This window comes from Geotrypetes seraphini, chromosome 1 (genome assembly GCF_902459505.1).
Source record: "Geotrypetes seraphini chromosome 1, aGeoSer1.1, whole genome shotgun sequence".
In the NCBI taxonomy this organism is placed as follows: Eukaryota; Metazoa; Chordata; class Amphibia; order Gymnophiona; family Dermophiidae; genus Geotrypetes; species Geotrypetes seraphini.
The window spans coordinates 240088729-240665444 of NC_047084.1; the positions used below are offsets into that span (position 1 = coordinate 240088729).

A 576716-nucleotide genomic window follows, 5' to 3' on the forward strand; every position below is an offset into this window, starting at 1 on the left:
TTCTCATGGATCTAGAATGGTATAAAGTGATGCATGCCGGGAACGAAAATCTCATGCACGAATACAGGATGTCCGGGGCGGTACTTGGAGAGACCTCCCAGGAAAGAGACTTGGGAGTTCTGATCGACAAGTCGATGAAGCTGTCTGCACACTGTGCGGCGGAGGCAAAAAGGGTGAACAGAATGCTAGGAATGATTAAGAAGGGGATCACGAACAGATCAGAGAGGGTTATCATGCCACTGTACCGGGCCTTGGTACACCCTCACCTGGAATACTGTGCCTAGCACTGGTCGCCGTACATGGACTCGAAAGGGTCCAGAGAAGAGCAACTAAAATGGTTAAGGGGTTGGAGGAGTTGCCGTACAGTGACAGATTGGAGAAACTGGGTCTCTTCTCCCTTGAAAAGAGGAGACTGAGAGGGGACTTGATCAAAACGTTCAAAATACTGAAGGGAATAGACTTAGTAGAGAAAGACAAGTTGCTCATCCTCTCCAAGGTAGGGAGAACGAGAAGGCACTCTCTAAAGTTAAAAGGGGATAGATTCCATACAAACGTAAGGAAGTTCTTCTTCACCCAGAGAGTGGTGGAAAACTGGAATGCTCTTCCGGAGGCTGTTATAGAGGAAAACACCCCTCAAGGATTCAAGACAAAGTTAAACAAGTTCCTGCTAAACTGGAACGTACGAGGTGAGGCTGGACTCATTTAGAGCACTGGTCTTTGACCTGAGGGTCGCCGTGTGAGCAGATTGCTGGGCAGGATGGACCACTAGTCTGACCCAGTAGCGGCATTTCTTATGTTCTTATGTCTTCAGAAAGAATACAGATAAAAAGCTTACTAATGCTTCCTGGATCACACATTGTTCCATTTACATGTTTCATTTAGTACTCTATCAGGTCCATATGCTTTTGTGGGCTTACGTTTCTGCAGCTATTCCTTGTTATAGGACTATACAGTGATGTTTGATTGTATTTAGTTACACCTTCAAGCATATTTTGTTTCTCTTCTGTGTGGTTTTGATCTCTTTAGTGCCTGAAGCATCATTCTGAATTGCTAAATTAGGCTTCGTATTTGAGGCTAAATCATTTCTACCCATCCAGAAGAAATTGCTATCTGTGCCTTCCTTGATTTCAGGGTCTCTCTCTTTCCGCTGTTCAGATGTCTTCTATTTCAGGGTTGTAAATTTTAAAGGGTTCTTTTGTGCATTAGGTTAGAGAATTGTCTCACCTCGCACTGCAGCCTTTTTCATTCCTTATCAAGACAGAAATACTTCAGATTTCTTATTCTTGATTGTGTAAGTTCCCTTGCAGTTTTATATAAAATCATATTGTTCGGTGCTGCTGGGGATTTGCTGTAGTTTTTCATAAGGAAAGTGTTGATTTAGTTTTGTACTACTGATTTATCTAAGGCTCTTGGTTGTAGTTTTCACTCCTTTGATCCACTCATATGTTCTTGGAACAGAGTTTGAGAAGAGATAGGGGTTGGGCACTGGGTACTGATATTTGCTTTGATCTGCTGAAGCATAGGGCAGTTTGACTGTGGGCTAGTACATACGTAAGATTGGGGTCTGACAGTCAGGTCAGAAGCCCCCTTTGATGTCTAGGTGACTCGCGCCATTGCCAGTAACTCTGTGTCCCTGTACTGAGCTGAAAGTAATGCTACCCTGGGAGTCACCCTTGGCTCAGATATTGAACATATATAAGCCTAGACTTTTGCATAGATTTGTGCTGATTGCCCAATCTTAGCCAATCATTTGCTTTTCTAAGCTACTAAAGGAAGCTTTTTATCCTTAGACATGTGCTTGTTCCCCTGTTGGAAATTAAATTGCATCCCGTACATCTTATGTGGAACGCAGTCCTTCAGATTTAATGTAGCTTGTTGTCTTCCTGGTTTGTAAGGATACCAACTGGAGACTGCATCAGATGCTAGGACTAGGTCAAGTGACTACAACTGGAATAATTACTGAATTTGTTGTAATATGAAAAATGCCGAGAGCAGATCTCCAGGCCTAAGGAAAAAAAAAATAAAAAGACTGACTCAGTTCCACAGAGCTGTATGTGAAGAAGGTTTTATTTGAAGATGTGAGATGTGAAGGTAGGGCTGTCTGTCATATCCAGTTTATTAAAAATATTGCTGGAAGGCACCAGAGCTGTCTACAGACTTCTTAGTTCCTTCACTCAAAGATTCTTTATTCATGTTGGCTTTACAAAAGCAGTTTTTTGTAAAACAGGATTTGATTTTAGAGAATTGAAAAGGGGAGCATTTACTGCAGTGCACAGACTCACAGTTATGTATTTCACGACAGGATTTTCTGATATCATTGTTTCCAGCAATGTAGCAAACTAGAATTCTGGGGCAGAGGTTTTAACCACCCATTTGTAGATATGAGACTGTCTTTTTAGAGGGGGGTTATCCTATCAGTGGGAATGGTGGTGTCCAGTAGGAATCTGGGAATCTGCATTCATAAATGTGTTTAAAAATTATAGTGTATGTGAAATTGATGTAACGGAAAATAGCCTAAAAGGCACATTCTCAAAGCAGATGTATGTCTCAAAATGGTCAAAATAATGTCCATCTAACAAAAATGTCCAAAATGCAATTTTTGAAAGTCAAAATTTGGATATTTTACACGGACTAGAGTGAGCCTAAAATTAGGATATCCTTCAGTGAAAATGGCAGATAGGAAACAGAGAGTGGGAGTAAATGGACAATATTCGGACTGGAAAAGCGTCACCAGTGGAGTACCGCAGGGTTTGGTGCTTGGGCCCATGCTTTTCAACATATTTATAAATGATCTGGAAATTGGCACGAGTGAGGTGATTAAATTTGCAGACGATACTAAGTTATTCAGAGTAGTGAAGACGCAGGAGGATTACAACGTGAAATAAACACGTTAAGAAATGGGCAACAACATGGCAAATGAGGTTCAATGTGGATAAGTGTAAGGTGATGCATGTCGGTAACAAAAATCTTATACACAAATACAGGATGTCCGGGGCAGTACTTGGAGAGACCTCCCAGGAAAGAGACTTGGGAGTTCTGATCGACAAGTCGATGAAGCCGTCTGTACAATGTGCGGTGGCAGCAAAAAGGGTGAACAGAATGCTAGGAATGATTAAGAAGGGGACAATGAACAGGTCAGAGAGGGTTATCATGCCGCTGTACTGGGCCATGGTATGCCCTCACCTGGAATACTGTGTCCAGCACTGGTTGCCGTACATGAAGAAGGAGATGGTACTACTCAAAATGGTCCAGAGAAGAGCAACTAAAATGATTAAGGGGCTGGAGGAGTTGCCGTACAGATTGGAGAGATTGGAGAAACTGGGCCTCTTCTCCCTTGAAAAGAGGAGACTGAGAGGGGACTTGATCAAAACGTTCAAAATACTGATGGGAATAGACTTAGTAGAGAAAGACAAGTTGCTCATCCTCTCCAAGGTAGGGAGAATGAGAAGGCACTCTCTAAAGTTAAAAGGGGATAGATTCCGTACAAACGTAAGGAAGTTCTTCTTCACCCAGAGAGTGGTAGAAAACTGGAACGCTCTTCCGGAGGCTGTTATAGGGGAAAACACCCCTCAAGGATTCAAGACAAAGTTAAACAAGTTTCTGCTGAACCGGAACATACGCAGGTAGAGCTAGTCTCAGAGCACTGGTCTTTGACTTAGGGGACGCTGCGGTAGCAGACTACTGGGCACAATGAACTACTGGTCTGACCTAGCAAGGCAATTCTTATGTTCTTAAGAAATATCCAAGGCAAAAAAAGAAAGATGTTTTTATCTAGAACTGTTTCAATCACATCCAGGATGCAAAAAGGTGCCTTGATTGAGAGACGACCACTGGAGGGATGAAGGCATAACCTCCTCCCTTCCATGCCCCTAAGAAGTGAAAGTGACAGTGGATACCAGGCTCTATGATAGCATCAGCAGCAAGAAAGGGTAAGGAGTAAAGGTCAGTGCAGTGGACTTTGAACAACAGGATCCAGGAGTAACCCCCACTTTAACTCTTTTATTTCTGTGAACCATCTTTTATTTCTATGAACCATCCCCATTTAATTTTTATTTTTTATTTATTTTGGATTTTCAAAATATTCAATTCAAGATTTAACTTGTACAGAAAGTGATTTACAACAAAGAAAAATTTCACCCCCCCCCCAAGATATATAAGATAATAAGTATTGCTTAATCAATTCAAGTCCACAATAAGATCCAAGATGTAATATAAACGGAATAATAAGAAAATACTAACATAAGAATCTCCATTTATTAGGGACTCTCCCACTAAACTGTGGTAAAGTTTTGTACATATCATGCATTAGATGGATTGGATTGATTATCTTTGTTTATTGTTTATTGAAAGCTTCTATTCCGCTACTAATGACTGGGGAGTCAATTCAGAGCAGTTCACATGAGCTTCTGTAAAGGTGTTACAATACAGAGTTAGCATTTTCTGAGATGGTTTTCAATACAGACACATTTATACCATAATCAATCATCCTGTGTATATACACATATAATACTAGTATCATGTACTATGCTCATGCTAAATCCTACTTATTTGCACACATAATACCTGTATCGTGTTCTATGTTCATTTTAGATTTACATACATCCTGATAATTCTAGTTATCTGTACTTTGTTTATCATATCCTCAGCAATTCTGGGTATCTCTACTGTGTTCACCCTATCGCGTTCCTAGTGGGGACTAGCCAGCATTATTAGTTAAAGTAGTCTGTGAAGAGGATCTTTGATACGCTGTTATGACAAATGTATTAAATGGTTAACAAAACTACAAATAGAGCAATTACAATAATATTGCATAACAATTGCAAACAATAATATCACAATAAAATGAATTACAAATCACATATAAAATACAATGCATTAATGGCATGCATGTAGTGCAAGGCTGGTGTGCTAACTGTTGCAGATATTCTCAGCATGTCCCCATACACCATACTGAAGGTTCTTTACCATATGATAAGTGTATTTGCAGTTAGCGTGTGTGCACTTATCCCCAAATTCTATAAAGGGCGCTAAAAATTGGGCACATGGGAGCATTTATGCCCAGGATGAAACAGGGGAAACAAACCCACAAAATCGAAAACACAAAGATAGAGCGGAATTGTCCCAATCAGAATGGCGCGCACAAAGAAAGTGTCCTTCAACTGATCTGATGAATTCAAATGCCTTTATTCATCCAAAGTTTCATAAATACATCCATGGACTCAATGGCCCACGTTGGATGTATGGATGTATTTATGAAACTTTGGATGTATAAAGGCATTTGAATTCATCAGATCAGTCGAAGGACACTTTCTTTGTGCGCATCATTCTGATTGGGACAATTCCGCTCTATCACTTAGGTCCCCCTTTTAACATGCCGCATTAGGTTTGTTTTTTTTTAATCGCAGGCCACTGCATTAAAAGCTCTGATGCTCAAAGAATTTCTATGAGAGATTTTACCACAGCGGCTGGCGATAAAAAACCCTAATGTGCCTTAATAAAAGGGGGCTAAGTTAGCTAATTGATGCTTAGTTGGCATTAAGTACCAATAATTGGTACAAACAAGCACTAGTTGGCATTAATTTGTAGTTATGTCATGATGGAATCCGAATGATTTATCAAATTTTTGTACAACCCTTTTCTATAAACTTTGCACTTATTTTTGATGGTGCTTAACTTCAAGGGGGGGGCATGGATGTGGGAGGGGCATGGGGCTCATATGGGTATCAAGAATTAGGCACACTGGCAACATACTGGCAGTCATATACGAACATTTACACCAACCATGGACATAGCTTAGTTAGATTCCAAATGCAGACTTAGGGCCATTTTTACAAAGCCGTGGTAAAGGCTTCTATGGCATCGAAGCTCATTCAATTCCTATGGGCTTCGGTGCATTTGACACAGGAGAATCACTACCGTGGCTTTGTAAAAGGGGCCTTTATGCTAACATTCTATAAAGGCAACTACACGCAATGTTATAGAATAGGCGCTCAGCAGCCACATTTTAGTGCCTACGTTTTTAGCGCCCTTTATCAAATTCTGCTCTTAGGGGTTGATTCTATAAACGGGCATCCCGATTGTAGGCAGTGATAGCATCTTACTGCTGTCTAGCAGTCAGTTGGGACACACTTTTTTACATAAAGATCCTGTTGGCATTTGTTGCAGCTGAAGGAGAAGAATCAGGACACTTAACTTTGACCAAGGCTGGGTGTGGGCATGGTTTTGCCCGGAAATGGCAATGAGCTTAAGCTGCCCTAGGGCCACAACAGATGCCCGAAATGTAGGCCAACAAATTGGTGACCTACATTTCAAATAGACGCAGCCGCTGAGCTGATCATGGCAAGGGAATCTCCCTGCCATGGAGGAGGGGTGTCACCAGTTGAGGGGTTTGGGAACTTTGGGGGGTGGCAGCAGGAGAGTGTGAGCATCTCTCCTGCCGGGGAACTTCTTGTGGGGGTAGGTTGACAGTTCTGGCAGGAGGGCTTGAGCATCCCTCCTGTTAAGGGACTTCTCAGGGGTTGGGGGGTGGTTTCCTGCTGCAGCCACTCAGCTGATCGTGGCAGGGTATTTTTCCCCTGATCAGCTGAGCTGGCAGGACTCCCCAAAGCTCTGCTGATCAGGGATTCCCTTACCGTGATCAACTGATGGCAAGGAATCCCTGATCAGGCAGGCGAGATTCTGTAACCGGTGCCTGTGACATGGACACCAGTTAGAGAATTGGTAGGGCTAGGCTGGGTTAGGCGTCAGTCCCTTAGGGCAGTCACGATTCTGTATAAGATGCTGGTGCGCAATTCTCAGGTACTTCTTAGGTGGCTGCTGAGACCGGCATCCTAAACAGAATCAGGCACACTGTCCACATCCTTCCCTGCCCATAACCAGCCTATTTCCTATGCAGTTAGCATGTGAATAAGCATGCACAGTCATGCCATTGTGGTTGTGGTTACCACTCTTCCATGCTAACAGCACATACTAATACACATGAGAACTGCTTATTGCACTTTAGTAAAGGGCCCATTTTGACTCCAATGATCTTTGTAAATCATTCCAACAATGTACAAATAATGGATGGTTTGCCACCATGATATCCAATAAAATTCAAAGGGTTCTCAACTCGACTCTTTTTCTCCTTTCCTTCCTGTCCTGTCCATGAGTGCTGTATTCCTCCAATTCTCAGGTCTCTAAGGTCTGTTACCTTGAGTATACATTCTGACTCCTTCCTCACCTTTCCTGTTATAATCACCCCTTTACAAAATTATATTGCTCTTTCATGCACAATATAGCTAACATTCAGCCAATCCCTTTTCCTTCTGTAGGCTAACTCCTAATCAGTGGACTAATGATTACCCACCTACCTCTGGAACAAAATTCCCATGTTGAATCTCCTCTCTCTCAGTACCTTCAAAAACATAGAAACAACAAAATGAAGGCATATGAAGACCATATGGCCTATGTAGGCTGCCTAACCATGCCCTCTACTACTCCCTCCTCTCCCTTAGAGATCCAAATTACTTGTCCCAAGCTTTCTTTAATTCAGATACACTTTCTGTCTCCACCATCTCCACTGGTAGGCCTTTCCAAGCATTCATCATCCTTTCCATGAAAAAGTATTTTCTGGGTTACTTCTGAATCTATTTCATTTCAGCTTCATCCTATGCCCTATGCCCTAGTCTCTCACTTGAGGTACAATGAGAGACTAGAGAAACTGGGCCTCTTCTCCCTTGAAAAGAGGAGACTGGGAGGGGACATGATTTAAACATTCAAGGTATTGAAGGGAATTGACTTAGTAGAGAAAAAGAGATTCTCCAAGGTGAAGAGAATGAGAGGGCACTCGTTAAAGTTAAAAGGGAATAGATTCTGTACAAATGTAAGGAAGTTCTTCTTCACCCAGAGAGTGGTAGAAATCTGGAACACTCTTCCAGAGGCTATTATAAGGGAAAGCTCCCTCCAGAGATTCAAGAAAGGGTTAGATAAGTTCCTGCTGAACCAAAACGTACACAGGTAAGGCTAGACTCAAATAGGACACTGGTCTTTGACCTAAGGGCCGCCGCGTAAGCGGACTGCTGGACATGATGGCCCACTGGTCTGACCCAGCAGCGGAAATTCTTATGTTCTTATGCCCCCTCATTCCAGAATTTCCTTTCAATTGAAAGAGACTTGCTTCATGCACATTTATGCCACATAGGTATTTAAACATCTCTATCATATCTTCCGTCTCCTGCCTTTCATTCATAGTATACATATTGAGATCTTTAAGTCTGTCCCAATACACCTTATGACATCCAGGGACAGACTTCAACTTTTTCCATATCTCCCCTTTCCTCCTAATTGGTTATTAGGCTCTTTATGGAAGAGAATCCACGTATCCATAGCTATGGAACCTGTAAAATCTGTGCTATTCTTACATTGATCCCTGTGGTGCTGTGCCAGTGTTTTATCTTTCATACCATTGCTTACCCTACCAGCACTACAGAAAAATAATATAATAGAAGTTCATTAGTCATAATCAGTCGTTTATGCTCTCGTTTACAGTACTGTGAAAATATCTGACTTAAGATGTGTTCTTTTTTTTTTTTTTTCCTTTTTGACATTAGCATACAATTACCGGCAGATGTCTGATGAGATCAGTGGGAGAATGCATGCAGCTTGTTCATATGCTTTTTGCACTGTGTAGTTAACTGGGTGAAGAAAGAGGATTTTTTTTTGTGGCTGGTATACTAAGCAAAAAAAGATCTGGAAATCATGAAACTGGCGCATGAAATCTGTGAAATAAAATTACTGATTTTTATTTTATGTGACTTAATTATCAGGGAGATGCTTTGAATTTGTCTTAACATTCAGAGGGAAGGCATTCTGAAATTGTACATGCTAAGTTTTGTAGTCATAATTTAGAATTTGAGAGAAGACCAAAGAGAAAAAAAGATGCTTGGGATGAAAAAAAAGACAGAGAAACTCGGAGAGATGGACTTTATGACTTCTGGAGCACAAAGAGAATGATGCTGAGAAGAGAGAGAGAGAGAGAGAGAGAGAGAGAGAATTGTCATGGTTGATAAATTTAGCCCTGGGTGGAGCTGTCTAATATTTCATTTTAGAATATGTTTGTTTTTCATCTCTTGAGTTGGATTTATTACGGATAAATAGTATCATGGACCAGCAGTAGATTAAATTGAAAAGAAATTCAATGTTGCAGAGTATGCTACCGAGCAGATCTACTGATCTGAAACAAAAAAAATTCTGCTGCCCCACCCTCTGCCCATCAAGTAGTCATGTGACAAATACTATTTCACAGTTGACTGTGCTGAAGGTAGACCTAGTCACCTTTGCCCTGATCCTCAATAATTTACTGCAGTTTTATCATTAAATCAGCATTTAACTACAGAGGAAATTATTTTTATGGAGAGACTGCAGCCTACACCATTTATTTAATCACCTGTTAAACAATGATTTCTCTTTACAAGATTTTATTGTATTTTTTTTATTGTTGCTGTGTTGTTTTCCTTTTGTTTCTTTTTATTAAGATTTGAATTCTCTCTCATTATGTAGAAAAAATATATATATATTTATATTGAACACATGACTGGTTCCTTGACAATTAAAGTTACTAATCACAAGTTTCAAGGTTGTTCTAATTCAATCCCTTTATATGTTTGTCATAAAGGAGTTGATACTACATGATGACAATTTTGGAATGTTTACCACAGGTTGTTCCTTCACTGTGTGTTTTCCCAGGGGTCCATGGTGCTAGCTACCCGCTGTCATCCTGCTTGATCAAACAGGCTTGTCTAGTTGACTTGCCGTTTTAATATGCTGGTCAATGGTAAGGATGTGCATTTATTTGAAAATAAAAGGTTAAAAAAACATGACAAATGAGACTATTTTATATTTCATTCCCTTTTGCATAAACTGAATATCCATGGGAAATAGATGAAAATCATTCCATTTGTTTTCAGTGCCATTTCTGGTCTTGTGGTCAGGAAAGAAGTCTAGCCCTGTGTGGCCAGAGAAAAAGGAATAAACCCAGGCAGAGACAAGGAAGAGGCAGGAGTCACTTGATCAATCACGCTGAAACGTCTTGGCAGGAGTGAAACAAGCCTATCCCAGCCTCATTTCTTCTAAATCCCGTGGCTGGTGATGTCAGCATGAATCTGAAACCTGTACTATTTTGTTTTTATTTTTTCCTGTTGATTTCAGAGGCTTTAGAGTAAAAAGAGGCAAAAATATGAGGGTTAGGGAAATAAATCATAAAGCACACACAGGACAGAGGTACACACGAAGATAGGCACATATTGAATTTCTGTATCACAAAAAAAGTCAGGCTTTCAGCAAATAACACATTAATAATAATAAAGCTTTATTTATATCCCTTCATACCTTTTCATAGTGAAAAGCTTAATGGAATACAGTAAACCCCCGCGGCTTCACAGTTCACGAATCACAGACTCAGTAATTCACGGTATTTTCCATCTGCCTCTTCCTGATACTAAAGTCAGGCTACACCAATCAGGAGCTGCTTTGACATGCTATCTGGCGTGTCAAAGCAGCTCCTAATTGGTGTAGCCTGACTTTAGTACCAGGAAGAGGCGGCCAGAAAATACTGAAAATGATTTTCAGCACCCAGTGGCGCCCCAGCTGCCCTCTCCTGCCTTTGATCAACTCCTAAATCGTATTTGCGGTTTTTCAAAAATTTGCAGGTGTTCCTGGAATGGAACCCCCCTCCCCACGAATTTTGGGGGAGTACTGTATACTGAAAAGAACAGAATAGAGCCAGGGACAGTGTTACATAGAAACAGAGAAACATGATAGCCCATCCAATGTGCCCTTCCACAGCATCCATTATCCTCTCCTCTCCCTAAGAGATCTCACATGCCTGTCCCACAGTTTTTTGAATTCAGACACAGTCTTTGTCTCTACCACCTCTACTGGGTGACTATTCAATGCATCTACCACCCTTTTTGCAAAAAAGCATTTCCTTAGATTAATCCAGAGCCTGTCACCTCTTAACTTCATCCTATGTCTTTTCATTCCAGATCTTCCTTTCAAATGAAAGAGACTTGCCTCATGCACATATATGCCACCTAGTTATTTAAATGTCTCTATCATATCTCCCCCTCCCACCTTTCCACCAGAATATACATATTGAGATAGTTAAGTCTGTCCCCATATGCCTTATGATGAAAACCACCATCCATTTTAGTAGCCTTCATCTGGACCGACTTCATCCTCTTTATATCTTTTTGATGGTGCTGTCTCTAGAATTGTACACAATATTCTAAATGAGGTCTCACCAGAGTCTAATACCTCCTTTTTGCTACTGGCCATACCTCTCCCTATGCACCCTAGTATCCTTCTAGCTTTTGCCGTCATCTTTTCAACATGTTTGATCACCTTAAAATCATCACACCCAAGTCCCGCTCCTCTTTCATGCACAAGAGTTCTTCACCCCCTAAAATGTACCATTCCTTTGGGGTTTCGTAGCCCAATTGCATGATCTTGCATTTCTTAGCCTTAAATCTTAGCTGCCAAATTTTAGATCATTCACCAAGCTTCTCTAGGTCCTTTTTCATGTTATTCACACCATCAGGGGTGTCTACTCTATTGCAGATTTTGGTATCATTCACAAAGAGGCAAATCTTAACTGACATCCATTCAGCAATATTGCTTAGAAAAATATTAAAAAGAACAGGTCTGAGAACCAAACCTTGAGGCACAGCACTGGTAACATCCCTTTCCTCAGAGCGATCTTCATTGACCACTACCATCTTTTGCCTTCCACTCAACTAGTTCCTGGGGCCCATACTGAAGACATTCAGCTTATTTATTAGACACCTGTATAGAACATTGTCAAAGGCTTTGCTCAAATCTAAAAACACCACATCAGAAGAAAGTAGGTTTATGCATGAGTGAGAGCCACATTGTGTGGGTCCATAATACAGATTGAAAAGTTATTCTACTTCAAAATTCATTGTCTCTCTACACGTGGGTTTGGCGTGTGCACATTAAAAGTAAATTATCAACATATTAAACATTAAAATGGAGGAGTAACCTAGTGGTTAGAGCAGAGGCTTACTGTTAAAGAATCTTGATTCAAATTTTGCTGCTGCTCCTCCTCATGTACCTGGGCAAGTGACTTAAACCTCCATTGCCTTAGGTATAAAAGTTAGACTGTAAGCTTCTCAGGGACAGGGAAATATCTAGTAGAACAGTCTCCTGGAAGAGGTGGTGGAGACAGACTGTGGGATCTTTCGGAGAGAGAAAGAGATAATGGTTACTGCGGATGGGCAGACTAGATGGGCCATTTGGCCTTTATCTGCCATCATGTTTCTATGTTTTTAGTATAATTGAATACAACTCACCCTGAATTACAGCTGAAAAAGGTATGAGCTAAATCCAAATAAATAAAATTACACACTGTTTTTCTTGTAATATGTCATTGCTCCCAAAGAGTTTAATTTGTGGGAATGGTAGGAGAAACAGAAAAGGAAAGATAGTTGATCTTTTTTTTTTTGTGATTTTTGGCCAACAGTAATACTAGTGGTTATCAGAGACTTGGGCCTCAGAATTCCTATAGTTCGTCAAAACTTTAATGCAGTTGCTAAACCAGTTGAAGACAGTTTAGCCTGCATGCATTTTAGCTGCGGATTATCAAAACGGCTTATTGTGATCTTTAGGGAGCTTTCTAGCAGTCTCCGACACTGCCATGCAAATGGACTCTTGAATATTGAAATGAGCACTTTGGTGGATTCTTAAAAATGGCCAAGTCATTCTCCAAGAGCGGTGTCAGCTTTTGGCGACAAAAATCAGCGACTGGTCCCAAGTGATGAACCACAGCCATACCTTGGTCTACTCTGTATATTGTAGCAGAAATAAGAGCAAAGACAGCAAGCTGCTAGATAGTCAGGAGAGAGATAACTGTGCATCCTGGCTATTCTTTCACAGTATAACCTATAAAATTTTATATCTAGCATCTAAAATATGATCCTCCCATTCACCAAAATTTCTAGATAGACTTCTAACCCCCTATGCCCACAACCGATCTCTCCATTCAAGCAACAAACATCTTCTAGCTATTCCCTCAATGCGACAAATTATATATGACACCACCCGCTCTTCTATCTTCTCAGTAAATGCCCCAGAATTATGGAATTCGCTTTGACTTATGATTTCTCTTCCTCCGCAATTTAGACTAGCACACTCAGGATCCCCTCTCCTACTGTACTAACCTTTCTTGTTTTAATCTCCTATTTAATATTGTATTTCTGCCCTTCATCCTTATGTTTCACTTTGTATGTATGATATTGTCATGCCATCTTACAGACTTTTGAAGTATAAATGTAATCCCTGATTTTATGATTTTTTAAGATGTACCCCGCTTAGAAATGTAATAAGTGGGTTAACAAATTTTAATATACTTGAAACTTGTAAATTGGATTTAGTTAGGAACAGGATCATTTAGGAATATCAGAATAACTAATCTAATCTACAATTTGTGAGTCGCTCTATGCCTAAATAGGTTCATGCTGACGTACAATATGAGTAAAGGCAGAGAAGGAGAGGGGGAGAGGAGAAGAGACAGGAAGAGGAGTGGGAGAGAGGAAGGTCTTCTAGAGAGAGGAGAGAGTAGAATTCGTGATACATTTTACATTGAAAATATTGAAATCTCAGTCACGTAGGCTATTGATTGTCAATGAAGTGTGTTGCCCCGAAGAGAAGAGTCCTCGGGTTTTTTTGAAATTTAAGATAGCTGGGTTCGGTTTTGATAGCTGTTGGGAGGTTGTTCCAAGTTTTTGCGCCAAGGTAGGTGATAAGTGTGCTGAATATGTGTTTGTATTTTATTCCTTTAGGGGATTGAAGGATAAGGAGGAGTGAAAGAGGGCATGGTGCTATTAGAGTCAAATGGAAATAATTCCATGCAGTATGTCCAGAGAATTTAAACCTAGGATGCTTGATTTGGAATGATAAATCACCTGTGTCATGTGTAACCAACACTAGGAAGAGACGATGGTGGCAGAAAATGGAGAAAGGTGCAGCATAAACCTTATGCCAGGAATCTCCCCACTAATATCAGCATGACACAACTTAAAAAACCTGTTTTCAAAGTACTGTATTAGCCAAAGCATATTTAGATTTGCTTGTGGCTCCTTGAGAAAAGTACGTCCTTGCTATGTTCATGCACTTATACAGTAGCCAGCCAAAGGATATAGAATTCTTTGCTGGTGCTTCCAGTAAACTTTAAGCCAGTAACATTAAAAATGAATGGAAAATTCCACTGTTAAGGTGCAAAATTGCTTCCCACGTTCATAGGAGCCAACTTTTCAAAATGATTGGTGGGTACTAAACCCAATGGAAATTAACCATCTCTAGACATTCTCAAGGAGTTTGCTCAATATTGGGGTGCTCAAACACCCACAGCACTCACAGAACTGGCTCCAATGCCCATATTCACTTTTTATGGAACTGAATGGAATGGAAATCAGTCCAAAAGTTAACCAAAATGAAACTTTTCTCTAAGCACATCTACATCTTCTGCACATTTTTTGTCCTCCTTTGGGCCTTCACTTACATTTATATTACCTTTTGGTTATATAATTTTTATCTCTTTATTCCATGTACCTAAACAGAGGCAATGGATTAACCTCTTGGTTAGGGAGCCCAAACATAGTGGTGCTGGGAAACAGGGTTCAATTCCCACTGTGGCTTCTTGTGATCCTGGGCAAGTCACTTAATCTGCCATTATTCTAGGTCCAGAAACTTAAGTTGTGAGCTCACTAGAGATAGATAAAGTAACTATATATATAATAAAATAAAAATTGTAAACCTCTTTGGTTGTACCACAAACAGGCAATGTATTAAATCCATGATCCTTTACCATTTTACTTCCACCCCATCCCAGTTCTCTCTCTCTCTCTCTCTCTCTCTCTCCTTCATTCCTTTCTGCAAATTTCCTTTGTCCACTGGTCATTTACCCATCTTTTTATTTCCTGCCCCACATTGTTTTCCTCTTCCACTCTCACCCCAACCTGCCTCTCTCTCTTTCTTTCTTCCCCTTTGTACCACCATTTACTTTCCTCTCTCACCCTGAATCTTCACCCATTCCTCTTTTCCTCCCCAGCATCATCTTCTACATTTTCATGGAAAGCAACAGGATTGATTACAATTGGATCACACAAAGACTATTGCTGTACTGTATCTTCTTCAGAACAGACTGAATTGCAGCAGACTGTTGCAGGTAGCAGAAGATAGTGATGGGATTACAGAAATAACAACGAAGAGTGACTTCATTCTTCATGTTTCTGGCTTCTGCTCTCACATTTTTCTTCTGCACCTAAACGTGGAGCAATTGAGATCCAATAAATAAAGACGTATGGCCTGATATTCAAAACAATATAACCAGGCAGGAGAGAATCTAGCCAGTTAAATGTCATGAACTAGAAGAGAGCCTAGTAAGTGGTAAGTGCAATAACCTGAGAACATGCATAACTGGGTTTGATTCCCAGTATAGCTCCTTGTGACTCTGGACAAGTCACAACCCTCCATTGCCTCAGGCACTTTGATTGTAAGCACAGAAAGAAGTCCATCCCATTTTCTTTTCCTACATCATGCTGAGTGGGGTGAGGAGAGGATAGTGGCATTTTAACCATGCAGGGTTTCTGAAAATCCCCTCTGGGGACAGAGTCTGTGTGGAACTAGGACTTATGTGGGCACTGGTGATATTTGGTTCTGGTGCCCACATATCTAACCAGATAAGTAAGACCACATAAATAGTAGTCCTGTCTTTGCCTAGTTAGCTATGCGCTATGGCATTGAATATTGGCTCTACCCACATTACTTCCAGATACTATCACTGATCTGGATCCTCAAGGCTGTTGCCCAGATATGACCTGGCATTGAATATCCAGGTCTAAATTAGTCAGGGGTGGATAGTATTTATAAAAATGCTGACTACTGCCAGGTCAGTATTGATCATATAGGAGCCACATGGGATCTCGTTGGCTGCTTGGCTGCCTGCCAAATGGTGAGACTGACACTTGCAGTGGCTGATTAACATCATAGAAAGTTTTACTAATTGGGATGTAACCTTGCCCAAAATTGGTAAGGGTCATGGCCTGTGTGGCTTGCCTCATTATGGTGCTTATGGTACAAATCTTAGCTTTTTTCTAACTTCTTGCTTACTGATATTGTCACACTGGGCCATTTTAGAGATCCCATATACAGTGGTGTAGTAAGGGGTGGGAGGGGGCAGACTTCCCCGGGCACCGTCTTGGTGGAGGCACCGGCACTCATCCTCCTCTCTGCCCACCCCACTCTTTTCCTGCCCCCCACTACTGTGTATGCGCACCACTTCCATTTCCCCGTACCTCTTTAATGTTCCAGGCGTGAGCAGCAACCCTAACCTGCTGATAACGCCAGTGTCGGCTCTTCCTCTGACATCATTTCCTGGACCCATGCCTAGGAAGTGATGTCAGAGAAAGAGCCAACGCTGGTGTGAGCAGCAGGCTGCGGCTGCTGCTTCTGCTGGGAATGTTAAAGAGGTATGGGAGCAGGGAAAGGGTGCGCACAGCACAGCAGGAGGGAGTGGGGATGGAGCGGGTTGGAGGCAGCGAAGAGGACAGGGAGGGGTGCCACCACCCCGGGAACCTCTCACCCCAGTTACGCCACTGCCCATAGAGCTTTACTTCTCTGTCATATCCATTGATTGTTCTTTCCTTCTCATGATCCCATACTTTTCTCCACTGACTCCATTGATTCACTTGTAGCCATTCTACACCACTCAGGTTTTTGTAGACTTCAATCATATCTCCCCTTAGCCGTCTCTTTTCCAAGCTGAAGAGCCCTAACCTTTTTAGTCTTTCCTCATACGAAAGGAGTTCTATCCCCTTTATCATCTTGGTCGCTCTTCTTTGACCTTTTTCTAATGCCGCTATATCTGTTTCCACAGTGGCCAATCCAGGTCACAAGTATGTGATAGAAACCCAAATAGTAACAACATCCCATGCTACCAATCCCAGGGTAAGCAGTGGCTCCTCCCATATTTGTGTCAAATAGCAGACTATGGACTTTTCTTCCAGGAACTTGCCCAAACCTTTTTTAAAACCAGCTACACTAACCACTGTTACTGCATCCTCTGGCAACAAGTTCCAGAGCTTAACCATTCATTAAGTGACAAAATAAATATTCCTCCTATTTGTTTTAAAGGTACTTCCTAGTCTTTGTACTTTTTGAAAGGGTAAAGAAATCAATTCACTTTTACTCATTATACACTGCTCAGGATTTTGTAGACCTCTATCATATGCCTTCTCAGGTTTCCCTTTTCCAAGCCAAAGAGTTCTAACCTCTTTAGCCTTTCCTTGTATGAGAGGAGTTCCATCCCCTTCATCATTTTGGTCACTAGTCTTTGAACTTTTTCTAATTCTGTTATATCTTTTTTGAGATATAGCAACCAGAACTGAACACAATACTCAAGGTGAGGTCAGAAAAGATGGTGGATGAATAGAACTGCCTTCCAGTAGAGGTGATACAGATGAAGACTATCCAAATTCAAGAAAGCATTGCACAAATAAATAGGATTTCCAAGAGAGATGAAGGGCTAGACTGGATGGGCCATATGGCCTTTATGCACAGTCATTTGTGGAAAAGTGAAGTCAGATTACATGGTACCAACATTCAGTAAAGCCAGTGATGAGATCTTGTGGAACAAGATATCTGGAGTAATAAGATTCTGCAAAAATGTGTTACACTTTAGGAAATTACTTAAAACACATTTCTTTGTTCAAGCTTTTGGTTGATGCAAAAAAATTATTGTCAAGTGATAGTGCAGTAAGACCTTGAAGAAGAGATTAAGATCAAATTGGATAGGATGATTTTGATTGTATTTGCTTATTTTGATTGCTATATTTTTTAATTATTAAGAATGTTTTATTGTGAGCCTCTTAGGTTTTTAAGTGGATTATAAATATTTTAAATAACTAAATAAAATCACAACTATGAGAACTGGATACAAGACATTTCAAAACTGAGGAGCATGGCAACAGTATATGAACACAGATTTGTTGCCAGAGATCACAGCGCCCAATGATTAAAGCAGAACAAAGTGATGCTGTCTTTTTCCTGAGATACTGACACCTACAAGCAGAGACTGTATGCATTGATATAAGAGGCTTGCCAAGGTGGTGGCCAGATACAGTAGGATAGCAAGGTGCACAGAGGGAGGCATGACTATTAGAGAAAAGGGAAATGTTTCTACAGTTTTACTGGTAATTGATGAAACCTTATTTGGAGGATGGGCTTCAATGGCTGGGAGGGTGTAGATGGGCTAGAGTAGGTTTTAATGGAGATTTCGGTAGTAGGATTCCAAGCACAGTACCGGGTAGAGCTTTGGATTCTTGCCCAGAAATAGCTAAGAAGAAAAAATTAAAAAAAAATTAAATTGAATCAGGTTGGGCAGACTGGATGGACCATTTGGGTCTTTATCTGCCGTCATCTACTATGTTACTATGTTATGTTTTATGTCTTGGTTTAGATGAGGCTCTATTTCTAAAAAGATATGAGCAGGTTGGAGGTGGTTCAGAGAAAAGCTAACAAAATGGTGTAAGGTTTGCAAAAACACCCCGCGAGAAAAAACATAAACATCTAAATATGCATACTATAGAGGACAAAGAAGTCAGAGTAGATATCATTCAAATATCTGAAAGGTATCTGTAATGCATAAGAAATGACCCTTTTTTTCCCAGTGACTCAAGCAACATCAAGATATATTTGTTTATGGAAAAAAGAGGGAAACCATTCTAGAGCAAATGATAGAAGCTGAAACAGAAAATGGTCCTCGAGAAGGCACAACATAAGCAGAGAGGATCCTAGTTACAGAAAAATCAGAAATACACCCTAGCAGGCGTTTAAAGTGTCTTACTCAGATGATTCAGCAATGAGTATTGAGACTGCCAGATTAAATAGCAAAGTGATCCACACACAAAATGGTAAAGGTGCCAGTGCAAATGCACACAACCCCACAGTTAGGTCAGTTTGGCAAGCTGTGACAGCTGAAGTAGCAGAATAGTAATAATAACGAGTAGCCTAGTGGTTAGTGCAGTGGACTAAGACCCTGGGGAGCTGGGTTCAATTTCCACTACAGTTCCTTGTCACCCTGGGTAAGTCACTTAACCCTCCATCACCCCATGTACAAGGAAACCCAAAACACAACTTAGATTGTATGCCCACTAGGACAGAAAAAGTACATGCATATAATGTACACAGTACTGTGTAGATCTAGTAGTACTCTAGAAATTAAGAGTGGTAATTTCCCACTCTTCTGGAATTCCTCTAACCCTAATTCCACTAGATCCTCCCAAAAACTGAAACTATCATTCCCCTCTACAAAAGGTATATCCCTCGTAGGAAAACTAGAAACATCCCTCCCCTTTAGAACCACAGAACTCTGGAATAACCTCACATCCCCGCTCAGAGTTTCAAGTTCCCTCCAATCCTTCCGCAAACACCTGAAAACTTGGCTCTTTTCAAAAATCTAACACTTCCCGTTTTTTGGTTCCCTGTCCCTCTATATCTTCCTAGCTCCTTTCCTATAACCCTTCATTGTAGCTCCTTTTCAACCTAACCCTGTAAACCGTGCCTAGCTCTACGCTTGTGGAGATGGCGCGGTATACAAACCTAAGGTTTAGTTTAGTTTAGTTTAGTTTAGATTCAAAGGAAACAGGATCATAGGATGTTTCAACCATGATCATAGTACTGTTCGTGGCTATTAAATTATTACAACATGTATCAATTAGATATAGAAAGGAAGGGAAGGGTAAGAGAGGGATGCCGTGTGTGAACTTTATAAGGGGAGTGTGTGGCGCAGTGGTTAAAGCTACCGCCTCAGCACCCTGAGGTTGTGGGTTCAAACCTACGCTGCTCCTTGTGAAGTCACTGAATCGCCCCAGGTACATTAGGTAGATTGTGAGTCCGCTGGGACAGACAGGGAAAAATGCTTGAGTACCTGAAAAAATTCCTGTAAACCGTTCTGAGCTCCCCTGGGAGAACGGTATAGAAAATTGAATAAATAAAGTAGGAAGGCGATACAAACTGTCATGCACAAGGATATCTTCCAAGTGGTCTTATTCCATGGCTGGCAGCTGGACTATACTCTTACCAGCATGAAAAGGAATAACTGAGAAGACTGGATGGGCCAGATAGTTTTCACCTGCCATCAACAACTTTACTATTATTTTACTTGTAATAAAGAAATCACAGCCTGGGTCAAAGAAATGGTATAAAAGCTCAGCCTTTATGTTGGACGAGTTCTTGAAGGGAAAGGGGATCCAGGGGTATAATGAGTGATAGATCACTACAGGTCATTGACCTGGAGGGCCGCCGCGGGAGTGGACTGCTGGGCGTGATGGACCTATGGTCTGACTCGGCAGAGGCAATGCTTATGTTCTTATGTTCTTATGTACATTACATTACATTAGAGATTTCTATTCCGCCATTACCTTGCGGTTCAAGGCGGATTACAAAAGATTTATGAAAGGGGGTTACAATGGAAGAATATTTGTCATTACTAAAGTTGTAAAGAGTGGATCACTTGACATTTCAAGAGTTGTAAGGAGTTAACGTCAGCGTCAGTGTTACATTGCGTGATACGTACCGTACTATTGCATCATATCAACCATCTCAAGTGTTAATTCTTTTCCACTTAAACAAGAAAAGGTTAAAAATAATGTGGTATTTGGGTCATGTGAGACTCGAAAGAAGCACCACCTCTCTAGGAAAGGATAAAAGTGAGGTCATCACAGCAATTGAGCATCGGTGCGGTGAGGAGAGAGGAGAGCCAGTGGGCCGAAGCATACATGCACTTTCATTGATAAACTAAACTAAACCTTAGGCTTATATACCGCATCTTCTCTATAACAATAGAGCTCAGCAAGGTTTGCAAAAATTGGAAAAGAGAACAAGTACAATTTGAATTTGGAATAGTATGGAGAGGAGCGGAATTTATAACTTTGAAAATAGCCGAGTTTTCAGATGTTTTCGAAATAGTTGGAAAGAGTCCAGATCGCGCAGTTGAGCAGAAAAATTATTCCACAACTCAGTAATTTTGAAAAGCAGAGAGTTCCCTAATTTGCCAATGTAGATAACACCTTTCGACGTTGAAAAAGACAATGTAAATTTTTGAGTAGATCTGGTGATATCTGATTGTTAGTTCTGTACATGACTTCTAGAATACTCTGATCGACACAACAAAATTTTCTTGCTATTTCTTCTATTTGGCAGTTAGTCTATGATACGACTCGCAAAACAGTCTTCTCGGTCATGGCTCCCACACTGTGGAATTCCCTCTCTACGAATATGAGACAAGAGACTAATGCCTCTAAATTACACTTCTGTACCAGTATTAATGCGAAGATCACGTGTTATTTACCTGTATTCTTTTGTTGTGTATAAAACCTTTAATAAAACTTACTGAACTTAAAAAAAAAAAAACTAGCCTTAAAACCTTTCTTTTTTAAAGATGCCTTTGGGGTATAGACATGGTCCCTGTTTTCAGTATAACCTCACTCCCTTTTGTTTTCTCCCTCCCCATCAGTTTTTTTTTTTTTTTTAATATGATGTAACCCTTGCTGGTTTCCTTATGTTTCCTACGTAGACTCCCTTGTTATTTTAATTGTCTATGTTTGCCTCCCTGTTTTAAATAATTTTTAACACAACCAAAAGTCCAACAGGGCCAAAACCCACAGGTGCCAAACAGCAAAGAAGACAGTGGGAATGGACAATGAGCTCTCCACAAGAGCCAGCAATATGAAGAAATGTCTTATTTATTTCAATCTGGAACGTACATCCCAGATTGAAATAAATAAGGCATTTCTTCATACTGCTGGCTGTTGTGGAGTGCTCATTGTCCGTTCCCACTGTCTTCTTTGCTGTTAAATAATTTTTAGCAATGCTTTATGTAAATCACTTAGGATATATTTTAAGTGGTATATCAAACTGAAATAAACTTGAAACTGGCTGGTGTCATGATGCAATGTGAAAGGAAATGAGAATGAAGCATGAGTGTGGGAAGCAGAGATAATAATAATAATAATAATAACTTTATTCTTCTATACCGCCACAATCTTGCGACTTCTAGGCGGTTTACAATCAAGAGTGCTGGACATTCAGCGAAATACAATAAGTAGATATTCAGAGGAAATACAGAGATTAGAGACCTCAGGAGGCAATAGTATAGAAATACAATTTGCTGAGTGAAAATGTAATATGTACATTTTAGTAGGTAATGTCCGACAGGACCTGTTGGGGATAAATAGCAACGTAAAGTTACGATAAGATGAAGATAGCAAATTATATTTATAACAGTGCTGTAAGTTCAGGTGGAATAGGGAGGGGGGAGGGAGAGGGAGCGCAAGTCAATTGTTTAGGTATTTCTGGAACAGGTATGTACAGGAGGGGGGAGGGAATGGTGGGTAAGGAAAGGAGAGGAGAAGGAAGGGGAATGGTGGGTAAGGAAAGGAGAGGAGAAGGAAGCATGCAAGAGTGAAGAGGTGGGAGCATCATCTACAGTGACGGATGACAGTGACTCCTTTCACCCTTTCTTTGGAAGCGACCCTCCCCATGGGGAGTGTGTGGCGCAGTGGTTAGAGCTACAGCCTCAGCACCCTGAGGTTGTGGGTTCAAATCCCATGTGGCTCCTTGTGACCTTGAGGAAGTCACTTAATCCCGTACATTAGATAGAGTGTGAGCCAATTGGGACAGATAGGGAAAAATGTTTGAGTACCTGAATATAAACCACTTAGGCCGTAAGTGGTATATAAATACTAAAAATAAATGCCAATGCCGCCCAGCCCCTTCAGGAGCTTGATATCTTGGAATGGATTGAGGTGAGGCTAAGAGGAAATCAGGTACCTGGGCATTAGTACCAAGGAGCCACTGACGTATATGCTATCATTCCCCAAATCTCCACTGTGATGCCTGCTGAGATCTCTCCTCCAGGCAGAGCAGGAGAAGAGGCTCCAGGTTGATGAAACAAGTCATTCTGCTACTCAGGGCTCTTCTCTCTCATGCACTCTGTACTTAATATCATCTTCTGTCTATCAAGGTTTTCTTTTTTCCATGTAATAAATACTGCAACACTGGCTGACTATTTGAACAACTAATTCTTAATAGCACATTTACATAGAAAAGTGTGATGTATTGCAACTTAAAGAAGCATGTTTGTAATCATCCTGGGGAATGTGCATGGCGAGAGAGATTGAGTCTGGTGAGATTCCCCAGGGTCTGGGTAGGCCCTTACCTGTCAGGAGGGGGAGGTGTGCCCTTGTCTAGGAAAGTGGTAAACACTGTAAATGGATGTAATAATGTATTATGACAGCGAATCATACAATGTGTTAAGTTACAGTACATGAATAACAGTAGGATTTCACTGGGGGAGAGGGGAGGGAAGGGTTAGGGATATGAAACGAAACAAAAAATGACATATAATTGGAAAGACTGGAGGAGATTAAATTATAACTTTTGGTGGAATTCTTTATGCCATATCTATAAAATGGAAAGATTTACTGCGTTACAAAAGGGATATTTTAAGAAATTTCAGGATGTATGGAAACCATTAACAAAATATTGTCAGGATTAAGTAAAATTATTTCCCTTATGTTTATTAGTTTATGAGGTAGGGAGGGGGGTATTTTATTATTACATATATCATACAATAATGGAGTATATGGTTGGGGGGATGGGCGAGGGATAAGGAGGGATAGGGATAAGAATATATGTAATATACCAATGATTGTTTATAAGTGATGTATTTATTGTTACTATGAATGAAAATATTAACATTTAATGTAATAAAGAATTATAAAAAAAAAGAAAAAAAGTGTGGAATAACTAGTAAGATTCATGGGTCCACATCATTTTCTTCTCGGTTAAGAACTTTTCTGCGGCCTCTCGTACATAGGACTGGCTTAACCATTAGCCAAGACTAAGCAGTCACCTAGGACAGGGGTAGGCAATTCCGGTCCTCGAGAGCCGGAGCCAGGTCAGGTTTTCAGGATATCCACAATAAATATGCATGAGATAGATTTGGATCTCAAGGAGGCAGTGCATGCAAATCCATCTCATACATATTCATGGTGGAGATCCTGAAAACCTGACCTGGCTCCGGCTCTCGAGGACCAGAATTGCCTACCCCTGACCTAGGACAACATCTTCAAGAGAAGCAAGAACAAGCAGCTTCCATCAAAGCAAAACAATGGTGCAGAAAGCCACACAAACTCAAAAGAGCCAACAGCCTGTCCTTTTAAACACAGAAATGGCGGGCAGTTTTTCAACTGTCCATTTCCCCAGCTAAATTGTCACGTCAGCATCTGCCATCTCAGAGCATTGCATCGTTGGGCCTTTTAAATACTTATATAAAACATTTGCACAATTTTACAGTATTGTTCTGGGAGGGGTGGTGTTGAGATGGTTGAGATGATCATGATTGAGTTTGAATATCTATGGGGAGGGGTTACCCAGAGGTTCTTAACGTTATTGGGGAGGATCTAGTTAGGTGCCTACCAGCTAATTAATATTTTTAATTTTGTTTAATTGGTTTATAATGACAATTTCAATCAGTGCTGATTAAGCCAATTAAAAATAAAAAAGTTAAGTGCATATTTCAGCTAGGCGTGCCGATCTAGGCACTTAACTTTAGGTATCTTTTATGGAATCTGGGTCTTACTGGTTAGTGCAGGAATACCGCGTGAACCTTTACCGTCTAAAAAACTGGTGGTGGTAAGAGCTCACGTGATAATTGCTTTTAATGGCTGCGTGCTAATGCCATCATTAGTGCATGGCCATTAGTACCAAATGTAGAAAATCAGCCATTTTACTGCTGCAGCACAAATGGCCTTCGCAGGCTGGAAAATCCCCATAAGGGGGTGCTAAGGCCACTTTCCACTGCAGCTTTGCAAAAACATCCCTTAGCATGGTATCCGTGACCAGTGGATTTCCCTTATGGCGCTGTTTGAACCAGTGCTCCATCACCACCTCCCTCTCTGGGCATCAACCCTCCCACTGGCAAAAGCTTAGCTCACCTTTGTTCACCGCCTCTTGTGACTGTCATACTAATCGTGAGGGTTTGGTGGTACCTGAAAATTTTTTTTAAAAAAAGTTCTCTGAAAATTGCTTCTGGATAGGAAGAGGCATCTGACCATAGTGTGCTGATGCCTTTGCACCAGCCAAATTCTGAAGTTGGCAAATAGCCTAGAAGTGACAGAGGCTATTTCACAATCAGTAAAGTATTAGGACTATTGTGTCATAATGGAGACTGACCAAGAGAACACCTGTTATGCAAGCTTAGCTAGGCAAAGGTCCTGTGAGGGCTCTCCTCCCCTTTACAAAAGGTATTCTCTTTCGGAGAAAACTGTAGACCTTGAGAGTGAAATGAAGTATTTCTTTTGGGGATACTTTCTATAACAGCGGAAGCTGGAGCGGCCCGCTTTCTTAATGCAAAACATCTTCCTTCCCATCAAACCCTTAAACAAACCCCCAAGAAGACACGTAAGCCTGAGTGGAGAAACCAGGCCGCAGCCCTGTTTATTAACAATTAACATAATTAAATAACATTTACATATTATAAATAACATTACCAACAACATTAAATAACAATTTATCCCTTAAACCAGCGCAATGGTATCACCATTGCGACCCAGATCCCGAGCTACTGACTTAGATGTAAATGGCCCCCGACCCTGCCATCTAAGCACATGCCCCATTGTCCAGGGTCATCCGACCCATCAGGCATGGCTCCCAACCGGCCCACCGCTCATCCCCATGATGAGACCAGCCGCCAGTAGCTCGGGATACCGCCACAAGCCTGTAACCCGTTACAGGCCCCCCCCCCAATAAACAGGGCTGCGACTAAGAGTCCAACACATGCTCACATCAGGTAGCAAAGTCATCAAGTAAGAGGTCCCACCCAATATCCGAAAGATGCACCTGATCCCGGAAAAACAAACCCGAACAACAAACATCCACCCAGGAATGTCTAATCTGAACCCCGCCCCGAACTTCCACCCACCGACCAATCTGCCTATTCACTTTAATGAGTCCCCGAGTCCATCTTCGAGACACCAACCGCTTCGGCCGTGGAATAATGTCCGACCAGACGAGCCGTGCACCCGGAAACCAACCCTGGATCACCCCCAGATCACCGATCACCATATCAATCAAATGTTTCCCACTAAGCGCATCCACATCGTTGCCTCCGAGGTGGAAAAGCAATAGATCGGGGCGCCGAGCACGATGCCGCAGGTCCTCCAGTAGGGGGAGCAGCTGGTGCCAACGCATCCCCCGCTGATCCCACCAAGAGACGTAGACTCCGCGATGATGGAGGCCCAAGTGCTGACCACCCGGTCGAATCACTGCGCGCTCCCCGGCCCAATGGACAAAGGAGTGCCCAACGATCCAAACTGACAGGATACGTCGCGCAGCACCTGAAAAGCAAAACTCAGCAGTCAAGCCAACGTCCTCAGAACTCAAAAGGTTAGTAACAAGAAGCCATGCAGAGCACCCACCCACACATCCCCGAAAAGCAAACACCTATACCCAGTACTCAACCGCCCGCCAAACCGCCCCATCCACCCTGACTATCTCAGGAGCACCCATTAACCCAATCCACCAGACTGAGCATTCCCTTGCGGGGCAGCAATCGGGCGGATGTAGCCACGATAAGCACCTGAAGACCATCTGCCCAATCTTTGAATGGTCCCATCGGGAACACCAGCCTCAAAAGCACTAGTGGCAGCTCCGATGCGAAAAGAGTGCGTGCCGAAGCGCGCCGGCTCTGCACCACACCGTCCCAGAGCCCGACGCAAGACTGCCAGAAATTGGTAACGAGTGAGACGGACACCGTCCGCGTGCAGTAACAACGCCAAGTCGGAGCTAGGTCGAATCGCCATATAGGCTTCCAGCGACTGGACCGGGCATGAAGCACAGCCCACCACTCGGCGCAGGACCAATGTGCGCCCCCTGCCCAGCTGATCCGACTTAGACCGGGCAATGAACAAACGCACCGCATCCCCAGACACGCGTACCTGACTAAACAAGAGACCTCGCAAACCCAGGGTGTCAGCCGGGTGGACAAGCAACTCACCCACCCGCAGCGCCCCAAAGAAAGCCAAGGAAAAAGCCACCCTAAACAAACAAGCTTCAAAACTAGAACTTGCTACCACAGGCAATACCGCTATGAGACGAGACAATAAGGCATGTGTGATGGGCAGCCGGGTATCCGGTAGCCGCGGAGCCACCCGATCCCATGCCGCCAACATCCTGCGAGGCAAAAACCCGGACGTTGGGCAGGACCACCCGAAGGCCCTACAAAAGTAAGCAAAGCCCGCCAGGTGACCCACTGCCGCACTCCGGGAATAACCCTCCTGTTGAGATCCCGCTAAGAAGTCCGCTAACAAGACCTCCGAGACAGGACCGGGGACCCAACCCCGCGTATGCAGAAATTGACAAACAGTCACGAAACCCCGATTGTATCGAATCCACGTGGCTGGTGCTACCGATCGCTGCAACAAGCTCCAGATCCGTTCACCAACAAGCCCCATAAATGTTCCGGCATCGGCGACCCCTCCTCCTTTGCTGAAGGCGCCAACTGACGAAACTGCAAAAATTGAAAGCGAGAAAGTGTATCAGCAAGCCTGTTCTGAACCCCAGGTACATGGCGAGCCCGGATATACAAATTAAGGCGCAAACAGCGCAAGACCAGCTCCCGCATTACCCTATTCACCTGTAAACATTTAGCAGCCTGCCTATTCACTACCTCGACCACCCCCATGTTGTCACACCAGAAAACCACTTGCCGGTTCCGCAACTTTTCTGGCCACAACTCACACGCGACTAACAAGGGGAAAAGCTCCAGCAGGGTCACATTACGAGTAAAACCTGCCTTCCGCCAACTCTCAGGCCACGCAGCTGCGCACCAGTCCCCCTGACAATAGAGTCCGAAGCCTACACCCCCCGCCACATCCGATTGCAGCTCCAGATCCACGCTGGAGGCATCCGGGAACTGAATGGGAAGCGATCCGTTGAAATGAGCTAAGAAGAGAGACCACATATGCAGATCCGCCCGAATCCCAGCCGAAATCCGGAAAAAGTGTCATCGATCCCGAACACCGGACATCGCCGCCGCTAAACGACGGGAAAAAGCCCGTCCCATAGGCAGGACCCGACAGGCAAAGTTAAGGGACCCCAACAAAGACTGCACAACTCGCAGAGTAGATTTATGGGTACCCCGCACCATAGAAATCAAGGTTAACAACTGTCGCACCTTACCCTGAGGCAGCCGAGTCACCATTGCAACCGTGTCAATCTCGATCCCCAAGAAGGTGAGGCAAGAAGTGGGCCCTTCCGATTTATCGGCAGACAACGGCACTCGGAATTCGGCAGCCATCGCCTCGAAGGTAGATTTCAGCAGACCGCAATCGCCCGAGCCCGCCCCCCCTACGAACAGAAAATCATCTAGATAGTGAACAACTGAGTCTCTCCCCGCTCGGCGAACAGTAACCCAGTGTAGAAAGGAGCTGAATAACTCAAAAAAACACGCAGGAGATGGAACAACCCATCGGCAGACAGCGGTCAAAATAAAAGGCACCCTCAAACCGAAAGCCCAGCAACGGATAGGAGGACGGATGCACCGGCAACAACCGAAAGGCCGACTCAATGTCCACCTTCGCCAGCAAAGCACCGCAGCCCGCGATTCTCACCAGACGCAAAGCACTGTCGAAGGATGCATAGCGAACCGAACAGAGATCACGAGGAATACCGTCATTCACCGAATGACCTACGGGCCTGGACAAATTATGAATCAGGCGGAATTTCCCAGGTTCCTTCTTAGGAATAATTGCCAGAGGGGACAACACCATCACCGGGAACGGGCGATCCAGAAAGGGGCCCGCAACCCGCGCAAGAGCAAGTTCCTCACGCAACTTATGCCGCACCTCCCCCCACAATATAGAAACCGAAGAAGCATTGGAAGCCTGCACGGTAGACAAGGGAAGTGAACAGGGAATAACAAAACCGTCGCTAAATCCCCCCGCCAACATCGCAGCCGACTGCCTATCCCCGTAAAGGTCCAACCAAGGTCTCATGGCACCTACCCGGACCGGAGTGGGCAACCCCTGCACCCCGACCTCACTTGGTTGGTGCAAGGGGAGCCCCAGCTCCTTTTTTGGGGCACTTGAGAGCCGAGTGTCCCTGGCCACACAAGGAGCAGGCATGACGGAAGCGACAGTCCGTAAAGGAACAGGAGGATTTATTGAACTGCCAGCAGAGACCTGGACCCCCCTGGCCCCCAGGCCCCCTGTGGGACGAAAGGAACGACCCCCCCCCAGCAACCGGAAACCCCGACTTACCCACGACACTCAGGCCAGACCCCCCAGGTTTAGCCATATGGGTGAGCCATAGATTAATGTCCTGAGTACCCCAAGACATGTGCCTGTTCTCCTCCATCTTGTCACGGAAAGCTTCATCGTAGTTGAGCCAGGCCCAACCCCCGAACCGCTGATAACCATCGAGAATGGAATCCGCGTAAGCCAACAACAGGCCGTAGTCCTGGGGACGCTCGCGTCCCCAAACACTGGCTAAACGCAAAAATGCCCGCGACCAGTTCACTATATTGCGGGACACTTTAGGCTTCCCCCCTCCTTCTTACTCTTCTTCTTCCGTCCCCGCACCCGGCCCTCCAAAAGCCGAAAAACGTCCACACACGAACGCTTCCTAATCTTGCGGCGAAGAGACCGCGGAACCTTCTCCCACAGCTCCGACAGCGCCACAAGAGCCGGAGCCCCCCGATCGGCCCCTTCCTGTACTGAGCTCTCACCCGTCCCCCGCCGAGGTGACCCCGAGGAGGAGGACGTCGAAGAGGAAGCAGAGGTTAAAGTAGACGAAGAGGAAGAAGAAGAATCCCTACCCCGTCGACCTTTCCTACCTTTTCCCTTACCCTTCCTCCGCCTACCCTTACCAATAACCCCAGCCACTAAGGCCATGTTACCCGTAGTTGAATCTCCAGCCGGTCTGTCTCCGCCACCTGCTGCTCCAGGAGTGGCGCCCTCCGCAGCAACCACCGTAGCAGGACTCTGATGAGCTGCCCGAGCATGCTCCTCGACTCCCGTCCGCAGGGCAGCATCTCGTCCTTCGACACACCCTCCAGACGTAGAAGTCCCAGCGGCACACTCTCGTCCAGCAGTAGGAACCTGGGGGAAAAAATCAAGACAGGGGCCAGCAACCTGCACAGGAGAAGGATAAGTTAACCCAGAGGGCCAAGCCCCCACCCTCTGGTCACTCATCCCCACAAACCCCCGAGGGCCACCCCCAAGGGAAACACCCGATCCCCAAGGTGGCGGCGGGACAGCACCGGGGAATGAAGGCGGAACCATAGGCCACGAACCAGGACCCCAAGGAGTCCCCCAGGAACCTGGCGCCCAGGGCACCCACCAGCTGGCCGCGCTTCCCGGCAACCCGGGACCCGACCCGGAAGTGGACGGATGCACTGGGACCTCTATCCCAACCCCCCCGCTCACTAGAGGGGAAGACAGTGTCCCAACCTGCTGTCCAAAATCCAGCCCTGCACAGGCTCCACTGACACCAGTAGGGTCATCTACAAGCACCCCAGCGGCAGGCACCACCCCAGCAGTAGACGACCCCACAGCCCGACCCAGAGCAGCTGCTGAAGGCCCTGCACCATCCATCTGAGGCAAGCCACAACTCCTCCCCCGTCCTCCCTGCAACCTGATTCTGCCCCTGCGGGCAGACCCCGCGCTAACACCAGCAGCCAGCACCTCCCCTCCTACCTCCAGCGCTATCGCAGTTCGTGCAGCCAAACGCGAGCGCCTAGGAGGCAAAATTCTACCCCCCCCTCGCAGCCGCACTCACCGGCTCGGAGTCTGGTTCGTCAAAAGAATCGCCGGCAAGGAAGGACAACTCGACTTCCACAGCAGGCACATCAGATGGGGCGCGAGCCATCTCGGACCGCAAGGCTACACGATCGGGACACGTGGTAGGCCGCAAACCCGCCGAACCCCGCCAACACGGCCAAAGTTGTCTCGGAGGACCGGAAACCGTTAAGGTCCTCCGAGTGCCCTCCTTATATGCCCTACCCACCCCCCACTAGGGCCGCGACTTTTGTCCTATCAGAAGCCAGTCCCACGGTGGGACGGCCTCTATCCCCCCAGTTTCAATTTTCTTTCCTTAACTCCCCCCTCTTTTACTAATCCTCTTCCTGACGGATGGCCCCGCGGGCCTCCCAGCTCCGCGTTAGAGCCGTCTGTCGAGACAGGCTCTCGGACTTTTTATTCATACCTATAGTTCAGATTGTGATCTACTCTGATACGCTGCAGCTCTAGCTTTACCGGATGGAGCTCTATGAACTCAGAAGGTGTACTTCTGTTTATGCCACAACAGTATTCTTTCAACCAGCAACCATTCTTGTTGTCAAACCAGACGATTTACAGTCAAGATCAGCATGTGGTCGGATTGCTGTGTTTGTTGAAAAATTCTCCCCGGGAGGGAGCTGCCAGGGCAGTTCCACTTGTATGGAAATTGAGAGAACAGCATCAGCAGTTTGGGGCAGGGCCGGAACAGTGGCATTCTACAGCCTCAGCACCCTGGGGTTGTGGGTTCAAACCCCGCGCTGCTCCTTGTGACCCTGGGCAAGTCACTCAGTCCTCCATAGCCCCAGGTACGTTAGCCAGATTGTGAGCCCACCGGGACAGAGGGAAAATGCTTGAGTACCTGATTGTAAAACCGCTTAGATAACCTTGATAGGCGGTATATAAAAAATCCTAATAAACTTGAAACTTGAAACTTGAAAGCGACCGGTTTGGTTTCCAGGGAGGCTAGACGAGTGGAAACACTAGAGCTGAAACTGCCATGGAGGGGAGTAACAGCACGACACCGTGCGCGAACGACCCGAAAATCATATCTAGCTAGCAAAATTAGGGTCATCGCCCACAATCCAGTAATAACCCCCCCCCTACAGGGTGAATACAATCCCACACAAATGCTCTGGGCTTTATATATGGCCACCACGATTATAATTTATTCATATGGTGAAGAATTATAACAGACTTGTGCTAGAGATTTTCTGATCATGTTTACAGAGAACCAGAAAATGGTGATTTGCCTCTTTAAAAAAAAAAAAAAAAAATTAAGGCTCGTATTCCGCTTTACATCTTGTAAGAGGACACCCAGCAATGAAAATCATATTATGATGCTGGAATTTACGATTGAAAGGCATATTTTACGGATGATTTAATTACAAATGAATTTAAAAAAAAAAATTGTGTGTTTCGCTGACTCAGGTTAAAAGACTGGAAGTTTCAAATCGATGCTGCGAGCCAAAAAATCCAAACCGATCCAAGTGCTGACCGCTTGAACGGACCACGCTATCGCCCAGTTTTTTTTTTTTTGGGGGGGAGGGACACTCATATAACCCAAAGGGAAAAGCCTCCGTGCCTAGCAGAGCCCGGTTTTTGTGACTGGGGGGAGTTGGTCGTAAGAGTCCTGAAAGCCGAAGCGTTTCAGCGAGATTACAGATCCCTTTTTTCCCTTCGCTCCCCCCTCCACATAAATGGAGCTTTGTCAGTTTGTTTTGGAAAGAAAAAATAAATTAAAAAAAGATTTCGAGAGGATTTCAGTGATTATACGGCTACGGCTCAAGTCCGGGGGGGGGCGGGACGGCAAAATCTGATTTAAATCACAGTGTGGTGCTGAAAAGTCAAACATCTGGGGTTTGTTCAGAGCGGGGAGAGAGAGAGAAAAAAAAAAGGCGGCTCGAGCTGACTTGAGCCTGGGTCTGCCTCTGCCAGACGTCACAGCCTCTCGTGCTGGAAGCGGTGGGCAGGGTGAGTGACAGACCAGCCTTTTTTTTTTTTTTTTTTTAATAGCTTTGTCATGTGACTGGGAACAGTAGTAAGACAGGTGCCTTTAGTTCAACCTCAGTAAGGGGCTCGCTGCCTTGCGCGAGTGTACGCTCTCTTTGGGGCTGTGGACTGTACTTTTTTTTATTTAAATAAAAAGAAAAAAAAAAAAGCTTTACTGCCGTCATTCAGGGGCTGAATGGCGTGGGACATGTGCAACCAGGATTCAGTGTGGAGTTATATAGAGGTGAGCTGCCCGTTGCCAGCGGGTCGCGAGCGTTGCGCTTGTGTGCAAGATGATGTACTGTAGCCCTGATGGGGCCGGAGGGGGAGGTGCAAAGGGGGATTTGTCGGGGATTTTTTTTTTCTTGCATTTTTTTTTTTTAATGTAGCACTTAGGGATAAAATGGTTGGAAAAGGGGACTTGGAAGACAGGCTTGCATCTTCTCTGCGGCAGTGCCCTAAGCTTGCTATTTTAAGGTTACTTCTGTGATACCGAGAGCAAATCAAAAAAATGAACTGCTGTCATCGGAGTCTCTTGCAGTTGGAAACTATTTGCATGTGCCTTTGGCTCCGGTTCCAGTCACAAGCAATTTTTATACTCCAAGATATTGATATGAATCAGAGTCTGAAATCTTTCCAGTGCCATTTGGTAGCCTGGTTGGAAACATGCGCTTATCTATTTATAATGCAATTGTCTTTAAAACGAAGTTGCAGATTAATATATGCTTTATAGTTTTCTGGTACTTTGAATTGTTCACAATTTTTTTTTTTGTTGTTTGTTTGTTTGTTACTTGTATACTTTGCTCAGGGGCTTCAATTTCCCAATTGCTCAACAGTTAAAATACTAAGAATAATAGGTGTTTACATGGCTTTTTGACAGTAGAATATTGGGAAATTTTTTTTAAAAAATGTCTGTTTATCTTGGGGCCTGGTTTAATACCCTTTAGGTCTGGGATCTTAAGGTATCTTACTATAGCATGGTTCTGAGACAACGTGAACAGCCGCACAATGGTTAAATTTCCACTGCATGTCCCTTACAACAGGACAGACCACGAGAATAGACTTTATACAGGGCCATGGAAGCTGCTGCTTGCTGTTTGTTGCCTGTGTAAAAATAGATAGCAATACATCAAAAATCCACAGCTTCTGCTAGTGGATCTACTCTGATACGCTGCAGCTCTAGCTTTACCGGATGGGGCTCTATGAACTCAGAAGGTGTACTTCTGTTTATGCCACAACAGTATTCTTTCAACCAGCAACCATTCTTGTTGTCAAACCAGACGATTTACAGTCAAGATCAGCGTGTGGTCGGATCGCTGTGTTTGTTGAAAAATTCTCCCCGGGAGGGAGCTGCCAGGGCAGTTCCACTTGTATGGAAATTGAGAGAACAGCATCAGCAGTTTGGGGCAGGGCCGGAACAGTGGCATTCAAAGCGACCGGTTTGGTTTCCAGGGAGGCCAGACGAGTGGAAACACTAGAGCTGAAACTGCCACGGAGGGGGGTAACAGCATGACACCGTGCGCGAACGACCCGAAAATCATATCTAGCTAGCAAAATTAGGGTCATCGCCCACAATCCAGTAATAACCCCCCCCCCCTACAGGGTGAATACAATCCCACACAAATGCTCTGGGCTTTATATATGGCCACCACGATTATAATTTATTCATACGGCGAAGAATTATAACAGACTTGTGCTAGAGATTTTCTGATCATGTTTACAGAGAACCAGAAAATGGTGATTTGCCTCTTTAAAAAAAAAAAAAAATTAAGGCTCGTATTCCGCTTTACATCTTGTAAGAGGACACCCAGCAATGAAAATCATATTATGATGCTGGAATTTACGATTGAAAGGCATATTTTACGGATGATTTAATTACAAATGAATTAAAAAAAAAAATCGTGTGTTTCGCTGACTCAGGTTAAAAGACTGGAAGTTTCAAATCGATGCTGCGAGCCAAAAAATCCAAACCGATCCAAGTGCTGACCGCTTGAACGGACCACGCTATCGCCCAGTTTTTTTTTTTTTGGGGGGGGGGAGGGACACTCATATAACCCAAAGGGAAAAGCCTCCGTGCCTAGCAGAGCCCGGTTCTTGTGACTGGGGGGAGTTGGTCGTAAGAGTCCTGAAAGCTGAAGTGTTTCAGCGAGATTACAGATCCCTTTTTTCCCTTCGCTCCCCCCTCCACATAAATGGAGCTTTGTCAGTTTGTTTTGGAAAGAAAAAATAAATTAAAAAAAGATTTAGAGAGGATTTCAGTGATTATACGGCTACGGCTCAAGTCCGGGGGGGGGGCGGGACGGCGAAATCTGATTTAAATCACAGTGTGGTGCTGAAAAGTCAAACATCTGGGGTTTGTTCAGAGCGGGGAGAGAGAGAGAGAAAAAAAAGGCGGCTCGAGCTGACTTGAGCCTGGGTCTGCCTCTGCCAGACGTCTCAGCCTCTCGCGCTGGAAGCAGTGGGCAGGGTGAGTGACAGACCAGCCTTTTTTTTTTTTTTTTTTTAATAGCTTTGTCATGTGACTGGGAACAGTAGTAAGACAGGTGCCTTTAGTTCAACCTCAGTAAGGGGCTCGCTGCCTTGCGCGAGTGTACGCTCTCTTTGGGGCTGTGGACTGTACTTTTTTTTATTTAAATAAAAAGAAAAAAAAAAAGCTTTACTGCCGTCATTCAGGGGCTGAATGGCGTGGGACATGTGCAACCAGGATTCAGTGTGGAGTTATATAGAGGTGAGCTGCCCGTTGCCAGCGGGTCGCGAGCGTTGCGCTTGTGTGCAAGATGATGTACTGTAGCCCTGATGGGGCCGGAGGGGGAGGTGCAAAGGGGGATTTGTCGGGGATTTTTTTTTTCTTGCATTTTTTTTTTTAATGTAGCGCTTAGGGATAAAATGGTTGGAAAAGGGGACTTGGAAGACAGGCTTGCATCTTCTCTGCGGCAGTGCCCTAAGCTTGCTATTTTAAGGTTACTTCTGTGATACCGAGAGCAAATCAAAAAAATGAACTGCTGTCATCGGAGTCTCTTGCAGTTGGAAACTATTTGCATGTGCCTTTGGCTCCGGTTCCAGTCACAAGCAATTTTTATACTCCAAGATATTGATATGAATCAGAGTCTGAAATCTTTCCAGTGCCATTTGGTAGCCTGGTTGGAAACATGCGCTTATCTATTTATAATGCAATTGTCTTTAAAACGAAGTTGCAGATTAATATATGCTTTATAGTTTTCTGGTACTTTGCATTGTTCACAATTTTTTTTTTTTTTGTTTGTTTGTTACTTGTATACTTTGCTCAGGGGCTTCAATTTCCCAATTGCTCAACAGTTAAAATACTAAGAATAATAGGTGTTTACATGGCTTTTTGACAGTAGAATATTGGGAAATTTTTTTTAAAAAATGTCTGTTTATCTTGGGGCCTGGTTTAATACCCTTTAGGTCTGGGATCTTAAGGTATCTTACTATAGCATGGTTCTGAGACAACGTGAACAGCCGCACAATGGTTAAATTTCCACTGCATGTCCCTTACAACAGGACAGACCACGAGAATAGACTTTATACAGGGACATGGAAGCTGCTGCTTGCTGTTTGTTGCCTGTGTAAAAATAGATAGCAATACATCAAAAATCCACAGCTTCTGCTAGTGGCAACTCATAAAGGGGGGGATTAAAAGCGGTTCTCTAGTAGTCTCAGGGATATAGTGTGACCTGCAGGTTCCTCTGGATTTGCGCCTAACAGATCAGTAGGAGGGGAGTTCAGGCAACTTGGAAAATAAGTTCAACTCTCTCCCCCCCCCCCCCTCTTACAATCTTGAATTGTAGAATAACTTTAGACGGATTTATTTATTTTTTATTTTTTTGTGCAGCATCCGTAATAGACATCTGGAAGAAAATCTGAGGGGGCAAAATATAGAAATTATTTAAATATTGGGACGGGGGGAATAAGAAACCTGGCACAGAATTGGCTGTCAAATATGAGCATTCTTTAATGAACGTGCTCAGCTTTTTTTTTTTTTCTTTCCGTGGGGGTAAATATGGATCCGAATCATTAACTCCCTAGTCTTGCTGTGTTATTTTAAAATGGTGTGAACAACTGCGCCCGGCATATTTCTTGCCTGCTTGCTTTTCCTTTTCTTTTTGCTTTCATGCTGCAATCGTGTTCATCTCATTTTGATTTCTTGGTAAAGCAGAGTAGATATAGATAATTCATGTATTTCGTAGCTATTATGAGTTAGGGCTGCAAGTGGATGGCTTTCTGGCTCCAAAGTCCTAATTGTTTCTGAGTAGCTGGAGTATCCTGTGGGTTCTTGTCTGGCTTATAACCGTGGGTCTCAGCTGCTACAGCTTCATTTTCCATCATATATTATTCCTGATGCAGTGAGGAGCAAATAGAGGAACCTGCGCATATGGAAATATTGAAGCTTTATTTTAGTGAGCCCTCAATGGTGTGCAAGCTCTCATCAGACATGTGCCTCAGTATCACCACAGTTCCTTCAGTGACTTCAGATTAGCAAGTGTCTGACCCTCCCCCCTCCCCCCCCTCCCCCCACACACACACATTTTCCTTGCCTACTAGGACTAATTTTGGAATGGAAAACTCTTTGTAGGACTTAACCAGCAGGGCTGTCTTTGTGACAGACTTCCTCCTGCTTTGCTGACTCTGGAAATCACCCTTAATGAGGGCATCTCCCATAATAAATGGACTGTTGAAAAACTTAGATTTAGAGGGAGTGAGTGAATGAGTAAGAGAGAGATTGTGTGTGTGTGTGTGTGCGTGTGCATGCGCACTCTGGTGAATAGGAATTCACCTGATATATTTCGTGGCTCAGGGTCTCTTGTGTTTTGTATCTTAATGTGCAGTTTTGTTGTAGAAATTGATGGGGACAATCTGTGGGGCCCACAGCCATCAAGTCTGCCATTTTGAACAGGGACTTGCTGACTCAGAGGTTCTATTAAAACCAGACAAATTATTTGCCCATTAATATACTGAAGGTGGCACAATGCCAGCGTCTTCTTAAGTTTACCATCAGAGGCCACAAATAAAGGCTCACTGGAAGGTTAATGAAGAATTAAACTTCATTAGAATGATTTATTCTTATCATCAGCATAGTTTGGCTAATGGATTGCTTCACTCCGTAACTAAGATAAGGGAGAAATAAGGCAGAACAATTAGGCTTCCGGCTTTCCTACTGTTTGAGCCTCTTCAGGTTTTACTGGGAAAGTAGAGAATGACACTGGGACAAATTTGTCCCCGTCCCCACAGGAACTCAATTTTCCCATCCTGTCCTGCGGGTTTTGTCGCTGTCCCTGTTCCTGCTCCATTCTTGTAAGCTCTGCCTTAACTGCACAAGCCTCGAACACTTATGGTTTTAAAGTGTTTGAGGCTTGTGCAGATGAGGACACAGCATGTAGGAATGGGGCAGGGACAGGAAATGAACTCGGCGGGACGGGAAAATGAGTTCCCGTGGGGACAGGGAAAAATTTGTCCCTGTGTCATTCTCTATGGGAAAGTTAGGAGCAGTGTTTTACTATATAAGTGCCTTGGTTATGTGATGGAAGTAAAAGGGTGGGGAGCAGTGCAGGTGCACCTGTTGCCCACGCATAGGCCCAGCCATGTGGATATCAGCCTGTCAGAACAGGGTGGTGAAGAGAAGTGTTAAATCTGGCAGCCTTTGAAAGGCCAAGCATAAATTAATAACACGAATGCTCCCTTCTAATGTCTCCCAAATTAGAAACATAATGCCAGCATTGAGAAACATTGATTTTATTATCAATGCTGGCAAGAGTGTGTGGTCTTTTCTTTCAACTGTGATGACTCTTTTTTTATATTAATATTTTGGTCATTAAATCTGTGCTGTCTGATAAAATTGCCCCATTAGAGAGCTCATGCCCATAAGTGCACCCTCCCCCCAGTCCTACTTCACACACATCCACTTGTGCACCTGCAAATGTTACTTCGGCTGCAGTCAGTGGCACTATGTAAAACAAAACAAAACCTCCTGAATAACAAGGTGTACATTCAAGGCACCAGCTTTAAATTACAGATTTCCAAATGAGAACTTGGAAATGGTCCATAAAATCTACCTTTTCAGACAGATTTTTTTTTAAAAAAGGACTGGATTATTTTGTAATATGATAGTAGGTTGCAGCTGCATCATGAAATTTTAAAAAAGGTCATCCTGGCATTTGATTGGAGTTGCTTTCTCGAAATACGTTTCTGTGAAAGTGGGTGTCAGGTCTGTGACCCATGTCAGTAGGAATTTTCTGAGAAAAGAGTGGTATAAATATCCCAGAATATGGCCTGTGATCCCTTTGCAATGTGGAATTACCAGAGTTTAGGATAGGGTAAGAAATGCTGAAATGGATCCAATGTAGAGTCTGGAGTGATAGAGCGTTTTAAAATCTTGAAGGTCTACCTAAAGCATCTTTGTTACCATGGCCAGCCCAACCATTAGGCAAGATTAGGCATCCACCCAGGGCAGTAGCTTCTTAGGGGAGGTAAAAAGTAGCTGCTGTCAAAGTAAACAGTAGGTCCTGAGGACAAATCTTCAGCACATACATTAACCTGCATTTTTTTCTATGATGTTTTTAAGTATGGGTAATGCATTTGATATACCGCCTTTCTGTGGCACCACTGAAACGGTTTACATCTTATATACATTTTGTAATGATCATGATTGCTGACTTTAACTATCAAAATCTAAGGGGGAGAGTTGCAGGCTAAGAGCTTAAAAGTTAATTGGGGGAGAGGGGTGTAAGGGGCTAAAGGTTCACCTAAGGAGCCCATCACCCTTGCACCAGCTCTGTTTGTTCCCCAAGAACAAGGTACTTCCAAAGATCAACCGGGCCTGCAGAGCAAACCAGTTAATCAGGACTTAATTCTGGTCATGTGTTGTCACTGTTTATAAATTCTCGTAATTAATAAAATGGTGTTTTTCTGGCTTATTTCCTGCAGTGTGCTGCTCTGGTTGGTGAAGACCAGCCTCTTTGCTCTGATCTTCCAGAAATTGACCTCTCCGAGCTAGATGTGAACGAGCTAGATACCGACAGCTTCCTGGGTGGTCTCAAGTGGTACAGTGACCAATCAGAGATTATTTCAAACCAATACAGCAGTGAACCATCCAATATATTTGAGGTAAGGAGTGCTTTTCTAAGCCCAGCAGCCTTTACAATTCAATGAAAAGATATTTAAGATGACTATGAAATGTTTAATCCGAAAGTCAACAGAAGTCTTTATCAAATATTTTGCCTCCTGCTGAAAGGAAAACTTGGCAACAGATGATTTTTTTTTTTAAAGTGGGAGGGGGTGGTGGGAAATTAAAATGCTAAAGATTGAATAAGAGGATGGCATTGGGAAAATATGAATGTGTTGTGAAATAACTTATTGATACTACCTTTAATACATAGTCCTTTGATCTAAGAGCAGTATTACCCATAGATGATGTGGGCATAATCTTATAAGACCATGCTGTGCAACATGGTCTGCACAATAGTTGATTTCAGCCCTAAATGTTGTGACATGGTGCCAGTATGGTGATAACTGATGTTTCTGCAAACATGAGTTGTATGTTTTTGCAGTGGTCAGGCTGGGGCTGTTATCTCCTGGTACCTTATCTACTGTATGTTCATATTCATTACTCTGCAGAGTTTAAACTAGTTTTAAACCGTGGGGCTTTGTTTGTACCCAAGCCCTCATGGTTAAAGCTATTTCAGCTATCATAGTTGCAAATAAGTACTTAGAGGGCCACTACTACTTCATTTCAGCTGCACCCTGGGGTAATTCTGTCAAAGTTATGGAGAGTAGACCAGTCTTGGAAACCATTTTAGAAGGGGATGGGACTTGTATACCACCTTTTTGTGGTTACACATTCAAAGTGGTTTACATATATACAGGTACTTATTCTGGACCAGGGTCTCAAGGCGCAGCACTGGGATTTGATCATACAATCTCAGGGTGCTGAGGCAGCAGCTCTACCGGTTCATAGACAACCCCGCGAAAGACAAAGGCGCGCGCCGACAACTGAGCGCAAGACGGAGGTGCGCGCCAAAGAAAATTACAGTTTTTAGGGGATCCGACAGGGGGTTTTGTTGGGGAGCCCCCCCAGTTTACTTAATAGAGATTGCGCCGGCGTTATGGGGGGTTTGGAGGGTTGTAACCGTCCACATTTTACTGTAAACTTAACTTTTTCCCTAAAAACAGGGAAAAAGTGAAGTTTTCAGTAAAATGTGGGGGGTTACAACCCCCCAAAGCCCCCACAACACGGCGCGATCTCTATTAAGTAAAGTGGGGGGATCCCCCCACGCCCCCCCGTTGGAGCCCTAAAAACAGTAATTTTCTGCGGCGTGCGCCCCCATGCTGCGCCCAATTGTCTGGGTGCGCCTTTGTCCCGGCGCGCTTTTGACCTGACACCGCTCTACCACTAGGCCACTTCTCACCGCTACAGAATTGGTAAACAGTAGGTATAGTAATATTCTTTTGCAGTTCAGAAAGGGGGTGAAAACTGTGTTGTTTGAGCGCTTTTTAAGTGCCAGCCGTGCGACAGTATGTTAGAGCAGTTTTTATTGCCATTTTATCTTGTTTAGTATCTTGTTTGTTTTGTACTTGTTTGTACTTTTCATCATGACTTTGTAGGCCATTTTGTTCCCCGCTTAGATTTGTGGGTAGGCGGGTTATCAATAATTTTAAATAAACAAAATAAATAGATAGAGCTGGTTTTGTTCAGTTGACCAACCCTAGTGCTTAGAAATGATCGAGTATTGCTTAAAAGTTGTTGCTCCCATCTATTCACTGAAAAAAAAGTGTTTTGGATCATCTCTGGAAACGGGTTTGGTCATATTTTGCATATTCTTGGGGGTTTGTTTTTCTTTTCCTCTGTCTCTTTTTTGCCCTCTCCCCTCAGCTCACTCCCATCCTGCCTCATCAGCTCGATTTTGTAGCTTTGGATAAAGTAGCAGCTGTGGAGGTGAGAGAGAGAGAGAAAGAGGACAAAGCTGTAGAGTGTTGGTGACTGATTGCATGCTGTTTTGGATAGTAAGAACGTTCCCCTGCCTCTTGAATTTTTGTGTGTGTATGTGTGTGGCATTCTTTCTAGCTTCCGCTTCATAAAGTTGCAACTTGGGATAACAGTATAAACAGCACCCTGACTTAGGGTGACCATAAGGCTCCAGAAAAAAGGAGGATAGATTGAGACCTCTGGGTTTCACTTCCATTGTTTTCAGTGCAATTAAAACCCAGATGTCTCTTTCAATGGAAGCAAAACCCGGATATCTCAATCCATCCTCCTTTTTCTGAAGCCGTATGGGTAACCCTACCTTGACTGATTTTACTACCAAAGTGTCCTCCACTCCTATTTGTGGGAAACATGTAAGAAAATGCAATGTAATTAATTGCACCTTATTAAATTGGAGCACCCAACATGGCCACGTTTTACCCTAAGGCTGTGTCAAGGCTAAAAAGAGACTTCAACAAACATTCTCCTAAAAGCAGATTTCTCACACAAATACAATGGGGAAGGTGTGTTGATGTCCCCTTTTAGCCTTGACCCCCTGATGCAACTTTAGGGCCCAACGTGACCACATTGGATGCTCAGATTTAATAAACTGCATTTTTCTACATTGTTTGGTCTGCCTCGTGTTCTGGTGCCTGTGCTTACTTGCAGATCATCACCTCTCATTGTGCTTCTTAATTGCACCTTTCTATTTCTTTTTCTTAAGAACAACGCAAGAAGTTTGATTTCATTTGGTCTGCTGAAAACTAAAACCTGGAAGATGCAATGCAGCCCAGATATTGCATCTGTTTGTTCCTCAGTTAGGAGGGGAGGATTGATGCTTTTCTTTCTGTTTAGCACTGCACAGGATCTCTTCCTGAGCCATATTCCCAGTGTCAAAGAATCATGCAGTACACCTCCATACTCACAGAGGGGATGCTGAACTCCATCCTATGCTGGTGGAAAGGGCACTGATGATAGCTTCTGCTCGGCACGCAGAAATCCACTGTTTGCAACTGGGCCCCTACTCCCCCTCATTTTAATTATCAATGCTGGAGTTTTCTGCTTTTATTTGTAATCAGAATTGGGCTTTTACATCCTTTTGTGGGGGCTTCATGTGAGCAGAAAGGAAGAGAGCAGACGTATATCCAGTTTGTTTTATTGAGGCTAGCTTAAAATCCCAAACTACTGCAGGGTTAGTAAACATGAAAGGAATTTATATACGCCATATATGCAGTACAAGCTCAAGGTTACAGCAGCATTTTGATTTATCCAACTGAACTATTTTCCCATGAGCGTGTACTGCTAGAGGGCAACACACACTTTCAGGAACTTGGAGAACTATCTTCTAGCACTGAAGATATGAGTCTGGTGAGACAGAAGCAGAGAATGTAAGAATGCTAAAATCTTAAGTCTAAGAGGGACCCAAAAGACAAGAAGATGTTTAGAGCTGTAAAATACGCACTGAGAATTGTCTCCTTAGACACCCAAATGGGGAAACCTATTAGCACACCTGACCTCCAAATCTTGACCCCATATCTAAAGAAAGCAACTCCAGTAGCAAGTTCATGTTTTGTAAATCTGATTAAAGAATACAATATAGCAAGTCCAAACAATATTAGCAAAATAACCGGTTGGACTTTGAAAATTAAAAACTTAGGGCCTCTTCTATTAAACTGCGCTAGCAGTTTTTAGCTCAGAGAGCCATGCTGAATGGCCCGCGCGGCTCATGAAGCTCATAGGAACACTATGAGCATTGGGAGCAGCGCGGGCCATTCAGCGCGTCTCCTCGCGCTAGAAACAGCGCAGTTTAGTAGAAGAGGGGGTTAGGCCCTGATTCTGTAAATGATGCCTAAATTGGTAGTTGACTATGGAAACAGCACCTAACAGTCATTCAAAGTTAGATGCCATTTATCAAATCGTGCCTAGTGGTGCCCAAATCCAGTTAGGTACCAGTAGGCATCATTATGTTAGGTGTCAATATATTAGGCCGGGGTTTTCTTGGCCTAAAATACTGATGCCTAACTTAATAAATGGCCAAATTCAGCCCCTTAACGAAGCCTACTTTTTGGGTAGGCACTGCCAGGCATGGTAGGCATCTTGGTGTAGACACCTACGTGGCGCCTACCAACAGGCACCTACCCAACCCCCAAATTATTATTTTGAATTGTTTGTTGTTTTTTTCTGTATGCCACTGTTCAATTAACGGTGCTAACTGAACCAAAAATTAAGTTAGGTGCCTAATGGCAGGCACTTTTTTTTATAAAATCAGGGCCTTAGTGCGACATCTACTAAGAGGCCTTTCTATTTATTTAGTAGGATTTATTTACCACCTTTTTGAAGGAATTCATTCGAGGCGGTGTACAACATGAAGAAGTCAAATATAAGCAACTACCTATTACAGCAATAAAATATTCAGATTACAATACAAAGTAAGGCATAGTATGCTACATTACATTGTCAACACAAAACATGATTCAACACTTTAATAGACAGTACAGAGTGTAAGCAAAGATAGAAACATAGAAACATGATGGCAGATAAAGACCAAATGGCCCATCTAGTCTGCCCATCTGCAGTAAGCATTATCTCTTTCTCTCTCTGAGAGATCCCACGTGCCTATCCCAAGCCCTCTTGATTCAGACATAGTCTCTGTCTCCACCACCTCTTCCGGGAACATATAGATAGGATAAGATACAAGGGGCCGCTGAAAAGTTCTCAGCCCAGCCAAGAAGAGAATGATGTGATGCCATGAAACTTGCAAGTTATTCCACACTTTTCTTGACCCTTTTCATTTCAAGGATATGAAATGAAACAAAAAAAGTGTCAAGAAAACTTTAAAGATTCGTGGCTCCACATCATTCTCTTCTTGGTTGGGCTGAGAACTTTTCAGCGGCCCCCTCATAGAATAACAGGAGTAAGAAAATAAGAGGACTAGACGTTGCACATGAGGTCAGAATAGTGCCTGAAAATTATCTCAGCTAGGATAGGAGTGGATAAACATGTCCTGCTATAATGTGTGTAGCCGGTGTAAGTGTGTGTGTGTGTGTGTGTTTCATACAAGCATCGGTGGTCTGATTATTCTCTGGATCATATTCCATCATATTTGAGATAATATCCTTGGATTTATCTCCAAGCACACTACTCTGAATGCTAAACCTCATTTTCCAAGAAGCAAAGCATTAATTTTCTTCCTACTTTATTTTTTAATTTGGAAAAATTGTCTCTAATTTGTCAATTTTTTTTTTTTTTTACTTTTACATTCAGTAGTTTGGTGCCTAGATTGGCTAGGTGAAATTCTGACCCTTTCCTCTCACATTTCCACCCAAACTAAGGCCCTCTTTTACTAACCATGCTAGAGGTTTCTACCGAGGCTCGGAGCACTAAATGCTCCAACGCAGCTCTGACGCTTATAGGAATTCTATGCAGTCAGAGCAGTGCCACAGCATTTAGTGACACTCTACCTTAGCTTAGTAAAGGTGGGGGCAGTAAACTAGGGGGCCTTGAAATCTAGAGTTTTCAGAATTCCATATGAAATATCCTGAAAATGCTTGAAATAAATTTGCCTATATTGTAGATATCCCCAAAACTCAACCGGCTGTGGGCATCATCCAGGACAGATTTGGGAACCACTTGTATATACAGTAGTTATATTTTACTCTTCTTAGTACTGCAAATTTTATACAGCATTCTATGTGTGAGTTGGTTTGTGAGGTCTGGGACTCACTCTGCAGTGTGTGGGTTGTTTTTTTTTTTTAACCATGTCGCAAGAGCTATTAGGCAAGCCGCAAAAGGTTGGACCCAATGGACCTGTAGACTTCTTTCAGCCTAACCAACTGTGTAACTATATAACTACTGTAGTTGCTGTCAGCTGCAATATGACATCCATCCAGTTGGTGTGACTAAAGTTGGAAAAACACCAGAGTCTATCACAGATGTAATAAACAGAATTTTAAGTCATTTTTGTCCTGTTACAATGACCATTGTCTCTACTTGTTAAAACACAGGCAAAAATTGTACAGGGACATACTCACCCTTTCTGGTTCATCTGTTACATTTCAGTCATAAAGTGCAAGTCTGCCTATGTTGTCCTGATTTAGAGGCCCAAAACTAAATAAAATGCTCTTGACAGAAGAAATGAGTTGGCTTCTGTTATTATTTGTTGGCCTTCTTCATTCTCTAGAAGCACTTCACGTACTGTACAAGACTAGAGTCTTTCATCCTCTTTTATAGATTCCTTTTCACTTTTGTCTGCTTAAAAATGAGAAACAAATTTTTGTTTCACTCCCTGGATTTTCTTTTCATTGCTCCTAAATTAATTTAGCCAGAAGGCTTTAAAATCCTTCTGCATTTTGTTTTGGGGTTTCTGCCATTCCTCCCTGGATTTTATATATGGTGCTAAATATTGCACGTACAAGTTTGGTTGTGCACTCAATTTGTGCATGCAATTTAATTGCATAATAAGGAATTATTGCCAATAATTTGGTGCCAACAGTCAGTTATTGGCATTAATTGGCAGCAGTTTGGATTTGCATGTGTATCTCACTACCACCCTACTCTATTCTATAAATATACATGTGCAAATCTTAACGCATTGCAATGATCATGGAAAGGTGCATGGGAGGGTCAGGGGTATTCATTAAAGTTGCGCACAGTATCAGTGTCGTTGTAAGGGGGTGGCGGAAGGGTAGACCACCTCGGATGTGGTCTTGGGGGCACTGGCACCTCTCTGTCCCCCTCACCATGCTCGCACCCTCCCTTACACCCACCCCCGTATCCCGTATCTTCGCCAGTGTGAGCAACCTCCAGCCTGCTGCTCACACTGGTCTGTCTCCCCTCTGAAATCACTAACTGGTTGCTGGGCCAGGAAGTGATGTCAGAGGGCAAGATAACACTGGCACTGAGCAGTAGGCCAGAGAAGCTGCTCATGCTGGCAATCATTTAAAGAGGTATGGGGGAAAGGGAGGGTATGAGTGTGGCATGGGGACAGGGAAGAAACAGGGGGTAGAGATAGTGCAGGGGGGCGCCACCACCCCTGGTGCCTCCTACCCTCACTATGCCACTGAATAGTATTATAGAATTTGGGGAATCTGCACCTAACTTAATAAGAACATAAGAATAGCCTTACTGGATCAGTTCAATGATCCATCTAGCCCAGTATCCCATCCTTCATGGAGGCTAATCCGAGTCACAAGTACCTGGCAAAAACTCAAATAGTAGCAGCATTCCATGCCACTGATCCAGGGCAAGCAGTGGCTCCACCCCCACCCCCATGTCTGTGCATCAACAGCAGACTATGGACTTTCCCTCCAGGAACTTGTCCAAACCTTTTTAAAACCAGCTACTTTAATCGTTCTTACCACATCTTCTGGCAACGCGTTCCAGTGCATAACCATTCTCTGAGTGAAAAAAAATATTTCCTCCTAATGATTTTAAAAGTATTTCCCTGTAACTTCATCGAGTGTCCCCTAGTCTTTGTAAATCTTGATGCAGTAAAAAATCGATCCACTTGTACCCGTTCTACACCACTCAGGATTTTGTAGACTTCGATCATATCTCCCCTCAGCTGTCTCTTTTCCAAGCTGAAGAGCCCCAACCTTTTTAGTCTTTCCTTATACGAGAGAATTTGCACCAGGTTTCAATTGGTATAAATTCTTATTTCCAAAAGTTGGGCGCAGATCCCGGTGCCACATGGTATTCTAGAAACAGCCCCTAACATGGAACGCCATTTATAGAATAGTACTCAATGGCATTTTTTGGGTTGCTCAAATATGGGTGCCATTAATGAATCTAGTCCTTTATCTACCATACCCACACTTAATTTGTGGCCAATGCACTGAAGCTCAGGTAACACCGGTACAGTACTCCCAGATTTCATTGTATTGGTCTATAATATTCTTTGTTTCTTTGTTTAATTTTAGGTATGATTCAAACATCTGTCATCCCCCCCCCTTCCATGTTCATTTGCCTATTTTTTTCTTTCCTAGTCACTATTCTCACATCTCTCCCCCACATCTCCTGTAAGCCCCTGTTCCCATTTCTTTCTTTATTCCTCCTTCAATCTGTCGCTGTCTTATTCTTCTCTCTGATTTTCCATCAGCTACTGCTCTGTCATGCATCCCTTGACTTCTGCCTTCAGAGGACTCTGAGTACATATTCAAAGTACTTTCTAGTTAGGCAACAATACTGATATTGCATTGACAGCACAAGCCAGGGAAGGAGAGGGCGAGGAGGATTTCTCTGTCGAGTATCCTATTAAAAGGTGTGTGAAACTCTTGGGCCCAATATATATATATATATATATATATATATATATATATATAAAAGACCAAGCTCCTACATTTATGCTTCTAATTTATTCTTCCCCCCCTAAATGTGTAACCTATTTTTAGCCAGACTTAGGACCCTAAGAAGCCCTTTTACTAATGCCAAGGCAAAAGTGGCCTTAGCACATCCTTACTACTAATCTTTGCCATGCACCAAGGTCACTTTTGCCGTGGCTAGAAACAGGTTGATTTCCCATTTTCTTAATTAATGACCATGGGATAATTTTGCCAGTAGTGTGCAGCCATTACAACTAATTACCATATGAGCTCCAATGTCACCTATTTTGTAGGCGGTAAGAGCCCCTGTCCTAACCAGTTAGCACGCGACAGTGTCCTACTTGCTAACTGATTAGCACTCTCATGCTCATTCTCCACCCCTAACATTTCCCCTTCCAAGAAAATATAAGACTCAACATGATCATGTTCCGGCCTAAACGGCCTGCCTCAGGAGTCTGATTGCAGATTGAGAAGTAATTATTAGAAGGATAATGTCACAGACAAACGATGCTATGCTGTAATGTACAGTTTTATTTTATGTCTGATGAACAATTGAGTATCATTCAAATTGTTGAACGGTGCACAGCAGTACACGGACATTTCCAGAAGGTTCTCGTATGGTTTGCTTAGTTTCTAGCTTCTCACCGTTCACTCCTGAGGCAGGTTGTTTAGGCTGAAACATGATTGTGTCGAGTCTTATTTTTTTTTTTATATAATCTTTATTTTCATTTTATACTTTTGACTTAATTATTAGTCAAAACAAAGAAATAGTACGTTACCAGTTCCAACATTGAAATAACACAATAGTCTATAATGAAAAATTTACATAAGAGAAACAAAAAGAACTTCTTTTTCTCATCATAAAGGTATAAGAATTAAACCCAAATATAAAATATACTGGATTGTAAAATTAGACCTCAATTAAAGGGGAAGAAAGCTATGCATTCGCTGAATTTTCTAATCAAACAGTACAAGGAAAATAAAAGATGGTAGCTGAGTGGGAACAAGAACCTTATTAAACTGAGCTAACTTGAAACAGAAATTCTCTCAAGAATACTAAGTTTGCTCTTTAGCAGAAATAAACTTTATCAGCTGCTGAGGTTCAAAAAAAACCCCAAATCTATTCCCTTCATAGATCATCACACATTTACAGGGGTATCTGAGTACGAACGTTGCACCCAACTGCAAGGCCCTTGGTCTCAAGATAGGAAACAGTTTTCTTCTCTTTTGGGTTATTCGTGACACATTCTCACTAATTTAGTCATAAGTGGTATATCCTTAAACTTAAAGAACAACTTAAGCATCATTCTCTGTCAGTCAATAGCAAATTGTACAAGCAGCATAGCAGTTGCCGGTATCTCATTATCAGACCTCTCAAGGAAATTTGTCAAATCCAAACTATCAGCAGATAAATTCTGCTGGTTTGGTTTCTGAGTAAGCGGTCTAGTTGGTAAATAGTATATTTTAGTGAGAGGCGGATAAGAGGTTTCGGGAACTTTCAAAACTTCTTTCTTGTATTTCTTAAACATATCTTGCGCTGGAGTAAGTGGTAGTTTTGGAAAGTTTGTAATCCGAAGATTACATCTTCTGGTCATGTTTTCCAGCATTTCCACCTTGAAATTAAGGTTTCCACTGTCCCTTACCCACACCGAGACCTGGACCTAGTGCTGGAAGTTAGTGCTAAGCTCCCAACTTTTGCCCTGCCCTAAATCCGCATGTTTTGCCACCCACTTTTTAAAGTGGTGTTATGCATCGCTAGGCATCCTAAGTTTTAGGTGCACCCTATTTATGCTAGGGTTTTCTTGGTCTAAATGCCCCTCCCTTTAACTAAACCGCAATAGCAGTTATTAGCGCAGGGAGCCGCATTGCTCCTGACGCTCATAGAATTCCTATGAGCATTGGAAGCAGCGCGGAGCATGGCTCCCTGTGCTAATAACCACTATCATGGTTTAGTAAAAAGGGGGGAGGGGGTTGTGCACCTAAGCTGTGTGCACAACACCTAAGTAAAAAAAAGCAGGTGCCTAACCTAAAGACATGTCCACGATCTGCCCCTAACCATGCCCATTTTAGGTCAGCACTTTGGACTAGGCATCTACCACATTATGTACCTAACATTCAATTAACTTCAATTATGTGGTGCTAATTGCCAATTATTGGCACCAATTTGGCCTATTAATCAATTACCCCGCCCCCCTTTTTTTACGAAGCCGTGTTAGGCTTTTTTTTATCACTGGCTGCGATGGTATTAGGTCCGACACTCAAAGAATTCCTATGAGCGTGGGAGCGAAAACCGCCATGGCCGGTGATAAAAAAGCCTAACATGGCTTTGTAAAAAGGAGGGGGGAATTAGGTGCCTACATGGTTAGATGCACCAATGTAGGTGCCTAACTTTAGGCAATATCATAGAATTTGGGGGTAAGAGTATAAATTATTTGAATATCAGGCCCATAACTTTTACCCAGATTTGCACAAATGCTACGTAAAGTCACCACCACTTATGCTGGAAATAAAACACTCAGCATATTATTTGAAGGGAATGGTGTGCCTGTGAATGTGGCACACTGGGACCCCAGATTTTTCCAACAGCCTCGTGAAAAAAAAAAAGAGAGTAAATTATGCCTTTCTGAAATTATTGCTTAAGAAGAAACTATTGCGTTCCAAAATTAAATATGAAAAAGGAGAATGCTATATGGTGCATTAGAAATGTATATTTACATTAGCTTCATGTGCTTTCAAAAATAACTGGATCTGCCACACATATTGATGTTGGCATCTTGCTTACTATTTGGATCAGGCAGTGCATATTAATGTAACTTCCGAAGAAACTAGGCTAGGTTTAGCAAATTGGGAAAACTCGACTAGTACACTGAGCCCAAAGCTAAAATTTGTGCTTGCAATATAAATTGCTAATATAAGATTAATTAGAGTCAGATGTATGGTAAGGGATTCTCAGTGGGAATGGGTCAAATTGGTGCTGCACGAGGAAAGAGCTGAAGTCATACTTGCAATCATAACACTTCAGTCACATCCTATTGCGAATTCCTTTTCAAAGGATCCAGATTGTAATGCCAGGACTATTCTTATCATCACTACATGGCCATTGGAAACAGTATGTTCTTTTTGTTTTATGGAAGATTTACTTCATCTGCTTTGCCCAGGGTTCAAACAGTTTCATATACCCATCAACTTGTGCCATCAACTTGTGTTCAAGTCCTAGAGACTCAATGAATCACAGATTTAAAAAAAATGAAACAGTTTTGTGCTAGTCCAGTAAGGACCTCCAGTGTCATCCTCATAGTTGTTTTCAACATGTCCAGTCATGATTGCAGGTCGCACTCTTTGCCTGGTTACTTCGATCTTCCCAAGCATGGCAGCCTCTTAGCTCCTTATGCTTTGCAAGTTCTCAGCTTCAGACTAAGGCCAGGAAGGGACCATCTTCCGTGCCTGATTCAAATCTTACATTTGAATGTGGTTGAAAGGAACAATACATGTTACTAATCTATTCTAGTATTTATGAGTCACTCTAAAAGGTTCAAGGCGACGTACAAATCAAAGGAAATACTACTCTAGGAACATAAGAGGGAATAACCAGGAAGAGAATTAGAAGAGAAGAGGCAGAAGCTCTATAACATAAAATGTGTGAAGTATGAGGTTATCATTGCATATATAACATTTTCTATCCATTGTCAATGGAGTGTATTGTCCCAAAGAGGAGAGCTTTTAGTTTCTTCCTAAATTTAAGGTAGTCGCGTTCATCTTTGACGGTTGTTGGGAGGTCGTTCCAGTTCTTTGCACCAATGTAGGTGAAGAGTGTATTAAATATGCGTTTGTATTTGATTCCTTTTGGTGAAGGGAGGATCAGCAGGAGTTTCTTAATGTTTCTCACTGAGATGGACCAAGAATTGTTGAAGAGGTTTATTAGAGGTTCTGCAGAGCTTGCATATAGTATATGGTGCATTGTGCATGATACTTTGAAGTCGATATGTGCAAAGCCAGTTCAAGTTTTTGTAGTAAGGAGATATGGAATTGAATTTTCTTAATTTGAAGACAAGTCGTATTGCCGTATTTTGGATTTGCTGCAGTTTGTGCAAGAGGACAGACTTTATGCCAGCATAGAGGGAGTTACAGTAGTCCAACTAGTCAACATCTGTGTTAGGATCGCAAAGTGGATGTAAGGTCTGATTGCCCTGGGTACATTAGATAGATTATGAGCCCTCCGGGACAGACAGGGAAAAATGCTTGGGTACCTAAATAAATTCATCTTCTGAGCTCCCTTGGGAGATACAGTATAGAAAATTGAATAATTAAATGATTAACCTGAGTTTTCTCATATTGTAGAAGGTGTTTTTTCGCAGTTTGGAATTTGGGTCTCATAGGAAAGGGTAGAGTCCAGTGTGATTCCTAGGACTTTGGAAGTATTGTCAATGTTCAGTTTGGTTAAATGTACTTGAATTGGTTAAAATGTACCTGAAATATAGAATTTAACCTGATTGCATTAGCTTAGCTTAAAGAAGTCTGAGGTCTATCAGTTTTCCACACCAACATGCTTGTCAATTTTTCATCACTAGTGCATTTCTTTTCTGTACTACAGGTTTTGTCACTGTCATACTTTTGCTCAGTATTCTCTGTTTTCTGCACTGATCAGAAGTTTCATCCCTGAAACATTTTCTGCTGGCAATTCTATAAATTAGTGCCAAGATTTACGAGGGGGCGCTGGAACGTTGCAACCAGCTTCCTAAATTCTGAGCGTTATTTTGCCACCGTTGGTGAAAGGAGGGTTATCTTATTTCGTTAAGTACCAGTTTGCAGAAACAAAATTCTGTTTTTGACATGGTTTCAGATCATTGCCGTGTCGTTCTCTTCTTGGTTGGGCTAAGAACTTTTCAGCACCCCTTCGTAGGTTTCCCAGTGCCATGCACATAAGCACCAGTTCTATAAGGTACCTTGCCATCAAGATTCCATTATAGAATACTAGTGTAAGGCTGCATTGGTGCATCTAAGGCTAGGTGCTAACAGTTACACTGTTGATGCCTAATTCTGCCCTGAAGTGCACATAACTTATAATGTTCTACAAGTTAAACATATAGACATGCCCATTACCTGCCCATACTATGCCCATCACCTGGCTATACTGTGTTCATGTTTGTGCCCCATCATACGTATGTACTTACCCCTTGATTCTATATATAGTGCCCAGATTTGTACACCCAAATTTAGGTGTGCTTCTGAGACGCGCATGCAAGTTAATTGAATAATGAGCTCATGACTATCAATAATTGGGTGCCAACCACTAATTATTGATGCTAATTGTTACCTATTAGACGTTTCATGCATATCTGGCTGTTACCTTTTCTCTAAGGCAGTGCGCCTAACTCCCATAGTGCATAGCTCAAAAGGAAGTGTTGCCATGGAAGGGGCCTGGGTGGATCAGGGACATTCCAGAAATTTGCACAGAATACTGCCTCAGCGTGCCCAACTTGGGCACCAGAACATGTACCAGGTTTCAGCGTGGTGCTTAAAGTATGGGTATGGGAATTGGTGCTAAGTGGGGGGGAGTTCATCAAAGGATACTACCGCATTAGCAAATAGAAATAAAAGGCTAGATTCACGAGCAAATTTCCCTCCAGCCTGATTCACTTATCTCTCCTGCGATCTACTTCGAATCCATGCATGCAAAGTAGACAGGGACGCGATTCACCAACCAAATTTTCCAAACCAACTGGGCTGGCCGATCATCCCAAGAAGCGACTGCTGGGGACCAGTTGAAAACGTCTTTCCAACTCTCTGAAGCTCTGCTCTCTGCACACCCTGCTCTCTGCTGCCCTGAATCTCTCCTACCTTCCGCCCCGATGCTCTTCTCCTGCCTGCTCTCCCCCAATGCTCTTCTCCTAGCTGCCCCGAACTGCTCTGATCTCCTGCCTGCCCCAACTCTCCCACCCTTCCCTGCAGTGCAAGCCCGTGGTTTTAACTCGCGGGCATAAGTGGATTTAAACCATGGGCTCCGTTAAAAAAAGAGAAATAAATCTCTGACGGGCCTGGGAGGGTTTTTTTTTTTTTTTTTGCATCCTTTACAATAGAAGTTATCACGCAAGTAATGTACCGAATTGACAAGCACAAAATTGGGGGAAACAGTTGGGAAATGAGGTACCTTCGTTCTGGTAAGGCAACCCCCCCTTCTGAAATAAAGACCCTGATTTCCCTGAGAAGGAAGGGCTGAATTGTCACAGGATTCTGAAGATCTTCCACTTGAATCTAGAAAATGTCTGTAACAATTTTATTTGATCGCACCCTGTTCCTTGTAACATCCCCTGGCTGGATACTAGTGTTCATCCGAAAGCCTAAACAGTGTCAACCCTGGGTAGAGGATCAGCAGGGCCCTGTCTAGCACGAGCTCTGTTAAAAAAAGAAGAAAAAAAAAATCTCTGACGGGCCCGGAGGTCCAGCACATGCGTTGGGATCGCTTTAGAGCAATCTGGGCAGGCAGATAGGGGCGTTCCTCCAATCGCCCCCCTCTGCATATTGGGCTTTGGAGAATTCATTGGACTTGCCCGGATCAGGCCCGAATTAGGCCCAATTGGGCAGGTTTGTGAATTTAGCCCAAAGTGGGCATCTTTAGCATTTAGATTAACATGTGCTAATGCAGTAGCGGCTTTTGATGAATTCCCTTGTAAGTTTGATTCTATAAAGGGCACATGACCTTTATAGAACTGTGCTTAGTACCGGTCTTTTCTGGTGCCCATTTTTGAGCATGATTCATAGAATCTGACCTTAAGCTATTTTAGTAAAGGGTAAAGGGTCATAGATTTGATATACCGCCAAAGTGGTTTCCATATATACATATTCAGGTACTTTTTCTGTCCTTAGGGGGCTCACAGTCTAAGTTTTATAGATATGTTCTAGAAGGCTCTCTTCCTCTATATCAACTAGCAGAACACTAGAATTGCGGGTAATCTGCAATGCCCTGAAAACATTTCAGGATCGTCTTTCAACCAAGACCTTCTTATTCGAACAGACAATCAAGTGGCCTTGTACTATATCAACAAACAGAGGGGAACAGGCTCTCTTCCTCTGTGTCAAGAAGCAGAACACTATTCAGAAAATTTGTTAGGGCAGTGTGTTGCTGAACCGAAAGATATCTATCCCTGTAATTAGCACAATTTGTCACAGCACCGTATATCCATTCCTGTACCTTGTTCTTTACCCTTTACCTCTACTTGTAATGTCCAGCTTACATCTTTTGTAATCAGCCTAGAACTGCAAGTTTAAGGCGGAATATAAATCACTAATGTAATGTAACAACACCTAGCACTTATGCTTGTAATTGCCAGTTAGTGGTGCCGATCACTGGCTTGTACTATAGTTCTGTAACATAGGCACCAGATTCTAGAACTGCCCTTCACGTTTTGTATGAGGACTCTTCTGCTTTTGTCCAGATCATGAAACTAAGATGGCCGTTTAGTTGTGTAATAACTATGAACAAATTCCTGGTCATATTTAGAGAATAAAGAACTTTGCTGCAGATCCTTTCTTGCAAAACAAAGTCATTAGCAAAAATTGGAAGGGGGCTAGGGGAGGGGAGGTGCCTATATTAGAATAGCAAGCAAAGCAATGCAATAAAGTAACTATACACCAGTGGTCTCAAACTCATGGCCCACGGGCCGCATGCGGCCCTCCAGGTGCTATTTTGCGGCCCGCGATCTGGACGTGATGATCAACTGCTCCCTTGCTGCAGTTGATTGTTCCGGTCAAAGCTGCGGCCGGCGGCAGCTTCTCGTGCCATCCACACCAGCATTTCTCTTTCCCTTTCCCTTCCTTGTGGAGCAGCAGCGTGTCTGGCCAGCTCCTTTGCTCAGTCAATCGTTCCGTTCAAAGCCGCAAGTGGCGGCTCCTCACGCTATCCACTCCTGCATCGGAAGCCTCTCTGACGTCACAACATCAGAGAGGCTTCTGATGCAGGTGTAGATCTCGCGAGGAGCCACCACCTGCGGCTTTGAACGGAATAATCAACTGAGCAAGAGAGCCGGCCAGACATGCTGCTGCTCCACAAGGAAGGGAACGGAAGGGGAGGGGAAAGAGAAATGCTTCTGCTGCATAGGAAAGGGGTACTCTAGGGAAATGCTGCTGCTGTTGCACAGGGAAAGGGAGAGGGAGGGAATGGGGAAGAGAAATGCCTCTGCTGCACAGGAAAGGGAGAAGGGAAATGCTGCTGCTGCTGCTGCTGCACAGGGAGGGGGATGGAAAGGGGAAGAGAAATTCCTCTGCTGCACAAGAAAGGGGGAAGGGAAATGCTGCTTCTGTTGCTGCTGCACCCAATTGGGGAAAGAGAGGGAAGGAAGGAGAAGGAAGACAAGGGAGAGGAGAGGAACAAGAGATGCCAAGTTCATGGGAGGGAGGGAAGGAAAGGAGATACCAGACCATGGAGGGGGAGGGAGAGATGCCAGGGCATGGGGGGGGGGGGAGGGAAGGAGACAGAAGCCAGACCATGGGAAAGGAAGGAAGGAGGGAGGGAGAGAAAGGAAGGAAAGAGATGTCAGACCATGGAAATAGGACGGAAGAAGAGAGAGATAGGAAGGGAAGGTAAGACATGGAAACATTGAAAAGAAAGCAGAAAAATTGAATATTAAGTTAATGCCAAAGATGGATGCAAGGCAGAAAGGGAAGACGGAGAGAAAAACAGTCAAAGGACAAGAAGGCCCTGGAAACATAGTTAAAAGTACAGAAAAATAAAGTCACCAGCCAACAAAGGTAGGGGAAATGATTTTATTTTCAATATAGTAATTGAAATGTGTCAGTTTTGAGAAAGAAAAGATATTGAGGGCCGCAGAAAAATAGTTAATGTCTTATTAAAGAAATGACAATTATAGTTTATATATCTTTCATTTTAACTGTTAAAGGAAAGTTTTATAAATCATAAAGAGTTTTACCTCATGCAAAATTGTCATTTCTTTAATAAGACATTAACTTTTTTCTGCGGCCCTCCAAGTACCTACAAATCCAAAATGTGGCCCCACAAAGGGTTTGAGTTTGAGAACACTGCTATATACCCTGTCTTTTCTTCCGAATTAACTCAAGAGTTCATATGAATAGGAGGCGTTTCTCCATACAACTATGGCCATGAATTTAAGACCCAGATACTCTGCAGCACACATTGTTTCCTGATTTTCCAAATTGGTTTTATGGTATGCCTCCTTCAATTAAAAGAGGTTTTATGTCTGGTCTGGTTTTATGGGGTGCAAACTGTATGTTGTAAAGAATTGTAAACTTGATTGTACATATTTTAAATAGTGTCACCCAGTACAGTAAGAGCTACAAGATTACTAGTCAGAAACTTCCCTATGGAGCCTCAGAATTGTATGTAGACCACCATATCAGATCATGGGGCGCCATGGGTGCAGAAGCACACAAGGAGATTCACACTGAAAAACACGGTCTGTTATTCTTGGCACAGACTTTTTTTTTTTTACAAAGATAAATTAGTTCTTATCCATATAACATAATAACACACTTTTCACTAAGGGGAAGATAGGCTCTTTTTAACATTATCAGAGCAATTCACATAGGTCAAGATTATGAAATCTAATATTCCGTAGAGCTGCCTGTCGCTGTTACCATTGTAGGTTATTCATTCATGGTTTGCAGTCCGGCTGATTAATGAATTACCAGACCTTGTGTAAAATGGCTTGGCCTGACTTTTAAACCACCACCAATGTTTTCTTTGCCAGTCTTGTGACTAGAGTTAATGGATTTCTAGTGGGCTTAACCTTGGTAGGTTCTTTCTCAATGGATATTTCTATTGGTTTTGGGGTAAAAAAAATTTTTTTTTAATTATTTTTTCTTAAACTAGTAGCTCCAAGCAGGTAGTTCAAGGAGATATAATGTTGGTGAGAAAGAAAAAAAATACACAATAGTACAAGCCTTGTTGGCAGATGCCCTTCAGTGCAAAATCAGCGTGATTTATCTTAGGCATCTCTTCAGCGCTACAGAGTCGTAAGGTGAGCTGCGTGGTACACCTCACACAATATGCATAACCAGAGCTCTGAACTTTGAAGGAAAAGCCTCGGAGCTATTTGCAAAGTGCTGGTGCTTAGTGAATACAAAATGATCCTTAGGAAATAGTCTGCAGCAACCGGTTACCCTTCATTCTTATTCCTGACACAGATGCCTAAATCAGAGAACAGTAACATTTCTGAGATTATGGAAGCGGTTTGGGTATGTTCCAACACTGTAATAGGATCAGAATTTTAAGGCCTTTTTTTATTATTACCAATAGTCACTCAGTTGATGCTGCAGTGTACTTTGTGGGGAATTACAGCTTTTCCTGAAAAGATTAAAATGCTATTATGCAAATGATTGCAGTATGAATATGTTTACAAATTAACATCTGTGATACAACACAAATTAACTGACTGCTGTCATTGATTTCATAAAGTGATTCTATCTATCTATCTATCTTTCTATCGTACATGCATGTGTGTGTTTGTGTCTTTAAGGAAATATAAATATATTTTTGTGTGTGTATTTTTCTGGAACAGTCAATAGAAACTTGTTGTTAATTAACAGAACACTTAAAGAGTGTGCTTTATGTTCGGTATGATATAATAGCATAGTAAAGCTTTTGAAATTTTGCGAGGCTGTGCCTCCGGCATAGCAACATATCTGAGGCCTTACTGAATGCAAACAAAATAGTTCTGGGTGATAACCTAGGCACAGCCAGCATGCTCATAAATATAATGAACCATCCTGTGCTGCTCATTCTGTTTTGTCTACTCAGTAGCACTTGGTGTATCAGAGCTTCTTCTATTAAAAGCAGCTGCACTAATGAAGCATGCTAGAGAAGTCAGTAGCCAGTGTACTTTTAATTTCCAGTTTCTAAGAGATGTTGGTGTTAAACATTTTTAAAGTGCTTTTCACCTAAGCTTGTCTACTATTTTGATTCCAAATCAAGAAGCAGGTATCAATACAGTGGAACCTTGGTTTACAAGCATAATTCATTCCAGAAGCATGCTCGTAAACCAAATTGCACGTATATCAAAGTGAGTTTCCCCATAGGAATGGATGGAAAATTGCTTGATTCATTCCCCCCCCCAACCCTCCCCCCCAAGGCCACCGGTGCTGCTTCAACTTATCCCCAGCCTCAAGGCCACCGGCTCTGTTCCATTGCCCCCCCCCCTGCCAGCGACCCCCCCCAAGAACCGGCATCGCCCCCCAAACTGGCATTGCCCCCCCTGCTCACGTCGCGCCCTCCCCCCCCCCCCGTGATCCGGCATCCCATACCCACCCAAACATCATCCCTTACCCCGATTTGGCACTGGCACCAGCACCAACGCACAGGACATGTCGGTGCCCGAAGATCCTTCCTCTTGGCTGGGCTGGGCCTTGAGCATCTGCGCATGCTCAGGGCCTTCTGGTCTCACTCTCTCCGCTAATTTTCCTAATTTCTAGGCAGTAAGGGTTCCTGACCTCTCCGGTCTAGCACAAAACCGATTTCTTTTTAGAGCCGCAATTTATTAAGTCAATAGGACTCGAGCACAAGTTGATGGAACCTAACAACAACAACAACGGCTCTTGTGCTAACCACGTGTTACTCGATTAGCACGCGGTGATGTGGCTCTGCTGACCAAGTAGTTCTAGGCATGTATACTCTCTGCCGTATAAAAAGGGTCCTATAATATGTACTATTATGATTTATCATTTCTATAGTACTGAAAAGTATACGCACTGCTGTACATTTGACATGTAATAGACGGTTCCTGTACTGAAGAGCTTACAGTGTAATGTGGACAAACACTTTCAGGAAAATCCAGTTAAGTAAATGTGATTTCCCCTGTCCAGATTTGTGAGACAAAAGCTGGGAATACCAAGTTCAAAATTGAGTGTAAGCTGGATATACAAACAGCCTGGCAAATGTGCCTGCCGCCTTTCCTAAAAGTTCATATATGCAAGCAGATAAGAAAAATCAAGCCCCTGGTGAAATTAATGAATGTGATTATGTTATCTTACAAGACAGCTTTAGGCGACTGACAGACGGTACAAAATGTTTAGCACAACAAGAAACAGAGGGTGAGAGCTATGAATTCCCGGTCTAGCAGGAGAGTGAGGACAGAACCAGCCTATCCTAACACAGAGCAGTAGTGAAGGACAGAACAGACCGGTAGAAACAGAAGGCAGGCAAAAAGCAAAGACATCTGAAAATGACTTCAGGATGTTCCAGGGCAGTGGACTCTGTACAAATGCACCTGCATCACTCCGTATCTTTGCTGAGCTGCAGCTCAAAGACCCTAACTGCATTTAAGATCTCTGTTTGCAAAACAGGTCAGGGCTACCCTATGTCCCCAGAGCTTTGTGAATGTTTAAGCAAAGGCAGTCACTTTCACTGAAGACCTGGATTGCAAAACAGAAATAGCTTTAATGAACATCTGCTGTCACATACAGACTTTCTGGCTGGCTTCCAAGAGTTTGTTTTAGCAGGGCTATGATGCTAAAGCACTCTGCAAGCCTAAAAGCATTTTAGGTATTGACATACTGTACAAAATGAGCATATAATTGTCTGCTTTGTTTCCCCAAGCCTTATATATAGAATTGATATCTATACGATGTGGAAGAAACCATGAAGGAAGCACCAAAACTGCCAATGAACTCCATTCCCTAAATGGTATTCAGAACCATTACTGGCTTTTCTGGCAGGCCCATCTCTAAGCATTCTGGAAATCCTCTTGGTTTTTCCCATATGAAAGCTTAGAGAAGAAAGATAGAATGAAGAATCACAGGGCTTATAATGGCCATATGGTCCATCCAGTCTGCCCATCCCACTTTTTGCTAAGCTTTGCAATTCCTTCCTCTCCTTCAGAGATTCTTGTGCTTGTCCCATGCTTCACTGATTCTGGTTTTTTTCCCCCACCTCTTTTGCTGGGAATCTGTTCCAGACATCTGCTGCCCTTCTGGAAAAAATTTTTCCTTAGATTAGTCCTCCTGAGTCTATCTGTTTTCACCATTTCCTTATGGCTCCTCATCTTAGGGTCTACTTTCCATTGAAAGAGAACAAACTCCTCTTTTTATGTCTTACAGGTATTTAACTGTCTCTACCACATCTCTCTTTGCTTGCCTTTCCTGAAGTGTACAGTCTATGTTTAGATGTTTGTCTGTCTCATACAGTGTATGATGAAGACCAAGGACTGAGTGTCAGTGTTCTGGGAGATAAACACATCAAATTGACTGTGCATAGGAGGTCCACTTTCAATGAAATCTAGATGCCCAAGCACAGAGGGGTTAAAATATTGTTTTGGGCACATGGATGGACCAGCCATTAAGCATGACTAGGCTGATGCCTAAGTCAGCAGCATTTAGGGGACATAAAAAAGCAGTACATAATTTAATCTGAATTTTAATAGACTATTTGTATGATGATCATGATTTTTGAGTTTATAAAAATCTTGGGAGTGAGAGGAGAGAATTGCAGACTAGGAACTTACAAAGATAATTGAAGAGGGGGAAGGGCAAGGCTGAAGGTTAGCCTAGGGCTCCCACTACCCTTGCGCCAGCTGTGTTTGGACATAGCAGCTAAATATAACTGCTTTGATTAGCAACATGGCTATATATATAAGTATCCACTGAATAAATGGGCATTCCAAGAGGTGTGTTTGGGTCATGGAGGGAACACGAGCTTTTCCACTGTATAGTCATAACCCCGGTAGTAAGTTTGCCACTTCACCCAAGTCAACTAAATAGACTGATTCAATGCTGGCTTTTCCCCATTATATGCAAACAGAAGTACTTTTGATTTCCTTAACAAAGTAGGACTATATCTCCTTGCATTCAATGAGCCAAAACAAGGATGGAATCAGCCTGTTTGGCTGGCCTGAAGTAAAGAGACAACCCTGTGCCTATATTGTACTGACACTAAATAGAATAGGGATAATTCTGTTAAGAAAGTAGTACCATATATAGTATGTGGCAAATACACATGTAAATGACCAGAATTAGAGAATGACATGGTGACTAAATTCATCACCGCTCCTGTCCCCACGGACAACCGTGAGAAACAATCCCGTGTCTATCTCAACCTCAGCCCTTCTACATCAGCAATATTCAATGCAAGGCTTGAGGGTCAGTGGTTGTGCCCATTCATACTCTGATTCTTCCCTCTCTCCTTATAGAATGACATGGAGATGATTTCCCTTGGTTATCCACGGGAACGGGAACAGTGATGAATTTTGTCACCGTATCATTCTTTAACCAGAATACTGGTATATATGGGCCCAGTCAGCAGTGGTCCAGGATATTCAATATAGGGTCACTGGTACTGAATATCTAGGGTAAAGGTCGGTGACTCACACTTAGCTGGCCAAGCTGATTTTCATTGGCTTGCCGGCTAAGACCAATGTCCAAAGATAGCCCAGTCTTTTAGGCAGGTTTATCTGGCCACGTGCCTTAGCCAGCCAGCCAATGAAAATTGGTGGTAACCAGCTATGTTACGTGACCAGTCACCTGGCTGGCAAGTAAGCCTGATATTCAGCGGGAGATAGCCATCTTTTTCCTGCTGAATATTGATGGACAGCCAAGCAAACTGAATTTTGCCGGCTGCCATATTTGCGGGGGGAGGGGGGGGGGAAGGATGTGGTATAAAGATAGATATAGTGGCGGTCTGGACGATCAAATGCCTGGATGTACAGAGAGAAAATTTTGGAAAAAAAAATTTTAGTCGTACTTTTTGAGAATGAACATTTTGCCGCTGCCGACTTTGGGCGACTAGTGCCCTACATCCATATCGAACTTAGACATTTCTTTTGATTATGGCCCTCCACATGTATTAGTATTAGACCCCCTAGTATGTATCTAATTAGGTTAAAAACTTGTATTGTAAATTTGCACTGAAATTATGGCAAATCTAGTGTAAATCGTAACCTGTTAACTATACACTATGTATGTTTAACCTGCAACCTGTTCTGAGCTCTTTGGAGACAATGGGATCGAAAATGAATTAAATAAATAAATGATCTTCCATTAGAAACCACGTCTCTTGGCAGCTGTGCACGGACTCACTTTAAACCATTTAGATATGTCAGTTTTGTACTTGCGGCTGTTTCTTTCCAAAGCGGGCTGTCTTAAAAATACACAGGACAGAGTACAACCTATATGGGAAGTGTCCCTCAGGCAGCTTTGTGTATGTCAAGTCCATGCTGTGGTAGGCAGGGTGAATGACAGCTTTCATCCATTCACACGCACACGTCTGCAGCCCTCCTCATCACTCTCTGTTTGCCGAGAAGATGCTAAATTGGAAACTGCACTCAGCATCTAACCTATGGCCTGCGCAAAACATTTTCAATTACATCAGTTGGCCATTTGGGAAGCTAGAATGCTGGAATTATAAGAAAGCGAAAGATGTTATTTATATAAATCTGGGGGTTCATATTTGCAAGATTTGCATCCTAAGGGCCGTAGTGCGATTTTAAGTTAAATCTCTTAATTGGGCTTTTATTTAGCTAAATGAAGAGAGTATCATTGGGTAGAGAGTACTATTGGGTGGGGAGGGGTGGGTGTGGAGAGGGACGGTAAAGATTCAAACACATATAGATATAGTGGGGGTTTATTGAAATTGGAATTTGTCTTTTATTATGTATATTATATTATAATAGTTGATGCATTATTGATGTGCTTTGGTGTTGTATTTGCTGTATTTGATGATGTTTGCATCAATAAAAATTGTTTGAATCTAAAACATTTCTCTGAAACATATTCAATAAACAGGTACAATTTTTTTTTTTCTTTTTTAATGTGAATAGGTTAAACAAGTTTAATAAGGTTATTTATAAGGCGAACTGTAAATCTTCTCCCATGAAGTTTGTTTACTAGCTGTTCATGCTGGTTTCATAGTTTGGATTAGTGGTTCTCAAACCTGCCTTGGAGAACCACCAGCCAGCAGGATTTTTAGGATATCCAGAATAACCATGCACGAGAGAAATTTGCATGTCTGCCACCTCCATTGCATGAAAATGTTGCAGGCCTATTTAATAGGGACATCTGAAAACCCAACTACCTGGTGGTCCCCTGGGACATGTTTGAGGTCCACTGTTTTAGATTAGAGTATTTGGGGGCTACAAACAGGTCAGGATGTCTCTAATAAGAACATAAAAGTTGCCATACTGGGACAGATCAAAGATCCATCAAGCTCAGTTTCCTGATTCCAGTAGTAGCCAATGGAGGTCACAAGTACCTGGCAAAATCCTAGGAAATAAAACAGATTTTATACTACTTATCCTAGGAACAAACAGTGGATTTCCCCGAGCATTCTCTGTAATGGCTTATGGATTTTTGTTTTAGGAAATTATCCAAACTTTTTAAAACCCTGATAAGCTAACTGCTTTCACCACATTCTCTGGCAACAAATTCCAGAGTTTAATACACATTGAGTGAAGAAATATTTTCTCAGGTTAGTTTTAAATCTACTACTTAGTAGCTTCATTGCATGCACCTTAGTCCTAGTACTTTTGGAAAGATTAAACAAGCAGTTCACATTTACCTGTTCCACTCCACTCATTATTTTTTAGACCTCTATCATATCTCCCCTGAGCTGTCTCTTCTCCAGGCTGAAGAGCTCTAACCATTCTAACCTTTCGTTATAGAGAAGTCATCCCATCCCCGTTATCATTTTTGTTACCCTTCTCTGTACCTTTTCTAATTCTGCTATATATGTTTTGTAGATTCGGTGACCAAAATTGCATATTATTCGTGGTGGGGTGCACCATGGAGTGATAAAAGGGAATTACAGTGGTACCTCGGTTTACGAGTGCACCGGTTTGCGAGTGTTTTGCAAGACGAGCAAAACATTCACAAAATCGGCGCCTCGGAAACCGAGCGTGCTTCAATTTGCAAGCGCCCCCCCCTGCGAACCAGCACCCTCCCCCCATGATTCGGCACCCCCCCGCCTCCATCGGGCACCCCCCCCCGCTGCGACCTGAGGTCCCCCCAACCCACCCGAACCCTCTTCTTACTTTAGTGTAGCCTCCGCACCGGCACCGGCACACAGCATGTCCTGTGCGTGGTGCCGGTGCCTGAAGATCTGCTTCCTGTGCTGGGCCTTGAGCATGTGCGCATGCTCAAGGCCTGAGAGTTCACGTCGAACGTGAACTCTCAAGATCCAGCACAGGAAGCAAGATCTTCAGGCACCGGCACCACGCACAGGACATGCTGGTGACGGTTGCCGCTGCGGAGTGCTACAGCAAAGTAAGAAGAGGGTTCGGGTGGGTTGGGGGAACCTCAGGTCGCGGCAGGGGGGTGCCCGATGGCGGCGGGGGGTGCGGATTGTGGGGGGGAGGGTGCCGGTTCGCGGGGGGGGGGCCTTCGGGGGGAGCAATGCCGGTTCTCATGGGGGGGCAGCAGCACTGCTGGTCTCGGGGGGGGGGGGAACCTATCAAAGCGAGTTTCCATTACTTCCTATGGGGAAACTCGCTTTGATAAACGAGCATTTTGGATTACGAGCATGCTCCTGGAACGGATTATGCTCGTAATCCAAGGTACCACTGTATAACACTCTCATGTTTCTTTTACATTCCTTTCCTGATGATACCTAAGACTCTGTTTGCTTTCTTAGCCAAAGCTGGACACGGTACACCGTCAAAAGCGCAGATGACAACGGAACACCAATAATCCCGCACTGACATTTGAGCTCAGGACAAATGTGCGCCACTGCTTCCGCCGCTTTGAGGCCTTCCATTTTACGCTCTGAGGGGGGAGTGGGGGGAACCCTACCCCCAACTACACTTAGAAATACTCGCGCTGCCATTGGGTTGGGGTGGGGAACCCCCCAGTATCCTGAAAACTCCCGTTCTCCTTCCCGTTTTTGCTTTTCAGGAGTTTTCAGTGTATGTGTGTGTGTGGGTCTATTTTGCCTCATGCATATTCATTAGGGATATCCTGAAAACTTGCACTGTTTGTGACCTTCAGTGATTAGAGATATAGAGACTGGTAAAATAGCATAGATTTCTGGCCATAAGCAGCATGGCATACCTGTACTGTATGTTGTCACTTTTGGAATGTAATCTTTGGCCCCCGACATTCTGCTACTGTTCAGATATGTGCCATTCACCAGGGCCAGAACCCAATTTTTCCATTGTATTATTAGGATGACGGCATTTAAAATCCTTACTGACTGCCCTGGAACTATCCAGATACTAAGAAGAAATAAACATCAGTTTTAGCTTAGAAGTTTTAATAAGGACTGTATATCACATTTTTTCCTCTTTTTATATATATTTCTTTTTCTTTTTTTGTTTTGCTTGATCTCATCTTGGCATTTTTAAAACGATAAGATGTCCATAAAATGGCATAAATCGGCAATTGGACTTTTTTCTTGCAAAAATGTCCAAGGGCTCCTTTTACTAAGGTGCGCTAGCGTTTTTAGCGTGCACTGCATTGCTGCACATGCTAACCCTGCGCTGCTCACCAAGAACTAGTGCCAGCTCAATGCTGGCGTTAACGTCCAGCACATGCACTAAAACCACTAGCACAGCTTAGTAAAAGGAGCCCCAAGTATCAATTTTCAAAACCATCTTTCCAGACTTCTTGCAAGGTATCATAGCCACTGAGCATCCAAAACAAAAGGGGGTGTGTTAGAGGTATATACTGGGATGGCTTTGCGTGGGCTTAAACTTGGATGTCTTGCGGTAATAATCAAATCTTTCTCAAAATGTCCTGGACAGAAATTAATAAATATATAAAAAATATGTTTTGTAAGATTTAGTTATTAGTAGGGAAACATCCAGGTCATGTATACCAAGAACAAAGCTGACAACACATAAACCAAAAATGGAAGCGGAGAAAAAATAAACCTCAATTGAGGGAGGTTGGGACTACACAAGTACCCAACCATCCACACATCATCACGGGTTTATAAAAAAACTCCGTAAACATATATATGAGTAACTGCTTCACTCGTTTCCATTCATACAAAATCTTATTTAGGTCACTTTTTTTCTTCTTTTTTCACCAAAGTCTTTTTTAATATGTAAACGTCAGTGTGTAGTAATACAGGCCAGAATCCCAAACTTAACTTGAATTAATCAGCAAGGGCTACAGCTTAATTGCATTAGTGTAAGAGTTCTTAAAGGTATGGAGCACACAGTCAAAAATAATAAGGAAAAATACACTCATCTGAAACAGGCTTTTCACCAAAGGCTTCCAACTCATACTCCCGACAGAAAAGACTTTCTATTTCGCCCGACAAGGGCTACTTCAGGGTAAAAAAAGCCAACTTCTGCTGTCTCCATGCTTCTTACAATTTGTTGGTAGTGAAGCCGACTCCTCTCAAACCGGTACTGGGCCTACTAATAACTAAATCTTACAAAACATATTTTTTATATATTTATTAATTATTTTGTTTTGACCTTAATAAATTGCTAACTGGACAGAAATTAGACATTTGGAACTAGACCTGTTTTAAAAGCATCTAAGTGCCAAAAAGGTACCTAAACTGATCAGATGACCACTGGAGGGATTGTTATAACCCCCCACACTCCCCCATTGGTCACTGACTCCTCCCACCCCCCTAAAAATCTGAATGAAACAGTACATACTAGTCTCTAGATCAATAGCACCTGGTATGTCTTAAGTAGCCTGGAAAGTGGGCTAGTTAGCCACTGGGAGGAGGACTCAGGCCCATAAGCCACACTAACCACTACATTTATGGTGGAATGTATGAGTCCACAAAAAATCCTACTATACTGCCATATAGGTGCCACCTGCAGTCATAAGGGCTATTGGGATGGTAGACAGGTGGGCATCTGATCCTATCACTCCTCTGTTGATAAGTTTACACTCTACATTATAGATATAAATTTAACATTCTTTGTCAGACTTTTAAAGCTCTACATTATGCAGTTCCATCATACTTGGCTGCTGTAACTATTCCATATACTCCAACATGTATATTATAGTCAGTTGACTCTCAGAGACTGATACTTCCATCAACAAAAATGACTCATTATGAATCAACTCGTAATTCTGTTTTCTCGTAATTTTCTTTTTATCTCCATTCGTATGGAATGGGTTCACCATACATTAGAAGAGGGTTATAGTAAGATGTACTTCTGGCACCCTATATCAGTGGTCTCAAAATTGCGGCCCGGGGGCCACATGCGACCCGCCAGATACTATTTTGAGGCCCTCGGTATGTTTATCATAATCACAAAAGTAAAATAAAACAGTTTCTTGATCATATGTCTCTTTAGCTATAAATTACAATATTATTATTAAGACTTAGCCAAAAGGAAAGATTTATAAACTATAAAGAGTTTTACCTCATGCAAAATTGTCATTTCTTTAATAAGACATTAACTATTTTTTTCTGAGGCCCTCCAAGTACCTACAAATCCAAAATGTGACCCTGCCCTATATGTAAAGTGCACATTAATGCACTCTAAGGTGCTCCACTGCTCTATTGGCATGTCTATGTGGCCAGTCTATTATAATGCTGGCACCTCCCATGTCCAAATGGTCTGAATTTGATGTTTTGAATTTGGATAGTTTTGTGATTGAAAATGACAAATAAAGTTGGACATCCTAAGGTTAGATGTGGCGACTAAGACATCTAAGTAGGGATTTTCAAAAACAAATTTGACATCTTGCAGTTTTGCTGGTTTCAAAAGCACACCTTAGTAAAAGAGGGCCTTAGATTGTGAGCCCACTAGGGACAGAGAAAGCACTTGCATAGAGTGTGTACAAAAATGCAAACATTTACCCCCTCTTATACTAAGGTGTGCTAACCGAATTAGCGCGCGCTAATTAAATTAGTGGACGCTGAACGCTAATGCTTCCATAGACTAACATCCATGCGTTAGCTTTTAGCGCGTGCTAAATCGGTTAGCGCACCTTAGTAAGAGAGGGTCTTAGTAACATTATAGAAATTATAGATAGTTATAGTATATATATATATATATATATAAAAGGAATCTTCAAAGAGTTTCTGCACTTATTTTTTTAAACACTATTTAGTAAATATCTCAAAAGCAAATTACATCACTACCTGCAAGATAGTTACATGAAATTTTGCGACATGCCCTCTTACCACTTCTCCCACCCTAACCATTTTTCAAAAAAATATGAAAGTGCAGAAGTTATTGAAGAACCCTTATATACCATAGATATGCAAATTCTTTAGATAGATATAAAGGTCCTTTCTCACTCCCATTCTCTCTATACATATTATAATACGAAGATTATATAATTTACAGATGTAATTATATAATTTACAGATGTAATTTTTATAAGCGAGGGTATGTGTTTACTGTGATTATCTTGAGGCGATAGGGAGATAGCTTATTCCCTGTGTCTTATTCAAGGCTGTCTGACTTAATAACTCAGGATAAACTAGTTCCTACTCCTCTCCAATCTGAATCAAATAATGGCTGGAGAATAAGTTGGTTTGGAAATTCATCATCTCATAGACCGTTCTGCCAAAAAAAAAGCAATGTGAGACCTGCAGAGCTGATGGATAACCTGTCTGGGGTTCTTTATGTTACTGGCTTATCTAGCACTTAATAGTGAGAGCTTATACCAAGTGCTACATAACCTGATTGATTTATCCGTATTCTAGAATACATCCTTAATGGTTCTACTGTCCAAGAGTCTACAGTCTTCTGTATCTTTGAGAAAAGTTTTAAGAGTCCCACATACCGTATTTTTTGCTCCATAAGATGCACCTGACCATAAGACGCACTCTAGATTTAGAGTAGGAAAACAAGAAAAAACAACAACATTTTAACCAAATTGTATACTAACATATACCAGGCTCTGCACCCAGCCCCCACACTCCTTGCCAGACTCTTCACCCTGTTCCCACTCCCCTACTAATTGTATTGTAATTTTTTCCTTTCATTTTTTCTATACACACAGCAGATTCTCAAAACTGACACATTTTGATCACTAAATTGAAAATAAAATAATTTTTCCTACCATTGTTGTCTGGTGTTTTAATTAGTTTCTGGTTGAACTTCCTTTTGACTGTGCATCCAACATTTCTTTCACAATCCAGCCCCATCCCCTTTGGGTTCAGGTCTCTATCTCTTTTCCCTCTGCTTACCCTCCCCAGATCCAGTGTCAGTTCTCCTTTGTACCTACCACCACCTTTGTTCCAGGTCTCCCTCTCTCTCCCTCCTCTGTTATGATCTTGCATCTCTCTGTTCTTCCTCAGAGTCTCTCCCCCCCTGTCTCTTCTGTCTGTACCACCCACAGTCCAGCATCTGCCTCCTGTCTTTCCCCTTTGGTCCAGGCCTCTCTCTCTCTCTCTCTGTCTTTCTTCTGCTTACAACCTCCCATCCTATTCCAATGTCCAGCATTTGTTCTCTTTTCTTCCAGGTCTTTCTCTACTTCTCTCTCACTTCTTTCTTCCTCCCTCCCTGGTCCAGAATCTTTCCTCCTCTCTGTAGTCTCTCTCTCTCTTTTCCCTCTTTACACTCCCAAGTCCAACATCTGCCCCCCTCTCTTCTGCCTCCTTTTGATTCAGGTTTCGCCCTCACTCTATCATCCTTCTTCTAACATTTAGAGTATGTTTTCCCTCTCTACCCCCTCTAGTTTAGCATCTGCCTTGTTTTCAAGTCTGTTTTCCTGCCCCTCCTCAAGGTCCTTTGGAAGCCTCCTCTCACTCTCACCCCCCCCCATGTCCAGATCCAGCGTCCCACCAGGGCCCTCATGATGGGTGGGGCCTTACCTCCAAGCTGTTTCCTGACCCAGCGAGAGAGATTGTCTTCCACGCTGTGACTGCTGCTGACCTATTTACGGCAGCATGGGGCGGGACCATGGCAAAGGCAACATGCTTCGGAGGCCAATGGCAGGCTGCCATAATTAAGTCAGTGGCGGTCACAGCGTGGAAGATGACCTCTCTCGCTGGGTGCAGGAAGCAGCTTGGAGGTAAGGCCCCGCCTGTTGCGAGGGCCCCGGTGGGACACTGGATCTGGATAACGCGAGAGAGAGTGAGAGGAGGCTTCCAAAGGACCTTGAGACAGCCAGGCGCTCGACGCTAGGGAGAGCCGTATCGGATGTAGGCATTTAAAAAGGTATGTGGGGGTGGGTTGTTTAAAAAAAAAAAAAAAAAAAAAAGGATCTTCGCTGCATAAGACGCATTTCCACCCACTTTTGGTTAGAAAAAAAGTGCGTCTTATGGAGTGAAAAATATGGTAATTCCATTAATTTTTTTTGGTTTGCCCGTTAGGCTTTATAATTATGTTTTGTTAATTTTCATTCTGTTTGAACTGATCTTGATTTGTCTTGGTTGGGGGGGGGGGAATAAACCCCTTTGAAAGTTTTCAAAATCTTTCAAAGGGGAAATAAGTAACAAACTACCGTAATTGCTTGCCAGTTTATTGTTTGATAGCTACTGGCCTCTTTCCCTTCACAGGTACATGATAAAGCAAGTGAAAATTCACAATCCCATCATGCAGAAATTCCATAACGCTTGCCAGAATTCCACCTAGCATATCCAGAGTTTAAAGTTCTTGCTAAATTTTACTCAGCCTACTAAACTGGTCCCCCCCTTACATCTATTCTGCAGCCTGATATTTTCAAATGAATAAATAAATAAAAACATGTTTGCCTTAAAGCAGTAGCATTTGGAAAGTCTTTGCTTAGATTAATGTTTAAAAAGTCTAGAAAGGGTTTTTTAAGGGCAGGTTTCCATGCTGTGAAATTTGAAGGTATGCAGAAACTTATCCACTGGAATGAATCTCTGTGGGATGCAGCTAAATATTCCCTGAGCTAATCTAAATATCTTTTTTGGGGGGCAGGGAGAGAAAAATGGTTGATTGAAAAATTTAAGTTATTTAGTAGGTTACAAGGCTCAGAAATTTAACATAAGAGAGGTCATAGCACCCATGCAGTTCATACATTTAAAACTGGGGTAAGCTGCAGACATCTACCACTATGGTTACTTGAATGCAAACTCTGTATTAAAAGGTAATAATCTCACGTCTCATTACTTTGCTCACAGCCTGTGACATATCTCTGTTTAGGGAGATACTCACTTCTCTGGTTGGCTCTTACATTTTGGAAGTGTGCAAACAACTGAGCTGTCTGTGACCCCTGCTGGAGTTAACTTTGTCTCAGCTTGTAATGTTTCACATTTCTCATGTTAAAGGATTTGTCACATTTACAGTGTATATATACCCAGATAAGTTCAATAAAAAGGAAAGTGATGTATGAATACACATTGAATATAGTTTCAACTTGTCTCGTTAACTTAGCCACTCAAAGTGTTGTCTAGCTCAGAGTTTCTCAAGTCCGTCCTGGAATAGCCCCTTGCCAGATTTTCAGGCTATCCACAATTAAGACAGTGGCGAAGTGAGGGTAGGAGGTGCCCCCATGCCCTCCTTTCAACCTCCCTGCTCTTTCCCCACTCCCATGCCACACACTCATATCCTCCCTTATCCTCCCACAACCAGGAAGTGATTTCAGATGGGAGCCAGGCCATCATGAGTAGCAGGCTGGAAAAGTTATTTGTGCTGGTGAAAATTTAAAGAGGTATGGGGGAAGTGAAGGCACGAGCATGGTGTGTGAGGGGGGGAGGGCAGAGAGATGTTGGTGCCTCCGCCAAGACAGCACCTGGGTGGTCCAGCTCTCCCCCCCCTTAATTATGTCACTAAATAGGCATGAGATTGATTTGCAAACATTGTCTCAATTTTTATGCAATCTTCCCATGCTATTAATTGTAGATATTCAGAAAACCTGACTGGCAGGTACTCCAGGAACCGGCTTGAAAAAACACTGATAGCTGATGTTTGTTTCTGGAGCTTCTGCAAAGGTCATAAAATGATGGAAAAAAAGCCTGTTGAACATATCAGTAACCACTTATGTCAGTGACAAATTAGCCCTTTTTAATTGTTTCATTGTAGAAATATTTATTTTATATAAGCTCACATTAATTGGGTAACTAGCAGAGATGGGCACACAGAAAATTTTTATCGTATTTGCTTGTTTTTGGTGGGGGAAGGGGGATGGAAATGAAAGTCATTAAAAGTTCATATCTTGTGCATATAGGGCTTAATTCTCTAAAGCAGTGGTTCCCAATCCTCTCTGGAGGACCACCAGGCCAGTCGGGTTTTCAGGATAGCCCTAATGAATATGCATGAGAGAGATCTGCATATAATGGAGGTGCCATTCATGCAAATCTGCTCCATGCATATTCATTAGGGCTATCCTGAAAACCTGACTGGCCTGGTGGTCCTCCAGGACAAGGTTGGGAACCACTGCTCTAAAGGACACCAATCTCTGTGGCCGCCTAAGAAGTAGAGAGTTGCATGGGGACAGAAATCAAACCAATCCCCGCTGGAATCCAACCCATCCCTGTTGGAATCCAATCCATTCCCACCCATCCTGCAAGTAAACTCTCCCATCCCCATATACTTCAGAAGTAGTAATTTCTTTTAATTATGCTACTGAATTAGAGGTTCTCGTAGAGAACAGTTTACAAATAAGCAAAACACTTGTACTTGTACTTAAACTACTGTATAGACTTTGTATTGTCCAAATGTACTCTACTGTGAATGTTTGCTTGTAGGCCATTCTGAGCTACTGGGAAGATGGGATAGAAATCTAAATTAATTAATTATTGCAACTCTATCTATTAAGCCTAACTAAGAAAAACCTCCACAGACTCCAACGGATTCAGAATGCCGCGGCCAAGCTCATCTACGCTAAAAGTAAATTTGACCATGTCTCCCCGCTCCTGGCCAAGCTCCACTGGCTTCTGATAATCGCCAGGGTCCACTATAAATGCGCCTGTTTAACTTTCAAAATCCTATATGGTATCCTCCCTCCCTTTATCCCTCTTTCTTGGAATTCCTCAAACCCTAATACCATCAGATCCTCCCACAAATTAAAACTATCCTTCCCCTCGCTAAAAGGCATTTCCCACACAGGAAAGCTAGGGACCTCCCTTCACTTCAAAATCACTGAGCTCTGGAACAGCCTTACCTCCCCTCTTCGGAACTTGAGCTCTCTCCAAGTTTTCCGCAAACATCTGAAAACCTGGCTTTTCTCAAAAAATGTAAGTCTCCCTCCAACTTAGGAATCAAGGAAACTCTTATATCTTGGCATCCCAAGTCCTCTACATTTTCTTCACACTTCTACCTCTAACCCTCTGTTGTAGTTCCTTCCTATTTCTCCTACTGTAAACCACGTCGAGCTCTACGAATGTGGAGATGATGCGGTATACAAACCTAAGGATTAGATTAGATTAGATTAATTAGGAAATATTAAATAGGAAGAATGCATAATTTGTAAATAGATCTCTGCTAGATCCTCTAATGTAAGTATAAAATATAAATACTCCACCTGATGAGGACCCTCAAGCTATGTCAGCTGAAGACTTCCTTTGAAGGTGCCCAAAATTTATTTTTACCAAGCTTGGCATGCAGCAGCAATGTCCCTAAGCCACAAATGCTGGCACCTCAGTGGCTGAATGATGCTGTCACAGTTCCTGCGCATGGTAGAAGGGAATTTTGGCCACCTCTGGAGTAGGTCCTCAGCTGGCAGTGCTTGGGGATCCCCACCAGCTATGGCACATACTTCAACACTGGAGGGACATTCCAAATAGTTGCGCATAATTTTATAGAATAATGGGTTTCTGTATCTATCTTGCACTGGGATTTACACCAGGTTTCAGCGGTGTAAGTCTGGGTTTGAGAACCAGCACTAAGGGCCTGATGCTATAAATAGTGCACTAGTTAGGCACTGCCAGGTGCCGTAATTGAGGCTACCTAACGATGCCTAACTAAAATCCGCACCTAATTGAAATTAAATCAATTAGCTTAAATGGTGTGGTAATTGAAGTTAATTAAATAATTAAAAAAATTAAATTAAATTAAAAAATTAGGCACAGAATTCTGCATGGCGCCTAGTGATGCCTACATTGAGGCACCTTCTGACACCTACCTGAAAAGTAGATGTGGTTAGGGGCGTAGAATAAGCATGGCTTAATATACCGGCACCTACCTAGTGGTTGATTGACAGCCAAGCGGCACCTACAATGTAGTTGCCAATAGGTACCATTTATAGAATCAGGCCCTATGTGCACCCTTATAGAATAGCACTTCCTACTGAACTTTTCTAGCACCCATTTTTGAGTACACTTTATAGAATTCCCCCCAATAGTGCACACTATTATCGGGACTGAGATTCGTTTCAAAACAACTGGCCCATCCCCTAGTAACCATGTTGTAATATGGCTGATGTCTGTGTTGACGTGTATGATTATTTTGCATTGGTAAGCATGCTACTCCATGCCAGTTCTTGTTGCTTTAATATTAACTTCAAATGTGGCACGATATACTTTAAGTTTCAAGTAGCCTACTCACTTTTCAGCCCTTTTGCAGCATTAGTGTGCATTTACTGCCACACTAACCCCCTCTTTACTAAAGCGCACTAACCGATTAGCAAGCGCTAATCGATTTAGTACGCACTAAATGCTAATGCATCCTTAGACTATCATGCACGCATTAGCGTTTAGCGTGCGCTACACCTTAGTAAAAGAGGGCCTAAGTTTTAGTAAAAAAAGACAAAACCCTTTATTCCCCTTCATTTCTCACAGCTAGAATCCTCTGTGTTCATCCCATGGCTTCTAGAATTCTCCTCCTGCTTTTCTTTTCTCTGAGGGCTATTCCACATATTCATAACCTTCTCTTTGAAGAAATATGTCCTAATGTTGTTCCTTTAATCTATGGTACTCACATTGAGTCTCACCTCTTTTTCAACAACTTCTTTTCCTTGAATAAAGGTTTGTCTTTTGGGCATTATTTATAGCTCTGAAATGTCTGATAATCACTTGCAAGTTTCCACATTTAGTCCAAAAATATAAATCTTGACTTAGAAACATTTTATTCATCATTTCTAACTTTTTCTCATTAAAGGTCTGATCCTGACAGAAATATAATACATAGCATAGTGACCTCCAGGCACAAAAGCCCTGAATTAGCCAAACTGACTTACCTGAGATGTGCAGGCAGAGACGGTGCCCCTCCTTATCAGACCTATATTTTTGATATGATTGAGCTCTAAGATTTTTTTGGCAAAACATTATACAAAAATAATACTGGTTTTACAAAACAAAACACTGGGAGGTTTGGTTTTAAAGACCAGGCTTCTTCCGTGGTATGTGCTGTACTTGAAGGCAGTCTGTAAATGTCAGTTAACTGACGGAAGCTCCATCAAGTTGACTTCAAGCCTTGACTGACTGATTGACAGATGGGAAAGACTTGGGTCATGAAGGAAGACAGATTGTTGGGAGTTTTTTTTTCTAGTTGCAGGACATGTCACATGACTTTTTTAAAGGACAATTTTGGATTGCTTAAGGGCAGAAGATACAGGTATTGTTAATAAATTTTTGGGCAGCTTATGGCCTGAATGATGAGGATTTCAGTACTTTCCTCATGCAGTGACTGAACTAAACATCTGTTCAAACTAAGAATTATTTCCATTTTTTTCTTTTTTAAAATGAAGGTACCAAATCTCCTCACAGTGTATTTTACTGCTTCTCTTTTTGCTGTCTCGCTTACAGGAGGTTTAGGATCCTTGGCAATTGTACAAACAATTGTTTTTAAAATTTTGCATCAAAAACAATGTCTTAATATTCAAAGGATTTGTTTGCTTTTGACTTTGGAGCTGTGTTTCTAAAGCTTAGCACATGTATGTACTTAATGTCGCAAGTCCTATTTTATACCTATAAGTTAAATGGCCTCTAGCACACACTGAGCAGGGCCCCATTGAGAGTTATGCTCCAAAATTGGTCTTTTTCTGAAATTTTTTGTAGAACTAAGGGCCAAATTCTATAAACGAGCTAGCAGTGCCTACATTATAGATGCCACTCAACATGGCCATCAGTCAACCGCTAGGCACCATTTATAGTGTTCTACCTAGCGGTGCCTAGCTCTTCATAACGGAAGAAGCTACTGGTGGCTGTTGAAAACAAAGAAACTCAGTTTAAGGGAAAAGCTCACTGGAAGCCTTAAGTCCTGGGTGCTTTTTAAATGCACTGATTTTTATTTTCAGCCTTTTCCATAATAACAATGTTGGAATGTTCCAAATCTCCTTAATCTTTGTAATGATTCAAAAATGCTCAGTTCAGTTCAGTGGTAGTCCTTTCTTTTCCCCAGAGGGGGAAAAAAAACAACAAAAAAATAACAGCTTTAAAGCTGCACACACCACCTCCAGGCAGTGCCCTTGAGCACCTGATTCACCAAGAGAACACAAATATTCAAATGGAAAACAGTTCAAATTCCCAGGTCTCAGTCCAGGAGTGTGTGGCGCAGTGGTTAAAGCTACAGCCTCAGCACTCTGGGTTGTGGGTTCAAACCCACGCTGCTCTTTGTGACGCTGGGCAAGTCAATTAATCCCCCCATTGCCCCAGGTACATTAGGTAGATTGTGAGCCGGCTGGGACAGACAGGACAAAATGCTTGAGTACCTGAATAAATTAATGAAAACTGTTCTGAGCTCCCTTGGGAGAATGGTATAGAAAATTGAATAAATAAATATTTTATTTATTAAGAGCTCTATGAGCAGCGGGAGCAGGGCAGAGCATTCAGTGCACCGGCCTGCGCTAAAAACCGCTTTTGTAGTTTTGTTAAAAAAAAAAAAAAAAAAAAAGGAGGGGGTGATAAGTCTGGCCACTGCCTATAATTAAAGTTATGCAGATAAAGTTATCTTCATTAAAACTATTTTCACAACCCAGCTCATCTAGTTCTCAGCGCTATCTGCTAAAGTCACATCCCCAGAACACCCACAAATTTTGTCTACCCAGCACAATTTATCCTGGTCGTAGGTAAAATAAAGAATTGTTTTGTTGTAAAACCTTAATAAAAACTCATTGAACTTAAAAAAGAATGAGGTTTAGCTTTTTCTGCAGATGGTCCGATTTTGTGGAATAGTAACCCTGAAAATGTGTGCATTTGTGAGAATGTGCTTGGGTTTAAGAAGTTACTTAAAACATATATTTATGTCCAGGTTGATCACAAAGATGTTTTGCTAATTTTATTGATGTAAATGACATTTAAAAAAAAAAACTTTGTAAATGTCTGATGAATGACTTTGGATGTTTTATTGTAAGCCACCTAAGTTTTAGGTGGATAATACATATTTAAAATAAATAATCAGTTAGTAGTCTTTTATGCCACTATTTTTCAAATTCAGATTTAGATCGGGTTACAAGAAAAAGAACCCCATTTTAAGGGGAGCACATACAGTACTGCATACTCCCAAACCTAACTTTACAGCTCTTTTGAATGTTAGCCTCGCTGGGGGTAATATTTGGCAAGGGGTGGTCAGTGTTTTTTAAAATGCTCACCTTGGCTGGCTAAATTAGCCCTGGATATGCAGGCCTCAGCAGCGAATATCCGCATATATGGTTCCCAACTAATATCACTGCACAACAATTTTTTGGTTAAGTCTTGATTCCTGAAAAGTTTTTGGTGATTATGACAGGTACCAACTTGGTATGCTCAAATATGGTTTTGGTTTTACTGCATCATGTAAGAACTATGAGAAATAGACATTTTTATGTTTACTGACAATAAAATATATAGTCAAGTTTACGTTTCGCACAAGCGACTAAATGAAACAGAATTAAAAGTGTTTTGCTCCGAGTTTCTTTTATATTCAGTGTCTGTGCATCACGTTGTAGCATCCAACAATAGTCGGCAAGCATTGACGGATTCCAATTGCCCTGGTATCGTTTCTCCATCGTAGCTATGTCTTGATGAAACCTTTCAACCGTGCTCGTCACTCACAGCACCGAGATTTGCGGGGAAGAAGTCCAAGTGTGAATGGAGGAAATGAATCTTGAGTGACATATTGCACTTCATTCTCTTGTATGGCTTTGAGAAGTTGTCTACCACTGAATGTAGTTGGGGCTCTGTAATTGCCCAGAAAATTGTCAACAACGTCTTTCAAGGCTTTCCAGCCAATTTTTTCCGGCCCAACTAACAGATCTTCAAATCGCTTGTCACTCATAACATGTCTGATCTGGGGCCACAAAAATACCCTCTTTGATCTTGGCATCAGTTATTCTTGGGAAAACATCTGTCTTAAATAACGAAAACCTTCCCCTTCCTTGTCATTGCTTTCACAAAATTCTTCATGAGTCCCAGTTTAATGTGAAGAGGAGGCAAAAATATCTTTGTCGGGTCAACAAGCGATTCATGTGCTACATTTTTCTGTCCTGGAACTAACTTTTTACGGAGTGGCCAGTTCTTTCTAGAATAGTGCGACTACTCTGTCTCGGCTGTCCCATTCGGCAGATTGAAACAGCAGTACTTTGTATAGCCAAGCTGCAGTCCTAGTAACAGAGCAACGACTTTGAGGTCTCCACAGATATTCCAGTTATACCTGGTATACTGAACATACTTTAGTAACATTTCCATATTCTCATATGTTTCTTTCATATGTGCTGCATAGCCAACAGGTACTGAAGGATAAACGTTGCCATTGTGCAACAGAACAGCTTTCAGGCTTAACATTGACGAATCAATGAAAAGACGCCACTCTTCTCGGTCTTTGGTTGTGATCACAACCAAAGACCGAGAACAATCCTTCAATGTCACAACAGAAACAGAGACTGTCGACTTGTGCAAAAAAATTTGGTTATATCATGATGCCGGTCTCGAAACACAGAAATTTCGTACCTGGTGATAGCAAACACCATTCCTGCAGTCTCGAACCTAGCAGCTCAGCTTTTGCTTTTGACAGACCCAAATCTCTGACCAAATCGTTCAATTCGGACTGTGTTATCAGATGTGGATCGCCTGATGAGGATGGTTCAAAATCCGGGTCAATGTCACTGTTAGAACCCTGCACTGCAGTTTCTTCATCTGGTTCGTCTAAGGTCCAATCCTCTGGTGGTTTCGGAACTGGAAGACTGTCATCATGTGGCATGGGTCCTCATTGCTGAAGGCAGATTAGGATATTCAATTGACTTCTTGTTTTTGGCAGAGAAACCAGACACATTAGTCAAACAGAAATAACAGTCCGTCACATGGTCTTTCTGTTCTCGCCATATCATCGGAACAGCAAATGGCATCGTCTTTCGAGTACCTCTGAGCCAGGCTCTCAGACTAACAGCACATGTCGCACAGCAAATGTGAGGCGCCCATTGCTTGTCTTGATCACCTATTTTGCAGCCAAAATACAGATGATAGGCTTTCTTTACAAGGGCAGTCATCGAACGTCTCTGAGGCGTAAGTGTATATTCCCCACAGATATAGCAGAATGTGTCGCGGCTGTTACGACACCGACGAGACATATTGCCCGACACCAAAACGTCTATAGCAGCAAGCTTACTTACTGTTATATTGCTACAGCTACTATACTACTATACTTTACTATACTGATACTATATACACACACGGACTATCTATATTAACCAAATGAGCAGGATCGGTGTATGGAAGCCACCATTATAGCATGGTGAGACAGCGCAAGCTCGTTCAGACCTGCCCAGACATGCCCAGGATGTCATCTTCCATAAAAACAGCTTCCAACCTGGCTAGATTTTATGCATGGACATACCCAGGCGGCACAAAACCGTTGTTGATAAGACACTTATGGGAGAAAAAATTGTTTGCATCCAAATATAAGAAAAAATCACGACAAAATTGAAGATTTCTCTGAAATGGTACGTGATGGGTAATTTTTTGATGTAATATTCATGATCAGCACCCAAAATTCTATAAGAAACACCCAGCAGTGTTCAGGAAGCAAAAACTTTGTTGTGCAGTGTATTTTGCCCTCTCTACTACCCATGACCTCTCAATTTTTTTTTTATGGCTGGTCAGACACAATATTCAGGGGCGGTGCCCAGTTAAGTGCTGCTGAGTATCGGTGATTGGGGTGGCCAGTAGCAACTTAAATGGGCCAGAGGAGTAGCCCAATTGTTAATGTAGTGGCCCAAGAACCAGAGGAATCTGGTTCATTTCCCACTACAGTTCCCTGTGACTGGCAAGTCACTTAACCCTTCAGTGCTCCTTCCTGCAACTCTAACCACAGAAAGGTAATACAGTGGAACCTTGGTTTACGAGCATAATTCGTTCCAGAAGCATGCTCGTAAACCAAATTGCTCGTATATCAAAACAAGTTTCCCCATAGAAGTAAGGGAAACTGCTTTGATTGGTTCCACCTCCTCCTGCACCCCCCCCCCCCCCGAGGCTACCGGCGCTGCTCCATTCTCTCCCCCCCTTGAGGAATCCGACGCTGTTCCAACCCCCCCCCGCGATCCAGCTTCCCCCCCTGCGAACCGGCATCCTCCCCCCACTCGCATTGCCCCCCCCTCCACCGCGATCCTACTTCCACCCCCAAGCACGTCAATGACACTTCCTTTACCCGACTTGGCACCAGTGCCGGTGCCCGAAGATCCTCCCTCTTCTGGCGCGGCCTGGGCTGGGCGGTGCATCGGAGATCCTCCTTCTTCTGGTCTGGGCTGGGCTGGACTGGCTTTGAGCATTTGCGCATGCTCAAAGCCTTCTGGTCTCGCTCTCAATCTCAAAGCCAGCCCAGCCCAGCCCAGAAGAAGGAGGATCTCCGATGCACCGCCCAGCCCAGCCCAGGCCAGGCACTGGTGCCAAGTCGGGTAAAGGAAGTGTCATTGACTGCTCGGGGGGGGGGGGGGGAGTAGGATCGCGGGGGAGGGGGGGGGCAACGCGAGCGGGGGGGGGGGATGCCGGATCGCTGGGGGGATGCCGGATCGCGGGGGGAGGGGCGCTCGTACAGCGAGGCAAGCTCGGTTTACGAGGCACCAAGTTTGCGAATGTTTTGCTCGTCTTGCAAAACACTCGCAAACTGGTGCACTCCTAAACTGAGGTACCACTGTATATCAAAAACCAACCCCAATTCTACCTACTTAAATCACTTTGAATATCAGGCAGACTGTTCTCAACTTGACATGTATGCACAACCCTTTTGAAATCCCTAATGACAAATGTGTCCTCTAGCAGGGTCCTACTATATTGTGTAGGTTAGAAAAGTGTACCATCTTTCCCATATCACTGAGAACAGTAGTATAGGGAGGGAGGTACCTGGGGCATTGGTGCCTGGCATTGCCACACAGTGTTCCCCTTGATTTTCCCTGCTGCTTGAGCGTTTATCCCCCCCCCCCCCCACCCCCAACACACACACAGCCGGTGCAAGCAGGAGGTAGAAGATGCAGCTCATGCTGGCTAACATTTCAAAAGGTGTGTGGAGGGAGGGCATTCGAGCGGTCTGCCTCCCTCCCACCCCTACCGCCTTTTACTATGCCACTGACTAAGATACTTGTAAGAGAACTTTTACTAAAGATATGTGCATGTCATCTTTCTCCTGAGTTCTTTTTCTGTCTTTTCCATCTTTCTCTTGAGTCCCTTTTTTTACGTCTTCTCTCTTCTCCAGTCTTTATCTCTTGGACATCTGTCTGATATTTCTCTTTCATTGGTTTTCTACTTTTTTGCCTCTCTAACCACTTGTAGCTAGATTTTACCTGTTAGTCTCAGCCTCCCTTTTCTCATCACTTACTTAGCTATTAGTTTATCCCATTCATGCTTTCTCAATCCCTCTTTCTCCTTATCTAGCCTCCTATTCAACATCTACCTTTCATCTACTCCTTATGTCTCCATTTCCATATACTATTCTTGCCTTTTTCCATCCTTTAACAACCTTCCTTGTTTCTTGCTGTACGTATAGTGGTTCTGAATATTTCGCATCGCCCCCCTCCCCTCCTCCAGCCACCTCCTTCCTCCCTAGAAATACTGGAAATGCAGTTTGCTGCATTTACTGGCAACTGACATTCCCTTGTACTTTGGTGTCTCAGCAGCCTACTGAACCTCTAATCTTAAGCCTGGGCTATGCAATCTTTCATGCTGGCAGCCTGTGAGAGTTTGTCTATTTTGACAGCCCTTTGTGGTTCCAGACCCTTGCTTACCCCTCTATGATTTGCTTATTATGGCTAAAGGCCTAGACCAATTTACCACAGTGAAGATTTGAAAAGGCTCTGTTTCCCAGTAAGCTGTAATGACATGCTGATTCCAAGGTCCATACTGAGTGGAGTAGAATGGGTACATAAATTGATTGTTTACTGTTTCAAAAAAGTACAAAGACTAGGGGACACTCCATGAAATTATATGGTAATACTTTTAAAACAAATAGAAGAAAATATTTTTTTCGCTCAATGAATAGTTAAGCTCTAGAAGTGGTTGCCAGAGTGGTTGTAGTAACAGTGGTTAGCATATCTGAGTTCAAAATAGGTTTGGACAAGTTCCTGGAAGAAAAGTTAATAATCTGCTATTAAGATAGACACAGGAAAAGCCACTACTTATGCTGGAGATTGATAATAAGAAGCTTTGCTACTCATTGGGATTCTGCCAGATACTTGTGACCTGGACTGGCGGCCATTGTTGGAAGCAGGATACTGGGCTACATGGACCATTGGTCTGACCCAGTATGGTTATTCTTATGTTCTTATACTTGTGATGATCAGAAGTAGCCATTCTTTTTCTTGAGGCTCCCTTGGATCTGCTCCTTGTTCCAGATTCCTCCATGTGGTGGTGGTACAGTAACCAATGATACTTAGGTCTGGATTTAGGCAGAGGCAACTCAGGAAACTGTATATGATACTAGATTTCGAAGGCATCAAATACTGTGTCTAGATTAAACAGAAGCCTGATTCTGCTTACTTTAGGATCAAGCTTAATGATTTGTGGGGGAGGAACTTCTCTCTGCACTACTTCTCCAGACCAGCATATGGCCATCACCATCTTAAATCAATTCTTTAGGATGCTGAGAAGGCAGTCTCAAAGGGGGATAGACCATCTGACTATTGACCATCTATAGCAGGGGTAGGGTCCTTGAGAGCCGTATTCCAGTCGGGTTTTCAGGATTTCCCCAATGACTATGCATTTAAAGCAGCGCACATGCAAATAGATCTCATGCATAGTCATTGGGGAAATCCTGAAAACCCGACTGGAATACAGCTCTCGAGGACCGGAGTTCCCTACCCCTGATCTATAGTATAATTCCTGTCACTTTGTCCTAAGGACATTTTCTTACCTCTATTAGGAAACAATTAAAAAGCAACAAGGTGTATTATTATCCCAGTTTTCTAATAAAATCAAGCTAGCCTACGTTCATACAATTTTATTGTTACAACAACAGTAATTGTAAGGGGGGGAAAAAAACCCTACAGGGGAGAATGGAGGCCAGGTAGGGAAAGCAGGGCTAAATAGAATCCCCTCTGATGGTACCAAACATGGTAATGTATGGCAGTTATCAGCATTCATAGAGTAGGACATGTTGGGCGGTATTTAAGATAATTCTCTAGTGTCTGCTATTTTTATCCTAAGGGTAAGCTTCAGTAAGAGCCTTTCAGCAGTGCATCCTTTAACCTGAACCTAACAAGCCAAGCCAATAAGCTGTCTGATATCTGTCCCACACACTAGGGGAAAAGATTGAGAGGAAAGAGAGATGGGAGAGTTTAGAAGAGAGAGAGAGAGAAAGAGATGATATTGGAAGCAAACCATTTGTGGAAAAATTTTTTAGCCTATGCCATAGTAAAAGTTTTCTTCTATAAATTCACCATCTCAGTAGTTAAGGGGTAAGTTATCAACCTGGGCTACTGTTAAAATGGGTTATTTTATTGTTAGTAACTAGGTCTCATTGGATAGAACAGGACCTGTGCTGAAATAACATTTTATTGGTTGATAACTTTCCCCCTTAGTATGGTATTTAAAAGTTCTGAAGCCTCCACGGATGTGACATGGTGCCCAGAATGACCACTTCATATTTCTGTTAATCATAAAGAAGAAATACAGGTTCCTGCGGATTGTAGTGAACAGTGAAGACGTGGCAAAAATAGGGCTATTTAAAAAAAGAAAACCCTGGACACATGACCCCGCTCCTCCCGTTCCGCCTCCAGCCCTGCCCCATTCTGCCCTAGCCTCATCCAGTTCTGCCTCTAGCCCCGTCCCCAGAAAGCCTCCTCTTTTTGCTACAAGCTCCTGCCGTGTCTAGAAGGCCTGGATCATGCGCGGGTGCGTGTGATGTCATCTGTGCATGCTCTGAGGCTCTCCAGATGCTGCCAGAGCTTGTAGGAACTTTCCAAAACTCGGACAAATGCCGGGTTTTGGAAAATACATCCAGGAGTCTGGATGGTCCTCTAAAAAATGTTTGGGTTTTTCCAGACGTCTTCTAACCCTAGGCAAAAAGCTATTGTAGAGTGCACTGTATATGAATTTTGATCCTTTACATTCAGCCGATAGAATAAGTATTACTTTATTACCTTTCAAAAAGACATGGATTTCCTGTTTCCTGCTGTTGTTCTAGTGGCTGTCCACTGAACTAAGCTACATACCGTGTTTCCCCAAAAATAAGACCTACCCTGAAAATAAGCCCTAGCATGATTTTCGGGGTAGGTCTTAATATAAGCCCTATCCCTGAAAATAAGCCCTAATCGCGGGCAGCAGCGCCCCTCCCTACCCCTCACTTCCCGCTGACCCTTCCATCTATCCCTCCCATCTGAACCCCAACCGCGAGACCAAAATACCTGGTAACAAACGGCAGCGTCGGCAGCATAGGATGCATCGCAACTTTTTCACACCCAGGCATTTCTCTGATGCGTTGCTGATAAAAGGGTCAGGTGGGGTGCACAGAGGGGTGCGTGGTTGCGGCGGGGGGATGGAAGGCATAGAAAGATGCTGCATGGGGGATGAGAGGAAGGGAGGGATAGAAGCTTCAAGGGTTCTGCTGCACAGAGGGATGGGAGGGAGGGAGGGAGGAATAGAAAGATATTGCACAAGGGGATGGGTGAGAGGGGAGGAATGATGCTGCACATGTGGGGGAGAGAAAGGAAAGAGGAAGAATTGGGGTGAAGGAGAGATGATCATTGTACATGAAAAAAAAAATAAGGCTTACCCCGAAAATAAGACCTAGTGCCTTTTTTGGGCCCAAAATTAATATGACAGTGTCTTTTTTTTTTTAAGGGAAACGTAGTAGTTTAACTTTTTCCAAAACCTTAGTAGATGGTGGCCTATCTGTACTTGGACAGATGCTTTCTTTCTCCTATTTGAAAATAATGAAGGTGTTCCAGGTTTCAGCAGCTCAGATTTTAATTTCTATTACAGGGTGTCAATTGTTTATCATTCCTGTGGATAATACATGTTTTGTGCTTTTCTTAAGAGGATAAATAGAGTAGGCCTTTTTGCATTTCAGTTCCAGTATACACAACAGCGTTTTTTTGCTGTATAAACATAGAGCAGACACAGCCGCTCCCACTACAACACTGTGTCGTAGTTATTGTGAATACACTGGAGTTTGTTTTTAAGTGCTCTCTGTGTTTAGAGGTCACCACCAGAAACAATCATGATCCTCAAGGAATGCTTTATCTTTTAAGACAGCACAGTACCAGGTTTCAGGTGAACATTACTAACCAGTGCAAAATTTAATGGTTTTAACAAAAAGGGATATTATTTCAGTGACACCATTTTAAACCTGGAGTGGTGGGAAACTGTTCCTGTTTCTTGCCACTGGACCACCAGGGCTTACTTTTGGGTAAATCCTGGGGTAGGTGGGGTGTCTGGAGGTAGGGGTAGGGTTTGGTAGGGAAATATGGGAGGGACTGAACTTCATGGAGGGGGGGGATTGTTATGCAGGGAAGGGGGATCAGATCATAGGTTTGGGGAGACTGCAGGATCGGATTAGGCATCGAGTGATTTGGAAGATCAGAAGGGAGAATTGGATTGAGGAGTGGGGTTAGTAGAACCTGATCGAGATGGGGGGGGGATCAAAGGAGACATTGAAAAGGGGCAGGGGATGGTTACATGGGCTGATTTACATGCTGGGGGTCAGTAGTGCAGAGGGCTCACACTTTCAGCCCAATAATCTAAGATGGTGATCATGTAATGTATCTATCCAGTGTGATAAATTCAGGGCTCTGCACACATTTTTTTATTTAACCTTCACTAATATATTAATGCTGCCAGCCTGATATTCAGCCAGGGCCGCATAACTTTTGTGGCCCTGGCTGAATAGACAGCCGGACCATGACCCGGTACTGAATGTCACTGGATAATTTAGCCAGTGGCAATCAGTGTGTAATAACATGTTGACAGCCGCCGGCTGACCTTGTCTCCAGGAACAGCTTAACTAAGTTTAGGTAAAGCTACTTGTAACATCTTTATGTGCATAAGTTTACTTATGTATCAGGCTGACAAGATTATAAAAACATGCTTTTACAGAAATATTTTTGCGGGCTGCACGTTTTACCCACAGAAATATTTTTTTTAAAATGCCCTTCCTGCAACAGAGAAAATTCCACCCTCTCCCACCAGAATCTGCCTACCTAGGCCCGGATGCACTAAATTCACTGTGCGTCTAACGATTGCTGCTAAACAAGTTGAATTGATTAACAGTGGATGTAATTTACTGACTGGTGTCCACAACGGGCTATTCCATGCATTCATTGCAGCCTTCGACACTGCCTTGGAAAGAACCACATTAGTATTAAAATGAGATCATTAATATAAAAAATGAGCACCCCCAAACGATGCCTTACATCACTTAGATTTGCACTCATTCTAGCCGCCACTGCAAACGACCCAAAATTATCAACAGGTAACTGTGCTACTGACAGGTCTTCCATAGTCAGCCATAACGGCCTCCAAAATAAAAGAAGCAGGAGGGATGCCCACTCCCTCCTGCCTGGGAAACTCAGACCCCCCCCACTCCTCCCCCCCAGCCCCACCGTGAAGATCAAAGCCACATGACCTTCTCCCCCCCGCCCCCCGGCTCCCAAACAGCTCCCCTGTGAAGATCAGCAGCAGGAGAGATGCCCACTCCCTCCTGCCTGGGAAACTCAGACCCCCCCCACTCCTCCCCCCCAGCCCCACCGTGAAGATCAAAGCCACATGACCCTCTCCCCCCCGCCCCCCCGGTTCCCAAACAGCTCCCCTGTGAAGATCAGCAGCAGGAGGGATGCCCACTCCCTCCTGCCTGGGAAACTCAGACCCCCCCCACTCCTCCCCCCCAGCCCCACCGTGAAGATCAAAGCCACATGACCCTCTCCCCCCCGCCCCCCCGGCTCCCAAACAGCTCCCCTGTGAAGATCAGCAGCAGGAGGGATGCCCACTCTCCTGACTGTCTAAAACCTGGACCCCCCCCCCCACACCCCTCCACTCATATATACTGCATGATAACTGGAGGTTTTTCAGTATCAGGAACTCGTTTTCTCCAGGTTCTCCCAGCAGTATCTTGTAAAGGTATCTTAAAGCATAAGAAACACCATAAGTCTGCTGCTTACATCATTTTTCCTCCAGATTAATGTGCCAAGTGAAAAACAATGAATAAATTCTGGCACCTATATTGCAATAAATAACACGATTGCTTAAAAATATTAAATAAATGTCTAGACACAGCATTTAAACCTAAAGAGCTACTGAACTGAAAACAAAGAGGAGAGAAAACTTAGGGCTCCTTTTACTAAGGGGCGCTAGCATTTTTAGCGCGCGCAAACCACGCGCTAAACAAAAAATACTAATGCAAGCTCTATGGAGGCGTTAGCGTCTAGCGCGCGCTAAAACCATCAGCGCACCTTAGTAAATGGAGCCCTTAGTGATACATCTCTAACGTATCATAACAGCATATTTTAGCAGCTGAGGCAGCAGGCATATGACATCCTCCACTACTAGCTTGATCCTCTATTCTCTCTTCTTCCAATCACTGCATTGTGATCCTCAGTCCTCATTCCTTCTAATAGCCCTGGAAGGAGACAGAGTAGCAAACTTCCTGGCCTTCATCTACACCTAATGTTTGTATTTTAGGGGTGAAACTATCAAAATGTGTGCTTTTATCACATCTTGACTTACCAGAGGAATCATCAAGCTGGAGTATCTCTGTATCACAGGTAGTTGATTCTCATGGTAATGGGTGAATGCTGATTGTGAGCCACCTCGCAAGTAGTGTTAGTCCATCAGCCTGGGAGCATTGGGCTAAAAAAGGCATGGCCTGATACTTCTGGGCTATCTTTTTACCCTGGTCCTAGTCCCCTAGTCTCCCTATCAAGGTACCCCCCCTCCAATAGTGCTTCCCCATCAAGGTGCCCTTCCCCAAATAGTGGCCCTCCCCATAGCGCTCCCAATGACCTTCATAGGCGTAACACTGACACCAAAAGGTGTTCCCCCGTGTCTAACAAGCCTCCCGCATTCCCCATGACTAGGGTTACTAGACTTCCAGATTTCCCCGGTATGTCCTCTTTTTAGAGGACTGTCCGAGTGTCCGGACATCTTTCTAACCTGTAAGGAGTTTGTGTGGGGTTGGGGTTGGGGTGGAACGGGAGGTGGCTGGGGCAGAATGGAGTGGGACTGGGGCAAAATGGGGCATTGCTGGGGGTCGGGGTCATGTGTCTGGATTTTTACTTCGTGGAATCTGGTAACCCTACCCATGACCCATTGTCACTCATACATGTGCATTTTCATGGTGATCTAGGGAGTGGGCAAAAGCAAGTCCCAATCACTCCTCCTATGCCAGCACCATGATCCAAAATAGCATCATCAACCCTTCTGAGAGTACAACCACTAAGGATCATTTTTCCTTATGAAGGCTTTCTATTTGTGTGGACATCTTGATGGGGGGTGGGGGGAGGCACTACTGGGAGGGTACCTTATTGGGGGAGCAGTATTGAAGGTACACCTTGATGGAGGGGTATTATTGGCATGGCAAATTTAGGGGGGCTAAAGTTACTCCTGGGTGGCAAAATAACCCCAGCAAATCATGTTATGCCGTTTACATAGTAATAAGCTGCTTTAAATGTATTTACTTGCTTTGCATGTCATTATGAAGCCCATGGTGCCTTATCACTGCATTAGGGAAGTGATCACATTAGCATCTTTTAATTATGTTAAGGGTCATATGACATGACTTAAAGCCCTAACACAGCTTCATAACTTCCATCTCTTAGGCCTAGATTCACTAAGGGCACAGATTGGATCTGATCTGTGAGGGATCCAATCCTTGTCCGGGGGGGCTGATTCACAAATTGCCCTCATGCAAATGAGGGCGATCGGAATCATGCCCCCAACCGCCTGCCCAGATCGCTCTATAGCGATCTCAACACATGCGCAGACCATCTGTGGATGCGCTGACCCTCCGTTCCTGTTTGAGTTTAATTTTACTTTTTCATGAGCCCATGGTTTTAACCCGATTTAAACCAGCGGGTTAAAACCATGGGCTTGCACATCAGGGAAGAGCAGGAGAGTCGGGGAGAATCGGGAAAGAGATTCAGGGCAGAGCAGGGCAGCAGGATAATTGCGGCTTCTGGGCAGAGAGCAGGAGATTCGGGGCAGAGCAGTCAGAAACGACTTGAACAACTGGTCCCCAGCAGTCACTTGTTTGCTGATCAGCCAGCCCAGTCGGTGTTGCTTTTTTTAGTGACTCACTGCATGCCTACATTTGAATGCCGTTCCCCCTCATTTTCATGCGTGGATTGAAGGATGATTGGGACAGAGATTAGTATATCGTGTCGGAGGGAAATCGGGCGCCAAATCCTGTTGCTTCCTCCTCTATAACCATTACCAAAATCTGTCCTCTTCTCTCTGAACACACGACCAAAACCCTTGTCCCCACTTTCGTCACCTCGCGCTTAGACTACTGCAACGTACTTCTCTCGGGCCTTCCATGTGCCTGTCTCTCGCCTCTTCAATCCATTCAAAATGCTGCTCGTGACTCATATTCCGTGAGAGCCACTATTCTCCTCAAGTTGCTTCATTGGCTCCCTGTCCATTTCCGAATACAGTTTAAACTCCTCTTGCTGACCTACAAGTGCGTTCGCTCTGAAGCCCCCCGTTATCTCTCCTTGCTCGTCGGGTAAGCCCCTCTTATCTGTACCCTTCTCTTCAACTGCCAGCTCCAGACTCCGTCCCTTCTTTCTCGCGGCGCCGTATGCCTGGAACAGGTTACCTGAATCAATAACTTGTGCACCGTCCCTGGCAGTGTTCAAATCCAAGCTAAAGGCCCACTTTTTTGAAACTGCTTTCAACTCTTCAACTCCCCCTCACTGCTGTCAGATACCTATACCCACTATAATCTCCCCAACCCTGAAATGTCCTTTCTAAATTAGATTGTAAGCTCTTTTGAGCAGGGATTAAAATGTATAGCGCTGTGTACGCCTTTCAGCGCTATAGAAATAGTAAATAGTAGCAGTAGTAAAGGGGCCACTAAGTGATCGGAACTTGATCAAGTTTCAAGTTTTCCAGTTTATTCAGGTTTTTGATTAAACGCTTATTCAAAATGCAAAGCGATTTACAAAATATTAAAAAATAACATATAAACAAATAAATATTTGACAAACTGAACGTACTTGGCCATGATAACGAATCTGCTAGTAATCAGACATGTAAGACGTACATAACTCATAACAAGTACATACTGGGTAGGTGGAACTGTAGAGCCCCTGGGAACAAATAGGGAGGGGGGGGGGAGAAATACAATCGTTATAGAAAGAAGAAGAAACAATTAAGATAAATACAAAAGGGAGTTGGGAAGATAAGAATGAGAAGCAAAAAGAAGTAAATTGTGGACACTTTCCCCGGAGGTGAATGTAACCATTCAACATTATTAAGAATCATGTGGTCAGCTGAAGGCATCTTTAAAAAGAAAGCACTTTAGGCTGCTTTTAAATTTTTGTAAGTTTTTTTCGATTCGTAAGTGTAAAGGAAGAGAATTCCAAGTCATAGGAGCGGTTACGGAAAAGATTAAGGTACGACGTGTACCAATTGTTTTTAAAGATGGAACATTAAGAGTATACTGTGAAATAGAACTTAAAGCTCTGGGGGGGGGGGGGGTCGTATGGGATCAAGAGTCTGTCTATAAATGCTGGGGTGTTGGTCTGTAATGTTTTAAAAGTCAGGAGAGCAGTTTTATAAGTTATCCTATGTGTAACAGGCAACCAGTGGGCTTTTTGTAGCAGTGGGCTTAGTGAATCTAGCCCATAGTCCTTTTTTTTTCTGTGCTCGAGGAGCTTTGTACACCCCGGTGGTTGCCCTTCTTACCTAAAGCTTGTTACAGCTCTGTAAATTAGAGTAGAGTTTATTAAATTTGGCCACTGTCGCCACATGAGGCCAACAACAAAACTTTTTTTTTACTGGCCATCATAGTTAATTGTGAAAAATATTGTTCAGATGGCCATTCTGAAATGTCATCCCTCTTCAACCACCCCCTCCCTCCACTACCACCACAACCACTCACTAAAATAAAATAAGAAATTGTTTTAAACATTTCTAGGTTTCTGACATTTAGATGTGAATGTTTCAAGGTGCCTCTCTTGAGTTACAATTTAAGAAAGAAGAGTTCAGGAAGTTTTAGTGCAGCAAATCCTGTGGGAGGAGTTTGCTTGTGCTTTTAAAAGGTCGGTATTAAATCTGGAACTCTGTTCATGCAAAACCATCTCCAAGTGGATTATAGTTGCATACCTGAGTTTAGTGCATTAAATCCAGCCAATATACAAGGCTACTACCAATGTGATATATACCACGAACCTTATTTTCCTGAGTGTGTGGTTTGGGTAAAAGTGAACCAATTTTTTACTCTTTTCTTTTTTTTAAGTCTTTGACTTTTTATGAGGCGCTAAAGGTTGCACCCTCCCCCTCTTGTGCACATTTGTGCACAAAAAATTAACACTTGCATGTGTAAGTGCCATAAACAGCATTTTGTGAGGGTGCACATAAATAGCATAGCATCCAAATGCAAGGGGGCATATATATATGCAGAAGCACGTGTGGGACATGGACATACCTCCCAGTTATGTGCATCACAGAATACAGGGAGGCCGCTGAAAAGTTCTCAGCCCAACCAAGAAGAGAATGATATTCCACACTTTTCTTGATGCTTTTCGTTTCAATGATATGAAATGAGACAAAAAGTGTCAAGAAAAGTGTGGAATAACTTGCAGGTTTCATTCTCTTCTTGGTTGGGCTGAGAACTTTTCAGCGGCCCCTCATATTGTGATATCATAATGCCTCATCCCACCCATACCTAAGAGCTAACCTCATCGGTGATGTTACAATGGCTTGGTTTCCCTATACTTGTGCCCATTTGCTTGCTGCATTTGCCTCGTTGAAATGAAAAGTGTGGAATAACTTGTAAGATTCATGGCTCCACATCATTCTCTTCTTGGTTGGGCTGAGACCTTTTCAGTACTAAGGTTAAGCAGTAGTGAGGGGGCGAGGAAGGGGGGCAGACCACCCCGGGCACCTTCTTTGCAGGGGGCACTGGTGCCCGTCCTCCTCTCTGCCCCCCCCTATACTCCTTTAAATGTTGCTAGTACATGCAGCATCTTCCATCTGCTGTTTTCACCGGCCTCAGCTCCTTTCTGACGTCATGTCCTAGTTGCGGGACCAGGATGTGATGTCAGAAGGGAGCCAAAACTGGCATGGGCCATAGCTGGAAGATGTTGCCCATGCCAGTGAACATTTCAAGAGGTACTTGGTGTCAGGGATGCGCTCAAACAGCGGGGAAGAGTGGGGGTGGGGGTGGGTTGCTGAAGCATTGAGGAAGAGTGGATGACGCACAGCCTGGCAATGCCACCACCCCAGACGCTAATCTCCTTTGCTATGCCACTGAAGGTAAAGTAAAGTAAGGTAATTTATTTATATTCTGCTTATATCCTAAGCAGTATACATTGAATAGTAATCAGGTACTCTTAAGTATTTTCCATATCTGTCCCAGTGGGCTCCCAGTCTAATTATGGTACCTGGAGCAATTGAGGGTTAAGTGAATTGCCAAGGGTCACAGGGTGCAGCTCGTTCTACATTTAGATGTGCTGAGTTACACCAGGTCTATGAGTGGTTTGCCTGCACACACCTCAATATAAAGTGTGCTGATCCTGGATTGTGCTAATATTTTATAATGGATTCTAGGTACTCAGATGTCATTATAGAATACACGTTTACCATATGTCAAAAAACTAAAGCAGCACAACACTCTGCTAACACCATCCCAATTTAAAAGCATGGTGGTGGCGGCATTATGTTATGGGGAAACGTAATAGGGATGAGGAGTGATTGAAGACTAAAGGAAAGATTGATAGTGCAAAGTACAGGCAGATGTTAGAAGAAGACCTTTAAAGAAAAATGGGGAGACCCAATGATCCACAGTGAAAACAATCCACCAATGAAAACAAAAACAAAAACTGTGGATACAGATGTTCTGGAGATAATTTATTAAACACTGACATAGTAAAACTATGAAAATTCAATTTAAAAAGTACAATGATAAAAAATACTGTGATAAAAATCCAACCGGACCCTACACGGTCCGTGTTTCGCCCAACACGCCTTCCTCAGGGGTCATATAAAGAATTGGACTGAAAACAGTCTATTGTTTTTAAACATGTGAGCAAAGAAAACCGCAGACAAGTGAAGTAGCAAAAAAAAATGTTTTTATCAGAAGAAGACCTATGACTGGGAAAGAAAGTCTATCTTTTAACAGAACAGTGATCCTATGCAGAAAATAAAAGCAGTAATGCAGTAACTGAGCAAGAAAAAAAAAAAAAAAAGAAAAGAATGTCTTTGGGTGGCAAATCCAACAGAAAATCATTGGCAAGAACTGAAGACTGCAGTCAAACAGATGATCTCCAAATGAGTTAAACCTCCAAGAAGAGTGGTCAAAATCTGTACCATCCCATTGTGCGAAGTTGGTACACATTTAGACCCTGATTCTCTAAATGGCACCATTTTCGGGGGGCTGCCTTAAAAGTGGCCGCTGATTGCGCGTGGATCATGCAGTGGCACCCTTTAGAGAATTGTGCTGTCGGGAAAGTTTAGTGGCAGGGTTTTCAAGGTCTACATTTCTGGCGCCTACCTTTGACGTGAGTCGCGCTGATATAGGCGCTTCGTGGTGTCTAATACCACTTCTGGCATTAGCCACACCTATAGTGGCATTAAGCACCACACATAGGCACGATTCCAGCGGCGATTTTTTAGGCATGGTAGGTGACTTGAAATTTGTTTTAAAAGTTCTTTTAAATGCCGTTTTTCTCTTAAATTAGGCACCTAAGTTAAGGCGCCATTTATAGAATATGGGCCTTATTCCAAATGATTCATGGTTGTTATTATTGCAAAAGGATTTCCTCCAAGGACTGAGTCAAGTGGTGTGAAGACTTATGCCCTTAAGACTTTTTGGTTTCTTATTCTTAATTACCTTTTATAATTCTTTCATATTGAACTTGAGAATGTTCTATATATCGCTACTGCTACTACTAATTATTTTTATAGTGCTACTAAATATACACAGTGCTTTATACATTATATGCAAATACTTTCTTTGTCCCTAGAGGGTTCACAATCTCAGAGACCCTTTTTTTCAAGCTGTGCTATAGAGTTTTAACATGAGCTGGCGTGGTAAATGCTCCAGTGTTCATAGAATTCCTATGAGTGTCGAAGCACTTACTTCACTGACCCGCACTAAAAACCTCTTGTGCAGCTTAATAAAAGGGGCGTGTAAAAGATTTTTGTTGTACCTGGGATAATAGAGGGTTAACCCCCCTCCCTTTTACAAAACCATAGTGGTTGCGGCGGTAAGAGCTCTGACATTGGAGTTACTGCCGCAGCCGGCGCTAAAAATCACACTACGATTTTGTAAATGGGGGGGTAAGTGACTTGCCCAAAGTCACTGGGAATCAGGATCAAAGTCCACTGTACTAACCAGTTAAATTAATTCCTACCTTCATGCTCTACATATGGAAATTCCTTTTTTAAAAGATCTTCATAATTACATTACATTACATTAGTGACTTCTATTCCGCCTGTACCTTGCGGTTCTAAGCGGATTACATTGGAAGATAACTGGACATTTCCAGGAAGTTACATTACATTGGAAGATAGCTGGACATTTCCAGGAGGTTACATTACATTGGAAGATAGCTGGACATTTCTAGAAAGTTACATTACATTGGAAGATAGTTGGTTTCAAGTTACATAGTGAGGTTTCTGGTTATATTTTGTGACATAGAGAAGACGTTACCAGCGGGATGGGATTCAAGTTGTATTTAGTGACATAGAGAGGAAGTTACCAGATGGGTGTAATCTATGAGCTTTCAAGATTACCTTGAAATTTGATCTACAACTTTTTTTTTGTTTGTGGAGTTCTGGTCCCAACATCTGAAATATTTAGCAGAACCAAAGAAAGGCAGCAAAAAGATAAGATGGAAAAACTCCTTTACAAAGAAGGGCTATACAGATTAGAGTACTTTAACTTATGGAAACATTGACCAAAAGATGATATGATAGAGGTTTATAAAATTCTGAACAGAGTGGAATAAGTAGATAGGAAATTGTTATTTATCCTTTCAAATGGCACATACACTGAGGGACATATCATTGGATTGGATTTTTTTTTTTACGTTATATCCCATTTTGTACAAGGTGTTAATAAAAATAACCAAAACAACAAAGAAAGACAAGGGAGATGTCTTTACAACCAAAGCAAGTCTTTATTAGAAACAGAAGGTCCTGGCAGCAGATTTAAAACAAAGGGGCACTTCATTAAGAATGTTAACTCCTACTATAGGGCTCATAATCAAAACTTAAACATGTCTTAAAACCTGCCCAATTGGACGACCTAAAAGACAGGTCATCTAAGTGCTGATAATCAAACCTATTTTTTGGACATATCCAGGGACCTTTTAGGCCTCTGAATGCCGCTGTTTGCCCAGAGCTGAAAGGGGCATATTTGGAGGAGTGTTTGGGGGCGAGATGTGGGCCGACCTAGACTTAGTCGTCCTGCATGGATAATTGAAGGATTTATGAGACTTCCTGGATGGAACTTATACATTGTGAGTTAGATAATGTAAAAACAGGTATAAGTGCCCAAAAAGTATCCAAAGTGACCAGATAACCAATGGAGAAACAAAGTAAAGATCCCCACATTCACCCCTAGTGTTCACTGACCCCCTCACACCCCCACAAAGATTGGAATAAAAACATACATACTGAATTTTTCACTCCATAAGACGCACCCACCTGTAGAGGAGGAAAAACCAAGAAAAAAAATTCTGAACCAAATGGTGTGCCTTGTACCCTGTCCCCCCTCTGGTGGTCTAGTGGTAGGCCAGGACAGGGTATAGGGCATGTCTAGTATTGAGAACGTCTAATGGTAGGCATGTGTAATGGCAGCCAGCCAGTCCCCAGCCCCAAGGCAGCCAGCCAGCCAACCCCAAGCCAGCCAACCCCAAGGTAGCCAGCCAGCCAGCCCCAAGCCAGCCTTCTATCTACCCAGTCACCACGAAATAAGGAAAGCCTGCTGCCACGTGGTGGCCCTGTGTTCAGTGGCTTCAGCCTTACCCCATTCCCAGAGCTGCAGACCTATGTCCAACTCATCCCTCCTCCCGGCCCCTACGTTTTTCTGTACTTATTGATCCGGATCGCTGCTGCAACTCTGCCGATGAAAAATCAAAAACACTGGACATAGGTGGCTGGGCACTCCCGAGAACGTAGGCACTTCACTGGGCATAATGATGCGGTGCACCTTACTCACGCTCCTGACACACTCATGCCACCGGAGCTCCCAAGCCTCACTGTCGCTCTCCCCGCTGACTCGGCCATCGATGCATGTGCCTGCAAGGGCGGAGGCATGTTGCTGCCGGGCATCCCATCTCCACAACTTGCCCCTGTTTGCCAAAGGAAGAACTCTGTATACAGGTGGCTAGGAACTTCCGAGGATGAAGGCACTTCACTCACCAGCTCTTTTCCGGCAGCGGCAGAGCGGTTTACGACATTTTTTTGCATGCCTGCTTGATCCCGTACTGCACTCTGAATGGCTGCCATAAGTTCTCGTACGACTCGTGAGAACTGACGGTAGCCATTCGGAGTGCAGCACAGGACCAGACAGACACGCAAAAAGCATGTGCCTGCCTCGTGCACCGCTCTGCCGCTGCCGGAAAAGAGCAGGGGAACCGAGGCAGGAGCATAGAAAGCACGCCGGGAGCTGGGATGGAAAAAAAAAAGTACAGGTTGTCTTTTTTATATTCGTTCCTTAAGACGCACCCTTATTTCCACCCCCTTTTTGGAGGTGGAAAAAGTGCATCTTATGGAACGAAAAATACGGTACCTATCTATGAGCGTCAGAGCAGTTACCGCCACTGCCGGCGCTAAAACCCGCACTATACATTCGTAAAAGAGGGGGATGGTGTTAACTATTTTGAGAAAGTGCTCACTGTTTGCAAAGAGGCCACCCATTGTACATATGCAAGTTATCGCTCATATGCAAACCACTGCGCGAGTGCACTCAACAGATTTGCTCCTGTGATGAAAACATGACCAAATGAATAAAACAAACATTCTCCGAAATAACAAATTTTCTTTCTGCCCAGCTCTGCTTACGACAGGATGACAGGATCCATGGAGTTTTGGTCTGATCCAGTATGAAACTGAAGCAAGAAAACAATAACACATATTAAAGTTTTAGGAGCTCATATTGTCACATAATAAGGCTTGCCCTACTGGGACAGACCAAAGGTCCATCAAGCCCAATATCCTATTTCCAACATGGCCAACCAAGTTCCCATGTTCCTCTCTAGATCCCAAGTATTAAAACAAATGTTATGCTGCTTATCCTAGGAATAAGAAGTGGATTTCCCCAAACCATCTCAATAATGGCCTATAGACCTCTCTTTTAGGAAATTATTCAAGCCTTTTTTAAACCCTGCTAAGCTAACTGATTTTCACCACAATCTCCGACAGTGAATTCCAGAGTTTAATTACACGTCGTGTGAAGAAATATTTTCTCCAGTTTGTTTTAAATTTACTACTTAGTAGCTTCATCACATTCCCCCTAGTCCTAGTATTTGTGGAAAGAGTGAACAAGTGATTCACATCTACCCTTTCCACTCCACTCGGTATTTTATAGACTTCTACATATCACCTCTGAGCTGTCTCTTCTCCAAGCTGAAGAGCCCTAGCTGCTTTAACCTTTCCTTATAAGAAGGCATCCCAAACCTTTTATCATTTTCATCGCCCTTCTCTGTACCTTTTCTAATTCCGCTATACCACAGAGCAATACAAAAGCATTATAACATTTTTTTCTTTGTTTTTCATTTCTTTCTTGATAATTCTTAACATTCTATTTGCTTTCTTAGCTGCTACCTCACAATGAGCTGAGGGTTTCAACAATGACACCTAGATCCTTTTCTTGGGCGATGACTTCTAACGTGGATCCCTGTATCACGTAGCTATAGTTTGGGTTCCTCTTTCCCACATGTATCACTTTGCACTTGCTCACATTAAATGTCATCTGCCATTTTGATGCCATTTGGACCAGACTGCTGCTGTATTCCAAAGGTAGTTGCATTATAGTTAATGCATTAATGATAACCAGTTAGATAATTCACCTATGCTGTTAAGTGTTCGAGTTCAGAAATCATTTTCCTACGAAGTCTGTACCACACACATTTATTTAGTAATGAGCTACCTTATGCAGTCAGAAAACATTGAAGGCTGAACAATAATAAGATAATCTAATTTCATATGTTTTCTGAATACAGTGCCGAGCATCAAGTAAAAATTGAATAGACGTATCTTTTTGAGTCTGAGTAAAACCGACTGCATTTTCAAAGAGCCTGTGGTTTCAATTATCATAAATGTTTTAATACTGGGTTTGCAACTGGTCCTCAGTTCCAGCATTACATATAGTGCCTTATCATTGGCCCTGTTAACACAATCAGCAGAATGATAGCTGGTTTTCTGCTTTGGTTTTCTTTATTAAGGATCAGAGCTACACTGCCTTAACTATAGTAAGCTTATATCAAGCCTAACTTTAGGCATGAAGCTTAATGTTGTAGAGGTTGTTGAGATTAGAACTGAAATGCCCAGATTAGGTCAAGTTCAGTTCCACTAGTACAGTATTTTGCAAAAGAATCTGTCAAAAGTGGAACCTTTAGAAAAATATCTATGTGTGGGCATTGGTGAGTGTATTTGCTGGGATGCTAACTTGGAGGAGCTTTTTTTTTTGCAAATCTACCCATTGTCAAAACCAGTACCTTCACGTGGGGCTTTATGTGTATAGAGGGGCATAATAAAAAACAAAACAAAACGTCTAAGACCCCTTTTGGCCTAGGCCTAGGCCCTAAATGCTGAAAGTAGAAACAGGGAAAATGTCAATTCTCAAAAAAATGTCCAAAAGGAGGTTTTTTTTTTTTATAATGGCCTGCCTCTACGTTCAGCTGTTTAAACACCCAGACCACACTTCGTCTAATAATAAACCAAAAAAAGCCTAAGTCCCAAATGCCCAAAGCCAGGCGTTTTAGGCGAAGGAGGAGCTAGTCCTTCTTCTAAAAGCTGGATTCTGTAAATGGTGTCTGTCAAAAACAACACCAGTTACAGAATCCCCCCACCCCCCCGCCCCGACAATGATCGCGGCAGGAGAGATGGCTCATCTCCCCTGCTGTGATAGCGATACTACGAAATGCCGCCAAACGCGGCACTTGGGATCGCTATCGCAGCAAGAGAGATAGCCAGTCTCTCCTGCCATGATCCCCCCATCCCCCTGACAAGATCGGGCAGGAGGGAGCTCAACTCCTCCTGCCCTGATGCAGCCCAACCCCTCCTGCCCTGACACAGCCCTCCTGACATGATAAGGGCAGGAGGGAGCTCAATCCCTCCTGCTGGCAACCCCTCTGACTTGACATGGGCAGAAGGGAGCATAACCCCTCCTGCCATGGCAACCCCCGTACCCCCCACATCCACTAAAATACGGGCAGGAGTGATCCCAGGCCCTCTTGCCCCGAAGCAGCCCGTCCCCACGATTGCCCTCCTGAACACCCAATCGGCCCTCCCGAACACCCCCCCGCCGATCCACGAGACCCCTCGCTGAACCCGTGACATCCCACCCCCACCTGCGACATATTAAGGGGAAACGACCCGCGAAAGAAGCGGTAGGACTGTTCGATGACCATGGAATAAAGGGAGCACTAAAAGAGGACAAAGCAATAACCGACAAACTGAACACATTTTTTGCGTCTGTATTTACCAAAGAAGATGTACACAGCATACTGGAACCCATCAGGCTATATGCTGGAAACGAAGACAGAAAGCTGATAGGATTGACGGTCAGTCTAGAGGAGGTGTGTAAGCAGATTGATAGGCTTAAGAGCGATAAATCCCCAGGACCAGATGGCATCCATCCAAGGGTCATCAAGGAACTGAAAGGGACCATAGCTGAACGGCTTCAACTAATAGCCAATCTGTCGATCAAATCGGGAAAGATTCCGTAACACTGGGAGGTGGTGAATGTTATGTCGATCTTCAAGAAAGGTTCGAGGGGAGATCCGGGAAACTACAGACCTTGGTACCGGGAAAGATGGTAGAGTCACTGATAAAGGATAGCATCATTGATCACCTTGACGGATACAGACTGATGAGGACCAGTCAGCACGGTTTTAGCAAAGGCAGATCGTGTTTGATGAACTTGTTGCACTTCTTTGAGGGAGTAAACAGACAGATAGACAAGAGTGATCCGGTCGACATTGTATATCTGGATTTTCAGAAGGCGTTCAACAAGGTTCTGCATGAATGACTAATTCGGAAAATTGCGAGCCATGGAATCGAGGGTGAAACACTCACGTGGAATAAAAACTGGCTGGAGCATAGGAAACAGAGAGGGGGGTAAATGGACAATATTCGGACTAGAAGAGCATCACCATTGGGCAGATTTGTTGAGGGAGGGTTCTTAAGTGGGCAGACTTGTTGGGCCGCCGGCCCTTATCTGCCGTCATACACTATGTTTACCAGTTGGGGGCCGCATGGCTCAGTGCTTGGACCCGTGCTCTTTAACATCCTTATAAATGATCTGGACATAGGTACGACGAGCGAGGTGATTAAATTTGCGGACGATACGAAGTTATTCAGAGTAGTGAAGATCTGCAGGGGGATAGCGAAGATCTGCAACATGACATAATCAGGCTCGAGGAATGGGCATCGACATGGCAGATGAGGTTCAACGTGGATAAGTGTAAAGTGATGCATGTCGGTAACAAAAATCTCATGCACGAATACAGGATGACTGGGGCGGTACTTGAAAAGACCTCCCAGGAAAGGGAGGATGAAGCCGTCCACGCCATGTGCGGCGGCAGCAAAAAGGGCAAATAGAATGGTAGGAATGATAAAGAAGGGAATCACGAACAGATCAGAGAAGGTTATCATGCTGCTGTACCGGGCCATGGTGTGCTCTCACCTGGAGTACTGCATCCAGCACTGGCTTAGTAAATAAGGACAGGTTGTTCACCCTCTCCAAGGTAGGTAGAATGAGAGAGCACTCTCTAAAGTTGCAAGGGGATAGATTCCGTACAAACGTAAGGAAGTTCTTCTTCACCCAGAGAGTGGTAGAAAGATGGAACACTCTTAAGGAGGCTGTTATAGGGGAAAACACCCTCCAGGGATTCAAGACAAAGTTAGACAAGTTCCTGCTGAACAAGAATGTGTGCTGTTAGGGATAGTCTCGGTTAGAGTGCTGGTCATTGACCAGAGGGCCGCCGCGTGAGCAGACTGCTGGGCATGATGGACCACTGGTCTGATCCAGCAGTGGCAATTCTTATGTTGTTATGTTCTTTAAAAAGATGGCTGGATGGAAGAGTCCCAAGCCCGTCTGTCCAGCAGGCCCACCATCCTCAGAATGGCGTGCCTTAGGGCCTGATTGGCCCAGGTACCTCAATCCCCACCCACAGGAGGGGCCTTAGACACCTGGGCCAACTGGAATTGGCCCAGCTGCCTTAGACCCCCTCCTGTGGGCGGGGCCTTAGGCACATTGGCTGGGTTGGGCTCCCTCCTGCCCAGATCGGCTTGGCGGGGTGGAGGTTCCGTCAGGGCAGGAGTGGTTGGGTTCCCACCAGCCCCGATCAAGTTGGGGGGGGTTTGGGTTGCAGGGGTAGGAGGGGTTGGGCTCCCTCCTGACCAATCTGATTGGGGGGATGGATCGTGGCTGGAGAGATTGGCTATCTCTCCTGCCGCACTAGCGATCTGAAGTGCTGCAGTTGGCGGCACTTCGGGGAATCGTTATCGCGGCAGGGGAGATGAGGCATCTCTCCTGCCGCAATCATTGCAGTGGGGGTGGGCAGGTTGCCAGGGTTGCTGAGCTGATCATGGCAGCCATGATCAGCTCAGCGGCCCCTTTTTCGGCATTTATACCTGTTTTGACTTGGTCTAAGTCAAAACATATAAGTGCCGACTAGGCAACCTGTCAAAATCTTTGGTTATACCTGCTGTACACCTATGTCTAGGTCGGCCCACCTCCCGCTCTCATCCTGCCATTTCCCCTCCTCTAAAAACACCTCTTTTCGCTCTATGCGGTTAGAAGCAGGGGGAAAGGCCTAAGCTGGTTTTAGATACATCTAAAACCAGCTTTGGTTATGGGTACTTGGACGATCAGGCTTTTTGATCGTCCAAGTACCCATTTAGGCCACTTTGTAGACATTTTTTTGTTTTGATTATGAGCCCCATAGGCTCCAGCATATATTTGTATGGGACAAAGTTATAACATGGCATACAGAGAAGGCAAGACAGTAGAAGTTGACATTAAAAAAGACCAAAAACAAAGAATGCCACACAATATAGAATGTGTGTTATGCTGAAAGGTTTGTGAGCACTAACGTGTTTTGTTTTTTTTTTAAGAATTTCAGTGCTAATATTCAAAGAGATTTAACCAGCAAGAAATGGTTCCTGACCAGTTAAATCACTTGTTCAGGGCTAACTAGTCATTTTCAGAAGGACTTGACCCGTTAACATCACTCAAAATGTTTGGTTAGCACCTCAGCAAAACCAGATATTTGAAGGGGCAGAGTCAGTCCTATCTTTATTCTGTGTCCCATAGATGGTTAAATTTATTCAATTTTCTAGACTGTTCTCCCCAGGGAGCTCATAATAGTTTTCATGAATTTATTCAGGTACTCAAGCATTTTTCCCTTTCTGTCCTGGTGGGCTCACAATCTATCTAGTGTACCTGGGGCAATTAAGTGACTTGCCCAGGATCACAAGGAGTAGTTTGGATTTGAACCCACAACTTCAGGGTGTGAGGCTGTAGCTTTAACCACTGTGCTGCACTCTTCCACTAAATTAATATTGCACTTAAACTAGCCATGTTGTAGCCGGCCCCGAAAACCTAGAAATCAATGCCAGATCCAGGACATGACCTGACATTGACTTTCTGGGCATAGCGCCAATGGTGGTCATCAACATGCTAAGCAGTACTGGCTGAAGACTGACCCCTTCACTTACAAAATTGTGCCTTTTACATAGATGGTACATTAATTCATGTTGACGTCCTACCCCTGACTCAGTCTGAGGGTGAAACATGGGGTTTATATCTTTTATAATAAATCTGTCATGAGATCATCCTCAATTATGTATCATACTACAATTTTATTACATATGCAGTATACTTGCTAGTGCTTATCTGCATAATTGTCGGATTTTAGACACCTGCGCATCCAAGTGGAATGGTATGAAAAATCTTTTCCCCAGGCTTGAAGTGGTGGTCAGCACCAGAGGTTTACATTACTGTCCCCAAAATTGCTGGTGGAGACCCCAGGCATAAACACTTGCACATCCTACAGAGCAGGTGCTAATAATAATTGAGATCTTTCTGAAGTATACAGGTATTCCCACTGTATATTGGGAAGGGCCTGCCTTGTATTCTCAACTAAAATCTCTTCTTTCTGGTCCAGGGGTGGGGAACAAGGCCCACAATCCAGTTTGGTTGTCAGGATTTCCCCAATGAATATGTATAATTTATTTGCATACACTAAGGGGCATAATCAAAACATTAAAACGTCCTAAAACCTTCCTAAGTTGACACTTGGATGTCCTAATAGCAGGGAAGTCCAAGTGCCGATAACCAAAACAAACTTTCAGGCTGTTCAGCAGCATTTCTAAGCTGCTGTGCATCCAGAGCTCAAAGGGGCGTGTTGGGAGGTGTGTTATGGGCTGTCATTGGGCGGACTTAAACCTGGACATTGACATCCTAGGTGGGACTTAGATGAATATAAAACAGGTCCAAGTGCCTGAAAGGTGTCCAAACTGACAAGATGACCACTGGAGGGTTTAAGGCATGACACCCCCTTACTCCCCCAGTGGTCACAACCCTCTTCCACCACCTAGAGATGAGGGGGAAAAAACAGCACATTGTGGGCTTGCCATCAGCTGATTGCGGCAGAGGAATCCCCATCAACAGAGTCGATTTCAAAGATTTATGCAAGCTCAGCTGATGGGAATTCCCTATGCCAGGATCAGCTGAGCCACAGAACCCTACACCCCTCTCCCTGACATCCTCCAACATCCACGGACCTCCCTGTAAACCCCATAACCCCCCTACATCCTCCAACATTGTTGGCCACCCCTCCCCACACACACACATACACATTCACACATCCCCGATAACAGATCAGCAGGAGGGAAGCCCATTCCTTCCTGGCTACAGGGCCGCATGCTGTGAATGATGGACCTTACCCTTTCCAATGCATCTTGGGATGCAATGGGAGGGGCCTAAGGCCCTCTTTGGCTCAAAATCCCATTCTTCTGCTGCCATCAGACAAGGTAGTTGGGTAGGTCTATAAAACTTGCTTTTGTGCATTTTTAATGCTGACATTAAAAAAAAATGGCCAAAAAAGATAGACGTACTAAAGACAAATATTTATGTTTAAATCATTTTTATTATTATAAACAAGATACAGCAACAAAACACCACAGGATGGTACAACAAAGAGAAAAGCATAATTCTAAGTCCAAGAGCAAAGCCAACCCCGATCCCACCTCCATCCCCCATCCTCCCCCCCTCCCTTTATACATAGACCATGTTCAAAAATAAAAGATAGTTTTCATTCCTTAAGACGTACCTGACCATAAGATGCACCCTAGATTTAGAGGAGGAAAACAAGAAAAAAAAACCATTCTGAACCAAATTCTCTTTGCCAGGCTCTGCACCCAACCCCACACTCCTTGCCAAGCTTTGCACTCTTTCCCCCCTCCCTGCCAGGCTCTGTACCCTGTCCCCCCTCTGGTGGTATAGTGGCTGGCAGGCAGGTAAGGACAGGGCACAGGGCTGGCAGGCCTAGTAGCTGGCAGGCAGGTAGGGACAAGGCAGGCAGGCCTAGTGGTTGGCAGGCAGGCAGTTAGGGACAGGAGACAAGGCAGGCAGGCAGGCCTTTCCCCCAAGCCTCCTCCACCCCCCCCCCACCCCCGCAGGCAGGCCCAGACCTCACCCCCGTACCTATTTTTAATTCAGCAGGCTCTAACCACCACCACCCCATACCTAATTCCCTCCATAACTATTTTTAACTCGGCCCGTACCTATTTTTAATTCGGGCGGCCTCCTCCTGTACCTAATTCCTCCATACCTATTTTTAATTTGGCAGACCACAGCTCCTGCTACCTTATCTCAATTCCACTGCCTTCCCTCGCTAGATGCGGCTGCCTCTTCGGCGGCAAAACGCCACCAAAGGCTGCCTGCCTGGTCGGCTGACGTGGCCGCCTTCTCCTCTCCAACGGCAGAGCGGCGCACAAGGCCTCCTGCCTTGTCCCGTGCCACCTCCTGAGAGAACAGTTCTCGCGGGAAGCAGTGCGGGACCAGGCAGGCAGCACCGTGCACCGCTGCAACCGCTAGAGAAGAGGAGGCAGCCGTGTCAACCAACCAGGCAGGCAACCCCGTGCGCCGCTCTGCCACCGGAGAGGCAGCCATGTCCAGCGAGGGAGGGCAGTGGAATTGAGATAAGGCAACAGGGGAGCTGCATTCAGAGAGGGAGGGCAGTGGAATTGAGTTAAGGCAATAGGGTGGGGTTTGGGTATTCACTCCATAAGACGCACCCTTATTTCCACCCCCTTTTTTGGAGTTGAAAAAGTGCATCTTATGGAGCGAAAAATATGGTAGATATCTGGCAGTTTTAAAAATGGACATTTTGGATGTCTGGCCTAAAACATCCAACCTCAGACTTAGATGTCCTTTCGAAAATACCCCTCACTATAGGCACCTATTGCATGTTAATCACTCTTAGGCACCCATTACAGAATTGAACTTAGCAGTGCCTAACTTAAAACTTAGGTGCCTAAGTCCTATAGAGAACTCTCCACCCCTAAATATGCCTACTTTACTGGTAGGCACCTATCTTTTGTAGAATTGCGCCTAAGAAGACAGGTGCCCATCGCCCAATTAATTTTTATTCTTTTCAATTATAAGCTTGTTAAAAACTCGTAATTAAAGCCATTTTACTAATTAATATAGACGCCTAACTGTAGGCATACTTTATAGAATTTGCCCCTTAGGGCCTAATTAGGTTCATTTAATGAGCTGCTCATCTCTTTTTGAATATCAGACTTGTAGCAATCATTGAGGAAAGACAGAAAACGGTTCTATGCTGTCTTCCTTTCTCTCTCTGATCCCTTCTTTCCTCATAAATCTCTTGTAGTTTGTCCTTTTTGTTTCCTCCTTTAACAAGACATCTATCCTTTTCCGGCCTTTCTTCTCTTGCTCTTTTCTGACACCAATTGAACTGAGGGTGAAGAGGATTCTAAAAATTACAGGAAAGAACTGAACGTATCCTCATGGCAAGGATGTCTAAACATTGGCCCTTGGGTTAAAACTAGTCAGGGGACCCTTTCACCCAACATCCTTGGATCCTCTAAATGTGTATTCCTATCAGCCAGTCATTGCCATTTTTCTCAGGCTGTCACTGAGTCTTTCCAACATTGTCAGCAAGGGCCCAGTGTCATAAAAAGTAGACATGTTAGGCTTTTGTGGATGCTATTTGGCACCAGAGAGGACCTCGGAGCGTCAATGTCTGTGATGGAGGAGGGAGTGGGTAATGTCTTTCACAGATCTGGTTTCATCCCAAGCTTATTATGCTGTGGCACCGTCTCACATGTAGGGTTTGGATTCTTGCCTGGAGCTTTTTTTCTCCTGATCCTGCAGCAAGCAGCTAATAGCAGAGAGGGTGTTGAGGAGGCTCCTGTTGCTGTGTTTCCTAAGTATGGCTCTGTCCTGCTGGTAGCAGCAATCTTGACGGCACTTTGTGTTTGGGAACAAAACTGTCACTGATGACTGCAGCTATCACCATTATTCTCCTGTTTCCCAAAACAACGGATCAGCAATGGGAACATTAGCTGAGCTGTCTCTACAGTTGCTGTTGCCGACTCTCATTTCCTCTTCTACATTGTCAGTGGAAAAAGGACTCCTGCTCTGCAGCCCCAGAGGCTGCCATGATGAAAGAGTCAGCCCCTATTTTAAGGTCAGCTGCTGGCTTAGCTGAGCTCCTGAAGAGACCTTGCTGTTGCAACGAAACCTGATTTTAAGACCTTCATTTTCTCCCTCTCCAAACAAGGAAAAAAAACAAACATTGGCACCTAGTCACCATTGACTGAGTTATCAATACAATGTAAAAATTAAAGAAATTGGATGCACAGATGGCACCGTGCTGAATGCTGGCTTTGGGGATAGATGAAGAGAATGGATAGAAAATCATGCATTTGCATAGGCCATAGAGGAATGAGTTGGGTCTCTGAGACCAAATCTCAGACCAAGACTAAGACCAAGACCAAGACCAAGTTTTGCCTAACATAGCTTCAGCAGCTAGAAAAGCCTGAGACGGGGATGGACATTGATTTGTTTTGCTCTTTCAGCAAAAAATAAAAATAAAAATGTTCTTCTGCCCTTGGTATATAACAGGAATGATATCAGGATTGTGCCAAGAGACGTATGAGAAGAAGCTTGAATACCTAAATATGTATACCCTGGAGGAAAGAAAGGATAGAGGAGATATGAAATAGATATTTAAATACTTGAAGAGTATTAATCTACAAACAAATTTATTTCAGAGAGGGAAAGCAGTAAAACAAGAGGACATAATATGAGGTTGTGGGGTGGTAGACTTAGGAGTAATGTCAGGAAATACTTTTTCACAGAGAGGGTGGTGGATGCCTAGAAAGCCCTCCCTCTGAAGGTGGTGGAGGCAAAAACAGTGACAGAGTTCAAAAATTCATGGGATAAACATGAGGGGCATTTACAATAGGACATCTAAGTCTAATTTGGACGTTTTGAAAAAAAATGTTAGAGTGTGAACCCACCAGGACCAATAGAGAAAAATGCTGAGTACCTGAATGTAAACCACTTAGGTTATAAGTGGTATATAAAAACTCCAAATAAATAAATGTCTATTTTCAAAACAGCCAGACATCTATCTTTCAGTTTTGAAAGCGACCTATGTAGACATTTTGGTCCTTAGAACATCTATCGTTTTTGGCCATTTTCAAAAATAAAAACATCCACATGAAAAAAGGACAAAAGCAAGTTTTGCAGATGTACCCAACTACCTTGTCTGGTCACAGAAGGGGAATCCCCATCAGCTGAGTCAGTTTTGGGGATTCCTGCTGGCTCAGCTAATGGGGATTCCCATTCCTAAGACCAGCAGAACTGGCAGGGAGATTCCTCTCTCCCTCCCTCCCTCACAGGCACCAATCCCCTCTTGTACACCTCCAAACTAACCAAATAAAAAAAGTGCCACTGAGCCCTACACCCCATCCCCCAACAACCCCCAACATTCCTGGACCCCCAACATCCCTGGAACTCCCCAACATCCCAGGACCCCCACCAACATTCCTGGACCCCTCCCCCGACATCCCCAAGCCCTCTGTACCTTTGGATGACAAATTGCATGCTCAGTATGATGGGCCTTCCCCTTCCCAATGCATCTTGGGATGTAGTGGGAGGGGCCTAAAGCCCTATTTGGCTCAAACTGGCCTGATGACCACTGAAGGAATGAAACCATGCCTTCCACACACATTCTCCCAGTTGTAATTGACCCCCTACCAACCCCCTAAAATGTGAGAGAAATACTACATACCAGCCTATATGACAGCTGCAGATATTATGGGACATCTTAGTAGAGCAGCAAACAGGTGTCTGGAGTAGCTTGGTGAGCAGTGTAGTTTAGTGAACTCACCCAAACCCTACTGTACTGCCATATAGGTGACACCTGCAGCCATAAAGGCTATTGGGGTGATAGAGAGGTGGGGATAGTGGGTTATGGGGACGTTTTGAAAGACTCACCATACACCATATGGGGGGTTATGGTGACATGTGAACCTGGCACCTTTTATGTGAAGTTCACAGCACTGCCCCTTAAGGTGTCCCACTATTCTGTTGGCATGTCTGTGTGGCCAGTCCATTAAAATGCTGGCCCCTCCCACATCTAAATTAGTTTTTTTAGATGTTTTGTTTTCCAGAAATGATCAAAAAAGATAGATGTCTTAAGGGCCGGGACATCTAGATGGGTCATTTCTAAAAAAAAGTTAGATTTTCCTGTGGTATCAGAAATGGATGTTTTGCCACCCACAATTTTTGGATATTTAGCCGAAGGAATCCAAAGTCAGACTTTGACATGCTATCAAAAGTGACCCTCTATGTAGAATCATTCATATAGAAGCAAATTAAAGAAAAAATCAGGCTATAGCTTTAAAATATTATTCCTTAAGGAAAAGGGGGAGAAACATATTTGAAAAATAGAGTGTTTGCACTCAGGATGATATATTAAACTGAGAAAACCTTGCAGACTCTTTGCAAAATAGTGCACAAAATGTTCCTACTGGGACCTTTATGCAAATAAGACTGATGGGAAAATTGTGCACAAAGAATTTCAACGGGAAATTTTGTAATATATATATATATACATTTCATAGAGGTAGTGCAAGCATTTTGTTTGTGTTTACTTTTTTCAGAAATCCTGGTTTGCAAAGCTAATTTTGCATGTAGTTTCACTCATTAACTATTAATTTGATTAAAATTTCATGCACGGAAAACTGCATGCAAGATGTTATACAATGCAAAAAGCAAACATTCTTCATAAATGACACGTAAATGTGACCACTTTGCATTTTTGCATGCATTTTCATGTATAACTTTGTTATAAAACAGGTTACTATCTCTGCTATGAAAAGGTTATTTAAAAAAAACCAGATTTGCAGAGAGATGGGACATTTGAATTAAACATTAAAAATAATGTCTAACAGTAAGTTATGTTAAGCACTGAAGCATGCTACCCAGGAAAGTAGTAGAATCTTCATTATTGGAGGCTTTAAAGCCCATATTAGACAAACATGCTGTATATTTGGGATGATTTAGGTATGGTGGATCCTATCAGAGGCTTCTTGATATTCATAGGCATCGGAACGGGGGAAGGCTCAGGGGCCATGGCCTCCTCAAAAATTCTCAGTCGTTGTGGTTTTAGCTCTCCCGCCCACCCTGCTTTCGTTGTTTGTTGAAATCTTTGGGCAACCGCCGTGCAGTGTCAAACAACAGGCCTGCCCCGGAACCCTTCATTCTACTTCCGGGGTCAAGCCTGCTTGTGGGCGCTGCACGGCTGCTGCTGAAGATTTACTAGTACCACTATTTATCATTTCTATAGCGCTGAAAGGCGCACGCTGCGCTGTACATGTAACATACAATAGACAGTTCCTGCTCAGAAGAGCTAACAATCTAATTTGATAGACAGGACATCTCAGGGTTGGAGAGATTATGGTAGAGGAAATGATACAGTGGGTATAGGTATCTGGCAGCAGTGAGTGGGAGTTAAGAGTTGAAAGCAGTTTCAAAAAAGTGGGCTTTTAGCTTGGATTTGAATACTGCTAAGGATGGAGCATGACTTATTGATTCAGGCAGCCTGTTCCAGGCATACTGTGCAGCAAGAAAGAAGGGACGGAATCTGGAGTTGGCAGTGGAAAAGAAGGGTACAAATAAGAGGGGCTTGCCCGATGAACGGAGTTCACGGGGAGGAGCATAGGGGGAGATAAGTGAAGAGAGATATTGGGGGGCTTCAGAGTGAATGCCCTTATAAGTCAGTAAGAGGAGTTTGAGCTATATTCAGAAATGGATGGGGGAGCCAATTAAGTGACTTGGGGATAGGGGTAATGTGAGAATAGCGGCTCTCATGGAATATGAGTCAACTAAAGCACCATGAGAAAGTGGGTGGAGGACTCGGGAGTGCGCCTGGGGTGGAGCTCCTGGGCCCCCCCAAAAAACAAACAAACAGTGTTCTGCTGCCTATGATATTCCTTCCACTGCTGCCTTGTATGATTCTACTGAATCACTGCATTACACTATTTCTCAAGTGCAATCTGTGAAACATAGTGCTATAGTAGGAATATTTTAAATGGTTATCATTAGCAGCCCCATCCCTATGTGGTGGCCTGAGTCAATCCCATATAAATGAACGGATACCATAATACAAATACCACTTTGTTCAGAATTTTGCATCATTATACAAGGTAAATTCTGACTTAAAAATAAGGTCACTAGCAGTCCTCTTGCATTTTTCCAGCCATTCTGATTCAAAATTGATTTCGTGGGCCTGTTTCACTCTCAGGTCCTGGTCCTGTGGTCATAGTAACTAACATACACCAATCACAAGAAAATATACTACCAACCAAATATGGAATTTTCAGCTCATGTATAAGCAAGATCAAAATTTTAGTATATTTCATTGCCTTGAGATTCTCAATTCTGTTTATTGATCCCAAGGTAGTTTTTAAGGCAATCTCTATATCATCATTTCACTTTTTAAAAAAAATGTTATATTAAAAAGAAAAATATTCCTTAAACTTAAAAACTGCAAGCAGACCAAACTGATCATTTTATATTGGGTCCAAACTGCTATCAACAAAATAGCTCACCAGAATTTTCATAACCAACAGAGATATGCTCAGTTTTTAGTGTCACAGATACTGTATATTGTACACAGGTCATATTTTGAAAAAGATCATCACTGGGGATATCTGTTAGATATTTATATTTCCCCAGAACAATACCACTTCTTGTAGGCCCCCTTTTATCAAGCAGCATTAGAGTTTTTTTAAAAAAATTATCCAGCCACTGCGGTAAAAGCTCCGAAGCTCATAGAATTCCTATTCTATGAGCTTTTACCCCAGTAGCTGGCGATAAAAAATTCTAACACGGCTTGATAAAAGGGTTGGTTTAAAAAAAAATAAAAAAATTAGCACCTCTACTCCACATCAAGGTTTACCTCTATGACAGAGGTTCCATTTGATACTAAGGCTACATGATCAATATGGAGACGTATTTACATAGAGAGCCTAAGGTGTTTAGCTGGAAATGTTTTCAAGGATCCTTTGCACTTAATATGTTGGGTTCTAAAAAGAAGTCTTTACTGTGAGTGTTGTTTCAGAATGGGGCTATGACTTTTGAATGCATAGCTTCAATAAATTGCAAATTCTTCTCTGCTGTTGGGAGAACTTCCAAATGCATTGAAATGCGAGGCAGTTAGGGCAGTAGGTGGTAACATATAGTCAAATTATATTGTCTAGTAACCAACTTCTCGAGGAATATGTGATTTTCATTGGCAAGAAATAAGTTTCCAGGCCAATCATACTCAGAAACAAATAAGACAGCTACAATTAATTCAAAATACTGCAATAAAAATCATAACGAAATTCCAAGAAATATGATCATGTAACGCCGCTGTTGAAAAATGCTCATTGGCTGACAATTCCTCACCGTATCTTATATAAAATTGCTCTTCTGTCATTTAAGATTCATCAAACAAACCTTTTTATCTTTCTAGACAGACTATTAACACCCTATGTTCTTCCTAAAGCTTAACTTTCGAGTTACCAAAATCTCCTCTCAGTCCCCTCATTGGAAATCATCAGGACCAGATGTAATGAGATATTTTCAATCACCACACCCCGTTATGGAACTCACTCCCAGCTTACCATAGAGAAGAATCCATAGTAGATAGATTCAAGAGCTCCTTGAAGACCTTTCTCTATAAAGACGTATTTGAAATCTAAAACGCATTGTGGGATCCACCAGGGAGGGACCTAAGCCTTGATTGGCCCAGGCGCTTAAGGCCCCACCCATAGGAGGGCCTTAGGCAACTGGGCCAACTGGAATTGGGCCAGTTGCCTAAAGCCCCTCCTATGGGCGGGGCCTTAGGCACATGCGCCAAACAAATTTATGGGCATCTCTCCTGCTGATTCAGGTTTGTTTCGGGGAGGTGGGCATCGGCAGGAGAGATTGGGCATCTCTCCTGCTGCAATCGTGGGGGGGGGGGAGGGCAGTTACAGGATTCTGTAACCTGCGTTGTTTGTGACAGACGTCGGTTACAGAATCCTGCTTTTAGGCAGCATACTCCGGTATACAAAGGAGCGGTGTTTCATAAGATGATTGAAAAGATTTTATGAATTTGTACGTCTTAACTGTCATGATTTCATTACAAGACTCCTGAAGCAGGCCCTTGTGGGCTGAAACACGATCGTGTCGAGTCTATCATAATAAAAGAGACTGAGCACCAATTGGTCACCTTTGTTGTTTTGTTTGCTGTTCACTGGTGTGAAGGCAGTTTCTCCTGTTTGTTTTTCAACTAATTCTGAGCTAACCAGTTAGGGCTTGGTAATGTAGACGTGCTAACTAGTACTAGAATGCTCACTCTCTAGCTGCTGACCTGCCTCTCCAGCAAGAAATATTACAAATTTAGAGTGCACATATTAGCGTGTGTTGATCTGGTTTTTATTGCAGGACATTTGAGCACATCTCGCGGTAGGCTATTTTAAGCTATGGTAAATGCATAGATGTACTTACCTTTGTAAAAGGGCTCCTTTGAGGGCTACGCTCATAAATTTTTTAGGAACTGATCTTTGTAATTGTCCTTTTGATGGGCATTTTACGTGATTTTCTGATGATTATATGTTAATGTTTGATTTTATTTGTCTTACTGAATTGTATATGTAAACTGTTTAGGTTTAAACGGTATATAAATTTTAAGAATAAATAAATAAATTGACATCTTTGAATATTTAGTAGGACTTAGTACATTCCATTTGTTTTATTAATTTATTAGTCAGGACTTACTATGCCACCTTTAGCTGGGCGAGCAGGGCAAGGCAGTGCACAATCTAATAATCTAGCATGGAACAAAGAACTACGATTATTTGGATAGGAAAGAGTCAATCATAAAGAGACCAGTTTTTTGGTTACCAGATTTTACTCACATAAAATTGGACCCATAGCCCCGTCTCCAGATCCACCCAGCCCCATCCCATTATGCTCCATTCTGCTCCAGCCCTGCCCCCTGCCCTCAACCTGTTCTCGTCCTCAGGACCACGTCGGGAGGGCATCTGCACTAGAGAGCTGCACGGGAACGGGGATGACGGGAATCCCGCGGGACCCGCGGGGATCCCGCGGGTTCCCCCTTTGGGTCACGGGGATCCCGTGGGGACGCCCCCTAGGGTCGCGGGGATCCCGTGGGGACGCCCCCTAGGGTCGCGGGGATCCCGTGGGGACGCCTCCGAGGGTAGCGGGGTTCCTGCGGGGTTGGATCGCAGCGGGGTTGGTCGAGCCGCGAGGGTAGTCTCCTTCTCCTTACCTGCCCTGTCGCAGCACACATCCGAACGGAAATCTTCCCGATGTCAGCGCTGACGTCGGAGGGAGGGCTTAAGCAAAGCCCTCCCTTCCTCCGACGTCAGCGCTGACATCAGGAAGACTTCCGGTCGGCTGTGTGCGGCTGCGGCAGGGCAGGTAGGAAGAAGGCAATGGCGAACGAAAGAGGGGGGAGGGGGCGGTCCGCCCCGAAGAATGTGCACAGCCGGTCAGGTCCCCCGATCGACCGACAACAGGCCCGGCCGACAAACCTCCCTGCCCTGTAGCCGCGAATCTAAATTACCTCTTACAGCAGCTTCACTACTCCAGCTGCTGTAAGAAGGTAATTTAGATCGCAGCTACAGGACAGGGAGATTTGTCCGACCGGGCCTGTTCTGTTGTCGGTCGGGTGCAAAAGCGCCACAAAGGTGGAGGCAGGGAGGGAGGAAGGTGGAGTGGAAAAGAAAAGACGCTTAAGGGGGGAGAAGGCCGCTGAAAGTACTGGGGAAGACAAAGGGGTGGAAAAGAACGCTGAAAGGACATGGGGTAAACGGGAGGAAGGGGGGGGGGAAGGACCCTGAAAGCACTGGGGAAGACAAAGGGGTGGAGAATGCCACTGAAAGGACATGGGGAAGACAGAGGGGGGAGAAGGCCGCTGAAAGGACATGGGGAAGGCAGAGAGGGGAGAAGGATGCTGCCTGACAGGACATGGGAAAGATGGTGGGGGAGAAGGACACTGAAAGGAAATGGGGAAGAGGGAATAGGAAGAAGACGCTGGCAGGGAAGAAGACAGAGGTGCCAGACTATGGGGGGAGCGGAGGGAAAAAGATGGGTGCCAGACCAATTTGGGAGGGGGGAGAAAGGGAGAGGCACAGTAACAGAGCAAATGGAAGACGCAGAAGGAAGAGAGACAGTGGATGGAAGGAACTGAATGAGAACATGAGGAAAGCAGAAACCAGGCAATAAAGGTAGGAAAAAAAATTTTTATTTTTTATTTTTTTTGCTTAAGGATAAAGTTGTATATTAGTTGTGTTGATAAAAATTTATAAACATTAGAGGCTCTGGTAGAAACCCGTTTACAAAGTATGTATTCTTCCCAATTAATATTTCCAAATTAATAAAGTCTTTTTGCTTATTTTTAAATGGGTTTCTACCAGAGCCTTTAATTCAGTAGCATAATTAAATGAAATAACTATTTCTGTAGTTTATAGTGACGGGCGGGGACGTAGGGGATTCCTCGCGGGGACATAGGGGATTCCTCGCGAGGACGGGCGGGGACGGAGGGGATTCCTCGCGGGGACGGGTGGGGACGGAGGGATTCCTCGCGGGGACGGGTGGGGACGGAGGGATTCCTCACGGGGACGGGTGGGGACGGGTGGGACTTTGGCGGGGACGGGTGGGGACGGGTGGGATTTCTGTCCCCGCGCAACTCTCTAATCTGCACTTGGGCGGATGCAATGCGATGATGCGCAGATACCCTCCTGATGCAGTCCCGAGGTAGAAGCTTTTCAAAACTCGTACACAGTGCCGAGTTTTGAAAAGCCATGCCTGGTCATGTCCTCTATAAAGAGAACATGTCCGGGTAAATCCAGACATCTGGTAACCCTAACCAGTCTTGCACAGAAACACAATAGGAGATAGGGACGAAGAGAAGGGGTGGGGGGATACAGAAACCAACTGAAGTCAATAACTAAGGGCTACTTGTTCACTGAAGGAAAACCTGGTTAAATAGTTTTTTTAACCATAATTCTAAAGTTCTTAAGCTGGGATTCTTCACAGATAGTGAGGGACAGAGAATTCCATGAGGCTGGAACTGTAAAGAAAAGGGCAGACTGTCTTGTGGATTCCAAGTGAGCCTACTAGGGAAGAAGATGGTCATTTAGTGAACGGAGAATACAAGAGGGTGTGTATAGAATGGTGAGGGAATGGAGATAATCGGATAGTCCATAATTTACGTAGTGCCTTAATCGTGAGGAAAAGGATTTTGAATGATTTTTGATTCCTTCGAGAGCCAGTTTTAAAGAATGACATGATAACAAAATTCATCACCATTCCCGTAGATAGGACCCTGACAGGGCCTCCGTGTGTGCGGATCACTGGACTTGATGGACCGAAGGTCTGATCCGGGGATGGCGCTTCTTATGTTCTTATCTCAACCTAAGTCCTTCTACAGCTACTTTCTTCAATGCAAGGCTTGAGGCTTCATACTCTGATTCTTCCCTCTCTCCTTAAAGAATGATTTGGAAATGGTTTCCCACAGTTATCCGCGGGGACGGGAATGGTGATGAATTTTGTCACCATGCCATTCTCTACCAGTGACGTTCCTTAAGTAAACATGACTGTACTTATTTACTCGACTAAGTAGGCAAATCGCACAGTTTTGAAGGGTTTGCAGTTTACTCATAAGCCCTTGGGTGATTCTAGAATAAATGCTATTGCGGTAGTCAAGCTTTGTCATATAAGAGTAAGAATGAGGGTGCAAAATGTGGTTGCATCAAATAAACTTCTAATTTTATGTAGTTCTCTGAGAGTGAAAAAGTAAGATTTGCTCAGATTTGCAGAGATCTGAAGGGCAACATTTCACTAACTCTTAAATTTATGAGCATAAAAACTGGGTGGTTAGCAAGGGCAGATTTAGGCTGGGTAAAAAAAAAATTAGGGGCTCAGCACTGATTTTCAGCATTAGGCTCATAAATCTAAGCAAATGAATGATAAGCTTAAAATTATGAGCATGACTTTTAAGCTCCTAAATTAAGATGAATTTTCAGTGAAAAGATATTTAGCTGAAAATAGGGCTTTTTTTGAATATTGGGTTCAGAGTTTTTATGAATGGGGTGGGGGGTTGATATAATAATGAAAATGTATTTTATTCAACCCCTATAGATATGTTTCCAAAGCAATTAATCAATTTTTTAAATTAAATTAAACTTTACTAAAGCAAAACAACTGCAAATGTTAACAACCTTAGTTTCAGCTTTCATAAGATACAATTACAGGCAGAATAGGGATTTATGATCCTTGTTGACATACAGTCCTGGGACCAGGGCAGGATTAATTCGTCGAGGGCCCCTAGGCGCACAAGTACACTGGGCCCCCTGCCCCACGCCACCCCACCATGCGCCCAGTCGGAAACAGGAAGCTGCATCAGAGGGAAGCTTTGGGCAAGCAGCACCGCTTGCACAATTACAGTTCCCGTTGCCTTTCTTACACGCGTTGCTTGCTTGTCTTACTTTCCGTCGATGGGGGGGACACGTTGCCGATCGGAGTGGGGCCCGCGTTGCCGATCCGGGGGGGGGGGGGCCCGTGTTGCCGATCGATGCTGGAGGGGCCCATTGCCATTTGGAAATAAACAATGTTGATGCCCTCCTTCATCGGGGGCCCCCCTGACCATTTTGGACCCTAGGCATGTGCCTACTTGGCCTATTGGTTAATCCTGCCCTGCCTGGAACAATCTGTAAACTTCCAAAAGGACTCTACTATGTGGTCCTCTGATTCCCTTTCCTTCTAAGAGAATATATCTAGGTCAATAAGAGTGCAATCACCTCCATTATGTTGTCTGATGGGGAGGAACATAAATCTTAGTAAAAGGGTCCATAGGCTCCTTTACAAGAAGATGATGCGTCAATGCCAAACATTAAAGTTATTCACTGCTAGTGACACCAGAAGGGATGTCTCTCTGAATAAGATGTCAATCAGGAGTTATCTCCAGTGCTGTAAAACACAACCCCATGCATGTTGTGGCTTATAAGAAAACATTTAAGTCTAGCTTATCATTGACCCCAGTGAGCCAGACTTCAAGCCAACTATGAAATCCAGTATTGTCCCATTTAGAGCAACTATAAGTCTGCTCTCCATCATGCTAAATATCACTAACATATCTTCAACAGGTTAAATTCTAGAAAGGATGAACTGCTTTCAAAAAATGTACTACAAGCAGGGAAGAGATCTTATCAGTAATGAGGCAATTATGGTATTAAATTTTAGGGATGAGACCAGGGCAAACATATTCATTCATATGGTCTTTTTGCGGGAAAAGCCTAAAGTTGGACCTAGACATTCTGTCGAAAATGCACCTCAAAGCTCTTATTAAATGGTCCCTACATGTTAAAAGGCATACTAACAGACTGAATGCATGCTAACAAATCACAAATCCTTAACAGGTTCTATTACTATGCAGTGGTAAAAAGTGGCCTTAGTGCACACTTACATGGGTAAAATGCAAAACTTTCTATTTTTTGTATTAATTGTTGTGTTAATTTTGCCATTAGCAAAAGCCATTTAAGAAAAATTGCTGTGTGAACACTTGCTACCACCCATTTTGTAGGCAGCAAGGCCCTGATTCTATAAAGTCTGCCTAAATTGGCATCTAATTTAATTGGGCAACAGCTAAATTCATGTCTAGTGTGCTGCCGGCACGTGCAAGTTGACAGTCGGTGTAAATTACTGGCCTGCAATGGGGTGCGTCGCTGGGGCCGGCACAGTTAAATTTGTTTTGTGTTGCTGATGCGCACAAGCTGATGAACACCGTGGCCCACGAGTGCTATTGTTGCCGTCAGGTGAGGGCCCAAAGCAGAAAGCAAGGCAACATCTTGAAACCCTGTTTACTCCCCCCTAATGCCGGCCCTGAACCGCGGGCCACATAAAACGGCCAGACGGGCCGGATTAGGCCCGCGGGCCATGTGTTTGACACATGTGCTTTAGGCGTTTAGAGGCAGGGGAAAGGCCTAAGCTGGTTTTAGATACGTCTAAAACCAGCGTTGAGTATCGGTACTTTGACGATCTGGCTTTTTGATCGTCCAAGTACCGATTTAGGCCAATTTTTGGACATTTAAAAAAAAATTTTTATTATGAGCCCCTTAGTGTCTATATTGGCACTCACCACCTCACAATCAGCTTTAATTGGACTTAATTGAAAGTTAGGCACCTACTTGAAAAACTTGATTCTATAAAAAGTAGATGCCTAGCCCAAAGTGCCTACAGTAAAAGTGGGCATGGTTAGGGGTGAATCATGGGCCTGTTTTCGAGTTAGACACCTCTTTGTGAATCAGGTGCCATTTGCCTCTGATATGGGTACCTAACTAGGCATAGAAAACACTGGCATAACGTTAGGCGGACTATAGAAACAGGGCTTAAGGGCCCGATTCTCTCTCTCTCTCTATATATATATATATAATAAAACAGTCAGTGCCAACTATGGAACATTAAGCACGATTCTATAAAAATTAGGCTTACTGTATAGAATCACGCTTAGTGACACCTAAGTGGCATTAGGTGTTGCTGTATGTCCTAACGTTTGGACATATCTAAGTTGTGTACACATCGGCCCATATTCTATAATCATGCACATAACTGACCCCCCCCCCAAAAAAAAAAAAAAAAAAAGAAATGCCTACGATCTGCCCCTAACCATGCCCACTTTTAGATAAGTGCTTTAGACACTGCGGCTAATTTTGTATAGAATTGTGCCTGCCAAGTTGTTCACCTGGCATTCAGTTGACTTCAATTAATGCCAATTATGAGTTAAGTGCCAATTATTGGTGCAAATTTAGACTATTAATTAAGTTAGGTGCCTATATCAGCTAGGCATGCTAGTTTAGGTGCCTAACTTAAGGCGGACTTTATGGAATTTGGGGATAAGGACTTACACAGAATTTCTACGCTAAACGGTTAGCATACAGTAAAGTAGATGTGCTGTTCAGCACAGGAATGCCCACTCTCCAGTCCCTCACATGTCCATTCTCTGAAAAATTTTTTAGTGCACAGTTGGGGCCAAATTCCATACATGTTGCCTAAAAAATCAGAACCGAAAAGAATGGCTCTTACTGCAATTTTATAAACCACTTCTGGAGTTAGGCGCAGTTTATAGAATCACAAGTAGCGCCTGTCCACGTGACTAACATTTAGGCTTTCCCATTTATGTCAGTGAAAATGGGGCCTCTATGCCTACGCCTAAGTTGTGCTCGGATCAGGCATGTTCTATAACAGTGTGCCTAACTTTTAGGAATACCCATGACCTGCCCTTGCTCTTTCCCTGGCCATGCCCCTTATGAGAGATCCACACACTAAAATTTATGCATATCACTTTACAGAGTATGCTTAGAAAGTTTTGCATGTAAATTCTATTTAGTACCAGTGCCAATTATTACTTGCTAATTGGCAATTATCGACAGTGATTGGCTTGTTAAACAATTAAGTTCTGCTGCCAAATCAGCAATGGTCACAGGTTTGCATTTACAGCTTTAGTCACACTATACAGAATAAGGTCCTTAGCATATACATATTTGACAATTACCACAGAACATCTGAGTATGTCCCATAGTATGCCATTTTAAGTCTTATGTGCCATTAGTGCCTAACACAGCCTAGTAAAAAGGCCCCTAAAACACATCTCTGTTTCAGTGGTGTTGCATTGTATGCAAAATCTGGTTTCTTTGTGGTTCAGTTTAACTTTTGTCTACATACTTCTATTTTTAGTCTGTAATTACGTATTCCATACTGGGCGAGGATGTTTCTGTGTTCTTTGTGTACGAAAGACATGGTTTTCTATTGTGCAGGATCGATCTGTACTAGTCTGGCTTGTTTAGTTTTACAATGGGTGTATTGATGTTTTGCTGCTCATTGCAGTATGTAAGATGCTGTCTTTTCCTAGGTACACTCTTGTTGTGCGACGTGTGGATTATTTCTAAAAATCATGTTTTTCATATAGAGGAGGGGCTTTCAAAAAATGATGGGCCCCAAGTGTCACATCTTCTAGGTACACCACTGCCCTAAAATGTTTCGTTTACCCATGTATAATAAAGAGCAGGGTTGAGAAAGCAACAAGGCAAATGGTCCACAAGATCCAATATGGAAAATGGAAAAGATGCAGACTATATGAAGGCGAGAGGCACATACTGTAGGCAGTCAGCTGGCGTCTCTCCTCCTCGCTGGCACCTCCTCTTCGAACCTCTCTTCTAGCACCCCTTTCCATCAATGATGGCTCAGGACCCTTTCTGGAGGTCCACCTAGGGCCGGATTAATGGGTAGACCCAGTAAGCACAAGCCTAGGGCCTGAAATGGTCAGGGGTCAACCGCTGGAACCACCCTCCCTATTTTGCTGCTGCTGCTTTCCTTAACCATCAGCAGCGGCAGCAAACCTTTAAATCAGAAGTATCCAACCCGCGGACCAGCTTGTGCTCCCTCTCAAGTACCAACATGACCTCCCTTCCTTCTGTGCCTCCATCCATGAGTGTTTCGTTTCTGGCCGGCTTCATTGCTACCTGTTCAAAGCCGTGGGCATCGGCTCCTCACATGATCCACGGCTGCATCAGAAGAGTTCCCTCTGATGTCACATCAGAGAGAAGGCTTCCAAATCAGCTGCGGATAGTGCAAGGAGCCGACACCCATGGCTTTGAACAGGCAGCAAGGGAATGCTGTTTCTGCTGCAAGAGGAAGAGGCAAGAGGATAGGGGGAGAAATACTGCTGCTGCACAGGGAAGGGGGATGGGGAGAAATGCTGCTGCTGCACAGGGAAGGGGGAAAAGAAATGCACACAATTAGGGAGAGAGAGGGAAGGAAGGAGAAGGAAAAGGGGGAGGAACGGGAGATGCCAAGCCCATGGTAGGGAGGGAAGGAAAGGAAAGAAGGAAAGGAGATACCAGAACATGGAGGGGGAGAGAGAGATGCCAGGGCATGGGGGGAGGGAAGGAGAAAGATAACAGAAGGGAAAAGGAAGGAGGGAGGGAGGGAGAGAAAGGAAGGAGAGGAGATGCCAGATAATGGTGGGGGAGGGGGAGTTGGAAGGAGAGGAGATAGATGCCAGGGCATGGGGCAAGGGAAGGGAAACTAAGGAGACAAATGCCAGACCAGAGGGAGAGGAGGTGACAGAGCATGGAGGGAGAGAGATGTCAGGGCATGGGAGGAGGGAAGAGAAGGGAAGGAAATAGAGATGTCAAACCATGGGGTGGAGTGGGAAGGAAGGAAGGAAAGGATAATAGAGAGATGCCAGAGCATAGTGGAGGGGGTGGGGATAGAAAAATGGAGAGGGGTGAAGCTGAAATGAATCATGTACAAAGGAGAGAAGGGGCACAGGATAGACAGTTTATGGAAAGAGCATAGAAAGAGGGAAGATACTTTATGGAATGGGGAGAGGGCAGACAGTGGATGGAAAGGGCAGAGAGAGAGCAGACAGTGGATGAAAGGGGCTGATGCTGCATGGAAGAGAGATGACAGATGCTGGCTAGAAAGAAGAGAGTGAAAACAAGATGATTAAAGCAAAAACGACAAAAGGTAGAAAAAAGATTTTTTTTGTTGCTTTAGAATAAAATAGTATTGTAGTTCTATTGATAAAACTTTTATAAACAGAAAATAAAGTAATCTTTTTATTGAACTAATTTTAATACATTTTTTTTAACTAATTTTTAGAGACCTAAACCCCCATTCTCAGGTCAAGACAGTATAATGTAACAGCAGTATATTATATTAACCTGAAGGAGGCTATGGCCTCTGAAAGTTAATTGAAAAATGGATTACCGGTAGTCCAATAAAATGGTATATTCTTATTTTCAATTTTTGTTTTATTTCTGTTTTGTTAATTTGTAAAGTGGTGATTGTCAGTTTCTTTAAATTTACATCTGCTGTATTTATATTTTGCAGAGTATTAGGGAGCTATATGTCATTGTTTCTGTGGTGTTTCACTGTATGCAGTTTGGCTTCTTGGCGGTTCAGTTTAACCTTTATCTACATATTTCTATTTTTAGTTTGTGATTACTTATTCCATACTGGGTGAGGGTGTATCTGTTTCTGTGTTTATGAAAGACATGGTTTTCTGATAGCGTTGACTAGCCTTTTTTGGCGAAATGCATCAAGCATGGTTCTTGGGAGCACCTTGAATAAACCTAATTTGAATCTCCTTATTTTCTGAAGATCTTCTTTTGTTTCATGTTACATTCTTTGGTGGACTGCTTGCCTTATTGTTTCGTTACCAGTTAACATACATGGAGTGAAACATACTAGAGGAATTACAGATTTGATTGTTTATACATACATATGGGTTATAGTTGGTTGACATAGAGTGAGGCACTTGAGAGACGTTGTAAACTTGGTTATTAATATAGACTTATACAGTATTTCGGATAGTATTACTGCTTTACAATATATTTGATTAGTATATGTTGCAGTCTGAACACATATGAAATTAATGTATCACTTATTCAAAACATCTCGTGCTCCAAAAAGACGCCTCCGCTGTAGCGGAGGAGTGGTGGGGCTGAGGCGTCTTTTTGGAGCACGAGATGTTTTGAATAAGTGATACATTAATTTCATATGTGTTCAGACTGCAACATATACTAATCAGGATCATACTAGGCTGGACAGAACATTCATTTATTAATATTTGCCAATTTGAGTGAGCTTACAATATATTTGAACACTTTTATATATGTATGGAAAGTGTTCAGAATTAAAGTCCTGGGTAAGTAGGTGGGAAGGAAAGGAAGGGAGATTTGTTCAGAGATGTTTGGGGGTTGCATAGAATTAAAACTGTGCACTGGTATGCTAATCTTTGTGTTGAATTTAAAAAAAGAAAAGAAATACAAGTGGAAATAAAGAACTAAATAAGAAAACAGATAAATGGGGGTGGGGCGTGGGCAGGGCCAGGGGGGCCCAGTATATTTGTGTGGCTAGGAGCCCTCAAAAAATTAATCCTGCCCTAGGTCCTCCACACATGCGTGGACGTCATCGTGTTGACATCCGGTCATTTCTGGATGCCCTCCAGCCGCGGCACCGGGTTTAGTATGCCGCGACTTTGGAGAGTTTTCGAGACACTGTCCTAAGAGGGTGGATGAATGCTATAAACATCTACAGTGGAACCTCGGTTTGCGAGTAACACGGTTTGCGAGTGTTTTGCAAGACGAGCAAAACACTCAGCAAACTTTTGACTCGCAAACCGAGCACTGCCCCGATAAACGAGCACTTACAGTCCAGGAAGTGCCGCTTCGGGGGATTCCTCTTCCGTCTTCCAGCCAGCCTTCCACGTCGGGTGCCTTCCGCAGGTTGGAGGACTTCTGTCTGGGCCTGTGTGGCCGGGTGCCATCCCGCCTGCGCATTGCATGTGACGCGCACTGCGTCAATCATTGGCGTGTGTGTGTCGTGCGGGTGGGGTGGCACTCGGCTGCGTGGGATTGGGTGGGGGCTCTCCAGCATGCGAGGGGCATCTGAAGTGGAGGGCTGGCCGGCGGATGGAGGAGGCATCCCCCCGAAGTGGCACTGTGGGGTTCTTCTTTGGATGACAGATGGAGGAGGCGGATGGAGGAGACGTCGCTGCAGCACCCGGCACCCAACATGTACAGACCCCAGCTTCTGGAACGAATCGTTGCTGTTGCCACTATTTTCTATGAGGAACTTTGCTTTGATAAACGAGTATTTTGGATTACGAGATTCTCCTGGAACGGATTATGCTCGTTATCCAAGGTACCACTGTATATGGTTTTGTTTTTTTTGTTTTGTTTTTACTAGTGCTAAGATATATATGTTTTCAGTATTCATCCACCTCTGATACAAAACATTGTCATGTGTGGTAAAACATGGCCATGTTGGGTGCATTTATTTAAACGTGGGAGTTAAAAATGGTGAATAAAGACATTTGTATATTGTATGTGTAGATTTACAGTCAATGTGATGCCTTCAGTCACGCATCTTAGAAGCTTTAGGTTATACAAAGCAGTCCTCAGTATCACTATACAAGCCATAAAGATGATAATAACTGCAGAAGACTTTCTACCCCAGTTATTCATGTCCACTTTGTAAGCATCTAATATAATAAAAGCCTAAGCCGCGCATGCGCACTCCCACCGCGTGTTCCGTTTTCCATGCGCTGTAGGGCACCGCAGGTAGGAGTGCGCATGCGTGCGAATCTCTCTCTCTCTTTCTCTCTTCAAGGCGGATGTCGGACGCAGCGGCTGTGGCGGCTGCAGGCCGCGGTGGCTGTCGGTGGCTGCAGGCCGCGGCGGCCGAGCACGGAGCCGGGCCAAAGTTTCTTTTTTAACTTCAAAGACGCTGCAGCGGCTCCTCTCACGAGCCGCTCCTGCGTCGGAGAAGGCGGCGATCGTGAGAGGAGTCGCCGGGAAGTTACACTGCTGGGGGCTCAGGCTGTTAGGTCCATGCAGGCTCCTCTCGTGGTAAATGGAGGGAGAGGGAATGCTGCGGCTGCTGGACAGGGAAGTAGGGAAGGAGATAGGAAGAAAGACACAGGGACAGGGGCAGGGAGAGAGACAGAAAGACAGACAAACAAAGGGGGCCAGGGAGGGAGAGAAACAGAAAGAAAGACAGACATATATTCTACCACCAGCGGGAGGAAGGGAGACAGAAAGAAAAGAAGAAAGACACAGGGACAGGGAGAGACACGGAAAGACAGACAGAGAAAGGGGGCCAGGGAGACAGACAGACAGAAAGAAAGACAGCAGGACAGAGAGAGAGAGAGAGACGGAAATAAAGACAGACAGACATATATTCTAGCACCCGTTAATGTAACGGGCTAAAATACTAGTACTGTATATCCTGCCTGCCAGATGAGAGTATGTCCTCTTATATAGTATCAATGACAGGTTTTGTTATCATCTTAATTTGTGCTAATTGTATAAAATGACAATGACACCCTCGTTCTCAAATGAATTATCTTTATTTATAATACCAACAATTGTTTAAAGTAACTTTCATAAAACCATGCACAAATGGACTATGCTAAAAACAGAAAATAATCATTAAAATATCACAAGTGCAGTGACTGAATCTGATTTACCAAATCTCGTTGTAGTTTTTCAACTGAAAATAGCCATGTTTTAATTATGTAGACTTAAAGTAAAAGTGTAGGCAGTTGGAGGGGCGTTGGTGGAAAAGTAAATCAGAGGATGATAAATCGAGTTGTATGACTCACTTATAGGTATATAATTTGTCAATCTCAACTGCAAAAAAAAGGGATTATTTTGCTATTATTATTTCAAATGTAGATAATTCATTAAAGGAGTTATTTAAGGTGGTTAATGAGCTACTTGGGGGTCATTTGGTTTGAGCTGGCAATATATTTTCAGTTGAGCAATGTAACAATTCTGCCCTTTATTCTTTATAGAAAATTAGTACGGTTTGCTCATCTTTTCAGAGAAAATTTAGGTTCTATGACTCAGAGTTTGGTTCCCAAATGACTCAGTTAGCTGTTGAACATATTTCTTTCAATTTGGTGAGGGTGAAGATATAGGTAAGCTTTTCTTTCAGCTGAATCCAACTATGCACTGCCTTGATCCATTATCTATGTCCTTAGCTGACTGGATGCATCAAGATGGGCTTCTCCATATAGAACTTATAGATTATCATTGCATCTGAATAAATATATTTATCCAACATTTTGGGAGGAGATGGAAATCTGCCCTTCTTAAAAACACTTTGCCTAGATTCTCTGGTGATTGAAAATTATATTCTGGTTTCTAATACCTCTTTTATGGGGTAGAATGGGCAGAGCAACTCCTCTTTTGCTTATATTGCCATTGCAATTTGGAATAATCTACCTGTTTACATTAGGACTGATATCAATTACTTAAGGTTTTGTAAAAATTTAAAAACTTTTTTATATTACTTGTTGTAATATTCATGTTATGATGATATTTTAATTATTGTTTTTGTATTTTCCTGTAGATTTTATGGCCTCTTTGAATGTAAATCGCCTTGAACTTTTTTGGTATAGTGCGATTAATACATTGTGTATTAAATTAGATTAGATTAGAATATTATGACGCCAATATTATCTGATTACAGGGCAGACTGGATGGACCATTCAGGTCTTTATCTGCCATCATTTACTATGTTACTATGACATACAAACAGATCTCTTTATGGAAACCATGTTGGTATTTCTCCTAAATGGTTTCTCCTAAATAATGAGGTTCCATTTCAGCATCATCTGAAGTGTCATTTGTTTGTACACAATAGATTTTGATGGGTTGCTGTGACTTTAGACTCTTCTGTAATTCTGTGTATCTTTGTTATGTGGGGTATGCATTTTTAATATATGGGTGTGTTTTTGTATCCCACCTTTATTCAGTTTATGCATTTTAATAAATAAAATGAATGAAATGATTACTGCCGCTAATTGGACCATAGCATTTCTACCTTGCTGGACTTATTGGAATTGTCAGTGGCATTCAGTACTAAAAGGCAGACATATGCTTTCATGTGTGCATTCAGTTTTGTAGTGTCTTAAGAAACACAGTGTGCACAAAATTAATTTAACGCATTGCAGGGTCCTTTTACTAAAGTGCAGTAAGTTCTTGCATTTACGACAAGAATTAACACACTGTAAGTGCAAAGGTTGTGCATTTACAGTTGGGGGAGGGACTCCCCTGTAGTTATTGTGCAATATAGTTTGTTACCACTTAATAAAACTTGTGAATCTCACTCTCCACTTAAACAAACGCACTGTCGCACAAATTTTTCTTGCACTCTCACAGGATAATTAGAGATTAACAGGGGTCTCAAGTGCTCACAGCCATGGATCTGAGATATTTTTCAAAAACAATGGCTGATACCGTGAGCTATCATCGGTCCCGTTCATATTCTCTATACCTCTGATTCGTGCATATTTATTACTTTTATTAATTCATTATAAAACTATATATTTTCTAATAATTTGCCATTCCCTATTTGTCAGGATTACTTGGCTTTTTTTCTTTTTTATTTAACTTCTCATTCAATTTTTTTCTTATAAATTATTTATAAAATGTATAAATTAGTATTTTGCCATTCCATCTAATTCAGGATTACTTAGCTTTTTTCGTTCTCCTGCTCTTATTCAACTTCTTATATTTCCTTATATTTCTACGGAAGATCTCCGTTTCGCCCCCAGAATTTAACACGGGGCTTCATCAGGAACGTGCCAACATTCCCTTATTTTTTTCTCATGGCACGATGTTCCTAAAGGCTGGATACTCTGTGAGATGCACTTACTCTCAGAGAGCCCGATTCTCAGAAAGCGGAGAGCAATATAGTTTGTTACCATGTGTTAAGATTATACATAATTAGGATGGATTCATATAATGCTTCTTCATAAGGAGGAGACAAGAGCATTCACTTTAACCTTATAAGTGTCAGTTAATATGTAATAAGGGGGGAAATTCTATAAATGGCACCTGGGTTATGTGCCGCTGTGTGCCCTAATTGGGAATGCCTAGTGATGCCTAGCCAAAATTCTCTCAAAACTTAATTGTTCTTAATTAGTTTAGTTGGCATGGTAATTGATCACACCATTAAAAACTAATTTAAAAAAAACTAAAAACTAAAAATGATCGATTAAGAGTTCTGCATAGAACTGAGAGTGGTGCCTAGTGACACCAAAATTGAGTCTCCTATCGATGTCTTTCCGAAAAGTTGGTGTGGTTAGGGGTGAAGAATAGGCATGGTATGACTTAGGTTTTTCTAGGCATCTATGGTAGGCACTGGTAAGTTAGGCTAAGAAAACCCTGGCCTAATGTACTGGCACCTACCATTAGAACATCTAGTGATGTCTAAGTCAAGTTAGGCACACTGAACAGTTGATTGATAGCTATGCTGAGCGGTGCCTAGCAGTTAGCCACTGTTTATAGAATCAGAACCTAAATACTGTGCACTAACAATGTGCAGCCGTACCTTAAGAAGGATATGGCGATACTCGAGAGGGTTCAGAGGAGAGTGACACGTCTGATAAAAGGTTTGGAAAACCTTTCATACACTGAGAGATTGGGAAAACTGGGACTCTTTTCCCTGGAGAAGAGGAGACTTAGAGGGGATATGATAGAGACTTACAAGATCATGAAGGGCATAGAGAGAGTAAAGAGGGACAGATTCTTCAAACTTTCGAATAATAAAAGAACAAGAGGGCATTCAGAAAAGTTGAAAGGGGACAGATTCAAAATGAATGCTAGGAAGTTCTTCTTTACCCAACGAGTGGTGGACACCTGGAATGCGCTTCCAGAGGGCGTAATAGGGCAGAGTACAGTACTGGGGTTCAAGAAAGGATTGGACAATTTCCTGCTGGAAAAGGGGATAGAGGGGTATAGATAGAGGATTACTGCACAGGTCTTGGACCTGTTGGGCTGCCGCGTGAGTGGACTACTGGGCATGATGGACCTCAGGTCTAACCCAGCAGAGGCATTGCTTATGTTCTCCCATAACCCGCCCAGTTCCCACCCAAGTGGTTATTTGTGCAATCTTACTGGCAGAAGAGGGTAAGATCCATTTCTACTTATAAGCAAAATCAAGGCTGTCTTGGAAATTAGATAATTCAGGTGGCATTTTCCAATCAAAGGACTAAGTACTATTCTATAAATGGTGCTTATAGTTGGGATCTATTCAAAGAATAGCTTTTAGCATTGAGATCTGTGCCTGATTTTAGGCATGAGAATTTCTACTAGCTGAAACTTGTTATGAATCCTTATGCTTAAGTTAAGTGCTGATCTGCATTATTCTATAACACTGCACACAAATTCTAGGAGACTATGAAACATGAGGAGAATGGTAAAAAAGAAACTTAGAGGAGCAGCTGCAAAGGTCAAAAACTTACATCAGGCATGGATGTTATTTAAAAATGCCATCATGGATGCCCAGACTAGATATATTCCATACATTAAAAAAGGAGGAAGGAAGATCACATGGCAGCCAGAATGGTTAACGAGTGAAGTGAAGGAAACTATTAAAGCTAAAAGATAATCCTTCAGAAGGTGGAAGAAGGATCCTGCCTATCCTTCAGATTAAGGTGACCTGTTATAAAATCATTCTCCACATGTACCCACAATAAGTTTCACTTCAGTGGGTTAAGATGAAATTCTCATAGCTATGACTTGTATCAGGATACTGGGGAAGCAATAAAGTGTTTCCCATTCTACCATGATCAGAAGTATTCAACAGTGTTACAGTTAGAGCTACAGGTTTGAATGATGATGGGCTAGAAATCCAATAATACCAGTACACTGAATTTTGCTGCGAATCTCTAGCCTTTAAGCTACTTTTGAAAATTAGATTTCTGCATATAACAGATATATAAAAAATCCCGCACACACATATGAAATGCATATGCTATCACATACCAGAAATGTCTGCATCATACTTCCATTAGGAATATGCATTTTGATCCAGTTTAGTTCACTAGCCCCCCCACACACACACTTTTACAAAAATGTAGCGTAATTTATAGCACCGGCCGCGGCGAGAACAGCTCCAATGCTCATAGGAAGTCTATGAGTACTGGAGCTGTTAGCACCATGACCGGCAATAAAAAAATGTGCTATGATTTTGAAAAAAAAAAAAAGGGGGGGTATATGAAGATCATAAAGGTGTGTTAAGGACTTGAAGCTAGATTCAATAAATGACACCCAAACTTAGGCTCTGGGATGATCTTCACTAAGCTAATATCTTTTTTATAGGAATCTTTCATAGAATGCTAGCTTAGCATGCATCTTGGCCCTGATTCTATAAATAGCACCAAATTTGTAGTCGTCATTGCGTGCAATTGTCAGTCATCCTCTAGGCACCATTTTTAGAATCATGCCTATCAGCACCTAAATGGTCTTGGGCGCCGGTAGGTGTTGAAACTTTAAGCGTACAACACACTTTCACAAAAATGGAAAATAAAAATGGTATAACAGTAATACTGAAGTACAAACAGACAGACCAGTCTTCGTGGAGGAAAAGCCTCAGACAGGGGCCCACCCACCTCCACAATGGTGGAATAACGGTGTTCGAGCGATCACTTCACTGGCTAAAAACCTCCTATTACAGATGGTCCAAGCAATGTGCTACTTTATAATTGCTTTGAAAAATTGTGTGAAATAGAAGACAACAACTTATCTTTCTTTCTTCGGGATCAGTACACCAATGGTGGCCAGCGTTTCACTATTAAGCTGCCTCAGGGTGTACACCGTTATTCCACCATTGTGGAGGTGGGCGGGCCCCTGTCTGAGGCTTTTCCTCCACGAAGACTGGTCTGTCTGTTTGTGCTTCAGGATTACTGTTATACCATTTTTATTTTCCATTTTTGTGAAAGTGTGTTGTTTACTATCAGTGGTTTTCACAATATCCGAGTATTTTTGCTAGAAACTTTAAGCGTACTCCATTTATGCCAAGGTTTTCTTTGCCTAAGTCAAATCATGTCCAAAATCCACCCTTAATCACTTTCTGGTAGGCGCCTTGGATTAAATGGCTACCTCGAAGTGGTACGTGCCTAGTGATTTAGGCACCTACCAGCTAATAAATTTTTGTACTGTTTTTTAATCACTTTTTAATGTCCCTTTTCAATTATTAGTGTCAATTAAGCCTAATTGAATAATTAAGTTAGGTGCCTAGATCGGCTAAGTGCTCTGATCTAGGCGCGTAACTTTAGGCAAAGCAACCACAAAGGAAAAAAGGACCTGTGTTCCACATACAAGCTGGAAGATCCAAAACAAAACAGAGTGGACCAATAGTCTCTGGATATAGCAGGAATAGTTGGAAGATTAAACAATTTTTTATTAAAACAAAATGTCTAAGTACAAAAACATCAAGGCCATTAATCCATGCATTAAATAAAATGATGCATATGCTACAGAAATTCTACAAACAAGTAATTACTCACAAAGATAGGTTCGTGTTTCGGAGATACTTTGCCTTCATCAGGGGTCCTGATTGTAGGTCAAATACTGGATATGAACAATTTAATTTAGGCGTGTGTTGAAACTCTTCAAGTGGCAGAGAAGTTCCAAAAGCTAAAAAGTCTAACTTTAGTTTACATTTATAGAATCTGGTGTAACTGGTGGCTCTCGACTAATGACATTTAGATGAACAAATGCAAGTATTCTATAACATTGTACCTAAATTTTGGGAATGCCTCTGACCAGCCTATGTCACTCCCAGAGCCTTACCCACATTCAAGTTGTGCATTATGAAATTTAGGTGCATGTTCCATGGGATAGGGTGTAGGGCAGATTCACGTTTAACTCATAATTACTGCCAATAATGTGCTTGTTAACGCCAGTAATTGATTATTAGTGCTTAATTGACCAATTAGTTTACATGTGCCTCAGATCCACACCCAAATATGGGCAAACTATACAAAGTCCGTGGGTTAACACACAAATTAGCACATGTTAACCACTACCAAACAAGTGCGCCAACTGTCAGTGCAGTGTTCTCTTAGGCATTGGCTGAAGAAAGCCACAGCATGATGGCTGAAATATCGGTTCTATCTACCCAGACACGGCAAGACTTGGACAACTGCAACAATCATTTTGGTGCAGTGGTTTAATGATTAGCATGTGTTAATTCTTTTTGTATTAGGGAAAGGGAGCATGGAGGGGTATGAGTGGAGAATGGGCATTGATAGCATCTTACCTCACCTTTATTGATGCTTGATATACCGCCAAATGCCTTCTAAGTCTTCATAGCGGTTTACATCTCAGTAGACATGAAAATAAGTTAAAAAAAATATACACTCACAGCAAGTACAGAAACACAGATACAAAACAGTATAAACAAAGTGCCAATGTACTGACTTTCTGCATATTGCAGTTAGCACAAAAAAAAAAACATACTGTGCCCTGTTGAATCTCCTGCAGGGATCACTTAGGGGCAGATTCTACAAACAGTACCGTAATTGGTGGGGGTCTGCAAAAATGGTGCCGAAATGTGACGCCCGTTAAAAGTAGGCGCCGATAACGTAGGCCAGAGTTTTATAGCCCAATGTGTGGTAGCAGCCAAAAAAAGCAAATAGGTTGCTAGGAATTATTAAAAAAGGGATGATTAACAAGACTAAGAATGTTATAATGCCCCTGTATCGCTCCTTGGTGCGACCTCATCTGGAATATTGCGTTTAATTCTGGTCTCCTTATCTCAAGAAAGATATAGTGGCACTAGAAAAGGTTCAAAAAATTGCTACCAAGATGATAAAGGGGATGGAACTCCTCTCGTATGAGGAAAGACAAAAATGGTTAGGGCTCTTCAACTTGGAAAAGAGACGGCTGAGGGGAGATATGATTGAAGTCTACAAAATTCTGAGTGGAGTAGAATGGGTACAAGTGGATTGATTTTTCACTCCGTCAAAAATGACAAAGACTAGGGAACACTCAATGAAGTTACAGGGAGATACTTTTAAAACCAATGGGAGGAAATATTTTTTCACTCAAAGAATAGTTAAGCTCTGGAATGCATTGCCAGAGGTTGTGGTAAGAGCAGATAGGGTAGCTGGATTTAAGAAAGGTTTGGACAAGTTCCTGGAGGAAAAGTACATAGTCTGTTATTGAGAAAGACATGGGGAAAGCCACTGTTTGCCCTGGATAGGTAGCATGGAATATTGCTACTCCTTGGGTTTTGGCTAAGTACTAGGGACCTGGATTGGCCACTGTGAGAACGAGCTATTGGGCTTTGATGGACTATTGGTCTGACCCAGTAAGGCTATTCTTATGTTCTTATTTTTTGGGGCGTCTACTTTTTTTATAACAAGATTTTAATTGTTTCTTTAAATCAGCACAGTCAATTAGTGCACCAATGAAAATAATTAAAACAATTAAGTTAGGTGGCAATAGGGCATGTACCACTGCCTAAGTTATAGTGCCGTTTGTAGAATCTGCCCCTTTATGCCTCCTCAATAGGAGGCAGTGAGTTTCCGTGCTAAACGTGAACATGGAAATGAATATTTCAGTGTGGAAATGCAGAGAATGTGTTCAGTTTGCCCCCAATAATTAACACACGGCTGTTACACATAAAGCATGTTAATTTATGTTGTTAAAGAGAGTTAAGTGCAAAATCATAGGGGCCCTTTTACTAAAGTGCCCTAAGAAAGCAATCCTATGACAATGCACCTATATATAAGTGTAAAGAAGATGCCTGGGACAGTATAACCAAGTATAAATGCATGTATACAGTTAGACAAAAACCCCTATGACTAAAGTCTACAAAATCCTGATTGGAGTAGAAAGGGTACAAGTGGATTGATTTTTCACTCCATCAAAAATTACAAAGACTAGGGGACACTCGATGAAGTTACAGGGAAATACTTTTAAAACCAATAAGAGGAAATATTTTTTCACTCAGAGAAGAGTTAAGCTCTGGAACGCGTTGCCAGAGGATGTGGTAAGAGTGGATAGCGTATCTGGTTTTAAGAAAGGGTTGGACAAGTTCCTGGAGGAAAAGTCCATAGTCTGTTATTGAGAAAGGCATGGGGGAAGCCACTGCTTGCCCTCGATCGGTAGCATGGACTATTGCTACTCCTTGGGCTTTGGCCAGGTACTGGTGACCTGGATTGGCCACCGTGAGAATGGGCTACTGGGCTTGATGGACCATTGGTCTGACCCAGTAAGACTGTTCTTATGTTCATGATGCTCACATCTAAATGCAGTAGATAGTCACGTAACTTATAGTATTCTATAAGTTGCATGCGTAAATGAGAGTCCCACCCATGTTCTGCCCAAACTCTTCCCATGTGCACACCCACCTCTCAAATATGCATTGCATAAGATATGTGCACATTTCAGAATAGTGTTTAGGCATATTTTCAGCATTATGGGGGGAATTCTATAAATGACCCTCAAATTTCAGCCCCAGAAAAAAAATTAAGCGCTAAACACAATTCTAAAAAGTGTGAGCATCCTTTATATAACTACCAATAGCACTGATTCCTCCACCTAACTTTAGGTACCAAACTTATCCCCCATCCCCCCCTATGAGCGTCAGAGCTAATACTGTCATGGCATGCGTTAAAAAAGCCTAACACAGCTTCGTAAAAGGGGGTCGGGGTTAATGCCAGCTAAAACCTGTTGCACGTTTGGCATGCTAAGGCAGTATTTTTTTTAACAATGTACATAATTTTTAGGAATGCCTCGACATGCCCGTGCCCTACCCATTGCCACACCCCATTTAGTGTTACACAATATTAGAGTTGGGTACCCTGCCTTATAGAATAGTGCACAGCCAGGTGCATGTGCAAATGTTAATGTGGGCCAATTAACGTCAACAATTGGATGTTAGCACCTGATGATTGATGTTAATTGGCTCATTAGCCTACTAATTTGCATGTGCATTTCAGGAGTACGCCCACATTTTGGTGTGCAAATCTAGGTGTCATATAAAGAATCTGGGAGTATGTGCATATATTCATATCATAGCATTTATAGTTTAAAAATATTTGATATACCACCCTTCAACTATTATTTATTTATACAATTTTCTATACTGTTCTCCAAGGCGAGCTCAGAACGGTTTACATGAATTCATTTAGGTACTCAAGCATTTTTCCCTGTCTGTCCCAGTGGGCTCATAATCTATCTTGACTTGCCCAGGGTCACAAGGAGCAGTGTGGGTTTAAACCCACAACCTTAGGGTGTTGAGGTTGTAGTTTTCAACCACTGCGTCACACTCTCCCTCTATTGTCAGAGTGATGTATATTTAAGAATTACATAAAACATAATTAAAACATCAATATGACAATAATATTCATCATCTCATGTAAACAAACCATTTCCCAATAGATAAAAATAACCACAAACAAAACATAAAGAAAGAACACCCCCCCCTAAAACACAGAGGACGTCTGAAACTATATTTGCACGCTCCACTAAACACGCACTTCACGAAACGCTCCACTCTACTAAACGCTTTTTAAAAAAAAAAATAAGTTTGCAATTTGACTTTAAAATATTGCAGAGAACATTCTCCGCACAAGCCCATAGGAAGACTATTCCACAGGACATGGGGCTTCCAGAAGAACGCTTTCTCTCTTGTAATATTGAGATGGGCCTCTCACATTGAAGGTAAAGTTAACATTTGAGATCCTACAAACCGCAATTCCCTCCTTGCGGAATATTAGTGCCACAGAGAAGTCAAATAAGGAGGCTGATGTTTAAACAAAGCCGTATGTGTCAAGACTAATAATTTTGGAAGAGTAGGATGAGAAGATGTTTAGTCTTTTAATATGTTTGTGTATTTTGAATATTTATGCATTTACTATAACCCTCTTAGGCATTAAGCGGGGAAGACATTTTTAAAATAAATAAATATATTTATATAATGGTTGATACTCTAAAGGCAAACAAAGATATATAACAGTATTCAAATAATGTGTACGTATATTTGTCCTGTAAATTTATAGAATTCCCCCTATTTCATTTTAGCGGGAAGAAGGGATTGTAGAGCTTAGAAGTTGGTGTGGATGGCAAACTGGATAGATCACATACAGCTGTCATTTTTCTATGTGTCTGAGCACAAAAATGAAATTGCGTTGGCTCTGTTGTGTTAGAGTGCACTGTCATGATAGCGCACACTAAAATGAAATGAAAATGGCTGTAGAAATATTTAAACCAGGGGTGTCCAACCTTTTGGCTTCCCTGGGCCGCATTGGCTGGAAAAAATGTTTCTGGAGCCGCATGAACATGCAAACGCTGCAGCAAGACAGAGGAGGGAGCCGGCAAGACAGTAAACACCTGGGGGCAGCAATGCCCTCGACCGGGGCCGCACAAAATATTTCATGGGGCCGCAGGTTGGACACCCCTGCTTTAAACAGAATGAAAAGGTTTTTTGCTGCACAACACTATCTTTTCATCACAATCCATAAAGCAGTGACCTAAAGTCCTTTTTCTGTCTTCTATGCAGCTCTAATAGTCACCAAAATGCACCAACAGGGTAACATTGAAAAAGAAATGGGACTGGCCCAAATTCTCCATCCAGAAACTAGGTTGCTATGAAGTGCCAATGCATATATTTATAACTTTCTTGGAATAATTCTTTTGTCTAATGCTATGAGTGATATACATTATTTATTAGAAACGATTTGAGGAATAACGCTCTTAAGGGAAGCCGTAGAGAATCAAAGGCTCCAGGCAGAGTGCTCCTTCTAGGCCCATCAGAAACGGATTACTTTTATGGTATGTCTGTTTAAGAACTTGTTCATTGCCAGCTCGAAGGCGAAAACTATTTTCCACTTGCCCTAATTCACATTAGGAGAGTCAAAGTAATGAAGCTGAGATTAAATGACTATTAAACCTCAGTCCCTCTATAGAGGAGGGATCAGCAAGTCAAGAACTAGAAAACAGAGTGTAATTGCACTCACCCTGGCTGCATAAATAAGGATGGATCAGAAATCAGTGTGCCCTAATCATAGCAAAAATTTGAACAGATGCTGCATTTGAGTGTTATATTTACCTGGATGAAAAAAATGGATAAATTTCCCTCTGTATTCTCCCGCCTCTATGTTTGCTACTGGTTTTTGTCGGCACAGCTCTTTTGTGCCTTTTTGCCTCCCACCTGCATGTGTATAGCATTGCTGTGTCATTGAGATGAGCAGGTGCTGGTCAGGTGGATGCCCCTAAGGGAAGAGAGTTTTAAATATTCTGCATTCGGTCATTTTCTAGCCTTTCTCCATGGCCGCCAGCACGCTGTGGTGGTGATGCACAGAGGTTTCCATTGATCATTAAATAAAATCATTGACTGTGCTGTTTTTTTTTTTTTTTTTTTAAATCTCTTTCTCCTCTTCTCTCTGCAGTTAATAAATATGTTTCTGTATAAACACTAATTTAGCACAATTAAGAGTAATACTGTGGCTTAGTTAAATATTTTAAAGGTTATCTTACAATGTCATTTTGCTAACTAATGTGCCTCTTCTGCCTTTTGGTTTGCGAACAGACATGTGTTAGCAGGCAACTGCGCTTCATCTGGGCTGACTTTGATTTATTTGCTCTGTAAATTGGGACCGAAGCAATAATGGAAAGTGGCGTTAATTGTTTAACGGCGTCATCTTTGTCACATCCTTTGCTTTCTCCAGGGTGTTTGATTGTTGGAACTAGCACATAACTAATTGAGATTGTGGCGATGATGACCCGTGTGCTTTCCGCTTTTCCTGCGTGGATTGCCAGTGTAGTTGAATGTCTATTAATGCTATTAAAGTAGATCAGCTAATGGCAAGTATCATACTTTAGTAGCAGAAGACATTCGGTGGCGCCCAAGTCCTGAAGTATCACCGCTAATACGGTTTGGCCAAGTCAAATTACTACTTAGCAGAAAGCCGCAGCCTGTAAGCAGATTTTGTTAACAAGCTCTAGACGAGTATAACCGGTGATGAGCGTTTAAACACATTTTTCAAAAAAAAAATAACTGCATCTTGATTTTCTGCCATTATACTGAAAAGTATTAACACTTAGGGCTCCTTTTACTAAGCTGTGCTAGCGGATTTGGCGCGTGCTTAGCACACGCTAAATTTCCACGTGCGCTAGACGCTAACGCCTCCATTGAGCTGGCGATAGTTTTTGGCACGTAGTGCGGGATTATCACGCGCGGCAATGTAGCACGCGCTAAAAACGCTATCACACCTTAGTAAAAGGAGCCCTTATTGTTAATCTCTTTTAATTAGCTCTTCTTAACCATGGTCCGTGTTAATGAAATACAGATGAGCATGGTGTTAAAATTAGTGCATTTACATTGTCACAAGAGCTTAACAATACAGTTTATATACTGCTGGCCAACTATTCGATGTGATGTCGTGCCTAACGAACCTTCTGTACTTCTTTGAGGGAATAAGCAGTCGGGTGGACAATGGGGAACCCATAGACATCATTTACCTCGATTTTCAAAAGGCTTTCGACAAGGTGCCACATGAAAGGCTGCTTAGGAAGCTGTGGAACCAAGGGGTGAGAGGGGATGTGCACAGATGGATCAAGCACTGGTTGTCGGGTAGACTGCAGAGGGTCGGAGTGAAGGGCCAATATTCTGACTGGCGGGGAGTCACAAGCGGTGTGCCACAGGGATCGGTGCTGGGGCCGTTACTCTTCAACATATTTATCAATGACCTGGAAAAGGAGGCAAAGTGCGAGGTTATAAAATTTGCAGACGATACCAAACTGTGCGGCAGAGTTAGGTCCAGGGAGGAGTGTGAGGACCTGCAAAGGGACCTGGACAAGCTGGAAGACTGGGCAAACAAATGGCAAATGCGCTTTAACGTGGAAAAATGCAAGATCATGCATATAGGGAAAAAGAACCCGTTGTTCAACTACAAATTGGGGGGGGGCATTATTGGGAGACAGCAGACTTGAGAGAGACTTGGGTGTGCTGGTGGATGCATCACTGAAGCCATCTGCACAGTGCGCAGCAGCCTCGAAAAAAGCCAACAGGATGCTGGGCATCATAAAGAGGGGCATAACAACCAGAACACGGGAAGTCATCATGCCATTGTATCGAGCGATGGTGCGTCCACATCTGGAATACTGCATTCAGTATTGGTCGCCGCACCTCAAGAAGGACATGGCGGTACTTGAGAGAGTCCAAAGGAGAGCAACAAAACTGGTAAAAGGGCTGGAACACTGCCCATACGCCGAGAGGTTGGATAGGCTGGGGCTCTTCTCTCTGGAAAAAAGGAGGCTCAGGGGAGATATGATAGAGACCTTCAAGATCATGAGGGGCATAGAGAGGGTGGATAGGGACAGATTCTTCAGACTGAAGGGGACAACAAGTACGAGGGGGCATTTGGAGAAACTGAAGGGAGATAGGTTCAAAACAAATGCAAGGAAGTTTTTTTTCACCCAAAGGGTCGTGGACACTTGGAATGCGCTACCGGAGGAAGTGATCAGGCAGAGTACGGTACAGGGATTCAAACAGGGATTGGACGGATTCCTGAGGGATAAAGGGATCGTGGGATACTGAGGGAGGAGCTGGGATGTAACACAAGTATAGAAAGCTAACCAGGTAATAAGTATAGAAACCCAACAGGTCGTGCATGTTCAAGACCGGAGGGTTAGGACTTCGATGGGAAGTTAGGACTTCAATGAGAAACCAAGGTGGCAAGGGAGCCCCTTCTGGTGATTCAGACAGGTCGTGACCTGTTTGGGCCGCCGCGGGAGCGGACTGCCGGGCAGGATGGACCTATGGTCTGACCCGGCGGAGGCACTGCTTATGTTCTTATGTTCTTATGTACATTCGGGTACAGTGGACATTTTTCTGCCATGAGTTTTGTACCCACAGCAAATGGAGACTTTTACATTAGAGAATGACAGGGTGACAAAATTAATCATCGTTCCCGTCCCCGCGGATAACCACAGGAAACCATCCCATCTCATTCTTTAGTGCCTATCTCAACCTCAGTCCTTCTATACCAGCATTCTTCAGTGCAAGGATTGAGGGTCAGTGGTTGTGCCCATTCATTGATTTTTCCTCTCTCCTTACAGAATGACATGGAGATGGTTTCCTGCAGTTATCTACGGGGACGGGAATGGTGATGAATTTTGTCACTGTGCCATTCTCTATTTTACTTGACTTGCTCAAGACAACAAGGATCTGTAGTAGGGTTTGAGCTGGGCTCTCCTGGTTCTCATTCTACTGCTCTAACCGTTAGGCTGCAGCTCCAAAACACCACCGTGAAATGTTCTGCCTTCATGCTTCTTTATTCTTTTGTTCATATACCTGTATATTTGTTTTTAAACTTTTGCAAGCTAATTTGTGCTTCTTACAAGTGCTGTTAATGCATGGAAACTAGTTTGGGCACACCAACAGTGTTTTAAACATTAACCATTGGAATGATTAACCATGCCAAAATACTAGTATGATCTAGTAAACTCTGGAATTTGTTGATGGAGAAAGTGGTGAAAGCAGTTAGCTTAGCAGGGATTTAAAAAGATGTGGATAACTTCTTAAAAGAGAAGCCCATAAGCCATTATTAAGTTGGATGTAGGGAAATCCACTACTTACTCCTAGGCTAAGTAGTATGAATTTTTTTTTTTCTTTTGGGATCTTGCTAGGTACTTGTGACCTGGGTTGGCCACTGTTGGACATAGAATACTAGGCTTGATGGACCTGAGGTCTGTCCCAGTATGGCAGCTCTTATGTTCTTAGTAATGGACTTGATTCATTGAAGGTTTATAGTGCTTTTATTACTGAAGAAGATAAAAAGCCTTATGGTTACTGCAGGAGGATGAGAATCTGGGAAGCCAGTTTCCAATTCAGCTGCTACTCCTTGTGATTCTGGGCTACTCACTTAACTCTTCATTGCTTCAGGTACAAATTTAGATTGCAGGCCCTTTGGGACAGGAAAATCCTACTATTCCCGAATGTAACTTACTTTGAACTACTGAGGAAGGCTCGAGTTCAATGCAAATCCCTTCCCTTCTATTTCATTTTTATAGAAGTCATTCTGGTGTTGCTGATTTATCAGAATTACATTAAATGTGTACAAAATTGAGACGTGAAGATAGGTAAAAGGTGGACCTCCTTTTAGTGCCATAATCCAGGGTACAGGGTGATACATTTCATGTAGATTGAATGAGTCCTTTCCAGAAATGTCTTATAGTCTAAGAAAGCACCAAAAGCAACAGAAGGGCACTTCTATAACAGGGCATCGGTATTTATGCACCACTTGTACATGTAAATTTACAGCAGGGCTGCCCAATTCCGGTCCTTGAGATTTACATACCAAGAAGGCAGTGCAGGCAAATCTCTCTCATGCATATTCATTGTGGATATCCTGAAAACCTGGCCTGCCAGTAGATCTCGAGGACCGGACTAGGGCAGCCCTGATTTACAGAATACCGGCACTTTTGTGGCAAAGTGTACAGTTACACAGTAAGGACTAATTTCTATATAGGGCGCTGAAAAATCAGTGCTGCAAAAATGTGTGCTGTTATCCTATAAATATGCTTCTATCAGAGTATGTCTATAAACTTCTTAAACATACTTTATTACCCCCCACCCCTCTTCAAATGCTTAGTTTTACATGAACTTCAGCGACTCCACTCAAAGCTCGAGCCTATCATTGCTTTAAGCTTTATGTGCCCAATCGTCATTGGTCCACTTCTTGATTTATTATATACAGTGTTCCCCCGCAAATTCGCAGTTCGTGGACTCAATCATTCGTGGTCTGCTCCGACCGCCTCTTCCTGTAGTAAAGTGGGAATACACCAATCAGGAGCTGCATGTCAAAACAGCTCCTGATTGGTGTAGCCCAACTTTGCTACAGGAAGAGGCGGTCGGAGCAGACCGTGAGTGATTTTATTTACCCGCCAGCGCTCCAGCTGCCCTCTTCTGCCTCCCATGCCTTTTGACAGTTGAAAAACCACATTTGCGTTTTTTTGAAATTCACAGGGGTTCGTGGAATGGAACCCCCGCAAATTTCGGGGGAGTACTTTTTCTAATTTAATATAATTGTTCTATTTAGTAAATGTAGTATTTTCTTTAATACAAATACTTGTAGTTTCACAGACGGGGTTAGTGACAGCCTACATGTTTTGCCTAGAGCTTTTTCAAGGCTTTTCCCCTTGTAGTTGAACCACCATTTCTTACATACCATCTTAAATTAATTTTCTTAATTGGCTTAATCAGCACTGATAATAGAAAGTGCCATTAAAAAACAATTAAAAAAGAAATTAAAAAAACTAATTAGCCAGTAGGTGCCTAACTTGGTAGATTTCAGGTGTGCCCCGAGACGCCGGGGAGGAGGAGAGGCGCCGGCACCAACTGACTGCCTCCTTCTCTCCGTGCGTCTTCCTTCTAGCACCCACCACTGGTGGCTCATGGCCTGTCTGGAGGGACCTTTGTGCATACGCAGATGTTGACATGATGACGTCATGCATGTGCGTGACCTCATCGCTTCGACATCTGCTCATTTCCAGATGCCTCGAGCCAAGGCCACTACATTTACCCCCTCTTCTATGAAACTGCGATGGCAGTTTTTAGCGCAGAGAGCCACGCTGAATGGCTCATAGAGTTCCTATGAGCGTCTGGAGCAGTGCGGGCCATTCAGCGCGGCTCTCTGCACTACAAACTGCTAGAAGAGGGGGTTAGTGTGCCGTGGCTTCACAAAGTTTGCGAGACACCGCTTTATAGAATCGTCTCAGAAATGGTCTGCCCTATACGACATGTGTCAATAGAAAAACTAGAACAAAACAAAAAAACAATCCAACCAATCTGTAGTAAAAAAAAAAAGTCAAAATGACCAAAACAAGGAGAAAAACTGTAGAAACTTACACCCAATCTACATCTCACATTCTCCTTATCACAATCTTCCCATAGGACCCCTGAGGAAGGAGTGTTTTCTGAAATACGGACCGTGTTGGGTCCTGTGTACTCTCATACAAGAGAACCATTTGTTTGGAATGTTACGTTGCATTTTTTTCAATAAAAATTAGACTTTTATACCTTGCACATCGTTTCTGCAGTTTTTCTCCTTGTTATCGAAGAAAAACTAAAAAAAAACATTTAGGGAAGCAAAGCCTATGTCAAAAAGATGTAGAGCAAAGTGCTGGAGCTAATGACATCAAAGGAGAGAAAACAGATTTGGGGGGGAAGGTTCATTATAAGGTATTTTCAAAAGACACTAGCGAAACAATGAAGTTAGAATATCCCAATAAAGAGGTAATAGTAAAGGCTGAAGTAGTCCCGGCACATTTAAATAAAGAACAGCTAGTGATAAATGATTTCAAATTACCTCTGCTAGGCAGGATGCAAATGCAAATAAAAAAAAACCCATACTTTACATTGTCTATACGACAATGCCAAAGGTCTAAAGGATAGCACTGAAGAGCTGAATGTGTGGCACTAATGAGATGTAGATATAATGGGCACCTCAGAGACTTAGTGGAAGGAGCGCAACACTGGCAATATATTTTAAGAATCAAACAGGAAACCAAATGCAATGAATAATCTTTATGCATAGATAATCCATGGGCGATGAGGAAGAGTTTAGAGAGTGGCATTTTCAAACATTTGCATGTGGCATAGACATTATTTAAAAACAACAGGGTACATTTTCAGATAGGTGACAGCAAGAGGGTTATTCAGCAGCACTAAATAGATGTCGTCACTGAATATTTCCTCTGATCACCTCGGCACTATCTAGTGGCAACATTGTCCATGGGCAGAGCCTAGGTAGAGTCGAAGATGATCCAGTTAGCAGCCCTATTCAGATTTCTAACTGGATAGCCAGTTGGATAGAGTTAAAACAGCTTTTGTGCAGTCCTATATCTGGTTACTTATCAGGTTTGTGTTCTGAATATCACTGCTGACCATTAGCAGTTCCCAGTTGGCACCAAAAGTGTATATACAGCATTGACTGGTATCGGTGCTGAATATTTGGTTTTATTTTAACCACAATATCAGTACATTGGAGGGTTGCCAATATAACAACTGTTTTTAAAAAGGTCTCTGGGTGATACAGGTAACTATAGCCTGGCATCAATTCTGAGTAAAACAGTAGAAATTATTCTAAGAAAAACAAAATTACTGATCACTTAGGCATGCCTTAATGGAAAAAAGCCAACATGTATTTAGCAAAGGAAGTCTTGTTTTGCCGGGTCTAGGCTACATCATGGCCATTTAAGAGCCACCAGTTCAGCGTGGCCTGGGGCTCCAGCATCAGCACCTCTCCCCCCCGAATGCAGCATGTGGTTTGCGATGACCCCCCTCCTCCATCAGCACACCCCCTGATGCGGCATGTGGCACATATGGTAGGGTGCATGTGGTGCATGTGGTGAGGAGACAAATCTCCCCCACCCCCCAACACTCCACCTTGATCAGGGAATACCCCTCACAACTCCCAATCCAGCACTCTACCTCAATCCAGCAATGCCCCTCCCCAATCCAGCACTCCACCTTGATCCAGCAGTACACTCACACACATTAGCACTCAACTTTGAGCCAGCAGTGCACCCACTTGCATCATCACTCCACCTCAATCCAGCATGAAGGGCCATGCTGAACAGTCCCGCGATGAAAGGTCAGTCCCATTCCTGTTTTGCCAATTTATTGCACTTTTTTATTTATTTATTTATAAATTTTCAACAAATATACAACATAACAAATTAAACAAATATAATAATACCTACGTTAATAATATAAATTGCAAATGTATACATAACAACATCGAAAGTTAACCAGGTCAATGAGTACACTTTTTAATGATATAAATAATGGTTAGCCAACTGGTGGGAGCAACATTTTAGATAGAATGCAAAATTGAATTGAGATATCCTGGATGTACCGACCTAGAACCTGTTCTAAGGAAACAAACAAGCAATCCACAAAATCCACAATAGGCAACAAAAAAGCAGATTGATGAAAATTAACCAGAATCAAAATGTATTCACCACAGCAAGGTTAAATATGCATAACTAGAAGCTAGAACACTGCTTTTAGGTGGTATATTGGAAATGCAATACACCTTTTGGTTGAAATGGCCATTTCAGACTTTTAAACCTTGTTGTGGTGAATACATTTTGATTTTTGACAATTTTCATCAATTTGCTTCTTTGTTGCCTTGAGCCTGTTTTGGAATACATTGAGGAATGGGCATTTATACACTTGTGAGGTGAGGTGGCAGCATCCAGTTTAGAACCATAAATGTCTAAAATATCGATAGAGTTAACACAACAACATAAACACTTATATACCAACAATATATGTTTACTGTATGTTCTGATGTACCAATAAACACATCTATGTGCCAGAACATAAATGTTTATGTTCTCTTAGGCTTCCGCGGCTGGCATCATGATTGTAGCAGGTTTCTGGGTCTCTCTGCATCTGTGTGGAAAGAACCGATGTTTCAGCCATCATGCTGTGGCTTTCTTCAGGGTATGCTGTGAGGTCTGCAGTGTGTCTTTATATATAGTGAACCCACTATATAACAGGTCTCGCAAGAACTGACGGCAGCCATTCAGGAAGAGACGCGGGTCCAGGCAGAAGCACAGAAAGCTTGTTCCTGCCCGTGCTGATACACGCTGGACCACCAGGCTATAAGGGGGATTTAAAAAGGTACGAACAGGGGGGCGGGGGGGGGGGGTTAAAAGGTACGACAGGGCGAGGGGTGTTTAAAAAAGGTACGGGGTGTTTTTAAAAGGTATGAAGGGGTGTGGGTGTTTAAAAAAGTACGGGGGGGTTTAAAAATTTGTATCTTCGCTGCATAAGATGCACCGACATTTCCTCCCACTTATGGGTGGAGAAAAGTGTGTCTTATGAAACAAAAATACGGTACTTACCAAATAAATCAAAGAGGTATTTGTAAAAATCGTTTAACCTTTTTTCCTCTTGTAATTTTCCCATATTTTCTTTTCTATTTTAAATATTGTAGCTCTTTCTGGGTCCCTCTACATTTTTACCTTATTGTATCTTTGTATTTGTTATTATATCAAGAAGAAAACTGCAGAACAGATGTACGTGATGCAGACACCTGATTCTCTAACACGCTGTTGTGCTCCACTTCGTTCCTTCCAAAGGAAAACTTTGGACGCCTGAGGACGATTTTTTAAAATCAAAACATGGACTGTGTTGGGTTTTGGTTTCTCTAGAACTAAGGTGGATTATTTTTAAAACAATGTCTTGATTGACTCAATAAAGTGCCTGCATAAAGTACATCTGTTCTGCAGTTTTCTTCTTGGTTTTTGTTTGTTCAACATTCACTGCAGACCCATTGGATTTCTCTTCTCTTGCTGATCTTTGTTATTATGTCTACGTGTGGAGGGGCATAATCAAAAGAAACGTCTAAGCCCATTTTGGGCTTAAGTCGCTCAAAGTCAGACATAAGTTGGATATGGGAAAAGGTCCATTTTTGAAAAATATGTCCAATATATATATTTTTTTTCAATAATCGTCTAACTGTACGTCCAGCCGTCTGATCATCCAGACCGCTAAGTCGTCCATCTTTATACCCCATCTTCGTTCATAAATTCGTCCAAGTCACAAACGCCTAGAAAAAGACCTTTTAGACATGGGAGGGGTCAGAAAAGTGATGGACTGGACACCCAGACATGGCACCAGAGTAGTGGGGTACCTTACAGGGCACTGCTGTAAACTTCACAAAACGAGTCCCACATAAACATCTCACTACAGCTCCCTTATAGGTCATGATGAGCCCCCCAAAAAAAAAACATCCCCAGAATCTACTAGACCCACCTATCTACCACTCCAATAGCCCGTATGGCTGCAGGAGCCACTAATATGGCAGTACAAAAGGGTTAGGGGTTTTTTTGGGTGGTGCACATTTTTCACAATGAATGCAGTGATTAGAGTGGCTTATGGGCTTGTGTCTTCCTCTCCATGGTTCACTAACCCATCCCCAAGACCACTTAAGCCACCTCTGTGCAGCTCTACTAGGCTTTCCTATGCCAGGTGCTGATGTTCTGGAGGCAGATATGTAAAGTTGTTATTACAATTTTTATAGGGAGGGGCAGTGATCATTGGGGCAGTGAGGGGAAGTGGGGTCTGTAGTTTGTGTCTGCAGTGCTTATCTGGTCACTTTGGATACCTTCTTGTGACATAGACCTGGTTTTAGATGGCCTAAGTCACAACGTCCAGGTTCCATCTAGGCAGTGTTGTAAAACTTTCGGTTATACATGCTGTACGACTAAGTCTAGGATGGCCCACGGCCTGCCCAAATCACGCCTTCGACACTCCTCCTGACAGGCCCCTTTTAGCTCTGGTCGTTCAGCAGCACTGTGAAGGCCTAGGTCGTCTAAAACCCGGTTCGATTATTGACACTTGGACGACTTGTCTTTTAGATGTCCAAGTGCTGATTTAGGCCAGTTTTTAGACGTTTTTCTGTTTTGATTATGAGCCCCTTATGCCTTTTATGTAATATTTTTTTCTTTTTACTCCCCACTAATTTTTAGTAAACCGCTTAGTCTTACAAAGAGCGGTATATCAAAACCTTAATAAACTTGAAACTTGATCTAATGTACCTGGGATAGTGGAGGATTAAGTGACTTGCCCAGGGTCATAGGGAGCAGAGTAGGGTTTGAACCCACAACCTTAGAGTGCTGATGCTGTAACTTTAACCACTACATCACACACTCCTCTTCTCTTGGGTCCCATTTATTGAATAGCCCTATCTGTACATACAAATAAAATATACAATGTAAAACACTACTTTTTGTGATTTTAAAGATACGGTACTTATGACTCAAAATGGCTACTGTTGGAGATGTTATACTACGAGTATTTAAAGGATCTTGACCTCACTTGCCATAGTTTTGGGTGTTTTTTTAAGTTCTTATGAGAAGCAAGGTTTGAGCTTTGTTCAATTATTCTTTTCAAATTAATAACTTCTACTGAATGGCATTAAAAGCCTAATTATTATAACTAAATATTCTACTGAGATCATATTCTGTGATTATATTATATGCACTTATTTGAAAAGGGGGGGGGGGGTGAATCCATGGTATAATATGTCAAGCAGCACTCTAATCCAGCATTTTTCAGTCCAGACCTTGGAATACACCAGGATGATTAGATTCGCCAGATATCCACTATGGTTATACCTAAGATAGATTTCCATACACTGCCTCCTTTGGTACACATGGATATTCATTGTGGATATTTGGAAAACCAGACTTAGCAAGCATCTCCTGAGGACTAGTTTGAGAGCTCCTATTCACACCTGATCATTTAAAATCTTTATGTTGTGACAAACCCGCAGCCAGCTTTGCCCCTGTCCCTGTAATGGATAAAAGCAGAGCACGGTCCCTGGTCAGGAGAGCTGACCAGGTTAAAAGTAAGGATAGGGAATTGGCTGACCACCCCTCAGTCAGTGAGGTAGAGCAGGAAAGGTATGAGCCTAAGAATATCCAGCAGAGAGTGCCATATCAGAATAAGTTCATCAGAAAGCCTGATAGGACTTTTACGGAGAAGTGGAGTTCTAGTCCTGCAAGGTATGCACATTATCAGCCTAGGAGAAACCAGAGTTATTTCCCTAGGGATTTCTTGCCCAACCCCCCTGCTCCTAGGAGAGAGGGGTGGGACTATGACACACGTAAAAGCAGAGCCCTGAATCACAGAGAGGAGAGCAGGAACGGAGGGGAAGCTGAGGAACCAAGGCCAAGGCACGACCAGCAGCAGTGCAAACAGGCAGATGAGGAGAGAAGTCTCCCTCCTCAACCCCACAGTAGTGAGGACCAGTGTTCCCTCTAAGCGGGCGGGTGTTGTGAGCAAACTTTTTTCACCATGAGCCAAAAATATCGGGCGCCAGCAAGTTATGAGCCAACTCGCCCGATTCTCCTCTCGCCGCCCTGCCATCTGCCGTACGCCTCTTCCGATCGTGCGCTGTGACGAGAAACGTGTGCGCTGCGATGTAATATTTTGTGCGCCAGCGCACGCCAGCGCAGCTTAGCGGGAACACTGGTTCAAATGGTTTTATTTATTTCCCCAAATTTATTTTTGTTATACGCATTGAAAATATTTGATATTGCGTTTAAATCAAAATCTCAATAAACTTGAAACGAGTGCCCGTGAGATTGTGGGAGGGTTAAATACTCAAAACTTAGAAGTTTTTGCTACGCCAGCTTTCTGGTATCTTTACATACAGTGGCGTACCTAGCATATGTAACATCCGGGGCCCATCATTTTTTGGCACCCCCCCCCATCTGTAAGAAAAACATGATTTTTAGTAACAAACCACACGTCACACATGAGTACCTAGGAAAAGGCAGCATCTTACATATTGCAGTGAGCAGTACATCAATACACCCATTGTAAAACTAAACAAGCCAGACCAGCACAGATCAATCCTACACCGTCAATCCTAACAGAAAACCATGTCTTTCGAACACACAGAACACAGAAAACACCTTCGCCTAGTAAGGAATATGTAATCACAAACTAACCCCTCCCTCTTTTACAAAACTGTAGTGTGGATTTTAGCTACGGAGGTAACAGCTCTGATGCTCATAAAATTCTGAGCATCAGAGCTGCTACCACCAAGGCTGGTGCTAAAAACGCTTCACAGTTTTGTAAAAGGGGGGATAAAATAAAAATACATAGACAAAGGTTAAATTGAACCAGCAAGAAGCTGGACTCTGCATACAATGCTTCACAGAAACAGTGACACATGTCTCCTAAAGCAATAAATAAATAGAAATTTTTTTCTACCTTTGTCTTCTGTGGTTTCTCCTTTCCTCATCTTCTTGTAACTCTCTTCCTTCCATCCACTGTCTGCCGTCTCTCTTCCCCTATATGGCATCTTCTCTCCTTCTATGCCCCTTCCAGAAACTGTATGCCTCCCCCTTCCATCTCTCCTTTCACCCCATTGGTCTGGCATCTCTCTCCTCGCCTTCCCTCTCCCACACCTCTCCTCATAGTCTGGTATCTCCCCTTCCCTGATTCTCTGGCATCTCTCTCCTTTCCTTTTCTTCCATCTTTCGCTCCCCCTCCATGCTCTCACATCTCCCCCTTCCTTTTCCCTTAGACTGGCATACCTTCCTCCTACGCTCCAAGCCCTGGCATCTCCTTTAATTCCCTCCCTCATCTTCCTTCTCCCTCCAGCTGGGTACCGCAACACTCTTCCCTGCAGCTCTGCACTTCCCCACAATTGCCATGCTTCGGTTCCTCTTCTTCCTTCCTTCCTCCCCCCCCCCGCGGGACCCTGCGGCACCATCAACTCTTACTCCCTCTAATGTCGGCCCTGCAGCTCCAGACTTCCTCGCACCTTCTCCCCTCCCCCTTTGGATCGCTATTATTTTAAATGTTATAGCCGCGGAGCTGTATCCATCAGTGGAGATGTCTAACCTCGGCCTGCCCCGGAACTCTTACTGCAACAGTGACTTCCTGTTCCTGCCTAGACGGGCGTCTGCTGCAGTAAGAGTTCCGGGGCAGGCCGAGGTTAGACATCTCCACTGATGGATACAGCTCCGCGGCTATAACATTTAAAATAATAGCGATCCAAAGGGGGAGGGGAGAAGGTGCGAGGAAGTCTGGAGCTGCAGGGCCGACATTAGAGGGAGTAAGAGTTGATGGTGCCGCAGGGTCCCGCGGGGGGGGGGGGGGGAGGAAGGAAGGAAGAAGAGGAACCGAAGCATGGCAATTGTGGGGAAGTGCAATCCCCCCAATGCGTCCCCTTACCTTACCTCCCCTTACCTTTGCGACGCGTGTGTGCGCTGTGAAGAGAAACTTTGCGCTGCGATGTAATATTTTGTGCGCGAGCGCAGGCCAGCGCAGCTTAGCGGGAACACTGGTGAGGACGTGGAGATGGCAGAGGACTTCCCAAGCTAGAGCCCAGCTGCTGGAAAAGAGGAGGCAATGGACACTGCTGAAGTGTGTCCAGAAGCTGACTATAATCCAGAGGGAATGGAGGTTAGTCCATAAGCTAAAGGGAAGCCAAGTATCTGTCTCACTAAGCTACGTTTGAGTGCTGGCTCTCTGTGACCAGTGCTCAGGTGTCCCTGATTAAGGAGAGAAGGAAAACCTCTCCATTTCACTTTGGGACTGCCCGGAGGTTGTTGTTTGCTAAAGGAACTGTTTCTTTGATAGTGTGAAGCCTCTGTGTTAAAGCCTTTGTAAACCTACCAGCTTATCTAATATTCTGCTGTGCTCCATCGGCTGGGAAGCTCAGCTGATGCTAATGAGCCTAGGAGTCTGCTCTGAAAACTATACACGTTACCCAGCTAGGTTAGCTGAAAAGCCTGGAACTTTATTTCTAAAGTTTGCCACTTCATTTATCTGCTTTGTGATGCAGTTTGCTTTCATTGTTTGGAAGTTTATTTTCATGGCATTTCTGTTTATTTGAACCCTGGTGAAGAGGACTATCTTTAAAGCAGAGAAAGTCCAGGGAACTGAAATTGTATGCCTTACTTGAACTTTAAGCCATTCTGACAATTCTGACAGCTGTATGATATTTTTGTTTTATGCTTAATTTTTGCATTTCATGAGGGTGGCTGAAAGTATTCAGACCCCCTGTTCAATAAAGCCTACGTATGTGAATTTGAACAAACCTGAATCGTGTCTCCTTTTTGGAAAAGTATCTCAGTGTGGCCTGGCAGACTAGGCAGGTGCCTAGGTCTGTTGTACCTGAAAATCATTCCTCTTTTCTGGGGAAGCCACGCTGACAGGTCAGGATTCGGCACAGCTAAGCAATCAGCTCAGTGCAGGGGATAGCTGTGTGACAATGTAGGTTACTGAATTTCTTTCTACATACTAGTAAGGAGCATTTTCAAGAAAATATCTAAGTCCAGAAAAAAGCCCATTCTGATCATGATGTCTTAAAGAATCCATCCATCTCACAGCCATAATCAAACAGGAAAAGAATCAAGATTTCCTGTTTAATTATGGCTGTGAGATGAGTGTTTTACACTGAAAATGTCCAATATCAATAGCCATTTTCATGAGTGAAACATCCAACTTTTGAATGACAAGAAACCAGGGACAGGAACATCTCTGCTTGATATCATTTTCAAAAATATGACAACACAGTTGCCCTTGCAGCGCAACAGAGCAGTCCTGTGGTTAGCGCAGTGGATTATAAACCAAGGGACACAGGTTCAAACTCCACTAGCACTCTTTTTTTGTAAATGTGATCCCTCCAGGACCTGAAAAATAAATATTGTACCTGAATATACATCACTTCTTCAGGCTTACAGGTATTGTATATTTCCACATGAAATTGTCATTATTGACAACATGCTTAGGGTTGCCTTATGGCTCCAGAAAAAGGAGGATAGATTGAGAAATCTGGGTTTAATTCTTTTGAAAGCAATGGAAGCAAGGAGGACAGACTGAGACATCTGGGTTTTAGTTGTACTGAAAGCAATGGCAGTAAAACCCAGATGTCTCAAGCCATCCTCCTTGTTCTGGAGCCATATGGTAACCCTATTCATGCTTAACATGCAGTATCCCAGCGCCTAATTGTAGGTGTCTTTTCTTGAATCTTCCCTTAAGTGGGTAAGTGGGAACTCTGTCCCCCCCTTACTCTACACATGGGTATACCCCTTAACACAGTCATTTCCAACCCAGTCCTCAGGGCACACCTAGTCCCATCAGGCTTTCAGGATACCACAATGCATATTCATGAATTAGATTTTCATGCAATTGATGAAGAACATGCAAATCTATCTCATGGATATTTATTGTGAATATCCTGAAAACACGAAGGGACAAAGTATGCCCAAGCATTGGATTGGGAATGGCTGCTCTATCAGATTCATGCTATGCAGCATAGCTGGATTTCTACAGAACAGCTCTCAGGTACCATACTGTTATAAGTATGCATCTATGCATAAGAACATAAGACTAGCCACACTGGGTCAGACTAATGGTTAATCTAACCCAGTTTCCTGTTTCCAATAGTGATCAATTTAGGTCCACATTACCTGACAGAAACCCACATAGTAGCAACATTCCGTGCTACCGATCCAAGGGCAAGCAGCAGCTTCCCCCATATCTATCTGAATAGCACAGTATAAACTTTTTCTCCAGGAACTTATCCACAACTATTTTAAACCAAGATATACTAAGGGGGAAATTCCATATACGACGCCCGGTCTCAGCAGCTGCCTAAACAGCTTTTGAGAATCGCACATGGGTGTCCTATATTAGATATCCAATATTTCCCACTAATATTCAACTGTGAATAAGGTAGTAACAATATTATTAAGAGAGGTAGCCTCAGTCATGGAGCCTACGCGTAGCCATTCAATGACTGGGGAATTCAGCGTAGCTGTACTTGCTCCTTCAATCTCCAATCATTGGCCTCACTCTCATTATCATTAATCAAACTTACTAAAATTTAAATCCTTATTATTATTTCTTCTTTTATTTTTTCTTTTATTTTTGATATATAAACCTTTAAAATAATCTTCATACACACCCTATCACTTCCTACCATTCATCCTTATTCACATGTTTGAGACTACACTATCTTTATTTATTATCTTCATACCTTTATAGAATTCTACGTTTCAATATTATATATTCATTAGATAGTGGCTTATACCAGCCTATGTATCAATTAAACAGCACTTGTATTTAATAGCTAATTCAAGCCGACTTATCTTTAAAGCAGCATTCAACTTAAATCAGCACTTGTATTTCACGAATATAGCCAACGTGGCCAGCGTTTCGTGGGCGAAACTTCACGCTCACTGCATCAGGGCCAAATTATTTTGGAAACAAGATGTGCTCAAAGTGCATTTAGTTAGTGCACTTTGAGCACATCTTGTTTCCAAAATAATTTGGCCCTGATGCAGTGAGCGTGAAGTTTCGCCCACGAAACGCTGGCCACGTTGGCTATATTCGTGAAATACAAGTGCTGATTTAAGTTGAATGCTGCTTTAAAGATAAGTCGGCTTGAATTAGCTATTAAATACAAGTGCTGTTTAATTGATACATAGGCTGGTATAAGCCACTATCTAATGAATATATAATATTGAAACGTAGAATTCTATAAAGGTATGAAGATAATAAATAAAGATAGTGTAGTCTCAAACATGTGAATAAGGATGAATGGTAGGAAGTGATAGGGTGTGTATGAAGATTATTTTAAAGGTTTATATATCAAAAATAAAAGAAAAAATAAAAGAAGAAATAATAATAAGGATTTAAATTTTAGTAAGTTTGATTAATGATAATGAGAGTGAGGCCAATGATTGGAGATTGAAGGAGCAAGTACAGCTACGCTGAATTCCCCAGTCATTGAATGGCTACGCGTAGGCTCCATGACTGAGGCTACCTCTCTTAATAATATTGTTACTACCTTATTCACAGTTGAATATTAGTGGGAAATATTGGATATTGAATATTATTTATATGTTTTCCCATTGGGGATCTTTATATAGTGTGTCCTATATTAGAATCACATCTGTCCTGATGGACAGGTGCCTAACCCCACATAAACACCCCGATTATCTAACCAGCGTCCATATCACAGGTGCCGGTTAGAGAATCGCATTGCCACTGAGCTGATTGCTGCAAGTGAATCTCCCTGTGGTGATCAGTTTAGTGGCAGGAAACCCATCTCCCCTGCAAAGCTGGCCAGTGAAAGGGATGCCAGCGGCAGGAGGGAGTAGCATCCCTCCTGCCTGGGGATGTCTTAGGGGAGTGGCGGCAGGAGGAATTGGGCACTCTTTCTGCTGTAGTCATTCGAGGGCTCCTGCAGGATGGAGTAGGCATCCCTCTTATCGGGGCATGTCTCCGGGGAGTGGCAGCAGGAGGAATTGGGCACTCCTCCTGATGTGGACATTCGGGGTGGGGGTGCTTCAGGGGTTCCGGCAGGAGGGACTGGGCATCCTTCCTGCCAGTCAACTTCATGGGGGGAACAGGTTCCCTGCTGCGACCACTAAACTGATCGCGGCAGGGAGATTACATTGCATTGTGCTGGCCTACATTTCAGGCACCTATTGCAGCCCTAGGGAGATGCCTTGGGCGAGTTTAAGCAGCCCTATGCGCCTCCCTAGGCTTGCAAAAATGCCTACAATGTAGGCTGCCTGCCTCAGGATGTTTGTTTTTTTTAAACATGTGTCTCGATTGGCTGGTTAGACAGTGGTAGGAAACCTACCACTGCCTACAATCGGTACACCGTTTATATAATTTGCCCCGTTTATAGAATTTGCCCCTACCACATTCTCTGCAAATGTGTTCCAGAGCTTAACTATTCTTTAAGTGAAAAATGTTTCCTCCTATATGTTTTAACAGTATTTCCATGTATCTTCATTGAGTGTCCCCTAGTCTTTGCAATTTTCAAAATAATAAAAAATTGTTTCCTCTGGGTTTTTGCAGCTGGTATCATGTTTGCTGTAGGTTTCTGGGTCTCGCTGCGTCGTGTCAAGTAGAAACTGATGTTTCAGCCATCATGCTGTGTGGATTTCATCAGGGTATGCTCTGAGGGCTGCAGTTTGTCTTTATATATAGTGGGTCCACTGACCTGATTGAGAACAGGGAGCCCTATTGGTCATGAATTTTAATTTTGGTGGGAACGTTCGTTGGTTTTCCATAGAATGGAAAAATCTCTGGGTTGTATATTCTCACCAGGGACTTTTCCATTCTTTGGCAAACCAACAAACATTCACATCAAAATTCAAATTTATGATCAATGGGCCTCCCTGTTCTCAATCAGGTCAGTGAACCCATTACATATAAAGACAAACTGCAGACCTCACAACATACCCTAAAGAAAGCCACAGCATGATAGCTGAAATGAGACCCGGAAACCTGTAACAGGCAATATAAATTTGATTCACTTTTACCCATTCTACACTACTCAGGTTTTTACAGACTTTGATCATATCCTCCCTCAGCTTCTCATTTATAAGAACAATGGGTGCATAAACATTGTTTAGTTTACAGAAATGCCCTTCTGTAGATTTTAAAATGACCTCCGTCTTGTCTCAAGGAGACTGTTTATTTGACCAGCTATCCTTCCCACATATTTTTCCATTTTGTAGTGATCCACATTTTCAAATATTTCTATGCTTGCTTAAAAGAAGTTATGTAAGAAGAAAGAAAAGCAAAGTAGAACACTGCTAGCTAATGTGAATGTGTTTTATGTAAGGATGTTATTACAATGTGATATCTTTTGTAAATGAACCATAAATCAACATTGGATAAGAAATTTATCTCCCCCTTTACAGCGTGTGTACACATGTGAAGTAGATAACTTATACAATACATAGGCAAACATCACTGTACAGGCAAGGGCAACCTCAAAGACAACCTGCTGAATAAATTGGTAAACCAAAATAATATCAGGCATTGCTCAAGCAGGCAGGGATATCGTTCTCAGTCTTTAATCCTTAGACACTGACAACTCAAAGGATTGCTTTTGCTACAAAATAAGTTTTTGAGGTTCAAAAGTCACAGTTTTAGCACCAAATTAAAATGCATTCTTGAATGCGTTTAATGGAATTGTGATTGGCAGCTTCCCACCAAGATTCCTATAATTTTTGTGAAAGTGCTTCACTGAAGTTGAGCATTGGAGAAAGCCACCAGAGGACCTACAGATGGTGGTCCTAATTTACTAGTACCGTATTTTCACGCATATAACGCGCGCGTTATATGCGTTTTTACCTACCGCGCATACCCCTCGCGCATTATATGCGTGAGCGCGGTATACAAAAGTTTTAAAACATAGTTCCCACCCCGCCCGACGCCCGATTCACCCCCCCAGCAGGACCGCTCGCACCCCCACCCCGAACGACCGCTCGCACGCGCTCCCACCCGCACCCGCATCCACGATCGGAGCAAGAGGGAGCCCAAGCCCTCTTGCCCGGCCGACTCCCCGACGTCCGATACATCCCCCCCCCCGGCAGGACCACTCGCACCCCCACCCCGAAGGACCGCCGACTTCCCGACAATATCGGGCCAGAAGGGAGCCCAAACCCTCCTGGCCACGGAGACCCCCTAACCCCACCCCGCACTACATTACGGGCAGGAGGGATCCTAGGCCCTCCTGCCCTTGACGCAAACCCCCCTCCCCCCCAACGACCGCCCCCCCCCAAGAACCTCCGACCGCCCCCCCAGCCGACCCGCGATCCCCCTGGCGACCCCTACGACCCCCCCACCCCCCTTCCCCGTACCTTTGGTAGTTGGCCGGACAGACGGGAGCCAAACCCGCCTGTCCGGCAGGCAGCCAACGAAGAAATGAGGCCGGATTGGCCCATCCATCCTAAAGCTCCGCCTACTGGTGGGGCCTAAGGCGCGTGGGCCAATCAGAATAGGCCCTGGAGCCTTAGGTCCCACCTGGGGGCGCGGCCTGAGGCACATGGGCCCAACCCGACCATGTGCCTCAGGCCGCGCCCCCAGGTGGGACCTAAGGCTCCAGGGCCTATTCTGATTGGCCCACGCGCCTTAGGCCCCACCAGTAGGCGGAGCTTTAGGATGGATGGGCCAATCCGGCCTCATTTCTTCGTTGGCTGCCTGCCGGACAGGCGGGTTTGGCTCCCGTCTGTCCGGCCAACTACCAAAGGTACGGGGAAGGGGGGTGGGGGGGTCGCCAGGGGGGTCACGGGTCGGCTGGGGGGGCGGTCGGAGGTTCTTGGGGGGGGCGGTCGTTGGGGGGGAGGGGGTTTGCGTCGAGGGCAGGAGGGCCTGGGATCCCTCCTGCCCGTAATGTAGTGCGGGGTGGGGTTAGGGGGTCGCCGTGGCCAGGAGGGTTTGGGCTCCCTTCTGGCCCAACTACCAAAGGTACGGGGAAGGGGGGTGGGGGGGTCGTGGGGGTCGCCAGGGGGGTCGCGGGTCGGCTGGGGGGGCGGTCGGAGGTTCTTGTGGGGGCGGTCGTTGGGGGGAGGGGGGTTTGCGTCGAGGACAGGAGGGCCTGGGATCCCTCCTGGCCGTAATGTAGTGCGGGGTGGGGTTAGGGGGTCGCCGTGGCCAGGAGGATTTGGGCTCCCTCCTGGCCCGATATTGTTGGGGAGTCGGCGGTCCTTCGGGGGGAGGGATGTATCGGACGTCGGGGGGTGAGAGAGAATACAGCATGGAGGCTCTGATCCCGATAAAGTCCTGGCATTAGCCAGGTGAAGTGAGATACATCCCAAGATAAGTCCTGGCATTGGACAGGTGAAGAGGGATGGGAAAAGGACAAGGATCACTTTGCTCTTTACAGAAAATCTGCTCTCACCCCCTGCAACTGACATCTACCTTATCTATCTCTGCAGATGATAGAAACAGTAGATTAACTATGGAAAGATATTTCACCATTAACTGAAGAACATGCAAAGATGGAGAAATACGCTGTTTTATGAGTTCAATTAGCTACTGTAGGAATAAAACTAGAGAAAAAGCAACAGGTCCTGAGGTTGTGGGCTAGCTGTGGTTTTACACCAAGGCCCACCCAGCCAGATATCATAAAGAGATAAACAGACTGTGGTCAGAAGACAGAATTCTCAGAAGGAAGAATTCATAAGAAATATCATCTAATAGAAAGTATCGGAGATGTTCAAAGTTGGGAGGGGGGCTTGTGCTCGGAAATACTAATATGGTGGGGAAACAGGCATTTCGGGGAAAAGGTAGACTTTACGGGAAACAGAGCAGACATGTAACATGACGTAGGTAAGAATAGCCAATAAATGGATGTAGTTAGGCAGTAATGCATAAGTAAATAGCCAATAGGGATGTATCATGTGATGTAAACCAACGTGGTGTTGGCCACTAAGAAATGTATAAGAACCAGGCCTTTAGAAGAGACAGACCAGACATCGGAGGACCTCTAGGCCTAGAGGTCACCTTCTGTACCACTTTCTATTACGCTGTATACTAAATGATTTATTCCTGTAAGCTGTTATTGATTAGATAAATAAATATATACTTATTGAAACCAGTATATAAGGCTAGAGGTCTCATTACCGAGGTAGGCCTGGACAGCGGCCTATCTACCTCAGGGGGGGCATCAGGCTTTCAGGATGGGGACAGACCTTCAAGGGGGGACAGTGCACGGAAGTCAGGGGGGGTGAACGGAGAGTCGGGACAGCGCACGGAAAGTCAGGGCGGGCGAAAGGAGCGTCGGGCAGCATGCGCGGTATACCCGTGAGCGCGGTATACCAAAGTTTTTGTACATATCATCGTGATTTCTGCGCGCTATACCCGTGTGCGCGTTTTATACGGGTGCGCGTTATTTGCGTGAAAATACGGTAATCCTTTAAACTCTTGTGAAGCACCCTAAAATCTTTGAGACTTGGCTAAACCACAAGTCAATGTAAACCCAAGTTGAGATCCCTAGTACCTCTCCATAACACCCAACTCGGGTTTACATTGACTTGTGGTTTAGCCAGGTCCTAATTTACTAACAGGATTTTCCATTGTGGGCCAGATTCAGTAAATGGTGTACATAATTAGGACAAAACTATAAAATCCAAATAGCCTCAAAAGGTACCACAAAGAAAATGAAGCAGCAAAACAACACAAAGATAGTGGAACAGATCGGATGTACCAGTTTGTAGTTCAATAAGCATCCAAATAACTTAAAAACAATTCACAAAGGATGTATAGAGGATAAAAACCAAATAATGTATAAAATAAAAGTGACCCAACATGGGCCGTGTTTCAGCAAAATAACAATGCCTTCCTCAGGGGTCTTATAGGGTCCTTGGCTGTCTTAAATATAAAAGTCACAAAAAAATCTAAGTGGTAGGAGGCTACAAACAAGTAGCAGAGCTCACAAGACTCCAATGTAGGCTGGCGTCACTTGTTTATAGCCTCTTAACCACTTGGATATTTTGTGACTTTTATGTTTTTATATATTTTAGACAGCCAAGGACCTTTAAGACCCCCCTCAGGAAGGCATTGTTAGTTTGCTGAAACACGGCGTGTGTTGGGTCATTTTTATTTTATACATTATTTGGTTTTTATCCTGTGGGTAACTTAAGACTGTATACACTCTGTGGATTGTTTTTAAGTTATTTGGACGCTTATTAAACTACAAACTGGTACATATGATCTTCTGTTCCATAATCTTTTTCTTGTTTTGTTGTGTTTTTTTTTGTTTTTTTTTTTACTTTTATGTTTTTATATTTAAGACAATCAAAGACCCTATAAGACCTATGAGGAAGGAATTTTTATCTTGCTGAAACACGGCCTGTGTTGGGTCATATGTATTCTATACATTCAGTGGTTTAGCGAGAGTGAGAGATGCACAGAGTGGTAGTGCCCCTCCCCCACCGACTTCACTTTTCCCCAACATATTTCTACTCTTTGCCGCTGTAAGCAGCAGTGGTGCAGTGGTTAAAGCTACAGCCTCAGCACCCTGAGGTTGTGGGTTCAAACACATGCTGCTCCTTGTGACACTGGGCAAGTCACTTAATCCCCCCATTACCCCAGGTACATTAGGTAGATTGTAAACCCACCAGGACAGAGAGGGAAAAATGCTTGAGTACCTGAATAAATTCATGTAAACCTATTCTGAGCTCCCCTGGAAGAATGGTATAAAAAAATTAAATAAATACATAAATAACCTGCTGCCCATGTCAGCATCGGCTCTCCTTCTGCCATCACTTCCTAGGTGCGGGACCCGGAAATGACATCAGAGGGAGAGCCGACACAGTCGCAAGCAGTAGGTTGGAGTTGCTGCTCGCGCCAGCAAAGAGCTAGAGGTACATTGAGGGGGAAGTGAAGGTGCGTGTGAGGCAGGGTGAGGTGTGCGGCAGGGTAAGGATGGGGGTGGAGAGGAGAAGGGATGCCAGCGCCCCCTCACCAAGATGGTGCCTAGCGCGGACCGTTCCCTCTTACTATGTTTATTATCCTGTGGGTCATTTATGACTGCACATAAGAGCCAGAAAAAATCCATGCCAAGCGCTATTTTATAAAGGGCTGAGATTTATGCCTCCTGAAACTTGGTGTAAATCCTGGTGTAAGTTGGGTACACAACCCCGGTATTCTACAACACTGTACCTACAGTTTTGGAATGCTCCTGATCTGCCCGTGCCCGTCCCATGGCTATTCCTCCTTTTGAGCTGCACACAAGACACTTTTGCTGCGCAACATTATATGATGAATATGGTAAAGTGTTTGGAACCCTTGCCCTGGCCTTTTGGCTGTTTTATATTCAGTTTGTTACAACTGTATACGCTCAAAAGTTGTGTATGTAAATTGTGAGCCGCTTTGGTTTTAAGCGGATTATAAATGCAGATGCATGCGTAAGTCCAAATCAGCGCCAGTTGATATCAATAATTAACTAACTGTTCATACATTTACCCTGTGTGCCCATATAGAATTCGGAGGTCTGTGTGCATGGAGAAACTGCCTAGTGTGTTGGTATTCACTAAAGGTAATCTAGTGCCACGAAAGATCAGGTTTTCAAGGCATCCCTAATAAATATTCAGTAGGATTATCCTGGAAACCCAGCCTATGTGTGGCCCCAGAAGACTGTCTGTGAATGCTACTGGAATCCTTCCTTTTATCTTTTTTATTTTTGGGGGGATGGGGAGGGAGTGTTTGCTTTTTCACTTCAGTATCCACAATTTGGTCACCTGTTAATACAATTGATTTGTAGCTTTTAAGCCTTTATCAGGAAGCAAAATCCACTGGAAGAAATGCATAAACCAAACAATAGTCTATGTGTGTTCCTGTTTGTTGGAGGCCTGAACCAAATAGAACTGCAAAAGGGGCAGCTGTTCAGGCAGAGGAAGAATCCTTTTCTAGCTGCAATCGATTAATCTCTTTATTTTCTCCTCTCTGCTTTCTGTTCTTATAGAAGATAGATGAAGAGAATGAGGCAAATTTGCTTGCAGTTCTCACTGAGACACTGGACAGTATCCCTGTGGACGAGGATGGATTGCCTTCATTTGATGCACTGACAGATGGAGATGTGGCCAGCGAAAGTGATCCCAGCCCTCCATCTATGCCCGACGGCGCCCCTCCAATCCAGGAGGCAGAAGAGCCGTCTCTAGTAAGAACCCTTCTTACTGTTTAACGAGAATTGGATGTGCCTCAGGCTACCCGCTGCATGGGTATGATGTAGTCAAAATAAGGTTTAGACTTTTTTTTGCTTGTTTGTTTAAGCAGCAGCCAAGAAGAAGTGAAACAGTCTGATGGATATTATGACACACATGCACAAATAGACTAATTTTCATTGCTCACTTAAACAAGTCTGCACCAGAGTAATTTGACCTTTCCTTTGTAATAGACAATTTGCTTTAATATACAAGTAGCAATGGATGATGCTTTAATCCTCTCTATATTTTTCTGGTCTTTTGCTAGTAGGGTGACACAGAAAAATATTTTCTTCATTGACACCGGTTGTAAATTACGATACTTTTCACTTCTGAAATGCATTATTGTAGTAATGAGGGTTAAGCACTAGTTCCTAAAATGAGAAGATCATAACCACTCACTCTAAAAGTAAAACAACTTCAGCAGTATGGTGGCCCAGTGAAACAAATGCCAACTATTAAAACAAATAGTTTATCATCTGGACTCTATATTGTTAACATCAGTAATAAATCTCAAAGGGAAGCCTCAGCCCCACCAGTCCACCGCAAAGCCGCTTTTCAAATTGCGGGAAGCCTGATTTTGGAGTCGGATGACAACAGCGACCTCGGGGGACCCTTGCTACAGCAATGTATGCGAAACATGTCGGGTCAGACTCCTAGGTTTTGGCTGTGATATAAGCTAAGTTCAAATGCACTATTTAAGCACTTTATATTTATATATATTTATTAGAGGAAATGCTATTATGCAACAAAAATTTTTTAAGATAATTTCACCACATAAAAAGCAGAACAAAGAAAAGTTTACTATCAAGAAGGTGAAAGCCAATGATGAGGCGCCACGTAAGGCTTCCCGCAATTTGAAAAGCGGCTTTGCTGTGGAGTGGTGGGGCTGAGGCTTCCCTTTGAGATTTATTACTGATGTTAACAATATAGAGTCCAGATGATAAACGCCTATATGAGATAGTACTGGACTTTAAGGAACATTCTAACTTATGCCACAGTTTATTTGAACTATTAAAACAAAAGCATCGGTAATCATTTTTACAAAGTTTGGTTGGCAATTAAATTAATTGAGATCTCCCTTTTAATTTTGACACTTATCCCCCCTTTCACAAAACCGTGAAAGCGATTTTTAGTGCAGACCAGCACTCTGAATACTCTGAGCTGTTCCTGATGCTCATAGGAGCCTGCTGGCCTGCGTTAAAAACCGCTTTCGCGGTTTTGTAAAAAAGGGGGGGGGTAGTTTCATCCTTTAGGAAGTAATAGTGTTTAGTTTTGAAACACTCTGCTACCTTACTATTTTCACCAAAGGTAATTTTCTAAAGTTGCATCCAGGTAATGAGCATTTTCACTAGGGATAGGATGTTTTTTGTTCACCAAGAAGAGTGTGCATTATGGCCCTGTTTCTATAAAAGATACCTAAAGTTAGGCAGCTAGATCAGAATGCCTAGCTGATCTAAGCACCTAACTCAGGGGTGTCCAATGTCGGTCCTCGAGGGCCGCAGTCCGTCGGATTTTCAGGATATCCCCAATGAATATACATGAGGTCTATTTGCATGCACTGCTTTCATTGTATGCTAATAGATCTCATGCATATTCATTGGGGAAATCCTGAAAACCCGACTGGATTGCGGCCCTCGAGGACCGACATTGGACACCCCTGACCTAACTTATTTATTTAAAAAGCTTAATGAGTACCGAAAACAAACAATTAACCCCTCATAATTGATTTAAATTAAAGTTAGTTGGGTGGTAGGCGCCTACCAGAAAGTAAGCGTGGTTAAGGGCGGATCGTGGGCAGATCATTGATGTATTTTGCATTTAGGCGCCTAAACTGGAGGCTCCTGTACTTAGGCCAAGAAATGCTGACAGCCTAGAGGATTCTACCCCAATATAATTTGAAGGTGGGCTGAAGAGGATGGATGTCATTGACACACATTGGCTAGCAGTGTTGTGGCCCTGCATGGTAAGATATTTGACAGCTCTCCTTCAGCTTATTAAAAGCCAAAGTGGCCCCATCTTAAAATTTAAGGCAGACTACTGCCTAGCTAGTTTAGTTTCCAGGATACCCGTGGAGGGGCATAATCGAAAGGGATGTCTAGGTCCGTTTTTGTCTAAGTCGCAAGTCGTCCAAAGTAAAAAAAAAACAGCCTAGGACACATTTTCGAAAAATACGTCCAAATATTTTTTCTTTTGAAAATCGTCTAACCATACATCCTGTCGATCTGATCGTCCAAGCCGCTAAATCGTCCATCTTTATACCACATTTTTGTCCAACTTTTCGTCCAAGTCCAAAACGCCTAGAACAAGCCCTGTTGGACATGGGAGGGGTCTGCAAAGTGATGGACTGAGCACCCAAACATATCACCTAAATAGTGGGGTACCTTACAGGGCACTGCTGTGAACTTCACAAAAAGGGTGCCATGTCTTCTCCTCACTACTGCTCCCTTATAGGTCATGGTGAGCCCCCCAAACCACCTCCAGAATCCCCTAGACCCACTTATCTACCACCCTAATAGCCCTTATGGCTGCAGAAGCCACTTATATGCCAGTACAAAAGGGTTTTGGGGGTGTATAGGGGAGTGCACATATTTAAGTATCAATGCAGTGGTTACAGGGGCTTATGGGCATGGGGCTTCCTCTCCATGAGTCTCTAACCCACCTTCAAGACGGCTTAAGCCGCCTCTGTGCTGGACGACTAAGCTTTCCTATGCCAGGCGGCCAGGTGATGATGGTCTGGAGGCTGAATTTTAAAGGTGTGATTAATATTTTTATGGGGTGGGGGGGTCAGTGATCACTGGGGTAGTGTGTGGGGGTCTGTTTTATGTGTTTGCAGTGCTTATCTGCTGACTTTAGGTGGGTTTTTGTGACTTAGACCATGTTTTAGATGGTCTAAGTCACAACGTCTAAGTTCTATTGATCTTGGGCTGTATAACTTTCAGTTATACATGCTGTATGACTAAGTCTAAGCCTGCCCATGTCCTGCCCAACTCCCACCCTCGACACTCCTCCCGAAACGCCCCGTTTAGCTTTGGTCGTTCAGCGGCAATATGAAGGCCTAGGTCATTTAGAAATACGTCCAAAATCCGTTTTTATTATCGGCACTTGGATGTATTTGGGAAATGTTCATCCAAGTGCTGACTTAGGCCGGTTTTTGGATGTTTTTCTCTTTTGATTATGAGCCCCATAGTCTATATATTACATTACATTACATTCAACATTTCTACCTAGGCGTACCTAGGGTATGTGGCACCCGGGGACCATCATTTTTTGTCACCCCCCCATCTATATGAAAAATATGATTTTTAGTAACAATCCACAAATCGCACAACAAGAGTGTACCTAGGAAAAGGCAGCATCTTAAACACTGCAGTGAGCACTAGAACACCAACACATACATTATAAAACTAAACAAGCCAGATTTTGCACAGTCAATTGATCCTGTAGTCAATGACAACTGAAAACTATGTTCTTTTCATACACACAGAACAGAGATACACCCTCGCCCAATATGGAATAATCACAAACTAAAAATAGAAATATGTAGACAAAGTTAAACTGAACCACCAAGAAACCAGACCCTGGATACAATGCAACACCACAAAAACAGTACCGGTAACACATGTCCTCTAATACAGTGCAAAATATAAAGACAGTAGATGTAAATTTGAAAAAACTGATACATAACAATCACCATTTTACAAATTAACAAATAAAAATAAAACAAATAATGAGAAATAAAAAAATACCATTTTATTGGACTAATCCCAGTAAGCTCGGTCCCCATTCCCGCAAACCACCTGATTCCATCCACATAAGCCTTGAATTGTTTATATTAAAGTATAAAAAGAAACAATATTCTGTACAATTGTCAATTTATAAATCAGTGTCTTCTCCCCACTCTCTCTTCCCCATTTTCCTTCAGCGTCCTCAGCTCACTCTCTCTCCACTTTCCTTCAGCGCACGCACATAAAAACAAGCAAGTAATTTTATATCATTTTCATTCTATTCATTCATAGAAATTAAAGTCTAAATAATGCCAGTCACATAACAAAACATGATTTTACAAAAATAATTCCCTGCACAGTCAAGCCTGCAAGGATTACTAGATGTCTTTCAGCAGCTCCCCTCCCTCCCTTCCCATTACCTTTGTGGCCAAGTCAAAATGATCTACCAACAATAAAATTTTAAAAACATAAAGCATGCTGTCCGCAGAGAAAATGTTAATTATCATTTATATTCCACAGGTTTTCAAAGAGGTCAAGGCAGATGACTTTATGCAATGTCACCTCAGTAACAACTATACAAAAATAGACAAATATTCCCCATGCCTTTTTATTAAACTGCGATAGCGGTTTTTAGCACAGGGAGCTGCGCTGAATGCCCCACGCTGCTCTCAATGCTCATAGGCTCCCTGCGCTAAAAAACACTATTGCAGTTTAGTAAAAGGGGGCCATAGTGCAAAATATAGACAGCATATATAAATTCTCAAAACGGACACATTTTGATCACTAAATTGAAAATAAAATCATTTTTCCTACCTTTGGTAATTTCATCAGTCTCTGGTTGTACTTTATTCTTCTGACTGTACTTTATTCTTCTTCCCTTTTTTCAGCCTCCTGTATGCTTCCTCTCCTCCAGACCTCATTCCCTCCCCAAACTTTTTCTTTGTTTCAACCTACCCCCTTCTTTCTTTTTCTCTCTCTCCATACCCCTTTCTTTCTGTATGTCTGTCTTTCTCTCTTTCTCCGTGCCCCATTTCTTTCTTTGTTTCACCCTGCCCCCTTCTTTCTTTCTCTCTCCATGCCCTCTTTCGTTCTGTCTGTCTTTCTCTCTCTCTCTCCGTGCCCCATTTTTCTTTATTTCACCCTGCCCCCTTTCTTTCTTTCTGGCTCCCTGTCTCCCCCTTTCTTTCTTTCTCCCTGCCCTCCCCTCCCCCATGCCACCACCATTAGGAAAATGCTGCCACCGCCGCTGGGGAATAGGCTGCCACTGCCGCCATCGGGAACAGGCCAGCGCCAAGTTCGCCCTGCTTCTCTTCACCGCGGGGCCGACCAACTCTCACCGCCTGACATCAATTCTGACGTCGGAGAGGACGTTCTGGGCTAGCCAGGCAGCGATTGGCTGGCCCAGAATGTCCTCTCCGACGTCAGAATTGACGCGGGCGGCGAGAGTTGGTCGGCCCCATAGGGAAAAGCAGGGAGAACTCGGCGCTGGCCTGTTCCCAATGGCGGCGGTGGCACTCAAGTGGCTAAAGAGCCGCAGTTTGCCGCCCTAGGGAGAACACTGGAGGGTGGCCAGCTGTGCACCCCCTTGGGGCGTAAACCCAGGGTGGACCACCCCCCCCACCTTGCTATGCCACTGTCTGTACCTCACTCCCTCCCTATGACCAAAAATTTTCCTTTCTTCCATTCCTGTGTACACAACCATCTCTTTCCCTCCCTTCCTCTCTCCCAAGTCCATGCCTTTTGTGTCCAAAAACGCACTCCCTCCCCTACCTCTTTCCCTCCCTTCCTCCATCCTCTCTCCCAAGTTCATGCCTTGTGTCCAAAAATGCACTCCCTCTCCCCTTTTGTGTTCCGCGTTTGCCTCCTTGCCCTCATCTTAGCAACTTTCTCAGCCAAATACAACTCGAGCCGCGAGGCTCGTCTTCTGCTCCTACCTGCCCTGCTGCGCACACATAGCTGACCGGAAGTCTTCCCCGATGTCAGCGCTGACGTCGGAGGGAGGGCTTAAGCAAAGCCTGCCCTCCGACATCAGCGCTGGCATCGGGGAAGACTTCCGGTCAGCTATGTGTGCGCAGCAGGGCAGGTAGGAGCAGAAGACGAGCCTCGCGGCTCGAGTTATATTTAACCCCGCGGATCCCCCATCTTCCCCGTTCAGCTCTCTCCTGTGCACCCCCTTGGGGAGTGTGCCTTGGGCGGACCGCCCCCCCCTATGTACGCCACTGCCGCCATTACCTTGCGGTTCAAGGCGGATTACAAAAAGAGTTATAAATGGAGGGTTACAAAGTAAGATCACATGTCATTTGCAAGAGTGGGTCAGGTAGTATCAGTTAGAGTGAAGATTGGAAGAAGGAAGGTACTCGTGGTATTAAGCCTTTTTCAGGGATTTCTTGAAGAGTATAATTTTTATTTCCTTTCTCAACATCTTGTAGTCTGGGGTTGTTATCAGTAGATTGGCGATTTGGTTATCTAATTTTGCTGCTTGAGTGGCTAGTAGGCCATCGTATAGTTTTTTCCATTGTACTTCTTTGATTGGGGGGTACAACGAATCTTATGCACATTTATTGTGGATATTCTGAAAACTAGACTGGTTAGGGGTATTCCCAAGATTAGCTTAAAATTACATTGATCTAGGGACTCAGCTCTCACTGTGAGCAGCTAATACAGTAATTTTGTAAAGAACCAGATAATACAAAAAATGAATGTTAGCCTAACTGGATTTTAAAAAGGTTTGAATATGTTCCTGGAGGAAAAGTCCATAATATGCTATTGAGACAAACATGGGGGAGGCCACTGCTTGCCTTGTGATCAGTAGCATGGAATGTTGCTATCATTTGGGTATCTGGCGGGTACTTGTGTGACCTGGTTTGACCATTGTGGAAATAGGATTCTGATCTAGATGGGCCTTTAGTCTCACCCGGTATGGTTATTCTTATGTTCTTATGAATATCAGTGATATTCTTTGTAAGATAAGGTTTCTCATCTCTGTCTTGTGGATGTTATGGTCAGTTGAATTTACAGCATATCCACAATGAATATAAGTATGAGATAAAACTGTATTCCTCAGAGACCAGGTATACTTACCGTATACTATATTTGTGCTACATATATTTAGTTTGGATATACTGAAAAATCTAACTTGCTTTGGAGTAACCAGGAAAGGCTAAGAATGTACATTTCACAGTGAGTTTTCCAATTTTGTTAAAGAAGTTTCTAGAATTTTTCATGAAGCTTCATGTATTATTAGTGATAACAATAATGTGATGATCCTTAACCATGCAAGTACTTCAGTGCCATTGAAGAGTTTCTCTTTTATTGACATTGCAGCAAATCAAGGCCACCTGTACTGCAGCAGACTATTTTACTAGAGGAAGCTGTGTGGTTGTCATGCTAGTCTGCTTGGATACCTAGAGATAAGAATCAACAAAGAAGCTGAGGTGATACCTTTTTATTGGCCTGACAATACATCTGGGACTTGCTTTGATGAACTTCATTAGGTCTATAAAGACCTGATGCATCAACCTGATGAACAGGCCATTACTCTCAAGAGTTAGTGACAAATGTATTGTTAGTTCCATAAAAGGGTATCACCTACTTGCTGATTTATAGTTGTTTAATGTAAAGAAGAAACTTCTAGGTCTCTAGGCTGTAGAGAACTGCTCTCCCCTTTTCTCATGAACTGCTTCAGGCCATCTTAACTAGCTATCTAAAATATATTTTTAAAAAAGAAAGAAAATTAGCCATTTTAAACCTTGAAGGTGCATAACTTTTTTTTTTCTTCTTTTTTCTATTTTCATAGCTTAAGAAGCTCTTGATGGCTCCAGCCAACATTCAACTAAGTTATAATGAATGCAGTGGTCTCAGCACTGAAAATCATGCAAACCCTAATCACAGGATCAGAACAAGCACTGCGGTTGTTAAGGTACAAACTTAATCTTTGTAATGAGGCAAGAAACCTAACAAAGAGAGTTATGCTTTCAGCAACCAACTATGAGGTAGATCCATGTGAATTAATCAGCCTGGTTTAATACAACTGCTTCAGGCCTGCAAACAGATTATAAAACAGCTCTCCAGAAGGCACTCATGCTACTTTGCACTGTGAATGTGGCTCTCATTTTGCCTTTTTCACTTTCCCTGCAAAAACAAATGTGTGCCTCATACATGCAACACATCTAATACATGCTTACAAAGCGGGTAATCCTTCTGGTGCATCCACATGACATGCTGATGTGGAGTCTGGCACAATTACATGGTAGCCTTAATGCCAATGGCTCTCTGCCCACTTCATTTATACACAGAATAGTAGGGAGTGTACTAAAATCTGTTGATTAATGGGCTAATATTGTTTATAAGTAATTTGAAGATGCAAGGCTGCCATTTTACCAGCTGTCGAACTGAAGAAAGATTACACCGAAGTCCCAGCAAAAAGGCTGCATCAGCCATTAATTGGAGAGAATGCTGGCAATTGCCGAATTTTGTTAGCAGGCTGCATTAAACAATGTTTGTCTTGCCGTTCATTGCAACTGAAAACTGAGCATTTAGGGGTACTTAAGAGACTTGTAGATTCTGGGCTCAAATAATCAGTAGCAAATTAAGGTTTAAACCAGCTTATTTTTCTGTAGCTCACAGTAAAGGAGCTGTAAGGTCTTGTTAGTTACATGTTGCTGAGTAGGAACATTGAAATGTTGGAGAAATGAAATAAAAAGCTGTATAAATGCCATTTGGGAATTTTAAATGTGATTTTCTTCCCTTGTTCTGCAAACAATTATTCACAGCTCATAGATCTAGTACACTTAGAATGAACACTTCACTGGAAATCTCATCTCCTCAAAAAACCTATATCCATTCAGTGAAGGTTCAGTTGACTAATTTTATTTTTTTATTTTTTTTTTATTATGCCTTGTTTTTAAGACTGAGAATTCATGGAGCAATAAACCGAAGATCATTTGTCAACAACAAAAGCCACAGCGGCGTCCCTGCTCAGAGCTTCTTAAGTACCTGACTGCGAATGATGACCCGCAAACCAAACCAACAGAAACTAAAAACAGCAGCAGACAAGACAAGTCCAGTACCAAAAAAAAGCCCCATTTGCAGCCTCACCCACATCATTCGCAAAGTAGGTTGGAACTAAGAAATCTAATACTGATGACAGTATTAACAAGGTTATCTTTGAGAAGCTGACATGACTGAAAACATTTCCCTTACACTCTCAAAATGATCTCGCTCCTTGTCCTACGTTGAGCCATGTCTCCAGCCATGGAACCTAGGGAAAATGTTAAAGCTTAGCAGTGGATTAGAGCTTGCTCTGTATATGTGCAGGTCACAAAGTGACGGTGTATATAATGCATTTACTAGAGGCCTGAATTGTGTACATGCTCGTCAGTGATAAGGAGTGAGACCGAGAATTCAGAAGTCATAGGGTCAGAATTTTTAATGCATGTTTTGGAAGATGGGGAAGTGTACCAAAAGGACAAAATGAGTAAGAAGAGAATGGAACATGAATGGCCCAACATGACTCGTAATATATAAAGACAGGTATGACAACCCAAAAAGAAACCAGCATTATAATTAACCTTGGGTACTATTAGAAGTGTTGTAGCCAGTCACACACACACACACACACACACGCACACACAGCCATTATACTTGAGTTGCAAATTTAAAAACTGCCAATGGAAAAATAAATTGCTGAAATATACAGAGAAGTGCAAAATTTCAGACACGAAACATTAGAAGATGTTTGCATCTACTAATCTCATACAGGGAATCCTGTACTGCTGATGCAGGAAAAAAAATGAAAACCAGCTGGACAAGCTTCCGGAATGAGCTTCCTTTTAAGGTCTTACTAGCAAAGGGAGGGGGGAAGGAAAGGTAGGAAAATTGTAACCCATTTTATTTTTTCATTCTTCTGGATCTTTATAACGGGTATATAAAACATAAAATTAGGCTAGGCCAGTCTGCACTAGACCTTATTTTTCATTTAGTTCGAGCATTATACATTGTACACAAAGTGCAAATGAATAAGTACAGTATTTTTCCTAAATTATTGTTTGATTCACTGAAAACAAATTAGGCCCTGAAAATGCTTTGGTTAGAGAGAATGCACCCAGATCTGTATGTTCTAGGGTAAAATCTCTGACAGTGACAGCAATGTAAATAATTTCACATATTCTCAGTTGCTTTATATATATATTTTTTTCTCCACCTTTCTACTTTTTAGCATCTGTCCCTTGTGAAGGTCACATTATCTTTAGCAAACAAGACCACATGGACTATACAGTAGATAGCCAAGCAGAAAATTGCCAGAACTCTAGGCTGCAGAAAAAGGAGACATTTCTTTCAACCTCATTTCCATATATATTTTTACACAGCAATGGTTCTATTCAAAATCAAGTTCATTGATGTATTAACTTTTACATCAAGGAAAATTCATGGCTTTATCCAGAGGAAAAAAAAAATAAAATAAATATATTTAAAGTGCACCTAGTGCCAAAATACAATGGAGGCGATTGCTGGGTCTGATTAGTTAAAATCATGAAATAAAAGAACACAGTTTGATAGAACTATTACATTGTAAGAGATGCTTATAAACAACAACTCTTTATGAGCGCAGATCTGCACAAAAAAATGAGCTAAATTGGACATGTGAACATAGTTCTGAGTCGGAAATTGGATATTGCGTTTGGGTTAAAATGGTAGCTTACCAAAAGATTTTTAAAAATCCTGTATCTATGCGCTTATCTTGGGGGATAGTTTCTCCAATTGGCTTAGTTTTATGCGTAGCGTGACAGGCATGAACCACACTCCTAAGCCAAGGTATGCAGAGTATGAGTACAGAATCTCAAATGCGGAAGAGATGATGGTTACTACAGATGGGCAGACTAGATGGGCCATTTGGCCTTTATCTGACATCATATTTCTCTGTTTCTATTAATGCTTAAATCAACATATAATATGCACTTCAATTCTTTATCCCAAGCTTCTCACAATAATAATTTCAATTCTCAGGATATAATAATGAACTTTTAATACTAGTACTTTGCTAGTCCTAGTACTTTATCTGGAACTGCGGGGACCTACAGTTGGATACGGCAGAAAAAGGGGAAGTCCTTGAAAAAGCTGCTTTTGTTTTGGCAAAACATGTTGGACACATTCCCGCTTGCTAACGGACAAAATGCTTTAAAGATAAGTTTGCACTGAGAATCTCTAGTCACTTATGAAATGGTGCTGGAGCTGACCGAGATTTAAGTTAAGAATTTAAAAAGTTAAAATGAGAAATATGAAAGGCCGATGATGAAGTGGGTGTGTGAATCTCAAAGCAATGAAAGAGAACTGAGCTTTGAGTGACACCGCTGAAACCTGAAAAGTTTAAAAAGTTTAAATGTCTAGAGGAAAAAAAAAGTACTAGAATTAAAAGTTTATTATTATATCCTGAGAATTGAAATTGGATCAGTATTAATGTGGCATTTGAAGAATGATCTTTTCAAAGAGCTCACCTTTGTTGGTGATAATAATGAACACTACTCAGATAGCGTACAGTAACACGTCAGGAGGGCACTTCCCTAACTAAGTGAGTTTTTAAGCACTGCCGTGCTGTATGGCAAGAGCCTATTCTGTAACAAAATTATAGAACAATAGAATAACCTCACATTTATGTGCTCATAGCTATACCGTGCGTAGACTCTGCACAACTGTGGTGGCCTAAAATGGGGCAAAGGTGTGTAAAAAAGGATTATGTAAGTTGAAAATGTAAGTGACATCACCACCCATACTCCTTGCATGCATTGCTCCACCCACGTGAGTGCACCCTTAGATTTACATACAACGCAACCTACTCGCATCCTTAGAAAATAGTGCTTAGTCGCTTTGCTTCCTCTTATCCATTTAAGGGTACACTTGGAGGAAAATTCTATAAATGGTACACAACATTTATTTCCGAAAAAATTGGCAATAAATGGTATTCTGTAAGGGTAGTTTGGGATCAGTGCCCTATATACAATAGCTCCTAGTGCCTCAAATTCTGTATCACTGCATGCATTTTAAGGGAACGCCCCTGGCTCACCTAAGCCCCTCCCATGGCCACACACCCTTTTCAGATCCATGTGGAAACATTTAGGTGCTATTCTATACATGGGCACATAATTGTGATTTCGCATAGATCTGCTGTTTTTGCCCTATTTAGGCGCCTTCCATTCGTTAGAATGCTTTTCCGTGCCCATTTGGCACCATATTATAGAATTCCCTCCTTACCTGCAAAAGAGCTAAGATCCTGTGCATTTATGCAAGCAGGTGGTATGTAAATATGGGAACTCAGTTACAGATTTGCATTTGCATGTATCGACACAGACAGATGGTAGCAAACTCTATTACACTGAGAAATAAATTTTCCTTTGCTTTCCTTCCCATGACTTCTTCTCTTCCTTAATATTGGGGCCAGTTGAGAGCAGCTCCGTGAACTTCTATGTACTGACTGGATGTTAGATTTGTCAGTTAGTTGGGAAGAAAAAAGTCAACATCACAAGTATCTATTTTTGACTTTTTTTATTAAGTATTATTGTTTTGGTTGAATGGCATACATATATTCACAGCTCTGGAATACAGAGGGAAGATACATTTAAAAAAGCTAACATAAATAGGTGGGGAGGACTTAGAGTCCAGGTGCACATAAGACAAAGCAAGCTATAAGGCAGTGATTTACAAACTGTGTGCTCTGGCGAGATTCCAGGTGTGCCGCTTATGGACCTTTAGGAAATTATCCAAACCTTTTTTTAAACGCTGCTAAGCTAACTGCTTTCACCATATTCTCTGTCAATGAATTCTAGGGTTTAATTGCACATTGAGTGAAGACATATTTTCTCCAGCTTGTCTTAAATCTGCTACGTAGTAGCTCCGTTCCAACATGCAATAAGTGTAATTTACAATATTTTATAAGTTGCATGCATAAGTGGCATCTCCTCCCATGCTCCTCTATGCACCTTCTGCATACATGTCCACTTGCAGTTAGGCATGTTCTTATTGAATAGTGGATAGTGCATTTTTCTGTACACTCATGAGTGCACATCTTGCTTAACTGCACATACTTAGCTATAGAATTCCTTTCATGAGCCCACTTGGGAGCAGTTTATCATTCAGATATTGGCTGCCTTCATTTGAAGGCTCTTTTTTTGAAGTGAAATTATTCCTTATTGTATATACTATAATATGGATGAACAACATTCTTTACATCTTAGAAATTTTTTGTGCCATTTGGGGAGAATAAAACTGCTAGTGTTAGGCGGAATGAGGATCTGTCGACTGATTTATTATTCACAAAATATTGTTACAGGATAATTGCCTCTTGTTCAGATCAGATTTTTATTGCAAAATAAAAAGACAATCTAGCAACCTTAACCAAAATCTGTAACATGTTCACAATTCTTTGTTTGCGTGAAATCAAACTGAGATAAAGAGGAACACTGACACATCCTTGTCCTAATACATTTCTGCTTAATTACCTCTTGAGGAAGATTTTTTTTTTAAGGTCTATCTTTATTTTGAAAACACCTCCAACCCATTCCCTTATCTAGATCTTTCTTGAAAGGAACCTACTTTTCCATATTGATGACATCTCTTTTCTGACCATATGCAAATCAGTGCATGAAAACAGACAGATCTGTCAGTTACTCATCAGCTTGTTTTAGTACTACAGCATAGGAGTGAACCCTCAAATAATTTCAGGTCAGCGCCCTGTCTGAAATTTGCACTGTAAAGCTTAATGCAAGTGTAGCATACACAGTGGAGTGTGAAGTCTATAGTCTTGAAAGAATAATAATGCAATTCTTACTCATTGTCCAAATAGTGTAACCAGCCTCAGTCTGTAGTTCTGTTACACCAGCCTTACTTTATCTTTAATGTAGTCTATAGCCAAGTTACCTCAGGCTGGATGTACAGTGTACAGATGAGGTCTGAACAGAGAAATGCACCAATCAAATCTTGACTGAGTTATTTGTCAAGAAGAATCTGACTGGGATGATATTTAAAAATTAATTGAGAATCAGACTCAGTGTTACAAATAGCACAAATGGGTTGTTTTTTTTTCTTTTTAAATTGCAAAAGATTCTTTAATTGCAGTTTGCTCAAATAAAATATTTTAAAAACCCTTTAAAACCAATTTAAGAATTTCAACAAGTAAAATCTGTGTACATTTTTCTCCTATTAACCCAACTAACTGAATCCAGTATTATAAGTATATTCACAAATCATTAGTATGGGGGTTTTACAGATACTATCTGTGTAAAAAGTCTCTCTTTAATCTTCGTGCACTTAGCTTTTCTTCCAGCTTTAATTTCTGTTCCTCCTTCTTTCTTGTATATTTTCACTTGTTTTTCTTCCTAAACTTATCCTAAAATAAATAAAAAGGAGAGAAACTATCTCCCTAACAGTGTGGGTAGCTATGCAATATGCCTGCCTAAGCACAGAAACCTAATACTGTATGCCTTGCTACATAAAATAAAATAAATAGTTCTCTGTCTAATGAACCTAAACTTCACTCTCTTATACAACTTTATTTTCACTACTCTTTCTCTAACTAAGGGCTCCTTTTACTAAGCCGCATTAGGGCTTTAACGCGCGGAATAGCGCGCACTTCATTGCCGCACGCGCTAGACCTTAACGCCAGCATTGAGCTGGCGTTAGTTCTAGAAGCGTAGCGTGCGGTAATTTCCTGCGTGCGCTAAAAACGCTAGCGCACCTTAGTAAAAGGAGCCCTAAATGTCCTTCTCTCACAGAGCACTCATTCACAAGCTCTCCTCTCTTCAAGATCTTCAGCTGGGGTTTTTTTTTCCTTTTCCTAACTGCCACACTCAACCATTTCCCTGGCTTGTTCCAGCCAATCACCATCATGCACTGATATTCTATGAGAATGCCTGCACCCTGTACATCTACAGCATTATCTTTGCTGGACGACAACAACAAAAACTTTTAACTTTAAAATATTAGGGGGGGGGGGGAAACCTCTGTCATGTCTCTCCTGCCCCGGGTCAGCTATAACATATATTGATTTTGTAACCCACTGGTTACAATAGTACTTCTATATTGTGATTGAACGAAGTCTTAGCTATCTCCCCCTTTTATTAAGCTGCGGTAGAGGTTTCTACCACGGCCCAGAGTGCTAAATGCTCCAATGCTGCTCTGATGTTCAGAGAATTCCTATGAGCCTCGGAGCATTTAGCGCCCCAGGCTACAGTAGAAACCTCTACCACGACTTAGTAAAAGAGGGCCTATGTGATTTTTCTCATTTGGGGGTAATTTTATAAAATATTTTCCATGTGCAAAGACAGTTTTTAACGTGGAGGGAGGCTCTTATGAAAGAGTAAGTGGGCACACATGAGTAATATGTAGATGAGCCAAAATAATGTCTTCATTAATGAAGAATGTGTATAGTTGATCCTGGGGAGGGGCCTAGTTTGTTCAAATTTGTGGTGGAGCTGCTGTATTTATGGGTACTTAATAAAACACATGAAGCCATGCACAAATGTGCCCTTTTGGAGCAGAGTGTAAAAGTTGTATGTGAGGATATATAGGCACCCAATGTTGTCCTTATAAAGTAAACTTAATATAGGCCACTTCTCCCTAACCTTGACATACATATCCTTTTATAAAATTACTCCCATTGTGTATAGGGAAAATGCTGAGGACATCTGATCTTGTGTTTGTTGTAAATTAACAAATAGCTGTTAATTACCTATGGATTGGGAAGCCCATCTGCACTTAGTTTAAAACAACAAAAGCATGCCTATTTCAAGATTGCTGTATAGAGAAAAATAGGTGTCTACTTTTCTTTATAAAATACTAGCCGCAGATGCTAAAAAATGTGCCTTCGTTTAAGGAGAGATCCCTTACACCAACCCTATAGCTGGTATAAACGACTATACCTAGAATTAAGAATAATGTGCATATATAGCAGTATTCTGTAACCCACTTGGTATCTGGCCAGTCAGAGTCTAAGGCTACTCCTACTATATCCCAGGTTGCACTGGGAAGGAGGTCTAAGATCCCAGTTGGTCCAGGTGCCTAAGGCTCCTCCTATGGGAGGGGCCTTAGGCATCTGGGCCATTCATAGAATGCACCGGGAAGAGGAAGGTCTGTCATTTTGGAGTAGTGGGTCTACTATCCGAAGGGCTTATGCATCCCTCTGGCCGGACTTCCATCTTAACAGATATGGTGGGGGGGGGGGCTGCTTGGGGGGTGTAGGGGGCTAGGGATGCTGGGGGGGTCTACTTGTTAGGGGAGTGCCAGGGGATGTACAGGTGGAGGGATGCTTTGGAGGGGGATGTTGCCGGGTGGGGGAGAAAGTTCCAGGAGGGTGGCAGCATGAGGGAGTAGGTATCCCTCCTGCTGGGGGATTTGTCAGGGGGTTCACGGGTGGTTGCAGGATGGAGTGGGCATCCTTCCTGCTGTGGACATTCACTAGGGGGCTTCAGGGGGGGCCTCAAGAGGGAGTGGGCATACGTCCTGCTGCCCAACTTTGCGGTGAGGGGATTTGGAGGTTTCCTGCCATGGCCACTCAGCTGATTGTGACAAGGGATCAGGTGTGATTCTCTAACCAGCACCTGTGACATGGGCACTGATTAGAGAATCGGGCCAGTTAGGCAGGATTAGGCATGGTCCATTAGGGTAGACGTAATTCTGTATAGGACGTCGATGTGCAATTCTCAGCAGCTGCTTAGGCAACTGCTGAGATGGCATCCTATACAGAATTTCCTTGTAGGTGTGGATGATATTTTCCAGTTAACACACTTTACTTACTGTGCACTAACTACCGAATATATGCATTAAGGCCCAGATTCTATAAACAGTGCCTAAAGTTAGGCACCTAGATCGTCGGTCGTGCCTAGCCAATCTAGGTGCCTAACTTAATTATTCAATTAGGTTTAATCGGTGCTGTTCATTGAAAAGTACCATTAAAAATAATTAAAAATAAAATTAATTAGCTGGTACGCACCTAACTCGGTAGGTACCTACCAGAAAGTAGGCGTAATTAGGGGTGAACTCTGGGCAGATTTTGGGCATGCTTTGACATAGGCACACTCATTTAGGCCAAGAAAACCCTGGAATAAATGGAGTGCGCCTAAGGTTTCAATGCTTAGTGGCACCTAAGACTGCTTAGGTGCCGCTAGGTGCGATTCTATAAACAGCGCCTAGCGAATGATTGACAATTGCGCTCCTCGGCGCCTAGAAGTTAGGACCTGATTCTATAAACGGTGCCTAACTGCTCAAGACAGAGTTAAAATAGGATCATCTACTCCTAAGGAGGTATTAATGGCACCTGAATGTTAGCACATGACCTGCAATAACAGGAATTCATCCAATAACTGATGGGTTGAATTGTGAATAACTGTGTGGTAAAATCCCACTGTAACTGCACTGTAAATGCAATTTATTAAAGGACCATTTTACCCGGGTGTGTTAAGCCCTAATGCAAGCTTAGGGCCTCATCTATTAAACTGCACTAGCAGTTTTTAGTGTAGAGAGCCGCACTGAATGTCCCGTGCTGCTCCCAACGCTCATAGGAACTCTTTGAGTGTCGGGAGCAGCGCGGGCCATTCAGTGTGGCTCCACGCGCTACAAAACTGCTAGCGCAGTTTAATAGAAGAGACCTTAAGCTTGCATTAGGGCTTAATACACCCGGGTAAAATGGTCCTTTAATAAATTGAATAAGTAAATTAAAAAAAACAAATTATCCCTTAATATTTTATTTAATATCATAGGTTAATCCAATCATGGTGTTTTGTTATCTTGCTGTTACTGTTACTCTCCCTTTCTGTTTTCTAAATAAATATGTAAAGTCAAAACTGTCTTATTTCTTTTGCAATTGGCATGCTGTCATCATGTTGTAATTATTGCTAGATTACTTGCCATTCATTCTCACAGGTAAAGAGAGAGAAAGACTCATTTCTTAATAGATTTAAGCAAAACCGAGTACAAATTTCTTCTCAATACCATTAAATGTGAAGCATTCGCTCTTTCCCCCTCATTTTTGTAATAGCTTTTGTTTTATGTAGGCTTCTGGATATATTTGGAATTATTTGCACAATTCTCATTCCTCCAAACTGCTAGAAGAAAAGAAAATAGATTAACTCAGCAAGGACCAGTTCAGGGAAGCAAATGTTACCCTGTTGCAAGTCCCTGACAAAAGCATACGTTTTTGATGAAATTGTGTTGTTGTGGTTGCAGGGCAAGGAATGAGAATGTGTTTTTGTTTTGCCAACTGGCTCCATTGCTTCAAGATGATTTGTCTAATCTTGCTTTTACCCCATTGCAAGCAGAGTTCAGATTTCTCTATTCACTCCACAAGAGAGGCAGAACTACCCGTCTATGCAACCTTAAGGGGATACAATATTATAATACAATAGAAAGAGTTACCTTATTGCTATAATGGACCTAATTTACCAGCGATAGTGTTAGATCAGTCTCTATCAAGCAATATGAGACAATTTAGCTGGCAGACAAAAATATATGATCTCATTAGGCATACCTTGTGCCTTGCTCTAAGCCTCTATTATAGAATCAATTTTGTACAATTTTGTAGATTTTCAGTTAGAGGTAGGGAGAGAAGGAACTCCAAAGAACATGAAGCCTCCATTTTAGTACTCTATGCTCTGATATAATGTCAGAAAAATGCACTTTTATAGGTCCCAATGATTACTTGTTTCATCCTTCTTAGAAAGAGTCTTATGGGTTGAGGTTGCATAACCATGAAACATGATATGTACTAAACAATTAAAATTAAAACTACATGTATTGTTATATATGTCTAGGGTTATTATTATTATTGTAACCCACATAGTTATTCGGTGGGCTAGAAATGTATAAATAAATAAAAACTCCAGGAAGGTAATTATGTAAGAGTGTACTTGAAAGAAGAGGGTAAGCAGGTACTTATTTGAAGCTTATTCTCTAAGGCCCCCTTTTATCAAGCTGTATTAGTGTGTTTTTTAAAATTGCTGGCTGCTGCATTAAAAACGCTGACGTTCTTAGGAATTAAATGAGCATTGGAGCTTATACCGCAACGGTCGGCGATAAAAAACTCTAACACGGCTTGATAAAAGGGGGCCAAAAATAGGTTAATAATGCACCTATAATTAAGACGTGATCATTTACACCAGCCCTATGGCTGGCATAAGTCCTTGTCAGAATGCATGCAAATTATAAAATGCTATGATTTGCATGCATATTTGCCATTCTACCCATTCTCCACCCAAACTCTGCCTACCAGCAAGGTACATTACATTAGGATTTCTATTCCGCCATTACCTTGTGGTTCAAGGCAGATTACAAGTGGTTTGTGAGGACATTAGAAGTATTTAGGGAATAGTTTGTACATTTCTTTGAGTTGCTAAGAATTACATTTGAATTGTCATGGTATTAGAAGTACATATGGAGTACTCGCAGGTGATGCTTGGGACATTTCTGATTGAGTTAGTTCGGGTTTTATGTGTTTTTTGAATAGAAGGGTTTTTATTTCTTTTTTGAAGGTTTTGTAGTCTGTGGTCGAGGTCAATAGGTTGTAGAGTTGGAGGTTGAGTGTTGCAGCTCGAGTGGCTAGGAGGTTGTCGTACAGTTTTTTTTCTTTTGACGTTTTTGGTTGGAGGGTGTGTGAATAGTGCATGGCTTCTCCTATGTCTGGTTGAGGTGGATTGAATTATTCGATTGTTCCAATTGGCTGGGCTGTCTCTGTTTATTGCTTTAAATAGTAGGCAGTAAAATTTGAAGTGTATTCTCGCTTGTATTGGGAGCCAATGTGAGTCGTGGTATGCCTCTGTGATGTGGTCGAATTTCTTCAGTGAGTAAACCAGTCTTAGGGCTGTGTTTTGTATTGTTTGCAGTTGTTTTATCATGGTTGCTGTGCAGGGGAGATATAGTATGTTGCAGTAGTCTATTAGACCTAGGATTAGAGATTGTACCAAGAATTGGAATTGTTTTCTGTCAAAGAATTTTCTAACTTGCCTCAGGTTTCTCATGACTGCAAATGATTTTTTTATTGTTTTGTTGATTTGTGGCTGCATTGTACAGCCTCTGTCTATTAGTACTCCCAGGAGTTTTAGAGTGAGTTGGAAGTGGTATGTTGTAGAGTTTATGTTACGGTTGGGATTTTGTTATTTTCGAGTAGAATGAAGTTTGTTTTGTCCAGATTTAGTTTTAGTTTGTGGTCTTTCATCCATGTTGCTATTGTTTCAAGTGTTCTGTGTATCGCGTCTGCCATGGATGGTGCTGGTTGATCGAATGGAAGGAGAATGGTGGTGTTGTCTGCATAACTGTAGGAGGTTAGACCTTGTTCATCTAGATAGGAGCCGAGGGAGGCAATGTATAGGTTGAAGAGTGTGGGAGAAAGAGGTGATCCTTGAGGTACTCCGCAGGGGTTAGACCATGGCTCGGACTTTTCTTTGTTTGTTTTAACTCTGTATGTTCTGGATTGTAGGAATCCTTTAAACCATGATAGTACCTTTCCACTGATAGGTACATGCCATTAAAACACATTGCATATTTTTTTTTGCTAGACAGTAATGTATGATAGTGTTTCCCATGTTGATACTGGAGAACCCTCTTGCCAGACAGACTTTCAGAATATCCACAACAAATACGCAAGAAAGGGAATTGCATACAGTGGAGGTAGTGTATATAAATCAATCTCATGCTTATTCATTGTGGATATCCTGAAAACCTGACTGGGAAAGGGGTAATGCAGGACTGACTTGGGAAACACTTTTCTATGAAGTCATTTATGCACATAAATGACCAGAATATTATCAATATATGCATTCCCACCACTTAAAATTAGGCAGCATCAAATAGAATTACCCCCACCTCCCTCCACCCCCCAAAAAGTTTAAGGACAAATCTATAAATTGGTGCCCCAGTCTAGGCCCCAATGCTGTATGCTTACTTTTTTTTACAGAAAGGGTGATAGATGCATGGAACAGTCTCCCAGAAGAGGTGGTGGAGATAGAGACTGTGTCTGAATTCAAGAAAGCCTGGGGTAGGCACGTGGTATCTCTTAGAGAGAGGAAGAGATAATGGTTACTGCGGATGGGCAGACTGGAAGGGCCATTTGGCCTTTATCTGCCATCATATTTCTATGTTTCTAAGATTCCATTCCAGAGTACTAGCATAAGGTCAGCATTGTCACACTTTTGTGTAGGCATCATTTTATACCATGTCAATGGCAAGCATAAATTGGCATGTTGAGGTGTCCCAAATAATGCTCATAGTTATAACAGCATTCTATAAACTATACTCCTAACTGGGAGACATGCCCATGGACCACCCATGCTCCTTCCATACATAGACCCCCTTGCAGTTAAGTGCTTTAGCACTTAGGCACTATGTTATGGAATAGTGCCTAATGAGTTGTCAATTGATTGAAGGGGATCTCAAGTCAGTATTTATCCATCTTTTTGAAATCTGTCTCAATTTTTGACTCAAGCACCTCTACCAGGGGAACCTCACAGGCATCCACCACCCTTTCAGTGACAAAGTAATTATTTCATGATGTTGCTTTTAAGCTTCCCTCCTTGCAGTTTGATTTCATGTCCTCTAGTTCTATCGTTTTTTTCCGTCTTTTGTAAAGGTTTGTTTGCTCATTAAAGCCATTTGAGTATTTAAATGTAGGTATCATATCACCCCTTTCTCTTTTCTCTTCTTGGGTAAATGCATTCAGATCTTCAAGTATCTTCCCACATGTCTTCTGGTTCAAAAACCCATAGTATTTTGGTCACCTTCCTCCGAATTGATTATGAAGCCTCATTGGGAGTACTGCATTCAGTTTTGAAGGCTATATTATGCCAATTATATTTTTTTAAAAAACAAAAAACAAAACTTGAAACAGTTCAGAGTAAGGTAATCAAAATGGTATAGGGGTCTGCACCAGAAAACATAAGATGATTTATGAAGAGCTGAATATGTATACCCTAGAGAAGAGAAGAGACAAGGATGATATAATACAGTTGGAGATCTAAAGGACATGAAATGAAAGGAGGTATGCTTAAGGTGACCATACGTCCCGTTTTGAACGGGACCATCCCGTTTTCAGACCCCCTGTCCCGTTGTCCCCACATACAGCTTCGGGACGCCGAAATGTCATGTTTTCAGGGACAGCGTCCCAAAGGTGTGCGCGGGGACAACGGGACAGGCAATCGCTTCCTGTCCCTCCCTGCGCGCAAAAAAAAAAAAAAAGCCTCTTTTTCTGGCCTCTTGCAGTGCTGGAGGGAGGGAGAGAAGGGCAGAGATGAGGGCTGAGTGATGAACGGTCTTCAATCCCTTTCAGTGCTGATTCGTAAGAACAGTTCCTGGGGCGGGGAGAGTCATAGAAGGGTCCGCACTCTAGCTCTGATTGGGGGAGAAAAGAAAAGAAGGCGTCACTCTCAGCTTCTTCTGCTACTCATAGCTAGGGCGGGAGGAGGAACCAGGGCTGGACATGCAGCTAGGAAGATGGAAGCCCGATTTAAACCCCACCCCCCCACACCGTCTGCTGCCACTGCCGCTGTTCTCCTTCTTACCTCCCTGCTGCTGCTGGTAATCGTCTCTCAGAAGCCTTCTTCCAGACGTCAGTTCTGACGTCGGAGAGGACGTTCTGGGCCAGCCAGGCAGCGATTGGCTAGCCCAGAACGTCCTCTCCGACGTCAGAATTGAAGTCGAGAAGAAGGCTTATGGGCAGCGATTGCCAGCAGCAGCAGGGAGATAAGGAGAGTAGCGGCGGGAGGGGAGGGGGGGTTAAATCGGGTGCTGGAGGGAGTTTTTTTTTGTTTTTTTTACAGCAGCAAGGAGGGAAGGAGGTAGGTAGGCAGGCAGGTTAGCTTCAGTGGTGGGGGTGGGACAAAGTCTGGAAGGCAGTGTGGGGGTATCATGGGAAGGAGGCACTGGGGGGCACTAAAGACATGGGAAGGAGGCACTGGGGGGCACTAAGGACATGAGAAGAAGGCACTAGGGTATTAAGGACATGGGAAGAAGGCACTGGAGGGCACTAAGGACATGGGAAGGAGGCACTGGGGGCACTAAGGACATGGGAAGAAGGCACTGGGGGGCACTAAGGACATGGGAAAGAGGCACTGGGGGCACTAAGGACATGGGAAGGAGGCACTGGGGGGCACTAAGGACATGGGAAGGAGGCACTGGGGGCACTAAGGACATGGGAAGGAGACACTGGGGGGCACTGAGGACATGGGAAGGAGGCACTGGGGGCACTAAGGACTTGGGAAGGAGGCACTGGGGGCACTAAGAACATAGAAATGAAGGAGGAAGGGAATAGAAAAGGACAATTGTTGGGTCTGAGTGCAGAAAGAAATGAAAGAAAGGATGCACAGTCAGAAGGAAACGCAACCAGAGACTCATGAAATCACCAGACAGCAAAGGTAGGAAAAATTATTTTATTTTCAATTTAGTGATCAAAATGTGTCAGTTTTGAAAATTTATATCTGCTGTCTATATTTTCCACTATATTTGTCTATTTTTTTTTTATAGTTACTGAGGGGACATTGCATATTTTAAAGTCATCTGCCTTGATATCTTTGAACCCCCCCCCCCAAATATAAATGATAATTAACATTTTCTATGTGTATAGTGTGCTTTGTAGTTTTTAAAAAATTTTATGGTTACCATTATGAATTAATAAATATGTGCATGAAGAATGGAAGAAATTGGAGCGGGGCTAGGGCAGGATTGAGGCAGGGCTAGGGTGGGATTAGGGGCGGGACTGACAATTAATAGATGTCCCCTTTTGATGAAAAAAATAAATGGTCACCTTAGGTATGCTGCAAGGAGATAAGCTTAAAAGCAACATCATGAAATACTTTCTCACCTAAAGGATGGAAGTTGGGATGGGATGTCCCCCTGGTGGAGGTGGTTGGGATAAATACAGTGACAGAATTCACAAAGACATGGAATAAATACAGCAGCTCCCCTATCTAGCAAGATGAAAGGGTCATAAGAAAATAAATGACAGAGGGGTGTTAGCTACATGTAGGGGCAGGTACAATCCTAAACAAAAGCGTAGGAGAAGAAACCTGCATGTTATGCATGGAACCAATCAAACAACACACTCGTCTAATCATTTAAAGCATGCAGTATAGGAATGAATATAGACACAACTCTTAGTGTTTTACAAAAAAAAATTAGTTAATTAATACATTTCCATTGTATATGACTTGTAGACACTAAAAATTGAAAGTGGGAGGAAGAAGCCTCAGATCCCCACCGTCAAGACTACGGTACATCAGGGTATGCCACAGTCGAGTCTGAGTAATTTTACTAGGATTGGATCGACTGTGGCACACCCTGATGTAGCCTTGACAGCTGGCCACCATTGGTGTTGTTGATCCTTACTATGTAATGTTATTTAGACTTAGATTGGAAAGTATATGCATTGCACAAGGCTTAAGAACTAGTAAGTGTGGAGGTTTTTTATGCTGATGAGGTTCCTGGACCCCGGTGTAATTTATAATTAACCTTTTTGGAGTATAGGTGGGCATCTGAGGCTTTTTCCTCCCACTTTCAATTTGTAGTGTCTACAAGCCATACACAATGCAAACGTAATAATTGATTAATTTTTTTGTAAAACACTAAGGGCTCCTTTTACTAAGGTGCATTAGCGTTTTAAGCGCGCGCTAAAACCGCTAGCACACCTTACTAAAATGAACCCTAAGAGATGTGTCTATATTTACTCCTATGCTGTGTGCTTTAAATGATTAGAAGAGTGCGTTGTTTGATTGTTCTGCATGGAATGGCAGGTATGATTCTAGACATCTTGTTGGGTCGACTAGAAGGTTCTTGCTGGTCTTTATTTGCCTTCTGTTATTATGTTGCTAGATTATTATGTAGACTAAGGGTGTGAAGTTGCAGTCATCAAATGTCACAACTAGTCTATTTGTTGTTGGGTTGTTTGTTTGTTTTTTGGGGGGAGGGGTCAGATATGGATCATGAATATGTGTTAGGTATATTTACATGCAGTTCCTTGATTGTATACCTACATTTCATCTGCAGCCATTGCATTAGGTTTTCTTTGATTTAGATGTTTGGGAAGAGGTCCAAGGTTTCATTCATGTGGTATGATCAGATGAATGAAAATGAGCAGATTATTAAGGAAATCACTATGGCCCCCTTTTACAAAGCTTTGTTAGGCTTTTTTTTTTTTTTAATTGCCGGCTGCGGCGGTATTAGTTCTATTTCTCATAGGAATTCTATGAGCGTCAGAGCTAATACTGCTGCGCTTGGCGATAAAAAAGCCTAACATGGCTTCGTAAAAGGGGACCTATATAAAACAATGCTGATTATACTTCTAAAAGGATCAGATAACTAAAAGAGAGCATGTATAACAAAATGTTTTTGTTTGTAAAACTGAGAAATCCCCATTATTTCAAAATATAAATTTGTCACATTCATACAAGGTCCTGCTGTAGATGGTCAGTGTTGTTGGCTTTATTATATGCTTTTGGACTTTTGTTATCTAATAGGGATATGGCTTCATGATCATGCATTTGTTTTATTGAGTTGCCTTAAAAATCTTTTATGCCCAAAATTGATGAGATGCACATCAATCCACAGATCAGGGGTAACTGATTTATGCACATTAGAAAAAAAAGTTTAAAACGTTAAAAAGAACAAACGTGTAAAATGAACAATAAAAGCTATATGAAAATTGAAGAAGAAAAAAAAAGGCCAAACGGACCAATAATAACTTGAAAATATTTATCCTGTGCATATCCTTCTTTTGGCAATGAAGTTATCTCTAGAAGTACTGTTCTTTCAGGGGATGATCATCTTATTCACGTTACTGGAACCGAATAAAGCAAAAGGCTCTTTTACTAAACAGTGTTAAGGGCTAATGTACGCTTAACACAGGAATAGAAAAAGGCATACCACAAATCATTTTTACAGTAATTTGCCTATCAGTGTGCTAATTGCCTATTTATCTATTATTTTTCAGGGCAGGGCATGGAATGGGTGGGGAATGGACATGGACGCATTAGTAGCTAGTGCATGTGCATTAGAACAAGATTATGGTGCTGAATTTTGGATTTGGATCTCTAAAATATTGGCTAATGAGCGAATTAGCATGAATAATTGGGTCCCAACAGCTTGCATACACATCTTGATGTGTGCTATTCTACAGAGAATGACACGGGGCCAAATTTTTCCCCGTCCCCATGGGAACTCAATTTCCCCATACAGTCCCCGCAGGTTTTGTCTCTGTCCCTGTCCCATCCCTGTAAGCTCTGCCTTAACCACACAAGCCTCGAACGCTTAGGATTTTTAAGTATTTGAGACTTGTGCAGATGAGGACAGAGCTTGTAGGGCTGGGGCAGAGACAAGAAAAGAACTTGTCGGGACGGGAAACCTTTTGTCCCCTCTATATATGGTATGGTGATTAACTGCTTTTGTGCCTACCTCAATAGAAGGAGTGGCCATGGGCATGTCAGGGGCATTTCAAACTGTTGTGCATGGAGTTACAGAATAGCCCTAAGTCTGTACCAAAATACTCAAAGTTGAGCGCCGGCATGCACATCAGGCTTCAGATGGAGTAAATTTATAGAATAGCACTGTGGGTTGATTTTTTTTTTTTTTTTAATTATTCCAATATTGCTGTAGCTTATATAATCCTCTCCTATCTGAATCACACAGAGTTTTAATATTTTTGCTCATCTTGTGCACTAAGGGGAAAATTCTATAAACAGCGCTTAAACTTAGGGCTCCTTTTACTAAGCTGCGATAGCGTTTTTAGCGCGCACAGAATTTTACAGCATGCTAAACTCACGCTATGTGGCTAGAACTAACGCCAGCTCAATGCTGGTGTTAGCGTCTAGCATGCATGGCAATTCTACGCATGGCAAAACCGCTATTGCAGCTTAGTAAAAGGAGCCCTTAGGCACTGGTAGGTGCCCTACCAGCAACTGTTAATTGAGGAATGCCATTTAAAATGGCAAAAATCATTAAAGTTAAAGTGCCTACCAGTGCCTAAATAAAAGGCAATGGAATCATGCCTACATAGGTGCATTATGGTGCGTGGCTAATGTCGTAAATGGTGTTATGGGTGTGACTAATGCCAGAAGTGGCATCAGGAACTGCAAAGCACCTAAGTAGGCATGATTTACAACAAAGAAGCTGTAAATGTAGGCCTGGAAAACCCTGGTCTACATTGCTGGTGCCTATCTTTCCTGGTGGCGTGATTCTTTAAATGACGCTGTCGCATGATTGACATGCAATCAGTGGCCGCTTTTTAGGCGCCATATAGAAAACCTGAGCCTAAGGGCCCCTTTTACAAAGCCACACAGCAAATGTGAAACAGCCCAGTTAATGCCTATAGGCTGTGTTGCATTTGCCACACCGGTACTCACTCCCATGGCTTTGTAAAAAGGGCCCTAACCCTCAAATTCTGTAAATAGCACCATAAGTAGTATGCACAAATTGAAGCATGCAGCCAATTTGTGTGCACAATAAAATTAGCACCAAAAATTAACCTCTCACAAGCAATTATCAGTGCTAATTAACACTAATTAAACGTTATGTGCACATCCATTTTTGTATGTTCTATATAGATCTGCACTAAAATTAGGAGTGCCACAGCATAAAAATTAGCATCATAAGAGATATGCGGGGGCATGATCTGCTGCACTTATGCCTGATATGATAGAATTAGACTATAATGGAATAATTAGCACAGGATATACAGAAAGAAAAATATGCCCTATTTTTGGGCTGCATTAGAAGGGGCTTAGCATGCAAGAAAGTCCTGTTTTAAAAACCATTTCTTAACACATTTTAGAAAAAAGGGCCCCAGTGTTATTTTCCCCCTCCCCCCCCCCAAAGGCACCAAGAAAAAAGTTTCTGAAAACTGCTTTTGTGATTTCTTATGGAATTTTAAAATGTCCACTCTCAGACATTTTGAAGTCTTTTGGCAGGTTTTTACGCCTACATCATGTGGAGGTAAATGCTTACATAGGGCTTGATATTCAGCTGGGTTATATTGTGTCTGAGTAGCAAACCTAAACTGAACGGGGACTGACAAAACAATTACCTCACTACACATATATTGAACACCAAATGAATATATTAAATAGCCAGCTTAACTTAAAAAAAAGTGCTTCCACCAATGGCCAATACTTTATATTAATTATACTCAGGGATTTCACTAATAGTATCAGCAATATTGCTGATAACTTAGAAAAGTGAACATGCTTTGAGCTCTTTGTGATAGGAACATAGAATTTATGCTAAATGCTGAGTTTCAATTCATATGTTTCACTAGGCTGCATAAAAATGCCTTTTCCCTGCAAATCAAGTGCAAATCTGAGGCTGGGCAAAATATTGACGTTGAGTCCCTTTTGGTCTGTTTTTCCAAATAGTTTGCTGTATCCAAAGCATGGGAGAAACCTTTTGAAAATAATTTCCCATCTTTTTTGGAGGTGGACAAGGTGGTAATGGAAGCTACCATTTGGGTGGTAATTCTGTAAATTGGCATCTAGATGTAAGCACCACCTACTTGCATTATAGGCACCAGTAATTGATAATTCAGTATGAATATGCACTAAATGCTATTCTATAAGGTAGTGCCTAAACTCTATAGAGTATAACTGCGGGTGGGGGTGGGTGGACATAAGAACAAAAGACTAGCCTTACTAGGTTAGTCCATTGGTCCATCTAACCCAGTATCCTGTTTCAGCAGTAGCCAAGTACCTAGCAGAAGTACTTGGCAGACAAGTACCTGGCAGAAACCCAATAGTAGAACCAGTCCATGCTACCGATCCCAGGGCAAGCAGTGACTTCACCTATATCTATCTCAATAGCAGACTATGGATTTATCCTCCAGGAAATTGTCAAACCTTTTTAGTCCTAGATACACTAATTGTTGTTACTACATCCTCTGGCAACAAGTTTCAGAGCTTCACTTCAGAGCTCCTACTAATTTTAAAAGTATGTGGGTAGAGCTTGGGTAGGCCATGCGTGTGTCTTCAAGTGGTGCACATTACTTATAGAATACAATTCTCCCTCCATATACACAGGGGTTAGGGGAAGAGCTGGCCCGTAAATATGGAAATTCATGAATAACTTTTAGGGCTGACTCTGACCCACCCTTGTCTCCCTCCTGCCTCCCTCCTGCATCCTGGACCTCCCCAGACCTTACCTGGTGGTCTAGCGATGATGTGGGGCAGGAGCAATCTTCCTACACTCCTGCCCCTTGCAGAGCCATCATAAAAAATGGCTGCCATGAGTTTCCGTTGTAGTCTCGTGAGACCATGGGAACTCATGGCAGCCATTTTTGATGACAGCTCTGCAAGGGGCAGGAGTGTAGGAAGATCGCTCTTGTCCCACATCACCGCAAGACCACCAGGTAAGGTGTGGGGAGATCTGGGACACAGTGATTCAGCCATAAAAACTAGGGAAAGGTCTGGGGCAAAAAAATTGCGAATAACCGAATCCACGGGTACTAAGCCCATGGAAATGTACTATCAGTTAAGCACATCACTTGGCCTACATAGGTATACCCATTCACACCTATTAGTTGCACCCATACAGATTTAAGCTAGTGGTCAATAATGGCATCTTGGCTCACAGATGTTATTATAGAAAAGGCACCCAGCGCTTGTCATCTGCATGCCTAAATAGAAGTTCCAGTTTATAGAATTGCCACCTTAATGCTTATCAATATTTCCCAACTTGCCACTTTGTGCAGCATAGGTTAGCCTGGCCCTTGACATTTTGTTAAGCTTTATGTTTTATGAAATTCTCCATACTCTGTGAGGTTTTTGCTTTGCTTTCTTTTTTTAATGATTAGTGTTTGATGTCAATGAATTCCTCATAGTGTACATTTCAATAGAGATCCCATTATTTCATAGTCAGAGTTTTCTGGATTTCTTTTCGTTTGCAGCCAAGTCGAAAAGTTTGTCACTTCCTTTGACACCCGAGTCACCAAAGTAAGTATTAAGAATGGTCAAGCCTTTTTTTTTATTATTCAAAAAAGGGAAGGGGCAGTAACACATTTTGCCTACAACAACTCCTTTTCAGCTTTGTTTTTATTTTTTTTTTATAAATGTGCCCTGTCTTCCAGTGATCCCAAAGGTTCCCCATTTGAAAACAAGACCATTGAACAAACCATAAGTGTGGAGCTCTCTGGAACTGCAGGTGAGATTAGTTAAATGTAAAAAGAAAAAAAAAAGAAAAAACAAACAGAAATGCTGTGCATTTAAAATTTGCTTTCAAAATCAGGGCTGTGCAGAGGCATTCTGAGGTCTGAGGGCATATGTAAGTTGTGGACATACTTATTCTATCCATCATGCATTTATACCATTTCCTGTGTGACTCTGGCAAATCCTTGATCAAAGACTCTTGTACGAGGTAGGATCCCTCTTGTGTCACCACTAGTCAGCATCCATTAAAAGGCACCCAGATGACCAGTGTTTCCCAATTCAGTTCTAGAGGCATACCTATGCAGCCTGATTTATATGACAGCTACAACAGATATTCATGAGCTAGATTTGTATACACAGGTGCCCTGATTCTATAAAACAGGGGTAGGGAACTCTGGGTTTTCAGGATTTCCCCCAATGACTATGCATTGAAAAAAATGCATGCAAGTAGATCTCATGCATATTCATTGGGGAAATCCTGAAAACCCGACTGGAATACAGCTCTCGAGGACCGGAGTTCCCTACCCCGGCTATAAAAGATGCCTAGCTCCTAGGTGCCATTGAGCATGAGTGTCAATCACCCGCTAGGCACCGTTTATAGAATCACTTTGACTTAGGTGCCAGTAGGCGCCTACTTTACCCAAGAAAACCTGGCCTAAATGGCAATTTGCTTAAGTCTTAAGCGTAAAGCTTAAGCGTATTTCCATTTAGGCCAGGGTTTTCTTGGGTAAGGTAGGCACCTACTGGCACCTAAGTCAAAGTACACTTAAAATCTGCCCTGAATCTACCTCTAACCAAGCCTACTTACCAGTAGGTGAGTTTGTGTAGTTGCCTACTTTGAAGTTACCTACTGAGTTAGGCGCATACCAGCTAATTATTTTTTTTAATGGTTTTTAAAGGCGCTTTCAATGATCAGCACTGATTAAGCCAAATAAAAAATTACCCCCCCCCCTCCTTTTACGAAGCTGCAATAGGCTTTTTTATTGCCGGTTGCGGCAGAATTAGCTTTTACGCTCATAGGAATTCTATGAGCGTCGGAGCTAATACCACATCAGCGATAAAAAAAAACCTAATGCGGCTTTGTGAAAGGAGCCCTAAGATAGGCACCTAGATTAGCTTGGCATGCTAATCTAGGCACCCAACTTCAGGCGCCGTTTATAGAACCTGAGCCAGGGTCTCTGACGTATGTAAGTCTGTTGTATGGCTCTTTACAGATATCCTGAAAACCAGTCTGGTTAGGTGCATCTCCTGTACAGTGTTGGGAAACACTGTTGCATGGTATTGATTCCAATTCAAGTTAGTATATTGACTTTATCTACAGCAGATGGCCGTGTGCTTGAAGTATCCTGCTAAGTGATAAGTTATAATTGAAAAACTGAGATCATTTTGAATTTGTTCTCTGTTTTGCTGGTCAGGATTGCTTACTTCACTGGTTTGCGTCACCCTTGTACACATTTTCAGTTCCCTAATGAGTTTGGTGTTAAGAAGACATTTTTATTTTTACGATAATTAGTTGGATTTTTTTTTTTTAATTGGTACATTGAACAATTGTGACCTGGAAAGCATAGTGCAAGTCCTCGTAAGCACTGCAAAGGTCTCATTATTGCAAAGTGACTTATCACTTTAGGGGCATCTTAAAATAGCTTCTTGATATTATCACTTTGAGGTTGAGCAGTTTCTGAAAACGATGAAGCAATTTGTGGCATATTTCTATATAGGTATGCAGTGAGATAGAGTCTGCCCTTGATTTACATATACCCTTGTACAGCAGAAATGGTTTATGCTATACTGAAAGTGTTTTATCCAAATAATTATAGCACTAAAAATAAACAATGCAAAGTAACTAAATTCAAACCAGCTCTTGTGTTACCCTGGGTTTTGTTCTGTGTACAGTACAAAGCAAACTATTGAAAAACAGGTGATTGCAGCCCTGATATGACACACACAATTGTCTTTTACAAAGTATTCACAAGATGGTGATCTATGCTTATTTCAAATGTATTTTATTTATTGATTGACTGAGTGTTTGATCTTTAATTTGTTTATTTACTTGACACAGTTGTTGCCTTTTGGGGTTTGTTTGTTGTTTTTTTTTTTTTTGGGGGGGGGGTTCAGCTGAATTAGAACCACCAGCCTCTGTTGGGTCACAGTACTGCACCATGAATATTAATCCACAGTCATCTAAGCTTTTTCACTATTACAGGATAGTCATTGGCCATATTTTCCTCCAGAACCCACTACTTGTATAGCTTAATTCTATGCAGAAAAGAGTATGCACTTTTTACATAAAGGGCCGGATTCAGTAAATAGTGCCGAAAGTTAGGCACTGGAAAGATCTGCACAGAAATTCCATTCTATAAAGGATGCTCTGCACCAAGTGCCCTTCATTGAATTGCACTTGGCACCAAATCCCATGACCGACTTTGGATGCACTGACTTACACCAAGTGAAACCTGGTGTAAATCCTGGCATGCAAGTTGAGCACACGGCCCCGGAATTCTATAACATCATGAATACACTATAGGAACGATGCTAACGTGCGCATGCCCCTCCCATAGCAATACCTCCTTTATAGTGCACAGGCAGAAGCATACATAATCCAAATAATTGTCAATTAGTGCTAATAATTGGTGTGTATTGGCTTTTTAAATAATTATTGTGTATGGCTTCATTCAAACCGAGGGTCCACTGTACTTTTAAATGGCTCAGGTATACAGTAGGTGTGTTCTGGGTGGAATTTGGATGAAATGTGGGTGGAGTCATGATTCCCTTGTGTTCTTTATCAACTATGCATTTCTGTTATGGACAAATGTATCTAGCTGCTCCTGAGCAGGTGCAAATGCCCATGGCTTCATTTCAGCTATGATTGATATGGCTTTTCTGGAGTAATTCTAGAAAGATTCATATGCACCTAAGCATCTTTTAAACATGTACCTTTTCACATTTGCAGCTAAGCCACATGCAGTATATAAACTTAAGGTTTAGTTTAGTTTAATTTAGGATTGCACCCAAAATTTAGCATGTAAATTTCAGTAACTGTTATAGAATCCAGGAGATAGTCTGCAGTTCTTAATAAGAACACATTTTAAACATTTGGGGGGTAAGATTATAAAGGAATCTTAGTGCATACATGACAATATATAAGTATAAAAATGCCTTTTTATAAAAAATACCTCACTTGTAAAAGTGTATACAATGGCATAAAAGCATATACAGTGGAACCTTGGTTTACGAGCATAATTCATTCCAGAAGCATGCTCATAAACTAAGTTACTTGTATATCAAAACGAGTTTCCCCATAGGAAAGAATGGAAACTCGCTTTGATTCGTTCTACCTCCTCTTTCCCCCCCCACCCCCCACCCCGAGGCTACCGACATTGCTCCATCACCCCCTCTCCCCTGCTCTAACTGGCATCGCATCCCCCCGAACCGGCATCACAACCCCCCCCCCCCCGCAAACGTCGTCCCCCCGTGAGAACCGCATCACACCTCCGTGCTGGAAGCGGCATCCGCCCGCCCTCCCTCCCAAACATGCTCCTTACCACATCTGCTGCTTGTGCAAGTGAAAGAAAGCTCATGCCTGGGCTGGGCCTTGAGCATCTGCGCATGCTCAAGGCCTTCTGGCTCTCGTTCTCTCAGACAGAATGAGATCTCGGAGAGAACAAGATCCAGAAGGCCTTGAGCATGTGCAGATGCTCAAGGCCCAGCCCAGGCAAGAGGCAAGAGCTTTCTTTCACTCGCACAAGCAGCAGATGGGGTAAGGATCATGTTTGGGAGGGAGGAAGGGCGGATGCCGCTTTCAGCATGGAGGCGCGATGCGGTTCTCGCGGGGAGGGAGGGGGGGATTTGCGATGCCGGTTCAGGGGGTGCAATGCCGATTAGAGCGGGGGAGATGCACGTGTATCGGAACATGCTCGGTTTGCGAGACAAAAGTTTGCTAAGTGTTTTGGTCGTCTTGCAAAACACTCGCAAATCGGGTTACTCGCAAACCAAGGTTCCACTGTAGTTTTAAATGGCTCAGGTATACAGTATGTGTGTTCTGGGTGGAATTTGGATGGAATGTGGGTGGAATCATGATTCCCTTGTGTTCTTTATCAACTATGCATGTCCTGAGCAGGTGCAAATGCCCTTGGCTTTTTCTGGAGTAATTCTAGAAAGATTCATATGCACCTAAGCATCTTTTAAACATGTACCTTTTCACATTTGCAGCTAAGCCACATGCAATCAATACTCTATCTTTATGTTGTGGTTCCACAAATGTGAGATCTAGTTACAAAAGAAGGTATTTATTTAATTTATACATTTATATTCCTCAATGTTTTGAAGGTAAACTTAAAGAAAGGAGGTTACAGCAATAACATTGCAACAATAATCATCCTTTACAGTAAAATGTCAAAATTAAATAAAAATCTAACTACAGTATAAAATCCTGTATAATATACTATATACAAAATACAATGAAAACATTTCCATACCTTAATACACCACTAGAGGAACTTCTGCTGCCTCTTCAGTCCAGCTCACCCTCATTGGTTAGCCTTCCTTTCTTACACAGAGCTAAAGAGCCAAAGGGTCCTTTTAGAAAACTGCAGTAAAAAGTGGTCTTTGCACGGATTTTTTTTCTGTATACTAAGGGGCTCATAATCAAAACAGAAATACGTCTAAAACCCCGCCTAAATCGGCACTTGGATGACCTGAAAGACAGGTCGTCAAGTGCCGATAATTGAAACAGGTTTTTAGATGTATCCAGGGACTTTTTAGGCTTCTGAATTCCATTGGAGGAGTGTTGAGGGCGGGATTTGGGCGGGACGTGGGCCGACCTAGACTTAGTCATACTGCAAGTATAACCGAAAGTTTTACAAGGCTGCCTGGATGGAACTTATACGTTGTGACTTAGGCGATCTAAAAATAGGTCTAAGTGCCCAGAAGGTATCCAAAGTGACCAGATAACCACTGCAGGGACAATGTACAGACCCCCCACATACTCCCCCAGTGATCACTGACACCCCTCCCCCCCCCACACACACACACACCGCCATAAAAATCAGAATAAAAACATACATACCTGCCTCCAGAACATCAGCACCTGGCATAGGAAAGCCTAGTAGAGCTGCACAGAGGTGGTTTAAGTAGTCGGGGGGGGGGGGGGGTGCTAGTGAACCTTAGAGAGGAGGCTCCTGGCCCATAAGCCACTCTAAACATTGTGCCTTATAGCTGCCACATACAGCCATAAGGGCTATTGTTGTTGTAGACTTGTAGGTATAGAGGATTTTGGGGGGAGCTCACGATGACCTGCAATGGAGTTGTGAAATGTTTATGTGGCACTTTTTTTGTGAAGTTCACAGCAGTGCCCTTTAAGGTGGTCCACTACTCTGTTGCCTTGATTGGGTGGACACTCCATCACTTTGCTGGCCCCTCCCATGTACAAAAGGTCTTGTTCTAGGCGTTTGGGATTTGGACGATTTTTTGGATGAGAATGCGGAATAAAGATAGACGACTTTGTGGTCTGGATGATCAAACGGCTGGACATAGAAGTAGATTTTCAATATATATATATATTTTGGACATATTTTTCAAGAATGGACATTAGATGCTGCCGACTTTGGGCTACTAGCACCCTAGGCCCAAAATGGACTTAGATGTAATTTTTTATTATGCCCTTCTATGTCTATTTTTAACACAGCCATAAAATGGCTGATTTTCTATTTTCCCTATTAATATCTACATGTTAAGGTCCATCAATGCTCAAAACCAAATCCTGAATATCAAAGAGGTAATAAACACTTTAATATCCATAAAGGCCTCAGCCCCACCACTCCACCACTATATGTGACTTAATAACGGGAAGAATTATGTGGTATTCATCACCGACCTATGAATAAAACTTTTGTGCTTCCATTTTTTGTTATTTTTAATAAACTTTTTATATTTAAAGACTATAATAGCGTGATTTACTGCTTAATGCCACTTATCTTTGATATTCGGGATTTGGTTATGAGCATTGATGTGTTGATAATATCCCAAATTGAACACAGTTTAAAATTTTACACCGTTATTTATGTACATGTTAAGGTTGCCATTAATATATGAGAATGATAAAGATTCTTTTGATGTCTGAAAGGAGACTATAATCTTCTATATATATAAAATAGGAGGTATGTATGTGTGTATGTATGTATGTGTGTATGTGTGTATGTGCCGCGATCACACAAAAACGGCTTGACCGATTTGAACGAAACTTGGTATGCTGATCCCTCACTACCTGGGATGATATGTTCTGGGGGTCTCGCGGCCCACCTGCACACGTGGGCGGAGCTACAAACAGAAATTCACATTTCACCCATTCATGTCAATGGAAAAAATGTAAAAAGCTGCCATTCTCACAGTAATTCAAAAACGGCTTGACCTATTTGAACGAAACTTGGTATGCAGATCCCTCACTACCTGGGGTGATATGTTCTGGGGGTCTCTCGGCCCATCTGCACACGTGGGCGGAGCTACAAACAGAAAATCTGATATCACCCATTCATGTCAATGGAAAAAATGTAAAAAGCTGCCATTCTCACAGTAATTCCAACTACCTGGGATGATATGTTCTGGGGGTCTCTCGGCCCACCTGCACACGTGGGCGGAGTTACAAAAATAACATCAGATTTCACCCATTCATGTCAATGGAAAAATAGTAAAAAGCTGCCATTCTCACCGTACTTCAAAAACGGCTTGACCAATTTGAACGAAACTTGGTATGCATATCCCTCACTACCTGGGGTGATATGTTCTGGGGGTCTCGCGGCCCACCTGCACACGTGGGCGGAGCTACAAACAGAAAATCAGATTTCACCCATTCATGTCAATGGAAAAAATGTAAACAGCTGCCATTCTCACAGTAAATCAAAACCGGCTTTACCGATTTGAACGAAACTTGGTATGCAGATCCCTCACTACCTGGGGTGATATGTTCTGGAGGTCTCGCGGCCCACCTGCACACGTGGGCGGAGCTACAAACATAAAATCAGATTTCACCCATTCATGTCAATGGAAAAAATGTAAAAAGCTGCCATTCTCACAGTAATTCCAACTACCTGGGGTGATATGTTCTGGGAGTCTCTCGGCCCACCTGCACACGTGGCCGGAGCTACAAACAGAACATCAGATTTCAACCATTCATGTCAATGAAAAAAAAGTAAAAAGCTGCCATTCTAACAGTACTTCAAAAACGGCTTGACCGAATTGAACGAAACTTGGTATGCAGATCCCTCACTACCTGGGGTGATATGTTCTGGGGGTCTCGCGGCCCACCTGCACACATGGGCGGAGCTACAAACAGAAAATCAGTTTTCACCCATTCATGTCAATGGAAAAATTGTACACAGCTGCCATTCTCACAGTAAATAATAAACGGCTTGACCGATTTGATCAAAACTTGGTATGCAGACCCTCACGACCTGGGGTGATATGTTCTGGGGGTCTCTTCACCCAAGAATTTATATGTTCTTGCTCCTGGAGGTGAAACTAAAAATGTTGTTTATAATCAAGTTTTGTGTTTGTTGTATTGTATTCATTTTGTCAAATATTTCGCATTATAATTTGATTATTGTACTTTTTATAAAGCTGTAAAAATATAATTTCATTCACCACTATAAAGTATCTTTATTTGAATCCATTTACTGTGTTATTGCTATAATTAAATACCCGTGCAACGCCGGGTCATCAGCTAGTACAAACTATATACCTTGCCAGTGAACAGTAAATAACCCCATAAAAATAAGAACCAAAAATATAAGGTGTGTGTAAGGGCCCTCAGTTCACAAAACTGGTTGGTCCTACCGACCCTCACAATGGAGGGTTGCTATGTAGATTTCAACCCAAACGGGTACGGTCATTCAGAATATCCCCGGGTTTCTCGCAGTACATTGAATACATGAGATCAATAAATAATTCAGATTTCAAAATTTCTACCATGTGCAGGTTCAATATTGATGTACTAATAGTCTCTGAACTCATTCAATTAAAGAATCATTTGCCATGAAACACACTGTAGTCCATATTATACATTCACAATCTCCTGAGAAAAAAATTTATTCTAATTATCACATGTGCTGCCGGTGATGATTTATAGCTGGATGCAATATGCTCTATGCAATTAAAATGTATTCGGGTTCGACAGAACTCCATTTCGGAAGCTTTGTTTTCTTCTTCAGGAACCCGTTGCTGCAAGCAGATAATTGACATGTGTTGAAGATGACAGTTAGCTTGAGAGGAACGTTACCCATGCTATCTGCAAAGAAATAGAAAAATGTGGTGATGTAATGACATCTATAATACCACATTTGAATAACTTTATTGTCATAAACAAATGCAATTAATAAGCGCTGTATTAAAAACTGTGTACATGCCCAACATTTCTACTTCTATCAACTCTCTCCAACACCATGCTGCTCTCCCTCCTTTCCCTCCACCACCATGTCCAAACAACATTTTTTTTCTTTCTTCCTCCTGCATGCTTCCTCTCCTCCAGACCTCATTCCCTTCACCAACCAACATCTCTCTGTCCTTCCATGAGTCCAACTTTTCTTCCTCTCTCCTCCACCCCTATTGGCAACATTTCTCCCTCTCATTCCCCGGATCATGTACAGCATTTTTCACCACTGCCCACCAACCCCATGCCCATTTCTCCTTCTATCACCCCTCTCCAGCACCATGCCACATCTCTCTCTCCATCCATATGTCCAACATTCCTCTCCCTTGCATCCCTTTCAATCTGTCCCTCTGTTCCCTCTCTACCACCATATCCAATATTTCTCTTTCTCATCCTTCTATTCCCCATGCATCTGTACCTCACTCCTCTCTCTCTATGTCCAATTTTCCTCTTTCTTCCTTTCCCCAAGTGTACCATCTCTTTCCCTCTCACTCACACACTCATGCTCAAGAATTCTATCTTTCTATACCCTCCTTCCTATGTCCCAAGTTAGTGCCTCCTTCCTCCCTCTCTTCTGTGTCCCATGTTCATGACCCCTCCCTTCCTTCTGTGTCCTGAGTTCGTGCCCTCCTGCCTTCCAGCCTTTATCTCAAAATCGTGCCCCTCCCATGTCCCAATGTGCTTCTCACCCCCCCCCCTTTCTCCATTTGTCCCAGATCATGTCCCCTCTCTCCCTTACTTGCTTGAGCCACATTCTTTCAGGGTCTCCAGCTGGGCTGCTCCTTCTGCCTTCAGTGGCACTTGCAGGGATGCATAGGCAGAAGTTCACAAGCTGCACATGGCTGACCATTAAGCCTTCCCTTTGGCTCGTGTACCCCTTAAAGGATATGATTAGAAAATTAGCTGTCCAGCAAAGCAACATATTATGCACTTTAGTTGCATAAGGGCTTTGTGGTGTTTTTTATAAGGCCCCTCTATTTTATAATGATTATATTGAATACTAGCTGATGACCCGGCGTTGCACGGGTATTTAATTATAGCAATAACACAGTAAATGGATTCAAATAAAGATACTTTATAGTGGTGAATGAAATTATATTTTTACAGCTTTATAAAAAGTACAATAATCAAATTATAATGCGAAATATTTGACAAAATGAATACAATACAACAAACACAAAACTTGATTATAAACAACATTTTTAGTTTCACCTCCAGGAGCAAGAACATATAAATTCTTGGGTGAAGAGACCCCCAGAACATATCACCCCAGGTCGTGAGGGATCTGCATACCAAGTTTCGATCAAATCGGTCAAGCCGTTTATTATTTACTGTGAGAATGGCAGCTGTGTACAATTTTTCCATTGACATGAATGGGTGAAAACTGATTTTCTGTTTGTAGCTCCGCCCACGTGTGCAGGTGGGCCGCGAGACCCCCAGAACATATCACCCCAGGTAGTGAGGGATCTGCATACCAAGTTTCGTTCAAATCGGTCAAGCCGTTTTTGAAGTACTGTGAGAATGGCAGCTTTTTACTTTTTTTCCATTGACATGAATGGGTGAAATCTGATGCTCTGTTTGTAGCTCCGCCCACGTGTGCAGGTGGGCCGCGAGACCCCCAGAACATATCACCCCAGGTAGTTGGAATTACTGTAGAATGGCAGCTTTTTACATTTTTTCCATTGACATGAATGGGTGAAATGTGAATTTCTGTTTGTAGCTCCGCCCACGTGTGCAGGTGGGCCGCGAGACCCCCAGAACATATCATCCCGGGTAGTGAGGGATCAGCATACCAAGTTTCGTTCAAATCGGTCAAGCCGTTTTTGCGTGATCGCGGTACATGCACACACACATACATACATACACACATACATACCTCCTATTTTATATATATAGATTTGTTTTATAATGATTGCTTAATATTCATAAGGAATGATTTGATATAGAATTTTTAAATATATAGGGGTTTTGTATTCATAGTGATTCAACTGGGCAAGAAAAACTCTTTCCCAGTTAAATCACTTGTATGGGGTTATCCAATGATATTCAGCAACACTTTGGGGTCCTTTTACTAAGCTACAGTAAGCACCAATGTGTGTGCTCTCTTCAGGATAAAATGTACTACCACAGGGTATGCTCAGGTGACATTCACATTCAATTGTTGTAATACCAGGACAGCTTGAACTAGTTTCTTATGAGAGAGGCTCAGTATTATGTGTATGAACTTGACCAGTTGCAGCCCTGGTTAACTGTCTTTCATTTGGACTGTTCCCTATTGGAATAAGTGGATGCATGATAAGATGAAACAGCTTGAAATGGAAATGTAAAATTGGTCTGCTGTGGTCTTATGATTGAATTGGCTGCAGGTTAGTTTCTGTCACTGCAGTGTTTCACAGGAAGAGTCCAGTAGACTCTTTGCTTTCCAGACTTAAGTTATTTTTCTGCCATTATTGCAGGGTTGTTGATTCAAATCCTTGTTTTGCAGAACTCTTGAATCTTTCCCTAACTCAGTTTTAAATCCTATGGGCATATGTGATAAAATTGTCTAGCTAGCTTTGGTGATCCCGTTCCAGTACCCTATGGTAAATGATTGATTTCTTTCCATGTACTAAGCTAATGAAATGGGAAAATATTGCACGGTCATTCTTCCAAGGCACAGTAGCACCTTGTACCACATAATATTCAACTTGCCAAGCACAAATTCTTCCTTAGCAAGCAAAAGAAAATATGCAAAGTAATTAATTCAAGTTACAGCAGCAACAAAATATTACTACTCGTAGCTTGATCTAGCATCTTACATTAAAGCATGGCAAAGCACAGGGGAAATAGAATAAGAACAAATAAATTAGGACAGAGTTATAGGGAGAAACTACTTGAAGGGATTCAACTCTATGTGAAGAAGTTATGGCAGGGAAAGACAGTGGAAAGTTAAGCTGAGACAGTGAGTAACAATCTATCTACCATACTAAGCCTGTATAGTCAGCCGGTGGAAGGCAGAGGGTTTTTTTTATCCACCACTAGTGATAATAACGGATATTCATTGCTGGTGCCTATTTGTGCTTTGGCACTGAATATCTGTTTTTTAAAAGCCAGCTAGCACATGATTAGTTAAGTCTATATTCAGACATAATCTGCCATGGGTTAGCACAGGGGTAGGCAATTCCAGTCCTCGAGAGCCTGAGCCAGGTCAGGTTTTCAGGATCTCTACAATGAATATGTACGAGATGGATTTGCATGCACTGCCTCCTTGAGATGCAAATCTATCTCATGCATATTTATTGTGAATATCCTGAAAACCTGACCTGGTTCCGGCTCTCGAGTTTCAAGTTTCAAGTTTATTAAAATTTTGATTAATCGCTTAATCTTACTTCAAAGCGATGAACATACTTAAAAAAACAATTAAACTTACAATATATTAAAAAGTAATACATTTAAACATAAACATTAAAATAAACTAGACTGTATACAAACTTAACAAAACAAAAACAAAGAGGTAAAGGGGATTTGAACTACAAATTATTATAGAAAAGGAGATCAGGTAAAAACACAGGGTTGGGAATTGCCTACCCCTGGGTTAGCAGATAAAGATAGGACAGCTATATGTGGTCTTCTTTATCCACTAACCTTAGCTGGTTAAATCTGAATATCAGGACCTAACCAGCCTCCACCCATGGAATGTCCCTGGAACGCACTCAACATGGCCATTTGCAGTTTGGCACTAACCAGTCTTTTTCAGCAAACACAACCAGTTAAATGCCACTGAAAAAAACCTTTTTAGCTACCAAGAAGTGAGTTAATTGGTCATTGGCCATTCTCGGTCAGTTAAATTGCTCTTAATATCAGCCAGCATGTGTTTACTCCCTGTTTGAATTGCATGAGGTACATCTGTAGTCATGTGTAGATTAGCACTCATTTCTTTTCCATAATCCTGTACGTTTCTTATTCTTATCACGATATCTCTTTATGTTTTTGTTTTCATTAAGTATGTGTATGTCCTTCTAAGAATAAAATATTTGTTCCATAGCCATTTACTTCATAGCTTTTGGGCTCATTTACTCTTTCACAATCATTCTTACACACCTCTCACACCTGTATCACTTTAAGAATTTATTCTATATGTCACGCTTCACCATTCTGTTGTTTCTGTGGATCTCACCCATTATCATGTTGCACATGCCACTTAATTATGCTTATCGACATTTACACATGGTTCTATGTACATTATTTCTGATACACAATTATTTTTTATTTTAAGATCCCTTGAAGAAGGTTAGTCACTGTCGACACACAGACCATGTTGGGTTCTGTAGTTATCCATATCAAGTTGGTGGCATTGGATATTGTACCATAGAATTTTTTATCTTTATGTTGTGAAGAATTTGGACTTTGAACCTTTAATAAAGCAAACTCATCCAGGTCATCATTTCCACTTGCCGTTTTTTTTCTGGAAGTTTCTTATGATTATGGGACTTAGTAGTATCGTTCCCCCCTCCCTCCTTTTTTTTTTTTTTTGTTTTGTTTGGATTCTTTGAATTTCTTGAGGAACTCTGAAGAACAGAGGGTAGGGAATTCCAAAAGGGAGGTGCTTACTATACTTTGCTTTATTAGCTTGATATAAAAGGCGTTTGCAACCTCTTCAGGAAAAGAATAAAAGCCCAACTATCAGTACTGCTAAAAGACTGAAGAAAATAATTGGGAAGAGGAGATGGAGTCTGAGGAGCTGGAAGAAGAAGAAGTGGTGGAGATGGTAGAAAGGCAGCTCTTCAGGTGCTAACCCTTTAATCTCCCACCAATCTCACGATTCCACCCCCCCCCCCAGCCTACCAAGGTACTTGGTGGTCCACCTGGCAGGGGGTCGTTGTGGCAGGAGAGCAGCCCTCTTGCTCCTACTTCCTCACGGTTGCCTTCTAAAATGGCTGCCACGACCTCTCATGGAAGTTCATACCGAGCAGCCTGGAGAAGGGAGAGAACCTTGGCTATGGTTCTTGGCAGGGAGGGGGATGGGGAGGGAGAGAAGAGAAGAGAGGTACAGAGAATTGCGAGGGGTTGGAGAGAAGAAAGAGGAGAGAGAAGCTAGATCTTGGGGAGGGAAGGAGAGAGTGAGAGCCCTGGAATATTTCAAACTTCCTTCTCTATTAATTGCAGATATTTGTAAATCTTGGATCAAATTTTTAGGATAAATTGACTCTTTGCTTTATAAAGGTTGCTGACCCCTGGTGCAGTGGAAGAGAAAGGGAACTGAAGGTGGAAAAGACAGAAGGAGGCAGAAGAGGAAGAAAGAGGAGAAGATGGAGAAAAGGAGGGTGATAAAAGGAGAGACCCTCCTCATGGTCTGAACAGCTAGAGGGATAAGCAGTTCAGGGATATCATAACCAGGATCACAGATTCACAACATCCTTCACAACACCAGGGAGAATGAGCTTCTTACTATCCATGGGAAGAATTCAACAAGAAACCTACACCTGCAAAATACTAGATTAAGGGTGCTAGGATTTTTTTCCCCACTTATAGGGATGGGCTATTATTTGCAATAAAGTGTAATTTGTCAATTATAGTGCACACTCTTCTTAAAGCATGTAAACTATATACTGCATTCTATATATTGTACCTAAAAAATCATTGCTGGTAAAAACTGCCTAAGCGCTACTTTATAAATGACATGGTTTATAAAATAGTGCTTACACCAAGGAACCTTGCCTAACGTTAGAGGTGGCCATTTGCCCCAATAGAAATGTGATGCAAAACCTCACACCTTAAGTTAGGCGTGAATGCCCCTTATCCTATAATTATGCAGATAACTTGAGGAATGCCCCCAGTCTGTCCATGACATTCCATTTTCCATGCCCTCTTTTGGCACCTGTGTAAATTTTAGGTGCTTAAATTTACATACAGAAACTGAATATTGGAAGTAAAGATACCAGCAAGGTCATCAGTCTCATTACCTTGTGGTTCAAGGCAGATTACAGAAGAGGATTTCTGGACATATCCAGAGGTGTTACAGAGTAGAGCGGGTTGCTTCAGAGGATTGAAATGTTTAATATAGTGTTAGTTAGTCTTCATGGATTTCTTGAATAGCAGGGTTTTTATTTCTTTTCTGGGGTCGCAATTAGTAGATTGGAGAGTTGGTGGTCTAGTTTTGCTACCTGTATGGCTAGAAGGCCATCGTACAGATTTTTCCGTTTGATATCTCTGATTGAAGGGTATGTGAATGGTGTCTGGGTTCTCCTGTGTCTAGTTGTGGTAGTTTGGATTAGGCGGTTGTTCAAGTCACCATTTATGGATTTAAATGGATTTAAACCGCCTAGAACTCGCCGGGTATGGCGGTATATAAGAATAAAATTATTATTATTATTATTATTATTAATAAATAGTAGACAGTAGAATTTAAATAGTATTCTTGCTTGAATTGGGAGCCAGTGTGAGTCAAGGTATGCCTCGGTGATGTGGTCGTGTTTTCTTAGTGAATAGATTAGTCTACTGCACTAAACACTGGGCTCCTCTTCAGATCTGTATGCTGCTCTATTTAGGGTTGCCAGATTTTCCTTTCAGACAATCTGGACCCCCTAACCCCGCCCCCAAGTCCGCCTAGTTATGCCCACCCCCACCCTAATCCCACCCTCAAGCCCGCCCTAGCCCCGCGCCCCCGCTGCCTGCTCTTGTAGGACAGGGAGGTAGTCTGCACGTGCACAGCCATCACGCAATGATGTCACTCATGACATCATCACGCGACGTCCGTGCATGCATGGACTTCCTCCCTGCCAGACACAGCTTTTCAAAACCTGGGCAAAGTGCCAGGTTTTGAAAAGCCGTCCAGACCCCCGAACATGTCCTCAAAAGAAGGAGATGTCCAGGGAAATTCAGACGTCTGGTAACCCTAGCTCTGTTCAGAATGCTCATAATACCTGAAGCTATCATAGAGCCTGGTATCTCCTTTCCAGTTTCACTGGAAAGAGGACAGCAATGACTGGGAAATTAAGGAATTGTCGTCCCTCTAGTGGCCAGCTGCTCAGTCATAGCACCTTTTTCCTTATAATTTATATTCCGCATATCCTACAATTCTATTCGGATTACAAATTATTCAGGTACTCAAGCATTTTTCCCTAACTGTCCCAGCGGGCTCCCACTCTATCTAATGTATCTGGGGCAATGGGGATTAAGTGACTTGCCCAGGGTCACAAGGAGCAGTGTGGGATTCAAACCCACAACGTCAGGGTGCCGAGGCTGTAGGTCTAACCACTGTACCACACACTCCCACAGACGTGATTGAACAAGTCTAAGTAAGGGTGACCTTCTTTTTGGGCTTGGACATTTCTTCCTGTGTGGTTTTCGCTGTTGGACGTCCTAATTTTGGGCCCTCCATAGTCTTGCCCAAAACATACCCACGACATGCCTCCTTGCTATTTGGTTGTATTGCATTGTTAGATATCCCTTTTCTGCCTTTGCAAAATCAGGATTTGAATATTTCAAACACATGGACATCCATTTAGGCATTTTGAGACATCCATATGCTTTGACAGTAAGTGCCATAGGTGCCTATGTGTCTTTAAAAATATTAGCACAAATCAAATAGAAATGGCATCTAGATTGAAAGCATGACTCTGAATATTTTATAAAATATACCGTATGTGCAAATCATGACTCCACTCACTCTCTGCACTTGAGCACTCCTAGTTTACAAGTATATGCTGGCTTCCACTCTCTATAATTTTAGAAATTATCTGTTTAATAAGACCTATCCACACATGTAATTCAGTATTTTAAGTATGAAAGAGGTTAATAAAATTACTAGAGATGTGTATTTGAATTGACATGGGAAATGTAAACAACATTTTTTCTCCCTTGTCATTTCATATTGTTTCTAGCACAAAATGGCAGGACCCCCCTCCCCCCCCTAAAATGTCAGGTTTCTTTCCAGTGTTATTATATTTTATATTATTTTCCAGTATTAAAATATCAGGCATGAGCCAGCCTTGAATTTTTGGCCCTTGGGTTGAAGAGGGTAGCTGCCTCCCAGAAGGATCTATTATGTCTCTTGAAAGCCTGGCTGTAGCAATCCCATTCCTCTCTGTGTTTTTTTTTGTATTTCTGGTTCTCTTAGTTCCTATTTTCTGATTGTCCCAGTAGGATCAGCTCAGGGCAGATTTAGTATTTCTTTCCTTCTGGGATTGTTTCCTGTTACTTCCATGTTGTTTTTTTGTCCAGTCTTGCATTTGGTTCTTGTTTTTGTCTTGATTCCTGAGGGTTCAGGATTCCAGTGTCTTGTCAAGCCTTTTGCTTACACTAATCCTTGTACAATGACACTGACTTTGAGCAAACCTTAGTCTAGTATTCAAATCTCAGGAGTCATGAACCAGCCAAAGTGAAGATACTGAAAACTGACTCAGTCACATACATTAAAAAAAAAGCTAATAGAATTCAGCTACATTTGAGCGTCTTTGCCAGCTTAAGCAGAGTTCCGAAGTTCAAAAAGTAAGATTTTAGGTTGGTTCTAGCTTTCTGTCCTAGCTATCATGATACAGTATGAGATCTACTCTACAGCCTGAATTTCAATGGGTATAATCAAAGACTTTAAACTCCACATTGCTTTGGGTGAAAGTTCAAAACCAAGATTGGATAATGCCTCCTTTCTGGAACTGGCTAACTTGGCAGCCCTGCATTTACTAATGAATTGCTTCAAGTGGTTTTTGACATACCCATAGGAATTCATAAAGAAGAGGGCCAGGTAGGTTTTACTGCCCCCTCTTCAAAGCAAAAACCTTATGCTGGGTTACACCGCAGTTGAATTAAAACAGCTCACGTCTGTGAAATCTGAAATATTTTGTAACTGCCATGACCTTCAAGCTTGGGGTGCCCTCACATGCTCCAAAATGTGTGACTTTAAGCAAAATCTATGATTTCAAGGCCTTCTGTTTCCAAAACTCCAGCTCCTAGTATTTGAGTCTAGGGCCTACAACTACCTTTGCTTCAGTGCAATGGGGCTGGGAGTAAAGGAAAATCACTCTTGCCTTAATATTATAGCAGCAATGATAGCCCTGGTAAGTGCTGGGAGAGGGGTTAACTACGAGGTGGGTGTGGGGGGGGGGAAAGAATGGTATAGTACTGATCTTATGGGGGTAGGGGTGTGCGTTGTCACTAGGGATTCAGGTTGCAGTGGTCTGCCATTAGCATTTTTTTTTCTTTTTGTTTGAAAATCATCAGTCACCCTTAATTAACAAAATTTCCCCCTGAAACAGAAATATATAAAAACAGAAAACAAAATAAATATGTATAAAAATACCCCCCCTCTAAAAATTACCCTCTGTACAGATAGTGCCAGTGATAATAACTCTAGCTGCTTCAGCACACTGTTGCAGCCCTAAGGTCAATAGCATAGCTATTCAGATAGCAGCTGAATCACTACTATCCATATAACTTCTTCAGGTCACAGCATTATAAGTATATTAAGTGCCATTACCTGTGCAACTCCCATGACTTCAGGTAGAAGATTCTAGTCTGTACTCCCTGGGTTCATTTGTTGGATTCCCAGTGCAATGCTAAACTCCTTACTCAAGGTTCCCCCACTTCAAACCCTTCCGTCACTCTTCCCCCAGACTATGGCTGAGTACTTCTGTAACAAAGTTTACAAAATTAATCTTGAGTTCACAGCCGAGCCACCTCCTCCAGCCTGCTCTACCAACCCCCTTTGGTGCTTGCCACCTTATCTTCCTTTCCTGAAATTACTGAGGAGGAAACTGCATATTTTCTTTCCTCCTCCAAACTCACCACCTGTTCCTCTGATTCCTTCCACCCATCTACTTAACACTATCTCCCTTTATTGTCATCCCCTCTATCTGTCATATCGTCAATCTATCACTCTCCACCACAACTATACCTGATGTCTTCAAATTGTTACACTACTTCTCAATAAACACTCGCTGGATCCTACCTGCCCTTCTAACTATTGTCCTCTCTCCCTCTTCCCCTTCATATCCAAGCTACTTGAACATGCTGTTATCACCATCGTCTTGCCTTTCTTTTATCTTGAGATATCCTTGACCTATTTCAATCGAGCTTTCGCCCTCTTCATTCTACAGAAACTGCCCTTATGAAAGTCTCCAATGACCTGCTTCTGGCCAAATCCAAAGGCCTCTACTCTGTCCTCATTCTTCCTAATCTATCCGCAGCTTTTGACACATTAAATCATCACCTACTCATCGATATGCTGTCCTCGCTTAGATTTCAGGGTTCTGTTATTGCATGATTTTCTTCCTATCTTTCCCATTGCACCTTTAACATATACTGTGGTGGATTCTCCTTCACTATTGGTCGATGTACCTCAGGACTCTGTCCAGGGACCACTTCTTTTTTCCATTTACACTTCTTCGCTTGGTGCCCTAATCTCCTCCCATGGCTTTCAGTATCACCTCTATGCTGACAACTCACATATCTATCTCTCTACACCTGAAATCTCGACAGACATTCAATCCTGGGTTTCAACCTGCTTGTCTGACATTGCTACCTGTATGTCTCACTGAAAGGTCACTTTGGGCAGCCACAAAACTTAGAGACTTGAAGAAAGCACAGATGTTTATTCAGCATATGCGGACCCTGAGCCCAAAGCTGGCTTCAGAAGTCCCGAAACCAGGAAGTTACAGAAATATTTATACATTCTTCTGGCTATACAACTGAATTCTAAAAAAACTTTTCACGTGTTACTTTTCTTAACAATCATTGGTCCTAAGCTCACATTAGCAGGTCACTAGCAGGTCACTTATCTATGCCCTGCAGTCTTTCTGTTACATGTCGTTTATGCTGAGATAGCCATAAGAAGCTAGAATGCCCAAGCTAACTCACCCAGTGCAGGCAGGCTAGAACATCAGATAAGTTAGGTCTGCAGCTAAACATAATTCAGCATTTTATTAAAGAGAAAACTTAGTTCAACACTTAGGAAAACCAGTCCCAGACTCCTTTATCACCATCATCTAAAATTAAACATGGCCAAGACTGAGATCCTTATCTTTCCACTTAAATCTGTCTCTTCTTCCCCCGTTCTCAATTTCTGTGAACAATGCCCTCATGCTTCCTGTCTCGTCAGCTCACAACCTTGGAGTGATCTTTGACTCATCTCTCTCCTTCTCTTCACATATCCAGCAGATTGTCAAAACCTGTCATTTCTCTACAACATCACTAAAATCAGACCCTTCCTTTCTGAGTGCACTGCTAAGACCATCATCCATGACTTCATCTCTCACTTAGACTACTGCAACCTGCTTCTCACTGGCCTTCCACTAAACCATATTTCTCCCTTTCAGTCGGCTCAGAACTCTGCTGCACACATTATATTCTGCTATGCCCACATTACCCCTCTCCTCAAGTCGCTTCATTGGCTCCCTATCCATTTATTCATACAGTTCACGCTCCTCTTAATGACCTACAAGTGTATTCACTTTGCAGCTCCTCAGTATCTCTCCTCACTCACTCCCCACCCCGGGCACTCCACTCATCGAGTTAGTCTCTCATATCTGTACCCTTCTCCTCTACGGCCAACTCCAGACTCCGTCCTTTCTACTTTACTGCACTGTATGCCTGGAGCAAGCTGCCTGACTCAGTACGTCAAGCTGCCTGTCTGGCAATATTTAAATCCAAACTCAAAGCCCACTTTTTTAAAGCTGCTTTCTATTACAAACTCCAACCCATCTGCACCAATATCTGTCTTATCATTCCCTCTGTAATTCCCCCACCGGAGTACTGTATATAGATGCACCTTTTTGTCCAGTTTGTCTGTCTTGACTAGATTGTAACCTCTTTTGAGCAGGGCCTGTCTCTCTGTGTTTTGATGTACAGTGCTGTGTATGTCTAGTAGTGCTACAGAAATGATAAGTAGTAACTCAAACTAGCCAAGCAAGATAAATTATCTTTTTCATGTTGATCTAACAGGCTACACTGAAGGATTTTTGAGTCACATGCTTATAAACTGAAAATGCTCTCATGCTTTGTGCTGTAACATTCATTTGATAACTAATGCACAATCCTAATGAAAACACACTGGCCAATTTTAAGATTGGTAATACTGCTGTGCCACGGTTATTATTTAACTGCAAAATCCAAACCTGCCCTTTTTTTTTTACCAGATTTCTTGATTTTCTCTTCGGGTTCCAAAATGGGTTCCAAATGGCAGACTCTATTCAAGCAAGCATGCAGTCTGTTGAATCCACCAGTTCAGATCTAGGCTGAGAAAGCAGTAAATTGTAGCGTGCAGACGGATGAGCAAGTGTTGTGGCACAAAGTGGAAACTATAGCAAAATGCATTCTCAAAACTCTTCATTTATCACAGCCATTCAATTAACAAATGCCCACACAATGAAAATGGTTTTCTTAGCTTGTCATAAAGAAAGACTTAGCTTTTTCTTTGATAAAAAAAAAAAAAGACACTTCTAAAGGATGATTGCGGAGTGTGAACCCCTTGCAACCGATTTGCTGCGCAGAAAGGCATATGAGTGAGTGATGTAGAGACACTTGTTTATTATAGAGCACATTTCAATGCAGTAATCATAAATACTGCTAAGGTTGTGCTCTGTTGAAATATGACCTACATGCTCTGGATTGTTTGTGTTACGTGATTTGTCTGACACCCATTACATTCTGGGTAATGGCAGCCATTTGATGCTGCGCACAGCAGGCTCTTTTGACAAAAGAAAATGGGCTGCAATAAAAAAAAAAAAAAAGCCATAGTCTGAATTTCATTCTGTAGAGCCCTCTGCACTGCTGAGAGTTGGTGCAAGTATGTTAACAATGCTCTCACTGCCTGTTGTCAGCCTTCAGTATGTAATGGCCATCTGTCCTCAGATAAATCTGTCAAAAACCACTAGGTTCAGCTGAGAGCCAGAGGTGTACCTTGTCATGTCCATAGTAAGACATGGAATCTCGCCAGGACTCACCTCACACTAACTCAGCCAAGGTTTCGTCATTTTAACCATAGGACCATAGCCCGATCATTGTGATTAATTCCTAAATAGAAGCAAATGTGACAATGTTTAAAACCATCTCACTTTTTTTTTTTTAAAGACAGGCTTTGTTTTGAGATGACATCTGTGGCATGAGGGGGCTGATGTTAGAATGCTTTAAATACAAGCAGATTGCCCTGTGCATGGATGTTTTAAATGTCTGCAATTGAGTGAAACTTCCAGACAGCTGTAATTTTTAGGCTTCCCTGAGACGAAAACAACAAAACGTGACTCAAAGGCTTTTAAGAAACAAAGTGCAATTGTGTGCAAAGCCACTAAAGTTATTAGTTCTACACAAATGCAGTGATATCAAGTCAAGATGAGACGTTATGGAGAATGGCATCACGCAGAGACAACATATGTAATGACATCACACTGAGATATGCCATTGTATGTACTAAGATCACACTGTGGCATTAGCTGAACATTAGTGAACTGATCTTTGGTTTTGAGGACACAAGGTTCCAATATTTCAATGTAATAGCAATGGCTAATATTCAGCTCTGCATGATCTGTTCCAGGTCAAGTATTTAGTAACACTGTCCACTTGGTCGTTATTTCAAAACAGGATCTTAGACCACATTAGTTATGCTTGCAAGAATATATTTTGTCTACATTTGGAATAATTTTTTATTAAACATTGTAAACCTAGAATCCCAACAGTTAGCTGTTCAATACGTAAATTAACAGGCCCTAGCAGGGAAATACTCACTCATTAAACTGTTAATTCATGCTAATTGCCACATTTAGGGGAGAATAAATCAAGGAGTGTTATGGCCTTAGAGCCCTGTAAGGGAATTAGCACATGCTAAAAATGTCAAAGTCCATTTTTTACCTATGGGCTTTTAGCATTTAGGGGTAAATTCTATATATGGTGCCAAAAATATCAGTGCAGAAAAGAGTGCTTAGCACTATTGTATAAACCGTGTCTAAAGTTAGATGCAGTTTGTAGAGTTAAGCATAGTGGCCGGCTATTACATTTCATTGGAGATTTCTATTACGCCATTACCTTGCGGTTCAAGGCGGGTTACAAAAGAGTTATAGAAGGTGGATTACAAAAGAAGATATCTGTTCATTCGGGGAATCGGGAAGTTAGTGGGAAGAAGGAAGGAATTTGTGCTATTAAAACTTTTTCAGGGATTTCTTGGAGAGTATAGTTTAAATTTCTTTTCTGAACATCTTGTAATCTGGGGTCGTTATCAGTAGATTGGAGATTTGGTTGTCTAGTTTTGCAGCTTGAGTGGCTAGGAGGCCATCATATAGTTTTTTTCCATTTAACTTCTTTGATTGGAGGGTGTATGAATTGAGTATGAGTTTCCCTATGCCTGGTTGAGGTGGTTTGGATGAGGTGGTTGTTCAGATAGGTTGGGCTGTCTCTGTTTATAGTTTTAAATAGTAGGCAGTAGAATTTAAATTGTATTTTTGCCAGAATTGGAAGCCAGTGTGAGTTGAGGTATGCTTCTGTGATGTGGTTGTGTTTCCTCAATGAGTAGATGAGTCTCAGAGCTGTGTTTTGAATGGTTTGTAATTGTTTTGTCGTTGTTGCAGGGCAGGGGAGATAGAGGATGTTGCAATAGTCTAGTAGGCCTAGGATTAGGGATTGTACTATGAATTGGAATTGTGTTCTCTCAAAGAATTTTTGGACTTGTCTTAGGTTTCTCATAATTGCAAATTATTTCTGTATCGACTAAAATGTAGGCCTGGCCATTTAGGCCAACTAAAACCTGGTGTAAATGCCCACACCTAAATTCTGCATGGATTGGGCACATTCTATAACAGTCCGCATAATTTTTAGTAATGTCCACTACCCATCCATGCCCCACCACACTTCCTCTTCGAGATCTGCACATTAGAATTATGTGCCCCACTTTATAGAATACGCTTAGAAACTTATGTGTATAAATTCTAATTAATGCCAATTAAGGCTGATAATTGCTTATTAGTTTCCAACTATCGGCACCAATTGACTTGCTAAATAATTAAGTTACGTATGCAGTTTGACACTATGGCCAAATTTGCATGCACAACTAGAATCCAGGGAATAGCATGCTAATTCCCTCAATGCATGTTAAAATGAGTTAAGGCCATAACACCCCTTGGTAAATTTCCCCCTTAACAACAAACATGGAAATTGCAATTAAAGGATATGGAAAGGGTGAAACAGTACCTTTACTGCGGAAGTCATTGCTGCATGTTAACTGATTATACAGCAAATAACGTGACATCACTAAGTGCCTGGCAATATAGCTAATTGTATTCCACTATATATTTGTTGTTAATGTGTGATGGTGACGTTTGCTATGTGGTAATGCATGATGACACTCTCCAAAGTGCTGGAAATGCTCCCTACAGTTATCAAAGAGGTTTTGCACTTAACACAATTTAACTTCAGCAGTTAACGCGTGTAAAGTATAAAACCTTAAAACACTTCAATAAATACGCCTCTCAGTATTCTACACTTACTTCAAAGCCTCGTTAGTAGATATTACAGATTCTGCAAATCTTATTTATATTTTCTAGATCAAAAGGTATTTTAAGATGTCTGTTCCTTAGATTTTTAACCATCTTGTATAGATCTGAAATTAAGTTAGTGGAATGAAGACTTTTATGATAAAATATACATATGTTAAATATTCTAATCATAAATAAGCATTTCACTCTTTTTTTTGCACATGAGTTGCAATTTTCAAAGCTATTTAGCCATTAGGCAGTCTGAAAATTGCCCTCCTTAGAGCAGCTGATAGATAATTGTGATCTTCATACCAAGTATAATTATAGCAGCACTGAAAAGAGACATTCCTTTCGTTGTGCTTAGCATACACACCTGGCATTTTTTTTAAGTAAGTTTGCTAAGTTAAACCCTTCTCTACTATAGAGTGAGACAAAATAAGTAATCTCCTAGAATGTTTTGCTGTTTTCTCAGCAGCCGTATAGAATTTCAATGTGAAATTTTACAGCTTTGTTTGATGTTACTATTTACATTTACGTAGCATGTGGAATGAGATTATCTTTAAACACAGAGAAGTTACAGATTTTTTTGCAGCTAGACCATCCAATGATTTCAGAACATTTAAAAATGTTTGTACTGTAAAACTACCTTTATTATAAGAACCCCCCCCAAAAAAAAAAAAAAACATTATACAACTTACTGTTAATGATGTCAAAGTGATATAGACTTTTGTCTGGGGAGCAATGTTGGAGGTCTATCACAAGCTCCACCCAAATCCGCAAACAATCTTCAAACTCAAGGAAGTGCTCTAGATGATCTGGGGTAGGATTGTTAGATTTTACTAAAGTAAAATCTGGACCCCCCTAGATCCGCCCCCATCCACACCCAGTTCTGCCCATCCCCACCCTATTACATCCCAACCTCGCCCCCAATCCCACCCATCTCCGCCCCCGCTGCCTGCTCTCGTTGGGCAGGAGAAAATCCGTGCATGCGCAGATGGCATGTGATTATGCGACGCGCACGTGTGTGTGATGTCATTGCATGGCATCCACGCATGCCGAAAATGTAGGCCTGTTAAACCCTGGCCTACATTTCCAGTGCTTAGGGTCACTGCGATTCTGGAAGTAGCGCCTCTCCATTATTGACATGCAGCATGCCCTCATTTGTAGGCACCTGCGGTGGTAGGCGTCGGTTCCAGAATCGGTCCTTTTGAACATTCACTGTGATTGCAAAATTTATGATACATTGCTAATTTTATCATTTGAATGATGTTCTTTTACTGTTTCAGTTCAAACATTTTTAATGTGCAGAAATCACTAGGTAGTAACACTAAAATGTCAGTAATATCAGCAAAGTTTAAGATAGTTAATTGTTGTTTAATAGCAATATGTAAGGATTAAGACTAATAAGTACATACAATTTTTCAGTAAAATTCAAAGCGGTTACTAAGAAAACAACAAAAACAAATGAACAAAAGATAACAACAAATCTCTAGGGAGTTACTATTTTTTGCCTCACCCTGTATAATAGGTGCAAACCATGAAGATGATTTTAATGGGTGATTTTTTTTATGCTAGTTTTATGATAGAAACTATCTGCATGGGTTTCCTTTGACAATTAGGTAAGTGGTTTGTGTGGTGAAAGCACCTGCTAGCTATTCAAATTGATCTGAAAATGTGAGCTCAAATAGTTTGTGTAACAGTAATCTGTGCAATCAGAATGAATTAGAAGCAAATGATAGTTACACTCATGCAGTACTGTTAAACTGTTAGTAGAAAACCTTGTGAACATCATTACTGCCCTGTGGTAAATAATGTTAGTTTACAGTAGAATATATCTTTGTCTAGAAGTATATTTTCCACTTGTGCTTTCATTAGTAAAAACAGGTTTATCTCCTGATCCTCTGTTTCAGGCCTAACTCCACCTACAACCCCTCCTCACAAAACTAATCAAGACAATCCTTTTAGGACTTCACCTAAGCTGAAGTCATCATGTAAGACTACTGTTATACCTTCAAAGAAACCTCGCTACAGTGAGTCCTCCAGTTCCCAAGGAACTAACTCAAGCAAGAAAGGTCCAGAGCAATCTGAGCTGTATGCACAGCTCAGCAAGACTTCAGTTCAAATCAGTGGACTTGAGGACAGAAAAACAAAGCGGCCTAGTTTAAGGCTGTTTGGTGATCATGATTATTGTCAGTCTGTGAATATAAAACCAGAAATAATACACATTGAGATCATGCAGGAGCTTCAGGACTCCAGACAAGTAGAACGCAAAGATTCCTCATCCGGCCAGAAGGGGCAATTGTGTTCTGCCGTCAGCCAAGATCAGCACTACACAAAAGAGGGTGCAAAGCAGCCAACACAATTCCCCTCCCAAAATAATAATAGAAAACAGCTGCAAGACCAGGAAATCCGGGCTGAACTTAACAAGCACTTTGGCCACCCTAATAAGGCTGTTTTTGACGAAGAAAAGAAGACCAGCAAAGTGAGGGACAATGATTATAGTGATGAACAATTCTCTAAACTACCTATGTTTATAAATTCAGGACTTGCTATGACCGGTCTCTTTGAAGACAGTGAAGATGAAAATGATAAACTGTACTACCCTTGGGATGGGGCACAGTGCTATTCGTTGTTTGATGTATCGCCTTCTTGCTCTTCTTTTAACTCTCCATGCAGAGACTCAGTTTCTCCACCAACATCCTTATTTTCACAAAGGGTGCGCTCCAGGTCAAGATCCAGTTCCTCCTCCCAGCACAGGTCTTGCTCTCATTCTCCATATTCTCGGTCGAGATCAAGATCCCCGTGCAGTCGATCTTCATCAAGGTATGCAAACTACAGATGCAAAGCATGACTTTGAGCTTGTGAACTGATGTGGCCGAACCAGACTGAGCCATTTCAACATTTTCAGTGTGATCCCTTATACCAGTAGTTCTCAGTCCAGTCTTTGGGTCACCCCATTCCAGTTGGGCCGTACTCTATACATGGTGCCTAAAAAAATTGGTACAAAAAAAGGATGGCGCTATGCACAATTCTATAAGTTATTCACTGTTTATAGAATCTTGTTTAGTGGCCATACGTGTGACTAACATTTAAATGCACTTATTTAAGCCAGCGAAAACAGGCCTAAATACCTATGCCTATGTTGTGCACAGATCAAACATATCGTATAGCAGTGCACCCAACTTTTAGGAATGCCCATGATCCACCCATGCTCCTTCCTTGGCCATGCCCCCTTTTCAGATTCACGCATTAGAATTAATGTACATTACTTTACAGAAAACACTTAGAAAGTTCAGCATGAAACTTCTAATAATGCCAATTAGCGTCAGTCATTAGGTATTAATTGCCAATTATTGGCACTGATTGGCTTAACATAAGAATAGCCATACTGGGTCAAATTAGTGGTCCATCTAACTCAGTATCCTGTTAATTTAATAGTTTTGTGTGCATAACTCGGCAATGAGCATTCTGCATGCACAACTTTGGTCACACTATACAGAGTCTGGCCCAATGTGTACATTTGCATGAATTGCTTACTTGGTATGCAAATCTATCTCATGCATATTCTTTATGGATATCCTAAAAATCCAACTGGCTGGATACGTCCTAAGGGCTGTGATGAGAAGCACTGACCTATGTAATCTCACACCAGAGCGATTAAACCTGCCAACCTGTTGCATGTTCTCAACTTAGGTTTGTTTTTTATATATATATATATATATATATACTCCAACTATATATATATATATATATATATATATATAGGACGTATCCAGCCTGTTGGGTTTTTAGTATATATATATATATGTGTGCCATACCAAAGGACTTTCATACTTTTCACCTTCCCCAAAGACTCAAAGGGGACAGTTCTATAATTGGGTGCTTCCTGTTAGGCTCCCTGATGCAGCATGATGAGGACCTGTTCTGCAATGGCTTCTGTTTACCCAAATGCCGTTTCAGAATACCAACATTACCAGATATTGGAACACCTAACATTTAGGTGTCTGCTGTTACACTAGCCATCAACCTGGCCTAAAGATATGAGCAACTTGCAGAATTCTGTAAGTCAGGTGTGTAACTGGGAGCCCTGCTCCCCTTTCCCCATGCATATGCCTCTATGCTATATCACTTGTGCACACTCTCATAGAATTGCCTTTGGGGCACTAGTATGCATAAGTGCTATTTTTCTGTGCATTTACATGCACAAGGAGTACATAACCATGGTCGCCTAGTTATAGAATTGCCCTTAAAATAGGGGAAAAAAGATTTTGTGCATCAACATTTAAAAACTATTTAATTCAGAGCAGTTGAAATTGTGAAACATAATGGTCTGTCAGTAGCCTCTCAAAGTCAATTCAGTATGCCCTCCATTAATTCTGTATGCATTGTATTTACAATATAGTACTAATGCAACTTATATTTCAAGAATGCAAATAAGTAGTGGGAAATCAGGATAAGCTAGGTGAATGCAAGTTGGAAGGACTGAATGATGTCTCCCATTGATGTTTGCAGTCTCTTACTGTTTCACACTTTTTAACATTTAAAACCCCACTTATACCATAGAACAGTGAGCTGAATCTACAATAGCCATATAAAATATAAAGGGCCCCCTTTATCGAGCTGCACTAGAGGTTTTTAGCGCGAGCTGGTGTGGTAAATGCTCCGACACTCATAGAATTCCTATGAGCATTGAAGCACTTAAGCTCACCATCCCACACTAAAAATCTCTAGCGCAGGGGAGGGGGGGGGGGGATAACTAATAGAAATGTCTATTATTACCTGATAAATGCAAAGACCAAGTTTTCAACAAGGGTATAGTGGGCAGCTGTCTTGGTGTGCCAGAGTGAAAGAAATGGTGCTTCCACTGGGCATGTTGCATTTTTTTCCCCCCAAGCTTGAGTCGTGGCATCCCATTAGACCTTAAGATGTGGGTTAAGGGGCTGGCAGCTGGCAGAGGCTGTAGCTCTAATCACTGTGCCATGAGAGTGTGTGGCGCAGTGATTAGAACTACATTCTCAGGACCCTGTGGTTGTGGGCTCAAATCCCACGCTGCTCCTTGTGATCCTGGGCAAGTCACTTAATCCCCCCATTGCCCCAGGCACATTAGGTAGAGTGTGAGCCTACCGAGACAGATAGGGAAAAATGCTTGAATACCTGAATGTAAACCACTTAGTCCATAAGTGGTATAGAAATACTAAAAAATAAATAAAATAAAATGTCTGCTGGTTTATGCATGCCCCTTTAATTTGGTGTTTGCAATATGATGCTGTTGTGCAGACTGAACATTGAGAGCCACTTGGATGTTGGAGTAAGTGCCATAGTCACCATTGCACACCTTTTAGGGGGCAAACCTGAGTCCCATATCCTCAGATGGTGCTGCCTTTGTTCCCCTATCTTCAGAGAAGTCACCCCCCCCCCCCAACTCATTGCTGCATTATCATTCCCCTCCAATTTCTGCATCCTCATCCAGTAGCATCCAAAGGGTAATTCCAGCCCAAGTACATGTTTTATGATCCCTATTAAAAAAAGTCAAATATACCAGAAATTGTCCTCTTTAATGGTATCTAGATGAGCCACCGATGAGAGCTTACCTGGAGGGAACAGCAATATGCTTGTTTGACCTCCCTTTAATGCGAGGATAGTGCTTTCCTATTTTTGTTTGTCATTCCTTTTCTCATTTTCCTTTTTATCTTTGGTGGTATATCAAGTGCTAATAAATGATAAACAATATCATATCATTGCTGAAGGCAACTATCTATTCAATTATACTTTGGAGCTACAGAGTGCATTCCACTGAACTAGGATCCTGGTGTATTTTTCAGGTATATTCAGGAATATTCAGTCATGATCAATGTTTTCAGTTCATCTGTATTCTACCAGTTTCTGAAAAAAGTGAGAATCCAATATCATAATTTTATCATTATTCTTATGTCCATTTTTATATACCCAGGATTACTAGTAGAGTGGAAATTTTAAAAGAGGAATTCTTGGGGTATAATTGCGACAACTGGATAATTCCTCAAAATCATCATAAAAAGTAGCTGGCAGTTCCCCGTGGAAGTAAAACAAGAGAATTCCTGTGTTATAATCGACAGAGAGTACAGTATGTAATGGTTGCCTGGTAGATAACAGCATTATTATGAACAATTATAGGAAAGGTCAGATGTTTTTATAGCTCAAGAATGGCAAAGCCACTACTTATAATATGTATTCCTGTTTTCTACATGTATGTATCTTTCTAATTATTTTATTTGATGGACTCTGTAATCATCACAACATTCCATGGTGGTGGTAATATTCAGCCTGCTGTGGTAAGCAACTTGTATGCCGTTCACAGCTGCGAGCTGAACACCAGATATTCAGTGCCCGGGTATGTGTTCCTTGGCATTGAATATCTGGGTATATATGATAACCCAAAAGTTAAGCAGGCACTAGCTGATGTTCAGACCCAGTAGCATAGTAAAGTGGAGGGGGGGGGGAGAATCGCCCCTGGTACCGTCTTGGTCGTGGCACTGACACATTTCTGCCCCCCAATGCCATGCTCAAATCCTACCTTCCCCCCATACCTCTTTAAATGTTTGTCAGCATGAGCACCATCTCCTGCTGATATCAGAGGTAAAGCTAACACTGGCGCGAGAAGCAGGCCGGAGAAGCTGTTCGCACTGGTGAAGATTTAAAGTGGTATGGGGAAATGGAGGGCACAAATGTGGTGGGGGTGCTGAAGGAGCTGGGGGGAGGGTGTCAGAAAAGGAAGGCATGGGGGGGGGGCGCCTTCCTACCCTCATTATGCCACTGTTCAGACCAGTGCCTAGTTAACTCGGTGCATAAAGTTAGGACAGCCTTTTTGCTGTCCTAAATTTATGCATTTAGCTGGTTGGCAGTCTGAATATCTCTGCTGACTGCTAAGTTGTGGCTCCACCCAAACTCCACCACTCACCTAGCTGGTTAGGGAATGGATGGTTAGCAGAGATTTTCAGAGGCTCTACCCATTTAAATGCCACTGAATATCAGCAGATGGCCAGCTCAGCAGGGTTTAATCTGGCAAAGTATTTTAGTAAATAGATAATTAATAATGATTGCCCATTAGCTAATAGTTCTATTAATACTAATTGTGAATGAGGCTCCGTAATTCATGTGTATACCGATTAAACTGGAGGGAAACTTGAAAATACCAAAATGAAAATCCCTATACTTATTTTTCCATTAGAGGTAATTCACCAATACTGTCGCTTATTACATATATCAGTTAATGTAGGTTAAAATCTTTACTCTATTAGATACATTAAAGACATTTTTTAAAATATATTTTTTAAGGACCAGTCAGCAACAGCGAATCACCAAACTTCATGTGATCTAAAAAGTCCCTGCTAGCTGATATATCATCAACAGTCCAGTTCCATAGTGTTCAAAATCTGTTAAGTGTGAATCTGTATTCAATTTTCATTAATCACAAATGAGAACATAAGAATAGCCTTACTGGGTCAGTCCAAAGGTCCATCAAGCCCAGTAGCCCGTTCTCACAATGGCCAATCCAGGTGGCCAAAACCCCAAAAGTAGCAACATTCCATGCTACTGATCCAGGGCAAGCAGTGGCTTGCCCCATGTCTTTCTCAATAACAGACTATGGACTTTTCCTCCAAGAAAATTTGAAAACTTATCTTGAATGCTGGCACAAAGCAAGTGGAAAGAACTTAGAGACCTATTTTTATAAAAAGAAAGCATATGAAAAAAAAAAAAGCCTGAAATATTTTGGTAATAGGTGTCCCAAAGCAAAATACCCAAATATAGTGGTTACTACTTCAGTAGTTCTTATGAAAATCACCGTCGTGACGCCCTATGACAGTGGTTCTAACCAGTTAGATTTTTCAGGATCTCTACAACAAAAATATTTGAGACTTATTTGCATGCACTCTATCAAGTGTATGCGGATATATTCCATGCATATTCATTACAGATGTCTTTATAAGCCTGACTGGTTGTTGGTTCCTGAGGGCAGGTTTGGAAATTCTTGTAAAACAGTATGGGGCATTTAGAATAGTAATGTTGTGTATACTTTAGTAGATAAAGTAGGCATTACACCGAGGTCTATTTACTATGCTATACTGAGTGTTTTAGCATGTGTTTTGGCATGCACTAGTAGTTAGTGTGGCTCCATGTTATTAGTTACTATAGCACATTATTTTTTAGTGCATGCTGAACTGCATTACATATTTCCATGCTAGATGTTTAGAGGATGTGAAGACAGCACCATGTAACTAATGCACAGGTCATTCATTGCCAGAGGTGTAGCCAACTGTATTCCATCTTAACAGGCTTGTCATTATTGCTTAATTGAGATCTTTGCCCCATATTAGTGGCCTGGCTACTTTTCTCTAGATGCTAGGAACATCTCCAACCATTACTGTGGTGGTTTTGCAGCTGCGGTGATTTAATCTTTTCTGTTAACCCACGTTAGCTGCAAAATCAACCTGGATATGGCAAATACATACGAAACATTTAAACTACAGTGGTGCCTCGCATAACGAACGCCTCGCACAGCGAACGCTGCACACAACGAACTTCATGTCTTGATTCATACAACGAACTTCGTTTCACACAACGAAGTCGCCCGAGCTGCCGATGTATTGCATCCTTCCGCGCAGGCACTGCAGGCAGTCGTTAGTCACTGCGCTTAACTGCCCTCTCTCAAAGCCCTTCGCCTGGCTCCCTGTGCAGTGGTGGACCGTCGGCTCGCCTCCTTTTATGGAGGGGCCCGGCGCCTACTGCTGATGCGTTGGGGGGGGCGGAGCTACTCTCGCCGCTTCCCCGATGCTAGAAAAAAAAAAAAAAAAAGAAAAGTTAAGTCCCAGTTTTTGCCGCTGAGACTCTGCCCTCTCTCACTGTATACAGTCGTCCTTTTAAGATAAACTCAATATTTTTTATATATCATGGCTTCTAAAAAAAGCAGGAAGGTGATTTCTGTTGAAATGAAACGGGAAATAATTAGAAGGAGTGAATGTGGGGTAAAACAGTGTTACCTCGTCAAAGAGTTTGGCCTCAGCAAGACCACCATTTTCACCATTTTGACAAATTTATCTTTTTTTATGTCATCTTAGCATATTTTATGCTGCAGAACGAATAATTTTTTTTAACATGTATTGTTATGGGAAAACGCGTTTCACATAACGAACTTTTCGCATAACAAACTTGCTCCTGGAACGAATTAAGTTCGTTGTGTGAGGCACCACTGTATATTGATCCCTTAATCTACTCATAGAGATAAGCTATGTTCACGTAGGGCCTGATATTCAAAGGATTTATAATCCTAACTCTGAGAGTTATGCTCTTGAATTGGCATCTTTGAAAATGTTATAGGTCATGAAGGGTAATTCTATAAGCTGGTGCATAGTGATAGGCAAAAGACAAAAACAGACAAAATCCCCACAATACAGATATCCACCAAGAAAAGTGGGGATGGAAAGCCACAACCACTGAGGACAATCATCCAATAAATTATTTTATTGGAGCATATAGTTTGGACCCAACATGATCTGTGTTTCGGCTCAAGAAGAGCCTGCCACAGGAGACACAATGATTATATCATATGCTGTGAATCTTCAAGTTTCAAGTTTCAAGTTTATTTAAATTTAATGGTTCGCTTAAAAATTCTAAGCGAATAACATTACAATAAATATAAGGGTAAAAACAGTTAAGATCATTTTTGTGCATTAACAAACATATTCGTGAACACTTAACAAAACAGACACTACTGGAGGGGTTGGGAAAAACATGTGGGGTAAAAGGTTACAATGTTATTGTGTCCACATAGATAGACGAAGAAAATTGGATAGGGTAGGATAGAACGTTGGGGTGGGGGTACCTAAAAGTAGAAAATTTTCGGAGTTTATGATATTTTCAATTGATAAAAGATGATTCCTGTTTAAGGGTTAAAGGAAGCCTTAAATAGAAATGTTTTTAGATTAGTTTTGAATGAAGTGAGATCTTTGATATTCCTAATGTAGAAAGGAAGAGAATTCCAGATAAGCGGGGCTTTGACTGAAAAAATATCATGTCGCCTAGTTCCTATTATTTTCAATGATGGAACCATAAGTAGCTCCTGACTATTAGACCGGAGAGAGCGATTTGAGGAGTGTGGAATTAATAAGCGGTTAATGAACTGAGGTTCATTTGTAGTAGTTGTTTTAAAGACTAATAATGCTATTTTATATATTATTCTCTGGTTAATGGGTAGCCAATGAGATTTCATCAGATATGGAGTCACGTGATCATATTTCTTTCCATGATGTATTAATTTTATGGCGGTGTTTTGAATTATTTGTAAACGTCTTTGTTCCTTGTTTGTTATGTTTAGTAATAAGGAATTACAGTAATCTAATTTGGATATTATGAGTGAGTGGACTAAAATATTTACTGATTTTGGCTCTAAGTACTTGGACATTGAACGGATTAGGCGCAAACGGTAGAAGCGAAATATAAGACAATCATGTAATTCTAAAATGGCATATATAGCTAGGAATAAACTTTTCTGAAGTTGCCTATACAAGCGTGGATATATACTGTAAGTCACAAAAAGGTTCCTTATCTGACCAACTGACCACTAGAGGGATTAAGACATAATTACCCCCCCTTAATCCCCTAGCACTCCTTTTAGTAAGCTGCGATAACGGTTTTAGCGCATGCTGAATTGCTGCACGCGCTAGTCCCTAACGCCAGCATTGAGCTGGCGTTAGTTCTAGCTGCGTTACATGGGTTTAGCACGTGCTAAAATTCTGCATGCACTAAAAACGATATTGCAGTTTAGTAAAAGGAGCCCCTAGTGATCACTGACCCCCCTCCCACTCCCCAAAGATATGACAATGACAGAGACAGTACATACCAGGCTCTGAGACAGCTTCAGATATTATGGCTATTCCTAATAGAGCAGCTTGCCAGTTCCAGGAGTAGGCTAGTGGTCAGTGGAGTGGACAGTAGAGAAAGAGGTCCATATCCCACTCTAACTAGTATACTAGTGGTAGAGTTTGTAAACCTTTCAAAACCCATAGAATATAAACTGTACCTATAGATAGGAGATACCTGCAGACCTGAAGGCTTTTGTAATGGTGTACAGTTAGATACAATAGGTATTTAAGTGTTTAGGAGGGCTCACAACATAAGGGTGTGTATAAGTGGGATTTGTATCTAGGTCCCTTTATGCCAGGGGTGTTCAACCTCGGCTCTCGCCAAGTCGAGTTTTCAGGATTTTCCAAATGAATATGCATGAGATCTATTTGCAAAAAATTGAAGCAGTATATGCAGATAGATTTTATGCAAATTCATTGGGGAAATCCTGAAAATCCAAGTGAATTGTGGTCCTCGAGCACCAACGTTGGACAACCCTGCTTTATGCCAAGCTTACTGCACTGACCACTAGGCTACCCCTCTGCTCTGCTGAGATGTCTGTGTGGCTAATTCACTGGGAATGGTGCCACACAGCCATGCCTATGACTTCTCTTTGTGCATTTTTCTCTAGGACTTTTTTTTTTAACGGTACCTAAAAAAATACATACCGAGCACAAAAACATCTGTAAATTAGCAATTTATGAAATAAAAAATTAAACATTTTTTTCTGGTTTGAAAATTACTATGTTCAAGATGAGATTTTTAGACATTTTCACCAAAATGTCAACAATTGGACTTGGACAACACATCAAAAATGCCCCCACAGCTCTAAAATTATACTCAAAAATTCACTAAACACTTCGCCCCCTCTTACTATACTGCGATAGCGGTTATTAGTGCAGGGAGCCACGCTGAATGCTCCACGCTGCTCTCAACGCTCATAGAGTTCCTATGAGCGTCAGGAGCAGCGCAGAGCATTCAGCGTGGCTCCCTGCGCTAATAACCGCTATCGTGGTTTGGTAAAAAGGGGGGGGGGGGATTCTATTTCGAGGCATAAAAAGTGGATGGTACCGGGGGTGGATCTGGAGCAAGGAAAAATAAGTTCAGCATTGATTTTTCAACAGCAGGCTCATAAATCTAGACAAATTAATGGCAGACCTACATTTAGAAATATAACTTTTAAGCTCCTAATTAATATGAATTTTCAAACTTAAGCCCCTAAGACTGACTGAATATATTCACATACATCTAAGAACTATATTTATTTATTAAGGATTTCGCTCATTTATTAAGGATGTTGTTTCTCAGTAGTAGCTCAAGGTGAATTACATTCAGGTGTACTAGGTATTTCCATGTCTGGCTCACAATCTAACCCCCCACTCCACCCCACCCCTTTTACAAAGCTGTGTGGCAAATGCCCCAATGTCCTTTAAATCCCTATGGGCTTCAGGGCAGTTACTGCAGTGCCTGTCGCTAGTGTGGCTTTGTAAAAGGGGTGGGGGTAATTTTGTACCAAAAGCAATAGAGGGTTGGGTGACTTGCCCAAGATCACAAAAAGCTGAAGTGGAATTTGAACTGGAACCCCTGGATGTCAAGTTTGGTACTTGAACTCCTCCTCTACTTGGTAAGGGAGTACAGCCTTTTTGAGTAACAGGCTCTAAAAGTTTCTGTATATGGGAATTCCCTATATATTGAAACCTCTACAATGCTTCTGTTCAATTAGATGGGCTTCCACATTTATGTGTCAGTCACTGTTGTTTGTTTTCCTATGCTTTGTCACCTTGGAGCATTTTTCTTGTTACCTTCAACTGGGAAACCAATTTCCCTGGCATCTTTGCTCTGGTTTACCCCTGACTTTTTTCTCCATTAAGGTTTATTTTTGTCTAAATAACCATACCTATCCTTTGATTATTTTTTTTTAATCTCCTTGTCTAGTAAAGATTTGATTTCTAAAAATTTGTAAAATAGACTATTCATTAAACCCAAAGTGGGTACATGTCAGTTTTAGGGACAACAGAGTCTGCATATGGAATTCAGGTCCTAGAATAATAATTCAATCAAGTGAGTGGCTGTATAAATAGAGGGGTCTTTTGACTAAAGTGGGCCAAGATCTGGGCTTAATACAGGATTTCACTGTGTGATAAATCCAAATCTAATATGGCACATAGAAAGGGCATGTCCTACATTTTCTTATTCATGCCATGCATGAATAAAAACATAAGAATTGCCATACTGGAAAAGACCAAAGGCCCATCAAGCCCAGTATCTTGTTCTAACAGTGGCCAACCCAGGTCCCAAGTACCCAGCTAGATCCCAAGTAGTAAAACAGATTTTATTCTGCTTATCCTAGGAATAAGTAGTGGATTCCCCCAAACCATTTCAATAATGGCCTCTGGACTTTTTTTTTAGGAAATTATCCAAACCTCTTTTTAATTTCCTAAAAGAGTAGTCCATAGCCCATTCTTGAAATGGCTGGGGAAATCCACTGCTTATTCCTAAAATAAGCAGCATAAAATCTGTTTTTCTACTTGGGATCTAGCTGGGTACTTGGGACCTGGGTTGGCCACTGTTGGAAACAGGATACTGGACTTGATGGACCATTAATGCCTAGTGAAGAGATGGTAAGTGCCTCTGTGTTAACAGTGCATTAGTTAGTTAATGCTCACTGGCCTGGAATCTCTAACCAGCACCATTATTGGCGGCCACCTAAAAAATGGCCACTGATCGTGTGTCAGTCATGTAATGGCACCGCTTGCAGAATCACAGCTAAGTGAAACGTAGGTGACACCTAATACCACTTCTGGTGTTAACCATGCCTACAATGGCATTAGCTGTTGTAAGCCGTCTCCGTAGGCGGGATAACAGAAGCCTTTTGGAAGTGCCCTTAGGTGCCTCCAATTATTGTAAATTGAGTTTTAATTGGTTTTTAATTGACAGAGCCCATTAGTATGCTGATTAAACCCAATTAAGGTAGGTGGCAGTAGACGCCTAACGCTGCCTAACTACTAGTGCTGTTTTTAGAATTGGGCCACTAAGTCCAGTATGTTAACTGCAGGAAGTAATCCACTCTCCCATGCTCCGTCCAGTAACGTCTTCTAACCAAGAACTCCATTAACATTTGCTAATGGAATTTTTACTGCAATAGTAATGCATCATAGACTGCTTTAATTAAAATGGTATTATTATTATGATATTCCCCACCCCATATTCATAGAATAAAATATTTGGGGCATTGTCCATGGTTCATAGAGAGCAGGCTTGTCCAAGTTCTGTCCTTAAGGGCTGCAAGCTGATCAGGTTTTCAGGATATTCTTAATGAATATGCATGAAAGAGATCTGAATATTATGCAAGTAGTGGGCATCAGATTTTTCCCATACATATTTATTAACTCAAATTCTTAAAACCAGCTATTAAATATTTAATACAAACAAGTATTATCTGAATCAATTCAATTTTAATCTTATCTCCCACAGTTCATTTCATTACGGTACTTTTACAACTTACCAATACTTAATTTATTAATAAATATCAGAATAATTTAGTCAGTGAACCTAATCCCCATCACTCACACTCACTTCCCAACTTTCACACACATACTACAGTCATTGTAATTACTTTTATCCAAAACTGGATCTTCGTTAGTTCATGAGTTCATTAGTCCATGATCATCTAGTCAGAGAGGCTTCAGAACAGTCTAGCACAGGGGTCCCCAAAGTCCCTCCTTGAGGGCCGAATCCAGTCGGGTTTTCAGGATTTCCCCAATGAATATGCATGAGATCTATGTGCATGCACTGCTTTCAATGCATATTCATTGGGGAAGTCCTGAAACCTGACTGGATTTGGCCCTCAAGGAGGGACTTTGGGGACCCTTGGTCTAGCACAGTGGTTCCCAAACCTGTCTTGAGGGACCCCCAGCCAGTCAGGTTTTCCAGATATCCCTAATGAATATGCATGAGAGAGATTTGTATATAATGGAAGTGACAGGTATGCAAATCTCTCTCATGCATATTCATTAGGGATATCTGGAAAACCTGACTGGCTGGGGGTCCCCCAGGACAGGTTTGGGAACCACTGTGCTAGACCAAGGGTCCCCAAAGTCCCTCCTTGAGGGCCAAATCCAGTCAGGTTTCAGGACTTCCCCAATGAATATGCATTGAAAGCAGTGCATGCACATAGATCTCATGCACATGAAAATCAGTTTCTTAAACACAATCAGCAGGCCTCTCTTTCTTCATGATGGCCCTGTTCTTCAATTCATAAAGCATTCAGCTCAACACAAGACTGTGTTTTGCCACCTGGCGTCTTCAGGAGCTGTGTTTGCAAGGCTCACCAACATCACAACTTTACCTACAATACAAAATAATTCACATACATTCCCTTTCATTCATACTAAAACCTCACCAAAATCTTTAAAACACTTTTCACCTACCAGTAAACTAAGCATGACTTGAACAGGGACCCAGGATTCGTCACAAGCCGGGATCAGCTGACAAACAGGAAACACACCATCTACCAGGAAATCAAACTGCATGACATCACTTCCTCTCCATAAACCTTATATCCCTGTTCAAACAACTCCTGATCCAGTTATAACAACTTCCAGTCCACTTCTTTGTTAAATACAACCATATTCAGCCCCCATTCCACTTCTTGTTGAGTCCATAAGGTTCAACTGTATTCTATTCAAAAATTAATCTCTGTTCCCTTCAAAGCAGTACCTCAGAAATATTACCACCACTTGAATCAAAACCACAAACCGCATATCCTCTACCTCTGCCAATGCGAAACAAGCGGGTTATCCTCCTTACCCAATCTGAAATGACTAAGATGTTGAGCCACCCTAAATGCATATTTATTAGGGATGTCCTGAAAACCTGGCCTGTTTACAGCTCTCTAGGACTGAACTCAGACAACCTGTCATAGGATTGTCCTCAGAATGTACAGGCCTTCTGGAACCAATGTATTTTTGTACCTGTGGTTTGCAGCAAGTACTGTATAACCTCCTCACCTTAAACTGCATGCTGTTTGCCCCTGCCTCCCCTTGCCCCTCTCCTAGGGAGTACCTAGGGGAATTTTTCCTGCAAAGAAAAGAGGGATGTTTTTAGTCCCCCATTTTACCTGGGTAACTGCTTCATTACTGATTAAAATGTTCTTAAAATTGCCCTTATTAAGGTAGATGAAAACTATAAAGTTCAGTATTTAAACACTGTGGCCAACATTTCTTTTAAATGACAGATGCAGTATTTAAATAACACTGCCCAACAATTTTTACCTATTTTTCTGGGTCAAGAAGAAAATGAAGTTTACTTTATAGAATTTGATCTCCTGTGTATTAAAATAGCCTCAGTTTTCTCCTATCACGTATAGTTTTTGAGCAAATTGCAAATATTTATAGCACCAATTTAAGAGTTCCTACAAATATTATTTTCTAAAATCATTTTGCTGTTGAAGCGTGTTTATAAATGAGATTAGGAGCATCTTTAATTAATGTCCAACAATGGCCAGTATTGATGAATTCCATCTGCCCTGATATCGTTCCTCCCTGATAGCAATGTCCTGGTGAAACCTTTCCCCGTGCTCATCACTAACGCTACCAAGATTATCGGAGGGAAAAAATATAATTTGAGGCAAACTGTTTTAATATTTCAGATATTGTTATTATATTTACTCCAAACATTAGAAAATATAGCAAAAATGTTAATTTTTGCGTTATAATGTTCTTTTGCCAAAATCAGAGGGCTGTACCGAAAAATTAAGGTCAGTTTTGAATTAAACGATCCATAATCACTATAGAACATCCATTACAATTCATGTCCCAAAACCTCTGTTGCACAGTGGAATTTATGTAAATTTAGCACAGAATCCATAAAAGTGGCAGCACTGATTAAACAGAGAACAGTGGCTATTGCCACTGTCCAGATACTGGCCTAAATTAAACCCCTTATCTATTTGGATAGCAGAAGGATATCACCAGCTATCTATATTAAATTAAACTAAATTTTAAAAAACAAATCCATAAGGTATAATTAGGAAGAATGGCCATGTTACTCCCTCCTTCCTCTCTGGCACTGTCCGGATACTGCCAGGGCTGTCTTTAGGAATTTTTGTTGGTGTCATCCAAGTGTAGTGCCACTGAAAATTCACAGATAGATTTGTCTACGAGGGGGTGATGAAAAGTTCTCCGCCCAACCAACCAAATTCCTAAATTCTGAGCGTTATTTTGCCACTATAGCTAAAAAGAGTGTTATTTCATTAAGCGCCAATTTGCAGAAACAAAATTCTATGGCTTGACATTGCTTCTAATCATTGATTGAACCATATCCATGTCATTCTCTTCTTGGTTGGGCAGAAGACTTTTCAGCACCCCCTCGTAACAGTAGTGGTTGTTTTATGTTATATGTCCATGATAATGTCCAGCCCAAAGTTTCTATAAAATATTTGATTCTATCATACTTGTCTTTGGGAACAATACATAAGGCAGGAAATATTCAAGTATTACAGTCAGGAGATAGTAAAATGAAATGGTATTGTATTTCTGTTTCAGCTGATCCCCTGCTTGATCATTCCCAAAGGATTATTCAAAGTGGTTTTCAGCAAGCCCTAATACAATACATAAACTATATGAACAGCAGAGTTGATATTCAAAGTGATTTAACCGGGCAGAAGAAGCTCCTGCTTGGTTAAATTGCTCTAGACAGCTCAGGAGCTAATAGTGAGTGGCATCTAGTTGAACAGTGTGGTTGCATTTTTGCTCTGATCACCCCCTGACACTCTCCATTTACTTCTGGGATGATTTAGGAACAGAGTTGTGACCAAGCCAGGAGTTATACAGACTCCAGTGACATTCAGTGCTACTGCTTGCTACCGTGTTTCCCCGAAAATAAGACAGTGTCTTATATTCATTTGGGGCCCAAAAAAGGCACTAGGCCTTATTTTCGTGGTATGCACATGATCATCTCTCCCTCCCTCTCCTTCATCCCAATTCTTCCTTTCTTTCCCCCTCATGTGCAGCATCTTTCCTCCCCTCCCTCCCCCTGTGCAACAGAAGTTTGCCCAGCTTCTATCCTTCCCTCCCATCCCTCGTGCAGCAGAACTCTTGCCCAGCTTCTATTTATCCTCACCTCCCTCACTCCCATTCCTTGTGCAGCAGAACCACTGAGCACCCCCTCCCACCCCCACTGTGCAACCGAACCCCTGCTGACCCTCCATCCTTCCCTCCCCGCCGACCGCGAGCGAGCCCTACCTTTAACCGAAGCAGCGTCGGGCCGGCAGCACTCTAAACAGGCTGCTTGGCTTTTTCTGTTGGGGATTTCACTCTGCCGTTACTGATGACATCAGTAACGCGGCAGAGTGAAATCCCCAACGGACAAGGCCAAGCAGCCTGTTTAGAGTGCTGCCGGCCCGACGCTGCTTCGGTTGAAGGTAGGGCTCGCTCGTGGATGGCGGGAAGGGAAGGATGAAGGGTCAGCAGGGGTTAAGCTGTGCGGTGGTGGGGGGGGCAGTTGCTGCGGCGGTGGGGGGGGGGGCGAACCGGGTTGAACAGTTGCTGGCGAATCCTGGAACTAGGGCTTATTTTTGGGTAGGGCTTATATTAAAACCTACCCCGAAAATGATGCTAGGTCTTATTTTGGGGGAAACACAGTAGTTAACTGGGCATATTGGACCACATAAATAGCAGTCCTTACAATGGAGTCCTTCTACTGAGCTGCACTAAGAAATAAGCTTAACACACACTTACTCAGGCCTTTCCCGCATGCTACACCCATTTCTAGCACAGCCGTCAAAATGGCTTTTTTCAGTTACTTTTATTAATGGCCATATGCACTAGTGCACAGCCATTTAAAAAAATTACCATGGTGGCATTTAGTGCTTCCTATTTTGGTGACATTAAAGACTTCCAAGTCAGGGATGAGCTAACCAGTTAACATTGTGGTAATGTGCACCAGAATGATTAGCACATCTATGACCATTCTTCTACTCTGACATTCCCCCACCCAAAAAAATACCAAAATCCCTATGCAGTTAGGGTCTGATTCTCTTTAGGACGCCGATCTCAGCGGATGCCTAAGAGGTGGCCACCGATCTTTTGTCAATTACGCATCAGCGTTGTAAAGAGAATTGTGTCTGCATTGTTGAACAGACGCCTTAAATGTAGGCCAGCATTTTGCAGACCTTCATTTAAGGCGTCAGTATCACGCCCACAGAGATGCATAGCGATGCTTAATCACATCCAAGGCCACCTCTGGGAGAAACCATGCCAACACCCTACCTTGGACATGCTTAAGTGTTCCTACGCATCTCCGTATATATGCAACACACACCTACAATGTAGGATTCCTTCCCTTTTTTTGTGTTTTTACATGCGTCCTGATTGGCTGAGAGACAGTGGCGGGATGCCTACCGCCACCTACCATTGGGACATGTGTGTGCAGAATCAAGCCATTAGTGTATGCAGATGGCAAAACTAACGTAGAACTCTTTAATGTGTGGGAAACGTGAGAGTCCAGGATTCACATAAATTTTAATCCACTATGAGAGAGTCACTAATACAAAGCTTTGTGTTAGTGGCTCTGTCAGGCTAGATTAAAATGTGTGCGAATCCTGGACACTCATGCATCCCACTTCTTTTTGTTTTCTCATTGTTTACTACTTTGGACATGGTTTCTCCTGCTTCGTCTCCTTGGACGCTTTAATGTGTGCCACATTAGGCCATTTTTGTTGCATTAGACATGCGTTAGCATACAACGCAGCTTAGTAAAAAGGTCCCTATGTCTGGCTACCTATGCAGGCATGACTGGATATGAGCCATACCCTGAAAGTTTCCAGCACAACCAAAGACCCAGGTACATTCTGCCAGTGCCCTGACAGAGCCTGACAGTATCTGGATAAAATTTAACCGGGGCAGTCAGCATTTAAAGAAATGCTGACCGGCGCCAGCTGAATAATACAGCCAGAAATTCTAAAAAGGAAATTTTTTTTCAGCAGTTTTTGTCAAAGGCCTTCAGGGCATTTGAGTATGTTTGTATCGGCAGAAAGTGGATATTTGGTACAGTGATACTATGCAAAGCAGAATAGCAGCTGGTGACAAGTTTATTAGATTCTTCTAGGTTCCTTTGTTTCTTCTGACTATAGTTAAGGAGAAGAGAGTACATGCTTAGTGTGTGCCCCCATAAAATACAAAACTATGTTTTAAATGCCACCCGTGACCAGCTCTAACTCCTTACAGATCTTTTTACCACTATGAGTCAAGCCACAGCAGGCGTAGAGGACACAGAAACTCACCTATGTATGCAAGATCACGATCCAGATCGCCATACAACCGCAGACCCAGGTACTGTACTGCACTGCATTTGTTCATATTTGGTTCACTTTCTTACTTCCATTTTTGTGAAGTAATAAGACAGTTTAGAAATTCATTATTGATTTTGGCTGGCAGTTTCTTGCAGCTGATTTAGTGATTCATTTATATTCCCTAGATATGACAGCTATGAGGAATACCAACATGAAAGGCTCAAGAGGGAAGAATACCGCAAAGAGTATGAAAAACGGGAATCTGAGCGGGCGAAACAAAGGGACAGGCAAAGGCAGAAAGCCATTGTAAGCATTCTTAAGTAATTGAAGAAATTCTGGGGTCTCTTTGGTGTTTATATGCATATTGCAAACTTGAGAAATTAAGCTTTTTATCGTTCAACTATTTTTTTGTGGTAGATCTTATAAGACAAAGGAAAAACATGTGGGGATATGTTTTAAAAATGCTAAAATTTGTGTGAAAGTCAACATTAGGGGATCAATATTCAAAATGATTCAAAGAGCCAGAAATGGCTTCTGGCCATTTAAATAACTTGTGTGGAGCTAATGAGGGATATTCATCGGCACTTAACCAGTTCAGATAGGCGTGGGCCGTAAGCAGAGTGGCAACTTAGCTGCTTAGTGGAGATATTCAGTCCACAAACTGGCTAAGTCAGTCTTTTCTGTTGACCCAGTCTGATTTTCAGAATATCCCTTATAAATAAGCATGAGATTGACTTACATACACTGCCTCTACTGTATGCAAATCTCTTTCATTCATATTCATTGTGTATATCCTGAAAATCTGATTGGCAAGGGGGTACTCCAGGACTCATTTGGAAAACACTGGGCTATGTAACCACATAAAGTTAGGACAACAAAAAAAGCTTTATGCAGCAAATTAACCGAGTTTAGTTCAGCCTGCAACTGGAAGTGACTGCCTAGACTCTTACCACGGGTGGGGGTATTCTACCTCTACCTGATCTGTGAAGCGTTGGAGCTTGTCTCCCGTCGCTGCTCGCTCACGCTGAGAGCACCCTTTAATTATGATATTATCCATGCCAGTCTTTACGTGGCTTGTGTGGTGTGCACAGTTTTGACTCTGAGCGCCCCCTTGGTGAACCTGTTTTGACTATTTCTGCCTTTTTTTGTTGTATCTAGACTCTTACCACAGCGGCCTATATATTGCCTTCTAGATTTCTATTTAACGTATTAGCTTCACAGGTCCTATAAGTAACCTGTACTTGAAACAGCGCTCTCTTCCCCTATAAGTGTTGCCCTATTTCATCTATCGATATCTCCTTGCCCTGCTAAACAAAAGCAAGAGCCTTTCTCAGGCATATGTAGAACGCCTCTTTTCAGGTGATCTGTTTTTTTAAATAGGTGTTGTGAAATGCTGCAGGATACTGTATTGTACACCCTGTGCATAATGAGTATGGAGCAGTATGCCATGGTGAAATGAGTTAGGATGGTGAGAGGAAGGACTGCGGGTTTAAATGTGCATACTTAGGTGGCCAAATTCATGATGCCCATCCTTTTTCACTTACTGAGTCACATTCACAGAGAGCAGATTCTCAAACAGCCGTGCTCAGATGTGCCTTCCTTTCATCTCAGGCTTCTTCCATCTCTCAACTCAAAATCTCGTGGTGAAAAATCGGAACACTGAGGAGCCTGAAGGACTGCATGTGGCTGCTGAGTCACAGATTTAATGTCTCTGCTGTAGCTATGAGTTATTTGCAGTATAAGTGACTATGATTTGTTTTCAGTATCTGAGCATGTCCGGCATTTCTCAAGTGTCAAAACGATACGTGCTGAGGTTGCAGTGTCTTATGATAATCAGGAGAATTTTATTTGGTTGGGCGTCTTAACACCTGTCCCAACGCCGTCTGGTGTTTGTTGTGCAGAGGGATAGGAGCCAGGACTGAATCAAACACTCTTTATGTCACAGAACAGAGATGACAACACTGAGACTGATTTTCCCATAGAGGTGTCAGTGCATAAGATAACTAGGGGAAAGGCAGCTCTTATGAATTTCCTGTCAAACAGCATGGTGCACTATAGAGGGCAAGTTAGTAACAGTTTGCCTAGGTTGGAAGTTTAGGTAAGCATCTGTTTTGAGGCTATCTTATAAACGTACATGTGTGTTTATAAAATAGCCTCGCAAACCTGCAAAATTGTGACTAAAATGCTTCTCTACCCACATACCTCGCACATTTCCACCTACTTAGAAGTGAGTGTGAATTAGGGTTACCACTCCAGACATCTGTGAAAACCCAGACCTGTCCTCTTTTTAGAGGACTGTCCAGACTCCCGGATGGACTTTCCAAAACCATGTATTGGAAAGCCCCGAAGAGCTCCGGTCATATCTGGAGAGCTCCGGTCACATCCGCGCAAGCTGTAGGCCCTCCAGACATATATGATTTAAATTGTACATCGCTTAGAAAGTGTTATAGGCGATTCATCAAATAAAAGTGAACTTGAACTTGAACATGGCTGGAGCTTGTCCAGAAGAAGAGAGGAGGCTTTGTGGGGGCGGGGCTGGAGGCGGAACAGGGCAGGGTCATGTGTCCGGAGTTTCCCAGAGAAAAATATGGTAACCCTAGTGTGAATATACACAGGTAAGGTTCACACATAGGTGCATGTTTTATATGATGTACAGGTATTTCCTGATTCCATGTGTAACCCCTACCCCAGACAATGTCTACATGTGAGTCATTTAAAATTAAGGCATTCTTGTCACCACCTGTATATCTATCCACATAACCTGTGGAATAATTTTATGAGGCCTTTTACTTGTGTAAAGTATACTTTATACATAAAATTTCTGTCAGAAATCACCCTCATAACTTTAAAGTACCAGCACACATAGCTGAAAGGTCTACAGATTCTGTTTGCTGTCAGATCATTTTGAAAGCAACAGTACATGTATACTGTGACTTTTAGAATGTTCTATGAAAAATTAAACCCAGTATTCAGGGTCAGGCCATGTCTGGGCACTGCCATTGAATATCTGAGTTTTACAGCACATGTGCTGGCTGCTGGGATTTATGTGACTATCAACCAGGACCCACATAAGGGGATTTCCAATTCTCCCCACTCCAGTTCTAAACCCCTTCCTCCAAGTACAGCACCACCCTTCTTAAGCAACTCCCTCATAGGCTCCTTCAGGACTACCTTAATATTCCCTGTAATCTATTAGAGTCTTCGGGCAGGAGTGTTATCCCCAATCACTCCTACTCATGCAGGCAGAAGCGCCAAAATGGCTACTGCAACCTCTGGTGGCAGAGTACTGCTAGAGGTCACAGCAAATATTTTGAAGCTGGAGCTGGTCTGGGCAGGACAGAATGGAGATTGTGCCTGCCTAAAGATCCTACTATACCAGTTTGGAATGTTAAGGTAAGCCTAGGGGATCTACAGAGGGTGGGTGGGGGGGATCTGTATTTAGGGAGGGCAGAAATCAGTGCTGTACTCCGTGGGGGGGGGGGGGAGGGTCCAGGAGAGGGTGCCTCTTATCTCAGGGACTGGAATAAAGAAGATCAATGAGCAGTATTTTAGCCACAACCCAGAAGCCATGCAGATACTGGCCAATATTCTGTGCAGTGGCGTAGCGAGAGAGGTTAGCATCTGGGGTGGTGGTGCCCTGCACCATCATACCGTGTGCCCCCCACTCTTCCCGACACTTGAGCACCCTGTGTACCTCTTGAAATATTTGCCTGCACATGCAGCATCTTCTACCTGCTGCTTGTGTCGGCCTCAGCTTCCTTCTGACGTCATGTCCAAGTCCCGCGACCAGGACGTAACGTCAGAAGGGAGCCGAGGTCGGCACGAGCAGCAATTTGGAAGATGCTACTCACGCTAGTGAACATTTAAGGAGGAGCACGAAGGAGCAGAGAGGAAGAGAGATGCTAGCGACGGCAGCTCCCGTGAAGACAGCATCCAGGGTGTTCCTCCCCCCCCTTCCCCTTTTACTACGCCACTGATTCAGTGCCAGCACTTGCATAGCTAACTGACCAAATTTAGGACAGCCTTTCATGTGATCCTATGCAAGCAGTGGCACTGCTTTTACTGGCCATTTGATTTACATGTGATTGTTATTATAACCATCTGATATTTACTTTTGATTTTCCAGTTGCTTTGCATATTTCATAATATTCAAGTAATGTCTGGAAATGCACAGAGTACCCCCCAAAATTGTAAAGCTTGGCACCTAACTACTTGCATGTAGTTCAAAAAGGGGTGTAACCATGGATGTGTTTGGGGGACATCTATATTTATTTGGGGGTATTCTATATTTATTGTATAATTATAGAATACCGCCTCAATGTGCCTAACTTGGGTGGCAGCATTTACAGCAGGTTTCAGCAGGCATAAGTCTGGAACCTAAAGTTAGATGCAGGAATTGTCACTAAGCGAGATTCTATAAACGGTGCGTGCCCTTTATATTGTAGAATCGTGCTTAGTGCCACATTTTTATGGCACCAGATTGTGAGTAGAAAAACACAAGAGTGTCAAATCCACAAGCACAACACTCGAACTCAGAATAGTGGAAAAGTCCAAAAAAAGACCGGTGAACTCAAGATATCACACACAATTCTTTATTTCTTCATTAAACCATATATCGACTCAACATGTGCATGTTTCAGCCAAAGAGGCCTGCATCAGGAGTCTCACAAATCTGTATAAAGGTCATAAGATTGTATCCAATGTTCAATATATATAGTCACATGAATCACGCTGTAAAAATCGCCACCATTTGTAAGTATGCAGTTGGCAAATATTGGCATTTTTTACAGCGTAATTCATGTGACTTTGTATTGAACATTGGATGCAATCTTATGACCTTTATACAGATTTGTGAGGCTCCTGATGCAGGCCTCTTTGGCCGAAACATGCGCATGTCGAGATGATATATGATGTAATGAATAAATAAAGAATTGTGTGTCATATCTTGAGAACACCAATCATTTTTTTGGACTTTTCCACTATTCTGAGTTCGACCAAATTGTGAGTGCCATTTACTGAATTCAGCCCTGTGTGACATGGAGCATTCCAGAATAGTACTTCCTGGTAGTACCATTACTTATCACTTTTAGAGTGGTACTACATTTACACAGCACTGTAGATAAACATGTAAGAATCAGTCCCATGGTATGGACAGGATAAAATGGAGCTTGTACTTGCCCAAAGATCCTACTAGACCAGTTTGGAATGTTAAGGTAAGCCTAAAGGATCTACAGAGGGGGGTGATAAGGGGCTTAAGGAGGGGAGGTTATAATTTATTTAAGATAGACCAGTGGCATACCTAGCATATGTGAAACCCGGGGCCCATCATTTTTTGGCACCCCCCCCATCTGTATGAAAAACATGATTTTTAGTAACAAGCCACATGTCACACATGAGTACCTAAGAAAAGGCAACATCTTACATACTGCAGTGAGCAGTACAACATCAATACACCCATTGTAAAACTAAACAAGCCAGACTAGTACAGATCAATCCTACACCGTCAATCCTAACAGAAAACCATGTCTTTCGAACACACAGAACACAGAAAACACCTTTGCCTAGTATGGAATACGTCATCACAAACTAACCCCTCCCCCTTTTACAAAACTGTAGTGTGGATTTTAGCCACGGTGGTAACAGCTCTGACGCTCATAGAATTCTGAGCATCAGAGCTGCTACCACCACGGCTGGCGCTAAACAATGCTCCACAGTTTTGTAAAATGGGGGGGGGGGGGATAAAATAGAAATACATAAACAAAGATTAAATTGAACCAGCAAGAAGCTGGACTCTGCATACAATGCAACACCACAGAAACAGTGACACATGTCTCCTAAAGCAATAAATAAATAGAAAATTTTTGTTCTACCTTTGTCTTTTCTGGTTTCTGCTTTCCTCATCTTCTTGTTACTCTCTTCCTTCCATCCACTGTCTCTCTTCTCTCTGCATCTTCCATTTGCTCTGTTACTGTGCCTCTCCCTTTCTCCCTCCTTCCAAATTGATCTGGCACCCATCTTCTTCCCTCCGCTCCTCCCATAGTCTGGCATCTCTGTCTTCTTCCCTGCCTGCGTCTTCTCCCAACTCTCTCTTCCCCATTTCCCTTCAGCGTCTTCTCCTCACTCTTTCTTTCCCATTTTCCTGCAACATCTTCTCCCCACTCTTTGTTCCTCATTTCCCTTCAGCATCTTCTCCCCACTCTCTGTTCCCCATTTCTATTCAGCATCTTCTTCCCACTCTGCCTTCTCCATGTGCTTTCAGCGTCCTTTTCCCCCCTCTGTTTTACCCTGTTTTTCTCTCCACCCCACTTTTTCTCCCTTTCTCCCTCTCTGCCCCTTACTTTTGTGGCGCTTCCCCCTCCCCCCCGGCCCGGACAACAGGCCTGGTCAGACAAACCGCCCTGCCCTGTGGCCGGCGATGTCTAAACTGCCTTCTTACAGCAGCCGGAGCGTTGTAGTTGCATATGGCTGCCGTGAAAGTCGTCTCTGATGCAACTTCCAGTTGCATCAGATATGACTTTTACGGCAGAAACACGCAGCTTCAACGCTCTAGCTCAGGGGTGCACACACTTTTTGGGCTTGCTAGCTACTTTTAAAATGACCAAGTCAAAATGATCTATCAACAATAAAATTAAAAAAAAAACCAGAAAGTACACTGTACGCTGAGAAAATGTTAATTATCATTCCTATTCTGGGGTTTTTTCAAAGAGGTCAAGGCAGATGACTCTATGCACTGTCACCTCAGTAACAATCATACAAAAATAGACAAATCCTCCCCTTCCTTTTTACTAAAGCACAATAGAAGTTTTTAGCGCAGGGAGCTGCGCTGAATGCCCAGGGCTGCTCTCAATGCTCATAGGCTCCCTGCGCTAAATACCGCTATTGTGGTTTAGTAAAAGGGGGGCCATAGTGCAAAATATAGACAGCAGATATAAATTCAGACACATTTTGATCACTAAATTTAAAATAAAATCATTTTTTCTACCTTGTTGTCTGGTGATTTCATGAGTCTCTGGTTGCACTTTCTTCTTCTGACTGTGCTTCAAATCTTTCTTCCCTTCATTCAGCCTGTATGCTTCCTCTCCTCCAGACCTCATTCCCTCCCCCAACTTTTTCTTCCTCTCTCCCTGCCCTTTCTTTCTCCCTGCCTCCCTTTCTTTTTTTCTCTCTTCATGCCCCCTCTCTTTTTCTCTGTTTCCCTTCTTTCCTTCTGTCTCCCTGCCTGCCTCCTTTCTTTCTTTCTCCCTGCCCTCCCCCAAGCCATTGCCGCTGCCATCGGGTAACATGCCCCAAAGCTGCTGCGGCCTCATCCTTCCCTGTGTCATCCCTGCGTCGGGCTGACCAGCATTCCTCTCCCCGACGTCAATTCTGCCGTCGGAGAGGAAGTTCCGCCCAGCTAGGCAGCGATTGGCTGGCCCGAACTCCCTCTCCGATGGCAGAATTGACATCGGGGAGAGGCAGGCTGATCGGCCTGGTAGAATTTTCCGGGCCTGGCCGGCTGTGCACCCCCCTAAGGCTGCACCCGGGGCGGACCGCTCCCTCCCCTTGGTACGCCACTGAGATAGACAATGATACAAATAAGGGATTAGGGAGTTCCATTTATTATGGACCTGATTAAAGCAACATTGTACTGAACAGGTGAATAAGCAATAAAGAGTTAAAAGCAGCCTCAAAGAGGTGGGTTCTTAGCTTGAATTTGAATGTAGCCAGAGATGGAGCATGATATATAGAGTGGAATTTATTAACTGCCTTTTCATCAATACATTGAACAGTAATCAGTTACTCCTAAGGTATTTCCCCCATCTGTCCTGGCAGGCCTCATAACCTAACTGTGGTACCTGGGGCAATAGAGGGTTGGGTGACTTGCCCAGGGTCACAGGGAGCAGGCTGGGATTGAACTTATAACTTCAGGGTGCTGAGGCAGCACCTCTAACCAATAGGCCACACTCCCCAACTTGTGGAATATATTCCAAGTGGTATGGTGCAGCAAGATGAAACAATTCTGAAGTTAGCGGAGGAGCAACAAGGTACAGATAAGAGTGATTTGCATGATGGACAGAGTTTCTGAGGAGAGCGATAAGAAAGGAGAGATACTTAGAACCTAACGGATGTAGCGGTATATAAGAAATAAATTACATTACATTACATTACATACTGAGGAGCTGCAGAATGAATGCACTTGTAAGTCAATAAGAGGAGTCTGAATTGTATACAGAAACAGATATGGAGCTAAGAAAGCATGGGATGAAAACAGAGGATCTCTAATTAGAATATGAATGGTATAAATTGAAGGACTAAGGGCTAGATTCACTAACCTGACTCTCCTTGCCCGATCCGTGGCCAATCCGTGCAGGCCTGACCAATTCACGAAACAGAAAAATTAAATTGAGGGTGATCGAAGGAATGCACCCTCCGACCGCACGGATCGCTAGTGTGCGATCCTGACACATGCGCAGACCATCTGATTTCCCTGTAGATGTTCTGTGTATGCGTTTGGTGTCCATTTTCGCTGGGGGGATTTTTTACTGGCCTCGACTCTCCTGCTCTCCCAGGGAAGGGTGATCCCTGGTGGCAGAAATCTCTTCCCTTTCGCTGACACAAATTCACTGCCCCAGCTAGATTCACTAGCTATGCTCCTTGCCCCTTCCAGCCGAGCCCTGCTCTTGCCGCCCCAACTCTTCTGCTCTCTGCCGCCCTTCCCCACAGTGCAGCCCCGCTTTAAAACCACGGGCTCGCACTACGGGGAAGGGCAGCAGAGAGCAGGAGAGTCTGAGCGTCAAGAGCAGGGTTTGGCTGGAAGGGGCAGAGAGCAGAGCGGCAGCCATGGGGCTGCAGGGCTGGGATTTCAGGCCGAGGACAGTCGGAAAGGACATATGCGACTGGTCCCCAGCAGTCACTTCTTGTGTTGATCGGCTAGCCCAGTCGGTTTCCAAGATTTCTTTAGTGAATCGCGTCCCTGCTTACTTTGCATGTCGTTCCCCTCATTTGCATGCACAGATCAGAATCGGATCAGCACAGAGGTAAGTGAATCGGGCTGGAGTAAAATCGGGTCGCAAACCAATCGGTACACGATCGGTTTGCTTATTGAATCTAGTTCTAAAGCTAGTACGGGCAGACTTGTATGATCTGTGTCCCATATATTGCAGTTTGGTTTAGGATGAGCTTGGGAGGGCTTTGATGGGAGCCCCAGCAATTTGGAACATGAGGACAGTGCTGAACAGACTTTCACAATCTGAATCCCACAAACGATGAGATGGTTTGGATAAGCTGGAGTGAGCTTGAATGGTAACTCCAATCTAAGGACTATTGGGCAGACTTCTAAAATCTATGGCAGTGTCTCTCAAACTGTGTGCCATGGCACAGTGGTGTGCTCTGAAGACATTCCGGGTGTGCCACGAGACATTCTAGAATTTTACTTTTAAAAAAAAAATTCCCTTCATAGGTATATACTAGAATAGATGGCACGTACGTTGCATAGTCTGTCAATGTTAAGAGCGTCGGTCTTTGTAAGGATACAACCGCCCAGACAAGCATCATTCTTCGCATTCTCAAGGCCTTCTGGCTCTCGTGCTCCCGCTATACCTCTGTATCACCAGGGATTCCAGTGGCAGAGGAGGTACATTGGACAGGGCAGGGAGGGGGGACCGGGTGTAGAGCCTGGTGGCCCGGCAGAAACCTGCAATAAGTCTGGGAGTGGATTGGGTGGACGCTAGCCCAAATATAAAACGGGTCCCCCATTTTTGGGCCAACAGTTTATATTCGAGTATATATGGTATAATGTGCTGTGAAAAACATTTGCTCCATTTAATGTGTTAGAGCTAAAAAAAAGTTTGATAGACACTGGTCTATGGCCTAGAAATAACAAAGAAAAAAGACACTTTAATTTAATCATGAAATTTTAAGAGTGTAACTGTTGAACAGACTGGATAGACCATTGGGGACTTTATCTGCTGTCATATTCTGTGCAGCTATGTCACTATGAAGAAAGGGGTTGTAGTAACACCAGCAAAAGATAAGTCATGCAGCAGAATTTTGTGCAGATTGAAGGTGAGAGGGGTGGTTCAGTGGGAGACCTGTGAGGAACAGGTTGTAGTAGGCTGAATAGAAGATGATAAGAGTGTGGATCAGGCTTTGGTAGTGTGTTCAGAAAGGAAGAGAGACATTTTGGTGATGTTAGAGAGAAGGAAATAACAGGTTTTAGCAGGATGTTAGATGTGCACAATGAAGGAGAGAAGTTGCAAACTGAGGAGACAGGGAGGATAACAGAACTGGCATTTTTGCAGGTAAGTGTACACTTATCATAAGTGAATACTAAGTGCTAGCATTGAAAAGTTTATGCGTGAAAGGGGCACACAAATGTAGATACCTAGATTATAGAATTGCCCTTTGTGCTCCAAAACATTTCTGACTTTTCATTGTTTTCTTTTGCATTCTCTAGATGATGACTTTTGTGATGAGATTGTAAAAAAGGTTTCTTGCTGGCAGCTCTTCCGTGCAGATCATTGTTGCGTAAGCAACTCTGAACTTATCAGCATGTCATCTGCAGTGATTTATTAGTTATATTGGGGAGATCTGACTAGTTTTTGGATATTGGTGTTAGAGATTTTTTATTTGGTCTTCCAGATTTTATCTTGTTGCCTTGACTTCCAACAGTTTCATGCAACTTCCATTTCTGGCCGTTGAAATTGCTAGCTGGAAATGTTAGAAATTTGTTAAAAATCCTTTCTCTGCTATTTAGAGGAGCCAACGGTTGCTGTAAGCAGGCAGTGAGGTTGAAAGGTTACAGAACTTGTTCATTCATGGGCTTTTCTTCACTTGACTAATTGAAGACCTGTTGAGTAACAAAATTTTGGGGCCTTAACTTTTAAAAGTAGAAATGCATCAGCTAGAAGGTTGTCCAGATTTTTGCAACAGTCAAATTAACATTTTTAAAATTAAATTCAATCTTTTGCTGCCTTCCCTTTTCTCTGTTTCTATGTTTTAGAATCAGCAAATAGTAATTATACACCAATATTTGCAGAAAGATGTCATGTTTAGCTTTATACCATGAAGATGCTGTGCCATGATCTGTTAACTCAGTCATTCATTGAAACATGCAGTTTGACCAAAGATATTTGCTTTCGCACACAACTGTATACCATACTGCAGAAATTAATAAATAAAATTGTTCCTTCCAAAGCTAGACAAAGATATATATTAACTTCACATAGTGCCACTAATTATAACCACATTGATCTATCGATTTCTCTGAAGAACAGTAAAGGACGTGTACATTGGTATATTTCTTTTCTTGAGCTAATCAGTGTTTGATCTCTTTCTTGGAACCAATTAAATTGTAGCATGATTCAAATTTACAAATTCCATATAGGAGGAGTCTAGAGAACTATTTATTAACCCCCCACCCCCCCACACACACACTCTTTAATGAAGCCACATAAAAAAATTTTTAATGCAGGCCGCAACGATAAAAGCTCTGATGCTCATAGAAATTCTATGAGCATCAAAACTTTTATTGTCACGGCCTGTGATTTAAAAAAAAAAAACTAACCCAACTTCATAAAAGGTGCACACTTACCACAGCTTAAAATGGCATGCTGTGTGATGCGCTCAGGCATCTTGCTTTACGTTCCAAATATGCATGTGTTTTTTGGAGGAGGCATGTCAGGAGGTAGCGAACAGGCATTCCTGTGCTAATCAGTTACTGCACCCTAACTGGTTCCCATGTGGTAAATGGTAAATGCCCCCATGCAATTCTTTTTCATGGCCATGTGCTAATGTCAACATTAGTGCATAGCAGTTAATAGGGAAAAAAAAGAAAATTAGTGGTAAAAGTGGCCTTAAGTCATGGGAAGAACCCACATAATGGCAGCTTAGTAAAAGGACCCCTTAGCTGTTTGTGGTGATTTCTCTCCTGGAATTCTGTCTTCATGGTTATTGGCCTATCCTTAAATGTTGCTTGTAAGAGATTTCAGCATGCTTGTCACCTTCCTACCATTGGGAAGCCCCAAATTTTGTTGTCATGCTTTTCTGTTCATGATTTTTTATTACAGACTATTACCATTCTATTATTCTTGATCTTTATTACAGATTGTTACCATTCTAATTATTAAAGATTATTATATTCTGTGGGATATATTTGAAACTTGTTTTTCACTCATAAAATAATCTTATTTGTATGTCTATCGTGGAGGTGACTATGGATGCTTTAGGATGATCTATTATTTAATTAGTTCTAAAGTAAAGGTTCACCTATACTGATGGATGACTCTTAAAGAGTTTGATTAAATACAGGAGAAAGGTAAATCTCCTTATGTTTTGAAAAAAGTTAAGTAGTTGTCTTTTAAAGTAAAGCTGATTAAGAAATAGAATTTTACCTCCCCCCCTCCTTTTTACAAAACCGCACAAGAGATTTTTAGCACCGGCTGGTGCATTGAATGCTCTGCACTGTTCTAATGCTCATAAGAACTCTATGGCCATCAGAACAGCGCAGAACATTCAGCCAGCACTAAAAAACTCTTACACAGTTTTGTATAAGGGGTTTAGTTTCTCCCTGTCCTATTATCCATTGGTTCTTTAACAATCTCAGTTGAGGGGAAAATAAAGTCTTCCAGTTGGCACAGAAAGACATCAAGAGAAGACATTACTTAAATCTGAGTCTGATAGCGCAAAGGTGGAAATTCTGTAATAGGTTGCTTGTATTTAGGCACCCCAATAATGCATATTCAATAAAGACACTCATGCGACCGAGTGACCTTATAGAATACTAGCTTCAGCACACCTACAGTAAATACATATAAGTTCATATATGCCAGCTCTTTGGCAGGTATAAAGGGGCATAATTAGCACAGGCATTAGTTCAGTTCATAAGTGGGAGATATACCCATGTCCTGCCCATACTCTTCACATATATGCTACTCTTGCAGTTCCATGCTATACCATTTACACATGTCCACATAATAGTGGTTGCCATATCTGTCCTGGGGGACTGGCAAATATATGCCAGTCAGGTTTTCAGCATATCCAAAATGAATATTCATGAGTTAGATTTGCATTCACTGCACCCCATTGTGGGTATCTTGAAAACCTGACTGACCGGGTTCCCCACAGGACAGGTTTGGTAGCTACTGCCTTATAGAATAGCATTTACATTACATTAATGATTTCTATTCCGCCTGTGCCTTGCGGTTCTAAGCGGATTACAAATTAGAAGAGATCTTGACATTTTCAAGAGAATTACATAACAAAGATTCATGTAGATACATGTTACAGTAGAGAGTTACAAATAGAAGATATCTGGATTTTTTCAAGAGAATTGTATAGCAAAGATTCAAGTAAATTGCAGAATACAGTGGAGAATATTTTTGGGTAACAGAAAACGTTATCTGACATTGAAGGAAGAAGTTTATTGGATACTGATGGAGGGTGCTTATTTAGGCTTCTGAATATATATTGGTAGGTACGGTTCGAGGGGTTAACTAATGTGTTAACATGGGGGGGAAAGCATGTATGAGTTGGGAGGAGATTAGTAAGTAGGGAAGTGCTTTTTGAACAGAATTGTTTTGATTTCTTTTCGATACACTTTAATGTCTGTTGTTTTGCTCATCAGTTTGGTGATGGTAGGGTCTATTTTCGCTGCCTGTGTCACTAGAAGGTTGTCGTATAGTTTCTTGCGTCGGGTGCCATTGTGAGGGGGGAAGGTAAAAAGATTTTGAGTTCTCCTTGTTCTGGGTGTGCAGTAGCGGTATAGGCGGTTGTTTAGGTAACTGGGAGCAGTACCATGGGTTACTTTAAATAGAAGACAGTAGAATTTGAATTGAGTTCTTGCTTTTATCGGAAGCCAGTGAGAGTCTATGTAGGCGGCGGTAATGTGGTCAAATTTGCTAAGTGAGTAGATGAGTCTGATGGCTGTATTCTGAACAGTCTGTAGTTGTTTTATCATGTTGTTTGGGCATGGTAGGTAGAGGCTGTTGCAGTAGGGGTGCTGTCACACATAAATGGCACTTTTTCCTGCATTTTTGCATAAACATGGCACATAATTACAGGTGTATATTTATAGAATTGGCCTGTAAGTTTTAGTAGATACAGTTAACTCTTCTTTCAGGTAGACTTCTTTTTAAATCATTTTTTAAGATATTGGGCCCGCTATTCAGATCATGGGAGACAGCCTGTCTCCTGTGGTTAGAAGAACATAAGAATTGCCGCTGCTGGGTCAGACCAGTGGTCCATCGTGCCCAGCAGCCCGCTCACGCGGCAGCCCTCTGGTTAAAAACCAGCACCCTAACTGAGACTAGCCCTACCTGCATATGTCTACCTACATATTGTCTAATTTTGTCTTGAATCCCTGGAGGGTGTTTCCCCCTATGACAGCCTCCGGAAGAGCGTTCCAGTTTTCTACCACTCTCTGGGTGAAGAAGAACTTCCTTAAGTTTGTACAGAATCTATCCCCTTTTAATTTTAGAGAGTGCCCTCTCATTCTCCCTACCTTGGAGAGGGTGAACAAGCTGTCCTTATCTATTAAGTCTATACCCTTCAGTACCTTGAATGTTTCAATCATGTCCCCTCTCAATCTCCTTTGTGCTGGGCAACCAGTATTTTTTTTTTTTTGGGGGGGGGGAGGAGCTTCTAAAATTATAGCCGTTAAGCCAATATTCATTGCCTGGCCGACTAAGATATAGAAGCCAAAGGTAGACCTGCTATTTATGTGGCCACTCAACTTATCTGGACAGCCAATGAATATTTGTACTAATCAACTATGGGATTTAGCCAATGACCAGGCTAGCCACTAAGCATTAATATTTCAGCAGCCTTCTTGTACTGAATATTAGTGCTTAATTGGCTAAAATACTATTTAGCCAGCCAGGAGATGAATATCAGGCAGATTGTTATTTCATCCTCATTTTTTAAAATTATTGAATTTCAATATATTGAAATATTTTGGAACAATTTCAAACCTTCCTTTTCTATAAAAATAAACAAAATGTATGATGACAGGGCAACTGAATACATTCTTGATCATTGGACTTTCAGCAGTACAGTTTCTGTACTAGTTGAAGCCTAAAGACAGCCTTAGGTTTCTTTTCAGATTGTGAAACCAAAACCAGAATCAGAAGGAAATCAGACCAATGGTTTGATAATGAACTACTCCAACTCAAAAGACAGTGTAGAAGACTAGAAAGAAAATGGAGAAAAAAGAATCAAGAACAAACAAAAACCGACTGGAAAAAAATCAACAAACAATACAAAAATCTACTAAAAGACAAGAGGAAAAGTTACTACACCAAGCTCATAGGCACAGAAACACAAGATTCCAAAAAAATTTTCCAAATACTAAAAGAATTAACAGACACCAAACCATACACTACCACCACCAACACACCTCCACCATCACCCACCATCTTAGCAGAACATTTCAAGAATAAAATCACCAACACCAGAGCCACACTCATACACAACCCATCCAACCAAAATCCAATCACAATCCACTCCACAGGAAAAGAGGCAATCGCAGCAGACAGAACTTGGTCTCAATTCCCAAACATAAAATGGCCAGAATTTAACAAATTATACAAAAAATACAGCCATGCCTCCTGTGACCTCAACCATTGCCCCTCATATCTCCTTACCACCTCTAGTATAAAGTTCCGCACCATAATTCTACAATGGATCCAATTCACGCTCACAGAGGGCACATTCCCTGACAACCTCAGCGAAATTGTCATCACACCAATCCAAAAAGACCCAAAGGCACCACAAAACCTCCCTTCCAACTACAGACCTATAGCCTCAATTCCGCTATATGTCAAAATTACAGAAGGCCTAGTAGCCAAACTCCTCACCAATTACATAGAGGACCACAACCTACTACACCCCATGCAATCAGGATTCAGAACAAATTTCAGCACAGAGACACTACTAGGCTCCCTCATGGATACCGCCAGACAACAACTTAGTATAGGGAAAAAAATACTACTTATACAACTGGACCTATCGGCAGCATTCGACCTGGTAGACCACAACATCCTTCTACAGATACTAGATGCAATAGGCATCTCAGACAAAGTATACTCCTGGTTCAAAGGATTCCTAAAACTCAGAACCTACAGTGTAAAATCAAACAAAGAAAAATCAGAATCCTGGTCAAACCCATGCGGCGTACCACAAGGATCTCCACTATCCCCCACCCTCTTCAATCTATACACTGCCTCTCTAGGAACCCATCTGGATAATCTAGGCATAACATCCTACAGCTATGCGGATGACATCACCATCCTCATCCCATACGATCATTCCAAACCTACCATGACAGAGGAACTTCACCAAACACTGGAAGCAGTCACAACCTGGATGGAAAATCACAAACTTAAACTCAACCAAGACAAAACCAAATTCATCCTCCTAGAAAACGACAGGATCCAAACCACAACCATCCTAGACATAAACGCAACCAAATATCCCATCCAAACAACCATAAAACTACTAGGCATGACCATAGACAGATGCTGCACAATGCAGCCACAAATAAACAAAACAACTCAAAAATCATTCGCAATCATGAGAAACCTGAGACAAGTCCGAAAATTCTTTGAAAGCACACAATTCCTACTTATAGTACAATCCCTAATACTAGGAATACTGGACTACTGTAACATTCTCTTCCTCCCATGTCCGGCAACTACGATAAGACAACTCCAAACAATCCAAAATACAGCCTTAAGACTCGTCTATTCATTGAAAAAACACGACCACATCACCGAAGCCTACATCAACTCACACTGGCTCCCAATCCAAGAAAGAATCCAATTCAAATTCTACTGCATATTATTTAAAACACTACACGGAGACAGTCCATCATACCTGAACAATCGCCTCATCCAAGCAACCAGCACCAGACACAGAAAAACGCACTCCCCATTCATACCCCCCCCATCCAAAGAAGTGAAAAGAACAAAACTACATGACGGCCTCCTAGCCACACAAGCTGCAAGACTAGATAACCAAATCTCCAACCTTCTGATGACCACCCCAGACTATAAGACGTTCAGAAAAGAAATAAAAACCACACTTTTCAAGAAATTCCTAAGACAGAAATAACAACACAACCACTAAAAGCCCTCAAGATCTTCATATTACCTCTCCAGCTATTCTCTACAATTCATATAATTCTGTTATTCTGTAACTCCTTAATTCTTTATTCATTGTAATTCTGTCCTTAAACTAACCTTTTGTAATCCGCCTTGAACCGCAAGGTAATGGCGGAATAGAAATCCCTAATGTAATGTAATGTAATGTAATATGGCAGCACTTTAACCGGCATCTAGACACATGTGGAGGGGCATAATCAAAAAAAGCGTCTAAGTCCCCTTTTGGCCTAAGTCCTTAAATATTCAACTCAGAAGCAGGGAAAGTGTTCATAACCAAAACAAACGTTCATGTTTTGATTATGGCCTTCCTCTGCCTAAACGCCCAATCTCCACTACGTCTACAAGTACCCCCACAGCACGTCTACACTTTTTAGCCATAATGAAACAAAAACACGCCTAGGCCACAAACGTCCAACAGAAGGACTTTTAGGCGAAGGAGGAGCCAGTCCTTCGCCTAAAAGCTGGATTCTGTAACCGGTGCCTGTCAAAAACAACACCGATTACAGAATCCCCCCCCCCCATCGATCCAGGCAGGAGGGTGCCCAAGCCCTCCTGCCATGTCAAACCGCGACACCACACACACACCCCCCCCCTGACAACATCGGGGCAAGAGGGAGCTCAAGCCCTCTTGCCCCCCCCGACTCCCCGACATGATCGGGGCAAGAGGGAGCTCAAGCCCTCTTGCCCCAGCCAACCGCGGCACCCCCGACACGATCGGGGCAAGATGGAGCTCAAGCCCTCTTGCCCCCCCCCCGACTCCCCGACACGATCGGGGCAAGAGGGAGCCCAAGCCCTCTTGCCCCGCCAACTCCCCAACTCCCCGACAATATCGGGCCAGGAGGGAGCCCAAGCCCTCCTGGCCCTGGCGACCCCCCCCCCCCCGGCTAGTTGTTTGGGCCAGGAGGGAGCCCAAGTCCTCCTGACCCTGGTGACCCCCCCCGCTAGTTGTTCAGGCCAGGAGGGAGCCCAAACCCTCCTGGCCACGGGGACCCCCTACCCCCACCCCACACTACATTACGGGCAGGAGGGATCCCAGGCCCTCCTGCCCTCGATGCAAACCCCCCTCCCCACAACCACCGCCCCCCCCAAGAACCTCCGACCACCCCCCCAGCCGACCCGCGACCCCCCTGGCCGACCCCCACGACACCCCCACCCCCATTCCCCGTACCTTTGGTTTAGTTGGCCGGACAGACAGGAGCCAAACCCGCCTGTCCGGCAGGCAGCCAACGACGGAATGAGGCCGGATTGGCCCATCCGTCCCAAAGCCCCGCCTACTGGTGGGGCCTAAGGCGCCTGGGCCAATCAGAATAGTCCCGGGAGCCTTAGGCCCCTCCTGGGGGGCGGGGACTTGGGCACACGGTCAGGTTGGGCCCATGTGCTTCAGGCCCCACCCCCAGGAGGGGCTTAAGGCTCCCGGGCCTATTCTGAATGGCCCAGATGCCTTAGGGAAATCTTATTTATCTGAGACTTCTCTGCTCATAGAAGTCCCTTCCTCGGGATCTCTCTCTGGGGCCTCTCTGGAATCACTCCAGGCATTACTTCCCTTCTTGTGGCTCAGTTCTGAGCTGCAAAGCTCAGTGCATTCTGGGACACACCATGTTTCCCCAAAAATAAGACCTACCCCTAAAATAAGCCCTAGCATGATTTTCGGGGTAGGTCTTAATATAAGCCCTATCCCCGAAAATAAGCCCTAGTCGCCAGCAGCAGCGCTTCCCCCCACACCCCCCTGCTGACCCTTCCAACCCTTGCCAACCGTGAGAACGAAGTACCTTGTAACAAATGGCAACATCGGCAGCAATCTAGACAGGCCTCTTCACAACCTTCTCTCAGGCATTCTGTGTGCCACGTTGCTGATGATATCATCAGTGATGCAGCAGAGGATCGCCTGGGCAGGATAAAGCCATGAAGCAGCCTGTCTAGATTGCTGCCAACGTTGCCATTTGTTACAAGGTATTTCGGTCTCACGGTTGGTGGGGTGAGATGAAAAGGTCAGGGGGGATGCGCGGGGGGGGGTGTGTGATTATGTGCGGTGGAGGGATGGGAGGGAGGGAGGAATAGAAGCTGCAAGGGTACTGTTGCACAAGGGATGGGAAGGAGGGATAGAAAGATACTACAAAAGGGAATGGGTGAGAGGGGAGGAAAAATGCTGCACATGTGAGGGAGAGAAAGGAAATAGGAAGAATTGGGGTGGAAGAGAGGAAGGGAGAGATGATCATTGTACATGAAAAAAATAAGACCTTTCCTGAAAATAAGACACTGTCATATTAATTTTAGCTCCCAGTCATTTATCGCATAACACATAAAATATGTTTACTTACCTTTAAGACTCTTCTTTCCAAGGCACCAGCATTTATCAATCGACTCCTCATCCTGTACGCTTCCACAAGATTACTCAGATCCAATGATCAATATTTATTGACAGTTCCCTCTCTTAAAATTATTAACATTCTTCGACAGTACATCTTCTCAGTCAAGGCACCACAAACGTGGAATTCTCTACCAATCCATTTAAGAGAAGAATGCTCACTGGATAGATTTAAGAGCAACTTAAAATGTTTCCTTTTTAAAGATGCATTTGATCTTTAGCTTGGTTAGTCAGGCCATCTTCACTACATTCGATATTTCTTCTTGTTGCAGAGGTAGTCTTCTTTCTATTTTCTCCATTCTCTTTGGTTTCTCCTTACCCTTCCTGCAGTTCTTCCCCTATTCGTCTTCTTTCCTATCTAATATTGTATTTCCTCCCCCTCTTTCCTTTTTGGTTTCTGTAAGTCCTGTGTATCTTTTGTATGTTAGATATATGGTCCCCTTTAATGTAAATTTTTTAAATCAATATTCATCGCTTTGAAATGTGATTAAGTGATTTATCACTTTTTAAATAAAACTTGAAACTAGGGGCTCCTTTGACGAAGGCGCGTTAGGGCCTTAACACGCGGAATAGCGCACGCTAAAATGCCATGTGCGCTAGCCGTACCGCCTCCTCTTTAGCAGGCGGTAGTTTTTCAGCTAGCGCGCACTAATCCAGTGTGTGCGCTGAAAATGTTAGCACACCTTCATAAAAGGAGCCCTAGGTCTTATTTTCAGGGAAACACCCCCTTTTGGGCTACTGCCCCCTGCTGTCCAGTGGTATAATTGCAGCTTTAGTGAGGGAGAACCCCTTAGTCCCTCATAATGTCTAAATCCTGTTTTTTTTAACGCCAGGTATACATGGCCACATTGCAAAATATATGCATATATAAAGGGGGAATTGTCTGTGTTTTGGGTGGGAATGCATGTTTATGATCACAGATATCCATGCTTTAATGAACACTGGCTCCCAGGAATGTCTAAGTTATAGAAAGGTGCTCATTTTGGGCAGTGTAGTATTGGAGAGATTAGGAGAGGTTGTCGCCTGTATCCCCCACTGTTTTTGCCTCCCTCCCCCAATTGAGAGTGTGAAAGGATATCGGGTGCTGTGACAGCTCAGAAAACATAGATGTATATGTTTCTAGAATTCGTTTCCAATACAGCAGGGACAATATATCAAGAAAGTCAGAAAAGAAACTTGGCTGTGATTGAGAGACTGACTCAAGTAAATTAAACCACCAACGAGAAGGAACCGCTATACAGTAACTCAGCTCAGAGACATAAAACTCTGAAGAGGGGGAGGTCACCCCCTTTTGGAACAAGAGTTTATCATCCAATCATAGCATAATTATTGATAAAAGCGGGTCCAACTCCAAGGTGTAAAGTTGATTAATGACTGTATGAGCTATATATACAGTCATTAATCAACTTTACACCTTGGAGTTGGACAAGCTTTTATCAATAATTATGCTATGATTGGATGATAAACTCTTGTTCCAAGAGGGGGTGACCTCCCCCTCTTCAGAGTTTTATGTCTCTGAGCTGAGTTACTGTATAGCGGTTCCTTCTCGTTGGTGGTTTAATTTACTTGAGTCAGTCTCTCAATCACAGCTATGTTTCTAAAATGGCAGACATACTTGTGTATGTGCCAGTGCATACACTTGTGTCTTCTGAAATACTAACATATACATGTATGTTCTGGCACATTCATGTTTATGTTGGCATGTTAACCCCATGAATATTTTAGACATTGATTATTATTATTTTTTTTTAATTTATAAAGTTTTCACATAACATCAAAAGAATACATCTTGCTACAGAAAATCAGGAAGAAAAGAAATTAAACAATAAGGGAAAAACACAGCCTCCCTAATAAAGAAAAGAAAATGTTCACCCTTTCTTAGACCACTACATAAGAGAGTCAACTTATCAAATTGAAGAAAGTAAAAGTAATTATTTTAAAAGAAAAGGCCTAATTACAATCAAAATCAAATACCCTTCATAATCAGTCTTTGATGGTTTTCTTGACATCTTGAAATTCCTTAAGATGTTACGTGGAAAAAAAAGTATATTTGATTCCCAAATACCTTAGCAGGCATTTGCAGGGGTATGTTAAGAGGAACGTGGCACCCAATTTGATTGTATCTTGAGTTATTTTAGAAACATCAGGATATATCCAGACTTTCTGATCCCCAAACAATTTTTGAGCATTCTTAAAGTATAACTTTAAAATCATATTTAAATCCTGCTCAAAAACTAAAGACACCACCAATGTGGTTCTTTCGGTTTCAGCTATAATAGTTTGTTCTAGTAAAGCAGTTATGTTACCAAGATCAGTCGGTTTGGCTTCTCCCTTCTTTTCAGAGGAAATCTTTTTGTTGGATAAGTAGTATGTCCTATTAATTGGTGGTATATTATTTGAGGAGATATTTAAATTTTCAACAAGGTATCTCTTAAAGAGATCTATAGGCAAAGTACCTGAAACAATAGGAAAATTCAAGAGATGGCGGTTTAACCTTCGGTTAAAATTCTCAGTCTGTTCCAATTTTCTATGAGTGGAAATACTATCCTTGATTGATGCCAACTTAAACTGCTGTAAACTTTGTATGTCCTCCTGAGTTTGCTTGGTTTGGTCAGAGAAATCTTTTTTCAATGACTCTACTGATTTAGTCAAAGTATCTAGTTGAGAAGAAATTTATAATACCTCCTGAGTAGACTTTACTGAAGAAATTTCCAACCATTTAAGGAGCAGCCAGTTGTCATTCAATGAAGCCTCCGTGGGAGCAGATAATCCTCCTGCTCCATCACCTGGACTTCCCAATACTAGTGCTTCAGCCGCTGTGCCCTTGCCGGGAGAAGAGACAGCTCAGGGTGATATTATAGAGATCTATAAAATACTGAGGGATGTGAATTGCTTGTTCACTCTTTCCATAAATACTAGGACTAGGGGGCTTGCAATGAAGCTACTAAGTAGTAGATTTTAAAAAAAAACCAAACAGAGAAAATATTTCTTAGCACGTGTAATTAAAATCTGGAATTTGTTGCCAGAGAATGTGGTGAAATCAGCTTAGCAGGGTAATTTCCTAAAAGAGAAGTCCATAGGCCATTATTGAGATGGCGTGGGGAAATCCACTGCCTGTCCCTAGTGATAGAAAGCATGATATTGAAGCACCGCCCCCTACTGGCAACAGTGCAGTTGGAATACTCTTGCTCAGTGTAGAGGGAACAGTCAGTGTTGTATTAAGGGTGAGTGGCGCCCGGGGCAGTGGCGCTTCTCCCATGCTCTCTTCCCCGTCCCTAAGCTGTGCGCATGCCCTCTTCCCTTTCCCATACCTTTTTTAACTTTTCTGGCATGAGCAGTATGCCCACGTCGGTGTCTGCTTGCCCCTTTGACGTCACTTCCTAGATGCGGGTCCTCAAAAGTGACATCATAGAGAGCACTGATGCCGACACGGGCGGTCACCTCGTGCTGGGGAAGTAAAAAAGGTATGGGGGAAGGCAAGGGGTGCGCACACGTGGCAAGGAGAGTTGCAGAGGGGTAGGGAGGAGGAGGGTGCCATGTTCTTAAGAAGACTGCGCCCGAGGCAGACCACTCCCCCAAGCCCCTCTTACTACACCACTGGGAAAAGTACCGATATTCAAAAAAAGCTAAGCTCTTAAATGTGCATTTCTAAATTGTACCAGAAATTCAGCTAAACAGAGGATCTGAAGTTTTGAACTGAAAGTTCATCTTAATTTAAGAGCTTTAGCGGTAATATTCAGACTATGATAGTCAATGGTTTGTTTGTTTTTGCCCCAAATATTCAATGCCAGGCCATGTCCAGGCACTGACATTGAATACCTGAGCCTAATAGCCTTGGCAGTGGCCTCCACAGCTTATGAAGTTACTGGCTGATATTAGCCTAGGCCCACATAAGACAGTTATGTGGGCCGTGGTTGTATATCAGACCCACATTAAAACAAATTGTCTAGTTTCCCTCCATTCCCCCTCTCACTCCCTGATGAGGTCCATAGAACTCCCCCCCCCCCATCCAGCCCACTTCCGAAGAGACAAGATCCCCCTCCCTCCTATACAGGCTCATTCCTTCTCCCATCCCTAGCCCCAGCCTCAAATTCAGGATAGCCCTCCTCCCAGTGGGGACAGGAATGAACCCCCGTGCTCTTGCCCCTAGCAGCTGCTTTTACAAAATGGCCACCTTGACTTCTTGCAGCAGCCTCATGGTATTATAGTAGTACTATGAGGCTGCCTGTAGAGATCCCTTTTCTCCTGATTTTGTGGCATTGTTTTGAGTGGGGGTTAGTTCACACATTCATTTTAATAATGCTTAATGTGCATTATATCATGTTAATGCATACAAATCGATTGTATGCATGTCAATTCTTAGGTTAACATATGTTAAATTGATTAAGTTTCAAGTTTCAAGTTTATTAGTTTTTAATATCCCAATCATAAAACGAATATCTGACCGGTTAACAATAAAATTTAAAATAGGTAGAAGGGAGAATAGTTGGGTGTATTGAATATTTAGAGTACTAAATGTACTAAACTTTTTAAGGTGCATAAATGAACTGAATGTATACCTATCCCTGTTCACTAAAGTGAACTGTGGCTTCACATATGGTTCTATTTTTTTTTTTTTTGGTGGGGGGAGGCAAAAGTTATCTTTATCTTTTAGCAACATTTGAAGGATAAATTAATAGCAGAGTATCTTGTGTTTTCTTAAAAGGAAGAGCATCGTGTAATCTATGTTGGCAATATCAGACTTGATATAACTCGGTCAGAGCTCAGGGATCGTTTTGAAGTCTTTGGTGAAATTGAAGAGTGCACAGTAAATCTGCGGGATGATGGGTAAGAACTATTCTAATTTTTCCTTTTTTGGGAAGTGTAAGTACGAGGGGCTACTGGAAAGTTCTCAGCCCAACCAACAAAGTTGGGACAGTCTCCATCGACGGCTACACACTTAGGGGTCCTTTTACTAAGGTGCACTAACCGATTTAGTGCGCGCTAAATCAGTTAGCGTGCCTTAGTAAAATGACTCCTTAGTCCGGAAATTTTCTACTTTTTATGTTCCATATTTTTATGATGGAACAAAAAATGTGGAAAATCACTGAATTAAGTGCATAGACCTCAGTGGAGACTGCCCCAACTTTGTTGGCTGGGCTGAGAATTTTTAAGCGGCCCCTTGTATTTCATATTTATTTAACCTAATAGTTGCTTAGAAGAAAAGGCCCTTATTTTAGAATGTCTATTCATGTTTTGAACTTCTGAAATCTAGCATTTAGACATCCATATTTCATAGACATCCAAATCCTGATTGTATAAAGCTGAAATATGAATGTCTAAAACTGCAGTATATCCTATTGCATGGGAGCATGGTCTGGATGTTTTGGGGGTATGGCAAGGGGGTTGCCAAATTATGGATGTCCATTCCGATTTTAGAAGAGGAAGGGATGTCTTTGTCCAAAAAGATGGGCGTTGGCATTTAGACCAGATACCCAGTACTCTGTACATCCAGGTTAGAGAAAGTGCTCCAACTAAGCAGGTCTCCACTAGAGGGAGTAAGTGAAGTACGTTAGATAGATTGTGAGCCCACCGGGACAGAGAGGGAAAAATGCTTGAGTACCTGATTGTAAAAACCGCTTAGATAACCTTGATAGGCGGTATATAAAATCCTAATAAACTTGTCAAACATGTCAAGTCATGGTAATTTATTTCTGCCCTTGGAGAGCTGTGCTGGGATGAAGGGCCTTGATTGTCTGTGCAAGCTTAAGGCCTGCTGGACTCTCTTCGAGAATCCCTCAGAGGACGGGAGTCAGCAGGCCTTAAGCATGCACAGACAATCAAGGGCCTTCATCCCAGCACAGAGCATCAACATTGACTTGCAGAGCATCAGGACTGTAAGTGTGATGTCGGTCTGGGGCAGGAGGGAGTGGGTAGTGGAGGATAGAAGTGCCAATCAATGAGGGGGGGGAGATAGGAATGCCAGTCATCGGGGTGGGGATAGGAAAAGATAGCAAGGGTCATTAGTGTGGATAGCAGTGGTGATCATCAGGAGAGGGGAGAGATAGCTGTGCTGGTCATGGGAAGGGTGTGCCAGACTTCTGGAGGGGTGGAAAATAGCATTGTTGGTCATTGGGTGGGTAGAGTAGGAAAAAAAAGCACCATCATCCAAAGGAGGCTCGAATATAAACTGAGAACACCATTTTTGGGCTATTTTTTTGGCCCAAAATCTTGGTTTATAGTCGAGTATATACGGTGTGTTCTATATTGCATGAGAAATAGACACCCATATGTAGGGTTATCAGATTTTCTTGTTATAAAAAAGAGAACACGTGGACCTGCCCCATTCTGCCCCCCAATCCTACCCCATTCCACCACCAATCCTGACCAGCTCCGTTCCCAGCCCCACCCGCATACAAACCTCATTTCTTCTTTCCCGAAGCTCGGGGCCGTGTCTGGAGGGCCTCTGAGCATGCATGTATGAGACACAATGATATTGCACATGCATGCATGTATGTGTGTGCGTGATTACACTCTTTGGGGAAAATGGGATAGAAAACAAATTAAATAAATAAATGCCATCGGATTGCATCCATGCATGCTCAGAGGCCCCCCCAGACGCGGCCCCAAGCTCAAGGCTTTCCAAAACCTGGAGAAACTACCGGGTTTTGGAAATCCATCTGGGTACCTGGACAGTCCTTGAAAAAGAGGACATGTCTGGGTTTTCCAGCACATCTGGTAACCCTACCAATATGTGATGTACTGACTTGGAATCTTTATTCCGAATTGAACATATTTTCTAAAATCTGCCTCAAAGTATTTAGCTCCTTGACAGAAGAATCATACTGATCAATAGATTTAATGGCATTAGTACATGAATTATTATCAGTACACTAGTCAGTTCTTCTGTAAAGGAAAGAATTACATTTTGTTCAATATGTTCCTTTTGGTAGATTTTCATACAGCTGTCATATTTTTAATTGCAGGGAGAGCTATGGCTTTATCACCTACCGCTATACTTGTGATGCATTTGCTGCTCTTGAGAATGGGTACACTTTGCGCAGGTCAAACGAGCCTGACTTTGAGCTGTACTTTTGTGGACGCAAGCAGTTTTGCAAGTCTAACTATGCAGATCTAGGTATGGATTTTCTCACACAGGGAATAACTGTACACTATGCTAAGAGCAAATGGAAACCACCTTCCATGAGGCCATAGATAACCTTGGTTACATTTTTTTTGCAGACTGGCTACTTAATAGTGGTGATTTGCAAGGCTAAGCTTTGAAGGCTGATACTATCCAGGGGGGAAAAAAAACACCAAGTAGAAATACATAGTTTGGCAGGGTTTTTTTTTATTCCTATATGTGAATTCAACATATGGGGGCAATTCTATAATCTAGACCAATGTTCTTCTGTGCAAGGCCCAAGGACCAATGGTGTCCCCCCTCCCTGAGATCCCAGGTGCAGCTCCCATTGTATTTCTGGGCTTTTTCTGCTACTTTGCCTCTCTATTCAGGCTTGGGTCAGAAAAATAAAAGTGGATAGAGAGAAGAGCTGCATGCTTGAAGGACACGGCATTTTTCAGGAGCCAAAAGAGAATGCATTTGGAAATGCTTGCGACCTTGAGGATACCCCCCTCCCAACGAAGTTTGAAGGTGGGCTAGTGGGGATTGATGTAATTGGTAAACACTTGGCAGCAGTGTCGAGGCTCTGCATAGGACTATATTTTGCAGCTCTCCTTCAGTCCATTAGAATCCAGAGGGACCCCAGCTTACAAATTAATGATGACTACTGATCTAGGCACTCACATTTAGGTACCACTTGTGTGCAAAAATGTCTCGCGGACTAGCATCTTTGCAAGTAAATGACATTAAAATGCCAGCAAGGCATCTAACTTAACATAGGGGGGAATTCTATGTTAAAAGAATAATGCTTAGAACCGATTCCTGCTCCCAACTTTGGGTGCCAAACTTACCGTATTTTCGCGGATATAACGCGCGCGTTATACGCGATTTTACCTACCGCGCATACCCCTCGCGCGTTATATGCCTGAGCGCGGTATAGAAAAGTTTTTAAACATAGTTCCCACCCCGCCCGACGCCCGATTCACCCCCCCAGCAGGACCGCTCGCACCCCCACCCCGAACGACCGCTCGCACGCGCTCCCACCCGCACCCGCATCCACGATCGGAGCAAGAGGGAGCCCAAGCCCTCTTGCCCGGCCGACTTCCCGACAATATCGGGCCAGGAGGGAGCCCAAACCCTCCTGGCCACGGCGACCCCCTACCCCCACCCCGCACTACATTACGGGCAGGAGGGATCCCAGGCCCTCCTGCCCTCGACGCAAACCCCCCTCCCTCCAACGACCGCCCCCCCCCAAGAACCTCCGACCGCCCCCCCAGCCGACCCGCGACCCCCCTGGCCGCCCCCCACGACCCCCCCACCCCCCTTCCCCGTACCTTTGGAAGTTGGCCGGACAGACGGGAGCCAAACCCGCCTGTCCGGCAGGCAGCCAACGAAGGAATGAGGCCGGATTGGCCCATCCGTCCTAAAGCTCCGCCTACTGGTGGGGCCTAAGGCGCGTGGGCCAATCAGAATAGGCCCTGGAGCCTTAGGTCCCACCTGGGGGCGCGGCCTGAGACACATGGTCGGGTTTGGCCCATGTGCCTCAGGCCGCGCCCCCAGGTGGGACCTAAGGCTCCAGGGCCTATTCTGATTGGCCCACGTGCCTTAGGCCCCACCAGTAGGCGGAGCTTTAGGACGGATGGGCCAATCCGGCCTCATTCCTTCGTTGGCTGCCTGCCGGACAGGCGGGTTTGGCTCCCGTCTGTCCGGCCAACTTCCAAAGGTACGGGGAAGGGGGGTGGGGGGGTCGTGGGGGTCGGACAGGGGGGTCACGGGTCGGCTGGGGGACGGGCGGAGGTTCTTGGGGGGGGCGGTCGTTGGGGGGGGAGGGGGGTTTGCGTCGAGGGCAGGAGGGCCTGGGATCCCTCCTGCCCATAATGTAGTGCGGGGTGGGGTTAGGGGGTCGCCGTGGCCAGGAGGGTTTGGGCTCCCTCCTGGCCCGATATTGTTGGGGAGTCGGCGGTCCTTCGGGGTGAGGGTGCGAGTGGTCCTGCCGGGGGGGGGATGTATCGGACGTCGGGGGGGGGCATCAGGCTTTCAGGATGGGGACAGACCTTCAAGGGGGGACAGGACTTCAAGGGGGGACAGTGCACGGAAGTCAGGGGGGGTGAACGGAGAGTCGGGACAGCGCACGGAAAGTCAGGGCGGGCGAAAGGAGCGTCGGGCATCATGCGCGTTATATGCCTGAGCGCGGTATAGAAAAGTTTTGGTACATATCATCGTGATTTCTGCGCGCTATACCCCTGTGCGCGTTTTACACAGGTGCGCGTTATATCCGCGAAAATACGGTACTCTTGTTGTCCCCATCCCCGCAGGATCTATCTCTGCCTCTGTGAGTTCTGTTAATGTCCCTGCAAGCTCTTTCTCATTTGCACAAGCCTCAAAACACTTTAAAATCATGTGTTCATCTGCACAAACCTCAAGGATAGAGCTTGCAGGGATGGGGCAGGGACATTAACAGAGGGCAGAGATAGATCCTGCGGGGATGGGGGGGGTTCCAATGTCATTCTCTAACCTGGAGGAAATCCTGGTACCCAATCTGGGATGAAGTTAAAAGGTGATAGGATCAGGCAGGGCAGGATTAACCAGTAGGCCAAGTAGGCACTTGCCTAGGGCCCGAAATGGTCAGGGGGGCCCGATGAAGGAGAAAGTAAGACAAACAAGCAATGCGGGTAAGAAAAGCAACGGGAACTGTAATTGTGCAAGCGGTGCTGCTTGCCCAAAGCCTCCCTCTGACGCAGCTTCCTGTTTCTACCTGGGTGCATGGTGGAGTGGGGCAGGACAGGGGGCCCAGTGTACTTGTGTGCCTAGGGGCCCTCTACAAATTAATCCTGCCCTGGGATCAGGAGTAATCTAAGAAAATACTTTTTTTTACAGAAAGGGTAATAGATGTGTAGAACAGGATCCTGGTAGAGGTGGTGGAGACAAAGACTGTATCTGAATTCAAGAAGGAATGAGACAGGCATGTGGGATCTCTTAAGGAGAGGAGGAGATAGTGACCGCTGCGAAGGGGCAGTCTGGATGGGCCAATTGGCCTTTATATGCCATCATGTTTCTATGTTTCTACTATTCTATAATACTGTGTGCAACTTTTTGGGATGCCCATGTCCGTCCCATGGCCATACCCCTTTTGGGTTGCATGCTATGGGATTTAGGAGTCCAGCATTATAAAATAGTGCATAGACAGATATGCATGCAAATTCTAATTGGAGCCAATTAACATCAATAATTGGTTATTAGCATCCAATTATTGATGGTTAACATCTTGGAAACATGCCCAACTTTAGGTGCCCAAATCTGGGTGTTATATACTGTATAGAAGCCAGGGGACAGTGTGTAAATGCCAATAGGGCATATATTTGGGCATATAATAGGCAGGGCTCCAAGTTACACACATTACCTCGTACAATTGTAAATTTACTTGCTGCATTTGGGCACTTACACTAATGCCAGCTCTATGGCTGGTTTAACTGCAGTACCTAAATGTTAGGCACATCAATATTAGGTTACACTAGTATTCCTTTAATGGTGCATCCTCGGGGCATCTAAAAGGAGGCACCAAGCTGTTGAATTATCCCATAATGCAGCTAATGTTTTGCACTCTTGGTGTAAAACAGTAAGGGTTTCTCTCTCAGTAATGATGTTGTTCTATCACTGGGCAGCAGAGGACACTGGCCCAGTAGTACAGAGACTACAACTCCCAGGATTCACTGGGCTCAGGGCAGGATTAATTCATCGAGGGTCCCTAGGCACACAAGTACACTGGGCCCCCCTGCCCCCTGCCCCGACCCCACCATGCGCCCAGGCGGAAACAGGAAGCTGCGTCAGAGGGAAGCTTTGGGCAAGCAGCACCGCTTGCACAATTATAGTTCCCGTTGCCTTTCTTACCGCGTTGCTTGCTTGTCTTACTTTCCGTTGATTGGGGGGTGGGCACGTTGCCGATTGGGGTGGGGCCCGAATTGCCGATCGATGCTGGAGGGGCCCATTGCTGTTTGGAAAAAACAATGTTGATGCCCTCCTTCATCGGGCCCCCCTGACCATTTTGGGCCCTAGGCACGTGCCTACTTGGCTTATTGGTTAATCCTGCCCTGACTGGGCTCAGCAGTCCTGCTGAGTTACAGAAGTAATCCTTAGGCAGGGAGGAGAATATATATTTGAGCCTCGGAATAGTCCAGCAGTCCGGCATTTGGCGGTCCGGCGGTCACTGTAACCTCACACAAGCGCTTTCCAGCATCTGTACACAATTGTGAGATGGAGTGGAGAGGACAATCATGTATAGATGCAGCAAAGCGCTTGCATGAGGTTACAGCAGTGAGGCGGACAACGTTCCAGAATGTAAGGTAATCATTGGAGGCAGTGCAGCTTGTGCATGTGTCCGGTGCTGGAGGATATGAGAGCTGAAGGCAGTTGCGGACGTGACTGCCGGACACTTAAGGCACAAGTTTTCCATAAAGAATCATTCTTTATAATGCCGAAGGCCTCAAAATAGTTGCTCCAAAATCTTGTCTCTTGCAGTTGATACTTTGATAGTTTTTCACTGAATTTCAAAACATAGAACTTTCACTGAATTTCGAAACATATAACTTTTTCACTTTCTGCTTGTTGCACTGCTTTCAGCTGAAATTATCAGAAGCAATTAAGGAAAGGTTTATAAACTATAACGAGTTTTACCTCATGCAAAGTTGTTATTTCTTTAATAAGACATTAATTATTTTTTCTGCGGCCCTCCAAGTACCTACAAATCCAAAATGTAGCTCTGCAAAGGGTTTGAGTTTGAGACCGCTGCTCTACAGAGAGGAAAAAAAAATAATGCTGCTGGGGGAACAGGATTTGCTGGAAATCCTGGAATGGTTTTATTAAATAAAAAGCAGTGGAATTCCTGGAGTGAAGTGCTGTGTTTTAAAAGTCAGTACTTCGGTTATACTGGGAAGATACCAGAAGCAGAGACTCCAGAATGGGTATCTGGGAGGACTACATGAAAGGGGTCCAAAAATCCACTTCTAGATCTAGCTAATGTGCTAGAACAGGCTAAACGCCAACTTAAAGACTTATTGAAAGACCAGCTATATGCTGTTAAATATGTAGCCAAATTAAGGAAGGAAAAGAACGACTTCCAAGGGCAACATCTAATGACGGAAGACCAGTTGCAGAATCAGAAGGAGAAAGTAAGAGAAAGTGAAAGCGCATTGCAGAGCTTAGAGGCAGAGATTGCCAAACTCTGGGTAGCCCTAGACCAAAAGTCTGAGATAATAAAGGAGCAGAGTACCCAGTCCCAGGAGAGGGATGTGGCAATAACAGAATTACAAGCCCAATTGAAAGCCAAGATACAAGAGCTGGTGGATGTTAAAGACTGCCTGAAGCAGAAAGCAGAGGAGCTTATCTAGCTGCAGGAGCAGGTAACCTATGTGAAGTCCTCAAATGCAACACTACAGATGCAGGTAGCAAAACTAATTGAGGAAGGAGAAAAGGCAAAAGAGCTCACCCAAGCTGCAGAGTTGCAATGGGAGAATGCAGGCGGCTAGAACTGCTAGTGGAAAAACTGTGCTGTAATGAAGTCCAGTTTAAGGGAGAATATCATATACTCCACCAAAATTCGTGGGGGTTATGTTCCAGGAACCCCCGTGAATTTCAAAAAACTGTGAATACATTTTTTAAGCAGGGGAGACAGGAGAGGGCAGCTGGAGAGGCAGGATAGGGCAGCCAGAGTGCCGGCGAGTGAAGAAAATCAGTCACTGTATTCTCCGACTGCTTCTTCCTGTACTAAAGTCGGGCCTCACCAATCAGGAGCTGCTTTGACACGCAGCTCCTGATCGGTAAGGCCTGGCTTTAGTACAGGAAGAGGTGGCTGGAGCATACAGCGAGTGATTTCCTTCACTCGCCGGCGCTCCGGCTGCTCTCTCCTGCCTGGTCATTCGCGGTCGGAAAATACCATGAATGACCAGGACCGCAAACCGCTGACCGCGAATTTGCGGGGGAGCACTGCTTTGGTGGAAGACAGAGCCAGCTGGGCAAAAGGGAAGGAAAAGATAACCTGCAGAATGCAGGAACTGCAAGCCCAATCAGTCTGTTAACAGTCCAGAGAGAAGATTTCCAGGCCAAAGCTGAAGCAGCAGGGGCCAAAGTGGAACAGCTACAGCAAGAGTTGGCTACGACAGTGCCAGAGTAGCAGTGTACTAGAATGCAGGAGCAGTTAATAGAAGCATTACAGAACTGTGAGGCAATGAAAAGCAAAGCAAGGGGGCTGGAAGAACTGAATGGCCAGCTCCAAAGAAAGTTACAAGAGATACACCTCTGGGAGGAGGAGGGGGCGAAGATGGCTGAGAGAATCCAGCAAGAGCATACTCAACTAAGAAAAGATAATAATTTGTTGTTCCAAAAGCTGGGGGAGACCCAAGTTCAGCTTGCTATCGAGACTACTGTGAGGCTGGCGTGCCAGAAGCATGTGTAAAAATTAGATATGAAGCTGCAAGCCATTCAGAAGCAGCTACAAAAGAGACAGACCCATCGACTGGAAGAAGAATCAGCCCTAGGTCCTGGGAAGTGGCTTCCTAATGCCCTTATGGGGCTGGGAGAGACTATTTGAGAAGAGAATACACAAGATGACCCTCAAGAGAGGGGCCTGACAACCTCTATAGAATTCTGGAAGGAGTTAAGACAGGCATTCATGCCTGACGATGGGGTAAGTGTATAGTATACCGCAATGAAGTTCTCCAGAGGTGGCTATCCACTGGGATTTAGAGTCCAATTCTACCCTATGTCTAAGAGCCCAAATGCCAGTATAATAACCACAGAAGGGAAGGAGTCTCAATCTGTAGGACCTGACAAAACTCCCTGGATGGAGGGTGAAGTCCCTCTAAAAAGAATGAATACCCTGGGAGAAACTGGAGTGAGTCCAAGGAGGGGATTGGAACCCAAATCTGAGGAAAGACTAAAATATGCTAGACTTGCTTTGAGGAAAGCAAAATCTGTGAATTCTGAGAGAAGGCTAAAACTAAAGAAGGAAAGGACTCTAATTTGGTTATAAGAGGTGACCATAGTCCTAAACCAAAACCCAAGTCTACAGATATAAGCAGTAAAGTGGTAAAAGATCAAGTACAGCAGAAGCCGAAGGAGGCATTGACCCGAAACTCTCCAGTGGGAGAGGGAACCCAGAAAGTGTTGGCCAGTAGCCTGATGACTACTCTGGACTACAGGAAAAATAAGAGATGGGTGCAGCAGGAGCCATGATGGAACAGGCAGGAATGCGTAGAGATCAGAAGTCCGAGTATGCAACAAAGACAGTGGAGAGCCTGGGAAAGCCTGATGACTAAGAAGGCAATTTCCAGGAATATTATGGATGATCCAGAGTTCAAAATGCCTGGCCATTGGCGTGATGGGGTTCAATGGCTGCAGTGCTTACTGTGCCCTTCTCACATAAGTATGTGTGTGGAGTAGAAGGTGAAAGGCTAGCCTACCACATGAGTCTAGCATATTACAATTGGTACTGATAATGAATAAACAACCATTTAAGGTGTGCAAAAATAATAGTACATTCCAGTCAGTTTGCTCATTTAATCTCTACAACTTTGAGTAGTGCCTGTTGCCATTCTTGGTGGCTCTACTTTGAGTCATAGCATTTCAGATTCTTTCCAGTATGTTGCAGCCATATAACCTAGGTTGCTTGGAGTGTATTATAATGATTAAAAGTGTTAGAAGTAGTGCTTGTCACCTTTATATACGCAGTGAGCCAGCTTTGGCTTGGTGCATATAACATTGGCTAAGCCAGCTGAGTTGGGCTCTAATGGGGATGTTTTAAGGTGGGTGGGTGGGAGGGGGTCCGGTGGGGGGGGAATGTAAGGGTGTTGGGAATTCTGTGAGATGGCATCAGTATAATGTAATGTAATGTAATGTAATTTATTTCTTATATACCGCTACATCCGTTAGGTTCTAAGCGGTTTACAGAAAATATACATTAAGATTAGAAATAGGAAAGGTACTTGAAAAATTCCCTTACTGTCCCGAAGGCTCACAATCTAACTAAAGTACCTGGAGGGTAATAGAGAAGTGAAGAGTAGAGTTAGAGGAAAAATAAAAATAAAATAAACATTTTAACAAGATTTTAGTTTCCAGAAAAAGGGCTTCTTCAGGGAAGAGACTTGGCCGACAGTCCCAGGATGTCTATGTCTCCTCCCCTGCGATGTTCTCCCATCCATGCATTCCCTCCCAGACACACTGCCCGTGCCCCAGCCGCTCCAAGGAGGCTGCCCCAGATGAGGCCCACGATGAATGCAGGATTCTCTCCTCTGCGGGAAAGCCGCCCGGAGCCGACAGTCGATCTTCATAGCGGATTGCAGGGGGGGAAGAGTTCACACTCTTGGTAGGATCGGGTCTGTGTTCTCTCGGTGGTTGTGGCTGGTCTCGTTGCTGCTTAGGTGTAAAAGCAGTTGATCTCCACTGCTGCTGATATTTAAAAGCAGGCAGATTGATCTCTCCAATGGACTGCAGGGGGAGGAGTTCACAATCCTGGCAGGATCGGGTCTGTGGGCTCTTGGTGGTTGCGGTAGGTCTCGCTGCTGCTTGTATGTAAAAGCAGTTGTTTTTCTACTGCTGCTGATATTTAAAGCAGGTAGATTGATCTCTTAAACGGGATATAAGGGGAGGAGCTCTCGATAGTGGCGGCTGGTCTTGGTGCTGTTTAGGTGTAAAAGCAGTTGATCTCCCAATGCTGCTGATATTTAAAAGCAGGCAGATTGATCTCTCCAACGAATTGTATGGTGAAGAGCACACACGCCTGGCAGGATTGGGACAAAGGCTCTCGATAGTGGCGGCTGGTCTTGGTGCTGCTTAGGTGTAAAAGCAGTTGATCTCTTACTTCTGATGATATTTAAAAGCAAGCAGATTGATTTTTCCAACGGAATGCTGGGGGAAGAGCTTACTTGTCTGGCTGGATCAGGGCAAAGGGCTCTCGGTAATGGTGGCTGGTCCTGTTGCTGCTTAGGTGTAAAAAACAGTTGATCTTCCTAGTGGACTGCAGAGGGAGGTGGAGCTCACACTCTTGGTTGGATCGGGTCTGTGGGCTCTTGGTAGTTGCGGATAGTTCCGCTACTGCTGAGGTGTAAAAGCAGTTGATTTCCCACTGTTGCTGATATTTAAAAGCAGGTAGATTGATCTCTCCAATGGACTGCAGAGGGAGGAGTTCACGTGCCTGGCTGGATCGGGGCAAAGGGCTCTTGGTAGTGGTGGCTGGTCCTGCTGCTGCTTAGGTGTAAAAGCAGTTGATTTTCCTAGCGGACTGCAGGGAGGGTGGAGCTCATATTTTTGCAGGATCGGGACTGTGGGTTTTTGGTGGGTTGGTCCCGTTGCTGCTGGGTGTAAAAGCAATTGATCTCCCACTGCTGCTGATATTTAAAAGCAGGCAGATTGTCCAGGGAGAGGAGCTCTGCACTCAAACTGCCATCCTCCTCGCCTCCAAGTTCCGGAATATAAGGGCAGGGAGGAAATTCCCTGGTTGAGAGAAAAGAGTTAAGGTGGCAACAGGAGCTGATTGGTGGAGAGTTTAGTTAGGGTGGTAGGAGAGCAGTGATTAGAGGGTTAGGGATTGGAGTTAGAAGGTTTGGGATGGATTTTGGCAGGTTTAACGCATTGGTGTTAGGGAAGGCGAGAGGGAGGGGTGTTTTTGGTGGGAGTTTGTGGCACTTTTCCTGCCCTGCCCACTCATTGTTTTGGATGGGAGAGATGTAGGGTTGGGAAGCTGGTGTGTTTGCGACTGGGATGGACAGATTGCAGCTTTGCCTGTGGCAAAAAAGTATCTGGTGATAGGGAAATTTCCTCTCAAGGTGGTTGACAATTGAGATGAAGGGAGAAAAGAGGTTATCTGTCTTCTTATGTGCAGCCTTGCCACGGGTGGAAGTGGGCCCTTGCAGCACTAAGGGTCTTTCTAGGGTGGGAGTGATTCAGCATCTGGGAAATTTGGGTGAGGTTAGTTTGTTTTTCTTTATCCTTACCAATACTGTTTACTTGTGTCACAATAAATAAGCATGTGGGAATTACACTATTGACCTCTTCACAAATCACAGTAAAGAGCTGGTAAAGCAACTCCCTATTGAAGAGATACCTTGGCTTATCATCTTCATTATCTTCATAACATGACTGTGTCAGTGTTCCTGTTGAAGAAAATCTTGCCTAAACCTCCGGTGCATCAAGGGCGGGGGCAGTCTGTCCCAGATGCAGGCAGTTTGGGGATGCTTGGAGCACAGTCTGCTTGTGAGTGGCTGCCAGCTCTGTTGGCCCCCTACCCTGTTTGATGTCAACTTTCTGTTCTGGGATGGGGGCCACAGAGCTGATGGCTGTACACATGCAGACCACAGCCCCTCCACTGATAGCACCCTGCCTGGAGGAGGAGGGCACTCTGGCTGGAAATGGGGGTGTTTCATCCTGGGTGGCCTGATATGCCAATGGCCTAAACACAGCGCTGTTGTATTTCAAGAATAAAACTAATTGTTGATCTTTATGATGCAACCGCAATAAGTACTATGATGTATAGAAAACCCATATCACAAGCAGAATATAAAATATATATATATATAAGAAATTGTCTTTCATGTTACAGAAAAATATGAATAGTGTGTGGATTTTTTTCCCCCCCAAATAATGTGACAGTGATAAAAATGAAACCCAGTGTTGAGAACAAATATGCAATAACTCACTTCCCAGGCAAAACAGACAGTGTAAAGCTGAAAAAAGTCAACTGACTGCAAGAGATACAAAGCAACAAGATGGAAATATAGAAGGTAGCAAATCATTTGTCTTAACATTAGCTGATAAAACTGGATCAACGCCAGTCTTGAGCTGACTTACGCTATTTCCTACAGTTGTGAAGTCAAGGGTATCTCTATCATCTCACAACCTTTGGGGTGTAATTAAGTTCCCTGGGTAAACTCTTGACCATTATTCATCATGGGGGCCTCTTATGACAAAGAAGACCAATTGATTTTTCTTATCAAAGCACTCTGTGTGAGACAAAATACTCTTATAAGCAAAAATAATTGTTATTGCAAGAGTCTTTCACAGGAGTAAACTGATAACACTGTTCATCAACTATACTTTTAGTATTCCAAAGTAGACTCCTTGCATCATATTGGCATGATCCATAGTTCTTTATATATATATATATATTAATTAATATCCATTTGTTACATTAATAAATTGCAAGAAAAATTAAAAATAAAGAGAAAAAAGGCAAGAAAGAAAATACATTCATAAATCATCACATAGTCCACATTAATGGGGTTGTCTTGTTCCTAAAAGGGCAAGGAAAATATTTCTAAGGAAAACAATCTCAAATTATTCAGTCGTGACAGGCATTAAAGTCAGTCGTGACAGGCATTAAAGTATATTTCTAAGGATGGCATATTGAGATTGAGGAAACAGGAAAGAGGAGTCATGAGAAATGGTAGAGTCCAGCATCGTAATATTTAACACTGCATTAAAAGTTCAAGCCTTAACAATCTGTCAGCATTGGGAAGATATCTGAGCATTTTAAAGTTTATTTCAGAAAAAAAAAAAAATCTTTTGTTCTGGTTATCCCTTGCCCTCATATTTGTTTCCAGTTCTGTGGAAGCCATATAGGTCTGTTTTTTATAAACTGCAACAGCTGAATGATCTACTAAATAGATAAGTGAGGAGATTTCACAGTGGATGGCATAAAGAGAGAAATCTTACTAAATACCTGTATATACAAATGTTGAGATCCTGCGTTAAAATAAAAAGCCTGACTAGATTATCACTGTGATAAGGCAAACTTAGATATTCAGCTTCCTGACATCTAAGGCATTATATAGCTCAGGCCAGCTCAGATGGTTGGCCTCTTTCTATTAAACTAGGTTTAAATCCAACCAGCCAAAATCTAGCCAATTAAAGTAGATTCCAACTTGAAATAGCTGTGTCTAGGGCTTGTGGTGAGTTCTGCTAACTGGCTAGTACTTAAAATCATTGCTGTCTGGTTAATGAATGTGCCTTGACCTGATTCCCAGATCCAAATGCCTCAATGTTTCCAGTGGCTGAGTATAACTGCATAGTAAAGCTATATGCAGATCATGCCAATTTCTGGTATAGGTAACGTGCTCTAAAACAGTGGTTCCCAACCCTGTCCTGGAGGACCACCAGGCCAATCAGGATAGCCCTAATGAATATGCATGGAGCAGATTTGCATGCCTCTCACTTCCATTATATGCAAATCAGAAATTGAAAGGGGACAGGTTTAGAACCAATGCTAGGAAATTTTTCTTCACTCAGAGGGTGGTGGACACCTGGAATGCGCTTCCGGAGGCTGTGATAGGACAGACTACATTAAGGGTATTCAAAGAGGGATTGGACAAGTTCCTGAAGGATACGGGGATTGAGGGATATAGACAGAGGTAGAGATAGGTTCATAAAAGGGTATAGATAGAAGAATAATGAGGATTGAAAGATTTTAGTCAAAGGATCACTTACAGGTCATGGACCTGATGGGCCGCCGCGGGAGCGGACTGCTGGGCGCGATGGACCCCTGGTCTGACCTAGCGGAGGCAATTTCTTATGTTCTTATGTAGTGAAGTTCACATTAAAAGTTCTAGGAAAAGATCCTGCTTATATTGAATGGTGAGCCCTTAAAAACCTACTGTACCTACATTAAGATGACACCTGCAGGCATAAGGGCTATTGTAAGTTTTGGCTGGGGTTTGGAGGGTTCAACATACAATATAAGCAAGATATAGTGACATTTGTACATGGGAATTTTAATGTGAAATTCACTATAGTACTTCTTAGAAGAATGCCTTTGCAATGCTCAGCTGTCTGAACAGTTTGCTAACAATGTTGGTTGCCTAGACAAAAACTTTCTTTTGTGTGTTTTTCATGTGGACATATTTATATTCAAGAATGGCTAAAAAAGATAAGACGCACTAAGGACCAAAACATCTACATAGGTCATAAAAAAAAAATAAAAGATAGACATCTTGCTGTTTTGAGAATGGATATTTTCTCTACTGGATTTCTGGACGTCTTTCCCAAAACGTCCAAACTCAGACTTAGACGTCCTATCGAAAATACCCCTCCACAGTTATAGTGCAATTATGATAATTGGTTGTTAGTGATAATTAGCAGCTAATGTGTCAATTAACTTTTATATGCAATTTTAGGTAGTCTATAACCTGTATGTACAATTTTGTGTGCTAAGCGTCACAAAAAGGTGGTACATACTTACTTATGTACTTAAAATTGTACACACAACATTATAAAGGGGGCTAATGCCTTAGTGCAATAACATATTTTCACAGTGACAAATCACAACAAAACTTTTAATCAAAGAGCTCAACCCTTTTAATCCTTTTGGTTAAAGGATCATCCGACATCCGACTCGGGCCGCCGCGGTCGACATCCGCCTCGGGGGGGGGGGAGGAAGAGAGAGAGAGAGCTTCGGGCAGCCAGCAGCCGCCGCGGCCGACATCCACCTCGGGCAGCCAAACCCAGAAAGCATTTTAACATAAGTAGGGCATGGAGTTCAGGAGGAAGGTATGGGGGGGGAGGAAAATACTGCACAGGGAAGTGGGGTGGGAGGGAAATGTTGCAACACACGGAAATGGAGGGGCAGAAAAGGGGTTGATGGACAGAGGAAGAGGTGCTGATGAACAGAGAGGGGGGCAGAAAAATGAAGACAGGCCTACTGCTGGACAGGGGGAGCAGGAAGGAGGTGATGATGGACAGGGGGAGGTAAAACAAAGGGAGAAGGGCTTCTGGATAAGGTAAGCAGTGATGGGGTGGTGGAGGACACAGGGGAGGTAAAAGGAAGGGAGAATGGACAGGGGGAGCAGTCAAGGGGTGGTAGTGGACAGCCAAGGAGAAAAAAAAAAAAAAAAAAGACAGACAGAAATACAGAAAGCGGCTAAGGAGAGAGAAAAAAAAATAAAGACAGACACACACACATATATTCTAGCATCCATTAATGTAACGGGCTATAAGACTAGTAAATAAATATTATTATTAATAAAGTATGTCCCTCATGCAAATATGCATCATGAAATTGAAGCAGATATCTGCAGAATAGGGTTTAGGTGGAATTTTGGCATTTACGCTCATAAATGCTACTACTACTATACTCTAAGGGTTCCTTTTTTCAAGGTGCGCTACGGGGGTTAGTGCGTCGGACATTTCATCACGCACTAACCCCCGCGGCAAGCCATAAACCTAATGCCTCATCAATGGAGGCGTTAGCGACTAGCGCAGCAGGCGGTTGAACGTGCGGTTTCCGCGCGTTGACCGCATACCGCACCTTGATAAAAGGAGCCCTAAATATTTATATGCTTAAGAGATCTACAGATGTTAACACCTGTGTTATAGAATGTATAAATATATTTTTGAATATTGACTTCCTAATTTATTCATATAGGGTTGAAATCAATAAATGGCTTTTGAAATTTGCTCCCCAAAATAAGTGGTGGTAAGCACCAATTCTATAAAAGGCACGAACCCTTTATAGAACTGTGCATAATGCCAATTCTCATACCTATCTTTAGGTACTAGACTTAACACTTGCTGAAACCTGGTATAAATGCTGGTACCCAAGTTAGGCACACTGAATCCAAATTATTTAATTCTGTGCATAATCTTTTGGAATGCCCAGACATGCCTATAGCCATGTTAAATGCCATGCCTTATACTCGTAGAATGGTGTGGACATAAGAACATAAGAATTGCCACTGCTGAGCCAGAACAGTGGTCCATCGTGCCCAGCAGTCTGCTCCCGCAGCAGCCCTTAGGCCAAAGACCAGTGCACTAACTGAGTCTAGCCTGACCTGCGTATGTTTTGGTTCAGCAAGAGCTTGTCTAATTTTGTCTTGAATCCCTGCAGGGTGTTTTCCCCTATAACAGCCTCCGGAAGAGTGTTCCAGTTTTCTACCACACTCTGCGTGAAGAAGAACTTCCTTACGTTTGTACATAATCTATCTCCTTTTAACTTTAGATAGTGCCCTCTCGTTCTCTTTACCTTGAAGAGGGTGAACAACATGTCTTTTTCTACTAAGTCTGTTCCCTTCATTATCTTGAATGCTTTGATCATGACCCTCTCAGTCTCCTCTTTTCAAGGGAGAAGAGGCCCAGTTTCTCTAATCTCTCACTGTACAGCAACTCCTCCAACCCTTTAATCATTTTGGTCGCTCTTCTCTGGACTCTTTCGAGTAGTACTGTGTCCTTCTTCATGTATGGCAACCAGTACTGGATGCAGTATTCCAGGTGGGGGTGTACCATGGCCCGGTACAGCGGCATGATAACCTTCTCCGATCTGATTGTGATCCCCTTCTTTATCATTCCTAGCATTCTGTTAACCCTTGTCATCGATCAGTACTCCCAAGTCTCTTTCCTGGGGGGGGTCTCTCCAAATACTGCACTGGACATCCCATATTCGTGTATAAGATTTTTGTTACCAACATGCATCACCTTATACATATCTACGTTAAACCTCATTTGCCATGTCGTGGCCCATTTCTTGAGCATATTTATGTCACATTGCAGGTCTTCGCAATCCTTCTGTGTGTTCACAACTCTGAATAACTTCATATCGTCTGCAAATTTAATCACCTCGCTCGTCGTACCAATTTTCAGGTCCTTTAAATATGTTGAAGAGCACGGGTCCAAGCACCAACCCTGCGACATTCCAATCATGATGCTTTTCCAGTCCGAGTATTGTCCATTTACACCCACTCTCTGTTTCCTATCCGCCAACCAGTTTTTAATCCACTTGAGTATTTCACCCTCGATTCCATGGCTTGCAATTTTTCAAAGTAGTCGTTCATGCGGGACCTTGTTGAATGCCTTCTGAAAATCCATTATGCAATTAAGGAAGCGAATGGGACTTGGAGTCATCCTTGACTCGTACCTAACCATGAGAGACCAGGTCAGTTCACTGGTCAAGATGTTCTTCTTCCAACTAAGACAGCTCAGAACCATTAGATCAGCCTTGAGCCCAACAAACTTCAGAATGGTGGCTCAAGCGGTACTCATCTTCTACCTTGACTACTATAATGCCCTCTACTGCTATATTGCTGAGAAATACCGTGATAGACTACAATTGCTCCAAAATACAGCTATGTGGCTAATCTTACACAAGACCAAATATGATTTATAATTTTTATTCATTTTATATAATAACTTATACAAAGTGCAAGAGAATATCATAATAAAATCAAACAGCACTTTCATACTACATCAAATTCTTAAGACAACACAAACTTCCTCCCACCCAACCCCTCTTACCCCTCCTAGATGTGTATAAAGAATATGAATAATACAATAAATAATCTGAATAAAATCAAATAAACCATCATATACTGCCATGGTCTTTAACAAATATATTCAATGGGCTCCAGATGTCATTAAATGCCCGGGACTGACCATTGTGTTCCGCTAACATTCGTTCATACCGATAATACAAACACAGTGACTCCCACCAGAATGTGAAGTTTAGATGATCCTAATTTTTCCAGTTTCTTGTGATTAACTGCAACCTAACTCTAGACATTAACAAGAGAAGCTTATATTTGTGAATATCAAGCGGACTCTCGGGCATAATTGAAGTTCCAAATAAAATGGTCCCATATGATAATGGAATAGGAACACCAAAAACTGAAGTAATTTTGCCTCCATATGGATTTCCAAAAGGCCTTAATTAACGGGCAATGAAATAACAAATGATCTAATGTGCCTGGCTCAAACTGACAATGCCAGCATTTAATAGGAACTACACTGGTTGCCTGTCAGAAGCAGAGTCCATTTTGAGGTTGCATGCATGGTACATAAGGCCATTTACGGTGAAAACTCAACTGGACTCTCATCCGCCATCCAAATCACACAGTCCTTCCACAACTCAAGGTCAATCCAATGATGGAAACTACCACTCCCTTCTGCATGCCATATTCGAAGGAAGGCTCTCTTTGCGACTACCTTTGAGTTTCTGGGGCTCAGAAACTGGAACAACCTCCTGGGCAGTCTTCGACAAACACCCACATACTTCCAATTCAAGAAAGCACTAAAAACTCACCTTTTTTCCCTCAATGCATTGACCCTTTCCCATGTAGTCTCCTGCATGATATCTTCCATAAAATTTCTTTGTAATATCTATGTCTCTGTAGCAATTCTAATATTGTGTAAGCTGCAATGATTCCTAGCGGACATTTGCAGGATACAAGAGTTGATATGGTATGGTATGACTTGTATACTACCTTTTTGTGGTTACATATTCAAAGCGGTTTACATATATATAGGTGTATATTTTGTACCCTGGGCTAGATTCACTAAGCAAACCAATCATGTACCGATCGGTTTGCGACCCAATTTTACTCCGGCCCGATTCACTTATCTCTATGCCGATCTGATTGTGAACTGTGCATGCAAATGAGGGGAACGGCATGCAAAGTAGGCAGGAATGCGATTCACAAAACAAATTTCGTGATCTGACTGGGCTGGCCGATCAACCCAAGAAGCGACTACTGGGGACCAGTCGCAAACGTCCTTTCTGACTCTACAGCTCATTGCCACCCTGCTCTCTGCTGCCTCGAATCTCTCCTGCCTACCGCCCCAATGCTCTGCCCCGAATCTGTCCTGCCTGCCGCCCCGAATCGCCGCCCTGCTCTCTCCTGAATCGCTGCCCTGCTCTTCCCCGAATCTCTCCTGCCTGCTCTGCCCCGAATCGCCACCCTGCTCTTTCCTGAATCTTTCCTGCTCTTCCCCGCACTGCGAGCCCATGGCCTGCGGGTTTAAAGCGGGTTAAAACCATGGCCTCGCTGGGCTACAAAAAGTAAAGTAAAAGTTTTTTTAAAAAAATTCACGGCTCAGACAGGTCTTAGATGCATGCACAGACCATCTACAGTGATCCGTGTCGGCAGATGGGGGCATCCTCCAATCACCCCCATTTGAATATTGCCAGTTTGTGAATCCATTGGACCTGCCCGGATTGGACACGGATCGGTCACGATCGGGCAGGTTAGTGAATCTAGCCCTAAGTGACTTGCTCAGGGTCACAAGGAGCAGCACTGGGTTTCAGTCCCACAACCTCAAGGTGCTGAAGCAGCAGCACTACCACTGGGCTCCTCAGCTATTTTGCATGTGCATTATGGGCACGTCCATAAATTTGAGTGCACAATTCTGGACACCATATATAGAATCTGGAAGTTAATGGCTGAATATTGCCACTTACACTATTAGCTATGCTGTACATGTAGCTAGTGCCACACCCAGAATGCCTCATACAGCACCTCCTTTTTGACCATATAATTCTGGATGTATTTTGATTTATATATCCAGATCTACATGTTCAGCAATCCCAATTTTTTTGTTTGTTTGTTTTTCAGAAGCACTTATGAAGGCGGCGCCAGCCACATAAGTGCTTTTCAGTATTGACCTGTATGTCTCCATTCTGCTCTTAGCACTGGTTTTGCTGTTCTTATCTGAACTATACACTTTGCATATCTTTTCAAAGATACTAACCTGTAATGTTGGCACCTATACAACTCCACTGAGATCCTTTTGTGGGTTTGATAGTCTTATGAATTCCACTGGACAAAAGAAATTGATAAAATTCAATATGGGGAGGGGGGGCTCCTTCTCAAATTTGGATGCCATCTTTACTGTACTATTTCTTAGGATTGTAAGGATTCGTTGAGGTGTAAATAAACATATCAGTGAGGGCAAGAAGGTTGATAAGATGTATCAGAAACTTAAAAAGTCATAGGCTAGGAGGTAGTGGCTTGTTATGAACCAGTAAATGGTTACATAATAGGAATCAAAGTGGCCTATGCCCTAAAACTTAGTATACACAAAAAATACTATGCTGTTCATCCAGTAGCGTAGAGAGGGTGAGAGGTGCCCGGAACGGTGGCACCCCTCCCCCACTCTCTTCTACACCCCCATCCGCTCCTTCCCCACCCCCTACTGCTGCGCGTGCCCCTTTCCTTCCAACGTGCCTCTTCAATATTCCCAGCGCAAGTAGCAACCCCAACCTGCTGCTTGTGCCAGCGTCGGCTCTTCCTCTGATGTCACTTCCTAGGTGTGGGTCCAGGAAGTGAAGTCAGAGGAACAGCAGGTTGAGGGTTGCTGCTTGCGCCAGGAATATTAAAGAGATACATGGGAAGGGAAGGCACATGAATGTGCAGTAGTGGGGGAGGGGGGCGGAAAGGAAGATGGGTGCCAGAGACCCCACCAAAACGGCACCTGGGGTGGTGTAGTAAGGGGGATTACTACACCACTGTATTCATCAAGGCCCCATAACATTAGGAATAACATTAGGTTATTCCTGTCAGAGCAAGCAATAGCCTGGGAGGTGTGGGGTAGGAGACAAAGAAGAAGAGAGAGAGAAAATGATCAGACCGAAGATATGGGACACAAAGAGTGGGAATGAACACACAAGTGCTCCGACTCATTGACTTTTGTGTTTCATCTACAATAAAGGACTTGCTGTTGACATCCTGGAGCACCAGTGTGGTCATTCCCATTCTTTCTGCCCTTTGTGACTTTCTATCATTTCTATCCTTTGAGGAAGTGTTTTAGTCTCTTCTGTTTCTTTCCATACAGAAGATCTACAATGTACCGTACATCTGAATATTTCAAAAATATTTATCATAGCAAGTAGTGCCAGAGCCAGTAAAACAGTTTGGTTGCTTTGTTTTCTGTTTAATCTCATCTTGAGCACATGGTTTTTTTCTTCAAAATGTACTTAAGAAACCCAACTACTTTGGTTTACTGGAAAAATCTCCTGCAGAGTAGTGACAGACTCCTGAAGGTTTCTGTGCCGAAACGCTTGCAGTGTTGAGTCCTTCATTTACATTGATATAACTGAATCCCCACTTTTAATAAAAGTTTGTCTTTGGAAACATCTCTATTTTCTGACTTGTTTCTTCTTTGATCTACGTTTCTGTGAGAACATCATGGTGCTTTGTGTGCTATAAAAATTAGACACGCTGTTTATAGACAAGGGCATAGAACAGTTATGCATCTAACTGCTAATTTGTGTAAATTAGTGCTTGTTAAGGTCAATTATTGATATTTATCACCAATTAATTTATGTGTGTAACTCACCCTATTCCTAAATGTGTACCCAACTGCATGGCTAACGGGCACCATCCCCCAATATTCAGCCAGCAATGGTCAGCATGTTTTTACATGCTGAGCACAGCTGACTAAATTATCCAGTGATATTTAGTGCCGGGCCATGTCAGGAATATCTCTGCATAATTCCAAGCAGCCCTCATAAGTATTGTGCTGTGTTTTTGTAAAAAAGCACAGAAAAATACTTATTTAGGCCCCCCGGCCCGATATTCAGCCAGGGCCTGAATATGCAGGCAAATTTTGGACAACCTTGAGAAGTCCTAAATTCACCTGCTCATCTCATATGAATATTGCCAGAGCTCGCATAATCAGTAGGTCCTCCTCAGCACCACCCCCTGGCCTACATCTGTCCAGCCCACTTTTTTTGTCCCAGTCAGAGCCACTATTCAGCAGCACTGACCGGCTTAGTGTTGCTGAATATCAGCGTTTAAATATCTCAGAACCATTTATAGAATTTAGAGGCTTGTGATATGAGACATCTTATGTGTATTCTTTTGATCATTTTATTAAATTATTAGTATTATCTTTTGTAAATTTTTTCTGTTCTTTCACATCCTGTCCTGGAATCTAGATGATCTCTGGATTCTGCCTTTGGCAGTAAAACTCATCGTATGTATCCAGCTTAATTTTATATAGGTTTATAGCAAGGAGACTGAACCATGAGGCAGAAAAGGACTTTCCATTCTCAGTCTAGCCTATCCATACTGTTTAAAAAACAGGCAGTATTAGCACTTACTTTTATGGGCTAGCTAATAGTGTTCACAAGCTATGGAGGTTGGCATTTTGATTTCCATGAATATTTTTAACAAAATAAATGCTAAAACTTTTTAGAGAAAGTTTTAGTGAATAAGTCTCAAAAATAGGGCTGAATGGCTGATAAACTGAGTATCCAAATGTCAGATGAAATGTAAAACTGAAATAATAATTTAAAAAAAAAACCAAAACATCAATTTTGCATAGAATATCTAGGTATAGACATCACAATAAAGGATAAGGATTTGGTCACAGACAGCAAAGATAAACTACAGGGGATTCATTGATGAATAACAATGGTGAATGTATAAACAACCTGATGCACACCATGTTATGGTCTCTACTTGTGTCGGGGTCTAAATACATAGTTAAAATGCATAAATGAATAAATTATATGTACATCTCTTTCTCCTCAATACGGTTCTCTTGACCTATTAACCACTTTCCTTCACCTCTTAAGTTCATTCAGTTTGTAATGTCTTTTAATCTTTTGTAAACCGCATAGAACTTCACGGTACTGCGGTATATAAACTGTTATTATTATTATTATTATTATATGTGTTTAGACCCCTGATGCAAGTAAAGACCAAAACCGTAGTCCATGGCAGATCATTCAGTAAGCTCAACATTGTTATTCATTGACTGATTCCTTGTGGTTCTTCTTTGTTGACTGTGGCCAACTCCTTATCCTTATTACAGTGTCATTTCTTGGTGTTTATCCCTCTTTAGTGTGGTAAGTACGAACTGGGACATCCAAGCACTGACCATTCTCTGAGTACTAAACAAAAGGCTATGGTGAACTTGGTGCCTTTTGTGAATACTTATGAGAACACTGGATAATACATATTTATTTGCTGGCACATTCAGCAGCTATTTTAGAAAGATACAGTTTAGAAAAGAAAATGATTATGTGGGGCAATATATGTGAAATGCTGACAAGTAAAGTGTCAGTCTTGCAACATGCACATGTACAGTATGGTGTCAGGTCAAAAGCGCGCCGGGACAAAGGCGCGCCCAGACAATTGAGCGCAGCGCGGAGGCGTGCGCCGCTCAAAATTACTGTTTTAGGGCTCTGAAGGGAGGGCGTGGGGGGGAACCCCCCCCACTTTACTTAATAGACATCGCGCCGCGTTGTGGGGGCGTTGTGAGGGGTTTGGGGGGTTGTAACCCCCCATATTTTACTGAAAACTTCACTTTTTCCCTGTTTTTAGGGAAAAAGTTACGTTTACAGTAAAATGTGGAGGGTTACAACCCCCCATAACGCCGGCGCGATGTCTATTAAGTAAAGTGGGGGGGTTCCCCAACAAAACCCCCCGTCGGAGCCCCTAAAAACAGTCATTTTGAGCGGCGCGCACCTCCGCGCTGCGCTCAATTGTCCGGGCGCGCCTTTGTCTTTCGCGCCGTTGTCTATGAACCGTACAGTATAGAAACATAGAAACATAATGGCAGATAAAGGCCATATGATACATCCAGTCAGCCCATCCGCAGTAACCATTATCTCTTCCTCTCTCTAAGAGATCCCACATGCCTATCCCACGCCTTCTTCAATTAAGACACATTCTCTCTATATATAGCAGAAGAAGAAAAGGTACAGAGAAGAGCAAACAAATTGATAAATAGTATGAAGCATAGGCAGTGGAATGCTTTTTTGTCTGGGGGGGCCCAAAAGCTTCACCCTAGACCTTGCCCAAGCTCCACCCCAGACCCGCCCAAGTTCTGCCTCAGATGCGCTTCAGAAAAAGGAGGACAGATTAAGATATACGGTTTTTACTTCCATTTAAAGCACTGGATGTAAAACCCGGATGTCTAAATCAGTCCTCCTTTTTTTCTGGAGCCAATTTGCTAATTTTAAAGTGAGGGCTGTTTTGGGGTCAAAAAGGCTGAATGAGAGCTGACAAATATCTTCTTACTTGGGGCCATGATGCCACTAATGCTTCTCGGCCTTCATTCCTATCAGAACATTTGATCTTGGTAACATATGCAGATAACCTCTATGCAAATTCCAGACCACAGACTAAAAGTACTAATATATATAAACAAAACCCTAAGATGTCAGACTCTACATGCAGTACAACACCAGAGAAATAGAAATAAATTTCTTCCTGAACAGTGCAAAACTGCCATATTTCAATCACTAAATTGAAAACAAAATCATTTTCCTTACCTTTATTTTTCTAATCATCTTTTCCCAGTCTCTGGTCGCACTTTCTTCTGCCTGTGCTCTTACCTCCAGGACCCTTCTTATACATTTGCTGTTTTTATCATTCAATTTCTGCCCTACATCCATCTTTTACATTAACTTTTAACATTCAACTTCCTTCCACTTTTCTGGTTTCTTTTCAAAATCTATCTTCTTTTCCATGTCTTTCCTTCCTTTCCAATATATCCATGTGTAACATCTCCTCCCTCTTTCTTCTCCTCTATTCCAATCTATCCATAAACAGCATTTCTTCCTTCTCTTCCCTTACCTACCCATTGCTGTGCATATCTCCTCCCTTCCCCTACCTCTCCATTCCTGTGCACCATGTCTTCCCTCTCTCTCCCTTTCCTCTCCATCAATGTTTACCATGTCTTCCCTCCCTCCCCTTTCCCTCCATCACTGTGTGCAATCTCCTCCCTCCCCCTACCCTCCATCACTGTGTACCATCTCCCTCTCTCTCTCTTTACCCTCCATTCCTGTGCACCATCTCCTCACTCTTTCTCACTTTCTCATCCATTCCTGTGCACCATCTTCTCCCTCTCTCTTACCCTCTTGTGGTCTGACTTCTCTGTCTCCCCCCTTCTATGGTCTGGCTTCTTTCTCATTTCCTTCCCACAGTCTGGCATTTTCTCTCTCCTTCCCTCCACCTTTCCATTCCCATGGTCCAACATCTCTCCTTTCTTTCCCCCCTTCCTGTGGTCTGGCATATTTCTCCTTCACAGAGTCTGGCATCTATCTCCCCTCCTTCCCTTCCTTCTTCTTCCCTACTGAGGTCTGACATCTCTGTTCTTCCCCACCTCCATCAGTATGGAATCTCTTTCTCCTCCTTCTCTGGTCTCAAATCTCTTGCTCCTTTCCTCCCCATGGTCAGACTTCTCCCCTTCTCTTACCCCCTTCCCATGGTCTGCTATCTCTCTCCTCTCCTTCCCACAGTCTGGCATCTCTCTTCTCTCCTTCTCTTCCCTCTTTCCCCTACTGTGGTATTGCATCTGTCTCTCTCCTCTTTCTCTAATCTTGCATCTCTCTCCTCCTTCCTTCCTTCCATCCCTCCTCTTTCCTGTGATCTGACATTCTGACATATCCTCCTTCTCTCCCCCCCTTCCTGTGACCTGGTATCTCCTCTCCTTCCCACAGTCTGGCATATCTCTCACCCCTCCTTTCCTTCCATTCCCTGGCCTGGCATCTCTCTCTCTCCTTCCCTTCCCTTTCCAGTGGTCTGACATCCCTCTATCCCTCCTTCTATCATTCTTCTCTGAAATCTGACATGTCTCCCTTCCTTGTGTCATCTCTCCCCCCCCCCACCCCAGTGTAACATTTCTCCCTTCCTTCTTCCTTTCTGTCTCCCGCAGTCCAACATCTCTCCCTTCCTCCTTTCTGGCTCCAACATTTCTCCCTCCTTTTCCTCCCTTTTCACTCACTGCCCTCTCCCCTTCCTCTGATTGTGACATTTCTACTTTCCTCCTTTATGCCCCCCCATCCAACCTCCCTCCATGAATCAAACACTTTCTGTCTCCTGTATGCTTCCTCTCTCTCTCTCTCTCTCTCTCTCTCCTAACCCCCTTCCCTTAAGTGTGACATTTCTCTCTCCTTCCCACCCCCAGTCCATCTCTCCCTCTCTGTCTCTTTGTACACTTTTTCTGCCCTGGTACTTCTCTACCCTGCCCTGCAATCTAACTTAATTTGTGGCCCTGCCACTGGCATCAGCATCTTCTCTCTACTGTGGGCCTGCCACTGAGAAAAATGGAAGTTACATCAGAGAAGGTGGGTTGCAGTACAAAGAAGATGTCGGTGCTGGCAGCAGGGCAGCATATGTGATTGGCTGCTGCCAGTGACTTCTTTTGGGCTGTAAATAAATGTTCACCATCATTCGGAGCAAGGGCAGAAGGTCCCCCCAACCCACCCTGTTCCAACACCTATGATATGAAGCGTCTTCCTTATGAACAAGAGTTAACAGGTTCAGATTTCTTCAGCTTGGAGAAGAAATATGAGAGGTTTATACAACCATAGGTGATGTGGAACAAGTTAATAGAGATGATCTGTTTACCTGTCAACGTGTCCCAACACTACAAGGATCTGTGAAATTTGCTGTTAAAGCCTAGTAAGGGATAACAGTATAGCTATATAAAACTAAAACCATTTGGACAAGTTTCAGGTCCATTAACTATTATTAACCAGGTAGACTTGAAAATTAACCCTTTTTTACTTCCGACAAAGATCAATGGAAATCTCATTAAGATGTGCTGAGTACTTCTCAGTAATTTGTGTTGACTATCACAAGAAACAATTTGATAGTCTCGGTTAACCACTTGTCTCACGTGTCATGTTACTTCTTATTTTTCCATGTTTTTGCTGGTATAATACTTTGTGTGAAGGACCCTAACCTGGTCATTTTATTTGTGTGTTTCAGACTCAAATTCAGATGACTTTGATCCTGCTTCCACAAAGAGCAAATATGACTCCATGGACTTTGATAGTTTGCTCAAGGAGGCCCAGAGAAGCTTGCGTAGGTAACAAGCATCAAGGCCAGTGGAAGGACAGAGAATACCTCATGGACATCATGTCCTTCAATAATGGACTATTAAAAGTCAGATCTAGGAATTTCTCCTGCTTTACACTCTGTACTACAATGGTTTACATGAACACAGCTGCTGAAGAGTGAAATGGCAGGCCACTTGTCCAGTAGGAACATGTGTCAGCGAGTATCAAAGGTTTGGCTTTCCTGGACTGATGGTGAGGGCTCGTAACAGTTTTAGAGACTACAATTGAAATTGTCGGAAGCAGCAGCAACTCTACAGATAATTTTGTGGAAGTGCAAACTTGAAGATGTATAAAATTTTGCTGAAACCATAACTCTGGTACTTAGAACATACTAAAATCATTTTTTTTAAAGAACCTGTTTCTCTAGCTATATTACTAAGACAGTCCAGAAGAATTCAAAACTCTAGTGGCATGTTCAGTAATGCCCTTTTTTGTTGGGAGTAGAACAGAGGGAGGGGTTGGGTTTAGAAGATGAACAAAATAAATGCTAGAAATCTACTACTGAACTTTTTGAAAGAGTTTCATTCTGACACCTGTGTAAATGTGTCCCATATGCCGATCTTCCACATACATTTAAAGCCTTTGTAAATGGTCAACAATGTGCAGCTTACTGTTTTCTAATGAGTGGGTGTGTTACATTATTAACAAAGAACTGGATAAAACTACAGAAGATAGGGAGAGGGAAGAGAGGATGTTCAAATAGGTTCTGCACTATGTTCTGAAATGTAGGCATCTATTTACAAACATTCAATGGAGGTTTTTTTAATTATTATTATTTTGTGTACATATTGTATGACATTGTTCTTTATTTCTTACAGCTATGCACTGTAAATGCAGCCTTCTTTTCAATAATGCTGATTTTTTTTAAATCACGGATATTCAAATGTAATTGTATGGGGTGAAACAACTATTGTACACACATATTTAGGAAGCTACATTTATGCTATATGATTGTAAAAAAGAGTGAGTGTGTGTGTGTGTGTGTGTGTGTATTGAACACACACATATCGCTTCATATGCCTTTTTTAAGTGTATTTCCCTTGTTAATTATTTTGACAAGGAACACCCTGGCCCTACAATTAATAATCAGTTTCACAAAGATTTACCACATTTGTCATGCTATTAAGTTGTTTTTTTTTGGGGGGGAAGGGGAGGAAGTTGCTATTTTATACACTGAATGTATTAGATAAACAAATATTTCTCAACCAAATTTATTTATTGCTTTTTTTTTTTTTTTTTTTTTTGGTAAAGTGCATGATTTTATGCAGTGCCTCGCTGGTGAATATCTATTTTAAGTTTATTACATTTCACAATGCACAAAGCTTAGGACCCCTTTTACAAAGCCGCGTTAGCGAATCCTGGCACGGCAAATGCGACACGGCCCATAGGAATTGAATGGACTGCACGGTACTCGCTGCCGCTATTTTGTAAAAAGGGCCCTTCGTTTTGGAACTAGACATCAAACGCCTTCTTAGAAAGCTATGCTGCTTAAAGATAGGATTTTTATTTTTTAACTGAGAACAAAAAAGAACTACTGAGGCATTGAGCACCGCATGATTTGTACTTTGGTGCTTCAGTGACATTCTTGAAGCCAGTAATCTTTTTGTCGGCACTGTTTAATGGTAGCATCCACTAGTCAATTTCTTGAGTTATGCATCCGGTATAAATACTGATATTTCATTCCTTTGTTTACTGAAGAAGACAAACTTATTTATTACGAACTCAATTCATTAATGACTAAAATACTAATAAGGCCAGTGAAAATTTTGTACCAGTGATGCATTTTAGAGCTGTAAAAGTCATCTTCTTTTGGCAGAAGCAATCCTGCATTACTTCTACCAGACAAAAATGGAGAACTTAAAGAAGCTACTGTTTTCAGAGCATCAGAATTTTGATCTGAATGCAGAGCTACTGAACTGAATCAGTTTTAGATGTTTGCTCTGCCTGGGTTAATAAAGTAGTATTCTATTACTGTTTGGCATTCATGACGTCGCTCCTAGATAAAGCACATCTACCTAGCTTAATCTCTTTTTTTTTAAAGTTGGTTTTAGTTTCTATTCTCACAAAGTCTGCTTGAAAATATTAATAGAAAAGAGAAGTCACCCCTTTGCTGATGCAGCTTTATTTTGATAGCTGTATTTATTTATCACCAGCATATTATGTTCTGGAAGATTCCACTGTCTGTGATGCTGGATGCTTGTTTGAGGTTTTTTTTGTTTTTTTATTTTTCTTTTATATTTTTTTTGCTTCTCATTTTCAGTAGATAGCAATAAGAAAGGAACTTTCTCACGGGTTCTCTGTTACACCAGTAATGGCTTTAATCTACACCACTCTTGTTCTTCTCTAGGTTACAATGCAGGTATTTTAATTATGTGAATGCCAAACTAAAGTTTACAGTTTTTGCTTTCTGGTTTTTGAGTATCTTCTGTTGTAAAAAAAATATATATAAATAAATAAAAAAATTATATATATATACATATATATATATTAAAAGCAATAAATTATTTTTAAAAATCAGTATTTAGTATATCATATTATGTGTTCAAGGACCAGATGCATTACCTATTTTGCCTTCAAATTTCTGTGATGAAATGTTAAATACATTCTATTTTGCCCTGTATTGCAGAGATGATTAGAAAGTATGTATTTTTCTTTGTTTATTTTTAACAGATATTTCATTAGGGTTGTTGTTGGCTTTTTTTTTATATACTGGCCTAACATATTATTAACATGCCTATGACTCTTCTCTGTCAATGCATAATTCAAAACAATATTTATGAAATTGAGAAAAAAAAGCTAATATGAGAAAATATGTAATCAAATAATACTCCATTTGGCTTCAGTGAACCCATAGAAATGAATTCTATTTGTATTAGAGTAATTTTAAAACTGCCCACACAGGTGAAAAATATGTATATGTTTTTCACTGTAAACTTTGAGTGCATATTTTCCCTGTGAGTGTCCTGCATACATGAAAATATGTGCATACTTTTGAAAATGTAGCCTTACAAGGGTAGCTCAAACTCCGCTCCAGTCCCACCCTCAGGAATACCTCCCCCTAGGATGGATAAAAGTAGAGGCATGATGGTACTGTGCTTGTTCTTTAACTTGAATATAAGTCAGAACATTTTATAAAAGCTCATTCTATAAGGACTACTCTCCTTTATCCACAGAAAGGGCTTTTAAAATCACTTTCTTTAATTTTAAGAGAGTTTCACGTTGCCACATTATTCAAAGAGGCAAATGGCAGTGTAGAGCTATAAGCAAAGTGCCACCTCTATTATACTGCTCACAGAACTGCTACTCTAGCAACGATGATCAAGTCAAAGTGATTCCTGTGGCAAGGGAAATAATCCTAAAGTCAACCAAATGAAATCCCAGATCGGAAAGAGTATACAATAAATCCATATTAAATTGCTATTACATAAGAACGGAGCTGTCAATTAGGACAGTGGTGCTTACAGAAGAAATTCTGGCCTTGGGGAGAGAGGGGATGTTAAACAAAAGTTGGGCCAGTTTAAAAAAAAAAAAAAAGAAACTCTTTTCATCCCTTTTTAGATATAATCTTAGGTAATGATTATGTGTCCTTCTTTTTTGATGGCTGTAATGAGAACTTCAATCACTGTAACATAAGATCTAATCTATAAATGACCTAGAATAGCCATATGAAATAGCGTGATGATCCTAAATTTGTACCAGTGTGACAGACATTTTTAATAACGCAAACCACGGAATGGATGGAGCTACTGTAAAATTCGTAGGTGAGAGTGTAAGTAATAATGTTGATTCAGCTCTGCTGAACAGGGATAGTAAGCTACTAGTTAAGCCCCACCTGCCAATTCTACATGTACTGTTGTGGTTTTATTCATTGTATGAAAATTCCTGTGATTTCTTTTTTCTTTTTTTTTTTTTTTTCAAACATGCAGTAAGCATCGGCCTCACTGAGCTAATAAAGGGAAACGAATGTTTCAAATACACTGCTGGTTTGCTTATTTTTCCAAAATGTAACAGTCAGGTGATCCATTCTTTAACATAGCATATTGTAGTAGGTTTCAGATCAATATTCAAGGCCAATTCTCCAAATAATGGCTGCCATTATACGGATAAATGGTATAGTCAGGGCTGGCTGTGAAGATTCAGCAGCTATACAGATATCCTTACCTATGGCACCCAAAATTGTGCTATCAAATACTCAAAAAAGGGAAGCAAGCACTATACTTAAGTCAATTACAAATACAGTAAAACCTTGGATTGCAAGTAACTTGGTATGCAAGTATTTTGCAAGACAAGCTAAACATTTTATTAAATTTTAACTTGATATACAAGCAGGGTATTGCAATACAAGTACATACAGTACACACACATCACATCATCACAACTGAGCCAATGGTTCTCTCTTTCTCTGAGGAGTGTAGTGACTGTTCTAAACAAGCAAGGTCTTGCAGTAACGAGTACATACAATATTTTGTATTAAAGTTTTTTGGGTTGTGGAGTTTCCATTATTTCCTATGCGGAAATTCGCTTTGATATACGAGTGTTTTGGATTACAAGCACGTTTTCGGAACGAATTATGCTCGCAAACCAAGGTTTTACTGTAAATGCTAAAGTTCCCATATAATGTGGTAGGGAAAAGCCTTGCACAAAAATTAATTATCTAATGCAAGACTCAGAGTTTCAATGGTGGTCTCAAGACAGCAGCAAAATAAAATGAGCACAGTGAGGTTGACCAATGGCGCTAAAGTGCTTTACTATTCGGATTTTAAAAGACTCGACATGGCCGTGTTTTGGCCCTATGACCTGAGTCAGGAGTCACTGTTCCCAGGAACTGAATGGTTAAGTTTCCAGCAGCATCTTGGGAAAGGCACTGCACAGCTCTTAGTGTATCATCCACAGTAACAGGCAATAAAGGAAGCCAGGTTCCACTCGCTAGCCACATTCAGTTTCATCCCATCAACCTCCACTAGTTCCACAGCTGAAACTGAATGTGGCTAGTGAGTGGAATCTGGATTCACCTTTATTGCCTGTTACTGTGGATGGCAAATTAAGAACGGTGCAGTGCCTTTCCCAAGATGCTGCTGGAAACTTGATCATTCAGTTCCTGGGAACAGTGACTCCTGATGCATGCCCTAGGGCCGAAAGTTTCCAAGTTCCAAGTTTATTAAGTATTTGATTAATCGCTTATTCCGAATTCTAAGCGATGTACAAAATATTAAAATATTAAATTACAGTAATCGAAGGGAAACAAACTATATAAATGTGACTGACACAACAAACGAGATTCAGAGGGAATGGGATGGGAAGGAAATATAAATTTAAAAATAGTAAAGAAGACATGTAAGGAAAAAACAATAGGGAAGAGGAGAGCAGTGCGCATCAGAGAGTTTAAAAGCCAGGGCACAATTGAAGCGCCTAATCTAATCCAAATTTCAGGTTTGTAAACCAAATTTAATTTTATTAGTTGTCGAATGCATCTTTAAAAAGAAAGCATTTTAGCTTGCTCTTGAATCTATCCAAATTAAGTTCTTCTCGCACATGAATTGGAAGTAAGTTCCACATTTGGGGAGCAGTAACAGAACCAGGGTCATGTTGAGTCTTTTAAAATCTGAATAAAGCACTTTAGCACCATTGGTCATATTCGCTGTGTTCATTTTGATTTTCACCCTGTAGAGGTATTTCTCTTGTGTTGAGCTATCTCAAAACAGCAGCACCACAGCTTATTATATCAATAGAGACTACTACTACTTATCATTTCTATAGCGCTTCTAGATGTACACAGCACTGTACATTAGAACATTCAAGACAGTCCCTGCTCAGTAGAGTTTACAACAGAAACAGAGAAACATGAAGACAGATAAAGACCAAATGGCCCATCCATTCTGCCCATCTGAACAAAGTTAGGTTTGTTTCTTTTTTAAGTCTAGAACCTTTACTTTTGAATGATCCCTCTCAACTCCTGTCTTAATATTAAACCACTACGATGGTCGGATATCAGTTGTCTACAGATGAAATAAAGACAAGTGCAGGTTCAATGTAAATGTCAATGGAGGAAAAAGCCTCAGACAAGGGCCCTCCCACCTCCACCATGGTGGAATAGTGGTGAGGCGTTCACCTCATTGGCTAAAAAACCTCCTGAAATTACAAAAACTCTGCACTGTTAAAAAGTTCTTGAATAGAAGTACTGAATGATAGATAGAAAATATCTTATCACTACTTAGCTTTAAATGATCGGTACCAACCATCGTAGAAGTTTTTTTCTATTACAACTGGGTTTCTACTGTATCTGTATTTTGTGGCTTAATATTAAACCACACCATGCAGTGATCACTGGATGCCCTTTGTAAGTGCTAACTACTAGATGCACTAAAGACAGCGATCGTCGCTAAACCTGTTGTGACAGCTTTAGCGACAATTTCTTATACCGACCCGATTCACAAAATGGCTCACCATGTGTTTTCCCCCTCGATCGCCCATTTTCCGATCTGGCCATGCAAATTAGCTAAAACCCCATGCAAAGTAGCTGAGCGATTGATACGCTAACATTGCTTTGCTATGCAAAAAAACAGGGGTTTTAGCGATTGGAAAAAAAACAACAGGTCTATCTGGTTTTTTTGTTGTTTTTTTTCATTTGTTTTCAATGGCACAGATATTTTGCATGTGTTACATTGATCACTACCCTTTGTCGCCTTCAACTCAACCAGTTCTTGACTCGGCCCGTCACTTTGGGACCCATCACAAGGGCACTCAGTTTATTTATTAGACATCTATATGGAACACTGTCAAAGGCTTTGCTAAAATCTAAATAAACCACATCTAGCGCACTCCCTCTATCTAAACACACCACATTTATCATACTCCCTCTAAACTAAACTAAACCTTAAGTTTATATACCGCATCTTCTCCATAGATGTAGAGCTTAAATATAGGAAGAGCACAGATGTAGAACTTAAATATAGGAAGAGCAGAATAAAGGGTTAGGGTTGCGTAAAGGGGGGAAGAGAAAGGGATTGGGGTTGCGTAAAGGGGGGAAGAGAAAATTACATTTTTGTGAAAAGCCAAGTTTTCAGGTGCTTACGGAACAATTGGAGGGAGTTCAGGTTCCGCAGTGGGACAGTAAGATTGTTCCAAAGCCCTGTGATTTTGGAAAGGAGGGATTTTCCCAGTTTACCTGCATAGATAATACCATATAGAGAGGGGAAGGATAGTTTATGTTTTTGTGTGGGCCTGGTGGAGTCAGGACTTGAGGAGTTATAAGATAGTGGAATTAGGGGGGGGGGATGCTGTGAATGATCTTAAAAGCCAGGCAGGTACATTTGAAATGAACTCTGGAAATCACTGGAAGCCAGTGAAGTTTGGACAGAAGTGGGGAGACATGATCAGATTTGCATTTTGCAAAGATCAACTTGGCCGCAGTGTTCTGGATTAGCTGGAGTCTTTGAAGATTTTTTTTTGTTAAACTTAAATAGATGGCATTACAGTAGTCTAGTTTGGAGAGGATGATAGATTGGACAAGGAGAGCAAAATGTTGTTGGCGGAAGTAGGACCTTACTTTAATCAGCATGTGGAGGCTAAAATAGCATGATTTTGCCAAGGAGTTGAGGTGGTCATTGAAGGAGAGGGAAGAATCGATGGTGAGAACTCAAGCTGCAGAGGATTCCAGAAACTTCACCATTCTCTGTTTTAAAAGCGTTTCCATTAAAAGCATTTCCATTTGCTTACCACAGAAATCAGACATACTGGCCTCTAATTCTCTATTTCTTCCTTACTTTCACTTTTGTGTAGAGGGACCACATTCACCCTTCTCCAGTCCTCCAGTACCACTCCTGACTCTAGAGACTCATTGAAAAGGTCAGTCAGTGGATCCACCAGAACTTCCCTAAGTTCCTTTAGCACCCTCAGATGTACAGTACACCTTGTTAATAGACACTTCTTATCATCAGTTTCTTTTAGATTGGGAAAAATAGCCAAGTTAAATCACCTCCACGGGGTAGAAAAGACTGTGTTACAAAAATCCAGCTATAAGTATCAATCAAATATAACACAACCACGCAACAGGGAAAATGCAGTTCCAAATATAACACTCTGTTGCAGCTGTATATGTCAAAAAGGCGAGGAAATACTTTCATCCTCCACTATCTCCTGCTCTGTTCTTCGGCAAATAACCAGCAAAAAGCCAGTTCTTAAATCTTGAAGCGCTACACTTCACAACACTTTCCCCACTTTATTCAGTAAGTAGTCCAGCAGAAGAGTGCCATTTCAAACACTCCGACAAGGGCCTCTTGTTTTGCAACTCAGTGCTGCATCAGAAGGAACACATTGGGCATATTTTATAATTGTATATGCAATTTAATTGAACAATGAACCAATTAACACAAATAATTGGGTGCTAACAATAAATTATTGGTATAAATTAGCAACAATTTGGATTTATATGCACATATTGCTAAGCGTTATTCTATACAGATGCGCACGTGAATCCTATAACGTGTAACTGAAAAGGGGGCATGACCATGGGAGGGGCATGGGTGGATCAGGAGCATTCACTTAAGATGTGAATAGTATTATAGAAGTCAGGCAATCTGCATCTAATTTAAGTTGGCATAAATACTCGTGCCTAAAAATTGGGCACAGATCCCAGCACTATGCACTGAACTCTGAGTACCAGTTATAGAATAACGCTTAGTGGTAATATTTTCTGGCACTGATTTGTCAGTGGCATATACAGAATTTAGTCTATTGTGCTGCTGAATATCTAAATGCCAGGCTGGTGTGTGAGTGAAGAAGGATGAAGCTGACAGTTATCCAGAAAGGGGCAATATTCTGGCCAGTATCCAGAAAACTACACAGATAAAGCTGGAACAGAAGGAAGGATTAGGTTCTTACCTCGATAATCCTCTCTCCTGTTGAACAGCATATTATTTCTTATGGATGGGTTAAGCATCCCAACTTATGAGTTGCTTGTAGAAGGCATCAATCATTTTCTTCTCTACGCCCTCTTGTCTCTCCTGGCAGCATTATAGGCCGGTAAGTCTGACTTCTGTGGTAAGCAAATGAATGGAAATGCTTTTAAAACAGAGAATGGTCAAGTTTCTGGAATCCTGTGGATTTCAGGACTGGAGGCAACATGGATTCACTATAGGTAGGTCTTGTCAGACAAATCTGATCAAGTTCTTTGACTGGGTGATCATAGAATTGGATAGAGGATGTGTGCTAGATGTGGTGTATTTAGATTTTAGCAAAGCCTTTGACACTATTCCACACAGACGTCTAATAAATAAACTGAGTGCCCTTGGGATAGGTCCCAAAGTGACGTGCTGGGTCAGGAACTGGTTGAGTGGAAGGCGATATAGGGTAGTGATCAATGGAGATCGCTCTGCGGAAAGGGATGTTACCAGTGGTGTATCTCAACGTTCTGTTCTTGGGCCTATTCTTTTTAACATTTTTATAAATGAAGGGTTATCGGGTAAGATTTTTCTCTTTGTGGATGATACCAAAATTTGCAATAGAGTAGATACGCCGGATGGTGTGAATAACATGAAGATAGACCTGGTGAAGCTTGAAGAATGGTCTGAAATTTGGCAGCTATAATTTAATTCCAAGAAATGCAAGGTCATGCATTTGAGTCCCAGGAAAGGGACTTGGGAGTTCTGATCGACAAGTCGATGAAGCCGTCCACACAATGTGCAGCGGCAGCAAAAAGGGCAAACAGAATGCTAGGAATGATAAAGAAGGGGATCATGAACAGATAAGAGAAGGTTGTCATGCCGCTGTACCGGGCCATGGTACACCCTCACCTGGAGTACTGCGTCCAGCACTGGTTGCCGTACCTGAAGAAGGACACGGTACTACTCAAAAGGGTCCAGAGAAGAGCGACTAAGATGGTTAAGGGGCTGGAGGAGCTGCCGTACAGCGAAAGATTAGAGAAACTGGACATCTTCTCTCTCGAACAGAGGAGATTGGGTAGAGGACATGATCGAAACATTCAAGGTACTGAAGGGGATAGACTTAGTAGATAAGGACAGGTTGTTCACCCTCTCCAAGGTAGGGAGAACAAGAGGGCACTCTCTAAAGTTGAAAGGGGATAGATTCCGTACAAACGTAAGGAAGTTCTTCTTCACCCAGAGAGTGGTAGAAAGCTGGAACGCCCTTCTAGAGGCTGTTATAGGGGAAAACACCCTCTAAGGATTCAAGACAAAGTTAGACAAGTTTCTGTTGAACAAAAACATGCGCTGGTAGGGCTACTCTCAGTTAGGGTGCTGGTCTTAGACCAGAGGGCCGCCGCGTGAGCAGACTGCTGGGCATGATGGACCACTGGTCTGACTCAGCAGTGGCAATTCTTATGTTCTTAAGTCATTAAACAACTAACGAACAGGGCAACAACAAAAAGTGAAGACAGAACCACATACCTGTGTGCAACCAGCACTAACACTTGTACAGCTTTGAGCAAAATAAAATGTGCTTATACCATTTTTGGCACTAATATGCTGCTATTTGAAAGGTTCCAAATCTCTTCTTTGGTTGCCTCAAGCCAGGCCACTGGAGACACTTCCCAGTTTACCAACCAACACAGGCATAACAGACATCTGACAGGGCAGGGTGTAATCATATGCTGTTCTACAGGAACAAGGATTATCAAGATAACCTAATCTGTCCTTTCTGAGCTAACAGCATACAGATGGTATGTACCAGAGCAGTCCATTGAGTCTAGGGTGGGACAGATGAGCCTACAACCAGCACCGAGGACCTGGAAGTCACTTCCTCCTGTGCCGTCACTTCCACTTTAGAAAATTTTGTAAAGGTTTGGAGAGTGGACCATGTAGCTACCCTACAAATTTCAATGGGCAGCACTGCCCTGAACTCTGCCCAAAAGAAGCCACACTTCTGATAGAGTGAGCTTTCACTACAGTTAGTGTCTGCTTCCCACAGCCAACGTATGCCGGGGAAATATTCATATGGATCCATTGAAAAATAGATGCCTTAGAGGCAATGGCGTAGCAAGGGTAGGAGGTGCCCAGGGCGGTGACCCTCACTTCTTCCCCATCCTCCCACCACGCATGCACCCCTTTCCTTCCCATGTAGGATAACCCCCCTACCTCTAACTTCACCATCTCTGCCCCCCCCCACACTTTTTCCCCACCTTCCACCATACATGCATCCCTTTCCTTCCCCTATACCTCTTTAACTTCAGTTCGAGCAGCATCTTCAACCTGCTGTCCGCTCTAGCCTTGCCTCTCCCTCTGATGTCACTACCTGATCCTATGACTGCCACTGAATTGGCCTTAAATGGCTATTTCTGAAACTTATAATCCATCCCAGTTCCTGCAGGAGCTGGAACACCTGCAACACTGCCCGGTGACATTCCATCAGTGGTAATGCAGGCCAGCCAGGCAGCTGCACTTTTAAAAGTGTGGCCATCCTGGCCGCAGTCTCTGATGTCTGACCCTTCTTCCAGGCGAGGTGTCCCAGGACTACTGGGAACCTCTTAGCATATGGAAACTTCAAAAGAAGATTGGATTAAAACACATCTAGGGCAGAGTTAAAACTGAGGAGAGGATTCACTGCCTGGAGAAACAAAGGGGCAGAGAGAAAAAATTGATTGATGTTTTCGTGAGCTGGTATGCTTAACCCATCTGTAAAGAATCATATGCTGTTTGCACAGGAAACATTGCTGTCTTAACTTTATTGGATTGATATCCAGACAGCTATTTGAATATCCCTCTAGCACTCACTGGTTTTCCCAAGTATTCATTACCACTCAGTATCCAGATAGTGACACTCAGTATTGGCATTTTATTTTAAAAACATGCTGACCATAGAGGCTGAATATTGACCTGTTTATATGCTTTCTTAAGTGATTGGGATATAGGGAGGAGTTATTAACCCGGGCTACTGTTAAGGTGTGTTATTGTACTGTAACCCCAGTTGTTAGAATTAGGCCTCACTTTTAAAAAATGGGGCCTATGTAAAATAACACATTTTGTGGAAAAATAGCACATCTGATCGGTCACCCACATTGATAGCTACTCAAATCACGATACCTTTACTCAAATCACGATACCAACATCATGTACAATAAGGGATAATATATACTTCCAAACTATTTTAATCTCCTATGTACTTTGCCATGCTGTTTTCTCTTAACTATCATTCATTATATGCTTTTTTTAAAAAAATCTCACAATAACAGCAAAAGGTAGTATAAATATTCCATATTATTGTAACTTGCATGAGACAATGCATTTTGCTGTGTACACATTCTAACAGTGATATTCCCTGTTTGCAAGCAAACCACACTTTGTTATAAATCAATTTTCTCTGCTTTATCAAACAGCAGAAACTAATAAAGAAGGTCACAAATAATACAGTAGCTCCTTGGAGGTTTGTAACATCATGATTTAAACCTTGGAAAAGATTGAATCAAAAGTTGAAATAATCCCTACGGGAAAAAGATTCTATATAGATTCTATTGATAGACACAACGCATCCCGCTTCCATTATTCCCTAGTATATATTTGTTAATATGCTGGCAGAGCGGAAAATATCTTCCTCTAGGGAAAAAGGAGGTTTCCTGAAGGTGAGGAAGTGAAAATACCATCACAGCACATTTTGCAGATCAGATTTTGTGCTCTCTGGCTAAAAATCATCCTCTGAGTGCTCCATTACATACTCACAGCTGCGATTATGGCATGTGTTTAGTGTCCTATTAGGCTGGCTTAGTGAACCATAAAAGAGATGTTCTTTTGAGTCAGGTGTGAAGTCAGTGCACCATCAAACTCATTTCACATACTGTAAGTCAAAAAGAAGTACAGTCGTTAAGAAATTTTGAAAACTTTCTGATTGCAATTTTGAACAAGAGCAATATTTCTTAAAATATGTAATGATTGTTTGTAAGTGATGAAATTATTGTTAATGTTAGTTACTGGGCAGACTTGCACGGTCTGTGTCTGTGTATGGCCTTTTGGTGGAGGATGGGCAGGGGAGGGCTTCAATGGTTGGGATGGTGTAGATGGGCTGGAGTAAGTCTTAACAGAGATTTCAGCAGTTGGAACCCAAGCACAGTACCGGGTAAAGCTTTGGATTCTTGCCCAGAAATAGCTAAGAAGAAAAAATTTAAAAAATAAAAATAAATAAAATTTAAATTGAATCAGGTTGGGCAGACTGGATGGACCATTCGGGTCTTTATCTGCCATCATCTACTATGTTACTATGTTAATGGGAAGGAATATTTTTAACACTTAATGTAATCTTGAAAATGAATAAAGAATATTAAAAAAAAAAAAAATATCTCCCTGTTCGCCACTTTTAGACTTAAAACTGTGTTGATTTCCATTACAAGCCTTCATGAGCATGTTCCTAATACACCCAAAGTTTTACTACAGCATCATCAGTTAAAAACTGGCTTGGGGGCACATCTTTAGAAATGGGGTGTGCATGTTTGTCAGAAAGTGAGAGAAATAAATGAAATATCTTAGGAGAAATATCAATCTGTATATTTATGTTGTGCTTGCTGACTCTACTCACCCTAGCTTTTTTGTAAACCGCCTCGAACTGATAGGCTTTTGCGGTATATAAGTAAAGATTTTTGTTATGTTTATGAGATTCATGAATAATATCAAGTATTGGACAAGTTGGTAATATTAGTCTATGCCAGTGTCCTGCAAACTTCCTCGAGCCACGGCACACTAAAGGAAGTGGCTGTGGCTCAAGGCACCCAGAAGTACATGGATGTCGCCATGATGGCATCATGTGCATGTGTGACATCATCAGGTCGACATCCATGCATGCGCGAAGGCCCTCTAGATGGGCCCTGAGATGTCAATGGGGGGGTGCCAGCATGGAAGAGGGCCGGAGAGGAAGAGAGGCACTGGCGCCCGCTGATTGTCTACAGGATGTGCCTCTCGCCACGAGAGGCATGCCTTGTAGGCAATCAGCTGGAGCAGGCACCTCTCCTCCTCCCGTGTGTCGCGGCACCTGAAATCTCAGGAGGCGCACTAGTGTGCCACGGTAATATAATGTAATGTAATGTTATAACCCCCAAGTATTGCTGACACTATTCAACTCACCATTCAAGATATCTTCCCCTTCCCCCAAACTACACAGCACTCTTTCTCACAGCACATAATAAAGTGATCTATAACATTGGAGTTGCCGAAGCTTCACCTGGGTTTGTCAGCCTCAGACCCACTATGCTGGATTTAGCTAATTTTCTTTTAGTCTTTTGATATTTGCGGGATACAGACTGGAGAAATCTGTCCAACATCAACCTTAGTTCCCCCATTCAGGATGTGGTTAATCTTCTTTCAGTCTTTGCCATTTGCGGGACATAGACTGTAGAAGTCTGGTCTGCACTGGCCTTAGTTACCTCTACTCTTTTCCAACATAACACCTCAACAACTATGATGCAATTCCATCTTCTTTCTATTTAGGCTGTGTCTATCCTAAGCATTTTTATCTTAATTGGCACTCATTAAAATTTGCATATGTATTTGGCTCTGCACTGTTCAAAAGACAGGATGCTTAACTAGCCCCCTAAAAGAGGGCATGGCCATGGAAGGGGCATGAGCATGTCATGGGGTTCTGAAAAGTTATGTGTATAGTTATACAATACTCGGTATGTGTGCCAAACCTGGGCATCAGCATTTAAACCAGGTTGCAGTGGGCGTAAAGTTAAGCATGGGAATCATTGCTACGCGCTATTCTATAAAAAGTACATATCCTTTATAGAATAGCACTTAGGCTCTGATTCTGTAAATGAAGCCTAAAGTTATGCACCTAGATCGGCATCCTAGCTGATCTAGGCACCTAATTTAATTATATAAAAAAGTCTTAATTGGTGTCATTAATTGAAAATTAAATCAAAATTAATTAGTTGGTAGGCACCTAACTTGGTAGGCGCATACCACTTTAAGGTAGGCGTCTACTCCAAGGTGCCTATCAGAAAGTAGATATGGTTATGGGTAGATCATGGGTGGATTATAGACATGTTTTGATTTAGGAATAAATAGGGTATGCCTAAGATTTCAATGTCTCCCAGCACCTAAGACAACTATAGGCACCACTATCCCCTTGTTTTACTAAGATGTGCTAACATATTAGCGCATGTTAATCAAATTAGCTCATGCTAACGTGTCCATAGACTAACATGCACGTGTTAGCATTTAGTGCGCGTTAAATCAATTAGCGCACACTAATCGGTTAGCGCAACTTAGTAAAACCACTGTGCAATTCTCTAAGTGGTGTCTAACTTATGATTGACATGTATGCTTTCAGTGCCCATTTTTAAGTGCTGTTTATAGAATCCCCACCTCCATCCCTGAGTGGTGTTTATAGTGGAGAGTGTGGTATGTCAGAGGTGAGGATGCCATTTACATAAACTGCTTATAGAATACTGTAAGTTAGAAGCATAAATGCATGAGGTATTAAATGGAAAATCTTGGGGGAGGGGGAGGAGTAAAAAGGAAACTGGTGTTGAAGAACAGTTTGGAAAGAGGAAGGGAGAGTTGGGTTGACCAATCACATTTTACAAGCATTAAAACCTTTAAGTAGGAAAATCCATATTTTAGCAAGACCAGTGCAAAAGTTGGCTGTTGATGTTATGGCTGCGTTGACAGCCTTGATTAGTCATTATTAGAAGAAAAGGTATATAGGGATTTGAAGCAAGCCCTATCTGTTAAAAGGGATTAGGTAAGATTAATGATTTGTCAGCCTACTGTCCATATCTAATCTTTCCTTTATGTCCAAAGTATTAGAGAAAATAGCTCTGAATCAATTGGTGGATTATTTGTACAGGGCAGGAGCCTTTCTTCCTTTGCAGTCGGCATTTTGTCCATCCTTTAGTCCAGAGATTGTGTTATTAGACATGATGGATGCTATTAGACCTCTTGCAGATCAGGGCTATGATGCATTATGTTTACATGTAGATTTATCAATGGCATTCAATACTCTGTACTATGACCTTGTATTAAGATAGTTGGAAGATTTGGGAATAGGGGTCTTACCACTGCAATGGATCTCAGATTATTTCATGGATAGATCAGAATGTGTGTAGTGAGAAAGCAATCTGTGTTCTTGTGCCCTTTGGCCATTAAGTCTATCTCTCATCCATTTTAATGTGTGTGTTGGGGTGGTGTTGGGTTTTTGGGGTTTGTTTGTTTTTTTGCATCGATAGCTTATGAAATGGAGAAGTGTGGTATTGATGTTTTCTCTTTGCTGATGACATAAAGTACAGTTATCAATATTAGAATCAGGAGATCAAACAGCAATGTTTACAAAGATAAATGCTCGCCTCAAAGGGTCATAGACTGATTTCCAAAGAATAAACAGAGGATCAATCCAGACAAAACAAGGACTGTAATGATTTTGAGGAAACAGAGTCTGTTATGGCAGTAAATCCAGTTGAAGCAGAAAAGCAGTGTTAATTTAAGGGTATTATTTATGACCACAAATTTCTGCAGTGAAACAATTATGTTTTTAGCAGTTTCTACTAATATAAAAGCAAAGGGCTTATTTGGCTCTGAGAAACATGGTTATGTTAGCTGTGTTACCGATAGGTCTGCTGGGGGTTTTTAAAATTTTTTTTTCATTTTTTTTTTTAAATGGCGCCTAACTTAGGTGCACTCATTTAGGCCAAGAAAACCCTGGTATAAATAATAATAATAATTTTATTCTTATATACCGCCAAAGCCATAGTAGTTCGAGGCGGTTTACAATAAGAGGAGCTGGACAATCAGCGAAGATAGGTACAAAGTAAGGTTTTAAAGTACATGAAGCGGATACAGGGATAAGAGGGCTGGAACATGCTGCAAACAATCAGCGAGAATAGGCGCACTGGACAGACATCAATACATGTAGGCAGAGAACAGAGCGGGAATGAGAGATTGTGGTAAAAATCAGATGGAATAAAAGCGATAGGGCAATGGGAGCAATTAGATTACAAATCGGTTGAACAAGTTTGTTTTTACTAGTTTTCTAAAACTTAAATAGGATGAAGAGTGCGTTATTAAGTTGCTCAGCCAGTTGTTCATTTGGCCTGCTTGGAAAGAGGGTGCCTAAGGTTTCAATGCCTACTGGTGCCTAAGACTGTTTTAGGTGCTGCTAGGTGCGATTCTATAAACAATGTCTAGCATATGATTGACTCTTGCGCACCTCAGGACCTACAAGTTAGGTGTTGTTTATAGAATCAGGGCTTACATGCCTATATTTAGGTGCAATGACATAAAACTACCCCCAAAGTGTTAGGCGTGACATTAGCACAAATCACTTGATACAGTAGTTTTGTGCATCCAGAACATATTGAATTCCTTGAAATGCAGATAGCCTAAACCAGAGGTTCCCAACCCTGTCCTGGGGGACCCCCAACCAGTCGGTTTTCAAGATATACCTAATGAATATGTATGAGAGAGCTTTGCATATAATGGAAGCAGCAGGTATGCAAAGCTCTCTCATGCATATTCATTACGGATATCTTGAAAATCCGACTAGCTGGGGGTCCCCCAGGACAGGGTTGGGAACCACTGGCCTAGACCAGTGTATCGCAAACATATTACATTACATTAGTGACTTCTATTCTGCCTGTACCTTGCAGTTCTAAGCGTATTACAGTAGAAGATAGCTGGACATTTCCAGGAAGTTACAATTTTGGGGACGGTTACATAGTAGGGGCACAGGGAGTTACAATTTAGGGGACATTAAATAGTAGAGGCAGAGGGAAGAAATTGAGGAAGGGAGGAGAATTGAGGATTAATAGTAAGGGAGATGCAGTTCAGGGTTGGTTACTTGATAGGATCATTGGGGAGATATTAGTAGAGGGGTAAGAGGTCAACTGGAAATTTGCATGGAGGGGGGAGGATGCGAGGGGGGATAAGAAGGCTGTATTGTTTTTTTGAATAGCAGAGTTTTGATTCCTTTTCGGAATGATTTAAAGTCAATTGTAGTTGTCAACAGGTTGGAGATGGAGGGGTCCAGCTTCGCTGCCTGCGTCGCTAGGAGGCCATCGTACATCTTCTTGCGCTGAGTTCCCTTGAGTGGTGGGTAGGAGAATAGGATCTGGGTTGTTCTTAGTCTGGGTGTGCGGTTGCGATTTAGACGGTTGTTGAGGTAGGTGGGTGCAGTTCCGTTTATTGCTTTGAATAATAGACAGTAAAATTTGAATTGAATTCGAGCTCTTTCATGTTTGGATGGCTATACAAATGTCTTGATAACCAGTGTTTAACTATGGGTGACTGCGGCCTGCAAGGAGTGGCTTGTGTGGCTCTGGCCACCTTGTTGGCCAGACTGGATGGAATGTACAGGTCTTTATCTGCCATGATCTAAGCAGCCACTTTGATCTAGTAGAACATGAGATCTTGTTGGGCTGCTTGGATTCAATTGGGGTCTCAGGGAATGTCTGGAAATGGTTTAAGGGAATTTTGCAGAATAGATCCTATCAGGTATACTTTGCTGGTAAATATTCATCTTCATGGAACAACCCTTGTGGAGTTCCTCAGGGTTCTCCCCTATCGCCTACTCTATTCAATATTTACCTTATTTCCTTGGCAAATTTGTTGCACAGTTTGAAAGTTAAATGCCATATCTACGCTGATGATATCACTATACTTATCCCAACGACAGTAGTCACAGTTGATTTGAAAAATTGGATTGCTTTTCTTTTGCTTCAAATTGAACTTTGGATAATGCAGTTTAAACTTAAGCTTAATCCAGATAAAACAAAGTTCTTCTTGGCTAATCCCAATGATAAAATTACTGATAAAATTCTTTAAATTAATGGTAAAAACTTTCCTCTTACCACTTCCATTAAATTTTTAGGTGTAACATTAGCCCAACATCTAACTTTAGAAGACCATACTGATTTATTGATTAAAAAATGCTTTGCAATCCTTTGGAAACTCCGAACAATCAAAAAATACTTTGATTTAACATCATTTAGATTATTAGTTCAGGCTTCCATTCTACAAATTAATGATTACTGCAATATAATATATTTAGAGTCTCATAAAAAAATTTGCTATAGATTGCATTTAATACAAAATACGGCGGTCCGTTTGATTTTTGGGCTGAAAAAGTTTGACCATGTAAGTCCCTTTTATCAACGGCTGCACTGGCTGTCTTTTGAGGCAAGAATCTTGTTTAAATTTGGTTGTATTTGTTTTAAGGCATTGTTTGGCTTAGCCCCGGAATATCTTTGCTCACAGTTTAAACTATATAATTCCACTAAGAACACTTGAAACAATAACATGTTCATGTGCCCATCGGTAAAATTTGTTTGATACAAGAAATTTCTCGAAAGGATGCTTGCTTTCCAAGCAGGGAAAATTAATTATTGGTGGAGTTCCCTTATTCCCCAAGCTGAATCTTACTATGCTTTTAGAAAGGTGCTAAAGACTAAATTATTTGAAAAACTGTGAAATCCTATGTATTTTAATTTTTATTGATTATATACTTCACTGAATGTACAGTCTTCATGGAAACCACTCAGAACTTATGGCAGGGCAGCATATAAGAATAAAGTTTATTATTTTTTATTATTATTATTATTATTATTACTATGTTACTATGTAATAGGTTGTCGGCATCCACTTATTGATGGTTACAAATGTGATAACCAATTAATTTACATACACATCTGAGCAGCATATCCAAATGGTTGTTGAGGAATCCATATGGAATCCAAGGATAAGCCGTTTTAGCATGTAATTGCAAAATTTCCATTGTATGTTAGTGCTTTTTACATCTATCTATCTATCTACACTTACCAATGTGAATGAAAGTATTTCTACAAATTTCATAGAAATATTATTCAAATAAAGGCCAAATGGCCCATCCAGTCTGCCCATCTGCAGCATCCATTATTCTCTCCTCTCCCTAAGAGATCCCACGTGCCTGTCCCACATTTTCTTGAATTCAGACACCGTCTTTGACTCCACCACCTCTATTTAGAGACTATTCCATGCATCTACCACCCTTTCCGTAAAAATAAGTATTGTCTTAAATTACTCCTTAGACTATCACTTCTTAACTTCATCCTATGCCCTCTCATTTTGGAGCTTCCTTTTACATGAAGGAGATTTGTTTCATGTACATTTATGCCACATATACTGTATATTTGTCCCCATATACCTTATAACGAAGACCGCTGACCATTTTAGTAGCCTTCTTCTAGACTGACTCCATCCTATTTATATCTTTTTAAATGGCAATTAATTTCTATAACCTGTTAATGAAGAATCAAGTGTTATTTATCCTTAATCCATTTTTGGTAGTGGAATGAAAGTTAAGTAATAATGAGTGGAAAGCACTTTGTTATTATAAAACTGAATAAGCCTGCTTGAGAGTATATGGGTAATAATAATAATAATAACAACTTTATTTTTGTATACTGCATTACCATGGAAATTCTATGCGGTTAACAGATGAAGAGACTGTACATTACAGTGAAGTTATACATTTTTTTTTTTTGGCATAGCTACATTTACATTTTCAGCGACGCTACATTTACGGTGAAGTTATTTTTCAGGTCGGTTACAATTGCAGAGAAGTTACATTTGCTGTAAGTTGCATATATATAGCGGAGTTCATACAGTAGTGTTACATACGGCGGTGATATATACTGCGGAGTTCGATAAAGCAGAGCAGAGGCATTTAGTAAGGGAGGTAACGAAGAAGGGGTGATTAGTTGGATAGGGTGATCCATTTTGTTAAGCCATTTGGTGGCTGACAGGATTGGAGGAGTCGAGAGTCTGAGGTAAGTCAAGGTCCGAGGAGGAGGCAAGGAAGAGGGGGGGAGAAGTTAGAGAAATTTATCAAAAAGGTAGGTTTTGATTGACTTCCTGAACATTTGGTAGGGGGGGGGGGGAATTGGAGATGAGTGCTGTGAGGCATTTGTATATGAGGGACTGCTGAAAAGTTCTCAGCCCAAGCAAGTTGGGACAGTCTCCATCGAGGGCTATACATTTGGTAGTCCAGTGATTTTCCACTTTTTTTGTTCCGTATTTTCCCAACAGAATAAAAAAAGTAGAAAATCACTGGACTAAGTGCATAGCCCTCAATGAGCACTGCCGCAACTTTGTTGATTGGGCTAAGAACTTTTCAGCATCCCCTCGTAAGTAGCAACTTGCAGTGAATCTCCAGATTCCTCAAGTTGTGACAATTCTTGTCCTGCTGGTGTCTTTATAAGAGGGTTGTATGGAAAGTCTGGTAAATTTCCATGAGATGGTGCCATAGTCCATTAAGTCATTTTGCAGACAATGGGATGAAGCTCTAAATGATTCCTATAAATACTTTTTTTCAGTCACAGAATTAAAATCTCCCCTGAGAACGAAACTACTGCCAGATCTGCAGTTTGTTAGGAATTTGGTCAGTGTTTATTAAAAACACAAAATTAGAGAGAGCAACAACACAGCGCCAACAGCAATCAAAAGGGTAATGAGTAGAATGATGGAAGCAAATTTATTGATGTCCTGACACGAAGCGTGTTTTAGCTTGTTACCTGTATCAAGAGTCATCGAAGCAACAGGTTCTATTATGTAAAGCTTCCTATGATACGACCATGTCACTCCTTTACTAATAGATTCTCATTGGCAGCTAATCAGCCATCGGATTAACTTTAAAATTTTGCTCTTGGTATATAAAACCTCTAACGAACCTCAATTTATTTCAAGAATCTCCCGATCTCTCCGCTTAACGTCGCAAAACCTTTTAAACGTCCCCTCTTTGAAAATTATAGGCACTAGAAGACACGATATGTTTTCTGTGATGGCCCCACAACTGTGGAACGCACTGCCAGTACATTAGAGAAGAAAAACACATAACTTCATTTAAAAAAACGTTAAAACTTATCTTTTTAAAGACGCATTCAAGATCTAATTATGAGACTTACCACATGAAATTTCAAGCCTTTATTTTGCTACCTTCCCTCCTGTTTTTCCCTTTTTTTGTTCTCTGTCTTGAACTAAAAATTGTAACTTCCCCCCGCTATCCCCACGCTTCATGTCTGTCCTAGAGTGATAAGATGTGTATTACCCTGTTAGTTCTCACAACCTATGTTTTTTTTAAAGATGTACATCGCTTAGTTAACTGAATAAGCGATTTATCAAATATAAATAAAACTTGAAACTTGAAACTCTCACGCAGTCATTATGTGTAATGCAATACCAATTAACTTGCTTTGTTGCACTAGTTATAAAAATTAATGCACAGTAATTGCAAAGCTTTGTGGTAACTGTTGGGGGTGTGGCCGACACCTACCTTGCACTTATTGCACAGTATTTACTTTTCAAACAAAAATGATGGAACACTAATAGTGTGTATAATGTAATTTAAATCAAGGGAAAAAAGACCTCAAAATACCCCAAGAGTGTGATCAATGAAGTCACAACTATTTCGGGGTTGGGTATCATCACTGGTCAAAAACCCTTGAATGTAATATTTTTAATTAAATTTTTAGAATTTGCTTTCGTGATAGATATTTAAATAAATAATATAATATATATCAATTTTCTGTCCATTTTTTCTTCTTATGGATGAGCATTGAATGACCAGCAACTAATGATTCAGTTCCATATGATTTTTGTCTTACTTAAATAGAAAATACTGTTAAGCACTTATCTTAATGACCCGACGGAGGCCCAGTCCATTTCGCACCAATGGGCTTCTTCAAGGGTAATGAAAAGGCTTATTGGCTTGCCAGTTAGACTTCAATATTGCTCATTAATCTTAAACAAAAGAAGAAAAAAAAAATACATTATATACCATATTTTACTGAATAAATCATTGGATAAATATTCAAGAAAAAGCTGCATAAAGCACCAACTGTTAAATTATTTAAACAGTAAAATGGTTTTAAACCAAATAGATCAAAAAAATAACCAACAAATATTCAGAATAAAGCTGCTAATAGTGGAAGGAAACAGGCTGAAAGGCAAGTAACTAACATGGAGAAAAAGACCTCAGTGTTTCAAGGAAACAACCAAAAAACTATATGTTCAGTTATAAACTGCCATACAAAACACATCCCAGGTCGAAAAGATTCATAAAGATACAGTTTAAGATACACAAGTTAAACTGCAAAAAAACAGCAAAAAACTGTAAAAACTTGCACTTATCTTCCATTCATCTCCCACAAGCAGTGGAAATAAATAAATATCCGTTGCTCCAATACGGAACCAGACACACTTTTCAAAGAATGAACTCAGTATTTCTGACAGGCCCTGTTTCGCCAAGTGGCTGCATCAGGGGAATATCTGAAAAGACAAAAAATTAATCTTTAGAAAGAGAGCAACTGCTTCAAAAAATCTTCCATGGGAAAATGGCCAGTTCAGTCTTTCACCCGAATCAAATAGTTCCAGGTGGTGGTATTCTTCATTATTCCCAGTACTTGTTCTTTTTAAATTCATTTTTATCCTTATTTCCTTATCCACATTTCATTTCATTTAATAAATAGGGTATATAAATAAATTCATAACTTAGCTTTAGTTAATAGCCAATTGGCTAAGTTATTAATTTATTTATATACCCTATTTATTAAATTAAATGAAATGTGGATAAGGAAATAAGGATAAGAATGAATTAAAAAAGAACAAGTACTGGGAATAATGAAGAATACCACCACCTGGAACTATTTGATTCGGGTGGAAGTCTGAACTCCCGTATAGTACTTTAGAAATAGTATTTTCAGTGCTTTTGTGGAATCTTATTCATTGGAGTGATTCCTGCCCCCTGCCATGGCACATAATTCCTGTATGATTTAGGATGCTGTAAGTGTTGTAGCCGTGCTGTTACATTACCAAAGCTATGTGGTAATTACTTATCATACTTAAGTAAACAGGTTTCTTAGTAATCTTTCTTGAATAACTCTATCTACTATAACCAACTCAGCTTTTAAGTTTTCAGCGAGTAAAGCAACAGCTCCATCACTTATGTTTGGTCCATGGCTAGGAAATATAACTGTTTTCCAATCTTTGCACCAATCTGCTTTTTTTTTTTTTTTCTTTTTTCAGCAGTACGTGTTTCTTGTATCAGAGAGATTAATTTTCTTCTGTTATCAGATATCCAGAAACAGTGATCCATTTGTTAAGGTTTCAACATCCATTAACATGCAGGGTTGGACAGGCAAATTTATTGCTCATTGTCTGTAAATGTACTGGATTTCGGCACAGAGCTTACAAAAAAAACAACAATATATAAAATGTGAAATAGAAAAGCTGCCCATTTACTGATCGCCACCATTATTAGTATTTAAGGATTTACGAGTCCTGCTCATCAATATATTCGATTTAGATCACATTGCTTTCAAAGCTGGGACATTGATGTTTTGCTTAAAATCTATTGAGCAGAGGTCAGAAATAGATTCAGAATAGTCAATTTTATACCCACATGTTGTTTCCTCTCGGTTTCTCAGGGAAACTTTTTTGATGCTTTTGATGAATAAGTCCTTTTCATGTGCTGGCCAATAGGCAAATGATCATTCACCTTCATCCTTCTCCCTCTCTTCATGGAGTTCTGGTATGTAAAGGATGGCTCGGGGTTGAGAATTGGAGGGAGTGGGGATGGAGAATCACTGGGGTAAGGAGAAGGAGGAAGAGGGAGAGAATAAGCCCCTTTTACCCTCATCCTCTTCTTCCTTTCCCTCCTAGTGACCATCATCTTCCATCCTGAGCCCCCCATCTATCAATCCCTGGTGGTTATGAAGACCCCATGTATTTATTTATAATGCATTATAAACCACTTTACCAATTTAATTTTTAATTTTTAACATTTGTATTCCACTTAAAACCTAAGCGGATCACAATTTGTATACTGTATATTGTATTAAAGGCACAATAAACTTCCCTCTCTTTCCCAAATGGACTCACAATCTAAACTAAAGTGCCTGAGAAAGAAAGAGTATGAAATATATTATACAGTATACTAGTCTTTAAGCCCGTTACATTAACGGGTGCTAGAGTAGATGTCTGTCTATCTGATTTTTTTTTTCTTTGTCTCTCTCTCCTTGGACGCTGCCTGTCTGTCTGTCATTTTTTCTGTCTGTCTCTCCCTATGTCCTTAGTGCCCTCAGTGCCTCCTTCCTATGTCCTTAGTGCCCCTTCCTATGTCCTTAGTGCCCATGGTGCCTCCTTCCCATGTCCTTAGTACCCCTTCCTACGTCCTTAGTGCCCCCAGTACCTCCTTCCTGTGTCCATAATGCCCACAGTGCCAACTTCCCATGTCCTTAGTGCCCCCAGTGCCTGCGTACTGTGTCCTTAGTGCCCCCAGTGCCTCCTTTCTATTCATTAGTGCCCCTAGTGCCTCCTTCCCGTGTCCCCATCACTATCTTCCAGACTTTGTCCCCCCCCACCCCACCCCCATGCCAGCCTGTCTGTCTGCCTCCCATCCCATGGAGGAGCATAGTTCCATTAAAAAAAACTACCCCCCCCAAAGCCAGCCTGCCTGCCTCCTTCCCATCCCTCTGAGCAGGATATTTACATTTAAACCCCCCCCCCACACTCTCCCTGAAGCTAGACTGCCTGCTCCTTTCCATTAGAGCAGCATGTTTCAATTTAAACCCAACCCCCACCCTGAAGCCAGCCTGCCTGCCTCCTTCCCATGTTTCCATTTACTCCCCCCCCCCGAAATCCCCGTTGACTCTCCCAGCCGACTCCCTCACCGCTAGACGGCTGACAAACCTCCCGGCTCCAGCAGCATCTGAGGCACAGTAAACACGCTGCTTCAGGCCTTCTACTGTCCTAATTTCCTCTGCCGCGTCTCTGATGATGTCATCAGGGATGCGGCAGAGGAAATCAGGTCAGTAGAAGGACGCGAAGCAGCGTGTTTACTGTGTCTGGACGCTGCTGGAGCCGGGAAGTTTGTGTTTCTCGGTGGGAGGTATGGCTGGGGAGGATCAACGGGGGTTTCGGGTGTGCTGGGTATGGTCGGCACCGGGAGGGGGGAAACGGGAAGCCCGCTGCGAGAGAAAGAGAGAGATGCATGGTAAGCGCGCATGCTCACTCTTGTGGCCACAGCCCGACAGATCAGGACTCAGGGAACACGGGGTAAAAGTGCGCATGCGCGCTTAGAATTTTATTATTATAGATATAGATATTTACTGTGTAGATATATATATAGATATAGATAGATAGATAGATAGATATATAGATATCTATATAGAGTATATATATATATATATATATATAGATATATATATATATATCTATATAGAGTTCAGAGGAGAGCGACACGACTGATTAAGGGGATGGAAAGCCTTTCTTGTTAAAATGTTTATTTTATTTTTATTTTTCCTCTAACTCTACTTTTCACTTCTCTATTACCCTCCTGGTACTTTAGTTAGATTGTGAGCCTTCGGGACAGTAAGGGAATTTTTCAAATACCTTTCTTATTTCTAATCTTAATGTATATTTTCTGTAAACCGCTTAGAACCTAACGGATGTAGCGGTATATAAGAAATAAATTACATTACATTACATTACATTTCATACGCTGAGAGATTGGAAAAACTGGGACTCTTTTCCCTGGAAAAGAGAAGATTAAGAGGGGATATGATAGAGACTTACAAGATCATGAAGGGCATAGAGAGAGTAGAGAGGGACAGATTCTTCAAACTTTCAGAAATAAAAAAACAAGAGGGCATTCGGAAAAGTTAAAAGGGGGCAAATTCAAAACAAATGCTAGGAAGTTCTTCTTTACACAACGTGTGGTGGACACCTGGAATACAATTCCAGAGGAAGTTATAGGGCAGAGTACGGTACTGGGGTTTAAGAAAGGATTAGACAAATTCCTGCTGGAAAAGGGGATAGGGGGGTATAGATAGAAATATACTGCACAGGTCCTGGACCTGTTGGGCCGCCGCATGAGCGGACTGCTGGGCGCGATGGACCTCAGGTCTGACCCAGCGGAGGCATTTCTTATGTTCTTATGTTCTTATATATATATATAAAAGAGTATATAATATAAAATTAGCGTACAATATTCAGAGAAGCAATGAGTGATATTTAAAAGAGGTTATACATTCTCCAGTAGCCAGTGAACATACTACTTCTCTATTTATAAATATTCAGGTCTTATCTGGAAGCCAAAAATTCATCAGATAAAGAAGTAGAGGGAAGACAGAGCAAGTGAGGACAGAGCAAGGGTAGAACAAAACTTTATTCAGATAGTAATGATATGGAGCTGATATCCAGATAAGTCATACATTTAGGCCCTCTTTTACTATGGTGTGCTAAGTGTTTTAGTGCATGCTAAATCAACGCATGCGCTAACCGCTAACACATCCATAGGATAACATGCACGCGTTAGCGTTTAGCGCGTGCTAATATTTACCACGCGCTAAAAAGCATAGCATACCTTAGTAAAAGAGGGGGTTAGTTTAGACGAGCTAAACATAACCGTCATCTGCTACTACTACTTATTTCTATAGCACTACTAGACGTATGCAGCGCCATACATAAAAAATGAGAAGTGAAGTTTAATGTGCTTATTATAAATCATCAATAAATTTTAATTTTTTTTAACATTAACATAGGGGTCCTTTTATCAAGCCGCGCTAGTGGGGTTAGCGTGTCGGACATTTCATCACGCACTAACCCCCGCGGCCGGCTAAAAACTAACACCTGCTCAATGCAGGTGTTAGTGGCTAGCGCGGCAGGCGGTTTAACGTGCGGTATTACACACGTTAAACTCCTACCGCAGCTTGATTAAAGGACCCCATAGTCTCGTATCAAAAGAAGAATTTAGCATTCAAGAAGGGCTTACAGTAGGGATTGAATATGCCCATCTCATTTCATGCAAAAAATTTACACATATGACACTTTTTGAAGCACTGGCGCATGGAGACATATAATAACTTTCAGCACTGCTAAGATCACAAAGAAGATAGTCATGAGCTTCCATCCCTGAAAAGTTACCCTCTCTAGCAATGATGCAAGTCTTCCTTTTTGACCTAGAATCAGCTGGTTCTCTTTGCCATGGGGTATGGGGGGCAGACTAGCTGAAGTGCCTGCTTTCTTCAGCTCCCTCAACATGCATTGATTTGTGGAATTTAAAAGCACGGCCTATTCTTGCTTTCTCTGGGAAGGGAACAAGGAGATCTGCATCATATCATGTCACTCTCTGTCTTCTCTACTGCACCCTTTTCCATCATTCTCTAAATGCACACCTTACAACTCCTCTATTTCCCTTAATCAGATCCCATAACTCATTCTGAACATGTTTCCCTCTTCTCATTCACTCATTCTATCTCCCTCTTCTCCTTCACACAATGCATAACACCTTCAAACCCCTCATTCATTCTCTTGTCTTCTCCCTCCACCCTCACTCTTCTTTATCTCTGATTCCTTCAATCATTCTACCTTGACTTACTGTTGTCACCAAAGGCAGAGCAGAGGGGCCTGAAAGCCAAGCAGCAGAGCAGGTCTAGGAAGCTGACACACTGAGTAGAAGAAGAAGCAATGAGCCTGATAGGCATCCACTTCTAAACTCTTCAGTCTTGCCTATTCTCCTTCATAGCCTCCTCAACTGTTACCAGATTTCCTCTTTAAAAAAGGAGGACACATTTCTCCACCCCGTTCTGCTCCCAGTCTCTCCCTGTTCTGCCCTCAGCCCTGTCCTGCCCCCCCCCCCCCACACACACACATCATGTCTTCTTCCACGAGCTCCGGGCCATGTCTAGAGGGCCTCCTCACAGGTGTGGATGTCGACATGATGACATCACGCTCACGTGAGCAAGTGTGTGATGCCGTCATGTCAATGTCCACGCATACGCAGAGATCCTCCAGATGCAGCCCCAAGCTTGGGGGCCTTCCAGAACCTGGACAAACTAGTCATACGTGCAAAACACAGATAAACCCCATGCAAATACAGGACCATAAATATACACAGACAAAACCCTAAGATGCCAGACTCTGCATACAGTACAACACCAGAGAAATAGTAAGAAATATATTTCTTCCTTAACAATGCAAAATATAGACAGCAGATGTAAATTCTGAAAACTTAACACATTTCAATCACTAAATTGAAAATAAAATCACTTTTCCTACCTTTGTTGTCTGGTGATTTTATTTGTCTATAACATAAAAAGCAGAGCTACAAAAAAATCCCATTTTCAGATAATAGCATCTGCAATGTAAATACCAATAAACTATAAACTTAACCACTGTACATCTTGGCTGTAGTTTTTGTACAGAAGAGGAAAAAAGACCTCAGCCACCCTTCAAATCATGTCTCACAGCAAAAGCTAATCGATTGAATGGGACATCCATTTAATCATCGGTCTCAAAAAACTCTCTTAGTCTTTTCATCTATTTTTCTATTTATCTGTTTTCTTTCTATGAAACCGCGCTGATTGGCCCGCACTGCTCCCGACGCTCAAAGGAACTCATTGAGCGTTGGGAGCAGCACGGGCCATTCAGCGCGGCTCTCTGCGCTAAAAACTGTTAGCACGGTTTCTTAGAAGAGGGGGTTAGCTTGGTTAGAAAGGTTCTGATCCCAATGTGACCCGTTTCACCCTAATTCTTCAGTCAGCAACCACAGCAAGCTTTATCACATGTGATGGAATGGCTCAGGCACTAAACTCTATTGCTGCTAATAACTTCAACCTTTTAACGCATTATAAGGTTGAGGTTACTAGCAACAATAGAGTTTAATGCCTGCGCCATTCCACCACTTGTGATAAAGCTTGCTTTGGTTGGTGATTGAAGAAGGAACTGCTGTGACATACCAGTTCCTAGGCTGGAATTTTTTCACTGATCCCCTTACACATGGAATTTCTACCCATAGGGAATCCAAGGTGTGTTTCTGTATAATTTTTAGTCTATTTGATTCAAGGCCATCCTTAACATATGCTATGCCTCCACCAATTCGATCTACCCTATCACTACGATATAGCTTGTACCCCGGTATGACAGTGTCCCATTGGTTATCTTCCTTCCACCAAGTCTCAGAGATGCCTATTATAGCTATCTTTTCATTTAGTGCAATACATTCTAACTCTCCCATCTTATATCTTAGGCTTCTAACTGAGCACAGGATTTGCAAGCCAGCCTCCACAGTGATGTCGGCAGCAGTTCGGAGAGAGCAGACAGTGAGAGTCAGTGCAGCAGTTTTAGTGTTAAAAAACAGTGTGCAGTGTGACTGCAATTATGCTGGTAAGGAGGATGAACTTACAGCAGCTCAGGGAACAGGGAGGGTGGAATACTCACAAATAACCAAAGTTGTGAATGCTGAACCTGCGAATATGGATGGAGACCTGTATTCTATAGACTTATGCACAAAAACCTCATTATCTTCCCTGGGAGGTTTTTCCCTGAACCATACATCCCAGTAAGAGAAAAAGCACTCCAAAGAAAAAAAAAAAAACATCCAAAACCAGTCAATATTTAGAGCCGGCACCTGCATAGTCAGGCATCAGGGATAGGACTGTCTTTTTTGTGGTCCTTTCTCCTTGTTTAATTAGATGAGTATTATTCAGTCAGGAGTCATGCTGAGTGGACTAGCTGCTGATATTCAGCAGCACTTAGGGCAAGATTCACTAAGGGCACGGATCAGATCCGATCCGTGAGGGATCTGATTCGTGTCCGGGGGGCAGGGGATGATTCACAAATCGCCCTCATGCAAATGAGGGTGATTGGAATCACGCCCCCACCCGACCGCCGGGATCGCTCTGTAGCGATCCCAACACATGCGCAGACCATCTGCAGTCGCTTGTTTGTGATCGGCCAGCCCCGTCGGTATTGCAGAGTTTTTGTTTGTGAATCGCTGCCTGTCATCATTTCAATGCCATTCCCCCTCATTTGCATGCACAGATCGGAAGATGATTGGGACAGAGGTTAGTGAATCGGGTCAGAGGGAAATCGGGTTGCAAAGGGGTTGCAAACCGATCGGTGCACAATTAATTTGCTTAGTGAATCTAATCCTTAATGGGCAATGCCATGAAATCTCAGCTCTGATTACCTGGGAGACCAGGGGGAACACGTAGGCCTTCCGGAGTGGGGGTGTAGTCCTTCGGGGGGGGTGCAGGCTTCTGGGGGAGGGGGGTACAGGCCTTCAGAGGAGATAGGCAGACAGGCCTTTGGGGGCAGATGCAGGCCTTCAAAGGCTGAGGGGGACAGGCAGGCAGTCCTTCGGGGGGATGCAGTCCTTCAAAGGGGGGGACAGGCAGGCAGGACTTCGGGGGATACAGGCTTTCAAAGGGGGGGACAGGCCTTCAGGGGGCACAGGCAGACAGGCCTTCGGGGGGGATGCAGGCCTTCAAAGGGGAGACAGGTAGGCAGGCCTTTGGGGGGGATGCAGGCAGGCCTTCAGGGGGATGCACCGATGCAGGCCTTCAAAGGGGGGATAGGCCTTCAGGGGGGACAGGCAGGTTTTCGGGGGGATGTAGGCCTTCAAGGGGGGAACAGACCAGGGGAGGGGGACCATGGTGTAGAAGTACACGGAGGGAGGGAGGGAGGGAGGGAAGGGGGGGGTTCAAAGGGATGTGCATATGCTGGACTTTGGGGATGAAGAAATAATGGGTCTGAAAATAGAGGAGAGGAAGAGAGATGATGGACAATGGGATTTAGGGAGGGAATGAACAGAAAGGAAGAGAAGTTGGACAAAAGAGATGGTGTGGAGGGGGGAGATAGAGATACTGGATAGGAGGATAGTTGGGAAAAGAAAGGGAGAGATGGTGGACCCTGGGGTGGTGGGGAATGAGAGAGAGAGAGATGCTGGATGAAAGGGTAGTTAAGAAAAGGTGGAAGAAAAGGTGGATCTGTAGATGGAGATGAAAAAAAAAAGAAAGATGACAGACCTCCGGGGGAGGGAAGGGAAACGGAAGGGGAGGACAGAGATGGCAGATGGATGGTTAGAACGGAGAAAGAAGAAAGAAGGAGACCCTGGCAAGCAAGTTATCAGAAGACAACCAGAGCCTGGGACCAACAATATTTGAATGACCAGACAACAAAAGGTAGAAAAACTAATTCTGTTTTCCTTTTTGTGATTACAATATGTCAGATTTGAAACGTGTATCCTGCCAGAGCTGGTGTTAGACCGCAAACGTGAGCTAGGATTTAAGAGAGAGAGGAAAAGTCTTTTTTGTTTATTTTGTTTACACTACAGCGCCTGTGTGGTTAGGAGAAGGCAAAGGGGGTGAAGAGGCTAAAAAATAAACCCACCAGGATGTTTGAAAAAAACACCCAATTCAGTAAGCTGAATCAAATGGAATCGAAAAACCAATTCAGTAGGCTGAATCGAATCGAAATTTTTTTCCCTGAATCGGGCAGCACTACTCTGCGCATGCAGTTTTGGCCACAGTAAACAGAATCTGGGGGTTAGGGAATATATTGACAATTATAACTATTTTGACAGTTAAACAATGAATTTTTAATTCCAAACTATACAGAAAAACAATTGAATTGATGATTAGGCTGAATAAGCAATAATGGTGAAATATGTTTTTGCTTCTTATATGAATGTCCTTATATTTTTTTCCAAAATGTTTGGTGTAGAGAGTTTGAGAGGGAGATTGTTTGGATATTAGTCTTTATAAATTAGGTACTTTTGTGGCAATGGAATAGCCATGGGCGACCTTGGGGGCCTGGACCCTAATATTGAAGTGCTGCCTGCCGCTATGGCTGGCATGGCAATACATATTTTGTGCTCCTTCACTTTGGGCTCAGAACCCCCCTCCCCCCCCCAAAAAAAAAATTAATAAATAAATCTAAGGTCTGGATACACGCCTGCTTTGTGGACAATTCACATAAGTACCCTGGGTGTTATGAAATGACTCTAAAGATGAAGAAACATATTTAAATGCAATTGCTATCCTTCATAATAAATTTAGTTGAAGGGTAAGAACACTTTTATGGAATCTACAAGAAGTAGGTGGTTTACAGATGAATAGAACTATACTGTAGTTCTTGCCTGGCATTCCTGCCATTTCCTGATCTATTAATTTTCTAGTGTAATGCTTCCAAGATTGTAAATGGTAATACCCTTTATTTTGATGTTGTCATAAGCCAGTACTGATTGGATCTCATGAACCCCGGGTTAAATCCTGATGGGACAGTAAATTGTTTCTTTAATAATTATAAAACAATATGAGTAACCCCCCTTTTATAAAACTATAGAGGAGCATAATAAAAAAAAGTCTAAGTCCCTTTTTGGCCTAAGGACTTAAACGTTGAAAGCAGAAGCAGGGAAAGTGTCCATAACCAAAACAAATGTCCTTGTTTTGATAATGGCCTGCCTCTACATTCAGCTGTTTAAACGCCCAGCCAACCACTATGTCTACAAGTACACCCCCACGACGTCTACACTTATACCCCATAATGAACCAAAAAAACGCATAAGCCCAAAACGTCCAACACAAGGGCATTTAGGCGAAGAAGGAGCCAGTCCTTTGCCTAAAAGCTGGATTTTGTAACCGGTGTCTGTCAAAAACAACACCGGTTACAGAATCCACACCAAACCCCCCCCCCCACACACACACACAACATCGGGGCAGGAAGGAACCCAAGCCCCCCTGCCCCGGGCACCCGCGACACCCCCCGACGACATCGGGGCAAGAGGGAGCCCAAGCATGGTAAAGGAACAGTTTTCAATTGTTTCCTGAACTAAGGAAGAACATTCTCTGTCTCAAACTCTCACAAGAAAGAATATAAAAACATAAGAACTGCCACTGCTGGGTCAGACCAGTGGTCCATCGTGCCCAGCAGTCCGCTCACGCGGCGGCCCCCAGGTCAAAGACCAGTACTCTAAAATGAGTCCAGCCTTACCTGTGTACGTCCCAGTTTAGCAGGAACTTTTCCAGCTTAGTCTTGAAACCCTGGAGGGTGTTTTCCCCTACAACAGACTCCGGAAGAGCGTTCCATCTCTCCACCCCTCTCTGGCTGAAGAAGAACTTCCTTACGTTTGTATGGAATCTATCCCCTTTCAACTTTAGAGAGTGCCCTCTCATTCTCCCTACCTTGGAGAGTGTGAACAGTCTGTCTTTATCTACTAAGTCTATTCCTTTCAGTATTTTGAATGTTTCGATCATATCTCCTCTGTCTCCTCTTTTCAAAGGAGAAGAGGCCCAGTTTCTCCAATCTCTCACTGTATGGCAACTCTTCCAGCCCCTTAACCATTTTAGTCGCTCTTCTCTGGACCCTTTCGAGTAGTATCGTGTCTTTCTTCATGTGCGGCGACCAGTGCTGGACGCAGTACTCCAGGTGAGGGCGCACCATGGCCCAGTACAGCAGCATGATAACCTTCTCCGATCTGTTCGTGATCCCCTTCTTTATCATTCCTATCATTCTGTTCACCTTTTTTGCCACCGCAGCGCATTATGCAGACGGTTTCATTGACTTGTCGATCAGAACTCCCAAGTCTCTTTCCTGGGAGGTCTCTCCAAGTATCACCCCGGACATCCTGTATTTATGCATGAGATTTTTATTACCGACATGCATCACTTTGCACTTATCCACGTTGAACCTCTAGTTCCATTGCTGTGAATACCTTAGCTTGCCATCACCCTATCCTAAACATGTTGATACAAAGAAAGCTTAATAAAATATCTTGAGGGAATCATGGATATTTCCCTGGTGCTGGCACATATCTTGGCATTGATTACTACAGCGGAATAAGAGGGTCTGTGATATTGTTTTCAGATTTCCTTTTTTTTATATATATAGCATAACAATACAATAGAATCTCGATTTTCCGACCTTCGCTAATCCAATTATCCAGCATATCCAAAGATGTTATTGTGGCTTTTCTTCTACTTTCCTTGAATCCGATTCAGAGGAAGAGCACCTGCCTCTGCTTGGCTTTGCTACTGAGTCCCCGCCTTCACTGCATCATTTGAAGTACAAATTTTTCTGTGCAATTTCAATGTTATTTGACTTTTCAGTTATCTGGCAATGGGCTGGTCCATTAACTGAGACTCTAATGTACTTCATATTAGTTCTGTCTCAAGCTTATACACAGTACCAGCCTGCAGTATGACTTAAAAAAAAGAAAAGAAAGGGAACTTGGTTATTTTGCTTACCACAGATTAAAAAAGACACTACCTCAGAATTCGCTCAGACATCCTGTAGTAGTTCTAGGATTGGTGCATGCTATCCATGCGCTAAAAAGCACCTTTTATTTTTTAGAGCAGGGGGAGTGTTTGGAGGCGGAGAGTACACATGGCCTGAGTTAATTGGTTAGCGCATGGGCATTAGTGCATGCTGACCATTAGCTCAGGAGCTCTTACTACCTACAAATTGGTGGTGGTAAAGGATCATGCACTAATTGGGAAATTAGCATATGGCCACTAAAAGAAAAAAAAAATGAAATTGCGGTTATTTTACATTTGCACTAAAAGTGGCCTCTCTGCGTGGGAAATCCAGCTTAATAAATGGGCCCAAATGTTTGCTACAATATGAAACACTGTTGGTCCAGTTTTTAGTTTTTAAGTCCCCAGTGGCAAGAAATCACATGAAGGACTGAGCCCCTTTATGCTGGCAAACTTCATTGACCTGCGTGTACACCTCTTCCCCCCCCCCCCCCTCTATTTTAAAGATGAGCGCTTTGGAGTCCAAGCAATAATTTCTTTAATTTTCTAAAAGCAGCTCATCTTTGACTACAGCCCATCTGTGTTCCGCTTTGTTTACCCTGTTTGATTGTCATATGGCTCTAGATAGGAAAAGGTAGCACTTTATGATTGAGAGGTGATGCAGTCTCCATACTAAGCCAGTGCTGATCGTCCCCCATTGAGAGACTGCCAATTGTACCTAATGATGTGTGATAGTTTTATGATGTGGACTACTGTTCACCAGGGAGTAAGTTGCTTATTTCATTTAGGACTGCAAATTGAACTCAAATCAAGGTCCCAAAGAACAAAACCTGGCATTTTTTGATTTAGGCCATTCTGCAATTTGATTGCAGTCTCACTTCCACTTATCGAATATCACATCAAGAAGTGGTTCAAAGGTTCCCTTGGACAGTTTTGCAATTTACTTAGTTTTGAAGGTAGAGTACTAATGCATTGTTATCAGGTCACTGATCTAAATGTCAAAACTGTACGCTTGATTTGCCCATTTGCAAATGATCTGGTATTTTTTTTTTTTCCATTTCATCTGCATGCATGAGTTAGCTTAGCATACAGAAGTCATTTGGAATCATATTTAACTTGCAACAGTTCAATAAACTTAATTGCTGAAACATGCTTCTTTCTTAACAGTTAGTTTAATCTGTTACTAGTACTACAAAAAGTATATTTTAAAAGAATGTCTAGATTGTCAGCAGCTACACAGGCATGTGCAACAAAGGTAATCTGTTAACTTTAAAGTCACATTACTAGGTTTGCCCTCCAGTTAAAAAAAAAAAAAAGCCTATACAGTTGAACTATAGATGGACTGGATGAAAACAGTTCAAGCCTGAACCTGTTATTTTGACAGCTTTTTTTTCACAGCATCACACTGCAAACATTTTAAACAGAGCCTCCTTTCCCTAGTCTAGTTATCATGGGGTAATCTACAATTCATTTTGGAAGAAAAGAAAATGGCGAAATCGTTCTGGAGATTAACAGGGTTCCCAAAGAACACTGAAAGGTAAGCAGAAAGGTTCAGGCAAAATCAAATTCATGAGTTATAATTAAAAAGTTATTAGGCAACCATTTACACCATATGTAAAAAGTATGCCAAATCAAAAAAAAATAAAATTAATTATCTCTTGGATTCTATATAGGGCTCCTTTTACTAAGCTGCGCTAGCGGTTTTAGGATGCGCTGCACTGCCACGCATGCTAGACGCTAACACCAGCATTGAGCTGGCGTTAGTTCTTGGTGCGTAGCACGGGATTAGCGTATGCGGCAATGCAGCGCGTGCTAAAAACGCTAGCGCACCTTAGTAAAAGAAGCCCATAGTTTCCAAATTTAGACACCCAAATTTGTGTGTGATCTTCTACTACTACTATTTATCATTTCTATAGCGCTGCCATGCAGCCCTGTACATTAAACATGTAAAACAGTAGAGCTTACAATCTAATCAAAACAGACAAACAGGACTGATGGGAGTTATGGAATTTCTCACAGAGAGAATGATAAACAGACATTGGTAAGAGTTCAGAGTTAAAAGCAGCCTCAAAAAAGTGGACTTTCAGTCTAGATTTGAACACTGCTAAAGACGGAGCTTGATGCACTGACTCAGGCAGTCTGATCCAGGCATATGGTGCAGTAAGATAGACGGGACCAAGGCCCAGATGCACTAAAGTCAGTGATCATCTAACGATCATCGCTAAACCAGTTTTGACTGGTTTAGCGATGATCAGATTTGCTGACCTGATGCACAAAATTGTGGTTTTGTGCAAATTCGCACAATCTCCTATTCGGCATGCAAATAAGGTAATTAATATTGAAATGCCATGTAAACTAGCAGAGCGACTGATGTTCTAACATAGTCTCCCGATGCACAAAAAAAGTGATTGCTTTTAGCGATCCGAAAAAAATTGACTGGTGTCATACCCATAGTTAAAGCCCTGAAATTAATATAACACCATAGCTTTTTGTTTGTTTGTTTAAATGGGCACAGATGCTATGCATGATATCTGTCCCCATTAAAAAAAAAACAACAACCCTAACCTGAGTCACCTCTCCCGATGATGAGCTGCTACATCCCTCTGACGATAGCCGCAGGTCTCTGAACCCCCTGAAAATGATGGCAACAATGACACAGAGAGAGAGAGACAGGAGGGATATCCACTCCCTCGTGCCTCAGCAACCTGTGCATCTGTGTCACATGGACCCCCCCATACTCTCCCTGACTCTCCACTCGGCACTCCCCCATGCTCCCCTGATAACCCCACCCTACATGAAGATCTCCCCTCCCACCACTCCACAAAGACCCCAAAAGACAGCCCTGATGGGCTGGGGGTTAGCTCAGAACCCCCCCCCCCAGCTCAAGCAACCCCCCAGCCCCTCCCCATACTTCATTGTAGAAGCCGGCAAAAGGGATGCCCACTCCCTCTTGTCAGCATGCCTGCCACTTTGAAATGGTCGGCCATTCCCTTCCTGGTGCATCCTAGGATGTACCAGGGAGGGGCCTAAGGCCCTGATTAGCCTGGATACCTTAAGTTCCTCCTATTGGAGAGGCTGTAGGTATCCAGGCCAATCAGGGCTTAGGCCACGTTCCCAGTGCATCCTAAGACATTGTTTGATACTCCAAAAGATTGTTATAGTTTATGAGTATAATGCTACCCAACAGATTTTGAAGAAGGAACATTATTATGCCTCGCTCTATTTATTGTACATTGATAATTTCTTGCTAATTAAGGGTTGCCTTCTGAAGAGTTTTTGCCATTCCCTTCCAACTTCATTTTTGAAAAAGAGGGTTGGTGATATATCGGTCTGTTTAAATTGTAAGTGCATTCATAATTTATCATTCTTAACTAAAATTTAAGAAAAAAAGTGATTCTAATTCTGTTGACATCTTTTATTGAAGATATGAATTTACTAGATGATAGAACAGAAAATGATTGATAAATGCATAAATTGAAATGGAGTAAACAAAATACATTTATGGAAGAACTTGCAAAAACAAAAGTGGACAAAGCCATGGGACTGGATGAGATACATCCCAGTATAGTGAGAGAGTTATAATTTCTAATAGGTCTTCCAAAAATACATGTAACAGATCCTTGGAGATGGGTGACGTTACCCAGAACTGAAGGAGGGCTGGTGTGGTCCCTCATCATGACAGCAGAGGTGGGAAATTACAGACTGGCAAACCTTGCCTTGCTGGTAGGAAAAGTAATGGTGATGCTGCTGAAAGAAAGGATAGTGAATTTTATAGAATGGGTTACAAGAGCTGAGGCAACATTGGTTTTTTCAGAGGAGGACCATGCCAAATAAATCAGATTGTATTCTTTGATCTGGATGTGATTTATTTACATTTCAGCAATGGCTTTTATAACTGTTCCTTATAGGAGGTTTATATTCACTTAGGTCAAAACATATCCTCCTTAAGCACACAAACAGGATTAAGGATGATTTTTTGATCTAAGTGAATATAAAGTACAGGCTATTCAGCTTAAACGCAGATTTTTAGAACATGGCTATCCACTTAAAGCAGTTCAGCGTACTTATATTAGAACTAAGTATGCAAATACAGAACTTCTGTTAAAGGATAAAGACAAGATATTACCCAGTGAGACATTAACCTGTGTGTGCTTATTCGATGATTTCAAAATTTCTTCTTCAGGCTATTCGGAAACATTGGCATATACAGTATTACAACTGTTTCCTTTTTTTAATGAGTTGCCAATGAGAGCTTTTTGTAGAAGTAAAAACATTGGGGAGATTTTGCAAATGAAAGATCAAATTAGGACTACGGGTAAGACAAGGAGTGGTAGATATGGGTTGTGGCTATTGTCAACAGTGCAAGTTTGCTATTCAAGGGGAAACATAGACAGATGTACAAACAGGTTGAATTATGAGATCTAGAAGTGCCCTTGTAATCTAGTATATGTTTGTAGGAGTTGACGCCCTGTTCATCGTAGATTAATGGAACATAAAAATAGAATATTGACTAAGACAATGTTGGCACCATTGGTGTCACACTGGTTGGAGAAGAATCATTTACTTACAGATATAAAATTGTGGATAATAGACCAAATAGAGGTTGGGTGGGAGGGTGGTAATTTAGAAAGATGATTAAACTATCGTGAACAACACTGGATTTATCGTCTTAACACGGTGTCTCCATTAGACCTGAATGCAGAAATAGAATGGATGATGTTGGTGTGAATGTGTGATGTGATTGGTCGATCTTAATCAGCTGTATGGATATTTAAAAGGTAAAAATACAAACCATTGCCATCTTCGTGATGAATGTTTACTGAAGATATGGTATGCAGTTAAGGTACATTTTTGATAGTTGGAGTAGGTAAATGATGGAATTTTAATGTTATAATAGATTTAACTTTTATTATTGGTATTACAAGGAACATTCCTTGAGACAGCAGTGGCGAAACATATCATGTCAGGAGTTCCTATTCTAACCAACATGAATTAAGATGAGTACATTGAGTAATGATAACGAATTAAGTATTGACAGATGGAAATTATGAAAAAGTTAAATTTATGAGATAAAATTCAAATAATCATTAACCTACAGGGACTGATGAAGTAGTTGGCTAAAATGTGCCTCATAGTTATAAATACTTTTACTTGAGGTCAACTGCTGAAGTCCTTTGGTTTTGAAACAATTGTTTTGTGGCCTGTACCATACATGCTAAGCTTTAATGTATAGGTCCAAAAATACTGTGTTTTAACCATTTGGAGAGGAGGTGATGCTATGTGGATTAACTTTTTTTTTTTTGCTTTCTCCCTTTCTTCCTAGTTGCCAGAGAGTTTGTTTTTTGAATATTTATATAATGACTGCTCATAATAAGGGATTGCATAGAAGAGATATGTGTGAGAATATATGTATCAGCGGTTGTAGAAGGACATGTTTATACGGCTATAGGGAATAAGAAGATAGCCAATGTATGAGAGGATTATGTGGGATAGTATATGTATGGGTGTAGAAGAGATAAATTCAATAACGCATGGTTTAATGCATGGAAATAGGCAAACTACTGATAAACTACCTAACAGGGTCACATATTAGCCTGTTTCAGCATGTTAACTGTGCTAAGTGCTTAATACTCTTTAGTGTAAGGACCCCTAAGTGAGGTATAAGGTTTCAATAGATAAGAATGGCAAACCTGAATGATGATTTTTATTAACAAGTTTTAGAATTTTGAATTTAATTCCATGAGTAACTGGGAGCCAGTTTTCATCCTTTTATCAGCAGAAATACATGGTCCCATTTTCTTGCACCTGTTGCAAGCATAGCTGCTGTATTTTGGATTATTTGAAGATGCTGAATATCTACTCAATGAAGAACTTTAAAGCAAAGAGTTGTAGTCATCAACATTGCTAATAACATTACAGTCATTGTTCCTTCTAAGCTGTCCCAGGATCAATCTCTCTGGCATTCCACTACTCGCTTTTATTTTTTCAAAGTAAATTCCATTTACCATCACTCTCTGTCATCTTGTTAGACAACCAATTTCTGAACTGGTTCCCTACATTGGGACTCCTCTAAAGAACAGTATCAAAGGCATTGCTGGAATGTAAGGAGACCACATCCAGATCATGCCCTCGATCTAGTTATCTGAATTGCTACCAGTAGTGTTGGTGCTTCAGTATTGTGTTTTTAATCTCTAGATAGGCAGATTTCCTGGAGTCCTACAAAACTCACCTGACCCTCACTATTGAAAATATGATAGTGAAACAGCTCTCCCCACTGGCAGGCCTGTAGATGAAGGACTCCCACTCAGCTTAGAAGGGACAGTGATTAAAATGTATTATTGTTTCCAAAGCTTTCTCAGAATGATTTGATTGATCATTTCACCCTTAATAATAAAAAAAAATGCATTTCCTAGATATATAAGAGACTTGTGACTTAAAAGATAAATTTTCATTTAGGAACATATGTAGGATCGTCATAGATTAGACCAGTGGTTCCCAACCTTGTCCTGGAGGACCATCAAGCCAATCGGCTTTTCAAGATAGCCCTAATGAATATGCATAGAGCAGATTTGCTTTTCTGTCACTTCCTTCATATGCAAATCTCTCTCATGCTAGCCTGAAAACCCGATTGGCCTGGTGGTCCTCCAGGACAGGGTTGGGAACCACTGGATTAGACCATAGTAAAGATGGACCTGTTATGTTTCATGGAGAAATCGGAGCCTGAGATTCCTTTCTACTAAATATCATACCCTTGGTCTTTTCAGAGTTCAGCTTCATCTTATGAAGGGAAAGCCAAGTCTGCTGAGAGTTAAGAGCAATAATTCCTTGGGAATTCTGAGGGTTGAATGTTGGCAAAATCTGAATATCATCTGCATAGACAAAAGTTATTAGTTCAAGGGACTGAATAAATACAAATAATGAGGTCATAAATATGTTAAATACTGGTGCCAATAGGGCACATGCAAACTTAAATACTTCCGATTGGTTTTTGTTCCCTAGATCTGTATCCCTCCTATTTGTTAAAAAAGAGGACAATAAGATTAGAACTGTATTACATTACATTAGTGATTTCTATTCCGCCATTACCTTGCGGTTCAAGGCGGCTTACATAAGAGTTGTCATGAAGTTACAAAATATACAGGCGGATTACATAAGAATTGTTGTGAGATTAGGTAATACATGATGGGTAATTTGAACATTATAGATTTGATAAAGGAGTAGATAGTATAGTAGGCGGAGCTCGGGAAGGATCTAGTCGTGTTAAATAGGTTTTATGTATTTTTTGAAGAGTAGGGTTTTTGTTTCTTTTTTGAAGGTTTTGTAGTCTGTGGTCGAAGACAGCAGATTGGTGAGTTGTCTGTCTAGTTTTGCTGCTCTGGTGGCCATTAGGTTGTCTTATAGTTTTCTTCATTTGACATTTTTGGTTGGCGGGTGTGTGAATAGTGAGTGGGTTCTCCTGTGTCTGGTTGAGGTGGATTGAGTATTAGTATTTACATTAGCTTGAAGCCCATGTGGCATGCGTGCAAGGGTATAGTTATTTGTGTGATGGTGTGAGAATGGGGAATGTGTACTATATACTGTATATGGGTATGATATGTTTATGTGGATGGTCTCTATAAATGCAGAATAACGTGGCTTTGAAGGATCCTTTTGAAGAGATCCCTCACCAGCAGCTTCCAGTATTTTCCAACTGCTAGAAGGATAAAGAAGAAAACTTTTGGAACAGAGTTCTCATCAATAATCTGCAATCATTGGGGATTTTTAAAGAAGCTCAGTTGTTCCAGTTTTCATACATTGAGATATTCACTTTTTTTTCCAGGATACCAAACTTGGTGAATAGCCATCTCTTTTAGGAAAGTTAATTTTTGTACAGAAAGATATGCATTGATTCTTTTCTATACAATAACAATAGCCACTCTATTAATGATTAGCCACTTGACTAAAGACCAAACACAGTTCAGGGCAACTAACCTGAGAGTTGCTATGAGTCATCACCAACTCGATGGCATACAGTATAATGCTTTTTGGTTCAAAACAAAATTTGCTGCATAACCATAAAGTTCTATGCGGTTTACAAAAGATTAAATTAAGCAAACGTAATGAAATAAACAAGGTGGAATAGACGAGGTGCAAATCTAATTGTCTATAAACTTAGAGAAGAGAAAAGTTTTTAGTTGTCTTCTAAAATGAAAATAGGAGTAAGAAGTAAATAACAAATGCTGAAAGTCCTTACTGTAGAAAGCTACCCGAAAGGCAAGGGTGCAGTCATGATGTTTTTTAAACTTGCAACCCTTGACAGACAGAAAATAAAAAGAGCAAGGGTATTGACATTTTAGTTATAGATTTTATTGCTATGGTGGCTATGCCTAGATAGTTTAAAGTATTATCAATACATTTTATATGCTATTTTGGGCATTTAGGACAGGATTCTCTATACGGCACCGATATCAGCAGCCGCCTAAACAGCGATCTTTTTGCTCGCCTTACGGATCCTCACTGCTCCTTGTCGGCCTTGTTGGAATCCATTGGGGAATATGGGGATTTTGCTGGTTTCTGGCTGAACCTATTAAAATCTGAAGCCTTACCATCTTCCCCTGATCGCAAGACCCAGTGGGGGACTGCCTTTCCATTGCGCTGGGCTTCGGGTTTCTTTAAGTATCTGGGTGTGTACTTACTGCCTTCTACTGCTTAGCTTTACTCGATCAATGTTTCTAAACTTCTTGCAGCTACCAAACTTCAACTAGAAACATGGGGGTGGGGGGGATCTTACTTTGTCCTTGCTTGGTTCTGATGGTGATTTTTCCCCGTTGGCTATATGTTATGCAAACGCTTCCTATTCGCTTGCTGAAAAAGGATCTTACTCATTTGGCTCAGTTAATATCTAGATTTTGTTAGAATCAGTGCAAACCAAAAGTCCGCTACCATTACTTGGAAAGAGGCTGGATGCAGGGGGGCTTGGGACTCCCCATTTTTAGACTTTACAATGACGCCTGCTTGCTGCGCCATCTGAAGGACTAGCTCCAGGGAGAGGATCAATATACCAAAAATTATATATACAGGAAATAAGAGAGAAGAAAAAATCTTTCCAAAAATACCTCTTCTGAAATCTTTAAATAAACTTTATCTTGGGGAAGTTGCCAAGATTGTGAAGAGATATTGATCTATAATGAAATTACACTCCACATTTATGGATAGAAATTTAAGGATATCATATCGTCGCCAGTCAAATCTAAAAGAACTGTTAGTCCATCCGATACCTCCATTAAAGCAGGAAATAGTATAAGGGAAGGAGGGCATACTAAAAGTGGTAGATGCAAAACATGTGAAACTAGAATAGAACATAGAGGCAGCTTTCTCCATCCTCAAACAAAGAAAAAATACATGTTGAAACACAATACTTTTTGTGAAATCTCTTTTGTAGTATATATGATTGTCTGTCCCTACTTGAAAATTTACATAGGGCAAACTTCTAGACCCTTTCGCACCAGGATAGGAAAACACCGTAGCAGCTTGGTTTGCAATAGGGTCCCTGGAGTGTTAGAGACTTCTTGGTCACCTTCTATACTGAGCTCATGAGTTGGGGGGGGGGGGGGGGAATTTGCTTTGTTGGGGCAGGCTTGGGTGGGTTGTGTTTTCTTGCACGGTTGTGACTTGTTGACTATTTGTATATTCTGGATTCTGTTGGTTCTATTTTTATGTCTTCACTATTAATAAAACAGATTTGAACATAAACAGCAGCCACCAATTGCATCTCAATCACGCGATATAAAGAATCACACCTCCGGTAAAGATAGGTGCCAGAAATGTAGGCCAGGGTTTTCAAGGGCTACACTTCCGGTGCCTGTCTTTGTCATGAATCATGCCTAGGTAGGCACTTTAGGCCGCCTAATGCCACTTCCAACACTAACCATACCCACAGTGACATTAGGTATCCTAAAGTGCCTATGGAAGCATTGCCAGAGGATGTGGTAAGATGCTTGAATTTTCACAATTGCAACATAAATATGGTCTGAATAAAAAACAAAGTTTTAAGTGGTTGCAATTGAAGCATGCTATTCAGGTGGGGTTCCCTGAATGGAAATCTTTAAATGATCATTACAGCTTAGAATTCTTATGTTTCCAGGCAAATTTTCTGGGTCATCAGGCCGCAAAGTGGTATAAAATTATATCTAATTATTTGAATAAGAAGCCTAAAAATGGATTAAGAGATATTTGGAGCATTGAGATTAAGCATCAAATTAATGCATCTCAATGGCCACGTATTTGGTCTTGGAGAATTAAAGGTACGATGTCAGCATGGTTCTTTTTGTTGCATAGAGCATTCTGGACCCCTACTAGATTACAAAAATTAGATTGCTCTAAGTCTAATAGATGCTGGCATTGTAAAATTGAAATTGGAACTTTAGACCATCTTTTATTTTATTGTCCATGTATTCAGGCATTTTGGATATCAATATGGGATCAAGTCAATATATTGATGGAAAATCATGTAGCATTATCCTACGACACAGTGATTTTTGGAATGTGTATGAGGGCCAAAAGTCAAATATCTGCAGCAAACAACAAATTATTGATGATTCTTACTGGAGTGGGAATTCAACAAATAACGACTAATTGGAAAGACTGTTCTAGATTGAATTGTAGTTTTTGGTGGAACTCAGTTTGTCATATGTACAAGATGGAAAGATTTCTTGCAGTACAAAGGGGGTATTTTAAAAGGTTTCAAGAGGTGTGGAGGCCATTAATTGATTATTATAATGATTAAGATTTATTCCTTTTCCTTAGAGGATAATTTATAAAAATAGGGTGGGGTGGGGGGGATAAGATAATTTAGTTAGCTAACGGTATATTTCAACTGATTAATGGATATAAGAAACATGGTATATAGGTATGAATAGAAAAAGAAAGAGGGTAAATTTATTGGAAATATGTTGTTATGAAATATAAGGGGATATATGTACTATGATGAGATATATATTGTTGTGCATCACTTTGTATAATAAAATGAATAAAGAGTTTGAGGAAGAAAGGGTGGGGGGAGGGACAGATTTAATGTAAGATTAATTGTATTATGAAAGAGAGATGTATAAGTATGTATAAGTTTGGACGAAATATTTTGTTGATATGGGAAGGGATGGGAGGTGGATGGGGGGTATTAAAACATGTATAATAATATTGTTTAAGAATGTCAAGTGAGTTATGTGAATTAATTGTAATAATATTGTACACTTGTTGAAAGAAATAAAAAGGAATAAAGAATAAAAAAAAAAATAAAATAAAAAAAAAAAGGTTTGGACAAGTTCATGGAGGAAAAGTCCATAGTCTGTTATTATGACAGGCATAGGGGAAGCCACTGCTTGCCCTGGATCACTAGCATGAAATGTTGTTACTATTTGGTTTTTTTGTCAGGTACTTGTGAAGATGAATAGTGGGCTAGATGGACCATTGGTCTGACCCAGTAAAGCTATTCTTATATTCTTATGTTACCACTTTACCACTACCACTTATCATTTCTATAGCACTACTAGAAATACTGTAACTAAGGTTATAATAAAATTTTTAAAAAGGTATTCCTGCAGCTTTAAGAATTTTGAGCTGTACATGTCACTTTTAGAATTCTGGACAGCACAGCTTTCTCCAGGAAGTCAGCAGTGCTGGGGAGTTCTAAAACTGCCAAGGTGGGCAGTTGATTTGGTTTTGTTGGCAGAGACAGGTGCATGTTGATGGTCATTTCTGTAAAATTTGTCTGTAAAGATAAATTTGCATTTTGATAAGGATATTGGGCTAGATTCACTATGGACATGGATCGGATTCGATCCTAGAGGGATCCGATCCGATCCATGTCGGGGGTGCTGATTCACAAATTGCCTTCATGCAAACGAGGGCGATCAGAATCACACCCCCAAGAGACTCAATCAGATTGCTGAACAATGATCATTGAGCATGCACAGACTATCTGTGGATGGTTTGCGCACGAGCTGGCTTTCTGCAGAGCAGGGAAAAGTCCGCAAGCAGAGGGAGGGAGGGGTGGGGGCAGCCATCTAAAGGAGCCTTTGGAGCAGTGCTTACATTTAGAGGGAAAAGGAAGATTTGATTGTCATTTTTATTTCAACGTTTGTCCCCAATCCCCTTATTCTCTAACACCCCCCCCCCCCAGAAACAACAACAAATTACTTGGGGAGATAGTGAAGGAAAGCGAACACTAGGGAACAGATGCCAGGGCTCTCGGCTCCTGGGATATTACCCCAAATAACTCCCCGTAGTGGGTTTCAACTCGAGCTTTAGAGGATATTTTTTTTTTCTTCCCAAGCCCGTGGTTTTAACCCACTTTAAGCCCGGAATTAAAACCACGGGCTTGCACTGCAGGGAAGGGTGGGAGAGTCGGGGCGGCAGGAGAGATCGGGGCTGCAGGAGTTCGCGGCAGGCAGGAGTTTGGAGCTGCAGGAGATCAAGGCAGGCAGGAGTTTGGGGCAGGCAGGAGAGTCAGGGCTGCAGGAGTTTGGGGCAGGCAAGGGATCGGGGCCTACAGGGCAGAGAGCAGGGCAGCAGAAGGCAGGGCAGTCGGAAAGGGCTTGAGCAACTGGTCCTCAGCAGTCGCTTATTTGTGATCGGCCAGCCCAGTCGGTGTTGCAGGGTTTCGGTTTGTGAATTGCATTCCTGCCTACTTTGAATGCCGTTCCCCTCATTTGAGATGTAAGTGCCGTTCCCCTCAGTAGAGATGTAAGTGAATCGGGTCGGAGTAAAATCGGGTCGCAAACCAATCGGTAAACAATGAGTTTGCTTAGTGAATCTAGCCCATTGTCATTTGAGCTGAGGTATTTGTTTTATGCTAGCTCTGGTGTGGTGATTTGGCATTTTTTAGTTTTTGGAGATTTATTTGTGGTAAAAGGAATTTTACTGGAAATATCAGCAAAGTTTTTATTATAAAGGATTTATGTTTTGCTGATTTAATTAATGCTCATTTGAGCTTAAGTGATTTTGAGAAGTTTTAAGAAATTGGGTTGATGTGACTGAAGTATTTATTCTTAAAACCAAACATGTTTGAAAACCATAGGCTGAAGATTCCAAATAGAATTGAACCCCAGTGCTGACAGGGCTGTGCAGTGCTATTGAATATTTATAGATCCTGTAAAAGAAATTGTATTAAATTTTAATTAAACCTTGGTTTGATGAAAAGCGGGTGGGATTAGTTTTAGGGAAATTAAATTATCTTTTTTTTTTTTTAAAGAAGGTTTAGGGCTCCTTTTACTAAGGTGCGCTAACGGAAGCCGAAAAATTACCACTTGCTTAAAAGGATGCAGTAGCAGCTAGAGTGCGCTAAAACCGCTAGCGCGCCTTTGTATAAGGAGCCCTTAGTATAGGGAAATATTTTGTTTAGTTAGAGGGAGGTTTCTTTCCTTTTGGTTGTTTATAGATAGGGAGTAGGAGATTCTTCAAACAAGAAAACAGAAGAAAAAGGTACCCAACGCAAGAGAGTCAGACCTGAAAACAAGGAAAACTCAGAAATCTACCTACCTGGATCCATCTAGCAGAAAAACCATAAGAGAAGAAAAAAAAAGGAAAAACAAAGTATCAATTCCCATAGAGACTGTTTAGTTGGAGCTAAGGGGTCCTTTTATCAAGCCGCGCTAGCAAGGTTAGCGCGTCGGACATTTCATCACACGCTAACCCCCGCGGGAAGCAAAAAAAATAATGCCTGGTCAATGGAGGCATTAGCGACTAGTGTGGCAAGTGGTTTAACGTGTGATATTCCACGCGTTAAACCCCTACCGCGCCTTGATAAAAGGACCCCTAAATTATGAAATAAATGTAATTGAGAACAGAAACCTTAAATAATTATCTGATAAATAGTTCTTGAAATTGAAAATCCTAAAATAGTTCTGAAACAATAATAAAATAATTCTGTTATAAACAAGATGGGGTCAGTCCAGAGGAAGGCTACTAAAATGGTCTGTGGTCTTCGTTATAAGGCATATGACGACAGACTCTGAGATCTCAATATGTATACTTTGGAGGGAATGTGGGAGAGGGGAGATATGATAGAGACATTTAAATATAAATGCGCTAAGAGGCAAGTCTCATTTGAAGAGAAGCTCCAGAATAAGAGGGCATAGGATGAAGGCTCAGGAGTATTCTAAGAAAATACTTTTTTTTACTGAAAGGGTGGTAGATGCATGAAATAGGCTCCCGGTTGAGGTGGTAGAAACAAAAACTGTGGCTGAATTCAAGAAAGCTTGGGACAGGCCCGTGGGATCTCTTAGGGAGAGGACGGCATTGTAGATGCTGTGGATGGGTGGACTGGATGGGCCATTTGGTCTTTATCTACCTTCATATTTCCATGTTTCTAATTCATATGGGCTTCATCACATTTGCTGCATGAGAATTACTAGCTCAGCTTTGTATGAGGAGCCCTTAGTTTGTTAAATTTCTCATAGCACAAGTTTTGCCTAAGGCACAAATAAGCTTATAATCATAAACTTCTACAAACAGGTAAGAATTATAAATAAGATTTACCCCCGCTTTTATGAAAGTGCGATAGCAGTTTCTAGTGTGGGGAGCCGCGCTGAATGGCCTATGCTGCTCCTGACGCTCATAGGAACTCAATGAGCATCAGGAGTAGCGTGGGCCATTCAGTACGGATCCCCGCGTTAGAAACTGCTATCGCAGTTTCGTAAAAGGAGGCCTTAGTGTCCTTAACCTGGTAGCCTACTGGTTAGTGCAGTGGCCTGAGACCCTTGGGAACTGGGTTTACTTCCCAATGCAGCTCCATGTGGCTCTGGAGCTGCATTGGGAAGTCATGTGGCTCTGGAGCTGCAAGTCACTTAACTCCCCATTGTCCTAGGTCAGGGGTAGGCAATTCCGGTCCTCGAGAGCTGGAGCTAAGCCAGGTTTTCAGGATATCCACAATGAATATTTATCCCTCCCTTTATCCCTCTTTCTTGGAATTCCTCAAACCCTAATACCACCAGATCCTCCCACAAATTAAAACTATCCTTCCCCTCGCTAAAAGGCATTTCCCACACAGGAAAGCTAGGGATCTCCCTCCACTTCAAAATCACTGAGCTCTGGAACAACCTTACCTCCTCTCTTCGGAACTTGAGCTCTCTCCAAGTTTTCCGCAAACATCTGAAAACCTGGCTTTTCTCAAAAAATGTAAGTCTCCCTCCAACTTAGGAATCAAGGAAACTCTTATATCTTGGCATCCCAAGTCCTCTAAATTTTCTTCACACTTCTACCTCTAACCCTCTGTTGTAGTTCCTTCCTATTTCTCCTACTGTAAACCGCGTCGAGCTCTACGAACGTGGAGATAATGCGGTATACAAACCTAAGGATTAGATTAGATTAGATTAGAATATGTATGATATGGATTTGCATGCACTGCCTCCTTGAGATGTATATCTATCTTATGCATATTTATTGTGGATATCCAGGGCTCGGTTCTTGGGCCTATTTTGTTCAATATTTTTATAAACGATCTTGAGGAGGAAACAACTTGCAATATAATAAAGTTCGCCGATGATAAAAAATTAAGTCGGTCGGTTGGCTCTCAAAGGGATTGTGAGGAGCTTCAGAAGGATCTGAGACAGCTGGAAACATGGGCGACAAAGTGGCAGATGAATTTTAACATAAATAAATGCAAGGTGATGCATCTAGGAAATAAAAATAAAGAACACGAGTATAGAATGCGAACAGGAAAGGGATTTGGGGGTAATGATTAACAGAAACCTGAAGCCATCAGCGCAATGTGCGGCGGCGGCAAAGAGAGCAAACAGGATGTTGGGCATGATTAAGAATGGGATCACGAGTAGATCGGAAGAAGTCATAATGCCACTTTATAGAGCAATGGTCAGGCCACACTTAGAATACTGTGTCCAACACTGGTCTCCTTACCTCAAGAAGGATATAACTATGTTGGAGAAGGTGCAAAGGCGAGCCACGAAACTAGTCAAAGGAATGAAAAATTTGAGCTATGAAGAACGCCTCAGGAAACTGGGACTGTTCACACTCGAGAGGAGAAGACTGAGAGGCGATTTAATAGAGACTTTTAAAATATTAAAAGGATTGGATGAAATAGATCAAGAAGCAGCATTACTAACATTTTCAGATGTGACACGGACAAGAGGTCACAGCCTGAAACTGAGTGGCAGCAGGTTCAGGACGAATGCCAGGAAGTTCTGTTTCTCACAACGATTGGTGGGCGCTTGGAATTCTCTTCCTGTGGATGTTGTGGAGGAGACTACTCTTCGGGGTTTCAAGCACAAGTTGGATATATACCTTCTTGCAAATCATATTGAGGGATACGGTAATTTCAGGTTTTCATAATAGAGAACCTAAATGGGCCGCCGCGTGAGCGGAGCGCCGGACTTGATGGACCTCGGTCTGATCCGGTGAAGGCATTTCTTATGTTCTTATGTAGCCTGATCTGGCTCCGGCTTTCAAGGACCTGAATTGCCTATCCCTGTCCTAGGTACAAAATAAGAATATAATATATAAACCGCTTTGATTGTACCCACAGAAAGGCAGTATATCAAGTATATATTAAAGACACCTAACCGTTCAGAACCACTCAACTTCTTTTTAAGTTTGTGCATTTTTCACGGTCTTCTCTTGTCTCTGTAGTCCAGAATGGAAAACTTTCCTCACAAAATACTTTTGTTTCCTGGATGTGCAGTAAAGAGACATCATTCAATATAATACAACTAGTGCCTCTGGTACTCTCTAGAGTCAATGCAAGCCTACTGGCAGCCCCCGCTGCAAAACACCAGGACAAATTTATCACCAGTCAAGTTGTGCTACACTGCAATAAAAAGAAATCAGGCTGATACAATATTATTATTGGCCCTGCCAGCCTAGTATGAAGAGTTCCCTTTTGTGATACATTCTCAGAAGGAAAAATGAGACTTATACAATCCAGTTATGTGCCTTGCCATCCATCAGCACCATTAATTATCACCTCACTACTCTGTTGCACAGCTGCTAGCCATACGAGGGGCCGCTGAAAAGATCTCAGCCCAGCCAAGAAGAGAATAATGTGGAGCCATGAAACTTACAAGTTATTCCACACTTTTCTTGACAGCAGGCAGCGAAACTTGATCACTCCATCTCCAACTTGCTGACAACAACGAGCGACTTCAAATCATTTTGAAAGGGAATCAAAACCCTGCTATTCAAAAAATTTATCCAGATATCTTAACTCTTCCCCGGTCCTCTCTCCTCCTTTGTAAATAAATCCCCCCCCCCCCAAGTCTCACCCTCTCTTGTAATTTCTTCTCTCCAAAGTATCAACCATGTATACAGCTCCCTAAATTGCAATTCTCCTGGAAATGTCCAGTTAGTTTCTTTTGTATTCCGCCTAGAACTGCAAGGTACGAGCAGAATAGAAATCACTAATGTAATGTAATGTACTTTTTGTTTCAATGATATGATATGAAATGACAGTGTCAAGAAAAGTGTGGAATGACTTGTATGTATGTTTCATGGCTCCACATTCTCTTCTTGGTTGGGTTGAGAACTTTTCAGCGGCCCCTCGTAGGCCTCCACTCTCTGTCCGCCAACATTACAACATATAGTATATCTGCACAGATTAGAAAGACTAAGGGTTCGTTTTACTAAGTTTCGGTAGCGTTTTTAGTGCATGCTAAGCCCCGTGCTACGCGGAAAAACTAACGCCAGCTCAATGGAGGCGTTAGCGTCTAGTGTGGTATTGTAGCGTGCGCTAAAACCGCTAGCGCAGCTTAGTATAAGGAGCCCTAAAGCTATTAATTGTTGACTTGCAAGGCTGGTTTGGTAGACCTGAGTTTCTTGTGTTTCAATTAGAGATGTTTATTCATTAGGGTGCCTTTGGTTCATTACGGCACCTTAAAAATGTTTGTGCATACAAAAACGTCAATGCACTTTATCCTATGAATTAACAAGCAAACAATTGATTTCTATTTCTGTTCTAATGCTAAATATGTGAAAGAAACAAAACCAATAATGTAATAGAGAAACTATGCCATTATTTTCTGACAAAAGTTTTGCTTTTGCACATTCCCGGTTTCCATCTATCGACTTATTTAATGTAAGGCAAAGCTAACATGCCACAATTATTACACCCTTTTTATCAAGTTGTGCTGATGAGCAGCATGAAATAAATGCCAAGCCACCCATAGGAATAGAATGGGCAGTTAGTCATTTAGCTCGCACTGCTCAGCAGCATAGCTTGATAAAAAAAGCGGGAGTGCTGATTACATAAGACTTTATCATCAGATAATTTCTTGTGTTGATCACTAGGAGCTAGATTTAGTGCCCCAAAAAATTGGCACTCATTCTATAATGGGAGTTATTTCAAAGATTTATAGAATAGCATTGAGTGATGATATTGCAAATGCAAGCAGTGTCTCATTTCCGGCTCACCACACAATTGTTTCCCACGTATTCACCTTTATAGGACCCCCAGGGACCCCTGAAGAAGACTTTTTGTCGAAACGTGGACCGTGTTGGGTCCTGTATCCCTAGCAGACTAGGTCCTTTAAAGCTTTTATGTGGATGATTTATTTTTATGTGGATGGAATTATTTTATGTGGGTGATTTCAGTGTACCTTTGGAACTTTGACACTTTCAAATAAAGTCCATTTAGGAACATCGTCACTCCACAGAGTTTTTTTTTGGTTTTCTCTGTGATGATTTTGCAGGACTTACACCTGCTGAAATTAGGTATAATTTGTGTATACATCCTCGTATTCTATATCACTGCATGCAGTTTTAAGAATATCCCTTATCTGCCCTTGCACTTCCCATGACCATGCCCCCTTTTGGATTGCCCGTGATGGAATTTTGGGTGCACATTGTTATAGAAGCACATAGCAAGATGTGTGAACATATCCAACTATACAATGCCCAATCAGCACTCAGTTATTGGCACGGCTAGCCAATTTAGACTCTCTTTTACTAAGCCACGGTAGAGGTTTCTACTGTGGCCTAGGGTGTTAAATGCTCTGACGCTTCTCCAACACTCATAGGAATTCTATGAGTATCAGAGCAGTGTCGGAGCATTTAGCATTCAGGGGGCCACAGTAATAACCTCTACTGTGGCTTAGGAAAAGGGGAGGGGGGGGTTAGTTGGGTGCACATCTTGGAGCTTTGACTCTTATGGGTCAATTTGCAAGATACCAGTTATTAGTAACTTAACTAGTCTTGTTATAGATGACTAAAATTAGGCAATGTTTCAATTGTAACCTAGTTGCCTGGGTTGTCAATGAAAAATGTCCTTGGTTCAATGTTATAGCTGGCTAGATTTATTATATATAATTGTCACTGCTCTCCATGAACATGGGCATAGCTGGCTAAAATTGGTTTGCTAGCACTGAAATTCATGCTTATACTGTTCTCGTAATGCATGTTCCATGCATTCCTAAACAGTTAGCTAAACCAACCCAGAGGAAGATTTGCTTTTCTTGATTTCCAACTGTTCATTCCAAATAAATAAACAAGTAACTCATTGTATGTAGGTAATTGAAACAAGAATTCTTCCCAGGCAGGATGAATGTTTGAAAATGGATGATGATCAATTGGCTGACAGACTATCATGCTGAAGGAATGGATGTTTATTTACTGGAAGATAGATTCTGAATTATTGCAGAGATGGCTGTTAAGCTTCAGGGACGAAGGAATGCCTCTCTGACTGGGTAGATGTTGGGAAGCTAGAGAGGAATGCTGAGCGTCAGTGCGAGAAGAATTTTGGTAAGAGGAAAATGTTGCTATTTGGTATGTCCAAGGTCCTGAAATTGCCAGCAGCTCTAACGGCCTCTTTCAGAAAGCCGCGCTAGCGGCTGTCGTGCGGCAACAGCCCCAAAGCCCTTTAAATCTTTATGGGCTTTGGGGCCGTTAGCGCAGCACAGCCGCTAGTGCGGCTTTGTAAAAGAGGCCGTAAACGTTTAAGGCTGCTAAATATTTATTATACCTGCCATTTAACAAAGCCAGCAGCTTCTCTGGTACAATACTGAACTGTGAGCAGGATGGGGAGAGTGTGGTGCAGTGGTTAAAGCTACAGCCTCAGCACCTTGAGGTTGTGGGTTCAAACCCATGCTGCTCCTTGGGACCCTGGGCAAGTCACTTAATCCCCTCATTGCTCCAGGTATGTTAGATAGATTGTGAGCTCGCTGGGACAGAGAGGGAAAACCTCTTGAGTACCTGAATAAATGCATGTAAACTGTTCTGAGCTTCCCTGGGAAAATGGTATAGAAAACTGAATAAATAAATTAATAAAAAAAAAAATATATATATATAGCCCGCTTAAAACCTAAGCAGGTGCCATAGCAAACATTAAAACAAACAAATGAATCATTCTGTAATCACCTAAAAATTTGGATGGTAAAAGATTCTTTTTAATTGCTTTATGTGATTTGATGCTTTTTATATTCCATTTGCTAATGATGTATGTACCTTGTTCCATTTCTGTGCAGTGCTGAGTTAATAAAGGTTAAAACAAAAATCCACTGCTAAGTGTTTTGCACTGCTCTGAGAAGCAGTGACGTAGCAAGGGTGAGTGGCACCCCTCCCCACCCTCTTCTCTGCCCACCCCCGCTCCTTCCTGACCCCCCCCCCCACGCACCACCTTTCCTTCCTCTGTACCTCTTTAACTTTCCCAGCGCAAGCAGCATTATGAATTTGCTGCCCATGTTGTGTTGGCCCTCTCTCTGACTTCACTTCCTCGGTGTGGAACCCGGAAGTGACGTCAGAGAGAGCCGACACCGACGCGGGCAGCATGTTCGTGATACTGCTCGCACTGGGAAAATTAGAGAGGTACGAGGGAAGGGAAGAGGCGAACGCGTGCAGCATGGGGTGTCGGGAAGGAGCGGGGGGGGGGGGAGGAGCGGAGAGGAGGACATGTCCTGGCGCCTTTTTAGAGGACATGTCCTGGCGTCTGGACAGCTTTTCAAATCCCAGGACTTTGTCCGGGTTTTGAACAGCTTCTAGCTTGGGACCGTGCCTGGAGGGCATCTGCACAGATGCAACGCTGTGATGTCACGTGCTCGTACGCATGTGTGTGATGCCATTATGTCACACCTGTGCTTGTGCAGTTGCTCTCCTGTTGCAGCTCTGAGCTCGAGCATAGGTTGAGGTGGGGTGGGGCGGGGCTTGGGTAGAATGGGCAGGGCTTGGGGCGGGTCATAGGTCTGGATTTGACAATAGTAAAATCTGGTAACCGTAAGGTTAGGGCTTTCAGCATTAGACTTAATAGCTCAGATTACCCAGCTCAAATCCCACTGCTGCTTCTTGTGATCTTTGAAGTGAGCAAAATAAGTAAACTTTTTGCATCCCAGGGCTGTACTAAACATTTGACAGTGCTAAATGTTTTGTACCACCACCACAGGCAACACTAGACATTTTTCCTTGTAGGCACTGACCTCAAATTCTATAAAGTGTGCCTAAAGTTAGGCGCCTCCATCAGCATGCCTAGCCAATGTAGGTGCCTAAGATAATTGAGTATTAGGCTAAATCGGCAATTAGCACCGCTTAAACGACACTAAGTGGAGTTAATTGAAAGTTAGGTACCTAACTTAGTAGGCGTGATTCTACAGGCACCTAGTACAAAGTGCATAGTTAAAAATAGGCGTGTTTAGGGGGTGGAATATGGGTATATTTTTGAGTTAGGCATCTGTTTTTGAGTTAGGAGCCATTGGGTGTCTAACTTAGGCACAGGCATTTAGGTCATGATAACCCTGGCGTAAATGGGGTGCACCTAAATTTTAGAACATTTAGGCAGCGCTGTGGTTTTATAAAGGGTGCCTAACTTTTATAGAATTGCGCTTGTAATAGTTGGCATTGATTTTTAGGCGACATATAGAATCAGGCCAGTTCTATGGCTGGCATATGTGCAAATGCCTAAATATCACGCATCTATATAGCAAGTATTCTATAAAGGATAGTAGTCATCTACCGTACTTTCCTTTATAGAATAGGATTTTAGCATGCACACTAATTTGCATGTGCACACTAATTTGCACGCTAATGTGCACACTAATTTAGCGTATGCACCTAATTTGAGGTACCAAGTTATAGATTTACCTCCTATCTGGGTAGTGCTGAAGTGGTCTGGGGGGTAAAGCCTGGGTGATCATAGAAGTTACCTAGAAACCATTTATATTCAGTGCCTATATCTGGATATGTACTTTTTCCCTGCAGTAAGCATGTGTTAGTGCTTACTGCAGCTTAGTAAAAGAGACCCTAAATGAAATACCTGCTGCAGAGTTTGATTATTTTTTTATTGATATTGTTCATAATGTACTGCAATTTGGGGCTGATTCTACAAACGGCATCTAACAGCACCTACCTCTTAGGTGCTTCTTGGCACTGTTGTCAATCAACTGCTAGGCGCCATTTACAGAATCACGCCTAGTAGCACTTAAGCAGACCTAAGTGTCATTAGGCATCCTAGTAATAAGTGTTGGTATATAAGGCCAGGGTTTCCTTGGCCTAATTTACCGGCACCTACCAAAGACACCTAACCACGCCTATTCTCCGTCCCTAATCACTCCTACTTCTCAATCATGTGTCGTTAGGTTCTGGTAGGCACCTTGACTCAGGCACTGGTAAGTACCATGTGGAATTCTGCATGCAACTTTAATCATTTTCATTAGTTTTGAATGGCATGGTCAATTACCATGCTGATTAAACTAATTTAGAAAAAAATTAAGTTGGGTCGCTAGGCAAAACCAATAAGTGTGCCTAGTGGCGCCTAACCTAGATGCCATTTATAGAATTTCCTCCTTGTTTCATGCTTCACTATGTACGTTTGACTCTTTTTTTTCGTTTACGTTTGATTCTAACCTTCATTATAGCCCTATGTTATATTATTATTTTTCTTATAATCTATTTTGAATGAAAATAATAAAAGTTAATAAAAGTGGAATGTAAGCTGGAATTGACCCAGTACAGAAGTAGACAGATCACTGGATCTGAGGAACATTGTTCTGCTACTGCGGTAATGTGTTGACGTCATCACTGACATTCTCCATACATAAACATACTGCAGTTGCTTTTTGTGGCATAATTTCAGCGAGAGGCAATGTTAGTTGTGAACAGTGATACTATCTTTAGACGCTGATTTTCCAGACATTTATTTGGGAGAATTTGAAATACATCATGCGTTTTAAGTGGTTTTTGATTATCACTGTTATATTTTTGGCGTCCTCCGGATGACATCTAAACTTTTATTTAGATGTCATATTGAAAATGCCCCTCCATGTCTACAAAAAGTACTCTCTGTGCTTCATAAATTTGTGATTTGATAGGCTTTTTCAATTCTTCCTTCATCAACTGCATTGTGATTGGATCCTTTGAGATTCTAGTGTATCGGAATTTAACATTGTTTAGTCAGAACATATTTGTCTTCCTACAATGCACATCTAGGAACTTCAAAGATCTCCAATCTGCTATAACAGAGCTGATGTAATTGATTTTACCCTGAAGCAAGCTACAAGGCCAAAACTCAAACCAAACTGAAATATTTACCTATTCAGTGCCGTTGATCATTTGGTGGCTGAGATCCTTCCACTTCAATTAATCAATGCTTTTTAAAATACAGTAGTTGGACATAACTTTAAGTTTTAGAAAATATCAGAGTGAAATTTGAGGATTTTGTACACCATGCTTTTATATGCACTGAGATTTTTTTGAGAAAAACAATTTGACCAAGTCAAACCAGAGACTCAATAAGGACAAAGCAATGATTACATCATGTTCTTTTGGATTAGCTACTTACACTATCCAAGATTGTAAAACATAAATATGAGTACCATTTATCATGAATTCACCTGCTCTACATACTGTACTGCAATGACCCTCAACCCAGTTTTCAGATGAACACGACCAGGGCTTCCATGGAGAACATATGCATGAGATAGATTTGCATTTGATGGAGGCAATATCCCATGCGTATTCCTTGTGGATATTGAAAGCTTCTATACCTCTACTAGTGACTGGGGAGTCAATTCAGAACAGTTTATATGAGCTTCTGTATAGGTGTTACAATATCTGGATATATGAAAAACTAGATTGGCTAAGAGTGTCCTGAACATGGGGGGCCCTGCTGCCCCATTGCACATTGGCAAATTTATCCTTGTGTCTGGGTATATCTCTCTCCCTTCTCTGCTCCCCTCTGCAGTCTGGTCAGCAACCTGTGGTTCACAAGTCACATGTGGCTCTTTGACTACATGGTTGCGGCTCTTGCTTCAACAGGTTAGCGGCAACAATTCCTACAGCTGCCTGCCATGCCCTGCCCTCTGTCAGAACTTTCTGTTTCTGCCCAGGCAGGACGCGACAGAAGAGAGGTTTCTGGGTTAGCAGCAGGCAGCTGTAGGTATCACCAATGACCCTTTGAAGCAAGAAAGAGCATAATATTTGTGAGTGGGTTTGGGGTTGGGGGGAAGGAAATATTTTGCAGGAGAGATGAGAGTGGTGAGAGATGGAGAAATGAACATAAGGGTAGAGAGGAAGGAGAGATGATGCAGAGACAGAGGGAGATATGGATATAGGGGTGGAAGGGAGGGAGAAATGGACATAGGGATGGAGGGAAGGGAGAGCTAGTGCATGTTTTTGTGTTAAATGTATTTACAGTATACCCATATCACATTAAACATTGTATCTCAAACCCCCTTCACTACCCATTGTGGATCTTTGTAAAATCTTGGGTCAAACATTTAGGATAAAATGGCTCTTTGCTTTAAAAAGGTTGCTGACCCCTGGTCTAGTCCAACATTTTCCCTTCCCTACCTTCTCCTGCTCTAGCATTAAAAAGCAGTATAGGTGTGGAGCTGCTGTCTAGACTGAAAAGCTGTCCATCTGTATGTATCCTGGACATACAAATGGACGATTTTCTGGAAAAATAAAGTATACTTTACACGTATTTTTCAAGAATGGACATTTGTGCTCTGGTCTTGTCTCCTCTGTCATAGACTTCCTGTTTATAAGGTGCAGAACCAGCAGCCATCATCGCTGTGACCTATATCTGTGCCTTTATATTGCATTTGTTTGAACAAGAAGTTGTTTGGCTGGCAGGGAACTAAGAAAGTTGAGCCGCTGGGCCTGGAACGGGCATCCATAAAAGTTTGCACAGGACCATAGGTGGTTACAGTGGCCCTGCATCTTTGCAGTTATTTATAATTGGGTCTTACCCTGAGGTTTTCACAGTCTCGTTATTTATCACCTCGTGGGTATAGTTTAAATGAAAGTTTGGGCCAGTTGGGGATATATGTAACAGGAAAGTGGGAGCAAGTCTTAGACATGAATGCAATCAGTTTTTCATAGGACAGAGCTGAAAAATGAATATGGAAACACAGTGAAACAGGCAAAGCACAGAATGACAGGATTATAAAAGGAAGAGACTGTCGGACAAATTTGATTGCATTTTTAAATAAGGTAGTGGAGCAGTAAACTGCTTATTTGGGTTTCAGTAAGGCTTGGGCACTTTTCTGTAAAGACTGGTAAGCAAGCTGGATAGATAGTAACTATAAAAAATGTATCCATAATGTAACCAAGGTTATAAATAAAATTAAAAACGTATTTCTGTAGCTTTAAGAATTCTGAGCTGTACGTGCCACTTTTGGAATTCTGGACAGCACAGCTCTCTCTCCAGGAAGTCAGCATTGCGGCTAGTATTCTAAACTGCCAAGGAGAGCAGTTGAGTTTGGGTGGGTTTGGGCTATAGACAGCTGTATGTTAGAAGTTGTCTGTGTTGTGGGAGATATAATTGGAGTATTATTGGAGTATTTTGGGGTATTAATTCTGAAATATTTATTCAATGTTTGGATTTTCTTCTAATTTTAACCTTGGTGTGTTAAGAGATGCATTAAATGTTAGAAGTTGTCTATTTTGGGAGCTATAATTGGAGTTTATTTGAGTGTTTTGGGAGATATAATTGGAGTTTATTGGAGTATTTTGGAAATATAATTGGAGATCTTATTGGAGTATTTTGGGGTATTATTTCTGAAACATTTATTCAATGTTTGGATTTTCTTCTAATTTTAACATTGGTGTTTTAAGAGGTGTATTAAAATATTAGTTAATTGTGGGTGGGTATAATTTATGGCTATCTCAATTATTGATTCTTTTATATAGCTAGTTTTTATGTGAAATCTTGGGGATTAGTTAGGGTTTTCCTTTATTGATTTGTTAATAGATAGAGTAAAAGGGATCAACAAGAACTGGCCCACGCAAGAAAGAAAGAAGAGAAAAATTAATACCTGTTTGCCTGCAGTTATCTGTACTGGACCGGTGTGTGATTGGACAATAAGAAAAAAAACTTCTGTGCTACAATTGTGGTAACTGTAATATATTGTTAAATTTAATGCATATTAAATTTGTTTTATTTAAAATTTTTGAGTGAAAGACATTTTTTTATGCAGCTTTGGCTATTTCCTGAGTCACTGGAAATAAGCAGAGTTACAATAAAATATATAAAATTGTACATTTGGACTTCAAATATACTATAAACCCTCGTAGACTATTTTCAGGATAACAGGATATAAATTACAACAAGGTATACCTGTATACATTTGACTTTTCAACATGTCAGTTTACAGTTTTAGATTATCTGATTATAAAAACCACTTCTCCCTTTTGAATACAATGTTCCATAAACTGAACTCCCACACACTAAAGCTGTTTCAAAGGACTTTGCTCACAATAGCAATAATAATAATAAAAAAAAACATTTCCAGCCAGTATGACATGAGGCTCTCCATCTTAATATTATTTTGTAATTATAGGTGTTTATGTACTTGATTTTCATATTTTTGTCTTTATGTCATGAAGGTGGTCTACAAATCTTTGAAATACATAATCAAAATGGAAATATGTCTAAAAATCCACCCAAGACGTAAAAGACAGGTCGTCCAAGTACCGATAATCAAAATGGCTTTTTAGACATATCCAGGGACATTTTAGATCTCTGAATGCTGCTGTGCACCCAGAGCTGAAAGGGGTGTGTTTGGAGGAGTGGTGAGGGACAGATTTGGGCAGGATATGGGCCAACCTAGACTTAGGCCCTCTTCTATCAAACTGTGATAGTAGATTTTAGCATGGGGAGCCGTGCTGAATGGCCCGTGCTGCTCCCGATGCTCATAGGAACTCAATGAGCGTCGGGAGCAGCGCGGGCCATTCAGTGCAGCTACCTGCACTAAAAACTGCTATCGCAGTTTGATAGAAGAGGACTTTAGTTGTATTGCAGGGATAATTGAAAGTTTTACGAGGCTGCCTGGACGGAACTTATATGTTGTGACTTAGATGATCTAAAAACAAGTATAAGTGCCCAGAAGGTATACAAAGTGACTGAGTACAGACCCTCACACACTCCCCCAGTTATCACTGACTCCCCTCACACCCCCATAAAAATTGGAATAAAAACATACATACATGTCGTTGGAGCATCAGCACCTGCTATATAAAAGTCTTGTAGAGCTGCACATAGTTCTCTCAAGTAGCCTGGGGGGTGAGCTAGTGAATCAAGATTTAAAAAAATCAAACCAAAGAGAGGAGGACCCAGGCCCATAAGCCACTCTAACTATTACATTCATGGTGGAAAATATGAGCCAACAAAACCCCCCCAAACCCTATGGTACTGCCATATAGGTGCCACCTGCAGCCATAAGGTCTATTGGGTTTGTAGACAGGTGGATATAGTGGGTTTTGAGGATGTTTTTGGGGGGCTCAACATTACTAATATGGGAGTTCTAATGAGATGTTTTTGTGGCACCCTTTTTGTGAAGTTCACAGCAGAGCCCTGTAAGGTGCCCCACTGCTCTATTACCATGTCTGAGTGGCCAGTCCATCACATTGCTGGCCTCTCCCATGTCCAAAAGGTCTTATTCTGGGCATTCGGGACTTAGACGAATATTTGGAAGAGAATGTGGTATAAAGATAGATGTAGTGGCGGTCTGGAGGATCAAACGCATGGACATACAGATGGACGATTTTCAAAGAAAAAAAAGTATACTTTAAATTTATTTTTCAAGAATGCCCTGCTGACTTTGGGCGACTAGCGCCCTATATCCAAATCAGACTTAGATGTATGTTTTGATTATGCCCCTCCACATCTTAGTTCACACTAACCCTTTGCCATATTCCATTGAATTAAATATAAACTGTCTATCTGACTTACTTCCAGGGACCAAATGAAAAATGATGCTCCATTCTCCAAAATTATCTTTACTATTAGCTGAATGGTTATCTCACTGAAAGGACTTCTTCTTGCCATCATTTGTAAAATTCTAGGACTTTCTTTTTCAACTTCTAATAGTATCAAATTTGATTCATTCCCACTTTAATACCAACAATAAGACTGTTTAGCTCTATTTGAACATGCAACTTTTACACAACAGGACATTATCTTTCTCTTCCTCCAGAGAAGGATTTTTTTAAATCTTTGAGAAGAAACCTGGGTCTTGACTTCCTTTTCCTACTTGAGAAGGAGCTTCTTCCTCTCAAAGACCTTGAAAACAATTGGCTTTAAAAACCCAACCTTTCTTATCATAAGTTATATTTTACTGGGCAATTACAGTATATTCTCAGCTAGACTATGGGATGAACTAGAATGTATTGATCCTACTTTAAGATTACGAATCTAATTCAACCAATAATGTTCAGTCACATTGCCATACACATTTCAAATAGATGCATAGGAGCTAGAACTGTGGGTGCTGTGGTTACTTAAGCATCCTCTAAACTGAGCAAATTCATTAACTGTGTCCAGGGATGGGTAATTTTCATTTGAGTTTAGTACTCCTGATTATTTGGCACAAGCGATGAAATTATATCAGCCATCCAGATCTCTGAGGGAACAATGTGACTATGTACAAATGAATTCCTTCGTGCTCATTATGAAAGCAGGAGAACATCAATAATCTCAAGAGCAGGGGTATCTCTATGGAATAATCTGAAGGGATTCTTGAGATTACTTATGGATATGCAAAAATTCAAGAAGATACTTAACCTTGTTTATGGAAGCCTTCACTAACTGAGTATTCATGTAGTATGAGAACCTTGGAAATGTCTTATTATGTACTTGTCATGCTATAATTTATTTGTATTTTGTAAACCGCTTAGGTCTAAGCGGGTGAGAAACTTTTTAAATATAGATGGAAGAATAAGAATGGGAAACTATCCCAGTGAAGGTAGTAAGGGACAGTATCAGAATTTAAGAATATATGGGATTTCTGAGGGAGAGGAAGAGAATGTAAAGCTGAAGAGGGGGTATGGATGAACAGACTGGATGGGGCCGGCCATATGGTCTGTATCTGCCATTGTGTTCTATATTTCTATGTTTACCGTATATCTCTATGTTTCTAAGAGGTTATAAAGCTTCTGCAGCTCCTCCAGTTTTTGGCACATTATCTGAAATGTTCACAGAGTTTATAGCCAACAGTCGGCACCTCATTACAATGCTGTAATATTTTCAGAAAATAATGAATGATCGGGTTTAAAATTTATATGGAACAGTTGATGTACATAAAATCTCTCATAATGGGTTCACATAAGAGAATAATCATATCTGTTTGTTTCTCTCATTTCTGTAAAATTTGTATCTCACATTTCTGCACGGTGATTCTTACAATACGTAAATTGACTTCTGTGGTACTGATAGTGTTCTAGGCTTTTTATAAAATAGATATAGAAGAAGAAAATATGATGATGATGATGAATAATCAATGGCTAAAGAAATCCTGTGATCTATCAGCATTATGTCCATCTCAACGTCTTGACATTTTGGTAGTTAAATGTATGGTTGACAAAGCATTCTCTCTCAAGGCCTAATTTGCTCTCTAATACAATGTAGAATAGAGTTTCAGAACTTACTGGCTGAAATTTGGTATCAATAACACTCACTTTAAAAAAAAAACCTATTACAACCAATTGTTTTATTTGCAAAATAGTGTGACAGTCATCCAGATCCAGGTTGTCTCTTAGACCAGTCTGCCTCTAATGAATTGCTTGCCAGATGAAGATATAGGATTAAGTGCAGCACAACAAAGAAAAATGGGGAAACCCAATGATCCACAGTGAAAACAATCCACCGATGAAAACAAAAACAAAAACTGTGGATACGGATGTTCTGGAGATAATTTATTAAACACTGACATATAAAACCAATTAAAAAAGTACAATGATAAAAAATACTGTGATAAAAATCTAAACGACCCTACATGGTCCATGTTTCGGAGAACTCGCCTTCCTCAGGGGTCCAATGGTTTGCAAACTCACATATAAAGAATTGAACTGAAAACATTCTATTGTCTTTAAACATGTGAGCAAAGAACACTGCAGACAAGCTGAAGTAGCAAAAAAATTCTAAGGCGTGTTCGCCGAAACACGGACCGTGTAGGGTCCGGTTGGATTTTTATCACAGTATTTTTTATCATTGTACTTTTTTAATTGGTTTTATATGTCAGTGTTTAATAAATTATCTCCAGAACATCTGTATCCACAGTTTTTGTTTTTGTTTTCACAGATATAGGATTAAGTACCTGATTCAAAAACAGAACAGATTTCCTTGGAGGCAGGATGGGTGAGAGCTCTGGTCCTACAATAAGGTTACATGATGCTTCAGAGGGCCAGATATGCTAAGAGAGAGAGAGAGAGATTCCAGAAGGGAGAATATTGAAGCTGTAGAGTGAGCTCTCTAGAACTATGTACATTGTCTAGTGCTATATAAGTAGTAAGCAAATATAGTAGTAAATAGCCAGGCAATCAGAAAAGACAGAAGCAGACACAGTGGTGCTCCTGTTATAATGTTAATGTGCTGATATGGAAAAACTGTGAGTGAAGACTGAGTGGTTTTGTCATGGTACCTCAGATAAACTGAGTCTAGTATTGGTAAAGAAAGAGGTTCTTTTGCATAGTCAGGTTTCAGATGGAACTGTATGTCTTTTTTTTTTTTGGGGGGGGACTATTTTCTAAATTGTTAATTTAAGGTAAATTTGGTGTTTCAATAAATAAATACATCTGTAATATTCAGTGGCTACTCCAAAGAATTTCAATGACTAAAGAAAGAATGATTTATGATGGTCAGTAAGGGCCCGATGATAGTATGAAACTTATTGTAGGTAGTAGTTTATTTAACAACATATTATCTAGTCTAGATGGCTTTTGTCATAAGAGGAAGGAGGGTTATTCTATAAAATAGGCATCAATTGCACATGTAAATGTTTAGAATAATATCAAGTTTGGTTTTGTTTTTTTTAATCTAGCCAATGTTGGACCAAAGGAGCTTGAATATCCCAGTGGTGATAAGAAATTTACAGTATGTGTATTTAACCTAAGTTTAATCTGTTTACAACATGTGCTTGAAAAATTTGTAACAAAGCATGTTCCTCGTTCTTGGGCCAGACCACATTAAGCCAAACATAGTTGTAGCACACCATTTACAATGTCCACAAACTTCATGAGAGAAATTATCATCATGCATATCCTTCAATTCAAATATTCTAGTTCTAATGTGGTTTATATTATTAAGTGCCCCTATGACCTATTATGTGTTGTATGTTGGGCAGATCATGGGCATTCCTAAAGCTTGGTGTACTGTTATAGAATTTGCCCGATCTGCACACAACTTAAGTGTAGGTATTTAGGCCTACTTTTCCTTTGCCTAAATGGATGTACCTAGATGGTATGTTGTGCATGACTGCTAAGTGTGATTATATAAACTGTATATAACTTTTATAGAAGCAAGCTAAGCTTCCATCTATATCGATGTCCATTTTTTAGGCGCCATATATAGAATTTATTTGGTTCATTTTATATCCCGTCCTCCCCAATGAGCTCAGAATGGGTTACAACCCTGGTTCAGGGTTACAAGGTTGATGTATATAATGCATAGACAAATGGGTAATAAATTTGCATGCGTACAGTACAGTTTGATCATCTTAGGTTAACATACATAGAGAGAATCAAGTTTAACATACAATTTGATCATCTTCACTTAACATACGGTTTTATCATCTTATGTTAACATAAGTGGAGTGGATCTAGTTCAGTATACATTTGGTATACATTAAATTGGAAAGGTGAGCAGGTTATTAAAAAAGGGGGTGGAGTAGATATGTAATATAACCAGTAATTAGTGCCAATTAGTCATATGGCGAAGGATGTAAGAAGTCTTGAAGTGGTCCAGAGAAAGGCAATGAAAATGGTAAGGGGTTTGAGTCAAAAGACATACAAGGAGATACTAGAAGAGCTGAATATGTATACTCTAGAGCAGGGGTGCCCACACTTTTTGGGCTTGCGAGCTACTTTTAAAATGACCAAGTCAAAATGATCTACCAACAATAAAATAAAAAAAACCCAACACAAAGCACACTGTATGCAGAGAAAATGTTAATTATCATTCTTATTCCGGGGTTTTTTCAAAGAGGTCAAGGCAGATGACTCTATGCACTATCACCTCAGTAACAACCATACAAATATAAACAAATATACCCCCCTCCCTTTTTACTAAACCACAATAGCAGTTTTTAGCGCAGGGAGCTGCGCTGAATGCCCAGCGCTGCTCTCAACGCTCATAGGCTCCCTGCACTAAAAACCGCTATTGTGGTTTAGTAAAAGGGGGCCATAGTACAAAATATAGACAGCAGATATAAATTCAGACACATTTTGATCACTAAATTTAAAATAAAACCATTTTTCCTACCTTTGTTGTCTGGTGATTTCATGAGTCTCTGGTTGCACTTTCTTCTTCTGACTGTGCATCCAATCTTTCTTCCCTTCTTTCAGCCTTTTTGCTTCCTCTCTTCCAGACCTCATTCCCTCCCCAAACTTTTTCTTCCTTTCTCCCTGCCCTTTCTTTCTCCCTGCCTCCCTTCTTTTTTTTTCTGTTTCCCTTCTTTTCTTCTGTCTCCCTGCCTGCCCCCTTTCTTTCTTTCTTCATGCCCTCCCCCAAGCCACTGTCGCCGCCATCGGTGAACAGGCCCCAAAGCCACCGCTGCCCCAAGCTCTTCCTACGTCGGGCCAACCAGCATTCCTCTCTCCGACGTTAATTCTGCCATTGGAGAGGAAGTTCCGGCCCAGCCAGGCAGCGATTGGCTGGCCTGAACTTCCTCTCTGATGGCAGAATTGACGTCGGGGAGAAGAAGGTTGATTGGCCTGGTAGATCGCCAAGGCAAAGTGAGACTATCACGGAGTCCGGGATGGGCTCCACGATTGACTCACTTTGCCTTGGCAATCTACCGGTCAATCGCGATCGACCTATTGGGCACCCCTGCTCTAGAGGGACAGGGGAGATATGATAAAGATATTTAAATATTTGAAAAGTATTAATGTAGTATCAAATGTTTTGCAGGGAATGGAAATTGGTAAAACTAGAGGATATAATTTGAGGTTGAAGGGCGGTAGACCTAGAAGTAATGTTAGGAAGTTCTTTTTCAAGGAGAGGGACTCAGTCTTAATTGAAGACAACTATATTTATTAACGATCTGGAGGCAGGGACAAAATGTGAGGTTATCAAATTTGCTGATGACACCAAACTCTGCAGCAGGGTTAGAAACACGGAAGACTGTGAAGACCTGCAAAGGGACCTAACGAAACTGGAAGACTGGGCAAAAAAGTGGCAAATGAGTTTTAACGTAGAAAAATGCAAGGTCATGCATGTAGGGAAAAAGAACCCGATGTTCAGCTACAAAATGGGGGGAACACTGCTAGGGGTGAGTAACCTTGAAAGGGACCTGGGGGTGATGGTCGACACATCACTGAAACCATCGGCGCAATGTGCGACAGCCTCAAAGAAAGCAAACAGAATGCTGGGCATCATCAAAAAAGGTATTACAACCAGGACGAAGGAAGTCATCATGCCGCTGTATCGCGCAATGGTGCGCCCGCACCTGGAGTACTGTGTTCAATACTGGTCACCGTACCTCAAGAAGGACATGGCGGTACTCGAGGGAGTGCAGAGGAGGGCGACTAAACTAATAAATGGTATGGAAAATTTTTCATACGCTGACAGGTTAAAAATGCTGGGGCTGTTCTCCCTGGAGAAGAGGAGACTTAGAGGGGACATGATAGAAACCTTCAAAATCCTTAAGGGCATAGAGAGAGTAAATAAGGACAGATTCTTCAAACTGAGGGGAGCCACAAGCACTAGGGGTCACTCGGAGAAATTGAAAGGGGACAGGTTTAGAACAAATGCTAGAAAATTCTTTTTTACGCAGAGGGTGGTGGACACATGGAACACGCTTCCGGAGGAAGTGATAGGCCAGAACTCTGTACAGGGGTTCAAGAAGGGTTTGGATAGGTTCCTGGAGGATAAAGGGATAGAGGGGTACAGATAGAACTTGAGGTAGGTTATAAAAGTGGTCAGAAACCACTTCACAGGTCGCAGACCTGATGGGCCGCCGCGGGAGCGGACCGCTGGGCGAGATGGACCTCGGTCTGACCCAGTGGAGGCAACTTCTTATGCCTTTTATAGCACAGCAAAACAAACTTCTCCACACAAACGGTTAAAGTTAAACACTCATATTCTCATGGTTCCACTTACATGAACTTTTGAGACACTTCTGGCTCTGCTGACAATTTCACTGTGTCCATAGCTTCCAAGGGTTCTGGGCTCTCAAAGGCTGGAGGAAAAGACTGTTCCTCTCCTTTTGACATCTCTATCTCTCTGCTCTGCCATAGCTCAGGAGATGTACTCTGCTCCTCACGTGTCTGTCTCCCTTCCTGGTTCAGAGCCCTCAAATTACGTTTTTCATAGCCACACCCCCTCTTCCTAGGAAAGGGGATTGGGCTTAGCTCTCTGGGAAAGAGATTGTGGCTTCTCCTATCTTCCCTGCACTGGGACTGCCTTAAAGGGACAGACTGCTTTTTGTGCACAGTAAACTTGGCAGACATTACAACAGCTTTGTTTTGGTAGGCAACTTCCTGGCTGTTGCTACTGTGCCAGTCCCTATCCTGTTCCCTCTCATTTTCTGAAGAGTAGTCAGCTATCTCTGGGGCTTTGGCCCTAATCTGATCAACTCTTTTCAACAGGGTCCTAGTGGTTTTTCTACCTTTACCTGGGACAAAGCCAGGGCTTGCAGTGGATTTGTCACAATGTTTAATTCTCCTATTTTCCCCTCATACAATTCTGTTCTAGCTAAAGATCCTAATTCCTCAGCAAACTTCTGTTGTTCCTGTTGTATTCTTATTTGGGCAGTCTTTATTAGCAATAACATTAAATCCACAGAATAGTGGTTTAATATTTTATCCCACTGTTCCACAAAACTGGAGTCATCCTCAAATGACCTAGGATCCCGAGTCATACATAGGCCCCTGGGTATTATCTCTAACTTGTAGTAGTTTACTAAGGAAACACTGTGTAGCTCCAATTTGATTACCGTATTTCCCCATATATAGGCTGCGGCCTATACATAGGTTTTACAAACCCATGTATAGGGATGGCCTAGTTATATGGGGCGGCCTTTATAAAACTTTTAAATCATCCCCCCACCCCCGATTTTTAGGACGCCCCCTCGCTGGCGCACAGCTCAGGTCTCCAGCAGTGCAGGGCAGCTGCAATCCTTTTGGCATACGGCCTACCCCCGTACCGCTTGCTGAGTGGCTGAGGTCAATTCTCTTGAGTCCTGCGAATCTCGCGAGTCCCACGAGAGCTGATGTCGGCCATTCAGCAGGCGGTGTGGGGACAGGCCGGATGCCGAAGAGATTATGGCTGCCCTGCACAGCTGGAGACCCGAGCTGGGGTGGGGGTGGGGATGAATTCAAAAGGCAGGGGAGGTACCGGAAGATAAGCTGCAGCTAATACCATGGGGAGGCTTATCTTCCAGTTTTTAAACATAGGCTACTCTTTTCTGCGGCCTATACATGGATGCGGCCTATGCAGAGGGGCAGCCTATATGCGGGGAAATACAGTAACTCTTTCTGCATGTTCAACAATTCTACCCATTTATCTCCATCCTCTGGGGATTCTACATCCATTCCTAAAGAAGGTGCAGCTAACAATTCCGCCCTCTGGCTTTCAGTGAACCCCAACCCACTTGTCCAATGTTGTGACATACTTAATCTCCAGTTATATAAAACTACTCAAATTATAAGGAGAAAGTATGATTAATCACTACTCTATAGAGTACTCTATTAAGCAATCTAAGGAACTACCCATATATATCACTCACCAAAATATCCAGATATGTGAACAGATATTCACACAAACGAAAGAAGTGGACACATATGGAAAAAAAAAAAAAAAAAACACCCTGAGGTAGGCCGCCTTCACTATCACGGTTGTGGGAGATGCAAAAGGTCATCTAAGCGTGACCAAGGCCACTTCTGGGTGAAACCACACCCATGCCTAGCCTTGGGCAAGCTTAAGCATCCCTAAGCATCTCCCTCAACCGCGACAGACATCTAAGGTGTAGGCAGCCTGCCTCAGAGTGTTTTTTTAAAAAACATGTGTCCCGATTGGCAGGTTAGAGAGCAGTAGGATGCCTACCGCACAGTTGGGACGCTGTTGATAGAATATACCCAAAACAGTATAGAAGAACATCTAAAAATGTGTTTCAAAAATGACAATTTGGACGTCAAAATTCTACTTTATGCCACTTTTTGAGACATTTTCTCTTTTGAAAATTAACTCCTAAACTTGATGGAATATTGGGCATCATTTGAAGTTCTAAATGATATTTTGTCAAAGGTGGATACACTAACCTCCTCATTTCAAAAAGTGATTTACTTCCTTTAAAGCATTTCACTTTCAATTTGGTAAATTTAAAGATATCTGACAATACCTGAGTGACCCAATTTTGTGGGATGCCAATATTAAGGCGCTTCATGATGGCAACATTGAACAAAATATTCAAGGGGATACTACCTCTGTAATTACATTCATAAACCTGTGTGGCCATTTAGCAAAGAGGTTCCCAGAAAATGAGGATGAGCTGTCTGCATTTGACTGTGCTATAATTGCACAGTGTGCCTTCTTCACCTTTGGAACAGAGCAGGACAGTTTGCTATGTTTGCAATAGGAAGAATTTGTTGCCATTAAAAGAGTCGTAGCCGTGTTTTGAATAGACTTCACCTTTGACTCTGTGTTTATCAGTGTTTTTGTTGATCCCTGCCTACGAGTTTTTGTATCTGTGGGGGGAGGGGAAGGGAGGGAGGGGGGTTGGGGATTCTTTGCTGTGGGGTGGGGGTGGGGTGGGTCCGGGGAGGGCATAAGAGTCCAGCCTTCCGCGGTTGTTTGATGAAAATGCATATCATGGTTGTTCTTACTGTTGTATTTACTCTTGCTTAATAAAATAGATTTGAACATAAAAAAACACAGTTATTTTCAGCCAGAACAATGTTTGCAGCGTGAGAAAAAAACAATCAAAATCAAATTGATTTCCAGTTTTCTTGATACGGTAGCATTTACACTTGAGAACGAATGAAGTTTCAGAATCTGACAAAGTTGATGGATATTGGAAGAGCATTCCTAGCATCAAGTGGGTGGCTTCAATTTCATGAATAACTGAAAATTAAATTATGCAAGTGTATGCAAGTTGATCGTTTAGATATATTAATGCACATGAAGACTTACCATTTGATGGAGGCAAGATAGATTTGGACAGAGTGTTTTCTAATTGGACCTTTGCTTAAGATTGCAGGAAAAAATTCTAATCAGCTGTGTTTATGCACTGGATTGCAGCCTGCTCTGCAAGCTTTGAGACTCACTGTTCGATACTGACTAAGTTCTAATATCAGGGGAGAAAAGGAGTGACAAATGAGTTTATTTTTTTAAACTTAACCTGATTCAGCTGTCAATCGCTAGGCCCATGGGAAAAATCAGCATTTAAAAGCAGCAGAGCAGAGCTACTTGCTTATACAGAAACTGTACTTCATTTTGATGCGCAGATTATTTTGCATCCAGGTACTTCTTTAACTCTCCCTCTGCATGGATGGTTAGATTCAAGGTGTTTAGTTAAGTGTATGCTTTAGTTTCATTATACGTGGGGGTGGTGAGAAGTTCTCAGCCCAACCAACCAATTTCCTAAATTTTGAGCGTTATTTTGTCACTGTAGCTGAAAAGCGTATCTTATTTTGTTAAGTACCAATTTGCAGAAATCATTGATTGAACCATATCCACGTCATTCTCTTCTTAGTTGGGTTGAGAACTTTTCAGTGCCCTCCCGTTTAGATTTTTCTAAAGATGTTTCTGTATGAGAGAGTTTAGATCTTTATGATCATTGTCAAAAGTGTTTTGTCCGACTTCAGTCAAGTAGACTTTTGAAAAACAAAACTTCTAGGTAATAAAAAGTTTACTGTGGCAGTCATATTAGAAACATTATTCATGTTTAGATGTGGATGTCATGGCACATCCATGTCTTAATGTGTAAACCGTATAAAGTGTTATTCTGATTTTTAGAGGGAGATCTGCTTTTAATAAGTCTGCACTTGTTCCCAGTCAAAGACATAATACATTGTAAACTATTGATGTTTGCTTTAAAAATACTGTATGGCTTTGTCCCTGCTTATCTCTGTGATACAGTCTCAATTTATTCAGCTGTCAGACCACTATATTTATCACAGGAAGTTATAATAATTATACCTTCCGTCTCCATATGTCAGAAATCATCTACCAGAAAGAGATCATAGGTAACAGTCCTGATTTGTGGAACATACTATAGTTTAGAATGATTAAATGTTATTTCACATCCAGGAGGCCTGAGAAATCCTATTTGATCATTATATATTAAGTAGTTAGCCTATGCTAAAAATCTTCATCAAGCCAGTTAATTTATTTAGAAATAGAGAGAGAGAGAGGAAAATGAAGGCAGATAAAGACCATATGGCCTATCTAGTTTGCCAATCCATGACATCTACTATCTACATCTACTATCTACTTCTTCTCCCTTAGAGATCCAATGCACTTGTCCTAAGCTTTCTTGAATTCAGGTATAGCCTTCATCTCAACAACCTCCACCAGGAGGCCATTCTATGCATTCACTACCCTTTTAGTGAAAAAGTATTTTGTGAAGTTAGTTCTGAGTATATCCCCTTTCACCTTTATCCTATGCCCCTTCATTCCAGAGTTTCCTTTCAATTGAAAGAGACTTTCTTCATGTGCATTTGTGCCTCATAGGTATTTAAACATCCCTATCATATCTCCCCTCTCCCACCTTTCCTTCAATATATATATATTTTAGATCTTTAAGTCTTTCTCCATATGCTTTATGATGAAGACCTCCGACCATTTCAATAGTTGGCCTCTGGATCAAGTCCATCTTGTTTATATCTTTTTGAAGGTGTGGTCTCCAGAATTGTATACAATATTCTAAATGAGGTCTCACCAGAGTTTTTTTTTACAGGGGCATCATTACCTACTGGCCATTCCCCCGTGTACTTAAGCATCTTCCAAGCTTTTGCCATAACCCTTTCTACTTGTTTGACCACCTTAAGATCATCACATATGATCCCACCCATGTCCTGCTCCTCTTTTGTGTACAAAAATTATTCACCCATAAGTTGTACTGTTCTCTGCTTTTTCCAGCCCAAATGCATGACCCTACGTTTCTTAGCAGTAAATCTTAGCTGCCAAATTCCAGACCATTCTTCAAGCTTTGCTATGAGGGGATGCTGAAAAGTTCTCAGCTCAGCAAAGAAGAGAGTGACATGGAGTCATGAAACTTACAAGTAATTCCACATAGTCACCCTTAAGTTCAACATACTTGGCACATTGTTTCTCAAGTTTCTATAACTCTTTTAAAAATACTCTGATGTCTGGTCACTGAATTACTGTTCCACTGCTGCAATCATCTCCAAATCATTCAAAAATTGTCACCCTTTTAAATTCTCTTTAAGGTTTGGAAACAGAAAATGGTCAGAAGGAGCAAGATCTGGTGAATAGGGTGGATGGTCTATGTACTGGAACCCCAACTGTGTCAAGACATTCATCGTTTTGCCAGACTTGTGAAGAGGTGTATTGTCTTGCAAAAAAGAGAACTCCTTACCGCAGCTTCTCTCTCCTTTTTTCTTTCAATGCCTCCTTTAATCAGCACAGCAAATTACAGTAGTATTCTGCATTAAGGGCTTAATTTTCTATAGGACGCTGATCTCAGCGGATGCCTAAGAGGCAGCTGCTGATTGCATATCAATCATACATCAGGGTCCTAAAGATAATCATGTCTACATCGCTGAACAGATGCCTTAAATGTAGGCTAGCATTTTGCAGGCCTACATCTAAGGCATCTGTATCGCACCTATGGAGATGCATACAGATGCTTAAGCATGCTGTAGGCCACTTTCGGATGAAACCACCCCCATGCCCCACCTTGGGCATGCTTAAGCTTCCCTACATGTCTCTGTAGATGCACTGCAGATGCCTACAATGTAGGTAACTGTCCTCGTTCAATTTTTTTCTAAAAGCTTGTATCCTGATAGGCTGCCAGATAGTGGTAGGATACCTACTGCCACCTGCAATCGGGATGCATATTTCAAGAAGCAGGCCCTAACTGTTTGGCTCCTTGGAAGATAGTCAGTCATTACAATACCTTCCTGATTCCAAAACACTGTGGCCATGACCTTTGCTTCTAACTTATGGGTCTTGAATTTCCTTGGTCTTGGAGAATCTGAGTGCTGTCATTGCATGGACTGTTATTTTGTCTCAGGATTATAGTGATGTAACTGTATTTCATCAACAGTAACTTGGAAGTGTCCACTCAATATTGTTTCTTGTCAGCATTCAAATATTTGGACATCCACTTGGATGACAGCTTCTGCATACCCAGCTGCACATGGATTATACACCCTACACATTCCCTTGATATCTGTAGTGTCTCAGCAATTGTTTTAACCAATATTTGCCAATATGTCAAAATCAAATCATGGACATGGTCAACAATTTCAGGAGTTGAAACTGTTTGAGGCCTCCCAGATCTTGCTACATCTTCGGTCTCGGAATCTCCACACTGAAGGTTTGTACACTACTTCTTCACTGTGGAGTATGTATGATGGGCATTTGTCACTCAATGTTTGCATCATACATTCATGGATTTTCTTTTGAGTTTTCTTCAGCAGGAATAGGAACTTCAGGGCAGCTTAGAGTTCCACACTTTGTTGACATGGTTCAATCAATGATCTGAAACAATGCCAAAACTAGCATTACAATTCTGCAAATTGGCACTTTGTAAAATAACACTCTTTTCAGCTACAGTGGCAAATTAATGCTCAGAATTTAGGAAGTTGGTTGGATTGCGAACTTTTCAGCACCCTCTCATGTTCTCCACACCATCAGGGGTATCTACTCTATTGCAGATTTTGATATGATCTGCAAAAAGGCAAACCTTACCAGACAGTTCTTCAGCAATATCACAAAAAGTTAAAAAGAACAGGCCCAAGAACTGAACCTTGTGGCATGCCACTGTTAATATCTCTTTCCTCAGTGAGCCCCATTTACCACTACCCTCTGTTGCCTTCCACTTAACCAGTTCCTAACCCAGTCTGTCACTATGGAACCCATACTGAGGCACTCAGTTTATTTATTAGATGCCTGGGTAGAACAGTGTCAAAACTTTGGTAAAATCTAAATATGCCACATCTAGAGCTCTCCCTTTATCCTATTTTCTTGCCCAGTCAAAGAAATTGATCAGATTTAACTGACAAGACCTGTCTCAAGTGAAACCATGTTGCCTTGGTCCTGTAATCCATTGTATTCTAGAAACTTCACTGTTATCGGTTTTAAAAGTGTTTCCATTAATTTACTTACTACAGAAGTCAGACTTACTGGCCTATAGTTCCCCACCTCCTCCTTACTTCTGTTTTTGGCAATATTGTAAATAATATGATTATGACCTTACTGTTCTATTCTTTTGTGATTTGCCTTGAGCGTATCTAGGTTAAGCGGAATAAAAGTGACCATATTAGATTAGTTTCTACAACACCCCAGAGAAAAACATGTTTGTGGTAAATAAGTAAAAAATGATGATGGTGTATTAGGGGCTTTAGGGGCATACCATGGGTGGTATGCCTTTCCCAAAGTGCCTCAGCAATTCAGGAAGCATGATAATGTTCAGGGAATGCAAGAAAAGCAACATGACTTATACCCCCTATACAACACAAATAAATGTTGCGGCATCTTGCCTTTGTGATTGCTTGTATTGTTGCTGACAGAAGAGTTGATCTGTGAGCCTGATTGCCATCTCTGCTATCTAGACTGTTCAAGTTTTACTTCTATTTAGACATACCAATGTCACAATCACTCTGGTTCCCATCACTTACCTTTTTACCCTGCTTATCTCTACAAACCCCTTCCCTGCCACCCATCCCCAACCTCCTGTGAGCCCCTTCTACATCAATACCTGACCCAGGCCCAACTGAGTCCCTCTGTCTATATCTGTCCTACTGCCTCTGTGTCCATAGCCCTATGTGCTGTGTTTGTCCCTGTCTGTAAGTGAGGTGATATCTATGAGTATCTGTGCTGCTGGACTGTGTGTAAGTCTGAGTGTTGGTGGTGAGGAGTAGAGAATGACACAGTGACTATTACCCGTGGCTAGCTGCAGGTAGCTCTGGGTAACCCGCCTGAATGGGGTAAACAATCAACTGGTTGCCGCGGGTATGGGACAAGACCATTCACCACCCCATGGAGTGGTGAATGGCCTTATCCCTGCAGTAAAGGATCTGCTGTGAGTTGCCTCTCTTCCCACCCCTCTGGGTCAGCAGCCACCCATGCAATCACTGGTGCAGCAGCAGTCCCGCCTCACGAGTACAGCAGACACCATCCCTCCCTATCGTGGGCCGAACAGTCCCTCACCTTCACACCCAATGTGTTTGCTGCCATATATATACAGGCCCCCCTCCACCAAAGCTGTCTCAGAAGGCTTACCTCCAATGTCGAAGCTGACATCGGACGGAAGCCTTCTTTGTCAGCTGGGGAGCCCAGTAACCTCAGCAGTCCTCCTTCCAGCTGGGCTGCTCCTCCCTGCTTTCAGTGGCACTTGTTTGCAGCAAAAAGTATAGTGGCTCTTGCATGTTGCACATGGCTGACCCAGAAGCCATCTCTCCGACGGCTTTGGCAGAGGTGGGCATGCCCAGCTGGATGGCCTTGAAGGGAACAAGGGAGAGAGGAGATAACCTGAGACAAAGGGAGTAAAGGGGAGGAGGAGGGAAGGAGCGCATTGGTACATGGGAGGCACAAATAAGTGAGGGAGGGAATAGAAAGGGAGAATTGTTGGGCGTGAGTGTGTGAGCGAGAGAGAAAGAGATGGTGCACATGGTGAAAGGAAGAAAGAGGAAAAATGTTGAGCATAGAGAGAGGGGAGAGAGGTAGAGATACATGGGTAAGAGAAGGATGATTGGAGAAATGTTGGATATGGTGGTGGAGAGAGAACAGAGGGACAGATTGAAGGGGATACAAGGTAGAGGAATGTTGGACATAGTGATGGAGGGAGAGGTGTGGCATAGTGCTGGAGAGGAGTGATAGAAGGAGAAATGTTGGGCATGGGACTTGTAGGCAGTGGTGAAAAAGGCTGCACATGATCCGGGAGATAAGTGAGGGAGAAATTTTGGATGTGGCAGTAGGGGGTGGTTTTGTGATTAGAATATATCAGATTTGAAATATATAACCTGCTAGAACTGGTATTAGACATAACTGGGGACCACAAAGCCCAGGCCGTGCTTCTTTAGCTTCCAGCTGGCTTAGGGCTCTCGCTGACCAGGGGGCAGTTGCCCTATTTGCACTCCCCTAACACTATTCCTCTCACATGTTACTGTGGTATTCTGTTGGCATGATTTTTCTGTATAGCATTCTAAAATAATTTGACTTAATCAGTTTTCTCACTAGTGGAGGGGATATTTGTGAAGGGGAGGGGAGGTGAGACATGGGTTTTGTTGATCCTTGCTGTGTATTATTTGTGTTTATAAAATGACAATTGCACAGAATATTGTTTCTTTTTATACTTTAATAAAATAAGTTCAGTATAAAATCATAACTATTCGAGGCTTGTGTGGATAAGATCAGATGGCTTGTGGGGATGGGGACCGAGCTGGTGGGCATGGGGTAGGAATGGAGCCGAGCTAATGGAGACGGGGTGGGGACAGGGACAAATTTTTTCTCCACACCATTCTCTAGTGGGGAGCACTTTAGAAGTGGTGGTGGGGAGATGTTCACCATAAGCTATCAGACTGTGGAGGCCATAATGCATGACACATACATGAGGAGAGAAGGGCCAATAAGCCACATCCTTATCACAAGATATATAGGCCCAGGGCACAGTTCATTGACTTCACTGAGGAACTGTATGTAGGGGGCTACTGCTTCAACAAGGCAACCATTCAGCATCTCTGTCAATTGTTGAAGCCCCTCCTCCTTACTACCATTGAAGGAAACCCATGATTGCGCACCTCAAAGTAATTTCTTCACTAGCCTTTCTTACCACTGGAAGTTTCCAGAATATTGCAGGCCTTATCCAGTCATCAATCACCCAGTGCATCACCCAGTTCCTCATAGCCCATAAACTATATTGCAATTCCCCAGATCCAGTAGCAGAGAAAATGCAATGACCTGATTCTATGAGGCTGCCAACTTCCCCTCTGTCTTTGGTGTCATTAACTCCACAGATGTGGTCCTCAGGCTTCCAAAATGAAGCAAACCTGCTTATCACAACAGAAAGGCCATCCACTCCCTCAATATGCAATGCACAGTGGGAGATCACTGACTACTTCCCACACTCTCTCCTCAAAAATGGATTTCCTGTCCTATTAACCCTCTTTCTTCCTTCCCTCTTAAAGTCAATCAATTTGTACCTTTGCTTAATCTTTGTAAACCGCATAGAACTTCACGGTATTGCAGTATATAAGCTATTATTACTATTATCATTATTATTATTATTATTACCATGATCCATACTTAATGGCACACTTAGAAATGCATGACCATTTTGTGAGTGGAAAGATCACTGGTGGATGGCTCATAGGTAAGAAGTATAGGGATGACACAGGAAAAGAAAAAAAATAAAAACATAAAAAGTTTTATAGGTAGTCACAGCGTTCTCAAAAATTAAGTCATCGCATACTGTACAGCAGTAATCCTAAGACCCAACACAGTACGTGTTTCGGCAAATGAAGCCTGCCATAGGATTCCATGTATCCACTGTCTCGTATTATATTGAAACTAGGGTCAAAACAGCTCTGCTACAAGACTTTATGAAGAAGTAAAGAATTTGTAAACTACATTGCAGACAAACAAAAACATGTGTGCAGCGTGAATCAGTTTACAAAGAGGAGGAACAGACACCAAGAGCACCAAAATGTGTACATCCACAGCAGGAAGTAATAAAGTCACACACTACTTATTTCTGTGAAGGTATATTGCAAACAAAAGATCCAATTCGACTGCAGTTAAAAATCAAAACAAGAAACGAAAAACAGAAACTGCAGTAATGATGTACAGGATGCCAGGACTTTATTAGATAATCATAAAAAACATAAAACAGTTTGTTTCCAAAAGGACTGATAAGACTGGACCCAACACGGTCCGTGTTTCGAAGAAACACTCCTTCCTCAGGGGGTCCTAACACATATCAGAACAAAGTAACCTGATGGATAACAACTGCATAAAGACTGGAAATAGCGGTGAATAACTGTAAATGCTCTTGCGCGATGAACATGCCCAAGTTTCTTGTGTTCTTGCTTGATGTGAAAGGATTTAATCGGAAGATAAGTATGATGGTAGTAATCCAAAGATAGCTTTATAACAGAAGCAGCTGAATTTAAAAATGACTCTAGCTTCAAAAGGGAGCCAATGGAGTAGCATGTAAAAAGGGGTTATATGGTCAAACTTTTTCAGTGCAAAGATCAAACGTACAGCAGCATTTTGAACCAGGTGAAGTCTTTGTAGTCTTTTCTTGGTTGACCCTAGATATGTGATATTACAGTAATCTAAGGTGGATAGGATGGTGGATTGAACTAGTATCCTAAAGGACGCCATGTCAAAATATTTTTTTACAGTTCTTAGTTTCCATAAAATAGTGAAGCATTTTTTAGTCAGTTTGTCTGTGTGTTTCTCGAATATTAGGTGTTGGTCTATAGTTACTCCCAGGATTTTGATATAACTTGCTATTTCAAATTTTTGGCCATTAAGTTGGATGGAAGTTTCTCTGAGTTTATCATTAGGACTAGCTAGGAAGATCTTAGTTTTCTCAGGGTTGAGTTTCAGTTTTGACTGCAACATCCATTGTTCTATTTTTTCCAGGATATTTGAGATTACGGTAGGTTGTTTAGTTCTGTTGAGAATGATTAGAGTGGCATTAGTATAGTGATATCATCAGCGTATATGTAGAATGTCATGTTTAGACTTTGTAGTAAATTAGCCAAAGGGACTAAGTATATGTTGAACAGTGTTGGTGAGAGTGGAGAGCCTTGTAGGACTCCGCAGGAGTTTGTCCATAGAGAAGAGTATTTACTTGCACTATATGTTTGATAAGATCTGTTTCTCAGGAAACCCAGGATCCATTTGTGTACATTACCCGTAATTCCAATTGAATTCAAGCAGCCCATCATTAGATCATGATCTACCAGATCGAAGGCGCTGCTCAGGTCCAGTTGGAGGATCAGGGCACTGGCACCTAAGCTAAATAGGTTGTTAAGTTGATTAATTAGTGAAGCTAGTACGATTTCTGTACTGTAACCTGAACAGAATCTGGATTGGAATTGTGCAGGATATTAAATTTTTGTAAGTATTTGACCAGTTCGTCATTTGCTAATCCTTCATGTATTTTAGTGAATAACGGAATACTGGCTACTGGTCTGTAATTATTAGCGCATGTAATGGAGTCCTTTAGTTTTTTATGATAGGTGTGACTATGATTTGTCCTAGTTCCTGCCCAAATTGTCCTTTATGCAATTGGAAAGTGACCCATTTGAAGAGGTTTGCTCTGAAAGAAAAGGGTGCATTGTTCAGCAGATATCTAACCGACAGTACTTTTTCGTATATTTAGAAAACAATTTACAGAAAAAGTTACAGTCGGGGATGGCAAATTAGTTCCAGATCATGTCTGCTCTAATATCATCTGTTGGTCTAATTAAATTCGGTATGTTGTTAGTTTGGCCCCATTTTCATCCAAAAATTCATCCAAGTCAAAAACGCCTAGAAAAAGACCTTTTGGATGTGGGCGAGGTCAGCAAATAGATGGACTGGATACCCAAACAATGACCCAGAGTAGTGTGGTAACTTACAAGGCACAAAAAGGCTGCCACATACACATCTCACCACAACAACCTTGTAGGTCATGATGAGCCCTCCAAAATACCCCCAGAACCTACTAGATCCACCTGTCTACCACCCCAATAGTCCTTATGGCTGCAGATGCCACTTATATGGCAGTACATAAGGGCTTTGGGGAGGTGCCCATGTTTCACCATGCATGCAGTAGTTAGAGTGGCTTGTGGGCCTGGGTCCTCCTCTCCATGATTCACTAGCCCAGCTCCCAGACCACTTAAGCCACCTCTGTGCAGCTCTACTAGGCTTTCCTATGCCAGGCTGGCAGGTGCTGATGTTCTGGAAGCAGTTTTTATTACAAATTTTATGGGGGTGGGGTGGAAGTCAGTAATCACTGGGGGAGTGTGTAGGGGCCGTTAGCGCAGCGCAGCTGTTAGCGCGGCATTGTAAAAGAGGCCATAAGTGGTGTTTCTGAGGAACGTTGAAACTCTGGAAGGGTGTTATATTCTAAAGGATTTTCAAATTTTGTTATCCCTACTCTTTGCGATTACTGTTGAATAACAGTGCTAGTTGTTTGATATTTCTGTTAATTAACTTAGGCACCAGTAGAGCACCTACCGGCACCTAAATTTAGACGCAGTTTCTAGAATTTCCCCTATTTGTTACAAGCACTTGAATACCTTCATCCCAGGGATCTCAAAGTCCCTCCTTGAGGGCCGCAATCCAATCGGGTTTTCAGACTTTCCCCAATGAATATGCATTGAAAGCAGTGCATGCACATAGATCTCATGCATATTCATTGGGGAAATCCTGAAAACCCGACTGGATTGCGGCCCTCAAGGAGGGACTCTGAGACGCCTGCTTCATCCTGTCTGCTTTGTGCAGTGTATGTTCATTTAATTTTTTTGCCAATGGGTACCCCTTTTTGTAAGTTGATCCTGTTTTTTTGTGGAATTTGCAAAGTTTCTTTTCAGACTCTGCCAAAAATTAAGAGGTGAAGGGCCCAATATTCAAAATGATTTAACCAAGTAAGAGTGAGCAGCTCTTGCCTGTTTAAATTAGGTCATATAACCATCTACTAATATTCAGCAGCACTTAGCCACAAAATGCTATATTGGTCCAATTCTATAAATGACACCTAAAAGTTACGCAAGTAGTGTGGAGCAAAAAGTGATTCTATAAGTTAGGCGCACCGTATAGAATCACACTTAGCTCCTCTTTTACAAAGGCACGTGCTAAACGCTAACGCATGCATATTATCCTATGAACACTTAGCGGTTAGCACACGCGTTGATTTAGCGTGTGCTAAATCCACGCTAAAAGGCTTAGCGCGCCTTTGTAAAAGAGGACCTTATTGGCGCCTAAAGTGGGCTTAGGCATCGGTAGGTGTCCTTATCTTAGGCACACCCTATTTATGCCAGGATTTTCTTGGCCTAAATGAGTGTGCCTAAGTCCAAAACAGGCACCTACTTGAAAAACATTACATTTGTGATTTCTATTCCGCCATTACCTTGCGGTTCAAGGCGGATTACATAAGGAGTTATTTGGGCATTTAGGAATACATAAGGAGTTATCTGAACATTTCTCGTGGAGTGGAGCAGGTTGCTATTGGGGATTGAGATGATTCTTGCTGTGTTAGCAGGGTTTTTATTCCTTTTCTGAAGGTTTTGTAGTCTGGGATCGTGATCAATAAATTGGAGAATTGGTAGTCTAGTTTTGCTGCTTGAGTGGCCAGCAGGCCATCGTACATTGTTTTTTTCATTTGACGTTTCTGATTGGAGGGTACGTGAATGGAGTGTGGGTTCTCCTATGCCTGGTTGTGGTTGTTTGGATTAGTCGGTTGTTCAAGTAGGCTAGGCAGTCTCTGTTTATGGTCTTAAATAGTAGACAGTAGAATTTGAATAGTATTCTTGCTTGTATTGGGAGCCAGTGTGAATTGAGGTAAGCCTCTGTGATTTGGTCGTGTTTCCTCAGTGAGTAGATAAGTCTCAGAGCTGTGTTTTATGTAGTTGTTTTATTATGGTTACGGGGCAGGGGAGATAGAGGATGTTGCAGTAGTCTAGGCATAATGCTCTTTAGTAAACATAAGAAGGGATGCTGAAAAGTTCTCAGCCCAACTAACCAGCTTTCTAAATGTTGAGCGTTATTTTACCACTGTAGATGAAAAGAGTGCCATCTTATTTTGTTAAGTGCCAATTTGCAGAAACAAAATTTCTCATTGTTTCAGATCGTTGATTGAACCATATCCTTATCATTCTCTTCTTGGTTAGGCTGAGGACTTTTCAGCACATCCTGTACCCCCCCCTCTAAACTTTTTTTTTTCAAAACCAAAAGTAAATGGTTTATTTCATTTATTATTTCAAAGTTTAGTTCCAGACTTGTTCAGTTTAATCAGACTACAAAGTTTATATGGATTCTCTGTACAAGCAATGACTGAAACGGTGAGCTGAAGTGTTCAAAGACCTCCGAAATAATACAGATTCAAACTAGATCACACATAACAAAACAGAAAGACAAAAACAGCCACACAATGTAAAACTGCAGTTCTGTTCAGTGGTTTCATCTGTTTTCAAGCTTAACATGCTTATTCAGATTGCCTCATTTTTGGACATCTCATCAAAATTCTCAACAAGATCTGGAACTTCATCCTCATCCTCATCCCCAGTAGCTAGTGAAGCTTTCCCATCCACTGTTTGTTTGTGCTTTCCCATCCACTCAAGCTGGTCAGACTGTCAGCTCCGAGCTGGTTCAAGATACTTGGCAGCATCTCCGTCGGTTGTTTTGTATCTGCATGTCCTGTGATGGTGAATGCACTTTAGGACTATTGAAGTAGATGACAGTTCCCTGGTTGGTAAACGTATTGACCTCTGCAATTCCAGAAATATTATTGACACCCAATTTCTTTAAGGAAAACTGAAGTTTCTTGTCATCCGCTGCAGCTGTTCTGTGGACAACCTTCTCCTTTCTACGGACGGTAACTTTGCCACCAATGCACACTTGAGCCTGACGTTTGGCCAGTTTTTCTTGATTCATGATAGTTTATTTTATCTTCTAACGGTGGGGAGAGGCCAGAGAGGGACGGGTTTAAAAACTGTCATAGAACCGCAACAGAAAAGGGCCCTCATGCAGGGTACAGATGGCAATCAGAGGGAGTGACAGAAGTGACTTATTGCAGGCCACTGCCAGGCTCTGCACCCTGTCCCATCCCTGCCCTGTCCATCGTACCTCCTCTGTCGATACCTGGTGGTCCAGAGGTGCAGCGGGCAGGCGTGAGCTTTCTGCGCTCCTGCCCCGCTGCTAACCCGGTCAGTCAGTCGCTGCTGTGGCCCCCGCAAGCTCTGGTTTCTTCAACTGCTGAGCAGCACCGAGCAGGAGTGCGCTTTGGCGCTGCTGCTTGGCGCTGAGCAGCTTCCTGACTGGCTCCTGCAAATTCTAAATTGCTAACAAAAAAGTGTTTTCACAAATTAGATGTAGATGTATGTTAAAAATGAAAGTACTTGTATATTATGAACATGCTGTCAATGACTGTTTAATTTAATTTAATTTGTAAATTTCTCTTCTGTTTAGCCAATAAAAATAAAATGTAAAAAATATATATGCATATTAACTTGAAATATTAACAGAATTAGTCAATATTAAAACATTTCCTGAATAGCCAAATGTTTGACAAGCTTGTACATAGGTGGTTTGTTGTCTTAAGTCAAGTGGCAAAAAATTCAATATTCCTGGATGAATTCCATCTATACATCCTGTATAAAAATTAGCAATTGTAAAATTATTAACAGCTGGTGAGGTTAGCTCTGTACTGATCAGCTGAGTGTAACTGTCAGTATGGAACATACCAAGTTACCCACGTCTTTGTAAAATTATGGGCCAAACCAATATAAACAAAAGCAGCAGTAATTTAAATGGAACCCTACCCTTACTAGGGAAACTTACTCTCAAACTGATGTGCAGGCTTTCTGCTTGATCCTTAAATCTGCTCCTAATTATTGCTTTTTACAGTCGCATTAAGCTGCTTCCGTTTTGTAATCCATTGCCTTATGTTCCTTATTTTCTGATAGCCATCTGCTGTTTCTTCAAGAGAAATGATGATGCATAATGCTGCATTTACTTATAGTACGAGCACTATAATTCATAAAATTCCATACTAATAGTAATGACAGATAATGTTTCAATTACAGTATAAGGAGTTTAATAAACTATTCAAATGTAATGTAAATTAAAATGTACAAGTTCCTTGCTAGTGAAGATATCAAATGCCAGGGCCAGGCATATTTACTGCCTCCTGATCTTGGCTCGATAAAGTTGATAAGTGTGTTTACCTTCCAGTTGGTTATTAATCAAGTTTTGTACTGTGCTACTTTTGCTGAAGCTAAGATAGAAGATAAAAGACTAATTAGATGTATTTAGAATTTCCCACATATAAATAAATAGGATAAAATTACCCCTTTGAAAGCAAACACAGCTTTGTTTTCTTTATATTGATTAAGTCTTGAAATTTGGTGTTAATATATGGGTTTACAGATGAGCAATGTGTGTTGGTAACACCTTAGATTAGTGGCCATTATTTTCTAATGAATTCTTTAGTGAATTAACGATAAATTAATTAAGAGCTAACATCATTGGAATTCATATGACAGAGTTTCTTTATTCTAAACACTTACTTCTTTCAATTTGCCACAGACCGTATTAATTTGGTGTCAACATCATTTTGCGAGACTGAAAGCAAGATTGATGAATAAGCAAATTACTTTCCCCCCTTGCTAAGTTAAAAGTCACACACTATGCTTCGACAGTATACAGTATAGAGTAGTAACATGACTGTTTCTTGGTAAATCCATCCTGCTGCTACAGTTCATTTGCATTTTCTTAGTAACAATGGGCTAGATTCACTAAGCAAACCGATCGGTTTGCAACCCCTTTGCAACCTGATTTCCCTCCGACCAGATTCACTAACCTCTCCTCCGATCCGTGCATGCAAATGAGGGGAAACGGCATGCAATGTAGGCAGGGACGCGATTCACTGTAAATAAAGAGGGACACTGACTGGACTGACCGATCCAAAAATAAGTGACTGCTGAGGACCAGTAGCTCAGGTCCTTTCCAACTGCCTTGCCTTCTGCCGCCCTGCTCTCAGCCCCAATCTCCTGCCTGCCCCAATCTCCTGTTCTCATCCCCGATCTCCTGCCTGCCACAATCTGCTCTCTGCCCCATCTCCTGCTCTCGCCCTGAATCTCTCTTGCTGCCCTGACTCTCCTGCCCTTCTCCGCAGTGCATGCCCGTGGATTTAACCCGCGGGCTTAAAGCGGGTTAAAACCATGGGCTTACAAAGAAATAAATAGCAAAAAAAAAAGTTTTCTGCTTTACCGAGCACGGAGGGCCAGCGCATGCTCAAGGATCGCTCTCCAGCGATTTGCGCGGTCGGTGGAGGGTGTGTCAATGATCGCCCCCATTTACATGCAAGCCTTTTGTGAATTTGTCGGCCTGCATGCAATCGGACACGAATCGGACACGGAAAGTAAGGTTAGTGAATCTTGCCCAATTTTTTTTTCAGTCGGACAATGCAGTATTATTTTTTCAATTGGTAAAGGTTTTTATCAGGCAACATAATTTTGCACAAGAGAAAGAACACACACACAAAAAAGTCTTAACAGACTCATTGAAAGTCATACGTATATAAATATCACAGGTATAGAAGCTGTGAGGTCCTCCCAAATCCTAAAATTTTACTAGGGAACAAGTATAAATCTAATAGTTACAACAATGGAAGGTCAGTGAGAACACTGAACTAGAGGTTTAGCTGCAAAGCTCATGAAAGTAGGTGCCAGTTCTATTATCCATAGCTTTGAATAATGTATCAGGGCCCAAATAAATAAGAAGCAATTATAACTCATAGCCCAAATCCTTATTTCTTTGCAATGTTCATATGTGATAAACAGAGAAACAGAATATGATGGCAGAAAAGGGCCACCGGCCCAACAAGTCTGCCCACTCTAATGACCCTTCCCCATAAGTTCACATTAGAGTGGGCAGACTTGTTGGGCCGGTGGCCCTTTTCTGCCGTCATATTCTATGTTTCTATGTTTATCACATATAAACATTGCAAAGAAATAAGGATTTGGGCTATGAGTTATAATTGCTTCTTATTTATATGGGCCCTAATTCTATAAATGATGCCTAATGTTAGCTGCCTAAATTGGCGGTGCCTGCCGATTTGGGCACCTAACTTAAATGAATTGGCTTAATTGGCACTGTTAATTGAAAGCATCCTTAAAAACCAATTAAAAAAAAAAAAATAGCCGCTAGGCACCTAACTCGATAGTCATCGACACCAAAGTGCCAACACGGAAAGTAGGTGTGGTTAGGGGTGGAATCTGGACCTGGATCAACTTAGATGCCAGTAGGTATCTAGGTGCTGCACCTACCTTTGATTGACATGCAGTAGAGACTGCTTTGCTAGATGCCTGCTGAGTTAGGTGCCTTTTATAGAATCTGACCATTGGTACCTCTTGCCAGTTTCTTTCTGAGACAGACGCCTTGGAACAAGTTACAAAGGCTTGCTAGCCATTTTAGCACGTGCTAAATATTAGTACACGCTAAATGCTAATACGTCCATTATAGTCTATGGACGCATTAGCATTTAGCGCACGCTAAAACGGCTAGCGTACCTTAGGAAAAGGACCCCAAAGTGCACGTTAGAAGTATTGCCCTTAGATGCTTTTCTCTAAAAATTGATTCCCTTCCTCTCACACATTCATCCCACTGCCAGGTTCCTCCCATGCTTCCTCTCCCTCTCCAGGGCTGCTCTTGGTTAAATCCCAGTTGCTGGCTGCCACTGCTGAGAAGAAGGGGTACCCTAAATGAAATGGCTAGTGCTTATGATCAAGAACAAAAAAACTGTGGATATGATGTGCTTGATGTCAAGGTTTATTGTAATGTTTCCACATTAATACTCCAAATGATACACGTAGTAGTAATCCAAATAACACACATCAATGAACACGGTCTGTGTTTCGGCTTTGAATGCCTTCTTCAGGGGTCCTAATGCCGAATATCAAAAAACTTAAATAATACTATGAAGCAGACAGAGATGTGTGATAAAAGGGAAATCCAATAACGAACGTAGCAACCAGAGCTCCTCTAGCGATTGTGCCTGTGACCACAACCATCACAACTCTATCACTGCTATGTTCCCCATGAAAAAAGATCCCCAACAGTTGATGCTTTTTTTTCTGCTTTTCGTTGTAATTTGACTTTTATATTTTGAAATTTTTGTGGGGTACTATTCTGCTGTGAAGCATGTTTTGTTTATTGGATGTGTTAAAAAATGACAGATTTAGATACAGGGCAGATGTGTTATGATGCACTTAAACAGGGCATAGGCTCATAGTTCCTTTCACCCCTTTCCTTTCCACAATTTTGACAATTTAAGGTATTAAAAAAAACCCAAAAAAAACTTCACAAATTATCTTCTCCTTCCAAGATGGTCCACTCCCTGCAAGATGGTAAAAAAACATATTTGATATAACATACTTTACATTTTTTGTTAACTTGACAGTTCTATAAATTGGTGCCCAATTTGGGTGAAATACAGCATGGGTTTTGTCAGTTCTACAATGGCATCTGGGCTCTCAGGGCCAGATTCTACAAACAGTGTCAGTATCAGCGATCACCTAAAAAATGGCTGCTGACTGCATCTCAATCACACACTGGCACTGTCTGTAGGATTGTGGCTTCATGAAAGGTAGATGCTGGAAATCTAGGCCAGGATTTTGAAGGCCTACATTCCTGGTGCCTACCTTGCACATGGATTGTGGCTAGGGAGGCACTTTTTTATTTATAAATGGTTTACATGAGTTTATTCAGGTACTCAAGCATTTTTCCCTGTCTGCCCTGGTGGGCTCACAATCTACCTAATATACCTGGAGCAATGGGGGGATTAAGTGACTTGCCCAGGGTCACAAGGAGCAGTGTGGGTTTAAACCCACAACCCCAGGGTGTAGCTTTAACCATGTCTGGTGTTAGCCACATCTACAGTGGTATTAGGCATTGTAAAGCATCTCTGTGGCTGCGATGCAGGTGCCCTGTTTTAGGTGCCAGTAGGCGCCTACATTTTTTTTTAAACACTGTTATTTTTTTAAACGGTGTTTTGCACTTAAGTTAGGCACCGTTAAGGCACCTACTGGTGCCTAACTTAAGGTAGGGGCTGAGGCTGAGGGTATCTATAGCAATGGCTGAAAGCTAAACAAAGCTAAATTAAGCTAAGTGAAATATTTAATTATTCAACTACTGAATAAAAGTATTTATTGAAAGAAAATATTTATAGAATTATCCTATAATAAAACGCTAGCTGCGCATGCGCACTCAGACCTGTGTGATCTGTAATCCCTGATCTGTGATCCGTAGGTCCGTGGCCAGAGTGCGAATGCGGCGGACAGATCGGGAAAGCACAGCATAGCAGGCGACTCCTCCCCTCCCGCCCTCACTCACTGCCCCCTCCCGCCCTCACTCACTGCCAAAACCACCACCTCCTCCTTCTCGCCGGCTCACCCGCTTTTAAATGAAGAGAAAAGAGCTGCACCGCTCTAACGCCGGCTTTGCTGTCTTCTGTCCACTGCGGCCCGCCCTCTCTGAGTATTTCCTGTTTCCGCTAGGGTTGGCCGCAGTGGATAGAAGACGCCTAAGCCAGCGGCTGTAGCCGCCGATCTCCTCCGGGGGGGGGGGGTCTGGGAGGAGAGGGATCGCGGCCACTCAGCGCCCCCACCAAGGAGCCCAGCAACTTTCCGCTGCCCGGGACCCGAGTCATTTGCCGCCCCCCCTCTTCCCTTACCGCGGGCCCGACTGGTGATTTAAGCAGTGTGTGCAGCAGTCTTCACACGCTGCTTCGGGCCCTTCTACTGCCCTGATTTGCTCCGGACGTGCCAGAGTAAATCAGAGCAGTAGAAGGACCCGAAGCAGCGTGTGAAGACTGCTGCACACGCTGCTTGAATCGCCATGTGTAGTCGGGCCCGCGGGAAGGGAAGGGGGGGGGACAGCAAAGGACTCGGGCCCGCGTTTGTAGTCGCGACTGTGGGAAGGGAAAGGGGGTAGAGGAAACGCTAATGCTGCTGCACAGGGAACTGGTGTGGGGGGAGGGAAATGGAAAGGGGAGCGAATGCTGCTTTGCACAGACAGACAGAGGGAGGAAGGGAGACAGAAAGACAAGAAGATAGACACAGGGGCAGGTGCACAGGGAACTGGTGTGGGGGGAGGGAAATGGAGGGGGAGGGAATGCTGCTTTGGACAGACAGACAGAGGGAGGAAGGGAGACAGAAAGACAAGAAGAAAGACACAGGGGCAGGTGCACAGGGAACTGGTGTGGGGGGAGGAAATGGAGGGGGAGGGAATGCTGCTTCGGACAGACAGACGGAGGGAGGAAGGGAGAGAGAAAGAAAAGAAGAAAGACTCAGGGGCAGGAAGATACACAGAAAGACAGACAGACAAAGGGGGCCAGGGACAGAGACAGACAGAAAGACAGCGGGAGTCGCGTCAGGAGGGGTGCGGGATGCCGCAGAGGGAACTTTTCCAATGGGTGCAACTGGGCGGCTGTCAGGAGCCTCTGATCAGGGGCAGAGCAAGGTAAGTGTATCATAGGGATAAGAAGGAGGAGGGTGGGAGAAAAAGGAAGGGACGCCTACTGCTGGACAGGGGGAGAAGGAAAGAGGTGCTGATGGACAGGGGGGGGTGAAGAAAAAGGAACGGAGGCCTAATGTTGGACAGGGGGGAGGTAAAACAAAGGGAGAAGGGCTGCTGCTGCATAAGGAGAGCTGTGAAGGGGTGGTGGTGGACACAGGGGAGGTAAAAGGAAGGGAGAATGGACAGGGGGAGCAGGCAAGGGGTGGTGATGAACAGCCAAGGAAAAAGAAAGACAGAAAGAAAGCAAGCGACTAAGGAGAGAGAGAGAAATAAATAAAGAGAGACACACACACATATATTCTAGCACCCGTTAATGTAACGGGCTATAAGACTAGTTTATATATAAGAATGAAAAATTATAAGAATGAAAGTTAAAAAGTAAGACCAAAAGATAAAAAATAAAAAAGTGAAGAAAAGAAACACAATAAAAATACAGTGGTACCTTGGTTTACGAGCATAATTCGTTCCAGAAGCATGCTCGTAAACCAAAACACTCGTATATCAAAGCAACTTTTCCCATAAGAGTTAGTGTAAACTAGAACAATTCGTTCCACATCCACAAAAACTTACTTACCATTAGTGACGCCTCCACCGCTGCTTCTGCCACAGACCTATCCACATGGCTCCTCCAGTTCTCCTCTTCTGCTGCTGTTCGCTGCCTCACTAATGTTCGCTGCCTCTCACTGCGGGTTGTGCGGGTGGTGATGGTACGCCTTGGCTCCAGGGTGCTGGCTGTAAGCAAACTGCCGCCATCACCACCGAGCCCGACAAGGCACCATTGGCCCTGCCACTCCCAGATGCTTGCTCTCCCCCCCCCCCGGATGCCACTACTCCCTCTGCCGGGACTCTCAGGTGCTGGCTCACTCCAGCTGGACGCACCCTGATTCCCATGCTCCACCCGAGGCCACTGGCGCTGCTATCGCCTTCTCCCCACCCCTCCCCAACTGGCCCTGTCCTTACCCCTGAGCCGCTAGTCTGCTTCTGAGCCTTGAGCATCTGCGCATGCTCAGGCCTTCTGGATCTCACCCTCTCCGAGATTCTCATGAGATCTCGAGTCTCATGAGAATCTCGGTGAGGGTGAGATCCAGAAGGCCTTGAACATGCGCAGATGCTCAAGGCTCAGCAGCAGACTGGCGGCAGGCCATTTCTAACTCCGGCGGCATACGGGTAAGGACAGGGCCGGTCAATAGATGGGGAGGAGACGATCGTGAAGGGAGGGAGCAACGCTGGTGGCCTTGGGGGGAGCAATACTGCCAGTTCCCGCGGTCGGGTGGGGTGGGGGCTCGCAAATCGAGTCAATGCTCGGTTTGCGAGTTACAGTTTGCTCGAGTGTTTTGCTCATCTTGCAAAACACTTGCAAACCGCATTACTCGTAAACCGAGGTTTGACTCTAGTAAGAAATGTGCCTCCGCGGAAATATGAGGAAACCCCTTAAAGCTATGTTGCTTGGAGGGTAATCTGATACCCTATTGGCACTGTAAACGTTCTTCTGTGTGATTGGACTGTATATGGTAGTAACTTAAGGTAGTACACAACCTAAAGTTAACCAACCTGAGTGATATAAATAATCAATATAGCGTAATATGTTATACTCCACTCAATCAGAGAAGTGCATCTAGCATTCATCCACCATTCTACAATCTCTTTAATATTCAGGAAAAAAGGCCTCAGAATTAGAGCCTATGCACAGTCGTATCATAGACTGAGGTGATCAGGTTGGGTTTTTTTTTAGCTCCGTGCTCCAGTCATTGGCCAAAAAATCTGATAATTTTACTACTTTTTTTTACTGTTTTTCTTTTTTTTGTTTGGAATTTAGTTTAATTTTTATGTATTTTTCTTCTGTTTTACTACTAAATCCCTATCACAAGTTATCTTCACCAATATTCACCGCTTATCACCAATTTTTTAAATATGCACCTGTCTATTATACTGAAAAAGATTGACAGGTACCATTTATAGAATATGGAGCTCAATTTCTGTTATAGAATACTAATATAAACCAGCACTGGCACACTAAAATAGACATGCTTAAATGTGCAAGCTACACTCACATCTCAGAGTATTCTATAAAATGCACATTAAAAAAAAAATGTAAATAAAGCACGTTATGTAGGTGCTAGCATAGTGAAACAGCCAGATTTAGAACAGCTTTTGAGTATGGGCCCCAATGTTACCGTTCCAAACACAGTCCAATACAGGCTTGTCTTCAATCTGGACATACAAAATATGAGTCTTCAAGGACTTGTCTAATGTAAAATTTTCTAACATAAAGTCTCCAAATAGACTTTATAAGCACAGTTTGATAGTATCGACAGTGTGGAACACTTTGAGACACAAGTTATTTTTTATAAAAGAAAAAAAATTAGATGGAGATTAGCCTAATGAATGAAAAAAGACATGTTTTCTCGCTGCTCAATCATTAGCTACCTGACTATTGTTGATGTAGGTGAGAATTTTATCTGAGGACAACTCCTGTTAAAAAACTTTTGCATATTTTGTAGCTCCAGTTCTCTGGTTCAGACACAGCTATTTCTCAGGGCATTTAACCACCTTCCTGCCTGAGCCCCACCCCTCTGGCTCAATGGGCTAGTCCCACTTGCAGTAAGGTGACTTACCTGCATTATCAGGGAAGAAGTGTTCCCAGGGACATCTACCCCATACCATTCACTCCCTCATACTCCAATTTGTTTTAAATGTATTAATTAGGAGCCCTTGTATAAAGTAGTGCTAAAAAGTGGATCTAGCACACCCTTACATGAGTCTTTCCCATGCACTAGTTGGTTTGGACACTTTCATGAAGGAAAAGTCAACGCTCATGGAGGAAAAGTCCATAGTCTGCTATTGAGACAGACATGGGGGAAGCCAATGCTTGCCCTGGGATCAGTAGCATGGAATGTTGTTACTATTTGGGTTCCTGCCAGGTCGACCTGGATTGGCCACTGTGGAAACAGGATACTGGACTAGATGGACCATTGGTCTGAACTAGTATGGCTATTCTTACATTTTTATGTTCACTAAGGTCATTTTTAGTGCTACAGTTAAAAACAGATTTTTATATTAATGGCAATGCACTAATGTTTCCATTAGCACGTGGCCATTAATAAAGATCAGTGTGTGAACCCTTGCTGCCACCTATTTTGTAGATGGTGAGATACACGCACTAATCACCTTCTAAGCATGTGGTTATATAGTTGCACTAATTTATTACTGCAAAAATGCCCATCTCCACACCCAGATATATCCCCTCCGCAGTATGTCCCCTCTGCGGGTATGTCCCCTCCGCAGCATATGGTGTGCACGCTCTAACCCAGAATTTACTGCAGGATGCCTGAGTGCACCACATGGTAAGCCCTTTTAAACTGTGATGAAAACTTGCTAGTGCATAATTTGTCCCCAGTCTTTGTGCTTCTTGAAAAAATAAATAATCAATTTACTTTTGCCTATTCCATTCAGGATTTTATAGACTTCTTTCAAATCTCTCCTCAGTTATCTTATGTCTATGCTGAAGATCACTGGCCTCTTCAGCTTTTCTTCATTCCGTCAGCAACATTTTGTAATTCTGCCATAACTTTTTGAAACTGTGGCAAACTGAATTGCATACCATGGAAATTCACAGAGGTATTATGATATTATTTGTGTTGCATGTGAACAGAAATCAAACATGTCCCTGCTGGAATCAAACTCATCCCCATCCGTCCCTGCTGGAATCAAACCTGCCCCTGCTAAAATCCATTCTGTCCCTACCTGTCCCTACAATTAATTTCTTCCATCCCTGCCCATATCCATAACCTTCAGAAGTATTTATTTCATTTAATTATGCTACTGAAGTACATTAGAGGATCTGACAGAGACCCATTTGAAAAGTATGTATTCTTCCCAATTAACATTTACAAATAAGCAAAGGCACCTTATTAATTTGGCCCTCAGTTGGCAGTGCTTGGGCATCCCCACTAGCTACAGCAATAAATTTCAGTCAATACATTCAGAATGAAATGAGGGTTGGGTTTGGTTTTTTTTTTTAATCTTTGATATCTGGGCATTTATTTTTCCGTCAAGTTGGCTCCAGTTTCTCTTTTTCGCTTTCCTGTCTTTTGTAAATTCTCCTTCAAGTGGTTGCTGTCCATTTGTCTATTCTCCTCTCTCCTGTCTTGTTCCATTCCCTCTGATTTATTGACCTTTCCTTTTAGTTATTTTCTCCCCTTTTTGTTCTTTTCTACCTCAGTCTACTCAAATTTTAACCTCTTTCTCCCTTCACCTCTTTAGTTTTCAGCCCCCTATCAAATTTCCATCTTCTCCACCGTTCCCTTCCATCTTCATTCCACTCCCCATTACCATAGTTTTTACCCACTGTAGTCATTATCCTCTGCTCATTCATTTTCCTGTTAACTTTCCCCACCCCACCTCTCCCTCATGGTGCCATCATTCCTAGCGTCTACCTCCCTTCACTCTTCCTGCCCAGCATCTGCTCCCTCGTTCTCCCTTCCCAACCCTCGAAGTCTAGAATCTCCCTGTCCTTTCCATGTCATCCCCCACCAGTATCCTCCTATCCCTTTTTATTCCTTCCCGTACCTCCTATCATTATTCAACATTTCTTCCTCTCTCCCTCCCATTATGCAGCATCCTCACTCCATTCTGCCTCTGTGTCCACCATCTTCCTTTCTTCCCTCCCTCCTCCTGCACAGCATATCTTCCTTTCTCTTCCATCTCCCTGTACAACATTTTACCCTCGCTAATCCCTTCTCCACCCTCATGCAGCATTTCTTGTCCCTCCCCACCAACCCCATACCTAACATTTCTCCTTCTATCGCACCTCTCCAGTCCCATGCCACATCTCTCCCTTCCCTCCACCACCATGTCCAACATTTCTTTCTCTCACATCACTTTCCATCCCCATGCATGATCTGTCCCACCTTTCCCTCTTTACCACTACATCCATTTTCCCCTTTCTCATCTCTCTTCCCTGTGCATCTCTACCTTCATCTTTCATCACCTTTTTTCTCTCCCTCCCATCCCTTATGCCCAAAAATTCTCCCTCATTCTTCCTTTCCCCATGTGCATCATCTAGCCCTCTGCTCCTCCCTATGTCCCAACAGTTCTCCTATCTCCATACCCACCCCCACCCCGCCCATATAACATTTCTCACCCCTTCTCTTTCCTCTTCTTCCCTTAATAGGCAGGTAGATGTCTTCAAGACTGCGTGGAGTGGTTTTGACACTCTACTGGCGGCTGACCCAGAAACTTTGCCTCTGATGCGTGACTAAGAAAGTGTTATAAAGAACCTAGACATTGTCATCTTTATCATCTCTCTGATTCCTGCTCCTTTTCCATATCAGCTACTAGAATCCAGCTCACTAAGAGAAATAATTCCAAATGCCCTCAATGGCATAAAGTACTACTGAATTCTAGCTTCTCTTTGCTCATTCATTTGCTGGTGCCATGTGAAAATCAATCACTTCACGTTATTGTGATCAAAGCCAGGAATAAGTACAACCTTGGTTATTACTTCTGTTACCTGTTAGTCCTGAGGCTGCTAAATCACTATGGTTATTTGCTGTCTGCCTAGATTCACTGACTGTATTGGATATTTTACTGGTCCATCTGGTATGTTGTAAGGATGGTAATGATAGTGATTATCGTCTTTGTTTTTCTTGTCTTCCACTTCCCCCTTTGGTGCTTAAAGAAGAACTTCCAGTGTCTCTGTTTCTGAAACCAGAGATATCAATACTACCTTTATTTCTTCTGGTAGTGTAAATCTGCCATAGAAAAATTGGTCAAATACCAGTCTGTCTGTAAAGCCAAAAGAGAGAAAGAGGGGAGGTCATTTTAAACCAAAACCCAAAGATGATTTCACACAATATCATACGTGTACACCAGACTCACTGTAATATTTGACAATATACCATGTGTAATGTAGGTTTAACAAATATATACCTTTCAAAAGTTTTATGACTTTATGCTGTATAAAGTGCTAAATAATATGCAAAATAAACCTTTCAAATGTACAATATTAAAGAATTAAAGATTTTAAGGGGATACTTAAGAAAATGAAACAACCCATTACATCTGACATAGACTGTTCTTCTGAATTGCTCCAACTTCTTATTTATAGATTCAAACAGAATTTAAGTCCTTTAAAGGTGACCTAGGTTGGTCTATAGTTGTGAAGCATAACAAACCTGATTCTAAAAAATACACCTTAAGTTAAGCACCTAGATTAGCACGCTTAACCGATCTAGGCGCCTAAATTAATTTTCTTAACTGGTTTAATTGGCACTGATAATTGAAAGCACCATTAAAAATAAATTTTAAAAAACACCCCATTTAAAAAATTAATTAGCCAGTAGATGCCTACCACTTTGAGGTATGCGTCTACACAGAGACACCTACTGGCAAGTAAGCATGATAAGGGACAGATTTGGGTTGGATTTTGGGTGTGGTTTCACTTAGGCTCCGGTAGGCACCTATCTTAGGTGCACTCATTTAAGCCAAGAAAACCCTGAATTAAATGGCAGTGCACCTAAGGTTTTAAATCCTATTGGTGTCTAAGAACGCTTAGGTACTACTACGTACAATTCTATAAATGGCTCCTAGTGGATAATTAACAACTGCGCTCAATGGCACCTAGGAGCTAGGTGCCATTTATAGAATCAGGACCAGAGGGCCTAACATAGTAACATAGAAACATGATGGCAGATAAAGGCCAAATAGCCCATCTAGTCTGCCCATCTGCAGTAACCATTAGCTCTTTGTCTCTCCGAGAGATCTCACATGCCTATCCCAGGCCATAGAAACATAGAAACATGATGGCAGATAAAGACCTGAATGGTCCATTCAGTCTGCTCATAAGTTATACCCATTAAAAAATACATGATTAGAATAACTTGTCTCTTCTTTGATATTTCTGGGCTTTAGACTGTAAAGTCTGGTATTGTCCTAGGTTCCAAATGCTGAAGTTGCCTTCCAAGTTCACTCCAGCCTATCCAACCATCCTGTTGTTTGCAGGATATCTACCATAAAGTTTGCACTTAATCATTATTATCCCAAATAAATAAAACTTTCTCGATAACTTGCAGACAAAAAAAAAAAAAAGATAGCCCTCTGCATGCATGTACCATGTCATGAATGACTTATGAGAGCTACCACTTGCATGACAATTTCTTGGAAGATTATCAGTGGGATGGTTGCTGTTGCCATCTCCAGTCATCTTTACCTCTCAGCTAAGACTGGGACTCATTTACCGACCAACGTGTAACAAATCTTTCATCTAAAATATGCATGGGCAAATCCTCTGAACTTGCTGCTGGCTTTTGCAATGAATCATTCCCCTTACTTCAAGAGACAGCTATGCCCTTCTAAACCTTACTTAGGGTAACAGCATGTGGTTGATGAAATTATTAAGCGATAATTCTATAAGGAGTATGTCAACATTTAAGCACCAAGAATAGACATAAATAACCAGAATACTGGCATATATTGTATGTACAGTATACTGAATATGTGTACAGCTACTCATGTAAATGCCAATATTCCCACTAGGCAATAGTCTATAAAATGATTCCTAAATTAAATGGTGCGTAATTTGAAGGTGGAAATACACATGAATTGAATCTGGGTGGATCATAAATGGGGCACACAGTTAAGTATGCAAATTATAGAATACTATAATTTATATGTGTTTATAAGCAATCTAGGCATAAATATTTACACCAGCTCTGGTTACATAAAAATATAGGCACACATTTGACCTGATATGCTGGTATTCTATAAGGAAAGGTAGGTACCTACTTTCCTTTATAAATAGCTAGCAAAAGATACATTCTTGGTACCTAAAAACAGGTGGTTACTTTCAGGAGTTCAGTTGCTATAAATTCCAGTGTGTAAATTAACATAAAATATGAAAATCACTGGCTTTAAATTCAATTATCCAAATTTACTTGTGTGTACATACGCATTGGAGCTACAGCGAGATCAAATGGGGGCCATCATTACACTTATAAGGACCCAGAAGATAGCGTTCTCAGAGATCTTACCAGTGCCGAGGGCAGATGTGAAAAGGCAAGAGGAACTACAATCAATAAATGCATGGATGAGGAGATGGTGTGAGGAAGAAGGATTCCACTTCGTGAGGAACTGGACGACGTTCTGGGGCAAGAGCAAGCTCTACAGGAGAGATGGACTGCACCTGAGTGCAGCGGGAACTAGACTTCTAGCAAACAACATCAAGAGAGGAATAGAACAGGCTTTAAACTAACAAGAAGGGGAAAGCCGACAATCGACCAAGCGTCGATGATTCGGAAAAAGGTATCTTGTGAAGATACTAAGGAGATAAAAGGCTGGGATGGAACAAGGGACAAATTACAGGAGTCGACTAACAAAGGAGAGGAGATTAGAAAGATCATAACCAAAGAGAAGAATCTAATGACCAAAGAGAAGAATCTAATGACCAAAGCACAGGGAAAGGAATTGAAGGCAACAAAATTCCAGGAGCTGAATTGCATATATACTAATGCAAGGAGCCTGGGAGAATTAGAAGCCATGGCCATTGCAGAGAACATAGACATCATTGGAATCTCCGAAACATGGTGGAATGAGGAAAGCAGATGGGATACCGCACTGCCGGGGTACAAACTCTATCGCCAAGACAGATTAGGACAGAAAGGCGGAGGAATAGCACTATACACAAAAGAAAACATACAATCGACAAGAATGGACATAGCAGAGACGGCCAACAAGCTAGAATCGCTATGGGTTAAAATACCAGGAAGGAAAGGGCCTGAAATAAAGATAGGTCTATACTATCGTCCACCCGGACAAACCGGAGAAATCGATGAAGAAATGGAAGCCGAGATGAAGCGAGAATGCAAAATCGGTAACACAGTTATTATGGGAGACTTCAACTACCCTGGGATAGACTGGAGTCTTGGAAGCTCAAGATGCGCCAGGGAGGCAGACTTTCTAGAGGCTGTACAAGATTGCTTCATGGAGCAGCTTGTTAGAGAACCGACGAGAGGAAATGCCACTCTCGATCTAATCCTAAATGGGCTAAGGGGACCTGCAAAGGAAGTGGAAGTAGTGGGACCGTTGGGAAACAGCGATCATAATATGATCAAGTTCAAGGTGGAAATAAGAATACTGAAAGGAAAGAGAACCATAGCGACAACTTTTAACTTCAAGAAGGGAAACTACGAAGCAATGAGAGGAATGGTAAAGAAGAAACTTAGGAACACTTCCAAAAAATGGCATATGGTAGAACATGCCTGGTCCTTTTTCAAGAATACAGTGAGCGAGGCGCAAAATCTGTATATCCCCAAATTCAGAAAAGGGTGCAACAAGAGTCGAACAAAAGACCCGGCGTGGATAACTAAAATAGTGAAGGAAGCGATAGGCAATAAGAAAAACTCATTCAGAAAATGGAAAAAGGACAAATCTGAGGGAAACTGGAAAGATCACAGAAAGTATCAAAAAGAATGTCATCGTGTGGTTCGAAAAGCCAAAAAAGAGTATGAAGAGAGGCTAGCCAGGGAAGCACGAAATTTCAAGCCGTTCTTTAGATATAGTAAAGGGAAACAGCCGGCTAGGGAAGAGGTGGGACCACTGGACGACGGAGACCAGAAGGGAGCGGTGAAGGAAGAGAAAGAGGTCGCAGAAAGACTTAACATGTTCTTTTCATCGGTATTTACAAACGAAGACACAACCAACATACCGGAACCTGAACAAATCTTCAAGGGAAATCAAGCACAAAAGTTAACATCCATGGAAGTGAGCCTTGATGAGGTGCGCAGGCAGATAGAAAAACTAAAAACTGACAAATCGCCGGGTCCGGATGGAATCCATCCAAGGGTTCTGAAGGAACTAAAGGAGGAAATAGCAGAACTACTGCAGCAAATTTGCAACCTATCTCTGAAAACAGGTGTGATTCCGGAGGATTGGAAGATAGCCAACGTAACGCCCATCTTTAAAAAGGGATCAAGAGGGGACCCGGGAAACTACAGACTGACCTTGGTTCCGGGGAAAATGGCGGAAGCACTGATAAAAGAAAACATCGATAAACATTTTGAAAGAAACGAACTTCTGAAAACCAGCCAACATGGTTTCTGCAGGGGAAGATCGTGCCTGACTAACTTACTGCACTTCTTCGAAGGAATTAACAAACAAATGGACAGAGGAGACCCCATAGACATCATATACCTAGATTTCCAGAAAGCATTTGACAAGGTGCCTCATGAACGTCTACTCCGGAAACTGAAGAACCATGGGGTGGACGGAGACGTGCATAGATGGATCAGAAACTGGTTAGAAGGTAGGAAACAGAGGGTAGGGGTGAAGGGCCACTACTCAGACTGGAGAAAGGTCACGAGTGGTGTTCCGCAGGGCTCGGTGCTCGGGCCGCTGCTTTTTAACATATTCATAAATGATCTAGAAACAGGGACGAAGTGTGAGATAATAAAATTTGCGGACGACACCAAACTATTTAGTAGAGCTCGGACAAAGGAGGACTGCGAAGAATTGCAAAGAGACTTGGACAAACTAGGGGAATGGGCAGAGAGATGGCAGATGAAATTCAATGTTGGGAAGTGTAAAGTATTGCATGTGGGAAGCAAAAACTCGAGGTATAATTATGTGATGGGAGGGATGTTTTTGAATGAGAGTGCACAAGAAAGGGACTTAGGGGTGATGGTGGACATGACAATGAAGCCGACAGCACAGTGCGCAGCTGCCGCTAAGAGAGCGAATAGAATGCTAGGTATAATCAAGAAAGGTATTACAACCAGAACGAAAGAAGTTATCCTGCCGCTGTATCGGGCAATGGTGCGTCCACATCTTGAGTACTGCGTCCAGTATTGGTCGCCGTACCTTAAAAAGGATATGGCATTGCTCGAGAGAGTTCAGAGGAGAGCAACACGATTGATTAAGGGGATGGAAAACCTTTCATATGCTGAGAGATTGGAAAAACTGGGACTCTTTTCCCTAGAAAAGAGAAGATTAAGAGGGGATATGATAGAGACTTACAAGATCATGAAGGGCATAGAGAGAGTTGAGAGGGACAGATTCTTCAAACTTTCAGAAAATAAAAAAACAAGAGGGCATTCGGAAAAGTTGAAAGGAGGCAAATTCAAAACTAATGCTAGGAAGTTCTTCTTTACACAACGTGTGGTGGACACCTGGAATACAATTCCAGAGGAAGTTATAGGGCAGAGTACAGTACTGGGGTTTAAGAAAGGTTTGGACAAATTCCTGCTGGGAAAGGGGATAGAGGGGTATAGATAGAAATTTACTGCACAGGTCCTGGACCTGTTGGGCCGCCGCGTGAGCGGACTGCTGGGCGCGATGGACCTCGGGTCTGACCCAGCGGAGGCATTTCTTATGTTCTTATGTTCTTAAGTCCCTCTAGTTGTACAGATCTTGCTAATGACCAACTTTATCCACAAACCAAAAATGATCTCTATTAACTTTATATGGATATTGATGTTAAGAGAAACACTTTTCTTTTTAATTCTAGCACTGGTAATTGCTTTCAACTGTGGCTCCGCAGATGTGATGATACAGTGAATCAGTATAATTGCTCTTGCATCTCCCCAACTCAGTCCTGAGTTTCGCCTCTGGGGCTTCTTCAGGAGCAGTGCCTAGTACAATCAATTACAAATAAAATAAAAATAAAAATTAATTAATTAATTAAGCATGCACTGCTTGATGTGTTGATTTCAATTAAATACTAAAGTTTAACTCTTTTTTTTTAATTTTTTTATTAATGTGTTAATTGAAAGTTCTAACAACAACTGCTCCACCAGCATATTACAAAACTGGGTGGTAGAGATAAATACACAAACAGAAATATCCATCAGTCAATAATCAACAGCAAAGGCTGAACCAAGCTCCATTAGGCTGGGGTACAGTTGCATTACAACAATCATTTTCACCTCCCCCACATACACACTCCCACTGTCCCCCATATAACAAACTAAACCAAAGTAATACATACCCATATGCCCTCCAACCAACTCCACACCAAGCATTCCCCGCCTCTCAACCACACATGCACTCGCACAGACACTATTCCCTGGCCAATCAGCTCCCCCCAGACCCAGACCCTCCAAGACAAATGAGAACCCCATCATCCTGAGGACTGTCCAGATACAGTACATTAGCAGATGTCCCCTATATCATCTATTCTTCTTGTTATCACTGTATACTGGCTATTCCTGGGCGATTCGGAGCGATCCTGGCTCTTCATGAGGGTCTACTGCCTGATGAATCATCTCACTATTACCCCTCTAGTCTTGACTGTTCTTAATATATATATAAGATGAATTTAGAGTAATACTTTCAATCCTAAACTTATGTAGCACAGTTGACTTCAATGAATTGATTTGCATCTCACCTGAACTATTATGCATATTGTACATAGTACGGAGGAATAAAATAAGTTAAATGCCCTTAGCTAGCAATGACAGTTACTCGACCACACTGATGATATCACTCCTTGCGATGTAGTACAAAAGAGAGACCAAATAAAGTGATTTTTACTCAGTTCCCAATCTCCTAAAAATAGATGCCACTAAATTTATCCAACTTCATATAAGTCTGAACAAGATTGTGCAATTGATAGAGAATAGGAATGAGGATTTGTTAATATGCTTTTGGTTCATATGGATGCCTTAAAAATTTTAGGGGTAAGATAACAGTAAGGAAGTCAGTCTACTAAATCCAATGTGAAAGACAGAAGAAGAACAGACCCAGGGACATTTCTTTTTCAGTTATGGTAAAGACTGTGTTTTGATTACCACCTGTTTGTCGTGCCCCTGATGCAGCCATCTCTGGTGAAACACTGCTGGTCACATCAGGCATTTTATCTATATCCTGGGATTACATTGAATAAAGATTGTGTTTCATCATATGGTCTGCTTCTCTTAAAAAACTGTAAGGACACCTTTATTAAAGTGCAGTTAAGGTTTTGAACTTACAGCATTTCAAAAGCAAAAACTAACATATAGAAAGTGCAAAGGCTATACAGTAATTGTTGGGGGAGTGCTCAGCATGTCCTCTGCAGTTTAAACACTGAAAATGTATTTACCGTCTGTTAAAACTGTTTGCAATTACTGCAGATTTTAAACGTACTCAGGGGTATCGCACAGAATGGGCTGCTATGAAACACCGCTCTTTTCAAAGGTCCAAAAAGAAAACATTCCAATCCGCTCCGGGATTTCCTGTTTACCAATTAGCCGTAGACATTGGTTCAAATGGAGGCTTCATCAGTTTAGTAAGAACCACATTGAGATCCCTAACCACTGGAGGCGGTTTGAGAGGTGGTTTAATATTGAAAAGCCCTTTCATAAATCTGGAAACCACAGGATTAGCAGAGAGGGGTTTCCCTTCAACTGGCTGATGGAAAGCAGCAAAGTACAATAGAATCACTAAAATAAAGGAAGAAGGAATGCAACAAATACCAGCAATTTATTTTTTAAGAATCCCCAAATCTTCCTAAAGAAGAGAGTTATGCAGTGAAGTTTCCTTTCTTTTCCCCCAGCAGTACAGAGCTCCTAATCTTCTACTGTAGAGAGTGACATGGGGGACAAAGATTCATCCCCATTCCTTCCCTGCAACCAAAGACTTTTTCCCATTCACCTTCCATCACCGTCCCCTTACCATCCCCACATTTTTTCAACCCCATGCCCTCACCGTCCCCATAGTCTTAATTTTCTTCCCTACATCTCCCCAATTGAAGCAGAAAGATGATTTTATGTAAGTTTATGGGCCTAAGGCATTGCAAATAAACATTTTAAGCCTATAGTGTTTTCTTTTTCTAATGTTTATTTTGATTGAAAGAGCATCAATAAAAGTACAACTTTTGAGGCATGCTGGATTCTGCATTGCGTACAAAAAATCAAATATCAATTCCATTGATATTTTAGTCCAGACAGTAATTTTAGTTCTAATTATTCATGCACAAAACATATCTACTACTACTGTTTATCATTTATATAGTGCTGAAAGGCATACGCAGCACTGTACATGTTGACATTTAATAAACAGTCCCTGCTCAGAAGAGCTTACAATCTAACTTGGACAGACAGACATGACATATAGGGTCAAGGATGCAGAACCCAGGGTGAGAGGAGTTCAGAGTTGAAAGCAGTCTTGAAGAGGTGGGCTTTTAACTGGGTCTTGAGCACTGCCAGGGACAGAGCCCGCCATAGGGATTTGGGCAGCTTGTTCCAAGCATATGGCACAACAAGGTAGAAGGGACGGAATCTGGAGTTGGTGGAGGAAGAGAAGGGCACAGACAGAAGGGACTTATCAGCTAAGCGGAGTTCGCAGTGGGGGAAATATAAGGGGGTGATAAGTGAAGAGAACAGCCCTCAGAATATCACACACAAATAACTTAGGGGGAAATTCTACAAATGACGCCTAAATGTAGGCACTGATAGGCACTCTACCGGTGCCTAAATTAATTAACAAACACAATTTAAAATGGCGAAAATTGGTAAAGTTAAAGCACCTACCGGCGCCTAAAATATCAGTGCCAGAATCACACCTCATTAGACGCTTTAGGCTACCTAACACCACTGTAGGCATGGCTAATGCTAGAAGTGTCAGACCACAGAAGAGAGAGGACGTTAGGGCCAGCCAGCTAGACAGCAAGACAACAAGCGAAGGTAGACCAGGGGGGAAGGAAATATGCCAGTTCAGGTCGGGAGGAGGATAAATGGAAGAGCGATGCTGTATCACTCAGGAGGGTGGAATTGGGGTTTGGAAAAAAAAGATGCCAGACACGATCTGAGGTAGCTAGAGGATAAATAAGAGCAGTAGGCAAATTCTATTTTTATTCAGTCTATCCGTGATGCTGCTTTCTGTAAGCTGCTTCCTGAGGCCTCCACCTCAGTTGGCCTCATTATAGGACCACCCCTAGGCTAAGGTCTAAAAGGTTTCCCCATTACTCTGGGAATGCCCTGATGACGATCCCTGTTCCCACGGCAATACCATGGAATGAACTACCCACAGTGGTCCATTGGGCCCAGCAGTCTGCTCACACGGCGGCCCTTAGGTCAAAGAACAATGCCCTACTTAAGTCTAGCCTTACCTGTGTATGTTCTGGTCCAGCAGAAACTTATCTAACCTTTTCTTGAATCCCTGTAGTGTGCTTTCCCCTATAACCAGGGGATTTTCTAAAGTCCTTCCTGTTATTGCGGTATTACCATGGTAACAGTTCCTGTGTCACTCTCTACTACCTGTGCCTCTTTTACTCATATAGTTTTCTCACAGCATTCCCAGGGGATTTTCTAAAGTCCTTCCTATTATTGCGATATTACTGTGGTAACAATTCCTATGTCACTACTACCTGTGCCTCTTTTACTCAAACATTCTTTGGAGAAAAAAAAAAATCACCTTAAATCAGTCATTCACAGAGCACTTCTGGAAAAAGGAAATGCATTGAGTTAGTCCAATAAAAAAGGTATGACCTTATTTCCTTTGTTTTTTGTTTAATTTCTTTATATTACCATGGAAAATAAACTAACACGGCCACCACACCATTTCACTGGAAAAATGAAAAAAATGTCTCCAAATCCTACTCTTAGTCCATCATAACATTCACAGCAAATATCTACCAGATGTATCTGTTCAAAGAAGTACAGATGAGTTTAAAAACCTTTTCTTTCCTTTTGGAAACAACAGCCTTTTAATTAATTCAAAAGTAATTTACTCTCTTTTCTTGCATTCAACATCTCCAAGACACAGCTTAAATCTCTGTATCTACAACCCACTTTCCTCTTATCAGGTATTTTTTTTTAAATTTCTTACCAGATATCCACCCACTGGCCTGGAAAGCTTTCAATTTCTACCCCAGACTCTGACTTATTATGCAGCAATTTCCATCTGTTACTCAGGATACTGTTCTCCTTCTTCAAGAAACTTCAAGAAATATTTTCAGCTGGTTATTCAGAAGTCAGGGGTTCAGGCAGTATCTTTCCCTCTCCCCAGTCAGAGGAAGATTTTCTAATATTGGTAGTAAAATCCAACGGGCTGCTCTTAAGGCTGTATATGTAACAATTTCAAAAAGATGAGTAATTTGCAAAAATACGCAAATAAAAATGAGATTCATGGAGGGTTGCCAAATTTATATGAGATGAGCACTGGTGATAGCAATCAGCACATGCGCAGAATAGACCATGGTAAGAGGTGTACATGTGTGCATGTGTCAGGAAAATGTACGCCATAGGCAAACATATCGTGTGTGTACCTTATTGGAGCACAATCTATGCACTCGTCATATGAGAGGTGGAGAACTACCAGCAAATGCTACGTCATTATCTCAGCCGTAGGCATGGCAGTGCTATTGGATGAAGAGGAAAGGAAGGGAGGGGAGGAGCAAGTGTTGGCTTTCAACAAGCGCGCATAAGACATACCTTTAATACAAGTGCTTGAGAAGTGTGCTTTTGAGATCTTTTTTTCCCCAAAACTAGTATAATTTATATGAATGGTATATATTTTTTAAGAACATAAAAAATTTGCTGATGCTGGGTCAGACCAGTGGTCCATCGTGCCCAGCAGTCCGCTCCCGCAGTGGCCCCCAGGTCAAGACCAGTGCCCTGACACCAGCCCTACCTGCTTATGTTTTGGTTCAACAGGAACCCGTCCAACTTTGTCTTAAATCCCTGGAGGGTGTTTTCCCCTATAACAGACTCCGGAAGAGCATTCCAGTTTTCTACCACTCTCTGGGTGAAGAAGAACTTCCTTACGTTTTTACGGAAACTATCCCCTTTCAATTTTAGAGAGTGCCCTCTCGTTCTCCCTACCTTGGAGAGGGTGAACAACCTGTCTTTATCTACTAAGTCTATTCCCTTCAGTATTTTGAATGTTTCGATCATATCTCCTCTGTCTCCTCTTTTCAAAGGAGAAGAGGCCCAGTTTCTCCAATCTCTCACTGTACGGCAACTCTTCCAGCCCCTTAACCATTTTAGTCGCTCTTCTCTGGACCCTTTCGAGTAGTATCGTGTCTTTCTTCATGTACGGCGACCAGTGCTGGACGCAGTACTCCAGGTGAGGGTGCACCATGGCCCGGTACAGCGGCATAACCTTGTCTGATCTGTTCGTGTTCCCCTTCTTAATCATTCCCAGCATTCTGTTTGCCCTTTTCGCCGCTGCCGCGCATTATGCAGAAGCTTCATTGTCTTGTCGACCGGTACTCCCAAGTCTCTTTCCTGGGGGGGTCTCTCCAAGTACTGCCACAGACATCCTGTATCTGTGCTTAAGATTTTTGTTACCGACATGTATAACCTTACACTTATCCACGTTGAACCTCATTTGCCATGTCGCGGCCCATTTCTCGAGCGTGTTTATATCACATTGCAGATGTTTGCAATCCTCCTGCATCTTCACTACTCTGAATAACTTTGTATCATCCGCAAATTTAATCACATCACTCGTCGTACCAATTTCAAGATTGTTTATAAATATGTTGATGAGCCACATCCAGAAACACACACCTGAGATGTGCTTTGCCAATAATTTTTTGATTGTCAAAAGCCAGCGACACACTTAGGGAATCACCAAACAATGATAGAGAATTGCCCGGAGTGTTCCTTTAAATATCGATGAGCCCATTTTACCTCCACTTTAATATTTATGTCCTCATTGTAATACATTTACATGGCAGAGTTGGAGTCTGCCAGGAAGCTCGGAAAAGACCACGGTGAGCCGTTAAGATTATTGGCCGGTAAATACTGCCATGCTAAACTGGATGGAGCTGGTGTAGCGACCATTGTTATGGGCACGGTAAGTTTTGAGAATCCTGCCCTCAGTGTTTTCCAGGGAACAGTAGGCTTCCTGCTTCCCTTTGGCTTCATAATATACTTTCTTAACCAGAAAAATTGGATCTAATCTAAAATCTGCTCTCTTCCTGAAGACTGACACCTTTCTTTCAAGCAGGCACTATGGGCTGAACATTACTCCCTTCTTGGTGATATGCCAAGTTTTCCACCTCCCTATAGGTTATGTACCTATCTTGGGGAGGACTAGGTCCAATTATATTCAGGAAAGGTTTTGTATTCTGAGATTTTTCCCTCTGGTTATTACAAGTTGCATTAAAAAAATTGTTGGCATGCCTAGATATTATGGGGCTCATAATTAAAACAACAAAATGTCTAAAAAGTAGCCTAAATGGGTACTTGGACGATCAAAAGCCTGATCATACAAGTACCCATAACCAAAGCTGGTTTTAGACGTATCTAAAACCAGCTTAGGCCTATCCCCTGCCTCTAAATGCATAGAGCAAAAAGAGGTGTTTTTAGAGGTGGGGAAAAGGCGGGAGGGAGGCGGAAGGTGGGCCGACCTACACATAGCCGTACAGCAGGTTTAACCAAAGGCATAGGCAGGTTGCCTAGTCGGCACTTATACGTTTTGACTTAGACCAAGTCAAAACAGGTATAAGTGCTGAAAAAGGGGCCACTGAACTGATCACAGCTGCCACGATCAGCTCAGCGGCCCCAACAACCTGCCTACCCCCTACCGCAATGATTGAAGCAGGAGAGATGGCTCATCACTCCTGCTGCAATTGCGATCGCTCACCTCCCTAAACCGCGGCACTTCGGAGTAAGGATCACGGCAGGGCATCTCCCCTGCCATGATCCTCACCCCAAAGAGCCATGGTTCGGGAGTGGGGTGGGTGATCACCATCGTGGCAGGAGAGATGAGCCATCTGTCCTGCTGCAATACCCCCATCCCCCCAGCAACGATCGAGGCAGGAGGGAGCCCAAGCCCTCCTGCCCCGGCAAAACCCCCCTAGCCCCACCCCCTCTAAGATATGGGCAGAAGGGATCTCACACCTTCCTGCCCTCATTGCACCCCTCTCACGATCACCCCCCTGCACCCCCACTCGGCCCCCAAACCCCGCGGACCCCCCCCCCACACCCTGCAACCACACCCCCCCGCCCCCGACATACCCCCCCAGTACCTTAAAAAAGTTGGCTAGACGGACGGTTTCTTCTTTTTTTTGTAAACCATTTGGAACTTCATGGTAATGTGGTATAGAAGCATGCTTTGTTATGTTATATTAATGTCTCTTCCTGAGGAGAGAGTAAATGCACCTCTGCTCAAGTCATAGATCAAAGACATGCTCATTGGCGGAGCTTGGCATTGGAAACAGACCAATGATCCATCAAGCCCAGTAGCCTGTTTTCATGGTGGCCAATCCAGGTCACTAGCACCTGGCCAAAACCCAAGGTGTAGCAATATTCCATGCTACCAATAGAGGGCAAGCAGTGGCTTCCCCCATGTCTTTCTCAATAACAGACTATGGACTTTTCCTCCAGGAACTTATCCAAACCTTTCTCAAAACCAGCCACGCCATCCGCTCCTGGCAAGGCGTTCCAGAGGCCAACTATTCTCTGAGTGAAAAAAATTTTCCTCCAATTGGTATGTATCAACAGTTTATGAAACATCTAAAAACATATTTGTTCACTAGATTTCTAGGTAATTAAAACATTCCTCTTGATTGTTTCTTCTTTCTTTTGTAAACTTCTAAAAACATGGAGGCAAGATCGATTTGAAATCAGCTTCAGGGGACTGGAGTGGAGTAAGCTGGTTACAAGGTTGGCATGGAGCAAGGTCCAAGATCTGATATCTTGCTACTGCATAGGCTCAGAGACTATGCACAAAATTGGAAAGGAGTGGTGGTACAAAAGGGTGACATCCAGTTGCAGAGCAATACAGATCAGGAACTGGAGTGAGACCAGGTTCATGATTCTGCCATAAAGTACAGAGGTTTTCACATCACTACTCCCTGGTGATAATATACCTGATCTTGAAAGGCTTACAATCGAAGTGGATGCCTGAGGTAATGGGAAAGCAACTTGCGCAAAACCGTAAAGACGGTGTAGAAGTGGGAACTAAATAAATGGTTTTCCTGATTCTCAACCACTATGCCATCTCTTCTTCCATATTAGTTTAAAACTAAACAACCTTCTGGTGTCTTGAAACAATTCCTCAGCTTCTATAACCCCTTGTTAACTGGTTATTAGTCAATCTAGGTTTATCAGGAGAAGTGGCCCGGATTCACTTTTCAGCCCTAGGCACTTATGACATTCCAGATAGCTTTCTACTGCCAGTTCCGTCCTTTTTGACACCTTCTCCTGATAATTATGGTATATCTCTGAATTTTTAACAGTAGAATAAGGCAATTGCATTTAGATACAGTACACAGATATGAAGCCCATAATACTATTTGTTGTCCATCCATTTTTCTCCTTAATTTCAGTTTATCCTACTGAATGCAGAAAATAATTATCATAATAATTTCCTAAGATGAGTTGCCTAATGGCAAGAGCTGCAGGCTTTAAAAAAAAACAAAAAAAATCCAAAAAAACAACCCAGGATTCAAACTGTGCTGATGCTCCATGTGACCTCTGGTAAGTCATTTCACCTTCCTTTCTCTCAGTTGCAAATATAGGGGCCTATCTACTAAGCTGAGTTATGACTATGATATATGTTAATTAACATGTACTAATGTGTTTTTTTGGTTTTTTTTTACTGCAAGGTGCATTAAATAATGAGATGTAAACTAGTTCATGATTAATCAAAATGAATAACATGGCTTGTAAGCTGCGTTATTCAGGAAACTATAACAATACCTTTTTCTCCAAGAGCATGGAACCACTGATATGCAGATGGTAATTCATTTAAAGTAACATGGACAGTCTGTTACTAAAGACCAGGCCTGGTCAAACACAGTGTCAACTTGCATTAATACTGCATTCGTTTTAACAGAGTTTAGCACATTGCTGCAAGAATTAGAAGTTAAATAGTGAATATTTAGAAATTGTGCAAAATGTGTGCTTTTTAAAATTTTATTTATAGATTTAAAATTAATAATTCAAGTATCCACTTGTACAAAAAGTTGAAGAAAAACAAACAACTAAAACACAACTAGTGCGCCTGGAACACCTGTTGCACTGTTGTTTCAAATACAAATTTATATAAGGAAAATAAAGACTTAGCTTAACTTCAACTCAAGTCCTCAAATCCAAGATTAAATTGCGAGTATAAACAAAATAGTGCAACACATCATAAAGGAAATAAAATCGCTCGACTGAGAGAGGATTTATTTTAATATAGAAATTGCACTCAAACTTCCCCTTTATCCATTCGAGTTCCAGCCAAGAAGGCTGTCAGCTGAAGAGGTTCAAAGAAAACATATTTTTTCATACGATAATGTATTATGCATTTACATGGGTGACGAAAGAAAAGGTCCCTCCAAGAGAGATAACCCCTGGCTTTAACATAAGAAATTCACGTCTCCTCTTCTTTGTATCCCTTGCCAGATCTGGGAACATCAATATTTTATGACCAAGAAAATCTTTCTGTTTATTCTTAAAGAATAGCCGAAGCAACCAGTTTTTGTCTGGTGCAAGGGCTACTGTAATAAGTAATGTGGCTGCCTCGACGGCCTCTTGGTCAGAAAGTTCCAGCATTGTTGATACATTGAGCGGTTGATTATCATCTTGCGGTTGCAATTGCTGTTCCTTAATTTTTGATGGCAAATAATAAACATGGGTAAATGGTGGAATCATATCTTCAGAGATCTCCAAAATCTCTGTCATATAACGTTTTAACATATCCCTAGGGGGCACAACTGCTATCCTAGGGAAATTAATCAATCGCAAGTTGTAAGTACGCGAAAAGTTTTCCAAGGATTCCAGATTTTTACGTAGATTTAAATTATCTTTTACTAGTGTTTCACTAAGTTGTTTTGAAACTTTTAATTCTTGTTGAATATTCACTATAGAGTTCTTTGAATCCTCCATTTCAGCCCTCAAATTTTTAACATCAGTTTCTTGATTTTGCAATTTACATTCCAGCAAAGCCAACTGAGGTTTTATGAATGTAGCCAGATCAGCCACGAGGTCCCAGATGGAATCTAGAGTTACCACCCTGGGCTTTTCAATAATACAGGTAGCTTTAGCAACTTGGATATTCTCACCAGCTGAGAGCAATTCCCGGTTGTCCTTCTCCTGGACTCGGTTTCCCACCAAAGTTGTTAGGTCCCCGGGCTCTCTTGGACTCTCCTGGAAATACAGGGATTCCATCTCTCTACTCCCCTCTGTGCTCTTCCTGGCCTCCAAGGGGTAGTGCAAGCCGGCAGCTCCTCCACTCGTGGGGAGCTAGCAGTCCGAGGAGGTGGGGGAGGTGCCCTTGCGTTGGGACTCAATGATGTTTTTAGTCCCAAGGAAGTCACCTCAGTCTAGCCCCTCTGAGGTGCCTCCAATGGGAGTACCGACGCTGCCGCGGCTGGGACAACCTGAATATGACGCAGAAGCTGTTCGATACTGCCGAAGGAAGAGGTGTCGGAGCACCGCGAGGCTCCAGCGGCGCTATGACCTCTTCTTTTTGGCATGATGAGGTAAAGAAAAAGCTCCCCAAAGGAGTTTGCAGTGCTTATTCAAACAGGCTCCCACAGCATTCAACTCAGCCCAATGAACCTTCGGCCATCTTGGATCACTGTGTGCTATTAATAACAAACTGTGTACATCGGCCACTAAGGCCTAGATGCACAAAAGTCAGTCAGTATTACCAAGCGGATCTCTGTTGTCCGATTCGCTGGCTGATTTCCCAACAGCGATTGATGCACTAACAACTTTGCATGCAAACACGACCGATTCAATTTCTCAGTGAGTAATTGACACATGCTCAAAACCCTAACAGCAGTAATATGGAAAGCAGCCTCCTGTCACTGCTGTTAGGGCTTCTTTTTTGTGAGTTTTTTTAATGGCACAGATGTTGTGCATGTGTGAAACATAACCTATCCCATTAAAAAAAAAAAAAGCCCCCCTTGCCATGCCCTCCCACCCTACGCCGGCAGCCCGAGCCACCGTCCACCCCCGACCTGTTGACCTGTGGCAAAATGGCAGGATGGATGCCCACTCCCTCCTGCTAATAAGGAATTCCCTCCCTCCCCCATCCCCCCAAAAAGGCAGGAGGGATGCCCGTTACCTCCTGCCATGAAGGAACTCCCTGCCCCTGCTCAAAAAATGGCAAGAGGGACGCCCGCCCCTCCTGCCATTGAAAAAAAAAAAGCAAGGCAGAACAGTCGGTAACACAGTTACTGTCAGGTTTAGAGCAATTGGGTTTTATGAGCGGTAAAACCTAATGCTAAATAGCCAAGTGATGTTAGTGCAACAATTGCTCAGCTATTTTGCATGACATTTTACTAATTTAATGGGTTAGATAGGAAAATGGGAAAAACTTGCGGTGGGCAGTTTTGTGCATCGGGGAATCCAATCTGATCGATTGCTAAACTGGACAAATCAGGACGCGATCGGTAAGTTTTGCGCATCTCCCAGTAAGTTTGGGAAAGCTCATTTATATTTCAAAATATGTTAAAATACTGCACTATACATTCTTGTGTTTTTGTCAGAAGAAATATTAATGTCCTTTAATCTTGATAAAGGATGCTGCAGAAAACAAATTAGACTGGATTTTGCAAACATTTGGCATTTACCACTGAATACCTGGAAAATATGAAGTGCAGGACAATGAAAAAATTGTGAGTCAGCCAGATAGTTTCACAGCTCTGGGGAAGGAACGCTGCATTTCCTAAAATGTAAATTGCCCACATAAAACTGGGACTGTGTAAAGGTCTGCTTTCTCTCTCTTTCAGCAGTTAGCTTTATTGCTTGTAATGAAATTACACTACAAAGTGCCAGATCCGTGTGGGAGGATGCTCATTTGGACTCATGAGAATGTGTTGTCTTTTACTAGGATGATGAGATGAAGCAAAACTGTTGGATGTATTGCTAGGAGTCATAGCCATAATATTGCAGTGTCCCTGCTGCTGTTGCTACAGGTGGTGCACATCATTAAATTAAAGTTTCTGAGTTTCTTTTGAGTCATTTATGTCATTCTTTTATAACAATCAGGAGAAAGCCATGTTCTACAGGGAAAACAATAAGAATTGGTGTTTGAAACAGAAAATAACTGAGTCACTCCAAGTCTCCCCCCCCCCCCCAACCCTCTGTCTACAGCAGGGCTGCCCAAGTCCGGTCCTCGAGATCTACTGGCAGGCCAGGTTTTCTGAATATCCTCAATGAACATGCATGAGAGAGATTTGCATACCAAGAAGGCAGTGCAGGCAAATCTCTCTCATGCATATTCATTGTGAATATCCAGTAAACCTGGCCTGCCAGTAGAAATCGAGGACCGGACTTGGGCAGCCCTGCTCTACAGACTAGAGATGTGCAGCCTGGAATTCTTCATTTTGTATCATTTCCTATACCATTTAAGGAGGTTTTCATTTTACTTGGAGGCTTTTTTTGTTATGGGAACAATATCATTAAGAGGGCACAATCACTTGGGAAAAGTGGTCAATCTTCCACAAGAGTGCACATTTTTTTCACAGAGTAAGCATTACTTACAAAATGTATGCACTATGAGGGGCTGCTGAAAAGTTCTCAACCCAACCAACAATGTCATTGAGAGCTATACATGTGGAGGGGCATTTTCAATAGGTTTTCTAAGTCTAAGGTTGGACAATACGGGCAAGACGACCACAAAACCAGTAGAAAAACTGTCCATTTTCAAAGCTGCCAGTTGTCTATCTTTTATTTTTGAAAATGACTTATGCATAAGTTTTGGTCCTTAGGATGTCTATTTTGGGGGGCCATTTTCAAAAATAAAAATTTCCAAATGATAAATGCACAAAAGCAAGTTGAGCCTATCAGAGCCTTAGACCGCTCCCACTGCATCCCAAGATGCATTGGGAGGGGAAAGGCTTGCTATTCACAGCATGTGGCCCTGTGAGCTTCCGTCCTGATGATTTTGCAGCGCAAGGTAAGGGAGTGTCGGGTGATGTGTGTGTGTGTGTGTGTATGGAGTGGGGGGGGGGTTTGCCAGTGCTGTCAAGGGTGTCGAGGGATGTTAGGAGGAGGGGGTTGTATTGCGGGGGCTCTGTGGATGGGGCTGGGGGATCGGTGCCTGTGAGGGAAGGAGGGAGAGAGAGAGAGAGAGAGAGAGAGAGGAATCTCCTTGCCAGTTCAGCTGATCTTGACAGAGGGACTCTGCATCAGTTAAACCGGCAGGAATACCTGAAACCGGCTCAGCTGATGGGGATTCCTCTGCCCCGATCAGCTGATGGCAAGCCCTCAATATGCTGTTTTTCCCCCCATCTCTGGGTGGTAGAAGGGGGTCGGTGACCTCTGGAGGAATAAAGGGAGACCATGCCTTAATCCCTCCAGTGGTCATCTGATCAGTTTGGGCAGCTTTGAGGCACTTAGACGCAACTAAATCAGGTCTAACTGCTGGCGTGTAAGTTCCCTCTAAGAAATTTTTGATTATCATTGTAGTATGTCCAGGTTTAAGCCTGCCTGATTCCTGCCAACACACCTCCCAACATGCCCCTTTGAGCTCTGGATGCACAGTAGCTTAGAAGTGTTGCTACACGTCCAGAAGCTTTTTTTTGATTATCGGCACTTGGATGTCCCTGCTATTAGGATGTCCAAGTTCCGACTTAGGCAGGTTTTTGGACATTTGAAAGTTTTGATTATGCCTCCCCTTAGTCCAGCAATTTTCCACTTTTTTAGCTCTATATTTTTCTGACAGAACACAAAAAGTGGAAAATCTCTGGACTAACTGTATAGCCCTCTATGGAGACTGCCCCAACTTTGTTGGTTGGGCTGATAACTTTTCAGTGGCCCCTCATATAGGCAAAGATGTGCACTATTTGCAAATAAGGTACACGCTTTCAGAAAGAATGCATACTTTTTCACAATTGTGGGTGAATGCACACACTATTTGTGCATGCACGGTGGTTCATGCATGTACGATACATACAGTATCCAAATGAAGTGTGTACTCTTTCCAAAAGAATGAATTCTTCTGTGCAAATACACTGTGTTTCTATAGCTTTCATTCACAACTTAGTGCATAGCATGCAAAGTTTCATGGACAAGTTACAGAATAGTGCCAGCTATGCATGTAATTTAGTTGTCAAATTAGCTGTTACTTGGCATTAGGAACCAATAATTAGCTATAATTGGTGTTAATTGGTGCTTATTGGCACTAACTTGCAGTTATGCGCCTAACTATCCTTAGTTGGTATTCTACAAATTGAGCACCCAAAATTCATAGAGTGCAACAGCAAGGAGGGGGGAGGGTATAGACCTTGGAGGGACATGGGTGGTCAGTAGTGTGCCTAGCACTTAGATGGGCAGGTTATAGAATACATACCAACCACTGGCACACAATTCTTAATTATAATAAATGAGGACAGACACAATATTATTCAAAATTCCTCATCAAGTATCAATCTTGAGTTCTCTAACAAACTTCAGTGGCTAACCTCAGGTAATACGAAAAAAACAAACAAACTTGAGGATTAAATAGCTAATTTCTTCATCCGTCCGAAATATTCAATTTCACCAATCTATTTCATTGTCATAGTTTCCATACTAAAACTCAGATCTTTTATGCATAACTCATGATTCATTACTCTTCTTAGAACTGCAGATCTCAGACGGGAGCTCCTGACATGATATCACATTTCGTCGGTAGCTGTGTCAAGGTCTGTTCCCTGCATAAAATCAATCTACAGTACAAACATATCGAAACTTGCACTTTAATCAAATATCCCTAAAAAAAATAGAATACTGTCATTTCCATGCATCACTGAAAGCAGTTAGGTACAAGCATTTACCCTAGCTATTGAACTAGCCTAAGTGCTCACGCCTGTCACGCTGTATTTATTTTATTTTATTTATTTATTTAGATTTTTATCCCGTCCTCCCAGTAGCTCAGAACGATTTACAAGTAAACATTCACAATGGAGTGAATTGGACATACAAGATTATACAGTAGATTTAAATACTTGGACATACAATACTGTGCAGCAGTGTAAATATAGGGACTAGTATGCTAGTATTCTATAATAGCAAATATGTGAATAATCGCCAATATGGAATCAATGCGTTGTGTGCATCATCCCAGTGTCTAATTTTAAGTGACCTGTACAGAATTATCCAATTGTGTACTAATTTATATCACAGAGGAAAAAGACCTAAAAAAAACTCAGGTGTCTCATCAATTGAAGGATGCCTGTATTTAGGGGTTTAAAGGGTAATATTACTGGTCAGAAAAATAACTCTGTTTATTTTCATGCAAATTGTGAATGTAATTTTCAATAAATATATGAAGAGACAAGCATAGAAACAGTGATATATTTTAAATAGTTAGCAGAGCACTTCCCCTGAAGAAGCCAGCACAGTGTGAAACGGGTTGGGCCTCCGTTGGGAAAAAAGATAAGTATGCTGTGATTTAAAAGATTGCTGCAGGTCTAAACAGAAAATTGTTACACATAGACACATAATTGTGGTTGCTCATCTTCTTGAAAACATGATTATGGAAGTCAATTAGCATTGAAGAAAATGTGAACAGAAAGAAAAGAAATAATTGGGACAAAAAAAAGAAAAAAAATATATTTAATGAAAATTGCATTCACAATTTGCATGAAAATAAACAGAAGTTTTTTCTGACCAGTGATACTACCCTTTAAACCCACAAATACAGGTGTCTTTCAATTGATGAGACACCTGGGAGTTTTTTTTTAGGTCTTTTTCCTCTGTGAGATAAATTAGTACACCATTGGACATTTTTGTGTGTTCATACTTATATTGCAACCTTGGGAATTTGGTTTTAAACACCGAATCAAAGCCTTCATTTAATATATTTTATTTGGGACTTTATTGAAACCTAAGTGTCCAATTGATGCAAAAAAAAAAAAAAAAACCCAAAACCCAGACTTCTTATTATTATGACGGGGGCGGCCATGCAGTTAATAACGAGAAATTGGAAGAACTGGGACAGACTAAACTTTACTTTTTGGTGGGAAACTCATTGACAATATTACAGATATGAAAGAATGAATGCTGAACAATTGGGAAATAATAAAAAGTTTAAAGAAACATGGGGGTCCATTAGTGGCGTTTGTTAATACTGATTAATCGAATAAACCTTTAATTCCTAGTTTATTTCTACACACATCCAGAGAGGGAGGGTGGGGGAAATGTACTTTGTATTTGTTTGGCTATAAGTGCTGTTTAATGTATTATTTGATTTTATATTGTTTGCACTTTGTATTTGATCTGAAAATTAATAAAGATTTACAAAAAAAAAATATATATATATATTCAGCTTATACTGTACAGAATTATCCCCATAGGGCCAGATTCTATAAGTGGTGCCTACAATAGATACAACCCCCTCTTTTACAAACGCACAGTGCAGGTTTTAGCATAGGCAGCGGCGGTAACTGCTCCGACACTCATAGAATTCCTATGAGTGTCGGAGCAGTTACCATCACTGCTGGCACTAAAGCCCACGCTAAGCGTGGAACTCAAAATTGATTAATCTGCTTAATTGGCATGGTAATTGACCATGCCACTAAAAACTCATTAAAAAAAAATAAAACATGATTATGAGTTCCACATGAAACGCGGAATGATGTGTAGTGGCCTAAAATACTTGCGCCTGACATTAGGACTCCTACTGGTGCTTACGTCGAGTTAGTGATTGCTAGGTGCGATTCTATAAATGAACATAAGAATAACATAAGAATTGCCATACTGGGACAGATCAAAGGTCTATCAAGCCCGGTATCCTGTTTCCAATAGTGGCCAACCCAGGTCCCAAATACATAGCCAGATCCCAAGTAGTAAAACAGATTTTATGCTCCTTATCCTAAGAATAAGCAGTGGATTTCCCCAAGCCATCTCAATAATGGCCTACAGACTTCTCTTTTAGGAAATTATCGAAGCCTTTTCTAAACCTCACTAAGCTAACTGATTTCACCACATTCCCCGGCAGTGAATTCCAGAGTTGAATTATACGTTGTGTGAAGAAATATTTTCTCTGGTTTGTTTTAAAAGATGTCTAGCGGTTGATTGACAACCACGCCGAATGGCACCTAGGAGTTAGATGCCGCTTGACACCCTTTACAGAATCTGGCCCTTAATGTTCACTCTTTGCAAATAGTGTGCACTCTTTCATAAATGCAGACTAACAACATAAAAAATAAATCTTTTTTTCCTGTCATTTCAGGAAAAAAAATGATATCAAATGGCATGGAGAAAATCTCTGTGTTAACTGTAGAGGCTATTTCCAGCAGTTCCCCATTCAGTTAATGCAAAGGAATTGTCATTACCGTGTACTGCGGATAACACGATGAAATTAACTATACCTCTTCAGATGGTGTTAACTGCACCTCATTGGCCACTCCTGTATATTGACTGCTATTGTGTAGCAACTACCTCTGCATTTTTTATTTTTTTTTATTAGGATTTTATATACCGCCTATCAAGGTTATCTAAGCGGTTCTACAATCAGGTACTCAAGCATTTTCCCTATCTGTCCCGGTGGGCTCACAATCTATCTAACGTACCTGGGGCTATGGAGGATTAAGTGACTTGCCCAGGGTCACAAGGAGCAGCGCGGGGTTTGAACCCACAACCCCAGGGCGCTGAGGCTGTAGCTTCAACCACTGTGCCACACACTCCTACATTAGATGTAAGGTACAGACCCCATTTTGTGTCACCCTAGATTTTTAACTGATACTATGCAATAACAGCCTCTGCGTTAAATGCAAAGCACAGTTCCTATCCTGTGCCTCCTACCTTTAAACGATAGTATGTAGGCCAGAATCTCAGCAAGAGAGTAAAAACTCCAGGAAAATGAACTATAGCATAAGAGTTTGATTGGGTTCATAGTGAGTAGGGTCGTTAGTTTCTGCAGATTCAGCCAGAGGTGCAGATAAAAGGAGGAAATGGAAAATCTGGTCCAAGTTGGTCTTAGAGCAGACCAGGGCCTTATCACATGGCAGGGGGAGTAAAAGGTGCTGGGAAAAGAGGAAATCTGTAAGGTTTGGTGGAATTATGATACTTATGTTTTAGTAAGAGAAACCCCAAAGTTGTGAAGGGGAGATACTGTGTTATGTGGTTTATGTCTAAATAAAGAAGCTGTATATGCCTGGATGCCTCAGAAGAATTATGAGGAATTTGTTTTTTGGTTGATTGTACAAATACTAATACTGTGTAATATAGAGTATTCTGGAAGTACTAAATCCCTTTCTTGAAGATTGCAAACAATACAGAATAATGCAGCCAGATTAATATACGGGGCACACTGCTATGATAGAGTTTCTCCTTTATATTTGAAGATTCATTTTATATGGTCAAGCTCTGATTTATCTGATATCGTTGATCAATTTGACTGCAAGTAGATTATTCTATTCTTTGCAAAATCAAATGCAACTTAGTTTTCCATCTTTGAAAGTGAATAGGATTTATGGATATCTTACATTATCCATTTCTTATCAAGATCCTTCTATTTAAAATTCATTGCCAGTTTCTATAAGATTTGAGTGCAATTATTTACTTGGAGAGACCCCCTAGGAAAGAGACTTGAGAGTGCTGGTCGACAGGTCGATGAAGCCATCCGCGCAATGTGCGGCAGTGGCGAAAAGGGCAAATAGGATGCTAGAAATGATTAAGAAGTGGATCATGAACAGATCGGAGAAGGTTATCATGCCGCTGTACTGGGCCATGGTACACCCTCACCTGGAATACTGCGTCCAGCACTACATGAAGAAGGACACGGTACTACTCAAAAGGGTTCAGAGAAGAGCGACTAAAATGGCTAAGGGGCTGGAGGAGTTGCCGTACAGTGAGAGATTGGAGAAACTGGGCCTCTTCTCCTTTGAAAAGAGGAGACTGAGATGATCGAAACATTCAAGATACCGAAGGGAATAGACTTAGTAGATAAAGACAGGCTGTTCACCCTCTCCAAGGTAGGGAGAATAAGAGGGCATTCTCTAAAGTTAAAAGGGTTAGATTCCATATAAACATAAGGAAGTTCTTCTTCACCCAGAGAGTGGTGGAAAACTGGAACGCTCTTCTGGAGTCTGTCATAGAGGAAAACACCCTCCAGGGATGCAAGACAAAGTTAGATAAGTTCCTGCTGAACCAGAACGTACACAGGTAGGGCTGGTCTCAGGGCACTGGTCTTTGACCTAGGGTCCACCACGAGAACGGACTGCTGGGCATGATGGACTACTGGTCTGACCCAGCAGTGGCAATTCTTATGTTCTTATGTACTATTTAAGAAAAATGTGAAAACCTAGGATACAATGAATAATTCTCCAAGTAAAATAAACTTTGAAAGAGAGAGAGAGAGAGAGAACATGTTTGTGTACTGAGTATTACAAAATGTGAAAATATTAATGCATTTAAAGTGGTATATATCTGACAAAAGAGACAATATTCATTTACTTAATGTGCTTAGTAGGACATTCAGAAGAAAGACCTTATTTTGCTCTGCACACAACTATCTCTGACAATTTAACTAATTTGGCTAATTTGACATTGTCTACTGTGTGGCACACCAAGTCAGCTGTAGTATATGGATAATTTCCTCATACCCCAATTCATAAGATAACTCAAACGGTAGTGTAAATCTTAGCTACCATTTATATGCCCTTATGTGCTCAAATTTTTTCTATGTTCTTCCAGGATCCTCAGCGGCACCACTTGGAGCTCAATTCAATCTCATTGCTCCAAGCTTTATGTGTCAACTCGTCATCAGGTCCTTACTTATGAAAATTATTAATTTATTCTTTACTTTTGCATATTTAATTTATAAATTAATTCAGATTTAATTAGAAGTATATTACTTAGCTTTTTCATGTGGTCTCTGGCAAGGGATTGTTATACCTCATACCCCAATTCATGACATCCTGGTACCTTTAAGACTTAACCTCCTCAGAAAACTTCCTGCATCCCTTAAGCACTGTTCATTCTCTCTATGACAGGCACTGAGGTGGCATATTGGGTTTCCCCACACAGTAGATTCTACCATACCTAAGACATGAGCTTTAGACTCATAATAGGAATTGCTTATCTCCATAGTCATGGAGACAGGCTGTTCAGGACAGGGGGCCTGCTGATAATAACAGAATATATATTATTGGAGGGAAGAAAGAGGCCTCATAGAATGGAAAACTGGTCACTACCATATTTAAAGCAGGGGCAGGAATGAATGCCATATGGACAGGTACCACAGGCTATACACTTGAGAAAAAAAAGTGTGGGAAATGTCAGCATTGCACTATTGTGTGTTGGCAGGTCCAAAATGCAAGCAAAGGATTCTGGATATTATATTAAACAAATCTGACCTTGGGAATGTCTGCAGATAGATTGGCCCCCATCATTCATTACATTACATTAGTTATTTCTTTTCCGCCTTTACCTTGCGGTTCAAGGCAGATTACATAAGAATTGTTATGATATTAAGAAGTACATATTGTTAAGATAATAAAAAGTATTTAAGGAATAGTCTGAACATTTTCTAATTTGCTTGGAAGTAGATAGTATTGCAGGAGGAGTTTGGGACATGTCTGGTTGTGTTATATTGGTTTTATGCATTTTTTGAAGAGTAGGGTTTTTGTTTCTTTTTTGAAGGTTTTGTAGTCTGTGGTCGAAATCAGCAGATTGTTTTTACTGCTCTGGTGGCCAGTAGGTTGTCATACAGCTTTCTTCGTTTGATGTTTTTGGTTGGCGGGTGTGTGAATATTGTATGGGTTCTCCTGTGTCTGATTGAGGTAGATTGAATTAGTCGATTGTTCCAGTAGGTTGGGCTGTCTCCATTTATAGCTTTAAATAGTAGGCAGTGGAATTTGAAGTGTACTCTGGCTTGTACTGGGAGCCAGTGTGAGTCATGGTATGCCTCTATGATGTGGTTGTATTTTTTCAGCAAATAGATGAGTCTTAGGGCTGTGCTTTGTATTGTTTGTAGCTGTTATATCGTGGTTGAAGGGCAGGGGAGATATAGTATGTTGCAATAGTCTATTAGGCCTAGGATTAGTGATTGAACCATGAGTTGGAATTGTTTTCTGTCGAAGAATTTTCAGACTTGTCTTAGGTTTCTCATAGTTGCAAATGATGTTTTTATTATTTTGTTGATTTGTGGTTGCATGGTACAGCCTCTGTCTATCAGCACTCCGAGGAGTTTTAGCATGGGTTGAATGGGGTATGAGATCGAGTTAATTACTAGGTTAGTCAAGGTTGGGGTTTTGCTGTTTTCTAGGAGGATGAAGTTTGTTTTGTCAGGGTTAAGCTTTAGTTTGTGTTCTTTCATCCATGTTGCTACTGTTTTGAGTGTTCTGTGTATTGTGCCTACCATGGAGGGAGTTGGTTGGTGGAATGCCACTAAATGACTCCTAAAAGACCAGTACTTGAGAGTAACAAAGAACCATTTGCATAGTACTTGGAAGTATCCTTTGTCCTGGAATTTCAACAGATGTGATAAGGACAGATGCTTAAGGAATTCAGACACAGAATGGCTCCAGCTACCTGTACTTACAGAAAGATGCTTCTTGTAAAATGAGAACCATTGTTTCAAACTGATATCAAACTGTGACAGAAGATATTATTTTTAGAACAAATGTATAAAAACAGGCTAACCCTCCCACCCCCAGCTCTCTGCCTTTTCTCTTTCCCCCCTTCAGCCCCCTTCAAACTTCCACACCTCACCTATTCATACAGATACACAGGACGTCCATTCATACAAACTGTCTTTTCTTTCTCATTCACCAAAAGCAAAGAAACACATCTCTTTCATGCATTGTATCTTAAGCTTATTTCTATACAAAATATACTCTTTTTGCACCACCTCATTGTTGTTTCATAATTCTATTTCCCACTGCCTCTCTGAGGACTGAACCCAAGACCCAAAATAGATTAGACAATACAAAAACATAGAACACATAAGATAACAGTTTATACCTTTTCCTGTATTATATATTATTGTTTTTAAGTAAACCCTTTGTTTTAAAACCCAAATTCTGGCCTGAACTAAGTTATTGTGTATCAGTAAAATATAGAGAGAGTGAAGTATTCTTGCCAATGGCTCTCTCCCTAGTTCCAGACAAACCCCCAAATAAATACATACATACATTTTATGTAAGGCCCTGCCTAAGACTTATCTGTGCAGAAAGAGTTTACACATAAAATTACAAAATATAAGATCAATTACAGAATAAAAATAATCATAAAATAACAAAATATCAATTACAAATAAAATTCATAATAAATAAATAACTACACAAAAGGATTAAAGGAAAAACACAAAATTTTAAAGCAAATAGAAATGAAAGAAAAGAGAATTGCAACTGGTAAAGTCCATTCTGCTGTTCCCAAATGGAGGAACTGCTGCAAATCAGTGGAGAAACCAATACAAATGAAAAAGGCTGTGGAATCTATGATCTTGATTCTAAAGTTTATTAAAAAGTTTTCATATTTTTATATTTCTTGTTTTGTGTTTATATTCTTTGTTCTTGGATCCAATTTGTGGACTAAATAGTTAATTAATTAATCTTATTTTTTATGTTACCTTATCAATCAAGAAAAATATGTTGACATTATTATTATTATGATTTGAATTAAGGGTGCAGTTCAATAAGACAATCCAATAATACACAGTAAAAATATATGGTATGGACCCAACACAGTCTGCGTTTTGGTCACTGAAGACCTTCTTCTGGGGTCCGATCTGATGTAACTACAAAATTTAATATGCTGTGAGGCAATCAAAGCACTGTGTAGGTGACAGCATTGCTGTAATGAGCATGGCCACCAAGCAAGCAAAGGAGCCCATTCTTTTGGGTCACTAAAGGAAGCAGAAGCATACAGGGGTGACAGAACATATTTTTAGTTGGGACAAACAAATCAACCTTTGACCCTGATCTCAAGCTATCTAGTACCTGATGCTGTGTTGGACAAAATATCAGTAGGGCCATGGCCCCAATGGCCCACACCATTCCACTGCCTCTAAAAACATATGCTAGTAAGAAGAGGGGGCATTCAAATGAGAAAAATAAACAGAGAAGGAGGGATCGAAGGAGAAGGAGCTGATGAGGATATGGCTATTGTAGAGAAAAATGGTGGTATGAAGATACAGTATAATCAGATTTAGAATCACTGTACTAGACAGGTTTTGCACTATGGGGCTCATAATCAAAAGTGAAAAACATCCAAAATCCGGCTTAAGTCGGCACTTGGACAATCATAAACGAAAGATAATTGATAAAAGATAATAAGTGCTGATAATTGAAACGGGTTTTGGAGGTGTTTACAAACGACCTAGGCCTTCCCAGTGCCGCGGGAACAACCAGAGCTAAATGGGATGTTTCAGGAGGAGTGTCAAGGGCGGGATTTGGGTGGGATGTGGGCCATGCAAGACTTAGTCGTACTGAATGTATAACCGAAAGTTTTACAACACAGTCTAGATGGAACTTGGACGTTGTGACTTAGGCCATTTAAAACATGGTTTAAGTCACAAAAACCTATATGAGTGACCAGATAAGTACTGCAAACACATAGTACAGACCCCCACACACTACCCCAGTGATCACCGACCCCTCCCCCCTAAAAATCATAATCACAACTTTAAATATCTGCCTCCACAACATCAGCACCTGGCAGCCTGTCATAGGAAAGCCTAGTAGAACTGCACAGAGGTGGCTTAAGTTGTCTTGGGGGTGGGTTAGGGACCCATGGAGAGGAGGACCCAGGCCCATAAGCCACTGTAATCACTGCATTCATGGTAAAGCATGTGAACTCCCCAGAAAACCCCAAAACCCTTTTGTACTGCCATATATGTGGCTCCTGCAGCCATAAGGGCTATCGGGGTTGTAGACAGGTGGGTATAGTATGTTTTGGGGGGCTCACCATGACCTAATAAGGAGCTGTAGTAAGATGTTTATGGGGCACCCTTTTTGTGAAGTTCACAGCAGTGCCCTGTAAGGTACCCCACTATTCAGGTGCCATGTCTAGATGTCTAGTAGAGAATGACACGGGGAGCGATCCCCGCAGCGAACCGCTGCGTGGCTGCGGTTTGGCTGCGGGTTATGGTGACCTCATTAGCAAATCGCCGCAGACGCGGGGACAAATCCTTTCACCGCCCGCAAAAACGGTGAATAGATTTGTCCCCGCAGGCCAATGTCCCCCCTTCTAGGAACCGCTATTTACCTGTGTTTCACCTGCACGTTGCCGCATTGACTCCGCCCCCCAATATACTGGCTCCTCATTTGTCAGATCAACCCTTCCTGCCAATAGAACCCGCCCCCCCCCCCGACGATCGCCGGCAGGAAGGTGCTCAGCCCTTCATGCCGACAGAACCAGCCCTCCCCAACGATCGCGGCAGGAGGGTACCCATCCCCTCCTGCCTACCCCAACCCCCCCCCCAACGGCCCTCCCGACGATCGCAGCAGGAGGATATCCAACCCCTCCTGCCAGCTCCCCAACAGCCCCCCTATGATCACTGGTAGGAGGGTGCCCAACCCCTCCTGCCGGCCCCCCCAACAGCCCCCTATATCGCCAATAGGAGGGTGCCCAACCCCTCCTGCCGGACCCTCCCCCAACAAACCCCGCCATCCCGAAACACCACCCTTAGTCTTACTTTCCAAGTTGGACCGGACAGCTCCTCGCTCGTCTGGCCAGCAGGCCTGCCTCCGTCCAAATGAGGCGGGCCCGCCCCTCCCCTGCCTAACCCACAGGATCCTAGGGCCTGATTGGCCCAAGCACCTAAGGCCCCTCCTATAGCGGGAGTGGCTTTAGGTGCCTAGACCAATCAGGCCCTAGGATCCTGTGGGTTGGGCAGGGTAGGGGCGGGCCCGCCTCATTTGGACGGAGGCAAGCCTGCTGGCCATACGTGTGAGGAGCCGTCCGGTCCAACTTGGAAAGTAAGACTAAGGGGGTTCCGGGGTGGGAGGGTTCGTTGGGGGGGGTCCAGCAGGAGGGGTTGGGTACCCTCCTGCCGGCGATCTTAGGGGAGGCCATTGGGAGGACCGGCAGGAGGGGTTGGGTACCCTTCTGCTGCGATTGTCGGGAGGGCCGTTGGGGGGGGGGTCTACAGGAGGGGTTGGGTGCCCTCCTGCCGTGATCGCTGGGGGGAGGGGAGACTTGCAGCCGTAGCTAAAGAAAAGTATTTAAAATCGTACCCGTTTGAGGCTTTTATATATGCAGCGGTGACGGTGACGGGGTGGTGAATGGGGTTGCAGTGGCTGTGACGGGGCGGTGAATGGGGTGGCAGTGGCGGTGATGGGGCGGTGAAGGGAATGGCGGTGACGGGGCGGTGCAGAGGATGGTGAGACGGGGATGGGGCGGTGACGGTGACCAATTTTTTCACCGTGTCATTCTCTAATGTCTAGTCCATCACTTTGCTGACCCTTCCCACGTCTAACAGGACTTATTCTAGGCGTTTTTGATTTGAACGAATATTTGGACGAAAATGTAGTATAAAAATGGACGATTTAGCAGCTTGGATGATCAGACGGCTAGACGTATAGTTAGACGATTTTCGGAAAAAAAATATTTTGGGCGTATTTTTCAAAAATGTGTCCTAAGCTGTTTCTGACTTTGGATTACTTGCGACTTGGGCGAAAATGGACTTAGACGTTTCTTTCGATTATGCCCCTCTATATGTTCATAAGAATGGATCACAGTGAGATGCAGGAATTGAAATAGAGCATCCATATTTGTTTATTCTACCTGATAGAATCTGCTTAAAAATATTTTTTTTAACCTAGTACAAATGCTGTAAGTTGATGGAGTACTTTTGAGATGCTTTCTTTCTGACTGCATTCAAAATTTTTTTTTTTTTTTTGTTACTTCAAGAATTTAGGATAAGTACCAGCATGCTGTCAATTTACTCATACACACAAAAAAGAAGCACATGGCAGCTGTCCCTGTAGAAAACCATTTGTTAATGAACCCACACCATTTGTACATAGCTTGTTTTTACAAAATCCAAAGATCACATTTTACATGTTTTAATTTATTTTTATTGATAATTCTCAGCACAGCCCGCATGAATTGCATAGGACCTTGCAGCTTATTGTCCTTATTGGTGAACAGCTGTTAATCAAATGTATTCATAAAAAGCTCTACCAACAAGAAAGAAATACAGCACTTAGCACAAGTTATTCCCATTCTGCCAGCTTCAAATTCATCCCTGCTTAGATTCAAGTCGCTCATCATTTTCCCGTCCAACATGCAAGAACAATAATTTGCTGCATATACCTAGCTGTATTGTAGGCTTTTTTGTTGTTGTTGGAAAAGGGTAACAATTGTATGTTTCTGTTGAATTATTGCATTTAATTTATTTTATGGTGTTTTACATATTTCACTGAAACAAATAAAGTAGGGATGGAAAGATGCTTTCACTTGGGATGTAGGAAATAGTAAAGGTTTATTGTTTAAATCTAACTGGCAATATACAAAACCACTTAGGGCTCCTTTTACTAAGCTGCGCTAGCGGTTTTAGTGCACGCTTAGCGCGCGCTACACGCTAATGCCTCCATAGAGCTGGCGTCAGTATTTTTTGTGTAGCGCGGTAAAAAGGCTAGCGCAGCTTAGTAAAAGGAACCCTTAGTGTAGTCAAGTATAAGTTCATGTGACTCCGAAACTCAATGCAGCCAGTGTTTCAATACCCAGAAAGGTGTCTTCATCAGGAGTCTTAAAATTAATATACCATATTTGTCAGCATATAGGACACACTCAAAATAAACATAAAATAAGGGGTTCGTCTTATACGCCGATAATCTAAATTATGAGCTCTGCACCCTGTCCATTCTACCTCCTCTTCCACTGGAATCCCTGATGGTCCAGAGGTGCAGCAGGCAGGAGCGAGCTATCCACCCTCCTGCCCCGCTGCTAACCCGGTCCGTGGCTGCCGTGAGATTGGGTGGTCCAGAGGTGCAGTGGGCAGGAGTGAGCTTTCTGCACTCCTGCCCCGCTGCTAACCCGGTCAGTTGGTAGCTGCTGCGAGATCAGGTTTCTTCAGCCACTGAGCAACACCAAGCAGGAGCACGCTCCTGACTGGCTCCTGTGAATTCTCGAGAGAAGTTGCTGGACGTTCACATTGTGGACTTTAGGCCTCCTTTATAGAATTTGCCCCTTAATGTATGCAGTGGAGGATCATCCTTCACCGCTATCCCACTATTAGTCGGGTTTCAACCTGCTTGTCTGACATAACTACCTGGATGTTTCGTCACCATCTAAAATTAAGCATGTACAAGACTGAGCTCCTTATCTTTCCACCTAAACTTGTCTCTCTTATTCCCCTGTTCTGTATTTCTGTAAATAATACCCTCATCTTCCCTGTCTTGTTGGCTCACAACCTCAGGGTAATCTTTGACTCATCTCTCTCTTTTTCTGCACAAATCCAACACACCAGAAAAGGGAACTACGACACTATGAGGAAAATGTTGGGAAAGAAACTCAGAAGTGGCTCCGGAAAGCTGGAGACCGTTGAGAAGGCCTGGTCCATACTCAAGGACACGGTGCACAAGGCACAAAACCTGTACGTCCCCAGGTTTAGGAAAGGGTGCAAAAAGAATCAATCAAAAAACCCGGTGTGGATAACAGATGCAGTGAAAAAGGCGATAGGGGACAAGAAAATATTGTTCAGAAAATGGAAGAAGGACCAGACTGAAGACAATCAGAAGGAACACCAAAGGGAATGTCACCGAGTGTGTAGGGAAGCAAAAAGAGAATATGATGAGAGGCTGGCGAGGGAAGCGAGAAACTTCAAAACGTTCTTCAGGTACGTAAAGGGAAAGCAACCGGCAAGGGAGGAAGTGGAACCGTTGGATGATGGAAACAGAAAGGGAGTGGTAAAGGAGGAAAAAGAGGTAGCCGACAGGTTAAACAAGTTCTTCTCGTCGGTTTTCACTAGCGAGGACACATCCAATGTTCCAGAGCACGAGGAGATCATAAGTGGGGATCAAGATGAAAAACTGGAGCAAATAGAAGTAAGCCAAGAGGATGTCCTCCAACAGATAGACAGATTGAAGAGCGACAAATCACCAGGCCCGGATGGAATCCACCCAAGGGTATTAAAAGAACTGAGAAAAGAAATAGCGGAAACATTCCAGCAAATATATAACCTATCCTTAAAAACTGGCGAGATCCCGGAGGACTGGAAAATAGCAAATGTCACGCCTATCTTCAAGAAGGGATCGAGGGGTGACCCAGGAAACTATAGGCTGGTGAGCTTGACCTCGGTTCCGGGAAAGATGATGGAAGCACTGGTTAAGGACAGCATCTGCGAGCACATAGAAAACAATGGACAGCTGAGGGCGAGCCAACACGGCTTCTGCAAGGGAAGGTCGTGCCTCACGAACTTACTTCACATCTTTGAAGGGATTAAAAGGCAGGTGGACAAAGGGGAATCCATTGACATCATTTACCTTGACTTCCAAAAGGCCTTCGACAAGGTACCCCATGAACAGCTGCTCAAGAAGCTGGGGAACCACGGGGTGAAAGGGGATATCTATCAATGGATTAAACACTGGTTGGAGGGCAGGAAACAGAGGGTTAGAGTGAAGGGCCAATACTCAGACTGGCGATGGGTCACGAGAGGAGTTCCACAGGGGTCGGTACTGGGACCGCTCCTGTTCAATATCTTCATAAACGACCTGGAGACGGGGACGAAATGTGAGGTTATTAAATTTGCAGACGACACCAAACTCTGCAGTAGGGTTAGAACCACAGAAGACTGTGAAGTCCTGCAAAGGGACCTAGCGAGACTGGAAGAATGGGCAAAAAAATGGCAAATGAGTTTCAATGTAGAGAAATGCAAGGTCATGCATGTAGGGAAAAAGAACCCGATGTTCAGCTACAAAATGGGGGGGATCACTGCTAGGGGTAAGTAACCTTGAAAGAGACCTAGGTGTGTTGGTGGATACAACAATGAAAGCATCGGCACAATGTGCAGCAGCTTCCAAGAAAGCAAACAGAATGTTGGGTATCATCAAAAAGGATATCACGACCAGGACAAAGGAAGTCATCATGCCGCTGTATGGGGCAATGGTGCACCCGCATCTGGAGTACTGTGTCCAGTACTGGTCACCGTACCTCAGGAAGGACATGGCAATACTTGAGGGAGTTCAGAGAAGGGCAACTAAATTGATAAAAGGTATGGAAAACCTGTTATATGCTGACAGGTTAGAAAAGCTGGGACTCTTCTCCCTGGAGAAGCGGAGACTTAGAGGAGACATAATAGAAACCTTCAAAATCCTGAAAGGCATAGAGAAGGTAGATAGGGACAGATTCTTCAGACTGTGGGGAACCGCAAGTACAAGGGGGCACTCAGAGAAATTGAAAGGGGACAAGTTTAGAACAAATGCTAGGAAGTTCTTCTTTACCCAGAGGGTGGTGGACACATGGAATGCGCTCCCGGAGATTGTGATAGGGCAGGGCACGCTACGGGGGTTCAAGGAAGGTTTAGATAAATTCCTGAAGGATAAGGGCATTGAGTGGTACAGATAGAATTAAAGGGTACAGATAGATTTAGAGATAGGTTATAGGAAAAGGCAGGAACCACTTAACAGGTTGTGGATCTGATGGGCTGCCGCGGGTGCGGACTGCTGGGCGCGATGGACCTCTGGTCTGACCCAGCGGAGGCAACTCTTTTGTTCTTATGTTCTTACCACCAATACCTGTCTTTTCCGTTTCTATATCTTCAAAATCTGACCCGTCCTCTCTGAGCATACTACCAAAACCCTTATCCACACTGAGAATGAAGGTGATTGCATAGTCCAATTGGGTAATGATTATCTAGAAATTACAGTACCTAGAAATGAAGGAATGTTAACACAAGAAAAATCCAAGAGTTTGGAGAAGAGATTTAGGAAGCAAGTAGGTAATGACTTTTAGTTACAGGGGTAAAGGGATTCTAGGCTATGTCAACAGCTTCATAAAAAGGCTTTGAATATTTTGAGACTAAGACTATCTATTGAATAATAAGCTGCTATATTCATCTAATTTCTTCTGCCTTTGAGGGGATAGATCCTAGGTAAGAGGTTCAAATTTTACAGACAGAAGTTTAATCAGGAAGAGGGATTTGATAGATTGAAGCTAATTGCATTGGGGTGTCATTCATGACAAGCAAATGAAGTTAATGGAAAAGAACTTGAAAGAAAAGATTTTCCAAGAATACAAGTAATAGGGAAGGCAAGGGGATGGTTTATGAGAAACTTCAATACCTATGTAGAGCTATACAATCTGGACTGGATTCAGTAAATGGTACCAAGCATAGGGCTCCTTTTACTAAGGTGTGCTAGGGCTTTAACGCGCGGAATAGCGTGCTAGACCTTAACGCCAGCATTGAGCTGGTGTTAGTTCTAGAAGTGTAGCGCACGGTAATTTCCTGCGTCCACTAAAAACGCATAAAAGGAGCCCATAGATTTTACAACAAAATAAAAATTGGGAGTTTTAATCAAAAACTGATCTTTAATAACCCCCTCCTTTACAAAGCCATGCAAGCATTTTTAGCACCAGCCACGGTGGTAACAGCTTGGATGCTCATAGGAATTCTATGAGCGTTGGAGCTGTTACCACAGCAGCCAGCACTATAAACGCTAGTGCACTTTTGTACAGGAGAGGTAAGTCTAAAGACACTATTCATAATAGATGATCATAAAATTTATATATTATTACTTTCAAAAAAATGTTTTATTAATCATGTGACTACAAATAAAGACCTGCTCTCTTATTCTTCAAATGCCACATGGGTAATGGGTCTGTTTAGCTTATACTGTAGTAGCAAATAAAGCCCAGCTATAAAGGGTGTCAATCAGTAGGTGGGAACTTGCTTAGATCAAATTTTTAAGCGAGTTCAGCCGGGTTCAATACCACCAGCAGGACAGAAGTGCCCGGCAGACGTTACCTACTTACATCACTTTATACACCCAATGGGCCGACTTCCTATAGCTACTATAATTTAATATATTAAAAAAATATATATTTTTTATTTCTTTATAGTAAATACTATAACAAAGAACCTAACTAGCAGCCCAAATACCCTAGTGTCTTGTATGAATCAATCTGAAGAATTTAAGATCACAAATTGAAATCGCATCTAATTTGGCATCATTTGAGAAGTTCCTGTGTAAATCAATCTTTTTTACTATAGGTCAAAAAAATACTCAAGGAACTTATCTTAATCTGCTGACCTCTGTAATTTTTACGAGGTGCCAGCTGATTGCCCTACAGAGTCCCATTTCGTAGCCTTCGTCAGGGGCAACCTCAGGGGCATCTCCCGGTACAGTGTGAATCCAAGTGCTGGTTCTCCGCGGTGCATGTGTTCAACTTAATAAAATAAATGAAATAATATAATATAATGGTGCTCAGTGTGATATCATTATCTACCATATATACTGGTAATGGAAGCTAATAAGAAATCAGCTTTTGTAGCAGTAACAACATTTAAAAGCAACTGCTGAATGGCAGATTGAAATTTTTGCATAGACAATAAGAAGCCTGTGGTTTTAAAGACTATTCCACTTTGATTTTTTTGAGATATATTTATCTTTTGACTTGAAAACATGAATTGCACAATTTCAAGCACTTGATTAATTTGGAATACTTCTTGGTAATGGAGGTTAGAGAAGGAGCAATGATGTTTTCATGATTTCTTGTTATCTTTCATTACTAGCATACTAGCATACATGTATATGGTAGATAATGATAACACACTGAGCCCATCATCATCTACACCACACTCTTTCCCTTCAAATTTTTTTTTTTTCACTTTCCCCTTCAATTTTTTTCACTGTCTTTCCTTGCTCCTCCTTGTCCTCTTTCCCTCCTTTCCTACTCCTTCAGCACTTTGAGAAGAGTGTGGTGTACTGGTTAGAGCTATAGTCTCAGCACCCTTCAATCCCCATGCTGCTCCTTGTGACCCTGGGCAAATCACTTAATCCTTCCTAGCCCCAGGTATATTAGATAGATTGTTAGCCCACCAGGACAGATAGGGAAAATGCTTGAAGTGCCTGTATGTAAATTGCTTTAAAGGCAGTATACAAGCTCCAATCGCTTACCCTTTACATACATTTTATGATCTTCTATTTTGAATAGTGTCTTTAGACCAAAAAAAAGATGCCAGGAAAAATCAGTGCTCAGGATTTAGCATTCTACGATGAATGTCCTTTAAAGAATAGCACTTAGGGAGAATTCCCGCACCCAACTTTGGTATAAGGACTTATACCAACTGAAGCCTGGTGTAAATCCTAGCATGTAAGCTGGGCATGGATCCCCAGAATTTTATAAAACTGTGCACATCTTTTGAGAATGCCCTGGCCCACCCATGTCCCTCCCATGGCCACACCCCTTTTGATTTGCATGCTATTAAATTAGGGCATGCGGCATTATAGCATGTAAACAAAAGAATTGACCCAATTATCTCCACCGACAAATCCAAGAAGAAACAAAAAACAATGTGGAGAAATGATGTTCCTGAGATGGACTTTATTGATATTAAAATAATATTAAAAATGGCAAACTGCATAAAACCTCTAGGACTCAGTCGGCTGAAAAGCCTTGGATCCTGGACTCAAAATGTTTTATTTGGCTTTTTGAGCCTATGTCTTACATGCAGTTTTTACGGATCAGTTAATTTGGATTAGCATATTTACCCACAAATCTTTACCATAGGACTTATAGGGACTCCTGAAGAAGACATTCTGTCGAAACACGGACCGTGTTGAGTCCAGGGTCCAAGGCTTTTCAGAAGACTGAGTCCTAGAGGTTTTAATGTGGTTTGCCAAGTTTTGATATTATTTTAATATCAATAAAGTTCATCTGAGGAACATCATTTCTCCAGATTATTTTTTGTTTCTTCTTGCATTATAGCATGTAGCCAGATGCATGTACAACACTTAATTGGCACCAATGAATATCAATAATTGAAATTAGGCTGCATGCGCAACCCAGGATTACATGCAAATTTGGGTGTCCAAATTTGAACAACCTTTATAGAATCTGGGAGGGGGGTGTCTATGGGGCTCATAATAAAAAAATAACATCTAAAAAGTAGCCTAAATGGGTACTTAGACGATCAAAAAACCTGATCGTCCAAGTACCCATAATCAAAGCTGGTTTTAGATGTATCTAAAACCAACTTAGGCCTTTCCCCTGCCTCTAAACGCATAGAGCGAAAAGAGGCGTTTTTAGAGGAGGGGAAAGGCGGGCTGTGGGCGGGAGGTGAGCTGACCTAGACCTAGGCATACAGCAGGTATAACTAAACATTTTGACAGGTTGCCTAGTCGGTACTTATACGTTTTGACAGACCAAGTCAAAACAGGTATAAGTGCCGAAAAAGGGGCCGCTAAGCTGTTGGCGGCTGGCACGATCAGCTCAGCGACCCGGCAACCTACCCACCCCCCACCGCAACCATCGGGGCAAGAGAGATGCCTTATTGTTAAAGCGGCAGGAGAGATGACCCATCTCTCCTGCGGTGATCCATCCCTCCCCCCGATCCAATCGGGCCAGGAGAGAGCCCAAGCCCTCATGGCCCCGCTGACTACGATTGTGGCAAGAGGGAGACCAAGCCCTCTTGCCCAGGCAATCCTCTAACCCTCCCTCTGCCAATAACGATCGGGCCAGGAGGGAGCCCAAGCCCTCCTGGCCACATGACCCCCCTACAAGATCAGGCAGGAGGGAGCCCAACCCCTCCTGCCCAGGCAAACCACCTACCCCCCACCCCCACTAAAATACAGGCAGGAGAGATCCCAGGCCCTCCTGCCCTCGACGCACCCATGCTCGCTCCCTCGAACCTCCGATGGGCCCCCCCGATGACCCGCAAGACCCCCTGCCAACACTTCAATCCCCCCCACCCCCAATCCCCCCCTACCTTAACATCGTTGGACAGACAGACGGGTACCAAGCCCGTCCGGCCAGCAGGCCAGCCATCACAGGAATGGCTGGCTTTAGGGCCTGATTGGCCCAGGCGGCTCAAACCCCACCCACAGGTGGGGCCTGAGGCGCCTGGGCCAACCGGAATAGGCCCAGTAGCCTTTGGCCCCTCCTGTTTGGTCACCTTTATATCATCATTCTTTAAGTTGTACCGTTCCCTTGGGTATTTGGAACCCAAATGCATGACCTTGCATTTAATAGCATTAAATCTTAGCTACCAAATTTAAGACTATTCTTCAAGTTTTGCTAGGTCCTTCCTCAAGCTGTTCTCTTCCGATGTGTCCGGCGTTAACTCGGGTTGGAGCAGGCAGTTCCCCGACAGCATGTATTGCAGGAGAGGAAGTACAAGGCAGTGGAGGTAGACCTGATGAATTTAATGCTGAGCAGTTTAATGCCTTTTCCTTAATCATTTTTCTTCCTTTTATCTCCTTTTTGTTTTCTGCCCACTCCTCCCTCTTCTTTTTCCTTTTTATTGTAGTCTATGAAAGAGTAAGTTTTTCTTTCTTATTTAGTCAATTATAGATTTTTCTTGATTAATTATGCTCTCTGTTTTTCCTGAATAACTTTGTATGCATATACTGTATAAATTTTCAAAATATAAATAAAGATTTTTTTTTAAAGTGCAGTTTTCTTTATCCTTAAGGGTGCGCTATGAGGCAATCTTGGAGCTTCATTCATCATAAATTAGGCTCAATGTTGTTACTGCTGACTAGTTTCTGTCTTCCATTTTTGTCTTTAGTAATATTGCCAGATAAGAAGTGAACTAACCAATTAATTCCAATCCCAAAACCCAATAAAATATAATGCTTGCAATCAAGTGCAAGCTGTGTAAATGGCAACTTTAGCATGATTTTGTTTACAACCCAAATCTGTGATTTCTAAATGTGTACAATGAGAAATGAGAAATATTTGGGAATGGAGCAGATTTGGGAGAAATGAGAAATATTTGGGAATGAAGCAGATTAGTTAGCATTTTAACACAGTTAGAACCCCCCTATACACTCCAGTCTAACCTGAACAATTTACAGAATCATTTACTAACATCTGGTGAAGGATAGCACAGCATTCATTTAAGTAGTCCATCAATAGCTCTCCCCTCCCCTCCTCCCCCCCCCCCCACCCCTCCGCTTTCTACTAAACTGCAATATAAGTTTCTACCACAGCCCAGAGCATTAGATGCTATGATGTTGCCCCAACACTTTTAGAATTCCTATGAGCATCAGAGCAGTGTCAGAGAATTTAGTGCTCCAGACCACGGTAGAAACATCTACCGTGGCATAGTAAAAGAGGGCCTAGGTTAGGGGAAGTTAGTTAATTCTTGAAAAAAAGCAAAAGCAATTTAAGAAATTGGTCATTGACTATTGGATTTTTCTCTTACAATGTTTTTTGGGGAGCAGAGATGGTCATTTTTACCCTTCTCCTTAGTCAAACTTAAGCAAAGGGAAGACGGTGGCCGGCATAGAATCTGAAACTTCAAGGAGTTGACAGCATATGGTTACCAAAGTTCTAACAATGAAGAAGGGCAACTTTAAGGGCTCCTTTTACTGCGGTGCGCTAGCATTTTTAGCGCACACTAAATATTAGCGCGCGCAAAACCATGCTATAGATGAAAATACTAATGCAAACTCTATGGAGGTATTAGCGTCTAGTGTGTTTGGCATTGTATCGCGCTCTACTCCGCGCGTTAATGCCCTAATGCACCTTAGTAAAAGGAGGCCTAAGTTAACTTTTATGTAAAACTTTAATAAAAATTGGAAAGATAAAAAAAAGGAAGCAACACTATAAGCAAACTATTTTGGACCAATTATGATTTACTGGTATCTCTTCGGACTGAAGCGGAATGATTACTTTCTGAAAGTCCACCTCACCTTAATCAGTGATTTAGAGCTGAGATTTTTAAATTACATATTTAACACAGAATCTTGTCATTGCTATAGGCTGAATTAATATATTAGGTACAATGAAAAGAGGCGTTTGAGCTTGCATTCACTTGGGTTTGCTCATCAAGTTGACATGATGAGTTGCTGAATTCTAAATGTATGATAAGAGCGTTATCATATGCTATTGGAAATGGCACACTGACACTTCTGCAAACCAGTGAGCACATTGTGTACTGAATTAATAAGCCCCGTTGCATGCAAAGCATCCTATTAATATGCAAAAGGATTAATGCAGATCACAATAAACATCAAAGTCTGTTGTTCAGTATCTAATGCCCTGGATGAAAACGGTTCTTGAATTTAAGGGACATACTGAGTCCCTAGTGGCCCTGGAACAGTTTGCAATCATCTGAGATGGGTTGTGTCTTCACTGTGGGATTTCTGCTTTTGCTTTTGTAGACCTCATAGTATGGGATGTTTAACCAGTGGCCCTATGCATTAAAACAAGATTACTTGAGATGTCCCATATTGCTGAATACTCATTTGCTTCCTCTGGCTTATGGTTAAGAGTGGCTCTGTGACTAAAGGGGAATAGTGTTTTTAGGCACCATTCTATGGGCTTCTTTTACGAAGGCAAGTTAGGGCCTTAATGTGCGGAATAGCGCGCGCTAAAATGCCGCACGCGCTAGCCGCTACCGCCTCCTCTTGAGAAGGCGGTAGTTTTCCAGCTAGTGCGCGCTATAGTGCGTGCTAATCTGGTACGTGCGCTAAAAACCCTAGCGCACCTTTGTAAAAGGAGCCCCATGTTTTGCTTTTATTATATTGTCAAATTTCCACTAAGTATGCATTATTGTTAACTGCCTAGATCAGTTTGATATTAAGGGGCCCTTCTACTAATACACAATGGGGTCAATATTCAGCCAATGGGAAGCAGACTCCCATGGTCGACGCTGAGCCCATATATTCAAGACCGGGCCATTTCCGGTGACTGGCATTGAAAATCCATTTTATTTTTGGTCACTATAAACTTAGCTGTCTAACCTGATATTAAGCCCTGGCCAGATAAGAACTGTATATATAACATGACCATTTATTTTTTTCAGCAAAACGGGACATCTACTGATTTTCAGTCGTGCCCCCCAATCCCACCCTAGCCCTACTCCAGCCCCATGTACACACAATATCTTATTAATTCATAATGGTAACCATAAAATTAAAAAAAAAAACCCACAAAGCACATTGTATGCAGAAAAAATATTAATTATCATTTCTATTTGGGGGGTTTTCAGAGGTCAAGACAGATGACTTTATAATATGCAATATCATCTCAGTAACAACTATAGAAAAATAGACAAATACTGTATAGTGTAAAATATAGACAGCAGATATAAATTCTCAAAACTGACACATTTTCATCACTAAATTGAAAATAAAATCATTTTTCCTACCTTTGTTGTCTGGTGAGTCTCTGGTTGAATTTCCTTCTAACTGTGCATCCTTTCTTTCTGTCTTTCTCTCTCCCTGCCCCCCTTTCTGTCTTTCTTTCTTTCTCTCTCTCTCTGCCCCCCCCTCCCAGCTACTGCCGCCTCCCTGCCCTCCCAAGCCACAACTGCCATACTCCCCTAACTTTTTTTTCTTTCTCTTTCCCTGCCTCCCCCCATGCCACCCAAACTGCCAAGTTCTCCCTGCTTCTCCGCTGCCGACGCAGCAGTAGGGCCAGACAAGGCGAATGCAGCGACTGCACAACCGCCGGCCCAGAAGCCTTCCCCCAATGTCAATTCTAATGTTGGAATGGAAGTTCTGGGCCAGCCAATCGCTGCCTGGCTGGCCCTGAACTTCCTCTCCAATGTCAGAATTGATGTCGGGGAAAAGGCTTGTGGGCCGGCCTTTTGCATTTGCTGCACTCGCCTGGCCTGGCCTTGTTGCTGCGTCGGTGGCAGGGAAGCAGGGAGAGAGCCCAAGCTGACCATGTGTCCTGTTTTGAATGGGACTGTCCTGATTGTAGATCCCCTGCCCCGTTGTCCCCATGCACAGCTTTAGGACATTCTCTCTGAAAACAGGGCATTTCGACATCCCGAAGCTGTGCTTGGGGATAACGGGGCAGGGGATCTAAAATTAGGACAGTACCATTCAAAACAGGACATATGGTGCCATTATGTATACTTAAGGTGACCATACATCCCGTTTTGAACGGGACAGTCCCGTTTTCGGATCCCCTGTTCCATTGTCCCCACACACAGCTTTGGGGACAGGCGATCATTTCCTGTCCCTCCCTGCCACACCAAAAAAAAAAAAAAAAAAGGCGTCGCTTCCGGCCCGATTTAAACTCCCCCCTCCTCCCCCCGGTCCACCGCCGCTGCTCCTCCGCTTACCTTCCTGCCTAATCGCGCCCAGAAGCCTTCTTCCCAATGTCAATTCTGACATCAAAGAGGATGTTCAGGGCCAGCCAATCGCTGGCCCGAACGTCCTCTCCTTACAGATGCCAGACCAGGGGCAAGGAAGGAGGGAGGGAGAGAAAGGAAGGAGAGAAAATGCCAGATAATGGAGGGGGAGGAAGATATAGAAGAGAGCATAGAGGTGCCAGGGTACAAGGGAAGGGAAACTAAGGAGACAGATGCCAGACCAGAAGGAAAGGAAGGAGAGGAGATGCCAGAGCATGGAGGGGGAGGGAGAGATAGAAGAGAAGGAAATGTGTGTGATGCCAGGCCATGGGGTTGAGTGGGAAGGAAGGAAGGAAAGGAGAAGAGATAGATGCCAGAGCGCAGGGGAAGGGGTGGAGACAGAAAAATGAAGAAGGCTGAAGCTGAAATGAATCATGTACAAAGGAGAGAAGGGGCACAGGACAGACAGCTTATTGAAGGGACATAGAAAGAGGGAAATTGCCATATGGAAGAGAGATAGAGAGTGGACACTGAGAGAGAGGGTGGACACTGGATGGAAAGGGCAGAGAGGTCAGTGGATGGGAGGGGTGAGAGAGGGTGAACAGTAGATGGAAGGGGTAGAGAGAGGGGAACCGGTGCTGAATGGAAGTGTGGGGAGGGGGCAGACATTGAATGGAAGGGGGTGAGAGCGGGGAGTAGACGCTGGAAGGAAGTGGAGAGAAGAAAGAAAAAAGGGCACATGCTGGACTGACGGAAGAGGATAGAGTTAGATACTGGAAGGGGTGAGGGAAAGGGGTGGCAAGCTTTAGTTAGACACAATGAAAGAGGGAAATTGAGGACTGAATAGTAAGAAAGAATTTAGACAGAGGCAGAAAATAAATTGAGAAGGAAGAACAGGAGCAGAGAGAGAGAGATGCTTGAGCAGGGGGGAAGGGGAGGAGACAGATACCAGACCTGGGAGGAGGAAAAGAGGAAGAGACAGATACCAGATCTGAGGGGAGAAAAGGAGGAGAGAGATATGCTAAAATCTGCTGGGAGGGAAGAAGAAAGGCCTGAACCAAAGGAGAAAGACAAGAGGCAGATGCAGGACTATGGGAGGTTCAGACAGAGGGGGAGAGACCCTGGGGAAGAACAGGGAGATTTAAGATCATAACAGAGGAGGGAGAGAGAGGGAGACCTGGAACAAAGGTACAAATGAGAACTGACACTGGATCTGGGGAGGGAAACATAGGGAAAAGAGAGCGAGACCTGGACCCAAAGGGGATGGGGCTGGATTGTGAAAGAAATGTTGGATGTGAAAGAAAGAAAGATTGGATGCACAGTCAGAAGGAAGTGCAACCAGAGACTAATGAAATCACCAGACAACAAAGGTAGGAAAAATGATTTTATTTTAAATTTAGTGATCAAAATGTGTCCGTTTTGAGAATTTATATCTGCTGTCTATATTTTGCACTATATTTGTCTATTTTTCTATAGTTACTGAGGTGACATTGCATATTTTAAAGTAATCTGCCTTGACATCTTTGAAAAAAACCCAAAACTCGTAAATGATAATTAACATTTTCTCTGTGTACAACGTGCTTTGTGTTTTTTTAAAAATTTTATGTTTACCATTATGAATTAATAAGATATTGTGTGTACATGAAAAATGAATGGATGAAATTGGGGGCTAGGACAGGATGGGGTGGGGCTAGGGCGAGATGGGGGTGGGGCTGAATATTAATAGATGTCCCGTTTTGATGAAAAAAAATAAATGGTCACGTTACCCAAATCCCATGTCTAGGTAGCTCGCATCCCCTCCCCCCCCCGGGCCTACCTGAATATCTGGTAGTCAAGAAGGGGAGCCATTAGGGGCAGGAGCGCAGCCCCCTTACTCCTTTCCCTTTCCGATGTCTGTAAAATGGCTCACAGTACTTTGTGTAAGCCATATTATAGAAAGACTGTCTGGTAAAGTTTGTCTCTTTGTGGATGATACCAAAATCTATGATAAGAAAGACACCCCTGGTGTGGGTAGGGATGGAGAGAGGGAGATAGACAGAAGGGGAAGAGATGCCCAGACTGCATGCCTGCTCTGGTCATGTGAGGTCCCAAAATTTTTAGGGGTGCTCGGGCTGATGCATATGGTAGGATGCCACAACGCAGCCTGGGAAACAGACATATAGAAGGGCTGATCGAAAAGTAATGAGACTGCCTCTGCTTTTCTTTCCAAGAAGTAGATGTGGCAACGCTGTGTTGGGTTTTCTGAATCTCATACATCGACATTTCTGAAGCTGCAGTTGAACTGCCTTAGTCTTCATTGTCCTAATAGTGAATACACTAAGGGCCCCTTTCAGAAAGCCCAATAGTGTGTCCCAGTGTGGCTAATGCACCAAAGCCCAATCAATTCCTATGTGCTTTGGTGCTTTATTTCACAGGAGAATCTCTACTGTGTCTTTGTAAAAGGGGCCCTAATTGCTTACTGTGGTTGTGCAATACTGCATATTACATTACTGTATTTATTTCCCAACATTGGTATGTGCAGTTTTATCATTGAATAGCATTACTTCTAATGGTGAGAAAACCACGGTGTATTGCTTTGGTTGATGAGCAGACTAATTGCTTACTGTGGTTATGCAATACTATATGTTTATTTTCCAACACTGTTCTGTGCAAATTTTTTGTTTAAGAATGTTACTTCTATAAGCAGCACTTCAAATCTATATATAAAAAAATGTTTGCAGCATTCTAACCCCCCCCCCCTTTTTATAAAAATGGTAGTGCGGTTTTTAGCATAGGCCACTGCGGTAACAGCTCCAACGCTCATAAAATTCCTATGAGCTTCGGAGCTTTTACTGCCACAGCTGGAGCTAAAAACCACACAATGGTTTTATAAAAGTGGGGGTAAATGTTCTACTATAGTTTTTGTCAAATGCTGTTCCAAGCAGGAACCTAACTCTAATCTTCCTAAAGGATCCATTATTCAGGCTCAGTCTCTGGCAGTATTCAAATCCAGACTCAAAGCCCACTTTTTTGAAGATGCTTTCAATTCCAAATGCCAACCCACCTTCTAAGCACCAATATCTGTCTTATCATTCCCTCTGTAATTCTTCAACCTGCGCACAGTGTACTGATGCACCTTGTTGTCCAGCTTGTCTGTCTTGACTAGATTGTAAGCTCTTTTGAACAGGGACTGTCTCTTCTGTGTTTAGATATACAGTGCTTTGTATGTCTAGTAGCGCTATAGAAATGTTTATTAGTAGTAATAGCCTGCTGGAACCTAACCTCTATTTTCCCATAGACGTGTGTTTTGTTATTTGCAATTTTGTGGTTCGGGAACTTTTTTGGGAACCATACTACCACGAATAACGAGAATGGACTGTATTCTGTAACAGGGCTTGTAAGTATAGTTCCATCTCAGTTTGCCATTTTGGCACCTTGTTTCCATTATAACTCTTTTCTTTGCCAATAAATGGCCTGGAAATAATGCAAAGGACCAGGCACCATATAGAGAATTCCCTAGAGATTGGCTAATCTAATTTTAGATTAGTAATGTATGAAGACGGAAGGAGTGTCCTCTTTTTCTTCTTTTTCAGTGAATAGGCCACTTGTCTTTGGTCGCAAGTCTTTTGCTTTTCATACTGTTTTTGTAATTGGAGAGCTTCCCCTTTTTCTTACTGCATTCCACTTTTGTTGGATGGGAATAATTTAATAGCATGGTTTTTACCTGGACAGGGGTGTTTTCCACCTGATTAAGTCATGCTGACTGGTCCAGGAGCAAGGATACAACAGCATTTAACCAGAGACTGCCACTGAACATTGGCTCATTATGGCACTCTTTGGTTAATGCTGTGGCAATCTGGTGACAGAGCTGGGGTGGATCCAGATAGATCTTCAGTTAGCTTAGGACAGTGTTTTTGGTGTCCTACTTTAACTGGGTAGCTATCCATGTGGTGCCATTGAATGTCAACAATTCGCAGTAGCCACAGCTGATCTAGATATTCAGATAGGGGCCAACATTGATTATCTGGGTCTAATTCAGACTTCAGTGGCCAGCAGGGCAGGATTAATTCATCGAGGGCCCCTAGGCACACAAGTACATTGGGCCCCCCTGCCCCGACCCACCCCACCACACGCCCAGGTGGAAACAGGAAGCTGCGTCAGAGGGAAGCTTTGGGCAAGCAGCACCGCTTGCACAATTACAGTTCCCGTTGCCTTTCTTACCCATGTTGTTTGCTTGTCTTACTTTCCGTCGATTGAAGGGGGGGCCACGTTGCCAATTGGGGGAGAGACCCGCGTTGCCGATCGATGCTGGAGTGGTCCATCGCTGTTTGGAAAAAACAATGTTGATGCCCTCCTTCATCGGGCCCCCCTGACCATTTCGGGCCTAGGCATGTGCCTACTTGGCCTATTGGTTAATCCTGCCCTGGTAGCCAGTGCTTAAAAAATGTTGACAACCATTGCTGAATATTGCATTTTTTATTTTTATTTTTTGTTTAATGCTGTAAAAGCTACCTTTAAAGTACTTTGGAGTTTTTGAAATTTAATTACTGACCTATTCCTCATCTGAGAACAAGGCTGGTTAAAATCATATGCATAAGCTATTTCTTTGGCCAAATGTGTTTTATGATCTGAGTTGTACATGAGACCGGTGGTGAACCAAGGGAAGAGCGGTGGATGCAGTCTACCCCAGGTGCAGCCAGTAAGAGGATGCACAGAGAAACTTAAGGGGTCCAGTCCACACGTGCACAGCTGTTGGCTCTGATGTCAACTTCCTGTTCTGGGGCAGGGAACTGGAAGAGCCAATGACTGCACACTTGAAGACCATGGCCCTGTAACTACTCCATTTCCCCCCCCCCCCCCCACACACACACACACTGCCTGAAGGAGAGGGTGTTCCGCCCTAGGTGGCAACCAAGCCAAGTACGCCACTACATAAGATGATGGAGGTTGAAGTCTTTTGCACAAAATCACAAGGAGGTTCAATAGCAGAAGCAGGGTTTGGACCCTGTTTTCCTGGTACGTTTTCTTTGGCACTAACAGCTAAGTTACTCCTCCATTCTATCTGAAGGAGACAAGAACCATCCTGAAAGGTTGCAGAGATTTTAGACACCAAAGAACTATCTGTATGAGAAACGGATGATCCCCCAACCCATTTATTTCTTGGAGGCAAGAGAAACCAAAGAAATCCCAGGGACCTTCCTTTCTGTATGTTTCTATTTTCATTGCTATTCTGGAAGAAGTGATTTTCTTTTATTAAATTTTCCAGCTTTGCTTTTATGCATTAGTAAATTTTAATTTGATTGGAAAACTCTGATGTGTGAAAAGTTGTATTGTTTCCTGATTCTCCAGGGCTCTGATGCACTAACTTTCCCTCCTACCACCACTCAACCCTCTCCCCAACCTGACAAGAACAATTCATTGGCTGCATTGTGCCTGTCCATCCTCAGCAGCATCAAATGCTGTACATATTTTTCTAGGAGTAATCACAGGAAAGTAAAGCCACATTTTCAAATCCATATATTGTGATGAGACAGATCCAAAGCCTAGGGTTACCACATGTCCGGATTTACCCGGACATGTCTTCTTTTTAGAGGGCATGTCCGGGTGTCCGGTCGGCTTTTCAAAACCCGGCATTATGTCCGGGTTTTGAAAAGCTTCTTCTTTGGGACCGTGTTGGGAGAGCATCCGCGCATGCGCGGATGCAAAGCGGTGACATCACATGCACACGTGCATGTGACATCATTGTGTTGCATCTGCGCATGCGCTGATGCCCTCCCGACCAATGAGAACAGGTTGAGGGGGCTGGGGTGTGAGGTGGGTGTGACAGGGCATAACTGGGCGGGCCTGGGGATGGGGCTATGGGTCCAGATTTTATTTAACTAAAATCTGGTAACCCTACCAAAGCCACCCAGTAAAGAGTGCATTTTAGCCCCAGCCAGGCCTGACTTTAAGGAAAGCTACTTCAGAGGCAGGGGGGTAGATGGGTTTACAGAGGGAGGCAATGCTGAAAGAGGCTAGATGAGCACACAGAGGGGGAATAAAACTAAAATGGAGTGTTGATGGGGATACAGATGGGGCAATGCTGTAAAGGGGAAGAGGTGATAGGGACACAGAGAGGGAGCAATGCTGAAGGGAGATAATGCTGAAAAGGGGGAGGTGAAGAGTGAGGAAAGCAGAAACCCAGAGACAACTAAGGTAGATAAAAGTTTTGTTTTTGCTTGAGGATAAAGTAGTAGCATAGCTGTGTTAATAAATGTTTATAATTTGAAAATGGAAATAAAGTTATCTTTTTATTAGACTAATTTTAGGACTCTTTTGACTAGCTTTAAGAGACCAAAAACCTCTTCCTCAGGTTAGGAAAGGATACCATGGCAACACTATAGGGTACTGACCTGAGAAAGGAAATTATGGCCGCTGAAAGCTAATTGAAAAATGGATTTGGCCTATAACATGGTATCTTATTTTCCATTTTTGTTCTATTTCTTTTTAAGTTGAAATATTTTTTTTAAATTAATTTTCGATTTAGTGATTGGTATTTCAGTCTTTTCAAATTTACATCTGCCTTCTTTATATTTTGCACAGTACTAGGGGACATGCATTAATGGTTTACATGAATTTATTCAGGTACGCAAGCATTTTTTCCATCTGTCCCAGTGTGCTCACAATATATCTAATGTACCTGGGGCAATTGGGGGGGGAATTAAGTGACTTACCTAGGGTCACAAGGAGCAGCTATGGTGCTGCATTCTATGCAGAATCTGGTTTCTTAGGGCGCTGTTTCATTGTTCTCTATATATTCTATTTTTAGTTTGCAGTTACACTCTCACCCAGTATAGAATAAGTATCTGTATTCTGTGTGTGTGAAAAAAGGCATGCTTTTCTGTTGGAATTGACTGTGAAGGATCAATCTGTACTAATCTGGCTTGTTTAATTTTACAATGGGTGTATCGATGTTCTAGTACTCACTGCAGTGGTTAAGATGCTGCCTTTTCCTAGGGTGTGACTCATGGATTATTACTAGAAATATATATTTTTTTCATATACAGGAGAGGGTGTTAAAAATGATTGGCCCTGAGTGTCAAATATGCTAGGTACGCTGCTGCTGGTTGGACTTGTAATTCCAGACCTGAGGCTGCAGTAGTAGAGGATTTGTGGATTTTTTTTTAGAGGGGGGAGGGGAGGTTGACAATCTGTAACTTGTGTTTTTCATGTGTTGCTGAGATCTATGGGACTTGTTATACATGACCATTTGCTGAATGTTTCTAAAAGGTTGGGAGGGAGTAAGGAGAGGTATTGAACCTGACCATGGTCAGGAAAGAGAGTGTTTCCCTAGCTATGCTTTGAAATAAAATGCTCACAGAGCCTGCTATTTTAGTGTTTGTACTTGCCCCTGATGCTTCTGATCTGTTATAGCTGGAGAACTGTTTAATGTTGTTTCCACATGGTTATCAACTGAAAGGTTGGTCTACTCCACTCAGTATTTTATAGACTCACAACTGAAAGTCTGATATATCATGGGTGCAGTGCATGAAAGGATGGGGGCACCATGGAGGGCAAGTTCCACGGAGTGCAATTATAGCTTGCTGCAACCCTGACTGCACACAACAGGCAACCGCCTAGGGGAGGGGAGGGGCAAGGGATGGGGTCAAGAGTGGGGTTGGGTGCAGGGCCATATGTCCTCTTTTTTGGCTTCACAAATATGGTAATCCTACTCCAGAGCAAAAAGTGGCTGGAAGGAGAGAGGGCCATGGAATGGCAGAACACTGAGGTGTTCATCTTATCTGAACCTTGTGAGGCTGAGGAGGCTATGGAAATAGCAGCACCTGAGCCAGAAACCACAGAAACTATGGAGGTAAATCTGTTCATGACTGCCAGTTCATGACTGAAATGTGTAATTCAGCCAAAAGCCGAAGCTTCTATAGCCGAACCCACCGCCCATCACTGTGTATGGAATTATTATCGATGGCACAAATGGAGGAAGGGAAGAAAATCCCACTTATCTTTTAAAAGTGTTCAGCAGGTCCCGACATGGACCATGTTTCGAAATTCTGTTTCAAGGAACCCGAAAGTAAGTCTTAGTGGTTCAAATGCCAAAGAGCTAGTGATAGTTCAGTTAGGGCAATGATTTCATATTCTGTTAAAAAAGAAAAGAAAACTTAAACATCATCGTAATTGAATGACTTTATACAAAAAATAAATTATATCAATTCACTATAAAAAAGCTACGCAGTATGTAGGTACTTGCCATATGTGCTGGATTAGAAAAGGGACTTTACTGACAGTCGGTACAAGCTTCAGCAGGCCTTCACGTCATCCCGCACAGGCGTGATGACATCAGCATACTCTATTTTAAATTCAGGTCGGCATTCCTATAGCTGTTAAACGAAAACAGAAGCAGAGAAGTCCCTTTTCTAATCCAGCACATATGGCAAGTACCCACATACTGCGTAGCTTTTTTATATTGAATCGATATAGTTTATTTTTTGTACAAAGTCATACAATTACGATGATGTTTAAGTTTTCTTTTCTTTTTTAACAGAATATGAAATCATTGCCCTAATTGAACTATCGCTAGTTCTTTGGCATTTGAACCACTAGGACTTAATTTTGGGTTCCTTGAAACAGAATTTCGAAACATGGTACATGTCGGGACCTGCTGAACACTTTTAAAAGATAACTGGGATTTTCTTCCCTTCCTCCATTTGTGCCATTGATAATTTCTACTTTTTAAATAGCACATATTAGCATTTACTTCAAAAATTCCATACACAGTGTTGGGGCGGTGGGTTTGGCTAAAGAAGCTTCGGCTTTTGGCTGAATTACACATTTCTGAGTGTATGTGACAACAAATATATAAAAGACTTTCATACACAATTCACCTAACAGTTCCCCTTTCTAGGAGTTTCATACAGTATTGACACTTCATACCATTTTGACCTCTTATGAGATATAAGAAACCAGCTTCCCTACTTTATTTTTTTTATTGACAGTTAATGACTGACATGCTGAAGTTTGACTGACATGACTGACATAACTGACATGCTGAAGTTTACCATTGTTATTTTTGCTGCTGTTTGTATTTGCAAAGGAGCATAAACTGAAGCCTGGACTGTTTAACCTTTTTGGGCAGTGTTTTTGGGAAAGAAGTTGTTGTGTTTTTTTTTTGTTTTTTTTTTTGGGGGGGGGGTTCCTTCTTAGCCCTGTGTGAGGCCTAAAAGTTTTGGGGGGGTTTGGTTTATTTTTGTTTTTGTTTCCTTCCTTGCCCTGTGTGAGGCCTAAACTGGCTATTGACCAGGCCTTAAATTATAGTTGGAACTGCTGGGGAGTTGTGCTGTGATCTGGGCGGGTATTTTTGTGGGAAAACTTTTTGTTTCACAAAAAGGTTAAAGCAGACTAAGCAACTTGTCCCCTAAGGCAGCTCATAGGAGCATGGATCCTGCTATTGTTAGGGTGTAGCAGGCAATTAGACAGAAAACCCTGAATTTTGAACTGTGTTTGATACCTGCCTTGATGGATAGAATGGAAAGTGCCTGGTGAAGAGAGCTGTGTGCAGGCCACTGAAGCCCGAGTGCCTTGGTGGGGTGTGGCCACTGGCCAGCCCTGGTAAAGACTGTAGAAACTTTCACAGTGTTTGTTTGCCCTCCAGGCTCTTTTTGCTGTTGGAGGAAAGAAGCAAAACTGAAATCATCTCTCTGACTGATTACTGTGACATATAGAAACTTGAACAGGAAGGTGTGTATAAATATCTAGGAGTAGAGGAAGGAGCGACAATTCAGCATAAATTACTGAGAGAAAAAAAAATCAATAAAGGATATTACAGGAGATTAAAATTGATATTGAAATGTGCCTTAACATCACAGAAAATGATAAGAGACATCAATCAGCCTTCAATTCCTGTGCTCTCATACACCTTTGGAACTGTAGCCTGGCCTCTTAAATATCTTAAAAACCTGATGTATAAACAAGCCCAAAAGGTAATTCTAAGAATGTGGGCCCAAATTATATATTCCTAGAGGTGACTGGATTATACATATAGAGACACTATCCTAGAAATAGATATTACACATAGAGCTACTATCACAGGCTTCCAGGTCTGTTTAACAACATCTAAAGGACTGAGATGATGAGGAGAGGATAATTCTTAAAAGCTTGTCAACGATATATTTAGTTAGTCCAATAAAAGGTATCAGATACAACTTGGTGGCTGATCCTTAGTTCTGCAAATGAAAAGGAAAATCTCTTTCAAGAACTGGATCAGTAAACATGTCAAAAAAGGTTATGGGGTTTTCTTTGGGGGGTGCACATGTTTCTCCATGAATACACTGAATAGAGTGGCTTATGGGCCTGAGTCCTCCTCTCCATGGTTCACTAACCCACCCCCCAGACCACTTAAGCCACCTCTGTGCAGCTTTACTAGGCTGCCAGATGCTGATGTTCTGGAGGCAGATATGTAAAGTTGTTGTTATGTTTTTTATGGGTGTGGAGGGGGGGAGCAGTGATCATTGGGGCAGTGTGTGGGGGTCTGTACTTTGTGTCTGCAGTGCTTATCTGGTCACTTTGGATACCTTTTGTGGACTTAGACCTGGTTTTAGATGGCCTAAGTCACAACGTCCAAGTTCTGTCTAGGCAGTTTTGTAAAACTTGCGGTTATACATGTAGTACGACTAAGTCTAGGATGCCCACGTCCCGCCCAAATCTTGCCCTCGACACTCCTCCTGACACACCCCTTTTAGCTCTGGTCATTCAGCAGAACTGTGAAGTCTTAGGTCATTTTTAAATGTGTCTAAAACCGTCCAAGTGTCTAGATCGTCCAAGTACCGATTTAGGCGGGTTTTTAGATGTTTTTCTGTTTCGATTATGAGCCCCAAAGTGTAACTTGAATAAGATTGAACATTTGAATGGTTAAGGAAAGCTGACATTATCCCCTCCTTTTACTATGCCGTGGTAGAATTCCTATGAGCATTAGAGCATTTAGAGCTCCGGGCCACAGTAGAATCCTCTACCGCCGCTTAGTAAAAAAGGGCCGATATTTTACATGTTAACATAGACAAAAATAAATAAATACTTTACAATAACAGCTCAGGTGGAGTGTTGCTATAAATTAAAACCAAACAAGTACTTCAACATGCCAAATATATGAGCATCAGCAGTTTACACTAAAGAGTTGAATCACATTATATTATGAAAGAGAAACAGGAAAACATGTCTTTTCACTTTGTACTGGAAAGAATAGCCTTCAGTAAAGGCGAGTGTATTTTGTGAGATAGTTTCTTCCAGGATTCCAATTTAGGTGTGCTCTTCCAGGGAAATGTGATTTTAAAATGGGCAGCTAGAAGCAATGGAGATATCAGCACCTTATAATATCCTGGGATCAGCAAATCCTCCTAGTAAGGGAGAAATAGCAAGTAGAAAATTAATCATTCTAGACACTTTCTTTTCTGTTCCCTGATCTAAGACTGTGAGACATTAGGGCAGGTGCAGCAGGCCCACCACATATGAAAAAAACCATATCCACCCTACCAAAATCTTTCCAGCACAAGATTGAACCCCTGCCTTGAATCTCACATTAAAACTAAATGATACATAAATCTGGTTTAATCATTAATTCTACTACATTTAGACATATTGACACGAGTTATCTTCTATTCGTCAGAATCTAGGTATAGCTGTAAGTCCTCATTCAGTTTAGCTATTTGCTCAAATGTTGCATCATCACTGGATCTATAATTTTAAAACCACATACAGGCAGATATCGAAAAGGCAATTCTATAACTGTCATGTGCAATTATGTGTGCCATGCATGCATAAGTACACAGAAAAGCTCCACTTATGTGGGTAAGTGCACCACATATTATTCTATAAAATTGTGCAAAAGTGCTATACCATGTCACTGGAAGTGAGTATAGAAACCTAGAGAAATGAAGGCAGATAAAGACCATTCATGTCATATATTACCCTTTACTTTCCCTTAAAGATCCTATGTACTTTTCCAAGCTTTCTTGAATTCAGATGTAGACTTCATCTACCCCAACTCCACTGGAAAGCCGTTCTAAGGTTACTTCTGAAATTTGGCCCGTCATATTCTTTGCCTCTTCATTCCAGATCTTCCTTTCAATTGAAAGAGACTTGCCTCCTGTGCATTTGCATTTATGTCATGGAGGTATTTAAACATCTCTATCATCTCTCCCTTCTCCCACCTTTCTTTTAAAGTATACCTACATATTGAGATCTTTGCGTCTGTCCCATATGTTTTATATTGAATATCAAGGATTATTTTAGTAGCCAAGTGATTGGCTTTTGAAAGTACAGTCTCCAGAATTGTATATTTTATCAAACTGCGTTAGGGTTATGTTTATCTATGACTGCTGCGCTAAAAAATCCAACGCTTATAGAATTCCTATGAGCATCAGAGCTTTTACTGCAGCAGCCGGCGATAAAAAAAACCCTAACACAGATTGAAAAAAGGGAGCCTAAATGAGGTCTCTCCAGAAACTTAGAAAAAAAGCACTATTGCTTCCTGTTTCCTCATGGTCATTGCTATGCGCTCAATTATCCTTCTGGCTGTCACCATCACCTTTTCTATATCGCCACTTTAATGTAAAAGACACACCTTTCAAATTCTTACTTTACCTTACAACTAACAAGTTTGTTAAAACAGGTGTCGTAGTGGCCAAAATTTACCTCATGATATTTCTTGGAAGAAAGGGGAGTCTTTATCTAATATAATAAAACCCTAAGCGCGCATGCACACTGTTACCTGCGTGGTTCCGTTTTCCATGAGCTGTAGGGCCCCGCCGGCAAGAGTGCGCATGCGTGCTTCTACTCCCTCCCTCACTGTAAGTTCACCGCCATCGTCGCGCCCTCCCCCCGCCCCGTGAACCCTTTCCCGGTGCACATGAACCCCCATTGACCCTCCCACCATGAGACGCACAAACCTCCCGGCTCCAGCAGCGGCCGCATCACACTAAAGATGCTGCTTCGCGGCCTTCCCATGCTCTGATTTCCTCTGCCGGCATCTCTGATGACGTCACCAGAGACGCAGCAGAAGAAATCAGAGCATGGGAAGGCCACAAAGCAGCATCTTTAGTGTGATGCGGCCGCTGCTGGAGCTGGGAGTATTGACGGTCGTCTCGCGGTGGGAGGGTCAGTGGGGTCGGCTGCACGGCGGCGATAGTGGCGGGGGGGATAGGGTTCTACTGCACAGGGGGATGGCTGGCAGGCAGGTTGGCTTCGGAGGGTGCGGGAGGGACAAAGTATGGAAGGCAGTGAGGGGTAGGGAAGAGGTGCTGCTGGACCAGGTGAGCAGGGAAGAGGGACCGGGGAGCAGAGAAGAGGTGCTGCTGGTGTGGGGGGGGAGGAGGGAGAGTTCTACTGCACAGGGGGATGGCAGGCAAGCAAGTTGGCTTCGGAGGGTGCGGGAGGAACAAAGTATGGAAGGCAGTGAGGGGGGAACAGGGAAGAGGTGCTGCTGGAATGGGGGAGCAGGGAAGAGGTGCTGGTGGATAGGGGGAGCAGGGAAGAGGTGCTGCTGGCGGGAGGGAGAGAATTCTACTGCACAGGGGGATGGCAGACAAGCTGGCTTTGGAGGGTGGGGGTGGGACAAAGTTTGGAAGGCAGTGAGGGGGAGCAGGGAAGAGGTGCTGCTGGACCAGGGGAGCAGGGAAGAGGTGCTGCTGAGCCAGGGGAGCAGGGAAGAGGTGCTGCTGGGCCAGGGGAGCAGGGAAGAGGGACAGGGGAGCAGGGAAGAGGGGCAGGGGGAGTACAGAAGAGGTGCTGCTGGACAGGGGGAGCAGGGAAGAGGGACCAGGGGAGCAGGGAAGAGGTGCTGCTAGACCGGGGGAGCAGGGAAAAGGGACAGGGGGAGCACGGAAGAGGTGCTGCTGCACAGAGAAGTGGGTTGGTGGAGGGAAATGCTGCTGCTGCTGCATAGGAAAATGGAGGGGGAGGGTATGCTTCTGCTGCTACTGCACAGGGAAGTGGAGTGGGGAGGGAAATGCTGCTGGTGAGAAAAGGGGGCTGGGGCTGAAAGGAAAAAGATTGGAGAAGGGGGCTGGGGGGGTTAAAAATGGGTTTGGAGCTGGAGCTGGGACTGAAAATAGGGGACATGTGAGGGAAGGAGGCTTTACTAGCACCTGTTAATGTAACGGGCTTAAACACCAGTAAATAAATAAAAAAATCAACCCTCATCCATCCTCCTTTAAAGAGGGAAAGAGGAAAGAAAAAAATGTCTACAATTAAATAGAGTAAATAGAGAGTGGATGTTTATACTCTGTGAGGCCCTTTACTAAGCTGAGCTAAAAAGTAGCCTGCATTAGTTTTAGTGCTGAGATCCCTTTTTAGTGTGGCTTTAAAATGACCACGGATTGACTTGCCCTATTAATGGCCATGTGCTAATTTCACAACTAGTGCATGGCCATTAGCGCATGAACCCTTACAGTCACCTATTTTGCATGGAGTAAGGGCTCCCGTGCTAATCCTATGCTAATCAGTTAGTGTACACCAATGCCCACATACTAACTGATTAGCGCAGGGCACGCCTACTGTCTGCCCCCAAACATCAACAACAATTTGGGAATCAATGGAGAGAGTGAAAAATCTCTCACCATATACAACCTGCTACAAAAAAGCTTATACCATGCAATATGGGAATGCAAATCAAACTTAGAAATTTATAGGGAACAGACCTCAGTACTGGGGAACTAAAGATTCTATAAGATCCCCCAGACTGACAACTCATATGGGAACAAGCCCTATAATGCAAAATGAGTCCGCCCTGTACATCATAATGTCTGTTACTTTTTAATGAAAGTTATAAGTGAAAAATCATCATTCCAAAACTAGTAAAACCAAATATACATGGTGTCCCCTCTGAACGGGAGAAAATTGTCTTCAGTTTTCTATGTCACTATATATAATTACATGATATCAGCACAATGAAAAATATATCAAAAATATCAACTTATCTGCATTGAAATGAAAGTCCGTTCTTGCTCAGGAGCCAAACCTCCTTAAATTGATGTCCACAAAAATCATGGCTGATTCAAAACGATGGTAAGAACCTTTTTCAAAAGCATTGAAAGTGAGCTTCCAAAGGACTTTACTCCCTCCTTGGCTGAACAAATCATCAGAGTCATCGGCCTGGGGGATCTTAAAGAATCTTTAGACTCTTGAGAGAATTCTGGGTCTTTGGTGATCCCTTCTACTTATGTCAAAGTCCTGAATACTGAAGGAGACACTTGTCATATCCAGGAGGGGGTTAGACATTATTTGGATTTGACAGCAACAACTATAGAAACAAAAAAGAAAGGAGACTAAGCCACTCTCAGACTTGGTTGATCCTTATTTTGCCTGCCAAGTCTGAGTAAAAGAAGGGGACTCTCCACTGAGTGATGAACTAATTTGTACCTAATGACTACCACCTGTGAATACGAGGTGTGATCAAAAATACAGTAAATGTTTAAATTAAAAACAAAAAAAAATTATTACAGTAAAAGACATATTGCCATTAATCACCCTTAAAATACTCCCCCTCAGTTCAAATACACTTATCCCATTGTTCTTGCCATTTTCTGAAGCTGTTCTGGAAGTCCTCTTTTGTGAGTGTCTTTAGTTGTGCTGTCATAGCTGCCTCAATGTTCTGAATCGATTCAAAATGTTTACCTTTCATGGAAGAGCCAGAAGTCGCATGGTGCCAGATCCAGCGGATGAGGACACACCATAATGTTTTTATTTGAACAAAAGTGCCATACCAGAAACAATGTATGACACGGAGTATTGTCATGAGGGAGGATGAAATCGTTTGCCCATTTCTCAGGTCACACTCATTCACCTCATTATTTATTTATTTCGATTTTTATCCCGTTCTCCCAGAAGCTCAGAACAGGTTACAAGTAGACATTCACAATTGTTTGAAAACAGACTAGTCATGACAACAAATAGGTTACTGTAGACAATAACAGAGCTTATTCTAGAGACCAGACATGTTCAAATATGTTGTTAAAATGTTTTGAATGGAACGATAAGAGATGTTCAGATCGTCAGAAATTTCCATAATAGTCATTTTGTTTACTTTTTCAACATTCTCTTGGGTTTTTGATGTTGAAGGATGTCCCAGTCTCTCCTCATCTTCAACCAATTCACAATCATTACAAAAATCACTCAAACCACTTGTAAACCATCTTCGTGGCCACTGCAGCATCACCATAAACTAATTTTAACATTTCATGTGTTTCTTTAGCACTTTTTTGCAGTTTGAAACAAAATTTCATGTTGTTTGTTATTCATGATTTACGATACACTTTAAAACACACCTTCTCTCAACCAATTAACTGCACCGAACAAGTTGAAACTTGTCACACACCGTTAACTAAGGTTTGATGCACCGCTTACCACATTGAAGATTGCCTGACTTTCTGTTGAATGACGCTCGGTAGCAGCATTCACCATATATATACAGTATATTTTTTTTTTTTTTAGCACACCTCTTATATAAATAATTGATTGCTGTTATCTTCAAGCAAGTTAATAAACTGTTTAGTTCATTCCAGTTTACCTCTTGGTTCCTGCCTATTTTTCATCTCAAGTGACAAGGGAGACCGAGTGGGTGATTGGAGCACCAGGGTCTGCATTTCCTCCACTCTACAGAATTTATCTCACCCCCAGCATATGCCCATGCTGGAGTGTGAGTCAGTGAGTGACTGCAGCTACCCCCTGTCATCGCTGCAAATAAGAGACACAGATTTATTCTTTTTGTGAACCCTGGTGTCGAGCAGGTGATTGCCCCAACCCTCCAAGCTGGCCAGAGCCCCTGTGCTGTATGAAGGAGTGGATGGGGTGGGAAACCAGAGTTACATATTGTGACAGGGACCCTGTGCTGTGCAGACAGAACTCAGAGTCCCACATTTATCATGGGTTCAAGCCTACCTCTCATCCTAGCTTTAAACATTGGGCTGTTCAGAAGGAAAGAAAGAAACAGCCCAGAGTAGGAAGTTTTTAATACCAGCCCTTTAAGAAACCCTAGAGCACAGCCCAGGGGGAGAAAGAGTAATTCCCTTTAAAGATTCAGTTGAGGTAATCATGGGAGGAGGGATAAAGCCCTTTTCCCTAGGAAGCTGTTTAAGAATAGAGAGGAATGGCCAGGTGTAAGCAGTGCTAATGTGACCAGAGGTCATTTGTGCTGAGGACTGGGGAGATGAGTGAAGGTGTTGAGAATGCCTCCATCTTGGTTTTGCCAGTGAAGGAAAAATGTGGACTTCAGCTATCACTTGGAGCAGGTCAGAATGTTTTGAACTTTAAAGTGGCTGCATTATTGTTTTTGTCTTGCCTTGAAACTGCATTATAAGCTGAACGTGTGGCTATCCAATGGAACTGTGTAGGGTGGGGATCTAAAGACAGAGTTCTACAGTTTTGTTTGTTACAGTGGAAAGTTTTGAAAAGGATTTTCTTTTTCTTTTTTGACCTTTATTAATGCTCCTGGTCTGTGGATAGCTTATGGAAAGAAATGCTACAATGCCTGAACCCTTAAACATGTCTAAAAACCTGCCCAAGTCAGCACTTGGATAACCTAATAGACAGGTTGCCCAAGTGCCGATAATCAAACCAACTTTCTGGAGGTGCTGAGGGACTTTTTATGTCTCTGAATGCAGCTGTGTGCCCAGAGCTGAAAGGGGCACATCTGGAGGAGTGGTTTGGGCAGTATGTGGGCAGGATGTGGGCCAACCTAGACTTAGTCATCCTGCAGGGATAATCAAATGTTTTACTAGACCTCCTGGATGAATCTTAAATGTTGTGAGTTAGATGATGTAAAAACAGGTAACAAGGTAACAGGTAACAAGTTCTAAAAAGTTATCCAAAGTGACCAGATAACCACTGCAGAGACAAAGTAAAGACCCCCACAAAGATCAGAATAAAAAAGTACTTACCTGTTTCTAGAACATCAGCACTTGGTATGGGAAAGCCTAGTAGAGCTGCACACATGTGTCTTAAATAGCCTGGGCTAGTGAACCATAGAGAGGAGGACCCAGGCCCATAAGCCACTCTAACCACTACATTTATGGCGGAACATGTGCACATGCCAAAACCCTACTCTACTGCCATATAGGTACCACCTGCAGCCATAAAGGCTATTGGGGTTGTAGACAGGTGGGTATAGTGGTTTTTGGGGGCTCACCATAACCTATAAGGGAGTTCTGGTGAGATGTTTATGTAAGAACATAAGAATAGCCTTACTGGGTCAGACCGATGATCCATCAAGCCCAGTAGCCCATTTTTATGGTGGCCAATCCATATCACTAGTACTACTACTACTATTTCTATAGCGCTACCAGACACACGCAGCACTGCACAGAGTTACAAAGAAGAAGAAAACAATACTCAGGCTGTGGCTTAGTTAATCCCAATAACCTCAGGAGATTGCACTGCAGTAGGCATGGGAGACGCTGCAGAATTACAGTTTTGGACCTTGTGGTAGGGTATCCTAGGCAGGTTCCTAGAGGCCCCACCATATCTTAACTTATTTGTGATCTTATATCCCGCCAAATCTTCTGAAGTGGAGTTTGAAGCAGGTTACAACATCAATTAATAATAATAATAGCTTTATTTATATCCCGTCATACCTTTTCAGATCAAGCCGGTATATAACAAGAGATACTGTAAGAACAGCGAGGTTACATCAGATCAGAAAAGATTGGGAAGGAGTGAGAGACAGTTGAGTGAAAGGGGTGATAGGGAACAGGGAGAGTAAGAAGAGATGAAAGAAGAACTGAATTGAAGGATCAGATAAACTTGTCGAATAAGTGGGTTTTTAGTGATTTTCTGAAAGAAAGGTATGTGGGTGCCTTCAGGATTAGGTCGCTTAAGGTGTTGTTCTAGATCCCTGCTTGGAAGGAGAGTTACCTGTTGAGGAATCTTTTGAATTTCCATCCTTTGGGAGAAGGAAATGTGAACAGTAAAGTACTGCAAGAGAGGCTGAGTTTGTCCTATAGGGTGAGGTGTTGTAGGATGTAGGTGGGTGCGGTGTCAAGGAGGGTCTTGAAGCAAAAGCAACCAAATTTGAAGATTATTCTGGCCTCGATAGGTAGCCAGTGGAATTTCTTGTAGTATGGGGTGATGTGGTGGGATTTTTTCAAGCTAAAGATTAGTCAGATGGATGTGTTCTGGATAAGTCTCAGTTTCCTGATGGTTTTCTTGTGAGATCCTAGGTAGATTATGTTGCAATAGTCCAGTATGCTCAGGACTAGAGATTGGACCAACAGTCTGAATGATGCATCACAAACATTACAATAGCTATTATAGCAATACAAACATCCATACATATTACAGGAAAAAATCCAGTTGTACTGGAGTTCATGGGGAGTGCATTTGTTTCATAAACATACAGTTCAGCATTAGGGTCAACCTAGGCTCCTAGCTAGGATTTTGGAAGATCCATGTTTTCAGGTATTCACAAATATATGCAGCTACCCCTTGGAAAATGCCTCTGTTGCAGCATGGAGTGATATGGGATTTTCTAGGAGGTCACTGAGTGCGTGTATGCTTGATGAGTTGGAGGCCCCTTCCTTGGTAGGAAGGAAAATACAGTAGTATAAAAAGGGAGAGAGGAGCAAATTCTAGGCTTTTGGTTATCCTGTTCTTCCGCTAGAATCTTAGGAGTGAGGAAGACTCCTGAGGTACTGACTGCTTGTGAGGAGAGAGTCTAAAGGAGTTTGCAGAAGGCAAACAGAGAGAAGAAAGAGGGAACCTAGTGAGGTTTGCCAAAAGAGGAGGGAAAAGACTTTGCTTTTCCAAGGGGTCACCAGGAGAGGACAGAGACTGAGAATGTGTGGAGACTCCATCTGAGGAGAACTGTGTGGTGTGGATCGAGCTTGGTGTGGCCCCAAGCTGAGGGAAGAGTGTGGGACCCAGGAGTGGCTCACTGCATGAGTGAAAAAGTTGCAAGAAGAGAGTGTAGGAACATATTAGAAAGAGGTGTAAAGCAGTGGTTCCCAACCCTATCCTGGAGGAACACCAGGCCAATTGGGTTTTCAGGCTAGCCCTAATGAATATGCATGAAGCAAATTTGCATGCCTATCACTTCCATCATATGCAAATCTCTCTCATGCATATTCATTAGGGCTAGCCTGAAAACCCGATTGGTCTGGTGTTCCTCCAGGACAGGGTTGGGAATCACTGGTGTAAAGTGACTATATTATTGACTGCTGTTTGGGAAAGTTTCAACGTATACATTGAATCAAGTTGTAAATAGTTTATGCATTGACTCTTCAATCAAGTTTAACAATAAAAAGAGTTCTTGTTATCAATTACAATTTGGACCCAGCTGTTTTCTTTATTGAGAAATTAGTCAGAGGGCCAAGAGTTGTGATTGAGATCCCGGTAATGAAATTCTCCAGCCTACAAGATTTATCTGGCCCCACCTAGAAATATATATTTGTGAGCCCTGGTTGTGGGTGTCATGACTCTGACGAGCTGGCAGGAGCGGAGACTGCGAACTGTGTGCATGCAGGACCAGGGTTAAATATGTATATATCAGCTGTTGTGCTGAAGTTGCTTCTTTGTTAAAAAGTATATAGTGGCAGTTATCTTCCTCCTCACAGTTGATGCATAAACTTCTCTTACACTTTCTTCAGATCACTTCCTCCCTTGGGTAACTAGTGTTGCCTTCTGTCGTTTACTCCTACTGCCTATTGATACTACCAGTAGATGCAGACAGGGAAGGCTCACTCGTCGGAGAAGGGGCTGGGGTTTAGAGAACTGTAGATAGAGGTTCTAAATTCTGAAAAATGTCCAGACTAATTACCCATCTTTCTACCTTCTGGACATTAATATAAAATTATTCTCACTTCTGAAAAGACAGACAGTTGGAAATCCTCGCCTCCAGAGTCCTGAGCACATCTCACAGGGCCCTTCTAAACATATGGACACAGAAGTATGTGCAAAATTTGCCAATGGCTTAATCTGGCCCTGCCCACAGCAACAGATGTTACTTGACAATAACAAAACTGTATGATTCTTGAAGTAGTTTTCAGAGTAGAATTAACAACAAATATGAAATAATGTAATAGGGAACTCGTACAAGGGTAAATAAAAAAATAAAGGCAAAATATATTTAATGGCGTTAATAGAAGTAATTGTGAGCAATTGAACATATCACTTTGCCACTTAGTCCCCATGCAAGATGACATATTTGTTGTATCGTTCAACTAGCTTCTGCATTGCTGCAGAGAAGTTTTACAGCTGCTCCCAAAGCCAGGTGAGCACCACTTCCTTTACTTCATTATGCTTTGTCTTTTGCTCTCTGGGTCATAGTGATGGACTCATGTATCATCACCGGTGACAATTCTCTCCATAATATTCAGATCTTCATACTGCCTCAGGAACTGGGTTGTAACCTCCACACGTTGTTGCTTGTGCAGATCAGTAAGCTGGGAACCCATTGTGCACAGACTTTCCTGTATCCTAAGTCATCTTGCATTATGACAAATGCAGATCCATAGAGGGGCATAATCGAAAGGAACGTCTAAGTCTGTTTTCGTCTAAGTCGCAAGTCGTCCAAAGTAAAAAACAGCTTTCGAAATATATGTCTACTTTTTTCGAAATATACGTCCTGTCGATCTGATCATCCAACTCACAACATTGGCAATTGTTGCATTTGAACTATCCCAACAGTGGGACCTATTGATCTTCATAATCAATACGTTTATAGGTCAATAATTTTCCAATGGTCATTTCCCATTGGAAAGCACATATAGGACGATTTTCAAAACAGGTGTGAATAGATGCTCTTATTCAATTACATTGTGCGTGCTAATTGGGTGCATGCCCAAATTTGCATGTGCAATATTAAGTGTTTTTTTAATAGAATTAGGGGGTAAATGAGGAGACCGAGAAAAAATTCAGAACAGGCTTTGGATAGTACTAAAGAAGAAGGCATGATATAGCAGGATTTTTCCTAAGCTACGCCAGATTTTTAAAACATAAAAATTGGGCCCATTGACAAAAACAGGAACAGCACCCCAGCGGAGTTTCTCCAGCCAGAGCAGGGGTTGGCAACAATGGTCCTCAAGGGCCACAACCTAGTCAGGTTTCAAATACCCCCAAAATAATAATGTGTGAGATTAATTTATATAAACTGCTTCCATTATATGCAAATAGATCAGGGATGTCCAACCTGCAGCCCAAGGGCCGCATGCAGCCCTGTTCGAGGGCGATGCGGTGTTTTACTCTGCTGCCCCCGGGTGTTTACCATCTTGCCGGCTCCCTCCTCTGTCTTGCTGCAGCATTTGCGCGTTTGTGCGGCCCCAGAAACATTTTTTTCGGGCAATGTGGCCCAGGGAAGCCAAAAGGTTGGACACCCCTGAAACAGATCTCATGCATATTCATAGTGGAAACCTTGGAAACATGACATAATCACCCCTGAGCCAGAGGAAAAGGTAATTAATGTAATGTCTGAGGTTTAGCAAATGTGAAAAAAGGTGCATATACTGTTTGACTGCATCTTCCCAGGAGTTGAATCTGTGAGTGGAACAGAGAACATTAGTGAAATGTTTGTTTGCCTTGCCTCTTATATAACTTGAATTTCATTTTGTTTCAGCTGAAGATATGTTTTGTGAAGGTTGCCATTCACCCTCTATTCTCCAATATTTAACCTCAGAGGGCAAAAATAATTTTGGTTTCTTAAATCCAGATGGCATGATTATGTGGTAACACATATTCTACCTTCTTCTGATAATCTCAGTAGAAGCCTTTTTATATTACTTCAATTTTTTCTAGACCAAAAGAACAACTGATTATTTTAAGTTTAACTTTACTGCCATAGGACTGCCCACATAATTTCACTATCAGCTCTGATTAGCATCTCTGTCATTATTAAGCTTCAGTTTTCAACCTCAGGAAACCTCTTTTGCAGAAGAAAACAGAAAAATTCCAAAGACATAATTGAGTCCATTTGAAACTTTAATATAAAAAGGCCTAAAATATTATATCTATTAGAAAAATTCTGATTTTATAGTTTATTGCACTTTAAAAAAAAAATTATTGACATTAATTTATTTTGGAGATCCTTATTGCCTATATTATGAGTATGCTGCCACCGACTGTTGCTTGATCTGTGAATGCAGCTGAATGCCCTGAAGACAAGAACCTAATCAACACAGAGCCTCAACAATTTCCATTTAAGGAAACAAATTGACTAAAGCGCAGAACCCAAAACATTGTGGCTCTCACCATGAAAGCTGCAACCCAGGGAAGGTTTGAGGCTCCATCAGCAATAATATTTAACTTTAGCTGGAAAAGAACTACACCCGGAAGGTCTTCATGGGAAATGAGTTAAAGCAGTGTCAATAAAAATAGAATAAAACTTTGGAAACACAATTTGATGGGCTTGCTTTTTTTTTTTTTTTTTGACCTTGTGAATCAAGAGGATTGCAACCATCAGGACAGGACAAACATGTAATTCAACGGAGGAGATGAAAAATCATATTGTTTTTCTCTCAGAGCAGTTTAATTTTTGTTTTGGAAATCACTGTGCTTACACAAGTTTAATGACAGCTGAGGTATTGCTTTGAAAGGACACATGCTTCATGTACTGGCATTTTATTGAAGTAGGTACATAAGTAGCAAGTTGCCTGCTCAGATATTCAGTGCATAGCAGAAGAAGATGTATGTAAACAGAACTTGGAGTACCTCTTCAAAGACTTTGGGGCCTATACAATAGAACTTATGGTCAAAATGTTTTATCATTTAACTTGATAACATTTTAACATACTGTATACATTAAAACAGAACTTAATGTAGTATATAATAAAGTTTCACATATACACTAGCGGCCTCTTTTACAAAGCCGTGCTAGCGGCTGCACTGCACTAACGGCCCTGAAGCCTATAAAGGGCTTTGGGGCTGTTGCCACGCGGCAGCCGCTAGAGTGGCTTGGTAAAAGAGGCCGTAGAGCATGGAGTTAAGAAAATATCCAAACACAACTGAAAAATATTCAGTATTTAAACAATCAAAGATTTCACAAAAATTTTTTCAAAAAAGATTCTTTAGAAATATTATTTAACTTGCAATCATCCGGTCCCGTTCTGATGATAAGCCAGCATTTTTGTGGTCATACAGAGAAACTGTTGTTTTATGGAGCCTCCAGAACCAAACCTGCAAAAAAACAAACAACATTCATATAATACCATAAAACAGGGGTCCTCAAATCCCGTTCTTGAGGCCCACAACCTAGCCTGGTTTTCCCGGACTTCCACTATGAATATGTATGAGATCTATTTGCATGGAATGGAAGCAGTATATTTGAGGTCCCCTCACAGTCTCACTGCTGAACTTGTACTTTGATGTGACAGAGTCATGTTAAAACTTAACATGGTCAGCGTATTGAAAATCCAACCTGTTGCCCTTGGAGTGATCTCAGGGAATACCACTAGGCTATTGGGCTCCCAGAATGTGTTTGGAATGTACTGAACAAAGGGCCAATATATCTGTATTAAATGACAATATTTTTCAATGACATTAAATGGCACTGCAGAAAGATGTTCTCACAGTATCAGAAATGGCCAAAAGAAACCAAAATGTAAATACCAATAACAACGAAAATCCAAACTACAGAAAATTGGTATTGGGGATGATTACTAAGGCAGAAAAACGGTTTCTATTACCTACTAGTCCCAGAATTCCTGTTTTTTATACCGTTCCCAAGATTCATAAATCCCTTATATCTCCCCCTGGTAGACCCATAGTGTCCTTGAAGAACACCGTGCTAGAGCCTTTGTCACAATTTCTCGACTATTTTTTGCAACCCTTTGTATGTCAGGCTAGATCCTATATCAAGGATACCTCTGATTTCCTCCAGTAAAATTGAAGGGATTGGTTGTTCTTTCGTCAAATAGTATCCTGGTGACTCTTGACGTTGTGTCTCTTTATACTAGCATACCCCAGATTGAAGCTCTTAAAGTCGTTGAGTCTACTTTAAATCAACGGGACACTTCAGACAGAGTTTCTACTAAGTTCTTGTTGGATCTTGCCACCCTAGTTCTAACTAGGAATTACTTTAAATTCGATCAAGACTTTTTCCAACAAAATCAAGGGGTAGCTATGGCACCACGGCAGCCCCAAGCATAGCTATATTTATTTATGACTAACTTTGAGGAACAACATCTATATGTCCATCCTTATTTCCAACAGATGGCTTGTTGGTTTAGATTTATAGATGATATATTTTTTCATGCTGGACATCATCCATGGAAGCTCTCAGCTCTTTATTTCGTGGATTAATTCTCTCACAACCGACCTCAGGTTTACTTACACTTGTCATACCCACAGTATTTCTTTTTTAGATACTGAAGTTATTCACAATGAGGGTAGTCTTTCCACCAGGATGCACCATAAACATACTGAAAGAAATAATCTTTTATCTTATGCTAGTTGCCATCCCAGACGCCTTAAAGCGGCGATTCCGATAGGCCAATTTTTACGGGCCAGGAGGATTTGCACCACTCTTCATGATTTTCAAATTGAAGCTGGGATCCTAAGGGATAAATTTTTGAATAGGGGTTATCCTGAGTCTGTCATTCGGAAAGCCTATTTACGTGCTCGTCACGCTAATAGAGATCTCCTTCTCATTCAAAAAAATAAAGAGACATCTACTAATCAAATTTGTGTTATCTCCCATTCAACTCAATCTGCAGTGGTAGCCCAGAGTCTACACGAACATTGGCACGTTTTGCAGTTACATCCTGCTTTTAAAGATCACCCGTGCATTGCTTTCACTAGAGGCAGAAATCTATCCGAGCACCTTGTTTCCTCGGACTTTACCACCCAGTATTTTCCTTCTGTAACAGAAGGTAGTCACGGCCCGTGTGGTCATTGCTCGGTGTGTACTACTTCCCACCAAGGCAATTCATGGACACATCCTAAAACTTTGCGGGTCTATTGGTTGAGAGCGGTTACATCTTGTGTTTCTATATATGTAGTCTATGTGATTTCCTGCCCCTGTGGTTTAATTTATGTAGGCTGCACCAGTCGGGCTATCAGAGTCAGATTGATTGAACATCGCAGCTGCCTTAAAACTGAAAAACTTACTGCTCCCATGGTGGCTCACAACTTAAAACATCATCACACATTCGCCCAACTTAGGTGGTGTGTTTTGGAGCAAATTCCTATTAACTTTAAGGGAGATAAACAAAATCATTTATTGGTAAGGGAGAATTTTTGGATTTTTAATTTACAAGCATTCCCCCCTTACGGTTTGAATGAGAATGTTGACAAATGTTTCACATAAAGGGTTATTTATTTCTTCATTTTTTGATCCAGTTGATACGTCTCCTACGTCACCACGTATGCATTGCCTCAGGTGGGGCTCCTAAAGTGCTTTAAAAGAGCTCCTTGTTCTTGGCACTCATTTGTCAAAGCAGCCTGATTGTGCCGCTGCTGTGGATTACTCCGTCCTTTACATGTAGGGACTGGGCGTGTGAATTTTCAGTCAGTTTACTAACTTTTTTGATTTTCTTGCTCCCTCCTGACGAGGATATTGAAACAGGACCTGTCGAGTGAGCAGAACGTGTGAGTGAGCAGAACGTGTGGTGAACACTATTGAATAGTCTCTTTGACTGCATGAGACTGAGTGATTAAAGTTTAACGGTGTATGGACCGACTTTTTATGACTCTTCCCTGAGCGAGTTTAAGTGAGCGGGACTGAGTAGCGAGCGGAATTGAAATAGTGATGATTGATGAACTTTGAACTTTGTCCTCGCCCTGGATTTACTGCAGCCACTTGAGCTAAGTATTTTTCACTGTTTTTCACTATTTTCCACGAACAATTTGTGACAGGTGCACAGGGTTCACTGCGTTGTGGATTGATGGATGAGACTGAGGATATTATATTTATATTTTTCTTTGTTTTTTGACGATTTTTGTCATTTTTTTGCATTTTGTTTTTATTTTCACATTTTGTGTTTCTTTGTAATAGGCTTCAGGGAGTTTTTTTGGGGTGATTTTCTTGTTTTAATCTGGAGACGATTGTGCTCCCGATTATTTATTACGCATAGACATATATTTTTTCTATATAAATCATACACAATATAAGGATAAGATGATGTACGGGGCAGGGTTTATTTAGATTCATTTCTAAGTGCTTGTCACTTCATAAACACCTGCCCGGGGCCAACGGTTATTACGAGGGCACTGGGCCCGTACTGATTGGTCCTTTTATTCATCTTGTTTTCATTAATTAATTAATTTTTTATTCTGGGAAGCATATTTTTCCATATCATCTCCAGGGTTATTCTAGGATAGATCATCACCATTAATACCAATTTTCTGTAGTTTGGACTCACAGTATCAGATCATTTAAATATTATTTTAATTATTTTGTGAAAAGGTACATGCAAAATTGCAGATTATTTTGTAAAAAAGAAAATCTAATATAAAGTATAAAGGGTTCCTTTTACAAAAATGCAGGAAAAAGTATCCTTAGTATGCCGTTACATGGGTCTTTCCCACTTGCTGAGGCCATATTTTCCATACCTGGAAAATGGCTGATTTCCAATTTCCAGCATTAATGGCCATGCACTTATGTTGTCATGAGCATGTGGCTATAAAAAAAAGAAAAAAGATTAGTCAGTGAGATCTTACCACAATCTATTTTCTAGACAATTAGGGCCAGATTCTATAAACCTAAGTTCGCTTACTCTGTGCGGTTGTCAATCAACCATTAGGTGCTGCTTATAGAATCAGCGGCACCTAAGCAGACTTAGGCATCATATTGGCGACGTAGAAGTAGGTGCCAATACATTAGGCTAGGTTTTACTGGAACTAACTTACCTGCATCTAATTTGGACGCCTACCAATGCTTAAGTCAACAACATCTATTCTCTGACCCAAACCACTCCTACTTTTCAGTTAGGCACAGTTAAGCATCAGAGGGAGCCTCAACTTAGGCATCGCTAGGCGCTGCTCTGGGTTCTGCATGGAACTCTTAATTGTTTTGTCTTTGTTTTTTTTAATTATCAATTAATTTTCTTTTAATTATCAATTAACTGGATGGGCCATTTGACCTTTATCTGCCATCATGTTTCTTTGTTTCTAATTATCACCTAACTAGGGCACCATTTACAGAATCTGGTCCTAAGGGCTCACATGCTAATCAGTTAAGCTAAGCTGATCAACATAGAAATGGCCCCTCTCTACCCACGAGGCATGACCCCTCCACACGCACAAAAAATAATAATATTTTTTAGCAGGTGGTATGTGCTTATTGCAGCTTGGTAAAAGAACCACCAAATTAACTATTGAAATAAATATTTAAAACAGTGAGCTACCAAATGTATAGGTACAACCTAGATACTCATCAAATACCAATTGCAATACCAGTCTAAGGCGAATAGAATGCTAGGCACTATCAAGAAGGTATTACAACTAGAACGAAAGAAGTTATCCTGCCATTGTATCGGGCGATGGTGCGCCCGCATCTGGAGTACTGCATCCAATATTGGTCGCCGTACCTTAAGAAGGATATGGCGATACTCGAGAGGGTTCAGAAAAGAGCGACACGATTGATAAAAGGTATGGAAAACCTTTCATACGCTGGAAGATTGGAGAAACTGGGAATCTTTTCCCTGGAAAAGCGGAGACTTAGAGGGAACATGATAGAGACTTACAAGATCATGAAGGGCATAGAGAAAGTGGAGAGGGACAGATTCTTCAAACTTTCGAAAACTACAAGAACGAGAGGCCATTCAGTAAAATTAAGAGGAGATGAATTTAGAATCAATGCTAGGAAGTTCTTCTTCACCCAAAGGGTGGTGAAATCTGCTTCCAGAAGGTGTAATAGGACAGAGTACGATATTGGGGTTCAAGAAGGGATTGTACAATTTCCTGAAGGAAAAGGAGATAGAAGGGTTATAGATAGAGGATTACTATACAGGTTCTGGACCTGATGGGCTGCCGCATGAGCGGGCTGTTGGGCGTGATGAACCTCTGGTCCTGACCCAGCAGAGGCACTGCTTATGTTCTTATGTCTTTTTCCTAAGCTGTGGTAAGCACTATTGCATGCTTATTGCTGCAAAAAATGTTTTAACTGCAGGATATGCTCATGTGTCCTGTGGTAATTTTTAGATAAACCAATGCTGCTCATGAATTAAAAACTATTTTGTAGTGCTGGGGGTGTTCTGGGTTAATCAGCACATACTAACCAATTGGCACATGCTTAGTGTGTAAGCCATGAGGGACAGATTCTTTAAACTGTACATAACTTGGTTGGTGTCTAGAAAAGCAGCACCTATCGCATGTCAGTCAAAGTCAGGTGCCATTTGTAGAATCGTGCCTAGCAACACCTGAATTGACTTAGGCGCCAGTAGACATCTACACCTTAGTTGCTGGTATATTAATTCAGTGTTTTCTTGGCCTAAAATGCTGCTGCCTAAACTCAATCCATGCCCAAAAATCCACCCCAAATCTGCCCCTAACCATACCTGCTTGCCGTTAGACACCAGTAGGTGCCTTGGTATAGATGCTTACATCAAAGTGGTAGGTGCCTACCAAGTAAGGCACCTATCAGTAAATTAATTTTAATTGGTTTTTAATGGTGCTTCACTTATCTGCGTCAATTAGGCCATTAAAAAAAAAATAACTTAGGTGTGCTGATATAGATGCCTAACTGTAAATATCTTTTATAGAACCAGGGTGTTACTGCTTAGATAATGAGTGACAGTAAGGGCTCGTATGCTAATGGCCATGAACTAATAGGAAAATTAGGGGGTCTTTATTACTAAAGTCATGGCAAAAAAACTCTGGAAGTATGACAATAATATGTTGCGAGAATCTCATACACATTAGTCATAGGTAAAATAAATTTATTGTTTATCATTGCCACAGTTTCATTTTGTTCTTCTACAGAATGGTACAGAGAGGAAAAGAGAGCCACAAAGTTTGCTATCCCAAGAATTTGTTGGGAAGACCACTCAAGCAACTGCTACTCTTGCATAGTGAACCTTTCTAAATGTCAAATTGGCAAGCATGACTCTGCAATCACATATCCGGACATTCCTTCATCCATTTTCCTGGTGCCACATTGCCCTGAGTTCCACATACCCACTCCCCCAGAAAGAGAGCAGCTGTCTTCAGAAGAGAGCAGCAAGTCAAAGAGTGAGGGAAATGTTGTAGATCCAGTTTACATTATCAGTGGTGCAGCTGATGAGAGAAACCCATACTAAACTAAAGAAAACCTCAATGACGAGATAAGAGATTTTGGTTTCACCAAGTCCAATGCCAAGCTTTTGAAGTCTAGTCTCAAGCAGTAGAACTTGGATGAAAGTGTGCAAGTCACAAATGAGAGGAAGCATCATCAAGCTTTTTCCACCTTCTTCACCCATCAAGATGGGCTCTGCTTCTGCCACAATGTGACCAATCTGTTTGAAGCAATTGGAATTGCATGTAACCCGAAAGAGTGATTCAGGCAGTCCCCGGGTTAAGAACATCCAAATTACATCAGACTTGTACTTATGAACCAGGGTTCTACCTCTCCCCTCCTGTGCCAACGTGCCCCCTCTTCCTCCCTTCCTGTCCCTGTATTAAACATGGGACCATCAGGAGCAGTTTGGGATCACTCTTGCTCCCACTAGACTCGTGACACCTGTAAGATCAGAGATGGGATCAGAGGTAGGAGAAGGGGTTCAGCCTTGGAGGGCACTGTTTTCATGCCAAGAATGTGGCAGGACTCATTCCCTTCCTTTGGCTGGTAAATTTTTGGCCTATCCTTCTCCTGTGCCTCTGTATCTTTTTGAATATCATTCTTTTTGCTGTTACTTTTCTCATTGTGATGCTAATTTTTTCTTATTATGTCATCCAAATGTTCTCTTTCTTTGTGACCAATCCATATAATTTTATATATTCTCTTAGCATTTTGACATGGCTTGCATAAATCCATAATAGCTGACCTCTCTCTTAAACTATTTTCTCTTCTACAAACTGCTCTAGATTTCAATCTCAGGACATCATGGTTGCTACGAGGATTTAAAAAAAAAAATCAATTGGCATGAAAGCATTTATATATAAATGCTTTCATGCCCTAAGTCCTGGAATCAATTACTGGACGTATTGAAAAATTCTGACCTTTCAAAAATCTTTAAACAGGACTTTCCTTTTCTTTTAACTATTCCTTTCCCTTACAAAGTTTAAATCAATTATTCTGTTTGTCACTAAGGGCTCCTTTTACAAAGCTGCGGTAATGATTCTTGTGTGGCAAATGTGACAAAGCTCATTCAATTCCTATGGGCTTCATCACATTTGCTGCACCAGGAATCACTATTGAAGCTTTACAAAAGCAGCCCTAAGAGTTTAATTTTGCAAAGGCTTTTTTTTTCATGCATATTGTAACCACTAAGGGAAGCCCTAGTGGGCTTGCCCCGTCCTAATGCTTCCACCGGAGCATGGGACTGCCTGAATGGAGTCTTCCTTTCTGTAGTAGGGAACTCCGTTCTACTATGGCTGAGTTACCTAACCCACTACCTTTTCCTCTTTGGTATGAGCCACCCCCTGGCCTAGGTGGATACCTAAGAAAATATCAAGCCTTCACAAGGTTTGAATAAACTGTCATTTATTCTGGATATAACAACTGTCATTTACTTATAGAGTACTGCTTTCAAGGAGTAACATAATGCAAAAAAAAAAAAAAGTATTTCTTGGCTTTCCAGCACACTTACGAATAGAAAGTCAACTAGACCCATATTCCATGTTACAAGCTTGTAGAAAATGGCTTATACAACATGCAAAGTCACTTTAATTGCTTCTTCTTCTTATATCATTTCTGTCCCAAACTTATTACTCCCAAGCTTCTAGCTAGGTTACCTCAGAGCTACTCATTCTACCCCAGAGCAGTTTCCCAAACAACACTCCCCTTTTCTTTTCTCCTCTCCTCTCCTTCCCTCTTCCCATCTCTATTCCTTCCTCCCCTCCAATCTGGTATCTTTCTCCTCTTCTTCCTTCCCTCCTGGTTTACCATCTCTCTCTCCTATCTTCCCTTCCCGTTTCTTCCCTTCCTCGATCTGGCATCTGTTTCCTTCCTTCCACTCCCCCCAATTTGGTGGTTTTCTCACTTTGCCATCCCAATTGGGTGTGGGATATAGGATCTGATATTTTCTCTCTCTTCCCCATGCTGAAGCTGCACCTTCGGCAGCCCTGGAAATTTTCCCCTCTGCTTCAACTTTCTGTCCACTGGGGGAAGAGAGGTGAGGTGCCAGACCGGCAGCGCATTTACATCTTTTCCACAGCACCCCTGTTAGTTTTCCACAGCATATCTTCTCCACAGCACCCCTGCCTTGGCACACAGTGCCCTGGCACACAGTTTGGAAAACACTGGGTTAACACCTTTTCCACCTGAGGGAAATCCGGTTCCTGCACTACTTCTCCCAACAGTTGTAGCTTCCTTCTGAGGCTGCCTGCTCAGTCTCTCTCTCACATCCTTTATCCAGCTACCCCTCCCTCAAGACTCTTGTTTTTGGCCTTTGTTTCTGCCTTTCTTTTGGACCTTTGAGTTTTAAATGGGTATAGCAACTGGTTAATTCCTAACTCCATAACCTCTGGAATCCTGACCCAGCTGGTGGGTCACAATATTCACTTTTATATGCACATAAAGTATCTCTTATAAAATTAAACCATGCATATAAGTAAGCTCCTGAAGGCCTATTTTAGAGAGAGAATGTGGAACTGATTTGCCCCAGTCAGAATATGTACAATTCTCATAGTATTTTAGAAAATGATCCACTGACAAGGTGTTTTTCTAAAATATATGTACAATTGTACATGTATGTGGCAGCATATGCAGCAGGAGTATCCATTTTACAATTGTATGTATGGAAAAAATTAACAAATGAAACTCAGCAAACTACACATGTGATTTCTGACACTTATATGTGTAACATAGTAAATCACAAGTCTCACAAGTCTATGTCAGCCATTTTGAAACTCTACATGTTTGAATATTGCTTATGAAATACAGAAGCCACAATTGTTATTTATTTCTAATTGGGGGCAAGGGATATACAATGGGGAATTAAGGAGGATACCTCTCTGAATGCCTTCTATAAGTACTAGCCCAATCAAACAGTTTTGAAAAATGTGTCCATATGAAGGAGCAGCTGCTAATATCAGAGTTAAAAGAGTGGGGCATACATATGCATTTCCCTTCTGAAATGGGGAATACATGGGCAGATTTTGGTTTTCATCCAAAACACACCCCGCTTGGAATTGTCACTTTGAAAGCAATTCTACTGTAGGTTGTAAGATTATTCTACAAGGATACTCATATATGTAAGTCCTTAAAGAATACTAGCATAAATGCAGCATCATTATGCCTAAATGAACATTGGAGTAGTGTTAACACAGGCAATCTAACAGTAACATTAATATTTCATTGTCAAGTGTTGGAAAATTCTTTTGACTTATTACAATGCATTGTTCGAGATCAATTACCGGTAATTCCCTCTAAAAAGACGTGGCGATATTCACCATTTGCTGAAGTGTCCAGCAGCACCCTTTCCCTGCCCCCCCTGTCCAGCAGTAGCCCTTCTCCCTTCCTTTTACCTCCCCCTGTCCAGCAGCACCTTCTGGCCCACCAGCACGAACCTCATGTCCAACTCTCCCTCTCTTACTTCCTCTGTCCATATATCTCCCTCCCTCTTCTGTTCCTTCCCTGAATCTCTCTCCCTCTCCTATCTTGCCTCCCCCAACTTCCTTCATGTCCACTCTATAACGTACCCCTGCTGGTATCTACTCCTCCCTCCCTCCTCCCTCCCAAGTGAAGATTGTAATAGAAACACCAAGTCCCATGCCAAATACCCTCTACGTACTGCTTTCAATTTGTGCACAAAAGACTACATATATGCAAATGCAGTCAGGGAAAGAAGTTGTAAATACATACCAAACCAATGTCTCCCTTCTCCTTCCCATCCGCCAAGTCCCTCCACTTGGGAAAGTTCCCTCTGCCGCATCCCGCACCCCTCCTGACGCGACATCCTTTTTCCGGCCTGACTGCCGCTGCCGAAGATAAATTTGAAGGTAGGACCGGGCGGGACGCTGGACCATGGTGGTGGATTGAGAGCCAGAAAGCCAGAGAGCCTCTCTCGATCCCCGCCTACATGTAAGGGAGCCTGAGCCGGCAAGACCACGAGAGAGGAGCTGCCGCCGTGGCTTTGAATTTAAAAAAAACTTTGTCTATGAAGTGGGAGGGGCGGATGGGAGGATCAAAGGGGGTTCAGGTGCAGCGGAGAGGGGGTGACGAAAACAACGAACTGCCTTCCTTCCATTGAGTTGGGGGGGGTCAAAGCGCACATGCGCACTCCAGCCGACCACGGAACTACAGATCAGGGAACACGCCAGTAAGAGTGTGCATGCATGCTTAGCGTTTTATTATAGTAGATTCTTTAAAAATGACTGTTCTTCATTTTAAAGAGTCCAGATTATTTATAATTTGCCCATTTCTTGTTCTTGTGATTAAGGATATATTTTAATCATGAATAAAAGGTATGTTTATTTATTATTGTTCCCACTGCAGCCTCCTGTGATTCTAGGCAAGTCACGTAACCCTCCATTGCCCAGAGACAAAAGGAACTGTAATGGGAACATAAATAAATAAATATCATACCTTTAATTACATGATTAATTACAATTACAACTTTTAATCAAAATGTAGTCCTAAATAAATTAATGAATAAAAAGTCATGAAAAGATAAGAAATACAAAATACAAATTAGAAAATTAAAGTATCTAAAACAGCATGCATAAGAGCTATAAACAGTTTTACAGTTTTCACAGAAATGCTACCCTACTTTATTTATTTATTCAATTTTCTATATTGTTCTCCCTGGGGAGCTCAGAACGATTTACATGACTTTTGATTTCTCTTTCTCTAGTGGTCAGTTTTAATGGCTCACTCACCAAAATTAATTTCATCTTAATAGGGGACAAATTGTTTTTAAATAAGCATAATTTCGTTTTAACATCAATATTTCTCTCATTGGAAAACTTATTTAAATGTGGCAGCTCTCCATAATCTCTCTCTTTGTCATTCGGACTTATCCAGGTTTGAACTTTACATTAAACCCCTCTCTCACACACACATCAATATTACAATTACTATCTTCATATTGTTTAAATAATTTGCCAATTTTAAATATTTCCCTATCCTTCCAGGCAGCTGTGTCACCACAACATCTCTCTCAGTCAACAGTTTCCCTCCCAACTGTCACTTTCGGCTACAATGGCAGTTTTAGAACTCTCAGCTGTCACCAGGCAGCCTTGAGGCAAGCTCAGATGCCTGACAGTGACATGCCTTAAGCCCTGTGCTTCAACTATTCCCAAACAGAATAAACTTCTTTCTTCATCTGCTTTTGTTTTGTTTTTTATTCCTTTTACTTTCTTCTGTATATTCCAGTGCTGTCTGTGAACCAGCATGCTTCCCCTGCACAGCTTTGTGGTTGTGCACCCTCTGAAGCTGACAATCACATGTACACACCCATATGCTCCAGGGTGTGCATTTCCAGGCTTAGCAAGGTTAGAACAAGCTCCGAACCACATAGGGAGGAGCGATGACAAATCGGCCGAAGCCTTGGGGGCCAATCGGCTAGGCGCGGGGGGGGGGGGGGGGGGGGGGGGGGGGGGGGGGGGGGGGGGTAGGATAGATTAGGGTGAGCGGAGGGGAGGTCGCCCCTTTCGATCCGGCTTCACATGAGGCGGACGCGGCTTCCCTTCCGCTCACCCACTGCAGCAATGGATTTGTCTCTCACCTGGAGGCGGGCAGAGCTTCCTTTGGTCGCCTCCGCGGCAAGGAGCAGTCCCCAATCCATGGGAGCGGAAGGGAGATCGCGGGAGACCATGGCAACGTGTCTCCTAATTGCCAGGTTTGTCTCCCCACGTGCATCGCCGGCTCGCTCTGCTCTCGGCGTGCACTCACCCCTACGGAGCGACGCGCAGCTCACACCCCGACTCTCCATATTGTGTCGCGGCCAAAATGGCAGGGCCCGCCGAGACGCTCCCTCGGATCCTGCGAGATAGGAGCGTCTCGGGGGAGCCGCCGCGCACGACGGCCGCTGACGGTTGCGGTCCGTGCCCTGGGCCCATGGCTGGTCTTTGTGCATGGCGGTATGGCTCTGGCGGGGCCGGGCCCGTTGCGATGTCGCGTGGGAGCGGATCGGGTGTCTTCTTCGGCCTGGAGCGGCGGCCGTCTACTGCGGTCTCGCCCGCTCCGCGTGGTTGGCGTCCTTCCCCTCCCTGGGCACTCCGGCTCCCAGCCGCCGTGCTCCCACCCCGAGCCAGGCATCGTGGCGGCCTGCGGCCGCACTGGGCCACGTGTCATCCCGTCTCCGGCCGGCCGCTGACGGTTGCAGTCGCGGCGGTATGGCTCCGACGGGGCCCATTGCGGTGTCGCGTGGGAGCGGATCGGGACTGTTCTTCGGCCTGGAGCGCCTGCCACCTACTGGCCCCGGCGCGACCGGGCGGCGGTCTCGCCCGCTCCGCGTGGCTGGCGTCCTTCCCCTCCCTGAGCATTCTGGCGGTGGGGGAGGGGAGGATTTGGGTCTCTGCGGTGGGGGAGGGGGGATTTGGGTCGCTGCCTCCCTGCCGCCGTGCTCCCACCCCGAGACAGGCATCAGGGTAGCCTGTGGCCGCGCCGGGCCACGTGGCATCCCGTCTGCTGCGGCAGGGGGGGGGGGCGGCGGGCACTCGCTGTAGCGTCTTGGTGGCCTTCCTCTTCCCCCTCTTCCCCTGCAATGGGAGATGGCAGGCTGTGTGACGGTTGCGGCATGTGGTCATTCCTAGAGAGGATTTGAGATGACCTTGTAGTTGATGTGCTGGGTGCTTGTGCCAAGTAATGTAGGTTCAAAACCCTTATAACTTTCTGTTTTGGACTTGTTTTGTACTGTTTTGGACTTGTGTTGCACTTCAGATAGAGTCTAACTTATTTATTCAATTTTCTATAACATTCTCCCAAGGGAGCTCAGAACAATTTACATGAATTTTTCAGGCACTCAAGCATTTTCCCTGTCTGTCCTGTTGGGCAATGGAACAAGCTGGCCGAATCCCTACGTCGGGCTCAGTCTCAGGCAGTGTTCAAGTCCCAGTTAAAAGCCAACCTCTTTGAGAGTGCTTTTGACTCCTAACTCCTCTCACCTTGGGTTCTGCATCCCCAACCCTAAATGTCATGCCTGTCCAAGTTAGATTGTAAGCTTTTCCGAGCAGGGACTGTCTATAAATAGCGCTGCGTACGCCTTTCAGTGCTATACAAGCAGTACGTAAGAGTAGTAGATTGGGTGACTTGCCCAGTGTCACAAGGAGCATTGGTTTGCACTCACAACCTGAGGGTGCTGATACGGTAGTTTTAACCACTACGCCACACTCTTCCTTCCCCCTGACTTGAGATTTGGGGTTTCCAGTTCTAAATTTTCTGCACATTTACATTACTAGTCTGGGGGCATTTACTCTGCATTTGGTGAGTCTGTACAAGTCACAGTCGCAATCACAGTTAAAGGAACCTTTGTAGTCTTGAATGTCACCGTGTGGTGGTCTCTCAAATTCATATATTTCATAAAAGGTTGCACAACCTGCAAAGAATATAACTTGGTTACAACATATTCATACTTCTAGCTAGTTATTAATTTTAAATTTCTATTCCGCTTAAAACTTAAGCGGATTACATTAAAATCACTTGCATAAGCTCTTACATATAATATTTAAAGCAACGTATGCCCTTACATCTATCTTCTATTATCAGGATATCTAATTATATACTGTACATCTGCAGGACTTCTCCGACTTAATGATTGAGAATAGGGGTTTCCCTTAATACGCTTCTGCTATATAACTTAACCTCCCAATCACTCAAGCCACAAGTTGGAGGCCTCTCGGTTTCTTGTACATGACATGCTTATTGGTCCCACCCTACTCCATTCGCTTAGCATTTCTCGTAGCCATGCCATCTCGGCGCAAGTTACGATCCACGGTACAACAACCGATAGCCATGCTCTTTATTAGCGGGTTCTCTACCTGCCGCAAGCTACGGGCAAGATACATCAAGCCCTACACACCCGACTCCCGCCATAGGGGCATCCTAACCTTCTTGGTTCCCCTTGATCTTGCAATCTCATTTTCCCTCTTCGTCACCGCTACACAAGTCTCTCTCATGGATGTCTCCCCTTGTACTGCCCCGGACATCCTGTATTCGTCCATCGATTTGTTATTGACATGCTGCTCTTCTTATATTCCCAACACATAAGTAATTACGGCAGCTACTGTAGCTGCATAGGGCAAATGAGATAGTCCTGTGGCTTAGCCTTGGATAGGATCTCCCGAGATCGGGGCTGCATCCACTCGGCGGGGACTTAGATTCACAGGTCCTGCCCTTAGACTTCGATTCACGGCTCCGATGCATACTACTGTACAACACTTGCTCCATACGAGAGCACATGTAGTCAGGTGGTTTCGTCTTCCACGAATCCTACAACCGATAAAACCAGATCCAGGCATTTTACAATGGTATCACTTTATCTTCTCTTCGACAGCATTACAGGGTTATCTGATTGAGCTTCCTTAAATTTTCTTTTCTTGACCTTAGCGGGCCCCTTATACGAGGACGCTATACGAGCTCCATTAGACACGCCAGATCGTTTTACCTCAATTCCTGCACACCTCATGTATTAACGGTTTTCTTTCCCACACAGTCTATTCATACTATCTTGCTTACGACCTCATTACCAGAGACCACAACAGCTGACATCTGGTATCCGGTACTCGCAATCAGCGGCAGTACGACAGCTGACATCTGGTATCCTGTACTCGCAATCAGCGGCAGTACGATAATCAGCATCTGGGAGGTAAGTGCGATGCACGAAGGGACAGGGCTTTAGAGGGATATAGATGGACGTGCACACATATCGGCGACAGATAGAACAATTTTACTTTGGTTATATGAAAGTTATAAAGGGATAGAAGCTGGGTCCTAAATCAAACGAATTGACAAGGAAGCTGGCTAGATTCTGGCTTTAAATTCACAAATTATATTAATATCGGCGACAGATAGAACAATTTTACTTTGGTTATATGAAAGTTATAAAGGGATAGAAGCTGGGTCCTAAATCAAACGAATTGACAAGGAAGCTGGCTAGATTCTGGCTTTAAATTCACAAATTATATTAATTTACCTTACGGGGTCTACTTTCGCTTTATCCATTTAACGACTTACATATGGGATGAGTTTACTTTACCTCAACAGCATCTACGGGACATTATGTCCGATGCCTCCCTTACGGTTTGCATTACTTCCAGACCTACTACACACAGGCTAGGCTTATCAGTACATTGGATATGCTCCTCTGTACATCGGGTAGGTTTTCAGTACATGGGATATTCTCCGCTGTATCAGTACATTGGATATGCTCCTCTGTACAAGGGCTAGGCTTATCAGCACATTGCATGTGCTCCTATGTACAGTGGCTAACCTTATCAGTACATTGGATATGCTCCTCTGTATCGGTGCATTGGTTATGCTCCTCTGTACATGCCTATCAGTACATTTGATGTGCTCCTCTGTACATTGGCTAGGCTTATCAGTACATTGGATATGCTCCTCTGTATCAGTACATTGGATAAGCTCCTCTCTACATTGGCTAGGCCTATCTGTACATTGAATGTGCTGTCAGTACATTAGATGTGCTCCTCTGTACATTGGCTAGGCTTATCAGTACATTGGATATGCTCCTCTGTATCAGTACATTGGATATAGGCTTATCAGCACATTGCATGTGCTCCTCTGTACATTGGCTAGGCTTCTCAGCACATTGCATGTGCTCCCCCGTACATTTGCTAGGCTTATCAGCACATGGCATGTGCTCCTCTATACGGCCTATCAGCACATTGGCTAGGCTTAGATACATTGCCTAGGCTTATTAGCACGTCGCATGGGCTCCGCATTGGCTAGGCTTATCAGCACATTGCATGTGCTCCACGGTACATTTGCTAGGCTTATCAGCACATTGCATGTGCTCCGCTGTACATTTGCTAGGCTTATCAGCACATTGCATGTGCTCCGCTGTACATTTGCTAGGCTTATCAGCACATTGCATGTGCTCCTCCGCTGTACATTTGCTAGGCTTCTCAGCTATACGGCCTATCAGCACATGGCATGTGCTCCTCTGTGCATTGGCTAGGCTTATCAGCACATACAGTTGCTAGGCTTTCAGCACCCAGGTACATTGGCAACGCTTATCAGCACATCGCAAATGCTCTACATTGGCTAGGCTTATCACAGCAGAGGCTTCCACGGCCTCAACTGCAGCGGCAGCTTCTACGGCAGCACAATATCAGCAATATACAACAGCAGAGGCTTCCACGGCCTCAACTGCAGCGCCAGCTTCTACGGCAGCACAATATCAGCAATATACAACATCAGCGGCTCATTGGCAACGCTTAGCAGCACATTGCATGTGCTCCTCGGTACAGTGGCAACGCTTATCAGCACATCGCATGTGCTCTACATTGGCTAGGCTTATCACAATATGCTATGGCTGGCTATTGTATGCTATTTAAAGTCTATTACATGCTAGGATATCCGATTGGCCATTATATGCTATTGCTGGCTATTGGATGCTCTTTACATGCTATTTTTGCTATTATATGCGATTGGCCATGCTCTTTACATGCTATTTTATGCTATTATATGCAATTGGCCATTATATGCTATTGCTGGCTATTGGATGCTCTTTACATGCTATTTTATGCTATTATATGCGATTGGCCATGCTCTTTACATGCTATTTTATGCTATTATATGCGATTGGCCATTATATGCTATTGCTGGCTATTGGATGCTCTTTACATGCTATTTTACGCTATTATATGCGATTGGCCATTATATGCTATTGCTGGCTATTGTATGCTCTTTACATGCTATTTTACGCTATTATATGCGATTGGCCATTATATGCTATTGCTGGCTATTGGATGCTCTTTACATGCTATTTTATGCTATTATATGCGATTGGCCATGCTCTTTACATGCTATTTTACGCTATTATATGCAATTGGCCATTATATGCTATTGCTGGCTATTGGATGCTCTTTACATGCTATTTTATGCTATTATATGCGATTGGCCATGCTCTTTACATGCTATTTTATGCTATTATATGCAATTGGCCATTATATGCTATTGCTGGCTATTGGATGCTCTTTACATGCTAATTATGCTATTATATGCGATTGGCCATGCTCTTTACATGCTATTTTATGCTATTATATGCGATTGGCCATTATATGCTATTGCTGGCTATTGTATGCTCTTTACATGCTATTTTACGCTATTATATGCGATTGGCCATTATATGCTATTGCTGGCTATTGTTGGTTGCATATATAACTTGAGTAAGCTGAGACAATGAAGTTAGCAGGACCTTGGCAAATATCAGTTGATGAAGTTTGCATATATCAGTTGATGAAGTTACCCGTACCTTGGCATATATAGTTGGAGCGCTGTACCCGTGCAGTGGGTTGCGTATATTTCATTACACTGAGGCGATTCATTGCGAAAAGTTATTTCATTACACTGAGGCGATTCATTGCGAAAAGTTATCAGTACCGGAGGCGATTCAGTACGAAAAGTTATCAGTACCTTTGCATACCCATGCAGTGGGTATCATATAGGCCGCAGCTACAGCACTTGGGGGGAACCCGCGATAAGCGAGGTTTCGCTATCCCGGGTAGTGGAGGGTAAGCACAGCATATGAGTCAACGACATACACCTTTACATTGCTTAGGAAATTGGGCATGTCACCTTGCTTGGACGGCAGGGAGGCCAGGCCCGGATCTTCACAGCAACGTACTGCTGATGAGAGGACACATCCTTGAACGGGATAGGTCCAGCGAGCAGGGGAAGCTGTTACGTCAACTCAGATTCGGAGAGGATGAAGAGGCATATGCTGTGCACCTGATCATGTGGTGGTCATACCTGATTGGTTATTCTGCTCAATTGATGATAGTTGTGATGTAATAGTGCTGTTATGGCTGCGGCCTAATAAATTCCACACTAGTTGAAAACGCTTGTGTAGTGTCTTTGTTTTCCGGACCAAGGGGTCGAGCACCAAGTGCTGAGTGCACGATTTGAGAACAAGCTCCGAACCACATAGGGAGGAGCGATGACAAATCGGCCGAAGCCTTGGGGGCCAATCGGCTAGGCGCGGGGGGGGGGGAAAGGGGGGTAGGATAGATTAGGGTGAGCGGAGGGGAGGTCGCCCCTTTCGATCCGGCTTCACATGAGGCGGACGCGGCTTCCCTCCCGCCCACCCTCTACTTCTGTCGCAGCCAGACTGGAAAGGAGGGTAAGCACAGCATATGAGTCAACGACATACACCTTTACATTGCTTAGGAAATTGGGCATGTCACCTTGCTTGGACGGCAGGGAGGCCAGGCCCTGATCTTCACAGCAACGTACTGCTGATGAGAGGACACATCCTTGAACGGGATAGGTCCAGCGAGCAGGGGAAGCTGTTACGTCAACTCAGATTCGGAGAGGATGAAGAGGCATATGCTGTGCACCTGATCATGTGGTGGTCATACCTGATTGGTTATTCTGCTCAATTGATGATAGTTGTGATGTAATAGTGCTGTTATGGCTGCGGCCTAATAAATTCCACACTAGTTGAAAACGCTTGTGTAGTGTCTTTGTTTTCCGGACCAAGGGGTCGAGCACCAAGTGCTGAGTGCACGATTTGTTAAAATGCTGCTGCAGGTCACATCTCCATCATGCCTGAATAACTACCCGGTACTCTATTTCTTTTGTGACATCATAACCAAATTAAACCTCCATCCCACCCCCCCACCCCACACAACCCCAGCATGAAAGTGCACATGCACAATGACATTATTATTCACATACATGCCACACTTCCAGGTGCATTGGCACCCGGTCCAAATCTCCCACATGCTAGCACTGCTGTACTCAACCTGAGTTTGCCTCTCTTCCCCTTCACTCGTGCGGAACAGCAGTACAAAGGACATCTGCCTCCTCCAGTTTCTTGCATCCTGGAAGCATGTGTGATTGACTCCCCTAAACTCCTAATAAGACCCTCCCTTTCCCCAATTTGATACAACCAGGTTAAAAAATAATAATAATAATGTGGTATAAACCAGGAGAGAGGGGCACAACACCTGTACCCACAGGAAAAAAAAAGATTCTGGCATGCAAAGTTAATGCAATAGTCGGATAGCTGGTTTTAATATTAATGCCCTCATTTGCATGCCAGAATCAGAGAATAATTTCTTGCATGATGGCGTCGCGGATGGAAGTTTGAATAAGTCGCTCTACTCGTTTATTTTTTTATTTCATTTAATTTCATTTAAACAGTCGCTTTCAATCTCCTTGATCGCTTTCAATCGCCTTTAATTGTGCTTACCTGCCAGCATCCACCCGACTTCTACCCACTGAACCATGACAAAGAGCTTTCGGGCGCCGCAGTGGAGAGCTGCATGCCGCGGCCAGGAACTGAGGCAGGGAGGCGGTGGAGAGCCAAGGCCAGGATGCCGCAAAAACCACCAGTGTCGCTCTCCGCCTGACATCAGCCTGCCCGACATCCACCCGACTTTCTGCCCACCTGGCCCGCGTGTCATGACAGAGAACGTCCGTGCGCCACAGTAGAGAGCTGCACTCCATGGCATAGAATTGAGGCAAGGGCACGGCAGAGAGCCAGGACCAGGGCCGAGGCCACCGCGGGAGGCCTGCAGCGGTGGCACTCTCCACCTGAGCGCTGCCGCCGCCCACACCAGCATTGCATTGCTCCCACCCGGATGCGGTGGTGGAGCAGAGAGACACGATCTGAAGCTGGAGGAGTGACTGTGCTCCCAGGCGCTGCATCGAGGAGCCGAACGGGGAGTGCTGCGGAGGCCGCTGCTGCCTTCGGTGGCATCGATCTTCATTGTGGAGCCATCGCGGTAGAGGAGAAGGAAAGCAGGAGCCCGATCCCGTGGGCAAGCGATCCGCCCCTCCCCCGAACCAGCGGGGAAACCTAAAAAAATCAGCACTGATACCGGAGGGCAGAATAGAGAAGCAGGAGCCCGATCCTGCAGACAAGCGAACCAGTGGGGAAACTCAAAATCAGCACCGAGACCAGATATCTGCCTTTCTACTATTTAACTAATTTAACTGTTAATTCATCTGTTGTTATTGAATCTGATCTAGGGCTATCTGATTCACTGTTAATTAATTATCCTAGAAACGGGAAGTAACAGAAACACCAAATAGCCATTAGGACAAGAAGGAGTCAGTTTAACCTACAAGCATGCATCTCCTACTGATCCTATTAATCTAATATGCAATAACATTAAGGATGTTAAGTCACTCTATCCACAGCTACACTCATCCCATTACCCTGCTTTACCCATTAGGTTTATAATCAACCAACAGGAAGACAGAGCAAATCATATCAAGGTAATCTCAAGCAACGGAAGACATCAACGTACCCCGGAAAATAAAAGGATAAGGGAAATAAAACCTATCAGAACCACTACATCCACCAAACCTATCACATCTACTTCCGTTCCCTGTGTATATCTTAACACCAGATCTGTTAGGAACAAAGCATTCTTAATTAAAGATTGGATTATCAGCAAGCAAATAGCCTGTCTTTTTCTAACGGAAAAGTGGCTTCTGTCTGAAGTTGACCTTGTAACAGATAATTTTAAAATCCACATGCTAAATCATGAAGGAAGAAGAGGGGAGGATTAGCAATTGTCGCCAAGGAAGGATTTGTAGTTGAACTATTGGATTCCAAAATGACCAATCAATTAGAAATATTAGCCTGTAAAATTAGCAATAAGGAACTAGAAGACTCCCTTTCTTGTATGCTCTTCTATGTTCCGCCAAAAAGCTGGCCAAAAGCTAGAGAGGACTTCTGCAAATTTGTCCTACACAACTCAATCACTTCATCACATAATCTAATCGCAGGAAACATAAACCTAGATGAAATAGACAATCCAGAAAGACTTTAAAAACTTTCTTTCTGTACTCAATTACAATCTTCCTTCACCCACTGAAATGCATGAAAAGGCCATCATCTAGATATGGTAGCGATGTCCATAAAGGAAATCATAAACCCTCCCATCTCTCTCTCGGACAGTACTTGGAGTCATGATATCTGGTCCGACCATTTCACTTATTATTTCAATCTAATTTGGACTCGGCTAAAAATCTAAGACACACGCACGGACAAAAAAGAACACCTCACAAGGGGCCATATCAATCCAGAGGAATATTGGTCACAATATGATTTACAAGCGAAGATAGAAGAAGAAGAAGGAGTTGACTTCTATGCTCTCTGGATGAAAACTACATGTCCATCTTAGATAAAATTGCCCCTATATGAAAGAGCAAAAGATGCTCAAACAAATACAACAAATGGTTTGACATCGAACTCCTAACAATGAAACAATCAGTAGACGATTAGAAAGAATCTGGAAAAAAATGGGAAAACTGTCAGACCGAAACATCTGGAGATCCAAGATAAAACTCTACAAACAACAGATAAAAGAAAAACGTAAAACTTTTTACTCATCCAAAATTAATTCATCTAATACTAGCTCAAAAGAAGCCAACACAAAAGAACTGTTCAACATAATTACAAATTTATTCGACACCACACGCCACACTCAACCCATGCATAATACCAAACTACCCTCAGCAAATGAACTAGCACAACATTTCGACTCAAAAATCAAAAACCTAAGAAATAACTACTCAACAATTGCTGAGTAACTAAGAAATGAAATACCAGCGGACATGATCTGGAGTTCCTTCCACAATTCAGATTGGAATAACTACATCAAATTATATAACAAATACTCTAAATCATACTGTGTCCTGGACTCATGTCCCCCAGAGATTATGAAAGCAGCTCCACTAGGCTTTAAATTATCCCTATTGAATTATCTAACCAATAACCTAAACAATGGAAAATTCCTCACCAATAATGGTCATACTATAATAACCCCAATCCCAAAAAATTGTAAAGAATCAGAAACATCAATAACCAACTATAGACCAGTAGCATCTATTCCATTTATGGTAAAAATCATGGAAGGATTGGTACTCACCCAACTAATGGAATATCTCGACCGATTCTCTCTTCTGCAAGAAACTCAATCTGGTTTTAGGCCTCTATTTAGCACTGAAACAGTAATTGCAGCCATTCTAGACAATTTGCGTTAGTTGTTCAGTAAGGGCCTCAACGCCCTAATCATACAATTTGACATGAGTTCTGCCTTTGATTTGGTAGACCATGGAAAACTGTAACAATGCCTAGACGCAATCAGAATCAGAGGAGAGGTACTGAACTGGTTTTGAGGTTTCCTTATATCACGCACCTACCAAGTCCATTTTAATCACGATCTCTCAGACACATGGAGCAATCCATCTGGCGTGCCACAAGGATCACCGCTATCCCCTTTGCTCTTCAATGTTTACCTGACCTCATTGGGTGCACAACTGTCCCTGCTGGGGATAAAACTATTTAGCTACGCTGACGACTTCACGATAATTATCCCATTCACCAACTCTGTCTCAGAAGTCACCCCCAAAGCAACAGAAGTACTAAATCGAATGGAGCAATGGATGACTGAATTCAGACTAAAACTAAACTCAGAGAAAACAAAATTTTTCATAGGATCGCCATACTCACTTGACACTAAAGCACCAATGTGCATCAATAACCTTAGTTATCCCATTCAACCCACTATAAAGATATTGGGAGTAACACTGGATCAAAACCTGACCATGAAAGACCAGGTAGACTTCTTGATCAGAAAAATCTTTCTCACCCTCTGGAAGCTTCGGTCCATCAGAGCTTACTTCGATGTCTCATCATTTGGAATTCTGGTACAATTCCTTATACTGAGTCAACTCGATTATTGTAACATCGCCTACTTGGCACTCCCTCAGAAGCATATGCGGCGATTGCAACTAGTTCAAAATGCAGCGGTTAGACTACTTTGTGGACTGAAGAAATTTGATCATGTGACACCTTCCTTTCGACTTTTACACTGGCTGCCAATGGAGGCACGTGTGAAATTCAAGTTTGGTTGTTTTTGCTTCAAGGTACTTTATGGCTTAGCCCCTAAATACATAACAGACCTTTTCTCTTTCACAACCAACAAACACAAGCAAAGCTCACACCCGAACTTTGTTTCTCCACCGGTTAAAGGTTGTAAATTTAAAAGTCATCACCAACATCTTTTCGCACATCAAGCAGCATTATGGGGTAAAGACTTTGAACAACTGCTCGTGTCTACTACCTATGGGGAATTCAGGAAATGCCTAAAAACACATCTGTTCCTGAAATACTTAGGAAACTAACCTATATAATCTTAGAGTGCATCACCTCCACCGCTAGTCTCTAGGAAGCCTTCTCCCTTGCTGTACCACCTGCTGATTGCACTCCAAGCGATCTGGTGCCTGTGTTGGGCTATTAGTACTGATCCATACTCTGGTAGCCTTCCCCCTCATTCGAGAGGAGTCTGGGGTAGCTCCCTGCTGGGGTTGTGGTTGCCAGCCCTCAACATGGCTCGGTAACCAACAATAGGGCTCCCTCTAGAGGGCTTCCTCTGTTTTTCTTGGCCCTTAGACACTGATAGTGCCTCCACAGGCTCTTTTCTTCTTCCTCAGCTGCTTCTAAAGGCTACTTACCTTGATCCCAGCTCCCAAGGATGGCTGGTCTTATGCCCTGAGCTCTCTGCTCCCAAGGGCTGCCGATATGTTTCATATGTTTCTTCAAGAGTGCTCCTAGTGGTACTCCTCTGCTGGTACACAGCATACCAGCTCTAAAAAGCGCTCTGTGTCAGCCAGTGACAGCGTTTCCCATCTAGGGAGCTACCTCCCAAATGAGCATAATGCACAGATATGACTCTATGCATTAAAAACTCATAGATTCTAGACTCTTTCAGCATGCTGGCTCTGTTATCCCTACCATTCCTTCTCCCTTCTGTGTGGAGAATAAATATCCACTTCTGTTATTCTGATTATTATGCTCAGCTCAGCTCACATCCCCACATTCATTTGAGCCTACAAGCTTTATTCCCTTTCATTAGATAACCTCTTAAAATGCATAACATATCACCCAAGTGTTTGAGTGTTTATCCCTCAGTTTGAATTTAGCGTTACCCACCCCTTCGGCACACTCAGTCATGCAACTTTCATAAATTGATCCTCCTGCTGTGAGATATGTGGCATACAGAAACCCCTATTAAGTTTTAGCTATTACACGTGGAAGAATAGGATAGGAAGCATATATTATAACATGTTTGAGTATGTCCTGAATATGTATGTTTTCTATTGTTATCTGCTTAGGTGTTAAGCGTGGAAGAAATTTTTAAAATAAATAAATAACAAATGGAACTCCTGGTTTCAAGCCCTCTGTTCACCTCTTTATGAGCTTTATCAGAAACCCACTCCCAGGAGCGGGAGAGGGGGGGTGGTCTCATCCTCCCCCTTCTTACCTTCTTGTTGCCCTCAACAAGACCCTTTATATTATGTTTATGCTGAATTTATACCATCGTCTCCAAACCTTCCTTGGTTCTGCCAGTATAGCATACAACCAGTGTTCTTGGTATCACTTGAATAGACACATAGATAGGGTTTCCCAAGTGGTCATAGGTTAACCTTAAATTTGGCCTTACACTTCTTTGGCATCTTCTTGCTTTTGTTTGTATTAGTGCTTTATTAATTTCAGATTCCCTTGACATTGTACATTTTGATTGTCCAGCTCTCCAGTGTTAATAGAATAATCTTATCCTCCTCTGTCTTGTAACTTGCAGTCAAAATAGCTAGTGTTTGGTTCTTGTGTACTGTATGTGATAAGTGATCTCTCTTCTACTCCTGTCATATCTACTATGTTCCTTCATATATTCTTCATCTGAATTCTCACTGTCAGTATTCACATGTTTTACACCTTGTTGGAATTATTCTGAACTGTCCTCTAACATTTGTTTGTGTTTGTGTGTTTTCCAGTTTCTCTGCGTGTTCTCTGCTGAAAATGCAATTTGCCCTATAGGAAAACAAATTATTTCTGTGTACTCTTTTTACCGACTCATCTTCCCATTCTGGTCTTAAATGATACACAGGCAAATCTTTTAACTTTTCCTCTACAACATAAGGGGTATATTTTCTGTTAGCAAGCTTATGTTTACCAGGTATCCCCCAATTTTCTAGTAACACTCTGTCACCTTTATCTAAATCAATATGAATTCAAGTATTTGACAGTGTTCCACACAGATGTCTAATAAATAAGCTGAGTGCCCTTGGGATGGGTCCTAAATTGACAGGCTGGTTCAGGAACTGGTTGAGTCGAAGGCAACAGAGGATAGTAGTCAATGGAGATCGCTCTGTGGAAAGGGATGTTACCCGTGGTGTGCCTCAAGGTTCTGTTCTTGGGCCTGTTCTTTTTAACAATATTGCTGAAGAGCTGTCAGGTAAGATTTGTCTCTTTGCAGATGGTACCAAAATCTACAATAAAGTAGACACCCCCAGGTGATGTGAATAATATGAAGAAAGACCTAGCAAAGCTTGAAGGAAAAAAAAAACCACCAAATTTTGTTTTGTGTGTAGTGCTATAAAAATATTGGTAGTACTGTCATGTTTGGTGATACCTTTGTTTTGTCAATTATACTTTGAGTCTATATGCTCCTCTATTTTTTCAGTGGTTGCACCATCCTTTTGGAACAAATTTCCCAGCAGTGGGAGATAACAGCAAAAGCAAAGAGATAGATGGGGGCTTTTTCATGTCATGACTTTGATGACTAAAAAAACATGAAGCGAAGGTCCTGCTTGTTGAACAACCTGCAAAAGGTAATGTGTCACCAAAGAAAGCTCATTCTCCCTGTGGGGATATTCCAGAACATCTGAGCTACCAGAATATTTTTCTGGACAATAAGAAGAGGCAAAAGGTCAAGGAAAGCCTGGCAAATACATGACTACTGCATTTAGACAACACCATGTAATGTAGAATGCATATGCTTTGCTTTCCTCTGTTCTCATGTGGCCCTTGTCTCATACAGCACTACTACTTTTTATCTCATGTTTGGTCAAAAAATGAAGTACCAGGTATTAAAAATATTGCACACTATAGGGACTTGCTGTTGTATCCTGGAAGCAACTTTCAAAGTCAAATGGTTTGTTGTGTGTCTTTAAGATGACATTATTATGCACATACTCCAATAAAGTTTAAGGGCCATATATTAAAAACAATCTAAATGGCCAGGAAAGGCTCCTGGCTGTTTAAATTGCCTGTCTGGGGCTAATTGGGCATTTTCAGCTACATGTAACTGGATGGTGCTGATGAAAATGTCAGATTAGAGCTCAAGCTGAAATCAGCTATTTTCGGAGTGTTCAAGGGTAAAACATCAGCACCCTGAGGTTGTGGGTTCAAACCCATGCTGCTACTTGTGACCTTGGGCAAGACATTTAATCCCCCCATTGCCCCAAGGTACATTAGATAGATTGTGAGCCTGCTGGGACAGACAGGGAAAAATGCTTGAGTACCTGAATAAATTAATGTAAACCGTTCTGAGCTTCCTTGGGAGAATGGTTTAGAAAATTGAATGAATAAATAAAATAAGTTGGCATGTAGCCAATTAAGATAACCACATAAATAGGACCACATCTATGATGTTCTTCATAGCCAGTTAAGTGCCAAACATCACACTTAACTGGCTATGTTTTAGCTGGCTCCCTTATACCTAGAAATTCAATGCCAGAGCCCAGACATGACCCAGCATTGAATTTCTAGGTATAACACTGGCTGTGGCCAGCAAAATTCTGATCACTACCAGCTGAATATTGAGCCCTATATATTTTATTTTTCCAATTTTAAACACTTAGAAGGCAGCTTGAACAGTTTACAAAGCAGAAATTGCAAAGCACGCATAGATTCTATCCTTTTGCTATTTTAAAAATCTGGGAGGTCAATACACTCAGTGATTACACCAAATGCTATTTGTCTGACTGTGGGTCAATACTCAAAAGCACTTATGGAGTCAACTTTGAACACTGACCCCTAAATTATGTATAATGATACATTAAATTGTACATGTAAATTGGTGCACACAGCCAATTTGCACACACAACTTGATTAATTGGCATAATTGGAAATCACAATTGTCTAGTAACATCTTATAATTGATGCTAATTAGCACTAATTAAAAGTTATGTGCACAACTTGGAAAGCACAATTCTAAAAATGTATGCGCCAGTTGCAGTGTGAATTTGAAAAGGGGACATGGCCAACAGCAGATTATGGATGGATTGTGGGAGTTCCTAAAAGTTATATGCATTGTTAAAGAATAGGCCTGATGCATGCACAACTTAGGTGCAGGCACTTAGGTCTGGTTTTAGCTGGCTTAAATGGGTACGCCTAAAAGTTATATGAAACATAAACACTTAGGGCTCCTTTTACTAAGCTGCGTTAGAGCATTAACGCGTAGAATAGCACGCGCTACATTGCCTGGGCGCTAGACGCTAACACCAGCATTGAGCTAGTGTTAATTCTAGCCACGTAGCGCATGGTAATACCCTGCGTGCGCTAAAACCGCTAGCGCACCTTAGTAAAAGGAGCAATTCTATAAAAGGTATGTATGTGTACTCTATAGAATCACCCTGAGCACCATTTTTATTGCCAATTTGGGGGCATTATATATAGAATCAGGCCCTGACTGCATAGGTGCTTAGCTTTAAATTTCCTGAGTTTGTAAATATGTATTTGTAAGACTCAATTATAAAGCCAAAATATATCCATTTTACTTGAGGAGGGGCTAGGGTAGTCCAGGAATGGAACCTTTATTAATCTGGACAGCCAATGGTATTTGACCACTATCCATATACATTTTCCATATAAATGAATCACAAAGAGCTCTAGAGAATATCTAGTCTCAATCACCACCTTTCCTTGTAAATGAACATGATCATTTCCATTCAACTATTTATAGAAAGAGTACTGATAGAAATTCGATACTCCACTACAGAAGTTTTCATCCTAAAAAACTTAAAAATAGTATTCCTAATAGTCAATTCCTTAGGATAAAACGTTTATGTTCTTCTTCTGCTGAATTTCAATCTCAAGCAAAAATTATGGGACAACGCTTCCATGACAGAGGATACCCAGAACATTGCATTAAAATGCCAATCGTGATTGGCTATTGTTGCCTAACAATAAATCAGATCAAATCAATTCAAGAATGACCTGTGTTTTACCTTTCTCTAACAAAACTTCTCATATTCAAAAGATTATATATAAACATTGGAACATATTAAGTTATCATTCAGTTTTCTCTGAGGCTCCCATGTTTGCACATAAAAGGAATAAAAATTTAGGTGAATATTTCAATAATTACACTAATAATAATCATATTGATCAAGTTGTTATGAATCCAAGGGGGCACACTTGTGTGGCAGATGCAAATATTGTTGTTATTCCTTGACCACAGATCAGATTGAGATACCTAACATGAATAAACAATACCATCTACGAGGTTATTCAGATTGTAATACTTCTCAAGTAGTCTATGGGATATTTTGTCCATGTAACAAAATATACATTGGTCAAACTAAAAGGGCTATAAAATTAAGAATAGCGGAACATCTGAGCAGTATTCGTACCAATAAATCAGAAGCTCCTTTAACTGATCATTGGCATTCTGTTGGCCATTCTTTAAATGATCTTAAGTTCTGTGTAATCAGGCAATTTAAATTTAACAGACAGGGTGATATCTCTCATACTCTTTTATATCATGAACAGCGTTTAATTTACACTTGGAAAACAGTAATTCCCTATAGTCTTAACAAGGAAATAGAAGGGACCATCAGATGATTGAGATTTAGCTGTTTCCTATTACAAATAATAATGGTATGTGTTCATGAAGGTAGATGTCATGTGACCATGCTATGTTTGTATATACGTTCACACGTAAAACGTTGATTCAGCTCTTCAGTTTGAGATTCTTTGGCGACGTGTTCCTTCCATTAGGAGACCCGAAGGTACTTTATCATTTTGAATTTATAAGATATTTTTGAACAGGTTAATCTTTTTGAGAACTGCATTATTATATATATTTTTATTTGTTTACTTTTAGTTATCTTTCTTTCCTCCTGATGACGCAATTTTTGGTGAAACACGATCGGTGTTGAGGAAATGTTGGACATTTTATCCTTTCTCGATGAGGAACTTTGATCACATGGTGATTTTTGTTAAATGAGTTCAAGCAGTTTTTTTGTTTTGTTTTGTCTTGTTTTGGGGATTCACTTCTTCATAGTTTGAAGACCAGCCATATGAAAAAGTAATAGCTCATTGTACGAACGCCAGCTCCTGCTTACAATTGAAGATAATACATACCTTTATTTTCATCTTGAGAAGATGTATCCTAAGATAATGGACTCAATCTGCTGATTATTTCCATCTGGATCAAGCTAAGTACTTTTTCAATGCTATATTAGTCAACTTGATCAGTTCAGATTGAATAAGTTTTTGAAGGGTTGGTAGGCAGGTGAGTGCAATGATGCAGTTACAATACATCTTAATTCTATAAACCTGCTGGTTTTGAATGAGATATTACACTGAGCACTCAATATAAACTTTATTGTATTTTATTCAGTTGAATAATACTAGATCCAATTTACTTTATTTGATACATGATCTACATACAACACATAAATTTAATTTGTCAGAAGAAGTGTGTATGTTTGGGTGGGGAGTGAGAAATAAAGGGTCATGAATTTGATATACTGCTTTTCTATGGTTTATATTACATACAGGTACTTTTTCTGTTCCTAGTGGGCTCACACACCAAGTTGTTGTACCTGGGGTAATAGAGGGCTAAGGGGCTTGCCCAAGATCATAAGAAGCCACAGTGGAAATTAAACACCGTTCCCCTGGTTCTTAGCTCACTGCACTAACCAATAGGCTGTGTGACAGTAGGATTCTTGGCCACAGGAACCAGCTCTATGGATTCCAGTGGGTGCTGAGCCCCCTAAATATTGAGCAAGGTATTTCATTGTGTCCAGGGGAGAATAATTTGCATTGTGTTTGGCACCCCCAGTCATTTCAAAATGCCCTTGGTATTTTTTCTTCACTGACAGCTTTTATGCTCTGTCAGAAGAGTATGTGATTAGTTATACAGTATAAAAGACTGCATGGATATCTTAGAGCAGGGGTGTCCAACCTTTTGGCTTCCCTGGGCCGCACTGGCTAAAAAATAATTTTCTGGGGCCGCGCAAACGCGGCAGCAAGACAGAGGAGGGAGCTGGCAAGACGGTAAACACCTGGGAGCAGCAGAGGAATAAACTGCATCGCCCTCGACTTGGGCTGCACAAAATACTTAATGGGGCCGCAGGTTGGCACCCCTGTCTTAGAGTATGAGCTACAAAAACAGTGTTGCAGCCCAATCTTTTTGCTGTTGAGAATCTGCCTTCTTTGTGAGTTACATTCCTATAGACTTTTCACTTAATATAGTGAATCTATATGTTCTTCCATTGGGGCTTAGACAGAAAGATTAGGTTTTTATCTTGGTAATCTTCTTTATTGTAGATGTATCTAGCTGTGTCTAGATCTTTTTAGGGTCTTGTATCTGAACTAGCAAGTTGCTTGCAGAAAACTGTCAGTCAAGTTTTCAGCTCCACCTCCTTCCCAGGGCGCTGCTCCTGCCCCTTCACTTTGTGCAAAAGCAATCAAGTAGCAATGCAATAAAAGACATAATAGGAAGGAGGAAAACGGCAAAAATTCCCTAACACTACAATTTTGTTCTGATCTGTAACAAACATAGTACATTACATTATAACATCCAAACTTGTGCAACCAGCACTAATTATATAAAGAGCTCATAGCTGCTCACATGACCTGCTATCAAGCATAGATTTAAACTAGACTATAAGGTCATGAGGATGTAACTATGCATCATCTCTCTTTTTTTATATTCTCAGTTTCTCTGAGAAACAGAGGATTTTTCAAATCCAGACTGATCCTAAGGCAGAAGACAGGCAAAGCCCTTACTCAGGACAGACTTCAGGACCACTAGATATATCTACAAGAAAGAAGGTAACTGAGGTAAGAATCTAATCTTTCTTTCTAGTGCAATGTGTCTAGTGCAGTGGCGTACCAAGGGGGGGGGCAGGAGGGGGTGGTCCGCCCCGGGTGCATGCCGCAAGGGGTGCACAGCTGGCAACCCACCGGGGAATAGGCTGCCGCCAGGTAAAGGCTGCCACTGGCCATCAGGAACAGGCCAGCACTGAGTTCTCCCTCCCTGCTTCTCTTCCCCGCGGGCCGACCAACTCTCACCACCCAATGTCAATTCTGACATCTGAGAGGAAGTTCTGGGCTAGCCAATTGCTGCCTGGCTGGCCCGGAATGTCCTCTCCGACGTTAGAATTGACGTCGGGCGGCGAGAGTTGTCGGCCCTGCAAGAAAGAGAAGCAGGGCGAACTCGGCACCGGCCTGTTCCTGATGGCCAGTGGCAGCCTTTCCCGGCGGCGGTGGCAACAGCATGTTTCCCAATGGCGGTGGCATGGGGGAGGGCAGGGAGAAAGAAAGGAGGGGAGACAGGGAACCTGAAAGAAAGAAAGGGGGGAACAGGGAGCCAGAAAGAAAGAAAGGGGCAGGGTGAAACAAAAAAAGAAAGAAAAAAATGGGGCATGGGGAGAGAGAGAAAGACAGACATAGAGAAAGAAAGGGGCATGGAGAGAGAAAGAAAGAAGGGGCAGGTGAAAGAAAGAAATGGGGCAGGGAGAGAGAGAGAAAGAAAGAGAAAGAAAGGGGGCATGGAGAGAAAAAGAAGGGGCAGGGTGAAAGAAAGAAATTGGGCATGGAGAGAGAAAGACAGACATAGAGAAAGAAAGGGGGCATAGAGAGAGAAGAAAGAAGGGGGCAGGGTGAAAGAAAGAAAGAAAGGGGGCACGGAGAGAGAGAGAGAAAGACAGAGAAAAAAGGGGGCATGGAGAGAAAGAAAGAAGGGGCAGGGTGAAAGAAATAAATGGGGCACGAAGAGAGAGAGAAAGACAGACATACAGAAAGAAAGGGGGCATGGAGAAGACATAGAGAAAGAAAGGGGGCATGGAGAGAGAAAGAAAGAAGGGGGCAGGGTGAAAGAAAGAAAGAAATGGGGCACGGAGAGAGAGAGAGAGAGACAGAGAAAGAAGGGGGCATGGAGAGAGAAAAGGCAGGGTGAAAGAAAGAAATTGGCACGGAGAGAGAGAGAAAAGACAGACATACAGAAAGAAACATGGAGAGAAAAGAAACAGGATACACAAAGAAAAGTTGGGGAGGGAATGAGGTCTGGAAGAGAAGCATACAGGAGGCTGAAAAAGGGAAAAATATTGATGCACAGTCAGAAGAATAAAGTACAACCAGAGACTGATGAAATTACCAACAAAGGTAGGAAAAAAGATTTTATTTCCATTTAGTGATCAAAATGTTCCGTTTTGAGAATTTATATATTCTGTCTATATTTGCACCTATGGCTCCCTTTTACTAAACCGCAATAGCAGGTTTTAGTGCAGGGAGCCTATAACGTCAAGAGCACGTGGGGCATTCACGCAGCTCCCTGCCTAAAAACCGCTATCGCTGTTTATAAAAGCGGTAATTTGTCTATTTTTGTATCTTGTTACTTGAGGTGACATTGCATAAGCGCTCCTTGACCTCTTTGAAACCCTCAGAATATAAATGATAATTAACATTTTCTTGCGTACAATGTGCTTTGTGTTTTTAAAATTTTATTGTTGTAGATCATTTTGACTTGGCCACGAAGGATGGAGGGGAGCTGCTGAAAGACATTTATAATCCTTGCAGGCTTGATTGTGCAGGGAATTATTTTTGTAAAATCATGTTTTGTTATGTGACTGGCATTATTTAGACTTTAATTTCTATGAATGAATAGAATGAAAATGATATAAAATTACTTGCATGTTTTTATGTGCGTGCCTGAAGGAAAGTGGAGAGAGAATGGCTAAGGACACTGAAGGAAATAGGAAAAAGAGTAGGAGAAGACCTGATTTATAAATTGACAATTGTACAGAATATTGTTTCTTTTATACTTTAATATAATAAGTTCAATATAAAACAATCAAGGCTTATTGGATGGAATCAGGTGGTTTGTGGGATGGGACCGAGTTTACGGGATTAGTCCAATAAAATGGTATTTTCTTATTTCTCATTAGTTTTATTTTATTTGTTAATTTGTAAAGTGTGATTGTTATGTATCAGTTTTTTCAAATTTACATCTACTGTCTTTATATTTTGCACAGTATTAGAGGACTTGTATTACGTTTTTGGTGTTGTGGTTTGCATTGTATGCAGAGTCTGGTTTCTTGGCAGTTCAGTTTAACTTTTGTCTACATATTTATTTTTAGTTTGTGATTATTCCATATTGGGCAAGGGTGTATCTGTCTGTGGTGAAAGGGACAGGCTTTCTGATAGCATCGACTGTACAGGATCAATGACTGTGCAGGATCTGGCTTATTTAGTTTACAATGTATGTATTGTTCTAGTGCTCACTGCAGTGTTTAAAGCTGCCTTTTCCTAGATACAGTCTTGTGCGATTGGATTGTTACTAAAAAATCATATTTTTTCATATACATGGGGGGGGGGTTCAAAAAATGATGCCCCGGTGTCAAATATGCTAGGTATGCCACTGGTCTAGTGGTCCTGAACAGTAGAGATTACCAAAGCAGTCCCCAGACTAGAGCAGGCTCGCTGAGCCTGCCTTCAAAACGGAGGACCCCAAAGTTGCATCTTCTTGGCTGCTACATCCATCTTATAGAACCTGGTAAAGGTATGAAGGGTAGACCATGTAGCCACTCTACAAGTCTCCTCAGGTGAGAGCCTTAGTCTCCACCGAAGAAGCAGCGACCCCTCAGTACAGTGCACTTTCAAAGTGATGTTGGTTGTTTGCTACAACTCACATACATGGAGGAATGGCAATTTTAATTCATCTGGAAATCGAGGCTCTGTGCCAGCCTCCCTTTCTTGGCATGACTGACCTGAACAAAAAGTGAAACCCATTGATTTTGGTTTTGTTTCAGATATTTTAAACCACAACATTTCAAGATTCCACTTTTCAAAATCAATCTATCAGATAAGTAATGAAGTTTCAGTTTTCTAATGAACCTAAATTATAATTTCAGCTTTGTCTTTCTTGCGTGGATACCTTTCTCTTTGCACTCTTGCTTAAAAAGTTACCTACTCCTACCTTTAAAAACTAAAAGGAAAGAAACCTCCCCTAACTAAATGTATAGTTTCCCTATACTAAACTTAAAAACAATAAAATTTAGTTTCCCTAAAACTAATCCCTCCCACATTTTGTCAAACAATTACTAATAATCAAATTGTAATTTTTCAGTCACAAAATTCTGTTTTAGAACCTTCAGCTCAAGGCTTTAAACAGGTTTTCTTTATAAAGACTTCAGTCAAACCAAAATTGTTTCATAGATCTTCAACACAACTGACAGTTTGTATTTTCTTTAAAACCCTGACATCAAATGAATCAAAATGTTAACTTTATCCTTAGTGTACAACCTTTAAACCAGGTTCCTACAAAGATCTGACAAAATTACTATCTAAAAGATTTTTTTTTTTTTACTCATAAATTATTTAATGAAATTCACTTTAAAATAATCAGCAAAACACAGATCCTTCATAATATACCTCTGCTGATACCTTCAGTATAATTTCTCTCAACCCAAGTAAATTTTCTAAAATGAAAACCAACCCCCTCTTCTACGAAATTGCAATAGCAGTTTCTAGCACAGGAGCCACGCTAAATGCTGCGTCTCTCAATGCTCATAGGAACTCAATGAGCGTCGGGAGCAGCGCTGGCCATTCAGCGCAGCTCCCCACGCTAGAAACTACTATCGCAGTTTCGTAAAAGGCCCAAGTCACAACACCTGAGATAGCATAATCCAAAAAATTCTAAACCAAATCAAAGTTACCAAAGTGAAAATTTCACTGAAACATCTACATCAAACACCTACACCTACATCAAACACCTGTCTCTAACACCATACCAACCCAACTGTCTAACTTTGCAGTTTTAGAACACTTCCTGGAGACAGCTGTGTTGTCCGAATTCTAAAGGTGACACGTACAGCTCAGAATTCTTAAAGCTTGCAGGTCAGGTTATCTGTGATCGATCATAAAAACCTCTCAAATAGTGACTATATAATATGTGCTTGTAGTATTTATAACTATCTTCAATAACTATTAAATAAGCATTAAATCAGCGCACTTATGTTAGTGCTAGCTTCTACTGTAAAGCCCGACGGGACCCATTTTGCTAACGTTCTTGGCTTCTTCAGGGAACTTTGAATACTGTTAAAATTCATGGAATTCACAAAAGTTCTTGACTACAATACAAATCTGTGTTACTTACTGTGCACAGTTTAACTGTCGCTACAACTCAAAATGGTGTTGGTGAATATCAGACGCCGAGCATGCGCTTTTAAACTGGAGGAGTTCGTGATGTCATGACCCACTTTAAAAAAGGGCTAATGAAATAGCTTTTTTTGTCATGTCAAATAGAAAAAATTAACATTCTATTTCTAATTGAAAGGTCAGAGAAAATAAAGGAATTCAGAAAAAAATTCCACTCAACTGAGCTGTTCAATCCCATAGGTTTCAAAGAAAATAAAATTATTTTTTTCTACCTTCCACTGCCATATCCATCATTTGTTTCTTTCCCACTGTCTATCATCTATCTCTTTCTCTCTCTCCATGCCTTGTGCCCTGGGTCAAACCTCTCTATTCCCTTGCATGCAGCATTTCTCCCTTCCTCTCCTCTATTATCAAGAGTAACATTTATTTCTCTTCACATGCACCATCTCTCCCTGCCCTCCACCCAATGTCCAATATTTCTCCCTCTCTCTTCTCCATGTCCAACTCCCCTCCACTACATGTAGGATTTCTCCTTCTCACCCCTTTCTATCTCTTTGTTTCATCTCTCCCTTCCTATCCTCCACCCCAACAATTCTTCCTGTCACTTCTCTCCCCTATATGCAGCATCTTTCCTCCCCTCCCATCCCTCTGAGTATTGACACGCAACTCCTGATTGATAAGGCCCGACTTTAGTGCAGGAAGAGGCGGTCAGAGCATACAGTGAGTGATTTCCTTCACTCGCCGGCGCTCCGGCTGCTTTCTCCTGCCTCTCCCGCTGCCCTCTCCAGTCTCCCCCACGAAAAACCATATTCATGATTTTCAAGATTCGCAGGGGATCCTGGAACGGAACCCCCGTGAATTTCGGGGAGTACTGTACTACCATAGTGCACAGATTTTGGCACAATTTTTATGCACTTTATAGAATTGTCCCCAGAGTGTTCATATTAAATTGTGGCAGCCTGTACCTCCTATTTTGTGATTTCTGCCCTCCTGTGTGTCTGAATTATATTCTAATAAAAAATCCCTTCATTTGTGTTTTTAAAAAGCTGTTTTATTCCAGCCACATAATTCATTCTGTCCTCCAAATCCTTGTGTAGGTTTCATTTATTTATGTGAGAACTGTTATATTTTCTTTGTACACAAGGTGTGGTCACAGCATAGATAAATATAGAGACATTATGATGTTTTATTTTCTGTTTTTATTCTGAACAACAGGGGGCTAATGCAAAACAAGCATGCAAGCACAATTTGCATTAATTTCTCTTCATACCAATGTGCTGTTTTACCTAAATATGCATATGATGTATCTCATTTGTATTTTCTCTATTAAGGTTTTTTTGTGAGGTTTTTTTTTTTTTTTTTGCATTAATATCAATCAAAGCATGTGCTTTGTGGTTAATGGGTATTAATAATTTTACACATAAAGAGGTTGTTCTCTCATTTGGCTGGCAATGACTAGATCTGTTTGCTTGTTATAACTGCTAAGGGGATGCTGCTGATTCCTCTTTTGGTGGGCTCATAGCCAATTTGTAGCTTAGAGGAACAGGACGAGATATTGAAAGGACACACACAAAAAACCCCCCCAAAAAACATCTTGTCCACTGCAAGAAAGAACAAAGACTGACAAATGAAACAGTAAAAAACACAGAGAGAATGCAGAGATGCCAAGTCTCACGCATTAGAAGTGTATCACACTCATTTGATGTTTGAGCCCCTTTTATGATAAGTGTGATATCGTCAGCATAGCTGAACAGTTTGGACAAGTTCCTGTAGGAAAAGTCCATAGTCTGTTATTGAGAAAGACATGGGGGAAGCCACTGTATCGGTAGCATGGAATATTGCTACTCCTTGGATTATGACCAGGAACTAGTGACCTGGATTGGCCACCGTGCACACAGGCTACTAGATTTGATGGACCATTGGTCTGACCCAGTAAGGCTATTCTTATGTTCTTATTTATTCATTTATTTATTTCTCGCTCATTTGTCCAAAGCACTTATCCTGATCACTGCTTTCATGAGAGACAAACCTAAGAGAAGAAAATCCAAGTGGACCAACCAGTAAGAAGAAAGCTGAGCACACGTTCCTGTTTATTGTCTCTCCTGCCCATCCATTCCCCATGTAGCTACAAGCACAGGTTCTGTGAAACTTAAGTGCATACTTTTAACCACAGGCAAAATCATTTTCCTATTACTCTGTTTATATCCTTTTAAAGGCAACAAAGAAAAAAGAAAAGCATATTTTATGCAGCGTTTTTTTCATTTGCAAAGCAATATAACAATTTATATTCCAGACACAATGTCTGAAAACTCTCACTTTTTGAGGCAATAAATCTCACTCTTTGGGGTGATTCACTCTTGGCGTCTCTATGAATTATGAGCGAAAATGGGGATAAAGTTGTAAAAGGGATTAATTCTTTAAAAAATCATTGCTTGAATTTAGTATCTTTAAAGAGTTCAGAATAGAAGTGCTCTGCAAGCAGTGGATCAGGTACCTATACTGGTATTAGCTACCTCTAGAAGTGGAGGGGCATAATAAAAAAAAAAGTCTAAGTCCCCTTTTGGCCTAAGGCCTCTACGTTCAGCTGCTTAAACACCCAGACCATCACTACGTCTAAACTTATACCATATAATCAACCCCCCAAAAGCCTAAGTCCCAAACGCCCAAAACATGGGCTTTTAGGCGAAGGAGGAGCCAGTCCTTCGCCTAAAACCTGGATTCTGTAACCAGTGTCTTTCAAAAACAACACCAGTTACAGAATCCATCCCCCCTCCCCCCCACAACGATCAGGGCAAGAGGGAGCCCAAGCCCTCTTGCCCCGGCAGCACACCTGACTCGATCAGGGCAAGAGAGAGTCCAAGCCCTCTTGCCCCGGTGGCACCCCCGACTCGATCAGGCCAGGAGGAAGCCCAAGCCCTCCTGGCCATGTGACCCCATCCCCTACAAGACCAGGCAAGAGGGAGCCCAACCCCTCCTGCCCAGGTGAACACCCTACCCTCCACCCCCACTAAAATATGGGCAGGAGGGATCCCAAGCCCTCCTGCCCTCGACGCACCCCTCTCCCACGCTCGCCCGCCCTGAACCCCCGATTGGCCCCCCCCCCGCTGACCCTCGAGACCCCCCTGCCGACCCCTCATTCCCCCCACCCCAATCCCCCCATACCTTGAAAAAATTGGCCGGACGGACAGGTGTCAAGTCCGCCCGTCCGGCAGGCCAGCCATCCCAGGAATGGGGCTGGATTGGCCCAGGCGGCTCAAACCCAGCCCACAGGTGTGGTCTGAGGCGCCTGGGCCAACCGGAATAGATTCGGGAGCCTTAGGCCCCTCCTGTGGGTGGGGCATTAGGCTCATGGACCCAAACCGGGCGGGCGGGGGGCAAGCGTGGGAGGGGGAGTGCATCGAGGGCAGGAGGGCCTGGGATCTCTCCTGCCCATATTTTAGTTAGGGTGGGGGGTAGGGGGTTCGCCTGGGCAGGAGGGGTTGGATTACCTCCTGCCCAATCTTGAAGGGGGTGAATCAGGTGGCCAGGAGGGCTTGAGATCCCTCCTGGCCCAATTGAGTTGGGGGTGCCGTCGGGGAAAGAGGGCTTGGGCTCCCTCTTGCCCAGATCGTGTCGAGTAACGTCGAGCTGTCCGCTGGGGCAACAGGGCTTTAGCGATCCCAAGTGCTGCATTTGGAGGCACTTGGTGGTATCGCTATTTGCGGCAGGGGAGATGAGGCATCTCTCCTACCCCGAATGGTTGCGGTGGGGGATGGGTAAGTTGCTGGGGCCGCTGAGCTGATCGCACCAGCTGCCGTCAGCTCAGTGGCCCCTTTTTTGGCACTTATACCTGTTTTGACTTGGTCTAAGTCAAAACGTATAAGTGCCAACTAGGCAATCTGTCAAAACATTTGGTTATACCTGTTGTAACGCCTAGGTGTAGGTCGGGCCCATCTCCCGCCCACGCCCCCGCCCTTTCCCCGCCTCTAAAAATGCCTCTTTTCTCTGTGCATTTAGAGGCAGGGGAAAGGCCTACGTTGGTTTTAGATATGTCTAAAATCAGCTTTGATTATGGGTACTTGGACGATCAGAATTTTAATCGTCCAAGTACCCATTTAGGCCACTTTTTAGACATTTGGGGTTTTTTATTATGAACCCCATAGTTTCTTTCTCAATGAAGGTATTTGCAATTAAAAATCTATGAGGTTCATAATCGAAACAGAAATACATCTAAAAACCTGCCTAAAATTGGCACTTGGATGACCTAAAAGACAGGTTGTCTAAGTGTAAAATAATCAAGATGGGTTTTTAGGACGTATCCAGGGACTTTTTAGGCCTCTAAATGCCACTGTACACCCTAACTGAAAGGGGCATTTTAGGAAGAATGGTGACGGCAAGGATTTGGGTGGGACGTGGACTGTCGTAGACTTAGGGCTCCTTATTACGAAGGTGTGCTAGGGTTTTTAGCCAAAAAATCTACCGCCTGCTGAACAGGAGCGGTAGTGGCTAGCACGCTTGGGAATTTAACGTGCGCTATTGCACGCGTTAAGGCCCTAGCGCACCTTCGTAAAAGGAGCCCTTAGTCATACTGCAAGTCTAACCAAAAGTTTTACAAGGCTGCTTGGATGGAACTTAAACGTTGTGACTTAGGCAATCTAAAACCAGGTCTAAGTGCCCAGAAGGTATCCAAAGTGACCAGATAACCACTGTAGACACATGCCCCCAGTGATCACAAACCTTCCCTCCCGCTGCACACCCGCCATAAAAAATCAGAATAAAAATGTACATGTCTGCCTCCAGAACATCAGCACCTGGCATAGGAAAGCCTAGTAGAGGTACTTAAGTAGTCAGGGAGGGGGGTGGGCAAATGAATCATAGAGAGAAGGACCCAGGTCTATAAGCCACTCTAACCACTGCATCCATGGTGAAAAATGTGAGTCCACCCAAAAAAAAAACAAAAACCCAAACCCTACTGTACTGCCTTATAGGTGGCACAGTAGGTTTTAGGGGTGTTTTGGAGGGCTCACCATGACTTGCAAGGGAATTGTGGTGTGATGTTTATGTGGCACCCCTTTTGTGAAGTGCACAGAAGTGTCCTAAAAGGTGCCCCAGTACTCTGTTGCCATGTCTGGGTATCCAGTCCATCACTTTGCTGACCCCTTCCAACGCCCAAAAGTTCTTGTTCTAGGCGTTTTGGCCTTGGACGATTTTTGGGAGGAGAATGCGGTAATAAAGATAGATGACTTGGTGGTCTGAACGATCTAACAGCTGGACGTAGAAGTAGATGATTTCTAAAAATATATATATATTTTGATGTATTTTTCAAGAATGGACTTTAGATGCTGCCAACTTTGGGCGACTAGCGCCCTAGGCCCAAAATAAACTTAGACATATTTTTTGGGATTATGCCCCTCCACATAACTAATTGTTTCTTCAGAGAACTCCATGAAATCATCTATACCAAAAAAAGACCCCTGTGCATAGAAAAGCATTCCAAAATGTGTAGTAAATTCATTGATATTTATTTGATTGGGTTTCTATGATAGCTCCTGAGCTGTGTGTTACATTACATTATATTTTGCTATTAAGCTTACACGATTATCAAGGCAAGCAGTTTTTGAAAGCATTATAAAATTGGTTGGTACATGTAGGGATTAAAACAGAGGTCAGTCTATTACAGGTTAGATCAGTACTTCACATTAAGGCAAGATACAGGCTTTAAATAATAATTTATACATATAATATTAAAATATGCTGGCTTTTACAAAACTGAGGTAGAGGTTTCTACCATGGGCTAGTGAAGTAAATGTTCCAATGCTCCCAGAATTCCTAGGAGCGTCAGAGCATTTACGTCACTGGCTTGTGGTAGAATTCTATACATTAGCTATGTAGAATGAGCCCATAGGGGTCCTTTTATCAAGCCACTGTAGGGGTTTAATGTGTGTAATACCGCTTGTTAAACCGCCTGCCGCGCTAGCCGCTAACGCATGCATTGAGCAGGCATTTGTTTTTTAGCCGGCCGCGGGGGCTAGCGCGTGATGAAATGTCTGACATGCTAACCCCGCTAGCGCAGCTTGATAAAAGGACCCCATAGAGTCTAAATCTACAAATATATATATATATATATTTATGTATATGGAGATGGCTAGTGGGATGCAGGCAGGAGTTTTTATTTTTGTGGTATTTTGCTGACTTACCAGGAAAACAGCCTTCGTTTCTCAGATCTTAATGTGCTATGTCAGGACTAAATTATATAATGGATGCCTGGGACTTTCTGTCTTGTGAACTGATTCCATAACAAATTTTGTCATCTTCCTTCCTTAGAGAGGGTAATTAATGGAGTGTTTCATGATTTCTCCCTGAGATAATTTTCAGAGATTGTTTTTAGCTATTTATAGGCAGAGCAAAAATGAATAGTCTATTGAAAATAGTCATAAAATTAATAAACTAGTCAATTCCTGGCAATATACCCTATTTCTAAGGAAAGCGTTTCTTAAAGTAGCAGCAAAAGCTGCTTAATTTTATATATTCGATAGTTATAGCAAATAAAATTGACAGTCTCCTTTGGTTGTCTGATTTTTCTTCCTTCTTGAGGCAATATTTGTGTGTAAAGTTTCTGAATGCTACTTCTTGTTTAGCCCGATTTGCCATTTTAAATTTAATGAGAGTACCACCATGCTGTCCTTAACAGAACCACAAATAGGCATCACATTAATGTATTCATGTCAGGAGCGTAGTATATTAAAAACAGATGTCACTAACTGGAGATACTAATGTATATCTACCTTTTCATTTCACAAAGTGTAAGAAACAGCAAACATTAAAAGACCCTAAATTTAAAAGGCATTTCATCATGGGGCTATGTACAGTGTACCTATGATAAGGTTACTACATGTTAAAATGGGGTGGGTAGGTAGGGCAGGGCAAAGGAGTGTCGTAGACAGCCCTACAATTCAAACAGGGAGTCTCCATTTCACCTGGGGCCTCCATATCTGTATTGCTAAAGATGTCAGTATTTACAGTCTCCCTGAGGCCTGAATAAGTGCCTGATAGAAGAAAGCTTACACACTGGTGTCTGCCCCCTTCCTGAAATTCCCCTTTCTGATGGCTGTCTGATACACAATATCTGATCCACTTCGCACCAGGCATGCAAGTGACCAGGCAATCCTCATGTTCACCAACCATCTAGTCTATACATGCCTAATGATCAAATCACCAAATACAACAGCTGTCCTAATGCTTCACTCCTGAGCAGAAGCCCCTGAAAACACATTTTCAGTGTGAGAGGATATTGCATCCCCTGCTGGATGAGTCCTGGCTACAGGATTATTTTGTACATCACCAGAGGGATGCTCTCTTTTTAGGAGACCTCCCTCCTCCAAGGCAGCACAGGGGCTGCCAGACTGGAGGTGGGACTCCTCTACAACATTGTATATATGTCTCTGTCTCCCTCAGCTCTTCCAAGTCTGCAACTCTAGCCTCAAGGGAATAGACGCGTTCTCTGAGAGCTAGGAACCTTTTGCATTACATAGAAACATAGAAGATGACGGCAGAAAAGGGCTACAGCCCATCAAGTCTGCCCACTCTGCTTACCCACCCCCTGTCTATGCCCTAATGACCCAATTTCCTTATCTTGACCCTCGTAGGGATCCCACATGGGTATCCCATTTATTCTTAAAGTCTGGCACGCAGTCTGCCTCGATCACCTGCACTGGAAGCTTGTTCCAATGATCAACCACTCTCTCTGTGAAGAAATACTTTCTGGTGTCGCCATGAAATTTTCCGCCCCTGAGTTTGAGCGGGTGCCCTCTTGTGGCCGAGGGTCCCTTGAGAAAGAAAATATCATCTTCCACTTCGACACGTCCCGTGAGGTACTTAAATGTTTCGATCATGTCTCCCCTCTTCCTACGTTCCTCAAGAGTGTAGAGCTGCAATTTGTTCAGTCTCTCTTCGTACGAGAGACCCTTGAGCCCCGAGATCATCCTGGTGGCCGTCCGTTGAACAGATTCAATTCTGCGCACATCTTTACTGTAATGTGGCCTCCAGAATTGCACACAGTACTCCAGATGAGGTCTCAGCATGGCCCTGTACAACGGCATTATGACTTCAGGCTTTCGGCTGACGAAACTTCTATTGATACAACCCAATATCTGCCTTGCCTTAGATGAAGCCTTCTCCACTTGATTGGCAGTTTTCATGTCTGCACTGATGATTACTCCTAAATCTCGTTCTGCTGAAGTCCTAGTTAAAGTTTCTCCGTTCAAGAAGTACGTCCTGCATGGATTTCCGCTTCCGAGGTGCATGACCTTACATTTCTTAGCATTGAAGCCTAGCTGCCAGGTTGAGGACCAACTTTCCATTGTAAGCAGGTCCTGCACCATATAATTCTGTAAACTGCATTCACTTACTATATTACATAGTTTGGCGTCATCGGCGAATAGTGTTATTTTACCTTGAAGCCCTTGAGTCAGATCCCCTATGAATATGTTGAAAAGGAGTGGACCCAGGACCGAGCCCTGCGGCACTCCACTGGTCACCTCCGATGTTTTAGAGAGGGTACCATTAACCACCACCCTCTGAAGTCTGCCACTCAGCCAACATATATATAACTTATCAGCAACTTTTTGGAACGTCATGCCACCTCAACTCCGCCTTGAAAATTCACTTGGCAAATTAAAGATTAAACTAAAAAAGTTCTTATTCCAAGACGCATACCATAGCATCTAAATATTTCCTTCCAATAGCTAGCAAAATAAATATGAACCACTTTTAAGAAGCAATCCCCTCTCCTGATGTTATATCCTCCCCCTCCCCTTTTTTAATTTGTTTTTAATGATGTAATTATTAACTTTCCCCTCCACCTTCACCCTCAAGTTCATGTTCGTATCTGTAATTTGTCCACTTAATGTTCACATTTCCCCTCCCCCTATTATAATTTATTTTAACCTTTCATTTTTAGCATAGTAAACCGGCCAGGTGCAAGTCGATGGTCGATATATTAAAATAAATCAAACTTGAGCCCATCCAGGGGTCTTTAAAGCCACTGATTATATAAAGCTCAATTTACTATTAATTTTGCTTAATGGAGTAAATTTCTTGCTATTGTAGCTATAACTTTTATATTTTCACACTCAGTAATGATACACTGATAAAAAGACATTTTATGTCATCTGTTTTATTGAGAAAGGATAATAAATCAGTACAGAAATAACACCAGAGTCTTCAAAATGTTTATTATTACAAGTGAGGTCAGATTCCTTAGAACCCCACTAATACAGTGTTAAACCACAAAAGAATAGGAAAACATTCTGTAATCAAATAATAAAAATATATTTTATGGAAAACAAATCTAGTAGTATTTTATTAAATTAACCTTCAATATCTGCACTTTATTGTGGAAAATAACAGAAATTTAACATACTTTGCTAATAGCTAAACATGTACACTTTGGTGTAGTCATCGACTCAAGCATTCAGGAGCAAATTCTGTAAAGGACATCTAAAAGTTAGGCATCATTTAGATGTCCAGCAGCACAATGCTGAGCACAGTTCTATTAAGCTTAGATGCAGAATAGAGACTCGTGCTCAGTGGCGTTCAGCAATTTTAAGTTCATCTATACAGTTAGGCATGCTTTATAGAATCGCCTTTTAGGCACTGCATAGATGTCTTCACAATGGCAATAATGTTATCGCATTTTAGTATTATGACTTCATTAGAACGGTGATTTTATGCTATTTTTTTTACATTAAAATTGTATGCAGTAAAATAGCATGCAGAAGGCAGTCCAATTTTACAGAAACACCACTATTATATTTTATTTATTTATCTTTCAATTATTTATATTTAGCTACTCTATAATATTTCCCTTCTGTCCTGTTGGGCTCCAGGAGATTAGGTGACTTGCTCAGGGTCACAAGGAGCAGTAAAGGGTACCGAGGCTGTAGCTATAACCACTATACCATACACATTCAGATAGTAAACTAAGTTTATTTCAAGTTTCAAGTTTATTTTTGACTTATTGAATCACTTAATTTAATTTGCTAAGCGATTTACAGATAAAAAATAGATTCATCAGATTAATAATAAAAGGATACATAAATTTGACATATTATCATACAAAATAATAAATAAAAACATACAAACTAACAGATACATGGGGAAAGAAAGGGTAGAACTACAATCGTATATATAACAGAAAACATAAATGGTAAAAACAACAGGTAGGGGAGATAACGGAGAAATAAAAAGATAAAAAAAGGAAAAATTTGATAATAATCCTTAATTAAGCTTATAAATTAAACGCATCTTTAAAAAGGAAACTCTTTAAGCTGCTTTTAAAACTGTTTCAGATCATTTTCTACTCTAAGATACTGGGGCAAACTGTTCCATAATTGTGGGGCTATTACAGAAAAAGTGTCAGGGCGACGAGTTCCAATGACCACATGTCAATTCAAAAGCCAAGCTTATATCCTCTTGATTTATAAGCAGTCATTCCTCTAGGATAAATATCAAACATGTATCTTCAACATGTATCTTGTGCATTTCCTATTTTGGCCTCTGTGTTCCTCAATCAAAGCACAGGAATATATATATTGCATGCTAAACCTTCTATTTTTTGTTGTAAAGAGGACTCTTCCTTGTTAATAATAGAAAATGAAGTTAATGCATTACTCAAGCAAAGCACATGATAAAATGTATTGCATACTAAACCTCATTCCCAAAGTTTAAGAAAATAAGAAGTGAAACCCTACTCACAATGGTTATGGCTCAAAGCAAGTAGACACGTGTGACGCACAATCCTGACATCATTGTGACATCATCAATAGGCACCTAGATGGCAGATTGTCACACACACACAAAAAAAGAATATGTGCTGGGCAGTGTTCCCTCTAAGCGGGCGGGTGTTGTGAGCAAACTTTTTTCACCGTGAGCCAAAAATATCGGGCGCCAGCAAGTTATGAGCCAACTCGCCCGATTCTCCTCTCGCCGCCCTGCCATCTGCCGTACGCCTCTTCCGATCGTGCGCTGTGACGAGAAACGTGTGCGCTGCGATGTAATATTTTGTGCGCCAGCGCACGCCAGCGCAGCTTAGCGGGAACACTGGTTCAAATGGTTTTATTTATTTCCCCAAATTTATTTTTGTTATACGCATTGAAAATATTTGATATTGCGTTTAAATCAAAATCTCAATAAACTTGAAACGAGTGCCCGTGAGATTGTGGGAGGGTTAAATACTCAAAACTTAGAAGTTTTTGCTACGCCAGCTTTCTGGTATCTTTACATACAGTGGCGTACCTAGCATATGTAACATCCGGGGCCCATCATTTTTTGGCACCCCCCCCCATCTGTAAGAAAAACATGATTTTTAGTAACAAACCACACGTCACACATGAGTACCTAGGAAAAGGCAGCATCTTACATATTGCAGTGAGCAGTACATCAATACACCCATTGTAAAACTAAACAAGCCAGACCAGCACAGATCAATCCTACACCGTCAATCCTAACAGAAAACCATGTCTTTCGAACACACAGAACACAGAAAACACCTTCGCCTAGTAAGGAATATGTAATCACAAACTAACCCCTCCCTCTTTTACAAAACTGTAGTGTGGATTTTAGCTACGGAGGTAACAGCTCTGATGCTCATAAAATTCTGAGCATCAGAGCTGCTACCACCAAGGCTGGTGCTAAAAACGCTTCACAGTTTTGTAAAAGGGGGGATAAAATAAAAATACATAGACAAAGGTTAAATTGAACCAGCAAGAAGCTGGACTCTGCATACAATGCTTCACAGAAACAGTGACACATGTCTCCTAAAGCAATAAATAAATAGAAATTTTTTTCTACCTTTGTCTTCTGTGGTTTCTCCTTTCCTCATCTTCTTGTAACTCTCTTCCTTCCATTCACTGTCTGCCGTCTCTCTTCCCCTATATGGCATCTTCTCTCCTTCTATGCCCCTTCCAGAAACTGTATGCCTCCCCCTTCCATCTCTCCTTTCACCCCATTGGTCTGGCATCTCTCTCCTCGCCTTCCCTCTCCCACACCTCTCCTCATAGTCTGGTATCTCCCCTTCCCTGATTCTCTGGCATCTCTCTCCTTTCCTTTTCTTCCATCTTTCGTTCCCCCTCCATGCTCTCACATCTCCCCCTTCCTTTTCCCTTAGACTGGCATACCTTCCTCCTATGCTCCAAGCCCTGGCATCTCCTTTAATTCCCTCCCTCATCTTCCTTCTCCCTCCAGCTGGGTACCGCAACACTCTTCCCTGCAGCTCTGCACTTCCCCACAATTGCCATGCTTCGGTTCCTCTTCTTCCTTCCTTCCTCCCCCCCCCCCCGCGGGACCCTGCGGCACCATCAACTCTTACTCCCTCTAATGTCGGCCCTGCAGCTCCAGACTTCCTCGCACCTTCTCCCCTCCCCCTTTGGATCGCTATTATTTTAAATGTTATAGCCGCGGAGCTGTATCCATCAGTGGAGATGTCTAACCTCGGCCTGCCCCGGAACTCTTACTGCAGCAGCCGCCCGTCTAGGCAGGAACAGGAAGTCACTGTTGCAGTAAGAGTTCCGGGGCAGGCCGAGGTTAGACATCTCCACTGATGGATACAGCTCCGCGGCTATAACATTTAAAATAATAGCGATCCAAAGGGGGAGGGGAGAAGGTGCGAGGAAGTCTGGAGCTGCAGGGCCGACATTAGAGGGAGTAAGAGTTGATGGTGCCGCAGGGTCCCGCGGGGGGGGGGGGGAGGAAGGAAGGGAGAAGAGGAACCGAAGCATGGCAATTGTGGGGAAGTGCAATCCCCCCAATGCGTCCCCTTACCTTACCTCCCCTTACCTTTGCGACGCGTGTGTGCGCTGTGAAGAGAAACTTTGCGCTGCGATGTAATATTTTGTGCGCGCGCGCAGGCTAGCGCACCTTAGCGGGAACACTGGTTGCTGGGATACCTGACCATACTAGGGATTTAAACCCATGACCTGTGGAAGATGGAAGCAGTGTCTTTGAACAATGAGTCACATGTGCTTCCTTTTAGGCAGGGGTTACTACCATTTGAGATGATAATTGAGGAGATCATAGCCATCTCAGGGTAAAAATAAGTTTCCCTCTCGACCCTGGAAAGAGCAGAGTGCAAATGTAAATGGCAAAATTCACAACCCTTGTTCTCTTATTAGACCAAAAAGAAACTGTTAAGGTACTGAGGGGGTGTTGTATTGATTTGAACCCATGACCTTTTGAAGATATTCCTTAAACCACTGAGTTTCCTTTTATACAGGGGTTCCTATTATTTTTAGTGACATTTTTCTATCTAGGTGCATATTGATGATGTCACAATGATGTCAAGATTGTGCATCAGACATGTCTACTTGCTATAAGTCACAGACATTGTGAGTAGGGTTTTTCATCTTATTTTCTTAAACCTTGGGATGCAATACATTTTATCATGTGTTTTGCTTGAGTAATGCATTATTTAAAAAAATTTTCAAATGGAATCCGTAACATCTTTCCTGGTGGGAGAGAGTCCAAACTATTAAAATGATGATTTTGCTTGTGGTTTGTTGCCGGTTTTATTTCAAGGGTCCTTTTATAAAAAATTAAATAGTGTTCTTACAAAATTTGTTTGTCTGGGTAAAACTCCTAGAGTTGCTTTAGTATCTCTACAAAAGCCGATTGCAGAGGGAGGGGTAAATTTTCCCAATTTTTATAGGTATGATCAATCCTATATTATGCGCCAGGGTATGTATTGAGTCCTCCTAGAGCTTATTGAAAATATCCCAGATTGGTTATGGTTGGAATGGCACCTCATGTTTCCTCTGCGATTATGCCATGTTCTCAGTATCAAAATGCCTAGATTGTATAATGAAAACAGAATATTAGTAGATACATGGAAAACATTAAGATATGTAAGTAATTTAACACCTATTCCAATTCACAAATCAACAAATCAAACTATATGGCTGAACTCCAAGATTCAAATTGGCGAATTTAAAGTCATCTGGAAGTTTTGAATGATTGCAGGAATACGTGTATTAGAAGATGTTATTTCTAATGGTAAGCTGCTTGATTTTTCACAGTTGCAACATAAATATGGCCTCAATAAATCACAAAGTTTTAGATGGATTCAACTGAAGCAGGCTATTCAGGTGGGGTTCTCTGAATGGAAAAATCTTAATAATCAATATAGTTTGGAGTTCTTATGTTTTCAAGTGGACTTCCTGGGACACCAGGCTGCCCAGTGGTATAAATTGATAGCTGGATTTATTAAGAAGAAACCAAAGACTGGCTGAGGGACATTTGGAGCATTGAGATTAAGCAACAAATTAATGCATCTCAATGGCCACGAATTTGGACTTGGAGGATGAGATGTACAGTGTCTGCATCTATTTTGTTGCATAGAGCATTATTGACCCCTGTTCGGTTACAAAAGTTGGATAGCTCTAAGTCTAATAGATGTTGGCATTGTCATCTTGAAGCAGGGACTTTAGACCATTTATTGTTCTGTTGTCCATTTATTATGGCTTTTTGAAAATCAATTTGGGGCCAAATTAATTGTTTATTAGAAAACCCGGTGGCATTGACCTATGATACTATATTATTTGACATGTCAATGAGGGCAAAGAGTCAGATATCTTCGAATAATAATAAGCTTTTGCTTATAATGATGGGGGTTGCCATACAACAAATTACTTGTAACTGGAAAAACTGGAGTAGACTGAATTATAATTTTTGGTGGAACTCATTGTGTCATATATATAAAATGGAAATAGTAATAGCTACACAGCAGGGGTATGTAAGGAAATTTCAAGATGTGTGGGAGCCGTTAACAAAATATTATAATGAATAAATGTCATTTATTCCCTTAAATTTATAAGTTCAATATTCAGGGTATGGGGGGATAATTTTTAGTATATCATATAAAAATATTTGTTATGAAAGGGTGGGAAGGGAGGGAGATAAGGTTATATGATTTGTATTATTGCTGAATATTAAGTGATATATTTAATGTTAAAATGTTTTAACTTACTGTAACTTTGAAAATGAATAAAGATTTATTTTAAAAAAATTTGTTTATTATCAAAGAGGAGTTCACTTTACACCAAAAAGATAGACTGGAAAGTGGTGAATGTTATGCCGATCTTCAAGAAAGGTTCGAGGGGAGATCCGGGAAACTACAGACCAGTGAGTCTGACCTCAGTACCGGGAAAGATGGTAGAGGTGCTGATAAAGGACTGCATCATTGATCACCTTGACGGACACAATCTGATGAGGACCAGCCAGCACGGCTTCAGCAAAGGAAGATCTTGCTTGATGAACTTGCTGCCCTTCTTCGAGGGAATAAACAGGCAGATAGACAAGGGTGACCCGGTCAACATTGTATATCTGGATTTTCAGAAGGCGTTTTACAAGATTCCGCATGAACGATTACTTTGAAAAATTGCGAGCCATGGAATTGAGTGTGAAATACTCACGTGGATTAAAAACTGGCTGGCGGATAGGAAACAGAGAGTGTGGGTAAATGGACTATACTCGGACTGGAAAAGCGTCACGAGTGGAGTGCCGCGGGTTCAGTGCTTGGACCTGTGCTCTTCAACATATTTATAAACGACCTGGAAATTGGTACAACAAGTGAGGTGATTAAATTTGCAGATGATATGAAGTTATTCAGAGTAGTGAAGATGCAAGAGGATTGCGAAGACCTGCAATGTGACATAAACACGCTCAAGAAATGGTCCGGGACATGGCAAATGAGGTTTAACATGGATAAGTGTAAGGTGATACATGTTGGTAACAAAAACCTTATACACGAATACAGGATGTCCAGTGCAGTACTTGGAGAGACCCCCCAGGAAAGAGACTTGCGAGTACTGGTCAACAAGTCAATGAAGCCATCTGCACAATGCACGGCGGCGGCGAAAAGTTTGAACAGAATGCTAGGAATGATTAAGAAGGGGATCACGAACAGATCAGAGAAGGTTATGCCGCTGTACCGGGCTATGGTGCACTCTCACTTGGAATACTACATCCAGCTCTGGTCGCCGTACATGAAGAAGGACACAGTACTACTCAGAAGGGTTCCAAGAAGAGCGACTAAAATGGTTAAGGGGCTGGAGGAGTTGCCGTACAGTGAAAGATTAGAGAAACTGGGCCTCTTCTCCCTTGAAAAGAGGAGACAGAGAGGGGACATGATCGAAACATTCAAGATAATGAAAGGAATAGACTTAGTAGATAAAGACAGGTTGTTCACCCTCTCCAAGGTAGAGAGAACGAGAGGGCACTCTCTAAATTTAAAGGGGATAGATTCCGTACAAACATAAAGAAGTTCTTCTTCACCCAGAGAGTGGTAGAAAACTGGAACGCTCTTCTGGAGTCTGTTATATGGGAAAACACCCTCCAGGGATTCAAGACAAAGTTAGACAAGTTCCTGCTGAACCAGAACGTACACAGGTAAGGCTAGTCTCAGTTAGGGCACTGGTCTTTGAACTTAGGGCTGCCGCGTGAACGGACTGCTGGGCATGATGGACCACTGGTCTGACCCAGCAGCGGCAATTCTTATGTTCTTAATGCATTATTAAACATATTTTTATATCATTATTAAAGAGGAGTCCTCTTTATCCCCCAAACTAGAAACCCCATTCACCTATATGTGGACACCTCCAGCACACCTAAGTGATGCCTAAATCATGTCCACCTAACTCACACCCAACTAATGCTCAAAAGTAGACCTGATTTTTCAACGCTTACATTGTAGGTGAAAATATACAGTAGATGTGTTAGGATGATAAGTGCCATGCAATCCTGTAAGTGGACATCCATATTAAAACCATGCCCATGCCTATCCCATTAGATGCTGATTTTTCCGATGGGCATCTACAAAATTCTGGACACCCATTTTGTGAACTGCGCACAACCTTTGGATGTCTAGCTTTCAATTATTGCTTGTTAAAGTCATTAATTGGGCTTTTTATCCAATTTATTTGGATGCCTAAGTTGCAGGTCATCCATATTACACTGGTCAACAAAAAAAAAGTTTTGCTACTTTGCTACTGAGAACTTAAGAAGTGTTCTTAGTTAATTTAATGATGCTGATTTCAGATCTGTAATTGAAATTCAGCTAGCACATCAGATTTCTGAGATACACATTGTGAGTATGAACTGTGTCCCACCAAACTTGTGTTAAAGAGTTTACTCTAGAAACAAACATGAAGAAAATAAGGAAACATGTTACAGCATATATTTATGCCTCTCTTAGCTCAAACAAAAGTGATATCAGCATGTTCAGAAATTTTTGAGACACTTGCTTTTAGGCTTGTACTGTACATTTGTCTCTCTTTGCAAGAACCATCAAAAGTCTCCTATCATACTGGGATTGAACTTTCCCTGATATCTGCTTTCCATCACCTTGATATCTTGATGAAATCTTTTGCCATGCTCATCGCTGATATCACCAAGATTGGGTGGGAAGAAGTCGCGGTGAGAATGTAAGAACTGCATTTTAAGTGACATTCTGGCACCCATTAGCTGATATACTGTCAGCATGTTCTCCACAAGCTCAGCAAATTTCTCTGATCGGTGATTACCAAGAAAATTCTGAACAACCAGCACGGATGCTTCCCATGCTGCTGATTCAGCTGGGTTCAGTTTGTGTTAGAACACATCTTCATGGATCAGTTCACAGATTTCAAGTTCAACAAAAACACCTTCTTTGATTTTGGCTTCACTTTTCTCAAAACCAAACGTACATCTTAGGTACTGAAACACATCACCATTTAAATTTTTCAGCAGACTATTAATCCGGAATAGCAGACAGTGCAGCACAAATGAGGTGCCCACGCTTTATCTTGGTTGTCAACTTTACAGCCAAAATAATGCTTGCATGCACTTTGAAGTCTGATGGATAGATTTTTTTGCTGATCTTGTGCAATAAATTATCCGCAGACATAACAGAAATTATCAAGATACTTAACACAACCTTGTCTGTTCATAAGAGAAGAGAACATGGTAAAACTAGAGGACATAATTTGAGAATGCAGGGAGGAAGACTCAAGAGCAATGTTTGGAAATTCATTTTCACAGAGAGGGTGTTAGATGCCTGGAACATCCTCCCGAGGGAAGTGGTAGAGAAGAAAACAGTGATGGAATTCAAAAAAGTGTGGGATAAACATAAAGAATCTCTAATTAGAAAATGAAGGATGTAAATTAAAGAGCTAAGGCCGGTACTGGACAGACTTGCAAGGTCTGTGTCCCATATGTGGTAATTTGGAGTAGGATGGGCTGGGAAGGGCATCGATGGGAATGCCACTAACTTAGAACATGAGGATGTTACTGGCCAGACTTATGGTAGATATCCTACAAACAAGATGGTTGGATAGGCTGGAGAGAGCTTGGATGGCAACTTCAGCATTTAGAACCTAGGACAATACAAGGTGGAATTTACAGTCTATTTTCCAGAAATATCAAAGAAGAGAGAAGTTAATTTTATCATTAATTTTTAAGGGGTATAACTAATGGGCAGACTGGATTGACCGTTCAGATCTTTATCTGCCATCATTTACTATGTTACTATATGATATTCAGCACTTACCAGTTAAGTTATAATGGAAAATGATAAGACTGGAAAGTTTAAAGGTTTGAACCCTGTAAAGCTATTAAAAGTTGAGTCACAAATTGAACAATGCACCTTCATCACATATTAAGAGAAGGGCTAATGATGCAATAGAGCAGGGGTGTCCAAACTTTTGGCTTCCCTGGGCCACATTGACCAAACAATTTTTTTCTGAGGCCGCACAAACGCTGCAGCAAGACAGAGGAGGGAGCCGGCAAGATGGTAAACACCAGGGGGCAGCAGAGGAAAAGCCCTCGACCGGGGCCGCACAAAATACTTCACAGGGCCGCAGGTTGGACAACCCTGCAATAGAGCCTATTAGCTTATTATATAAATGAAAAGTAAGCAGGGTGTATTGAAGCTCATCTGTTTCACTTTTAACAGAAGTTTTTGAGGTGAATGCATTATGTACAAGATGGAATAGTAGGCATATGTAAACAGTGAGGCAGCATTATCTGTTAATTAAGGTTCACCTAGTTGTGGGTATTGGCTAATAAAATTGGTGAACCTGGATATTAAAAGTTTTTGTTGGGACATTTGATTTTTAATCTAATTGCTAAACAGCTTTTTGTTTGATATATAGCTGAAATGTTGCATTTTTCTGTGAAATATTTACCACTGATAAAATCTGTTTATTATTGGCCTGAAATGAAAAGAGTAGCTGCTGAATTGGAAGCTGGAATGACTTTGGATTCATGTGAGCAAGCACAGGATAAAAATGTATTGTTTGGTGGATCTAAATAGGCAATTGCTAGGTTCTTTTTTCTTCATTTTTTCTGAAATAAAAAAACATAGTAAATGACAGCAGATAAAGACCTAAACAGTCCATGCATTATAAATTCATAATTACATTAAATTGTATTTTTACTTATTTCTGGACCCTTAATTGTAAAGTCTGCCCAATACTGTTCTTAGGTTAGAGCTACTGGAGTTGTGGTCGAAGCTCACTCTAGCCTAGCCAAACCATCTCTTTGTTTGTGGGATACAGACGGTAGAGTCTGCCCAGCACTGTCTTCATATTCCAAATTACTGTAGTTCCTGTCGAAGCGCTCCCCAGCCTTTGTAAACCGAGGTATCACATAAGGGACACAGATCATGCAAGTCTGCCCAATACCAGCCTTAGTTCATCAGTTTATACCATTCATTTTCTAATTACAGACCCTCTATGTTCATTCCATACTTTTTTTGAATTCTGTTACCATTTTATTCTCTACCACCTCCCTCAGAGGGGTATTCCAGGCATCCACTACCCTCTCCTTAAAAAGGAATGTCCTAACATTGCTCCTAAGTCTCCCACCCTGCAACCTCAATTTATGTCCTCTAAGTTTTACCATTTTCCCTTTTCTGGAAAAGATTTGGTTCTATATTAATATATCTCCTGTACCTCTTCTCCTCAAGCATATACATATTCAAGCCATCCAGTCTCTTCTTGTACATCTTTTTGGCGCAAACCCTCTACCATTTTTGTTACCTTCCTCTGGATCACTTCAAGTCTTCTTATATCTTTCACCAGAGAGGGCCTTCAAAACTGAACATGATACTCCAAATGTGACTTCATCAATAACCTATACAGGGCATCAATACCTCCTTTCTTCTGCTGGTCACACCTCTCTCTATACACCCCAGCATACATCTGGATACATCCACTGCCTTGTCACACTGTTTTGTTGCCTTCAGATCCTCGGATACTATCACCTCAAGGTCCCTCTTCTTTTCCATGCATATCAACCTCTCACCTCCCAGCACATACGGCTCCCTCAGATTCCTACTCCCCAAATACATTGCTCTGATTTCTCTGCACTGAATTTTAGTTGTCAGACATTAGACCATTCTTCTAACTTTTGCAGATCCTTTTTCATGTTTTCAACTCCCTCTGGGGTGCACACTCTGTTACAAATCTTGGTATCATCTGCAAAAAGGCAAACATTACCTTCTAACCCTTCAGCAATGTCACTCACATACATATTGAACAGACTTGACCCTAGCATGATCCTTGAGGTGGTATTGAAAGGGATGGGGTAGGGCAGACTTCCCCCATCACTGTCTTGGTGGGGGTGCTGGTACCTCTCTGCCCCCCTCAAGCTACCCTTGTGCCCTCCTTTCTTACCCCATGTGCTTCTTTAAATCTTCGTCATTGTGAGCAACTTCTGCCTGCTGTTCACGCTGGCCTAGCTCCCCTCTAAAATCACTTCCTGGTCATGGGGCCAGGAAGTGACATCAGAGGGAAAGCCAATGCCAGCATGGGCAGTAGGCCGGAGAAGCTGCTCACACTGGTGAAAATTTAAAGAGGTATGGGAAAGGGAGGGCATGAGTGAGGTGTGGGGGGGGGGGCTGTGGAACTTTGATCTAAGTAGCACTTTCAATTTAGTTGATCATTCTATATTGTTGGATTGTCTTGACTACATGGGTATTTCTGGCAAGGTAATGAAATGGTTTCAAGACTTCTTAAAATACCAAACCTACCAAGTTTATTTTCAAAACACTCAATCAGGTACATGGGACAACTCCTGTGGGGTTCCACAAGGATCCCCTCTTTCGCCATTGTTGTTTTATATATATATAATCTTTGGAGACAAGATTGACAAATCTAGGAATTCAATTATATAGTGTCACAGGGCTGCCCCTGTTCCTAGCGAGGAAGCCTTGCCAGAGAAGGGAAATGGGGTTAAAACCCTTGAAAGTATTCCTAAGCATGCTAAGGAGAGTCTCAAAGCAGCACCTAGGAATACTTACAAGCTAAGCCTCCAGCAATGAAACCTTCTAAAGCCCTGCCTAAAGCAGGCAGATCTGGTTTAGCTTTACATAAGCCAGTTATAAGAAAACAAGTGGACAGACTACATCTCCCAGCAGGCATAGAGCCAGGGAAAGGAAAGAGCAGGGCTGGAATACAAGCCACTCCCAATCAGGTTCAAACAAGCCAGGTGAGAAGGTCTCTGAGAGCAGGCTACCCTAACACACCTGCAGGGAGGACTAATCAGCTTCCTGCAGTGAAAGAAAAGCAAGGGGAGCCAGCTCCAGAAGCAGTTGGAGGGCCAGCCTCAGGGTATATACCTGCTCCCGATCCAGCCATCCAGCAGGTTGCAAGCCACAGATTGCCAGCCCAGAAAATCAGGAAGCCACAGTCTACCTCCTGGATACCAGCCCAGGCAGAGTTTGGTGAGATAGAAGCCACAGAGAATGGTGAGTCTGTGTTTGGGCAAGACAATGAAATGGCTGATGTGGACCTTGCTTATAATAAGGAGATGGGAGAAACAGAGTTGCCCAGTATAGAAGGAATGGAAATAAGCTAATTTTTTCCTGCTAAGGAGAGCTGGGTTAAAATTTGGACTGTGTACTAGATTAAGAAAACTTTACAGTTGGGTCAAGGTTTTTTTCTCTTTTGTGATAATGGGCTTGTAACTGACAATTGTTTGTGTTTTGAATGCTGCAATGATATACCAGGTGATACAAACCTGAAGAAGCCTGTTTGAAAGTTTGTTTTGATTTTGATCAATAAATTATACCAGGAAAGTACACCTCTGTCATTGGACCTGTTTGGTTTTGTTTTTTTTTAATTATTCCAATACCAAGCTACCAATAGAACCTCACATAACCGCTCGGCTGAGGTTTTGTGTGCTCTGGGTAAGGCCACTTGCTGATGATATAACCATCATAATTCCTTTAACCTCTCAATTATCTGTAGTCACTCGGTTCATATCTTCAGTGATTCTAATAGTTGATAACTGGATGAGTGATTTCAAATGGAAGTTAAATCCAGACGACTAAACTTTTCCTAGCCTCTCTACATAATTGTGAAGAAAATAATGGAATCTTAAATGGGATCATTTATCCCATTCTATCCACCATCAAACTATTAGGGGCTCCTTTTACTAAGGTGTGCTAGCGTTTTTAGCGCACGCATGAAATTACCGCACGCTAAACTGTGCGGTACGCTTCTAGAATAACACCAGCTCAATGCTGGCATTAAGGTCTAGCGCGCACGGCAATTTAGCGCACACTAAAGCGCACTTAAGGCCCTAACGCAGCTTTGAAAAAGGAGCCCTAGGTGTCTATTTGGACAGAAATTTATCTATGATTACTCAAGTTGATTCATTGGTAAAAAAAAACAAAACCAAAATGCTTCTTTATGCTTTGGAAACTTACCCCCTCTTTTATTAAACTGCGCTAGCAGTTTTTAGCGTACAGAGCCGCACTGAATGGCCCACGCTGCTCCTGATGCTCATAGAGTTCCTATGAGAGTCGGGAGCAGCGCGGCTCCCTGCGCTAGAAACAGCTAGCGCAGTTTAATAGAAGAGGCCCTTAGACTGATTATATCATATTTTGATGACAAATCCTTTAAACTATTGGTTCATTCTTTTGTCCTGAGTACTCTGGACATTGTAATATTGTGCATCTGGCAGTCAACTCAAAAAAACTGGCTCGACATCGATTAATAAAGAACCACATAATGCCTTATTACAGGGAGCTGCATTGGCTCCTCATGGAAGCTAGATTACAGTTCAAGTTCAGTTGCCTATGTTACAAAGTAATATTTGGTATGGCTCCAACCTATTTAGTTGATCAATTTATTTTTTCCCCATCATAGATGTTCTCTTTGGATAGCTTCCCTTTTTGATTTTCCATTGCCCAAAGGTTGCTGTTATAAAAAATATCATGATCAACTACTTTCATCTCAAGCAGCTATTGGGGATACTGATTTTCATCAATTATTCTACATCACATCAAAATTTTAGGAAACTATTGGAGACTTATTTATTTAGGAAATTTTTGAAAGATTGAAAATGTATTTCATTTTGTGTTGTGGCAGTATTTTACTTTTGTTAAACAGCATAAATCTGAAGGGTAATGCCGTATACAAATGTTATGTTATATTGGGCTCAAGGACAGTGGCATACCAAGGGGCAGTAAGGAGAGGAGTGGTCTGTCCCAGGTGCAGCCTATAAGTGGGTGCTCTGAGGGCTACGGTTGCAAACTTCTTCCGGCAGTGGCAGTGTTCACAATTTGCTACTCTGCCAGTGTCAGGCCTTCCTCTCTGCTGGGTCCTGCCTTCATGGAAATGGGAAGTACGTGGGACCCGGCATAGAGGAAGGCCTGAAGCCAGCAAAAGTCATGATTTGTGAAGGCTGTGCTGCAGTCAGAAGGGGGTGTGTGACAAAGAGAGAGAGTAAAGGAGAGGGGAGGGGGAGAGAAATGCTGTACCCAATTGGTTAGAGAGGGAGGGAGGGAGAAGGAAGAAAAAGAGGAGAAAGGAGAGAAAAAGAAAGAGATTCAAGAAAATGGGGAAGGGAGGGAAAAGAAGGAAGGAAAGGAGATACCAGACCATGGATGTGAAGGAGAAATGCTAGAACATAGGGGGAGGGAAAGGAATGATATAGAGATGCCAGACCAGGGGAAAAGAAGGAGGGAGGGAGAGGAAGGAGAGGATTCCAGATAATGGATGTGAAGGTAGAGATGGAAGGAAAAGATAGGAGAGAGATGCCAAGGCATGGTGGAAGGGACAGATAGAGATGCCATACTATGGGGTAGAGTAGGTAGGAAGGAAGGAAAGAAGAGAGTGATGTCAGAGTATAGGGGAGGGGGTAAAGAAAGAGAAAAATTGGAGGGGTTGAAGTTGAAATGAATTATGTATAAAGAAGAGAAGGGGCACAGGATAGACAGTTTATGAAAGGGGCATAGAAAAAGGGAAGATGCTGCCCCCTATGCTTGGAATAAATTACCTTAATTTGTCTGTCAAGCCCCTTCCCTTGTTTAAAAGTAGACTGAAAACTCACCTTTTTGATATAGCCTTAACCCTACTCCTCTGCCCTTCAACCCAGCCAGCTGATTAACCATTTCCCATGTTTGTCTATCTTGGCTGTTTAGATTGTAAGTTCTTTCGAGCAGGGACTGTTTTCTTCTTTGTGACTCTGTACAGCGCTGGTTACGTCTGGTAGTGCTATAGAAATAATTAATAGTAGTAGTAGTAGAATGCTGACATTACAGTCACACTAACTGATTAGCACATCCATATGTGGGAACACTTAGTGCTTCCTAAATGGGAGGCGGTAAGTGCTCTTGTCATTTTTTAAGTATTTGTACAAAAAAAGAAAAAACAGAAAAAGGCCAAATTTACAGCCACACTAAAAATTGGCTTAACATGCAGGAAAGACCTGGATAAGGATGTTCTAAGAAGTAGATTCTATATACGAGGTCTGATAATTAAGTTCATGAACTCATCCTAGAAAACTCAGCCTTATGCTATGAACCTCATTGCTGAATATCACTATGGTCACCTTCAAAGTACTCCCCTTGGGAAGCTATGCACTGATGCCAGCGCCTAGTCCATCTTTCAAAACAGGCCCTCCTGCCCCGACACAGCCCCCCCACATCCGCCCCCCCCCCACACACTCCCCCGATCGGCCCCCCAAAACACCCCCGCTGACCTGCGAGACCCCCCCGCTGACCCCGCAACCCCCCCCCACGCCACCGTACCTTAAGAAAGTTAGCTGGACAGACGGGTCCCAAGCCTGTCCATCCAGCAGGCCCGCCATCCTCAGAGTGTCGGGCCTTAGGGCCTGATTGCCCCAGGAACCTCAAACCATACCCATAGGTGGGGCTTGAGGTGCCTGGGTCAACCGGAATAAGCCTAGTTGCCTTAGGCCCCCTCCTGTGGGTGGGGCCTTAGGCACATGAGCTGGGTTGGGCTAAAAATGCTACTGCAGCTTAGTAAAAGAGGGGGTAAGTTTCACTTAACAAAGGATGAATAGGACATAATGGACAAACTGGGACATGAGGAAGGTGGTAGAACTACATTATTTATAGTAAAGAACAAAGAAGAAAAACAAGGTATGGTGTATAAATTGGGTGCCAACCCTAATTTCTGCATGCAATTTATAGCACTTTTTATAAAATTTGGGGGAGGTCTATTTCTTAGTCCAACTTAAGGGAAGATTCTCAAAACCCATCGTGCCTTTAATGATGGTCGCTAAACTGGTTCTAGTCAGCTTATTCTACCGTTCAATTCTCAAAAGGACTTACTGCGGTCTTTTTGGAGCTTCCTGGCAGACTTCAACTCTGCCAAGCAAATGTATTACAACAAGGTCATTAATATTTAAAATGAGCACTCTGGGCGATTCTCTATTATCGCCAAGTGATTCCCTAACTAACCTCACTGTCCTACATTTGCGAGCAAAATTTTCCAGCAGGTCTGAGCTGTCCTAGCCTTACTTTCTGGTCAGTGCCTGAGCGCTGATTGTGTCAGGCATTGACAGGAAAGTAAGGCTTGACAACTCAGACCTGCTAGAAAATTTTGTCCCATCCCCCTGACACCCCAGGCAGGAGGGATGCCCACTTTCTCCTGCCACCACAAAGCAACATCCCGAAATCCCCTCGGCAGTGGTATGGAAGCATTCTCCCTCCCTCCATTGCCATAAAGCAACCAAACCAAGACCCTTCCTGATGGCAAGAGGAATGCCCACTCCCGCCATTGCTGTCAAGCGATCCCTCCCCCCCCAACATCCCCTGTTAGTGGAGGGATGCCCTCTCCCTCCTGCCACTGCGATAAAACAACCCTCCTGAGACCTCCATGGCAGGAGGGATGCCCACTCAATCCTGCCATCGCCATAAAGCAGCCCCATGACACCCCCCATATGGGAGGGGCCTTAGGCATCTGGGCCTTAAGCAACCAGGGCCAATCAGAGCTTTAGGCCCCTTACTGGTGCATCCCAGGAGGCACCGGGGAGGGGAAGGCCCACCCTTTTAAAGATGTGGGCCTGCTGGTTGGAGGGATTAGACATTCCTCCAGCCGGCCATTGTGAACAAGGTAAAGGGCCAGGGGGTTGGAGGCACGGGGGGCCATCGGGGGCATGACAGCAGTGGTGGTGGGAGGGAGTGGGCATCTCTCCCACTATGGTATGTGTGTGTGTGTCAGGTGGCTTGCTTGATGGCAGTAGTGGGAGGGAGTGGGCATCCCTCTTGCCAATCTTCAATTAGGGGTCTTTTAAAAAAATAATTAGTGGTTTGTTTCTGCGCATGTGCCGATCCTCCGCGACTGTCCGCAAACCTCATTTGCATACGTGTTTTAAAAAAAAGAATGACTCCCCTTTTTGAAATTGTTACAATAGCGACCATGACTGTGGCTCGTCGGATTTTACCACAAGCATTTAAGAATCTTCCCCTCAGTAGAAAGGCCCTAAATGGGCTAGTTACCTGGCCCTGAGACTAGATTGTAAAAATACTGCAAATCATTGAACGCAAAAAAGACCTGATAGTGACAGCATGATTGTGATCAGGCTTGTAGAAAATTAGATAAATGGATACTTATTGGTGCTACAAAGGGAGGCGAAGATAGGTCACGTTCCAAAATAAAATGCACATACTTTCCACGCTGCTGCCCTTTTAGGTAACCTTTTTAGTGACTGTCCTGAACAAAGCTTGTTAAATGGGAATGCAATGAAATAATAATTGCTCAAACTAATAAATGAACTGTGTAATGCATATCAAGGCTATGCACTGACAATTCCCCGCTTGAATACAATAAACTAGGAAAGGGCAAATTTGAGAAGAATATCCCTGCTTCCTCAGTTAGTTTTTCTATGCCTCTAAGGATGAATTATTACATTCTTATTGTCAGGAAGCAGTACTTTACAGTGTTATAACATACTGACACGCTCATTAGCCTGTTTTTTTTTTTTTTTGGGGGGGGGGTTTGTGCTGCATATTACCTATATTATTCCAAGTTCTCCAACATATGCTACAAAAGAATAAAATGCTTTTAAGGATGCAATTCAGTTTAGAATACATTGTGCTTTAGCCCATGAAGGCCTGGAGCCATTTCAGCTGGGACATCACAAACAGTGAGGCTTGCCAGATGCTATATATATAATCCAACATCAAGTGGCTTTTACTTCTTGATCTTGCAGGCTACTGAGCAAATTGTCACTTTAATTTTCCGCTAATTACCCGGATGACGGTTTTATTTAGCTTGTTTTTCCCTCAGCTCTTTGACAAAAGTAGCGAGAAAGATGACTGACCCCCTTTTATCAAGCCACGGTAGAGTGTATTAGCGCTGGCCGGCGAGGTAAATGATCCGACACATTCAATTCCTGTGAAAGTGGGAGGATTTATCTCACCGTCCAGCGCTAAAATGCTTGATTTAAGGGGGCCATAATTAACAGATTCAATAATCTGAGTTATATTTCTTTACCACTTGTGTTCATGTGAGCAACTGCTCTATGAGGAATTAAAGATAAAATGTCCCCCAAAATGTGTCATAGTTTTGCTGAACTTTCCTGAAAAAGTACAGAGTAATTTCTTTTTTTTTTTTTTAATGCCTCATTTGTGAAGAACATTTCTTAATATCCTGAATGCATTATTTTATATTAAGTTTAACACTTTGGAATGAATTCCTTCAAGATAAAAATGATTATTTTATCATTTGGATAAGAACGTGCTCTTCTGGCATATAAAATAGCCTTTGAAATGAACTTCTCAAAACCTATTCTAAAGGAATGGTTTTCAACCCAGTCCTTGGGAACCACCTGGCCAGTTGTGTTTTCAGGATATCCACAATGAATATTCATAAGTTGTATTAGCATGATCACAGTGATTTTAATATTGCATTCCTGGCAAATTGGATGAATTAGTGGCCTTAGCAGGTTTGCTTATAATTTTGAATTTGTGCAAGGTTGCTGTACTATGTATTTGTAGAGATAAATGCATTGTATAAAGACCAATGGCTTGTTTGTTTTAACCAATTCAGAATAATTCCTGTGTTTAAAGATGGCACATTTACTTTTGCCACCAATTTGTTCAGATTTTGTTTTATTTTTTTAAGTGTGCTACTAAATCTGCCTTCTTGAAATACACCATTTAACAGTCCATTTATGTAAAATTTCCCTCAAAAGCTGACCATTTTATACCAATTTTATAAAGACCACAGTACACCATACAGTGGAAACCAGTTATATATAATTCTGAATATATCAAACACAGGCCCCATTTTATGCAGCTGCGTTAGGGTTTTGTTTTTAATTAAATTGAGTCACTGCAGTAAAAACCCCAACACTCATAGCTTGATAAAAGAGGGCCACAATCAGATACAATAGCTGTTACCCAAGATTTTCTAAATATAAAACGAATTGTCAGAAGGTGAATAGTGCACTAAGGCCCTCTTTCACTAAGCCATGGTAGAGGTACATTTGCCCCATGATCTATACAGAATATGATATGTGTCTCCCCCCCCCATCAAAAAAAAAAGAACAAAACTAAACTAATATATAATATATTTACTTTTTTAGGCAGATACCGAACAGTGGGATGCATACTTCAAAATACTAACTACAGTTACTCCAAGATCTTTTTAGCAGGGGTTGACCTCTAACACTGAATTCAGTATTACATACACACAGGGAAAAAAAGATCCCAGTAAAAGGTATTACTTCCTGTTTCTCCAAATTAATCCCTTGTTTTACAAAAACTCAGAAGTGGTTTTTAGCCCCGGCTGGTTCGCTGAATGCTCGGCGCTGCTCCGATGGTCATAGAGTTCCTATGAGTGTCAGAGCAGCGCAGAGCATTCAATGCGCCAGCCGGCACAAAAATCCTCTTATGTGCTTTTGTAAAAGGGGGGGAGGGTAAATTTTGTCTACCATTTTGATATCATTCTCTTAATCCCATGAGATTATTCAGTAGATCTTCATAATCCTTTACAGTTTAATTATTTTGGCTCATATTCTCTAAATGGCACCGTAGGTTCGGCACTGGTAAGAGACCTACTGGTGCCTAACTTAAGTGCAAAACTATTTAAAAAAATGTATGCGCCCATTAGTGCCTAAAAAATGTCACCTGTATCATCTTACACCCGTCATGGGTTCAAATCCCTGGTATGGTCAGGTACCCCAGCGCATATTCCTATTTTTTTGTGTGACAATCTGCCATCTAGGTGCATATTGATGATGTCACAATGATTCTATAATGATGTCAAGATTGTGCATCAGACATGTCTACTTGCTCTGAACCACAGCCATTTTGAGTAGGGTTTCTCTCCTTATTTTCTTAAACTTTTGGGAGTGAGGTTCAGTATACAATACATTTTATCATGTGATTTGCTTGAGTAATGCATTATTAAACTTCATTTTCAATTATTATGAAAGAGGAGTCATCTATGCCCCCCAAAATAGAAGCCCCGTTCATCTATATGTGGAGATATATATATATATATGTATATATATATATATGTATATATATATATATATATATATATATATATATTTTTTTTTTTTTTTTTTTTTTTAATGTGCCTTGATTGAGGAACACAGATGCCAAAAGAGGAACTAGACAAGTGTTGAACGTATATGTTTGATATTTATCCTAGCAAAATGACTGCTTATGAATCAAGAGGATATAAACTTGGATTTTGAATTCACATGTGGCTTACTATCTGAGTGTGTGTGTGGTGCAATGGTTAGAGCTACAGCCTCAGTACTCTGAGGTTTGGGGTTCAAACCCTTCACTGCTCCTTGTGACCCTGGGCAAGTCACTTAATCCCCTTGAGCTCACCAGGACAGAAGGGAAATATGATTAAGGTAGCTGAATATAAAATTGGTCTGCCTTTTGCATGCCATTTTACTGCATACAATTTTAATAAAATTTATTGTTCTAATGATGTCATAACGCTAAAATGTGTTGCATTGTGATGTTGTGAAGACGTCTATGTGATGCCTAAAAGGCGATTCTATAAAGCTTACCTAAGTATATACAGTAGATGTGTTTAAATTTGCTGAGCGCAATTCTCTATAGTGCGTCTGTGCATTATTGAATCATGCTCACCATTGTCCCGCTGGACATCTGAACGACGCCTAAAAGTTAGATGTTCTTAACAGAATTTGCCCCAAAGTGACTCATAAATTGTAGATTAGATTAGGAAGAGAATGGGGTAAGGGTGGTAGCATTGGATTGGTCAAAGGAGAGAGGATAAGGGTGGGGAAAAAAGTCAGGGTCACAAGGGATTTCTGGCAGGCAAAAGATTATTTGGGAACGTGGAGGGAGCAGGTTGAAGGGTGGCAGAACTGGGGCCTATTTTGGGCAGGGAAGGGTCAGGGTAGTCCTGATAGTGTAGGGGATGGGGCAATAAGGAGCAGAGTGGGGTGGGGTAAGGGTTACAGCTATCACAGGGATAGTCGGGGTGGGGCTGTCTAAACTAGGTGGCATGCTGATGAAAATTGGGAAATGAAAGATAAAGGGACATGTTGTGTTGGACAAGGGTTTGGCTGCAACACCTTGAGCTCAAGGCAGGATCTTGGTATCACTGCAAGTTTAGTCTTAAGTTGAGTCAATGAAGTTGAGTCAATGAGGTAGGGAGTAGGGGAAGGCCATTTAGTAAATTAGAAGGGCAATGTTAATTATTTAAAGTGAGTTTAAAGTTTAAATAAAAGACACTGTGGCCAATTTCCTCCAACATGTTCTGTTTTTATTGGGTATACAGTAAGTGATATGGACTGGGCATGATGTGAATGCTGTAATTATTAGTTTTTGTCTCTATTGTAAGTTTCTTTTCAAAGTCTCTCTTGGCTTGCCTTATTACTGTTTTACACTGCTTATGCTCATCCCTATAGTCCTCATTTGGATCTGTTTTCTTTTGACTGAAACATGCCTTTTTGTCTATTATTGCCTTCTATCATTAAATCACACTGACAATTATTTGGTCTTTCTTAAACTTTTTTAATGCATTGAATACTCGTATTTTATATGGCATCAAAGTAGCATTTTTAAATAACATCCACATGTCATGCAAACTTTGTTAACTGCCAACTGCTCCTTTTGTTGTTTCTCTAGTTTCCTCATTACCCCCCCCCCCCCCCAATACACATACACACCCTTTTACAAAACCACAGAAGCAGTTTTTAGGGCAGGCCAGTGTGCTAAATGCTCTATGAGTGTCAGGAGCAGTGCAGAGCATTCAGTGTGCAGGCCTGCGCAAAAAACCTTTTCCACAGTTTTGTAAAAGAGGGTGGGGGGGGGGGTTATCATAGTCTTTTTTTTTTTCAAATGTAGTTTTCTACTGGGGTAATTTTTACTTTGCATTTTCATTATGTCAGATTTAATTGCACTGTGATCTACCAACTTTAACTCTTGCACCAGTTTCTGCATTCTACTAAGAACTAAATCCCAAAGCCAATCCAGAAATATACTTATTTTGTCCAATATAAAGGTATAATTCTATTTATGTATTCATTAATTTATTTATTTATACTACATTTATCTATTTATTTGCTCATACAATCTTTGTTTTTGTACATTACAGTGGAATAACAAGACATCAACACTGCTTTATCCAGTTTTCACCATGTTGCTTTTCTGTGGGGGTGGGGGGGATACAACCCCTTCTAGCAATAAACATCTTTAAATACAATTGGCCTCCTTCAAAATTTGCGATGTTACTGTTTCTTAGAACTATTACATCAGCATTTATGGAATGGAGAAATACCTTAATGATTAGCATTGCCATCTGAATGTCAGTGAGACCAGGGTTCAAATTGCATAGCTGCCCCTTGTAACATAGTAGATGACGGCAGATAAAGACCCGAATGATCCATCCAGTCTGCCCAACCTGATTCAGTTTTTTTTTTTTTCTTCTTCTTCTTCTTCTTAGCTATTTCTGGGCAAGAATCTAAAGCTCTGCTCAGTACTGTGCTTAGGTTCCAACTACTGAAGTTTCTGTCAAAACTCACTCCAGCCCATCTACACCCGCCCAGCCATTGAAGCCCTCCCCAGCCCATCCTCAATCAAACGGCCATATACAGTACAGACCCAGACCGTGCAAGTCTGCCCAGTACTGGCCTTAGTTCTTCAATATTTACTATTATTTTCTGATTCTAGATCCTCTGTGTTCATCCCACTTTATGCCCGACATATCATTTCACCTCTATTACCCGAGGTATACGTTTTTGAGACAGCATTCATCTGCACCATCAGCGTTGGTTTTAAATGCCAGTTGTGGTAACTAAATAAATAAATAAAGCCTTTCCAACGTAGTGACTAAATAAAACATGGATATTAAGCACTAATATTTGAATGTACAGAGCTGCCAGTGCCCACCACTATCCAGCTAGTGGCAATATTGAGTCTGCTATCTGGTTAAGTTTCAAGTTTATTTAAAAAATGTTTACACCACCTAATCAGACTTCTAGGCAGTGTACATCAATAAAAGTATTATTCATAATACATTTAAAATTAAAACAAAGGGCTCCTTTTACGAAAGCGCATTAGCGACTTTAGCACGCGCGACTTTTCATCACGCGCTAACCCCCACGCTAGCTGAAAAACTACCGCCTGCTCAAGAGGAGGCGGCAGCGGCTAGCGCAGCCGGCAGTTTAGCATGCGGTATTACGTGCGTTAAACCGCTAACGCGCCTTCGTAAAAGGAGCCCAAAGTATCAGAATTAGTAAGTAGGCACATCACTAGGGAGCGTTAATACAACAAGCGAATTAAACAAGATGAACACTGACCAAAGGGAAGGGGGATAGAACTACAATAATGAAAGAAAACATATCCAGATATTTATCCCAATAGCAGATTTGCTATCCCTACTTTCTGGATCACTGTCCATACACCATCCCAACACTATCTGGATAGGGCCATTGAATATGTGGTGGCAAAGTGAAATATCCAGATAACGGCAGAAGTTGCCTGCATATTTCCCTTTGAACATCAATCTCTGAGATTATAAGCTCTCTGGGGACAGGAAATACCCTACTGTACCCAAAATATATCTTACCTTGAGTTACACATGACAAGATATGAGCTAAATTAAAATGAATATGCTTAAATTCAGAGCTGGTCTGCTGCCTCTATATGCATCTCTTCTACTGTTTTATTTGACAATCTGTTTCAGATTCACTAGGGAACAAACAAATTATGTATTGCTCATTTTGTCAAAGTCACCACTGATGACAATTCCGGTATCAGGAGGCTCATTTTATTCTGCAGATGTTTTTACAAACAGAGGATAAATCACTGTTTCCCATCCTTTCTGCTTGTGCTACAGGGAACAACAGAGGGTACTAGTAAATGTCATTTGATTATTTTTAAATAAACACCAATACCCAAGACAACTTCCACTCCAAGCATCACTTTGTCAGGTTTATAGAATATGCCAGCAAAGACTGTATTTAATATCAATAAACAGACATTAAAAATGCTCAGTTTTATATGAAAGGAACGACAGGAAAGTCTTTCGCTTGAAATTTAAGAGACTTTGCTCCTTTGTTTTAACAGACCCATTTCAATATCAGATTGGTAAATTGAGCACAGTCTCTATTCAATCAAAAGAGAGTGGTATTACAATACGAAGGGAAAAAAAACCCTATGTAGTCCTTTGCAAAGTTGCCATAGGAAGTATTTTACAAAGCCACAGAAGTGATGCTGCTGCGGTAAAGGCCCCGAAACCCATTCAATTCCTAAGGGATTCAGTGCATTTATTGCAGCTGCGTAAAAGGGGTTCATAGAATTTAATTCAGATCAAACAGATTGTTCAGCCGTTCCAACAAGTAAAGCCCTTCCAATATGGTAGAGGCATCTTGGCTTATATAGATTCCATTTGGGCTAAAATGTTCTTGTCCCAGCTGGTTTCAAAATGAGACAACTTCATCTGGAAATGATTATTTTAGGAAATTATTTGTTAAGGGGCCCTTTTACAAAGCTATGGTAAAAAGTAGCCTTACGATATGCTAACACATGTAATTTCTATGTGCAAAGACCATTTTTACCATGTGGGTAAATTGGGTGATTTTTCTTATTTTCATTATTAATAGCCATGCACTAATTTTCTCATTAGCGTGTAAGTACATACTGATACCTATTTTGTAGGCAGTTAGGGCCAGATTCTGGAAATGGCGTCTTCATTGGCGGCCACCTACCAAAGCAGAGCCATTCACATGTCAGTCATACTACAGTTAAATTACACCACCAAAATGATATTCATAAAATTGACCAGAACCAGGGACTTGTTAGATAAGGCTTCCTGTCTAATAAGGAGAAAAGACCACAGTTTCTTCCAACGATACTTATCACTTGAAAAAAACTCTATGATTGCTTAACAGCTATCATAGGAAAAAACATCTTTGGTCTACAAAAATTCCATCTCAATAATTCAAATTATTCGGTCCATTTTCAAAATATTTAGTATTATTGGTATGAATATACTTAAAACATAGGAAACCAGCACTTATCTTTTATAAACTCTCTTTCCACTGGTATCGGTAAGAATCACAGCAGTTGTAGAATCATATCCTCCCAGTGCTGTTATAGCTGTAGCGCATGGTAGAACTATATTAAACATAGAATTCCCGACAAGACCCTGTTTCGCGTGATTGCTGCATCAGGGGAAATTCTAAAAAACAAAAACACAAAAAGAAAAATCAGATCAACATCTGGTACAAATTTCAAATAGCAGGCGAAACACCCTAAAATCACCTACATTGAAAAAAAAAGAGCTACCGCTTCATACTACATTAGTTATATTACAGGGCCATTTGCAGAATTGCAGCCACATCAGAAGTAGGCAATGGAAATGTAGGCCAAGGCTTTACAGGCTTATATTTACGACACCTACCTGTGATGACAATCGTGTCTACAGATGGCCCACCAGCATCCACATCCACTTCTGGCACACACCATGCTTATTTTTGACGAAGACACTGGTAGGCACCTCTATAGACGAGACCTATATGGCTTTCGTTGTAGACGCCTGTAGGCATCGCCATGCTCTCAGTGCATATTCATTGGGGAAATCCTGAAAACCCGACTGGATTGCGGCCCTCAAGGAGGAACTTTGAGATCCCTGTTTTAAGTGATGTGGTCACTTACCACACTATTTATCACCAATTAAGTTAGGCAGCAGTAGGGTGCCTAACTAATTGCTGCACTTCTTCGAGGGAGTTAACAGGCAGATAAACAAAGGTGACCCGGTCGACAATGTATATGTGGATTTTCAGAAGGCGTTTGACAAGGTCCCGCATGAATGACTACTTCGAAAAATTGCGAGCCATGGGATTGAGGGTGAAATACTCACGTGGATCAAAAACTGGTTGGCGGATAGAAAACAGAGAGTGGGGGTAAATTGACAATACTCGGACTGGAAAAGCGTCACCAGTGGTGTGCCGCAGGGTTCAGTGCTTGGGCCCGTGCTCTTAACATATTTATATATGACCTGGAAATTGGAACGATGAGCGATGTGATTAAATTTGCAGACGATACGAAGTTATTCAGAGTAGTGAAGACGCAGGAGGATTGTGATGACCTGTAACAGGACATAAACACGCTCGAGAAATGGGCCACAACATGGCAAATTAAGTTTAACGTGGATAAGTGTAAGGTGATGCAAGTCTATAACAAAAATCTTGTACACAAAAACAGGATGTCTGGTGCAATACTCGGAGAGACCCTCAGGAAAGAGACTTGGGAATACTGGTCGACAAGTAGATGAAGCCGTCCGCGCAATGTGCGGCAGCAGCGAAAAGGGCGAACAGAATGCTTGGAATGATTAAGAAGGGGATCACGAACAGATCGGAGAAGGTTATCATGCCACTGTACCGTGCCATGGTACGACCCCACCAAGAATACTGCATCCAGCACTGGTCACCGTACTTGAAGAAGGACACGGTACTACTCGAAAGGGTCCAAAGAAGAGTGACTAAAATGGTTAAAGGGCTGATTGAGTTGTTGTACAGCGAGAGATTACAGAAACTGGGCCTCTTCTCCCTTGAAAAGAGGAGACTGAGAGGGGACATGATTGAAACGTTCAAGATAATGAAGGGAATAGACTTAGTAGATAAAGACAGGTTGTTCACCCTCTCCAAGGAAGGGAGAATGAGAGGGCACTATCTAAAGTTGAAAGGAGATAGATTCCGTACAAATGTAAGGAAGTTCTTCTTCACCCAGAGACTGGTGGAAAACTGGAACACTCATCCGGAGGCTGTCATAGGGGAAAACACCCTCCAGGGATTCAAGACAAAGTTAGACAAGTTCCTGCTAGACCAGAATGTACGCAGGTAAGGCTAGACTCAGTAAGAGCTCTGGTCCTTGACCTAAGGGCTGCTGCGGGAGCAGACTGCTGGGCACGATGGACCACTGGTCTGACCCAGCAGCGGCAATTCTTATGTCCTTATGTACCATCGCCTAAATTATGGCGCGGTTTTGAGAATCAGGTCCTAAGGGCTTATATACTAACCACGTGCTAATAGCTAGCGCATGGCGATGTAGTTCGATGCGGTTAACAGAATTACCTAAAGGATGAACATAACCAGCACACAGTACAAGAGCGGCACTGTTGAAAGAGCGGCATCTTGTTGTCGGCCAGCTTATCTGCTGGTCGGCTCTCTCTGCTGCTCGTCTTCCTGGCATCTAATGTGTTCACCCTTCTCCCCCCCCCCCAATCGGCATTTTCCCATCCTCCTCCCTCTCATCTACCTTTTAACTTTATGTAAAAGTTGCTAGACGGCAGCAGCACTTCACAGACCTGCCCTGCCGCTGGTCCTGGCATCTTCTCTCCACTGCGCCTGCCCCAACAGAAACAAGTGATGGAAACAAAGACTGTCTGAATTCAAGAAAGCGTGGGGCAGGCACGTGGGATCTCTTAGAGAGAAGAGGAGATAGTGGATGCTGTGGATGGGCAGACCTAATGGACCATTTGGCCTTTATCTGCCATCATGTTTATATATTTTTGTGCCAGCGTTATGTATGTATGTTTACCAAGGTATTCCAGCTTACCACCTTAACAGTCAGCACTTATAAGAAGTAAAATGTTAAATTTACCATTTCTTTTGTTGATCGCACATCACTGAAAACATATTTATGCAGATACCTTGAATGAGTACCTGCTGTCCTGAAGTGAATGTGATAACTGTGATGTATATTCCTTCTATGCATATCCTGAAATGAAAAGTGAAAGCAGTTTGAAGCAAATGCAAACTGATGTGCTAATGTAAATGCACAATACAAATCTGATGCGTAGTTCTTCAATGAGCACACATAACTGTAAAACACTGGTAGAGAAAATGTCTTGATGTAAATGTGTGAACTTCTGCAAAATATAGGTACCGCAAACCTGGTTCACAGCCAGATATCCTGTGGTAAATAAATTAAACAACTTTGATGCGTATTCCTTCAAAGAATAACCAAAACTGCAAGCAGTTTTGTGCAAATGAAATCTGATGACCTAATGTAAATGCAATGCACATCAATGCTTAGTTCTACACCGAATAAGGAAAACTGAAAATTGGTTTGTGGAATACCCTGATGGAGAAATCCGTCCTGATGTGACTGTGACAAACAACTTCAGCAAGCATAGGTTTTCCTAGTCCCCATGCCTTTTAGCTTCATGTCCTGAGGTAAATTGCGGTATATAAAAATAAAATTCATGTCCTGTGGTATTGCAGTATATAAAAATAAATTTATTATTATTAAATGCAGTAAAGACTTCAATGTGTATTCCTTCAATGAATACTCAGAACTGAAAGCAGTTTTTTTGCAGCACTGAACAACATTTTGTGGACTGGATATCTATATGCTATTTTTTCAGTGAATATGCAGAACTGAAAGCTATTTGTGGAAATATCCGTATGAAGAAATCTGTCCAGATGCCAACAATTTGGTATCTCAAACCCTTTGTTTCCTAGCTTGCTATATCCTGGGGGCTGGTTTTTTTCTAGTGTGTGATTCACAAAGAGTCTGAATAGTAGGAAATATGATCAGGATTTTGTAAACCTTAACCACCTACCAACCAATGCTAGTGCACACAAACATACTCAGGCTTGCATAGACCTTGACCACCAGACTGCCTTTATGTAATTACTATCAAAATGGTTTACATATTAGATGAACTAGGCTTATTGTTAGAGTTACCAGATTTTCCATCTGGAAAATCTGGACCCCCTAAACCCGCCCCCAGGCCCGCCTACTCCCACCCATCCCTGCCCTATCACGCCCCCAAGCCCGCCCCAGCCCCGCCTCCAATCCCACCCCGCCTCCCGCTGCCTGTTCTCGTCGGGCATATGAGACGCAATGATGACACGTGCACGTGATGTCATCGCATCATATCTGCGCATGAGTGGATGCCCTCCTGCAAGAAGGAAAGTTTTTCTAATCCCAGACAAAGTGCCGGTTTTTGAAAAGCCATCCAGATCCCCAGATATGTCCTCCTTTTGAGGACATGTCCGGGGAAATCCGGACGTCTGGTAACCCTACTTATTGTCCCACATCTTGTCTTGCAGATGACACTAAATTGTTCAAGGTTGTTAAAACACATGTGGACTTTGAAAAACTTCAGGAAGACCTTAGGAAATTGGAAGACTGTGTGTCCAAATGGCAGATGAAATTGAATGTGAACAAATGCAAAGTAATGAACATTGGGAAGAATATTCCAAATCATAATTACCAAATACTAAGGTCTACCTTGGGGGTCAGCGCTCAAGAAAAAGATCTGGGTATCATCATGGACAATATGCTGAAATCCTACGCCCAATGTGCTGCGGCGGCCAAGAAAACAAACAAGATGCTAGGAATGATTAGAAATGTCATGGTAAACATTACTAAGAATGTTATAATTCCTCTGTATCGTTCAATGTTACAACCTCACCTTGAATATTATGTTCAGTTCTGGTCTCCTTATCTCAAAAAAAATATAGCGGCACAAGAGAAGTTTCAAAGAAGAACAGCCAATATGATAAAGGGGATGGAACTCCTCTTGTATGAGAAAAGACTAAAGAGGTTAGGGCCCTTCAGCTTGGAAAAGAGAAGGCTGAGGGGAGATATGATGGAAGTCTACAAAATCCTGAGTGGTGTAGAATAGAAACATAGAAGCATAGAAAATGACGGCAGAAAATGGCCACAGCCCATCAAGTCTGCCCACCCTAATGACCCACCCTCATAACTTCACCCCACTAGAGATCCCACATGCGTATCCCATTTTTTTCTTAAAATCTGGCACGCTGCTGGCCTTAATCACCTGCAGTGGAAGTTCATTCCAATGATCGACCACCCTTTCGGTGAAGAAATACTTCCTGGTGTCGCCATGAAATTGTTCGCCCCTGATTTTCAGCGGGTGCCCTCTAGTGGTCGAGGGTCCTTTAAGAAAGAAGATATTGTCTTCCACCTCGATACGGCCCATGATATATTTAAACGTCTCAATAGTGTCCCCCCTCTCTCTACATTCTTCGAGTGAGTATAGCTGCAATTTATTCAGTCTTTCCTCATATGGGAGATTCTTGAGCCCCAAGATCATCCTGGTGACCATTCGTTGAATCGACTCAATTCTTATCACATCTTTTTGATAATGTGGCCTCCAGAATTGTACACAATATTCCAGATGAGGTCTCACCATGGATCTGTAAAAAGGCATTATGACTTCGGGCTTCCGGCTGACGAAACTTCTACGGATACAACCCATCATTTGTCTAGCCTTGGATGAAGCTTTCTCCACTTGATTGGCAGTTTTCATGTCTTCACTAATGATCACTCCTAAATCACGTTCTGCTTTAGTCCTAGCTAAGGACTCACCATTTAGAGTGTAAATTCTGCACGGATTTCTTCTGCCAAGGTGCATGACCTTACATTTTTTAGCATTGAAGCCTAGCTGCCAAATCGAGGACCAGTGTTCCAATAGTAGTAGGTCCTACGTCATACTGTCGGGCAAAGTGCTGTTACCTACTATGTTGCATAGTTTGGCGTCATTGGCGAATAATGTTATTTTACCTTGAAGCCCCTGAGTCAGGTCTCTTATGAATATGTTGAAAAGGATCGGTCCCAAGACCAAGCCCTACGGCACTCCACTGGTCACCTCCGACGTATTGCCAGTCATTGACCCATGCAGTTAATATTTTTCCTAATCCCATCAATGTCATCTTGCTCAACAACCTGCGGTGTGGGATGCTATCAAAAGCTTTACTGAAGTCCAAGTACACGACGTCCAGGGACTCCCCCCATATCCAGTTTTCTTGTTACCAGGTCAAAGAAGCTAATTAGATTGGATTGGCAGGACCTTTCCTTTGTGAATCCATGCTGGTGGGGATCCCGTAGATTCTCCTCGATCAGGATCGTATCTAATTTGTGTTTAATAAATGTTTCCATGAGTTTACTCACTATTGATGTGAGACTCACCGGTCTGTAATTCGCAGCCTCCATCCTGCAACCCTTTTTGTGCAGTGGAATGACGTTAGTTGTTTTCCAGTCCAAGGGGACTTTTCCCGTGCTCAGGGAAAGATTGAAGAGCACAGATAAAGGTTCCGCCAGGACATCACACAACTCCCTAAGAATCCTGGGGTGTAGATTGTCCGGTCCCATGGCTTTGTTCACTTTGAATTTTGATAGTTCGCAGTAGACGCTACTGGGTGTAATCTCGAAGTTCCGAAACGGGTCTTCCAAGCTTTGCCTTGCCTGCAACTGTGGACCGGTCCCCGGTGCCTCGCGGGTAAAGACTGAGCAGAAGTATTCATTTAGTAGTTCGGCTTTATCAGAATCTGATTCTACATAATTCCCATCTGTTTTCCTAAGGCGTACTATCCCATCTGTGTTTCGTTTCCTGTCGCTAATGTATCTGAAGAAGGATTTATCCCCTTTTTTAATGTTCTTTGCTAGATTTTCTTATATTTGAAGCTTGGTCTCTCTGACTGCCGTTTTGACTGCTTTAGACCTGACCAGATAGTCTTCTTTTGTCACCCTGTTTCCTGATTGCTTGTGGGAAATAAAAGCTTTTTTCTTTTCTTTAATGAGATCCAAGTTCTCCGCAGTGAACCACTGGGGTTTGTTCTTTCTCCGTTGTTTGCTTACTGTTTTTATATAGCGGTTTGTTGCCTCATGCAGGGTACATTTCAGGGTTGACCACATAGCGTCTACATTATCGGTTTCAGCTTGTTTTGCAGCGCACGATGGAAGAAGTCTCCCATGCGTTTAAAGTCAGTGCCCCGAAAGTTGAGGACCTTTGTTGCTGTGTTTGATCTAGTGACACCTTTCTTGAGGTTGAACCATACCATGTTGTGGTCGCTGGAGGCTAGCGCATCGCCTACCAAAACCTCCGAAACGCTTTCTCCGTTGGTGAGTATCAGGTCCAGTGTCGCCTGATCTCTAGGGGGCTCCAGTACCATTTGTTCGAGTCACGCTCCCTTTATCGAGGTTAATAGCCTTCTGCTGCCGCTGGTTGTAGCGGAAAGTGTGTTCCAATCAGCATCGGGCATATTGAAGTCCCCTAACAGTACTGTGTCCCCTTGCAAAGTGATGTTCTCTATGTCTTCGATTAATTCCATATCCTTGTCTTCCTGTTGTTTTGGAGGTCTGTATACCACTTCAAGATACAGGCATTTTTCGTTTCCTCTGGCCAGGTTCACCCAGAGTGATTCCCCGGTGTACTTGACATCCGTGATTCTGGTAGCTTTGATGTCTTCTCTAGTTTATAGTGCTACCCCTCCCCCTATCCTGCCCTCTCTGTCTCGACGAACCTGGTATAGCCATATCCCACCCATGTGAGTCCGTGAACCAAGTCTCGGATATCGCTACCACATCCAGGTCGGCGTTCATTATTTCTGTCTCCAATTCTAGAATTTTATTGCCTAAACTGTGTGCATTAACATACATAGCCCTCCATACCTTATGTTTGCTAAGACCCTGTGTGGAATTTCCCGCCTGAGCTTGATTGACTCTTATAGTATTGTTTTTACTGTGTGTACTTATCTCGGTCTCAGAAATGGAGTTTCGACTCACCTCCCCTGGATAATTACTTACTGCGCTGGTACATGAGTGGGTACCCACCCCCAACTTACCTAGTTTAAAGCCCTTCGAAGTAGGCAGGCTAGTCGATGTCCGAAGACATTCTTACCTCTTCTGGTCAGGTGGAGTCCGTCTGGTCCCTGGAGTCCCTGTAGTGCCTTTTCAATGGTTCAGGAAGCCTAAGTTCATCTCCCTGCACCATCCATGTAGCCACTCGTTTGTCCTCTGGATACGTTCTTCCCTGGCTCTTCCCTTGTCTCTTACAGGGAGGATCGAGGAGAAGACCACCTGCGCTCCCATCTGCCTCAGCTTCTCACCCAGGGCTCCAAAGTCCTAAGGTATATTCTCCGGGGTGTTCCTGGCAGTGTCATTCGTTCTGACGTGGATAAGGAGCATTGTCGAAGTGGTCCTTGGGCTTGATGAGTTGATCCAGGCAGGTGGTTACATCTCGGATCCTGGACCCTGGTAGACAGCAAACCTCTCTTGATTGCATATCTGGTCTGCAAATTGGTCCCTCGGTGCCCCTCAGCAGGGAGTCCCCAATGACTATCACTCTGCGCTTCTTTGGTGGGAGCTGATCTGTTGGTTCTGGAACTGGGACTGTCTGTTGGACAACCTCCTGTGCCTCACTTGCAGGTCCTTCCTGTAACAGCTGGAATCTGTTCCTCAAGGTGATTTGTGGGGTCGATGTAAAACTGCCCTGTCTGCAAGAGAAAGAGACAGAAGAAGAAGAGGAAGGTCTTCTGTGTTTTCTTGTGGAGGAAGTTACCAGCTGCCAGGAGTCAGCGTCTCCATCCTCTGCCTGCACCCCAATCGTTGGTTTCAAAGTAGCAGGTTTGGTCGGTTTGGGCATCTTGAGGATGGTCTTGTTTAGCTCCTGCTTGGTGATCTGAGACAGCTCCTGGATGATTCCGTCGATGAAGGCCTCGTCTTCCCAGATGCTTCTCAAGTGCTTCACCTCCTCTCTTAGGCTCCTCAGCTCCTGCAAGATGTCTCCATCTAGCTGGCTCATCTCTTCCGTCTGTGTGGAGACTGTAGTCATGGGTACAAGTGGATCAATTTTTTTTACTGCATCAAGATTTACAAAGACTAGGGGACACTTGATGAAGTTACAGGGAAATACTTTTAAAATAAATAGGAGGAAATATTTTTTTACTCAGAGAATAGTTAAGCTCTGAAATATATTGCTAAAGGTTGTGGTAAGAGCAGATAGCATAACTGGTTTTAAGAAAGGTTTGGACAAGTTCCTGGAGGAAAAGTCAATAGTCTGTTATTGAGACAGACATGGAGGAAGCCACTGCTTACCCTGGATTGGTAGCATGGAATGTTGCTACTATTTGGGTTTTTGCCAGGTACTAGTGACCTGAATTGACCACCATGAAGATGGGCTACTGGGCTAGGTGGTCTACTTGTGGGCTACTAGTCTAACCCAGTAGTAGTTATGATCTTAATAATGAATTGCAATGCATTATGAATCTCCTGAGCCAGTGCTGGATCCTTGGCAGACTGTGTTGACTGAAAGGAAGCAGTTGGGGCCATGGAGTTTTGAGACTTACCCATTGGAGAGGAAACCAATAGGTTAGCAGTATCATTCAGCAAGGCTTGTGGATTTGATGGGGCAGTGCACTGACTGTCAAGGGTGTGTCATCAATGTTCTGTAAACTGCAATTTACTGCCACCATACTATTCTGACCCAAAGATTCTGACTTAAAGATCTTAATCTGTATACTTTGGAGGAAAGGCGAGAGAGCAAAGATATGATAGAGGCGTTCAAATACCTATGTAATATAAATGTGCATGAGTCGAGTCTCTCATTTGAAATGAAACTCTGCAATGACAGGGCATAGGATGAAGTTAAGAGGTGAGTAATATGAGGAATACTTTTTTACAGAAAGGGTGGTAGATGTGTGGAACAGTCTCCTGGAAGAGGTAGTGGAAACAGAGACTGTGTCTGAATTCAAGAGGGCCTGGGATAGGCATGTGGGATCTAACAGAGAGAGAAAGAGATAATGGTTACTGCAGATGGGCAGACTAGATGGGCCATTTGGCCTTTATCTGCCATCATGATTCTATGTTTCTATGACCTATCTGCCTCTTTTTGGCATTTCTTGTTGCTTTAGCTGTTTGTTTTCCCTTTTTGCATTGTGGAGGTATGTCACTATGTGAGAGATGCTAAAACAATGTTTCATTCCTCCAACCTACATCTATAGACACTACTCATTCCTCTAGGCCAGTGGTTCCCAACCCTATACTGGATGACCACCAACCAGTTGGGTTTTCAGGATAGCCCTAATGAATATGCATGAGAGGGATTTGCATATAATGGAGATGACAGACATGTGAATTTGCCTCATACCTGCCTGTATCCATGGAACATGAGGACAGCCTTCTGGCTACAGCTATTGCCTTGTCACACTGTTTCATTACCTTCAGATCCTCAGGTTCTAAGAGGAAAATTCTATAAATGGCATCCCGATTGTAGGCGGCGGTAAGCATCCTACCGCTGTCTAACCAGCCAATCGGAAAACACATAAAAAACCTACCCCAAGGCTGCCTACATTGTAGGCATTTTCACAAGCCTAGGAAGACGTGTAGGGTCACCTAAGCTCGCCCAAGGCTAGGTGTGGGTGTGGTTTCATCCGGAAGTGGCCTTATGTGAGCTTAGGATGCCCTAGGGCTGCGATAGGCGCCTTAAATGTAGGACAGCAAAATGCTGGCCTACATTTCAAATAGACAGGGCCGTTGAACTGATCACAACAAGGGAATTTCCCTGCCGCAATCAGTTTAGCAGTCACAGAGGGAACCCATCCCCCTGCAATGTTGGCCAGCAGGAGGAATGCCCAGTCCCTTCTGCTGGAACCTCCAAACCTTCCCCCCCACCCCAATTTCTGCAGCAAGAGGAGTGCTCAATTCCTTCTGCCACAATCCCCCGGCAGGAGGGATGCCCATTCCCTCCTGCCAGAACACCTCCCCCCACAAAGATCAACAGCAGGCATGATACCCAGCCCCTCCTGTTGGACTCCCCCCGCCACGAAGATCACTGGCAGGATGGATGCCTACTCCTTCTGGCCCTACCGCTCCATGCATATTAGCCTATTACCTCCTAGCACATATGGTTCCTTCAGATTTCTATTCCCCAAGTGAATCACTCTGTACTTTTTTGCATCAAATTTAGTTGTCAAACAGACCATTCTTCTAAAATTGGCAGATCTTTTTCATGTTTTCCACTCCCTCTGGGGTGTCCACTCTGTTACAAATTTTGGTATAATCTGCAAAAAGACAAACCTTACCTTCTAACACTTCAGCAATGTAACTCATAAATATATTGAACAGAATTTATCCCAACACCAATCCTTGAGGCACTCCATTACTCACCTTTCCTTCTTCCAGGTTAAGTATCTCCTTAAAAGACAGGTAGACCAACCAAGTAGAAGTGAGCCATCTTGTGACTGCAAGTACAGGTCTTCCCACCCAAAGCATGTCATCAGGTTCTGAGAAGCTCACTTGCCAACCCCACTTAAAGCTAAACAGACCAGCCAATGAAGTGCAGCCAGATAATAATGATATAGTAATATAGTAAACCATGGCTGATAAAAGACCAAACTGGCTTATCTAGTCTATCTAGTTGAGTTTGATCCACTTTGGAAGAAGCATATATAAATTTCCATGGGCAACCTAATATCAGCTCACCTTTACCACTTGCTTTTTACCCAATCCTTCAGTCTTTTCCCACTACTGTCCCCCATATCTATCTTTCCAAGCTCAAATTCTGACACAGCCGTATTTTTCGCTCCATAAGATGTACCTGACCTTAAGACGCACCCTAGATTTAGAGGAAGAAAGCAAGAAAAAAAACCATTCTAAACCAAATTCTCCCTGCCAGGCTCTGCACCCAACCTTACACTCCTTACCAGGCTCTGTATCCTGTCCCACAGCACTGCCCTGTCCTGTAACCTACCCTCCAGTACCTTTTTTAATCCCCCCTCCCTTTTTTATGGTACAATTTTTATTGGTTTCCAAAATAAATTACAAACAGGGCAAAGCCCAAAACAGAAACAAGTCCCATACAAAACTGAAACAATAATCAAGAATACCACAGCATGAATCCCCCACCCCTTCCTAGAGCAGGGAGCAACCTCCAGTATGCAGAACAATGAACCAAAAATAAAAAACAACCTTTTTTAACCCCCTTCCTTCTTTATAACACCCCCCCCCCCCTCCGTCCCATATCTCTTCAAATCTCCCCCATTTCCTGGTGGTCCAGCAGTGGGAGATTTGAAGAGGTATGGGACGGGGTGTTTTAAAAAGGGACGAGGGTTAAAAAAAGGTATTAGGGGTGTTTTAAAAGGACAGACTAGAAGGGGGTTTTAAAAATTTTATATCTTTGCTGCTTAAGACGTACCAACATTTCCACTCAATTTTGGGTGTAAAAAAAGTGTGTCTTATGGAGCGAAAAATATGGTAATTGCCTTCTCCGTCTGTATAAATAGGCTACCCATTGCCTTGCAATGTTCAAACAGAATGCTTATGCAAACACTTTACCCCCTTCTCAATCTTATCAAATTTTATAATAATTCCCACAGCCACAAAAATCTGTGAAAAATAAATAAATAAAAAGTCTTGCCTCCAAATATTTGAGATTTAATAGGTCCTCCAGGCAGGTCATGCCATCCATGTTGAAAGCCTGATGTTATGATACCACTGTTGTTTATGGTTACAAATACCAATCTGTACAATTACTCCTATACTTTTTGTTTAGGGTTACCATAGCTCCATGCATGTTTTCCTAGTGTACTGTATCCTTGAAGGTCCGATGAAATCATATCACTTCTCTGAAGTATTCCAAACAGTTTACCCTTGTACTGCTATAGTGGATGTGAGAATAGAGAGATAAGCAGTTATAACTGTGTGATTTGTGGAATCTGGGAAATTAAGACAAAAAAGAAAACATCTAGGAGAACTGTGAATGCTTGTACATGTGAGGATGATTTTAATGACAGTAATGTGTTGTATATCACATGGATGGCTATTATGAATTGATTACAAATAGCATTCATCCTGTATGCCTTGTTGTGGGAAAACCTAATATAAATAAATATATGCATACATAAATAAACAAGCATTATTTATTGGCCCTCTCATATATTTAACTTGCCTTAATTTGTGGTTGTATTCATTCTAATGTTATGATTATCTACTGTCTTTATTTTATACTGTTTCATTGTTTTATGTGGTTGTTCAGAATATATTTTAAGCTTTATATTTTTATGCTAAAGTTGTTAATCCACTTGGAACATGATTTATGAGAAAGTATACAATAAACTAAAAAACATGAATAAATACCTCTCTGTTCTGCTACTGGTCCATTCCTCCTTTCATCAGGCATCACCAAAAATGGGAGTAGGCTGAGTTCACTATTAAGCCCCCCCTCCTCCAAGGAATGTTGCTCCAGATTGACCTTATGGCTACAGGAGTTGATAGCAAGGCATACCATGCCTGAAATTTGAGATGGCTATATGACTGTGGCTGCTGCGGGTTTTATTTTGGTCATTTTTCTTTTTCATGGCAAAAGGAAGCAAATGAGTCATAGAACAGCTGATTACACCAGGCAGTAACATCTAAAGTAGTACAATCAGCAGTACAAAAGGGTACCAAATCAAGAGAGCCAGTTATGACTAGAATAGCAAATAACAAAACCACAAAAAAAAGGACAAAAAGCATTGGTATGCATTGTGTCAGTGTGCACTTAGTCCTCCTTCCATGCACATGGAAATTAAGGGAAACTAAGCATAGCTTGTTTTGTCTTTAGAAGCACCAGTTCATCCGCCAAGTGTGATGCTACTGTAGCTGTGAAAGATGTGGGCTCGAACTCCCTGATATTCAGCGCTATTTAACCAGTCAGCACAGCTGTCTGCAAATAATAACAGGTTATCTTCTGATTAATATTTGCGGTTAGCGCATGGTGGCTAATCTAGCTATACTGCACAATTTAGCTGGCTAATGCCAATATTCAGCACTGGGATTAGCAGTTAAATAGGACCATGTAAATAACAGCCCTTTCTTTAACCTGTTAAGTAGTGCTGCACGATTTCCAATTCAAATTGATTCACCGATTCGAATCAGGTGAATCGATTTGTTAAAAAAAAAAATCAGCCTCGCCGGTTTGGTTACCAATCCTCTGCCTTGCCCCCTAAAGCAGGAGCAGCAGTGCTGCCTCTTGCTGGCTGTCCACTACCTCTGCTGCTTCAGGGGCGAGCGGGGAGGGTCAGTCAGGAAGTGCTGTCTTGGCCCTTTGCAGCATCCTCCAGCTTCTCCCCTGGGCTCCCACTCTTACCTTAAGATAATTGGCAGCCTGCAGAGAGAATTGTGGTGCTGTAGCGATCCTTGCAAGCTGCCGTCGTCCTCGGTACCACGTTGGCTCTACCGCGATCCTGCCCCTGACATCAGAGGAGGGGCAGGACCGTGGCAGAGGGAACGTGGGGCTGAGGAAGACAGCAGCCTGTAAGGCACTACAACACCACGATCCTTTCTGCAGGCTGCCGATTATCTTAAGGTAGGAGCGGAAGGCCGGGGGGGGAGCAGGCCTTCAGGGGGTGCAGGCCTTCGGGGGGTGCAGTCTTCAGGAGGAGGACAGGCCTTTAGGTGGGGTGCAGGCCTTCAGGGGAGGGGAGCCCTGGTGTAGAAGTACACGGAGGGAGGGAGGGAGGGAAGGGGGGGTTTCAATCCCTTTTAGATAAAAAAATTCCATTAGTTTCAAAAACAATTCCAGCACGAAAAATTTTTAACCCATGGTACTCTGATGAACTTTCTCTCATAAAAAAACAACTTAGATCTTTAGAAAGAAAATGGAGACAAGGAACAAGCTGCTTTTTACAAAACAAAAATTAATTTAGCTAAAACTAATTATTATAAAAAAAAAATCTCTATAGCAAAAAATCCTTCAATTCTGTACTCTATTTTAAAATCCATCACACCTCTCACTCACAGACATCCCACTAAACAAAGCAGCATTCCATCTTCCCAAGATCTCGCTAATTATTTTTGTTCAAAAATAATAACAATTCGCAATAACTTTCTACCGAATCCAAACAATAGTACTGAAAATGTTTTCTCAGTAAATTCTATCCCAACTTCTAAATGCAGGAAATTCAATATACCCACTATTAACGATATCAATCTCTCTATTCAAAATACAAATCCTAGAAGAGTTAAATCCGAGATTATTCCACCAATATATTTGAAGAAATTTTTCTCCTGTTTGGGTCCATTTATTCATTCTTTGGTTCACAAAAGCTTAACTACCGCTTACGTCCCACTCGCTTGGAAAACAACAACCGTTATGCCCATAGTAAAAGACCATAGAATTAGTACAGAAGTCTCAAATTACCGACCCATAGCCAATATTCCTTTTCTCGCTAAAATCACTGAAAGACTTGTCTTTAATCAACTTTCCAACTTTGTAGAGGCTTCAAACGTTCTCCACCTGAACCAAACTGGTTTTCGGAAATTTCACAGCACTGAGCTATCACTAATTGGAATGATTAACAACATCCATTATTTTTTAGACCATCAAAAATCAGTTGTTCTATTTTCACTCGATATATCAGCGGCTTTTGACACTATTGACCATGCTCTTTTATTAGAACGTCTTGAATCAATTGGCATCAGTGACGAAGTTTTGAAATGGTTTGAATCTTTCCTCTCTAATCGATCCTCAACAGTCTATTTCAACAACGAACACTCAAAATCTTTTTCAACCTCATATGGAATTCCACAGGGCTCTATTCTTTCTCCTCTTCTCTTCAATATTTTTTTGTCCCCTCTTCTAAACATCTGTCAATCTATCGGTTTTACATCCTTCGCTTATGCTGACGATATTCAATTATTGCACCCCATCGATCCAGGAAACCCAGATGAAATTTCTATAATCAATAAGAAATTAAACTCAATAAAAGAATGGTTGAACACCAACAAATTGGCTTTAAATATCAAAAAACAAAATCTATGATATTCCCCTGGAAAAAGGACATTTCACTGGACACTGCCTTTGTCCTAGACAATATTCCTTTAGACTCTGTTTCCTCATTAAAAATTTTAGGTATTATCGTGGATGACAAGCTTTCATTTCACGAGAACATAGGGAACACCGTTAAATCATGCTTCTATAAATTACGTATGATTCGTTCTATATCCAAATTTCTTAAACCTAAGTCTATAAATATATTGATCCATTCGTTGATTATTTCCAAAATCGATTACTGCAATTCCCTTTTTTTCAATATACCACAAAAAGAAAAAAGGAGGCTACAAATCATTCAAAACACTGCAATCAAACTAATTTATAACGCAAAAAAAATTTGACCATTTCACCCCTCTGTTGATAGACTCCCACTGGCTTCCTATTGCTCATCGAATCCCGTATAAAATATTACTGCTAGTTTTTAAATCTTTGAACTATAATGAACCTCAGTTCATTACTAGATTGCTCATTCCTTATAACGCATCACGGAACCTTAGATCAGCATCAAGAAATTTGTTAACTGTTCCATCTTTAAAAATTATTGGTACGAGAAGACAAGACATGTTTTCAATTATCGCCCCTACCTTATGGAACTCAATACCGCAATACATTAGAGATATAAAGGACCTCATTTCTTTTAAAAGAGCTTTAAAAACCTATTTTTTTAAGGAAGCCTTTAACATATGAATCTTGGATTTATAAAATTTGTTTTATTAATACTAGGCTTAATATCCCTTAATTTCGCTTTTTTTCCTTCCCTGAGTTATTTTTTCCCTTAAATGTATATTTTCCTCTACAAATATATTGTAACTTTTCCCCTCTACCCCCCTTGTTTCATGTGTGTTAACCCAGTATGTTTTTTTTGTTTTTTTTAGTTTAAATGTTAATGTATTTGTATTTATATTTTACCTGAATTGTACATCGCTTAGGTATCTAATAAGCGATTTATCAAGCACTAATAAAACTTGGAAACTTATGCTTAATGGAACATACAGTAAAAAGGCTACTACAGGCATGATCAGGTATCCTGCTGTCTGCAATCTCTGTAGCAATAAAAAATATTTTTATTTTTGGTGGAGGTGGTGTTTTGGGTGGGCAGAGAGTGAGCATTTCTGTGCTTATTGGTTAGCACAACCACATGACCATATTCTGATTAAGTAACACACACACCCTTTTACTAAACCGTGATAGCAGTTATTAGCGCAGGGAGCTCGCTGAATGTTCTGCGCTGCTCCCGACGCTCATAGGAACTCTATGAGCATCCGGAGCTGCGCGGAGCATTCAGCGCGGCTCCCTGCGCTAATAACCGCTATCGCAGTTTAGTAAAAGTGGGATCGACAGGATTACTGTAGGAGCCTTTTTGCCTACAAAATAGGTGCAGATACGTGCTCTTGTGGTATTTTTTTTACATTTTTTTTAATGGATGTGTTCTAATGGCAATATTAGTGCATGGTCATTAAAGGAAGAAATAGAAAATCAGCCATTTTCAACTTCAGTAGAAATGGCCTTAGCACACATGAAAAACCCACATAAGAGTACTTCAGCTTAGTAAAAGAACCTCTTAGTTTGTAGATTCTTCATTTTATGTTAAAGCATTATAGATTATACACCTGCACTCCATGAATGGATTTTCTACCCAGTTGTACAATGAGTCATACTATCAGTTTCACATTTATTTTTACTTCATTGCTGTACAGGCTTCTATTTAAATCCCACTGAGTAGGCTCTGGGATCGTGTTATATATATATATACAAAATCTATATAAAAATATCTCAGCTGGCTTTCTAAGTTTAGTGCAATGATCGTTATTTTGATAGAGCTGCGGCCTAACAGCAAAGTTCAAAAATAGCAAATTCTATTTTAGCAGAGCTCTCAATTATCAACAGATTTAGCAAAAGGGGAGGGGAGTCCATACTAATATTAGCATATCCTCACAAACACGTTTCACAGCATGTCCTGATATGAACCCCCCCCCTACCAAAAAAACCAACAAAACACCCAATATATCAGGTTTTTAAAAGGAGATTACATTTACAGTTAGTTCTGACAGGACGTATGGCGCAATGTCTTTGAGGTTTCCACTATCAGCATCTTAAAACAGGATTTCCTATGCTTTGGTTCAGCAACAGTGCTTTCGATTGTATTGTATTTCCTAAAGGGACACTATCCTTAAAGTCATTATTTAAAACGATGCCTTTATTTAATGTCTCCTACTTAAAGGATTTGTTTAAATCAGAAAGATAAATATGCACATTAAATAAAATACTCTAAGGAGTCTGTTTTTTTTTTTAAATTAAATTAATAGAAGCAGGCCTTATTAATGTTAGCATGTAAAAACTACAGCATATTATGTTTCGTCCATTTTAAAGTTACTGATGGCAATTTTTGCGATGCACTGCTCATTTTTTCTTACTGTATGAGTCCTGTGGAGCCAGAATGATAGATTTTCTATAGAATATGCAAACGAGGCAGGCTTGCCATGAAAATAGGGACAACCATTTATCATCACCTGTTCTACAATTGTTCAGCCTCCAGTTAAGTTTCAGCTTACAGAGTAAATACTATCGGGCCAATATTCAAAAACATTTGCCAAGATAAAAGCTGCCACTACCTGATAAATTCAATTTCCTTGTGATATCGCTGGGGTAATACTAGTTAGAAACTAGAGGAAGTCAGAAAAATCTAAAGTCCAAACAAATAAACTGACCTCACATTCAAATTGGTAACCAAACCTCAGGATTGTAACCACCACATTTAAAGTCACTCAGAGGTGTGAAACTCTTCAAGGGGGTAGCCGCGCCCCCCTAGTGGTGAACCAAAGTTTACTTTCCAGTCATTGCAACTCTGTTGGTGCTGGTTACGCTCCAAGGTTGATTACAAAAAATAAATAAATAAATATCGTTACAGTCTTTCAAACACTCGTATAAAGATTCTTTGTTTCTTTTATCTTTTCAAACGAACATCGCTCTGTAAATAAGTAAAGAGTAGCTCGATAACTTAGCTTGTGACAGGTTCGGGGTCTCTACGTGGCCCCGTTTCGGTTTCTTCTTCAGGAGACCCTATCATAAGTATGCTGAAAATCCTTTTCAATGCTGGTGGAATGTTTTAAGTTCGCGATGTAACAACATCGTCAAAAGAACGCTGCAGGTGCAAGAAATTTCAACTGCCAGCTGGAAATATTATGATCCTTCGGAACTCCACAGACCCTCCACTTGGAACCCTCCGGGCAATTTGGACCCCCATTTACAAGTTTTCTACAACTTAGTGGAAAAAGACATAGTTACTTTGGAAAGTCAGCAATCTCATACCAGACGTAATATCTCCAGGGACATGATGCAATCCATACACACTTTATCTAAAGACATTAGTATCATCATACGCCCTGCTGATAAAGGAGGAGGTATAGTACTTCAAGACACTGTAGCTTATGTTAATGAAGCTCGGAGACAACTCAGTGACTCAAAGTACTATCAAGTGTTGTCTATGGATCCTACGGTTGAGATAGCTGATCTCATCCAACATGTTCTACTGCAGGCTTTGGAAAAGGGGACCATTACAGATAGAGAATACCGTTTCTTACATCAAACCCATCCAGTTATTCCGGTTATATATTTTGTCCCCAAAATCCACAAAAGTCTTACGTCTCCACCTGGGCGCCCGATTGTCTCAGGTATAGGTTCCCTTTTAGAGCCTTTGTCAGATTTTGTAGATTTTCATCTTAAACAGCAGGTCACTCTAGCTAAATCCTACATCAAAGATACTACATCTATGCTCCTGTGGTTTCAAGAGACTCAGGGAGCTCTTCTAGTCACTTTAGACATAATGGCCTTATATACGAACATTCCTCAGAGCAGTGCCATTGAGGTAGTCCGTAGACATCTAGAGACTCTCAGCTTACCAGCAGCGAGAGTGGAATTTCTTGTAACTATTGCCAGCATAGCCTTACAAAAGAATTACTTTATGTTTGATACTGCATATTACTTGCAGATCCAAGGCACTGCTATGGGGGCCACTATGGCCCCCACTTTGGCATGTTTGTATGTTACAGACTTTGAAGAGACTTACATCTATACCTCCACTTATTGCACAGATATCTATGTGTGGAAGCGCTATATAGATGACATCTTTTTGATATGGACCAATACGGAGGAGTCTTTTCACAGTTTTTTGTTGTGGTTAAACGCTTGCAACCCACATTTGCAATTTACATCTACCATTTCCACCACTCAGATTGCTTTTCTTGACATTTGTATTACACTAAGTCAGGGGCACTTCGACACCACAATATATCGGAAACAGACAGATAGGAATAATCTATTGCATTATGATAGTTACCATCCACGTCATTTGAGGGACAATCTGCCCATGGGCCAATTTTTGCGGCTCAGACGATTATGTAGTGACAAAGAGGAGTATAAGGCACGTTCTGTGGAAATGAGACAAAGGTTCACAGACAGAGGATATCCGAGTGGTATCATAAAAAAGGCCTTTAAAAGGGCCTTATACGCTCACCGCCAATATTTATTACAGCATTCCCCTGTCAGGGAAGAAGTTCGTATGGTGTGCACTTTACCTCATTCATATAGAGCCTTTGCCATCAAAAAGATCATTAAAGCCCATTGGCACATTTTACAAGTACATCCAGGGTTCTCTCAACCTCCTCTGTTTGCGTTTTCGCGAGGCAGAAATTTACGTGTTCACATTATGTCCTCTCAATTTGTTAGTGTACATGCTAACACTCCAGCTCAGTTGAAAGGCCACTTTAGATGTGGTCGCTGCACAATATGCTCTCATGCTCTTGAGACCACTCGAATTGATCACCCCAGTTTATCTAAATCCTATATTCTTCAACACCACACGGATTGTGACACCCGGGGTGTAGTTTATATGATCATGTGCCCATGCAAATTGTTATATATAGGACACACCACTCGTAGCATTAAGGTACGCATCACCGAGCATTTGAGCAAGATCAGGAGGGGTGATATGGGAGCCCCCTTAGTGCAGCATTGGCACTCGCTATCACATCAGCTAAATGACTTACAATTTTTAGTCTTGGAAGTAGCTCACCTCGAGAGAGGTGGTAATGTTCAAGCCTGGCTATGGAAACACGAGCAGAGATGGATTTACCATTGGAGGACAGTGACTCCTACTGGATTGAATCGTGAAGTTGAATGGTGGGCGTTCCTTCACTGATGATGGACAGTTTTGCACATTACAAATACAGGGTGCTCAGCTGAGCACTGACGTCATAGGAAATGAAAGTTTTTTCCTTTGTACCAGGTATCCAGCCGACCGCGTCGAGACTTTGTAACACTCTTGGTTTTTGAATTTCATTATAGTTTCACCTTGTGTTTTTGTTTAGGAAGGATTTACAAACTGAATCTTTCATTCAGCGTTACAGGTTCTCTGAAGAAGCCTTTTAAGCCTATTTCGGCGAAACGCGTCAGAACCTGTCAAGATCATCGCTGCATGGACATTTAAGATAAGTTCAATTAAGCTCACTAGTTTTGAAGGTTTTATATATTGGACATTTTTTCACTTTATGGATATATAACAATTACTACACTGGCATTTTAGAGACATTTTATTCACCTTTCTACCAAAATCGGTGGTGCAATAATAGATTCCGTGAAAATGCCTTAGGGGTTCATTCCCCATGTTAAAGCTTTTTCCGATCCACTTGTGGATTCTGAGCACCATCCGGGTTCAAAAAGGTGTCAAAAATTTCTTTGTATTGTTCCCTTTACGTTTTTTGTGATTATGCCCCAATGTTGCTACTAGTATGAGCCCATTTTTAAAAATTACTGCGGGAACACTTACTGTCACCCATGTTGTTGCTGGTAAGGACTCCCACATGATTTATTTACGTAAAACATGTCTATCTTCCACGATCATGGTTCTTAGTGGGTTACAGGATAACATACATGGAACAATTATACAAACAATAACATTTTAAAAACCAAATCAGCACAATGCTCTAGCTTTCCTTACAGCAATTACAACTGTAATGTACAGTAGATGTGTTAACTGGTTAGCACAGGAATGTCCACTTTCTGTCCCTTATGCAACCAGTGGTTGGAGCAAGGGTAGGAGGCGCTTGAGGCAGTGGTGCCCCCCATGCCCTCCTCTCTTCCCCCTCCCCTCCTTCCACGCCAACCCCTCTCCCTGCACCGTCTATGCCCCCATGCCACACTCGTACCCTCCCTTTCCACCCCATACCTTTTTAAATCTTCACCAGTGCAAGCAGTTTCTCCAGCCTGCTGCTCGTGCTGGTGTTGGCTTTCCCTCTAATGTCACTTCCTGGACCCGTGACCCAGAAGTTATTTCAGAGGCAGCCGGACTGGCTCGAGCAGCAGGCTAGAGTAGTTGCTCATGCTGGTGAAGATTTTAAAGAGGTACAGGGGTGGGGAAAGGAGGGAACGAGCGTGGTGTTGGGGAGGGGGGAGGGGCAGAGAGGTGCCAGTCTTGCTACGCATATGTCCATGTTCCTTGTTTCCCCTCTCCTCGCCCTTCAAATTTTGGATGTTTCAGTTTGTAAAATGGATGTTCTTTCAGGATGTTTCTAGCACATGGATGTTCATCTCGTGTATTTTTGAACAGGTATATCCTGTTTGAAAATACATTAGATGAACATCTGTTTGGGATGTTCTGACCTGGACATCCCTATTCTAACTTGGACATCAGTGGCGTAGTAATGGGGAGGGGGAGGTGGACCACCCTGGGCGCCATGTTGGTGGGGGCACCATCACCTCTCCACCCCTCCATGCTATGCTCATGCCCCACCATCCCCGCCCCCTGTACCTCTTTAAAATCTTTGTCAGCACGAGCAACTACTCACGTTAGCCTGGCTCTCTCTGAAATCACTTCTGGGTCACGAAACCAGAAAGTGACGTCAGAGGGAAAGCCAGTGAGCAGCAGGCTGGAGAAGCTGCTCACGCTGGGGAAGAGATTGTGAGTGTGGTGCGGAAGGAGCGGGGGTAGGGAGCGAAGGGTTCAGGGGGGTTGGCGTGGAAGGAGTGGGGGGTGGAGAGGCAGGTGCGGGGGAAGGCCACCGCTCTGGATGCCTCCTACACTCACTATGCTACTGTTGGACATCCTTTCAAAGATGCTCCTATATATTACAATGTTTTATAACCTACTAAATCAGATTTTAGAAGCTCTTACAGAAATGATTTTAGCAACTTTAGTGTATGATAGAGTAATGGCATCTAAAGGAGACTTGAGATTTTAGTTCAGCTGGATCTGGTTGCAGTCTTTGATAAACTAGATCATTATCTGTTGTAATAAAGACTGAATGAATTAGAGATTTGCTCATACTTGTGTTAAGGAGTTTCTATTTAATCGATCTTTTGAAGATTAATACTTTCTTATTTTCTTGGAAAGCTGTTTATATCCATTGCTACTTAGAGGCTTATTTACTAAGATATACTAAACTCTACAATGAGTTTAGCATGTCTAGAAATGCTTACCACAGGATGTGTTAAAGCAGTAATTTTCCTGTTTGCACATGCTAAGCAAGTGTTATTTAATTTTTTTTGTATTTAATTTTGTAAAGCATTTCAAGAATAGAGAATAGGTGTGGATGCATCCATAATGGCCTTTAGACTTTGTAAATATGTGGTAAGTGCTCCCATATTTTATTTATTTATATTTTTTTCAGTTGCCATGCACTAATATGAAAATTAGCTCATGGCCTGACAGAAAAAAAATGCTATTTTGTAGACAGAGTAAAAATGGAGTTAGCATGCAGGAAAGTCTTGTGTTAGGATGTGCTATAGAGAATGTGGTGAAATCAGTTAGCTTAGTGGGGTTTAAAAAAGGTTTGGCTAAATTCATAAAAAGGAAGTCCATAGGCCATTATTGAGATGGCTTGGGGAAATCCAATGCTTATTCTTAGGATAAGCAGCTTAAAATCTGTTTTATTACTTGGGATCTAGCTAGGTACTTAGGACCTGGTTTGGCCAGCGAGGTAAATGCTCCAATGCTTATAGGAATTCTATGAGCATTGGAGTATTTACCTCAGCAGCCCATGGTAGAGACCTCTACCGCAGCTTTGTAAAAGCCAGCGTTAATTCTTTTAGCTCAGGTCTAAATTATCTTGATATTCAATGACATTCTTTTGCTGTTTCCTGATTTAGACAATTTAAGTAGGACATCTCTCCAGAATAAAGGGTATCCTATACAGAATCTGGGCATCCTATACAGATCCAGCATTGGCTTCCAATCCCCCGAGTCTTTCTTCTGCACAATAAAGTGTATTGAGTATCTGATCACATCTGATTCTGCATCCGGTACTGACCCCAAAGCCGGTTTATTGTAGCTCTGACTTTGGCTGCTTTTCCTGCCAGAGAATCTGCAAAAAAATTCACGTAAAGGGTGAAAAAAGTTTGAGCTTGTAGTCCTCTTGAATAATGTCTAGAACTCATTTGTCTCAAAAGATCTTTACCCAGGTCTCCATGTACTTTGAGATTCTTCCTCCTATTTTGGGAAGCTTGGTCTCTGGCCTAGCATTATTGGGACTTCTTGGTACTAGTTGGGGGGAGGGGGGGTGAATGCCTACAATTGTCTGGAACCCCGAACCTCAGTCTAAATCTCTGATCAGAGGAGCTCATCGTTGCATAGTGTGGCACTGCCGGAAACCATGGATAGGTATGTTTCTGGTCAGTGCTCAAAATAGCCTTCACCCGCCGTGCTTCCAGGAGAAGCTGGAAGTCCTGCTGGTCACAAAGTTCAATATAAGGGCAAGAAGATTCCAAAGAGTCAATTTCAACAATAACTCAAGTCTCAGTTTATTGGGTAATGCCCCTGGAACAAACTTCTGTGCAATCCCTCAACCAAAAATTACAATATGAACACAAAAAAAAAACATGAGCTGAAAAACAATATCCTACAGCTCACACCTTCCTGCAGGTATTTCAGGTAAGTAGAAGCAAACAGACTTCAATGTTCTGCCTTTGAAAAGAGGCAGTCACCTCAAGTTCACTTCTTTCCTAGCACAACATCAGTGTGGTGTCCAAGCCTAAGTGAAGGCAGGCTTGGCCCCAGCCAACTTAAACGAAGTTGGCGGGGGGAGGGGAGTAGCCGAATCCACCATTTAACTCTGTCATAACAGAATGCCACAAATGGCCCCGCAATCCCTACCAAGGATGACAAGTGGATTCTTCCCCATTAACTACTTCTTCACCCACAGCATTAAAAAAAAAACCAAAATATAAACTTATACAGTCCAGCTCCTTTAAGCTCCAAACAAAAAAAGTTTTTACTTTCAGGCAGCAAAACAGGAGTTCAGCACTGCTCCCATTCTTCTCTTAAGTACAAACAGTTGCTGAGGAGAAGCCTGAACAGCTACTAACCTGAGCTTGCAAACAACCCCCCCCCCCCCAGTCATGGAACTTAACTTTCTTCCATGGGGATAACTTCAGGAATGTTAGCTGATTCCAGGCAATCCATGAGTTCTGGTTCGGCTGGCTGGTTAGCAACAGGGTCAGTGGCTGAATCCACCATCTCAATGTCAGAAGAGCAGTGAGGCTCAGGAGCACTGTCCTGAACACCTCCTTCCTGAGGTGGCTCAGGGCAGACTGCCTGCCTTCTCCTCAGAGCAGCCTCTAATGCGGACACGCCCTGTTCTCTGAGGGGGAGGGGCAGCCTGCAGCTTCTGCCTAACTTTCCTAGGACTTGTAATCAGTTCCTGCAGCTGAGAGTTAGCAGGGGAGTTGGAAGAGATCTGTGGCTGTTCCAGGCTATTACCTTCATCGTCTCCCACTCCCTGGAGATCAGCCAACTGAGTTTTAAGGGGGAATACAGAGTTTTCCCTATTCTTTGCCTCTAGCTTATCACATTGATTAGCCCTTCTGATGACTGGGCTAGGTTTAGCCAAAACTACGCTTGGCACAAACCGAGCTTTATGGCTAGGGGTGTGACAATAGCGAGACCACAATTTAACCCCCTGGGGCACGTGGTCTACTGTTAGACAATGACTTAGGACAGAGGTAGGCAATTCTGGTCCTCGAGAGCCGGAGCCAGGTCAGGTTTTCAGGATATTCACAATGAATATGTATAAGATGGATTTGCATGCACTGCCTCCTTGAGATGCAAATCTATCTCATGCATATTTACATAAACAGGCACCTTGCTCATGAAGGAATCCTTAGCCGCCACTTTCAGACCCAGAGTTAAACCCTCAAACTAGTATATATAAGGGAAAGATAGTGCTCATATAGTATTCCCTAGTATATATAAGGAAAGACAGTGTGAATATACTATTTCCTTAGTGTATACATAGGGAAAGATAGTGTGTATAAACTGTATACTAAACCATCAGCGAGTCCGGTCTACTGTATTACTATGCATTGTAACACCATTACATGAGCATGTATTGTAACACCATTAAAGAAGCTCATGTAAACCACTCAGAATTGACTCTCCAGTCATTAGTAGCGGTATAGAAGCTTTCAAAAAATAAACTGCCTTTTGTGGACCAAGTCTACACTGCAATCCTGTGCATCCCTTAAGAACACTCCTTCCTAACTAAAGAGTGAAGTACGCTTAGTTATTTGTGCTACTAATGACTCCATCTTAGGTGAGGTAAAAAGCTGCTGGAATCAGGGGTACAATTTTGTCATAGCCTCAGCAGCCCTCAGAGGGCCCTCTGGCGCCTCACAGTGCTTCATCATGGTAATCTCTGGATGCGAAGGAAAATATGTGGACTGGGTCTTAGAGCTGCTCCTGGGCAAAAATGGAGCAGTGGAAATTTGCGAGAGCTCCAAATTTAATTTCCACAAAGATACAGCAATGGCTTCCATCAAATTTGCTGGTGTGAAAAAAACTGTACATTGTTGGGTCCCTGGTCTAGGGCTGCCACAGATTCTTGGCTGTTATCACCCATCTGAGATCCAGAAACCTCTAAACCTGAGGATTCACACTGAGGGAGAACAGGCAGTGACCTTGACCTCAAGTTCCCCCAGGCCTTTTCTGACTCGGCCTCTGGTTCCTGTGGAAAGCAGTGCACTGGGGAAATGTGCACTATGAAGGTATAAAAAAAAAATCTGCGCCATTACAGGCAGTATTCCAGGCTTTGCAGATGCTTTAAACGTCATATAAGCTTCACACATCCAACTTACAAATTCAGAGTCAAAACCCTGCCTGAATCCCCTAAGGATCTCTGTAGAGGAAATTCTGGTGCCCTCATGGGTTCCGAGGCGTCTCCACACTTGCATTTCACCACTGTTGCTGAGTCACAATTTGAGGGCTCTAGGGGAAATTTAAGCACCAACACAAGCTTCTTGGAGGGAAGACCACTCCCACCCCCCATGTGCCTCACGGCATATGGCCCTTGGACACTCCTCAGCTGGCCATCCAGGATAAAGCTGGAATGATACGGCGTAGAAATGCCTAGGGAGTCAAAGACATTTATTATTAACAAAACTGAGGTGTTATGAGGCAGGTAGAGACTTTTAAAATAAAATCAAGACATCCAAGATGGCTGCCGCAGCAGCAATTTAACACCAATCAATGGTCTGAGAGAGCTGAATTAAAGTTTCAAAAATTCGAGGAAGGGTATTTTGGATGTGGAGGACCATTAAGGACACCCCAGACATCCTCAAAGCTTCATTTATAGGAACCCACACACACACCACCACTATTTCTCCCATATACAGTAATGCACTGTACTCACAAACTAGAAGGTGCTGTGCATGCATCAGCCCTCATTGCAGCTGAAGAATGGAGAAAATTTCTGCCTCAAGAAAGCTTGTAGGTTCCTCCGGGGTTTGTCTCTTTGGGCTGCCCATTTAATCAGACTCTGAGGGCCAAATTCTATAAATGGCATCCAAATTGTAGATGGCCAACTGTTGCCTAACCAGCTAATTGGGACGCACGTTTTCTAAAAAAAAAAACAAAAAAAAACCTCCTGAGGCAGGCCACCTACATTGGCGTCTCCGGGAGCCTAGCGATGCTTAAGCTCGCTAAGGCTTGGCTTGACCTGAAAGTAGCCTTAGGCGGACCTAGACAGCAAAATGCTGGCCTACATTGTAAAGTCCCACTAAGCATCAATTTGCTACCTAAGTTGAGAAATTTCAACACACAAGTTCCTCAGAATGCCACACTAGATATTCGTGTGGTAGCCGTCCTCATAGGAACTTTTAAGTGTGTGAGTTTGTTGTTTTCTAACGTTTCATAAAGTGCAAGTGCTTCAATAAATAATTATCATTTTTGTTGTAAGCAGACATGGCCGCTGAGCTTATCGTGGCAAGGGATCTCCCTGCCATAAGTTAAGCACCCACGGCTGCCCATCCCCCCATACATTGCTGGATGCCCAAGCATCCAAAAGGCTAGTGCAGGCTGGCAAGGCAAGGCAGGTTCCCTCTCCCAGCTACAGCCCTCCAAACACAAAGGCTGTATCTTCTTCCAGGCAGAGCTGTCCCAGGATCTCTGGGATGTTCACTTACAAAATGGGGGGATCAGTGCTAGGGGTGAGCGACCTTGAAAGAGACCTGGGAGTGATGGTAGACACAACATTGAAGTCGTCGGCGCAGTGTGCCACGGCCTCAAGGAAAGCAAACAGAATGTTGGGTATCAGTAAGAAGGGTATCACGACCAGGACAAAGGAAGTCATCCTGCCACTGTATCGTGCTATGGTGCGCCCGCACCTAGAGTACTGTGTTCAGTTCTGGTCGCCGTACCTCAAGAAAGACATGGAAGTACTTGAGAGGGTCCAGAGAAGAGCAACTAAGCTAATAAAGGGCATGGAGGACCTCTCATATACTGACAGACTGAAAAAGCTAGGGCTTTTCTCCCTGGAAAAGTGGAGACTTAGAGGAGACATGATAGAAACCTTCAAGATCATGAAGGGCATAGAAAAAATAGACAGGGACAGATTTTTCAAATTAAGGGGATCAATAAGTACAAGGGGGCACTCAGAGAAATTGAAAGGGGAGAGGTTTAGAACAAACGCCAGGAAGTTCTTTTTCACACAGAGGGTGGTGGATACATGGAACGTGCTACCAGAGGATGTGATAAACAGGAGCACGCTACAGGGGTTCAAAGAAGCTTTGGATAGGTACTTGGAAGACAAAGGGATTGAGGGGTACCGATAAGAGTAAAGGTAGATTATAGGGATGGGATTAGAGGTAAGTTACAAAATTAATCAGGGACCACTGTTCAGGCACTAGGCCTGATGGGCCGCCGCGGGAGCGGACTGCTGAGCAAGATGGACCTCTGGTCTGACTCAGCGGGGGCAACTTCTTATGTTCTTATGTTCTCTATAGCAGGGATAGGGAACTCCGGTCCTCGAGAGCCGTATTCCAGTCGGGTTTTCAGGATTTCCCCAATTAATAGATCTCATGCATATTCATTGGGGAAATCCTGAAAATCCGACTGGAATATGGCTCTCAAGGACCAGAGTTCCCTACCCCTGCTCTATAGCAACCGAAGCCTCAAAGGTGGGATGAAAACTCAAAAACAAGAATGGAGATACAGAGCAGAAGAAGACACCTTCTCATCTCACATGCAGAAGGAAACACAAAATATCCCTCCTTTATGAAGCCGTGTTAGGCTTTTTTATCACCGGCCATGGCGATAAAAATTCTGACTCTCATAGAATTCCTATGAGCGTCAAAGTTTTTACCACCAAGGCCGGCGATAAAAAAAAAAACAAAACCCTAACGCGGCTTCATATATTTCCTGGAATTTTTTAAATAAAATAATAGAATTTTGAAAATGTAAACAACAATCACTTTTCTTTATTTCAGTATAAAAGTTATTCCAGTTTAATATTGCCTGATAAGGTTAGAGCTTAACAAACATTCTTTTAGAGTGTATATTATTGGCAGAAAGAAAAGCTAAAGAAAACTGACTGCCTGAATGTAAAGGTCTTTTGTGATCTAAAAAAATCAATAAAAACAACATATATTCCACCACTAAACCATTTAAGATCTTGAGAACCAAGCATAACAGTTTAAAATAATCTTTGTCTCTACTGGCAGTCAATGCAATGTATGTAAGAATGAAGAGACTCTATCATATTTGTGTCACTTAAATACATAAGTTTAGCTGCTATATTTTGCAATAACTGCAATCTAGAAAACCCTGAATAAAGAATGTTGTAATAATCCAAATGTGTTAACCTCAACGATTGCAGTAAAATCCTAAAATAGTCCTCATGCAGGCAAGTTCTACGTTATCCCAAGTTGTCATAGTTTAAAATATACTTTCCTTAAAATGAGATTAACTTCAAGCTCCATGGTTAAGGCAGAATGCAATAAAACCCCCATTATTTTCACTGTGATTTCAAGAGGGATGTTAATACCCAGGATGGCTGGAGCAGCCTTGGGTTTAAAATTCAAACATGTTACAGAACCAGGTTACTCTAGACGCGGCCGCAATACTTGATCGCGGCCTTCCTAGGCTCCCGGAAGTGCCTTCAATATAGGCAGCCTGCCTGGGGAGCATTTTTTTAGAAAACGTGCCTTCTGATTGGCTGATTAGACAGCTGTACGACAGCTGCCTACAATCGGGACACAGTTTACAGAATCCGGGCCCTAGGGTGCACAAATTCTAGGAGACTAGGCATTTAGTCATAGCACTGGGGGACTTCCTAGCCTCATTGGATTTGATGGAGGCTTACTTGAATATTCCCATTTTTCTGATACACAGAAGATTTCTCAGGTTCCATTTCTAATTCTAGGAGCTCCCTTTTGGGCTGGCAAAAGCACCTAACACCTTTGCAAAGGTAATGTGGTAGCTGCATCACACCTGCACAAAACAGGAATTCGGATTCATCCATGCTTGGACGATTGGCTGTTCAGAGCCCTGTCCAAAGCTGAAGGTCGCCGGGCAGTGCCAGAAGTTGTACAGCTCCTGCAGGACCCGGAATGGATTATCAATTTCTTGAAGAGTCATATGGACCCAGTCCAATCCCTGAAGTATCTGGGGATTCTTTTTGGCATGGAAAAAGACCATGTTTTCCTTCCAGAAGCACACAAACTGAAGCTAAGATGCCAGATTTTGGAAATCACGATGATGCTGGCTCCTACAGTTTGGCGCTACCTGCAGTTGCTGGGATCCATGATAGTGACCATAGATGTGGTGCCTTGACTGAAAGCTCACCTATGTATTCTTTAGAGAGCACTGCTATCCCACTGGTCTCCGCAGATGGATCTGCTTCAGAGACAGTTGTCCTGGATGGTGAGAGCACATCAAAATCTGTGCTGGTGGTTCCGGACAGAGACTCTGTCAAGGTCTTACCTCTCCACATTTCCTCATGGGTGATACCGATGATGGATACCAGTCTAGTGTCATTGCAAAGGTCGACCAGGTCGACCTCTCAGAGGAACTGGACTATCAATAGATTGGATCTGAGAGCCATTCAGCTAGTACTGCAGGTCTTCAAAAAGTATCTAGAAGGCAAAGCAGTCAGGATTTTCTCAGACCATGCCACAGTGGTGGCATACATCACCAGACAAGAAGGCACCAGGAGTGCTCAGTTACAATTGGAAACCCAATTTTTTTATTGGGCAAAAGACCACCTAGAAGCCATCCCAGAAGCTGCCCCAGATTGTTTTCAACAAATTGTGAAATACTGGGGAAGGTTGGCAATCAACCTGATAGTGTCATAACTACCTTTCTAGTGGTGCCAGATTGACCACATCAGCCATGGTATATGGATCTAGTATGACTATAATGGGAATAAATCAGGAAGTCAATCTCCCAGTGTTTCTATGACACAGACATAAAGAAAAAGGAAATTCTTGACATTACTGGACATGAGAGTTATTCTCTGTTATTTTCAGAGGACAAATTATTTTCGCCTTTCAGATCACATTTTTATATTTACCATACGTAGCATGTGGGAGCAATCCTGCCTCAAAGACATCCATTTCCAGATGGATTTGCATGCCTATTACAGCTGCGTACAATTGGCTTTGGTAAAACACTCACCAATTTCTTTGGGAACATATTCAACCTCTTCATGGGCAGAATCCTGGGTAGTTCCATCTGTTAAGTTTTCTAGAGTACCTACCTGGTTCACCCTCCATATCTGTACTAGATTTATGGAGTGGATGTCACAACACAAATGGACACTGTATTCAGGTAGTTAGTTCTCGCAGCAGGCTCATCTGCCCAGCCCTAGACTCATGGGACTGCTTTGGTATGTCTCACTTGGCAAGCCTAGTTTACCTTGTGCCCAGCAGTCTGCTCATGCGGTGGCCCTCTGGTCAAAGACTAGCCCTACCTGTGTACGTTCCGGTTCAGCAGGAACTTGTCTAACTTTGTCTTGAATCCCTGGAGGGTGTTTTCCCCTTTGACAGATTTTGGAAGAGCATTCCAGTTTTCTATCACTCTATCCCCTTTCAATTTTAGAGAGTGCCCTCTCGTTCTCCCTACCTTGGAGAGGGTGAACAACCTGTCCTTATCTACTAAGTCTATTCCCTTCAGTACCTTGAATGTTTCGATCATGTCCCCTCTCAATCTCCTCTGTTTGAGGGAGAAAAGGCCCACTGGTAAGAATGATTTGCACTGGTAAGAATGATTAGGTTCTTACCTCAATAATCTTCTTTCTAGTATAAAAGTATAGTAGACTTGATAGCCCACCCTGTCTCATGTATAGCTCTAGATATTTGTCTGTGATTAACCAAGAAAGAATGACGATGCTTAATGTTCTTCTGTTACATAAGTTAGAGGAATTATCAGGTAGCTCTATAGCAAAATCTTTTGCGAGAGGCTATAAGAGTTGTATAAATGTTAATGCTGGTTGCACTCAGGTAGGTGAGTTGTTGGTTCCACTGTTTTTCTGATAACTGTTCATTGGTTTAATTAATTGTTCTTGTTGCAGAACAGAAATGACTTAATTGGCCATCCTTGTTATTTCTCCTTTTTTAGAGGTTATCCATTGCTTTGTTATGAATTGAGGCACTACTCAGGGAAACAAGGGGGTGGAGATGAAAAAATGTAGATGATGCCTTCTGCAATCCTCATTATTTGGGGAAAGGAACCAACTTGTCAAACTTACTGTACCATTATACTGGAAAGAAAATTATTGAGGTAAGAACCTAATCTTTCCTTATAAGAAGTGTCTCAGATATACCCATTATAAACTTCTTACTTTCAGCCGTTCATTGGGTCCATGGGTGCTTTAGAAGTGCTTTCTGATGGCAGCAGCACACCTTCCTTACCTGGATGCCTGCTTTCTGGTGGCTCATTTGGAATCACAAGCTTTGATTCTTCTAGAAAAAGCAATCACTCTCCTACATTGCCTGGGATTCCTTATCATAAGAATTGCTATCATAAGAATTGCTATACCAGATTGAAGGTCCATCAAGCCCAGTATCCTGTATCCAACAGTGGCCAATTCAGATCCCAAGCACCTATTTAGATCCCAAGTAACAAAATAGATTCTATGCTGCTTATCCTAGGAATAAGCAGTGGATTTCCCCAAGACATCTCAATAATGGCCTATGGACTTCTCTTTAAGGAAATTAAACCCCACTAAACTAACTGATCTCATGGCATTCTCCGGCAACAAATTCGAGAGTATAATTACACATTGTGTGAGGAAAAATTTTCTTTGGCTTGTTTTTAATCTACTACTTATTAGCTTCATCATATGGCCCCTAGTCCTAGTATTTTTGGAAAGAGTGATCAAGCAATTCACATCTACCCTTTCCACTCCACTTAGTATTTTATAGACCTCTATCAAATCACCCCTGAGCTGTCTCTTCTCCAAGCTGAAGAGCACTAGCCGCTTTAGTCTTTCCTCATAGGGAAGTCATCCCAAACCTTTTATCATTTTTGTTGCCCTTCTCTATACCTTTTCTAATTCCGCTATATCTTTGTTGCGATACAGTGACCAGAACTACGCACAGTATTCAAGTTGCGGCCATACCATAGATCGATACAGAGGCATTATAATATTTTCATCTTTGTTTTCCATTCTATTCCTAATAATTCCTAACATTCTATTTGCTTTCTTAGTTGCTGCCACACATTGAGCTGAGGGTTTCAATGTATCCTCAACAATGATACCTAGATCCTTTTCCTGGGCAGTGATTCCTAACATAGAACCCAGCATTCCCACATGCATCATTTTGCACTTGCTTACATTAAAGGTCTTCTGCCATTTTGATGCCAGTCTTCCAGTCTCACAATATCCTCATGCAATTTTTCATAATCCTCTTGTGATTTAACAACTTTGTGTCATCTGCAAATTTCATTATCTTACTAGTTATTCCCACATCTAGATAATTGATAAATATGTTAAAAAGCAGCAGTTCAAACACAGATCCCTGGGAAACCCCACTATTTACCCTTCTAAATTGAGAATATTGACCATTTAAACCCACTCTGTTTTCTGTCTTTCAAGCAGTTCTTAATCCATAATAGGACATTACCTCTTATACCATGACTTTCTAATTTCCTCAGGAGTCTTTCATGAGGTACTTTGAATGCCTTTTGAAAATCCAAATACACAGTACCAACTGGTTCACCTTTATCCACATGTTCATTCACCCCTTCAAAGAAATGTAATAGATTGGTGAGGCAAGAATTCCCATGACTAAATCCATGTTAGCTTTCTATCATTAATCTGTGCTTACGTATACTGAATTTTCTGTCATTTTGTTCTTTATAATAGTCTCTACCATTTTGCCCTGCACCGATGTCAGACTCATTGGTCTATAATTTCCCGGATCACCTCTGGAACCCTTTTTAAAAACTGTCGTCCCATTAGGTACTCTCCAATCTTCTGGTACTATGCTGGTTTTTAAAGAAAAATTACAAATTACTAACAATAGCACTGCACGTTCATTTTTCAATTCTATCAGCACTCTGGGATGTATACCATTCGGTCCAAGGCGATTTGCTACTGTTCAATTTGTCAAATTGACCCATTACATCATCCAGTGTTACAGAGATTTATATGAGTTTCTCTGATTCATCAGAATTGAATTATATTTCTGGCACTGGTATCTCCCTCAAATCTTCCTCAGTGAAGACCGAGGCAAATAATTCATTTAATCTCTCCGCTTTGACAGAGACTTCAGTAGATGGAACCTAAGCTCAGTACTGGGCAGAGCTTTGGGTTCTTGCCCAGAAATAGCTAAGAAGAAGAAATTTAAATTAAATCAGTAATTTAAAGAGTGGGTAATGTTGGGCAGACTGGATGGATCATTCGGGTCATTATCTGCCCCTTTTATCCCTCAGTCGTATAGCAGTCCAACCAATTTTCTTCCCGGCTTCTTGCTTTTAATATACCTAAAAAAAGTTTTTACTGTGTGTTTTTGCTTCCAGCGCAATCTTCTTTTCAAGGTCTCTCTTTGCCTTCCTTATCTAGTCTGGGCTTCCAGGATGGTATATTTTTGATCTTTGTAGATGCACCTTTAAGTTTCTTTTTTAACATTCTCCTCATGTTATAGTTTCATTTTTTTTTAAATTAAGTGCTGTTGTATTAGATTTCCTGTGTAAACTTATTCCAGGGATTATATCAAATCTGATCATGTTATGATCACTGTTATCAAGTGGCCCCAGCACCATTATCTTCCTCACCAATTAATGCGCTCCACCAAGAACTAGAATTGTTTCACTTGTCAGTTCTTGAACCAGCTGCTCTATAAAACAGTCCTTAGTTTCATCAAGGAATTCTATCTCCATAGCATGCCCTGAAGATACATTTACCCATTCAATATCAAGGTAGTTCAAATCATCCATTATTACTGTGTTATCCAGTTTGTTAGCCTCCCCAATTTCTGATAACATTTCAGCATCTGTCCATTCATCCTGATCAGGCGGACGGTAGTACATTCCTATTACTATCCTTTTCTCCCTTACACATGGAATTTCTACCCTTAGGAATTCCAAGGTGTGTTTCTGCTCCTGTAGAATTTTGAGTCCATTCGATTTAAGGCCCTCCTTAACATACAGTATTACATTATGCCTCCACTGTTTCAATCCACCATATTACTATGATATAACTTGTACCCTGGTATGACAGTGTCCCATTGGTTATTGTCCTTCCACCAAGTTTCAGAGATGCCTATTATATCTATCTTTTCATTTAGTGCAATATATTTAACTCTCCTAACTAATTCTACAGGCTTCTGGCATTTGCATACAGACATTTCAAACAGGGACTGTCATAGCTATTTACAGTTTGCTCAGCAGTTGACATAGATAAATGTACAATCTTTAAAATCAGCCTGCTCTGTTTGTAAGGAAACGGTGTACAGTGGACTGTATTGATATCTTTCTACCCTTTTATGATGATATCTTTTAAAGATACCTTGTCCCGAACCATGCTCTTTGAGCAACTGTCGGCCTTCCCCCAGTTTCTAGTTTAAAAGCTGCTCTATCTCCTTTTTAAATGTTGACACCAGCAGTCTGATTCCACCATGGTTAAGGTAGAGCCCATCTTTGTGAAATAGGCTCCCCTTCCCCAGTATGTCATGTAGTTCAAAACAAATCTAAAACCCTCCTCCCTGCACTATCACCTCATCTATGCATTGAAACTCCAAAGCTCTGCCTGTGGATTTTGCAGTGTTTTAGATTCATGATAACAGTCATCATTTATATATTTTAAAGTATTTGAGCAGCCTGAGAAAACCCTTGAAGAAGCTGGGTAATCACATTGAAACGGGTCCCGTAGGGCCAGGGCTGTCTACAATATTTAAGATAAGTGTAGGCTGTTATCTGAAGCATGTTTAGCATGATTTATTAAGCATGCAGCACCAATAGATGTATTATATATATACTAGTCTTTTAGCCCGTTACATTAACGGGTGCTAGAATATATGGCTGTCTTTCTTTCTTTCTTTCTTTCTTTCTGTCTCTCTCCCTCCCGCTGTCTATGTTTCTTTCTTTCTCCCTCCCTCCCACTGTCTGTCTTTCTTTCTTTCTTTCTTTCTTTCTATCTGTCTCTCTCCTTGCCCCCTATGCAGCAGCAGCATTTCTCTCTCGCCTCCCACTTCCCTGTACAGCAGTCACAGCAGCATTCCCTCCCCCTCCATTTCCCTGTGTAGCAGCATTTTCCCCCAACCCACTTTCCTGTGCAGCAATAGCAGCATTTCCCTCCCCCTCCATTTCCCTATGCAGCAGCATTTCACCCCCCCCCCCCACTTCCCTGTGCAGCAGCCTCAGCAGCAGCATTCCCTCCCCCTCCATTTCCCTGTACAGCAGCATTTCCCTCCCCCACCCCATACATACACACACACACATACACACAAAATAACACTACTTTTGGACTTGTCGATATGAGGGGAAAGAAATGGATTTAAACCCTTGATGATAAACTCTGCCCTAGACCTCTGAACGTTTTCAGGAGAAAGAGGCGTATAACCCCTATTAGACAAAAGCACAGAGCTACAAAAGCAAATACACTAACCAATTTATTGCGCACCACTGAATAATCAACAAAATGTTGTCGGTAGCTCCCTGACTTGTACTGTTTTAAAAGACTCTTACAGTTTGTTTTGGTGCTTTCAGTGGGGAGAGGGTGTGTGTGCTATTAACAGCGGAAGCTTTTCCTTTGACATAGGCGCCTTTTCCAATGGCCAGAGTTGGTTCAGCAGCACAAGCGTCATCCGCATTAGTCTAGGTATGTGCAATTGTCAGGCCAATAAAGTTGTGTGAGGTTTCATAGGCACCCTGTCCCTAGCTGCCTGCCAGCCACTAGGCCTGCCTGCCCTATGCCCTACCCCAGCCTACCACTAGACCACCAGAGGGGGGACAGGGTACAGAGCCTGGCAGGGAGGGAGGACAGGGTGCAGAACTTGGCAAGGAGTGTGGGGTTAGGTGCAGAGCCTGGCAGGGAGAATTTGGTTCAGAATGGTTTTTTTTTCCTCTAAATCTTGGGTGCGTCTTATGGTCAGGTGCGTCTTATGGACCGAAAAATATGGTATGTCTCGTTGTAGGTCTTTGCAATCCTTCTGTGTCCTCACTACTCTGAATAACACACACACACACACACACACATACACATATATATTGTCAGGTTTATTCCTGACAAACAAGCAGTTTTCTGAGATTCTTTTCCTCTCAGTAGATCACTTATTGGAGTGTGATCAGTGGCATTATGTTGCTTGATGTGAAAGTTTCATTTTGATCCCACATACCATCTTTTTTGAACAGTATTGTGTTATTCCCTGCTCCTCCCATACTGTGCCCCCAAACCACCCAGGCTTCGCCTACATAGTGCCAAGATAGCATGGCCATATTTTCAGCAACACTATCTGGGTATAATCCAATCAATGGGACTGGAGATGTTCCTACCTTAATAAGTTCTGCTGAATACTGACTACAGAATGACATGGGGACAAATTTGTCCCCGTCCCCAGGGGAACTAATTTTTCCATCCCATCAAGTTATTTTCCTGTCCTTGCCCCATTCCTGCAAGCTCTGTCCTCATCTGCAGAAGCGTCAAACATTTTAAAATCATGTGTTTGATGCTTATACGGTTAAAGAAGAGCTTACAGGAATGGGACAGGGGCAGGGACAGTGACAAAATTCACCAGGACAGGACAGGGAAATTGAGTTCCTGCAGGGACAGGGACAAATTTGTTCTTGTATCATTCTATAATACTGACCCCCAACATTATTTTGCAGAGTAGCCGAGGTCACTTTCCCTCTAACTTTAATCATGCACTGCCCAAAGAATCATATATTATAACATTCACTGGTGTCATTAAATAATAAAATTAATTTAAGAATCTGAAAGATTGTGGTAATTTGTTGGTGCTAAATGCTTTGCCCCGACAAGGCATGATAGAGAAAATATTTCATCCTTAACAGCGACCTTTAGGATTTTCTTATAATGTACAAGTTTCTGCTATGTGCTGATAGATAAAATAGTAGCCTACATTATTTAAATTATATTAAAAAAAAACTGCAAGTGATTTTTTTGGATGCTTACAGATATACCCTAGGGTATAAGATGGTTTTTTCCATATATTTAGTATGTATGCACAGTATAATGAAGATGGAGTGTGCCTTGTAGTTGTATTATACCCATCTCTATGACCAAGGAATTAATCCTTTACTTATGTACACTATCTATTTATCTTCCCAGTAATTAAAATGACAAAATTTAATAGTAGGCCATGAATATTTTGCCTCATTAGTGAAATACATTTAATATTTCCCATTTAACCTGGAATAATTATGTAATTTAAAAAGTTATGTAACCTATTTATACCATTATGGGTAGAAAACGCATGATAATAAAGCACTGTGTAACACAATCCTTCTTAAGCTCCCATTAAATATTTTCTTTGATTTTATAAGGAACTTGCTTCACTTCAGTAGGCAATCATTTATCTTTCAGTGCCTTTAGACACTGGGCTGATGGGAATGGCTAATAATGAGAAAGATGATTTCAAAGCCCTGAAAACCATAGATCTGAACTTTTGGCGTTCTGAAGTTACAAAGGATTTGGACTAGCTGCAGTGTGGTCAACTTTTTTTCATCAAATACACCATTATTTTCCAACATCTTCCTTCCTATATGATCTTACTCTCAAGTAAGATCATATAGACAATAGGACAGCACCCAGATTCTGTTGTCAATTCTCTCTTATTTACTTTGAAATATTTTCAGCCATTTTATTTATTTCCTTAATTGTGCATTTATAATTTACCTGCCTGATATTCAAAAGCATCTAACTTTCAGAGCCAGTCATCAATTTTCAACAACATTATCTGCATAATGTATTGGAAATCATTGCAGACCATTTCTGTACCATCTGGATTGCTCTGGGGTGGTGTTGGTCCTCCTCCCCCCCCCCCCCCTGAGTTATTCAGGAAGTGTCGTTATTCAGTCTGCTATGTGGATAACTATGGATGTTAGGATAGCAAATGGCTATCTGAATTGTGGACTGAATATAGCTACTATCTGTAGAGTATTGGACATCAGGGAATATTCTACATTAGTTAGAGTAAGGTGAGGGCCTCAGGAGCTAAAATATGGAGGCAATAACAAATGCATCTAAAATACTCCAGCGTAGAGAATAACATGGTGACAAAATTCATCATCATTCCTGTCCCCGCGGATAACTGTGGGAAACAATCTCCATGTCATTCTTTAAGGAGAGAGGGAAGAATCAGAGTATGAATGGGCACAACCACTGACCCTCAAGCCTTGCATCGAAAAATGCTGGTGTAGAAGGACTGAGGTTGAGATAGACACTAAATAATAACATGGTATTGTGGGGAAGGGAATGGTGATGAATTTTGTCACTGTCATTCTCTACTCCAGCGGCATCTGCCTCACTTTGCCCAGTTTTGTGCAGTGACACCCCGTAGGCTCAAACATACCAAGTCCCTGTTTCTGCCTTTGACCTTACAGGCTGGCATTTTTCTTCCTCTTTCTCCTTTTCTTTTCCTCTCCCACAGTTCTGTATCTGCCTCTCTGCCAGCCCACCCCGCCCAGTGGGCCTCCAAATTTGCCCTGGATCACCGATGGTAGCAATGCTCTACAAAAGATGTCTCCAGTCAGCCTGCATGGCCTTTCCTCTGCAATGCCTATCCTCTTTAGAGCATAGATGATTATAACATCAAGTTCAGGATGCAGACCTGGAATGATATATAAATCATAGGAGGTTCTATGATCTGATTATCTAATATGTTATGATATACTCACTTCCAATCCCAAGTGAGAAATTTACATAGAACTCTCAGATGGAAACCTCATTCAATTTATAGAAAATGATCTTTTGATAAATTTTGTTAAAATCTGTGTGAAACAGCATGAAAGTAGTAGCTATTTTTTAGCACCTCTGAGAACCTTTAAAGTTTCGGTATATAAAGGTCCTTGTAAACATCGTGTTACCCATTTTCTCTATACAACTTATATCGGGTAAGATGGAATTTTAGCTCTAATCTTTTCAATTTCATAACCATTCTAGCAGCAGAATTCATCAAAGAGGGAGGTACAGATCAGGTTTCTGGATGAACATCCCTGGGCCTATGTGTATCATGCACTGATGGTTTTGGAAGAAATGTCAGACCAAAAAGCAGTGAAAGATTACTGTTTAACCAGTACATACAGTGGTCAAATAAGCATTTGTATAAATATAACGACAACAAAAAAATCCCACTAACGTGACCAGTGGTATATCTTCTTATGGGAGTAGAAATAGCCTCAGAAAAAGGGAGCTGTATACCTTTTCAGATTTTTTTATTTTTTGAATTGCTCCCACTCCAATCATTGGCATAAAAATCTCACCATAAATTTTCTAGATTTTACTTCATATTATCTTCTTTTATTTCCTTTATTTGTTTTTCTTTTAAAAAAAATCTTAACTCCAATTCTTCCCAACAATATCTTCTTACTGACCACATAACCACTAGTATCAGTAGCGAATAAATATATTCAACAGTTGATATAATAAAATATAATTCTGTTCTCACTTATCTTGATCTTTATCAGCACCAGCCACTACTTTATCAACTACAACCACTTTGTCAATGTCTTCAGTGTCTTCAATGTCGCTGTGTTCACTGCAATATCTTTTCAAGACTCCATCGTTTAGACTTTCAGCATTTCATAGCCACTACTCAAATCCCAATGCGGCCAGCGTTTCGCGGTAGCAAATCTATTGCTGTATCAGGGCAGTAATAACCGCAGCCTATTTTTCTCAATTCAAAACTCTTCCCTACTGACATTGGCACATGAGAAAAATAGGCTGCTCTTATTACAGACCTGATACAGCAGTAGATTTGCTACCGTGAAACCCTGGCTGTGTTGGGATGCGAGTAGCAGTTATGAAATACTGAAAGTCTAAATTGGACTTTTTCTGGATTGCTGGCATGCCTAATGTGCTATTCACTCCCCCATTAGTTGAAGAAATAATGTATTGCAACTGAAAGATGGATACTCCTTGAATGTCCAAGTGGTCTGTGATGCAGCCCTGAGGATCTTGGATGTTGTGCCCAAGTTCCCCGGGATCTGCCTTGACTTGTACACCCTTGCCAACTTTGCCTTTGAGCAAAAATTTGCAGAGTTAAAATTCAGCCAAGGATGGCTCCTGGGTAAGTGTAATTGTCAAGTACCACACGTCGGCTGGGAGGGGGGAGCCTACAGGAGGGAGGGTGAAGGGGTCCATGATTGTGAAGCTATCTCCTTTTAAACATGCCACAGGAATTTAATGTGTGTGGGGGGTGGGGGGTATTTCTCTGATCAATTTTATTTCACAAGATCTGTGTTCTTATAGAGGATAGGGATGCAAGCTACGGTTGATGACTTTGCTACTAGCAACATGCACAGAAGCAAAGAAATGCTACAAATGGGGCCCACATCTCAACCAGGTAGTGCATTTTTGGGGTGCTCAAGAGCATCTTCCGCTGCTTGCATCTCTCTGGAGGAGCTTTGCAGTATAGTCCTCACAAGGTGGCAGATATCATGATGGTGTGAGAGATTAGAGAAACTGGGCCTCTTCTCCCTTGAAAAGAGGAGACTGAGAGGGGACATGATCGAAACATTCAAGATAATGAAGGGAATAGACTTAGTAGATAAAGATAGGTTGTTCACCCTCTCCAAGGTAGAGAGAACGAGAGGGCACTCTCTAAAGTTAAAAGGGAATAGATTCCGTACAAACGTAAGGAAGTTCTTCTTCACCCAGAGAGTGGTAGAAAACTGGAACGCTCTTCCGGAGGCTGTTATAGGGGAAGACACTCTCCAGGGATTCAAGAAAAGATTAGACAAGTTCCTGCTCAACTAGAATGCATGCAGGTAAGGCTGGACTCAAATAGGGCACTGGTCTTTGACCTAGGGGCTGCCGCTGGAGCGGACTGCTAGGCACAATGGATCACTGGTCTGACCCAACAGCGGCAATTCTTATGTTCTTATGATCCATAATATAGCACTGAGATATCGTCTACAGATTGATATCATTGTGGCATCAGAGTTGGACATCTGCCCACCTGCTTCAGGATCAGATGTTGCAAAGGGAACTCTTCCGAAAACATTTGAAAACTTGGCTTTACTCTAAAATGTAATTGACCTCTCCCTATTCAATATATTAAGTCCCTCTAAACTTTCTCTTTACTAAATCCTTCTACTTTCGTTGGAGTTCCTTCTATATCTATTCCTGTAAACCGTGTTGAGCTCTACTTCTGTGGAGATGATGCGGTATACAAACTTAAGGTTTAATTTAGTTTAGTTTAGTGATGCAGTGGAAGCTGATAGAAGAGTACTTCACCTGACAGCTTTCACAGTATAGTTTTGTATAGTGTTTTATCTGGCTATTAATGCCCATGGGATTTTAACAAAGACTTTTAAGCATCAGGGTCTATCTGTTGGGAGGGGGGCAAAACAAAAACATATGCAGTGGAAGGTGGTGGGTGGAGGAGACGGAGGAGCAGAAGAATAGATGCTGGAGGCAAAAAAGAGGAAAGGAAAGAAATGTTGGAGAAGTTAGGTGGTCAGATGGTAGGAAAGAGGATATGGGGGAGAGGTAAAGGCAGAGGCAATGGATGCTTGGAGGGGGTGGGAGAAGAAAGAGAGGGTTATGAAGACAAAGAAACAGAAGGAGACAGGCCTTTGAAGGAAGTGAAAGATGGTGGAAATGGGGAATTAAAAGGTGTGAATTGGAGCCTGTACAAGGGGATAAGATATAAGAATGGGATTTAAGATAAAGAGGGGATGATTGACAGGAAAAGAACTGCAGTTGGTAATAGGATAAGAGGCTGTATGAGTACAGAGAATGGAAAGGCATAACTGGAAAATGGCTAAGTCAGGAACTGAAGGCAGGCAAAGGAATAAAAGCCACAGGTAGAACTGAGAGGACCAGAAATGTAATAAATACAAGTACGTGTAGGAAGTAGAGGGAGACAGAGCTGGAGGGGAAGAAAGAAGAATAAAATCTCACTAAAAGAGATAATGCGGATAAGAAAATAGGAGGAAAATGAAACAGAAGGATCAGTGTCAGAGAGAGATTCATTCTGGAGTAATTCTGCGCAAGTGCATAATACAGAATTTGAGCAGAATTCCCCTACCTGCATTTCTTGTGCAGAATTCTGTGCAGTCGTGGCTCAGTGCAGTGTCCCTTCTGCTACATATCTAGTCATTTCTTCCTCCTCTAATACCTTGGTTCCCATCTGTTCCTTTAAGCCTTGCAGCTGTACAGAAGCTCACAAAACTCAATGGAGCAGTCGGATGCATAGTGGCGAAGGAGGTGGAAGTGGCCTGATGTGTGGTTAGTCACCCCCTTTTCGAGCACAGAGAGGAAGCAAGGGATGCCAAACTGTGCTGTGACTGCAAAAAAAAAAAAATTGTACACACAGGAGAATTGGGAGAGTTGTTCAGGGTTATTATTTCTTATAGTTAGCAGCTATATTTGTAAGCACAGGAAAGGAAATTTGACAGAACAGATAAAAATACTGAGACTATTAAAACATGTAGCAGCTTAAGAAATAGGATTAGTTAGTAAGGTTTTGCCTCTTTGAGTCATTTTAATTAAGGAATAGGAAAAATGAAAAGAAGATGGAGAGATACTTATCTGGAGAGGAGGTCCAGTTGTCCAATTAAGCACACCAATTCAAGACAGAAGTACCTGTGAGAAAAGTCAAGCTAAGTGGCTTATCTCTACAGCAATGTTTCTCAGCTCATTCCTAGAGCACCTTGCCAGTTAGGTTTTCAGGATATCCACAATGAATATGCTTAAACCGGGTTTGCATACACTGCCTCCACTATATGCAAATTTCTTTCATGCCTAGTATTGATGTCAGTCTCACAGGTCTGTAATTTTCTGAATCACCCTGGAACCTTTTTCAAAATTGTGTGCTATATGGGTTACCCTCCAATCTTCAGGTCCTCAGGCAATTTTAATTATAAATGGCAGATTAATAGTAGTAGATCTGCAATTTCATTCTTGAATTCTTTCAGCAATCTGGTGTGTACCATTAGGTCTAAGTGGTTTGCTTCTTTTCAGTTTGTTGATTAGACCTATTACATCTTCCAGGTTCACTGATATTTCAGTTCCTCCAAATCACCATTAAATACCTTTTCTGACATGGTAGATCCTTTACTTTTTCCTAGGTAAAGACTGAAGCAAAAAAAAAAAAAAAAAATTCATTTAGCTGCTCCCCCGCCCTTACAAAGTTCCCTTGTATCCCATTATGTTCTAATGGTCAAAATGACTCACTTACAGGCTTCTTGCTTTTAATGTATCAGAAAATTTGGTTGTTATGAGCGCTTGCCTTTATGATATGCTTTTTCTTTTTCAAATTCTCCGTTTGCCTTTTTTTAATCTGTGCTTTGCATCTAATTTGCCAGTGCTTATGCTGTTTCCTTCTTTCTAGGCCAGATCATCTAACCTTCCCATCTGTTCATTAACTGTAGCATAGCAAGATTATTCAATAAAATATTTTTTGATTGCCTACTTTATCTTTTTTCTTTTTGTTTCTTTTTAATCCCTTCTCAATTTCTTCCCTCATTTATTATATTTTTAGATTTCTTATTTTCTTTCCTTAATTATTCTTTTCCCATTTTCCCACATTTCCTCTTTCTCATTGATTTCCAGATTTCCAGACTGACATTGCCTTTCCATAAGAATTTTCCACCTTGCTGCCTAAAGTTATTTGGATTGTGGCTCAATATTGCTGCTATAGATACGTTTGGGATACTGGCACTGAACATAAGGATTATATTTAAAGACACTGGCTGCTAATTTTAAAAATTCCAATTATGATGTTTAAATATCAGGCTGGGTGTTTCCATTGAAACGATGCTATACTGAAAACTAAGATTTCTTGTGGAATTTTTCCTTTTTTAATTTATTTATAACTGTTTATTGATTTTGTAAAAAATAACATACAAAGTGCAACAATTTACATAACAGAAATATCCTCAAAAAGCACTTATATACTATGTACGAGAACATGAAACAACCCTCCCTTTCAACCCTTCCCTCCCTCCCTCCCCTTCATCCTGGATGTGTATGAATAGAGTTTAAAATATTCTCAAATCTGGTAAGTACTTGCAAAAAAATTTGAACTTTAAGGGTGTTTGACATAAGACTCTAATGGACCTCAAATCTCTTTGAACTTTCAGAATTCACCCGATTGCTCTGCTAACATTTTCTCAAACCGATAGTACATACATAGAGTTTCCCACCAAAATGGAAAATTTAAACGGTCACATTGCTTCCAATTCCTTGTAATCATTTGCAGAGCAATTCCAGTCATGATAAGAAGGAGTCTATCTTTATGGTCTTTCAGCGGACTCTTGGGCATAATAAGTAAAGTACCAAACAAAATTGTTCCTTAAGATAGTGGAATAGGAGCTTCAAGAATTAAAGTTATTTTGTTCCATATAGATTTCCAGAAAGCGAATATTAAAGGACAATGAAACAGAAGATGATTGAATGTTCCCATTCCTAATTGGTAATGCCAGCATTTATTAGAACGTGTATTATCCAATTTTTGTAATCTCACCGGGGTCCAAAATATTCTATATAATAAAAAAAATACAAAGTTTGTCTCATAGAAGATGATGCCGTACATCATACTCTACGGTTCCAAAGTCTGAACCATTGGGTTGTAGTAAAGTTGTATTGTATTTCTAGACTCCAAATATCACATAGGCCTATTTTGGGATTATTAGGTAAGTAATCGCGTATTAATTTATACCGTGTAGAGGCTTGATGACCCTGAAAGTCCACTTGAAAACATTAAAAATGGCAAGCTATGTTGCCCTATTAGTGTATGCCATTCAGGAATTCCTTTTTGGATAGCTTGTTTTAATTGCAACCATTTGAAGCATTGTGTTTTGGTAAGTCAAATGATTGTTGCAACTGGAAAAAGAGCTATGAGACCTGAAGATGTGAGGCATGGGCCAAGTGAGGTGGTGCTTTATCATTCCATTATTTTGGAGTTATGTTTGATTGAAAACTGCAAAAGGATCGAAATTTTTGCTTTTATTACTGGTAACCACTTTTAAGGTTTGAAAATTCTATTTCTATTATCTTAGTGAAGGGTAACTATGATTCTTTCACATCCTTTTATCTCTAGTAGACCATGGTTCTAAGAAATATTCTGTAGATAACTATGAGCATTCAACAAAGTAGTTGTGTGCAGAATGAAGGACACACACTGCTTTTGATTAATGCTAGGTCTGTTAGGAACAAAATTCCAGTCATAACAGATTTATTAATTACCAATAAGCTTTCAGTTTTCTGTATTACTGAGTCACGGCTCAATGACTCCAATCAGATTTTATTGAATCAATTATGCCGACCTGGTTATAAGCTTGAGGTGTGATCACAAGCTAGAGGAAAAGAAGGGGGAGTTCTAATCATTTTTAAAGCGTCATTAGGCTTTAGCCACATAAATTCATTTTTTTTTCTGCACCTTCTGAAGTTCTTCTGTTTCTTCAGCTTTCTGTTTGGTCTGTTTTGTTTATTCACTTGTACTGTACATTTGAATCAGGATGTACCATTATTCTTAGAGTGGTTTTCATTGCCCATTTCCTATTATTAGGTGATTTTAAACTTTATTTGAAAAGGAATTCTTCTTCCAAAATATTGTAGTTAAATAGTTAAGGATTTTTTTGTTCTATTTGTTTTAATTGGAAATCCAAGTAAATTGTTGTCACTGACACAAAAGGAAGGAGGAATTTTAGATCTAATGTGTGCCAGAAGATCTTAGATCAGTCAACTTTAATCCTTAAATTGGTTTCTGTTCTTAACCTTGTACCTTGGTCCAATCATCGTTTGGTGGTGCTGGATCTGTTTATGATGGGATCATGGGCTGAAGAGTATAAAGCCAATAGGGGTGAAGATATGTTTTAAATATTTGACTTACTGAACTTTAGAGAAGATTGAGTTATAAATAGTGGGATTTACCAAGGTCCTCTCAAGAAATATCACTATCTGTACCCTCATGAAAAGAGTGTTATCTTAACATAGTTGATGACAGCATATAAAGACCCGTATGGTCCATCCAGTCTGCCCAACCTGATTCAATTTAAATTTTTAAATTTTTTTTTCTTAGCTATTTCTGGGCAAGAATCCAAAGCTCTACCCGGTACTGTGCTTGGGTTAAAACCTACTCCAGCCCATCTATACCCTCCCAGCCATGGAAGCCCTCCCCAGCCCATCCCCCACCAAACAGCCATACACAGACACAGACTGTGCAAGTCTGCCCAGTACTGGCCTTAGTTCAATATTTAATATTATTTTCTGATTCTAGATCCTCTATGTTCATCCCACGCTTCTTTGAACATTAATTGTCAATTTGCAGAAACAAAATTCTCTGTTTTGACATTGTTTCAGATCATTTATTAAACCATATCTACGTCATTCTCTTCTTGGTTGGGTAGAAAACTTTTCAGCACCCCCTCATACATAGGATGATTGACTATACACTCATTCTGCACCTTTTATAAAGCCACATTAGCATTTTTATTGCCAGCTGTGGTGGTAAAAATTCTAATGCTAATAGGAGTTCTCTGAGAATCAGAACTAATACTACTGTGGCCAGCAATAAAAACATTGCTTCATAAAAGGGAAGTTCAACTATCTTTTTTGAGACCTCAGTGGTATTGCTACATGTGGTATGGTTCAAATACATGCAGTCTATACTGTCACAAGCACCCCTCAGAGCGGAGTGGACTTGTAACAAAAAACTATGCTTTGGCATGTTCCCTACCACCAGGGATATCTTCAGGTCTTTAACTATGCCCTAGGCAACCGCCTAGGCCTGGGAGCAAAAGGTAAGTATGGGCTTTCACCACTCAACTCAATACAATACAAAGTCCAGTCAGAATTCTTTCAAAAACATGATATTAGTTTATTCCACTCTTGATGGTCATAAAGGATAGGGAAGGGGTAAAACGCGGACCTGACTGATCTCGCAGATCTAAAACCGCACGTCCTTAAAAATCTGAGGTCCGTGTCCGTGCCGCTTGTAGTTTCTGTCTCTTACAGACCTCTATGAGATTTTAGCGCTGACGGATCCATCTCAGAATAGGGGGAAGTGGAGTGGCGGAAATGTGGGGAAGCTGAAAGCTACAAGGGTAAAGGCGGAGGGCAAAGCAGAAGTACAGGGAACAGGAGAGGCGGCCCAGGTGAATGCAGAGGTGAATGCAGAGGTGGAGGAAAAACGACGAGACCTGCGGTGCTTCTACACAAATGCAAGAAGGGCCAAGATGGGTGAACTAGAGGTCGTGGCCAAGGGGGAAGATCTGGATATAATTGGAATTACAGAAACATGGTGGACTGAGGAGAATCAATGGGATGTGGCGCTGACGGGGTACAAGCTCTACAGGAGGGACAGGACCCACAAGAAGGGGGGAGGCATAGCACTATATATAAAGAACTCTATCGACTCAGTCGGGATGGATATGGCAAAGAAGGCAGAGGGGCTGGAATCGCTATGGGTCAAATTGCCGAGAAACAAGGGTGCAGACATAAAACTGGGGATGTACTATCGCCCACCTAGTACGCCAGAAGGAGTCGGACACGACTTGGAAGCTGAACTGAGACAGGAGTGCAGGACTGGAAATGTAACAGTGATGGGGGACTTTAACTACCCGGGGATAGACTGGAGTACGGGTCACTCCAACTGCACTAGGGAAACAGGATTTGTAGAAGCTGTGAGGGACTGCTTCATGGAGCAACTGGTCAGGGAACCGACGCGAGGGAGTGCTACTCTTGACCTCATCCTGAACGGATTAGGGGGGCCTGCAAGCGGGGTAGAAGTGGGAGGACCACTAGGCAACAGTGACCACAATGCGATCAGATTCACATTAGAAAGGGGGACACCCATAGTAAGGAGGACAGCAACAACTGCGCTCAACTTCAAGAAAGGGAACTATGTTGCTATGAGGAAAATGGTGGGGAAGAAGCTCAGAAATATCTTTAAGATGGAGACGGTGGAAAGCGCCTGGACCCTATTCAGGGACACCCTGCAAGAAGCACAAAAAATGTACGTCCCCAATTTCAGGAAAGGCTGCAAGAACAAGCGGTCAAAGGACCCGATTTGGATCTCAGCAGAAGTAAAGAGGGCAATAAATGACAAAAAAGTATCCTTCCGGAGATGGAAAAAGGACCCAACGGAGGAAAACCACCAGGCGCACAGGAAATGCCAAAAAGAATGCCACCGAGAGGTTAGAAAAGCAAAAGGGAAATACGAAGAGGGGCTGGCCAGGGAGGCAAAAAACTTCAAGGCATTCTTCAGTTACATAAAGGGGAAACGACCAGCGAGAGAGGAGGTGGGGCCGTTGGACGATGGGGATAGGAAGGGAGTGATTAAGGAGGATAAAGAGGTAGCTGAGAGGTTGAACACGTTCTTCTCGTCGGTTTTCACGAGAGAGGACACATCTAATATACCGGACTCAGAGGAACTCATGAGTGGGGAACAGGCTGAAAAATTGGAACACATAGAGGTAAGTAAGGAGGATGTCCTCAAACAGATAGACAGGTTAAAATGCGGCAAATCACCGGGTCCGGACGGGATCCACCCAAGGGTTCTGAAGGAACTAAGACAGGAAATAGCGGGCACAATCCAGCATGTTTGTAACCTATCCTTGAAAACTGGAGAGGTACCAAAGGACTGGAAATTGGCAAATGTCACACCTATCTTCAAGAAGGGATCGAGGGGTGACCCTGGGAACTACAGGCCGGTGAGCCTGACTTCAATTGTAGGGAAGATGGTGGAAGCTATGATCAAAGACGGCATTTGCGAGCACATTGAAAGAAATGGTCTACTGAGAACAAGCCAGCATGGATTCTGTAAGGGAAGGTCGTGCTTAACGAACCTTCTGTACTTCTTTGAGGGAATAAGCAGTCGGGTGGACAATGGGGAACCCATCGACATCATTTACCTCAATTTTCAAAAGGCTTTCGACAAGGTGCCACATGAAAGACTGCTTAGGAAGCTGTGGAACCACGGGGTGGGAGGAGATGTGCACAGATGGATCGAGCACTGGTTGTCGGGTAGACTGCAGAGGGTTGGAGTAAAGGGCCAATATTCTGACTGGCGGGGAGTCACAAGCGGTGTGCCACAGGGATCGGTGCTGGGGCCGTTACTCTTCAACATATTTATCAATGACCTGGAAAAAGAGGCAAAGTGCGAGGTCATAAAATTTGCAGATGATACCAAACTGTGCGGCAGAGTTAGGTCCAGGGAGGAGTGTTAGGACCTGCAAAGGGACCTGGAGAAGCTGGATGACTGGGCAGACAAATGGCAAATGCGCTTCAATGTGGAAAAATGCAAGGTCATGCATATAGGGAAAAAGAACCCGTTGTTCAACTACAAAATGGGGGGGGGCACTGTTGGGAGACAGCAGACTTGAGAGAGACTTGGGTGTGCTGGTGGATGCATCACTGAA

The 576716-nt window shown here is 42.2% G+C and overlaps 1 protein-coding gene and 1 pseudogene across 4 annotated transcripts; one reads left to right on the forward strand and one right to left on the reverse strand.

Moving 5' to 3' along the window:
- The first annotated feature begins 33110 nt into the window (after positions 1-33110).
- Positions 33111-293681, forward strand: PPARGC1A (PPARG coactivator 1 alpha). 4 transcript variants are annotated; one of them, XM_033948475.1, is made up of 13 exons: positions 33111-33129; positions 39828-40007; positions 163440-163634; positions 171202-171324; positions 172314-172518; positions 193300-193345; positions 193480-193553; positions 219322-220234; positions 237517-237621; positions 237767-237887; positions 261790-261911; positions 264050-264201; positions 289659-293681. In XM_033948475.1, the coding sequence occupies exons 3-13, from the start codon at positions 163587-163589 to the stop codon at positions 289760-289762; spliced, it is 2013 nt and encodes a 670-aa protein (XP_033804366.1). In that variant the 5' UTR covers positions 33111-33129; positions 39828-40007; positions 163440-163586; the 3' UTR covers positions 289763-293681. The 4 variants fall into 4 exon arrangements, with proteins under 4 accessions (XP_033804366.1, XP_033804337.1, XP_033804347.1 ...); XM_033948446.1 differs by lacking the exon at positions 33111-33129 and adding an exon at positions 35528-35613; XM_033948456.1 differs by lacking the exons at positions 33111-33129; positions 193300-193345; positions 193480-193553 and adding an exon at positions 35528-35613.
- An 80844-nt stretch (positions 293682-374525) lies between these two features.
- Positions 374526-374982, reverse strand: LOC117353430 (annotated as a pseudogene).
- Positions 374983-576716: the final 201734 nt, after the last annotated feature.

Excerpts from the sequence above, each read along its gene's own strand:
- PPARGC1A (XM_033948446.1), top strand. The coding sequence starts at position 35,566 with ATGGCGTGGGACATGTGCAACCAGGATTCAGTGTGGAGTTATATAGAG. Across the intron at positions 35,614-39,827 it reads CAGTGTGGAGTTATATAGAG|TGTGCTGCTCTGGTTGGTGA; the intron begins GTGAGCTGCCCG and ends TATTTCCTGCAG. Across the intron at positions 237,622-237,766 it reads CCATACAACCGCAGACCCAG|ATATGACAGCTATGAGGAAT; the intron begins GTACTGTACTGC and ends TATATTCCCTAG.